This window comes from Muntiacus reevesi, chromosome 2 (genome assembly GCF_963930625.1).
Source record: "Muntiacus reevesi chromosome 2, mMunRee1.1, whole genome shotgun sequence".
NCBI lineage: Eukaryota > Metazoa > Chordata > Mammalia > Artiodactyla > Cervidae > Muntiacus > Muntiacus reevesi.
Window position 1 is genome coordinate 188537428 of NC_089250.1, and position 492983 is coordinate 189030410.

The 492983-nt window shown below is 50.6% G+C and overlaps 6 protein-coding genes and 1 pseudogene across 17 annotated transcripts; 2 read left to right on the forward strand and 5 right to left on the reverse strand.

Moving 5' to 3' along the window:
• Positions 1 to 60021: 60021 nt before the first annotated feature.
• On the forward strand, positions 60022 to 116164 carry CIITA (class II major histocompatibility complex transactivator). Of its 4 annotated transcripts, none has more exons than XM_065920291.1 (20): positions 60022 to 60127; positions 88393 to 88533; positions 88773 to 88868; positions 93700 to 93762; positions 94425 to 94505; positions 97300 to 97344; positions 98438 to 98578; positions 99404 to 99547; positions 100484 to 100648; positions 101159 to 101227; positions 102163 to 103813; positions 104726 to 104884; positions 105699 to 105770; positions 108921 to 109001; positions 109521 to 109613; positions 110830 to 110916; positions 113475 to 113558; positions 113718 to 113801; positions 114823 to 114929; positions 115474 to 116164. In XM_065920291.1, the coding sequence occupies exons 2-19, from the start codon at positions 88407 to 88409 to the stop codon at positions 114896 to 114898; spliced, it is 3318 nt and encodes a 1105-aa protein (XP_065776363.1). In that variant the 5' UTR covers positions 60022 to 60127; positions 88393 to 88406; the 3' UTR covers positions 114899 to 114929; positions 115474 to 116164. The 4 variants fall into 4 exon arrangements, with proteins under 4 accessions (XP_065776363.1, XP_065776364.1, XP_065776365.1 ...); XM_065920293.1 differs by lacking the exon at positions 60022 to 60127 and adding an exon at positions 70476 to 70590; XM_065920294.1 differs by lacking the exon at positions 60022 to 60127 and adding an exon at positions 72230 to 72272.
• A 2650-nt stretch (positions 116165 to 118814) lies between these two features.
• On the reverse strand, positions 118815 to 133688 carry DEXI (Dexi homolog). 2 transcript variants are annotated; one of them, XM_065924326.1, is made up of 3 exons: positions 132692 to 133688; positions 129707 to 129807; positions 118815 to 119450 (listed from the first exon to the last, which is right to left on the reverse strand). In XM_065924326.1, exon 1 carries the CDS (start codon positions 133131 to 133133, stop codon positions 132843 to 132845), a length of 291 nt encoding a protein of 96 aa, XP_065780398.1. In that variant the 5' UTR covers positions 133134 to 133688; the 3' UTR covers positions 118815 to 119450; positions 129707 to 129807; positions 132692 to 132842. The 2 variants fall into 2 exon arrangements, with proteins under 2 accessions (XP_065780398.1, XP_065780397.1); XM_065924325.1 differs by lacking the exon at positions 129707 to 129807.
• A 2047-nt stretch (positions 133689 to 135735) lies between these two features.
• On the forward strand, positions 135736 to 368809 carry CLEC16A (C-type lectin domain containing 16A). 8 transcript variants are annotated; one of them, XM_065924330.1, is made up of 24 exons: positions 135736 to 135986; positions 148299 to 148427; positions 154878 to 155011; positions 165061 to 165209; positions 168563 to 168668; positions 170355 to 170478; positions 175062 to 175236; positions 176882 to 176935; positions 183114 to 183227; positions 199485 to 199716; positions 214310 to 214439; positions 218621 to 218721; positions 231567 to 231689; positions 234051 to 234160; positions 234958 to 235002; positions 239299 to 239349; positions 242864 to 242992; positions 250884 to 251004; positions 305136 to 305287; positions 308006 to 308210; positions 309979 to 310143; positions 355099 to 355260; positions 361841 to 361964; positions 365329 to 365466. In XM_065924330.1, exons 1-23 carry the CDS (start codon positions 135907 to 135909, stop codon positions 361915 to 361917), a joined length of 2868 nt encoding a protein of 955 aa, XP_065780402.1. In that variant the 5' UTR covers positions 135736 to 135906; the 3' UTR covers positions 361918 to 361964; positions 365329 to 365466. The 8 variants fall into 8 exon arrangements, with proteins under 8 accessions (XP_065780402.1, XP_065780399.1, XP_065780400.1 ...); XM_065924327.1 differs by lacking the exon at positions 361841 to 361964 and having other exon boundaries at positions 365329 to 368809; XM_065924328.1 differs by lacking the exon at positions 361841 to 361964 and having other exon boundaries at positions 199485 to 199668; positions 365329 to 368809.
• A 50098-nt stretch (positions 368810 to 418907) lies between these two features.
• Positions 418908 to 420995, reverse strand: SOCS1 (suppressor of cytokine signaling 1). The gene is made up of 2 exons (XM_065920295.1): positions 420888 to 420995; positions 418908 to 420325 (listed from the first exon to the last, which is right to left on the reverse strand). Exon 2 carries the CDS (start codon positions 420273 to 420275, stop codon positions 419625 to 419627), a length of 651 nt encoding a protein of 216 aa, XP_065776367.1. The 5' UTR covers positions 420276 to 420325; positions 420888 to 420995; the 3' UTR covers positions 418908 to 419624.
• Positions 420996 to 424539: 3544 nt separating this feature from the next.
• Positions 424540 to 433049, reverse strand: TNP2 (transition protein 2). The gene is made up of 2 exons (XM_065919282.1): positions 432668 to 433049; positions 424540 to 424568 (listed from the first exon to the last, which is right to left on the reverse strand). Exons 1-2 carry the CDS (start codon positions 433047 to 433049, stop codon positions 424540 to 424542), a joined length of 411 nt encoding a protein of 136 aa, XP_065775354.1.
• Positions 433050 to 437393: 4344 nt separating this feature from the next.
• On the reverse strand, positions 437394 to 437690 carry PRM3 (protamine 3). Its single transcript, XM_065920296.1, has one exon. The coding sequence runs from the start codon at positions 437688 to 437690 to the stop codon at positions 437394 to 437396; it is 297 nt and encodes a 98-aa protein (XP_065776368.1).
• A 555-nt stretch (positions 437691 to 438245) lies between these two features.
• On the reverse strand, positions 438246 to 438791 carry LOC136158478 (ubiquitin-ribosomal protein eL40 fusion protein-like; annotated as a pseudogene).
• Positions 438792 to 492983: the final 54192 nt, after the last annotated feature.

Here is a 492983-nt window from a genome sequence, read left to right on the forward strand (position 1 = left end):
CACAGGACAGTCCCTGCAACAAACAATGTTCAGCCCCAAATGTCAATAGTGTCAACCCTGGAATAAATGAATGACGAGTTGAACACTCCTGGTCCACATTGTCAAGCTTGGAACATCAAGGAACCAACGTCTGACCACCACCTCCTTCTGGTCCCCGATGCCTTCCTCAATTGTGTGAGTTATGATGGTTCAGGAAAAATGTCCCTTGGGTGACTGTATTGTTGACATTGCTTATGAAATCAATTTCATGTTAACAAGAAATATAAAGAAGGGGAACTAAAGAAGATGGAGACATAAGGGGTTAATTTCAAAACATGTAATTCCGTGTCCTAATCAAAGAGAACTGAAATTTGTCTAGTTCCTTGATTCTGTGGGTTATTTTCCTTGGTAATCGTGAACCTTCCTTAAAATTAAACAATCAGCCTTTTGTGAGACCTGCTTATGTGTCATTATTTCTAGATTTTTAGAGTGGGGACGGGCAGCGTGATTTGTCACACAAAGTCACAGGGTGAGGGGTCCTCACTTTTTGAGGCAATATTTCTCACAACAAAGAAATAACAAAATTATCCTTCTCATCTGTGTGTTGTAGCACGATGAGTGTGGAACCATCAGAGATGTCCCTGTGTCGATTTCTGGGAATAATGGACAGCCACTGAGGCGTATCTGTACCATCACCTGCCCCCTTCCCTCCTTGCACTGCCACACCATCGGCTTCTCATGGGCCAATGTCAAACACAGAGGTCTCAAGCATGCTCTGAGTCCCCTTAAATGCAAGTTTAATTTCTCTAAATCCAAACCCCAGAGAGAGCAAGAGAATAATCTAAACTGCGTTCTCAGCCAGGGGCGATTCTGCCCCAAGGCTGCCCCAAGGGCACATCGCTTGGCAGAGTCTGGAGTCCTCTTTGCTTCTCACAACTGGGGGCGGGGGGCAGCGTTACTGGCACCAAGTGGGTAGAGTCCAGGGAGGCTGCTAAAGTCCTGCGGCACACAGGGCAGCCCCCACAAAGAACTAGCCAGTCCCAAGTACCCACTCCAGTGTTCTTGCCTGGAAAATCTCATGCACAGAGAAGCCTGCAGGCTACAGTCCACAGGGTCGCAAGACACGGTTGAGTGACTGAGCACACACATGTATCAGGGCTGAGAAAGCCTGCTCTGCAAACCAGGGGCAATTCCACACTCTCATCTCCACAAGGAAAATATGAAGCACTCCCCGGAGGAAGCAGACAACAGAAGGCCTGAGACTACCGATCCCAGGACAGTGCCTGTCCCCCAAGGACTCCCACCTGCCTAAACACCTGCTCCCCAAAACACAGTCTAACCTAAGATGCCACTCCAGAGCCAGATCTAATGGTTCAAATCCCCACCTTGCAGCTGCACCGCTGTGTGATCTCGGGCCAACCCCTCAACTCTTTCCTGCAATTTCTTTCATCTTGAAATTAATTTTTTTAAAAAATCACAGTATCAACTTCATAGGTTTGTGAAAAAGTGAAAGTTGCTCATTCATATCCAACTCTTTGCGACCCCTATGGACTGTAGCCCACCAGGCTCCTCTGTCCATGGAATTCACCAGGTAGGAATAGTGGAGTGGGTTGCCATTTCCTTCTCCAGGGGATCTTCCCGACCCAAGGATCGAACCTGGGTCTCCTGCATTGCAGACAGATTCTTTCCCACCTGAGCCACCAGGGAAGCCCTCATAGATTTGTAATACAGCTTAAATGCATATTATGAGTAAAACACTGAGAACAGTGCCCACGTATAGTGAGTGTGTGCTATTATTTTTCAATCTAACTTCCCCTAAAAAGCAGCCAAGAATTTCATCTGGAGCTCATTTTGAGGAACAGCTTTGCGTGTCTATCATGGAAAGATGCACAGACAGTGGGACACTTTTTGAAAAGCAAAACATTATCCTACTTGACAGGCTAGGCACGGATTTTGATTCCACGTGATTTCTGCCTTGGGTCCCAGTCCCACCAACAGGTGACTCCTGGTGGTGCCTGAGACCACTGGTGGTATTCCCCTCAATTTAAGGGCCTCTGGGCTGAACAAGGACCAACCATGGAACACTGACCAAACCTCACCAGCAAACCAGCCCTGACAACTGAGACCACCCTCAGACCTAATAACTCTGCCTGGAGCAAGAGGACATCATCCCATTTCAGATGGGAATCCATTGGAAGTCACAACGTTTGGGTCCAAATGAATTTTGTGAAGACAGTGCTTTGAAAGCATAAACCAAACTCTCCATCCGAGGGACAGTCCCCAGCTCCAGGGACAATCCCAGTGTGACATCCTATTGCAACCGAGGACCTGGCTCCACCCCAGCCCCGCCCAGAGTCAGGACACCAAAGTCACACTTATGATCAGAGAATAGGTACCATTTATGAAGGACACACAAGATGTCAGTGGTCCTGCTGGCCTCGTTACATGTTATACTTTCTTCACCCAATTGAGTTCTCCTTACACAACCTGTGATGGAGCTAACCTCATCCCCATTTTACAGATGAGAAAATAGGAGGGAGCTGCAGAGTCCCTCAATGAGATGAAGATACTCTGTCTCTGATTTGTTTCCTTCTAGAGAACCAAGTAAACAAGTATATGTATGTGTGTGTGTGTATGTGCGCGCGCACACTCGGTTGTGTCAGACTCTTTGTGACCCCATGGACTGTAGCCCTCCAGGCTCCTCTGTCCGTGGAATATTCCAGGCAAGAATACTGGAGTGGGTTGCCATTTCCTACTTCAGGGGATCTTCCTGACACAGGGCTCAAACCCATGTCTCTTGTATCTCCTGCATTGGCAGGCAAATTCTTTATCTCTTCGCCACCATATATGAAAGCCCATTTGCATCTTGTGAGGCTGTCTGCCAAGTCAAACCCACAACCACAGTTGGTTGGCTGGGGAATGGTGGAGCCAGGACCCAATCCTGGGTCTGTCTGAACTTGAGTCCAGGCTCCTCCTGCTCCTCAAGGCTGCTGGCAGCCCAGAATACTCACTAAAAGTTGGTCTGCAACACAGCATGGCTAAAACATAGTTATCATTTGGCCAAGCCGTTTGGCTTCTAGGTTGTTGCCCAAGAGAACTGAAAACATATATTCAAACATAAACGTGTACCTGAACGTTCATATGTGTGTGCGTGCGTGCATGTGTGCACACTCAGTCGTGTCCAACTCTTTATGACCCCTTGGACTGCAGCCTTCCGGGCTCCTCTGTCCATGGGATTCTGCAGGCAAGAATACTGGAGTGGGTTGCAATTTCCTCCTCCAGGGGATCTTCCTGACCCAGGGCTCGAATCCGCATCTCCTGTGTTGGCAGGCAGATTCTTTACTGCTGAGGCACCCAGAAGGGGCCCACGTGAATGTTCCCACGTGAATTATTCATAAGAACCAAGAGAGCAGAAACAACTCAAATGCCCAACAACTGACGAAGGATACAGAAAATGTACTGTAGCCAGACAATGAAATATGATTCAGCCATAAAAAGCAGTGAAGGGCATGCCAAAACATGGATGAACCTTGAAAACACGATGCTCAGTGAAAGATGCCAGATAAAAAGCCACATTCTGTATGATCCCATTTACATGAAGTGTCCAAAGTAAGCAAATTCAAAGGGATGGAAAGTAGATTAGTGGTTTCCAGGGGCTGGGGGAGGGGAGAAATGGGAAGTGACTGCTTGAAGGGTCCAGGACTCCCATCCAGGGTGATGAAAAATCCTGGGACGAGACAGTGAGGATGACTGCACAACCTTGTGGATATACCAGAAACCACACTGGATTGTATAAACTGTTAGTTTATGATATGTGAGCATTTCAGTAAAAACATACCACACACACATGATAGCAAAAGCAAAGACAGCAAAAGTAAACATCATAAATGGAGCTACATAAAATTTAACAACTTTTGTTCACTGAAGGACACCATCGATAGGTTGGAAAGGTAACCAGTGAAATGGGAGAAAACATTTGCAAATCATACATTTCATAAGGGCTTAATATCCAGAATATATTAAAAAATTCCAACCACTGGACAACAAAAAAAAAAAATCCAATAACCCATTAAAAAACAGGCAAATGACTTTGGATGGACATTTCTCCTAACATGATATGCAAGTGGCAAATATGCACACAGGAAGAAGCTCAACATCACTAATCATTAGGGAAAGGCAGTCAAATCTATAAGATACCAGCTCACATCCATCAAGATGGTTTCTCTGAAAATAAATAAATAAAAATTTAAAAAATTGCTGGTGAGGATGTAGAGAAATTGGAAACTTGTGCATTGCTGGTGGGATTGTAAAATCCTTTAAGTGTTATGGAAAACAGTATGAAAGTTCCTCAAAAAGTTAAAACTAGAATTACCATATGACCCAACAAGCCCATTTCTGGGTATCTATCAAGAACTGAAAGCAGGGTCTTGAAGAGATATTTGTACATCCATGTTCACTGCAGTAATATTTACAAGAGCTAAAACATGGAAGCAACCAAAGTGTCCACTGACAGATGAACGGATGAACAAAGTGTGGTCTGTACACACAATGAAATATTCTTCAGCCTTTAAAAGGAAGGAAATTGACATATGATAGAACATGGTGAACATTGAGGACATTATGTTAAGTGAAATAAGCCAGCCACAAAAAGACATATTCTCTATGATTCTATTTACATGAAGTATCTAAAGTTGTTAAATTCAGGGACTTTGCTGGTAGTCCAATGGCTAAGATTCTGTGCTACCAATGCAGGGTGCCTGGGATGGATCCCTGCTCAGGGAACTTGATCTTACATGCCACAACTAAGAGTTCACTTGCTGCAACTAAAGATCCTGTATGCCACAACTAAGACCCAGAGGAGCCAAATAAATATATATTAAAAAAAAAAAAAAAAAGACTCCATGCTTCCATGGCAGAGGGTGTGGATTTGATCCCTGATGGGGTAGCTAAGATCTCTAACATTGCAAGTCATAGCCAAAAAGCAAAAAAAAAAAAAAAAAAAAAAAAAATTAAGTTGTCAAATTCAGAAAGACAGAAAGAAGGGGTTGGGGGGAGGAGGGAATAGAGAGTTGGTATTGAAGGGGAAAGAGTCTCAGATCTGTAGATGAAAAAGTCCAGGAGATCCGTTTTACGACAACATAAATATATTTAACAGTACTGAACATTCAAAAATGGTAAATTTTATGTTGTGGGTTTTTTTCCACACTAAAAAAAGTAAAAAAGAAAAGAAAAAAAAGCAGCCCACTGGGGAAAAATACACACAGCATCACTATTAATAACATTTCCTCTACCTGCCCACGTGTGCTACAGAGAGTCACATCCTTCACTGATTCAGCAAGGTGCTCTCCCCACCACACTGCACTTCACTGACCTGGAACCAGGGACAAGAAGGGAAGGGACCAAGTCTCTATCCCCAGGGCTTAGTCAGCACCTGTACACAGATGCTGGATAAATATGTACTGAACAAACCGTAGAGCAATCACATAGGGAAGTCAGGTAGGTACAAGTACCCTCTTTTCACAGATGGGTCAATGGCAGCTTAACAAGGCAATATGAACACTGTCCAGAATCGCAAAGTCAGCAAGCAATAAAGGAAGATGTATCCCTGAAGTCCCAGACTCCTGCTACAGGGCCCCTTCCATAATCTCACCTCCCTTCAAAGTCAACCGGGAATCCATTTTAACATGGAATTTACAAATAACCATTCTCACCTGATACTAGTGAGCCTTAACTTGTTTGGATCATGGGCCCATTTGATAATATAATTAAAGTCTGAGTCCTTTTCTTAAAGCAACAAACATGTGAAACTTGGATAATAGTTTCCAGAGGGTTCCTGGACCGTGTGAAGCCCATCCACAGGTTCCAGTTAAGAACCCCCTTCTACATCCTGCTATCTGGGTGATTTTATTTATGCTCATGATTTAGAGCTATCTCTATATTCTTTTTTTTTTAATTGTAGCTGAGTTTTAGTCAATCCTAAAGGAAATCAGTCCTGAATATTCATTGGAAGGACTGATACTAAAGCTGAAGCTTCAATACTTTGGCCACCTGATGTGAAGAACTGACTCATTGGGAAAGACCCTGATGCTGGAAAAGACTGAAGGCAGGTGAAGAAGGGGGCGACAGAGGATGAGATGGTTGGATGGCATCACCGACTCAATGGACATGACTTTGAGCAAGCCCAGAAGTTGGTGATGGACAGGGAAGCCTGGCATGCTTCAGTCCATGGGGTCACAAAGAGTCGGACACAACTGAGTGACTGAACTGAAGATAGTTGATTTACAATGTTGTGTTAGCTTCAAGTGTTCATTAAAGTGAATCAGTAATACATATATCCACTCTTCTTTAGATTCTTTTACCATATAGGCCATTACAGAGTATTAAGTAGAGTTCACTGTGCTAAAGAGTAGGTCCTTATTAGTTATCTATTTTATACACGAGTGAGTGAAAGTCGCTCAGTCGTGTCTGACTCTTTGTAACTCCATGGACTGTAGCCCACCAGGCTCCTCTGCCCATGGAATCCTCCAGGAAAGAACACTGGAGTGGGTTGCTATTTCCTTCTCCCACGCATCTTCCCAACCCAGGGTTTGAACCCAGGTCTCCCGCATTGCAGGCGGCTTCTTTACCATCTGAGCCACCAGGAAAGCCCTATTTATGATAGTATTTATATTTATATATGTAGTATGTATATGTCAATCCCAATTTTCCAATTTATCCCCACTCCCTCACCCCTGGTAACCATGTTTGTTTTCTACATCCGTTACTCTATTTCTGTTTTGTAGATACATTCGTTTGGTACCCCCCCTTTTTTTAGATTCCACATGTAAGTGATATCATCTGTATATTCTTGAGCATCAGAATCAATTAGAGATGCCCATCCTGTGGGAATCTGGTTGAGCAGGTCCAGGGCTGGACCAGAAATGTGCATTAGGCACACCAGAGGATTATGGGATTGGAAGCGCTCAGGCACACACAGGTCCATGACCTGCCACCTCCCAGATCGCTGAATGCAGCCCACGTGACCTCCCCCCTGCCCAATCAGATCCAGCCTCCCTGCCCTGCAGCCAATCAAACCTGGCCATTAGAGCATTCCACCACAAGCCAACAAAGACAACCCTGGACTCAACGTGTTTCCCACATAAGTGCCCTTCCACCTGGGTCCCAAGATCAGAAGACTGGGCATCACCCTTGACTATACCCATCCACACCCCACACCTTGATTACCACCAAGGCTGGTTGATTCTGCCTGCTCTGTGCCCCTCCACTTCCTTCCACCAGCCCAAGCTGGCCCAAGCTCCCTGCTTCTGTTTGGTGGTTCCTTCTGCCCTTCCCATCCACCTTCTATCCTGTAATTCTGATCATGTCACTGCACTGTGCAAATTCCAACTCTAGAATCACACTGTCCAATACGGTAGCCATGTGTGGCTATTAAAATTAAACATTCAAACTTCTGTCCCTCAGTTACAGTAGCCACATATCAAGTGGTCAACAGCCTTCTGGCTGACAGCTGCCACACCCAGACAGCCTTGACGTAGAGCATTCCCAGACGTTCTAGTGGACAGCGCAGTTCCAGAGCATCCCTTCTGGGTGTGGCCCCAATCTCTGCTCAAACTACTTTCCAGTAAACCAGTCTCAACTCCTTAAACTCTTGCTCTCACCTCTAAGTCTTTGTGTGTGCTCACTCCATGCTCTTAGTTAACTCCTACCCATCCTTTGGGTTCAGCTTAGCTGTCATTTTCTCCCCTGGCCAGGATAAATGCCCAAGCTTTTGCCAATCACAGCATTTCTTGATTTTTTTATATTTACATGTATTTATTTTTATTTGGAGGATAACTGCTTTACAATATTGTGTTGGCTTCTGCCATCCATCAGCATGAATCAGCCACAGGTATACATATGTTCCCTCCCTCTTGAACTTCCCTCCCAACTCGTATTCCATCCTACCCCATGAAGTTGTCACAGAGCCCCGGTCTGAGTTCCCTGCATCACACAGCAGATTTCCACAGGCTATCTAATCTTACATTTGGTATCGTATATGTGTCAAAGCTACTCCCTCAATTCATTCCACCCTCTCCTTCCCCCTCCGAAATCACAGCATTTAAAACACTGAATCATAATAGCCACGGGCATGCCTATACCCTACACCCCAACACCAGTGGTTTCCAACCTGGGGCAAGTTTGCCTCCCAGGGAACACTTGGCACTGTCTGCAGACCTCACTGGTGGCATGCTCCTGGCATCTGGTGAACAGAAGCCAGAAATGCTGCTAAATATCCTAAATGCATAGCACATCCTCACAACCAAGAGGAACCTGGCCCCAAATGTCAGCAGTGGCTGACATGGTCAGAGGCTGACCATCCCTGCTCCAGACCAGACCACGCCATAGAGGTAGGGGGTGTGTCCCGTACACCACGTGTCGCCAGTCACCAGCCCAGATGTGGGCATACAGGAGGAGCTCAACGGAGACTGAGCCAGCTGTATGAGGTGAATGAACCTAGAGTCTATTATGCAGAACAAGGTTAAGTCAGAAAGAGAAAAACAAATGTCATATGCGCACGCATATACATGGAATCTAGGAAATGGTACTGATGAACCTATTTGCAGGGCAGAAATAGAGACGCAGCCGTAGAAAACGCACTTGTGCACACAGCGGGGGAAGGAGAGGGTGGGATGAATTCAGAGAGTACACTGACTTATATACACTGCCATGTGTAAAACCGACCGAAAGAAACCACTATATAACACAGGAAGCTCCGCTCGGGGCTCCATGGTGACCTAGAGGGGTGGGCTGGGGCAAAAGGAGGGTGGTCCGAGCAGGAGGGGGTATATGTATTCCTACAGCTGGGTCATGTGGTTGTTCAACAAAACCTAGCACGACACTGTAAAGCAATTATCCTCCAATTAAATTTTTTAAAAAGTCACTGAACACATAATGAGTTTAGATGATCTAGAAGATACCCCAGGATTCCAGTTCTCTCACAGCATCTTTCCTTAAAGACAATCATTGGTCATGATGGTAGATTGAATAATCCCTCAATCCAGGGCCCTAACCGCTGGAAACTGTGAAAGTCACCAAGTTGTTATGGCAAAAGGGCCTCTGTGGGTGTGATCAAATTAAAGATCTTCAGATGGGAAGATGACTCTGAATTATCCAAGTGGGTCCATAAATGCAACCACAAGTAACCCAGTAAGAGGAAGGCAGAGGAAGAGTGATACCGAGGAAAAGGCGATGTGAAATAAAAGTGAGGCTGGAAGATGCTACAATGCTCGTCTTGAAAGGGAGAGGAAGGAGTCATCAGCCAGAAAACCACCGGAAGCAAGAAAAGGCAAGAAACAGATTTTCCCCTAGAACCTCCAGAGAAAGTGTGTCCTGTAGACACTTCAGTTTCAGCCCAGTGAAACGGATTTTGGACTTCAGAACTGTGAGAGAATAAATCTCTGTTGTTTTAAGCCAACACTACATCTGGCTGGGGGCTTCCCAGGTGGCTCAGACAGTAAAGAATCTGCCTGCCAATGCAGGAGATGTGGGATCGATCTTAAGGTCAGAAAGATCCCCTGGAGAAGGAAAAGGCAACCCACTGCAGTATTTTTGCCTGGGAAACCCCATGGACCAAGGAGCCTGGTGGGCCACGGTCCATGGGATTGCAAAAGAGCCAGATACGACTGAGCGACTAAAACAACACTATCTCACTGGCTAGAGTTGAAAGAGGGACAAGAATAAAAACTCAAGCCCCTATCCACCTCTCCAGCCTTCTGCCAACCCCTGTCTTCCCCCCCACTACCCTCCAGACACAGTGGCTTTCCTTTGACCTTCTAAACACAGCCCCAGGCCCTTAAACCAGCTTTTCCTTCCTCAAGGAAGGTTTTGGTCAGAGCCTCCCATGATGGCTGCCTCTCATAACTCAGTTCAGTTCAGTTCAGTCGTCTCCGACTCTTTGCAACCCCATGGACTGCAGCACGCCAGTCTTCCTTGGTCTTCACTATCTCCCGGAGTTTGCTCAACTCATGTCTATTGAGTCAGTGATGCCATCCAACCATCTCATCCTCTGCTGCCCCCTTCTCCTTTTGCCTTCAACCTTTCCCAGCATTAGGGTCCTTTCCAATGAGTGGGCTCTTCACATCAAGCGGCCAAAGTATTTGAGCTTCAGCATCAGTCCTTCCAATTAATGAATATTCAGGGTTGATTTCCTTTAGGGTTGACTGGTGTGATCTCCTTGCAGTCTAAGGGGCTCTCAAGAGTCTTCTCCAGCATCACAATTAAAAGCACAAGGCAGCTAGCCTCCCCCAGTGACTTTCTCTTTCATCACCCTGTTTTCTTCCCAACTCTTCTGGCACTAATTATCTTGTTAACATCTTTGTTCACCTGTTAGCCCCCCTCCCCCCAAGACCACAGACTCCAGAAGGGCAGGGCCTTGTCTGATCTGTCCTGGGTGTGTTGGGAGCCCTACGCCTGGCACACACCAGGTACTCAATACATACTGAATGAATGAACGTGAATGAATAAATCTGCAGCACTGAGGGGTGCCTGCCGGGCGACCCGGTCAGAACGCACCTGATCTTGGCTTTCCGAAACGCCAACTCCTCCTCGTTGCCAAAGTCCAAGGACACATCCTCAGTATCATCCACCAGGGCCTGGGGACATCAATGGCGGGTGACACCCTTCCCAGCGGTGCACAGGCCCTCTGGTCACGACCCTCTCTGCGGGCGGGGCCCCTCCCCTCCCCTTCTCCACTCTCCCGCCCACTCGGGGTCCAGCGCAGGCCCAAGCCCCGGCTCCCGCATCCCTCCCCCTCCTCTTCCTCTCAGCTTCTCCCAGCCCTCCGGAAGGCTCCCAGCATCCTTGCCATCACCCTCCCATCCCCGGCATCCCCGCGGCCATACCTGCTTCATCCTTCCCAGAGCCCCCACCTGGAGCCCACAACTCAGCCTCCGGCTGCACCTCTCGCTGCGGAAGGGCTGGGATGCCTGGCGGGCAGCGGTGGTGGGCGCGGGGTGGGTCGGAGCCCGAGCCCCCGGGTGCAGCCTCCTCGCAGGTCTCCGGTGGAGGCGGGGCGCGCGGGTCCCAGAGCGCAGTCGCCAGTGGGAGAGGTGGGCTCGGCTGCCGTGGCGGGGGCGGGGCTTGGAGGGGTCCCTCTGCCCCGGGCTCGCTGGGAATACCGCCTAGGAGAGAAAGCTGACGCCCTTTGCGGGGATGGAGAGTGAAGGCCGAGCGGCGGCAGGGAGGTGACGATTCCGGCTCAGAGGCGGACTCGGGAACCCAGATCGGTGATCCTGCGAGGAGTAGAGCTGGTGGATCGGTGAACCTGGTGGATGTTCCGTAGATGTCGACCGCGGGAGGGAGCGAGTGCAAGAATGAATGTCAGTGTTGGGCAGCCTCTCTCAAGGCTGGAGAAGGCCCGTGTTTCCCCAAACACTCCATCCCCCCAAAATTCCATAGGGCCTCGATTAAAAACAATTTCCCAGGCCAACCAGGGAGACTCATAATGCCTGGAGTGGAGTCCCGGATTCAGCCTTTTAACAGGTGAATCTGCTGCAGCCGGGGCGTGGGCCCCACTGCCGCCCACCTTGATGTTGCCTTCATCCTGGTGCCAGACACACACTGTGGACAAAGAATCTATTATTAGCAGTAGTATTGTTTCTGTTTCCCTGGTGGCTGGGTAGTAAAGAATCTGCCTGCCAATGCAGGCAATGCAGGTTCAATCCCTGGTCCAGGAAGCTCGGCTGGAGAAGGAAATGACAACCCACTTGAGCATTCTTGCCTAGAAAAATCCCATGGACAGAGGAGCCTGGCTGGCTACAGTCCATGGGGTCCCATAGAGTCAGACACGATTTAGGGGCTGAACAATAGCAACAGCAACAAATGGATATGAAAGCCTTCCCAGTTATCTCCCACAAAGGAAGGCTTTGTCACCACCAAAGCTTTTCCTGGCCTACAGGGTCACTCCCCTCTACTTTGTGCCCTCTCCTCCTCCTGGCCACCCACCTAGGAGCAGAGGTCAGAGTCTAGATGCCAAGGCCCTTAGTCCTGCCCTTTGTCCTCCCACCAAGGGCAGTAGGGACCTGTCTTCCATCTCTGGTGACTCCTAAAAGAGCTAGTGGTTTCCAAGGTCCCGACACAATTCACTCCCCGCTGGTCCCCGCGGGAGTGGGTGGCTTGCCAGGAGGGAGGGGTAGGGAGCAGAGGGGCAAGGAGATACCTAAGCTCTGAGCCTTGGGCAGGCACACACCCCCCCCTCCATTACCTAAACTGATCCCACGAAGGGTCTGCCAGGTGTGTGGGGAGGGAGGGTACTTCCTCCTGGGATGCCATCTTGGGAGTCAGGGGGTCTGGGTGGGGCCTGAGAGGCTGCTTCGATAACAGCACTCAAGTGATGCTAATGTTGCAGGCCTCTGGACCACCCTTCGAATTGTAAGGATCTCAACCACCAGAGAGTTTCCTTGGTGGCTCAGCAGTAAAAAAAAAAAATCCACCTGCAATGCAGAAGATGCTGGGTTCGATCCCTGGGTCAGGAAGATCCCGGAGAAGGATATGACAACCCATTTCAGTATTCTTGTCTGGGAACTCCCATGGACAGAGGAGCTTGGTGGGCTATAGTCCATGGGGTCCCAAGAGTTGGACACAACTTAGCAACCAAACCACCACCAAAGCCTGGCTTTCTGGAAAAGCCTGTTGGCTCTTCCAGCCCAAAGCCTGCTCCAGGCAAAGAAGAGTGTCACGCTGAGAGACTAGGGTACCCTAAACTGCCCTTCCCAGCTTGGCTGCAACTGCCTGGGAGGGATAATGGGGGCAGGGAAGACAAGGGGCCGCAGCAGAGGGCAGGTGAGGCTGAGAAGCCGTTACAGAACATTTAGGGGCTTTTCCTCTGGTTCTGAGAATCACCAGCTGTTGGTGTCTGTTAAGTTGGGGCTCAGAGAGTCCTCAAGGGGGTGAGGAGGTAGGAAAGCCCCCTTGGAAGCCCCATTTGGGGTCAAACTGTCATTCTCAGTCATCAGGTTGGGGGTACCTGGAGTCTCAGCCCCCACCACGTGGAGGCCACATGCTCCTGAGCTGTCCTCAGGGGGCCACCAGCTGAGAGTGCAGAGGTGGGGGCCAGAACTGGGGGTTCTGAGGAAAGCGCCCTCCCTCTCTTCCTCCCACACCTGGATGATCCTCTGCAGGATCAGCCTGTGGAGTTTCAGAGTGGGCAGAGAACCCGAGGCTTCTGCAGAAAATTCATCATTGGCTTTGAAACCAGCTGCAGTGGTTTAACCAGGGTCTGCGTGCTCAATCGTCTGTGACTCTTTGCGACCCCATGGATTGTAGCCAGCCAGGCTCCTCTGTCCATGGGATTCCCCAGGCAAAAAACTGGAGTGGGTTGCCATTTCCTCTGGGGGATCTTCCCAACGCAGTGATCAAACCCAGGTCTCCTATGTCTCCTGCATTGCAGGCAGATTCTTTACCCATTGAGCCACAGGGGAAGCCCAAAATTATTTGAAAGGCTGATAACTGTAGAAATGGTCACATAATAAATGGATATATAATTGTTGTTTAGTTACTAAGTCATGTCCAACTCTTTTGTGACCCCATCGACTGTAGCCCCCCAGGCTCCTCTGTCTATGGGATTTCCCAAGTAAGAATACTGGAGTGGGTTGTCATTTCCTTCTCCAGGGGATCTTCCTGACCCAAGAATTGAACCCATGTCTCCTGCATTGTAGGTGGAGTAACCTGGGGCTGCAGGTTAGATGCAGTTTCCAGGGCCCCTGAAGCTCCAGGGCCAGTCCCGGGAATCTGCTTTTAATAAGGACAGTAGGGAATCCTTGGGTTCAGAGACTTCTGGGAAACACTGACCATCTCCCCTCACACCGGCATCACTGAATATGACCACTGAATCCTGCCTCGCATCACCTCTGCTGGTCTTGGCCCAAGAAAGGCTTAGGGAACAGAGCTTTGAGAAACAGCCCCCAGCTCTGGTCCCTGCAGTGTGGCTTCCAGCACTGAAGCCAAAACAACTGAAGGGGAGGGGCTCCAGGCTCAGGCAGGCACTGGCCTCTGGATGGTTCTTGGAGGTGGACCTGTAGAGTCAAGCAACCCAGCTGGGAACGTGGCTCCACTACTCCCTGGCTGGGTGGCCTGGGGCAGGAGGCTTCAAGTCTCTGGCTTCAGTCTCCACACTTGTGAAATGGGACCACACCTCCCCTCACCTGACTGGGATGATGCAAGGACTAGAGAAAACACATGTGAAGTGCTTTGCTCAGAGTAGGGATTCAGGAAATAGTGGCCCTGGTAATACTGGCTGTGGTCATCAGGAGAGGAACTTGGGGCCCAAGGAACCCCTGTGGGCTAGATAGCTGTATGTGCAGCTCTTGGTCCCCCCTTTAAGGTGGATATCCCTCAGCAGAAGGAATGACTCTGGCCTGAGACTCAGGTCCTGCATGTGCTGCCCAGCCCAGAGGGCTTCCTTGACCATTCCCCATCTGTGTGTGCCTGGGACAAACTGCAGCCAGAACAGAGTACCTTGCATGGCCCTGAGACAGGACCCCACAGGGCTGGACCAGAAGGCAAAGGCTTGGATTGGATTCATATGGCCAAAGTGGGAGTCCAGAGCCTGGCTGGGAGAGGTGGGAGGAGTCGGCCTGAGTGGACCATGCTGGGCTCCGAGGCACAGACTTTCTGCTGTTTATTCTGCAGGACAAAGGTAGGTGACACAGAGGGTTAAGTAGTGAGTGTGGGGAGGGTGTGTGTGATCAGGCCTGGGGCTGGCAAAGGCACTGAGCTGCCCTCATCCCCTATCAGACAGGGGGAGCAGCAGCCCCCAGGCCTGCCGTTCCTGGGCCAGCAGCCCCTTCTCACCCTCTCAACCTGGCATTCCCACTGGTTCCTGAGAGCTTCCCACCTGGCACCTGGCAGCGGTCCTGCTTTCCCCCACGTCAGGTTACCAGATCTAGCAAGTGAGAGTCAGGGGCCTACAAGAGAACACAGCGAAACTTCTTCTGACATAAATCATATCAGTGTTTCTTAGGTCAGTCTCCCAAAGCAATAGAAATAAAAGCAAAAATAAACGCCTAATCAAACTCATACGCTTTTGCACTGCAAAAGAAACTGAAAACAAATGGAAGAAACAAGCTCCAGAATGGGAGAAAATATTTGCAAACGATGCAACCGACAGGGGTTTAATTTCAAGATAAAGAAGCAGCTCATACAGCTCAAAATAAAAATAAACAGCCCAATCAAAAAATGGGCAGAAGACCTAAATAGACATTTCTCCAAAGAAGACATACAGATGGGCAGCAGGTCCATGAAAAGATGCTCAATATCACTAATTATTAGAGAAATGCAAATCAAAACTACAACGAGGTGTCACCTCACACCAGTCAGAATGGCCACCACCAAAGCAAATAATAAACACCGGAGAGGGTGTGCAGAAAAAGGAACCCTCCTACCCTGTTGATGGTAATATAAATTGGTGCAGCCACTGTGGAGAACAGTTTTGGAAGTTCCTTAACTGAATGTAGAGTTTCCATATGATCCAGCAATTCCACTCCTGGGCATATATATCTGGACAAAATTCCCATTTAAAAAGATACGTGCACCTCAATGTTTATAGCCACACTATTTACAATAGCCAAGACATGGAAGCAAGTTACATGTCCATTGACAAATGAATGGATAAAGAAGATGTGATATATATACTACTCAGTCATAAAAACAAATGAAATAACGCATTCTACACCAATGTGGATGAACCTAAAGATTACCATACTAAGAGAAGTAAGCAAGACAAATATCATATCTTATCACTTATGAGTGGCATCTAAAAAAGAAAAAACAATACCAATGGACTTGTTGACAAGACAGAACCAGACTCACAGACATAGGTTACCAAAGGGGAACTGGAGGAGGGAAAAATTAGGAGTTGGGATTAGCAGATACACCCTACTACATATAATATAGATTAAGAACAAGGTCCTATTGTATACACAGAAAATTACATTCAATATCCTGTCATAAACCATAATGGGAAAAATCGTGTAACTGAATCACTTTCTGTATGCCTGAAACGAACATAATATTGTAAATCAGCTATATTTCAATAAAAATAAATAAGAGTCCTGGTGAAATTGAACTTGAGGTAAACAACTTTTTAGTATAAGTACGTCCCATGCAATTTGGGGGCTGTACTTACACTAAAAAAATTATCACTTTTCTCAATTTCGGATTTATCTGATATCCTCTGTTGCCTCTGGCACCCTGTGGCTCCAGGTCAGAGGGCATCCAGGCCCGTGAAGCCCGGGGCTCCCACCCTGGGGGGCTGCCCAGCTGCCTCTGGGCCTCTGCCCTTTCTGCTCCCCCGAAGAAGCTGCGCCCACTTCACAGGCCTCCTCGCACCTGACCTGGGCCCCGTCCTTCTCCAGCCACGGCCGGTGCCCGGGAAGGCAGGGCAGAGGGCTGAGGGAGGAGATGGGCCCCGCTTGTGGGCTTCCCTCAGGATCTCCGTCCACCTTGCTGGGGTGACGGCGCCTGTGGTGAGCCCTGGATTTCTACTCACAAGGGCCCCAGCTGTGCCCGCGCCTCTGACTCCCCATCTGTGAAATGGGCAGAGATTCATCACCCTGCACACTCCTGGGTCCTTCACTTGCTCAGCCCTCACCTGCTCTGTGCTTGATACGCTGGTCTAGACATAGGGACGTAGCACTTGGCAAGACACGAAAGGTGCTTGCCCTCTTTGGGCCAACATTCCAGTTGTAGATGGATGGTGTGGTATGTAGTCTCTGAGTTGTGTCCGACTCTCTGCGACCCCATGGACTGTAGCCCACCAGGCTTCTCTGTCCTTGGGATTCTCCAGGCAAGAACACTGGAGTGGGTTGCCATGCCCTTCTCCAGGGGATCTTCCTGACCCAGGGACTGAACCCTTGTCTCCTGCATTGCCAGGCGGATTCTTGGCCACTGAACCACCAGGGAAACCTGTAGATGGATAAAAGCAACCAAAAAAAAAAAGTCACAAAAGTTGTCTGAAAAGTCCACTCAATGCCCCCAAACAAATGTCCCTGTCCAACCTGGGAAGGCGCTATGGAGCCGCTGAAATGGGATAAGACCGAATGGAGATGTTCTGTCAGCATCAGATATATACCGGGGTTTGAAGGATTAGTAGGAAAAAAGGGTGTAACATATTTTTTCATAATTTTTAAGCTTCTCCCATACTGAAATGATTGTGTTTTGGCTATATTGGGTTAAAGTGCAATTAAAATCAACTTGCCCTGATTTTACTTTTTTAGATGTAGCTAGGAGTACATTTCCTATGACGCATGTAGCTCGCATTGCATTTCTATTCTAGAGTGTGATCGTCTGGGAATTCAAAAGGAGGACAGGGAAGTCACTCTGAACTGAGCCTCAGCATTGAAAAGAATTTTTATGCCCAGGTTGAAACAAATATAAACAGTGTAATAAACACTTGTGTACTTGTCCTGGTACAAAATTCTCAAAACAGCTCTTCTTTTCCGTATTGATCCATTCCCTATTTCCTTCTTCTGTGTGATTTGTGTGTGTGTGTGTGTGCCAGGTGTGTTTTTCAGCAGGAAGGCAGGCTCAGTTGCCCTTCATCTTGTGGGATCTTAATTCCCTGACCAGGAATTGAACCCATGTCCGCTATATCGGAAGGCAGATTCTTTACCACTAGACCACCAGAGAAAGTCCCCTTCTTCTTATGAGTTTGAAGCAAACCCCAGTGAAATCTTTCAGTGGATCTATCATTTCACTGTAATACTTTGATACATAGCTCTGAAAATGGACTCTTGGAAAAACAAAGTCACAGCAATGCCACTCCTAGGTACAGCCCCAAGAGAACCGAAAACATGTTTATAAAACACCTTGTACAGGAATGTTCAGAGAGGCATCATTCTTAGTAGCCCCACCGTAGAAACAGCCCAAATGTCTGTCAGTTGATGAGGATAAACAAAACTCACACTATCCATATGATGAATAATTTGCAATAAAAAGGAATGAAGTGAAGACTTCCCTGGTGGTCCAGTGGTTAAGAATCCACCTTCCAATGCAGGGGATGTGGGTTTGATCCCTGGTCAGGGAACTAAGATCCCACATGCTGTGGGGCAACTAGACCCCGGCACCGCAACTAGAGAAACCCACGGGCACTGCAATGAAGACCCAGCAAAAAAAAAACAAAACAAAACAGAGTGAAGCGCCCATACCTGCTACAGCCGCAATGAAATTTGCAAACATGATGCTCAGTGAAAGAGGCTGGATGCGCATGTTACCTGATTCTGTTTAGTGAAATGTCCAGAATTGGCACATCCATAAAGACAGAAAGCAGGTTAGTGTTTGCCAAGGGCTGGGGGATGACTTCATACTGTTCATGGAGTTCTTGGAGCAGAAATACTGGAGTGGTTTGCCATTGCTTCCTTCAGTGTACCACATTTTATCAGAACTCTCTACTATAACCTGTTTGTCTTGGGTGGCCCTGCATGGCATGGCTCATAGCTTCATTGAGTTAAGGGAGATTGCCAGGAGAAATACCAACAGCCTCAGATATGCAGATGATACCACTCTAATGGCAGAAAGTGAAGAGGAACTAAAGATGAGGGTGAAAGAGGAGAGTGGAAAAGCTGGCTTAAAACTCAACATTGAAAAACTTAAATCACGGCATCCAGTCCCATCACTTCATGATAGATAGAAGGGGAAAAGTGGAAACAGTGACAGATTTTATTTTCTTGGGCTCCAGAATCACTGCTGACAGTAACTACAGCCATGAAATTAAAAGACACTTGCTCCTTGGAAAGAAAGCTACGATAAACCTAGACAGCATATTACAAAGCAGAGATATCATCATTTCGCAGACTAAAGTCCAAAAGCTATGGTTTTTCCAGTAGTCATGTATGGATGTGAGAGTTAGACTGTAAAGAAGGCTGAGTGCTGAAGAATTGATGCTTTAAGAATATGACGCTGGAGAAGACTCTTGAGAGTCCCTTGGACTTCAAGGAGATCAAATCAGTCAGTCCTAAAGGAAATCAACCCTGAATTTTCATTGGAAGGACTGATGCTGAAGCTGAAGCTCCAATACTTTGGCCACCTGATGAGAAGAGATGACTCATTGGAAAAGACTCTGATGCTGGGAAAGGTTGAAGGCAGGAGGAGAAGGGGACGACAGAGGATGAGATGGTTAGATGGCATCACTGACTCAATGGACATGAATCTGGGCAAACTCCAGGTGATGGTGAAGGACAAGGAAGCCTGGCGTGCTACAGTCCATGGGGCCACAATGAGTCAGACACGACTGAGTAACTGAATAATAAGGGGATGACTGCCTATTAGTACAAAGTTTCTTTTGTGGGTGATGAAAATGTTCCTGAATTAGATAGTAGTGATGATTTCACAGCTTTGGGAATATCCTAAAACTCACTGCATGTTACACTTTAAAAGGATGAATTGTACGTTATTCAAATTTTATGTACATTTTTAAAAGCTTCAATATCATCACACCTACCTCAATGAATAATAATCCTTTGTGTTAGAGATCGTATCCAAAATCCTGTCAAGGTTCATTTCCTGATTGTCTCATAAATATTTTTATTTCCCATAGTTTGTTCCAGTCCCATCCCAAGCGGGGCCACATCATGCAGGTGAGTAATGCACAAACTTGTAAATTAGTCACTAAATCGTGTCCAACTCTTTGTGACCCCATGGACTGTAGCCTGCCAGACTCCTCTATCCATGGGGTTTTCCACGCAAGAATACTGGAGTGGGTTGCCCTTTCCTCCTCTAGGGGATCTTCCCGACCCGGGAATCGAACCTGCTTCCCCTGCTCGGCAGGCGGGTTCTCTACCACGGAGCCAGCAGGGAAGTCCTCCACACAGATAGATCTCTAAACCAGAAGGTTCCTCTCCCCTCTCTTGTCTTACAATGTGTTCGTGAAGGACCCAGACCCTTGGTCTTTTGCATCTTCTCATGGTCTGTGTCCTGTGGCTTCCCTGGGGGTGGGGGACCCCACATTCTCAGACTTCTATGTAGGGCATTGCACCCCACCAGCTCTCCCCCAGGGGCAGCTGACTTGCCAAAAAAACACCACTGCAAGGTACGGACTGGCACAGAGCTGAGTGTTCAGTCAGAACACACGGAGTGTGCGGTTCAGTCATGTTCAGCCGCTTGGCGACCCCATGGGCTGTAGCCCAGCAGACTCCTTTGTTCATGGAATTCTCTAGGCAAGAATAGTAGAGTGGGTTGCCATGCCCTTTTCCAGGGGATCTTCCCCACCCAGGGATTGAACCCCAGTCTCCTGCACTGGCAGGCAGATTCTTTACCATCTGAGGCACCAGGGAAGCCTGGGTGCCGGATAAACAGCAAGGACTAGGTCTTATCTACAAACTGTTACAGGAGTCTCATCAGAGCCCCCAGCAAACAAGACTTTTCCCAAGCCCTCTTATCTTTCCGCTTCGCACAGGTTTCACAGGGCCCTCCACCCCTTCCATTTCTGCCGCCAGAGCTGTACCCTGCCCTGTACAGAGATGGGAGCAGGAAACCTGGGTCTCCATCCTCAGGTAAGTGGTTCTCACCTTCCTCCTCCCATCAGGTGGACCCCAGACTCCCACGCTAGCTCATACAGCTTTGCAGGGCTGGACAAGCTCCCCTCTTTCATCTCAGAGGCTCACTTTGTGTCTGCATGTTGGCCATATTCCACCAGTCATCACAACATACCCGCGTGGGTGTTTCCTTCCTCAGGGCCTTTGCACAGGCTGTTTTTGGGTTTGTTTTTTTTTTTTCTGCATCAGTGTTCCCTCGTGCACACACTGATTTATCATGGTGCTGATAACAAGGAGGCTCCAAGCCTCCCTTCCAGACCCCCAGCCTAATGACCCAACTACTGTCTCTACACCTTTTGCTGTCTCTGTTTTGAGTTCTTGAGGGACTTTTCACGTGCCCCCTAACTCGTCCCTCCTGCTTGCTGTGTTTGGTCATTCATATTCTCTGAGAACTAGAATCTCAGCTCTGGGAGGGAAGGACCCTGTGTCTAGACTCACACTCGGAGGAAGTGGAAGAGCAAGTGAGTGAAGACCTCGGGGGTGTGTAGGACAGCGATTCTCTGTCTACCCATCTCACAGATGGGGAAATAGAGACCCAGCCACAGCTGAGGTCCATCTGAATAGAAATCGAGGACTCCACTCCGTGTTCCACCTGCCATCAGGAAGGTGTGTGGCCGCCCCACGGGCAGCCCATGGGAGGAACCCACGTCCCCCCTCGGCTCTCTGCCCGGCCTTTCTGGGCACCTGCCGTGGTTGGAGAGAGACAGGGCCCGGGTCAGGTGGGAGGAGGTCTGTGAAGTGGGCGCAGCTTCTGTGAGGTAGCAGGAAGGTGAGAGGCACGGGAACAGGTGGGCAGCCTCGGGGGCCTGGAGTCATAGGGTTCCCAGGTGTAATAGAGGACACCGGGTAAACCTGAAGTTGAGATAAACAACTGGTAATTTTTTAGGATAGGTGTGTCTCAAATGGGCTTCCCTTGTGGCTCAGACAGTCAAGTATCTGCCCGAAATGTGGGAGACCCATACTCGATCCCTGGGTCAGGAAGAGCCCTGGAGAAGAGAACAGCTTCTCACTCCAATATTCTTGCCCAGAGAATCCCATGAACAGAGGAGCCTGGCGGGCTACAGTCCATGGGGTCGCAGAGTCAGACATGACTGAGTGACTAACACGGTTGGTGTCATGTCCCAAATATTGCATGGGACATACTTATCCTAAAAAGTTGCTTACCTCCAGTTCAATTCCACCAGACTCTCCTATTCTTACTTGTTAGATCTGGAGCCTCAACTTGGGATGGGGGTGTAGGGGGGCTGCCAGGTGGGCAGATCTTAGGGACCAGCGGGAGCGCCCGGCTGAGTGTGAGAGGGGCTGCTGGCCTGGGAAATACAGGCCTGGGGCTGCTGCTTCCTGCCCCTGCTCCTGCCTGATAGGGAATGGGGGCAGCTCGGGGCCTCTTCCAGCCCCGGGTCTGATCAAACACCCTCTGCTTGCTGCTTAACCCTCTGTGCCAGCCGCCCTTGACCCACAAGATAAAGAGCAGAAAGTCTGCAGTGCTTAGGGCCTGGTGAGGTCTGCGAGTTACTTACCTGCTGTCCTAATGACATGGGCCCCTGCCTGGTGGGGAGGTATGAGAATTAAAGAGCTGGATGCTTTCGCTCCTTCCTGCAGCTGGCTCACTGCCTGTCCTTTCACATGAGCCCTGCTGGCTGCTTAACCATGCGGAGGTCTTCTTCTCTCAAGTCCAGTGATCCTGCCTCTTTGTGCCAGGAGCTTGCTCTTTGCTCTGGTCTCTGCTCTCACCTGGAATGAGGTGGGAGGCCTTCGCTAGGCCAGCAGGCCACTCCCCGGAGAGGGGAGATTCCAAAGCAGGGGACAAAAGTGACAGGCAAGCTTTGATGTGTCCGACCTGGCCTCCCAAGCTATCTGAGATCTCCAGGCTGTGGAGGAGTCTGACAACAGGCCAGAGAAAAAGGCCTCTTATCACTCAAGGGCTGGGCCAAGGGCAGAATTGTCAAGTTCATGGCAGGGCTGTTTCAGGGAGAGCGGGCGGAGGTTGGTACTCATCTTGAGCTCTGGCCTCCTCTTGGAGTGCTGGGAGCTTGGCAGGTCCCTCCCACAAGTGCAGTGCTGGGAAGATCACAATGCTGGTCTCTCTCCCAGCAGCTGGAGGTCCAGTTTGTGTCCTGCCCCCGCTAGAGAAGATGATGCAAGTAGACTCTGCTTGATGGGGCCCTACTGATCTTTTCTGTCTCAACCTCCTCCACCCATCATGCTCTGGAACCCTGGGCCAGAGTCTAAGATTTCCAGAAGCACCATTCTCCTTCCTGCCTCAGGACCTTTGCACCTTCTGTTTCCCCTTCCAGGAGTACCCTATCTCCCCAGATTTTCTTAGGACTGACAATATGATGAGGTCTCTCTTCAAAAAAACTTTGCTGACTCCCAGCCCATGTTCCACCCAATCACTCACGTTCCTCCCAATTACTCAATTCCTCTCTAGGGTCTGGAATCTAGACACGTTTTATCCTCTTTCTAGCACTTTCCATGATGTCTAATTATCTTGGTTTCTTATTAATCAATCTTTCTCCTCCACTGTCCACCACTCAAATATTATCTCCGTAAGAACAGGTGACCCTGGGGTGGTGGTCCAGGGGTTAAGACTTCACCTTCCAATGCAGGAGATGCTGGTTTAGTCCCTGGTTGGGAAGCTAAGATCCCACATGCCTCATGGTGAAAAAATCAAAACATAAAACAGAAGCAATATTGTAAGAAATTCAATGAAAACCTTAAAAATTGTGCACATTAAAAAAAGCTTAAAAAATAAAAACAAATATCCCTTCTGTCCACGTAGTACAGGGTCAGGCACACTCTGGACGTTGGAACAGTGTCTGGTGAGTAAGCAATGAAGAGATGAGAGACGCTGGGGAATGTGCCAGGCAGCAGATATCTACCCACTGTGCAGAAGATATTTTGGGTCAGGGCAAACAGAGGCCTGGATTCCACTCCCCGCTGGGTGGGTGTGATCTGAATCCAAGTTTTTCTCAGAAACGCATGCATCACGGACACAGATTGGAATGGGACGGGTAGTGGGGCCAGGCAGCCCAACTTCCAGTTCGGAAGCACGGGTCTCATGGAGGAGAAGCCCACGTGTTGTCTGGCTGCCAGCCCTGGCAGGTCAGAGAGCCAGCAGGCAGAAAGCCACCACTTACGGGAAATGCTCTGATGAGAAGAAAAGGGCTGAGAGTTGTTTGGACCCAGCACTGGCCCTGGTCCAGACGGGATCAGGAAGCCTGTCCCACCGCATCAACCCAGCTCAGTTCCTCCTGGGAGTGGCTGTCGGCTGAGAGAGTGCCTTAAGAAAAAGCCAAGGGGCCCCACCCCTCCATCCCTGCTTCCCCGCTTGCAAAAGAACACAATTAAAAGCAGTTTGTAAAATATTTTAATGAGTCCTGAGAGGCAGCCAAGTGCGGTGGCTGAGAACACAGACTCACAGCTTGACGGGATTCAAAGCTCAGCTCCTCTGCTTATCAGCCAGGAGATCTTGGGCAAGTTATTAAATCTCCCAGCCTCAGTTTTCTTGCCTGTAAATGAGGATACTTGTGGCGTCTCCTTCTGAGCACTGATGGGAAGAGTGAAAGAGTTAATATTTAACTATGTGCTCAGAACATTGCTGGTTTATCCTGTATGCTGAAAAAATTATGTCAATCTGTCCTATGACCACGCCAGGAGACAAGCTGGACTGTGTCCATTCTATGGATGGGGAGACTGAGACTCAGAGAGAGGGTTTTTAGAGCAAGGGCAGAGCAAACACGTGAAAAAACCCTAAACAGATCTCAAGTCTCCTGCCTCTTGATCAGAGTTCTGCTCATCATGTAATGCTGGGCTCTACAGCCAAGCTCTTGACCCAAGGTTGCATGGCATTGGCCAGAGGGCTGAGTTTTGTCTCCAGGCATGTTTGGGTCAGACCCGAGTCACTTAAAAGAGCCAACAGATGGAGTCTATGGAATTAAATGCCAATATTTAAAAATCAGATGTCACCTTCTTTTTTTTTTTTTTTTTTTTAATCCTTATTTCTGGTTTCTCTTGAGAAACTGGGCACTCAGGCAATGTAGAGCCTGCCATCCCCCATGGCAGAGCTAAGTGGGGACTGTCCCCCTCTAGATGAGGTCCCCTATAGCCAGCAGTTTGCTCATTTCTGTTTGCTGTCTGCTCCCGGTAAGTTTGCTTCTGCTTAAAACCCACTGTCTTGGAACTTCCCTGGTGGTTCAGTGGTTAAGAATCCACCTGCCAGTGACAGGTTTGATCCCTGGTCCAGGAAGATCGCATATGCCATGGGATGCTAAGCCAGCATGCTGCAACTGCTGAAGCCTGCCCTGGAGTCCGTGCCCTGCAACGAAAGAAGTCACTGCAGTGAGACGCCCATGCACAGTAACAATGGTCAAGTGCAGCCAAACAAAACACAAAGCAACAACCAGAACAGAAATTAAAGAAAAAACCCACCGTCTAAGGTGGGACTCCCCAGAAGCAGACCCTACCCACTGACAAGGATTCATATAAGCGTGAGGTTTTAGAGCAGAGGGAGGAAGACCAGGCAGAAGTGAGATGTTAGGTAAAGTCCCACAGAAGGTGTATTATCTTCCTGTTGTTGTTCAGTGACTCAGTTGTGTCTGACTCTTTGCAACCCCATGGACTGCTGCGTGCCAGGCTTCCCTGCCCTTCACCATCTCCTGGAGTTTGCTTAAACTCATGTCCATTGAATTGGTGATGCCATCCAACCATCTCATCCTCTGTCGTCCCCTTCTCCTGTCCTCAACCTTTCCCAGCATCAGGGTCTTTTCCAATGAGTCAGTTCTTCAGATCAGGTGGCCAAGTATTGGAGTTTCAGCTTCAGCATCAGTCCTTCCAATGAATATTCAGGACTGATTTCCTTTAGGATGGACTGGTTGGATCTCCTTGCAGTCCAGGGGATTCTCAAGAGCCTTCTGCAGCACCACAGTTTGAAAGCATGAATTCTTCTGCACTCAGCCTTCTTTATGGTCCAGCTCTCACATCCATACATGACTACTGAAAGAACCATAGCTTTGACTATACAGACCTTTGTTGGCAAAGTGTTGTCTTTGCTTTTTAATATGTTGCCTAGGTTCATCATAGCTTTCCTTCCAAGGAGCAAGTGTCTTTTAGTTTCATTAATTTAGTTAATTTCCTATGGCTGCCACAATGAAGTACCACAAATTGAGCAGCTTAAACAACAGATTTTTTTGTCTCTCAGTCTGGAGGCCAGAAGTCCAAGGTCAAGATTGTCCATAGGGCCAGGCCCCCTATGAAGGCACTAGGGAAGGGTCTGTCTGGGCCCCTCTCCTGGCTGCTAGCTAGGCTTGTGTTGGCCTGACTCCATCCTCCTCATGGTATTCTCCCTGTGTGCGCGCTTCCCCTTTTTAGAGGGATACCAGTAATGCTGGGTTGAAGGCCCACCCTACCCCAGTGTGACCTCATCTTAAATATTTACATCGGCCATGGTGATTTTACTTCCAGATAAGGTCTCATTCTGAGGGACTAGGGACTGGGACTTTAACATATATGAATGTGGGGAGGGAGGGAAATAAGGCAGCCCAGAAGGTAACTGTGGCTCACTCAGAGTCTCCACGTGGGGGAAAGGAGTGGAAATATTTATACCTGCCCCTACCTGCCTCCACGGTCCCCTGCCATGCATCAGTCAACCATTGGATAAGGGCTGCCCCCGGCAGGGTCAGGAATTCCTGGGCACTTGCAGCTCCAGTCACACAAAGGCAAAGCAGGTTCCAGCAGCAGGAAGGTCATCCTCCAGGAAAGAGGAGCTGGTGGTGCTGTTGGGAGTGAAAGTTCACAGGGGGCTGCTGGGCATGAAGGTGGGAAGGGATCTGAAAGCTGTGAGCATCTGCTGTGCCCATCATCCATGGGATACACTGAAAACAGAGCCTTCAGCTCACATCTGCCACCCATGTGTATGGTGTGGATTGGTGTCTCAGGGTATTCCTTTATCCGTATACGGGCCACGTTAGCTGGACTGGAGCTGTCAGGGTGGGCGTGAACCATACACACCCACCCCCAATCCATGGGTCCCCTGACCCTGCTGGTACTCAAGGACAGGTGGCTGTGCAGAGCCCTCATACCTGCCAGCCTCACCTACAGAGGGGCTGAGGAGCCCTGGGACAAATGGGACTCCCAGCTCGGAAACCACAGCTCAAGAAATGTAGCATCTGCAGGCAGGAAGTGCAGTGTGGATGCTCAGTCGTGTCTGACTCTTTGCGACCCTATGGACCATAGCCCACCAGGTTCCTCCATCCTTGGATTTTCCAGGCAAGAATACTGGAGTTGGGTTGTCATTCCCTTCTCCGGGGTATCTTCCCATACAGGGCTCAAACCTGGATCTCCTGCATTAAAGGCATATTCTTTACCTCTGAGTCACCTGGGAAGCAGGAAGGGACACCAGAAATGAGGATAACTTTGGGTTTCCCTGGTGGCTCAGATGGTAAAGAATATGCCTGCGATGCAGGAGACCCAGGTTTGATCCCTGGGTGGGGAAGACACCCCGGAGAAGGGAATGGCAACCCACTCCAGTATTCTTGCCTGGAGAATCCCAAGGACGGAGGAGCCTGGAGGATTACAGTCCCTGGGGTCACACAGAGTCAGACACGACTGAGCTACTTTCACTTTCATGAGGAAATGGGGTCCTCGAGTGGTGAATTTGATTCAGCACTGAAGGGGGAGACAGAAAGGAGTGGTGCTCTGGTTGCATGTGCAAAGGTGATAAAAGTGGTCCCCACCCCAGTTATCTGAACACTTAAGATGCTTGTGTGCGGGTGGCTGGGGGTCCAGGCAGCCTTGCTGTGGATCACCTGCCGGGAGGATGTCTTGAAGAAGAAGGTAGCAGTGTGGTCTGGGAGATGCTCACAGACATCGACCCCAGGGAGGAACAGTGCCGTGGTGGCAGGTGGCAGCCTTGACCTTTGAGAACATCAAGGTTTGAACTAGAAATCCCAGCTTGACCAACAGCACTAACCGGTCTATCTGTGCCCTGTGCAGCTCCATGGGTTCATGGTGGCAGCTGTGAAATGGCCCCAATCCCACCCTCTGCACCACTGACACTAAATCTGCTAGCAGCTGAGGGTGGTTGAGGCCAGCAGACATGGAAGAACGAACTGAAGCTTGGTGCGTGGGGGTGTCGCTGCTTGTAGGGCCAACCTCAAGGCCGCACACCAGAGCACATCACAGCTGATACCCCTGGAGTCTGACAATCTGGTTCCTGTCCCAGCTCCGCCACAGCTCTGGGCATTGGGCCTTAGCCTGGGCTAGGCTGTTTGAACAAACAGACCTTACATTTTCTGAGCCTTAACATGATAGAAATTCTCTCCTGCTCCCTTAGGAGCCCTGAGTTGATGTTCAGCCTGGCAGGGTAGTTCTCCACTTCAAAGAACCCAAGCTATTTCTGGGCTCCTCTGGCGGCTCAGATGGTAAAGAACCTGCCTGCAGTGCAGGAGACCCAGGTTCGATCCCTGGGTGGGGAAGATCTCCTGGAGAAGAAAATGACGACCTACACCAGTATTCTTCACTGGAGAATTTCATGGACAGAGGAGCCTGGCTGCCTACAATCCATGGGGTCACAGAGTCAGATGCAACTGAGCAACCAGCACACACACAGGCTCTTTCTGTCCCATGGCTCCCTTGGACCTTGTTGTCTTTCACACCCAGAAATGGAAAGGGAAAGAGAACATGGGGGAGGGAGACCCACTCTCTTAAAGGACTCAGGAGAGGCAGAGATGCCACTGGAGCGAACTTGGTCACGTGACCACACACAAATGCAAGGGAGGCTGGGAAATGTGGTCCAGCTGTGTGCCTGGCTACAATCTTACTTTTTTTTTTCAATCAAGTTTTTTAAGTTATTTATTTTTAATTGAAGGATAATTGCTTTACAATATTGGTTCATTTCTACCAGACATCAACATGAATTAGCCGCAAGTGTACCTATGTCCTCTCCCTCTTGAGTCCTATGTTTATAGAGAATTGAGAAGACAGCTTTTGATGGATATCTATCAGCGTCTTCCCCAAGGTGAGTTAATACTTCTGGGGTCCCATCTTCTTGACTAAAAAATGAGAATGACAGCCCTCCCTCATGAGAAGTGCTTAGCGCTGTGCCTGGCATATGGTAAACCCCTGAAAAATGAGCATCCAGCATTTCCAGGTACCTGTCGTCACCTCTGGGGTTCTTGGATCTACTGGGGGAGAGGAATGATAGACAAGGCTGGACCTCCTGGTAGGCAGGAGGGGTCAGGCAGATTGAGATTTGGGGCATTAACTGCAACATGACTACAGTTGGACTCCATCTGGGGAAACCCAAATGTCTATAATTACTCAGCTTCCCTCAGAATTCAGTGCAACACTTTGCACGTTCAGGTGTGAATGTTGAGTAAGCGCGATATTGCCAGTTTCAGAGAATAATCAACATTAGCTCCTGTCTTTCAAAGCCCTGAACGAGGTGAGCGGCCAACACCCAGGCTGGCTGGACGTGGCCAAGGGACCTCAAAGACTCAATCTTCACTTTTCAGACTCACTTGGTCTTCATGCCTCTAAGACACAGCCTCAATTCATAGTTGTAACTCAGTTCGCTTTTGGAAAAACCCCAGCCATCCAGCAGAGACCTTGAGAAAGGCCCCACCTTGAAGCTGATTGACCACTTCTGCCCGAGGGGCTGTGTCAAGGCTCCCCTACTGTCCCCAGCACAGCCACGAGGTCCTCCCCCAGCTGTGTTCAGGGCACTTCTGCTCCCGGGACCTCAACAGCATCCCCAGACGTCCTCCTCCAACCAACGGGACTCAGCTTGTGGCCTTCATTTTTCTGATGGAAGCTCACACCTGGGGAAGGGAAGGCATTGGCCTGGGGCCACGCTGCTGGGCAAGAAAGAGCCGCACCCCGATTCACTCAGTCTCTCCGCTTTCTCTCCCTCTCCCCTCCTGCAACACACCTTCTGGCCCTCACTCAAGGTGAGACTGTTGTCAAACTGTAACTGGATCTTGTGGGACTCCTGCTTAAGACTCTCCGAAGGCTTCCCATCCACATAATCCGATCTCAGCTCTGGGCTCTGCGTGATGCCCTCAGGAGATGCCTCCACCCGGCTCCTGCCGCCCCCCACCCCCTCCCCAGGCAGCTTCCATCAGCTGTACTTCCTCCCCAGCTGTACTTCCATCCTTGTTGTTCTCTGGGCTCAGAAAACTTACCTCTGCCTGGGGGAGGGAGGGCGGGGAGGGGGAAGTTGCTCTTTCTTCTGTGTCTGATGTGTCCCCAACATGTCCTGACATGCTCATCACAGACCAACAGTGTCACATCCTTCAGGTGGCTCCTCAAATGTCACCTCCTGGAACAGCCACAGTTGGTGCCCACCCCCCACCCCGCACCTCTGGGCGCTTGTGGTTCCCAGCCTGCAAACACCTGCCGTTCTTTGCTGGGGGCTTTCTCTGTCGTCCAGAAACCATCAGGCCCAGCAGTGGGGCAGTAAACCCGTAGGAGCTCCCCTCACCAATGGCTTTCAGGAGCTGGTGTCTAAATGCCCCAGTGCCCTCCTCCCTGGGTGGATGGGTGTCTCTGACGCTCCAGTTCTGTGCAGGCTTCTGGGGCCCCCAGTGGGATGGATGCCCACTGTTCAAGGTCTCTCTTCCCTGCCTCCCAGCAACACTTCCTGCCACCCCCCCCCCCCCCATTCCTTGGGGTCAGCTTCTGGAACACTTCACACCCAGACACACTCTTAGAGGCCTTCCTTGCTCAACATATCTGTAGGAAGTTGACTTGCAGACCCAGAAAAGATCTGTCCACATCCTAACCCCTAGAATCTGAGAATGTGACTATCTTTGGAATAAGTGTCTTTATAGATATAATTAAGGATCTGGAAATAAGATCATCTTCCTGGATTACCCATGGGGGACTTCTGGGGGAAGGAGGGCTAAATCCAGCAACTGGTGTCCTTTTAAGAAGAGAGGACACACACACACAGAGAAGGAAGCTGTGTCAAGACACAGACACAGAGGAAAAGGCCATGTGCGGATGGAGGCAGAGACTGGAAAGATGCCTTCACAAGCCAAGGAACATCAGTAGCCCCCAGAAGTTAGGAGAGAGGTGTGGGGCAGATTACCCTCTAGAGCAGGGGTTCCCAGGCTCCAGACCATGTACCAGTACCTCCTGTCAGCTCCGCAGCAGCATTAGATTAGAAGTAAAGTGCACAAAAAATGTAAAGGACTTGAATCATCCCCAAACCATCCCCTCAACCCCCCTACCCCCTGTCCATGGAAAAATTGTCTCCCATTAAATCAGTGCCTGATGCCTAAAAGGTTGAGGACTGCTGCCCTAGACCCTCCAGAGGGAACCAATTCTGCCAAGACCTTGATCTCAGACTTCTGGCCTCCGGAACTGTGAAAGAATGCATTCCTGTTGTTTTAAGCCACCCATCTGGTGGTCCCTGATGCTGGGAAAGATTGAGGGCATAAGGAGAAGGGGGTGACAGAAGATGAGATGGTTGGATGGCATCACTGACTCAATGGATATGTGCGGGGAGCAGCTTGAAAGAACTGACTCTGGGAGCTGCCTTGATTGATTCTCAAGGGTCTGTTCGCAGACGTAGCTCTCTGTCCCGCCACCCCTCTGGAATTTATTATCCAAGTTAAATCTTAAAAGAACATTTGTAAGCCTTGAATGCACACATGACGCAGACAGATAGCCCTTTTTACGATTACCCCTAAGATAAATAGGATTCCATTCCTGTGCTCTGGCGCCTTGTGAGAGTTCTGGTGATTGTTATCTCGGAGTGATGTATATGAGAAAATATTTTCTCTTCTGAAAATTCTCTTCTTGGTTTAGTATAAATGTAACCCTGAGAAATAAAGAATCATCGGTGACTGCAGCGACCCTCTCGACCCCATCTGTTCTGTGTCTTTATTTCTTAGCCTAAAGGAACGCGTTGTGTTGCTCGTTGAAATCTTCCGGCTGGCCCGGCAGATATGACTTTGAGCAAACTCCAGGAGATAGTGAAGGACAGGGAAGCCTGGCGTGTTGCAGTCTATGGGGTCGCAAAGAGTAGGACACGACTTAGCAACTGAACAACAGCAACAAGCTAGTGGTCATGTTACAGTAGTCCCAGGAAGCTAAGACAGTATCTGAGTTGCCCTGCACCCCACAGACCCCAGTAATCAACGCATCACTCAATTGAACATTGTCATCAGAAAGTACTCAGGCGACCTCTCTGCTCACTGTCTGTGTCCCCCACTGGAATGAAAGCAGGTCCTAGCTGTCCTCTTTGCCCCACCCTGTATCTCAACCCCGACACGTCACCTGACCCACAATAGGCCCTCAGTTCAGAGCTGGTGAGTGAATGGATGAGCCAGTGACCTCAGCCAGGTCCTTGTCCACTCCTCCTCCACTCCCACCTGATCTAGAAGACCAATATCCACCCCCAGCTAAACTTGGCCTCATTCTCTCAGGGTCTGGAGCTCTCAATCCAGCAGCATGTTTAGAGTCCCCTAGAGATTTTTTTAAAAGACCCTGGCCCACCAGATCCCTGAGACTCTGGACTGGTCTGAAGTAGGACCAGCTGCATTTTTCTTAAAAAAAAATGAACTTGTTGCCTTACCCTTTTTTTTTTTTTTTTTTTTTTTTTGGTTTATTTATTTTTGGTTGCTCTGGGTCTTCATTGCTGTCTGGGCTTTTCTCTAGTTGTGGCATGCGGGCTTCTCACTGCGGTGGCTCCTCTTGTTGCAGTGCACGGGGTCCAGGGCGTGCGGGCTTCAGGAGTTGCCACACATGGGCTCAGTAGTTGTGGCTCCCGGGCTTTGGAGCACAGGCTCAGTTGTTGCACTGCACGACTTTGGTTGCTTCACGCCATGTGGGATCTTCCCAGATCAGGGATCGAACCCATGTCTCCCGCATCGACAGGCAGATTCTTGACCCACTGGGCTACCAGGGAAGCCCAGCGGCCGTTTTTTAAAAAGTCCTCCAGGTGATGCCAGTGGGAAGTCAAGGCTAAGAAGCACTGGTTTAGTTGGGGGTGGGTGGTGGAGAAACAAGCCAGGGGCAGAGCTCTGAGGTGACACCCCCACCCCAGTTTTCCTGGACAGAGGGAGTTCCAGAAATGCAGGACTTGCAGCCCCAATCAGGATGAGTTGGTCTAAGTGTTCCCCAGGAACCATAAATGATATTCCACGTAGCAAGCCACACCCCATCCTGTTGGTTTTAGAGTAAGGAATTGTTACCATCGAGAACAGAAGCTGGTAGGTGTCTGCTCAAGCCATAAGGACGTCAGAAAAGAGGGGCAGGGCCGTGGTGGGACAGTGTCGCGGAAGGGTGGGAGCTGGGGCTCAGGCGGCCCACGCTGATGACAGAAAGGCAGCCCACCACACCCCCCGGCAGGCACGATTCTAATAGAAGCATTTTCTGGTAAGGATTCTAACAGAAAGACTTTCCCATGTGGTTTGTGGGCACTGCAGACTCATTATGAGAGTCTTTTGGGGTCAAGTTGGGTTTGTTTCCTCCTCGGGGTCCCCTACTAGGGCCGGGAGCATAGTAGGTGCTCAGTAAACAGAGGTTGCATGAATAAAGGCATGTGAGAAACAGATTAAAAAGCAGAGACATCACTTTGTCGACAAAGGTTTGTCTAGTCAAAGCTATGGCTATTCCAGTGGTCATGTATGGATGTGAGAGTTGGACTATAAAGAAAGCTGAGCACCAAAGAATTAATGCTTTTGAACTGTGGTGTTGGAGAAGACTCTTGAGAGTCCCTTGGACTGCAAGGAGATCAAATCAGTCAATCCTAAAGGAAATCAACCCTGAATATTCATTGGAAGGACTGATGCTGCAACTGAAGCTCCAATACTTTGGCCACATGATGTGAAGAACTGACTCATTGGAAAAGACCCTGATGGTGGCAAAGATTGAAGGCAGGAGGAGAAGGGGACGACAGAGAATGAGATGGTGGATGGCATCACCGAATTAATGGACATGAGTTTGAGCAAACTCCGGGAGATGGTGAAGGACAGGGAAGCTTGACGTGCTGCAGTCCATGGGATCGCAGAGTCAGACACAACCGAGTGACTGGACAACAACAACAAGAGAGAGATAACCATGTCTACTGGGGACAACCAGGCCTTTCCTGACTTCCTCCTGCCCCAGGAGCAGCCCTGCAGTGGAGGGTAAACACCCAGCTCCCTTGCCATGAGGTGACCTTTCCTCCTTGGAATAGCTTCGCAAATAAACATTCCCACCCATATCCTTTTTTCATGGTTCCTTTCTGGGGAGCATACTAGTTGGGCCCCCTTTGGTTTCCGTTTCCTGCATTTAAGATTGTAAAACCAGTGTGTGATCTGAAGTCTTCCTGGGCCTGAGAAACCAACAGACACTCCTGTTCGCCCAGCAGCTGGGGTCATCTGGTAGGCACCAGTGTAGCCCTATGGGTGTGCCTGTCTGGTTTTCATTCTGATGGCCTGGTACTCTTTCTAATGCTCTGCCCTCCCGAATTATTAGACCAGACTTACTGAGATGTTATTCCTATACTATAGGACATATTTACTTAAAATATGCAATTCAATGGCTCTTAGTATATGAACTGCGATGTCTAACCATCACCATAGTCAACCTTAGAACATTTCCAATGGTCCAAGTTACACTGTATACCCAATTCACTACCCCCCCCCCATATCTTCTTCCTCCCCAGCCCAAGGCACCTGCTAATCTATTTTGTCTCTATGAATTTGCCTATTTGAACATTTCACATAAATGGAATCATACAATATGTGGTGTCTGGCTTTGTCCTTCCGCTCTGGCTACTTTCACTCAGCATGGTATTTTCAAGGTTCGTTCATGTTGTAGCATATATCAATGCTTCACTCCTTTTGAAGGGCAAATAATATTCCATTATATGGGAGTTGTTGTTGTTGCATGGATAGATCACACTTGATTTAGCCATTTGGGTTTTTTCCAGTTTTTGGCTCTTCTGAATAAACTGTTATGAACATTCCTGTATACATTTTAGTGTGGAAAGATTTTTTATTCATTTATATTGGGTATATACCTAGGAGTGGGATTGTTAGGTTTATATATCTTTCGAGAAACTGCCAGACTCTTCTCCAAAGCCATATTGAATAAAAAAAAATTTTAAGGGGCTTCCCTGGTGGTCCACACTTGTAATGCAGGGGGTGTGGGTTCAATCCTTGGTTAGGGAATTAAGAACCCACATGCCTCACGGCATGGCCAGGAAAAACTAATTAAAAATTTTTTTTGATGGAAGTTGAACATAACAATACATACAGAAAAGTGCAGAATCATAAGTGTACAACTTCATGTGTTTTCACAAGCAGAGCAGCTCCATGTCACCAGCTCCCAGAATCAAGATGCATGCTGTTTCCAGCCCCCAATGCCCTCCCGCAAGGGGAACCACTGTTTTGCCTTCTCATAGCACAAGTTCATGCTCCTTTCTGGATGTAAAATATCCTCCACCCTGGTGACCCATCTTCATAACCAGGACTCCCTACCTCCCTCCAGCACAGAGGAGTCCTCCTCTCTCCCTGCTCCCCTCCCACCAGGTCAGAGCACTGCCTTCTCTGTACATCAGAGAAGGGCCAGACAAGCTTCGAGAAGGAAGCAGATTGCCTCATCTCTCAGGAATCCTTTATTCTGCTTCCATGTCTCACAAGAGGAGGCAAGAAGGCCCAAGAAGGAGGCTGGTGACCTCAGGCTGCTAACACACCCCCCAAATCTGGAGCAAGGGAGGCTAGCAGTGGGGCTTCACGCAGCTACCAAGTCTCTCCTCTCACCCCACCTCCACCCCCAAGCCAACCGCCCTCTGGGACTTTTAGGGGGTTTCCTGAAAGTTGCAGAACCAGGAGACGTTTCCTTGATCTCAGCTTGGCCTCGACCTCCCACACTCAGCCTGAAACCAAAAGCTGGGGTTGGTCTGAGCTGTGACTTCTCCTCCGGGATTTGGACGCAGGCCAGAGACAGGAACTCAAAGCCAGAACTTGTGTGGCCTGAGGGCATGGATGGAGCCTCTTCCTGTTTGACACCCTGGAGAGCTGGGATGGCTCAGCCTGACTGAGACACACAGTGGATGGGAGCAGGGTCTGTTACCTGGATCACAATCTCCAGAGGCCGGGGCAGGTTAATGGGGTGGAGGGGGGTCATTTCAAGATGGTACTGCTGAAGCAAAGCCATGACATGACTGCTAGGCTGCAGTGAGAGGACCCCAGAGAAGGCAGAGTGTGCCCGCTGTTGCCCTCTGCACGGACCCTTCTGCCTTCATCACCTCCCACACTTGCTTTGCACAGGGCTCTGACCCTTAAGGACCACGTCAGCAGACAGGTTCTGAGCCCCCCAGCTTCCATTGGCCAATCTGGGACCCCAGCGGTAGATCAGAAGATGGAGAGGCCAAGCTCCCCCCATCAAAAATCAACAAAGCGGCACACGAGTTAAAGCGGCGAGGATGGGTTGTATTCAGCAATGCTCTCGTAATAACGAAGAAGGATACTGTAGGATGGGAAGGGCTTTGTTCGCGGGATTAGGTCCCCTGAATTTGTTAACGGATGTCTGTCTGGAGGAGAAACCTGAGCAGGTAAATAAGACAGGTGGACCTCTTACCTGTTCTCTTTCTAGAGAGGTCTCTATGAACAGATTTCATTAGTATAATTTATACAGGAATGGATTAAAAAAAAAAAAGAGAAAATAGTGGAAGGAAGATATGGAAGAGGAGATAAAAGTGGATGTGGGAAATCCATGTATTTTTGGAGGGTTAAAGACGGTGAGTCTCACCTCTGCAAAACGGAAATGGAGTGCTAGCCAGATCCATTAGGCAAGAAAACAAATTGGAAAGGAAGAAGTAAAATTACCTCTGTTCACAAATGATATGATCTGATATGTGAAAGTGAAAGTGAAGTCGCTCAGTTGTGTCTGACTCTTTGAGACAACACCATGGACTGCAGCATACAAGGCTCCTCCATCCATGGAATTTTCCAGGGAGGAGTACCGGAGTGGGTTGCCGTTTCCTTAGAAAACTCTAAATAGTCCACGCCAAAAAATGGTTAGAATTAATAAATGAATTCAGCAAAGTAGCAGGACACAAAACCAACACAGAAGTCAGTGGCATTTCCATATACTAACAATGAATGATCCAGAAAGGAAATTAAGAATACAATAGCATCAAAAGGAATAAAATACTTAGAAATTAATTTGACCAAGGAGGTGAAAGACTCGTACAAGCAAAACTTCAAAACATTGCTGAAAGAAATCGGAGAAGACATAAATAAATGGAAATACAATGTGTCCTATATTCACTAACTGGAAGACAATATTGTTAAGCTGTCAGTATTTCCCAAGTCAATCCACAAAGTCAATGTAATCCCTATCAAAATCCCCATGACCTTTTTGCAGAAATAGAAAAATCCGTACATATGGAATCTCAGGGATCCCAAATAGCCAAGATAATCCTCAAGAAGAACAAAGCTGGAGGACTCACACTTCCTGATTCCAAAACTTCCTACGAAGCCACAGTAAGCAAAAGTGTGGTGCTGACATAAACACAGATATGCACACCCATAGGATAGAATAAAGCACGTAGACTCGAACCCTCATGTATGGTCTTCCCTGTTAGCTCCAACAGTAAAGAATCCATCTGCAAGTCAGGAGACCTAGCTTCTATCCCTGGGTCAGAAAGATCCCCTGGAGAAGGGAATGGGAGCCCACTTCTATATTCTTGCCTGGGAAATGCCATGGACAGAGGAGCCTGGCGGGCTACAGTCCATGGGCTCACAAGGAGTCAGACACGACTGAGCAATTAAGCGTGCACACACGTATTTGGTCAAAGGTTTTCAACAGGGGAGCCAGGACCATTCAATGGGGGAAAGTCAGTGTTTTCAACAAAGGGTGCTAAAAAAACCCTGAATGTTCACCTGCCAAAGAATGAAGTTGGACCTCTACCTAACACTATATATAAAATTAACTCAAAATGTATCAAAGACCTGGAACTAGTTTTAACTCCTGTAAGAAAACATAGGGCAAAGGTTTGCAACACTGGATTTGGCAATCATTTCTTGGATATGATACCAAAGGCACGGCAACGACCACCAAACTATAGACAAACTGATGTGAATGAGAAAAGTGTAAATTGTGCCTCCAAAGGCCACTATCAACAGAGTAAAAAAGTAATCCACAGAATGAAAGACAATTTGCAAATCATGTATCTGATAAGGGATTAATAACCAGATTATTTGCAAATCATGTAACTGATAAAGGATTAATATCCCGATTATATAGAAAATCCCTAAAACGCAACAACCAAAAACCCAAACAACCCGATGCAAAATGGGCAAAGAACTCAGTCATTTCTCTGAAGAGTACAGGCCAATAAATGCATGAAAGGGAGCTCAGCATTAGTGATCATTGCTGCTGCTGCTGCTAAGTCACTTCAGTCGTGTCCCACTCTGTACGACCCCATAGACAGCAGCCCACCAGGCTCCCCTGTCCCTGGGATTCTCCAGGCAAGAACACTAGAGTGGGTTTAGTGATCATTAAGGAAATGCAAATCAAGACTGTGAGAGGGGGAGGTGGGAGGGGGGATCGGGATGGGGAATACATGTAACTCCATGGCTGATTCATGTCAATGTATGACAAAATCCACTGAAATGTTGTGAAGTAATTAGCCTCCAACTAAAAAAAAAAAAAAAAAAAGACTGTGAGAGGGACTTCCCTGGTGGCCCAGTGGTTAAGATCTCGCCTTCCGATGCAAGGGGTGTGTGTTCGATCCATGTTCCAGAAACTAAGATCCCAGATGTCTCACAGTCAAAAAAAAAAAAAAAAAAAAAAAACACAAAACGGAAATAATATTTTAACAAATTCAAAGATTTTTAAATGGTCCACATCAGAAAAATCCTTTAAGAAGAAAAGCCTGCAATAAGGTGTCACTTTATACTCACTGCAAGGCTACTATTTTAAAAGGAAAAAAAATGGTTGCTAAGGATGTGGAGAAATTAGAACCCTTGTGAATTGTTGGTAGGAATGCAAAGTGGTACAGTCACTGTGGAAAATGGTAAGGCAGTTCCTCTAAGAATTAAAAATAGAGCTACCAGATGATCCAGCAATCCCACTTCTGGTTATACACCCAAAAGAACAGAAAGCAAAGTCTCAAAGTGACATTTGTACACCCAGATTCACAGCAGCATTATTCACAATAGCTAAAGCATGGAGGCAACCTGTGTCCTGTGAATGAGTAAATCAGCAAAATGTGATACCTACCTACAACAGAATATTATTCAGTCTTAAAGAGGAAGGAAATTCTAACCCATGCTAGAACATGGGTGAAACTTAACAGCATGATGCTAAGTGAAATAAGCCAGTCACAAAAAGACAAATCCTGGATGATTCAACATGCTTGTTGATTCAAGAATGGTGGACATTTCTTCCTAGATGGGAGCAACCAGATGTTGCTGAAATTGGGGTGATCTTTGTCCACTGCACTGTCAGATTTGAAGAAGCAGAATCATGCATTTACTTGGAAAGGAGAACTCACCCCTGTGGTTTCTCCATCTTGGGAGGAAGTTCCATGAAAACAAACCAAAACTTGTTTTTGAAACACTTTCTCCAAAAACATGTTGGATACTTAGAATTACCACTCGCTTCCCTGAGGATGCCTGGAGGGTCACCGCCGAGCCTGGCTTGGGGATGAGGAATTTCCAGGGTTGTATGAGTTTAACCAGCAGTTCACCCACCTGCCCTTCTGAGTCTCCGTAGCTGGCCATCAACGCACATTTATTAACACCCATTCCGAAGGTGGCAGCTTCAGATAAACACTAACTGGGCGCCTGTGAATGCCGAATATTTTGGTGGTGAGGAGAGGGGAGACAAAGTATGTGAAAGGCAAATTCTGGGCTAGTTCCAATGAAGACGTTTTCTCTTTTTGTCATGAGATCACGAGCAAGTGGCTTTGCCTCTCTGAGCCTCAGTTTTCCTGCCCTCAGCTTTGTACCTTACCCGCCTTGTGGGGTTGCTGGGTGACTCAAATGAGAAAGCCTAGGTGAGTGTGCCTTCAAAAGTCAGGAAGGCCCAGGAAGCATGGGGCGTTGTCATTTCTGTTGGGGGAAACTCAAAGTCTCAATGAGACACACGCCAATGAGCGTCAAGTGAAGTATCAGAAACGGATCCCCAAAAAGACATGGTGGAGTGGAGCGGAGAGGCTGGAAGCTGGAAGCTGGGTTTCAGTTCATTATTTTGAGTTTCACAGATTTTCCACCCCTGTGCTCCTTGGTTTCCTTTTCTGTAAAATGGAGATCAAAGTTTGGGGCCATTTTGAGATCATAATAATCAATACGAACCTGGGCTGGACCCTTACTCTGTGCTGGGCTCAAGTGTTTCATTCACCATGCCTCATGGCAGCTCCAAGGGGTAGGGACTTACTTTGACTTCCATGACACAGATGAAGCTCAGAGAAGTCAATCAGCTTGCCCAGAGTCACACAGCTTGGGAGAGGTTTACCAGGCTCCCCAACGTGTGCTAGTCAATGTGTGAAAATGCTTGTAAAATGTCAAGCTTCTAACAAAGCTGCAATGTTGTCAGTGATTGCAAGGGGACAGGGAGTGGAGGTGAAGGGAACATAGAAGTGGTGAGTGGTGAGTGGGTTAATCTGAGGGGCCTTCCTGGAGGAAGATGTGGTCTAGAAGTAGATAATGGCTATTGACAAGTAGAGAGAAGGGTGAGGGAATTCCAGGTGGGTGGATTGACAGGGGCAAAGGCAGGGAGGGGGAATTACTAAGCTCTGTTCGTGGGGTGAGAAAGAAGCTTGTCTCTGACTGGAGATTACTGACAAGAGGGCTGAGATGAATTGAGTGTGGTTAAAACAGTACGTGGGAGGACATTAAAACTGTGTTATAACCACAATTGTGTTAGTATTACTCGAAGGCTTGCTTGGTACTGGGTATTCTGACCAGCACTTAGCTCAAACTTCAGTTTTCTCATCTGAAAACAGGTTAAATAGTCGTCTATCTCTCAGGGTTATTATGAGCATTATATGAAAGTGTGAAGTGAAGTAAAAGTTGCTCAGTGTTTCTGACTCTTTGTGGCCCCATGGACTGCAGTCCCCCAGACTCCTCTGTCTGTGGGGATTCTCCAGGCAAGAACACTGGAGTGGGTTGCCATGCCCTCTTCCAGGGGATCTTCTCAACCCACAGACTGAACCCAGGTCTCTCGCATTGCAGGCGGATTCTTTACTGTCTGAGCTACCAGGGAAGCCCAAGAATACTGGAGTAGGTAGCCTGTCCCTTCTCGAGGGGATCTTCCTGGCCCAGGACTCGAACCAGGGTCTCCTGCATTGCAGGTGGATTCTTAACCAGGAATAGGTGTCCAACTCTTATAAGCCTAGAAACATATTCCGTACCTGCAGCTTCCTGGCCCCCCAGCCTCTTGGGGCACACCCTGGGTACGCTTCACTCATTCATGCATTCTACAGCATTTCCTGAGTGCCCAGGGCTTCCCAGATAGCTCGGCCGGAGGGTATGCGCAGGACAGGGCGGCCACTCAGACCACCCACCTCTTCTCCCGGCCAGTGTGGTCTCCCCACCCCACCCTCGCCTCGGCATCCCACCCGGGCTTGGCTCTAACTAAACCTTTGCACAATCAATAACAATTATAGTAGCTATGCCAGATGTCATTCCCATTGTCCCCAGAAGGTTGTTAGGAGACCGAAAGTAGGACAAAAATAGCTACGTGGTCTCCTGATGAAGTCAGGTTCTTTCTTCCCTGGATGGGACGCGTCATCATCACGGAAAACAGGATTTCCTTTTTCTCTTAAAAGACTTCGGCTTTATGGTCTTCACTGTAGCTGAGAGTGTGAACAAAGACTCAACCTTTGGGGGCTAGACTGACACTTACCAGCAGTGTCTAGGCACTTAGAGGTGTTATGAGTGTTGCAGAGTTGTAGGTAAAGAAAACCAAAGTTACATCACTGTCCATTCTTAAGAGGAGCTGGTTAGGTCAACAATTAAACATTGTACTCGTTTTGTACCACATGATAGCTCTATCAAAAACAAGGAAAGAGGGCTTCCCTGCTGGCTCAGTGGTAAGGAATCCGCCTGCCAGTATGGGGGACATGGTTAGATCCCCGATCCAAGAGGATCCCACATGGTGAGGACCAACTAAGCCCGTGCCCACAGCTATTGAGCCAGGGCTCTAAAGCCTGTCAGTCACCAACTTCTGAAACCTACGTGCCTAGAGCCCGTGGTCTGCAACAAGAGAAGCCACTGCAGTGAGAAGCCCGTGCACCTCAAGTAGAGAGTAGCTCCCACTCGCCGCAACTAGAGAAAAGTTCACAAAAATCAGCAACGAAGACCCAGCACAGCCATAAATAAATAAAGATAAATCCTTTTTTTTTTTTTTTAAGAAAGGAGATTTGCAGGCAGGGAAATTGAAAAATATCCAAAATACATTAAATGAAAACTTTGAAAATCTAGCTGCTTAACAGTATGTGTAGTGTGATATTAGAAAACCTCCTTTGATTGTCTCTTGGGAGAAGGACAAGCGTGGCTAGCAGGATTTATTTTTTATCATTTTGGAGAAAAGAAAGGGGCTTCCCAGGTGGCGCAGTGGTAAAGAATCCACCTGTCAGCGCAGGAGACGCAGGAGATTCAGGTTTGATTCTTTGGAAGGGAAGATCCCCTGGAGGAGGAAATTGTAACCCACTCCAATATTCTTGTCTGGAAAGTTCCATGAACAAAGGAGCCTGGTGGGCTATAGTCCACAGTGTCACAAAGAGTCGGACATGACTGAGCACACACACACAGGAAAAAGAAAGGAGTAAAGACAGTGTAGGAATTGATCCTTGACTTTGAGGATGGAGTGTTGAGTACCCAGGATTTGAACCCAGGTCTCCCACATTGCAGGAGTACACAAATCCTAGTACACAAATTCCTAACCACCCCTCCTTACCAAACCTGAGGCTGAGCTGTGTGGGAAAGAGATGATTCTTAGCTACAGGGCACTTTCCAGGGGGCAATGAAGATGGCTTTACCCAAACTAGGCTTTCCCAAACATACCACTTCTGAAATTCCCCCAGCCCTCCTTACTGATTACAGGGCAGCAGGAGAGCTGTGTGAGCAAATACCATCTGCTTGCATCACTAAGAGCAAGCAGAGTAAATCCTACAAGCAGGCTTCCCATCACCTGTGGCAACTATAGTTACATCTGAAACACCAACCAGGCCACCTCTCAGTTCAGTTCAGTCACTCAGTCATGTCCGACTCTTTGCGACCACATAGACTGCAGTACACCAGGCTTCCCTGTCTATCACCAACTCCCGGAGTTTACTCAAACTCTCGTCTGTTGAGTCGGTGATGCCATCCAACCATCTCATCCTCTGTCGTCCCATTCTCCTCCTGCCCTCAATCTTTCCTAGCATCAGGGTCTTTTCCAGAGTCAGTTCTTCTCATTAGGTGGCCAAAGTATTAGAGCTTCAGCTTCAGCATCAGTCCTTCCAATGAATATTCAGGACTGATTTCCTTTAGGATGGACTGATTTGATCTCCTTGCAGTCCAAGGGACTCTCAAGAGTCTTCTCCAACACCACAGTTCAAAAGCATCAATTCTTTGGTGCTCAGCTTTCTTTATGGTCCAACTCTCACATGACTCTCTCCAAACATGACTACTGGAAAAACCATAGCTTTGACTAGATGGACATTTGTTGGCAAAGTAATGTCTCTGCTTTTTAATATGCTGTCTAGGTTGGTCATAACTTTTCTTCCAAGTAGCAAGCATCTTTTAATTTCACGGCTGCAGTCACCATCTACAGTGATTTTGGAGCCCCCCAAAATAAAGTCTCTCACTGTTTTCATTGTTTCCCCATCTATTTGCCATGAAGTGATGGGACAAGGTGCCATGATCTTAGTTTTCTGAATGTTGAGTTTTAAGTCAACTTTTAAACTCTCCTCTTTCACTTTTATCTAGAGGCTCTTTAGTTCTTCTTTGCTTTCTGCCATAAGGGTGGTGGCATCTGCATATCCAAGGTTATTGATATTTCTCCCAGCAAACTTGATTCCAGTTTGTGCTTCATCCAGCCCGGCATTTCACATAATGTACTCTGCGTATGAGTTAAATAAGCACCACCTCTAGAAGAAACCAACATGGCACTGCCCTTCTCAGGGCTTAGCTATGCCAAGACCAAATTAGAAACCTAGTCTTCTAATCCCCTTGTTCACATCTTCAGTCATTTATTCACTCACTAGGTTTTTATCAAAGGCTTAATTTATGCTAGCTCTTATGATGGACCTTGGAAATAAAAAGATGAATGAGATCCATTCTCAGCCTTGAAGGAGCTCACAGACCAATGGGAGAAGGTAGGCAGTTAAGTAAATAATTATAATTTTATGAAAGAAGTTAGTGAAAACCCAAGTATTTAGTGAAAATCCCTACTCCCCAACTGGTGATGCTCAGGAAAACAGTAGGCATCATCACAAGAAAATTTTAAGGAAATATCTGGCCCTTTATAAGCTTAATTGATAAGTTTAGTTCTCATGCATTTAGTCTGTGTTTCCTTAGGCTTCTTCTTGGCTGTGAATTATTTTTCCATTAGTAGCTTTTTATTCTGAAATAATTATAGATTCATAAACTGTTGCAAAAATGATATTAAGCAGTGTGCTGTATCCTGCATCCAGCTTCCCCCGTGGGCAACTTCTCACATAACTAAAGTGCATTAGTAGACCCAGGAAACTGACCCTGGCTTGATAGAACTAACTAGACTACAGACCCCCCCGCCCCCAACATGATGCAGCATCTGGCCTGCCCATAACCCTCTTTCTTGGGTGCTGGTCAGTCTGTCTGAGTGTCTGTCACTGTTGGCAAAATCAAATTGCCATTCTTGCAAAGTTACAAAATTCTTGAAGTCGATCTAAATGATACTAGAGAACCATTCAAAGCATCGCCAAAGATATTGACAAATGAGCATCTGGCCAATGAGATTCTTAGACCAAGACACCACTAAAGAAGGGGAAATGATGAGAAGAAAACAGAACAGGTGCTTGAAAAGAGAACAACTTCATTATGAAAAGACTAAGAAAGGCCTTCTGGGAAACTCAGAGCATCTAATAATATTTTTGCCAATATAACTCTCTGTATGATCTGGTCTGAAACTTGTAGTAAAGGATGTCATATCACACTTTCAATCAAAATTTTTCAGGAAATTATGCCTAAAAGAAAAAGAAATATCAGCCCTGACTTCATCTATTTAGTCTAAGAATTAGTACAGAATTACAACTGTAATTTTGTTGACTAAAGATAGAATAATGCCTGTAAATTTTAGTTTCATTTAGTTTTCATTTCTAAAGGTGGAATTTCAATCAAATTCTTTTTTTCCTCTTGACATTTACCATGACATTTTAGTTTCATTCTAACTAGATTTGCTTTTACTTTACTTTTTATGGTACAAATGATCCTCAAAAGTGAAAAGTTTCCTGAGAAGTTACTCAAGGGCAAAGGACACAGTGACTATTTCTTCCTGGGAGTGGTCAGGAAGTTCTTCCACTAGGTAACTTTTGAGATGGGCATTGAAGGATGTGTAGGGGTTCACCAAGTGAAGAAGAGGAGAAAGTGCATATAGTTAGAGAATAGTGAGTAGAAGTCAGTGAAGGATGGAAGGGCATGGCTTCCCTTCAGATGCTCTGCGTGGGCCGCTATGACTACTGCAGAGTGGGATGGGATCAGGACTGTTCTTTGTCATAGGGGGTGAAGCCGTGGAGGCGGCACACATGAGCCTTATTGAAGAGCTGATGCTTAATGCCAAGGCAGTGGGGAGCCGCTGGAGGGTTCTGAGCTGAGGCAGAATGTGATCAGTGTTGCAATTTAGAAGGACCCCCTTGCCACTGTGAATTAGTGGTGGTGAGGCTGAAGGCAGGAAACAATTTTTGTTCTTTTTTTGGCCACACCATGGGGCTCGTAGGATCTTAGTTCCCTGACCAGGGATTAAACCCAGGCCCTCAGCAGTGAAAGTTCAGAGTCCTAAGCACTGGGCCGGGAAAACAAAGTTAGAGAGTGGTGGCTAAGACATAGGTCTAGATTAGGCCACTGCGTAGAGTCAGGCTCCACCCCTGACTAGCCCTGGGACCTTCCTTAACCATTACCAACCTCAGCTTCTTCATCTGTATAATGGAAATTTAACAGTCCCCATCTCATAGGATTATCAGGAAGATTAATTGCCAAATAATCTGCTATCATATAAGGACCACACTGGAGGCTAGATGATGAGAGATGATGGTTATATTAAGTGTTATAATTTAGGCTGGATAGAGATGAAGGACATGAAGTTGAGCAAACTCCACGAGATAGTGGAGGACAGTGAAGTCTGGTGTGCTGTAGTCTACGGGTCGCAAAGAATCAGACTCGACTTAGCAACTGAACAATAGCAACAAGAGATGAAGGATGAAAGTGGATGAGAAACTCCAGAAATACATTGGTCATGTCAAAGGATGAAAGTGGATGAGAAACTCCAGAAATACATTGGTCATGTCATCCAATGACCCGAGACGGTTTGCAGGTAGGGGAAGGACGTGGTTCAGGAGGAACGTGGACTTCGGGTCTTGGACCTGGCTGCCCGGGATTGGCGAGCATCATTCATTGACTCAGGGAACAAGAGAGGAGGAGCGGCTTTTGAGTTCAGAGTCAGTGGGTTTGGTGTTGAGCATGGGTAGAAAGATGAGATGCCCTCTCCTAGTTAGGGAGTTTTATCTCTGTGTCAGGAATGCTTTAATTTAATGCGAGTTTGTTATAAATAGTTCCATAAAGAACTAGAGCAGCCATGGAGGCTCTATCAACCACTAGAAGTTATGCCAAATGTTTATAGTTGGAAGAACAACAGACTTTGTTCAAAGAGGGAGAGGACGAAGAACAAAATTCTACGGAACTTCACACATCTTGAAGTCATTTGTGTCAGAAGTAACAGAGGGAATTCCCTGATGGTCCAGTGGTTAGGACTCTGTACTCTCACTGCGGAGGGTCCAGGTTCATTCCGGGGTCAGGGAACTAAAAAAATCCCACAAGCCACACAGGTTGGCCAAAAACAACAGCAACAAAAATATTTTGATGTGTTAGGGGTCAGGAACACCATTCAGTCTGTAGTAAAAGGTCATTATTTAAAAAAGAAAAAAACAAAAACAAACTAATAGAGAGATGCCTAATTCTAACTCTATGGAGGAATAGATTCCTTAATATTCCACCCACTGAAACAGCTAAAGTGCTGTGTAAAATGCTTGAATGCATCTTTTAAACATTTTGCTGATTTAGCATCAAGGTAAGAAATCCACGAAGTCCCTAGAGACATGAAGTTAGGCATACTGGGTAGTGAGCATCCATTAAAGACCAGCTTTTTCCTGAGGGTTTGTTTCAAACCCTGGAGAACCTGAGCTTCAACTCTAAAAGTTGCAGTAGGTGAAAGGGCAAGAGATAGTCTAGGGGACCCCTCAATTGAGAATTTTACAGTAGATTCATAAGAGAGCTGAACCCCAAAGGATTAAACACTCTCTCAGAGGATGAGTTATCAGTCCTGGGTGTTCACTGGAAGGACTGATGCTGAAGCTGAAACTCCAGTACTTTGGCCACCTCATGTGAAGAGTTGACTCATTGGGAAAGACCCTAAAGCTGGGAGGGATTGGGGGCAGGAGGAGAAGGGGACAACAGAGGATGAGATGGCTGGGTGGCATCACTGAATCGATGGACATGAGTTTGAGTAAACTCTGGGAGTTGGTGATGGACAGGGAGGCCTGGTGTGCTGCAGTCCATGGGGTCACAAAGAGTCGGACACGACTGAGCGACTGAACTGAACTGAAGAGGATGAGTGAGAAATATACCCTGCCAGACAGAAGAGAGAGCTACTAATACAAAACTTGTCTGTCTCGATCATGGGGGGAGTATGAGAGAAAAAAATGTCACCTGAGAATTTGTCATTACAAGGGGGTCCTCACTCAGGCTTGTAACCCAAAGTATGAAAGTAGTTAAAAAAAAAAAACACTCAAGCAAATAATGTAATTTAAAGACAGTCACAGGTTGAAAGGAGTGTGTGTCCCCAGGGATTAGCAGAAGTGACGTTGACTACTCACTAATGGAACTTAACTTTACAACAGAACTCAAACGTCACCTACAACAAAGTTCTAAAAAAATATGAATAGCTCACAGTCCAAAAAAAAGTCATACACGGGGGAAGGAAGCACAGCACCATTAGTAGAAATGTAAATGGATCAAACTCTCCTGTCAAAAGGCAAAGATTTTTTAGACCAGATGTATTACGTATAAGAGGTATGTTTAAAGCTTAAGAATTCTGTCGAGATTAAAAGTCAAATCAGAATTTCCCTGGCAGTCCAGTGGTTAGGATTTGATGCTTATGCTGCCGTGTTCAGGTCCAATCTCTGGTTGGGGAACTAAAATCCTAAAGCCATGAAATATAGTCAAAAAATAAATAAAATAAAAAAGTCAAATGTTATGGGGAAAATAAAGTAAAACAAAGTAAAGTAGAAAGTCAAGTGAAAGTGTTAATTGCTCAGCCGTGTCTGACTTTTTGCAACCCCATGGCCTGTAGACTTCCAGGCTCCTCAGTCCATGGAATTCTCCAGGCCAGAATGCTAGAGTGGGTAGCCATTCTTTTCTCCAAGGGATCTTCCCAACCCAGGGATCGAACCCAAGTTTCCTGCATTGCAGGCAGATTCTTTATCATCTAAGCCATATACAAAAATTGAAATGCTTATATTCATGCCAGATAAATATAATCAAAATAAAGTTAGTGTCACTCTATTAGTAAAAGTCAAATAGACTTTAAGATAAAAAGATTACCAGAGGTCAAGAGAGTCACTGCCTAATGATAATAAATTCAACAAGAAGATGTAACAATTCTAGTTCTGTTCTTATATTTTTCCCTTTTTGAAGGAGAGGCTTATCTTACTTGGTTTTAATAGTTTTTCAGATATTTCAGATTTCAGTTCAGTTCAGTTGCTCAGTCGTGTCCGACTCTTTGTGACCCCATGGACTGCAGCACGCCAGGCCTCCCTGCCCATCACCAACTACCAGAGTTTACTCAAACTCATGTCCATCGATTCAGTGATGCCATCCAGCCATCTCATCCTCTCTCGTCCCTTTCTCCTCCTGCCCCCAATCCCTCCTAGCATCAGGGCTTTCCCAATGAGTCAGCTCTTCTCATCAGGTGGCCAAAGTATTGGAGTTTCAGCTTCAGCATCAGTCCTTCCAATGAATATTCAGGACTGATTTCCTTTAGGATAGACTGGTTGGATCTCCTTGCAGTCCAAGGGACTTTCAAGAGTCTTCTCCAACACCACAATTCAAAAGCATCAATTCTTTGGTGCTGAGCTTTCTTTATGGTCCAACTCTCACATCCATACATGACTACTGGAAAACCCGTAGCTTTGACTAGATGGTCCTTTGTTGAAAAAATAATGTCTCTGTTTTTAATATGCTGTCTAAGTTGGTCATAAAAATTTTCAGATTTAGCTTAAACTAATAAGACTAAGTTCCACGAGAGTAGGAATTTTTGTCTTTTTTTGTTCATTTTTATTTTCCCAATGCCTTGTAAACTTAGGGCCACACGAGGGTCAGGCACTCTGTAAATGAAACACTGTGTTGGAGGCTTACTGTGTGTCAAGTCAGGTATATTGTGACATCCGGTCCCATCACTTCATGGGAAATAGCCAGTTCCAGCACCCCACTGGACCCAGGTCTCCTGACTCCAGCTTCTGACCCTCAGGAGTCTGGGCAAGTCATGACATCACCCTGTAAGCTACGTGTTGGTTCTCACCCCACTCTGCAGTCAGTCACAAGCCAGGGGAAAACCCAAGAAGCAAAAGCAGCCATCTACAGGTTCCCCAGTGGTGGTCAAGGTGACTCAGGCCAAGATGCAGCATTGCCCGGGTCTGTGGGCAGACATGTGGCAGCCACAGGGCCCGGTCCTGCCATGGGTGCGGGGCCCCATGCACCCAGGAAGCTGCTCTCCTGGCCTCTCAGGAGGAAGCAGCCAGGACCTCTTCTCCTTTCATAAGCTAGATTCCATCTCAGGATCCTGCTCAGTTTCTGTGATTTCACATCTCTGAGCCGTGTCTGTAAAATGAGATGGCAATGCCCACCTTGCACTGCCTTTGGTGATGACGAGATCGTACACAGAAAGTGCCTAGCTCCCCACTACTCTTCCTCAGGATATGACATCTGAATACTTTAATATGTCATCATTACCAGCGGTGATCTCCAAGTCAAGGAGGAGGAAATAGTAAGAAGTTCACTGCCTCTTGCTTAGCAGGTAGACGTCCCCGGTGGCTCAGATGGTAGAGAATCTGCCTGCAAAGCAGGAGATCAGTGTTCCATCCCTGGTTTGGGAAGATTCCCTGGAGAAGGGAATAGCCACCCACTCTAGTATCCTTGCCTGGAGAATTCCACAGGCAGAGGAACCTGGCAGGCTACAGTTCATGGGGTCGCAAAGAGTCGGACAAGGCTGAACAGCTATCACTTTCACTTTTAGCAGGTAGATGACCTCAAGGACTGTCTGAGCCCTGAGCCTTGGGCATAAACACCTTGCATGTGACTCCTCTCTGCACTGCCTCCTCTCTGCAGACCCCAGGGTACCCTCTCACTCTCCCCCCTTCTAGTCTCCCACCACAAGTTTCTCATCCCCAAGGCTGGACCACAGGTCTAGTTTATAACAAAACTGTGACAACATTCGATAAATCAGTGCTTCCCATATGTGGTTCCTGCACCACCCTGATGGTAACCAGATAACAGGAGTGGAGGGATTCATCTGTAGGCTTTCAGTGACAGTGAATCACGTGGCAAGAGAGTTCCCTTTCAGCTCTTTCATAATCGCCGTCATCAAGAAACTGATCATACCAGAGGATGTGGCTCTAGCTTTGAACAGACAAATACCAGCAAGGTCACATGTCTCAGCCTAGCTGGATATTTTAGACATACAAGAAGTTATAACGAATAAGAATAGGAAGAGCTATGCAATCGCAACTCTGCTAATGAAATAAAAACTTTAAAAGTGTTATCTAAGTCCCCTGCGTCCCCCTCATCCCTCTTGCAAACACATCACTTTGCTCAAGAAATAACCAGTCTCTCTGAACTGACAGCTGATAATTTTCGTGCACATCCTCCCCTCCTAGGTACCTCATCCCTAGATGGTGAGTTGCAGGCTGTAAGTTGGTTTTATACTTGTTATGTTGTTAAACTTGAAATGTTAACATATGTAGCCTTAGTTCATGTATTTTAACTACTATGTGAGATTCCATTGTAGCATTATGCGGCCACTTATCTATCCAGTCTACTTTGGAAGAATATTTATATTGTTTCTAGGTTCTTAAGGTGATTTTTTTAATGGGTCAATGAAATGACTACCTTCTTTCATTGATTTTTGTTTATGCAAGTTAAGTTTCAAATTTGAATAATAAAATTCAATAGCTTTGATTCTATAATTGTAAAACCTTGCTTTATATATCATTTTCACATCTCTAAAGTCTATAGGTGCGTGCTAAGTCACCTCAGTCATGTCCGACTCTGTGTGACCCTATGGACTATAATCCACCAAGCTCCTCTGTCCATATGATTCTCCAGGCAAGAATACTGGAGTGGGTTGTCATGACCTCCTCCAAGGATCTTCCCAACCCAGGGGTGGAACCCGTGTCTCTTATGTCACCTCTTTACAGCCATTCGAAACATCATAAGGACTAATTGACTCTACATTTGCTTCCATCACACAGGACAGAGCTAATCAAGTAAATCACAAACACTCAAAGATGAAATTACAGATATGCACAGCATATTTGTCACCATTCATAAATATTGTAATGCCTTCCTCTCTGAGATAGACATTCTTCAGCCTTAGACATAATACGTAGAAATTTGCAATTAAATTAGCATCATTTAGCATTATTAGCATTAAACAACCCAAATTTGTAACAATAATCGAATAATCTTAAGAAACCCAGAATACAATCCTATTTGGAGATGGAATTTAGACTCTCTAAATAGCTGCCTTCCACTGGGCAAGTTTCATGTGGTCAGTTTTCCAGTGTGGAATTGTCAAACAGAACCCACTTAAAGACATTATCCTTCAAAATACACATAAGGATGAACAACACTTTTGTTAAAAAAATTATCCATTTTTCATGGGAGTGCTGTCAGATAGACTTCCTGACACATAATCTGTGATGATTCTAAAAGGAATTATGGCTGGGCAATCATGAATGACCAATACCACAAAAGGTGTAGTGATTATACCATTAGCTGATCTCATGAGAAGATTCTGGAATGCCTGTATCAGAATTCAGAGCCCTTAATAACCTGTTTTAAAGTTCTTTTCTTAGAAATATAACACCCTCATGGATTTATCAGCTTATGGACTCACTTTTATGCGTAACATCATACTATCCTGTAACAGAAGGAGACAAAATTGTAAAGACTCAACCATTAAGCCTCTAAAACTTACACAATATTCCAAAGTGTAACTGATTTGACTGACTCCATTTTTTAAAAAATTACATTTATTTGACTGCGCTGGGACTTAGTTGCAGCAAGCGGGGTCTTCTATCTTCATCGCTACATGCGGGATCTTTAGTTGTGGTATATGGAATCTGGTTCCCTGACCAGGGTTGGAACCCAGACCCCCTGCATTGAGAGAGCGGAGTCTTAGCCAGTGGACCACCAGGGAAACCCCATCATTGAGTCCATTTTTAACAAACACTAAATTCCTTCACTCTGATTGGATCCATTGTGTTCAATCCTTTAAAGTCACATGTGTTCCAAGATCCTTAGAAAAAACATTCATGCCTATTCTGTGTTGATTGCTATCTCTTAGGTTTATTTGGCCATCACAAATAATGTTGCTTTGTGTATCATAATGCACATGTTTAAGACTTTTCCTGGGTTATATAGTTAGGAGTGGAAATACTGGGCTTGTGCCGCTCCCATTTCAATAGTTATTGCTCAAGTGTTAACCTTAGGTGATGAAAGTATTCTAAGTGGTCTCTGGCCAGGTAGGAGAGTTCTTGTTTTTCTACATCCTTTGTTGTTATTGTTCAGTTGCTCAGTCACGTCCTGTTTGAGATCCCAAGGAGTCTCAAAGACTGCAGAGACTGCAGCACGCCAGGCTTCCCTGCCCTCCACTGTCTCCCAGAGCTTGCTCAAACTCATGTCCATTGAGTCAGTGATGCCATCCAGCCATCTCGTCCTCTGTCATCCCCTTCTCCTCCTACCTTCAGTCTTTCCCAGCATCAGGGTTTACATCCTTACTAGTAACTTTCAAAATTTTTACTACTTTTCTGATGCAGATAGCTTCAGCTAGGTACTGGTCTATCTTTAACTCCTCTGTAACACTTACTAAGCATGCTTTGTCACCAAGAGACATTGGATCTCAGGATTCTTCCATCAGCAGAAGGATATAAACAACATTTTACTTTCCACCTGCTCGCCACTATTCTTAGGCAAGTGACACGAATTTCCGACTGAGATAAGAATATGGAATTTCCTTTTATGATGAATAATACAGAGAAAGTAAAAGAGGGGAATAATAAGACATGTTGCATGTGATAATTGTAAGGCAAAAATTTTACAGGGGGAGATGGATGACTGTAGACAGAGGTAATGCTATGCTCATGACTAATCACGAGGGAACACTCTGAGACCAGCGGCTCCTGCAGCAAGGTAACACCTACCTGAAAACAGCAGCATTACAGAAATGAAAGAAATTCCAGGGATGGTATAATCTGACCTATGTTTCACATGTGATGAAACAGTGGGCCAAAGAGAGGAAATAAACTGCCTGTGGTGGCACAGTGAGTCAGGGAGCAGGTGGAAGCTGGCATTCAGGTTTTCCTGGCTAAGCGTGTGACGCGGTACTAGACTGGGTTGGCAGGAAAGAGGAAGGTAGCCTTGGAAAGGGCTAGGAAAAGCTGCTCTAGTTCCTGGTTCTGTGCACCCAGTGGTTGCAGTTTAATCAGCCATTACTCCCACCTTGGGGTGTTAGATGGAGTCTCATGGCCTGCTTTTGATCCCCATTTCGGGGTGCTTGATGGAGACTCATGGCCTGCTTCTCCTCTCCATCTTGAACTCTTGGGGATGGATTCTCAGGCCTGGTGCTCTCTCTCAGGTGTCTCAGAGGTGAGGTACTTAAGAACATGGTTTCCTTATTCCCATAGCAACTGACCCACCTGCTGTCTTCTCCACAACCATGGCTGATGATTACACACCAACTCTTCCGTCTGTTAAAATTCTCTTTTGCCCCCCACCCCCGGCCTTCTTTCCTAACTAATAAGTTTTAAGTTCTCAGACCTCCTCTTTTTCTCTCAGGGATAACTGATGGGCATTACCATCCTGTCCAAAGAATTGATGCTTTCGAACTGTGGTATTAGAGAAGACTCTTGAGAACCCCTTGGACTGTGAGGAAATCAAACTAGTCAGTCCTAATGGAAATCAACTCTGAATATTCATTGGAAAAATTGATGCTGAAGCTGAAGCTCTGATACTTTGGTCACCTGATGCAAAGAGCTGACCCATTGGAAAAGACCATGATGCTGGGGAAGATTGAGGGCAGAAGGAGAAGAGGGCAGCAGAGGATAAGATGGTTACATAGCATCACCAACTCAATGGACACGAATTTGAGCAAACTCAAATCAATTTGAGCAAAAAATAGTGAAGGACAGGGGAGCCTGGCATGCTGTAATCTATGGGGTCATGACTAGCGACTGAATAGCAATAACCTCCACATTGTCCAAGAAACACTGTGGTCTTCCAACTGCTGGGAAGAGAAATCTCAGAAAGAAAGCGGAAGTGGGGGTCAAAGTTTCCTCTTTCTCTCTAACTACAGTAAAGCAGACACTGTTCTGCATCACAAAGTTAGTTCTGATGAAGTTGAGAACTTTTGTACAGGTATCTCGTCATTCTCTTGTCATGCGGAAGACCTGTGTGAAGCTGTAAAACTTTGTTTTGTGATTGTAGAATTATTCTTATAAGTATAGGGTTGGTCAAAAAGTTCATTCGAGTTTTTCTGTTATACTTTATGGAAAGACTTGAACCAACTTTTTGGCCAACTCAATATTAAATTTTTGGGCTTCCTTGGTGGCTCAGACAGTAAAGAATCTGCAATGCAGGAGATCCAGGTTCCATCCCTGGGTCAGGAAGATCTCCTGGAGAAGGAAATGGCAACCCACTCCAGTATCCTTGCCTGGAGAACTCCATGGACAGGGGAGCCTGGTGGGCTATAGTCCTTGAGGTTGAAAAGAATCGGACACAACTGAGCACTAACACTTCACTTCAATATTCAATTTGTACGAAGAAGTACAAAATACCCAGCCTGCAAAAATTGTTGATTTGCCCTGTGAATTATGCTTGAAGGCCTAAAAAGTATGCAATTTTGATTATCTTAATTGATAATTAGTTGCCCAGAGGGTATTTACCTTTACATCTCTGTTTGCTGCAAAGTATACTTGGTTAGGTGAGAAGAGCTTTAGAGTTTCTATCTTCTACCTCTCGGCCTTTATACATAAAATTTATAATGTCTTGTTGGACTGCTTATTCAAGCCCAGGGTTGAGTCCATCTCATTTAAAACTCTGTAGTAATTTCAAATTGCTGTTTAGCTTATGTCTTTTTGCATTATGTTTTAGTGGTTCTTCGAGGGCTATTTTTTAAGAGACACTTTGGATTTTTCTTTAAATTTTATTTATTTAATTTTGGCTGAGCTGAGTTTTCATTGCTGCACAGGCTTTTCTCCAGTTGTGGTGCTCAGGTTTCTCACTGCGGTGGCCTCTCCTGTTGCAGAGCATGGACCCTAGGGCCTGAGGGCTCAGTAGTTGTGGCTCCCAGGCTCTAGGGCACAAGCTAATGGCTGTGGCACATGGGCTTAGAGGCTCTTCAGCGTGTGGGGTCCTCCCGGGTCAGGGATCGAACCTGTGACTCCTGCATTGGCAGGTGGACTCTTTACCACTGAGTCACCAGGGAAGCCCCTCAAAGGCTTTTAATATATATTTTCCACTCTCCTAACCAACACAAAGGAAACATTATACCGCTTAATATAAAGTAGATTGCCACCATATGGGTCCAATGATCACGCTTTATGCTATACCATCCTTTATGCTGTATCCATCGAATGTATTATATCTACATGTATTTAAAAATCAGAAGATAGTACCATACCTTTTGCTTTAAGCAGTTATGTTTCTAAATAAATTAAGAGAAACAAACAAACAAGCAATCTTTTAGGACTTCCCTGGTGGTCCAGTGGCTGAGAATCTGCACTCCCAATGCAGGGGACCCAGGATTCAACTCCTGGTCAGGGAACCATGTGTTGCAACTAAAAGATCCTGTGTGCCACAAATAGGATCTGGCACAGCCAAATAAATAAATTAAAAAAAAATAAATTTAAAAACGTTTATACTTACCTAAAGATTATTATTTCTGACACTCTTTAGTTCTTCCCACCTGGTATGTAACTGAGTTTCTAACTGGTATCATTTCTTCCACCTAAAGAACTTATTTTAGCATTTCTTAAAATGCAGGACTATTGCAACACCCTCTTTTAGTTTTTTAAGTCTAAAAATATCTATTTTTCCCACATACTTGAGGGATAGTTTCACTGTGTTTAGAAATCTGGGTTGACCATTTTTTTCTTTTCAGTTCTTCCAATATACTGTTCCACTGTCTTCTGGTGTCCATAATGTCTATTGAGAAGTTAGTGATGATTCATGTGCCTCCTGTAATGTGTTCTTATTTTGCTTTTTTATCTCTTGGCTGTGCTGTGTGGCATGCGGGATCTTAGATCCCTGATCAGAGATTAAACCTGCACCCCCTGCATTGGCAGTATACAGTGTTAACCACTGGGCCACCAGGGAAGTCCCTGTAATGTGTTCTTTTGATCTGGCTCTTTTCATAGATTTCTCCTTATCTTTAGTTTCCAGTTGTTTGACTATGATGTGCCTACGTGTGGATTTCCTTGTATTTGTCTTGCTGAGCTTCATGGTTTTCATGCTGTTTATTTTTCACCAAGGTGAGAAATGTGGGGCTTTATTTCTTCAAACTTTTTTCTACCCCATTCTCTCACTTCTTCTGTCATTCTAAGTACGTATAGGTTGGACATTTTGACACTGTCCCACAGATCCTTGAAGCTCTTTTCTTTTTCAATCTTTTTCTCTCTGTTCTTCAGATCAAATAATCTCTATTGTGACAACTTAAGGTTTCTTCTGTTATCCCCTTTTTGCCATTAATCCAAACCAAAGACTTTTAAATTTTCATACATTGTAATTTTCACTTGGATCATTTCCATTTGGTAATTTTCAGTAGTTTCTGTTTCTCTGCTGAAAGTTTCTATTTTTTTATTTTCATGAGCATGTTTTCCTTGGCACCCTTTATGTCTATTTCATTCATAGCTAGAGTCATTGCTTTAACAAATCCTTGTCTTAGGACTTCCCTGGCAGCCCAGTGGTTTAAGATACCGCCTTTCAATGCATGGGATACAAATTCAATCCCTGGTCAGGGAGCAATGAATCAGGGCCCAAAAAACCACCTGCCTTGGGGCCCAAAAAAACAAAACATAAAACAGATGCAATATTGTACCAAAGTCAGTAAAGACTTGAAAAATAGAAAGATTTTAAAAAGTAAAAATAAAAAGATTTTAAAAAATTTCTTGTCTGCTAATTTCAACATCTGGGTCATCTGGGGGTCAATTTCCATTGATTGTCCTTTTCTCCTGAGAATGGGTCCCTTTTTCCTATCCCTTTATAGTCAAGTAATTTTGGATATGTACTGCCCATCACAATATGTGGTAAATGAAGGAAAGTTACACGGCTCAAAATAGCCTGGAGTTAAAACTCTCCTCTGGGTCCTCCCCACCATTCTATGCAAAACAAAGAACTCTCTCACCTGAAGAAAAAAATGGACATTAAGGTTGATTACACCCAGTCCCAGCCAGTCCCACCCTTTGACTGATCTCCAGAATTCCTTACCCCAGCCGTTTAAGACACAACTACTCCTAACAACCTTAGAGAAGAACAGGCCCCCTTAAGACAGTAGATTTCCACATATATGCCTGTATATACTTGCTCTTTTCCTGGGTTAATGCAGCAGCTCACTAATCTGAGTGCTGCCCCTTCTTGCCTCATTAAAGGTGATCTGTTCCTGTAAAGTGCTGGTCTCGTTCTTTTCCTGAACCTCGCCTTCTCTAACTGCATACCCTACAGTAAACACTCTGGATTGCGTTATAATCTGAACAGGGTTAATTTTGTTGTTGCTGCTGTTTCAGCAGGCTCCTATCTCTCCCACCCTCAACACAACTCCCTTGTTAGGTTACAATTGAAGTTTCAGCTCAGTTCCTTTAGCCTTAGTTGAGCTGTTTGGAGTCGCCCATGAATGCATGAATGAACAAGAACTTGAATGAGCTGTGAATGCAGGGTTCAGAGGTCAACCACACATTTGGACAGTTTATACCCAGAATTTGGAGCAGCTTCTCTCTATCTCTCTCCTCTTTGGAATTTCTACTCCCACTTTCTAGCAATTATTGTTATCTCAAATTTTGTCCTCTGGTTATTCGGGACAGTAAAACTTTTTTTTTCCAAACAGAATTTTACTTGCCCGCAGAGCACAAACTGAGACCTCCTTGAGCTAAACTAATGAGCTGGGAATTCACCAGTGATATTCTTGTCTTCCACATATTGACTCCTGTCCAGGGTCTGCCTGCTCTGAATGCTCCCTGGGGCCTTCAGGTAGTTGTTTTTTATACTTTCCTCTGCCTCCCACCATCAGAGTTTACAGTTGTCATTGTGCTAGTGTTGGTCAGATAGGAACTCTCACCCATACTGGAAGTGGAAATCCCTATTTGTCTCATTGAAATGAACAATGCAAATGGTCCCATCTGAGAGATGGTAAAATGAGGCCAGGAAAGGAAACAAGGTCACAGTGTGTTTCTAGAAGAGCAATCAGCTATGATATAAAAAAGCGGGGGTTGAGGTTTTTCAGGGTAGAATCCTACAATAGACTGGCTTGTATGCAAAGCTTGTTTTCCTTGTTATTAATTGGGGATAATATTAGTAAATAGTCAATTTTCATGAAGTGCTCATTAGGATCAGCACTAAGCCCCTTATACATACTATTTCTTTTAATCCTTAAGAAAACTTGATGAGATTGAATTACTTTTACTGGGAGATTTTTCAGAGGAAGGGACTGAGGTTTAACGAGGCTGAGCCCAAGGTGACACAATTGTTTACATGATTAATCAATAATCATAATGGCTCATATTTATTGAATTCAAATTTATTGTATTATCAAGTTGTGGATGATGTGCTAGGTACTCTCTAGGCGTTATCTCACTTATTCCTCCCTACAACTCTAAGATGTAAATACTATTATTATCACTCCATGTTTTTGTAACAGGGAAGAGTAGATTTTGACTCTTCCATGCAAGATCTCTTTAGCTGGTTTTGTTATCATAATGACACATAATGGCCTGCTTCAGAGAATCCTGCCCCTCTGCCTGTTAAACTAAAATGCCTTTGTTCAGAATCCTGTCCACCTGTAGATGGTAGGAAGGAAAAAATTAACACATCTTCCTGCCTGAGGCTTGCCCTTCTGGGAGATTCTTATAAGATTAAATGGCCTCTTTACTTTGTTTCCTCACCTCCCTGCCATCTCTGAAACATAAAACTCCTTGGCATCCAGACCCGGACAAGATGGTTATTTTGAGTCGTTAGTCTGCCATCTTCTCCGTCAGGCTTTTGGAATATTTAAAGCCTTATTTATTCCTTGCCTCAATACCTCGCCTCTTGGATTCACTGGCCTGTCCTGCCATGAGCAGAGTGAGCTTGGACTTGGTATCATTTTCAGATGGAGAAATGGCGGCAAGGAGAGGCTAAGTAACTTGCAAATACCAAGTAATTGGGGATTTGAACCCAGCAGACTGGCTCCAAACCCAACTGCTTAATTGCTATGCCCCAGTGCCTTCTTGTTATGATGCAACATCCGAGAAAGCCTATCACCTTATAGGTCCTCAAAGAGGCAAGACTTGTTCCTCTTAGTAAATACTGGATTGGGTCTAAAGGAATCCACAAAGCCGTGAGCTTTTTTGGCATACACACACACATGGTATGCACATAGCTGTGGGTCTAAATCAAGACCAGAACCCACTTTCATCAATTCATCAGGCAACCCCAGCCTAACGTGCAAATGAGGAAATCCTCCTTAGCAGGAATAAGCTGCAGAGGTTCCCCCATCCTGATTTTCACTTCACGTTTTGGATGCTACAGGCTGGGTGAGCAGAGATACCAGGCGCTGGCCCAGGGGAGCTGCCCTGCATCTGAGCGCTACCATGAATCACTTCCAGACCATCCTGACTCAGGTCCGGATGTTGCTCTCTAGCCATCGGCCGAGCCAAGTGCAGGCGCTTCTGGACAACCTGCTGGCAGAAGAGCTCCTCTCCAGGGAGTACCACTATGCCCTGCTCCATGAGTCTGATGGTGAGGCTCTGGCCAGGAAGATCTCCTTGACCCTGCTGGAGAAAGGAGACCCAGACTTGGCCCTCTTGGGGTGGCTCTGGAGCGGGCTGCAGGCCCCCACAGTCGAGAGGGACCCCAGCTACAAGGACCCTGGGGGTAAGTTGCCATCCATCCCTTTTTTCTCATGAAGCCATGCCTGGCTGTCAGCAGCTCCGGGCTTTTCCTTCTAATCTCTGAAAGGGAGGTCCTCATGTTCGTCTCTGCCCCAAGCTGAGAAGGCAGAGTGGACAGGAATCAGGGTCTCTGGTTGAGCTGACAGGAGCAGCAAGTGCTTAGAGAGCTCAGGCTGGGATGCCGAGAGCATGGGCAGAACAGTGTGCTTCCCACTCTGCTTAAAAGTAAACCGTCCCGGAGGCACGCAGTCAAACGCCCACTGGGTGCGCTCTCGGAGCTGCCTGGGTACCTTAGGCACGTGCAAGGCACTGGTGAAGGGCACAGATGGACAAAGCAGCCACTGCCTGCAAGTGGGCAAGACGGATGCCGGCACAATCAAGGTGTCTCAAAGCTGAAGACATAGGTTGCCACAGAGAGGAAGGGCTGAAGAGCTGGAGAGCAGAGATCACTGTGTGTGCACATGTGTGTGTGAGCATGTGTGTGAGCACGGGTGCAGGTTTGTGTGGGCGTGTGTGTGTGATGTGCATGCACGTGACTGTGTGTGCATCTGGGTCATGGAGAGAGAGGGAAGCTGAAAGACAGGGAGGGAGAGAAAGGGAAGGAGGGACAGGAGAGAAAGAGAGGGAAGTAGACAGAAGGATGGAAGAAGGGAGGAAGGATGGGAGGAAAGAAGAGAGAGATGGAGGAAGAAAGAGAAAGAGAGAGGGAGAGAGAGAGGAGAGGAACCAGGTTGGAGGGAGAGAGTGTCTTGTTTTTAAAGGGTACTGCTGACTCCTGATGCATCTTAAAGCGGGAAAAAAAGCCTACGCCATACCATTTCCACTCGCATCCTTAGCTCCTCAAACATTTCTGGTCTTCCTTCCCACTTGCAAGAAGTTTCTCACTTTGTTGCCAAACAACAGTCTTCTTAATTTTTAGTTTTGGACTTGCCACGCAACTCGCGGGATCTTAGTTCCCCCAATCTGGTGTGTTAAAACCAGGCCGCCCCCGCCCCCCGACCAGGCCGTGGAAGCGTGGAGTCCTAACCACTGGACCACCAGGGAATTCCCACTAAACATTCTTCCTAGAGACACTTACTTTTCAGCCTCCTTTACATAAACCTGTGCTTTCCCAGTTTTATGAGTTGGTATCATACATTCTCGTCCTTGGTCCTTTTAAGGCTTTGGAGTAACTTGAAACTTGATATAATCATAATTCACATTCACTGAGTATTTAGTTGCTTGCCAGGCACACCTAAGCCAGCGGGTTTTCTCACATCCACCCTAACCCTTTAATGATCTACAACCTTATATTACACAGGGAGAAAAGACAGAGATTGCCCAGAGGTGACCAACTCCGGTCCCCAAACAGGAAGTGTTGAGGATGGATTTGAAAGCAGACACACTTTTGGCTCAGTCTGGTCTTAAGGGCTAAACAGCCTCTTGAGGATTTTGCCATGGGCTCCAGGGCAGTGTAGGCATTTCTCTAACTCTTCTGTCAAGATACATGTTTACAAGGGGTGGGCTGTCTTCCTGGGTGAATTTTCACCCCGATCATCTCTGTCTGTTCCTCGGACACATAATTTACTCTCCCCCTCCTAAAAGACCCCAGGGGAGCTGGGACATCTCTGTCACCTGAATAACCTCCCTGATTTCTTAATGGGAGTGCAAGCCACCTATGGGGTCATTTTTAAAACTTTTTTATTTTATATTAGAGTATAGTTGCTTTACAATATTGTGTTAGCTTCAGGCATACAGCAAAGTGACTTGGGGATACATACACATGTAAGGGGATGACAGAGGATGAGATGGCTGGATGGCATCACCAACTTGATGGACATAGGTCTGGGTAGACTCTGGGAGTTTGTGATGGACAGGGAGGCCTGGCTTGCTGCAATTCACGGGGTTGCAAAGAGTCGGACACAACTGAGCGACTGAACTGAACTGAACTGAATTCTTTCTTCAGATTTCTTTCCCACTTAAGTTGTTACATAATATTGGGCAGAGTTCCCTGTGGCATACAGTAGGTCCTTGTAGGTTGTTCTTCTTGTTGTTGCTAAATCATGTCTGACTCTTTGCATCCCCTTGAACTGCAGCACACCAAGCTCCTCTGTCCTCCACTATCTCCTGGAATCTGTGCAAATCCTTGTCCATTGAGTCAGTGATGCTGTCTAACGGTTATCTCATCCTCTGCCGCCCTCTTCTTTTGCTTCAATCTTTCCCAGCATCAGGGTCTTTTCCAAAGAGTCGGCTCTTTGCATCAGGGTGCCAAAGTATTGGAGCTTCAGCTTCAGCAGCGTCCTTCCAAGGAATATTCAGGGTTGATTTCCTTGTCCATTATCTATTTTAAATACAGCAGCATGTACATTTCACTCCTAAAGATGCTACCAGAAAACTACTAGAGCTCATCAATGAATTTGGCAAAGTTGCAGGTTACAGAATTAACACACAGAAACCTGTTGCATTTGTCTACAATGAAAGATCAGAAAGAGAAATGAAAGGAACAGTCCTATTTGCCATCACATGAAAATGAATAAAATACCCGGGAATAAACCTGTGGAAGGAGGCAAAAGACCTGTACTTTGAAAACTGTAAGATGCAGATGAAAGAAACTGAACAGAACACACATAGGCTATGCAGTCTTGATGTAGGTGCAGATGCCAACTTCTGTGGACATCAAGGCCTTCCTCTCTCCTTGACACACCCCCTGCAAATGGCAGCTTCCTCCACTCCGCTGGCTGCCCACACCTCTGCCCCTCCCTCTCGCTTCGAGGGCTGGTTCCTGTTATTAAACTCCGTTTCCTCCCAGGGGGTGTAATATATTTATTTCTGATGCCGTGTGACTCTAGAAAGGGAACTGAGCTCCGTGCGGTCTTCAGGAGGCTGGGAGACAAGGAAGGATAAATTGCTTCCTTACAGTTTTTGCTCCCCCGCCATCCTCTTCCAGGCCAGCTCCTCCCAGGCCTGTGAGACTCCAGCTCTAAGGACTATGGGCAGGGATGCAGCTAGGGGGCACAGGGAGGGAGCAGTCTTCGGACGGGGACAAGGAGAACAGGGGGAGGAGAAGTGTATGGTTTGTATAAATAAAGGGCACTGACTTTGAGTTTCAACGGGGCTTCAGAAAAGGAAATCAGAGTGTGAAGTTTTTGTAACTCTCTCTACAACCCTATCGTGATCTTCAGCCTCTGCTGCTCTGTACTGGCTTCCCGTGTCACTCAGAGGAAAGCTAAATCCGGTCGATTCCCATGAGGCCCTTCAAGATCTGGCTTCATCCCTGCTTTGATCCCACCCTATACTCCTGCCGTCTTATCTTCTCCAGCCATGCTGGTATCCTTGGGGTCCCTGAAACAGGACAGGCACACTCCCTGCCACAGGACCTCTGCACATGCTGTTGCTTCCATCTGAACACTCTTTTCTCCAGATATCCTCTGGACCAGCCTCCTTGAATCCTTTAGCTCTTTGCTCAAATGTCACCTTCTCAGGGAGGCCTACCCTGATCATCCTATTTAAATTTGCAACTCCCCCTCCACACTCTGAGTACCACTCCCCACACTGACATGTTTACCTTCGATACACTTTACTTTTGCTTTATGTTTGTTGTTTGATTATTTATTTAGTCAAGCTGCACAGCTCGTGGGATTTTAGTTCTCCCACCAGGGACTGAACCCGGGCCCTTGGCAATGTGAGCACAGAGTCCTAACCATTGGACCCCCAGGGAGGTTTCTTTGTTTGCTGCCTATTGTCTGACTCTCTCACTGGAAAATAAGCACCCTGTGGGGAGGGATCTATGCTTTTATCACAGATGTATCCCAAATACTTAATATAATGCCTGGATAGGTGTGCAATATGTGTCTGTTGAATATTAGACTACTGGATGGTAGGTAGATGGATGGGTGGGTGGGTGGGTAGATGAAAGGTTGAAGGGTAGGTGCGTAGGTGGATGGGTGATGAGTGGTGGGTGGGTAGGTGGTTGGGTGATGGGTGGGTGGGGGCATAGGTGAATGGTTGATAGGTAGGTAGGTGGATGGGATGGATGGATGGATGGATGGATGGGGGGCTGGGTAGGGAAGTGGATAGGTGGATAGGTGATGGGAGGGTAGGTGGGTAGGTGGCTGGGTGATGAGTGGATGGGGGCATAGGTGAATTGTTGATGGGTAGGTGGTTAGGTGGATGGATGGATGGTGGGTGGGTGTGTAGGTGGGAAGGATAGGTAAATGGTTGATGGGTAGGTGCATAGGTGGATGGGTGATGAGTGGTGGGTGGGTAGGTGGTTGGGTGATGAGTGGATGGGGGCATAGGTGAATTGTTGATGGGTAGGTGGTTAGGTGGATGGATGGATGGTGGGTGGGTGTGTAGGTGGGAAGGATAGGTAAATGGTTGATGGGTAGGTGCATAGGTGGATGGGTGATGAGTGGGTGGGTAAGTAGGTGGCTGGGTGACGGGTGGATGGGGAGATGGATGAGTGTGTGGATGGCTCGTGTTTACCATTACTCTCATTCTACAGATGAGTATGCTGAGGCACAGGGAGGTGAGTGGTTGCCTCGATCATGGCCTGGGGAGAGGTGGCTATTAGATCTCACGGGCCCAGATCACTCGTTGCATTTTCTGGTTGGCTGCCTCTTTTGAATAACCCAAAGGGATACGGTAAGTCTACCCGAAGCAGGCTGACCATCTTCAAACTGAAACCAGCCTGATGATTCAGAAGTCACCTTTGGATATGATTGATAATGCTTCAGCTGCAATTGCACAGGAAGCCCATCTTTGGGGGTTGACTCTGCTGCACAGAACAGCATATGTCATCCAGCCCCTGGCAAGCTCGGAGGAGTCCCAAGAGTCTGGACAGAACTCAGCTGCCTGACTGGGGACAGTGAGTGACAAGCCCTGGAGGACAGTCAGAGGCCAGAGAAGAGAGAGGCAGCGAGGCAGTGATGGAAGGAGAACTAGGCTGGAAGCCGAACAGCTCTAGGTCTGCGGCCATGCCCTGCTGCTTACAAATTGTGTAACCTCGGCCACATGTCTGAACCACTCTGACCATCAGTTTTTTCATCACTAAAATGGGAGTGATGATATAAACCTCCCAGGGTCATAGCAAGGGTTCAATGAGATGGTAGCTGAGAAACCATCTCAGGAAGTGCTTGGCATCAGACAGATAACCCTAGGAATGTCAGACACACACATATTGTGCTGCTTAGTCACTCACGAATGCATGCTTAGTCGCTTCAGTTGTGTCGGACTCTTTGAGACCCCATGGACCCACACGAGCCCGCCAGGCTCCTCTATACTAGAGGAACTGTCCCAGGCAAGAATACTGGAGTGGGTTGCCATTTCCTTCTGCAGGGGATCTTCCTGACCCAGGGATTGAACCTGCGTCTCTTACATCTCCTGCATTGGACGGGGGGAGGATAAACCAGGGAGTTGAGTCTGCAGTCTCACTGGGGACTCCATATCGCATCTAGACACCTACTCCAGTGCTGAGCATGTGGCCGCTATGTGCATCTGAGAGTTAATGTGACTCCCATCCTCAAGCTGGCACTTCGGTTAAGCACATAGGCTGTGGCCTCAGACAGCCTCAGTGCCAGCTGTAACTCCCTGATTCCAAGGGCTAGGATGCCGATCCCTTCCTGGGATCCTTCGGTTTCCCCATCTGTAAAATGGAGGTGATACTAGCATCCAGAGTTGCTATTCCGAGAATTCAATGACATCATCCAAAACACACGCATTCCTGCCAGGAGGAAAACTCCTTCTGACTCGTCAGCCTCCAGGGTGGCATTCAGGGCAACCACAGACTCAAAGTGAATGGAAGGATGACCGGTGGCAAGGTCAGACCCAGCCGGCCTCAGGTTTGTGGAGGGAGGCGCAGCGGTGCTCCTGGGGCAAGCCTTCTCAGAGGCTGTGGGACACCCCTGCCGTGGCTTTACATATTACTGTTTCCTTTGGCTTTCCTTCACTGTTTTGTCACTCTGTGTTTTCACAATGTGGTAGTTTTGCCCGTGAGAACCCTGATCTAGGAAACACAGAAAAAAGACTCCTTCTTGGATGTTGCCTGATTTATTAGAAAGGGAAGGACATACCCCAGACTGCTAAGTTCTTCCTGCCACTTCCTTCCCCATCTGGTCCTTAGGATGAGAGTCGCCCAAGCCAAGACCCAGAGAGGGGGAAGGCTGCACGCTCCCTTCTTTCTCCCCCTCTTCCCTCCCCAACCTCGTTCCTCCTCTGATCCCTGAGAAGCGAGTCTTCTCTGACACCTGGAAGGAGATGTGTTGGCAAGGACCACTTGCTTTTCACCTTGAGTGGTTTCCCAGCCAGCCAGACTTACTTCACCTTCACCCACATGAGCCGCAGAAGTAGAAACACCTGCAACCGGAAGTTGGCAAGTCCCCATGGGTTTTCCCGGGGTTGACCAGGGGCCTGTTCTATACTCGGCTCGGCTCCCAGTCTGGCGCCTGACTCAGCCAGCGACGGTTTCTGTTCTTTGTTGTTACCTTGAGCAGCTCACCTGTGTCCTTACTTTACCATTATTGGTCTCTCCAGCCGCCTTTTCTCAAACTTACCTGGTCTACCCAACCGCCTACTGTGCGGGCTCAGTCGCTTCAGTCGTGTCTGACTCTTTGTGACCCCATGGACTGTAGCCCACCAAACTCCTCTGTCCATGGGATTCTCCAGGCAAGAATACTGGAGTGGGTTGCCATGCCCTCCTCCCAGGAGTCTTCCTGATCCAGGGACCAAACCTTTATGTCCTACATCTCCTGCACATTGGCAGGTGGGTTCCTTACCACTAGCGCTACCCGGGAAGCTCCAACGATACTAATATTTACTAATCATTTCATCAACTTACAACTACTATCTAATTCTATCGACTTATCAATATTTCATTTCTCTGACTGCCCATATATTTATGTATCAGCTTATTCACCCACCTTCATACCAACTAATGCACTTATTTACCCACGAACAGGTCTATGTTCTCAGGTACCTTCTGACCTGCCTAATTTGCCTTGATGTTGTTCAGTCGCTAAGTTGTGTCCAACTCTTTGTGACCCATGAACTGCAGCACACCAGGCTTCTCTGTGCTTCACTACCTCCCCGAGTTTGCTCAAACTCATGTCCATCGAGTCGGTGATGCCATCCAACCATCTCATCTTCTGTCATCCCCTTCTCCTGCCTTCAGTCTTTCCCAGCATCAGGGTCTTTTCTAATGAGTTGGTTCTTTGTATCAGGTGGCCAAAGGATTGGAGCTTCAGCTTCAACATCAGTCCTTCCAATGAATATTGAGTTGATTTCCTTTAGGATTGACTGGTTTGATCTCCTAATTTGCCTACATATTAGCTTTTTTCCCCTCTCTACTCCCCCACGTCTTGTCTGATCTCTCTTCCTTGCTTTCTCACATCCTTACTTTGCTCTCCCTTAAGCATTTATTTAGCATCTGCTAGAAATGAGGCAGGTCACCAACAAGGGTAAGAAAAGATACAACCTAGTACAGAAGGACTCTCCATCCATTTAGAGGTTGTCTGCCTTAATCAAATTCAAACGCCAACCATTCACTCAACCAGTCTTGGCACCCTGTGTCATTTCAATAAGAAAGTCAGACACATTAAGACAGATATTAAGGACTTTATGACCTCGTCAGAGGCAGCAGGGGGCCATACTCATGGAATAGGAAGTTCATGATGTATTGCCAAATCCATGACTGCAAGTTTGCTAAAAAGAGGAAAGCAGAAGGTTGTTGTTAGCTGGAAGGGTGATGACGGTGGGCCTTGAAGGATGACTTAAATGCAGTCCAACAGGAGGAGGCAGGAGAGTGGTCCTAAGAGGGGTGGGGTGGGGGACGCTGCTTGAGCAGAGATAAGCAGGTAGGGCTGAGCAAGGTCTGTTTGGAGAGGTTGCCGCAGGGGATGGCAAGCTCGCTGGGGTGCTAATCCTACCTGCAAGGTAAGTCCCCTCATCTCTCCTCTGTGCTTGGCTGGGGACCCCAGACTGGTGGTACCTTAAATGATGCTTCTGCCTGTAGCTTTGTCATGCGGATTCTGACTTGAGACAAAGAAATTCAGGTGCCCAGGGCAGGTACTGAGAGGGCTCCCCCAGTCAGGAGGGAATTGGTTTCATCCTGGGCTCAAGAGAATGAATGGTCACTGCCTCTGGGGGAGTTTTGAAGAGGAACTTCAGCAGGCATGCTGGATGCTCTAATAGGGAGAGACCCTGGCGCCGGCTTAACCCTTTGGCCCCCTCCTAGGCCTGTCCACTCAGGCCTGGAGGCTTGTCACTTCACCTCAGCGCCCCATCTCCTCGTCTCCACTGCCTCTGCTAGAATTTGGATGCCCCTGGACACCTGGTGAGGCTCCACGGTGCTCCTCCATACTCGAGGCCCTCCTGGTACCAGTTGATGGCATCTGCCATCAGTCAAAATGCAGGCTGGCACGTGTCATCCACCACAGGCTCAGAAACCTGTGTGGACACAGGCGTGATCAGAGTCGGGTCTTACAGAGGATGGGTCTGGGGTGGGGGCGGGCGAAGGAGGATACAGAGAGACCAGGTAGCAGGTAGTCCAGGTGGGAAATGACAGCATCCATACAGGCGCACCCCAGGCCTGGGGCACTCTCATTCCAAGCTTGGCTCAGCCACGAAGCTGGTTCCGAGCTGTCGTGGCCGCGGCCGTCAGAGCTGGCTCCCTCTGAGGACAGAGGTGTCCTTGTGGAATGGCCAGGTGTGCCAAGTCATAGGAAGTTGAGACTTCTTGGGATTTCTAATACTCATCGTGTCTGTTTTATTAGCCTAACAGAACAAGACTGTTTCACATTGAGTCTCAGCAGTCTCACGTGTCTGCCTACTTCCCCTCCTGGGACTTCTGAAAGCAGAAACTGCCTTGAAAATAATAACCATACAAATATAGGCATCATTGCCCTCGCTTCACACACGGAGAAACCGAGGCCCACACGACGGAAGTGAGGGGTCCGAGGTGACCCATCTGCTAGTAACCGTGGGGGCTGGACCACAGGGTTGCAAATTCCCAATTCAGAGTTCTTTCCACAAAAATGCTTGAGGCACTGAAGTCACTGTTTCCAAAACGTCATTCATTTCGGTACCAACCTCATGATTGTTCTGTGCCCTCCACGCTACTGCTGGGCTTCCCAGGTGGTGCTACTGGTGAAGAACCCACCTGCCAATATGCAGGAGACATAAGCGATGCAGGTTTGACCCCTGGGTCGGGAAGATCCCCTGGAGGAGGGCATGGCAACACACTCCAGTATTCTTGCCTGGAGAATCCCATAGACAGAGGAACCTGGTGGGCTACAGTCCATGGGGTCACACAGAGTCGGACATGACTGAAGTGACTTAGCACACACGCACACTACTATTAGCTCGACAGGTTTGGGTTTTTTGGTTTTTTCCAAACTACTCACATTTTTCATTCAATTTTATTTCCCAAGGAAAGTTTATATCCAACATAAATAAAAATGAATGCCACACACAGAAGGTAACTATGAAACAGGAGGGCAGAGTATTGTCATTGCATTCTGGCCAGACCCTACTGTCTACTGACAGCTTGCAGCTGGGGGCTGCTCTCTGTAAGATGGGTTGATGACGCATTAGAAGAGGCATTAAAAGTTCATTAGCCCCCAAACTGAGACTTTCTTCTGGAGGCTTCCAGAAGCCTGGGCAGAACCTTGAAAAGACACTAACTTTCTCCTGTGATAGTCGCTCTGCTGCATATATCTGGTACCCCAAACTATGTGCATCTAAATATATCATATTTGGGGTAACACTTTCTAATAAGTAATTTATATTTTGATCCAATGTCTTGGAATAAGAATGATGAGTGGATGATTCTTTTTCTGGGGAAATTCAGGGCAGTTTGGTGTGTGGGTGGGGTGGGGAATGGCAATGGAATCCAGGGAGCCTGCAGAACTCAGCAGAGGCTTTCAGCTTGTCTTGAGGCATCTGTGAGGCTCTGGCCCTAGTCCCACCCTACAGAAGATGGCATATATTGGCAACTGGCACCAGCGTGGTTCCACTGTGATCAACACCGTTTCAGAATGACAGTGTGTTGAAGACCCTCCAACAGTCAACTCACTATCTTTCCCGGTCATCACCCCATTTGGTCCACAACAGGGAACCGAAATTAACATCAGGCAAAGGGAGTGTTTAAGGGAGCGTGGGTAAATTAGAGCATGCCTAGTGAGAGAAATCTGGCAGCTCAGATCACCTGGTAAGGCGAGAATTTTCTGCTGGTCCCTTACTTGCTTCTTTTGCATGTTTGCTTAGTCTTGGCGGGCTCCTAACCTGGTGTAGGGAGACTGGCCAGAGATGAGGCTGCCTGCTCCTGAGTTGGGCACCTGAAGACATCGCTGGGCAGGCTGTGGGCACCAGGAGGGGCTGCCATAGTCCGGAAGTTGCTGCCTCCCTGCGTTTCCCACACCATGCGTTGCCTGGCTCCACGCCCTGCCGGGTCCTACCTGCCAGAGCCCCAAGGTAAAAAGGCGGGTGGGGGATGTTGGGGCTGAGAATGCTTCTTAATTTAGAGTGATGTCCCGCCATCCCAAATAAACGGAGACACGGCTCTGAACTGGGGGGTGAGGATGGCGGGAGGGGGGTCTTTGGCCTGCTGGCGCTTTTGGAAGAAGTGAGGTGGTTTGCCACTTCCTTCCACTGAGGGACGTGCAGTTTCACTCAGGTGTCTGGAATGTAAGAGGACTTGATCAGCCTGAAGGGTACTAGAGGGCTGACTTCCAGGGGGCGTGTCGTCAGCTCTCAGTGCTGGTGGCTGGGCTCTGCCAACCGCAAGGTCCTCTCTCTGCCAGGTAAACACTGAGGCGTGCCCTTGAACGGTGGAACCCCTGCCAGACCCACCCCATCCCCAGGACGCAGGGACACCAAAGCCAGCGTCAGCCCATTAGTCTAGACGTTGAGCCTGGTGGGCAGTATCCAGGTACCTGGACCAATGCTACCCACTCTCTCATTTCCAGCTGGCGCTTTGTGGAATAGTGGGGGACAGGGGACAGATGCTGTGAGATAACAGAGCACAGACATCTGGTATCAGCTCTGAAAGTAGCCCTCAGGTTTGAACCCCAGCTGCACTGCCTGGCTGGCTGTCAAGTGACACAGGGTCCCCAGACTATACTGAGTCTGAGCTGTTTCCTGAGCTGTTAAATGGGATTGGGGGAAACTTTTATTCCAAGACCAAGGTGAGCGATCCAAGGTTCTAGCAAGCGCCCGGTGCATTTTAAGATCTGAAGATCCACACAGGAACCCAATAGTATTGGTGTTGCCTTTGTTGTGTGGTTGAGAGTGTGAGACACCTTTGGTCACATGCTGAAATAAACGCTCGGCTTCCTCCAAACTTGCAGGCTGATGACGTTTGCCGGCTCTGAAGGTAGCAGCGGGAGCTTGGGCAGGGGAAGTTTTCTAAGGAGAGAGAGAGGTCAGAAGTCACCTTGAAGGCTCCCTCCTCAATTCCAGATGAGGAAATCCAAGCCTGGGAACTGAAGTGACCTCTCCAAGGCCTCAGGGTGGATGGAGCAGGGGTGCAGGATCTGTGGAAGAAGAAGGGAGGGAAGAAAACTGTCAGGAGGTGTGTGGCAGTGGGGGTCAGGGAGGGGGGAGAATCAAGGTTGCCCGGGGTGAATTTCCCTGATGAATTTCCTCTGTCTTCCAGGGCAGCCGGCTTCACTCTCGGGAGTGAGTGGCTGGGCTAGCAAGTCCTGGGTGCCGTGCAGGGATGGCTTGTCAGTTTCAAGGTGGAACTGAAGTAGAGAGAAATGGAGGGCCAGCTTCCTCCTAACCAGGGCTTGTGTTTCAAATGACTAAGGGCAGGCTACCTCGCCAAAGCAAGCACTGGCTATTTTTAGGGGCTGATTGGAGCTCTGGTGGGTGGCTGGACTAGGTGCTTCTGAGAAAGCACGTGGTTGGTGCAGCAAGGGGCGACTTGGGTGTCTGCTTACTCCCCAGCTTCGGTGGCTCAAGCCCCGTGGTGCAGAGGGAAAGTGAAAGAGAAAAAAGGCAGCCACAGGGGGCGGGGGGCGGGGGGGGGTGGCACGAAGGGGTGGAGGGGAGGTGGCCCAGCACTGCCCATCCCCGCCCTTGCTCAACTCCAGAGCTGGCAGGAGGGAGAAGCAGAAGGCAGCGCGTGCAGAAGTTCTGGGGAACAGCGGCAGGTAACCCAAGGCCCCTCTGCGGCCCCCGAGGTGGGGCTGGGAATAGAGTTCAGAGACTGGTAGCTATTTGCCCGAGGTCACACAGCAAGGCTGGAAGCCGGGGGACGGTAAATGTGCAGAGTGCACACCCAGAAAACCCCTCCTCTCCGGCATCCCTGGAAGGATTCTACGCAGGAAATGGGAGTGGAGACCCTGGAGCTGGGCTGGTTTGCCCAGCGCACCGGGGCCGAGGAACCGCGGCAGGAAGAGCCGGCGGGAAGGGGAGCGTCTGCAGAGACGCGGGGACGTAGAAGAGGCGCTCAGAGCAGGCTAGCGCGCGGCCAGACGCTGGGTAGCCACACTGGCTGAGCGTCCTGGAATCCGAAGATGCGCGCGGGGGCACGGGAGGGAATCACAGGCTTCCCCTACACCCGGAGACCTAGGACCCGGGTTGCACTTGTTTGAGCCTCAGTTTCCCTCTTGGGTCACGTTCCTGCTCTGACTCTGGAATCTGGGTCCCCAGCCCTCTTAGTGGGGTCCCCAGTGCTAGAGGGGCGGGGGTCTATGAGGAGACCTTTAACCAGCGGATTGGAGGGATCCTCACTTCTCTTTTAGCATCTTCGGGGGCAGGGGCATTCCCGGACTGTGCTTGACTGTTGGCATCTCTATGGCAAGTTGGAGTCCTAAGCCACGTCCTTTAAGGAGAGAAACTAAGGGTCCCCAGGAGACGGGTTGGGGTGGGGCTCCCCAGGGTCCAGAACATCAGAATTGGAGCCACCACGCCTAGCTCTGTCTGGGACCCTTAATGCCCGCGGTTTTCCCTTGAGTCCCGCAGCCTCTCTCTCCACCCTAGGTGACACATGGGAGGCGACAGAAGTGCCCCACCTCCCGCTGCAGCCGGGTGTTCCTAAATCTGGCAAGACGTCTTACACTGATAGGCCTCCCCGCTCTCCCCTCCCCGCTCCCCCCAAAGAAATGCCATTCCCAGCCAGTCAGAAGGCTAAAGAAATTAGTGCTTCTTGCTTGAGGGCCGGTGGAGATGAAGGAGGAGATGATACCCCAGCAAACCACTTTCTAAATCCCAGTCTGCCTTAGGCAAGGACCTGGTCTCCAAGGTGCCAGAATATGGAGGGAAGGGTCCTAAAGACAACTGAGCCAGAGGCTCAGAGGCTTCCCACACGTGGGAATCACCCGCGGGAGGAGGGCGGAGGGGGTGGGGGCGGCTGTTTAGAGGGCGGGGTCCCAGGCCACGCCCCCAGAGCCCATTGGCTGGGTCTGCCCTGGGGCTCCCAATAGCAGGTTGACCGGCTATGGGTGGGGGTGGGGATGTGTGTGCGCGCGCGCGTGTGTGTGTGTGTGTGTGTGTGTGTGTGTGTGTGTAATGTGTGGTGTGTGTTTTTCCTATCTCAGGGGGGGTGGGGATGTGTGCGTGTGTGTGTGTGTGTGTGTGTGTGTGTGTGTGTGTGTGTGTGTGTAATGTGTGGTGTGTGTTTTTCCTATCTCAGGGGCCCAGTGGTCATACATACGTTGAAAGGCACTGATGTGGTCCAACGGCTGTACCTTCTCCATGTTACAAACCTCTAGGGACTTCCCTAGGAGTTTTGTCAAAGACCCCGTGGCCAGGTTGTTAGCAGACTCAGAATTTGAATCCAGGTCCCCTGAGAGCCCATCCAGTACCTGGGCAAAGGCATGAGCCTCCACAAATGCAGGGCGGGGCCTGGATAGTCAGAGGGAGGCTTGTTGATACAGCAAAGTCTGATGGCAGGGACCTGACATCTAGTACCTTGTGAAGAGTAGAATCAGAAAGTTAGCACAGGTGCCCTGCTCCAAGGCCAGGGGTCAGTCTTGGGCGATCGGGGGAGGGGGGGTGGCCTGAGGAAGAGGGTGAAGCTCACAGACTTGGGTTTCAGACTTGGCATCAGTCTCCCTGGGTAAGTGACTTCCCCTTCCAAGAAGCATCTACAAGATGGATAAGATATGAGTGCTTTCCTGATGATTTCCTGCCTTGCACAAGACCACTTTGAATACACACGTGCCAGGTGTAACCCTCACAGATTCTAGCTGGATTGTATAGAGAGATCTGAGAGGTCATCATGGGCTCGTGCCCCCCCGTGTCCCCACAGGCTTTGACACATATGTGGTCCGTTGTTGTTTAGTCACTGAGTCGTGTCTGACTCTGTGTGACCCCATGGACTGTAGCCCACCAGGCTCCTCTGTCCATGGGATTTCGCAGTCAAGAATACTGGAGTGGGTTGTCATTTCCTTCTCCAGGGGATCTTCCCAGCTTAGGGATCAAACCTGCGTCTCCTGTATTGGCAGGCAGATTCTTTACCGCTGAACCACCAGGGAATCAGCAGGTGATCCGTGGGCCAAAGACAGTTCTCAAGAGAGATCTTGACTGACACTGGTTCTCATAGGAAAGACATCGGTGCTTTTCCGTTTCTCTTTTAATCCTCCTGTTTTGTGAGTAGGCACGTTGCTGTGCTGGGCTTAGTTGTTCAGTCATGTCTGACTCTTTGTGACCCCATGGACTGTAGCCCGCCAGGCTCCTCTGTCCATGGGGATTCTCCAGGCAAGAATATTGGAGTGGGTTGCCATGTTACCCTCCAGGGGATCTTCCCAACCCAGGGATCGAACCCAGGTCTCCCGCATTGCAGGTTGATTCTTTACTGTCTGAGTCACCAGGAAAGCCTGAGTAAGTATGTTAGCAGAGTCTAACACTAATGTTTCTTTTTAACAAAGTGGAAGGGCAGCTGACATTAATTTGATAGTGTTTTGTTTTCAGTGGCAAAGTGAGATAGTGGTTTTGCTTTTTCTTTTTGTTTTTCATGCAAGGTAGCGATAGAAAGTTTTCTTCTTTTTTAAACATAAAATTTACCAAGAAAATAATTTTGAAGTGTACAATTCAATGGCATAAAGTACGTTCATAATGTTGTACCACCATCACCACCACCCATTTCCCAAACTTTTTCACGGTCCAAATTGAAACTCTGTCCCGTTAAGCACTAACTCCCCATTCTCCCCTTTCCCCCAGCCCCTGGTAACCACCCTTCTGTTTTTTTTTTTTTTTTTAATATTTATTTATTTGTCTGTGTCGAGCCTTAGTTGTGGCATGCAGGGGATGCAGAATATGGAGTCTCCAGCTGTGGCATACAGGCTCCAAAGCACTTGGACTCCATAGTTGCTGCCCACAGGTTTACTTTCTTTGTAGCATGTCAGATCTTAGTTCCTCAACCAGGGATTAAACCTGTATCCCCTGCCTTGCAATGTGGATTCTTAACCACTGGACCACTAGGCAAGTCCCCACTGTTCTAATTTTTGTTTCTATGAATTCAACTACTCCAGGTGCCTCATATAAGTGGAATTATATTAATACAATATTTGTTCTTTTATATCTGGCTTTTTTCACTTAGCATAACATCTTGAAGTTTCAACCCTGTTGTAGAATGTGTCAGAACTTCATTCCTTGTTCTGGCTGCATACTATTCCAGTGTATGGCCATTTTCCTTATCCATTCATCTGTCAATGGACTCCTGAGTTGTTCCCATCTTTTGTCTTTTGTGAATAGTGCGGTTGTAAACTTTTGCATGCGCCTAGCCGTTTGCATTGCTACTTTCAATTCCAGAAAATTTTCCTTTAAAATAAATGTTTGGGATTTTTTAATGTTGATTTAAGGAAAATGCTTAGGTAAATTATACAACAGGTGGTATGCAGATATGACCAAAAATTGTAAAGGAGGCAGGTGAATGCTTGACGTTTGGGAGACTTTGGGTTAGTAGAAAGACCTAGTAACTCTTGTAACAACCTCGGCTGGGAGAGGGGTGGGGTACTAGGTTAAGGGGCTGTGCTGAGGGAATTTGGAAGGAAATATGTAGGAATTGGGGACCAATCTGACTCCATGGTTTCCAGCTGAGAAGAAGTAGAAAGGTTATAGAAATGCAGAGTCTGGAAGTTTCTCATGGAGGAAGGAAAAGCCATAGAGCCATGCAAACTGAAAGTCAAGTGTAAACTTACCAGTGTAAACTTCTCAGCAAGTGTAAACTCAGGCTGCCTTGGAAATAAAGCCTATCTTAGTTTTCAGTCACCACAAGGCAACAGTGTGTGTCTTGGGAGAAGGGGTGCCCAAGGGCGGTGCTCTTTAAAAATATAGATTTCTGGACCCCATCCCAGATTCCGTGGATGAGATATGGGCTGCTGTGTGTTTAGCACCCGCTTCAGGCGATTTCGATTCACAGCCCAGCTTGCTAGCTGTCGCCAGAGACTGGCAGCCAGGGTTGGTGAGTAATGTATTTCTCTTGGAGTCTCCAACACCCAGCAAAGCGTCTGCTGCTGGCTTAGGTGCCATGTTGGGCTTCCCAGGTGCAACTAGTGGTAAAGAACCCACCTGCCAGTGCAGGAGATGTAAGAGGCGCGGGTTTGATCTCTGGGTCAGGAAGATCCCCTGGAGGAGTGCATAGCAACCCACTCTAGTAATCTGGCCTGGAGAGAGGAGACTGGTGGGGCTACAGTCCACAGGGTCTCAAATTGTCAGATGCAACTGAAGCAACTTAGCACACACACGTAGGTCAAGTTGGGGGTTAGGACTGGAGTTGGGAGCCTGGCTTTGTTCACTGCAACCACGGGCTATTTGTTCCCCTCCCCGCCCCAGCACCCGGCTCAGATTTTCTTCCAGGAAAAGCTTGTTGGACTCCTTTCCGGGTCACTGACTGTAGCTGGGAAGGTTGGGGCTTGCAGAGGAAAGGCCACGCGGAGGTGGGGGAGACTGGTGTTCTGGACAAGCATGGAGTCCCCCTCCTCCCCTGGCTGTAGCTCTCAAGCTTTCTCCTCCTTCCCCCTTTCCCTCCCCCTGCCCCCGGCCTCTCGACCTCAATAACTGTGCCATTTACAGCCGTGCACATCAGCTGAGCTTGTCTTGTTCAGAGTTCCAAGATTTTCCAAGTTGTGATGAAGTGGATGTCCTCCAGGGTGTCTAAAAAAGATAGGTGGCTTGCTCAAGGGTTCAGAGGTAGTCTCTGTGGAGTCTTCTGGGAGATTTCCAAGCCCTACGTGGGGAAAAGCAGAACCAAGTTGTCTCAGGGGGGTGAGACATGAGTTCGATCCCAGGGTGGGGAAGATCCGCTGGAGGAGGGCATGGCAACCTACTCCAGCATTCTTGCCTGGAGAATCCCATGGACAGAGGAGCCTGGCAGGCTACAGTCCATGGGGTTGCCAAGAGTCAGACACGCCTGAAGCGACTGAGCACACATACACATTTTAGCATGATGTTCTTATTTAATAGGCGAGGCCACTGGGGACCAGAGAGGGAAACGGGCTTGCCTAGGGTCACAGAATCTGTCAGATGCAGAGCAGGGCCCAGATCTCAGTCTCATGACTCCCTGTGTGGATCCTGTCTCTCTAGTCTGTGGTCAGCGTGGCAGTCTCCATGGCTGTGCCAGCCCACTTCCTCTGCACTCCCTACAACTGCTGAGAAGTGCTGTGGCCAGGAGCGGGGCCAATCTTACTTCCACTTCCTGCATTCCTGCTCCAAGACCCCTGTATCCTGGCACAGGCTGGTCTCGGCGCAGAGAGGCTGGGGGGACTGTGGTGGAGCCACCAAGACCCTTGAGGGTGAGGTGGGTTCAGTGGAGAATAGTCTTGATGCCCTGTGTCCCCCAGACAGCTTATTTCCTAATCCCTTTTCAGTTGGACCTGGCACGAGAGCTGGGGGAACACACCCGACACCCAGACAGCACAACCCCCATGCTTCCTGCTCCTTCCTTTATGGACTTGGCCAGCTTGGGCACTCAGGGCCAGTCCCCTCCAAGCCTATCTGTTGGAAGACACCCTTCTGTGCATCCCGGTCCCACTATGGGGCAGGACAGAATCCAGTCCTGCCTCTCCCAGTCACCTATCCATCCCAAGCCATCATCTTTCCAGCAGATCAGAGAGAGAAGTGAACTTAGAAGGCCTCCAAGCCAACTCAAATGCCTGAGGGGTCATCAGTGTGCCAAATAGGACCCAGCAGAATGCAATGGGAAGTAATGGGGACTTTGGCAACAATTAATTGTGTACTCTCTATGGAGACATTGCGATGGTGATTAAGACACACACATACATACACACATTCCTGGTGGCTCAGTGGTAAAGAATTTGCCTGCCAAGCTGGAGACATGGGTTCCACCCCTGGTCCGGAAAGATCCCTGGAGCAAGAAATGGTTACCTACTCCAGTATTCTTGCCTGGAGAATCCCATGGACAGAGGTGATTGGTGGGCTACAGTCGATGGGGTCACAAAGAGGTGGACATGGCTTAGTGACTGAACAGTAACAACAACAATACACACACACACACAAATTGTCTTAGGAAACAAAACACCTAGGTCTATAGGCCTAGCTCACCCTTCATTAAGGAAAAAAAAATTATTTATTTGGCTGTTCCAGGTCTTGGTTACAGCATGTGGGATCTTCAACCTTTGTTACAGCATGCAGGCTCTTTCAGATGCAGCTTGTGGGATCTAGTTCCCTGACCAGGGATCGAACCCAGGCCCCCTGCATTGGCAGCATGGAGTCTTAGCCACTGGACCACCAGGAAAATCCCTCACCCTTCATTTTGATTCCATACTCCAAGCCAAACCCCCTTTGGCACAGAGAAGCCTGCAGTTTCAGTCAGGCACAAAATCCAACCAGTTGCAGTATTTCCAGACCTGTCCTTGTCTGGCCTGCTGGCTCCTATGACATGCTCACACAACGTGCACACCACAGACACTCACCCCTTCCAATCTCCCTGCCTGCAGGAGAAATGACAAGAACCCTCAGCCGCCTTCCAGCCCCATTATCGCGAAGAACTACCATGTACCTGAGTTTCTGCTCTGTCTCTTGTGACCTCATCAAGCCCCTCTGGGAAGTGAAAGTCTTGACACCAGCAGTTTCTAGAAGTTCTTTCTGTCTCATTTTCCTGGGTCGCCCATGCTGGACCAGCATCGAGGGCCAGAGGGCTGGGGCTTCCTCCTCTACCGACAGTGCCCACTTTTCCCTGTCCATATCCAAGTCCTTCACTTTCTCATCTCCTCTTCCAGGACTGGGGGCTCCTGGGCCCCCATCCACCCATCCCTGGCAGTCTACAGGGTGGCAAGAGGGCGGTTTTCTTCCTTTATTTGAGCATCTGGGTGTCAGGCCCTGTTTGGTGAGCCACAGACATCCCCTCCCCCCCCCCCCCCAGGTAGCTTCCGTCATCTTTGGTTTTGTTTTGTTTCTCTTAAGCTTCAGGAGCCTTTTCCAATCTTGAGTTAACTACACACCTCACTTTGCAGTACAGTCTGATCTTTGGTCTACGTGAGGCATCTCTCTTATTTAATTTCCCCTTTCCCCGTTACTCTTTCCTCTTTCTGGGCACCCACTCTAATGCACTCTAGGTGTATCCTTTTGTTGGCATGTGTTCTAAAATACGTGTTGCTTTCTTTTTCTTTCTGCACCTGTATGTCACTCTGTACATCTAGAACAGGGTTATCTGAGCTACTCTGCTTCATACGTTTCCACTCTGTACTGTGTTATTAAGATCCGCCTCCATGTGCATTTGGACTGTGGCTTCTAATCACAGCATCATCCCCTGCAGATTGCAGCAGCTGCTTGGTACCATCCTTCCCCTAGCAGCGGACATTCAGGTGGCCTCCAACTCCTGGTCACCGCAAACAGTACCGGCAGTGGGCAACTTCCGATGGGTGTCCTCATGGAGCTGTGCGGGCTTTTCTTTGCTATATATCCAAGAATTGAATCACTGAATTGTAGGATCTCTGCATCCTTAGGTATTCTAAAGAGTTCCAGGTTGTTCTGCAGGTGCCCCTGCAAACATCCACTCCCACCAACCCCTTGGCATCGTCCAGTTTTCTAGTTTTGCCACTTGTACGGTGGCAAGTGACACCTTGCAGCTTCATATTGGAGCTTACATCTTAGTAGTACTTCTTGGATATGTCATTTTAGGCAAGTTATAGCAGCCTAATGAGGGCTTCCCTGGTGGCTCAGCGGTAAAGAATTTGCCTGTAATGCAGGAGCCACAGGAGACTTGGGTTCGATCCCTGGGTCGGGAAGATCACGTGGAGGAGGGCATGGCATCCCACTCCAGTGTTCTTGCCGGGAGACTGCCATGGACAGAGGAGCCTGGCGGGGCTACATCCACAGGGTTGCAGAGTCAGACACAACTGAAGCGACGGAGCACACATGCACGCACGCGTTGCAGTCTCACGAGGTCAACGCCGTGCGACCTAACGACAGTAGATTCCACAACTCAGAGAGACCGAGCAACTTATCTGAGGTCACCCAGTTAGTGTGGAACTGGAGTTTGAGCCCAGAGCTTGCACTCTTAACCACTGTACCATTAACCTCACATTTTGTCTCTTTTCTAAAATATCATCGAGGCCTATACTGCAAGCTTCTTGGCAGGGGTTGTGTTTTAAACCCCTCAGAGAACTGAGCCCAGTGACTTTCTTGTAGGAGATGCTCAGTAAATCATTGTTTTACAGATTAGGAGAGGAAAAAAGTGCAAGGTGTCTTGTTGAGTTTATCTGGGGGCCTGTAGGGTGCAAGAGGAAAAGAGGAACTTGTTTGATCCACTAAGATGCTGACTGGGAGCTGCTTGTGGTAGATAAGTAACCCTGGGCTCCTGGCTTCCTGCTGCCATGTGGCATCCGGAAGCAGTTTATCATGAAGTTGGGGGGCAGAGTGGTGTTAGGGGGCTTTGGGGGAAAGGCAGGGAGGAAAGCTGGTATGCAATGAGCAATCTATCACCCCTAAATGCCTCGTCTGAGTGGGCTTCTACACCCAGCTAGCGAAACTAAGGCTCAGATGGGTAGAGAAAGGAATTCAAGATCAAAGGCAGAATTGGAAGTCAAACCTGTGTCTCTAGACACACAGTTCAGAGATTTTCCACTTCTTCCTTGAGAGGATCTCACAGTCAACAAGTAGGGAAGTGTTTCTTCTCATGCTCTTTCATCACAGCGCAGAGCAGTGCTAAAAACTTCTGCCTCTCAGTGTCTCCTCAGATCCTCAAGGATATACCCCCCTCTCTGGGAAGAAAGCAACTGATAACTGAGCCTCACCTCATTGTCACCATCTGTGTAATGGGTACAGTGACACCAATCTCCCAGAGCTGCTGTGACCCTTGATACAAGATAATAAACAGAGCACATCTAGCACCACCCCTAGACAAAAAAGGACTCTCCCCAGCCAAGACAGAGCACAGAAGAACTGTAAAAACTGAATATCAACATCTGAGCTAGAACATTCTGGTAATGTTTAATTTCACTCCAGGGGAGAGGGAAATGAAGCTTTATTTCAGGAACCACTTGAGTGTGTATGTCCTTTCAAAACCTATGGTGTCATGTGAAGTGGAGATGGAAACAAACCCCCAAAGGGACTTTTGGTGGCAAAAGGATTAGGCACTTTTTCTCAAGTTGGATGTAGATGTTGGTGGCCCAAGGGGAAGGGCGGGTCCAAAGAGGACCTTCTAAAAATACTGCCCTTTAACCAAAAAGACACAGCTCACTCCTCGGCTGCGCCCCCAACAGCTTCTCAAAAGGAGAAATCGCCTTGCCACTCATGCTTCCATGCATCGCCAGGCGAAGGCACCTCCCCAGTGTGGCCAGGGGTAGGTTGCCGAGAGCCTGGAAGAAGCTGAGACTTGGGGCCAGGCAGCTGCTTCAGACCCCAGTTATTTTCTCTTCTCTTTGAGCCTGTTTCTTCATCTGAGGAGTGGGAAGACAAATGACTACTCTGTGAGTTCAGCTAAATAGGATAGTACCTATAAACGTGTGTTTTGATGCCCAGCACTCAGCGGCACAAATGGATTCTAGCTCTGCACCTTCTTTCCTGCTGATGGAGAGGGGTTGCTGTGTGTTGGGGCATGGGGGATAGGTGACCAAGAAGGGAGGTTCCTGCACTCACAGGGCCCCTCGCCTGGAGGTTCTGGCCTGAGGTGGGGGATCTGCAGGGGACTCTCTCCCTTGCAGTGGGGTGGTCAGGGCCCTCTGCCCCCAGCCCCCTCTGGAATTGCACAAGGAGGAAGGAGCCCAGTAAGGAGCCTCTGAAGCGCTTCCTAAGCATATAGAGACACAGGAAACATGGCTATGGGAACACCAGCAGGTCCCAGGCCAAGTCGATTTTGGCATGAATGGGAGGCAGTATGGTACTGTGGGGAGCTCTAAAGTGAAAGCCTGGATTCTCAGGCTCCCAGTAGATTGGGCTTCCTCTTACCATGGCCTCTGGTGGGCCTGGCATACCACGCAGAGCCCTTCCTGGCCTTTTGATGGTCCCACAAAGTAAGTATCATTATCCCAATCTAGTGATGGGAAAGCTGATACTCCTAAAGGTTAAGTCATTTGCCTAAGATCTCCTAGCCAGGATTCAAAGTCAAATTTTCCAACAAGATGACCTTGGACAGGCCATCTCAGCAAGGTGTTTGAGGATCCTTCTTCGTCAAGTGGGCATAATACTCCAGCTGCCTCCTCCCTAGGGCTCTTGGTGAACTCAGATTGGGGGCTGGAGGCAGACGTCTGTGTCAAGTTGCAAATCCTTGTCTATTCAAGAGGAAGTGTGTACAGTGTGGGCTTTGTCTTGGAGATGCAGGCAGGTGCTGACATGTATGTTTGGGATGTCTGACAGCAAACATTCCAGGTAGCACTGATGATTCTAGGGCTTACTTGCTCCTGTGGAGGCTGTGGGATCCCCTTATGCAAAAGAACAGGAATCTTGGCTTCACAATGTTGAAAAGTAGGAATGGAAGAGAAAAGATCTCCTTATCAATTTTGCAGAGGTTCAGTTCCGTTCAGTGCTCAGTCGTGTCCGACTCTTTGTGACCCCATGGACTGCAGCACGCCAGGCCTCCCTGTCCATCACCAACTCCAGGAGTTTACTCAAACTCATGTCCATTGAGTTGGTGGTGCCATCCAACCATCTCATCCTCTCTTGTCCCCTTCTCCTCCTGCCTTCAGTCTTTCCCAGCATCAGTGTGTTTTCCAAGGAGCCTGTTCTTCGCATCAGGTGGCCAAAGGATTGGAGTTTCAGCTTCAGCATCTGTCCTTCCAATGAATATTCAAGACCGATTTCCTTTAGGATGGACTGGTTGGATCTCCTTGCCGTTCAAGGGACTCTCAAGAGTCTTCTCCAACACCACAGTTCAAAAGCATCAATTCTTTGGTGCTCAACTTTCTTTCTTTATAGTCCAACTCTCACATCCATATATGACTACTGGAAATACCACAGCTTTGACTAGACGGACCTTTGTAGGCAAAGTAATGTCTCTGCTTTTTAGTGTGCTGTCTAGGTTGGTCATAACTTTTCTTCCAAGGAGCAAGCATCCTTTAATTTCATGGCAGCAGTTACCATCTGCAGTGATTCTTGCAGAGGTAAGAGGTGAATTAACAATAATCATCACCCATATTGTGCTGTGTGGCTATGCTTCCATTCCTTAAGCACTTACAAAGTGACAGTCATCTTCCTAAGGACCCTACATGAATTAATTCACCTAGTCCTTATGGACTACCACTTTACAGATGAGGAAACTGATGCAATTCCTTGGTGGTTGGATGGTTAGGACTCCATACTCACACTGCAGGGGGCCTGGATTTTATCCCTGGTCAGGGAACTGAGGGGCTTCCCAGGAGGCTCAGTGATAAAGAATACTCCTGCCAACGCAGGAGACTCTAGTTCAATCCCTGGGTCAGGAAGATACCTTGGAGGAGGAAATGGCACCCCATTCCAGTGTTCTTGCTTGAAAAAGGCCATGGACAGAGGAGCCTGGTGGGCTATAATCCACGGATCGTAGAGTTGGACACAACTGAGCGACTGAGCAGGCACATGCAGGAAACTAAGATACCACAAGCTGTGAACGTGGCCTAAAAATAAAGATGAGGAAACTGAGGCTCCAAGAGATCTAAAAAATGAACTTTCCAGGTTATGGTGAGTTTGTAGTTAAGAGTGATTTCAGAATCGGGCAGTTTGATTCCAAAGCTCAAAGGATTTGCCTTCTTTCTTGGCTGTCAGTGTATTTCCCTGGTATTGGACCACATTTGGTGTCCAGTGTTTGCAGCTGAGCTTGTCAATAAGCTAGGCTTCTTCAGACTCCTCCCCTCTGCATTTCCCTCCTTTGCCCTTCTGTGATAGGACCTGTTACCTATTCCTGAGCCTAGATAAATGGGGGTGCTTAGTTGACCCAATACATTTTGATTGGCAGGGAAGAGCATGGACTGGGAGTCTTATGCTGGGTGCAGGCCCCACCACCAGCAGACTCTAGGGCCTTGTGCAAGGCACAGCCCCTCTCAGGATTCCATCTTCTCCTCTCTGGGATGAAGGAGACTGAACCTGAAGGTCCCTGGCAGTCCTTGTGGGAGAATTCAGAATATGAGTGACTTGACTAGAGTCACACATTTTGTTCGTGGAATTGCTGGGGTTAGTCTGGATCTGTTGTTACCAGATCTCACTGTCTGGAGAAAGAGGCAGATGGCTAGCTACAATGTAGGCTGTCAATAAAGACTACAGATTGGAAAAGGGGAGCAGGGCAGCAGGCAAGAATTGGGGCAGAGAGCTCTCTCTTCTCTCATCACCCTGGAGAGCACAGTAGATTGCTTGGTTGGCTCCCAGGACTTGTCGGGAGAAGTGAAGTCCTTCCCCCCACCTCCCAGCCTTGGCCCTGCTCCGAGAAAAGAGAGTTGGTGGCCCCATCTTTCAGTTCCACTTCCTCTAGTCATGGTTGGCTGGGTCATTAATGCAAGCCTGCTATGTTTGGGTTCCTGCCACCCCCACCCAACCCATTATAAACAGTCAAGCCTGGCCAGGGTGTCTCGCTGGACTGGAAAGTTCACCCTCTGTGATATCCGGGTCTGTGTTGAGACCCTTGAGAGCTAATGAGAGCTGTTGATGACTGAAAGGGAAAAAGAGCACCTGGGTGGTGGTGGTGAGCTGCATGTGTGTGTTTTCTCAAGACCCTCCCGTTTCAATTCCATTTTCTTCTGGCCCAGGCTGGGCACTTGGAAGTGTATCTTGGATCTTCTGGCCATTGCTCTTCTCACCTCCTCCAGGAAGCTTCTTTTGATTCTTTCCAGCATGTATCTGCCTCCCAAGTATAGTGGGTTGAATAGTGGACCTCCCCCTCCACCTCAAAGATATGTCAACATAAAACCCCCAGAGCATTGAGTGCTACCTTATTTGGAATAAAAATGTGAATGTAATTAAGTTAAAGATCTTGAACTGATATCCTGGTGTATCTGAATTGAGTGAGTGAAAGTTGCTCAGTCATGTCCGACTCTTTGCGATTCCATAGACTGTAGCCCACTAGGCTCTCCTAAGTCCATGGGGTTCTGCAGGCAAGAATACTAGAGTGGGTTGCCAATCCCTTCTCCAAAATGTACTCTTTAATATATTCATGGAATTCTCCAGGCCAGAATTCTGGAGTGGGTAGCCTGTCTTCTCCAGGGGATCTTCCCAACCCAGGGATTAAACCCAAGTCTCCCGCATTGTAGGCAGATTCTTTACCAACTGAGCTATCAGGGAAGCCTGGTTTATTTGGGTAGATTCTAAATCAATGTCCATTTAAGACAAATGCAGATTAGGAGATGATGTGAGCACTTAGGCATAGAATGGAGTGATGTGGCCTCAAAGTCACAAGTCAAGGAATGCCATCAATTCCCAAAGCTAGAAGAAGCAAGGAAGGGTGTCCCCCTAGAGCCTCCAGAAGAACCAAGGCTGCCAACACCTTGGCTTAGACTTCTGGCCTCCAGAACTGTGAGGGAATAAGACTTGTTGCTTTAAGCTACACTAGCCCTGTGACACATTGTTGCAGCAGCAATAGGAAATGAATAGATCATGGCATCATAGACTACCAAAACTGGGGGGAAGGCAGGGCCACTGGAGCCACACTGATGGAGCTTCACACTGGCTCCAGCCAGCAAGAGCTGTACATCACGGGTCTGCTGGGACCCTCTGAGCCTCAGGTCACTCATCTGCAAAGGTAAGACCATAAAGCCTACCTCCCAGAGCCAGTGTTTTGTTTCATTTTAACAGCTTTGTGCTGTGTTCAGTCACTCAGTCCTGTCCAACTCCTTGTGACCCTGTAGACTATAGCTCACCAGGCTCCTCTGTCCATAGAGTTTTTCAGGCAAGAATACTGGAGTGGGTTGCCATTTCCTTCTCCAGATGATCTTCCCAACCCAGGGATCAAACCTGTGTCTCCTGCATCTCCTACATTGGCAGTTGGATTCTTTACCACTGTGCCACCTGGGAAGCCCCCACACTACTCTTGCTCTTAACAACTTTCTTGAAATATAATTAAAATTTCAGACAATTCACCCATTTAAAGTACATGATTCAATGGCCATTTTAGTGTACTCACAAAGTTGTGCAACCATCCCCCATCAACTTTAGAATGTTTCATCACTCCCCACAAAAACCTCATACCTACTAGCATTTGTTCCCCATTTCCCTCCCCTCAAGTTTCCCCCAAATGTAGCCAACTATGAATTTGCCTTCTATCTGCAAAGATTTGTCTGTTCTGTACATTTTGTATAAATGGAATCATACAAACTGTGCCTTCATGTCTGACTTCTTTCACTTATCATGATGTTTTCAAATTTCTTCCATGTTGAAGTAGTATCCATACTTTATTCCTTTTTATGTCTGAATACTATACCATTGGAAAAGAGCCTGATTCTGGGAAAGATTGAGGGCAAGAGGAGAAGGGGGCAACAGAGGATTAGATGGTTGGACAGCATCACTGACTTGATGGACATGAGTTTGAGCAAATGCTGGGAGATGGTGAAGGACAGGGAAGCCTGGCATGCTGCAGTCCATGGGGTTGCAAGGACTCAGACACAACTATGTGTCTGAATAACAACAAGTATTCCATTGTATGGATATACTGCATTTTGTTTATCCATTTATTCATTGATAGTCATTTGAATTTTTCCATGTTTTGGCTATTATGAAACATGCTTCTATGTGCATTTGTGTACAAGTTTTTGTGTGGACTGAGCCAGGGCTGTTTTGAAGATTAAATGAAGTAGAACCTAAGGTATTTGATATGGCCTCCAACAATTAGTATACTTCCTTGGTGGCTCAGATGGTAAAGCATCTGCCTACAAAGTGGAAGACCCAGGCTCAATCCCTGGGTTGGGAGGATCCCCTGGAGAACAAAATGGCAACCCACTCCAGTACTCTTGCCTGGAAAATCCCATGGATGGAGGATCCTGGTAGGCTACAGTCCATAGGGTCGCAAAGAGTCAGACACGACTGAGCGACTTCACTTTCACTTTCCAACAATTAATAATGAAAGATATTAGAGAAAATGTGCCTCAACACCTTCAGTTTAGATATTAGGAAACTGAAGCATAGAGAGGAGCACAGACTTCCTTGAGGTCACCCAAGGCAGGAAAGCCTAACACCTAAATACAGGTCCAGGAGTCAGACTGCCCAGAACTAAATCCTGGTTGGGCTTGAGTTACCTTACATAGGTCATTTCACCTCTCTGAGCCTCAGTTTATGCATGTATAAAATGAGGTTAGTAATAGTACCTACCTCATATGATTGTTGATGTGAGAATTAAATGTGCTACACTGTGTGTCTGGCACAGAGTAGGTATTCTGTGCATCTTAGCTCTTATCATTCATGGTAGTTGCTAACAGCAGAACTTAGGTTCCCTGGCTCTCAGATATGAGATGTCCTGAATCTACACTTCTTTGGTTCCCTTTTCTGTATCATGGGCATCTTCCCACTGTGACAAAGATTCTTAGAGGAAGGATGTAGGGCTTCTCCTCCTCAATGTCCTGAACACATGTGAAAGTCTTAGTCACTCAGTTGTCTGATTCTTTGCAACCCCATGGACTGTAGCTTGCCAGGCTCCTCTGTCCATGAGATTCTCCTGGCAAGAATACTGGAGCGGGTAACCATTCCCTTCTCTAGGGGATCTTCCCTACCCAGGGATCAAACCCATATCTCCCACATTGCAGGCATATTCTTTGCCCTGAGCATATAAGTAGTGCTGAATGAGAAGCCTCTGTTCACTTCCTTTGGCTCCCGCCGACTCTCGCCCTCACCAAGAGAGCCAGCTGGGAACTGTGGTTGGTGTTAATTCTCTGCATCTTTCCAACACCCCATGAGCTGACTGCTGTGTCTCCCTTCCAGGTAGTGGACCAACTATGGAGCTGGGGCCTCTAGAAGGCAGTTACTTAGAACTTCTCAACAGCAGTGCTGACCCTTTGCAGCTCTACCACCTCTACGACCGGATGGATCTGACAGGAGAAGAAGAGATAGAGCTCTGCTCAGGTGGGCTGCCCTCCCTCGGGCCCCTTTCAAGGCCCTCCCCAGCCCTCTGCCAGCAGTGGAGATACCGCCCAGGGGAAGAGCTGGCCGCGGAGCTCCGCTCAGCACCACGGACAGCTCCAACTGCAGGCCAGGCTTGCTCCTGGTGGGGACCTCTCCCAGCCCGCCCTGCCTCTCCCTCCTTCCCCAGCAGCCTCCTTCCCAGATCTTTCCAGCTTCATCCAAGTGTCTTTTCCTCCCAGAGCCTGACACAGACACCATCAACTGCGAACAGTTCAGCAGGCTGTTGTGTGACATGGAAGGTGACGAAGAGACCAGGGAGGCTTATGCTAATATCGGTGAGAAAGCATTCTTAGTCCAGAAAAAGGACAATTGAGAAGAAAGATTCTTTTTTTCCCTTTTGTTAATGTCAATCATTCACCAGGAGTGAACAGGCCCTCCGTCAGAAATTAGAGCAAGGAGGATGGGGAGCGAGGGTTAGAAGGACAGAGAATTGGGAAAAGGGGAGATGAACACCAGGCAAATAAATTTAACTTTCCCCATCTTCTGCCACCATTTCTATACCTTTTTCTATCTGCTGCTTTTCTTTCTTTCCTTCCCACAAAGCCCATATCATACGCCCCTCCCTCCCTTTCTCCTCAGCTCCTAAGCTGAATTACTATAGTATTTGTAATAGCTTCCTGGGTAGTGGAGACAGAGTGAGAAAGGGTGGTTAGGAAGCTCTTGAGATAGGCGTCTGCAGTGAACGTTTTGACTCCAGGAAAGTTAGGACTTGATTTACTGGCAATAGGGAGCCATAAAAGGCTTCTGAGTGAGTGATAATAGTGGTGATGATGGTGATGATGGTGTTGATGATAGTGGTCTGGTGGTACCTAACACTTATGCTTACTTTTTGCTAGTTCCTGTTCTAAACACTCTACACACAGAAACTTATTCAGTTCTCATAGTCATCCCACAAGGCAGGTGTGATTATTATTTCCATTTTGTACACATGGAAGCCAATGTAACTACCATTGTGGGGGGGGGGGGGCGGGCATTTGTAGCCTACTAATCATGGTGTGTGTTATCACACTGAATCTTTACAAAAACAGAGGAAGTAGCTACTATCAGTATCTTCATTTAACAGATGAGGATATCGAGATTTAGAGAGACTAAAGCATCTACTCAAGGCTGCATTAGTGACAGTAACAGGCAGGTCTGAAATTCTAGCTTAGATCTTTCTTATTTCAAAGTCCTGACTTTTAACCACAAGAATGATCATATCTGGAGTGGGGGGGGGGTTTGCTAAGGCTTAAGCTGAGAGACTGTTTTGCAGCTTTAAATAGACCTACAGCTTTCAGACAAGGGCAGAACTCTTTGGGGAGGGGTGTTTCTGGTTTTTTTTTTTTCCTGGTGGAGTGAGGTAAAGGATCCCTCCTTCCCAGGTTCACCACTATCTCATACACAGGCTTTGCTGGATTAGGAAAACAATGACTCCTCTTCTTTTCAGGATGCAGCCCCTATTAAGAAGTAACAACTTCTTTGTGACAACCTAGGTGGGTGGGATGGGGTATGAAGTGGGAGAGAGAGGCCTTTTGTATACCTATGGTTGATTCATGTTGATGTATGGCAGAAAAGCAATTATCCTTCAATGAAAAATGAATAAATTTCAAAAACAAAGAAAAAGTCAAAATAAGAAAAAAAAAAAGGTGTAACAACTTGGATATCAAAGTTCAGACTGAATACCTGCGCCCATTTACCCTCTTGGCTGGGCACCCTTGCACAGTGAACAACCTGCACGGATGTTCTTAGCGGCCCTTTTCCTGGTATCCCAAGAATCACATCACTTAAGAGGTCTGGCATGAACATGGCTAGTCTCTCCCCAGCACATAGTTATTAACTCAGCATCATGCCTGCATGCGTGTGTGCATGCTCACCTGCTAAGTCATGTCCAACTCTTTGTGACCCCATGCACTGTATGTAGCTCGCCAGGGTCCTCTGTCCATGGGATTTCTCAGGCAGAAAATGGAGAGGAGCAGAAACTGCATGTGATTCAAAAATTATAGAACTGAGAGCCTCCCTTCTTCCTTTCCTACCTTGGAATTTCCTTGGAAGAAGCAGAAATGCTTAGGCCTGAGACTATTCACATTCCCTCAGAGCTGGAGGCAGTAATGAATGATTTGGGCTTTTTTCAAATCACTTAGGATTCATTTCCCCCTTAGGGGCATCTACACAGGAAGTGAGAGCAAGTGGAGGAGGCAGCTTCCTCCTCAAATCTGTGCTCGTGGCCTGCAGTCGTCTGAGACATCCCGAAGTATTACAGTGGCTTCCATGTGTGTAAAATGGGAATAATAATCATGCCTGCCTTGCGGGATGACTGTGAGGATTGAATAAGTTTCTGTGTGTATGTATTTAGAGCAGGATTGCAATAAGCATTCAGTAAATGTTAGGTACCACCTGACCACTACCATCAACACCATCATCATTATCATTTTCATTATCATCATCACCACTGTCATGCCCTCACTCAGAAGCCTTTTTTTCCCTTTTTTTTCCATTTATTTTTATTAGTTGGAGGCTAATTACTTTACAATATTGTAGTGGTTTTTGCCATACATTGACATGAATCAGCCATGGATTTACCTGTATTCCCCATCCCAATCCCCCCTCCCACCTCCCTCCCCATCCGATCCCTCTGGGTCTTCCAAGTGCACCAGCCCTGAGCACTTGTCCCATGCATCCAACCTGGGCTGGTGATCTGTTTCACCCTTGATAGTATACTTGTTTCAATGCTATTCTCTCAGAACATCCCACCCTCACCTTCTCCCACAGAGTCCAAAAGTCTGTTCTGTACATCTGTGTCTCTTTTTCTGTTTTGCATATAGGGTTATCGTTACCATTTTTTAAAATTCCATATATATGCATTAGTATACTGTATTGGTCTTTATCTTTCTGGCTTACTTCACTCTGTATAATGGGCTCCAGTTTCATCCATCTCATTAGAACTGATTCAAATGAATTCTTTTTAATGGCTGAGTAATATTCCATGGTGTATATGTACCACAGCTTTCTTATCCATTCATCTCTTGATGGGCATCTAGGTTGCTTCCATGTCCTGGCTATTATAAACAGTGCTGCGATGAACACTGGGGTGCACCTGTCTCTTTCAGATCTGGTTTCCTCGGTGTGTATGCCCAGGAGTGGGATTGCTGGGTCATATGGCAGTTCTATTTCCAGTTTTTTAAGGAATCTCCACACTGTTCTCCATAGCGGCTGTACTAGTTTGCATTCCCACCAACAGTGTAAGAGGGTTTCCTTTTCTCCACACCCCTCCAGCATTTATTGCTTGTAGACTTTTGGATAGCAGCCATCCTGACTGGCGTGTAAGGGTACCTCATTGTGGTTTTGATTTGCATTTCTCTGATAAAGAGTGATGTTGAGCATCTTTTCAAGTGTTTGTTAGCCATCTATATGTCTTCTTTGGAGAAATGTCTGTTTAGTTCTTTGGCCCATTTTTTGATTGGGTCATTTATTTTTCTGGAATTGAACTGCAGGAGTTGCTTGTATATTTTTGAGATTAATCCTTTGTCTGTTGCTTCGTTTGCTATTATTTTCTCCCATTCTGAGGGCTGTCTTTTCACCTTGCTTATAGTTTCCTTTGTTGTGCAAAAGCTTTTAAGTTTCATTAGGTCCCATTTGTTTATTGTTGCTTTTATTTCCAATATTCTGGGAGGTGGGTCAGAGGATCCTGCTGTGATTTATGTCGGAGAGTATTTTGCCTATGTTCTCCTCTAGGAGTTTTATAGTTTCTGGTCTTACATTTAGATCTTTAATCCATTTACTCAGAAGCCTTTTATGGCTCCCTACTGCCTGTAAAGTGAAAGTATTAGTTGCCTGGTTGTATCCAACTCTTTGTGACCCCGTGGACTGTAGCCCGCCAGGCTCCTCTGTTCATGGGATTCTCCAGGCAAGAATACTAGAGTGGGTTGCCATTTCCTTCTCCAGGGATCTTCCTGACCCAGAGATCGAACGTAGGTCTCCCACATTGTAGACAGATTCTTTACTCTCTGAGCCACCAGGGAAGCCCAGTTGCCTGTAAAATGAAGCCCAAACTTTCCCCAACATGAAACTTTTACTGAAGACATCTATCTCAAGAGTTTCCTAGCCACCTTTCCTCACTCTGTCCCCACTACCCAGGAAGCCCTCCACTTTCATCTTTCAGACTCTGCCCTCCATCTTTCAAGGTCTAGCTCCAGGATCCCTGCCTCTGGGAAGCCCTCCCTGATTACCCCAGCCCAAAATACACCCTCCTCTTACCTCTTACTATGAGAGCTATCTTTCCATTGGCTCCAAGGCATGCTCCACTTCATGTAATTAACCAGAAAGGGATAGCTACTCACTCCAGTATTCTTGCCTGGAGAATTCCATGAACAGAGGAGCCCAGCAGGCCATAGCGCGTGGGGTTGCAAAGAGCCACACATGACTGAACCACTAACACTTTCACTTTATTGAGTGTTTACCGTGTCCTGGCTACTGTGTTGATTGCTTTAAATGCAGAGTTTCCAATCCTCACCATCCACCCCTGGGTTGTAGGTACTATTTATGCTCATTACACAGATGAGGAAATAGGGGCCCAGAGAGGTTAAGTAGACCCAAGATTGTATAGCTAGTGGGGCGAGTAGGGAGTAGAGCTGGAATTTCAACTCAAACCCCAGACAATCTGGGCTTCCCTGGTGGCTCAACGGGTAAAGAATCCACCTGCAATGCAGGAGACCTGGGTTTGATTCCTGGGTTGGGAAGATCCCCTGGAGAAGGGAAAGGCTACCCACTCCAGTATTCTGTCCTGGAGAATTCTGCAGACTGTACAGTTCATGGGGTCCCAAAGAGTCAGACGTGACTGAGTGACTTTCACTTCACTTTCAAGACAACTCTGCTATGCTGCGATGTACTACTTTATAGCAATAGAGAAGTTTGCATGGATATATATCATCCCTTTAATTAGATTAAGAGCCCATGAAGGTTCAGTGTTCCTTCACTTATTTGATAATTCATTCAGCACACATTTATTGAACCCCAGTGTGTGCCAAGTCTGAAGGGTCACAGTTCCCTGATACCCAGTCCAAGGCCAGGCGTACAATAAGCATTTGGTGAGAAATAGTTGATTGACGATGCTTTTTCTTGTCTGGGCAGCGGAATTGGACCAGTACGTCTTCCAGGACACCCAGCTGGAGGGCCTGAGCAAAGACATTTTCAGTAAGTTGACCAGTTCTTGTTTTCTTTTTAACTTTTTATTTTATATTAGTTTCCCTGCTGGCTCGGCCAGTAAAGAATCTGCCGGCAATGCAGGAGACCTAGGTTTAATCCCTGGGTTAGGAAGATCCCCTGGAGAAGGGAATGGCAACCCACTCCAGTATTCTTGCCTGGAGAATTCCTTGGACAGAGGAGCCTGGTGGGCTACAGTCTATGGGGTTGCAAAAAGTCAGATGCGACTGAGCGACTTTCACTTTCACTTTTTATATTAGAGTACAGCTGATTAAAAATGTTGTGATAGTTTTGGGTGGATAGTGAAAGGACTCAGCCATACATCCATTCTCCCCCAAAGCCCGCTCCCATCCAGGCTGCCATATAACATTGAGCAAAGTTCTGTGTGCTATACAGTAGTTTCTTGTTGGTTATCCATTTTAAATATAGCAGTGTGTACGTGTGATCTCAAACTCCCTAACTGTCCCTTGGTTGGGGGGCGGGGGGCAGTTCTTGGCTCAGCCTGAATTTCCTTCCTTGTTCCTGGGGAGCACTGAAATACCCGAGGACCCCCCCTCAATGAGTGATCACATTCCCTCCCAACGGAGTGTCAGTGGGGACGTCACCTTGGACGTCCACTGACTATGTGTTGGTGTCTTTGGTTTTTCCCAAAGTCGAGCACATAGGATTGGAAGAAATGATCAGCGAGAGTGTGGAGGTGCTGGAGGAAGCAGGGCAGAAAAGTCAGAAAAGACGTGAGTGAGCCCCCCTCCACCCCTCCCCACCACCCTCCCTGCCACCCCCACTCCCTGATCTGACCCAGCCTTGCTTGACTGCTGGCCCTGCCTCGGTTCTAAAACCTGGGACGACTCCCAGTTGCTTCCCTCCTTGAGTCCTGTCTGCTCTGCCTGAGCTTGGGAGTCCTCCCACCTCTCCCCTCACTCCTGCTCCCTAGTGATGCAGGGAGGAAGCTGATTGCCCAGGATCACATGGCCTCTTTCCTGCTGGGTTTCTGCCCCTGGCTGTTTTGGCATCCAAACAGACCTCTGGGCTCTGGCTTCTCTTTCATCCTTAGTTGTCACCCCCTGTTTAAGGGAGAGCTCTTCAAGCACAGTTTTTCCCTAGCAAGATCTGGGTTTGAGTCCTGGATCTGTTATTATAGTCCGTGTGAATTTGGGCAAGTACCTGCATCTCTCTGAGCCTCCTAGTCAGTCTCCCTGCCTCCTTAATCTGCCCTCATCTGGCAGCCAAGCTGGGCTTTTAAATGCAAATCAGATCATATTGCTGCCCTGCTGACCTTCTGGGTTTCCACAGTGGCTCAGCGGTAAAGAATCCGCCTACCATACCAGAGACTCCTTTGGTTGAATCCCTGGGTTGGGAAGATCCCCTGGAGGAGGAAATGGCAACCCACTCCAGTAATACTTGCTTGGAGAATCCCGTGGACTGACTGAGAAGCCTGGCACGCTACAGTCCGTGGGTTCGCAAAGATTTGAACACGACTAAAGCGACTGACTCATATGCACACTGACCCTCCAGTGGCTACAAAATACATACCACAGGCCTGTATGACCTGGCGCTTCCCACCTCTCCAAACTCACTGTGAGTCCCTATGTGCCTGTCACTCTGCCTTCTTTCCATTCCTGTAATCCGTGTATCCTTTCCAGCCCCAGGGCCTTTGCACTTGCTGTTCTCTCTCTCTGAGATGCACCCCCTCCCCCATCTTCTTCCCATTATGGGCCTGGGAATCTCTCAGGTCTTGGCCAACATGTCACCTCCTCCTGAAAGCCTTCCTTGACTACGCTTTCCATATAACTTACCTCACCTATTTTCACCTTGTTTGTGTCTCTCTGTCTCTGTAGCACTTGTCACAATCTGGATTTACTTTATTTATTGCCTTTGCTGAGTTCCCTCACCATGAGGACCTTGTCCTTACTTATCCCTACATCCCCACCACCTGGCATGTGGCTGGCATGCAGGAGCACCTCCATAACTATCCACTGAGTGAAAATTTCCATAAAATGGGCATAACAGTTGATCAAGTGCTTACTATGTGCCAGACCATGTATAAGCCCTGAACCTATATATTGAATTTGAACAGGTAAGTGGGTGCGTGACATGCAAATTCAAAATGTGCAAAGAATATTCAGTGGGAAAAAATTCTCCCTCCCACCCTTTCCCCCCAGTCCCTTATTCTCCCTCTCTGAAGACAACCTATGTTGCCAGTTCCCTTTTGGTCTTGTTAGAAATATTCTATTCAGGCACTTTCCTGGTGGTTCAGTGGTTAAGACTCCACACTGCCAACGCAAGGGTGTGGGTTAGATCCCTAGTCAGGCAACTCAGATCCAACATGCTGTGCAGTGTGGGCCAAAGATTTTTTTTAAAAAAAGAACTATTCTATTTGTCTAAAAGTCACCTCTTAAAAAATATTTTTTCATGCAAATGACCACCTACACTCTTCTGTACCTGGCTTTCTCCATTTAATGTGTCTGGGAGGATATTTCTGTAGCAGTGATGGAAAGCACATGGTCCTGCCTTCAGGGAATTTCCCTCCCTTCCTTTCTTCTTTATTTTCCTTTCTTGCTCCCTCCCATCCTTTTTCTCCTCCTTTCTCTTTTTCTCTTCTTCCCTCCTTCCTTCCTTATTTCTTTCTTTTCATTTCATAAGCATTTCCCCTAATATTTTATTATGGAAAACTTCAACATACAGTAAAAGTGAAAGAGCTACAAGCAACTGTATACTCACCACTTATATTCTACCATCGGTGTTTGGCTATATCGGGTTTGACACGTCTCTAGCCATCCCTCTATTCATCCACCCATCCACCCATGTTACTTTTGGAGCATTTCAAGGTAAATTGTGGACACCAGTACCACCCCATACGTCCTCCAGTGTCCTCATTATTTTTAGGGTATTTCACTGGGGGATGAACTGTAATTTGCTTCATCAGCCCCTTGCTAAGGGACATCTAGGGGTTTTCTCTCATGTGTTACATGCTTAATACTCACTCATTGATTTCCAATGCACTCCTGAAAAGTAGGAATCACTTCCCCCGTTTTAGAGATGAGAGAGCAAAGACTCAGAGATGCTGTGTTGCAGACATACACAGCTAGGAAGCTCCAAAAGCAGGTTGATTATTATTATTGTTGTTATTTTTAAACTCAAACTCCTCTTAGGAATTCCCTGGCACTCAAGTGGTTAAGACCCCGCGTTTCCATTGCAGGAGGTGAGGGTTGATCCCTGCTCAGGGAAGTAAGATCCTGCAAGCCTTGCAGTGCTGCCAAAAAAGCTTAAAAACTAAACCAAACAAACCTCTTCTGTGTGCCCTCTGTGGTTCTGCCTCTCCCTGCGCTTCATTGCTCCAGGTTCTTCAAGATGGGGTTCCGGCTTAAGTGGATGAGTAGGGGCAGAAATGGTTGGGGTCAGGGGAGGAAAAGGGACCCCAAGACCACTTCCCAGCCACTTAAGGCAAGGCCTGCTGCGGCCCACGAGCCCCTCCGGGCTTGGAACACCCCTACCCTGAGGCTGATGACTGTGGTGTTCTCTCTGCAGCCTTCCCAGAGGAGCTGCCTGCGGATCTGAAGCACCAGAAGCTAGGTGAGCAGGGCAGGTGGGCAGGAAAGCGGGGGCCCCTTCAGGTTCGCACGGAAACTAGCATTTGAAAGTCGGGGTTCAGAGAGGCGAAACCACTTGTCCGAGATCACACAGAAGTGAGAGGCGAGGCTTGGATTCAAACTGAGATCATGATTCCATAGCCCATTGCTCTGAAGTTCAAGGACTGCTGGGAGATTTCACTCCTCCTAGGAAGCCCCTCCAATGATGCCTCCCTCCTCTTAAGTCCGAGTGAGAGCTGAGACCCCCACCCCCCACCCCTACCACCTAGTTCCACTGCGCCTGCAGGTCACATGTGTCCTTGCAGAGCACAGTCACCTCGGACCGGCTAGTTACCCAGTGTCCTCCCGCCCTCCTTACAGGCCCCATGCCTCAGTGAGCCTCTCCTCCACGCTCACCATCCCCACCCCACCACCCACCAGATACTTCCTCCCCTCCCCTCCCTTCCTCTCCCCTCCCTTCTCCTCCCCTCTCACTTGGTTGTTTTTGCAAAGCTGGGGAGACCAGCCTGTCTGTGGGGAACCGATTGAGGAATGAAAGCCTCCTAGTCTGACGGAGGAAGCCTGGTCCCTGCCCTCAGCAAACTCTAATGTGATGGAGAAGTCAGGGATCCAGCCCACAAAGATGATGGAGAAATAGTCTCTGTCTTCAGGGGAGCTCCCAGTCTGAAGTGGGAAGGCAAGTGTCCGCCCTCCAAGGACTCGCAATTAAACAGAGGAGATAAATTTCTGCCTCAGGCTGATGGGCAGTGTTGGGGTCTCTTAGGGTCCCTGGGGACTCAGTGACTGGCTGCAGAGGGTGACAGGGACCTGGGCTAACAGGACTGCCCACCCCTAGGTTTCCATGGTAGGAAGCGCTCAGGACCCAGCCATAAAGAGGAGGCTGGGGCTGGTGACTGAAATGAACAGAGCAGTTGCTGAAATGAAACCAGCTTCACCCAGGCCTGAGGACAGGTGTTTCCTTCCACTACCAGCAGAGAGATCCACCCTGCCCTCCTCCACCCCCAAGAAGGCCCCTCTAGACACCACCCCCCCCACCCAGATCTCACCCAGCCTCTAACATGCCCCCTTCCTCACAGCCGAGCCCCTCACCATGCCCGTGGTGACTGGCACTTTCCTGGTGGGGCCAGTGAGCGACTCCTTGGCTCAGCCCTGCCCGCCGCCTCCTGCTCTGTTCAACACGGAGCCAGCATCCAGCCAGACCAGGCTGAAGGACCCGGGTATGTTAGGGGCTCCAAGAGGGTGGGCTTCTCCGCTCCCTGGAGGTGCCCCAGGAGTGGCTGTGGCAGCAGGGACGGAATTGCTCCCCGTGCCAGTGTCTCCTCCACTTCTGTCCCAGCCAGTCTGGTCCTTGGGTCCCCATCCACTCATTCTGTGCTGGAGAGTACGTCTGGGAGGAAACGCATCCCCGGGAGATACAGCAGGGAATCCCCGCCAGTTAGGGAATTCACCCACCAGCCCTGTGCTTTCATCAGGTGTCAGCTAAGCACCCTCTCTGTGACAGCTACTCTGCTGGGTGCCAGCAGCACCACCAAGGGCAGGCCAACACAGCTGCGGCTCTCTGGTAGACCCGAGCCCTTTATAAGGGTGTCAGATATTCACTGGAGTTTCCTTGGTCACTCAGACAGTAAAGAATCTGCCTGCAATGCAGGAGACCTGGGTTTGCCAGGGAGGGAATGGCAACCCACTCCAGGATTCTTGCCTGAAGAATTCCATGGACAGAGGAGCCTGACGGGCTACAGTCCATGGGGTCACAAAGAGTCATGACTGAGTGACTAACACTTTCACTTTTTTTTCCACTAGATATTAACTCAGATGTTAATGAAGGGACTTCCCTGATGGTCCAGTGGTTAAGACTCTGCGCTTCCAATGCAGGGGGGTGGGGCTGATCCGTGAACCAGGGATCTGGGAACTAAGATCCCACATGCTGTGTGTGGTGCTGCCAATAATAATAATAATAATAATTTTTCTAGATAATTGAAATGTATATATATATTTAAAGATTTTAATGGAGAATCCCAAATCACCTTCTCTGTCTCTTGCAGCGCCACCTTCCAGTTCTTTGTTGAGCTGCCTGAGTCTTCCCGCGGGATCCATTCAGATTATCCCCACTCTCCCCACTCTGACCCAGGGGCTCTGGCCGATCTCAGGGACTGGGACAGGGGTCTCCAGTATACTCATCTACCAAGGTGAGTGTGTGAACCCTGGGGTCCTCTGCCTGTGACCTGACTGCTCCTGTATCCCATGTCCCCCCCCCCCCCACTCCCACCCAGGTATTTGACAGGTGTAGCCTAGCACCTTTTCATGATCTTCCTTCCCCAGAACACCCTTCTCTGTCCCCATGTCCCAAAAATCAAAGCAGAGGAGCAGAGCTCCCCAACATGGTCTGAGTGGACCCACCACCCACCAAATGGCTAAGTGGCCTTTTTTGGGTCACTTTCCCCCACTAAGCCTTCTTCTTTTTAAACAAACAAACAAAAAAACCCACTTTATTATATTTTAAAATCACGACATCATTACATGCTAATTAACAAGGCACACAACAATAACACACACTTACAAGAGTTCCCGAGTCTCTCCCCCACTCTTTTGGTATACCGTTGTGAACAGTTTGGTATGCACGCTTGTATAGCTTTCTCTGAACTGCCTTGTTACCAGGTCAGCAAAGTGGTCCCTGCTGACCTGCCCCATTGAAGGGTTGGGATGCGTCCAAGGGAAGGGATGCGTTGGGCTCTCAGGGAGAGAGAATATACCTAGGAGAAGCTTCCATTTGATTCAAGAACTTCCTCTGAAAGTTGCTTGCCAGTTTTTGTATAATGAACTGGTGCTCCAGGAGCAAGAGATATCTAGGAAAACGAGCTCTGACCACATAGTGGGGAAAGTGCCTAGTAGTATTTGCCCTTAAGTTCCCTGAGATGACTGTTCCCATTTCACAGATGGGAAAACCAAGGCTCCAGAAGCTAGCTGTAATTCCAGAGCTCTTTCCTCAACTCCATCCTGAAATGACTTCCTTGGGAAGTTTCCATCCCCTTTCCCCAGCCCCTCAGCCCCACAGCCTTATTTGGAGAAGGGGTGACCCAAGTGGGCTCCTAGCTGATTCTATAGTCCTTTCCCATCTTCTGTAGGTGAGATGCCCCCGGCCAGCCAAACACCCCCATCCAGTGACCCTGCTGTCCAGAGCCTTCCCAAGTCCCCAGACCGGCCCGGCTCCGCCAGCCCCTTTGCCCCGTCTGCTGCTGACCTCCCCAGCATGCCCGAACCAGCCCTGACCTCCCGCGCAAACCTGACAGGTAGGAATCAGCCTGACCTCTGAGAGTTACCAGAAATAGAACTAAAGGTTCTGGGGGAAGGAACTGCCTCAGACAACGAGATCCACCCACAGAGCTGCCTGCAGGGACTGGCAAGTTGTATTTGTGCAAAACAGGACAGGGTGTCCTGGGAGGTGGATGCATGGGAGGGTGGGCGAGGGGAACAATGGGAGAATCCATGTCAAATCTCAGCAGTTTCTTACATGCAAGAAAATAGGCTCAATGCACCCTGATCTGAATTGCCAGCAGAACCTGGAGATTTTGATTTTAGCATTCATATTATGATTTCTAAAACACTGGTGAAATTTTTAAAAGTACAGCCGGCCAAATAAAGACATCTTTGAATAGGATACAGCCTCAGGTCACCACCTGGGGACACTCAGCCCATGTCAGCTCTGCCCTTGGCATACTCAAGGGACTGATGACCCAGAGAGAGGGAGGTCTCCAGGATGCCCCTCACTGTAACTCTAACACGAGCTTCTTCCCCTCCAGAGGATGAGATGTCCCCCACCAAATGCCCAGCAGCTGACGGGGCCTCCAGCAAACTTCCCAAGTGGCCTGGTGAGTGGTGGCAGGGTCCCTTGTTGGCTCATTCATTCACGTGCTCATTTGGTCCCACCATCATCCCATCATTCATTCCACCAGTTACACCCACACTTAGAGAAATGTTTACTGAGGACCTGTCCCCCATAAGCCCATACTATGTGTCAACATTTTCTTGTTTGCAAAGCTGGGAGAATGAAGGAGGGAAGGGTGGGTGACTGAGAGAATGGATGAAGGCAAGAGTGGGTGATGAGCATGAGAGAGTAGAAATGAAAGGGTGACTTAGAGAACGGCCAGACAGCTGAGTCGGACCCCGTCCCAGATACACTTACAGACACATGAGATGTAGTCAAGTCGCCAACAACCCCAGTAAGATCCGCATTTTACAGGTGAGGAAACTGAAGCATAGTGGGGTACTTCACGTGCTCAAGAGAACAGTAAAAAGTTGAACCAGACACATGGATTCTACTATCTTAGCTCTTAACACCCCTTCTCCCATGGCCTCCCTATGGTGAGCAAATAAAAGAATGTTAGCAACAAGGTCCTGCTGTCTAGCATAGGGTCCTGCTCAATGTTATGTGACAACCTCAATAGGAGGGGAGAATGGATCCATGTACATGTCTGGCTGAGTTACTTTGCTGGGCATCTGAAACTATTGCAATATTGTTGATCAGCTATACCCCAATATAAAATAAAAAGTTAAAAAAAAATGAAGGCTAGTGAGTGAATGGAGTGGATAGATAATCAAGTGAGATGAGGGTATGACTGGGTGTAAGAAGGAATGAATGAGTGTCTGGGTAACTGAGTGAGGCCGCTAATCAAGAAAGCGCTCAGGGAAGGCTGAGATGAATGGATGAAGAAGCTAGTGATGGGGGCCGGGCTGGCCTCACAGTGGCCAGTCCTGCCGCGAGCATCCTCCTCTTTCCCCCTCCCACACCCTTTGACCTGCGCAGAGAGTGTGGAGCAGTTCTACCAGTCACTACGGGACAAGTACCAGGCCCAGCCCGCTGGTCCGGAAGGCCCCCTGGTGGAGATGGAGCTGGTGAGGGTGAGGCTGGAGAAGAGCAGCGGGAAGAGCCAGGAGAGAGAGCTGGCCACCCTGGACTGGGCAGAGCGGCAGCCGGCCCAAGGGGGTCTGGCCGAGGTGCTGCTGGCTGCGCGCGACCGCCGGCAGCCGCGTGAGACGCGGGTGATCGCTGTGCTGGGCAAAGCGGGGCACGGGAAGAGTCACTGGGCCCAGGCCGTGAGCCGGGCCTGGGCCTGCGGCCAGCTGCCACAGTACGACTTTGTCTTCTGCATCCCTTGCCACTGTTTGGACCGTCCGGGGACTTCCTACCGCCTGCAGGATCTGCTGTCCTCCCTGGGCCCGCAGCCGCTGCCGGTGGACGATGAGGTCCTTAGTTACATCGTGAGGAGGCCGAACCGCGTCCTGCTCATCCTGGATGCCTTTGAGGAGCTGGAAGCCCACGACGGCTCCCTGCACAGCGCAGGGGGCCCTGGGTCGGCAGAGCCCCGCTCCCTCCGGGGGCTGCTGGCGGGCCTCCTGCAGCACAAGCTGCTGCGGGGCTGCACCCTGCTGCTCACGGCCCGGCCGCGGGGCCGCCTGGCCCAGAGCCTGAGCAAGGCCGACGCCCTGTTCGAGGTGGCCGGCTTCTCGGCCCAGCAGGCTGAGACCTATGTGAGGCGTTACTTTGAGTCAGAGGGGACCGCCGAGCACCAAGAGAGGGCTCTGGCGCTCCTGCGGGCCCGGCCATTCCTCCTGAGTCACAGCCACAGCCCCACCGTCTGCCGGGCCGTGTGCCAGCTCGCGGAGGCCCTCCTGCAGCAGAGTGGTGAAGCCCAGCTGCCCTCCACCCTCACGGGCCTCTACGTGGGCCTGCTAGGCCCAGCAGCCCGCGACAGCCCCCCGGGGGCCCTGGCAGGACTGGCCAGGCTGGCCTGGGAGCTGGGCCGTGCGCACCAGAGTGGCCTGAAGGAGGACCGCTTCCCGTCGGCGGAGGCGAGGGCCTGGGCCGTGGCCCAAGGCTGGTTGCGGCCCACCCCGGGGGCCCCGGAGGCCGAGCTGGCCTTCTCCAGCTTCCTCCTGCAGTGCTTCCTGGGGGCCGTGTGGCTGGCTCTGAGCGGCGAAATCAAGGACAAGGAGCTGCCGCAGTATCTGGCCTTGACCCCGAGGAAGAAGCGGCCCTATGACAACTGGCTGGAGGGCGTGCCACGCTTCTTGGTCGGACTGGTCTTCCAGCCTCGCGCCGGCTGCCTGGGGGCCCTGGCGGGGCCGGCGGCCTGCGCGCCGGCGGACAGGAAGCGGAAGGTGCTCACGAGGTACCTGAAGCGGCTGCAGCCCGGGACGCTGCAGGCCGGGCGGCTGCTGGAGCTGCTGCACTTCGCCCACGAGGCGCTGGACCCCGGGCTCTGGCAGCACGTGCTGCAGGGGCTCCCGGCCCGCCTCTCCTTCCTGGGCGCGCGGCTCACGCCTCCCGACGTCCACGTGCTGGGCCGCGCCCTGGAGGCGGCGGGCCGAGACTTCTCCCTGGACCTCCGCAGCACTGGCGTCGACCCCTCCGGGCTGGGGAGCCTCGTGGGACTCCGCTGTGTCGCCCGTTTCAGGTGGGGGCTGGCGACAGGAGACGGGGCTCCTTGGCCTTGGACACCTACAGTGTGTCTTGGTGCTATGCCCAGTGCTGACTCCGTGGGGTGGTCTCATTTAGAATGAATGGCAGCCAGATGAGGGCAGACGTGATTCCATCCTTTTTTTTAAGATGAGGAAGCTGAAGCTCAGAGGGGGACAGTAGCTTGTCCGAGGTCACACAGCCAGGGAAGGACAGCATCATTCTTTCAACCAGAATGTGAAGACTGGCTTTAAGCCAGGCCCTGGGTCACGTCTGGAATCTAAGACTGATCTGGGTTTGAATTCATTTTCTTCTCTCCATCCCTTAGAGATGGAAACCCCATCAAGCCACCATTTTGTCATGGTGGGTTTAGGGCCATAGCCTCCCTCAACCTCCCTGCCTCCATTCTCCTGTTCCACTCCACATTATATTCCACCATCAGCACAGTCTCCCTAGAAATTGCATCTGATCATATTCCATCCTGGCTTCCAATCTTTCAGAGGCACCCCACCTCCCTCAGGATGAAGAAAAAATTCCTTAAATTAAGGAATCTAAATCCTTCGGTGATCTGTTTGATCATTTAATCACCAGAAGATCTCTTCCACCTTCCCCATCAGCATAATTTAACCATGCTGTAAGGTCTACAACATTGTCATTCAACTGAGAATTTTCCACTGAGCTTCCTGGTAGCCAAAGCAAAAAGGGAAATAAAACCATTGGGAGAGTTGAGTAAACGGAAGAAGTGGTAAGGGCTTGAGTGGTCATGCAAGACTCTCTAGAGGAAGTAGGGGTTGTGTTGAGGAAGGACAGTATCTAAACAGGTAGGAGGTTCCTTCATGGAGCTGCTCCCCCACCCCCATCATGGTCTAGCCTGGTCACCGTGCCCGGGTCTGAGGCCCTCCCTTCACAGGGCTGCGTTGAGTGACACTGTGGAGCTGTGGGAATCCCTGCAGGAGCGTGGGGAGGCCAAGCTACTCCGGGCGGTGGAGGAGAAGTTCACCATTGAGCCTTTCAAGGCCAAGTCCATGAAGGATGTGGAAGACCTCGGCAATCTCGTGCAGATCCAGAGGTGAGGGGGAGGGGGCATGGGAGCTGGTCCAGGCCGCACAGGACTTAGTATTAAGTTCGTCATGAGCACTTCCAGTGCCTCCTCTTTTGGGGAAACCTCCCAAGCCCCTCTCCCATCCCTGGGCAATGACCATCTAGAACCTCTAACTGTGGTTGCTGCCCAGGCATCTATCACTGTGTCTACTTCCAGAACTTGCCATCATAGACCCACTTCTTTCCCAGCTAAATCTAAGGACACACTTTGAGGGACGTCCTCGGCGGTCCAGTGGTTAAGACTCTGCCTTCCAATGCAGGGGGCATGGGTTTGATCCCTGGCCAGGGAACTAAGGCCCCACATGCTGCGAGGTGCAACCAAAATTTTTTTAAAAAATAAATAAATACAGCCAAGGGGATATTCTCTCCTGCTAAGTGTTCATCCAGTCACACAAGTGACACCAGGGCCAACTTTCAAGGCAGCCAGGACCAGCATCCCCATTTTATAGATGGCAGAGGTCTGAGGTTGAGAAGGTGGAGGAGACATGACCGCAGCTGTCGTTCCCTCATCTCTTCATCATGCATTGTTTGAGCACCTACTGTGCTCTGTCTGGGGTGGGTGTGGGTAATGCCTCCTCTAAGGCTCTTTTCTGTGAAACACACAGTGATGCCTTAACAATGTCCTTTTCGGAGGTTCTTTTCTTTTTTAACAAGGGGGCAATAGGAGCCCAAGGAAGGCTGTTCTTCCAGGAAATTCTGGGCACTGGGGCAGTAGGGCACGGAGGAAGGGCTCAGTGGCAGTACGGTGCCAACTCTCCACTAACATCGCCTGCTCTCTCCAGGACAAGAAGCTCCTCTGAAGAAGCAGCTGGGGAGCTCCCTGCTGTCCGAGCCTTAAAGAAGCTGGAGTTTGCGTAAGCCAAGGGCTAGATCGTCTTGGGTTCCCAGAGGTTTCTCCTCCAGCATTAACTAGGCTGGTGCCACCAGAATTCAGATCAGCTCTCAGAGTCATTCTTAGCCTCTCGTCCCACCCCCCCCCCGCCACTCTGGAAACCAGCTTCCAGCAGCTGGGGCATGGCCGGACCAGGCTAGTCCTGGAGGGTCTCACGGGTGAAGCTAACCAGTCCATTTGCTGGTGAAGATGCTCATTTGCATCCACTCATTCAACAGATCTATTCCTATGGCTGAGGCCACTGTTCTCAATCAACTTGCTGTCCAGTGTAAAATTACCACCTGCTACTGTGATTAGTGGCTGGAAACTCAAGGGTTATGAGAATGCAGGCTTAGGGGGCTTCCTGAAGGAGGTAATGGAAGTATTGAAGCTAGACAAAGGAATAGGAATGAACCATGCTGGGTGGAGAAATTGTTATTATCTCCCCATTGTACAGAAGCAAACACTGAGGCCTAGAGGGTGTAAATTGTTTGTCCAAAGTCACAAATGTCAGATCAGCCTGGCTGGCTTTTGCTCCAATGCAGGAAAAAGCTCAATTCATAGTTGGATCTTCTTAGGGATCTTAAATCATCTGATGATTAGGAAGGAATTATTAAGCACCTACAGTGTACTTGGTGCCGTTTGTATGTAATCTCTTTAATTTTAAAAGCTGGGAGATAGTTATTATTGCCCCCATTTTACAGATGAGGAAACTGAGGCCTAGTGAGATTAAGTAACTTGCCCAGGGTCCTCGATGGGGCACCCACAAGCTGCCTGCTCCTCCTGATCATGGCTTCCCTGGCCCTCCAGAAAAAGCCAAGCATTTCTTCTTTTGAACAGAGAAAGACAAAGTGCCAAATTTGTGCAGAGGTAAAAAAAAAAAAAAGTGTTGCTGAAAAGAGGAAACATATGAAAACAACTACCAAGGGCCCATTCTGGCTTTGAATTATTTTCAGCTTCAAAAGCCCCTAGCTTGAGGTCGGAACTGTGCTCTGGGGAGCAGCAGCCGTGGGGTAGAACACAGTCCAAAACCCGGAGGCTAGCCACCTGCAGGCCAGAAGCCCCGAGAAGTTCTGAGGAAAGAAGGAAGGAAGGAAGGGACTATTTTGGGTGTCTGACTGGCAGCTACCATGTCCAGTGCCCTGTTGGTCTCACTTGCCTATAGATGAGGCCACTCAGCCACTCGGAACCCTGCAGTGGACGCTGTGCTGGTGGACGCTTCTCCCGATTCAGGCCCCCTTTACCTCTTCAGCCTTGCCTCCTGCAGTCTGCAGCCACGTGCATCCTCTTGATGGTCCAACCCCTGGGCCTTTGCACTGGCTCTGCCTACTGCCCAGGACTCTTTTCCCCAGGTGTCTGCATGGCCAATGCCTACACTTTTCTTCTGGTTTTCAGCAAGAGAGATCTTTTCTTTCTAAAAAAAACTTTAAAAGATATTCATTTATTCATTTTATTTGGCTTCCTCAGATCTCAGTTGCAGCCTGAAAGATCTTTGTTGCATCACGCGGGATTTTTCCTTGCGGTGTATGAGCTCTCTGGTGGTGGCACACAGGCTTCATTTCTCCATGGTGTGTGGGATCTTAGATCCCCCACCAGGGACTGAGCCTGTATCCCCTGCACTGCAAGGGGCAGTCTCAACCACTGACCCACCACGGAAACCCCTGAGAGAGGCCTTTTCTGGCTCCCGTATTTGAAAGTACAATTCTGCCCCGCTCGCACTGGACTTTTCTCTTATAATCACTTATAATCTCCCATACCAGACAGTTTGCCAGTTTCTCTGATTATCCATCTTGCCCCTGGGTATGTTAGCTCCACAGGGGTTTTGACTTTTGTCTGTTCTGTTCATGGAGATCTGCGTTGACAGGTTTGATGGGCCTGGCACCCGGTAGGCAAGCAATATTTGGTAAATGAATTCCTTAATCTTTTCAAAAACCTTCTAAGACTAGGACTAAATTTGAGAAGATGGAGACTCAGAGGTGAAGGAATTTGTCCAAAAGGTCCCAGAGAAGCTAAATGAAAAGTGTAGCCACTCAGTCATCTCTGATTCTTTGCAACCCCATGGACTGTAGCCCACCAGGCTCCTCTGTCCATGGGATTCTCCAGGCAAGAATACTGGAGTGGGTTGCCATTTCCTTCTCCAGGGGATCTTCCTAACCCAGGGATGGAACCCAGGTCTCCTGCATTGAGGGCAGATTCTTTACCATCTGAGCCACCAGGGAAGCCAGCCCAGATTCAAATCAGATTTCAAATCACCCCATCTCATGACCTTTCATTAAGGCTGGTGATTCCCAGATTTTGGGGTTTCAAAGATTGAGAATATTTTGAAGTGAATTTCGGTGACTCTGTGCAGTTACCATCTTTTAATTTATATCCGGTATGCTCATTCAAGCAAGTGAAATAACCACTGATGGCACCATAATTTTATCAAAATTGAAACATTATAATGTCAAAAAAGTTCAAAGGATATAATTTCAGAATAAAAGATGGTTCTTTACCTTGAGTAATTTAACCATATTTTAAAAAAGAGAGAGAGAGCCCTTTGTTGTCTTTATTTTTCTCATTCCCTTGAAGTCTGTTCTAAATGCCCATCCAGGCTGTGTGGCCTTACGTGAGTTAGCTAACCTGTCTGTGCCTTGGTTTCCCCATCTGTAAAATGGGGCTAAGGAGGGCTCCTAGTTCAGAGTCATTGTGAGGATTAAATGAGATCTGAGTGATGAACCCGCCATATTCTTGGCATATAAAAAGTGCTCAGGAAATGGTTCTGTTTGTTATGAAATAGCATGGAAAATATGTAAGTCATCTTTCTCAGGGCTGGAGGTGGTTCCTCAGGCCAACATTTGGGAACCATTTCCCCGGGTCAGGGTGGGAGAAGGCACACATGGATGATGACAGGAGTGAGACCTGCCTCCCCAGGCAGAGATGAAGGCTGGGAGCCCCCAGCTGGGAGCCCCCAGCTGGAAGCCCAGCGGGCCTCTTGAGTGGGTTTTGTGAGATCTGCCTGAAGTAGAAAGGAGTGGGGTCCCACCAGGTGGGGTAAGGATGAGGTAAGGTCTCAGGGGGGCCTGCCTTCTGTGGGGTCAAATAGCAGGCCCATGGCTGTTTCAGGGTCTTGACTCTGCCCTTTGCCTCCTAGGCTGGGCCCCGTCTTGGGCCCACAGGTTTTTCCTAAACTGGTGAAGATCCTCGAGGCCTTTACTTCCCTTCAGCACCTTGAGTGAGTATAAACCCTGGAATTTCTCCAAACCCTGACCCTGTTTGTCCCTTTCTCCCTGCTCCCTTAGTGTGGCTGGTGTGAGTGACTGGATGCCTCCACTGCAGGGAAGGGATGAGAGATGGAAACAATAAAAAGAAGTTGAATCCTTTTGTGACCTTTGAGACTCCCCCTCTCGTGCTGCTCCCAGCAACCTCACGGGGAATGTAGGGGTGAGGAATGTGATCCATTTGTACAGTTCAGGTCTTGAGAGGTTGGGGTACTTGCCCCAGCTCATGGGGCTCCCAGAAAGGAAAACAGAGATTCAGGTCCGTGGGGAGTCAGAACCTTGTCCCCTGATTGGCCACCTGGTGCCCCCAGGTGATGAAGATGCTCTCATATTCTCGGAACTCAGCAGCATCTGGCCATGGTGTGTCCAGGGGTGAGGGGATCAGAGGAGGCTGCTGCTGGGTTGGAGGGTGGGGGAGGGTCACGTGGCCTCTGGGGTGCTGTCTGATGCCCCTCATCTGATTCTACCTGCAGCCTGGACTCGCTGAGCGAGAATAAGATCGGGGACGAGGGTGTTGCCCAGCTCGCCACCACCTTCCCTCAGCTGAAGGCTCTGGAGACACTCAAGTGAGTGGGCTGGACTTGCCCTTCCTGCTGCATTTGTCCCTAGAGTCCCACCTTTTAATTCTTTCATTCCCTCATCCATTCAATCATGCATCTGTTTAGTCATCCACCCATTCATTCAGTTAGTTAGTCCTTTCTTTAATCAGCCATTCTACTAATTAATCAACAAATATATAAGAAGCACCTATTTTGTGCAGACGCAGTTCAAGGCCCTGGAGACCCAGCTTTAAGCAAAGCAAAGTCCCTGACCTCAGGGTTCTTCTAGGGTGGGGACACAATAAACCAACAAACAAATATCCATAATTTTGACGTGTGCAGTAATGAATGTAAGCAATGTCTCATGAGAGAAAGTTAGACCGAGGGCGAGACAGGAGAGCTAGGTTAGGATTTATCTGTAAAACATCATTAGCAAGATAGTGAATTTTGATTAAAAAAAACTGTTCTGGGTTTGAGGGAGTGGGAAATGGATATGAGGCAGGAGGGTCAGCATGATTTCTTTTTACTGAACCTAGAGGGATCGTTAAAATTCATGCACACTCTATTCCACAACTGTGATCAGGGAAGCCACAGAATTCACCAGAACCAGTTAGGGATTTCCTTGATGGAGGGACACTGAGACTTCTTAAGTAATTTAGAGTGTTTAAGGAAATAATGTAAGTGAGATTTCACTCCCATCTTCCTTCTTTCCTTCACTGATTCCTCCCTCCGTCTCATCTCTGTCTCCTACCTTTCCTTCCTTCCTTTGTTCCCCACTTAAGTATTTTTTGAGCACCTCCTTGGCTCTAGGCACATGTTTACAGTAATGAACAAAACAGATCCGACCCCTTACCTCAAGGAGAGGAGCTCAAACAAATAATGTGAGCCCTCACGTAATGACAGTCCTGAAAAGTGGTCCAGAGGGAAAAGAAGAGATGCTATAAACTCATAAAACAGGTGTGGGAGGAGTGCAGTCTCTCTCTCACCTGCATCCTCACCCCGTCATCACGCTCAGCCTCAGCATGTGACTGCATCCTCTCATTGGTCCAGTTTACCCATAGTACCCTCACAGCGTTCAGCACCCACGGCTCTCATCCAGGTGGACTGTCTTGCGTTTGCTGCCCTGGGCCGCCCTGTGAGAAAGAGGAGGTCCCCAGCTCTGCGCGAGCCTGGGGCACGAGCGCTGGTGGGTAGGGGCATTCAGGTTTGACCGTGAGCCCTCCCCCTTGTGGTACCCCTGCAGCTTGTCCCAGAACAACATCACCGACGTGGGTGCCTGCAAGCTGGCCGAGGCTCTGCCCGAGCTGGCCGCGTCCCTCCTCAGGCTGAGGTGAGTGGGATCCCCATCTGTCAGGGGCTGAGCTGGTGGGCTGGGAGGTGGGCAGAGAGCCCCCTTGGTTACCGGCTGCGAGGTCCCTGGAAGCAGTCGCTACAGGCTGTTCTGTTGGGTTGGTGTTGCACAGTTTGGTGGGGGTGGGGAGTGGGGGGCCTAAAACCCACCATGAACACACCCCGCTGGAGTGGGGTGATGCCACCACCCTGGACAAGAGGGTTAGCAGCCCCCGGAGGAAGGGCAAATTCTGGGCAAGTTGTTTTCTTGCCGAGTCTCTGTTTCCTCATCTGGAAAATGGGTACCATCTCTATGGCCTACAGAAAACGCTTGGAGCAGTGCCTGGCTCTGGTGCTTAATAAATATTGGTCCTCCTTCCCCAGGGGATGGCAGGACTGAGCCGTTTCTGGAGTCCAGGGTTAGTGATTTCTAGAAGGCTGACTGCGCACAGGCAGCCTTGGCTGGCTCTTGTCACTGACACTGGTCTGTGCCTACACTGCCACCTTCTGGTGAGGCTTGGAATAGCACATCTTGCTTTTGATTGCTTCCAGCCTGGCCCCTGGCCTTCCCCTTGTGGCTCAGCAGGGAATCTGCCTGCAATGCGGGAGACCTGGGTTTGATCCCTGGGTTGGGAAGATCCCCTGGAGAAGGGAAAGGCTACCCACTCCAGTATTCTAGCCCAGAGAATTCCATGGACTGCACAGTCCATGGGGTTGCAAAGAGTCAGACACGACTGAACGACTTTCACTCACAGCCTGGCCCCTGGTGGTACCCGGGACTGATGGTCCTTCCAGTCCATTAGCCTTCCAGCCAGGGTCCCTGCGTGCCATTGCATAGGTTGTGTGCCGTGCAGCTTGTATAGTCTTTGCTGGCACTGCCTAGAGTTGTGAGGGCATCTAAGATTCTGGGCCAGAACCTGTGCTAGGAACTAGAGATACAGCTACGCACAAAACCAGCACAGGTCTTACTTTTGAGCTCCTTGCATAATAAATAAGCAAATGAGTAAACAAAGTAAAACGCTGATTCATGCTGGGAAGGAGGAAACTAACAAAGGCCAGGGAGAGGACAATAGGGAGGATTGAATTCACCAGGGAGTTGAACAGAGCTCTGAGGAGGTGACCCTCCCCCTCCTGTGGGATGCTGTCAGGGAAAAGCATTCCAGGAAGAGGGAACAGCAGATGCAAAGGGCCTGAGGTGGGAAAGAGGTTGGGTCCTTCGCCAGAAGTGGGGTGGCTGGATATAAGGAACTAGGGCCAAAGGGTGGGAGATGAGACGAGAGAGGTCAGGGGAGGCCAGACCATACAGGGAGGCCTTCGTAGAGTCAGGAGGGAGACTGGGGGTTTTCTGGTATGAATGGAAAAGCAGGTGGGGCCCGTGGGGGTGATATGTGACCTGACTGACACTTTAAAAAACCTCATATTGGGAGTTCCCTGGTGATCGAGTGGTTAAGATTCTGGGCTTTCACTGCTGCGACCCAGGTTCTATCCCTGATTGGGGAACTGAGATCCTGCAAGCTGCGCAGCATGGCCAAAAAAATGAAAAAAAGAAACCTCATATCTTAAGTACTTTAAGATGCCTTCCATTGGTAAGACATCATTAAGAGGACAAAATGCTGTTAACTAAAGGATGACATCCTTTGATTATCAGACACATCCTGATCTCAGTGATTTTCAAATGTGAACATGTACATCTTGGCATCAGTGGAATATGGGAAGAATCCTCTCCCTGTGAGGGGAGGAAGGGCCCCCTGAGTTCTAAGGTCCATCCCAGGAAGAGATTGCAAAACCTCCCCCTGCTTCCTGCCCTGGTTCCAGCCGACTCATGACATCAGGGCTCCCCGGAGTTTAGCTTGAATCCTCTTTGCTGCAGTGTAGACCTGCTGCTTTTACAGGCAGGCCTGCAGTGTTGCCCTGAGGCCGGGTCAAGGCAAAGTCACGGCCTTGAAATTAGAACCGAGGCCGCACCTGGCTTGTTAAAAGGACTCTTGTTAACGAGGCATCGGCGACACCCGTGGTTCTATTTTTGACACTGCTGATGGTGACTGAGTACCCTATAGAAGCCCGAGCCTGCCCAGTGACTCCAGGTTTCACTCTCCCCTGCCATATCCCCAATGCAGGGTACACTACAGTAGCTGATATAACCTCACAACGCGCCCCCCCCCACCCCGGGAGATATAATAACCATAGTTAACAAGTAGTTCATTCCATGTGTCAGGCCCTGTTCTGGGTGTTTTACCAACACTAACTTATTTACTCCTCCCCACTATTACTCTAACATGCCCATTTTATGGAGGCGCAAACTGAGTCACAGGGATGCTGAGTAACTTGCCGAAAGTCAGGCAGCAAGCTGCAGAACTGGGATTTGAACTTGAGATGTCTCTGGCAGGAAGCTACCTCCGCTCAGTCCTGCTGCCTCCCCAGACTCACTGAGTGACCACGGAGAAGTTACTCAGTTTTCCCCTCTGTCAAATGGGGCAGCAGTCCCAGCCGGTGGGTCTCCCGCTAGGCCCCGACCCCCCCAGCACCCCCGGCCCCTGCTCTGACCTCTGTCTCCCACAGCTTGTACAACAACTGCATCTGCGACGCGGGAGCCGAGAGCCTGGCGCACGTGCTTCCGGACATGGTGTCCCTCCGGGTGCTGGAGTGAGTGTGGGAGCCTGGGCAGTGGGGCAGGGCTTGGGAGGACCGGGGGTCTCTGGCTGGCATCGTGGGAAGGGCCGGTTGCCGAGAGCGTGGTGCTGGCCTTGGTCTGGGGCTGGATGGCCCCCGGGGCCAGGATCCACAATGGCGCTCTCTCCCCAGTGTCCAGTACAACAAGTTCACAGCCGCTGGGGCCCAACAGCTTGCCGCTGGCCTGAGAAAGTGCCCTCAGGTGAAGACACTGGCGTAAGTCTTGGCCGAGGTGGAGGGAGAGTCAGCGTGGGGGTCACCTGAGCTCAAATCCCACTCTGCCCCTCTCTAGCGTGTGACCTGGGGCAGCAGACATGTCACCCCACTGGCCTCAGTCTCTCTTCTTTTTTTTGGCTTTAGTTTGGGGGATCTTAGTTCTCTGACCAGGAACTGAACCCAGGCTTTCAACAGTGAGAGCGCTGAGTCCCATCCACTGGACTGCCAGGGAATTCCTGGCCTCAGTTTATTCATCTGTAAAAGGGGAGTGATAATAATATTTAGTCTGAAGCAGTTTTGTGGGGTTTAAATTAGTCAAGATACTTAGGACAGTGTCTGGTCCATGGAAAGACTCAGTATAGTAAGCCGAACAATACGAAATCGCTTTTATCTGTTGGTCTATGTGCTGTGCTGTTCTTAATCGCTCAGTTGTGTCCAGTTCTTTGAGACTCTTTGTAACCCACCAGGCTCCGCTGTCCATGGGGATTCTCCAGGCAAGAATACTGGAGTGGGTTGCTATGCCCTCCTCCACTGTTGATCTATGCAACTGTCAATTTCATATGATTCAGACTTATTATTACTTCACTATGATGTCCAGTGTCCAATACTGTACTTGATAATCTTTCAAAGCACTGTTGTCTACATAATCACTCACATCTTCTAAGAGGAGTAGGGCAACTCTTGGAAGACTCATTATGCAGATGTGGAGAATAAGGCACAGAGAGGTTAATGAACCTTTCTGAGATCACACAGCAAGTTCTCAACAGTTGTGGTTCCACCACTCAGTCGTGTCGGACTCTTCGTGACCTCAGGGAGCGCAGCACATCAGGCTTCCCTGTCCTTCACTATCTCCTTGAAGTAGAATCAAGTTTAAAAAGGAGGGGGGGTCACTAGACTTCTGGTGTCCCTGTGACCCCACACCAAGCTGGGTGGGAGGAGGAATTTGGAGGCAGTCTGCCTTGGGGACTCCGGACCACCCCCGACCTCAGACCTGGATTCCGTGTGCCACGCCCCCTCACAGGATGTGGACGCCCACCATCCCCTTTGGCGTCCAGGAGCACCTGCAGCAGCTGGACCCCAGAATCATCCTGAGATGATCCAGGCTGTGGCTGGGACAAGGGAACTGAGGTGAGCTTGAGAGGGGAGGGCCCCGGGGGGCTCCAGGGACAGGGCCCCGTGAAGTCAGTATCCGGAAACGGTGGGCGGGGCAGCGGCTAGGAGCTGGGTGACCCCTCCTGGACCCGTGTTCTGTCGGCCGCCCCCGTACCCCGCCTCCTTCTCTGCTGGAGTGTCCTCTAAATGCACTGAGGGCTTGGGCCTTGGGGATCCTCCCTGTGGTCAAGTCTGGGGCCCCGGGGAAGGACAGGCAGGTCAGCGTGTGCACCCCGTGGCCCTCAGCATTGAAGGGTCTTCCTTCACGGATGCCCCGGCTAGCCTGGCTGCTATTTCAGTCCTCGGGCTGCCCCATTGCTCGGCCTTGTCCTCAGAGGAATTCGTTCTACCGATTTCTGTGCACGTGACTGTCCTTTCGCTTCCATGCGCCCCCTCCCCCGCTCCGACCTGGGATGTCCACTCCTCCATCCCTGCACCCCTCCCATCCCCGGGCTCAACCACGCTCTCGCCGTGTGCTGACCTGCCCTGTCCTAAAGCTTCCTCATCTCCCCCCTCCCAGCCTCCCACAGCACGCTCTCTGAGGACACTGACTGTGCTGGACCCTCGCCTGGTGCTTTGGGGACACGGCTTTTCTCGGCCTGTGTCCCGTGGGACGTGGCATTGTGATGCCCAACCCCGGTGACTCAGGGTCGGCTCCCACCCAGCTGGAGAGAGGACCCACTGCCTGCTCTGCGGACCGACCCCTCGGATCCCCGGGTGGATGTCAGCCCCGCTCAGCCACCGCGGCTCTGGCAGGTGGGGGGGCGCCCGGGGGCCGCTGCTGAATGCCCGGGAGCCCTGAGGCATTCCCAAAGGACACTGCAGACAGCCGTGGCCAAGGCCGGGGCGATGGGTGAGGCGGCCGCATATCCGCCTGCCCAGGTCCCTTGTGGCCTGGGGGGAAAGCACGTCTCCACGTCCTGCTGCTAGCAGGACCGGCTCCAAGGATGCCTGTGAGCATCATCCAGCCTGTTCATTTCCCAAAGCGCGACCACTGGAAATTCTCGGCAGCTGCCTTCTGTCTCTAGGACTCACTGGTTTGCACTGACTGTTTTGGCCGAGGCCAGAGCTAGGCCTGGCCAGATGCACTCTTTTGCGGGGAAAGAGATGACAATATACACTAACGGAGGAGGGGCGGGGCCATGGCCTGGACCACATTTGCCTTTTTGCCTCCATTTCCTGTTTGTTTGTTTTTTTTCACTACATATAAATCTGTCACTTAATCCTACGGGCAGGTCCTGTGTTTATGTTGTGATTACTAAATTTGGGGTGCACACTCTTCTGGCTAGCTAACGCATCACAAGCCACCCTCAAAACGTAGTGGCTTAAAACAGCACCGATGTTTATTCTGCCCTTAAACATCTGTCTTTTGGGCAGGGCTTGGCGGGGACTGCTCATCTCTCTGCCTGGCTCCGGGTCAGCCTGGCACCTGATGCTGACTGGGGGCCTCGGTGCCTCTAAGGATGTGGGGCGGGGGGCTCTCCATGTGGGGGCTTCCTCACAGCCTGGAGGCTGGGTTGAAGGGTGATCATGCCCTCAGGAAGAGAGGTTGGGAGGGGGAGATGGAGGCCACGGTAAGAAATCGTGTCCTTTTTGTAAGCCAGCCTTGGTTGTCACGCAGCATCACTTCAGCCATATTCTACGGCCAGTTGACCAGGACCCTTGCTCTCCTCCCCTCCCCAGACCCCTCCAGCCTCCCACCCCCGCTCACCCACCCAGCCCAACACACACAGCAGAGTCCACTTTGGCTCCAGTCCTGTCTTTGGGGAAAGGATTTTCTCCATGGCTTCCTACCCTGCATTGGAAAATTCATGACTCGGCGGTCAACAAGGCTGAAGCACTGTGAGCTTTACCCTGTATTTTCCTGTCTCTGCCCCGCCTCTCTATCCTGGGAGTCGCTGCTTAGCTGAGCTGGCATCGGGCCCTGGCGAGGCGAGCCTGGAAGGGACCCGGCAGTTTTGCTGTCTACAGAGAGAACTGCCAGGCTGGTTGGTGTTTTTCACCGGAGCGTGTCTTGCTCGGTCAGAAGCCCTGACAGCTTGGCTCTCTCCTGGCAGCTGTGGGAGCTGCCTGTGCCCTAGTCTGGTTGCCTGGCTCCCAGATTCTCCCTCTCTTCCCAGCAAGTAGGGGTTGAGGGTCAAGAGCATCAGAGGGATTCTGATCGTGCTGTCTGGCTGGACGTCCTGGCAGAAAGGTGGTGCCTTCCGCCTTAGGGGAAGCCCCCTAAGGAAGGAAGGCCCCACACGCCCTGGGGGCTAAGGGCCTCTGGCCTTGTACCGGGGCATCACCCCTCACGGGGTCCCTGCACGTGTGGGCTTTGTGGACTCCACGGAACTCCCACATGTGCAACCACAGGAAAAGTCTCCTTCTGATCCAGGCACCTACAGCACCCTTCAATCAGGCAAGGTGGGCATGATCATCCCCACTGCTTTTGATCTGTTCACAGGTGACAAAATGAGATCAGAGGCTATAATTATTCATAGTGACGACTTTAAATGAGAGATGTGTGCGTGGATAGGTCTTCAGTCGTGTCTGACTCCTTGTGACCCCACGGATTGTAGCCCACCATGCTCCTCTGAACATGGGATTTCCCAGGCAAGAATACTGGAGTGGGTTGCCATTTCCTCCTCCAGGGGATCTTCCTGACCCAGGGATGAAACTCATGTATCGTGCGTCTTCTACATTAGCAGGCAGATTCTTTATCACTGTGCCACCTGGGAAGTCCTATTTATTTTTTAAGGCATTTAAATTGTGTATATGTGTGTGTGTGTGTGTGTGTGTGTATGTTGTTGTTCAGTCGCTTAGTCATGTCTTTTTTTTTTTAATGTCTGACTGTTTGTGATCCCGTGGACTGTAACCCACCAAGGCTCCTCTGTCCATGGGATTTCCCAAGGAAGCATACTGGAGCGGGTTGCCATTTCCTTCTCCAGGGAATCTTCCAACCCAGAGATCCAACCCACATCTCCTGCATTGGAAGCAGAGTCTTAACCACTGGGCTGCCAGGGAAGTCTTGTCCATGCATTTTTAAACACATGCTTTTCCCTTTAGGCTTCTCCCCCAAAGAAATGTCTCCCTCCTTCCGCTCCCCCTTTTCTCAGATGTCTTCTGTTCGCACCTCTCAGCATCCTTTCTTAGAATCACCCAAAGGCCTTTCCTCTCCCACACCTCTGTCTCCTCACCTGTATAATGGAGCTGACCACCCACTCCTTGTTAAACGCGGTGTGTACGTGAAGGTACTTTGAAAAGCATCAGGTGTTCTGCAAACTGGAGAGAACTGCTGCAAGCAGACCTGGCTTCAGTCATCCGTTTGCTCTTTTCCCTCACCCGCTCACTCCTCTCATCTCTAGGGGGGTCTACCAGGCGCCAAGTGGTTGGTCAGCGGTAAGGAATTATGCAGGTTTGATTCCTGGGTTGCGAAGATCCCTTGGAGAAGGAAATGGGATTTCCTGGAGTGTATTCTTGCCTGGGAAATACCGTGGACAGAGGAGCCTGGTGGGCTACAGTTCACGGTGGTGCAAAGAGTCGGACACAACTTAGCCACTAGCAACCACCACCACACAACACACCCAACACGGGGGATCCCCACCTCCAGCTTCTCTGGGATTCGGGCCTGACTTTCAGCTTGGCCATCAGGCCTTTCCCACCACACCTGAGGTGGGTCCTGGCTTGTCAGAGGCTTGTGGACACCAGGAGGGTGCCCAGGTGGGACTCCCACACCAGCCCAGCTTGAATAGACCCTCCAAGCCCCACTGGATCTCCAACTGAGGAAGTCCTGACTCTTCTGCCCTTTTATCAGAGGTCCTGTGTAAGGACTCCCTTCCCAAATCTCAAAGGAGAAAAAAAAAGCAGGGCCCCCAGGGGTTGGAGTTGCATACATTTTTTAATTGAAAGAAGTTAGCCTCCTAAGTATTGCTTTTACAGGTTTATCGAAGTCAAGTATTCATACCACTCACATTTTCAAAAAATATTTCTGGCCGGAGGGGTGGCTGACCCACCCCTGGCACAATGTATCAGTTCTGGCAACTTGTTGGCGAGCAAACAACTTGAAATGAATGAGTCCAAACCCCACCCTGAGCCTCCCAGGTGTTCTTTTCCTTCTGAGTCACTCTCTCGGAAGTAGTCGCTGCATCTAAGCCCGGCCTCGGGACAGACCCCATAGGGCTTAGAGCTCCACTGGCATCAAACAGAGCTGGGAGTCGCTTCTCTCTCTGAAGGTTAAGTGGGGTAAGCAGACGCAGCCGGGGGTGGAAAGCAGGGAGGCTGACTCTGGCTGGGTTCGTGTAAACATCCACTGAGAAGGTGGAAGGTCGGAAGCCAGGACGAGGCTGTGTGCACGACGCTGCAGGCAGGCGAGGTCTCCGGGCACCCCTGCCTCACCCTTCGGGTAGGGGCACGTGCCTTCCGGACCTTAGCGTTCCTTCTCAATCTCTCTGTCCCACCGTCCTGGACCCGGACGGGAACCTCTCTGTTGGCACGGAGCTTTAGAGGGGAAGAGGCCTGGCAAAGAGGGACAAAGGGGTGTTACTAGTATGGAAGCACTGACCTGCCCCCATCCATCAAGAGATTTGAATTTGGGGAACCACCAGAAACCTCGACCTTAGGTTGGCAATGCTGTCCTGTAATTTTTTTTTTTCTTTTCTGGACATAGACCATTTTTAAAGTCCTACTGAATTTGTTACAATATTGCTTGTTTGGTGCTTTGGTTTTTTGGGCCAGGAGGTATGTGGAGTCTTAGGGCTTCCCTAGTGGCTTAGAGGTAAAGAATCCACCTGCAGTGCAAGAGATGCAGGAGAGGCAGGTTCGACCCCTGGAGGAAGAAATGGCAATCCATTCCAGTATTCATGGCTGGAAAATCCCATGGACAGAGGAGCCTGGCGGGCTACAGACCATAGGGTCGCAAAGAGTTAGGACAGGACTGAGCACAAAAGATGGGGAATGTGGGATCTTGGCTCCCTGACCAGGGATTGAGCCTGTACCCCCTACACTGGAAGAAGTCTTAACCACTGGACTGTCACAGAAGTCCCCTATGATTTTTTATTAAAAAATTTTAATGAATGTGTCTGGTTTCTAAGCATCAGGCTGGAGAAGCAGTGGTTTCACCTGGGAGAGGAAGGACTGTCTCACTCCTGGCAGAAAATCCCCAGGAGGGGCATCTCAGGACCTGAGGAAGGAGGAGAGTAGCTTGCTCAGAGTCGCCTGGGGTCAGCTGGCTGACATTAGCTCCAGCGAATGGGCAGGGCTTGGCAGCAGCTCCCACCCTGCCGGGAAGATGCCTGGTTGCCTACAGGAAGGCTGTGGCCACAGCCAAGCTACCCAGCAGCCCCGCCTGGCCCATCTTCCCAGGCCATCCTCCACACCTGGCTCCCTGCGGGTCCTCCTTTCCTGCCCCCCTCTCTCTCTGGGTCCACATTCCCATGCCCACCCCCCTTAGAGCCCCAAGTCCTGCCCCAGTTCTGAGTCTCACCACCTTTGATGTCAGCTCCGACTACTTCTGCAAACGTCATCAAGCATCACATAAAACTCATACATTAGGAGCTTCCCTGGTGGGGTTAAGAATTGACCTTCCAACGCGGGGGACATGGATTCGATCCCTGCTTGGGGAACTAAGATTCCACATGCCGTGGGACAAGTAAACCCATGTGCTTTGGGCAAAGAAGATCCTACATGCCCCAGCTAAGACCTGACACAGCCAAATAAATAAGTATTAGGAAAATAATAATTTTTAAAACTTGTACGTTACTAACATGCACTATTATACATGTAATACACATGTAAAATAGTACCAGACGTACTCTTGTTCATCAGGAGTTACTGATATTTGGGGCAGGACAATTCTCTGACATGGCAGGTGGGTTGTTCTGGGGTATACAGAAGCATCCTTGGTCCCAAAGGTGACAATAAAAATGCTTCCTCACCCCATTCCCTAGGGCCACCCAAGGGGGCAGAATTGCTTCCGCTGAGAACCACGATCTCCCCACTTTATAGGTTAAGAAACAGAGGTTCAGACCTGTTTGAAGTTGGGACCTGCCTGAAGTTACTCAACTGTGGGAGGCAAGGCTGGCACAGGAATAGTGATAAAGATGGAGACAGTCACGATCAGGGCAGGTGCCCCCTCCTGAGCTTTTACTCTGCACCATGAGCCCTAGGCAGAGTGTGGGTGCCGCACCCAACCTAGTCCACTCACCCTCCCGAGGCACCCTAACCTCGCAGCTTCCAGCTGTAGGAACCCACCTCTTTGCCTGAGGCCTCTCTGCCTCCAGAACCTGCTTGGGCTCCAGGCTGCAAGTGCAGGCAGAGCCAATATCTTTCCACAGCTGCCTTCCAACTGGTGAAGGCCAGAAAGCTGGGGATCAATACCCCATTCCCTGCGGGCTCAAGTGGTAAAGAATCCGGCTGCAATGCAGGAGACTGAGGTTCTATCCCTGGGTTGGGAAGATCTCCTGGAGAACGGAATGACAATCTACTCCAGTATTCTTGCCTGGGAAATTCCATGGACAGAGGAGCCTGGCGGGCTCCAGTCCATGGGGTCACAGAGTCAGACATGACTGAGAGCCTGACACTTTCACCCTTTCAGTACCCCAGCTCTCGTGTGGCGGCTGGAGCAACTCAGAGCTATATTCTCCATTACACTGCTCCCAGAGCTCCTGAGCAGGACTGAGCCCAGGGCCGTGGAGGTGACCTGCTAGATGATACATTCCTTCCCCGTCTCACTGCCCCACTCCACATCAGTTAATTCCTGGGCACAGCATGCTAACTTGCTTCTGTCGTGTCCAACTCTTTGAGGCCCTATGGACTGTAGCCCGCCAGGCTCCTCTGTCCATGGGATTCTCCAGGCAAGAATATTAGAGTGGGTTGCCATGCCCACCTTCAGGGGAATCTTCCCGATCCAGGGGAAGATCTTATGTCTCCTGCATTGGCAGGTGGGTTATTTACCACTAGTACCACCTGGGAAGCCCCTGGATCACCTTCCAAATAAACAATGTGCACTAGAATTGTTTGCTCCGGGGTCAGCTCCTGGGGATTGCACACCTGAGATGGAGCATCACACGGGTCATTTCATTCAACCCTCCTAACACCCCAGGAGTTAGGTACTATTATGATTCCATTTTACAGATGAAGACACTAAGGTTCAGACGGAGTAAGAAACTTTTTAAGGATGCTCAGCTCTCCAGGACTTTTTCCACTGGAGATTTTAAACACTACATAATCTCATGCCCTATGTATGCCCGGGCCTGACCTGGGCACTGGGGACCCTGAGATGAGTGTAGTCTCTGCCTCTGAAACACATCTAGGGAGCAACTGCAGCCAAAGGTAACTGACCCAGGAGGAAGCACAGGGAACAGACGGAGCCCAGCGTCTGGGAAAGGTGTGTATGAAGGACATGCCAGATAGTGGGAGGACTGGTGACCAGGTCTCAGAACCTCCTGCAGTTTGGTTTGGGGTGGAAAGGGGTTGAAGGCTGGTCACGAGTACGCGCGTGCTAAGTTAAGTCAGTCGTGTCTGACTCTCTGCGACCCTATGGACCACAGCCCGCCAGGCTCCTCTGTCCATGGGATTCTCCAGGCAACAATACTGGAGTGGGCTGCCATGCCCTCCTCCAGGGGCTCTTCCCAACCCAGAGATCGAACCTGAATCTGCTGCGTCTCCTGCAGTGGCAGGCGGGTTCTTTACTGCAGTGCCACCTGGGACGCCCAGCCCTGGGGGAGACACAGCGAGGTTGGCAGGGGCCACATCCGGTCAGGTTCTCGTGTCCTCGGCAGAGTCACCTCCTACAGCTCAGCTAGGAACACAGCCTTCCACCGCTCAGAGAACGTCCCCGGCTCCCACTGATGACCCAGGACCTGGCAGGCCCGAGGGGAAGCTGGGGCTGCAACCAGAGCACTGGAGAGCTCCATCCTCCAGGAGTGTTCACGAGTTCCCCTCCCGTCCCACCAGGAGCCCACCTTCTGCAGACCTCCCTCCCCCATGGGGACTCTAGGGTTCCCTGTAGCGGTCAGCGTGGAGCTCCCCAGACCTCTGGCATCCAGGAAAGCAGAGCAGAATTGTTATTCCAATTCACCATTACCAGGGCTCACTGCACACTCTTCAAGGCAGGGGACTGAACTTGAGCCCATTTCAGATTTGGGGGGAAGGGCTGTTAGAGAACATGGGACCCCCACTTGGAACACGGCCTCACTCCCCTCCCAATGCTCACGACTGCAAACAACCCGAGTCCCAGGCAAGCGTCAGTCTGGCTAGCGAGACTCTGTCACACGTGCTGACTTCCGGAAGGAACAGGCTCAGGCGCCAGCTCCCGCTGGAATTCACTAACACCCTCTGTTCTCATTGTTCATCTGCGGGGTCACCTTCTATTTATGGAGGTTGACGCCAGTCTTCCCTTTCTGATAGTAATACCATAAAGATCCTCTCTTTCCATCACATTAATTTCACTTTAAAAAGAAAGCCCCTGGTTTGAAGACAGTAACTGCATAACCCCCGTGACTCAGATGGTAAAGAATCTGCCTGGAGTGCAGAAGATCTGGGTTCGATCCCTGGATTGGGAAGACCCCCCTGGAGAAGGGCATGGCTACCCACTCCAGCATTCTTGCCTGGAGAATCCTGTGGACAGAGGAGCCTGGCAGGCTACAGTCCATGGGGTCACAAAGAGTCGGACATGACTGAACAACTAACACTTGTAAGTGTATGTTTAACTTGTGTTAACTGCATAAACAACAGTTCAGGTAACAGTTCAGGCAAGCAAATGTGGCAAAAATTGTTGATGGTATCATATGAGGTTTGGGAGACCCTGGTCTGAGTTGGTCACTCCAGAGCATGAAGGGGCCCAGAGAGGGCAGTGACCTGTCCTAAGTCACACAGCACACTGAGGACAGAGGCGTGGCCCCAGGCCTCTGCTGGTGGCGGGAGGATGTCCTGGCTCCTCGCATCTGTGCCACACATTGTTGCCGTTAGAGACCAACCTCCTCGTTTCTTTGACTTGCAAGTCTGGTCTCACAGCAAACCAGCTGACAAATTATCAAGCACCTGTGCTCACTTTGTACTATCTGCTGCAACTCATGACTTAGCTCATTTATTCCTCAAACAACCCCAGAGGGTGGAGCCAAGTAGGACCATCATCCCTGAGTTTAGATGGGGCTCAGAGAGGTTAAATTAACCAAGCAAGGTCACACAGCTCTTAAATGGCAGAGCCAGGATCTGAACCTCTGTGGTCTGACCCCAGTGTCTTTCTCAGTTCCTCTCGGCACCTAGTTCATTTCTTTCCTCCGGCATCAGAAACCCCGGGCTGAGAACATCCTGAGGCTGTAGCTTAGGGAATCTAGGCAATAGGTTCTCCCACCTCCTGATATCCTTAGAGCATGACTGACAATTCATCAGCTATTGGCTTTGGATATTTTCTCTTTCTGAAACTGTAACCTTTCCTTCCAGGCCATTCCCCAGAGCTGGACAGAAGGAATGGCTGGCTGACTGGTTTGTCATCAGAATGATAGTTGGGTGCTTGATTCATCTTAACAAGCAATGTCTCAGTCTGGTATCTCTGCGGAGATGCTTTGAGATCTGTGCCTTAAAAGTGCTGGTGGGGCGATGCTCTGGATATACTGGAAGAGGATTCTCTGTGCAGCTGGGCCGTCCCACTCTCCTGCTCCTCGGGGATAGCCCAGGTGAGGTCCAGAATTGGCCAGTCTCGAGTCCTTCAGGCTCTGCCCCTTCCTAGCTGTGTGACCTCAGGCAAGTCACCTAACCTCTCTGGGCTTGTGTCCCCATCTGAAGCAAACTGCTGGCTGTTTGTTACAAGGATTACATGAAATTGTGTTGGTGAAATGCCTGCAATACTCAGCACACACAGCCCCTCTCCTCCATATCCCCACCTGTTCTCAGCTAGAAAACACACAGGGTGGGAATGGGGGTCTCCTTGTTTCAGGGGGCCTTCTACAGGGGTTACCCTTCCCTCCTCCAAAAAGCTCTGCCTGCTGGGCACCCACTGCCCACTCCTCCTTCTCCACATACCCACCAGCCAACTGAAGCCATAAAGACAGACGCCAGCGGATATGACTTGCCCAGGGTCTCCGCTGCCATCTCAGCACCAGGCCGTGCACAGCAAGGCCTCTGCCGTGGCTGGTGGACGAGTGCGTGGCCGGAAGCGGGAGGGCGAAGGAGACCTCGCCTGTCTGCCTGGGTCCAGGCTCCAGGGGGAAGCCAGGGTCCTGGCCCCTTTCTCCAGAGTGTCTGAATGCTGGTTTCTGTGTTGGCGGCTGACGCCTCTCAACCACAGGTTCTGTGATAACTCCTCGTCCAGGAGTGACTCCAGCTGGCCTGCGCCCCAGGCTCCACGAGGCCTTCTGAGTCCCTCCACACCCAAGAACCACCTGAACTACTGCACTGTTTTCTCCCCCCGCAAATTCCACAATTTTAAAAGCAATCTTTATGTCACTATCGTGAATGAAAAAAACAAGATTGTCTGTCATAAAAAGAAAGCAACAGATAAATGCTGAGACCATTAATTCTAGCTAGAAACTCCTGGCCTGCAAAAAGGGAGCCTGGGCCAGGTTCCTCTGCTCCAAAGTGCAAAGCAGCAAGTGCCTGAGAGGGGGCAGGGCATCCACAGCCAGCTCACGCTAGGCTTCGCGCTAGGCTTCGGAGGCGTGCGCACTGCCTCCCGGGCCGCCTGTGAGGGGGAGCACCGGGAGTGTGGCCAGGAGGCGCCATGCGGCCCCCTCGCGGCAGGGTGTCTGAGGCAAGTCCCTGAGCCTCCCCAAGCCTCAGTTTTCTGTCCTGTCAAATGGAGCTAATGAGCCCTGCCCCACCTGTTTCATGGGGTGACACTCAGGGGAAACTGGAGATGCAGTTATTTACAACCACCGAGCCAAGGCCCCTGGCAGGAAGGATTCCCAGGAATGGAACTTGCCTTCAGGGGGCGACTGACACTTGGAAGCAGGTCCCAGCCACCCCCAAGCTTGGGGCAGGGGCTGCCAGCTACGAGGGTACCAGCATCACCTGGCTCACTGGGCACCAGTTATCACCACGCTCGGACGACTTCAAAGGCTGCCCAACAGACACACCCTCCTTGGCAACTGGCCCCCACAGAGGAAGGGGGTTCGAGAAGGGGGAAGGCTTCTTGGGCCGACCTGCTCTGGGTCTGACACACCACCACCACCGATGGCATCGCTGATCAAGAATCAACTGCGGGACCATCACCATCTCACCTGGCGTGCAAGAGCCCTTCAACTGCTTTCACAGCTCGGTCGTGTCTGACTCTCTGCTCCCCACTGGACTGTAGCCCGCCAGGCTCCTCTGTCCATGGGATTTTCCTGGCCAGGATACTGGAGTGGGTTGCCATCTCCTCCTTCAGGGGATCTTCCCGACCCAGGGATTGAACCCTCATTGCTTGCATCTCCTGCATTGGCAGGCAGACTTGAGCCCTTCAACAGGGACCACTATCCTCCCCATTTTACAGAGAAGGAAACTGAGGCTTGGGGAGGTGAAGGCCCTAGTCCAGCTGGGACTTAAACCCAAATCTGACTGCAAAGCCTCTAAGCACCAGTCTTAGGGGGTCCACGGAGATGGCCTGGGATAAACCTGAGAGACACCCAGGGAGCCAGGGCCTGGCTTTTTGGTTCCTGGCCAATCCTTATGGTTACCTGGAGAAGAAAGTTCCACTTTGACGCTAGAGTTTATCATGTGACAGTTGCTAACTTGACTTTTTAACCAAGAACTGAGGGCCCTGTGCCTTTAGCTGGCTTTAGTATTTGTCCAAAAGTTAATGACTTTGGCACTCGGTATTTTTATCCATGCCAAATGATGCTGGTTTTCTCTTTTCAGTGACATGAACTGTCTTTTACAAATAAATTCACATGAAAAAGGCATATTTTTAAGAAATTAAGCTCTGGAACAAACATACTTCATCATAAACTATAAAGGGAGGAACAGGAACTCTGCAGTGGAGACAGGTGGCAGGCAAGACCTTAACCAAGTGGTCAGTTAATATCACCGGTAATGAGGCTGACAGACATCACGTGTCTCCTCATACGATGTACTCAGGACACATGCTCACTTTCCTGTGGTATTCCTGCCAAAAAGTACACCAGCTGAATCTAAACTCAGGAGTAAACATCAGACAAACCCAACCGAGAGACAGTCTACAAAATACCAGACTCGCATGCTTCAAAAATGTCAATGTCATGAAAGAAACAGGCTGAGGGATTGTAAGACGGCACAAGAGACATGACAAGGGATGACAAGGGTGACCTGGGATCGGATCCTGGACCCCAGCTCCCTCCCCAGCCTCCCTGCTTTACTGTGAAAGGACACTCTCGGCACAACTGACGAAATCTGAGCAGTCACGGCTCAGACTGGTCCTAAGAGTGTCATCAACATTAAATTTGTTGATTTTGACAGTGGTACTGTGATGATTTATGTAAATGCCTTCATTCAAAGGAAATACGCACTGAAATATTTAGGAGTAAACAGACATAGTCTCTGCAAACTGTTTTCAAAATGGTTCAGAAAAATATTCATACATGTACACCTGTATATACACATACATGGAAGCATGTATACATATACACATACATGGAAGCATGTATACATATACACATACATGTGCACATTGAATAAGCATTTTGTATACATGAACAAAAGTGGCAAATATGAATGGATGCACTTGGTGAATTTGAGTGAAGTGTAAATGGGAATTCTTTGCAACTTGTGTAATTGTGAAATTATTTCAAAATAAAGTTTAAAAAAAGTAATTCAGACCAAGGACCGAGAGAACATATGAGGCAGGCCTCGCAAGTCAAGGAGGGGAGCTGGGAGCCCCTCTGCACCCTCCCTCAGCACTGGGTTGGGGGCTTGGCTGTCTTGCCAGCTTTGTACCCCTGGCCCCTCACTCCCCCTTTCCAGGCCTCAGTTTCCTTCTCTGAGACAAGGGGGATGCGGCTGCCTGTCCTTTTTATTGTGGTCTTGGTTTCCCAGGAGGGGAGGCTGGCACATAAACCAGGAATACAGTGGTCAAGTTGACAGGAGCCCTTCATTTCTTAGTTCAAGAAACAGAGGCAAGGGTTGTGAGGGTTTCCCTCGGATGAAATCTCCAGTCTGCACACCTCGGGCGTGAGGGAATGGGGCCCCCGGGACCTCAGCTGTCTTGGGACACATGGGGGGTCTTCTGTCAAATGGGGCGGCCAGCACACTTCCCAGGGGGCCTCAGAGAGCTGGAGAGGCAGCAGGGCCTGGGGGCGCACCCATCAACCCGAGTCACCACTTGTCTCCCTCCTACCTGGCTTCCCCGTCCGCCCTGACCCCTCCCCAGAGCTCCACCTGGGGAAGAGAGAGCGGCCCCTCCCACCATCTGAACCTATCATGTGCGGCCCCAAGGGAGGTTTGGGTTTCTGAGCTGGGAAGCCAGATGCCCAGCCTGAGTGTTCTGCTGATGGCACAGGCCAGCCTGCCAGCAAGAGACCAGGGCAGGCGGGTCAGTAAGGGGCAGCTGTGGCCCCACTCAGGACACTGCCATCCAAGAAACCCTGTGATACGCAGACCTGGTCTGCCTACCCTTAGCTCCCAACCTGGCCTCCCCCAGGCCATGCTGACTCAGGCAGCAACGCTCTCCAGTCCCTCTATTTCCAGCGCAGAGGACCTCCTCTCCCTCCACGCCAACAGAGCGCTGGCAGGCAGAGGCTGCTTTCATCAGGAACCAGGACAAATCAATCCAGCTAAGCTGCCTCTGCAGTGGAACCGCTGGGACGTGAGGCCTCTCCCCAGTGCCCAGGCCAGCTGCCAGCAGCCCTCTCTCCCGGGAAGGAGCGCCTAGTCCCCAGTCCCCGCTCCTGGGCAACGAAGAATATTCGAGGAAAACCACAGCCATGGGTCTCCAGGTTGGGTGGCCATTAGAAACCACGGGGTGACAGGAAAGGCCTCTCGAGGGTCCTGGGCCAGCCAGGCAGAGTGGGAAGTCTGTCATGGTGGTCCAGACCCGGACCTGCCCAGCACTCAGGCAGCCAGTCCTCTCTTGCTCATGAAAGAAGAGAAAGTGAAAGTTGCTCAGTCCTGTCCCACTCTTTGCAACCCCATGGACTCCACAGTCCATGAAATTCTCCAGGCCAGAATACTGGAGTGGGTTGCCGTTCCCTTCTCCAGGGGATCCTCCCGACCCAGGGATGGAATCCAGGTCTCTGGCATTGCAGGCAGATTCTTTACCAGCTGAGCCACAAGGGAAGCCTGTCTTGCTCATCATGGGATATAAATATGCATAACTGAGGGTACCTGCAGGTTTTTACATTCACAAGGGCCTGAGTGTACAATAATAGTGGTTAACTTTGTGTCACACACATAGGGGAAGGTCTAAGAGCTTTACATCTTATCTCATTCAATCCTCAAAATGAAGCAGATTATGATCCCTGCTTTACAGAAGAGGAATTTGACACCTGGGGAGGTACTGTAGCATGCCCAAGGTCACAACTAGGATTGGTATTTGAACCTAGGTTATCTTGAGTCTAGGTACTTTACGACCCCACGGACTGTAGCCCGCCAGGCTCCTCCGTCCATGGGATTTCCCAGACAAAAATACTGGAGTGGGTTGCAATTTTCTCCTCCAGGGAATCTTCCCAAACCAGGGATCAAACCTGAGTGTCCTGCATTGGCAGGTGGATTCTTTACCACTGAGCCACCAGGGAAGCCTAATACTGCCTCCTTAAATAGGTGCTCAACAAACATTTGAGAAACTGAGATGTGTAAAAAAAGAGAGGGAGCAAAAATGAGTGTACCTTTTATCCTGAGATCACCCTAGTCCCCCATGCCTGGCGAGCCCACATCCTTAGTCAGTGTTTCCTGGATTGGCCTGTATGTAACAGGAGACTGTGTCTACCTGAGAAAGAGCGAGAAGGAGCAAGATTTGACTACTGGTGTTCTGCTTACAAAAGGGGCCAGGAGAGTAGGTGCAGTCAGATCACTTTTCATCTTTCCCACAGGCTTTTCTTGCTACTAGCCACCCCTTCCCAAAGGACTTCCGGTCTTTGGGAGCTAGGCCAGCGAGGCTTGGATCTGGCACTGAGCAAGAAGGCACGCAGTGCCTGGTTCCCACCATTTCTCCAGGCACCAGTGTTTCCCACAGCCCCGGGCCTCCCCACCCGCCCGAGTCGGGCCCTGTCGCTTGGAAAGCTTTGCAGGGGTGTCCTTGAGATACACTTCGTGGTGTTTCTGCTCAAACAGTGTTGGCTGCAAAGTATGCTGAAGCATTTGGGCTTCCCGTCTTGGTCCAGAGGGTGCCAATGTTTTCATTTTGAATGGCAAGTGTTGCAGTTGATGTGGTGAAGAGATAAAATAAGTCGTTCATCGCCAAGCTGCACCGCTGCAAGTCCAAAGCTCGGCTGGGGGCAGGGATTCACCGCGGGACCGCGAGGGTGCGGCAGGAGAGCCTGTGCGCATGCGTGCCCAGTCGCGTCCGACTCTGCAACCCTGTGGACTGTAGTCCACTGGGCTTCTCTGTCTGTGGCATTTTCCAGGCAAAGATACTGGAGTGGGGTGCCATTTCCTCCACCAGGGGATCTTCCCCACCCAGGGATCGAACGTGTGAGAGCAGGCAGGGCTAACATTTGTTGAATGACCCAAAGAGTGAATACACAAAGGGCCTAGAACCAGGCGTGGTATATATTGACACTCAGTACAGGTTCTGAGTGGATCCCATAGGTTCTACCTCCAAAAGGCATTCTTGCTCTGTTTGTGTTTCTCCATCTTCACCAACTTTGCCTCATCCAAGCCTCCAACACCTCTGGCCTGAGCAACTAACCAGTTCCTAATTGGCTTCCCAATCTCCACACTTTCCCTTATGGCTCATCCTGCCCACAACCATCAGTTATCTCTGCAAAATGTGGACCGGAATTGTGTCCCACCCTGCCTAAAACCTTCCGATGGCCTCACATTGCTTGTGGCCGAGGCATCCCAGGTCCCAAATGATTTGGCCCCACTAACAACGTCTCCTGGGGCTATTCTGTCACATTGGCCTCCTTGCAGTTGTTGGAAGAACCAGCTCTCTCCCACCTCACGACCTTGGCACTAGTGGGTCCCTAGGCCTGGACTGCTTTTCTCCAGATCATCACATGTGATTCCTTCCATCAATTTAGGGCTCAGCTTAAAGGTGTCACATCTTCAGACAGGCCTTCTCGGAACCCCCTGCCTGAAGCAGCCCATCTCCCAGTCCTCTGTTTCACTTATCCAAGCATTTACTGAGCAATTACTAGATGCCACGAGCTGTTCTAAGCAAGGAAATAGTAGTGAATGCAATAGGGGATGTCACGCCTTTCTACTGTAGCTCTCAAAAATCTCACAGCCTTGTTTGAGAACCTGCTTGTCTTTCTCACCAAGTGCCAAGAGGCGTGGGTCTGAATCTGTCTTGTTCACTGTGTTCACCAAGGTGCACTAGGTACTGGGTAAACATCTGTTCAAGAAAAGAACAAATCGATGGATGGATGGCAGGCAGGCTGGCCAACTGGATAGGTATGCAGAGCAGCCGACACACGCGCCACCAGGCACTTGGCTCTTGCTAAGGTCTCCCTGAGCACAAATAAAGCTTTCTTCAAAGAAATCGCACTGTCAGCCCCCCAGGTTGACACTGCTAGTATGTCCTGCCCACCTTGCATCAGCCTCTGACTATGGTCATCTAGGCTAACGTAGGCAACAGGAAGGAGTAAACGCAGCATGCTGGTGACTGGCATTAATGCCCATTATCCAAAAGGAGCCCCTGCCCACCACCTCAGTGTCCCCTGCCACTCGGGACACTGCCTGGCACACCCAGCTGAGGGGCTCAGCTGAGAAATGCCTGCACGCCCCCTGAACCCTCACCAGAGCCTCTCTCATCTACGTCTGCTGCCTCTCTTCCCGGCCGTGACTCTGGCCATGTCTTCCTCCTTGCTGGATCTTCATTTCCCTCCCACCAACACACAAGGTGGGGCCGGACACAGCTTTTTGGGCAGGGCTTTAACACCTCAGTGCAAGGATTCTGTAGTTCCTTCTCCTGCTGGTCCCCAAGCCCCTTGAGTTTGCCTAGCAAACACAGCAGGCAGGCAAAGCCACCGCAGCACCAAGCCCCAGCTGGCCTCGTCTGTGAAAGCAGCCTGCGAAACTGGCAGTCCCTGCAGATTCGAGCTGCGGAACTGATGAGCTGGGGCGCCCTGAAACTTGACTCCAAAGCGGCAGCCAAGCCAATGCCACAGGAAGTACAGGGTTCTTTGCTGAAGGAGGTTTCTCCTCTCACAGCGTCAGCCGGGAACCCTTGCTCTAAGTCCCCACCCAGTCCTCCAAGGGGCCGTAGGACAAAGGTGATCCGTGCCTGGCTTCCTCCCTCTTTTAACACTGCAAGTCTTCATCCTTCCAGGACTAGTGGGAGTATCCCAAAAGGCAAGGTCACTATCGATGCAGGCTAAGGATGGAGGGGGGAGGAGTTGACAGGCCTGCCTCAAATGGATTTGGGTGCAAAAGCTTTCTCCCCAAGCTGTGAAGTTGCTACTATGGCTAACCAGGAAGCCACTTGGGTCCTGCATCCCTTCCCTTCTTCACAGCTGGCATCTTCACTAGGGGAAGCCTTCCAACCCTAACTAAGGGCCTAAGAAAAATCCAGCCTTTCCCGTCATCCAAACAGATGTGGACTGGGAAATCAGAGGCTTGGGGGAGGGGTGTGTGTCCGGCTTGGGCTGCCTCCCTCTTCCTCGCCAGCGCCCCAGCCCGCCCTTATCCTGCGCAGAGAGGGCACTTACAGGCCTTGGCGGCCGAAGCGGGCCTCGTCCTGGGGGTCCCATCCCTGGCCAGGCGGTGCCCTCAATCAACAGCAGCGGCATGACCTGGGCCCCGGTCCGGGTTGAGGGTTGCAGGTCGTGGGGAGAACGGCGGGGGGGACGGCAGCCGAGCCTACTCCAAGTAACCATCGAAGACATCAAGCTCCGAGTCGGCGTCGTAGAGGCCCGAGCCGGGGTCGGAGAGCACGCCGAGGTCCACCAGCGCCTGGTCCATGTCCTCGGGCAGGAAGACGAGGCCCACGTTGAGAACGATGTACTCCATGAGGAAGGCGTAGTACAGGATCAGCACATTGACGAAGAACAGGCCCACGTAGAACATAGAGGGCAAGAGCAGCGGCGGCGGCACGGAGGGGACCAGGGGGCCCAGAGCGTCCAGGTGGGCCGCGACCCGGGCGCCGGGCATGCAGCGGGCGGCGAGGGCGGCGGGCGGCGGCGGCGGCCCGGCGATCCCGGCGAGCTCAGCCACTGCGGCGCCCGGGCGGCCGGCGCGGGGGCAGTTCAGCCATCCAGGGGCTCCCCGGGGCTGGCCCAGGCAGCCCTGGGCCCCGGCAGCCCTGGGCCCCGGCGGCGTCCCCTCAAGAGATGTGCGTCGGCCCCTGCGGACGCGCCCCGGCCCCTGAGAGGTGTCAGGCGGGTCACCCCACCCGCAGAGGCGGCCACACCGCACTGTCGACCCTTTCCAGCGGTCAGGCTAGGCACCCCCCCCAACCCCCTTCCCGAAGTGACCGGCGGCTGCACCGGGCTCCTCCGATGCTCCCCGCTCCCGCTCACTGGCCCTCGCGGCGCCTGCGGGCACCCTCCCCACCGCGGCTCAGCGTCAAAGACCAGTCCCGGCGACGGTCTCCTCAGCCGCTCCCGGCCGTTCCTTGAGCCCGCCCGGCGCCCGTGAAGGCGCTGCGCCCATGGCTGCGGCTGCCGCGTAGCCCTCCAGGTCGCGTTCCGAGCACCGCCTCCGGAGCAGCCCCGCGCTCATTGGCTCGCCGCCCCCCATCCCCGCGCTCACTGGCTCGCCGCCCTCTTCCCCGCGCTCATTGGCTCGCCGCCCCCTCCCCGCGCTCATTGGCTCGTCGCCTCCCCATCCCCTGGGCTCATTGGCTCGCTTGACGCCTGCGCTCATTGGCCCGAGACTTCCGGGGGCGGATACTGCCTCGCTCCGCCCCTCCAGGCGCCGGCTCCTGAGTCGGTTTAGCGATTCCGGGGCAGATCTCGAATCCGATTCGCTCTGCGGTTCCGCGACAGAGTAGGGGGAGGGGAAAGACTCAGAACACGGTTACAACCGAGAAGTATTGTAAGGCTACAAAAGCTAAAGGAAATCGTGAGCTTCATCAAGCACCCTGCTGGACTTGAGTATAGGCGCCACGCCTTTTTGGGACTCAGTTTACCTGTTGAAAAAGGAGGCAGAGTGGGGGTCGGGGGCGCTGGACCTCACCAGTGAAAATTTTGGCCTTTCCGAAAGTGGCAGTTTTCCACGGTGGGGAAGATCTATCGGCGCCCGGTTCGTCTCTGCAGATTCTGGCTGCTGGAAGATCCACCGCTCGTCGGGGCGGGGCGGGGGGAATCTGCATAATAAAATTCAGGGACATCTGAGTAAAGAAACTTCCCGGCAGGTCAGACCTGCAGTAGTAGGGTTGCTTCTTGTTTTTCCTTTGTAAAACGTGTTTTACAGCAATAATAACGAACGTGGTTAAACATTCAACCAACCAAGAAGTCACAGAACAGTGAGTCTCTTCCACTCGCTGATTCCCCTCCTCAGGGGCACCCCTTGTACATCCTTCAGGAGACTGATCTTGCCCAAAGTGCCTCCCAAAGCGGTTTCAACCAGACTTTTAAATCTCAGGCCTCCCTGAGCTGGGTGCTTTACATGCATTGCTTAATTGGAGCCAGCTGGGGGGAGTGCAGTATGTTACCCATTTTTACAGACTAGGAAACTAGGCCCAGAGAAGGACCCTGGAAGCTGCTGGGCCTGTGTATGTTTTGAGGCCAGAATCTGTCCTTTTTTCTCCATGGCTGTCTCATGCCCCTTTAAATGAATTATAGAGCAAACCATTAATCCTCCAACTGCTGAAGGTGAAACAAACATTCATTCATTCTGATATTTGTTGAACACCTATTATGTGGCAAACCTTGTGCTAGGTATTGGGGAGAACATTTCTGTCCTGAGCACAGTTAATGGGACACAGTAGACCTTAAATAACTGTGAGGTGTAGGAAAGGGTGAATGGTGAACAGGGCAGTATCGCCTCCATGGAATTTCCCACTTCCAATCCAGGAGAGAAATTTAGATACATCTTCTGGCCTGGTGTAAAAAGTTGGGTGTTTCCTTATTTTTCAAAAGGTGGATGTTTTGGAACTGGCATGGATTTGGGGTGAAGACCAGAGACATCCACTGAAAGTACAGGACGTTCGGTTTTGGTACACTGTTGCTCAAAGGCCTTTCAATATTTATTTTTTAACTCAAGTAGAAAAAGAAAAAGACTGTGAAGGACAAACCGGTTTGGTGCAGTTTCGTTTCTTGGGGCATAATAGTAGGGGCGCCTGGGTTTGAACCCTGGGTCTGCCACGTACTATATATGATCTTGGGTAAGTTAACCCCACTGTGATTCAATTTCCTCGGGTAAAAGGGGGATAATAAAGGTACTCATCTCATAGAGTAGTTGTGAGAATTAAATAATATGTGTAAAGTGCTTACGGGAGTGGCACACAGCATACGCCAAGGAACAGCTATTCTTATTCTTATCATAAAGGTAATAATTGCTAATACCGTGGTAACTTTCATTCACCCATCCTCACAGGTACATTTCTCAGGGCTCCGCCCACCCCTAAGACGCTGCAGACTCCCCTCCTCTCGCCCCGCCTCTTTTCCGAGGCCACGGCCCGCGGCCTCATGATGCACGTCGGGCTTTGTAGTTCCTTCGCAGAGTCCTGTCCGCGGGGGCCTCGCGAGCGAACTGCATTTCCCAGCATCCCTCGCGGCGGGCGGCCGTAAAGCGCGGCGGTCGAACGGCCGGTTCCGGCTGAATGTCAGTGCGGGACTGTGGGCCGGGGAGGAAGGTGGTTGGCGGTGTCTCCACCACCCGCGCCACTGCCTCCTCCGCTTGTGCCGCCGCCACGGGCGCCCGGCCGGTCGGCCGCTCGGGCATGAGACCGTGAGGCGAGCGATTGGCCGGGATCGCCGAGATGTTTGGCCGCTCGCGGAGCTGGGTGGGCGGGGGCCACGGCAAGTCTTCGCGCAACATCCACTCCCTGGACCACCTCAAGTGAGTGTATAGGGGCAGAAGGGGGAGGCCGCGGGGCGGGAGCTGGGGTTGCGGGCGCGTAGATCCCGGCCGGGGCGCTGGGAAGTGTGAAAGCGGAGGCGGAAGGCCGAGGGAGGCGCTCGGGGAAGGCTGTGTGCTGGTTAAGAGCTATGGCTCTGGACATAGGGCGCCCGGCTTCGAACCCCGACCTCGTAGCTCCTCTTTTGTGTGACCTTGGGCAAGTCGCTCCGCTTCTCAAGAGTCTCGGTGTTATTGATGCAGATTTCAGTTTACGGATGCAGACCTCGTTCTCGCCGGGGCTGGACCATGGGCACCAAGCTTCCCCGGGGCGGTATTTCTTAGGCCGAACCGCTTAGGGGTTCAAGAGGTCTGGATCCTGGAGCCAGACAGATGTGGGTTTGAGTGCGTGAATTTAGGCCTCAGTTTCTTCAGTTGTAAAATGACTGTAGTGACAGCACCTGCTTTCTACGATTGTTTTGAGGGTAGAGTTAGAGAATGTACATAAAGGTGGAAGCTTCTACCAGTGCTCAGTAAAGGACAAAAATTAAAAAAAAAAAAAATCCCGACTAGTTTCTTAGGGGAGTATAAAGAGTCAGAAGTAGAGTTCAGCGGGAGGTAGGTGGCAAGGTGGTTCTGGGAAGCAAGGGTGCACAGAGTGGCTGCATTCAGATCCTGATTTCATCATTGAATGGCTGTGTGACCTTGGCCAAATTGCTTCACCTCCCTGAGCCTCTGATTCCTCATCTGCAAATAGGGGTGGTGAACATTGTGCAAAGATTCCATAATGTTGTGTGTGTAAAGAGATTGAGCCAGCGTCTCTTCTACAGTAGGCAGCTAATAATAGTAGCTGTGTTGATCAGTGGGGCAAGCCCTTCCCAGACATCCCTACCTAAAGTGCTTCCCCTGCCCCAATTCCTTTCTGTTAGATCTTTCTCTTGATTTCATTCATTTGATTCATCTCCACTACCTGCAATTATCCTTTGTGTCTTTACTACTTTTGTGTCTGTTACTAAGCTGGTACTTCCAGGAGGGCAGAGGTGGCTTGTTTTGCTCACAAGCTGTATTCCCAGCATCTAGCTCTGTGCCTGACACCCAATAGAATCTTGACGGATGCTTAAAGAAAGAGAAAAATGAATGAATGGGGAGAGGTGCAGAGCATACAGGTAGAGATTAGTATTTTTTTGAGGTCGAGGGGAGGATTAATGGAAAATAGGGGTTTCCCTGGAGGCTCAGATGGTAAAGAATCTGCTTGCAATGCAAGAGACCCAGGTTTGACCCCTGGGTGGGGAAGATACCCTGGAGAAGGAAATGGCAACCCATTTCAGTATTCTCGCCTGGGGAATCCCTGTGGACAGAGGAGCCTGGTGGGCTACAGTCCATAGCGTCACAGAGAGTCGGACACGACTCAGCACACACACACACGCAATGCCATAATTCTCAGCTGTGCCTTTCTAGCAGGGAGCGGGCACTTAATAAATGTTTGTAGGTCTCAAAGAGTGGGAGTCAGGAGGAGTCATTACGTAGCGAGGAATGGTTTTGCGGGGTTGGGATGAAAGAGGCCGTGGGGAGGAGAGAGGCTTAGGACAAATATGGGGCTGTGTAGAGAGGCAGGAATCTTAGATGGGAGGGCAGCTGGATGGGAAAGGGAGAGGCTTAAGGATTTCAGGAATTTAGGGGGTGGGTGGATGAGGCTGAGAAGGGGAGGAGGGTTATCTAAAGGAGGTTGGGCATGCTCGGGCACCCAGGTGCCTGCGGGCTCTCACCTAACTCTGCCTGACTCGAGCCCTGTTAAATTACTTTAGTGATTATCCAATGCATGTTCAGTGCCAGGTCCTTGTTAAGGACTCCCTGTGTGTTATTTCCTTTAGTCCTCACAAGTCTTATGAGTTGTTGGAAGTATTATTGTTTCCGTTTTCTAGAGTGGAAACTAAGGTCCAAAGATGTTAAGTCACTTACCCAAGGTGACAACAGCTGAAAAGCGTCAAAACCAGGATTTGACTTCAGGGTTTGCACTCATTATGCTGTCTTCTTGAGTAAAAATCCTAAAAGTCAGTGTGGGAAGACTTTCAACCTGGCTGAGTCTCACTGCCCAATGGGGCATCCTGGCCGTCTGGCCAACCAGGGAATGGTAAAGGGATTCAGGTTCCTTTGAAATATCCCGGGAACTGCCCAGGTTCATTGTTTAGGTCACAGCGCCTGTGGGGTGCTTTTGGAAACCTGAGTTGCCAGCCCTGGATCGGGCAGATCAGCTTAATCCATGTTATAGCCTGAAGAACCTGGTGATCTGTATATTGAAGGGGGGCTTAGGAGATCCCAGAGTGACCTGGGAAAGAATGCTGTAAACAGTGCCATGAACAGTGCTTGGGCACAGAACAGCCCATTCCCCAAGGGAGTGCTCAGGCTGGTGGGGAAGACAGAGCCAGTGACTGTGGTGTGACAAGTGTGGGGGTCGCTGTGGGTTCAGGGCTCTGGGGGAACCCTTCTTGGGTGCTCTCTGGGGGAGGCAGCCGGAGCAGAGTGGTCAGGGACAAGCAGGAGCTCCACGTGGAGCCGCGGGATGTGGGAGTGGGGCCCAGGGGTGTGTGGAGCGTGGAGGTGGGGCTGCAGGGACACAAGGCTGGAGGCAGAACAGGGCTTCATGTGATACACAGGGTGACGAACCATCCCGGGTGCCTGGGACTGAGGGGTTTCCCAGGACGTGGCGCTTTCAGTGCTAAAGCCGGGAAAGTCCTCGGCAACCAGTATGAATCCGTCACTCTACCAGTGACAGGTGACAGTTCCTGATACACTCTTGCCCTGACCTGGGGCAGTGCGGGTAGAGAGATTAAGATACTGAAATGAATTCAGAATGGACAGTTTGGGGAGGGGATGCACAAAGCATCTGGGAACGCTCTTCCTTTTTTTTTTTTTAACTGTTTATTTTTGCCATGCTGGGTCTTCGTTGCTGCATGGGCTTTTCTCTAGCTGCGGCGACTGGGGGCTACTCTCTCGCTGTGGTGTTCGGGCTTCTCATTGCGGCGGCCTCTCTCCTTGTGGAGCACGGGCTCTGGGCTGCGGGCTCAGTTTCAGGCTCTAGAGCATGCAGGCTTCAGTAGGTGTGGTGCAGGACCTTAGTTGCCCCGTGGCATGTGGGTTCTGCCCAGGCAGATTCTTACCCACTGTGCCACCAGGGAAGCCCTCCCCCACCCCCTTTTTAAAATAGTCTTTACTTTTAAGAGAGGTTTGAGATTTACAGAACAATTTAGAAGACAGTACAGAGACCTGGAAACCTTTTCTGAACCACATTATTCATAACATTCCTAGCTTTCAAACTGGAGAAGAATTTTTCTTGCAAGACGGGGTTTTACTTTTGCTAAATAGTGGAAAGCTGTGTACTGTGGTCTTTGTCTACTGAATGGAGTTAGTGGTTTAGTTGAGGCAGATAGAAACAGTAAGAGGTGGTTTGCTGCATATCATGGTTGGTTTATTGGACAAATCAGTGGCAAGGCTGTCACATGGACGAGCAGAATCTTGGCTGATGGAGTTGCCTGATCGATACTGAAGCATCACCTTCAGGGACTGCGAGTCCACAAATGACTGGAACTTTCTTGTTGTTGGGATGGGTCGTTGCCTTAATTCTGATCTCCTCTGGGTGTGGGTTAAGATTCTTGGTTGCAAGTGACGGAAGCCCCCCTGGAATCACCTTCAGCCTCAAATGGATCTAATTGACTCTTGCCGCTGAACACACTGTTCTAGCTAAGCTGTGGCTGAGTCTGAGTGTTCAGACGAAGTTGTCAGTATATGCTTCTTCCCATGTGTCGTCTCTGCTTTCTTCTTGGTTGGTGTCATTCTCAGAATGCTCCATTACATCCAATCAGCTTAGCAACCCCTGGAAAAAAGCAATCTTCTTTTCTTAATATTGCCAGCAGAAGTCTGGAAGTGAGTATTGTTGCACTGACCTAGGGTCTCGTGCCTGTCCCTGAGTCAGTCACTGTGGCGGGGGCATGGGGTGCTCTACTAGCCCCTTCCCTGGAGTCAGGGTGGCATCAGCTCCTTCCAGACTAGTGGGCAGAGAATGAGAGAAAGGGATGGTTCGGCACCAGGAAATGGAGAAGAGGAATGGACACCCAGCAGGCAGACGTTCACCTGCTCTTGGTGTATTCAACTTTTGCCTAAGGTCGCACTGATAATTTTCAGAGCTCGGGGCACTGTATGGCCAGATTCATTTTCTCAGAACATCATACTCATCGTATCACTCATTGAGGCACCCTTTGTGTCACGTCCAAAGTTCCTCCAGGCCTTCCGAGTGCTCCAGGCTCTGTGCCCACCTGTCCAGCTTGGGAGCATAGATGGAGACCCTCTAACCCCAGCTGGGGAGCCAGGAGCATCCTCAGTAGGCAGACAGCGGTTTACATGGAGATGTGAAGGATGAGCGGTTGTTCCAGGCAGTCGGGGGCTGGAAAGGGGGATGCCGCAGGCAGAGGACGCAGCATCTGGGAAGCCTGCAGCGGGGAGGCAGGCTGTTAGGTGAGGGGAGCACTCAGGGCAAGAGAGGGTAGAGGACCCGAGTGCAGAGCCGTGGGACTGGAGAGGCCCCAGAGCCCAGGTCCTTCGGAGGAATCCGGACACCAGGCTGAGAGCAGGCAGGGAGCCGCGTGCTCTGGCCTGGCCCAGTCTGGAGGACGAGCTGGAGGGGCGCCCCCTCAGGACGGCTGCTGTCTCCTACTGACAGTCAGTGAGGGTAGTGCCGCCGTAACCCAGGGGTGTTTCTCGGGCCTTTTGGCACTGACGGCCCTTCTCTCACTCCCTCTCACACACCCCTCACCTGTCTGCCCCGTGCTCTGTCCGATGCCTATCTGCTGGTAGGACTCGCCGGAGTATACTGCCATGCCCTGGGCTCAGCCCCTGCTCAGGGAACTCACAGCGAGCCACGTGGCGCAACCGTGAGAAAGGAACCCCACGGATCACACTCATTCTCCCGTAGAAATCGCCTGGCGACTTCGGCCGACAGGGAGCTTCCCCGTGCTCTCTGACTTCTGTTCTCACCTCCGCCGTCCCCCTCAGCACGTGCTCATGGGATCTTCTCATCGCCACAGAGTTGGACCAGCTGCAAGTGCTCTGGGCGCTTCAGGCCGGATCTCAGATCTCAGCCGTGAGTGAGAGCCCCAGCGCGGCTGGCCGGGGTTCCTCAGGCTGTCCTTTCGCTGTCGGAAATGATCTTGAATATGTGTTTATTTGTTTCTCCCAAATTTGACCGTAAGCCTCATGAGGAGAGAGACCCGGGCGGCTTGTTTCCCAGGGAATTGCCAGACGCCAGCACCGGGCCTGGCGCGCAGTAAAAGATCAGCAGTTTGTCGTAGGACACAAAAGAGGCAAGGGCTGGCCTGTCTCTTCTCGTTTTTAAAGTAATCATTTTAGTTGGAGGCTAATTACTTTACAGTATTGTTGTGGTTTTTGCTATACATTGACATGAATCAGCCATGGATATACATGTGACACCCCCCGCCAACGTCATGAACCCCCTCCCCCACCTCCCTCCCATCCCTCTGGGTTGTCCCAGTGCACCAGCTTTGAGTGCTGTTTCGTGCGTGAACTTGGACTGGTCATCTGTTTCACATGTGGTAATATACGTGTTTCAATGTTATTCTCTAAAATCAGCCCACCCTCACCTTCTCCCACAGAGTCCAAAAATCTTTACATCTGTGTCTCTTTTGCTGTCTCGCATATAGGGTCATCATTACCATCTTTCTAAATTCCATATATAGACATTAATATACTGTATTGGTGTTTTTCTTTCTGACTTACTTCACTCTGTATAGTAGGCTCCAGTTTCATCCACCTCATTAGAACTGATTCAAATGCATTCTTTTTAACGGCTGAGTAATATTCCATGGTGTATATGTACCACAGCTTCCTTATCCATTCTTCTGCTGATGGGCATCTAGGTTGCTTCCATGTCCTGGCTATTATAAACAGTGCTGCGATGAACATTGGGGTACACGTGTCTCTTTCAATTCTGGTTTCCTCGGTGTGTATGCCCAGCAGTGGGATTGCTGGGTCAATGGCAGTTCTATTTCCAGTTTTTTAAGGAATCTCCACACTGTTCTCCATAGCGGCTGTACTAGTTTGCATTCCCACCAACAGTGTAAGAGGGTTCCTTTTTCTCCGCACCCTCTCCAGCATTTATTGTTTATAGACTTTTTGATAGCAGCTATTCTGACCAGCATGAGATTGTACCTCACTGGGGTTTTGATTTGCATTTCTCTAATAATGAGTGATGTTGAGCATCTTTTCATGTGTTAGCCATCTGAATATCTTCTTTGGAGAAATGTCTGTTTAGTTCTTTGGCCCATTTTTTGATTGAGTCGTTTATTTTTCTGGTATTGAGTTGCATGAGCTGCTTGTATATTTTTGAGATTAACTCTTTGTCAGTTGCTTCATTTGCTATTATTTTCTCCCATTCTGAAGGCTGTCTTTTCACCTTGCTTATAGTTTCCTTTGTTGTGCAAAAGTTTTTAAGTTTAATTAGGTCCCGTTTGTTTATTTTTGCTTTTATTTCCATTACTTTGTGGCCTGCCTTTTCTTAACAACAGTTTGCTCTTGCCTGTTTGGGCGCAAGGCCTGGGCTGGAGCTGTGACTTTTTCTAGGGCTGAAATGCTCCCTGGCATCTCAGACTCGGCCTCACTCGCTGGCCCAGTTTGACATCTTTCAGAGGTGATTCATTGGGAGAGGCACCGCCTGTAACACCTTCTCCTAATCTTCTAGCCTGAGTCCACCCTGCCTGGAGCTTCTCCTTGTCCTGCTGGCCAGAGGGCTGGATGCTGACCAATTGGGGGTTTTTAGGACACAGAGTGGGACCCTCTGGGAAGTGTCTGCCCTGGTGCTGAGGAGGCCAGACAGACCCAGGCTGCATGTCCCCCCACCCCAGACATTGTTACCTGCGGGGTGGGGTGTGCTTTGGGGGAGTGGATTGCCAGCCCCGCCCAGGCCCTGTCCTTCCTCTCTCCGTAACTGACACATAAGTGCATGGTGCTTGTTCAGTTGCTAAGTCATGTCTGACTCTTTGTGACCCATGGACTGCAGCACGCCGAGATCCTCTGTCCTCCTCTTTCTCCTGGAGTTTGCTCAAATGCATGTCCATTGAGTTGAGGATGCATCTCATCCTCTGTCGTCCCCTTCTCCTTCTGCCTTCAGTCTTTCCCAGCATCCGGGTCTTTTCTAATGAGTTGGCTCTTCAAACCAGGTGGCTAAAATATTGGAGCTTCAACTTCAGCATCAGTCCTTCCAATGAATATTCAAGGTTGATTTCCTTTAGGATCGACTGGTTTGATTTCCTTGCGGTGTATGATACAAGTCATAAAACTTGTATGAACTTCGACTTAGTACGTCTCTCTCTGACCTAGATATAATTATTATTTACTGTGATGGTTTAACTTGGAAAATAAGTGGGTCTCCTGAGGAAGCAGGGTCCGTGGAGGAGGGATTTGTTTACATTCGGAGTCCTTGGTGATGAGTCTATCTTGTGTGGCATGCACGCTGGTAACAGACTGCAGTGTTTCTGTCTCCAGGCATGTCAAACTTCAGCTTGTCTCTCAGAGTAGAGTTGGCTCTTGTGCAAAAGTTTGAAATTGAGATTCTGCATTTCTGCAGAATTTTCGCTGGAGGCATAATAATGCTGGCTCTTTTCCAAAGAAGTGGCATAAGGGTCCATGATAAGGACTTACCTTAAGATCTGATACATGTTGCCATGCCTTTTTGGTTTGTTGTTTATGTCTTGGGTGCTAGGCATTCATCACTTCATGAAAATGCCTGACTAATAAAAGCGCTTAAGTCATTGTTTGCATCTTCTGCATTAAGATGGTTATAAGCGTGGGGTCACTGCCTGGTGCCCTGTCCTTATGTTGGGACTCTGGGAGGATCCTGGGCTCCCCAGGGCATCAGTCCGCCAGGATTGTTGTGCGGGATTATGAGTGAGCTCATCTGAGGCCCTCAGAATGGAGACCTGGCAATAGGAGGCTGCGACTGTCTCTACGATGATGGTGGTTAAAATGGGGACACACACACAGAGTTTGAGAGAAACTTGTTGTCCTAAAGGTTATTATCATTGTCAGAGAACAATCTGTCACTCTCCTTAGAAACTGATCTACACAGGAAACAGCAGCCTTGTAGGTGGAGATGTGGGAATATCATAACATTGTTGCTCATTTCTGAGGCTCAGTATGAGAGTGACCTATGTGTGCTTTTCAGTGGGGTACTGTGTAGCCACTACTGATGCTTGTGAACAGTTACCAACCACAGAAATGTTTTCATTTTAGCCTGGGCTGGAAGAAAGATGGACATGGTAACAGACATACTGCCTGAGCTGAAGTATCTCATGGACAGAGGAGCCCGGCAGGGGCTGTAGTACATAGGGTCGCAAAGAGTCGGACACGAGCGAAGTGACTTAGCACACGTGAGCTCAAGTGTGTAGATTCCATAGCAAAGAAGACCCAAGGAAACTCACTGCAGCCCAGCAGTGGTCCTCTCTTTTTTTGTTGTTGAAGTTTCCAGTCTTTCTAAAATAGTGTTATATTTAAAACCAGAAAGTTACTATATTAATATTGTACTGGTGTCTCTGAGGTAGTTGAATTATTTGATCTTCCAAAGCTGTGGGATTAGATGCAACATTAAAAGATTAATCTTTAATCCATTCAGCTTTCTTTTTTCCCCTCACCACACTTAAGCAAACATATATCAAGCGGCTCTCCCTAAAACATGACCTGAAACAGTGTGCTTGGGCATTGTGGTGGCAAAAGAATGAACCAGTGGCAGTGGAAATTTAGAGCTTGAGATCTAGTGGGTGTTTGCATCCACCAACAACAGACATTTAGAAAATGAATATTGTAAAACACTCCCATTTACAGTGGCATCAAAAAACCCATCAAATCCCTAGGAATAAATCTAACAAAAGATGCGCAAACCCCCATCCAGCAAACCTTGAAGGAAATGTAAATGTCATCATGTTACACTTTCAAAAAGATGTCAGTTCTCTCCATATTTAGCTAGAGATTTAGGGCAATCTTAAAGGAAATCTTAGCAGATATTTTTTTGTGGAAATTGAGAAGGTGATTTTAAAATGTATGTGGAAATTCAAGGGAGCAAGAATAGCCAATATAATAATGGGGGGGGGGAAGGGAAAAAGTTGGAAGACATCACACTGCAAGATTTATTATAAAGCTGCCGTGATCAGATAGCATGGTGTTGGCACAAAGGTAAACAAACAGATCAGTAGAACTAGAGCATCCAGAAGGAGTCCCACGTGTGGTCACCTGATTAACAACAAAGTCGACATTGGTGTCCTTTGGAGAAATGAGGACGTTTCCAGTATATGATGCTGAACCAACTAGATCTCCATATGGGAAAAAATGAATTTTGGCTAATATCTTATGCCATACACAAAAGTGAGTTTCGGGTGTGCTCTAAGTCAGAATGTGAAAGGTAAAATGATAACTTTTTAAAAGAAAAAAAAAGAAACAGTATTTCTTTGTGACCTTGGGGTAGGTAAGGATTTCTTCAGGTTGATACAAAAAGCACTATCCAAGGGAAAGATTGATAAATTGAACCACAATAAAATTTGGAACTTTTGCTCATCAAAAGACCACTGTAAAGAGAGGGAAAAGGCAAGCTGCGTTCAGAGAAAACTTTTGCCATAGGTAGATATCCTGTAGGGCCTTCACTGGTCGCTGAGATGGTAAAGCGTCTGCCTGCAGTGCAGGAGACCCAGGTCCGATCCCTGGGTCTGGAAGATCCCCTGGAGAAGGACATGGCGACCCACTCCAGTACTCTTGCCTGGAAAATCCCATGGACGGAGGAGCCTGGCAGGCTATAGTCCCATGGGGTCACAAAGAGTCAGACACGACTGAGCGACTTCACTTGACTTCACTTTCGTGTATCCAGTAAGGGTTTTGTATTCAGAGTGCATAAACTCCGTCAAATTAATAAGAAAAAAGGTTCTCTACCTAGTAAAAAGTGGGCAAAAAACTTGCACAGGCACCTCCCAAAGGAGGATATTTAGATGGCTCTGAACATGTGAAAAGGCACCCACCTTCACTTGTGATCATGTGATGAGACCCTGGTGCGGCATCACCACTTGCCAGCAGACGGCGCCACTGAGAAAGGCAGAGAGCCGCAAGCTCTGCGGTGGTGGGGAGTGGGCTGGAGCCCTCCTCAGACGACTTCTGCCCCGAGGCTGTGGATGAGCTGCTGAGAGCCTCTCAGGTCCCTTCCTGGCCTGTGCATTGCTAGCAAGGTGTGCGTCCCGGGTTACTGCGAATGTGAGGGTCACAGGAAGGCCAGCCTGCACGCATGCACCACTCGTGGGAGTGCCGAGAATCCTCTTTTCAGAACTTAACACCCCACCCTCACCCTGGGTTTGTCTGTGAGGGCCTCCTCATAGTTCCTAGAATTTCTTTCAGGGATTATTTGGTGAAGGCGATGATACCAGTATTAGCTAGCACTTGGGTCATGCGTGGGACCTGCCAGGTTAGTTGTCTACCTTTTAACTTGGTTGTTCCTAAGACACCATAATAGGTGCTAAAGGAGTCATGTGCTGGTGCTGCTCCCATTTTACAGGTGAGATAACTGAGGTACACAGAATAAGTAGCTTGCTTGATGTCGCCCAGCTCACACCAGACTCCCCACTTCCTGCTCTGGTTTCTCTGGACCTTCTTCTAACTCCTGCTGTGAAGTCCTCTGTTCATGACTGTGTGGATCCAGCCTGTCTGTCCTTCCTGTGTTGGAGGAATACTCCTTGCAGAGTTTAAATGGTGGTTTTAACAGCGGCCCTCCTCAGAACTGCCGCCGGGTGGTAATGGCAGTAGCCGCTGGCCCTGCCTCCTGTGAGCGGTCACCACGTGCCGGGTGCAGCGCTTGGCTCTTTCAGCGCATCATCACAGAGTCTCTGCAACAGTCCAGCAAGGAGGCCTTGACTGCTGTAGACCCCGGGCCCCAGAGAGGTGAAACGCCTCATCCAAGGCCACGCGCAGCGGGCGACAGGGCCAGGAATCAAGCCCAGGTCTGTCTGTTGGGGACAGAGGTTTGAACTCTTGATTACTGCTCTTTGCCACTACTTGCTGTGTTTAACTCCTTGACTATATTTTGCCTTGTAGGCTCTGATCTACCTTATATCCGTGAAAATGGGCCCCCCACTCCCATTCACCATATATTGATCACCTACAGTGTATCAGACATTCTGTAGTCTTATGGGGTCACTAGGATCAGTAAGATGATGTTCCTGACCTCAAGGAACTCAGGTCTCGTGAAGGAGGCAGATCACTGCAAATCAGAGTGGTCTGTGCAGCAGCAAATGCATTTGGGTACTGAGGTGCCAGAGAGGAGGGAGCAATCAAATCCACTCGGGCAGGAGAGCGGGAGGTAGGTCCTTGAAGAAGGCTTCACAGAGAGGTGACTGAGCTGGGTTTTGACATACTCATAAGAGTTTGCTGGTTGGTTAGGACCTTGGCAAGCTGAACTGGCCTCAGTCTGCGGGCCAGGGAGACGCTCTCTTAAAAGCTGAGCCAGGCAGCACTCCCAGGGCGTCAGCCAGGCTGCTGATCCCCGAGCTGCTCAGGAGTGACCTCTGCAATTCTCACGCCCGCTAGGACGAGGCCGGGCCTCTGGTCTCTGCACGTGCAGGTGGGTGAGGTACCTCGCCATTGCCCCTCAAATCCACTCCACTTCCATCTGCACACAGCGGGTAAGATCACTGCCATTGAACTGCAAACCACCCACTTCTTCTGAGCCACCAGTCCCGGGCAGGGGGATTAGGGCATTCCAAGGGCGATCGTGGTGGCTCTGGGCCCCATCCTCCCTGACCTGTGACTGCAGGCCTCATCTCTGCACAGCCGGGCAGCGGCTCCTAGGCATCTGGTGCTGCGCTGTGCGTCTCCATTGGCTCCACCGGCCTCAGAATGACCTGGGAGTGTGGAAAAGGCCGGCGCCTAGCCTTCCCTCAGTGCCCCTGCGCTTGAGTCTCCGGCGGGCTCTGTCCCGCTTTGTCCCACTCTCCAGGCCATTCTCTTGCCCACACTGGAGTGTGAGCCTGCCTGCCTTCAGGAGCTTGACAGTCTTGCCTCGGTTCGGGTTGGTGAGTCGCTGTTCAAGTAACAGTTTGAAGCATCATCTGCCTGTTTTCTCGGGTGGTGAGTCACGTCTTGTCTGAATGGGAATTGTGCTCACCACTGAGTCTGAAGAGCGCCCAGCCAAATTGTCCCTAAGACGTCACTCGTGGCCCCTGGGCCTGGCTTCCATTTCAGCTGGTCACCTGTAGTTCTCTTTTCTTTCCTTCCTCTCAGGTATCTGTACCACGTGTTGACCAAAAACACCACCGTCACAGAACAGAACAGGAACCTACTGGTGGAGACCATCCGATCCATCACCGAGATCCTGATCTGGGGGGATCAGAATGACAGCTCTGTATTTGAGTAAGGGTGTCTGTTTTTTTGTTTTTGATCCTTCTTCCTTTGCATGTTTCTCTAAATGTGAGCCGTGAGTCATTCCCGATGACGTCAGGGTTTGACGCCAGTTTGGTCCTGCACCGTTTTCTCTCTCTCTCTCTCAAATGTCCTTGAAACACTGTAGAAATGCCTGCTGAAAACAGGAAAGTTATGGAAATGAGTGTCCCTGGAGAAATCTGAAAATGTCATGGATAATTTTCCAAGTAATGTCTGATTATCTCCCCCAGAGGAAAGAGAAAATGTCTTGGGTGTTAGATTCCAAGTGAACTGAAAAGACCCTTCCCTGGTCTGAGGGTGGGGGTGGAGGACCCTAAGGATTAGCAGCGATTGTGCTTCCTGGCGGCTGGCCACAGTGCTGAGCTCTTGATGAGACGATCCTTCTCTGAGGAAGTCTCCCGACTCCCCCAGGGTGGAGGACCTGCTGCTGTCCGCATCTTCATCCCCACCCCCACGGATGTTTATGTTCAAGGTCGCGCACTGCTGAGTGAAGAAGCAGCGGCAACACCCAGAGCCCGTGGAGGGGTTTCTCCTCATTCACACTTCCTGGTGAACACTCTTAGGCCCGCCTCAGTTTCCTCATGGTCAAGTGAGAGAGAGCAGGTTCCTTGCCCAGTGCCTGGTACAGAGTAGGCACTCGAGAAATATTAGCAAATGATCATTTTAGAAGGTGCCCCTACTGGATCATTAAGAAGCAAAGGCCATAACCCATGAACTGCTTTTCCCGACAGACCTGTCCCAACGTCTGAATGCAGGATTGGGGTTGTGACAATCACCAAACACAGATTGTATTTTTATATAAACTAATCTCAATTGTAACTATTGAAGCCACTTAGTAAAACCACTTAAAACAAATACAGGTATTCCCTTTCCAACCCGGCTTCCTTATTAGATATTCTGATTTTCTGGCTGGTTCTGTGTTTTCATCAGTGAGGTTTTCATTAGATTTAGCTACTTGTGGAAAACGCAAACTGTGTGAAATACAGACCTGTGACACTGGTTGGGTTCCCTAAGGAAAACCTGAGTAATAAACAGGTGCTGCTTGTAAGCAGGACGAGTTGCCTTTCAGGATCTGTGGGGACTTTACTGTTTGTTGGTTGCTTGGTATCTGTTTATGGAAATAAGAGACTCTTAGGCTAAAGATTGGAAACTGTGTCATCTTCACTCAGTTCAGTTCAGTTGCTTAGTCGTGTCTGACTCTGCGACCTCATGGACTGCAGCACATCAGGCTCCTCTGTCCATCACCAACTCCTGGAGCTTGCTCAAACTCATATCCATTGAGTCAGTGATGCCATCCAATCATCTCATCCTCTGTCATCCCCTTCTCCTCCTGCCTTCAGTCTTTCCCAGCATCAGGGTCTTTCCCAAGGAGTCAGTTCTTCACATCAGGTGGCCAAAGTATTGGAGTTTCAGCCTCAGCATCAGTCCTTCCAATGAATATTCAGGACTGATTTCCTTTAGGATGGACTGGTTGGATCTCCTTGCAGTCCAAGGGACTCTCAAGAGTCTTCTCTAACACCACAGTTCAAAAGCATCAGTTCTTCGGCACTTAGCCTTCTTTATGGTCCAACTTTCACATCCATACATGACTACTGGAAAAACCATAGTTTTGACCAGACGGACCTTTGTCAGCAAAGTAATGTCTCTGCTTTTTTAATATGCTGTCTAGATTAGACATAGCTTTTCTTCCAAGGAGCAAGCGTCTTTTAATTTCATGGCTGCCAGTTACCATCTGCAGTGATTTTGGAGCCCAAGAAAATAAGATTTCTTACTGTTTTAATGGTTTCCCCATTTATTTGCCATGAAGTGATAGGACTGAATGCCATGATCTTCGTTTTCTGAATGTTGAGTTTTAAGCCAGCTTTTTCACTCTCCTCTTTTACTTTCATCAAGAAGCTCTTTAGTATCTCTTCGCTTTCTGCCATAAGCGTGGTGTCATCTGCATATCTGAGGTTATTGATGTGCTCAGTGTACTTTGCATATAAGTTAAGTAAGCAGAGTGACAGTATGCAGCCTTGATGTACGCCTTCCCCAATTTTGAACCAGTCCATTATTCCATGTCCAGTTCTAACTGTTGCTTCTTAACGTGCATACACATTTCTCAGGAAGCAGGTGAGGTGGTCTGTATTCCCGTCTGTTTGAGAATTTTCCAGGTTGTCGTGATCCACTCAGTTAAAGGCTTTAGTGTAATCAGTAAAACAGAAGTAGGTGTTTTTCTGGAATTCGCTTGCTTTTTCTCTGATCCATTGGATGTTGGCAATTTGATTTCTGGTTCCTTTGCCTTTTCTAAATCCAGTTTGAGCATCTGTAACTTCTTGGTTCACGTACTGTTGAATCCTGGCTTGGAGAATTTTGAGCATTGCTTTACTAGCATGTGAGATGAGTGCAATTGTGCAGTAGTTTGAACATTCTTTGGCATTGCCTTTCTTTGGAATTGGAATGAAAACTGACCTTTTCCAGTCCTGTGGTCACTGCTGAGTTTTCCAAATTTGCTGGCATATTGAGTGCAGCACTTGCACAGCATCATCTTTTAGGATTTGAAATAACTCAGCTGGAATTCCATCACTTCCACTAGCTTTGTTTGTAGTGATGCTTCCTGATGCCCATTTGACTTTGCACTCTAGGATGTCTGGCTCTAGGTTAGTGATCATACCATCGTCGTTATCTGGGTCATTAAGATCTTTTTTGTATAGTTCTTCTGTGTATTCTTGCCACCTCTTCTTAATATCTTCTACTTCTGTTAGGTCCATATTCTGTCCTTTATTGTGCGCATCTTTGCATGAAATGTTGCCTTGGTATCTCTAATTTTCTTGAAGAGATCTCTAATCTTTCCCATCCTATTGTTTTCCTCTATTTCTTTGCATTGATCACTGAGGAAGGCTTTGTTATCTCTCCTTGCTATTCTTTGGAACTCTGCATTCAGATGGGCATCTTCCCTTTTCTCCTTTGGTTTTCGCTTCTCTTCTTTTCACAGCTATTTGTAAGGCCTCCTTAGACAACCATTTTGCCTTTTGGCATTTCTTTTTCTTGGGGATGGTTTTGATCACCACCTGTACAATGTTACGAATCTCTGTCCATAGTTCTTCAGGCGCTCTCTCAGACTAATCCTTTGAATCTATTTGTCGCTTCTACTGTATAATCATAAGGGATTTAATTTAGGTCATACCTGAATGATCTAGTGGTTTTCCCTACTTTCTTCAATAAGGAGTTCATGACCTGTACCACAGTCAGCTCCAGGTCTTGTTTTTGCTGACAGTATAGAGCTTCTCCATCTTCCACTACAGAGAATATAATTAATCTGATTTCAACATTGACTATCTGGTGATGTCCATGTGTAGAGTCATCTCTTGTGTTGTTGGAAGAGGGTGTTTTCTGTGACCAGTGCGTTCTGTAGGCAAAACTCTGTTAGCCTTTGCCCTGCTTCATTTTGTACTCCAAGGCCAAACTTGTAAGGTGTTTCTTGACTTCTTACTTTTGCGTTCCAGCCGCCTATGATGAAAAGGACATCTTTTTCTGGTGTTAGTTCTAGAAGGTCTTGTAGGTCCTCATAGAACTGTTCAACTTCAGCTTCTTTGGCAGTTGTGGTTGGGACATAGATTTGGATTACTGTGATATTGAATGGTTTGCCTTGGAAACAAACAGAGTCACCTTTACTAGAATGGAATTTTTTAGTCCACTTGTCATCTTAGAGAAACTGCTGAGCTCTCAAAGGCCGAGTTATTCTTAAATCACTGCCCCGCAGAGGCCCCAAGAGAATTTGTTTTTAATCCATTTTAAAGTTTCTGGATAATTTTAGATTTTAGATTACACAGAAGGTTTCCATTTACCCCTCACCCTGTTCCCCTGTTAATATCATTTGTCAAAACACCACTATTACGTCAACTCCAGACTTCATTTGGAATCTACCAGTTTTTCCATTAACATCCTCTTTCTGCTGCGGGATCCCAATCCAGACTCCGTAGTGCATTTAGTTGTTAGGTCTCCCCGGTGTCCTGTGGTCTGTGACAGTTGTTTAACTTTCTCTTGTGTTTTATGGCCTTGATGGTCTTGAGAAGGACAGGCCAGCTGTCTTGTGGAATGTCCCACAGTCTGGGTTTCTTTGCTGTTTCTCTCCTGATTAGCCGGGAAGTTTTGGGGACGAGTGCTTCCTGGGGAACTGCCCTTCCCCTCCCGGGGTGTCATGTTCCTGACAGCCACGTGACCCCTGGTGGGTTAGCCTGGTGACTTGGCGCAGCTGGTATCTGCTGGGGTTTTCTACCCTAAGGTTACTCTCTCCTCCTCACCTATCTCCACAAGTGAGTCCAGCTTCATGGGGGTGTGGGAATTAAGCTCCACCTTCTTGAAGGAGGGCGAATCTACAGACAATATTTGAAATTCTTCTGCATAGAACATTTGTCTCTTCTCCTCATTTATTAGTCTATCCAGTCATTTATTTATATACATCTCTTGAAGATTTTGCAGGTTTGGTTCCAGGGCACCTCAATAAGATCAATATTGCAGTAAAGTGAGTCACGTGAATTTTTTGCTAGTCTCAGTGCATATAAGTTATGGTCACACTATTCTGTAGTCTGTCAAGGGTGCCGTAGCCTTGTGTCTGCAAAATCAGCATGCATACCTCAATTAAAAAATAATGCTGTTGGGAAAATGGCGCCAACACACTTGCTTAACACAAGGTTTCAATTGTAAAAAGACAGCATCTGCAAGGTGCAGGTATATCAGCATGGACTGGTGGGTGTTCATTTTGTACTCTGGATGATAATCCAGGGCTCTGGGATTTATTTTGTACTGGTGTTGTTCCAGCTTTGAGCATTGGGAGCTCTTTTGGGTCGCGTCCTGTGTCCCTGTGACACAGCCCCGTCCTTTTGGGTTTGGAGCACTTCCTTACTTTCTGGTCCCCTGTGGCGCTGCAGGCTCGTCTGGCATGTTCCCTGCCCCAGCCCTAGAATTAGCCACTTTCCCAAGGATCCCCTCACTCCCCTAGTGGGTTGTAAAAATCCAAGCACCCAAATTTCACACTAGACATACTCAATCTACCCCTGGACAAGATCTAGGTACAGACATGTTGACAAGTTCCCAAGCTGGTCCTTGGGCCACAGTGACCTTACTGGGTGACACTTGGCAGTCACTGCTTTATACAACCTGAAGCAGAGGAAGACACGATTGGTCAAGTGGTAGAAACATTCTGGGGGTCATTGTGGATGGCATTTTTTGGCACACAGACTCCCAGAGTCAGAGCTGGAAAAGAATTTAGGGGTCCCTTTAAGGTCGGATTTATTTATTCATTTACCCTTTCAGACAGAAGGTCTGCAGGACCGAGCAAGTACCAGGCCCACAGTCCTGCCAGCAGGGAGCTGACAGGAGAGGGGAGAGAGACCCCCCAACTGAGTCAGCAACAGACCCACGAGACGGCTAGGACTTGTCCTGAGCATCCTAGATGACAGGTGACCTGGTCTCAGCTTAAATTGTTGTTTAGTCGCTAAGTCAGGCCTGACTCTTTGTAACCCCGTGGACTGTAGCCCACCAGGCCCATCTGTCCATGGGATTTTCCAGGCAGGCATATTGGAGTGGGTAGCCATTCCCTTCTCCAGGGGATCTTCCTGACCCAGGGATCGAACCTGCGTCTCCTGCATTGACAAGAAGATTCTTTACCAGTGAGGCACCCGGAAGCTCCTTAGCTTAAATATGAAGGTCATAACTAGAAACATTTTCTTCCTTTAAAGAAAGGCATTTGGGGGTCTCCATTTCAAGGCTAAAAGAGCCATTGTGTGCCCCCCAAAGTCAGTGCCCCCAGCCTGCATGCAGACAGACATTCTGTCCAGGACAAGAAAGGCCTGGGGACGGGCTGGTGTCCCGTGACCGCATCAACACTTTCTCTTTTCTTGCCGTTCTCATTCCCTAGACGTGGAAATGACCAGCTTGCCAATCGAGAAACCAGCCTAACTCTCTAACTATTTAGCATCCTCGTGCCCCTTTGCGGGGAATTACTCTGGTTCCTAGGTTGCTGGTGAGCAATCAGAGCTATGAAACCTAAGGAAGGAGACAGTGGGGAAATCTAAGCTTATAAAATATGGATGGAAAACAGCTGCTTGTTGGTTTTAGAAATGTAGATAGATCACTGTGTCATCATTTAGTTGGGAAAGACCTTTCCCCCTCTGTCCGAGATCTGGAAGTTCACCACTTCCCAGAATCAGCACTGTTCTCATTCTGGGAAGAGAGTTTGAAAGGTTGCATTTCTCTGAATGGAAGATGGCGGCATGGAAACTGGGTGTCTTGGAAGCCAAGCCCACACGAGTGATGTGACCAGGCTGCTCCACAGATGCCTTTGTGGCGTTGCACACACGTGTGCTGGGTGTGCGACCAGAGGATGATTTGCATTTCCACGTGTGGAAGGCCACTGACACTGTCCCCTTCTCTCCCCAGCTTCTTCCTGGAGAAGAACATGTTCGTTTTCTTCTTGAACATCCTGCGGCAGAAGTCAGGCCGCTACGTGTGCGTTCAGCTGCTGCAGACCCTGAACATCCTCTTTGAGAACATCAGTCACGAGACCTCACTTTGTAAGGACGGCCCTGACCCTGGCCTCCACACCGCTGGGTGTCGCCGCACGTCGTGCGCCGTGGTTTTCGTGTTGCTTTGTGAATGTCTCTGCCCACCATGTGTCTTGGTATGCTTGTGCTGCCAGAGCGCATGCCCCAGGCTGGGCGGCTTAGAGGACAGAAATGCATTTTCTCACAGTGCCCACGGCTGGCAGTCCAAGATCATGGTGGCGCCGGGGCTGGTTTCTGGTGAGGCCTGTCTTCCTGGTTTGCCAAGGGCCTCTTTCTCTTTATGTCCTCACATGTTCGTTCCTCTGTGCACGTGGAGAGAGAATTCTGATGTCTCTCCCTTTACTTGTAAAGATACCAGTCTTCTTGGATCAGGGCCCCACCCTCTGACCTCATGTGACCTTTAATTACCTCCTGAAAGCCTCCGTCTCCAGATACAGTCCCTTTGGGGGTTACGGTTTCAGCACATGAGTTTTGGGGGCACACAGTTCAGTCCCTAGTGCCATTTTTAATCCCTGCATGGTAGGGCTAAGAGAGGACTCCCCTCTGCTGGGTGGTTCTGGGGGTATTTCATGTCTTCTTTATAACCCGTTATTAAAGAGCTTGGGTCGCTAACAGCCAACAGAATAAGCACTGGAAGCAGCAGGATGAGGAAGAACGTGGCCAAGGGCGTGGCTTTGGCCCCTGACCTGCGTGCTTCAGCTCCAGTGGCGCACCGGTGAGGTGTAACTCGGAGCCTCTCCCCGGCCCTTGCTGAGCCCCAGACTCCTCGTCTGAAACAGCCACCCTGCGAGGCGGGTGCTGTCAGTGCCCTGATTTAATACTCAGAGAGTCTGAGTCACTGGCCCCAGGTCACAGCTCTAGCAAGGCCGGAATCCAGAAGGGGTTTCAGCCCAGGCGAATTAACTCAGTGGTCATTAGCTGGGGTGACTGTGCTCCCAATGAACATTTGTCAGTGTCTGGAGACATTCTTGCCGGGGAAGGCTGTGCTACTGGCCTCTGGGCAGAGGTCAGTGATGCTGTTAAAATCCCACAACATGCAGGACAGCCTCCCACAATAAAGGAATAGTTAGCCCAAAATGTCAACAGTGCCCAGGGTGCGAAACCCTGGTTTAGCTCCTAATCTTCTGTGCTTGATCAAAAGCTTTTTTATTCCAAGATGACCGCACCAAGCCTCAGGGCCTGCCTGCTGGAAGCAGGGAAGAGAAGACAAGTGATGGGATGCCTGTGTCACAGGCAGGCTCTTGGCCCCCAAAACGGGTGAGAAAAGCGTTTCCCCTGAGGAGGGAGTAGGCAGGGGAGGAAAGAGCTGCTGGCTGACGGCCACTAGATGGCGCTGCTGTCCTGGACGCGGCCACTGGATGGTGCTGCTGTCCCCGGAAATGGCCACTAGATGGCATTGCTGTCCCAGGAGACGCCTGAGGCTTCCCCCTGTATGTGAACTGGCAAATGTGATTTGACTCACTCTCCCTGAGTGGTTTCCCTGTTAACAGCTTTGGTTACGCTGGATGTGAATTGCGGGCAGTTTCTGAAAACTCCGAGAGGGGAAGGCCCAGCTCCGTATTGCAAGTCATGGACTGAGAGCCAAGCAAGTCCCAGGCCCGGTACTGCCAACATACGCCCCACGCATATTCCAGGGCGCTGACTCGCCAAGCGGCAGTTTCTGCCTCTCTGAAGTGGAGAGAATCTGAGTACCTGGAGACTGGAGTGGCTTGAGGACAAGTGTGAGAGCGGGTGTGCACAGCGTAGAGTGGGTCTGGCAGGTGGAAGTTTCCAGTTAAAGCTGGCTTTATCCTTAAACCCAGTGTTCCCCCATGTGGTGGTTCTCTGGTAACCCAGCTGACCTCAGGGCTACGGGATTGAGGGGGGGGGTTGGGGGCAATAGAAAATGCTGGGCTTTCTGGATCACAGGGCCTCTCTTGCCTCAGGGCTAAAGAGGATATTGTGCTGTAAGAAAACCCAGGCAGATGTTGCTGGCCCTGCAGGGAATTCACCAGAGCACTTTCATAAGCCCTGCCAAGGCAGTAAAAAGTACTCTGTTTTTATAGAACTTGGATGTATGGGGTGAGAAGGATGGGTGACTTTTGCTTTTAATTTTCTGATTATAGGAAGAAAATGTCTCCACTGTAAAACAACAACAAAAAGTCAAATGAAAAAGCTATAGAAAGCAGAAGTTCTGGAGAATCTCACCCTAACAGTTCAGTGTTAACACCTACTGTTTTGCCATCTGCTTTCTACTGTATCTTAGATTTTCGTGTTGTCCATTCATGTATCCCAGCGTCGTTTGGTTCAAGAGCCGCCTCTTTCTGGGCCATAGCTTACTTAACATGATTGCGGGTGTCTGGGTGGTTCCCGGGCTTTCATTATTACAGGCGGGCACTTCACGAGTGCACCTGTTGCCTGTGGGGTTTGGTGACCTAAGTGACGTCAGGCCCGAGAGACTGAGATTACTTAGAGACTCCTGGGTTTATTATAAAAGGATACCACAGAAAGCTGGCCACGCGGCGAGGGCGTAGTAGAAAAATCCCAGTCGAATAATAGAGGCGCCTGCACCGCCCCCACCGTGGCCCTGCCACCCACAGAGTCCGGTCTGGAGGCCCGGAAAAGTCCCGCGGGGGATGCATGGGAGCGCAGGGCTCTTCCAGCTTGGGGTGCAGCCGGCAGGCCGCAGGCCGCTCACCCCCAGCAGTCAGCACAGGCGTCTATGTCTCTGGTGACCCAGGAACCTGCAGTCCCAGCAGGGCCGACATTCCTTCTCCTGCCGGTCCATTCCTCCCCCTCCGCCAACCACAGCAGGCCAGACACAGTAGAGCGAAGCAGCCTCACCTGGCTCCTTGTTGCAAGTGTGGATTCTGGGTGGGAAGGTCGTGGCCTGTTCCGAGAACAGGATTCTGTGTAGCCACAAGGAGACAAAGGAAGCGACATGGATAACTGGGCCGTGGTGATGAGTGAGAGGCCACACGCCAGGTGGGGGCTTCCCGTGTGAGTCACCACACAGAGTTTAGGAGCAGGCAGAACGAGTCTGCGGTGTGGGGAGTTAGGCTGAGGTTCTGTCCCGGGGAGAGGGGACGGATGGAGCAGGGCTGTGAGTGTCTTTCAGGAGCTGGAAGCGCACTGTCTGACAAGGGTGGTGCTTACCTGGTGCATTTATTTGCAAAAATTCATCGCACTGGACACCTAAGAGGTGTGAGGTGTATGTGTATGTGCACCTTTATATACACATATATATATATACACACACAAGTAAATATATACACACATAAGTACGAGTACTTAAAACTCCTATACATTGCCACATATATCAAGCTATACACTTAGATTTGTGATATATGTAACCTCATTTTTTAATAAGATATTGAAGATAGTTCCATGTGCTATACAGTAGGTCTTTGTTATTTGTTTTATATGTAGTAATATTAGTATATTATAGGCAACCCTGGTGGCAGACAGTAAAGAATCTGCCTGCAGTGCGGGAGACCTGGGTCCGATCCCTGGGTTGGGAAGATTCCTTGGAGGAGGGCATGGCAACCCACTCCAGTATTCTTGCCTGGAGAATCCCACAGACAGAGGAGCCTGAAGGACTACAGTCCATAGAATCACAAAGTGTCAGACACGACTGAAGCAACTTAGCACAATATATATAGTGTAAAATATATCTCTGTCTATGGTATAAAATATTATACATAGTATAAAATATTATGTATAGTATAAAATAAATATATATAGTAGTGCATATCTAGTAATCTCAAATTCCAAATTTATCCCTGCCCTGCTTTTACACTTTGGCAACCAAAAGTTTGTTATCTGTGAGTTTGTTTCTATTTTGTAAATAAGTTCCTTTGTATCATTTTTTTTTTAAGAGTCCACATAAAAGTGACATCACAGGTTGTCTTTGTCTGACTTACTTCACTTGGTATGAAAATCTCTAGGTCCATTCTTGTTGCTGTGAATGGTAGTATTTCATTCTTTTTGTGGCTAATATCCCTCTGTGTGTGTGTGTGTGACATCATCTTTATCCATTCATCTATTGATGTACACCTGGATTGCTTCCATGTCTTGGCTATTGTAAATAGTACTGCTGTGAACACTGGGGTACGTGTGTCTTTTCAAGCCAGAGTTTTCATCTTTTCTGGATATATGACCAGGAGTGGAATTGATGGATAATATTCTAGTTCTATTTTTAGTTTGTTAAGGCACTTCCATCGTGTTCTCCCTCGTGGCTGCACCAGTTTGCATTCCCACCAACAGTACAGGATGGTTCCCTTTTCTCCACACCCTCTCCAGCATTTATTATTTGTAGACTTTTTGGTGATTGCCATTCTGACCAGAATGAGGTGATATGATATCACCTCTGAGCAGAATGATGTGATCAACTCATTGTAGTTTTGATTTTCATTTCTCTAATAATTAGTGATGTTGAGCATCTTTTTTTTTTGTGACTGTCAGCCATCTGTATGTCTTCTTTGGAAAGATGTCTGTTTAGGTCTTCTCTCCCCGTTTTTTGATTGGGTTGTTTATTTTTGTGATATTGAGCTGTGTGAACTGTTTGTATATTTTGGAAATTAAGCCCTTGTCGGTCACATCATTTGCAAATATTTTCTCCCATTCTGTAGTTTGTCTTTTCATTTTGTTTATGGATTCCTTTGCTGTGTAAAAGCTTATAGATTTGATTGGGTCCCATTTGTTTATTTTTTTTTTATTTCTATTGCTTTGGGAGACTGACCAAGAAAACATTGGTACAATTTATGTCAGAGAATGTTTTGCTTATGTTCTCTACTAGGAGTGTTATGGTGTCATGAATTTAAGTCTTTAAGTCATTTTTGAATTTATTTTTGTGTTTGGTAAGAGAGTATGTTCTCCCTTCATTTAGTTACATATGGCGCTCTCGCTTTGGAACACTGCTTGCTGAAGAGACTGCCTTTTTGTCGTTGTATATTCTTGCTGCCTTGCTTGGTTAGTCAATTGTAGGTGTGAAAGTTTACTTCTGGGATCTCTATTCTGGCCCATAAATCTGTCTGTTTTTGTGCCAATACCACACTGTTTTGATGACTGTGACTTTGTAGTATTGTCAGAAATCTGGGAGGGTTATGCCTCTAGCTTTGTTCTTTTTCCTCAAGATTGCTGTGGCAGTTCTGGTTCTTTTATGGTTCCATATAAATTTTTAGGATTATTTTTTCTACTTCTGTGAAAGACATCATGGGTAATTTGATAGGGATCACATTAAATCTATAGATTGCTTTGGGTAGTATGGCCATTTTAACTATGTTAAGTCTTCCAATCCAGGCACTTGGGGTGTCTTTCCATCTCCTCAGAGCATCTTCAGTTTCCTTTCTCAAAATTTTTTACTTTTCAGTGTGTATCTTTCACCTCCTTGATCAGGTTTATTCCTAGGGTGTTTTTTTTGACATGATTTTAAAAAGGATTGTCTTTTTTTCTCTCTCTAACTTTCTGATATTTCATTGTTAGTGTAAAGAAATGTGACAGATTTCTGTATGTTAATCTTACATCCTGCTCCTTTCCTAAGTTCATTTATCAGTTCTAATAGTTTTTTTGTGGAATCTTTGTGTGCATATGTGCTTTGCCACCCCATGGACTATAAGCCTTCAGGTTCCTCAGTCCATGGAATTTTCTAGGCAGGAATACTGGAGTGGGTTGCCATTTCCTTCTCCAAGGGATCTTCCCAACTCAGGGATTGAACCCACATCTCTTGTGTCTCCTGCATTGGTAGGTGAATTCTTTCCCACTGGCACCACCTTTAGGGTTTTCTTTACAGAGTATCTTATCATCTGCATGTAATGACAATTTTACCTATGCCCTTCCACCTTCCAGTTTGGATGCCTTTTATTTCTTTTCCTTGTCTCATTTTTATGTCTAAGACTTCCAATACTATGTGAATAAAAGTGGTAAGAGTGGGCATCATTGTCTTGTTACATAATTTAGTGGGAAGGCTTTCAGCTTTTCATCATTGAGTATCAAGTTGGCTGTGGGTTTGTCATAAATGACTTTTATTATATTGAGATATGTTCCCTCTAGACCCACTTCCGTGAAAATTTTTATCATGAATGAATGTTGAATTTTATCAAATGCTTTTTCCGTATCTGTTGAGCTGATCATGTGACTTTTGTCTTTCGTTTTGTTGATTTGGTATATCACACTAATTGATTTGCGTTGTTGAACGATCCTTGTGACCCTAGGGTGAATCCAACTTGATCACAGTGTAAGATCTTTTTTATCTGTTGTTGGATGTGGTTTGCTAATATTTTGATCAAAATTTTTGCATCTATATTCATCAAAGATACTGGCCTGTAATTTTCCTTTCTAGTAGTATCTTTGTCTAGTTTTAGTATCAGGGTCTTGGTGGCTCATAGAAGGAATTTGGGAGTGTTCCCTCCCCTACAGTCTTTTGGAAGTGTTGACTTTTTAAAAATTAATTAATTTATTTACTTTTGGCTGCGCTGGGTCTTGGTTGCTGTGCTAGGGCTTTCACTAATTGTGGTGCACAGGCTTCTCATTGCGTTGGTGTCTCTTGCTGCAGAGGCTCTAGGGCACGCAGGCTTCAGTAGCTGTGACGCATGGGCTCAGTTGCCCTGTGGCATGTGGAATCTTCCCAAAGCAGGGATCAAACTGGTGTTGCCTGCATTGGCAGGCAGGTTCTTACCCACTGGACCACCAGGGAAGTCCTGAAAGAGTTTCAGAAGGATCACTGCAAGTTCTTTTATGCTTGGTAGAATTCCCCAGTGAAGCCATCTGGTTCTGGTCCTAGACTTTTGTTTGAAGGGAGTTTTTTCTTTTTTTGAATTACAGATTCTGTTTCCCTTCTAGTGATTAGTCTATTTCTTTTTGATTCAGTTGTGGAGGGCTGTATGTTTTTAGAAACTTGTCCATGTCTTCTAGGTTGTCCACTTTGTTGGCATATATGACCCTTTAGAGTATACTCTTGTGATTTTTTTTCTTTTTGTGTTTCTGCAGTATCAGTTGTTATTTCTCTTTTTTCATTTCTTATTTTGTTTATTTGGGTTCTCTGGTTTTTCTTGGGGAGCCTGGCCACAGGTTTGTTGATTTTGTTTATCCTTTCAAAACACTAGCTCTTGGTTTTATTGATTTTTTAAATTATTTTCTTTATTTTATTTATTTCCTCTCTGATTTTTACTATTTCCTTCCTCCTGCTGACTTGAGGTTTTGTTTGTTCTTTTTCTATTTCTTTTAGGGGGTAGGTTAGGTTGTTTTTCTTGAGATTTTCTTTTTTTGAGGAAGGCCCATATGGGCTTCCCTTGTGGCTCAGCTGGTAAAGAATCCACCTGCAGTGCAGGAGACCTGGGTTGGGAAGATCCCCTGGAGAAGGGAACGGCTACCCACCCCAGTATTCTGGCCTAGAGACAGTCCATGGAGTCACAAAGAGTTGGACAGGACTGAGTGACTTTGACTTTCACTTGTGTCACTTTGAACTTCCTTCTTAGGACTGCTTTTGTTGCGTCCTGTAGATTTTGGGCTTCCCAGGTGGCACTAGCGGTAAAGAATCCGCTTGTCAATGCAGGAGGTGCAGGAGATACGGGTTCGATCCCTGGGTCGGGAAGATCCCCTGGAGGAGGGCACGGCAACCCACTTTCATACCCTTGCCTGGAGAATCCTGTGGACAGAAGAACTTGGCAGGTTACAGTCCATGGGGTCACAAAGAGTTAGACACGACTGAAGCGACTTAGTATGCATAGATTTTGTATGATTGTGTACAGCCTCATTTTTGTGCTTAAGTTGCTTCAGTCATGTCTGACTCTGTGACGCTATGGACTGTAGCACAGCCAGACTTATCTGTCCATGGGATTTTCCTCATTTTGAAATGTGGTAAAATTCTTAGGACCCCACTGCCTCTTCTGTTAGAGTGAGCTGTAAGATTTACCTCAAGAATTGTCATAATTGAGATTTTGAAAGCGACAGACTTGATGTCCTACCTGCAGCGCCTCGGAGACCGTCCTGAGGCCACCCTGGCAGCGTGCCCTCCCTGCGGCCACTCGTCCCGTGCTCCTGGATGGCTCTTGGTATTTGGTAGTTCCAACCTTTTCAGTAATTCTCTGAGTGGCCTAAGCTAGGTACCTCTTTGGCATCAAACAACTTGCTGTTTTTTTTCTGTTTCCCCAAGAACAGCAGTCATGGCGACGGGTGGACTGGGGGTGGAGGTTCGGGGTCTCCAAGTCCGAGCACGGAGGTGAAGTGTGGTAGCTCACGCCATAGAGGGCTCCTCAGTGTCCGCAGAGCTTTTCCTGCTTTACCTGCTTCCTCACGTGAGGAAGGTCCCGTTAATTCCTGTTTGCAGATGGGAAAGCTGGGGAGTGAGGAGCGTAAGCATCCTGCCCAAGGTCACCCAGCTGGGAAGCCGCTGAGGCAGTGTGGGTCCAAGTTTACCTTTGAAGCCAGTGCTTCTGAGATGTGAGCATGATGGGGAAGCCCAGCGGGCCTTCTTAACACACAGATCGCTGCGCCCACCCAGAGATCTGAGTAGGTGGTCAAGGCTGGGGCCCAAGACCCCGCAAGTCTTGATAAGCTCCGGGGAGGCCATGTTGCTGGTCCCACAGCCAGAAGTAGAGAGGCGCCGGCCCACTCTCCCGCCTCGCTGAGTCTGCCCGTATGCTGGTGTGGGTCGTGCCCGGCCTTTACCCATCTGTGGGGAGGCAGCCAGAATGGAAGGGCAGACGGTGGGCATGGCAGCGCTAGCTTCGCAGGGTGGCCGGTGAGGACTCAGAGGACACTTGTCTGGCCAGGGCCCAAGGCCGAGACTGCAGACTGCAGGCCCATGAGTGGCAGGAGTTCTGTAGGCTGTTTTTGCTGGCAAGCACAGCTTCCAAAACGAGTAGATCTAGTGGCTGATATTTCAACTTCAGAAGTGACAACACTAAGATCTGTATTTTCTAGCTTCCTTTGGACAGCTGGAAGCTCTCACCACGGGAAGCTCTCTCCCAGCAGGGCCTGGGAGCTTAGCAGGATGGCCACCCCCTTGTGGATCCAGTGCCCCACGGCCTCGTTATCCAGTTTTCCTCCTTGGCCCCACGTGAAATGCAGGTCACTCAGTTGTGTCCGACTCTTTGCAACCCCGTGGACTATACAGTCCTTGGAATTCTCCAGGCCTGAAAACTGGAGTGGATAACCTTTTGCTTCTCCAGGGGATCTTCCCAACCCAGGCATCGAACCCAGATTTCCCACCTTGCAGGCAGATTCGTTACCAACTGAACCATCAGGGAAGCCCAAGAATATGGGAGTGGGTAGCCTATCCCTTTTCTAGCGGATCTTCCAGACCCAGGAATCGAACTGGGGTCTCCTGCATTGCAGGCGGATACTTTACCAGCTGAGCTACCAGGGAAGTCCGTGGCCCCCATGAGGGCATGGTATTAACACAGGACAGTGAACTGAAGTTTGAATTCCATTCCTGACTTGCTGTCTGTCCGTCCTCAGGCAGATTAATTAACCTTAGTGTTTTTACTCACCTGCAAAACAGGGCAAACAAGGCCTACTCTGCAGGTTCACTGAATGACGATGCAAAGCAGTCCGCCTGGTGCTGGCCGGGTTGTGGAGGTTCAGCCTCCAGGGGCCTCTATGAAATCGTGTTACCTCTATAGGAAGGGAAAAGCCATGCGGAGCCCGCTGTGGCACTCAAGGGTGACAGTGTGACTTCTGATGGCAAAATGGGGCCATCTTTCATAAGACACGGTGCAGCTGACCCTCATCTGTGGGTGGTTTGTGAAACTGCCCACATAGCACCTGATCTGCCCCACCACCGGCCCTCTCACTGAACTTTGCTAGCAACAGAGGAAAATGCTCGAGGGTTCTTCTGTCTGGTGTGGGAGGCAGCCGTGTCCTGGGCTTTCTGGGGCCTCGCTCTTGAACTTTGTAGTGACTACGCATGTTGGCTGATTTCTGTGCTGGTTAAAGGGTAAGCTGCTCCCTGTCAGCCTGACTGGTTCAAGTCCCTTCACATGGTCATCTGCTCGTTCCTGGACTTTCTCTGCTTGTCTTTCCTCCGGCATGAATTAATTAACCTGTTGTTTTTTTCTTTTCTTTTTTTCTCCCTCTAGATTATTTGCTCTCTAATAACTATGTAAATTCTATCATTGTCCACAAGTTCGACTTTTCTGATGAGGAGATTATGGCATATTACATATCATTCCTGAAAACACTTTCGTTAAAACTCAACAACCACACGGTCCATTTCTTTTACAATGAGGTAAGTAGCTGCACAGAGGCATGTTTGGTTGGAAGCTAGCCAGTTCAAGCAGCGCCTTTGGTTCGGGTGACCTTGTGTCTGTTTACAAAGCACGTATGCATTCACCGTTTCCTGATTCACTATTTCATAGCAACTGTTTGACCTTGGCAGGGTTTTGTTTTTTTGCTTTTTTAATGGATCAAGTTACCTTTTCTGTTTTTAATGTAAAATTCAATTTGTGCTACCTGAGAGCATGATACTCTTGGTAGGGAGAAGTGCCCAGAAATTAACATGGGGTTGTGTTCCTCTGTTGGCAAAACAGTGACGACTCCAGTCAAACCCAACTTTGCCACCTCCCTGTTATGTGACCTTAAAGGAGTCTTAGTTCTCTGAGCCTCAATTTCTTCATCTGAGAAATGGTGATGATAGTTTCTACCTTGAAGGGTTTTCCAGGGGTTGAATTAAATGAGGTGATGTCTTCAAAGCAGCTAGTACGTACCTGACTCCCTAAAACTGTAGCCCTTGTTGTGCTTTATACGCTAAAATCCCTGATATTCTTTGGGAGAATTACTAACAATTTAAATAAATGAGTTGCCATTGTTCTTACAGTTAAGAAGAGCTTGAGCGATCAGGTCAATAAATCTCACATTCCAAAAAGTACAGATTCTGGCCCTCCTGGGACTGGCTTATCCTGTGGCTCGATCACTTTGTGAGCGACCCAGACTTTTCCATCGTCCTGCCCTGCTGAGCTGGCATCTGTCTCTAGGCTCAAACCCCTCATGGTCTCAGGATGGCTGCAGAAGTCCAGACACCACATACTCACTGCCACTGCTGAAAAGCCTGATGAGATCACGTCCTTTCTTGTGCCCCCTTCTAACTTTCCCCAAAACTTCTTTCCCAGAAGCCTCCAGCAGACTTCCTTTCCCGTCTTGCTGGTCAGAATTCTGTCACATTTCTCTCACAGCGTGTCTGGTGTTGGGGAATGGCAGGGCAGTTCTGGCTCAGTCTCTCGCAAGGCTGCAATCATCCGGAGACTGGATTAGGGTTGGGGGATCTGCTTCCAGGGTGGCTCATCCCCATGGCTGACCATTCAGCGCTGGCTGTTGCTGGGAGGCCTCAGTTACACAGTCCCTTCTAGGGGGTTGCTCGGGCGTCCTCCTGGCGTGGCAGTTGGCGTCCCATAGAATAAATGATCCCAAGACTCCAAGGTAAGCTGTAACGCCTTTCCTGACAGGGCCTCAGAAGCCACACACTGTCTTCCATTGTCTTCTTTAGGCTGCCCAGGCCAGCCCTGACTCAGCGTGGAAGGAGGCACAGGGTGTAACTCTCGGAGGTGAGGGTCGCTGGGCCATGTTGGAGGCCAGCTGCCACACAGCCATGGCAGGTGGCTGTTTGTCCGGCAGGTGTCCTCTGATCAGTGGTCACATACGCTGCACAACCTGTACTTGAAGTCAGACCACGGTCCCAGACATTTCCTCTGAGTTTGGGCAAAATCCACCCAGCTGTTTTCGTAGGATGTGGCAACAGCCTCCTGCGCTTTGATTTGTTTTGTCTAGATTTGTAGTGAGCAAAAACTGGCCTCTTGCTTACATATCATTCCTGAAAACGCTTTCGTTAAAACTCAACCACCACACGGTCCATTTCTTTTACAAGGGAAGGAATACTAGCTGCCACCCACAAGGTGTGGGGTGGTTTAGAAGATTGACGTGTGGCCCGGTGCCTGGTACACAGTAGGTGCTCACTGACTGTGTCCAGAGACCGAGGGGTGCTGTTTGCATTCTCCCAGAGGCTCTCCCGGGCAGAAGGAAACCCACCTGCGAAGTTCAGACCGGAGTGGGGGCCAGGTTCTTCCCCAGCTCAGGTGCAGCTGGGCTTCTGTGCAGCTGCTGGGGGGGCGGGGCGGGGAGGGCAGGACGCAGGGATTCTGGGGCCGTGGTGATGCTTCTGGAAGCATATCCAGCTGATCCCGGAGGAGTCACAGGAGCCTGATCTTTGAGGTGGACTTGGTTTCCGTTTCTGTGGGCTGGTGCCGTAGCTGCCACCTGTTAGGTGCACACCTGTGTCTAGTGCTCAGAGTCGCGCTGCCCTCATTAGACAGGCGTCACCTCACTGAAGGTCGCTGGTTCCGGCTTCCCTACCTGGGGGTGCCTTCCAGTCTCATCGGGCGCCATGCGAAACACTGGCCAGAAGAGGGCAGCAGAGCACGTCATTTCATGCTCCTGCCCAGGTCCTGTGTGCCTTTTCCTTAAGGCTCCACCTCTCTGGTTCTGAACGGTTTTGATCTCTTCTCTGGTTTTGATCTGTTCTGATAACCCCTTTCTAATGGCAGAAGATTCCCAAGACCCTCCTCTTCCATGGTAATGTTTCCACTTGTAGTGTTTCCAATGGAGATATATGTTAGCAAAAGGAAAGGAAAGCACAGTCATGTCTTACTCTGCGATTCCATAGCCTATAGCTTGCCAGGTCCTCTGTCCATGGCATTCTCCAGGCATGAGTACTGGAGTGAGTTGCCAGTCCCTTCTCCAGGGGATTTTCCCGACCCAGGGATTGAACCTGGGTCTCCTGCATTGCAGGCAGATTCTTTACCAACTGAGCTACTAGGGAAGCCTATCTATTAGCTAAAAGATGTTCTAAATGTAGTCAGACTTTGCACTTTGCCTTTTGAAATGCTGCTTGTTGAAGCAGAATCTAATAACCACATCTGGAATTATCGTCGAGTGCTCCTTCGGTATCGGGCACTGCACCTGAAATAATCTCATTTAATATTAGCAACCACGAAGTGGGAATTTTACAGATGTCAAAATGGAGACTTAGAAATACTACATCACACAGCTAAGAGTGGTGGAACAGATCCTGAACCTAGGCCTGCTGTTGGCTGGACCCATTTCTGTTTCTTCCATGGTCTCACTGTCTCACCCCTCTCCATGTTCCTCATAGGGAGTGAACCACTGGCTTAAGGTTCACGTGGGTGCTGTGTGTGTGTTTTACTGACGTCTCTGATAGGATTCCCTGGTGGCTCAGCTGGTCAAGTATCCACCTGCAATGCAGGAGACCCTGGTTTGATTCCTGGGTTGGGAAGATCCCCTGGAGAAGGGATAAGCTACCCACTCCCGTATTCTTGGGCTTCCATGGTGACTCAGCTGGTAAAAAATTCACCTGCAATGTGGGAGACCTGGGTTTGATCCCTGGGTTTTGAAGATCCCTTGGAGAAGCAAAAAGCTACCCACTTCAGTATTCTGGCCTGGAAAATTCCATGGGATCACAAAGAGTCGGACACGACTGAGCAACTTTCACTGATAGGGTTCAGAAATCCGGGGTGGGGGCAGGCCTGTCAATGGGGGTGTGACTCATTTTGGGTACTTCTTGTGTTTTAGCACACTAATGACTTCGCCCTGTACACAGAAGCCATCAAATTTTTCAACCACCCTGAAAGCATGGTCAGAATTGCTGTAAGAACCATAACCTTAAACGTCTACAAAGGTAAGTTACCCTGTGAGCTTGCGCCTTGTTGGGTTTCTAACGTGACAGCTAGTGCTTGCTCTCCTGAGTGCCTACAGACAGTTCTGTGGTGGTGACAGGGAGTTCATTTATGGCTGGGGTTACCTGTCTCATGAAAGGTTGTCATCATGGACCATGTAGCCACCCCCTTACATAAATTCCTGTGCCTCCGCCTTGTCCACGCACCCTTAGTTCTGCATGGGAAAGTCTCCCACAGTGCCGACACAGGGAAGGCGTGATGGCCTAAGAGAGGCACGTGTGTTAATTAGATAAGGCACAGCTGTCTTTGAAACTCAAACGAGTCTTTGAATTTGCCCCTTGGCCTGTAAAATATACTTCAGTACCGCCAGGAGGCGTGTTATCTGTAAATAATGCACAAGCGCATTTCTTGTTGCAAACAGCAGGGGGCAATGTTGTATTCTCAACCTGCTGCAAAGCCCAACAACAAATTCCTCCTCTCTCAAAAAGTACTGAACGCCCAAATCACTGCCCCCAGGAGAAAGCCCTTCTGTGGCTTCTCGCCCCCAGGGGCACAAAGGCTGGCTGGACATGAGTCTCCTGGCCTGGAGTGTGCTGGGCTCTCTGCCCAACAACGCCTAGGTCACTTCCCGTGTAGTCCCCACCCTGGAGCCGGGACCCTGTTTTCTCAGGGACCAGATGCTTTGACCTTCTCAAGTTAAGACGTTATTACTAGGGTTGACCCCTAATTGGGAGGGGGGTTTAGGTGCTGCTCGGGGACTCACTCCAGCCTGGTTCTGGGATGGCCTTAGCCTGGAGAGCCTTCTAAGAGCTCAGAGTGGGTACCATTTGGGGGTCATAACCTGGGGGCCAAATCCAGCTCTCAGACAAGTTTTCATTGGTTTAGATATTTTTTGAAAAAATACATAGTCATCGACATTTAAAACAAGAGAGCTGGAGTCACAGCCTGGATTTCTGACTTGAGAAGGTAGATGTGGCTGTTGCGGGCGCACAGTCCTGCAAGGCAGGGGTGAACCGGCGCCAAGAATTGCTGCTATGGGGTCAGGCCGTGCGCCTCCGTTCACCCACTGGGCCTGCTGGCTTCGCTCACCGGTTACCGGCCAGCCCATAGGCCTCTGGACTCATGACCCAGTCTGAGCCCCAGCCCTGCCGCCTCCTGCTCTCTGCTCTCTTCTAACCTGTGTCTTTCTGTTTAGATGCCTCCTGCCCTAGCTCTCTGCCCCTCTGAGCAGCTGTCTCACCCTCCCAGCTCCTAACCCTGTTAACTGTTGTCTGTTTTTTGCCTTTCCTTCAATGACGATTCCTGTGTTCCTTATTCCAGTGTCATGTAAGTTAATAACTTCTGGTTTTCTGCTTTCTTGACTTACCCTTACATGCAAATACGAGAAACTTGCTTGAGAATGGTGTAGTTTTCATCGTAGTCTAGCTAAATGCACTGCTGATAAGGTTTCCTCATGCACTAGCAATGTTTAACCCTGATTCATTGATTTTGTTAATTATAAAAATAACATAACTACCTTCATAGTTTTCTGAATAAGGCAACCATTTTAAAGTATTTCCAGGAAAGACAGAAAAGAGTCAGATTATAGTAGAGGGCTTTTTCATTGCATTTTTTTTAAAAAATCTCCCCTCAAGTTCCTTTTGGTAGCTTGACTTTTTTTTTTTCTCTTCTTTTGTGAATCTTCTCAGTGGATAACCAGGCCATGCTGCACTATATCAGAGATAAAACCGCTGTCCCTTACTTCTCCAATTTGGTCTGGTTCATTGGGAGCCACGTGATCGAGCTTGATAACTGTGTACAAACAGATGAAGAGTAAGTGATTACCCCAGGATGCCTATTAGGTGGACAGAATGCTTTGGGGAGAATTCTGTTCTCATTGAGAAAAAAGCCAAACACTAGAATAAAACTTAACACCACCCCCCACCCCGCCCCTGTGCGTAGGCAGACTATAGACTTCCATACTCTGAAAGGTTCCACCCAGATTTCCACTATTGTTAGCAATAGAAAGTTGGAAACCACTCACATACCTCCCAGAGAGGAATAGGGTAAATGAATTGAGTGCACCCATAGAGGGGGTGCTGGGTGGCTGGTATAAAGATGAAGATGACCTTCCACCAGTGATTGGATAAACACCACACAATATCCATCTCAGGATGGATGAGACACAGCTTGCAGTGGAATGATATTCGGCAATAAATAGGACCAAAGTATCAACACATACAACACCCTGGGTGAACCTTGAAAGCATTATGCTCAGTGAAAGGATGCAAGGGACCACATATTATATGATTCTACTTATATGAAATGGCCAGAATAGGCAAATCCATATAGAAGCAATAGATTAGTGGTTTCCTAGGGTTGGAGGAGGGGTGTGTGGGGTGGGGTGCGGAAATGGAAAATGACTGCCTGGGCTTTTTTGAGGCAAGGGGATAAAAATATCCTAAGGTTGATTGTGATAATGGTTGGAAAACTCTGTGAATATGTATTAGTCACTCAGTCATGTCTGATTCTTTAAGACCCCATGGACTGTAGCTCACCAAACTTCTCTGTCCATGGAACTCTCCAGGCAAGAATACTGGAGTGGGTTGCCATTTCCTGCTCCAGGGGGTCTTCCCAACACAGGGATCAAGCCCAGGTCTTCTGCATTGCAGGCAGATTCTTTGCCATCTGAGCCATTAAATTGTATACTTTGGGTAAAGATTTTGGTGTGTGAATTTTATATCAGTAAATCTGTTTAAGAAAAAATTAAGATGGTGATAAACAGACGTCTCAAACAGGATTTCTCAAACTCTGCCTGTTCATCTCTCGAACGAGGTAATTCTTTGTGGTGGGGCATCCTGTGCTTCATAGGGTGTTTAGCAGCACCCCTGGCCTCCACCCTCTAGACGCCAGTAGCGCCCCTTTCCAATTGTGAAAACCAAATTGTCTCCAGACAGAGGTCTCCTTTAAGGGAAAATTGTATCAGTTGAGAACCACTGCCCCAGAGTGACGGCTTTGCCCAGATCTGGTGAGAAGTACACCTAGGTGGGGTCAGGACGATAAAGAGACTCAGGAAGGAGGTCTCTTGGGGCTGCAGAGGGCTAGAGAGAGAAAATATTAGCTTCCACATTGGCAAAGAAATAAGGTTCTGTGGATCACAGAGCAGTTGGGAGAATGAGGACCCATATAGATATGGATGAGGCTTCACAGGTGGCTAAGTCATAAAGAATTCACCTGCCAATGCAGGAGATGCAAGAGACTCAGGTTCAATCCCTGGGTTGGGAAGATCCCCTGGAGTAGGCAACCCACTATGATATTCTTGCCTAGGAAATCCCATGGACAGAGAAGTGTGGTGGGTTACAGTCCGTGGAGTCACAGAGAGTTGGACATGACTGAGCGATTAAAAAAAAAAAAGGAATTATAGATATGAATAGTCATGAATATGAGACTTGATGAAACACAGCTCCAGAAAGAACCGAAAGTTATTCAAGGAAGAAAGTGAACTCCTGGTCCTCCACGTGACTGCAGTGACTGGTTATTATATCAACACCAGTTGCTGATGACTGCTGGGTAGGGAGGGGCGGAGGGAACACAGATTTCTGTCATCAAGGCAGCTCCTTGTGTACTATCTAAAATGGCTCAGTCACAAAATAGAGGTCCTTGCAGATTGCAAAATAGAGGGAGGAATTATCCACGGAAACCCCTAAAAGAGTTGAAAACTGCTTCCTCTGGAGAGTGGGCAGGGATGGGGGAGGCAGGGCCAGGAGCTTCTGTGTTTTTCTATCTGCTCATCAGTTCTATTGGATTTCTAAACCCATGTGTTCAGTTGCTCAGTCAGGTATGACTCTTTGTGACCCCATGGATTGCAGCATGCCAGGCTTCCTTGTCCTTTACTATCTCCCAGAGTTTGTTCAAATTCATGTTCGTTGAGTCGGTAGTGTCATCCAACCGTCTCATCCTCTGTCGTCCCCTTCTCCTCCTGCCCTCAATCTTTCCCAGCATCAGGGTCTTTCCCAAGGAGTCAATTCTTCACATCAGGTGGCCAAAGTATTGGAGTTTCAGCCTAATCATCAGTCCTTCCAATGAATATTCAGGACTGATTTCCTTTAGGATGGACTGGTTGGATCTCCTTGCTGTCCAAGGGACTCTCAAGAGTCTTCTCCACACCACAGTTCAAAAGTATCAATTCTTCCTTGCTCAGCTTTCTTTATAGTCCTAACTCTCACATCCATATATGACTACTGGAAAAACCATAGCTTTGACTAGACGGATCTTTGTTGGCAAAGTAATGTCTCTGCTTTTTTGTGTGCTGTCTAGGTTGGTCATAGCTTTTCTTCCAAGGAGCAAGCATCCTTTAATTTCATGGCTGCAGTCACCATCTGCAGTGATTTTGGAGCCCCCCAAAATAAAGTCTGCCACTGTTCCCACTGTTTCACCATCTATTTGCCATGAAGTGATGGGACCGGATGCCATGATCTTGGTTTTCTGAATGTTGAGCTTTAAGCCAACTTTCCCACTCTCCTCTTTCACTTTCATTAAGAGGCTGTTTAGTTCTTTTTCACTTTCTGCCATAAGGGTGGTGTCATCTGCATATCTGAGGTTATTGATATTTCTCCCAGCAATCTTGATTCCAGCTTCTGCTTTGTCCAGCCCAGCATTTCTCATGATGTACTCTGCATATAAGTTAAATAAGCAGGGTGACAGTATACAGCCTTGACATACTCCTTTTCCTATTTGGAACCAGTCTGTTGTTCCATGTTCAGTTCTAACTGTTCCTTCTTGACCTCCATACAGATTTCTCAAGAGGCAGGTCAGGTGGTCTGGTATTCCCATCTCTTACAGAATTTTCCACAGTTTGTTATGATCCACACAAAGGCTTTGGCGTAGTCAATAAAGCAGAAGTAGATGTTTTTCTGGAACTCTCTTGCTTTTTCGATGATCCAGCAGATGTTGGCAATTTGATCTTTGGTTCTTCTGCCTTTTCTAAATCCAGTTTGAACATCTGGGATTTCACAGTTCACATACTGTTGAAGCCTGGCTTGGAGAATTTTGAGCATTACTTTATTAGCGTGTGAGATGAGTGCAATTGTGCGATAGTTTGAGCATTCTTTGGCATTGCCTTTCTTTGGGATCGGAATGAAAACTGACCTTTTCCAGAGCTATGGCTGCTGCTGAGTTTTCCAAATTTGCTGGAATATTAAGTACAACACTTTTACAGCATCATCTTTTAGGATTTGAAATAGCTCAACTGAATTTCTGTCACCTCCATATGGAAATAACATACTGTTTATCTGTTAGTGGTGGGACTATGGGAGACTTTGATTTCTTTTTGCTCTTATTTTCTTCTTTAGTCGTCTGTCCCCTCCAGTGGTCATCTATTACTTGAGTAATAATCATAGTAGAAACAAAAGGTCTTGGATCTAGATTGCTTTTTGCAGCAGATAACCACTCTGCGGGAGGGGAACGGGCCCCATCGACTGTTTCAGGTCTTTGTCCTTGTTGAGCGTGAGGCTGATCCACTCGTAGGGCCTGAGCAGCCCCAGTGCCTGTGTCTTCCCTGGTAGCAGGCAGGGCCTCCTGGGACCTGGGGTGTCACGTCTTCATGTGGCGCCCCTCTTATGGTCAGGACTGAGGTTGGCTGAGGCTGTTGAGGCCTGCCTGTTTCCTCAGAACTTCTCAGGAGCATTTAATTAGTGAGGATTTATTGTTCCATTAATGCTGCTTATCTCAAGAGCCAGGGATCTTGCCACTTGGACCAGTGGCTGCTCGTGTTTGAAGTGCCTGGCTAAAAGCTTCCCTGGGTTTTCCTGTGTTTACCCATTTTGTTTGGGACTGTGGTGATGATGATGGGGTCCATTGTTCCAAGGGCCCCAGAAAGTGGGGGGGATCCCATTATTGTTGTTGTTATTGTTTGGTCACTCAGTTGTGTCCGACTCTTTGCAGCCCCGTGGACTGCAGCACACCAGGCTCCCCTGTCCTTCACCATCTCCCTGAGCTTGCTCAAACTCATGTCCATTGAATCAGTGATGCCATCCAACCACCTCATCCCCTGTCGTCCCCTTTTCTTTCTGCCCTCAATCTTTCCCAGCATCAGGGTCTTTTCTAATGAGTTGGCTGTATGCAAAAGGTGGCCAAAGTATTGGAGCTTAAGCTTTAGCATGGTGGTGATGGTGGAGTCCATTGAACTGAGGCCCCCAGAAAGTGGGGGGATCCCTCTAGTCCCCTAAAATCAAATGCAGTGGACCTGTCCATGTTTCCTTCCTGTAATCTACTGGTAGGGCCAGGATAGGTGTCTCTTGAGACTGGCTCAGATATTTGTTTGTGAAGGAAGCGCCCCCAGCAACCTAAGTCTCAGGCCATTGGTGTTCAGCTCTGAGCCTGGGTGTGGGGGCTGAGATGGGCCTCTCTCCGGGCAGGCACCGGAATCGGGGGAAGCTCAGTGACCTGGTGGCTGAGCACCTGGACCACCTGCACTATCTCAACGACATCCTCATCATCAACTGCGAGTTCCTCAACGACGTGCTCACGGACCACCTGCTCAACAGGCTCTTCCTGCCGCTCTACGTGTACTCACTGGAGAATCAGGACAAGGTGCGCCCGGGCGGGGGCGTCTGCAGGCGGGAGGAGCAGTCACCCCAAGGGGATGGGGCTCTGCAAGGGACCACGGCTTGGAGCCTGAGGGACACTCCTTTCCTTCCCTTTTCTTTCCTGAGAGGGGGGTGAAGGAGAGTGTGGGAGGGAGGGAAGGAGAGAGAGAGAGAGAGACGGACAGAGCATATGAGCATGTGTGTGTGTGGACAGTAAATGAATGAGAAAAGATTACTGACATCAAGGAGACAGGAAACCTCTACAAATTCAGGGTTTTGGTTTCTGTGCGTCCTCCTGAGGTGCTCTCATCCCTGCTCACTTTTTCGGCTAGTTGCCAGAGCTAATTGACTTGGAGAAGATCCAGCCGGCTGCAAAACTTGAATGGCTGGCAGGGGATGGAGCGCACCCAGGAAAAGATCCCGGGGCAGAGACTGTCCAAAGTGACAGGCGGCGGAGGCCTCGGAGGGTTGGAGCCCGTTCATGGGCACTTTCTCAGATATACCCTCTCCCTCTTCTTAGAGTTTCTGGCTCAGGGGTCTGGAGGGCACTGGGACCCTGCCCCCGAAGTGATTCTGAGCTGGTGGTTCTGCGTGCCCGCCCCCGAGAAAAATGCCACCTCGAGGAGAGGGGACCTTTGGCCAGTACCTCCGAGAATGCAGGGGCAGAGGCCTTGGCAGGAGGTGGGACAGAGCCAGCTGGTTACTCTGCAGGGATTTCAGGCTCTGTGTGTCCCAGCAAGATGGGGGTGTAGCTTTCTTTTTGGAGACAGAACACGGGGCTTCTCGCTACAAACAAGTGACTCAAAGAAAACCGCAGCCCTAATGAGAGCGACCTGATGCTGCTCTGGAAATGGAGAGAAAGCTGGGGAATTGGCGTTTTCAGACCTGAGTTCAAATTCTGCCTCTTTCCTCGTGACCATGAAGCAGGCAGTTGACCTCCCTGAGCACAACAAGGGTCCTGAAGATCCTTACAGGCTTGGTAGGAGATGGAGCTCGTTGGAGCCCAGTACAGATGAGGGGCTTCTCTGGGATCAGGGTGCCCTCACCTCGCCCTGCCCCACTTCCTGAGCGCAGGCCTCCGGGGCCTCTCTTGCTAGGCTCTCGGTGCCCTAGCTGGGAGGTTAACATTCTTGGTAATTTAAGGAGCTGGTTCTTCTCTTGGGCCCAGCATCTAATCAGTGACTCATGCTGAAAGGTTTCTCAGGTGGAAGGTTAGCAGCCTTGCAAATAGTATCAGATGGGATTTTCGTTGAGTCGCTCAGTCATGTCTGACTCTTTGGGACCCCGTTGGACTATAGCCCGCGAGGCTTCTCTCTCTGGGATTTCCCAGGCAAGAACACTGGAGCGGGTTGCCATTTCCTCCTCCAGGGGATCTTCCCGACTCAGGGATTGATCCCACGTCTCCCGCATTGGCAGGCAGGTCCTTACCACTGCCCCACCTGGGAAGCCCGTCAGATGGGATGCGGTGTGAGTGTGTTTTGCAGTGTGGACTTGGCCACCAGGAGAGAAGAGCCTTAGGGTCTTGGAGGAAGGGGGGTCTTGGAAGGCGCTGGGCGCCGCTCATTCAGACAGACGGCCTCTGGCTTTTCGTATTTCGTACCACTCACATGTGTAACCCAGACTTCTCTCATTCCCCCAACCTTCACCAGGGAGGAGAGCGACCGAAGATCAGCCTGCCGGTTTCTCTCTACCTTCTCTCCCAGGTATGTCTGATCCTTCACCCATGTCCCCACCACACTGGGGCTCCCGGAGCACTGCCGCCTTTCAGAAGTTTCCCAGGCCACCTCACTCCATCTCTGTGTGCGTCCCTCATCTTGAAATAAAACAACCCTGAGTCAAGGGGCTGTGTATTTTCTTCATGGTAGTACTTGGAAATTTAAAAAGAAGTGAGAAATAAGTCAAGCCTGGCAGATATGTTGTTGGTTTTTGCTGTGGGGCCCGAGCTTTCCAAAACAACCAGGGAGTGTTCTAAATACCCTGAAAACGTGGCCTGTGCGGCCCCTGCTTACGGCCATCTTGAAAGGCCCAAGGCTACAGGACCCAGTGTGTGTTCACAGAGCCTCTGTGGTTTAACCAGTTCCCACTAACGAGGCTGTTGTTGTGGTCCCAGGGCCCACGTTACCTTCTGGAAGGTATCTCATAGCAGCCTCAGTACCCAAATTTGTGTCTTGAGCCAACTTGTCTGCCTCCCCGTCTTCAACAAGCGTGTCTCCTTCTCGTAATTATGTAATATTTACAAGAAGGGAAAAACTCCATGGCGACCCAGTTACATAACTTTAAAAATATTTTTATTACAAGCAGTGCAGACTCTCAGGCCATCTCATTAGACTGTCAAGCAGTCAGACGTTTGACCAGAGCTCTGTTCCCACTTCTGCAGTGGCCCAGGTATTCATTTGCTCTGCCGAGAGAATGTCTTTCTCACCGGGTCCTGGGCCATTTTGTGTTTGAGGTGGGGCCGTCTCCTGTTGGCCCGGGAAGAGAGATGCCGACCCGGCTTCTTCCCAGTGGCCGGGCCGGCCGGACTCGCACGTGACTGGCTCATGTTACTCCGGGACTCTCGTTCTGGGGGCTCCGTGTGCTGGGAGCTGCACGCTGACACCTGAATGCCCCTCTGTGTGATGGAGCTCCCTGCAATCCCCTGCCCCTCCTGGCAGCTGTTTCCACCACCTTGTTACCAATCGTCTCGCTTCCCCCTTCCTTCTCCCGAGGATTCTGGGAGCCTGGCAGGAGTGAGCCGGCCAGATGCAAAACCGCAGGAATCCTGTGGCAAGTGCCCCCAGCACCCTTCAGCTGCTGGCACACCCCAAGGATCACCGGGGTCAGGCCACACTTTTTTCTCCGAGAACCCCCTTTCTCCTGCTTTCCTAGTAAAGACCCAGCAGCCCAGGCAGCTCATTATGTGTTTCAGTGTCTCACAAAAAGTCTTGTCACTGGCGTTTCTCAGTCTGAGGAAAGGGCTCTCGCACCCCTGCATTTCCATGAAACTTGATCATCATGTGGCCTGAGTGTGTGAAAACCTCAAGTGGGGCATGAATTTTGGTCCTTAAACTCTGCATCAGAGCATCCTTCTGAATTATTTTTCAAGGGTTTCTGCTAAACCAAGAAAATTTGTGTTGATGACATTAATTTGGTGTGATGGAGGTGTGTAGCTGAAACTAAACCACCACTGGGGACAAGAGCGTGACTTGGACAGGCTAGCCCAGCCTTTGAATCCGGTGGGCACACGCTTCCACCCATCTCCCAGTTATTCGCTGCCCCCTCCCCGCTTTCCTCTGTCCAGGGCGCAGCTGAGAGTGAGCACCATGTGTGTGCACACTGGCCGTCACCAGGTGGGCCCAAGTAGGTGTTCCCTGAATGTTTGTGGACCGAGTTCCTTCGTCATCATCGTGCTCACTCACATGTGAGTGCCCGCCACAGCCCCTGACGTGGGCTAACCAGCTTTCTCATGCTGTATAGTCTGTGGTAGCTGGTATCTCCTCAGTGTTTTAAAAACAGGTGTGCTTTTTTTTTCCCCTTAGGTGGGTACAACATTTGTTTATTCTACCGTGCCTTTCATCTGAATTGTATTTATTTTTTTGAACAATATATTCACCCTCCTCAAATAGTACAAAGTGACATGTAGGGAGAAGTTCCCTCTTACCGCTGCCCCCCACATACCCAGTCCCACTCCCCAGAGGCAGCTGCTATTTTAGTCTGTGCCTCTCCTTTTTTTTTTTTTTTTTTTAACATTTTTAGATAATTTTTTTAAGTGATAAAGTTCAAACAAGTGAAAACCAGGTTGTCTTTCTACTTTTTTTTTGTTCAGTCTCCTGATTTCTTTCTCCAGAAACAACTATAGTTACAGGGTTTCCCCGGATCCTTCCAGAGACATTCTCAACTGGCGGCAATTTCACCCCCAGCCTGGGGACGGCTGGCAGTGTCTGAAGACGTTACTGGTTGTCATGCCTGGGGCGGGGGGCTGGCATCTAGTGGTTTGAGGCCAGAGATGCTGCCAAATATCCTATAATGCACAGCTGCCCACCCACAGCAAGGATTTTTTTTTTTTTTTCCATGATTTTTTTTTTCTTTAATTTTTCAGTGGGTTTTGTCATACATTGATGTGAATCAGCCATAGAGTTACACGAACTCCCCATCCCGGTCTCCCATCCCACCTCCCTCTCCACCCGATTCCCCTGGATCTTCCCAGCCCAACAGGCCCGAGCACTTGACTCATGCCTCCCACCTGGGCTGGTGGTCTGTTTCACCACAGATAATATACATGCTGTTCTTTCGAAACATCCCACCCTCCCCTTCTCCCACAGAGTTCAAAAGTCTGTTCTGTTCTTCTGCGTCTCTTCTTCTACCCTGCATATAGGGCCATCGTTACCATCTTTCTAAATTCCGTATATATGTGTTAGTATACTGTAATGTTCTTTATCTTTCTGGCTCACCTCACTCTGTATAATGGGCTCCAGTTTCATCCATCTCATTAGAACTGATTCAAATGAATTCTTTTTAACGGCTGAGTAATATTCCATGGTGTATATGTACCACAGCTTCCTTATCCATTCATCTGCTGATGGGCATCTAGGTTGCTTCCATGTCCTGGCAATTATAAACAGTGCTGAAGAGCTAACACCTATCTTACTCAAACTCTTCCAGAAAATTACAGATGAAGGTAAACTTCCAAACTCATTCTATGAGGCCACCATCACCCTAATTCCAAAACCAGACAAAGATGCCACAAAAAAAGAAAACTACAGGCCAATATCACTGATGAACATAGATACAAAACTCCTTAACAAAATTCTAGCAAACAGAATCCAACAACATATTAAAAAAATCATACACCATGACCAAGTGGGCTTTATCCCAGGAATGCAAGGATTCTTTAATATCCGCAAATCGATCAACGTAATACACCACATTAACAAATTGGAAGATAAAAACCATATGATTATCTCAATAGATGCAGAGAAAGCCTTTGACAAAATTCAACACTCATTTATGATTAAAACTCTCCAGAAAGCAGGAATAGAGGGAAAATACCTCAACATAATAAAAGCTATATATGACAAACCCACAGCAAGCATCACCCTCAATGGTGAAAAATTGAAAGCATTTCCTCTGAAATCAGGAACAAGACAAGGATGCCCACTCTCACCATTACTATTCAACATAGTGTTGGAAGTTTTGGCCACAGCAATCAGAGCAGAAAAAGACGTAAAAGGAATCCAGATAGGAAAAGAAGAAGTGAAACTCTCGCTGTTTGCAGATGACATGATCCTCTACATAGAAAACCCTAAAGACTCTTCCAGAAAATTACTAGAGCTAATCAATGAATATAGTAAAGTTGCAGGATATAAAATTAACACACAGAAATCCCTTGCATTCCTATATACTAACAATGAAAAAACAGAAAGAGAAATTAAGGAAACAATACCATTCACCATTGCAACAAAAAGAATAAAATACTTAGGAGTATATCTACCTAAAGAAACAAAAGACCTATACACAGAAAACTATAAAACATTGATGAAAGAAATCAAAGAGGACACAAACAGATGGAGAAACATACCGTGTTCATGGATTGGAAGAATCAATATTGTCAAAATGGCTATTCTACCCAAAGCAATCTATAGATTCAATGCAATCCCTATCAAGCTACCAACGGTATTTTTCACAGAACTAGAACAAATAATTTCACAATTTGTATGGAAAAACAAAAAACCTCGAATAGCCAAAGTAATCTTGAGAAAGAAGAATGGAACTGGAGGAATCAACCTGCCTGACTTCAGACTCTACTACAAAGCCACAGTCATCAAGACAGTATGGTACTAGCACAAAGACAGAAATATAGATCAATGGAACAGAATAGAAAGCCCAGAGATAAATCCACGAACCTATGGACACCTTATCTTTGACAAAGGAGGCAAGGATATACAATGGAAAAAAGACAGTCTCTTTAACAAGTGGTGCTGGGAAAACTGGTCAACCACTTGTAAAAGAATGAAACTAGAACACTTTCTAACACCGTACACAAGGATTTTTTTTTTAACGGTGTTTTCTCTCCAGTTTTTTATTTATTTATTTTATTTATTTATTTATTTATTTACTTTTATTAGTTGGAGGCTAATTACTTCACAACATTTCAGTGGGTTTTGTCATACATTGACATGAATCAGCCATGGAGTTACATGTATTCCCCATCCCGATCCCCCGTCCCTCCTCCCTCTCCACCCGACTCCTCTGGGTCTTCCCAGTGCACCAGGCCCGAGCACTTGTCTCATGCATCCAGCCTGGGCTGGTGATCTGTTTCACCATAGATAATATACATGCTGTTCTTTTGAAACATCCTACCCTCACCTTCTCCCACAGAGTTCAAAAGTCTGTTCTGTACTTCTGTGTCTCTTTTTCTGTTTTGCATATAGGGTTATCGTTACCATCTTTCTAAATTCCATATATATGTGTTAGTATGCTGTAATGTTCTTTATCTTTCTGGCTTACTTCACTCTGTATAATGGGCTCCAGTTTCATCCATCTCATTAGAACTGATTCAAATGAATTCTTTTTAACAGCTGAGTAATATTCCATGATGTATATGTACCACAGCTTCCTTATCCATTCGTCTGCTGATGGACATCTAGGTTGCTTCCATGTCCTGGCTATTGTAAACAGTCACAGCAAGGATTTATCACCAGACAAGAGTGCCAAGGAGGGACTTCCCTGGCAGTCCAGTGGTTAAGACTTCGCCTTCCAATGCAGATGGTGCAGGTTTAATCCCTAGTTGTGGAACTAAGATTCCAGATGCCTCAAGGCCAAAAAGCCAAAACATAGAACAGAAACCATTATTGTAACAAATTCAATAAGGACTTTTAGGATGGTTCACATCAAAAAAATCTTAAGGGGGCTGGCCGTAGTTCCTTCGACTACAGAGTGATCAAAATTCCTCTCTCTGAGGCTAGTTCGAGAACCGTGGGCGCTCTCTAGTCCTTCAAAAAAAAAAAAAGTGCCAAGATTTGGAACCCCTGTTGCATGTATATATGAAGAAATACAGACGTACGCACACACCCTCTGATGTACAGACAGTGGGTCCATCCCACGCTGCCCTGGGGTGCTGGTGTTACCGCTACATCTTAAAACACACTGGTAGGTGTGTCTGAGCTGGCTCTCCAAGGCAGTGTGGGTACCCTGACTTCCCAGGCCGTTCCTTTGGATGTCAGGCAACAGGGCGTGGTGGCCGGGCCACCCCTTGACAGCCCAGTGCCTTCTGATGCTTGCCGCCTGGCACGACTCCATCTGTCTCTGGCCCGAGCGGCTTTTCCTCCCCACAGTTTCCACACCTCTCAGTGCCGCCCTGGAATTCTTGGGCGCTCAAACCCACCGCAAGGGGAAGAGCTCATTCCATGGGTGGGATCTCTGAGTGGCCAGCCCTCTGCCAAATCCTCAACTGGAACGAGGCCTGCTGGCCCCTTCCTCTCTGTAACTGAAGGGCTAGGCTGGGGCCTCCTAGTCTTATCCTAATCGGATTTGACACTGAAATGCTTGCAGAGAGAAAAGAGGGTGCAGGTTTGGCACTCCCTTCCCACATGGCTTCACTTCAGCCTGATTTGGCTTCAGGAGGCCAGGAGGGACAGTCGTGCTTTAACGCACTTCCGTCTGCTAGTGAGCAGCCAGCCAAATAGGCAACAGTCTGAAAGAAGGAGGGCCCGACCCTAGGAGGAGAGAAGTACAACTCGTTTCTCCCAGATGTGCCCCATTCTCTGGGTTTCGCGTCACTGGGATTGCCGCTAAGAGGCTTGTGCAGTAGCCCAGCCTCGTCATTTCAGGTCAAGGAAGGAAGAAGTTGAAATTCGTCTACATGCTTTAATGCAAATCCTTTTTTTTTTTCTCCTTCACCAGGTCTTCCTAATTATACATCATGCACCCCTGGTGAACTCGTTAGCGGAAGTCATTCTGAACGGCGATCTGTCCGAGACATATGCTAAGCCCGAACAGGATGTTCAGAGAAGCTGTGTGAGTCATTAGTGGGGGGACTGTCTCAAGACCCTGATAAGACACCGTGGCTCATTTTGTTCACCTGTGTTTCTCTCAAACCAAAGACCGACATCCTGCTCAATACAGCTCTGATGAGGCATAAGCTGGTCTGGGATTCAGGGGACCTCATCGGTCTTGACATGCCCAGAAGAAGCTGGGGTTGGGTACCGAGAGTGGATTTGACTGTGCGTGTGTTATTGAACTTGGGATCGCCCCGTTCTGGGCTTCTGGCTGTGTATCTGTGGGGCGCTGTTATTGCGGCAGGATGAGAGAATACTTTGTCTCAGGCCCCGCTATCTACAGAAGCCAGGCAGGGAATATCTGAATGACACGGGCCCCGGGAGAGGACAGTAAGGAGCAGTGGCGACTGTGACAAATTGGAGAGTGTACGTGTCTTTCGTGGGCAGTTACAGCTCACCCAGCCTGCAGTCCTTCTGCAGTTATGTGGATAAAGTACACTGTGCCCAGGTCCTCTCGTGTCTCTGGAGATGCGGCTGCTGCTGCTGCTAAGTCGCGTCAGTCATGTCTGACTCTGTGCGACCCCATAGACAGTAGCCCACCAGGCTCCGCCGTCCCTGGGATTCTCCAGGCAAGAGAATAGGAGTGGGTTGCCACTGAAGCTGCATTTTGAGGCCAGTACTCCCAAGTTTTAAATGATCACCAGCGTGGCCTGAACTGCGTGTTTATGGTTTGTCACGTTTGTGCATTTGGTGCTCTGCTGAAGGGAAGCCCCAGTCACTGGGGCGTTGGCTTCTCCCGAGGCTTTCCCTGCTTGGCGGGCCTGCCTCCCCGCCTCCCATGCTGCTCACTCCGTCCCGGCGCCTCTTGCTTGGTCCCCAGAGGGCCCTGTGCTTTCCCTCCACATTTGTGCTTGGAAGGCCTTTGCTCCCGGTTCTCTCTCGTCCAAGGCCTTACCTGTTCGGAGCAGGCATCTTATCTGCTATTGACTCTTGTGCGTGTCTGAGATGAGCAGTGCTCACACAAAGGCCCTGTCTCTGCAGCCCTGTTCTCAGACAGTCGGTGCGCAGGTGAAGCGGCCAGGCTTACCCTTGAGCAGTCGACTCTGTTGTCATATCTGAGCTAGTGGGTGGAGTGTGGTCCTGGAGCATGAAGAGCCAGAACTCCGTGGGGTGCAGTTACACGAGGCCCCTGCCCTTCTGCTTCTCCTGGTTTGCAGTGTCTTGGCAAGGCTGCTGTGCTCTTTAAGGGAAATCAGAACCTCTGAAAAGGTTTCCAGAAACCTCTGTCCTCATTGGTGGTGGCATTAGTTCAGCTGAATTGAATGAGGTCTTTTCATGGCCCCTGTCTGGCTTGTCCTTCTTCAATTCGTTCAAGAAGTATTTATTGCACCCTTTCTTTGGATCAGGCATTGTACTAGTTCTGGTAATATACAAAACCTAAATAGCCCCTGTCAGGCCGGGTCTTTACGGTTCCACAGGAGGGGCAGAACATTGTTAAAACTTACAAACAAGGCTACTATTTCAAGTCTTAGAAATGCTCCAAAGAGCAGGAGTAGTGTTTGATGAGAGCATTTAGCTTGAAAGTGATGAGGGTGAAGAATGTTGAACAGAAAGGATTCCCCTAGTGGTCCATGATGTGACAACACATGGGCTGGAGAACATGGAGCTGACAGTGTTAATACTGTTGATACCACTGGAGATGTTTCTTTGCAGCTTTCTTAAACTCTCTTTTGCTGAATGAAAGTAAGTTACAGAGCACTGAGTGAAGAATCAGTAGGGTCTCCAGGCAGGGCTGTTGAGGACCCCTCCAGCCTTGGGGTTGCCCTGGGCAAGTCATTTTACCCCACTTAGGGAACAGCGGATGTCAGTCCCACTCGGGAAAGCTGTGGTGAGATGGCAAGAAGGTAGATTTAACGTGTCTGTCAAGTGCCTGACAGGGTGCAGTCTGGCCCTCAGAACTGTTTGGTTTGGTCTTCGCAGTGTTAGACAGAAAAGTTTATAAATCGCCCACCAACTTTAAAATTTGGGAAGTTTCACATGAAAGTCCAGATTTCAGGATGGTCTTAACAGTCTGAAGATCTGGTCCCGGTTGTGCCTGTGTTGCTGTAAGAAGCTTCTCAGAGGCTGCCCCCTGCCCCCATCAGACGAGTCATGTGTCGGCCATCAGATTTGCCCAGTCCCCACGCGGCCAGCTGGTAACTCACACTACAGTTATGTTAATAACAGATGAAAATGTAGTGGGTTCCTTCAGACTTCGTTCTGTCGCATGATTTCCAGACCCCAGGATCGCTGCTAACTGCAGTTAGACTTAGCGTTCCAAGAGGTGAACCCAGAGACTGTTGGGGTGCTTGGGTTTGCAGGGCTTTTCATTGAAATTGATTGACATGCAGTTGCAGGAAATAAAACAGAGCGATCTGGTACCCTTTCCCTAGTTTCCCCAGGGGTGACGTCTTGCAAAACTCTAGGACAGTGTCACAAAGCAGGCTATTGACATCGGTATGTGGCATTTGGAATTAGAGCAAAAGCAAATGGCAGGAAGTTGCTGACAACCTCTCAGCTCTGGATTCCCACTTTAGTTGAACCTCTAATCGGCAGGATTATCTCCGAGGTTGTTCATTTTCCCAACAGCCTTCTCTTCTCCCGCCTCCATTGTGATAGACACAGTGCTACTGGCGGAGACACCTGAACTAAAAATGAAACACTTTTGTGTGTTTAAAAACTCACCAGCCCAAGTGAAAGTGTCAGCCTTTTACTTCCGGTTATTACCTTTCCCTGAATATGAAATCGAAGTCTGTTGTGTCTTGACGACTGCTGTTGAAATTCGGGAAGGGCTTCTCTCATCAACAACTTGTTTGACAATAGTCCTTGTGAGATTTATCTCCCTTCCCTCCAAGCAAGAACAGACTCCTATTGTTTCCTGCCTGACTCGGATGTGGTTTGATCATACTTGTTTTAAGTTTCTTGGTCTTTTTTAACCTACTTTCTCCTTCCCGTAATTTGTTAGATAAGTTACTGGTATTGCTTCATTTTACCAGCAGACCTTTCACAAAACCAAACCAAAATTGAAGAGAGAGAAGCAGTGGGGAGAGCAGAGTTACTTGAAAAGTCTGTAATTTAGGGTTAAATTGAAAACACATCAGCATGCTTAGATAGACGTCTAATTGGAATTCATCTGTGCATTAAAACCATATGGTCCCCACGAAGGGGTAACTCTGGCTGTAACTCTAATGCAGAGCAGAGTTTTCTTGTCGGGGGAAACGGAGTAAGAGAACACTCATTCTGAAACCACCAGCATCTCATTATTTTTGCAAAATGAACATACAGATTAGATTATGGGATGTGCATCATTACCTGTAGGTACTTTTCTGTTTTTGAAGGGACTTTTTTCATCCTGGTTTCTGTGGAATGGCTTCCTTGGTTTTTGCATTCATTCATCCATTCCCTGAGCAGAGATGCGCTGGTGCCCAGGACAGACACGCCCCCTGCCCTCCTCAGCCCCCGCAAGGACAGGGGATCCTGTCTTGGAGACGCCTGTGTCGCCTGTGCTGTCCCGGGGCTGGCCGGAGATGCCTGGGGGTTTGCCGCAGCCCCGATCGGCTCAGTGGGTGAACTGGTGGCAGGGTCACAAGGGCTCCTGTGATGTTCTTCTTGACTCTCAGAACTTGACCCTCACAGGGCACCTTCTCTTTGCTCAGGGGGCGGTTCCCCATTCTGTCTGGTGCAGTGGACTCTGAGCTAGGCTGCCTGGGCCCCTCAAATCCTGGCTCCTTGTCTTACTAGGTGGGTCTGGGGCAAGTTCGTCTACCTCTCTGGGTTTCCATGTCCTCACCTCTCCAATCAGAATAACAACCGTGCATTTGCGGGGAGGATTAAACGCAGCACATGCTGAGTCGCTAAGTCGTGTCCATCTCTTTGCGATCCCATGGACTGGAACCTGCTAGGCTCTGTAAAGTGCTCCCTGGAAGGACTGATGCTAAAACTGAAGCTCCAGTCCTTTGGCCACCTGATGCAAAGAGCCGACTCATTGGAAAAGACCCTGATGCTGGGAAAGAGTGAAGACAGGATGAGAAGGGGGTGACAGAGGATGAGATGGTTGGATGGCATCATTGACTCAATGGACATGAGTTTGAGCAAACTCCAGGAGATAGTGAAGGACAGGGAAGCCTGGCGTACTGCAGTCCATGGGGTCGCTAAAGAGTCAGCTGAGCAACTGAACAACAAAGTGTTTATTCCAAAGCCTAGCATGCATCAGGGCCTACCTAACAGATGCTAGCTTGATAGTGGTCCTAGTTTCTGAGGCTTCAGAACAGCCCCACGTCCCCTACCTCCCTTGTTGGGGTGATTAACACAGAGGCATACTCAGTGCTCCCCAAAGGGAGGTGCCCTGTGAGCGGACACAGGGCAGAGAGGGTCAAGTGTTGGCGGCCACAATGACGATGATGACAGCAACGATGGTGGCCTGGTTTTGCACATCGCCGAGTAGTGTTAGCGTCTGAGCCTCTGTGTGCAGCTGGGCCTGCAGCTCAATTGGCCCCGGGGCCCACTCTGGAAAGTGCGGATGCTCAGCCAGTCAGTGCACATTCACGCGCTTGGCTGGCACTGAATTCAGAGTGGGAACAGAGAATTCTAGGGCACAAGAGGCTGTTTTGTCCGCAAAGGAGGATGTCCGCCATCCCACAGTAGGCACCAGTTCAGCCAGTTGGGACGGTCTCCAGATGATTCTCGGGGGATCCAGAAAGATGAGCACACACCTGAAATGCTGGCCGCCGGTTCTCCACATGATACCCGTCCACCCTGGGAGCTGGACCCCCTGCGGGCAGAAGGCTCCGCCGGGATGCGGCATGTGGAGCCCGAAGCTGAGGGAGCGGCAGCAGGGCTTCTCTGGCATGTGTGTTTGCAGGAGCAGAGCGTCCCTCATCACTGGCTTGGCTTGCGGCTGCACAACCGGCCTTCCAACCCAGGCTCGGATCAGATGGCAATGAAGCCCCCACCGGGCACTGAATGCATCTGGTGGAAGAGCCCCCTGCAGCTGGGATTGCAGTTCCCCCACATCTTCTGTGCCCCTGACCTTCCCTGTAACCCCCACGGCAACCAATGCTGGTGCCAGAGCACACACATTCTTGCTGAAAGAGATCGGCTTCTGGAGGGTGGATCGGGAGCTCCAAAGGGAAGAAATAGACTGGTATCTATAAATCAAGGGCCTTAGCTGGCACAGTTGCAAGCACTCACATGAAGGACTGGACTCTCGTGCATTCTCCCTTTTGGTGGGTCTGCTGTGGTCCAGCCCGTCAGCTCTCAGTAGAATTACAGCTCTCAGGCGCATCCGCTGCCTGCAGGGTCCTGCGTGTGGCAGCGTGGCTCACCGGCGAGGGGATGTGATAGAAGCAGAGAGAATCCAGGGTGCAGCATGTCCCACGTAGGACCCGTCGCCTCTCCCTTCTTTCCTGTGGAAGCAGAGGCTGCACAACTGTCCGAAGCTCCATGGCATGGAGGCTCTTGGAGACGTGCAGCCACATGGGTGACTGACCTGAGGGGCTAAGCCCTGCTCTAGGGAGCAGAGAAGGGATGGCCACGACCTGGAGAAGCTGACAAACAAGGCAAAACACAGTGGGCGAAGCAGGGGTGGAGGGGGGCGTGGAGAAGGTTCTCTGACTCAGGCCTCAGCTAGCTCTTCTGTCTGCCTGGCAGCATGACCTGGAACGGGCCGGGGTGGCCACCGGGTTGGAAATGGCTCAGAGGGGTGAGGCAGTGCCCACACCCAGCTGAATGGAGACCTCCCCTAGTCTGCATTTTTTCCAGATTTCAGCTGAAATCAGGAAAATCGAGGGTGGGGACAGGAAGAGGAGGGCACCTACCACTTCTGTGCCCTGGGGCTTCATGTTTATCAGCAGGCAAGTTCCTTTGGGCTTTTGAGTTTTTAAATTAGATTCTGAGCTCCTTGAAGCTGGATTCAAGTTGTTTATTCATCTATTCAAAGCATAATTACTGGGTGTGTGCCAGCCACTGTTCTAGGCACTGAAGAGACACCAGGAACAAAACAAAGACCCCCTAACCTCCGGGAGCTTCTCTTGTAGTGGGAGGAGAGAGAGGAACCATGAAACTATAGTGAACAGCAGAGCAGAGAAGACTCTGGCAAGTCCCTTGGAGAGCAAGATCAAACCAGTCAATCCTAAAGGAAATCAACCCTGAGTATTCACTGGGAGGACTGAAGCTGAAGCTCCAGTGCTTTGGCCACCTGATGTAAAGAGCCGACTCATTTGAAAAGACCCTGATTCTGGGAAAGATTGAAGGCAGGAGGAGAAGAGGGTGGCAGAAGATGAGATGGTTGGATGGCATCACCGACTCAATGGACATGAGTTTGAGTAAGCTCTGGGAGACAGTGAAGGACAGGGAGGCCTGGCGTGCTGCAGTCCATGGTGTCTCAGTTGGACACGACTAAGTGACAACACCAACAAAGAGCGTCTTCAGATGTGAGACAAACTCAGGAAAAGCAGCTGCAGTGAAGCAGAGAAGGGAGGGGGTGTGCTCTGGGGCTGGGGGACGCACCTCTCCTTAGGGTAGCCTCAAGGGGAAGGTGACAGGGGAGCACAGATTTTAAGGAAATGAGGGAGTGAGTCATGTAGAAGTCTGGGGGAAGAACATTTGGGCCAGAAAGCACAGCCAGTGCAAAGGCCCTGAGGCAGGAGTGTGCCTGGTGTGCCAGGAACAGCAGAGAGCAGCGTGGTGAGGCAGAGTGTGATGGGGGTGAGGTGTGGGGTGGGGAATGAGGGTCCGAAGCAGATGCACCTTTCAAGCCATTGGAGCACTCGGAAGTTTACACTGAGGGAAGTGGGAACGTCCTAACCTGGGAGTCCGTGGTGTTTAGCATGGTTCCTGCAGGAAACTTCAGTTATCTTGAAATAACCCGTCTCAACAGGGACGGAAGCACCACATCTCTAATGAGCAAGGAAATCCCATCCTAGGGTCAGCGCCAGAGTCCTCCACCCAGGAAGCTGGGTTTTGCTGGGGTAGGGATGTGTGTGCTTCATTCGCGTGGTGGCTAGGGGGCTGCACGTCGATGAGAACAAGGTCCCCCGGTCACTTCCCTCTCTACGCGCTCAGCGATTTGTCGACAGGTGGTTGCAGGCGTCCAGCCTCAAGTCCCCAGGCTTCTTCTGCTTCTGGCTCTTCTGCCACCATCTGCAGTGATGCTCTCCAGTTTAGCATGAGATTAGGGTTCTGGGCCGAATGTTTCAGGTCACTGAGAGTCACCACTATTTCACAATTCATTATGTTTTTTTCTACAGAACAAGATGTAGTCATATATTCCTCCTAAAGCAACACCAGCCAAGTGCTTGGTTTATCACTGTTTCACCAGATGATAAGATATTTTATTTTGCCTGAGTGTTGAACATGCCTTTTCAATCATAAATATTTTGAGATTAATATCTTGGGATTAATTCACGCTGCAAGCATTTATTAGCTTTTCATGGAGTGCTAGATGCAGCATCAGAGGGCCAGACTAGGCAGTGCTTGGTTGAGAGCGACAGAGAAGTTGGTCAGGGTTGGGGAAGGCCGGGGGGTGGGCTGCTTTCTAAGTAGTCCCAGCACCATCTCAGCATGGTTCCCACGTGCTTCCCAGCACCATCTCTGGTTCCCACAGAGGCCAGCGCTGGGGGGGTGTGTGTGTGTGTGTGTGTGTGTGTGTGCAGCGTGAGGCCTCTGAGCTCCGATTCCAGACAAATAGGCCCTGCTTTGGATGATGCCTCAGCCACTACGACACTCGCTGATAGTTGGCCGATTGTGGGGAAGAAAGCCAGGCTCCTCTTGTTAATGGAAGTGGCATGTCACCTCTTCATGTTTTGCCCGCCTCGGGTTTTATTTTCCCCGTTAAGCTTGGCCGTGCTGCCCGGTCGCCCCACCGACATTGCTGTAGTTGTACATCCTGGACACGTGTGGGCTTTGGCTCAGCAGCCACGTCACTCAGAGTTTGGCATGTACCACACACACCCATACATCACCCCGGAGTTGATTCCATCTGACGTTTGCTTGCTGATCTCCTTGTTCTGGAGTGAGTGTAGGGTTGCTTGGTGGCGATTAGCGACCCTGCTTCCCTGTGCAGCTGGTTGCAAAGCCACGTGCTGTTGGTTATGGTGGCCATAAACCCAAGTCACCATGAACTCACCCCCCCACCCACCATGACGTTTGGAGCTCTGTGCCTCTGAGGCAAAAATGGGAAAAATTGCACATTGTGTGGCTTCCCTGGTAGCTTAGAGGTAAAGAATCCGCCTGCCAGTGCAGGAGACCCAGGAGATGCATGTTTGATCCCTGGGTCAGGAAGATCCCCTGGAGAAGGAAATGGCAACCCATTCCAGTATTCTTGCCTGGTGGGCTAGAGTTCATTGGGTCACGAAGAATCGGGCATGACTGAGCGACTAAGCATGTGCATCCCTAATGCCCGTTGGGTCAGAGGGCCACCTGAAAAGTGATGTGATGTGTGGACTGTCCCTGGGCAGGGCTGTCCGCTCCTCTGGGCAGTGTGACTCGGGCATGGCAGGATCTTTACATCTCCTTTTGAGAGGCTGGCCCCACACAGTGAGGCTTTGCTGGTGCTTGTGGGTGGGGGTGAACGCTTGAGCTTGGCAGCAGAATGGTTGAGCACGTGGGGGGCGGGGGGCGCTGAAGCTTCTCTTCCCGGGTTCAAACCCTAGCTCTGCCTCTCAAGAGCAGTGACCTGGGCAAGTCCCTCCCCTCAGCAGCCCCCTCCCCGCCTCTGTCATTAGGAGGATAAAGTGAGTCCATCAATATATGTCAAGTGCCCAGAGCATCTCTGGGCATGCTTCCTATGCTCACTGGGTGTTGGTAACAGCTATTATTACCTGGAAAAACAAAACAAAACAGGGAAGTGGGCTACTACCCCTCGGCACCTCACAGGAGTCCTGTGGGGAAAGTGTCAACATGAGGCTCATTTGATGCACGTGGAAACCGAGGCCCAAAGGGGAGAAGGCCGCGGGCAGGGTGTGTGGGCCAGCAAGCGGGGCTCCGACCACTCCAGTGCCCCTTAGGCCCCACTCCAGGCCCACTCACTTTGCCTTTGTGCTGATCATCCCGCAGGCCCAGCCCCCCAAGGCTGGAGGCTAGGGAGGAGGCGAGGAGCACTTTGGGGAGCTGAGTCTAAGCCACTCACAAACTAGGAAGCCAGCAAACAGAAAGTTGCTAGTTTGATTGGTTTTAAAAAGGTAGACCTCCCTCCCCTACCAGCTCTCCCATCTAAGTGTGGTATTTGCCAGGGAGTAGAAGGTGAATAAGTATCTCTAGCGTGCCTCTTTGTGGCAGACGTCGTGCTGGTGTTTTTGTGCCTCTTTGTGGCAGAGGTCAGGCTGGCATTTTTGTGTTCAGCGTCTCGCTTCAGCCTGATGGTGGCATGTGATGGAGTTGCTGCTGTCCCTGTTTTTCAGACACAGGAACTGAGGCTCGTTGGGTGAGGCTCACTCGGCCAACAAACGGGTCTGAGATCTGGGCTCAGGTCTGCCGTCACGTTTCGTGGTTTTTTTGGTTAGTCCTCATGACCTGCCTCCTTTTTTTTAGGGGAAAATCTGTCTCCTGGTTCCCAAGTCCCTTAGCAGAGCTGTTTGAACCAGAAGGATGCTAATTGCTTCCTCAGAAAGTGAGCGGGCTAGGCCCGGGAGAGCCTGGAGGTGCCTCTCAGCTTGACCATGATAACAGCTCCCACAGATCCAGACAGAATTCCAGGCCACGCCACCCACCCTTTTCCTTACCTGCCCCTTCCAGCCTCCAGCCTCTTTCCCTCGCCTTTCTTCTCAGTCAGATTTCTTCCCTGGCCCACCTCTTGTCCCCGTGCTGCCTCCCCACTCCCTCCTCCAGCACTGAGGAGCCCCAGAACACCCACTCAGCAGGTCGTCTGTGCCGCGGCAGGGGCCCCGGACGGCTCTTCCCAGGACGTGAGCATCGTGAACGCCTTCCTGTGAACCTGGCCGGCCCAGCGGCCGCCGCCTAGGGGCTGGCCCGGCACACTGTCCCCGGGCACCCCCACTGGCACCGGCACACCAGCTCCAGGTGGCCCTGCCGTGACAGAGTTAAAGGTGACTGCCCGGAGCTCTGAGCCGCCCTGCCCGACATTCTCCTCTCCTCCCGAGTGTTCCAGTAAACTGCTCACACGCAAGCCTCGGGCTAGTCATTTCCTTCTCCACACAGGCCTCCCCAGTGCGCCGCGCCACCCCCGCCCACCTGCCGCTGCCCTGGCACGGTTCCCCACGCCTCCCTCCGCGCCCCCAGGGTGTCCGTGCTAGTGGCACGCACGGCAGTGCCTCCCAACTCCCGGCTGGGCTGTGAGCTCCAGCCCAGCGCCGGGGTCTAGCCGGGGCTCAACCCAGCTGGCGACTGCCGCGAAGCCAGCTCCCCACATCATCTAATTTGCTCCTCACTTGTATTTAGGGCATTGCGACAATCTGAATTCACTGGAAATCCTCTCGGTAAACAGTTTTTAAATTGAGAAATAACATGAGTAAAGTGCATAAAAGTGCAGTGATCTTCGCTGTACTGCTTGATGGCTTTGGAGCAGTGGTTACATTTGTGTATACAGGTGTACACGCGCCTCCTGAGCAGCCCCACCACTGTCAGCACCTCAGGGTCGAGGCCTGGAGCTTTGAGCTGCGTCTGTGAGCATCTGTGCTTCATCCCCGTTTAGCCTGTGTGCCTGTCAGCAAGGTGTGTCCTAAGGTAATAGCTTCTTCACTTCGTCCTGGCTCACGGAAGGTCTCGTAGGACTGCTCTACTTTCAGATCGTGGGGGAAGCTTGTGATTCGGGTCAAGAGAAAAACACCTCTGACGTCCCCTGCAGCTCCTTCTCAGTCTATAACCAGCACCCCACCCCCACCCTGCCCCTTCCACCAGCAAATCACCATTCTGACTTCCAGAGGTGTCTTTTAAAAAGCTGTTTTTTGTTGTTGTTGTTCAATTGTGAAATACCTACAGCAAGTACCATTTTTAAGTATACAATTTGGTGGCATTAGGTACATTCTTTAAAGGCATTCTTGACAGTTTAATGGCACTGCTAAACAACTGAATGATACAGAAGCGACTACAGTAGAAAGTGAAAGTTCCCCCGACCTCAAGATCTTCCTGAAAAGGAACCACCGTTTTCAGTTTGTGTATCCTTGCAGACCTTGCTCTGTGTACTGTCATTGGTCAATATCTGTCCACTCAGGACAACCTGGTGTACATGTACATGTTTTGAGTCGACAGTTTTTTAACTGTAAATGGAACCCTTGATTGGTTGATCACAATGGGGTCTTTCTGGTGCAGTGTGTTTTAGGGTCTTTCTGGTGCGGGGTGAACACACCCCTTTCCAAGGGGCACACCCAGACCTAGTGGAGGACGTTCTGTTTGCCCTCTGTGGCATCAGTGATTCTGCCTCTCCTTCTCCACTCAGATGCCTGGGCCTTGCAGGTTTCAGTCCTTCCTCCTGACCCTCTCGCTCTCCTTGCAGACCCTGTTCTCAGATCTCACAGCCCCTGAGAGGCCTTAGTTATCACTGACCCCTGGGGGAGTCACTTTTTTGCAGTATTTAATTTTGAAGCAAGGACCAAAGGTTGGAGGCAGGCCGGTTGGTGGAAGGTGTCATTAACCAGCTGGTGGGGGCAGACGCTCTCAGGAGAACTTAGACCTCTAGGTCACCCTTGAAATCACATTTCTGGCCTTCAGCTGCCTCTGACCCCAGAAGCCAGCCTAAACGTGCAGCCACGGAGCCCACGGCCCCCCTCCTGCATCCCCCACAGGGGATGGTACAGGCAGCATCTTGGAGTCAGCAAGGAGGATCCCATGACTCCACTCCTTCTGTTGCTCAGGTTCCAGGGCCCTATGAGGTGAGCCCTTGGTGGGTGAAACATGAGCCTCTGGCCTTTGGGAAATGTAGACCTTGTGTGCAGGAGGCTTGTCTCCGAGACGTGCGTGCTGTTCTTTCTTTATGGGAAGATAAACCCAAAGGCCTTCTGGTTTTTGGCTCTGAAGGGGGCTTTCCCATTTCTTCTGGTTGGTCCCACGGTGCAGGCTCTTGCACTAGGTTCAGCTACTGAGGTCTTAGGCTCCTTTCTTCATCCACCACCCACTGCCCCCAAACTTTCTTGTTTTCTTCTTCTTGATCTCTCCATCACGTTGGATGTAATTTGGTACAGACCACCATTCAGCAGCCCATCAAGGCCTGCTCTGGTCCAGACACCTGGTTTAGGGGGAGAGCTCACTGGGGCATGAGATGGCTCTTCTCTCAGGGGCTTTCTGGGAGAAAGGTCATCTGGAGTTATCCAGTGGAACATGAAGATTCCTGGGAGACCTGGCAGCCAGAGGCCCTTGTGAGAAACAGCAGGAATGATACCAATCCCAACCTGCACTTCCCAACCACTGTCAGCCTCTCCATGGTAACAATTGGATCTTTTATTAAAAATAATTTTACTTATTTTTCACTGCTGGGTCTTTGTTGCTGCATGGATTTTTCCTTACGGTGTGCAGGCTTCTCAATCAGGTGGCTTCTGTTATTGTGGAGTACAGGCTCAGTAGTTATGACACACAGGCTGTGTTGCTCTGCAGGGATCGAACCTGTCTCTCCTGCATTAGCAGGTGAATTCTTTACCACTGAGCCACCAGGGAAGCCCTTATGGGAACTTGATGTTATTAAATTATTAAGCAAAAAAAAAAAAAATCAGGCTTTTTAAATATAGAAGAAAATAAAATCTCCAACCCCAGTGTCCAAATGATTCGTGTTGAATATTTGGAAAAGTGAACTTGCATACATGGTTAGAAATTTCAAACCAGACAGAAAGATACAGAAATGAAAAACTTTTGAGTGCGTGTTCCACCTTGTTTCTTTCCTCAAACAGGAAATTCTTATACATTCCTATGCAGCTTTCCAGGAAAATTGTGTTTACACCATCATAAAGCTTTACCTTAAAAGGGACCCTGCTTTGTTTCCAGTTCTTGCATTTTTTTTTATCCGGAGGTTGTTTCTTCATCAGTAGATCTAGGTATAAAAAGACTTAAGTCTTTTTATATCCACGTGGATTCCCACTCTATAGACAGACCATAATTACCCAACCAGTCCCCTTTTGATGGGTATTTAGGTTATTTCCAGCTACTTACTGGGTAGGTTGTGTTTTAAAGGTTTGAAATTTCCCTGGTAAGCATCCTTCCCCCTCTTTCCTCCTCAACACCTGATCACCAAGAAAAATAGATCCCTTGGAAAGTTTCTAAATTCATTTTCACAGTTGATTTTTTTTTTTTCATGAAGTCAGGGACAGGAAGGTAACTGTCTGCTGTTTGCTTGTTGCATGTCCAGGCTCTGAAGGAACTTTCTCTGTCTTTTTTTTTTTTAATAATTAATATCTTTGGTTCCAGTGACTTTAAAAATTTTTTTAACTTTATTTATTTTTGGCTGTGGTAGATCTTCATCGCTGCATGGGCCTTTTCTCTAGTTACGAAGAGCAAGGTCTACTCTCTGGTTGCGGTTTGCAGTATCCTCGTTGCGGGGTCTTCTCTTCTCGGGGAGCACAGGCTCTAGCCTTGTGGGCTGCGGTAGCTGCAGCACATGGCCTCAGCAGTTGGGGTCCCCGGGCTCTAGAGCACAGGCTCACTGGTAGTGGTGCACGGGCTTATTTGCTCTGTGACATGAGGGGTCTTCCTGGATTGGGGATCGAACCCATGTCTTCTGCATTGGCAGGCAGGTTCTTTACCACAGAGCCGCCCAGGAAGCCTGAAGGAGCTTTCCATCCACGATTTCCTTTAGTTCCAGGAGGCCAGAATTACTGCCCTATGGTTTAGACAAGGAGCCAGGAGCTGAGAGAGACTTCACTGCTCACAAAGGTCCCAGCTGTATTCCCCGCACCCTGACCAGCCCTGGACCTTATGCACCGCTCCTCCTGTCCTAGGGCGGCTAGTTGTCCTGGACATCTGAGTTCACCCAGAGCTCAGCGAGTGCTGTCTGCATCCATCCGTGTGATTTTCTGCTCTCAGCTTCTAACTGAGTGGTGTTCTGCTCTGCGTGGGGTCTCACTTTTCTGTTTCTGAAAGCTTCGGTAGCATGCGGCGTGCTGTGTAATTCCCTAGGAGTGAGTGGTAATCAGAGGAAGCAGTCGCTTCATCTTGGGGCCCTAACCTACCAGAGGAAGGTCTGGGTCCTTCCAGAGAGGGTGAGGAGCATCCAGGGCCGCGTTCCGTCGCACAGCATCCTAAGTGGGCTCTGATGGATGCCGTCTGTCAAGAGGTGCGCGCCCGGAACGCTCTCGTCTTTGGTCTCTCAGTTCTTGGCATCTGTAACGCGCTGTCTGGGTTTCCTGGACAGTTAAATCATGTCTCAATTTTATCTGTCGTTTTTGTGGATGAATAATCCAAACTAGGTAAATAAAAATTAATGTCTGGATTTGGATGCTAATTTAACTTTCAATTAGGTTTTGTTTTGAGCATTATTGAAATTAATCTGCGTTCTTGGAGCACATTCCACTTATTGGCAGGGTACGGTGGACCCCAGAAGACAGTAGGTGGCTGTTTGGGGTAAATTCAGATGGATAGACCAAATTGAGATAATGGAAAAATTTGCTTTAAAACATTTCTGTTTTTCAATGACAAAGTGATGTCTGGATATCACCTGGACCCTGCAGAGAGAAAAACTCTTCAATCAGAATCCTGGCCTGAACAGATGAGGGACGAGTTTTGATCCTTGCTCCTTTCTGGACCTGGTTCATTTGCTTATAAATACTATTTAAAGAGTGCTAAGCAGGGACCTGAGTTTGAGCTCCTGGTGAAGCACTATTACTTTATTTATTTATTTTTAAAAATTTATTTATTTATTTATTTTACTTTACAACATCGTATTGGTTTTGCCATACATTGACTTGACTCCACCGTGGGTATACATGTGTCCCCCATCCTGAACCCCCCTCCCACCTCCCTCCCCATCCCATCCCTCTGGGTCATCCCAGCGCACCAGCCCCGAGCACCCTGTATCATGCATTGAACCTGGGCTGGCGATTCGTTTCACATATGATAATTCACATGTTTTAGAAGAGCCTGGGGCTTTGGGATTGGGCTCTCGCAGGATCGAGAGCCCAGATTCTGACTCTGCAGCCAGTAACTGTATGATGTTGGGCAAGTCACCTAGCCCTTCTGGGCCTCATTTTCTTGTCTGTAAAATGGTATTGATAATCCCTATATCTCATGGTTGCTGTAAGGACTGAGACACAGCTATGTTTTCCACAATGCAGGGTCTGAACTGTGGTGACACACAGTCCTTTTTCTTTTCTCTTAGAAACCTTCGGGCTTTTTAGGGAAAAACCTCTTCCTTGGGGGCAGGTTTCCTTTGGGGATGAGCTTTAACTCATCGCTCATACTTGTTAGGCTCCCCTTCTAAAGAGAGCCAGCAATCTGGTTATATCCAACTCAGCTTGCTTTTTCTTTTCTATTTTTATATTAGGAAGACACACTGGTGTTTCATTTCTGTTGTGATATATAGTTCCTCTTAAAATAAATATATTTAAATTGAAAGTTAACAATGACATCAGTGCGCTGTGGTTAAGACATAAATTGTGCAGATTGTAAGTGGTTTTGAATCCCACTCTGTCACCTCCTGGCTGTGTGGCCTTGGGTGGGTCGTGTAACATCTCTGAACTTCTATTTCCTCATCTGAGCATAACTTGAGCATAACAACAGTACTATTCTCTGGGGGTTTTGTAAACTGTTAAGTAAGATAATATAGTCAGAGCCCTCAGAACAGCTTCGGGCACATAGAAAGTACCACCAAAGTATTAAGTGTGTTTCTGACCTTTGGGAAGCATGGAGCTGATGTGGGTCAAGGGCACAGTGACTTGGCACTGTGGGCAATAAATAAACGGTAACTGGTGCTGTTGTTTAGATTATTTAATAGTAATGATGATGCAACGAGCTGACTCATTTGAAAAGACCCTGATGCTGGGAAAGATTGAGGGCAGGAGGAGAAGGTGATGACAGGATGAGATGGTTGGATGGCATCACCAACTCAATGGACATGGATTTGGGTGAACTCCGGGAGTTGGTGATGGACTGGGACGCCTGGCGTGCTGCAGTTCATGGGGTTACAAAGAGTCGGACACGACAGAGCAACTGAACTGAACTGAATAGCCGTAATGATCAACGAAGACATAGAATTTGCTATACTGAAGGGAATTTCTTGGGGCGGAAACCTTCAGACAGCTCCATAGGAGCCAGCGAGACCCCGCTGTTCAAATCTGTCCATTGTCTTGATTCGACTTTCCAGGCCAAGCCGAGCATTCGGTGTTTCATTAAACCCACCGAGACGCTAGAGCGGTCCCTTGAGATGAACAAGCACAAGGGCAAGAGGCGGGTGCAAAAGAGACCCAACTACAAAAACGTTGGGGAGGAGGAAGACGAGGAGAAAGGGCCTGCCGAGGATGCCCAGGAAGACGCCGAGAAGGCTAAAGGTACAGAGGGTGGTTCAAAAGGCATCAAGACGAGTGGGGAGAATGAAGGTGAGTGCACGCGCCACCGCCAGCCTGCCCACCGGGCCATCCTGTGTCTGGTCCCCCGTGTGTGTCCCTCGGCGCGCCGGTCACTCAGACACCTGTGTACCTCACTCTACACAGCCCGCCTTTTGGGGACAGCTGTGGCCAGATCCGTACAAGGCCTGCTTTCATCTGTGGGCAGCCTGGAGCGAGGCCCTGCCCTCTTAACCCCTGCTTCTGTTTCCCATCTGTCAAAAGAGAGTATTTACTTTGTTATTAAGAGAATGAAATGGGCTAATGCACGTAACATGCTCAGAACGGTGCCTGGTCCATGTCAGAAGTATCTCCCACTACAGTTATTTCACAACTACTGTCATTATTATTAATAGTATGGTCATCTTTATCATTATTGGTGTTCTTCCTAATAATTCCGATAACCCAGGATGATGATTTTTGACTAAAGTCATTATTGCCAGTGCATTGCAGGAAGAAAAATGGCCCAGGGCTGATGAAATTAGATGCTTTTCATGATTATGGTATTGGGGGAATCAAATGATCAAATGCAACCCCCCAGATTCTTACATTAAGATTTTTTTCAAGCCCTCATCTGTTTAGAGTGAGGTACACTGGTGTTCGGTGCATTGGGGTCAGGGAACAGAATCGTTTGGTCATCTTCTCTGCCCTTGTCAAGAACGATTCTGGTTTACTTTTCACCTCCTTCTTGTTTAGACGCTATTGCCTCCATCTGGAGAGCATTGTCAGCCCCGGGAATGAAGCAAGTTTGAACTGTTGCTTGTGTCATGGGCCGGGCTCGCAGCCACACAGATGGGGTCTCTGGCCACGGCCCCGGGCGCTCAGGGTGGAGGAAGTGATGGGGTCAAGTGAGGTGGGAGCTCTGCCTGCCAGAGGGGAGCTTCCAGCACACCTCCTGGGACAGATCTGGGCTCTCCCCAGCTCCCGCCTGCGTTCTGCTCTGGCGTCGGGGGAGCATCTCCTGTGAGCCCTCCTCTGGGTCCTGGGCTCACGGCGGCTCCTCTGCAGCCAGCTCGCCAGCTCATCAGCCCGGACTGTGCGAGTCCAGGCATCCAAAGCTGGAAAATGGAGCCTCTCAGTAAATCAGTTGACTGGGAACTCATTTGTTTGGGGGAGTTTGCTGCGATTATGCAGCCAAAACCCGCCCCTACCCCCACCCCGCTGGCCCCATTCTGATGATCTTGGCAGCTCTCTGTGAATGCCACGATCGTATTTCAATGAATATAACCCAAGTGTCTCCCTGTTGCCATCAGCCCTCTTTTTAGGCTGAGATCTCCAGCATGCTTTTTTTTCTGTCCAAAGTGTGCAGTAAGCATCCTGGTTTAGGAATTCCTTTCTGGTTCAGAAAACCTTTGCCAACAAATATCACTGTGGCGGGGAGGTGAGGGGCGGACACAAGGTAAGCCATACTTGTTTGCTCATTTGCATCATTTTGACTTTTTGTTCTAACTTGGAAGAAAATTATCTGCTGAAGCTTTGGGTTTAGCTGTCCTGCAGCCACCCTGGGGGAAAATGGACGACTTCACCCCATTTTGTACACTGTGTTCTCGTCAGTTTTGTTTTGGAAAGATGCTACCTCTTTTTGTTCCAGTCCTTTTAAGGGCTGCTGTCTAACCAGGCCGGGGCTGTGACTAACCATGGTGTGGACAAGGGCAGGCTTGGCCTCAAACACACAATCCAGTGACTCAACCGGGCAGCCTAGTCCTGGCGCACAGGGGCTGCAGCGGCTCTGCAAGGCTGCCGTCCCCGCTCTCTGTTGGGTTCCAGGGGGTGGGGGTTCCCTCCCTGGGGGTGGGCTCCCTGCAGGTTCAGCCTGCCTGCCCTGTGCAGGGGACACAGGGGGACATGTTCACCAGCCTCCAGAACCCTGTTTTCCAGGTGGTTACTTGACCAGGTTGTGTCAGAAAGGGCTCAGAGGAATTTCCCGAGAGGCTTTGCTTGGCTGGTGGATGCGACTTCAGGGTTCAGTGGGGTGTGGTTCTCCATGCCCCCCTCAGCTGTGTAGTCCCCTTCTGTTTTCCTGGCCCCACTCATCGTAAATAAATACAACTTTTGCAGGCGCATCCAGCAAAGAGACACCTAACTGGGCAGCAGCAGGTGTATTCTGGGGCTCTTTGAATTGTTTATTTGACCTCTCAGTTATCCTCGTGTTTGAAGGTGTGGCCACTGGGTGCTCTCTCCTTAGACTGTCTCGGTGTTTGGGTGAAACCACACAGCTGTTAATTCCTGTGACTTGGAAGGGTGTCAGGCGCATTTTCTCACTTGGTTTCAAGCCAGAGGACAGTGTCGATGGGGGAGATGGGAGATGTGACTTATGGTCCTGTCTCACCAGCCAGACCTACATGTGCCTTGGAGGGTGTCCCCAAGCTCTGGACTTCATTGTCCCCATCTGGAAATTGTGACTCTAGGAAGTATAAATATAAAGACTTTTTTTTTTTTTTTAACATGAGGATATGTTAGGATTCTTGTGGTTGTAAGATTTAGATATTCAACTCAGACTAACTCACGCAGAAAAGGCAATTATTGTTTGTCTAACTGGGAGGCCCAGGAGGGGCTGGACTCGGGTGCATAGATGACCATTGGCAGCTCAGGGCCCACATCCTGCCAAGCCGCCAAGTGGGGAGAGCGCTGCAACTGAAGCCTGGGAGCTGAGGCTCGCTGTTGCTGGCGGGTCTGGCTTGCCCACCCTGCAGAGGGCCGGCCAGCGCTGATTGGTCAGGCCAGATGTGCATTTGCCCCATGTGACGCCCTCAGAAAGAAACACATTCATCAGAAGAAGGAGGTGTGGGTGCCCAGCTCGCAGAAACAGCAGGTGCTCTCTTAGAAAACCACACTGTTTCTGCGTACTCCTCCGTTTCCCTCAGGCCAGCTGCTCCCTTCCTCTGTCTTATCTTGTTTTCTTTTCCATTCCCTTCCTGTTTTGAGATGGGACCTGTGGCTGTTTTTTTCTCCCAGATATTTCTCTGTAACATGGTGCTTCTCACATCATCCCTGGACCTGGTGAGCTTGTTGATAGCCTTGGACTTCTTGAGTAAAGAGATGGTGGCCCCAGTTCCCCCTGCATACCCCGTCATCCCCTCTTCAGCAGTGCACTCTTTACTTTAAAAGGCGGCTGAAAGCATAGGAATAAAAAGGCATGTGGTCACAAGTCACAAGTCTGCCATGACCTGATTTGAATGTGGCATCGACTTGTTTTTTTTCGACAGAGGCAGCACCCAGAATTCACACCTCCTCCACTTTTAAGCCCAGACAAGGAAGTTGTGTGAAATGAATGTGCCGCCCTGGACCCTTCACTCCCATCCCCAGTTTGCAGAGAAATATGCTCTGCCTCAGGTCCCCAGTGATGGGCAACTCATTCTGAAACCAAAAAAAAAAAAAAAAATCACAGGACCTTTTAATTTTCAGCAATTGAGTGCTGAAAGGAAGACCAGGGTGCCTTGGTCCTCTGGCCAGAGAAGTGTGCAGCCAGATGCTCGTTCATGTCCTATTCTACCCTTCAGTCTGAAATGACAGTCATTTCTTTTTGGATTCAGTTAAAGCAGTAACTTAATAAGTGGACCTGAGACAAGAGAATGAATTGTTTGAATTTCTTGGTTGAAAAATATGGGAAAATAGGCTTTTCGCCTATAAGGAAAAGTAGCTATCAATTTCATGACCTGACCTTCAAAGATTACTCCTCTCTTGAATCCCTGCAAGGGCATGGCGGGAATAGAACAATAGTGACTTTGAACCTTCCAAGTTAGCTGGGAGTTAAGGAGTCCCAAGTTTGACTTTTTTTTTCCCCCCCTTCTGAAGTCTCTGCTGAAATGAAATTGAACCTTCTGGCCTCATTTTTGCAAAGCCAGAGCCAACCCCAGGCCTAGCAGGTTTCTGATGAGGGCGAGCCAGGGACCAGGTATCAGGAGGTCGAGGTCTCTGCCCGAGCTGCTGTGTGACGCTGGGCAAGTCATTGCGCTTTCTGTGCTTTTTGACCCAGAGGGGGCCTGCGCGATGTCAGCCCTCAGGTTGTCAGAAATGAGAACCTTTAGTGCTTCAGCATTTAGCAGGTGACACATGAACGCTGAATAGGAGCCCTGGCAAGACAGTGGAGCGAGGAGCCCAGAGTGGGACTTGAGCTTGGTTGGGGGGACGTATGCTTGGTCACCCTGGCAAGTTTCTTTGGGTCCTATTTCTCTGTTAATTTCTATAATGAACAGTGAGGTGGTTGAGTATGTGTGTGCATGTGTGTGTTTGTGTGTTTCTGGAGCAGGGAGTGGGAGAGGGATGGGAAGGCTGAGCCACTGGGGTACAGAGGTGTGGGGACACCACCTTTTCCAGTGGGCTTAAGGAGAAAGATTGGAAGACAGTTTAGACAAATCCTCTGGAAAGCAACTTCCCAGAAAGAAAAAAAAAATTCTGAATTCAATCTTGTGCTAGCCAGTGAATAGTAATAAAAAAAGCAAAGGAAGGTGTACCACAAATACTCAGCACATATGTACTGTGTCATTGCCAGGCACTGCTGGCCTCTTGGAATTCAGCTCCAAAGCCAGCCAACAGCATGCAGTCCTTCCCATATCTCCTAGGTGACCAGCAAGGGCATCCTTTTCCTCCTCTCCTTAACCTTCTTTCTAAGGCCTTCTTATCATCCCCTGCCCCTCTTTTTATCGTCTGGCCTCGCCGTGATGGCTGGAACATTGACCGCAGAGGGCAACTGAGAAAATCCTTGCATTTGTCAAGTCAAAGACTGTTGGGAGGTCAGGCCTGCCATTTCCCTGAAAAGCACTTCATTTACCAAATATTAATCAGATTAGAATGCCCATCACCCTGGGAAGTTGATGAATTATGGCTGTTATTTAAAAAAAAAAAATCCACAGTGACAGAGTACTGGGAAAGCTTAGGGATTTGGCCAGAGTTGTCACATCAGGGGACAGAGGTTGACATCCTTGGATCCTGAGAGTCCGCAGGCCTCTCCTGCTCGTTTAGCGATTTGCACAACCATTACTGCCTTCGAGCCCCAGAACGCTTCATCCTCCCAAAGCGAAACCCTACCCACTAAACATCTCCCTGTTCTCCCTCCCTCCTGCCCCTGACAGCCTCTACCCTGCTTCCTGGCTTGATGCGTTTGACCACTCTAGGTGCCTCATATAAGTGGAATCAATACAGTGTTTGTCTTTTTGAGACTGGCTTCTTTCACTGAGCATCAGGTACTCAAAATTCATCCGTATTATAACATGTGGCAGGATTTTCTTCCTTTTTAAGGCTGAACGATATTTCATTTTTTGAATAGACTTCATTTGGCTCATCCTTTCTTTTTTAAATTTCATGTATTTTAATTGGAGGATAATTACTTTACAGCATTGTGATGGTTTTTGCCATGCATCAGTATGAATCGGCTACAGGCACACTTGTGTCCCGTCCCTCCTGAAACCCTCCTCCCCACCCCATCCCCCCAGGTTGTCACAGAGCCCCGACCTGCATCATCCATCAAACTCCTGGGGCTCTCCATTTTACATATGGTCATGTATATACCCCAGTGCTCGTCTCTCAGATCATCCCTCCCTCTTCTCTTACTGAGTCCAAAAGTCTGTTCTTTGTGTCTCCTCGCTGTCCTGCACATCAGTACCCTCTTTCTAGATTCCATATATATGTGTTAATATATGATATTGGTCTTCCTCTTTCTGCCTTACTTCACTCGATGGACATCTGGCCTGGGTTGGTTCCACCTTTTGGCTGCTGTGCATACGGGTATGCAGATACTGTTTTGCTGTGGAGATTTTTGTGGAAATGATAGAGGCCAAGCAGGGTCCAGCTGGGGCCTGCCAAAGCTAGAGGAGCTGGACACTTGAGTTCTTGCTCCCAGCCCGGCAGCTTCACATCCTTCCACTCCCAGAGGCCCGAAACTCAGTTGTGTGAGGGGTCCCGCCACTGCCAGGCTGGATACTGGAGCCTTCAGGCTTGTGGGCCACGGTGCCGGGCTCAGAAACCAAGAGCACACAGATGCTGGTTTACACCACATGGTAGTTTGGGAAGAGGAGCCCCCCTCCTGACCCCTCTGGCCTTGGTTCCCTTTCCATAAGCTGCAGAGAGTCCACTAGACCAGTGCTGGCCTGACGGTGGGGTGTGGGGATGGCTTTGGGTAGGACAGAGAGAGAGCCTTGAAGACCGTGATGAGAGGATTCTTGCTGGGAACTCAGCTCCAGTGGAGGAGGAGGGAGCCTCATGGTTGGTGTGTGCCTTTGACCTCCTCATGTTCTCCAGTCTCCCCTTTCCGTGTGTACTATAGGCCGTGGCATTTTTTGTTTATTCATCATGTGTGTGTTTTTCACAGTTGCTCTCTATCGATACTGGTTTTATGCTGATAATAGTAATTCCTAAAAATGTTTTATTTGAAAATAATTTCAAATTTATAAAAAGTGAAAAAAAAATTGTGTAAAGAACACTTGTTTAGCCACTTTCATATTTTAACATCTTATACCCCGTTTGCTTTCCTTTCTGCATTTTCTCTCCCTCTCCACACACTCTATCTGTCTGTCTGTCTGTCTCATTGTCTCTCACACACATACACACTCCTTTTTTTCTGGATAGATTGCATCCAGCACACCCCTTCCATCCTAAACTCATCAGCCTGCATTTGCTAAGCGCAGGGCATTGTCTGTTGGGACCACAACACAGTTACCACCTTTGTAATGGTTTCCTCCTATCCACATTCCAGGTTATCCGTTGGCCTAATGATATCCTTTGTATCATATTTCCTCCCTCCAGGACAGAATCCAGTCCAGGGTCAGATCGTACCTTGAATTACCATGTCCCTTTACCCTCCTTTACTCTAGATATTTTCACAGTCTATATTTTTCTTTTCCAACTTTGACATTTTTGAAGAATACAGACTCTCCTCCACCTTTGTTTTAATAGAATATTCCTCATTCTGTCTTTGATGTTTCTTTGTGATTAGTTTGAGGTTAAGCATTCTTGGCTGGAGTCTGGCACAGGTGACATGTCCTTCCCAGGGTTTCACTTCTGGAGGCACATGATGCCCTTCTTTCCTTCATGGGTGATGTTAATTTTGGCCAGCAGATTAAGGTGTGGCCCAGCTTCTCCATTGTATCACTTTTTCTTTTAGCAGCTAATTTGCAATGCATGGGAAACACTTGGAGATGATGCAGATACCCTGTGCCTCATTGAAATGTGCACTTCCTGCACACATCCCCTTCCTGTTGGTGGGGATGTAAATTGGTGCAACCACTATGGAAAATAGTATGGAGGTGCCTCTAAAATGTTACAATAGTGTCATCATAAGAACCAGCAATCCCACTCCTGGGCTTGTATTCAGAAAAGAGGAAAACTCTAATTGGGAAAAGATACAGGCATCCCAGTGTTCATAGCAGCACTGTTTACAAAATTCAAGTCATGGAAGCAACCTAACTGTCCATTGACAGATGAGTGGATAAAGAAGGTGTGATGTATATGCACAATGGAATACTACTCAGCCATAAAAATGAATGAAGTAATGCCATTTGCAGCAACATGGATGGACCCAGAGATTATCAGACTAAGAGAAAGACAAATATCGTACAACGTCACTTGTATGTAGAATCTAAAAAAATGTGTACAATGAACTTACAAAACAGACTCACAAGTAGGGGGAGGGATAAATTAGGAGTTTGGGATTAGTAGACACACAGTATTATATAAAATAGGTAAGGAACAAGGACCTACTGTATAGCACAGGGAACTATATTACTGTCTTGTAGTAACCTATAATGGAAAAGAATCTGAAAAAGAATATATGTATGCTCAAGAATATATTATATATATAAATGAATCATCTTGCTGTACACCTGAAACTCACACAATATTGTCAGTTAAATAGCATTAAATAAAATTCCTCTTAGATGTTGTGTTCATTGGTGATCCTTGCTGACCCAGCCTTTATCAAGATGGTGGTAGAAAGTTGGTTTTCCAGTGTCAGCGCTTGGTATTCCACTTTAGGCAAGATTCCTGCCTTCTTCCATTCATTCATTTATTTATCTATCCATTCTTGGCTGGTGCCAAGAATGGGATAACTCAGGGATTCCAGTTTTTTAGTGGTTTGTATTTCAGTACTGTATTTAATTAATTGGATGCTCAAATTGTCCCAGACTTGACCCTTGAGAACCCTTTCAGGCTGGCTGCTGTATCTTTGTGATCTGCCCGCTTCATTTTTTTTAAAGCCTTTTTTTAATGACACTTTCTGCCATAACAAGGTATTCCAGGCTCACTTCCCACCAGCTCTGCTCTCCCTCGCGGTTAATCTCTCTGAGAAGCCTTGGCCCCTTTCGGCAGTCAGTGGTTGAATGGTTTCAGCAGGCCAAGGTCTGGGCAGCAGACGTGCTTGTGACTGCGTGGGGTGTCTGGCTATTTGAACCCTTCAGTGAACAGAGCTAGGAAATGCATGCAGGTGTTTATATAAAATGCACGTTACCAACATCTCCAATGCCAGTCCATCCCAGGAGGGTTCTTTCCTGACTTGCCCCACTCGATTTGATGTCTCTTCCTTTACCAGTGAGAGGCTCTTTACCAGTCTCTTCCTTCCAGCCAGTGAGAGGCTGGCTCCTAATGACTTCAGAACATTTACTATTTGCTCAACCCTATAATGCGTCTTTATGAAGTTTCAGAATTATTTGATAAATAAAGAGTTGTTTGCAGTTCCCTGCCCCCTTCCCCAAATACTTCACCTGTCCCTAAGCTGCAGGTATAGAGTCAAGTTTTGTGTCATAAGCTACTTGGGTTTATCTCTCTTTCCTTTCTTTTCCTACTTCAGAATAGATATGGTATTCATTTGAAATATATTTTGTATTTAGTCTCGCTCCTTTTTTTTTTATAGTTAAAGCTTCACCCTTCCCATTTTTATTGATTTAATTTCTCTCTCTCTTCAAAAAAAATACTTTGGAACATTAATCAACTCAAAACTATGCAAAAGTGTTTGTTCAAGGATATATCCTTCTTCCCACATACCTTCCATCCTGTTCCCCTCCCTCTAGTAGATAACAAAGGTATTGCTTTCTGGAATATCCTTCCTGTGTTTCTTTGTGTGAAAAGAACCAGAGGTAAGCATGCTTTGTTGTTTTCCCTTCTGTCTTACACTCAGAGTGTAGGCCACCACGTATGCTCCTTGGCCCTTGGCGCTCTCCGCGTGGCCCTGTCTCCAGAAGTCACTCCATGTCAGCTCACAGCGACCTTCCTCCTTCCTTTCCCAGCTGTACCATGAGCGCCATAGTCGATTCAACCGATCTTCATGCTCGGACATTTAGGTAGTTTCCAGTGTTTTGCAATCACCAGTAATACCATGGTGAATGCCCTTGTGCCTGTGCATTTTCATATCCTTGGAGATGTATCTTCCAAATAAATTCCTGCAAGTGGGATTGCTCAACTGAAGGATATAGGAGTGATTTAAAGTTTTCTTTGAAAATATATTTAAGTAAAAAAAAAAAAAAAAAACTGAGAGTTCAAATCAAATGATTAATAACAAGTAGTTCAGGCAACACAGAGACATGGCAGAAATGGTAAAGGGAGGCCCATGACTGAAGTTTGAACAGAGCTGGACTAGGGCTTCCCTGGTGGCTCAAGTGGTAAAGAATCCACCTGCCAATGCAGGAGATGTGGGAGACTTGGGTTGATCCCTGGGTCGGGAAGATCCCCTGGAGGAAGAAATGGCAACCCACTCTAGTATTTTTGCCTGGGAAATCCCATGGACAGAGGAGCCTGGTGGACTGGAGTCTGTGGGGTCACAAAGAGTCAGACATGGTCGAGCATGCACGCACAGAGCACAGAGGACTAGGGTTAGAGCATCAGTCCCTTAACCTCTAAAACAGAAACCCGGCGGGGGAAGTGGGGGCTCCTGGTGTAATAACTGAGGTTCAGATGGAGCGCCCTGGGAATTCATTGTCAGCGCGTGGGTCCTGGCCTCAGTGTAATCAGAGAAGATCTGTCCATGTGAGCCCACTGGTCTGCTTGCCCTGGTGGCGGCAGCGTGGTGCACGTACCCTAGGAGGGGAGTGAGGCCGCACCGAGGCAGGCATGGTGTCAGCAGGGAGATGGGGCAGCGGGGGCCCAGAAGGCTGTGTGGAACCATGCCAGGCGTCCTGATGCAGCATAAAGAGGGGTGCCCTTTGACCCTCCATCACCAAGGCCCGATCCTCGTCAGCATCCACTTTTGAAGATGGCTGTAGAATCCGTTTTGGAACAGTGAGAATCTGGCGAGACCCTCTCCTCAAAAACCTGTTAGCCACTCCTCTCAGGCCCACCTGGCACTTTGCATACAGTTTCTGGGAGCTGGCAGACCTGTGTAAGAATCACTGGTTTCAAGAGTTTAAAGGAAGGGGGAAGACCTGCTTGGTATTGGAAGATCTGTTGTATATTTTACCTAGAAAACTACAGGAAACAGCTCATCCTACACGTATGCTTGCTGGAGGAGTTGTGTGTGGGGGGGCGTGGGAGGTATGAGGGTGCAGCTGTGAGAACCCGGGTGACACAGCCAAGGTTCGGGAGCCTCGTTGTATGTGGAGAGGCCGTGATGGGCCTGATTCTGCACCAGGAGTGACCTGGGACGCAGGAGGAAGGGGGCAGGCTTGGCTTCCAGTGCGGATTTTGCAGCTGTGTGAAGAGTTACTATAGGACTTCCCCTGATGATCCAGTGGTTAAGACTCTGCACTTCCACTGCAGGGAGCATGAGTTTGATCCCTAGTCAGGGAAATACCACATACTGTATGGTGCAGCCAAAAAAAAAAAAAAAGAGTCATTTCTACTTCTGGGTTTCTGTTTCCTCATATTCAGTCTCTAGGACCATATAGTGGTTTTCAGGCCATTTTCTGGGAAGCTGCAGAATTCCCGAAAAGAGTTTCATGGGCCTCCGTGGAGGGCATGCGGGGACTGTGGTCAGAGACGTTTGGGCACCCGCCCGCCCTGTCCCTGGAGCAGCCGTGTGCTCGTCTCTTACCGTGGGGCTGCCCTGGGAATCGGTGTGCACCTGCTAGCACAGCTTGGTGAGCACTAGACTGACGGACCTCAGCCTCACCTCTGCTCCAGAACTCTCAGTGTCCAGCCAGATTAAAAAGCCAAAAGGAACAGCTACATCACAGCAGGTGGAGGCACGAAGGCTTGGTCCTGTAACCTTGGGGAGTCTTCGGAGCTGAGTTCCTGCCTTGTCAGCCTATCAGGCCAGAAGGAAGGGGGCCTCGCAGCAGGGTGGGAAGCAGGTCAAAGGTCACAGGGCAGAAGCCAGAGGCTGGCACCATTGTCTCACTTGGTAGTCTTCAGATGACATGTCCCAGCAGTAAACACAAATATGTAATTCAACATGCATCTTCCCAGTATATATATACATTTATTATGAACTGTACGTATTTGTATTAATGTACAAATGTTATGTACATCATAACATGAACAAAATAGATATTTATAAAGGTGATAATTAAAAATAAAGAAGTTTTGCCTAGTGAATCATCTTGCATACCCACTGGGATGTCTGCACCCCACTTTGGAGAAGATAAGAGTTGTTGGGAGGCTCCTGAAGGAGGCTAGTGGAGGGAGTATGGGAGACAGAAGCAAATGGTGCTTCTCAGATGGCAGCACCTCCTGCCCTCTGCTGTGGCCACAGGCTACATGCACTGTGGTTTACTCAATAGCTCTTGGTGAATTGACTCAGTGGTTTTGTCTTAAATTTAGCTTCATCCTCAGCAGTAGCATCCACAAAACAGACTTTTTGTGCAGTTAGAATTTTCTTCTAATGCATGTTAAAATGAACACAAAACTGTGCAAACACATGGCACTTAAAAATTGCGTGTCAGCCCCCACCTGTGTGATGGGGCTGACCCCCGTGGGGGACTCTGATCTGTGTTGTCTGACTTCAGACCATGCTGGGAGGGAGGGGCCTGGTGAGAGCAACCCCCTCCCCTAAGTCCAGGCCAATTGTTGGCATTGGGGAATGCAGTCCTCCCAGCCAGAGGACAGTCGCAAGCACAGTCACACTTAACAGTCCCAGAAGGGAGGCCAGGATGCACCCCACTCCCATGAGGACACTGCACACAGGTGGATCGCAGGTTAGAGGTGCTCTGCACATCACAGCTGCTGAGCGTCATTGCCAGCCCTGCCTGGCCCTAGGCAGACTCATCAGACATGGTCCCCTCCAGGTATTTGTATTGAGCATTTGCCTTATGCCAGGCCCTGGACTAGACACTGCAATTCTGGTGGAGAACAAGACAGATACGGCAGCTCCTCTCATGAAGCCCACGTCCTAGAGTGGGGAAGGCAGACAGGAAACAAGCAAACCAATAAATATAGAATGTAAAATCCAGGTGCCGGTTTCTCCCGAAATCTGAAAGTAGAGACCTTTTGTAAGAGCAGGTGGTATAAAGCCAGGATGCAGGTCCTTTGGGACACACCTTGCTAACAGATGCTCAGAGTAAATGGACATAAGGCACCAGCACAGCTCAAAGCTACAGCAGCTCGACGCTAGGGTGCTGACTAACTCTGCTTCCCAGGAAGGAGTTTGGTGGGGCCGCTTCCATTCTTGGGGTGCACGCTGCCTCTGTAATGACTGTTGCAACACCAACGCTAAATGCTATTTCTGCTTTTCTCCTATTTTTGTAAAAGGGAAAGTCCTTTTCAGGTTTCTTTCGATTAGCAAAAACAGGTAGTAATACAGGTCTTTCCATAAAAGCCAAGTGACCTAAAAGCAAAACTTCAAAAAGTGGGGATACCTGTAGTTATAAATACCATAAAGTAAAATCAAGAGGAGGGGGGAGGGGACATCTCTATGGAAGAATTTCAAGTAATTTATGTAGCTGTCCTCCCTCAAGGAGACAGAACATAGCTCTGTAATCCTTAAGTGTGAGCTGTGCTTAATGACTTGCTTCCGAAGGGTGTGGGATGCAAGGAGGAGGAAAAGTCACTCTCCGGTGGAGGACCCTGACCAGCTTTCCCTTGGCTGTGTGATGTAGATGACCATCCCCCGGCATAAGTCATGTCGATAGCCTGTGCCCTTGATAGGATGTGATGAGACAGCACTTCCTCTCTGTGGTCTTCCTCCCAGAAACCCATAAGCCCAGTCTAATATTCAGAAGAATGTCGCTCAAACCCGGATTGAGAGGCATCCTAAAAATACCCGACCAGACTTCTCAATCCATAAGGTCATCCGGAGGAAGGGAGGTCTGAGAAACTGTCACAGCCAAGAGGAGCCTAAGATGTGACAGCTGGATATAACGTGGTTATTCAGGCTGGGGCCCTGGAACTGAAGAAGGATACTGGGGAGAAACAAGGGAAATCTGAATGAAGTATGGAGTTGAGTTCATAATAACTTGGAGAGGTAGAGGGAAAACCTATGGGGAGGGTGTCTGAGAAGACGTCCCTGAGATGGTGGCATTAGAGTTGAGCCTCGAGTGACGTGATTGAGTGGTGCCTGGGGAGGGAAGACTTGGGTGAGAACGTTCCAGGCAGAGTAAACAGCCGTGTAAAGGCCCTGGGGCAGGAACAAACCCGTGCGGGTCAAAGGCGAGTGAGAAGATGCTCAGGACAGCTGGTGGGGCAGAGAGGGCCCGGAGGTGTGGTCAGCGGGGGTCAAGGGCTGGGCCATGTGTGGCCTTGATACAGTGGATGGCATTTGGATTTTGTTCTGAGCGTGATGGGAAGACTGAAGGGGCCCTGGGCTAATTTCTGCTTAAAATCACCTGGTTCTGGGTTGACAACAAATTGGAGTTGTGGGTGGGGGTGGTGGGCACAAAAAAAGCCATGGGAGGCTCTTGCTTGGGTCAGGGGGAGACAACGGCAGAGCCCAGGTGTGCACCTGTCCTTCCTGAGAGGACACACAGGTTCACATTTCGTCATCCTTTACCATCACCATGTCTCCTGAAGATGGGGGGCAGCCCTTGAACTCTGGGTTCCAAGAACTAAGTGTTCGCTGGTACACACCCGCTTGTCAAGGAACTCTGTTATAACGGGGACACCTCATGGCACAGCCACCATCCACCTTGAACTCAGGACGTTTTCCTTCGTTGGTTCAGACCTTTTTCTGAAAATGAAAATGTACATGGAGGTCAAGTCAGGTGCTATGAAAATTGTCCCTATTTAATTGGAAAAAATAAAGCGAGGTCCCTCCCCTCTCTGCCCGCTGGAAGCTGTAAGTGGGAAGAGAAAACAAAGGCTTTGGGCATGGCAGAGCCCGTGCTACAGTATAAACAGGTTTGGCATATTTTTAGTGGATTCGGTTATGTTTTATTAACTGCATGTCATTTCTTCCACTCTCCTCAATTCCTCTGGGAAGGAAGTGTGGTATCAATAAAGGAGAATAAATAACTGTTGAAGGAAAATTCTTGAAGTAAATCATTGCTATCTGGGCTTTCCTTTCAAGATCAGATGCCGTTTCTCGACATTGCCAAGCTGAAAGGAGAGAGGGGTGCGGGCCCCGTCTTATTTCTCCCTGGCGTGGGTGTTGCGGGGGCTCCTGTCACCACCGTCAAGTGTTTGCTGGATGTTTGCAGAGCGGGCTGCCAGTCTTCGTCTGGAGCACGAGCGTGTCTGTGAAACTCGATCCGGAGCCGCCTGGGCTCATCCCAGTGTCTGTGTTTGCTTCCAGAGATAGAGATGGTGATCATGGAGCGCAGCAAGCTTCCGGAGCTGGCCGCCAGCACCTCCGTGCAGGAGCAGAACACCACGGACGAGGAGAAGAGTGCTGCCACCGGCCTGGACAGTGTCCAGTGGAGCAGGTAGCCGCCAGGCCGGGCAGAGAGCTGCCCCGAGCCAGCCATCAGCTGCTGCTCGGTGTCTGGGATGAGGTGGTGGGGGGAAGTGCCCTGGCCGGGTGCCCACAGAGGATAAGCTGGGCCTCATCCCACCACCCTGGTAGCCCCTTCTGCTTCCCAGCCAAACCATCCTGCTGCTCCTCCCACTGGCCTCTAGAGGCGCCGCTCCTCTTGAGAGACCATGGGGATGGAGCTGGCCCTCAAAGCCGTGGTACTCACCCTTCGGAATGAATGACTGAGGCATGACACCACTTACTCTAGGCACTTCAGTGCTGGTCCTGACGGGGTGTGGCCTTGTTCGTCGGGCCACTCCTGGCTGTGCCCTGCTGCCCCCAGGAAGGATGCCCTTGGGGGCAGCATTTGGATTTTATGATCTCATTCACTCACTGCCGCCATGCTCACCACTATCTGTAGGGCCTGCCATGGTGACTCAGCGGAACTGTCTAATGCTGCTGTCCACCTTCGACTTCTTGCTTGATGGTTCATTTCAGTGATGGCTGCCCAAACTATTAACACTATGCAATCTTCCAGACGCCAGCTTTCCTGCAGCCTGGCTGGAGCGCCACCCCTTCCAGAAGGAATCGGGTGGAGGGCTGCTGCCAAAGTTGCAGCGAACTGTTAGAGGGCTTCTCCATCTCAGTGTTATTTCCTTAACAGATGCCTGCAGTAATCTCCGAATCCCGTGTCAGTGGTAGTGAATGCGCAGCAACGTGGTTTCTCTGTCAGCCTGCAAGGCATTCACTTCCTGAACTCTCATGGTGGATGAAATACAAACACACACACTCACTCTATTTATTAATCCAACTTAAAATGAAGTCTTGAAGCACACCAGTCTTTTCCTGCAGGTCTTGTTTATCTCTTTGCTTGACATGTGTTTCAGCTATCTAACAGAAAAGATTAATTTTTTTTATCAAATGCACAGGGGAGCCATTTTTAGTTTTGATTAAATAAAAATCTTTGCCGCACAGTGTGGGTTATCAGTTGTACTGCCAAGGACCTTTCTAATTTTATTTTGTGGCCAAAAAAAAAAAAAAAGTAACACTGGGAGCTCTGAAAATGAAGGGAATCATTCTAAACACAGAAAGGGAGGGGGAGACAACCTTTAGGTGCTTGGCTCAGCTTTAACTAGAATACAGGTCATTAAAAACCTGAAAATAACTTGTCATGAGGGAGGTGCACCTGCTGAATACATCACTGCATGCTCAGTTGCTCAGTGTGTGTGACTCTTGTGCGAGCTGGTAGACTGTATCTGACTCTTTGCGAGCCGGTAGACTGTAGCCCGCCAAGCTCTTCTGTTCATGGGGTTTCCCAGGCAAGAATAATGGAGTGGGTTGCCATTCCCTTCTCCAGGGGATCTCTCCGACTGAGGGATTGAAGCAGGCAGATTCTTCACCACTGAGCCGCCAGGGAAGCCCGTTCAGTTTCTTAGGATCTAATAAATGGAAACAGCACATATTTTGCATAGTGTGATAATACTGTAGCTTTCCTAAAGGAGGAAAAACACTCATGTACTGTCAAAAACAAAAAGTCAACAGACCAAATTGTTATGTTTGAGTATTGGAGTTGAGGCTTCTTTTTTTTCCCCCCTGAATCTTAGTGAAGAGTGGGGTTTTCTTCAAGGTGATTGAGATTGCTTCTTAACTGATGGTGACTTTGGCCTCCTCTGCCACGTGGTTCTAGTGGAAGCTGATCCTGTGTCCTGAGCTGAGCCACATGCAGACTTGTGGCCCTGAGGAACTGAGCAAGAGCTGTGCTCAGCTCTGAGAGACTGGCCTCGGTGGAGAGCTGCCATGGCCTTTGCAAAGGTGCTGTGTTGTTGGTTGTCAGAGACACCCCCTCAGTCTTCTACCCTCTCTCCTCCTGGCACTGAGCCCGGAGGAGGGCACTGAGGATGAGGGAGGGGACAGGCCTCCTTGACATGAGCTGGATCTTGACATTGGTCCACTTGTCCAGAGAAACAACACAGGACAAAGTGGAACTGTCCTTACATTCCCCGTACACTGTGGGCGATCCCTGCCTTCATGGTGAAATATAGAAGTAAGAAACCAGAAACCACTCAGAACCTTCTTTCTTTAAAAAAAAAAAAAAAAAAAAGAAAGAAACTTAAAATTTAAAAAGTTAATAGACATTTAGAAAATGTAAAAAACCTTACAAAGTATAAAGAAGGGAAAGAAGGGAAAAAAGGTCTTCATAATTCAAAAGCAGCTAGTACTAGCATTTTGGTGATTTCTTGCCTGTTTTCAATGCCTGTATAGTGGAGATTCTGCCCCCTTTCCCCCCAGGAGCTTATACCATACCATGTCTGTTATTTTGTTTTTGGTTTTCTCTAATGTCAAACTCCAAGTATCTTTTTCACTTTATTGTTCTCTTAGTAAACACAATTCTAATGGCTTCATAATACTTCGTCTCAAAAAAGATGGTCAATTCACCCAGCCTTCCCCCTGCTACTGGGTGTTTGGTTATTTGTATTATTCCCAAATGAAAATACAGTCCAAATTCCAAACGGTTTGCAAAAAAAAGTGTGTTTTAATACTTTATCCTACTCTTAAAGTTTGGAAGTGTTATTGCTGGGGGCTGACAGAAAAACAGATCCACACATGGCAAAACTATTCACACTTTAGAATGGTGATGGCTGCTCTGGGGCGGGGGAAGGTCTGGGGCTCCAGAGAAATAGAACTTGAAAGTAAATGTTCCTTAAAAGTTTCTTCCTTTAATTTCTATGTATTACGTGTTTATTTGAAATATTATGACAAGTGCGTTTCACTGCTTTTCTGCATTTTTCAATATATTTTGAATCAGTGACCCCTTTGTGGAGTTCAGAAGTCAGAAAAGTATAAAAAGTTACCCAGCGAATAGGTCTCCGTGTTTCTCTGCTGCACCTCCTCCCTCCCCACAGTCAGCAGCGTTGACCATGGCTTGTGTCCTTCGAGGAGTTAAGCATGCCCTTTGTCACTCATTGAGGCTCTCTGCTCTCTTGGCCTCAAGCTGGCTTCCTGGGGCAGCCGCAGACAGTCACGGGGTCAGAGCCTCCTGCCAACGGGCCAAATCTGTGCACATTCTATTATCCTCTTGTTGAAGTCTTTCCAGGCCAGGCCCTTCACCCAGAAGGGCAGCATTCAGGCTGTACTGTTTATGTATTTGTAGCCGCTCGATAGATCTCACCCACAGAGCATCAGAGGCGATGCTTCCTATTGATCCCTTCTAGCCAGGGAAGGTCGGCCCAAGAAACTGCCAGATCAGGACCTGCCAAAGCGAGATCATGGAGAAGTGCCTGTGGAATCCTCAAAATAGAAGTGCAACAGCAGCTCGCGTGTCTGAGTACTTTTCACCTGAGCCTGGGCCTGTGTTAGTGCCACTGTTTCATTTCACTTCAACCCTCACTGTAAACCCTGGAAGGGTTCAATCCCCATCTCACAGATACGGGACTGTAATTTACCCAAGGGTTTGCAGCTAAGAGGCAGAGTCAGCATTTGAACCTCAGCAGTCTGGCTCCAGGGTCCACAGTCTAAAATGATCCAGATTTATTGGTACCTTGTCTGCTGTTGTGAGTCTATCACGCTGCCCCGTCTCCTTCATTCTCTTGTCGCTCTTTGAAGTACTGCTGTGGGGTGTTCAAACTCTGCCTGCCCACTGGCTTGGGGGTGCCACAAGTCCGCGCTTATCCCCAGTGTGTGGGACAGCGGGTGGACTGTTGCTGAGTGATTAGTCGGTTAGCCGTTCCTTAGTCAGTTTCCCCGGGCATGGCAGCTTCCCAGGGCAGAGCCTGCCTGTCGACACCGCTGTGTCCTCCGTGCCTGGGGCTGAACTGGGCATGTGGTGGCCATGCTCTATGCTGCTGGCGCGTGCCTGCTCAGCTGTGTCCAACTCTTTACAACCCCATGGACTGTAGCCAGCAGGATCTCCTGTCCATGGGATTCTCCAGGCAAGAATTCTGGAGTGGGTTGCCATACCCTCCTCCAAGGGTTCGCCCCAACCCAGGGATCGAACTTGTGGGTCTCCTGTGTTGGCAGGCGGGTTCTTTACCACTGAGCCACCTGGGAAGTCAGTTCTGCTGGTTGGACTGGGCAAGGGGGTGGGCGCTGTGAAGGGCAAAGGCAGCTGGCATCCCGTGTGCAGGTGAGGCTCACGCGGCCCCTCTCTTCCAGACCCTTCCTGGATATGGTGTACCATGCCCTGGACAGCCCAGACGATGACTACCATGCGCTGTTCGTGCTGTGCCTGCTGTATGCAATGTCTCACAACAAAGGTAAGCCACTCAGCTCGTCTGCCTTCAGGGAAAAGGACAGCTGCTTTCCTTGAAGAATTTCCTTTCTGGTTTTGGCAGACTCCCACAGAACCTGTCTACAGCCTTATTAGAGTTTCTCAGGTGCTTTTCTGCACACTGAAGCCACAGGAATCGGTTACTCAGGCAACACGGGGGCGGGTGGGGGGGTGGTGGAGAGGGAGGTTCAAGTGTTGACCGTCCAGCGCAGCATGACGGTGTTCACACTGTGGTTTGCTCTCGACCCCTCGGTCTACAACTGACTTAAGCTTCTGACCTCTTTCCTAACATCAGAACAGAAATCAGTCAAATTGCAATCTTGGTTTTGCTATTTATAATAGTCAGTGTGCCATTCTGGGTTCAGAGCTAAAATAGACTGTGAGTGAATTGTGTGGAAGTGCAGGTTTCCTTTCTGAAGAAAGGTGTGGTTCTCTGGCTTCCCCTGTTGAGGCCGAGCGGTCAGGATCAGCCTCTCGCGGAGCTGACGGTTTTGATGAGGATCCATTCATTCACTTCCTGTCTGAGAACAGCCGCTGGTTGTGTACTACCTGGCTTGACACGAGTGAGTTCTGAACCCTCCACATCAGAAGCTCTTTGAAGGAAATACCAAGAATATTCCTTCTGGCCCCTGCCAAGCGCTGGGCTCAGCATAGCTGAGACCTTGCATCAAGGTCTGATGTTTTAGTAGGTTTTTCAAAAGCTTGTTGGGCGGTAGTTAGAGGTGGGTTTTACTGCAACGGCCTATGACTAGAGTCATTTAGAAAGCACTCAACAAAACAGAGTGTGTATTTATTCTGAAATAATTAATGATGATAAGTTGTATGCGTGCTTACTCCGTGGCTTCAGTCCTGTCTGACTCTCTGCAACCCCATAGACTGTAGCCCGCCACGCTCCTCTGTCCATGGGATTATCCCAGCAAGAGTACTGGAGTGGGTTGCCATTTCCTCCTCCAGGAGATCTTCCCGACCCAGGGATGGAACCTGTGTCTCCTGTGGCTCCTGCATTAGCAGGCAGATCCTTTACCACTGAGCCACCTGGGAAGCCCTTGATAAGTAAGTTAATTAGTGGCAAAAGAAGATACGGTGAAAAAGGCCCCCTTTCCCACATTTGTCCTCCACCTCTTTTTCAAAGACCATTTGTGTTAACAGTTTCTTGTGTCTTTTTAAAGATACTTGTGCAAGCCCAAGTACCAAGTATATATGATTTTATTTCGATGGATTCCCCACCCCCAACATGAATGGAGGTTCATTCCTTATTATGGTCCGTTCTGTGCCTTGCTTTTGTCACATCCTCATGTATCAGCATGTCACCTCCCATCCCTGTAGAATCGCCTCGTGCTTTTTAATCCTGTGTCTGTGCCGTCGTTTGTTCTGCCATCCCCTTACTAAATGATGCTGAGACCATCTCCAGGCGTTTCCTGCTCACGATGGAACCAGCCATGGCAGCTCTTCTGTGTAAGTCACTGTGCTCATGTGCAAGTGCTTAGATCTAGTCTGAAGTGTTAGTCGCTCAGTCGTGTCTGACTCTTTGTGACCCCATGAACTATAATCCACCAGTCTCCTCTGTCCATGGAATTCTCCAGGCAAGAATACTGAAATAGGTAGCCACTCCCTTCTCCAGGGGGTTTTCCCGACCCAGGGATCGAACCTGGGCCTCCTGCACTGCAGGCAGACTCTACCGTCTGAGCCACCAGGAAAGCCCCGGAGAAGCATGGCAGGCTCCCTCTGATGTCTCCCCACACAGTCCCGTTGACTCCTGTGGCTTCTTCAATCCCCTCCAGCTCTGGCTCAGTGCCTGGCACACGGGAGCCCTCAGTTCCTGGGAATAAACAGAGCTCCAAGCCTGACCCATGGAGTCCGTCCCACCCGTGGATCGCCTGCCATCTGTGCCCACTTCACCCCATCTCTGCACTCTGACTCCCTGCCCCTCACATGCTGGAGGCTTTGACCTGGGTGATTGAGCACCACCTTGAAAAGTCTGTTTATGCCACACTCGTCACCCATAAATATACCCTGACCTCATCACACTTCCTGCCATTTCTGGTTCAGTTGAATTTGCCAGCCAAGGTTGAAACTGCCATGACCTTTAGCTCTTTCCCTCCTTTGATCCCAGCATTTAGTCATCAAGTGTTGTCATCTCTCCCTCTTTGGCCTGTCTGATCAGCAGAATGTGACAGCACAGTTCAGTGCCTGGGTCTAAGCTTGGTGCTGGTGGCGAGGGCCAAAGGCAGGAGAGCAGGCGAGATCCTGAGTGTGTCACTCCAGTAGCTTTACCGCAGCCTCCTGGAGGGGTCAGCACATGGCCACCTCGCAGTCCACCCTCCACAGCACTGCTGGGCAGTTCCCTGTAAGGCTGTTTTGTCCATGTCCTTCCCCTGCTCACAAGCCTTTGGGGCCTTCTTCTCTCCCTTCAACTCCAGCCTCCCGGAACCTGCTATTCTGAGTACCTGGATTGCACCCACCATCCTAACTTGATCTGATTCCCCTGATTCCCCATGCAGACGCTTGGCCCTGGCCCAGGGATTCAGACACTAAGTAGTGATTAACTCTTTCACAGAGATAAACTTGTAGTGACTGTCATGGTACTCTTCAATATTCTTTTGGTTACAAGCCCCAGAAACCACCTCACATTAAGAAAAAGAATCTTATGGGAAGGTCCCTGGGACAGCTCATGAGATCCAAGAAGTGGCTGAAAAGCCAAGGAAAGGGCAAGAACCAACCAACTCTGGGGACTTAAGATGGATGGTGATTTGGGTCCAGCAGATCTCAGGCAGGGAGTCTGTCTCCATTCTGGTTTCAGATCGGTGGGCAAGAGATCTGATTGTTCCAGGCTAGTGATGGGTCTAACTCTGGAGCAGTCAGTTGTACTGAGGGTGGGGTGGGTGGGGTCAGGGTCACATAGCTCAGAGCTGGCCCCAGGGTGTTTCAGCTCTGCGTCTGGAACTGTTCCCAGAGAAGGGAACTTCTCTGGAAGCCTGGCAGCCACCCCATCAGTGTCAACACACCTACCTGTTCTTGGCTAGGCTTCTACCTTCTTGTATCCATCTGTGTCTTTTCTTGCTGTTTTCTCTGCCCTAATATCACCATCTGTTGAAATTATGTTTGCCTGTCAAGGGCCTGCTCACCTTATCCTAGAAGTTTTCTCTGAACCCTTCAGGTGATACTCACTGTGGGTTCGTATCCTCTAGTATGGCAGGCACGTTTTATACTTTGCTGGATGTGATTTGCTAAAACTTTGTGAAGAACTTTTGCATCTGTGTTTCTAAGTGTTATTGGCCTGTGGTCTCCCTGTAATTCTCTTGTTTTGTTTGCTTATGTTCACCTTATGGAATGAATGGGGAAATAGACCCTCCTCCTGAATTTCCTGGAGGAGTTTTTGTAGAGCTGGTCTATTTCTTCCTTTACTATTTGGTGAAATTCACCAGTGAAACCATCTGGGCCTGGAGTTTTCTTTGAGTAAAGGTTTTAAAGTACTCAATTTCCTTAGTAGATATAAAGCTATTAAAGCTTTTTTATTTCTTCTACACAAGTTTTGTTGCTTATATCTTTCTAGGAATTTGTCATTTCATCTAAATTATTGAATTTATTGGCATAGACTTTTTTTTTTTTTACTATGTTCCTTTATTATTCTCTTAATGTCTGTTGAATCTGTAGTGATGCCCCTTTTCAATTCATGGTATTAATAGTTTAGGTCTTCATTTTTTTTTTCCTAATCAGTTTGGTTAGAAACTTATCAATTTAAAATTAATTTTATTGGTACTCTCAAAGAACTTTTGGTTTCACTGACTTTTCTTTGTGGTTTTTCTGTTCTATATTTTGTTAATTTCTGTTTTTTATTTTTGACCTTCAGCTGCTTATTTCAAATTTACTCTTTTTCTAGTTTCTTATGATGTAAGTTTAGATCATTGATTATAAGATACAAATCATTACAGGATGAGCAACCAAAAAGTTTGCTCATGTTATTCCTCTTTAGTCATATCCTCTCCATACCAGTCATTGATTTTTAAACCTTACTTTTTTGATAGAATACAAGTTTAATGTTGTATATGTCTCTCTAAGCACTGCTTTAGCTTCTTGCAATAAATTTTGATATATGCAGTTTAGTTTTTATTCAGTTTAAAATATTTTACAATTTCTCTTCTGATTTCTTTTTGTCTATTCTACCATCTGTGTAATTTCTCATCATGTTTCTGTTACTGATTTTTGTTTGGTTTGATTTTTAGGTTATATTTTCTTTTCTTCCCTTTTCATGCTTGGTATTTTTTGATTGGTTGACAGTTGGTATGAATTTTACGTTGGAAACTGAATTTTTTCTCCCTTTCAGTATTTTTGGGCTTTGTCCTGCGACATGGTGAAGTTACTTGAGATCCATGAGTACTTTCTAGAGGCTTGCTTTTAAGCCTTGGTAGTGCTAGTCCAGAACAGCCTTTAGTCTCAGGCTCGTCTGGCCCCAGCATGGAGGCTGTCTGCTTTGGAGGACTCTACTTGATAAGCCATGATTAGGTGGCCCATCCTTGTAGGCTGGTGGAAATGTGAGTTCTTCTCAGCCCTGGGTAAGCTCCAGGGGTTGTTCCACGCTCCTCCTCCCAGTAGGCCTTTGCGTTTCTTCACCTGCATGCCCTGGGGCGGAACTGAGCCAAAGCCTTGGAAGGAAGGCCCTGCAGGTCCGTGTGCCTCTCCCTTCTCTTCTCTTTCCCATCAGTTCTAGTCACTTGCCTCTCTGAACTGCAGACTCTGCTTTCTCACCCCAGAGAGACCACGGGCTTCGTTCGGCTTCTGTCGGTCTGTTCTGAGGCCTGGAAACTTTCCAGCCAGTGACCTGGAGCAATCCCAGGCCCACTGCCTTTGTTTCTTCTCTCTCAGGTTCCCCTCCTATGATGCAAGCTGTCTTGTCCCGTGTGTCTTATATAATTTGCCGACTCTTCTAGTTGCTTGAGTGAGGTGGGTAAATCCAACCTCTCTTGGCTGGAAGCTGTAACATTTAAAGAAGGAAGTTTTATTAAGGTATAATTGATCAACAGTGAACTGCACATTTTTAAAGTGTGCAATTTGATGAGCTTTGACACACATGTTCACCCATGAAACCATCACCACAGTCAAGTCAGTGTATGTATGCATCACTCCAAATGTTCTCCCTTGCCCCTTGTCGCCCCTCTGCCCTTCTCTTCCCACAGCCCTCTCCCTCAGCAACTCTGAGCTGCTCTCTGTCATTATAGCTTACTCTGCACTTTCTAGAATTTTATATAAATAAGATCATGCAATATGTACTCTTTTTTTGGTCTGACTTCTTTCAGTTTGCATAATTATTTTGAGATTCTTTTATGTAGTTGTGTGTCTCAGTGGTTCCTTTCTTCTTACCTTTGAGTAATATTCCCCTATGTGAATGTACCAGTTTGTTTACCTGTCTGTCTGTTTAGGGAAATTTGGGTCGTTTCCAGTTTTTGACCATTACAAACAAATCTGCCATGAACATTGGTGTATAAATCTCTGGACACGTATTTGCATTTTTTTTTCTTGGATAAATACTGAGGAGTGAAATGACTGAATCATATGACAGGTGTGTATGTGTTTAAGAGACTGCTATGCTGTCTTCCCACTCCAGTACTCTTGCCTGGAAAATCCCTTGGATGGGAGGAGCCTGGTGGGCTGTGGTCCATGGGGTCGCTAAGAGTCAGACACGACTGAGCGACTTCACTTTCACTTTTCACTTTCATGCATTGGAGAAGGAAATGGCAACCCACTCCGGTGTTCTTGCCTAGAGAATCCCAGGGACCGGGGAACCTTGTAGGCTGCCGTTTATGGGGTCGCACAGAGTCGGACGCGACTGAAGCAACTTAGCAGCCGCAGCAGCATGCTGTCTTCCAAAGCAGCTGTGTGATCTTACATCCCACCATCAGTGCACGAGTGTTCCGTTGGTCTCACACCCTCACCAGTGGTTGGCACGGCCACCTTTTTATTTCAGTAATTTTAATGGGTACATGTAATGGTGTCTTTTTGTGATTTTAATTTCCACTTCCCTAACAACTAATGGGGCTTCACAGGTGGCGCTAGTGGTAAAGAACCCATCTGCCAGTAGGAGACGTAAGAGATGCAGGTTCAATCCCTGGGTTGGGAAAATCCCCTGGAGGAAGGCATGGCAACCCACTCCAGTATTCTTGCTTGGAGAGAGAATCCCATGGACAGAGGAGCCTAGTGGGCTACAGTCCATGGGGACACCGAGAGACACAACTGAAGCGACTTAACACACAAACACACAACGCTTCATGAGGTCAAATAGCGTTTTAAGTGCTTAGTCTACATCTTCTTTGGTAAAGTATCTTCATACCCTTTGCGCATGTTTTAATGAATTGGTCACATTCTTACTGTTGAGTTTCGAGAACTCTTTTTACCCAGATACAAGCCCTTTATCAGGCGTGTGTTGCAGAGATGTCCTCCCAGTCTATGGCTGGTCTTCTCTCTTTCTTCACAGTACTTTAGAAGAGCAGAACTTAATCTCCATGAAGTCCCCACAGCACTGCTTTGTACTGCTTTTGCTCTGTATGCGTTCTCTCCCACTCGGGATGACTGGGCCTCTGAACACAGAGGCCGTGTCTCGACAGCCTCCTGCACTACACAGTACTGAGGACTCAGCACAGTGCCTGGCACCGGGCCGGCGCTCTGCCAGAAGCTTCTGAGCTGTGGGGCAGCTCCCCCGTGCCGCTCCCTTGCTGGTGGCCCATGCTCAGGACCTCCGCAGGGAACCTGCTCTTGGGGTGGGGGTGGGGATGCCCAGCTCCAGGGGGCCAGGGGGCACAAGGAAAGACTTTTACAGGGGGGCTGGCTTTGCTGACGGGCTTCCTTCCAGGAGCCCCAACGTGTGCTGTGAAATGGGAAAGCAGTGGCGTACACACCACCCTCCTTCTTCCTTGATGTGGTCGGAGAGATGACCCTGGTGAGGAGCCCACCTACCTCCCTTGCATCTCCCTAAAAGAGTGGGACTCTATATTCGAGGGAATTTAATTCCTCTTTCCATTTCCTGCTAATGCTTTCCTTTTATTTATTCATTTACGCTTCTGACAAGTATTTCTGAAGCCATTCTTGGATGCCAGGCACTGTGGTTCATATTGAGAACCCAGTGGTGAACCAAACAGAGGTTTTCTGGGAGGCAAGTATGTCTGCTGTGGAGGGAGCAAGGCGAGGATGGTGGAGGTGAAGGCAGCATGACAGGTGTGATTTGTGAGTGTGGAGAAAGCCAAGGGTGCAGGGTCACCTGCTTGGGTGGTCTGGGGAGGCTTCTCTGAGGAACTGACGTCAGAGCTGAGGCCTGAGAATGGGAAAGAGTCAGTCCTGCCAAGCTCTAGGGCAGGAATGCTCTGGGCAAAGGGAATGGCAGGCGCAAAGGCCCTGGGTGGAAAAGAGCTTATGTTTTGAGGAGCAGAAAGCAGTTCAAGGTGAGGCTGGCCAGGTGGGCAGGGACCAGATCATGGAGGATCTTAAAGGCCGGGAGAAGGAATTTAGAATTTATTCCAGTTGCAGTGAGAAACACCTAGAGGATTTTTTAAGTAGAAGAGTGACATAAGCAGATGGAAATTTTGGGGAGATTACCCTGGCTGCTGGATGGAGAGTGGGTCAGTGGAGGGTGGGGGTGAGCTCTGTGGGGGAAAGCTGGGAGGCTGATTAGGAAGCTGTTGCAGTAGTCCAGGCGGGAATAATGTGAATTGAATTATGGCACATTGGCCGTGGAGATGGAGGCAATTGGAAGGTTTTACGATCTATTTTGTAGTTAGAGCCAGGACAAGCTCATGGTCTGGATGTGGGCGTTGAGTGAGAGGGACATGGGGCAGCTGTGTGTGGCCATTCACTAAGATGGGGAGCTTTGTTTTGGGTAGGAGGGGGCACCACAGGAGGAGTCTGGGTGATGCCCAGGGCCCCGCCTCCTTCCTCTGTGTGACCAGTGGTACCAAATCCAGAACCAGTGAGTGTGGGCTCTCGAGCAGGTTTGGAGAGGAATCTGGGGCATTAGTTCAGCACCAGAGGCCCAGGTGCCTGGGGCACCCCCAGGGGAAACTGCCTCAATGGGGCCAGGGAACTGTACCTGGTTTCTGCTCCAGTCTGGCCTGGAGGCACACGGCTGCATTTGGTGGGGGCTGTTTGGTGGCGGTGGTAGGGGGTGGGTGTGTGGGTGGTTGATGTTTTGGTTAGGCAGCAGGTTAGCTGCACTTAACCTTCAGCCTCTCTTTTGCAGATCCATGCCCTCTCAGCAGGGCCCCTAATGAAATGGCCTCTTTCTGATAGATTTTTCATCATAGGGCAATTTTAACATAAAAGCAATGTTAATAAAAGCCAAATGTTAGCTCAGGCCTTCCAGTAAATCATAATAGATTAGATGCTGCACCAAAATGAATATCGTGCGGTGGAAAGGGTTGACCAGTTAGAGGGAGGCGCTCGTTGTGAGTCAGTAGGGCCGGTAATGAATGCTGGTTCCTGTCTATAATAGCAGATTCAGTCCTTTGTCCTTTGTCAAGTCTGCAGGGCCCTGGCCCCGGGGGTCGGGGATCCAGGAAGGGGAGTTTTGCAGCTTTGTCTTTTTAAAGGTTCCGCCACTCTGCCCACCACCCTTCGACTCCTGCCCCCTCCATTTATCATTGTTTAGGAGAAGGATCTTGGGCTTTTGTTTTGCTGAGAAGTTGCTTGGAACAAGGATGAGAAGTATGAGAAAGGTTGAAAGATAATAGGATAAAGGGAGGCTTTTGCCCTGCAGAAAACTGGCAAAATATCATTCTGGATCTCGACTGACACATAATCAAAACTGGAAGTACATTGGAAATCAGCCCAACATCTGGTTAGCTTTCGAAATAGTTGGTCTATAGTTTTCCAAAGCTGGCAATGCTTGCGTGACTCTAGCCAAAGGGAGAGAAAGAAAAAAACTTTTTGACCATGATTTTTACCTGGCATTGTTGTGCAGGTTTGTCTGTCCACTTCTTTTTATGTTACTTCGGTCTGGGTCTGTTCCACCCCCGTCCTGAATGGGGGCTTCCAGTGAGGAGAAAGAATCCAGAAGCCAGAACTCGGGGAAAACTTAGGAGCTGGTCAATGACATCCCTAAACCTCGCCCTTTGCTTCTCTTTGGGATTCTTTGAGTGAGTTAGCTGGGAGTTGGGCCCCGCCTGCTCCCAGCCCCGTGCTTGTTGGGTGGGAGTGATGGCAGGGGAGACTGTTCTGACTCACTGGCGAGCAGGCTTTGACCCGACAGGGAGGGAGCGAGGAAGCGCATGGTCTGCTGGAATCTGGTCGTGTGAGCGCGGCTCCCCAGGCCACGTGAAGTGCATCTGGGTTTCTCTGGAATCTGTCACTCGGCACTTAAGGCCGGAAGCAAATAGGACAACATATTATCTACAGTGTTTATTTCAGTCAGAGGAAAATGACTAGCAAAGGAACTAGAGCCGGTTTGCAACAAAACCTGCTTCTCAATGATTAGAAACCTGTGAGTGCGTGTGTGTATGTGTGTCTGCCTGTCTTTCCGTTCATCTGCACACACGCTGGTTCCCTTTCTTTGTCATATTGTCAAGTTGACCTTGTTCACTCGCAGCTGTCAGCCACTGTTTTGTTAGGACCCAGAAGAATGTCTTAGAGACCGAGGTGGGAGACAGAGAGAGATGGGGAGGGAATAAGGCACCTGGCCAGCAGGAACTTTGGGGAAAGATCAGAGATGCCCAGAGGAGCTATTTACAAAGTTTTGTCACATGTTGTGTGACGTGAGCCTACTCTCTGCCTCATCTTGCGTGATGGTAAAATCTACCACACAGAGAATGACTTACCACATGGAGTCTGTTTGGGGGAAAGGGCCAGAAGCGGGGAGATCACCTTGAGTGGCCAGGGGGACGGAGACCACTCCAGAGTTGGCTGGAGCACAAACACGTCGTGTCACCTGCTAGCTGCCGCCCCAGGGGTCCTGGCAGCTGAGCCTCGCCGCCGGTCCCTCCTGCCAGGGTCTGCCCCATCACTTCCGCCCACAGCCCCTGGCCCTCCTCTGCCCAAGCTCTGTGCACTCCCTGCCCTGCCCCTGGGCCTGGCACGACCTGATCGTCCCTGGGCTGCTCACCCTTCAGAATCCAGTCCAAGCTGCTCGTCCCCTGCGCTGCCCCCAGACAGCCCAGCATGCCTTCTTTGGGCCTTCTGAAATAGCTCGACGTTAGCTTGGTTAGGTTGTTTTCCAATCTTTTCTTTCCTCTTACTACACAGCTGATAGGGAACTCCATTTAACCACGTTCAAAGTAAAAATTCCCATCAGCACGTGGTGATGCCAAGTCACTGTTGAGCATGGGTCCTGACAGCAGGCCTGGGGCAGGCAGTTTCTGTGATCATTCCCGTTGAACAGGGAGACTGAGGGTCAAAGAAGTTAAGTATCAAAAGAAAGTTCCTCCAGCAGCCTTCCATCCCGGCCCCCTGGTGTGGCAGGAACCTAGGGGGGAGAGGGAGCCGGGCGGTGGGGAGCCTGGAGGCGGGGGGCATGGAGGAGCGCTGCCTTGCAAGTGGGCAGGGGCTGTCGTCGGCCCAGAGCAGGCCCCTCGCACGCTGGTGCCGGCAGGGGCTCGCCAGGTAGGGGGTGCTGCCCTGACCCCATCTGGATCCTGTCCACCTGGGGAATTATCCTGGTTCTGACTGTACCTCTAACGTGCTCTGTGACCTTGGGGACGCAACTTACCCCTGGGCCTTAATTTCCTCCCTAAACGAAGAGGGTGCATTGGCATCTGGTCCTCTGAAGCCTAGGCGTGTTTCAGTCGCCAGGGTTCCCCACCTCCCAGAGAGTGGGGCTGAGGAAGCTCAGGATAACCTTGGCAGGTTTCTCTTCCTGTTGAGAGAAGATTTTGCCACAGATTTCCTCAATTTTGACAAATCCTAAGGGAGTTGGGACAATAATGGGAAAGACAAAAATGGAATGCATCCTGGAAATGCAAGAGCTGGTCCAAATCTGGGTGTCTCTGGCCCTGCTGGCTGCCCCCATGTTCTCCCGGGAACCAGCAGCCGGTTCCGTCTGCCATCTTTGAAGTGGGATGGCGGATGGCGGGGTCACGGAGCTGGGTGATGCCCTGGATGGGCCAAGGAGCCATTTTTTTCCCCCAGAACCACTGACAGTTTCCAGAGGGCCAGGGAGGAAAGAGTAGAGAGAGATTCACATGGTGTTGACATCACTGGGGGAAAATAAAAAAGCAACAAATGACAGAAAGATTTAGTCTACGTCCCTTCTGCCGTTTAATAAACCAGAACGCTCCAGAGTTAAGACATTTAGCATTAAGATGGGATACAGAACCAACAAATTCAATTTTCATCGCAATCAAATCTTTTTGACGAAGCCATGTCTGTGTGGTCGTGAGAGAGGGCACTGCCCACCTCCAGCCCTCGGGCCTCCCCCACTCATGTTATCTCCTTGGCATGACTTAGCCGCCAGTTCCAATCTGGAAGGAATTCAATAAAGCAAGATATATTGTTATGGTTTATTACGTCAACGTGTGAGCGTGGGAGTCACTTAGAATCCAGACGATCAGCTCTTCACTGCTATCCTCCACTATTTTGTCAAGGTTCTAAATGAAGCGTCATCTGGGACTCAAGGGGCCGTATTTCAAGAGTTCCCAGAAGTGCCACCTTCCCCCCTTTTGTAGAATAACAGGAAAAGACGTGCTTCAGGCACAAACAATCCTTCCCAGCTCCCCGGACATGGAGCAAGTGAAATGTTTGTTTCTGGGAGCTTTTCTGCGGGTGTAGTTTTCTTGCAGAGCCGTGCTAGACAAGAGGAGGCTTTGCATCACCTCTTGTCCCACACTCAGCCTGCCGATGTGGCCCTAGCGGGTCATCCTGTCACCCCGGCCCCCAGGTCCTGCTTTAGGAAAAGTGGTGCTGAGTTCAGTTAGATTGAGCATGCCGTCTCTGCTTCCCACCTCCTCTCCCCTGTCTTGTCTTTCACCTTTGAAATACAGATATTAATAGATTTCACTGGAAGAAAAGTGATCCCTCTGTGCCTTAAACACAGATCCGCTCTGTTCGTTTTGTCCTATCTGCACCTTTGTGTGGGCCTGGCGGGGGCTGCCGCCTGTGTGCTCGCCTCTCTGGGGCTCAGCTCACCCGTTTGGTGTTAAGAACTGGAGGTGCAATCGGTGGGCATGACTGCAGGTTCCTTTGTGTCTGGTCTGTCCCCCCACCCGTGCTGTGGGACATGTCTCACACAGTGGTGGCCTCAGGGGTTCACAGACCAGCCCCGAAATGACAGCGAAGCCCAAGTTGCTCCTCTCCTCCCCACTTCCCGCTCCCCCGATTGTGCCCAGAAGCACGTCACCAGTCAGGTTAGTGTGACCTCAACACCTTTCACTTACCTGCCCATCACCCTTTATAACACAGAGAGGGCCTTAGTCTACAGTGAGCAGCCAGTCCACATTGTTTGACTGAAATGTGAAAGCCTTGTTGCTGTCAGTATTGCAGCCATCCTGGTTTCCCATTTACAAGTGGTGATGGAAAATGTATGCTTTAGGGGCTTCCCTGGTGGTCCAGTGCTTAGGACTCTGCACTTTCACTGCCAGGGGCCCGGGTTCAATCCCTGGTTGGAGAACTAAGACCCCACAAGCTGCACACTGGGGCTGAAACAGAAAGAAAGAAAATGTATGCTTTAATAATGTATTTCCTTAAGTTCCAGGTACAGAAAACTCTGAGGTGAATCATACCAGGGGCAGTACCTGGTCGCGGCAGCAATCTGAAAGGTGGACAGTGGACAGCCAAGGTTGAGGAAGCTAAGCTCGAAGGGGCCTTTCGGGACAAGGTGAGGCAGCTGCGCTGACAGCCGGCCCCTTCTCTCTGTTCCAGGCATGGATCCTGAGAAGCTCGAGCGAATCCAGCTTCCAGTGCCCACTGCGGCTGAGAAGACCACCTACAACCACCTCCTGGCCGAGAGGCTCATCAGAATCATGAACAACGCGGCCCAGCCAGGTGCCCGAGCGTGCGGGCGGTGCCCGGGGGTGGGGGAGTTGCAGGGACTAGGCCCCACACCAGCCCCAGGAGCCTCGGTGTCCGGACCTAGCCATGCCGGGAATCCAGGCGGAGCTCAGCCACTCCCCGGCCGCACACACACCCTGGGCCACCCGGATCCTCCCGTCCAGCCTTGTCTTCATCCCGGGGTCTCCTCCTCCCCCCGTCTCCCGTGGTGTTTGTGCCAGACTCACTGTCTTCTCCTCCCACACTCACTTCTGCTTTGGTCAGTTGTGCCAGTGTCTGCAGCCCTCCTCTCAGGGTGGCCGAGGCCACATTTGAGCAGGAACTAGGCTGGGAGGGTGAGCGAAGGGGAAGGCTGGAAGGTGTGGGTTGGGTGCTTTTGATGATACATGCCTGGTGTCAGCCTAGTTCTGAGGCCTTGGCCAGCGCCAACCTGCAGCCACAGCACGGGCTGGGAAGAGCAGGTGGAATGAAGTAGCGGAGCAGTCCTCACCTGGGGGCAGCGTTGTCCCCAGGGGGCAGCGTCCAGAGACGTTCTTGGTTGTCACAGCTTGGAGACGGGTGCTACTGACATTCTGTAGTCAGAGGCCAGGTGCTGCTCCACACCCTACGGTGCACAGAACAGTCCCCAGGACAAAGGATTGTCCAGCCCCAGATGTCGATGGTGCCAAGGTTAAGAAACCCTGACTGCAAGGCAGGAAAATAGATCATCAGGGTGTGAGTGAGAGCCCAGGAAAGGGCCCGACCGAGATGCTGCCTTGGGGGGGAGAGAACCGCTGAGCTGAGCTAGCAGGAGCAGTCCAGGTGGTGGGCTCAGGAGGGCAGGGGGCCAGGGATATGGTTGCAGCTGAGGGCTTCAGAAATCAGGGGAGTGATGGCCAGAGCACAGCGTGACTGCCAGGGAGTGACCACAAGGGTCTAGAGAACCAGGTCCACAGCCTAAAGGGTGATTCAGGGTATCGGTAAACTCAACGGCTGTTTATTGAGCACCTCCTGTATTCCAGCCTCTGTGTGCAAGTGATGAGGGTGCAGGAAGTAGGGGACACATGGACCCTGTCCTCTGTGAAGTTCCGACAGTCTGGGGCTCCATGTGTAGATGGGATCTAAGCCTAAGAGCAGGGTCAAGGCCAGAACTAACTCTGCAGGGCTCATAGATCTTTTTAAAGTCACAGGAGAGGAGAGAGGCTTGTCTAGGACTGAGCCCAGGGCCACTGCTGATCTCTGGAGGTGACATACAGGGGAGCCGGCTCTGGAGCCTGGCCCAGGCCCCATGTGGGGAGAAGAGGGCCCAGAGGAGGGTGTTTTGGGGGACAAGAAAGATGTGGTTTCTTGGGACCACGGGGCGCTCGGTGGGGTCAGTTTCTGCTGAAGGTCCAGTCGGGGAGGCAGAGCATGGTCTGAGGATGGTGGCCCAGGGCCTGTTGGCAGGAGCCGGATGTGTCTTGGTGACGGGGAAGGCAGAGTGTGGCCTGGGTGCTGGGGAGGACCCTCCAGGGACAGGAGAATCAGCAGACCCCCTGAGGACAGTGTGTAGTACTGCCTGGATTTCTGAAGAGAAGACACTGGGGCAACTCAGAGGGACAATCTGGAAGCTTCGCTGGAGAGACAGACCTTTGGGAGGAATAGCCAGCAATTCACCAGGAAGGAAGAAGGGTCCTAGTGGAGCATCACGGTCTGCTTCCCCAGAGGTAGCAGGAGGGGTGTTTCTGACCTGGCCCACAGGATGGGTGGGGGCCGGGCTGTGGTCCAGAGAACGCCTGTGCTCAGCGGAGGCCAGGCTGGCGGGCACTGCTGGGCCAAGGTGGGCCGAGTGTCCCAGCCAAGACTGATCAGCCTCTGCCTGGGCTGGGTTTGTATTGGGCTTCAGAAGGCCTAGTTTTGCTTGTATGTTACCTGCTCACTTTTGGGCCAGTGGATTCCCTCTTCTCACCTATCTTCCTCCTCCCCACCAACCCCTGACCATTGAGGCATAAAGCCAGGTAGGGAGGTGTACCGCCATGTGTCTGCCTTGAGTGTTTCCCCAGTGGCCCATCCTGGGCCCCATTGTTCCCGGAGAGTCCCCCTTTCCTGGCCCCTCCTATGTGAAGGCCCCTCCCCAGAAATGAGATTGAAGACCTGGGGGGAGTTTGCTGAGAGTGGGATGCCCCTCAGTCAGGCAGTCACAGGTGCTTCCAGGGACAATGCCGGGTGTGGGTTTCAGCGGTAGTTGATTGGGCAGGGGATTAGCATGTGGGGGTTCCCTCTGTGCCCCCACGGGATGTCGGGGGGCCTGTCGGCTGACCTGCTGATCTCCAAGTCGGGAAGGCAGGAGACTGGACGTGAGGGTGTGGGCATGGCTGACCCAAGTGTGCCCTGCAGACGGCAAGATCCGCTTGGCGACGCTGGAGCTGAGCTGTCTGCTCCTCAAGCAGCAAGTCGTGGCCAGCACAGGCTGCATCATAAAGGACGTGCACCTGGCCTGCTTGGAGGTGAGGCCTGTTCCTGCCGCGCCTGCCCCACAGTGGGGGGAGGTCGCAGGGAAGCCCCTGCATCCAGGTCGTAGCTGGTCCCAGCAGAAGGAAGACAGGCCACAGACCCCCTGCCGACCCCCTGCCCACTTGTCCCCATGGACATGCCCTTCCACCGAGATGGCCCTGAGCAGCCCACTAATTAGCGAATCTTAGTAGTTTCTCTTGTAAGTGTTTGGCTCTGTATTTGTCTCCAGGATTTCTTTTTCTTTTTATATTTTGAAAGTTGTATTCATGTACAGACACATGTTTATTCATTTATGGCTTATCGTGCTACTGCGTACATTCATATTTTAAATAGCTTTAAATTGTTTTTAAACAATTTAAATTGTTTTCCCTCTTATTTTTCATGTTTGTTTTAGAAAGTTTAGAAAAGTACAGAGGGGTAAAAAGTAACAATAGTTGACGCTTAGTGTGTGTCTTTCCAGCTACACTTATACCCTGACACACACGTTCACAAGTGACTTTTTCTGTTTATAAGAGTGGAGTCATCATGGCCATCTTTTATTAATAGAACCCATTTCCCCCACGTAACTGCGTGTCAACAGCTCTCCAAGTCATCAGGTTGAATCATTTGTCCTTCACCCAGTTTTGTTTTGAGCTCCTTCTCCACCACCCCCATGAAGAACCACTTTATGGATTAAGATTATCAGCCCAGCGTCTGTCTTCTGTAGCCTCAGATTTTAGAATCCATGGCTTGCCCCAGCTCACTCACCTCCGTGAGACCTGCCCCTCACGTCTTCCCTCTCTTGTAACAGGGAGCCCGAGAGGAGAGCGTCCACTTGGCACGGCACTTCTATAAGGTGAGCCGGGGCTCGGGGGCAGCAGCGTGTGTGTCGGGAAGCAGGACAGTCGTGGCTTCAGTCCTCTCTTACACCCTCTGGGTCCTGAGGGAACACGTGCCATTCTGTCCGCTCCGCAGCAGTGGTCTCTGCGCTTTTCTGCCCATGCTGTCTTATCAGCGCAACTTTGGAGGACTCACCCCTAGTGTGGGATTGTTTATTTATCAATTATATGTGAGTTTGTTCATTGATGAATTTACGTGTAAACCATCAATTATATACAGATGCTTATACGACTAAATTATACATAGCAACTTTTGTGTTCGTGAATTATATGTGCTTACCGTGGCAACTCACTCCAGTATTCTTGCCTGGAGAATCCCACGGACAGAGGAGCCTGGCAGGCTACAGTCCATGGGGTCACAAAGAGCTGGACACAGCTGAAGTGACTTAGCGTGCACGCATGCATAGGTACAAAATTACTGAATTACATATGAATCTATGAACTGTATGCATGTGTATTGTTTATATATATGTACAGGCAGACCTCAGAGATACTTTGGGTTTGACTCCAAACCACCACAAAACAGCAAATACCACAATAGAGTCAAGCAAATGCTTTGGTTTCCCAGTGCTAATCAAAGTTATGCTTACACTGTACTGTGATCCTCTGAGTGAGCGATAGCATGGTGTCTAAAAAAATGTATTTCTGTTGTTCAGTCCCTAAGTCGTGTCTGACTGTGATCCCATGAACTGCAGCACGCTGGGCTTCCCTGTCCCTCACTGTCTGCTGGAGTTCGCTCAGAGTCATGTCCATTGAGTTGGTAATGCTGTCTAACCATCTCACCCTCTGTCGTCCCTTTCTCCTCCTGCTCTCACTGTTTCCCAGCGTCAGGGTCTTTTCTAATGAGTCGGCTCTTCGCATCAGGTGACCGAAGTATTGGAGCTTCAGCATCAGTCCTTCCACTGAATATTCAGGGTTGATTTCCTTTGGGATTGTACATACCTTAATTAAAAATATTTTATTGTTAGGATTTCCTCAATGGCCCATTGGGGTTTTTTTTTTTTTCCTTGTTTTTTTGGTCCATTGTTTAAGAATCCACTTTCCAATGCAGAGGACAAGTATTTGATTCCTGGTTGGGGAACTAAGATCCCACATACCTTGGGACAACTCAGCCTGCATGCCTCAACTAAGGAAAGCTCAAGCTGTAACAAAGACCTAGTGCTACCTTAAAAAAGAAAACTTTTTTGCTAAAACATGCTAATTATCATTTGACAACTAGCATTTGCCACAGAGCTTCAATTTGTTTATAAAAAATGTAGTATCTTTGAAACAGTAACTTCAGTTCAGTTCAGTCACTCAATCATATCTGACTCTTTGCGACCCCATGGACTGCAGCACGCCAGGCTTCCCTGTCCATCACCAACTCCCAGAGCTTGCTCAAATTCATGTCCATCGTGTTGGTGGTGCCATCCAACCATCTCATTCTCTGTTGTCCCCTTCTCCTCCTGCCTTCAAACTTTCCCAGCGTCAGAGTCTTTTCCAGTGAGTCAGTTCTTCACATCAGGTGGCCAAAGTATTAGAGTTTCAGCTTCAGTAAAGCAAAGCTCAATAAAATGAAGTGTGCCTATGTGTTGAGAAACCTCACACAGGCTCTAAACATTTCTCATGAATTTAGTGAGAATTGATAAAGGGCCCCCATGACCTTCAGTATCTGGAAAATGTGTAGGTTCAGTTTCCAGGGGATTCACTTTAAGATACTGCCTTGTGATGACTTTGTTTCCCTCTTTTCTTAAGGTTAAGATAGACTCAGGCAGGGCTCGTCATTTGTCAGCAGTGGGTTCATCCATATGTCAGACAGCCCTAGTAGTTTTCTGATATTTTGGCCTCCACATCAGCTCTCTCTGGATCCAGTGAGTGATGGTTTTCCCTCGTAATCTGACTGATGAAGATATCCTCCCAGGAGGAGGAAAGGTGTCAACATTGCTGTTTTCTTGTTCACTTGCACTTTTGTTCATTGCACTCTATTTTATTTTTTTTCCATTTATTTTTATTAGTTGGAGGCTAATTACTTTACAATATTGTAGTGGTTTTTGCCATACATTGACATGAATCAGCCCTGAATTTACATGTATTCCCCATCCTGATCCCCCCTCCCACCTCCCTCTCCACCCGATCCCTCTGGGTCTTCCCAGTGCACCAGCCCCGAGCACTTGTCTCATGCATCCAACCTGGGCTCGTGATCTGTTTCACCCTTGATAATATACATGTTTCGATGCTGTTCTCTCGAAACATCCCACCCTCGCCTTCTCCCACGGAGTCCAAAAGTCTGTTCTATACATCTGTGTCTCTTTTTCTGTTTTGCATATAGGATTATTGTTACCATCTTTCTAAATTCCATATATATGCGTTAGTATACTGTATTGGTCTTTGTCTTTCTGGCTTACTTCACTCTGCATAATGGGCTCCAGTTTCATCCATCTCATTAAAACTGATTCAAATGAATTCTTTTTAACAGCTGAGTAATATTCCATGGTGTATATGTACCACAGCTTCCTTATCCATTCATCTGCTGATGGACATCTAGGTTGCTTCCATGTCCTGGCTATTATAAACAGCATTGCACTCTCTTTAAATGGCTGTGAACTATGTACATAAATACCCGGGAATCTGGTTCCTCGCAAGAAACTTTTTCAGCCACTGTCCATTACTGTCAGTGTTCATTGAGATAAAACCAGGTCACATAATCTGGAAATGCCCCTTGTGGGGCTCAGATGACCCCCCGAAGCTGCAGCACTCTGGATGTGCTCAGAAGAGGGTGGTACCACGGTGGGTCCCGTGTTCCGGGGCGGAATCCCAGTCCCCCCAGATTAGCCCCAACCCATCTTGGGCTTGAAGTGAGGATATGAGTCCTCAGCACAGTCATCTTTGACACTCCTTCCAGTGTAACTGCACTTAGTCTGTCCTCCCCACCCTCCCCACAAGCTTCTGGATTGCAAAAAGCAGGAAGATATATAGGTAGGCATCTTCCCAGAGGATTTTTCTTTTTCAGTGACAAAAGGAGATCTGTATTTGAATCGCACCTCCCTTCTCCCAACCCAGGTTTTTCTCTCTTTTATCCTCTAAGGTTTGTACCCTTAGTATATCAGGAGCTTATCAATATTTTCAAGGGTTATTTCTGTGGTTATTTTGTGGGTCTCACACCAAAGGGACTTCCCTGGTGGCTCAGATCACCTGCCATGTAGGAGACTTGAATTCGATCCCTGGGTTGAGAAGATCCCTGGAGAAGGGAATGGCTACCTACTCTTTTATTGTTGCCTGGAGTATTGTTGCCTGGAGAATTCCATGGACAGAAGAGCCTAGCGGGCTACAGTCCATGGGGTCACAAAGAGTTGGACATGACTGAGCTAGCTAACATTTTCACCTTCACACCAAAGAAGAACTTTCAAGTTTGCCGATAGTTTTGATAACTGGAAAAACACATAAAGGACCTATTGCTTTTCCCATGCCATCTGTGTGTGTATGTGTGAGAGAGAGACAGTACGGGGGGAGAGAGGGAGACTTAGGGCGCAGGCCAGACCAGTGCTACCAGCGCCTGTCCTCCCGGGCTGCGGACCTGGGCAGGGTGGTCATGATGACACTCTGACCTGCACAGACGGGGCCAGTCACCCCATCTTGCAGTGAAACAGAGAGGCTCTGAGAGAAACAACTGAGATTGGCCCCTGGTCTATGAGTCTCAGAGCCGTTCCTCCCCACCACCCTGTTCTTGGGGGTCCTCAGGGCCACGGGTACTCTAAAACCCCCAAAGGCACGCCTCAGAAACAAATGGAACAAGCCACGTAATGTTAGCCTTAAGCATATCTAATCATACGCTTCCTTCCAGACGTGCGGAGCCCCTGTCAGCTTTAACATGACAGCTTAGCCCACACTCTTATTTTCTCCAACCATTCTCAGCAAACAGATCATTTTAAATACCTGAAACGTTAACCATTTTTATATTTTAATTGTACATGAAGTGATTTTTTGTTGTTGTGGTTAATTAACTGCCTCGACACTAGAAATCCGTAATGACACATGCTTGGAGAAAACCGTTGAGGTGCAATTTGATATTTGGGCTTTCATTCGAGTGTGTGTGTGTGTGTGTGTGTGTGTGTGCACGCATGCATGTTCACGTGTGTATTTTACTTCCTGGTGGTTTACGAGAACTCACTAATAAGAAACAGATGACCCAAAAGCCACGAACTGGAGTTTATAACCCTTTGTTGTTTATGGAAAAAAATATACATAATCTTCTCTTTCCTTCCTTTCTTTTTTAGGGAGAAGAAATCTTTTTGGACATGTTTGAAGATGAGTACAGGAGCATGACGGTAAGTGAGGGGCCAGAAGGACTCGTGGCCAAGCTTGTCCTGCCAAACTGAGAGAGAACTCATCTAATTTGGGGCTTTCTGTTCGAATGGCAGAGATGGGTGGGGAAGGACATTGAAAACGGTGCCTTTTAATCCTCAGCAGTGAAATTACAGATGACATTCACTCCCCCTAAGTTGGTCTGAGTCATAAGATGGGTTAGAAAGATTCACTTTGATATGAATAGTTTTTTTTTTAACTTTTAATTTTATATTGGATTATCTCCAGTTAAAAATGCTATGATGGTTTTAGGTGGACAACAAAAGGACTCAGCCAGACATATACATGTATCCACTCTCTTCCAAACTCCCCTCCCATCCAGGCTGCACATAATGTTGAGCAGAGTTCCCTGTGCTATACAGCAGGACCGTGTTGGTTATCCATTTCAAGTATAGCTGTGTTTACATGTCCATCCCAAGCTCCCTGACTATCCCTTCCCCCCAGCCTTCCCCACTGGCAGCCATGTTTCCTAAGTCTGTGAGTCTGTTTCTGTTTGTAGATAAGCTGATATGTGTAGTTTTTGATTGAAGACTTAGTCATACGTATGAAATCTCTTAATCCCCCTGTCAACCTGATGTGAATCACTGCTGCTATTATCCTGCTTTTGCCAATAAGGAAACGAGAGGCAGAGGGGTTGGGGGAGGTGCCCACAGTTGCCCGGCCGTCACTTCCCAGTGCCCTGCCTTGCCTGGCACAGTACGATGCCACCTCCTCCTTCACTGTGCCATCAGAGTGCTCCTGAGTGTGGCTCTCTTGCACCTCTTGCACCTGCCGTGCCAGCCCGCGGTCTCCCCGTCTCCGTCCAGCAGGCACGATCATGAGAAAAGACAGTTGCAGAAGATTGAAGGTTGCGCTGTTCTGATCATCTGCCTCTGCATCCCTGACACCTGCCCCTCAGTTAAGACTCAGTAACTCGGTGTAAATGACTCTTTTCATGGACGTTTCTCACCCCAGAGTGAAGTTATTCGGGACGTTTACCATAAACCCAAGTGTTTAAAATGTCAACAAGATAAAGACAGCTGTGCTGCATGGCTCCCTGGCCCATCAGTGAGCATCTGGACAGCTGTGCCCTCATCACATTCTTGCTCGCAGCGTGTCTGAGTCCTCCCGGAGGGTTTTCAAGGAAAGAGTGTAAATTGGGATAACTCACCTTCAGAGAAGCCCCAGCAGCGCCCAGGCCTCCTCTTGGTGCTCTGCGAGGCACTCACAGGCATCTCACACCTCCGATGGCCACACCCTGTTATCCCCTCCACCCCGGAAAGAGCGTCTCTGGCTCCTGTTCTTGGGACCATGAAGTGGAGCGGAGTGGAGTCAGTGCTCAGCTGCCATCTTTGTTACGCCCGTGACATTCCCTTCCACAACATGACTCTCCAGAAGTTTGGCTTCTTGTAGAAACAAGTCTTGTGTGTCACTTGGTGATAGAGAAAGGCTTGGACTCTGAAACCCCTGCTCCATTTCTGCTTTTGCTACTTATTGCAACCTCGGGCAGGTTGCTTACATTCTGAGCCTTGGCTTTTCCATCTGTAAAATGGGACCCAAGCCACATGACCTTCCAGGTTGTGAAATACCTAGGGATTGCCTACTGTAGAGGTTCAGAACCATGAATATTCAAATATTTGGTTCTTCTCCCTCCCACCATAGGGCACTTCCTGCTTTTTGTTTGTTTGTCTCAATGACATCTATTATATGTCTTGCACAATGCCTGACACTCTAGGGAATTAAAGGCTGACACGTGCCCAAAGTCAGCCATTAACCCAGACTTTAGGAAAACAGCCGCTAAGCCCAAAGAAGTGGGGCCGGCCCTTGGGTGCTGCCAAGCTGGGCCTTCACTTCTGACCCTTCACTGTTTCCCCGTCACCGTGGGCGGGAGTCCTAGAGGGGGTTTGCTGGGAGGCGGTAGAGGGCAGAGGGAGCCGTGAGGGAGCCGCAGGAAGGCCGCGTAGGAAGGCCGTGCCACGGGCGCCCTGGGTGGGAGAGACAGGGCCCTGCCACCCCGCTCTGGGATAAAGGGATAAAGGAGCTGGGACGGTGGACCTCAGGCCTTTGGAGGAAGGCTTCATGGGTCCCAAAGAAGAAGGTGGTGAGCTGAGGGCCTCCCTATTCTCCAGGTCCCTGGACCACTGAGCCATCTCCACAGTCCTGCCCTGTGTAGTCAGCTTTATGTTACAGGAGGGGAGGAAGTGTGATATGACTGAAGCCCACTTTCTAAAAAAGGGAGACACAAAGAAGTTTATGACGCTTAAAGGAGTAAAATTAATTCTATAGGATATTGTGACACGTCGTTCCTTTATGATGCCCCGTGTCTGTCCAGCAACACGTGTACATTAAGCAGTCGGTTCTGATGCGCTGGGGCTTCCCTGGTGGGTCAGGCAGACAGAGTCCACCTGCAGAGCAGGAGACCCCGGTTAGATCCCTGGGTCGAGAAGGTCCCCTGGAGAAGGGAATGGCTGCGCACTCCAATATTCTTGCCTGGGAAATCCCATGGACAGAGGAGTCTGGTGGGTTACACTCCATGGGGTTTCAAAGAATCAGACACGATTGAGTGATTAACACTTTCACTTAGGCAGCAAAGTTCCAGGCAGGGAGGTGATGTTAACGTGTCTTGGTGATCAGAGAAGGCTTCCTGAAAGCACCGTGGAAGGAGGCAGACACCTCTGCCCCTGGCCGGCCTGGTGGCTGCGGGCATGCGCCCTCCGTCTGAGCTGAGGGGTTCCCTCTGTAGTGTAGAATAGCCGCACAGTAGGAGGCGGGCCCTGCAGGGGCCTGGCGTGTAGTAGTGCTTCATGAGTGACTTGGTTCTGTTCCCCCAGGCAGGAAGTTCAGGGAAGAGGAGGGAAGTGGGAATGCTGGTTCTGTGTGGGTCATAACCACATTGCAGGTCATGATGGCTCTGGAGCCAGGCCTGGGTCCATGTCTTGGTTCTGCCACCAGCCAGCCCTGTGGGCCTGTATCTGCTCCTCAGCGTCCCTGAGCCAAGTTCAGAAGCATCCCTGCTAGACAGGAGATGACACGCAGAGCCTTTAGCTCCCCACCTGCCCGCACTCAGAACTCCCTAAATGGAAACCGTGCCACTCCACCTTCACAGCTAAAAGCGCCAGGGCGGGAGGCGGGTGGCAGTCAGGCCCCGCACCGCGGGCAGACTACCCTAAAGGGACCGCCACGAAGGGGCAGGCCTCCTTCCTGAGGCCTGTCTCCCTGCTCAGGGGAGGGGAACTCGGGGGTGAGAAAGCAGATCTGTTCACAGCAGGGCGGCAGCTTCTCCAAGGTGTCTGAGCTGTCACTGCACCTGCGTGAAAATCTGCAGCTTAGAAAACAAAATGGCACATCTCTCCCATCTGGCTGTCTCGAGGCTTCACCTCAATCTGCGTCGGGACTGATGTGCCCTTGAATACGAACAGATGGAGGTGAGAGGCCCATGTCACCTGCTCTGGCCCCTTCCTCCCTTCAGCGAGCCTCCCTCCACCGTCTGTCTTCCAGATGAAGCCCATGAACGTGGAATATCTCATGATGGACGCCTCCATCCTGCTGCCTCCGACAGGCACGCCGCTGACCGGCATCGACTTCGTGAAGCGACTGCCGTGTGGTGACGTGGAAAAGACCCGGCGGGTGAGTGGCATTGGCCTTGGCCTCTATCCTGGGCAGCCGTTCACCAGGAAGCACCCCCAGGATAGGAGAGGGAGGGTCTCCAACCACATCCAGACCCACCTTCCAGCTCACCCTCAGAAAGCCAGACAGCAGCCCCCAGCCCTCGCCCCCACCCCTCCACCGCAAGGGCCCAGCTTTCCACGAGCACTGCCCTCTTTCTGAGTGTTTGTTTTTTAATTTTGGCCGTTCCGGGTCTCTGCTGCAGCCTGTGGGCTTCCCTCTGGTTGTGGCTAGAAGGTTCAGTTGTTGCGGTGCATGGGCTGAGTTGCTCCGCAGTGTGTGGGGTCTTAGTTCCCTGACCAGGGATCAAACCCACGTCCCCTGCAGTGGAAGGCAGATTCTTAACCACTGGACCACCGGGGAAGTCCCTGCCGTTTGTTAAACAGACACTGAAAGATGTTGGTGGCAGGCAGGCTGCCTTCACTGAGCGAAGCTGGCCCGGCCCCAGACTTCTGAGAGAGGAAGCAGGGCCGGGCTCCTTTGAAGGAGCGTGGTGATGCAGAGCAGGTGAGGCTGCTGCAGAACCAGCCCCGAGAGGCCGGGACCCCTGGCGATGGCGTGGCATTAAGGTATCTGAGGGATCTTGGGGCATGACACACGAAAATGCCGTTGTGATTATTTTTGGGCCTGCGGGAGAGGTGTGTGAAGAGGTTAGTTCTCAGAACCCAGCTGCCGTGTGCACTTCCGTTATCAGCACTTTTTTTCTTCAGCCATCTCGCGGGACTGTTCAGGGTACTTTATCTCCCTGGTCAGATCACAGTTTCTTTCTTAGAAAGCACCATAACCCTTTCCTAGAAAATCATTCCCTGGAGACGTGGAGGTGTGGATAAATTAGAGGAATCCCTTGCCCTCATTGCTCCCGTTATCAGGCCAAGCCTTCCCCTGAGATAATCCAAGTGTACCCAGAGTGGAGGAAGTATTGTGACCTTTTTGAGAGATGGGAATTGACTCACTGGACCCGCCTCAGGCAAGAAGATTTCGTGGCCTTCTTGCTGCGAGTTTGCCTTGAAAGCCTGGCAGGGCGGGGCTGGGGCACAGAGGAAGTTGGACCCATGTCTGAAGTCAGTCTGCATTCTCTGCCATCCTCCCAGACCCACCACGCTCACCGCAGGACCCACCCTCTCTCTGAGCCAGTGACGCCTGCCTCCCTCATGCTCCCAGACAGGTGTGCGGGCCCCGTGGCCGGGCACATGATTGATTGTGGGTGGCAGCGTTTGCACTGGGCATCCTTGGTGTCGGCTTTTACGGGGGGATTGGTTCTGACAAGTGGGTGTCAACATCTGTACTCCTTATGGAGTGGGTTCACTCACCCTTGACCTTTGGTTGCTCTTGGAGATGCTCCCCAGCAGGATAACAGCAAAGCCACATGCCCAGTCCAGCTCTTGTGTCCCTGGGCCAGAGAGGACCCCGTCCCGGTTCTCCTTGGCCCCTGAACTAGAAGGTCCAGAAGGTTGTGAATGCAGAGATCTGCTGCTCCGGGTCGCATCCTGCCTTCCTTTTGGTCCACAGTCCATGAGGTTTTCTTAACAGTTATATGAGCACATGGCCTTTGTGACAAAGTGGATCATTCATATCAGTTCTTCTTAAGAATTTCCTCACGTATTTCTACAACCACCCTGGGAGGTTGGCACTAGTATTATCCCCATCTTACAGAGGAGTAAACTGAGGTACGAAGAGGTTGAGTGATTTGCTCAGGGTCCCCCAGCTGACAAGTTGCAGAGCCAGGATTCAACCCAGGTGGTGTGGCCATTTTGACCCCCTGCCTCCCACTGCTGCCTTCATTGTATTTATTAGTCCTACTTGGTGCTGGATACCAGGAACCACAGCCCCAGTCCTCAAGGAAAAGACTAAAGAGGGTGAGGATGGGAAAGGCAGCACCAATCCATGCATGCTAAGTCCCTTCAGTCATGTCCGACTCTTTGTGACCGCATGGACTGTAGTCCTCCAGGCTCCCCTGTCGGTGGGGTTCTCCAGGCAAGAACACTGGAGTGGGTTGCCATGCCCTCCTCCAGGGGATCTTCCTGACTCAGGGATTGAACCCACATCTTTTGTGTCTCTTGATCTGGCAGGCAGGTTCCTTACCACTGGTGCCACGTGGGAAGTGCACACACAACTCTGGGCCAGGGCTGTTTCTCCAGGAGCACAAGGCCCCTAATCCTCCCTGGGGAGGGGGGCAAGAAGCACAGAGAGCTGCTCCTTGAGCCGGGCCTGTGGGGGAAGGGCTGGGCGCTGCGGCGGGAGGGGTGGGGGTGCACAGAGGCCCAGAGAGCTGGGGGCCGTGCCTGGAGCCCCCGTGGGGCCAGCTGTGTGGGAAGTGGTGGCACCGGAAGGGTTGCAGGGGACAGGTCTCAGAGCCCTGGGAGCACAGCGAGAGCCTCGGCCTGGTTGGCCGGTCCCTGGCATCTTGTCCTGAGGGCCTGGGGCGGACACGGCTGGTCCACAGGAGAAATTCTGGGCTGAGGCCTACGGCAGAGGGCAGGGCTGCTTGGGCTTCACGGTTCCTGCTCCTTCTGAGCTTCTGTCTCCTCACCCAGCCAGCAGCCAGTGCCGCCCGCCCTGCCAGGGCCCTTGGGAGGACTTCGCGAAAGGCAGAAGCACAGAGACCTGTGGTGGTGCCTGAGGGTGGGGGTCTTCCTCTCTCATCCTCAAGATCCCAGGACCGCTGCCCACCTCCCTTGCCCCAGATGGGCTGCAGGGCTCACACTGCCAACGGAAGCACCAGCGCCCCCGGGGTCTCTCTTATGACCTTTGTCACAAGACGGGTTTGTAAAGGCAGCTCTCAAGTCTGGTGTCCCTGGAGCCAGGATGAGATAAGAGGGCTGGCCACCTCAACGCAGAGCCTTGGGCCCCAGAGGTTTCCCTCTGATGTCCAGGATCCACTGTTGAAGGGGAATTTTGACCTCTCACCTCAGCCCAGCCCCTGATGCCAAGCAGCTGTCTGGAGTCCTCCCGCAGCTTAGCTCCTCGGCCCGTTTCAGACATCAGAACACGGCAGTGTGCTCTGAATGTGAGCTAGAGGAAGTGTATGGTTTAGCAAGCAATTGAAGGCTTATGTGGTTTGTTTCAAGTTCTTTGCTCATATCCAGAGAACATTCCATTTCGTCCTGTTGGATTCAAAGGTTTTCCTTCTTTTTTTTTTTTTCTCCCTGCCAAGTGTAGGCTTTTCTAACTTTTAGGAGGCTGACGCTTTTCAGAAATACCACCCTTTATTTTCCTTAAGGACTTGTCAAAGAAGTTCAAACCACCCTTTATGGTGAATCATTCCTTTGTACGTTCATCAAAGAGCCACTGGACTCCTGCTGTGTGCCAACTGCTCTCCCAAGGGTGCAGGAGTGAGCAGAAAGTCGGCCCGCCCTTGGGTGTTCCCGGGCCTGGAGAGAGGCAAAGCTTGTGGTCAGGGGTGATACCAGGCTGCAGCGAGGGCTCTGAAGGACAGAGGCGGTGCTGTGTTAGACTGAGTGACCAGGAGAAGCTGCCTGGCAGAGGTGACGTCTGAGCAGAGACCTGGGGAGTGAGGAGCCAGCCAGGCAAAGACGTGAAGGAGACCTTTTCCAGACCGAGGGAGCAGTGAGTGCAAAGGCCCCGAGATGAGGAAGAGTGAAGAGTGTCCGAGGTGTGGGGTGACTGGAGCGAAGTGAGTGCAGCGGACAGGAGAGGAGGGTACGGGCTGTGCAGGCTGCAGGGAAGCATCTGGCAATGAAGTCACGTTTTTCCCCCTTGCCTTTTGCAAATTACACTGTTTATTCTTTCATTCGATGTGTCTGTCGAGCCTTCTCTAGGCACTGGGCAAGAAGCAAGAATAGAAAGAATAAATAAATAATGCACAAGAAGACCAAAATAGCAAGAGTGCCACTGAGCGATTGTGGCTGAGATGGGAAATTCATGTTGACATGTGGTCACAGGAACTCCTGGGGTCTGACAGGAACATGCAGGCAGGACCTGGACTTGAGTTGAACCCACCCCTCGTGGCAGGGCAGTCGAGAGAAGCAGTTAAGAAAGAGCACAGGCACACGAGTCACACCAACTGAGGTAGAATCCCACCTTTAGCTGTGTGACCCTGACCAAGTTACTTAGCCTCTCTGAGTCCCAGGTTCCTCCTGTGTGCTGCTTCTCAGCTCTTACCGAGAGCAGCAGTGAGGTGCTGAAGAGTGATGGAGCTTTCTAGCCTCTTAAGTGGGGAAGAAATCAAGTCTTTTAACAGTCAAAACCTACTGATGCTTAACACTAGAGAAAAGAGAGTTGGGTAGAGGACTCTTTGATATATACCAGAATCTGAATTTAAGCCACTAGCCGTCTTTATGGAATAACTATGGAAGCCATTATGAAATCAAGATATTTGCATGAAGTTTTATTTGTCCCTCCAGTTCTGTGTCCCTGTTGCCTCATAAAACCGCAAACAGTTTTCGTGTTTATCGCTATTGACCTTGAGGAAATAGGATATTTTGCTTTTACTCTCTGGATGTGTATTGTGCATTAAAGAAAATACAATAACATCTCACAGAGTTTCAAAAGTAGGGTGAAAGAATTTCCGGCGATTTCATCACCCTAAACAAACAACACAGACTTTGTGTGTCTCCTCCCAGCTTTGTCTGCAGACACGTCTTTTCATGGTTGCAGGGGTGCATGGGCGATGGACTTGCTTTCATCCTCGCTGCCTTTCTCTTTGCATTGTGAGCAAGAAGTTTTTCATTGATACAGTTTTAATAAGTCTAATTTCTTACTCCTGCGTAAAAGTTTAACTGGTGACTTTTGCCATAATTTCCTTAGGCGTTTTCCTGCTGGTGGACATTTTGGTTGCTCCCAGTATTACATTATTTCAGATAAATTGTAATAAGCAGCTTGACGAATACAGTGTTTCCTTTCTTTTGGCTTATTTCTTTAGGATAAGTTCCCAGAAGTGGAATTTCTGGTTCAAAGGGTATGAACATTTTTTTTTTAATTGGTGACTCTGTCGGTATTGCCAAGTTGCTTTCCCAAAGGGCTGTGCCTCCTTTAAAGCGCTTCAGCCCTCTTTTAAGAATGACTGGCTTCCACGGCCTCAGTGGGCTCCTGGCCTGAGTGACTGTCGCTTGAACTCAATAGCTTGCACGTGGAAGTTGGCAGGGGAGAGGGCTCAGGCTGAGTGTTTGTTCCAGGCCCAGCCCTGGGGCTCAGGGTGGTCTTTGTACTGTCTCCTTGCATCTTCAAGGTGGCCCCATGATCTGGGGTGGTGGGGACCCCCTTTCCACAGCTCCAGCCCAGGCCTGGGGAATCACATGACTCAGGTTGGACTAAGGTCTGTCTGACTTGGAAGCCGTCTGCTGCCCCACTCGTGGGGCTCTCCTTGCTCCCCACTGCATGGAAGCAAACTGGAAAGGTCTGTTCTTTATAGTTAAGCTTGTCTACGGCCGTACCACCCTGAACATGCCCACTTCTCTTGATAGTTAAACTTGGTCAGCTGACTCCCCTTTCCAAATCTAATCCATTCTTCCTGAGTCAATCTTCCTATGGAAGCATCTGAAAGAATAAGAATACTCTTTTCCTTTCAGTAATGCATTTCAGTTTGCACATTAATTGAGCAAAGTCAAGAAAAACACTCAATGAAAGCCTGGGTCCTAATCCTTCAGTATGTTGAAGGCAAAGGTGTGTGATTGGAAGGACAGTCTTTGGAGTCAGTTATTAGGTGAATCACCTTGGGCAGTCTCCCTGACGTCTCTAGGCTTTGGTTTCCTGTCTGTAAAATGGGAACCCCTCAGGGTGCTTAAAATGGCTCGAATGGTGGGGGTGCAACCCCCACCTGTACCTGGCAGGCCGGGGGTATGCAGAGAGAGTAGTGGTTGTTTAGGGAGACAGTGAGATGATCAGATGACCTCTAATCCCGGTGTCTCACCTTTCTCTTGTGGATTCTCGGGGTTGTGGGGCTGGTGAACATGGCCCACCAAACCCTGTAGATGCCCATGAGAGCCCCACTTTCACCCAGGTGGAGTGCTTGGCCCTGTGGGAATCTGCCCTCACATTCACGAGCCCAGGCTTCTCACACTGCGTTTGTAGAAAGACATCTGCTGACTATCACAGATGTTTTTGTGAAGACTGCTCTTCAAAACTTTCAGAACAGGAACTTCCCTGGTAGTCCAGTGGTTAAGGCCCCAACGCAGCTGGCAGGGGTTCGATCCCTGGTCAGGAGACTAAGATCCCACATGCCACACGGCACGGCCAGAAAGTAAAACAACAGAAACACGCAAGCAAACAAAAGTGTTTAGAACAATCGAATAATACACCAGTGCCCCCACAGCCACTATCTTTATCATATGAAAGTTTGTTTCTCTGGTGCTTCTGGTCGACTGAGGAAGACCTGACGCCAGAATAGGTCCAGGAAACAGGACTGTTCATCCAGTTTTTCGCATCGGGACATTAGGGAATTGGCCCAAGATCTCCCAGCAGTTCTAGACCAAGGCAAGATTAGGGTTCAGAGGTGCCCACAGCATCCTCGTTGCCTGGGTCAACAAAAGTCAGTGCAAACCTGGCTCTTTGCGGGCAGTCATCTGTTCTCTCCGCCCCTTGTTTTGAGGCACTTTGTCATACAATGGACAACCTCCCATCTCAGTGGGCAGGCCTACAGCCTCAGAACTGGCAACAAGGGGACCCAAAAGCGGGCTGTGGGGCTTGCCAGTGGCGACAGTGGTTTGTCTCCACGGCCTCCTCGTGCGGAGCTGTGGAGTGGCAGGAGTGAGGCCCTGCCGCCCCTTTACGGACCCCACGCTGGCTGCTGTCCCCACTATCATCTCAGGGGCTCCCCCTAGCCCCGCACAGTAGAGACTCGCATCCTCATCTCACACAGGAGGAAACTGAGGCTCGTGGGGCCGGGGGCCTTGCCCAGCGCAGTGGAGCTAGGAGTCCAGCACAGACCTTCCATCCCTGACTCGGGGGCTGTTTCCCTCCATCGGAGCAAGTGGCCCGGAGGCCGTGGGCCCCGTGGCTGCCGCTCCACTTCCTGACCTCTGGTTGGTGGGCAGGTCAGCCCCAACCTGGGACTCGCGGGGAGTTACCTCCAGGGCAGACTGACTGCTGGGCGGAGGCTGCACAAGCTTCTCTGGCTTCCAGCCTGGGGTTCGGCTTTGTTCCCGCTCCCTGGAAACTCCCGCTCACCCTGGGGTCCACCAAGATGCTTCCCTGATGGGCCGGGAACCCTGTGCTGATGGGGCCCCACTCCGTCCCCACCTCTGTCCCCAGCTGGGGAGACCTGAGGGTTCCCGGGGCACTGACGTCACCACACACCTGCCAGGTGCCAGGTCCTCTGCCCTGAGAGGGGCACAGCCCCTGTTGGAAGGCCAAGGGGCCAGAGCTCCAGGTGATGGGTTGTGGGGTCTGGCGGGCTCTGAACCCCACCCGCATCTTACATTCTGTCTCTCCCACCCCCACATTCAGTAGGTGGACCTTGAAACACTCATGGTTTGGATTTTCAAACTCTGGGCTGGTTTAGTTAGAAGAGACCTGGTTCTGGCCCTCGCTAGGTGTGAGCTTGGGCCTGATCACGTGGCTCCGTGGGTCTCAGAGCCTCGACTGCCGAGCAGGGCTGCCAGCCACGCGGGGCTGCCACGAGGGTCACATGACCCTAGGGGTCGGGTCCCGGCAAATGGCAGGTGCTCATCGAGGTCCAGTGGCCCAGCCCGAGCCTACGGGTGATGGCACACAGGCTGCCTCCTTGACTGTTTTCATTTTAAATCTTGGCTCTGAGAGCACCAGAACCACGATGCTGAAAGAGGTGGGCTTTGTCTTGTTCATTTTAAATCTGGGGTCATTGTGTGATTTCTCCATACGGAGCTTCTCACCAAACTGACTTCACTCTTTTCTGCTCTTCAAACTGTTGGTCCAGGCCATCCGGGTGTTCTTCATGCTCCGTTCCCTGTCCCTGCAACTGCGAGGGGAGCCCGAGACCCAACTGCCCCTGACGCGGGAGGAAGACCTGATCAAAACGGATGACGTCCTCGACCTGAGTGAGTTGGTCATCTTGCGTCACGGCAGCAGGGGTGGGGGCACACCGCCAGGCTGGCTCACGCATCACTGGGAAGCTCGTGGGCGACCTGCATGTCGTACTGGGGTTAATCTGTCACCGTGAACTTAGACAGTGCGCGTGTCACACAAAACTTTCAGAAAAGGGGCCCTAGATTCTGGACACTTGGAGTCAGTCTGTGGGCCCTGCTTTCTGGAGCCCAAGGGGCGCTGTGCAGGTGTTTTGCTGAAATATCTGTGCATGGTGATTGGTCTCAAGCAGGGGTGGGCACAGCTCTAGGATCCCTGCCCTCCATATAGTCATGGCAGCACCAGTCTGGTTGGTTGTGTGTGTCAAAGGTGGTCTGTATGATTTTAATGACTAAAGGATCCTGATTGGTTAAAAAAAGGAAACTTTTCAAAAATGCAAGCCGCCAGCATTTAGGTAACGATGAAGGCTCTGGAGGCCCAAGATCCTCGTGCTTAGCTTGCAAGCCTGAGCATCCAACCGGCGCCTCAGTGCTCTCCTCTTCAGTGTGAGACTGAGATTTAAAGGAGACAGAATATAAAGCCTGGTTGTGTTCCTATAACCCTTCTCCCATTCATATAACTCTTTTTCCTCTTATTTGCTGTAACATTGTGATATATTAGGACTCTTTGGTTATGAGAGATAGAAAGACCAACTTAAACTAACTTAAGGAAAAAGAGAGGCAGATTGACTGATATCGGTGTAAAAAGCTAGATCTCCTTTCAGGCATGGCTTGATCTAGGTACTTAAGCAATGTCATCAGGAAACTGCCACCTTCCTTCTCTCAGCTTTTCTTTCCCCTGTTCTGGCTTCATCCTCCAGAGAGCTCTCACCAAATAGTGACAAGATGGCCATCAGGACCTCTAAGATCTGCTGAACTGGCTAAGCAGCCCTGACAAAAACAGAGCTTCTCTTTCCCTATAACTTTTATAGAAGTCCAGAGCAATGCTCTCATTGGCCCAGCTTGAGTCACAAGACTGTTCCTGACCCAGTGAGTGATCAGCAGAATGTGATTCACTGATTGGTTAGGTCAAGGTCACGTACTCAGCTGTGATGCTGGGAGGGTGGGACCTGCTCCTTTTGAACCCCATCACCTAGGGGTGAGGAAGGAGGCGGCCCCCAAAGGAAACTCGAAAAGAAGAGCTGCGAGCTGGAGAGGCATAAACGGCAGGTGGCCACTTTGTAGTGGACAATGAGAAAGAGAGTCCTTGTTTTAAATCAGCTTTATTGAAATACAGCTTGCATCCAGTAAAGTTCACCGAGTTTTAGTGTATAGTGGAATGAGCCTTGACAAAAACTGTTCAGTTGTGTGACCTGCAGTTACGATGCAAACCAATGAGGGTTTGTATCTTTTGAGCCAGAGGCCACTGCCCAGCTCTGTATTCTCTCAAGCAAGTGACTGAAACCACCACGACTTTTGTTTCCTTGCCTGGAAAATGGGGATGATCTTCATTATGGTACGGGGCTGTTTTGAGACTTGAGTGAACTATAATATGAAATATAAGATGACCGAGTCTAGTGCCTCACGTGTAACTGTGCTCAGGAAAATGGAGTCAGCATTGCCTGATAATCACATCCAGTGATGAACACAAAGAGCACCCTGCCTGACACGTGGAAGGGTCTCCATAAATGATTATTATGGTTTTGCCTGGTTGTCTGACTCCTTTTTCTTGCTTCCTTTTTGTTTATGCTCCTTTATTTCTTCTCTCTCGGAGGAGCAAGGAAACTACGTCCTGTCTGTGCTCTGTGCCCATCTTCTGTGGCCCTTTCCTCCTTGAAATATGGCCACAGGGTTTTCTGTAAAGGTTTAAATTGATGGCATAGGCTGGAGAGACCCATAAACCCATCTTTCTCTGATTGGATTCAAGGAAAGAGAGAAAAACAGTTTCCTTTAACGGGGCCTCTCCTCAGGGCAGCAAGAATGTTTGCATCCATGAAATGGAATTAAATTTTATGCTGGGAATTCATGTACCATGCCTCCTCCCACTAGGAATGGCCTGCTGAAACAAAGGTTAAAAGTATTTCACTTATCAATTTGAATTGATTAGATTGCTAGTTGAGATCACTTAACTGAGCCTTTTTGGGTAGTTGGCCATTAAGAAAGTAATGGCTGTCTGTCTTTGCCCAGTGTGATTGCAAATTATGTCTTTGCTAAAGAGGGTGCCGGCCAGAAAATACTATGAATTATGGATTTTATGAGCATATGGTATGAGGGTAAGATATGCATGTGTTGACTTTTTTTGTGTGATTATTCTTAAATGCTTGAGCTTCTCACTTTCCATGGGGAAAAATTAGCAATGCTCTGCACTTCACCAAATGCCTTCTGTGTATACTAACGGTAGGAAGCATCCTAGTATAGGTGAGGGCATTCAGATGTGCTAAATTTTGGAGGCTGGGCTTGCTTCTTAGGAGGTCATGTTTTGTCTCCCTGAAGCTTGAGGAAGCTGACTCAGGCAGAAGTGTTTGGGGTTGGTCAACTGCTTAAATGGGTTTAAAGGAATGCAGCAGGAAGAGTTGACTTTAAGTGTATTTACTAAACCTGTCACACCTCGATAAGAAACCACAGCATCAGAACATTCAGAAGCCATCCCATACATCCACTGACCAACAGCACCAGGTGTGGCAGGTGAGCTCTGCCAAGGTAGCTTCTGACGAAGCGCATCAAAGAGGCCGTCACCCCTTTGGAAAAAAGGGAACTGTACCGAAAGCCTGTTTTGTTTTCACTGGAGAGCAGAGTGGCATGGGGCAGAGGTCACGGATTGGCAGCCGTGAGGGAAGGAGGGGAGGGGAGGGAAGGAGAAACAAAAGGGCAGTGGGAAGGGAAGACTAGAGTAGACCTGACTAGATAAAAGAGGTTAGGTTTTAGAGGGAATAAAATTGTGAGTCTCTGTGCACCCAGCCTTCAGCTTCAATAGTTCTTATCCTTTTGTGGAGCCTCATTTCCTTGGCCCCGCCATTTCTCTTTTTAACCACCACCTCCCACCCTCTGTGTGTTAAAGCAAATGGGACTGCATCTATAAATACTCCTCTTTAACAGATAAGGACTTCAGGCTTCTCTTTTTGATTGAACTGGTTCCCACCATTGCAAAAGGGGAGCTTCCCGGCCCCCCGCTGCTCTGGGTGGAGCTGGAGATGCGGCCTGGGCTCCCCTGTGTACTGCCAGCCTAGCCCCATGGACGCTTGAGTTTGCAGCCCCTGCTATAGCTGGAAGTAAGCAGCTCTGTGACCTTGCTCAGGGTCTTCCTGCTTGCCAGGCCCAATGGCATTGCCATAAAGATGGTCCTAAATGACTTGGCCAGGAGGGCTGTTGAAAATCAAATGAGATAACGTTCATGAAGCATGCGGCGCCCGGCTCGGCACATAGTAGGTTCTCAGTGAATGAGAGCCGGAGAGTGACCGGCACAGAACTCATACTGCGGGGCACCCTGGCTTGGCATTTTCTGCTTCGACAACATTTTGGGGAGTACCTCCCAAAATATTTAAACCAGTTCATCACTTATGGGATGGCATCATTTGGAGGTGAGGGGTAAGAAAGATGGCTCTGGGTAAGAAAGACCACCACTTCCTGGTGGTCCAGTGGTTAAGACTTTGACCTTCCAGTGCAAAGGGTACAGGTTCAATCCTTGGTTGAGTAGTTAAGATCCCACATGCCTTGTGGCCAAAAAACCAGAAATCAGAAAACAGAAGTAGTACTGTAATAAATTCAATAAAGACTTAAAAAAAAAAAGACTGTGTGGGAACAGTTGAAGGGTCCTGTATCGTGTCTAGGCCCCAGGCGAGCACTCCTGCACAGTCACCCCTGGGCTGACTGACCGACAGCCCAGCGGTGCTCTGAAGACGAGCAGAGGAGAACCGGGTGCCTGCCTGTCTGCCTGTGACCAGATAACATGGGCAGTGACAGCAGGAAAAACTCTTCCGTCATGACACCCTCGGGAGATGCCAGCCACCTTCAGGAAACATCCACAGGGGCCCTTGACATTGACATAGTTGTAGCCGTGCCATGTACGGCACCCACCTAATCTTGTATCCTGATTTTTAAAATGCATTCAGTGAAACCCGTCCGTTAATTCAGCTCCTTATTGAGCAGCTGCTGTATGCCAGGCACAGTGCTGAGATCTGGGATGTGATAGTGAACTAATAAAGCCAGCCTTGGCCTCTGCTTTTTGGTGCTTCTAGCTGGGGGCAGGGAAGGGACCACAAACAGGTAAGGGAGGAAAAGCTAACTGCACAGTCGTGGGTCAATGGAGGTGGCTCTGTGGAGATGATGAACGGGGTCCAGGGCTAGAGAACTATCAGAGAAAAGGCCTCAGAGGCTGGTGAGAGAAGCCTCTCTGGAGAGGCATGTGCCGGGGGAGCCAGAATATTGCAGAAGAAAATGCAGAGATGAGGCCCGCCAGTTTGGGAAGGGGGAGGTGGAAGGTGAGAATGGGCATGGTGTGTCGCAGGCCGGTGTGGCTGGCAGGTGAGGAGCAGGGCAGAGAGGAGCTGAGATGAACAAGATCTCAACTCCAGTGCAGGGGGAAGTCAGCAAAGGGCATCCATGTGGACAACTACCCTGATTGTGCGCTTCTGGGACAGGAGCTGCCAGGTCACACAGTGTCCGCACAGGCCCATGAGCCGTGTCCAGGGGCTGGAGAGGCCATGTAGCCTCATGGCTCTGAGCCTAGGCTTGGGAGCCAGTCTGTGCTGGCTCGGCCCCTTGCCACCTGCCAGCGTGTGTCCTTCAGTGAGTAACGTGATCTCTTGGTGCTTTGGTTTCCTCGTGTGTAAATGGGAGTTGCTGGGAGGAGACAGTGAGTTAATACATGTGACGTGCCTGGAACAATGCCTAGCACAACTTCAGGCAGGCTAGTTAGGAGGCTGCAGCATTGGCCCTGGAGCCAGTGACAGAGGGGAACAGGGCGTGGGGACGCAGCCCACACAGCTCCCAGTTGGCAGCCGGCTGCTCCATCTTGGGGGCAAAAAACTGAGTCTCTTTCTTGACTCCCCTCTTCCTCGCAAACTCAGTGTCCTGCTGGTCACCACACCTAGGCAGTTCCTTCCAGATCTATCTGGCCATCTCTCTCAGCTCCACTCCTTAGCACCCAGCTTGCCCTGCCATCATCTTTCACCTGCACCGTTGCAGAAACCTCAACTAGTCCCCAGCTTCTGCCTCGTTCCCTACGGTTTGTTCTCGACACGGTGTCCAGTGTCATCCTCTTCAAGCAGCAGTCAGACCCTGTCCTCCTCACAGTCCTCCTCAGAGTGACCTCCATCCCACTCTGACCGGGAGGAGAGATGTTTACAGGGGCCCATGAGGCTGGGCGTCACCCAGTACCCCCCAGCTCTCTCTGCATCTGTGCTGTTCTTTAGACACACCAGGCATGTTCCTGCCACGGGCCTCTACTCTGGCTGTGCACGCACCCCCCCTGCAACCTACAGACCACTCACACCCCCAGAACAAGCACATCTGTGGGCGCTTACAAGGCCCACGACTCCCACATGTGGCATCCATACTCCCAATTCTCCATCTGCCTTTGAGCCCTGGACCAAGCCCTTCCCCTTTGTTATCCTTTGTTTGTTAATGAATAGGAATGTAATATATTCCCGTTTCCCCAGTTTTAACACTTTTGTGCTTCATTCCAGCACCCTTGCAGGCAAGAACTTTTAGATAAAGTGGACATCTCCAGCAGTGCTCATCTAGCCTAAAGAGTCATTTCCAGCAAGAGTACCGTGAAGTTCCCTAAGCAAGTTATGTGGTTGGATTGTAAGTCCATGAAAATGTGAGCTCATTGATGTGCTTCTCTTGCAAGGCCAGAGCTAGTTTTGAGATCCTGTTTCTTCTGGAAAACCCTCTATGTTGCCATATTATGCTGATGGCCCGGTCTTTGTCATGTGCCCCATCTTGGCGAGAATGAGAAAAGAGCATAAATAATAGAGACTATGAAAAACAAGCCCAGAATGCAGGATACTACAGGATACTCGATTTGAACTTTTCATAAATGCAAGAAGTGTCGCCAAAACCAAACGGGACGGTGAGAGCCAGGGAGCAGTTCCAGATTCCAGATTATCAGAACGGAAGGGGCCCGACAGCTGACCCCTGAGCTTGGACCCTGGATTGAGGAATAAAAACAGTAGCTTTAGGGGGCTTTTGGGGGTTGAATTGAAAAAAAGTTGCATGTTGCCTGTGATTGGATAATGTCATCGAGGTCAGTATTACCTTTCTCGGGCGTGATGATGGCATTGTGGTTCTGTGGGAGAGCGTTCTTGTTCTTAGGAAGTACAGACCTAGGAGCCCAGGGGTAGAGCACTGTGCTGCTTGTCACTTTGGGATGATTCAGAAAATAGAAATATGTTAGTGTGTGGGCATAGTGAGAGAGGAGGCAAATGCCACTAAATGTTAGCCATTGTTGAATCTAGGTCAAGGACCCGTGTGGGCTTATTTTGACAGAACTTTTTCAAAATAAACACTTAATGAAGTGGAAAGAAACAGATCAAATCCTTAAAAATCAACATTTAATTAATGAGGACTGTTGTTGTTAAATCACTAAGTCGTGTCCTACTCTTTGCGACCCCATAGACTGCAGCACACCAGGCTTCCCTGTCCTCCACTATCTCCCAGAGTTTGCTCAAATTCACCCATTGAGTCAGTGATGCCATCCAAGCATCTCATCCCCTGTCGACCCCCTTGTCCTCCTGCTTTCAGTCTTTCTCAGCATCAGGGTTTTTTCCAATGAATTGGCTCTTCGCATCAGGTGGTCAAAGTATTGGAGCTTCAGCTTCAGCATCAGTCCTTCCAGTGAATATTCAGGGTTGATTTCCGTTAGGGTTGACTGGTTGGATCTCCTTGCAGTTCAAGGGACTCTCATGAGTCTTCTCTAGCACCATAGTTTGAAAGCATCAATTCTTAGGCACTCAGCCTTCTTTATGCTCCAACTGTCACACCCATACATGACTGTTGGAAAACCATAGCTCTGACTATACGGACCTTTGTTGGCAAAGTGATGTTTTTGCTTTTGTTTAGGATCTGGGGCTCTGGGTTTGAATCCTGGCTGTGTGACCTTGAGCAAACTAGTTAACCTCTCTGAACCTTTTTCCCAATCTGTGAAGATGGGGAGATGATGCTGCCTGCTTCAGAACTGTTCTGTTGATAAAGAGTGAGTCCATCAGAAGTGCTCCGTGTCCTCCTCCACGTGTGAAAGCTGTCCCGGTAGAAATAGTCATTAGCATTCTTCATCTGAACTGCACGTTGGGCACAAAATAATTTTTCTGAACTACTAGGTGCTCTGGAGGAGCTCTGACAAAGCAAAACCTTGACTGTTTCTGTCCAGGGGATACATTGAGAAGTGGAGGAGGTCACATGGGCCTGTTAATAGATAGAAAGAAAGAAAGTGAAATCACTCAGTCGTGTACGACTCTTTGCGACCTCATGAACTGTAGCCTGCCAGGCTCCTCCGTCCATGAGATTTTCTAGACAAGAATACTGGGGTGGGTTGCCATCTCCTTTTCCAGGGTATCTTCCCAACCCAGGGATCAAACTTGGGTATCTCACATTGCAGGCAGATTTTTTACCATCTGAGCCACTAGGAAAGCCTTGTTAATTAGATAAGTTTCTTGGAAAAAATGACTTTTCAGGAAAGTGGGTGCCAGCTGATTGGAGAAGAACTGAAACCTGTAAGAGAGGCTTGATTCAGACCCAGATGGCTCCTCCGGGGCAATTTAGTTCATGCGTTTTCAGGCTCGGAGCCTCAGAGGAGTGGTTTGTTCAGTACCGACACCGGAGAGCACTAATGTTGTTATCGTGAAACCCGAGTGGCGAGTATGCATGTGGCTTTGGAAGTCCTGTCTCAGGCGAGTGTGATTTTGTGGTTCTTCGGCCTGTACTCTGCCTCCATGTTTTATCTTTAAAGGGAATACGGTCCATGCTGGGTCTCTTCTCATCCCCACCTGTTAACTTGGAACCACTCCTGACCCTACTCCAACCCCAGGGTCAGGGGATCAGCAGCCATCCCCCCCTGCAACTCTGCCCCCTCCCCAGCATAGACACTCTGCACCCAGTCTTCCATGTAGGGTCTTCCAAGGTTCCAGTGTCTTCCAAGGTTCCAGTGTCTTCCAAGGTTCCAGCACAGAACCTTGCTCCGCTCTGGTCCATCTGCCGTGTGGCTAGCCGCCGAAAGGCAAGTCTAGCCCACCCTTGTCCATTTCATACATCCCTTCCCCGCTTGTAGATGTCAGAGCTCCTGACCCTCCTCTTCTGCCTTATGTCGCCCTGCTTCTGAGCCCACCTGGCTGTGGTGCTGCTCATTGGTTCCTAGACACAGCCCTCCGGCGTTCCCCACCGCTGGGCCTTTGCCAGACTTGTCCTCCCAGCCTCCTTCCTCCTCGCCCCTCCCCAGGAACACCTCAAATATGCACTTAGTGCTTTGTTCTTCTGCCCCTAGTAACAGGACCTGGCACATGGGAGGCATTCCAAGAAGGCTTGTTGGGTTGAACTGATTAAAACTTTAGCCTGCATAGTCACTCAGTCATGTCTAACTCTTTGCAACTCCATGGACTGTAGCCCACCAGACTCCTCTGTCCATGTGATTTTCCAGGCAAGAATACTAGAGTGGGTTTCCTTCTGCATAAATGTTTAAGGCACTTTCATTAATACAAAAGTGGCATTTCTAGAGGTTGTCTTGAGTAATTTGAGACAGTTGGATTGTGAATTAAAAGAATATTTGTTTATTGTTACTATGATATTTGAGTAGCCAGGTTTTCAGTGCAGGCTTTTTCATAACCGTGTTGAAATATACCAAGAATCTTAAATCCACCCTGGTGTTTTCTAAAAATGTAGATGGTCTTAATTTCAACAATCTCAAGTCATTTTACCTAAGGACTAAAATCCTGCTTTTCTTCCCCCTTACTCTTGTTTGAAACTAGAACCCTGAACTAGACTGATCAGAAAAGAATCATGTTTGAATTAAACCACCAATTCTCTCAGGAAATGGAAAACATGGAATTAACAGCATTTTCCCCTTGCCCCATGAATTAGGCTGCCTCTCCATGTGCTTGATGAATAACGTTGCTGGCCCCTTTTCAGAAATGAAGTAGAAATATGGAGAAATGAAATTTGTGTCTTATAAAGTGACTGGAAATGTGATTATAATGCAGCTGTCAGTTTTGTTCAAGTGGGAAATTTTAAAGCAAATCCAATTGCAACATTATTTGGTTCTCTTAAAGCAGGGTGATGTAGCTGTTTCCTACATATTGATTATTTGATTGGTACCTGTCTACTGGACTTTTTTTTTTTCTCAGTAGCGCTCATTGACGTGGTTTAATGTATATTCCTGTAATCTTTCCCTGTTTTTATAAACTTACAATCATAATCGAGCTACATTAGAGAGACATGTTCTGCTGAAATCACAAGGTCACCTAATGGTTGTGCCCTCTGTTGTGGGTTATGTATTAAAAGTAGTCCTAGACAGTTCTGAAAAAGACAAAAATGATTATTTTTTCCCTCTGCAAGACAAAATTTCTAGATTCCATCCTGTGCCTTGGGGGAGATAAGGCATTTGACTATAGAGACTGGCTTTTGAGCTTTCTCCTTCCTTGCCTAGTAAAATGATCATTTCCACTGAAGGCATGTTCCACTTTTAAGTATTTCCGCACCCCCTCCCCAAATCCCAGTCCTTGCCAGGCATTTGAAAATGGGGTCACGGTTTTGATTTCTCTGATCTCAGGGGACCTGTGGGTTAGATTTGCTCCAGGAACATCTGCGGCATGTCAACACCCTTGGGAAGTGGATGCAGCTGCATCCCAGGGCAGCCAGGACCATGGATGGCACCCAGGTGGCAGCGGGGGTCCCAGCTCCAGCACGGTCAGACTCTGACACGGCCGTGCCCCCCAATCTCAGATCTCTGTACTTCCAGGGAAGACACCCCCCACTGTGCTGACACAGTGCCTTGAGACTTTAGGGGGCCCAACAGAGCAGCCCCTCTCACTTGACCGGCGCTCCCTGTCATGAAACAGAAGTTTGATCCTTGTGTTCACTTGGGCCTAAAGCCTTGGAGAATCCCGCCTCCTCCCAGCCCTGTAACCAAGCTCTGCAGGTTCAGCCAGTTCAGGCATCAGATGGATCCTGCGTCTATCTCCCGCTCAGCACCTTCAGCGCCTACCCCCGACCTGGACTCTGGAAGCCACCCTGTGACTGGCGGGCAGCTTCTTCACTGCTTGTCTCCGCTCTCCTCCATCAGGTGGCTGTCAGAGCCCTCCGGAGGCCTGCCCGGGCCCCCGCCCACCGCCCCCACTCTCTCTGCTGTGCTCCTGGAGGTCACAAGGTTCGGGCGCGAGTCCCGCCCCGGGCGCTGAAGCCAGCCTCCTTGATCGCATCTTCACTTCTGGCTGCTGGAGGGGGCGGCAGCAGTGAGCTGCCACAGGAAACAGAAATTCGTGGGGTAGCTGGGTTGAGGGTTAACGTTGAGTTTCAAGACATCCCTTGTGGCAGCCCACTCGCTGAGGCTGTCTGGGGCTCTGCCTACACGGGGTTCCTCACCCCGAAGCCAGCAGTTTCCCCGCCCACCTCCGCCACCCCGCCCGGCTGGCAGCCTGGGGACGAGGCAGGATCCAGTGACTGCTCAGGCCTCCGGAGCAGAGGGTTGGCTTCTGGGCCGGCTCTCTGATTAACCACAGAACACCCAAAACAAATCTCTGGGGAGCCTGAAGCAGTGATAGACCGCGCGTGACCTTTACCAAAGGTCCACGACTGGAGCAGGCACCTGCCCTGAGCTGTCATCTCCCCCAGACCCCGCCCAGCCCAGGACCCCAGTGCCCCGTCCCCAGAACTTGTCCTGCTGCTCACCCGCTCTGCTTTCAACCCGCCCTTAGCCCCCAGCCCACCCCAGTCCCCAGGGAGAAGACTGTCTTCTGCCCCTTCCTGATGCTCCGTTTGGATGCGGCAGAAGCACTGGGTAGCTGGTCACCTGGAGTCCTAAGAAAGGATTGAAGCCGAGCACAGGGGGCACCTGGAATAACATAGACTAGGCCACTGACTCTGACTCCCAAGAAAGTCCTGATTGGAGACGGCAGGAATCCCGTGAGAAAGGCGCCATGTTCCCGGCATAGCAGGCCATCCATGCTGATTTTTCCAGTGGATGTCATATGTAGTTTGCTCTGCTGAGCTTTCAAGAAATGTACAGGGTACTGATCTTGGGACCTTTAAATGCTTAAATTTGTCATTTCCACTTTGACCTGCCTAGAAGTGGAAGTGAAAATTGGTTTGCCATGCTGCCCTGCGTGCGGCTACACACCCTTGGACCTGCTCACGCCGCAGGACGGGGTGGGGGCGGGACTGATGGTCTCTGGCCCAAAACTCCCTGTGTCTGAACCCGCCCTGTGCCTTAGAATCACCATTTTGTTGTCGTTCAGTTGCTGAGTCACGTCTGTCTCTTTGCAACCCCATGGACTGCAGCATGTCAGACCTCCCTGTCCCTTACTATTTCCCAGAATTTGCCCAAGTTCATGTCCATTGAATCAGTGATGCCATCCAACCATCTTATCCTCTGCCACCGCCTTATCACTTTAGGGGTTTCAAAAACGCTCTGTGCCCAGGCGCCACTCCAGAAGGTTCTGATTCACCTGTTCAGGGGATGGCCCCAGCCTCTCTGGTTGTCAGCACTCCCTGGATTCCACTGTGCAGCCAGTGTTGCAAACCCATGGGTCGGACAGAATGAGGAAGTTTCTGGAACTGCATGCTTAGTCTCTGCTCTGCTGCTCTCCATGAATTCTGGTTCCCTCTCGGAGCTCTTCCTGCCCACCTCCTCGTCAACCGGGCGTCACCAGGGAGGCTGGCTTTGTGGCCTGACGCAGCGGCTGTGTCTCTCTCTAGGCTCTGCAGTCCACTTCTCAGGTGGAGACTTTGCGCCATGCAAGTCACCCTCACAAACCCCTTGGGAAGGCGCCACGTAGGAGAGTCACTCTCTCAGTGAGCCAACTCAGCAGGTCTTCACTCCAGGGCTGAAACTGACTTGAAATTGAGCACCGGAGGAGAAAGAGGAGAAATGTCTTTACCTGGAAGCAACTACAGGGTAGGGCTCTCCGGGCAGAGGCAGGAGAACGTGAAAGCCCTCGAGGGAGGCACCGATTCCCACCTGCCACCTCCCTCCGTCGGGTGGCAGTCGTGGCATCTAAACATTTTTCTCCCTACTCCCTTCCTGAATGCAGTTGAGTTTTTTGCAAGTTAACTGTGCAGGCGGTGTGCTTCTGCCTTAGATAAAGACAGACAGATCACTTCTCCTCTCCAGCCTGGGGCACCTTGTTGGAGAGAGGAAGCACCTGGTGACCAGCTGGGCCTCCCCAACCACCACACCAGCCCAGCCCTGCCACTCTACCCGGTGCCTGCAGGCTGGGCAGGCTGGGCGAAGCTGTACCCTCGCCGCCCCGGCCGTCTCTGCAGCACCGAAACCCCAGCCCATTCCAAACTCTCCAGTTGTCCTGAACCAGCACCAGGCCTGGAACCAGCCTGCTCGGCTTCAGGCACAGTGGTAAAAATGCCTCAGGAGCAGACAGCCAGACCGGGAGGCTCAGGAGCCCATGGGCTGAGTTGCTTTTCTAGGTCTCCCCACATTTAAACCATCTTGCTTATAACTGAGAGCTAGACGTTCTCATCCCATCTTCCCTTCCTTCCTCCCTTGGTCTGCTCAGGACCATCAGTTTTATTTTTGTTTTGGGGTTTTTTTCCTAATACCAAGGTCAAGGTGAAGTAGACCTTTCCTCTCCCTGCCAAATCCTCATACAGAAAAGCCCCCACGCAGCTTCCTGGTTTTCAACTTGGCACATCCAGATTATCTTTTGCATTCATCTGTTTCATCACCTATACCCAAGCCTTTGAATTTTATAGCATGCTCTCCGTTTTTTTTCTGAGTGCAGTTGGGGTTTTCCAGAGCTGTGCAAAGCCAGGAAATAGGCATGTCATTTAAATAACTCCAGTTAACCTTTAGCCTGTAACTGGTGCCTCATAAAAATGCACCTCCCTCCTGGTGGTGGGTTACATTCTCCAGAGCAGTGAAACTGACAGTAGTCTGCAGCTTTCTCCGTTCCACGCCAGGCCCCCTTCCCTCCGCCGCCTTCAGCCCCGTGAGCCCCGGCAGCAGACTCACATGGAGGAGGCTGGATGTGGAGGCGTGAGTGCCAGGCAGTGTCTCGGGAAGGTTCTAGACTAGATTTCGTCAGCCTTGATGCCACTCCCTGGCCCCTGGCTTCTGCCTTTCCCTTCCTGGATCCCACAGGAATGATAGTAAGCACCACCTGTTGGTCCTTTTCCTGGAGCCAGGCGATGTATTTGATTCTTTACCATCTGAGCCACCAGGGAAGCCCCCCAGGCGATGTATTTGAAACGGGTTAACTAAAGTAACCCTCGCAGCCTGGCCACGTAGGTCTTGTTATTATCTCCATCTTATGGACGAAGAAGCCCACACACAGAAGGTAGAATAACCTGCCCAGGGTCTCACTCTGCCAGGAAGTGGGGGAGCCAGGACACACACAGGATTCAGACCCCAGCATGTGTGCCCTTGCCTTCAGACAACGAGCCCTCCTCCATTCACTTACCAACAATCGCGTCCATCATTTATAGAGTGGTGGACCCTGCCTGGGTGTAGAAACGTGAGGAAGAATCCGACACAGCTATCCCTCCAAGCAGCCGGTGACATCCTGGGAGGAGTTACAGCAGCAGATGGACATGGGTGCTGCGATGCAAACTGCAGGGGGCAGTGGGGAGAACAGTCGTTAGGCCTTGGCTCTTTGTAGGGGTGAACAGGGACAGGCCTTGCTTCTGAGAGCCCCAGCCGTTGAGCTGAGTGGAGTTCTGAGTGGGCGTCCAGCAGCAGCCAAGCTGGGTGAGAATGTTCCAGGCGGGGGTATCCTAAGTGAAGACGTGTGGGTGGTGTGGCGACCTGGTCATACCCTGTGTCTAGAACGTGGGGTGATATGTGTGTTTCCTGTGGCTGCTATAGCCCAATGACTACAAACTTAGTGACTTGAAATGACACAGACATTTATTATCTCACCGATCTATAGGTCAGATGTCTCCCTGGGCTAAAATCACTGGCCTGCTTTCCTTTCTGGATGCTCCAGGGCAGAGTCCTTCCCTTGTCTTTTTCCAGCCTGCACTCTTGGCTCCTGGCCCTCGTCCTCCATCCTCAGCCCAGCTGTGGTGGGTTGAAGCCTTCTAGTATCACATTCCTCTCACCTCCCCATCTGCCTCCCTCCAGCACTTTAAAGGGCCTCTTCTGATTAGACAGGGCTCACCCAGATCATCTCCCCATCTCAGATTCTGTAATTTAATTACATCTGGGTCATCCCTTTGGTAAGAAGCCTTCACAGATTCCAGGGACTCAAAGCGTGCATGTCTCTGGAGGCCTTTATTCTCCTTACCACGGCTGGGATGTGGAGATTGGCAGCAGACGGGGCCCCACGTGACACCCTGCCCCTGAGGTGCTCCTGGGTCACGTGACTGGACTCCGCCTCCCACCACGTCTTCCTGACCCTTCAGCCCCATGCAGGCCTGAGGCATGCCAGCAGGGCCCCGGTCTGGTGGGACAGGTGAAGACCCCTCTCTCTACACCTCCCTGCTTCCTGCCACCGTCCCCAGGGTCTCTGTCCACGGATGTCCCCCAGGTCGCCTCCCCGGGGTTCCGGTACCCGCCCACTTCCTGCCTTTCCTGCCAGTCTCCTCCATGCTTCCTTGAGATTCTTGCTGCTGAGGCTGTTCCAATGGTGGGTGTTCTCCCAGGCAGCTCAGACTCCCTTGTCCCCCAGACTCTCCTTTTTGACCTAAAAGGTTCCAGTGTCACCCTCTGTGGCCATCTGACCCCCTCAGTCCTGGACCACCTCACGCACGCACGCGCACACACACTCGGCACCACTCCCTCGGATCCTCAAGCCACAGGGTCCTCGTGGCTTCTCACACATCGTTTCGTTAGGACAGCCCCACTGAAAGTGCGGGTTTTCTCCAGCCCATTTTGGCCAGGAGGAATTTTAATCAAAAGCCCCCATTTGGTTTTGAGAAGGACTTTTCTCCAGAAAAGGATTAGAGGGTTCCGGTCATTAAATGGTCTGTGGTAGAGTGTTAGTTCTTGACTAAAGTGGCTGAATATAAAAATGAAATAAATGTGTTCTTGGTTTTTTTTTTTCCCTCAAGAAATGAGAACATTGTTGACCATGATGGAAAAACATTCTGATTTAGGCCTTAAGTGTATGTATGAGAATTGAGGTTCTGCAAAATTTCTGCAGATACCTCCCTTGGTTTTGATACCTCTCTTTTTTTTTTTTTTTTTTTCAGTTTTATTTATTTCTTTTACTTTATAACATTGTATTGGTTTTGCCATACATTGACATGAATCTGCCGTGGGTGTACATGTGTTCCCCATCCTGAACCCCCCTCCCACCTCCCTCCCCATCCCATCCCTCTGGGTCATCCCAGCGCACCAGCCCCGAGCACCCTGTATCATGCATCGAACCTGGACTGGCGATTCGTTTCACATTTGATAATTCACATGTTCCAATGCCATTCTCCAAATCATCCCACCCTCGCCCTCTCCCACAGAATCCAAAAGACTGTTCTATACATCTGTGTCTGTCTTGCTATAAATTCCATATATATGTTTAGTATACTGTATTTGTGTTTTTCTTTCTGTCTTACTTCACTTTGTATAATAGGCTCCAGTTTCATCTATCTCATTAGAACTGATTCAAATATATTCTTTTTAATGGCTGAGTAATATTCCATTGTCTATATGTACCACAGCTTTCTTCTCCATTTGTCTGCTGATGGACATCTAGGTTGCTTTGATGTCTTTAACTCATGTTTTAACTCATGTTTTTAACTCTTGTTTAAAAAAAAAGACCCACCATAGCCTCAGAGGCCAGGCTTCCCAGGTGGCATTAGTAAGAATCAACCAATGCAGGAGACATAAGAAACACGGGTTCCATTCCTGAGTTGGGAAGATCCCCTGGAGGAGGGCATGGCAACCCACTCCAGTGTTCTTTCCTGAAGAATCCCATGGAGCGTGGAGCCTGGTGGGCAGGCTCCAGTCCATAGGGTCACAGACTCAGACACAACTGAAGTGACTTAGCACATGTGCACGCAACCTCAGATACTGTGTTTGTGTTGCACATGGATGTGTGTTTGTGCACATGTGTGCATTCGAGCATCTCTGTGTACGTACATACCGGAAAGCATGGTGACTTCTTTTATAGACTCCAAATCCACTAAGTCACTCTTCCCTCAGGAACCTGGGCTCACAGGTGGTCCATATCCCCCCCTGCACCCCCGGGCTGCCCTCCTGCTAGGCCTATGTCCAGCTTTCACTTCTTCCTGCCGGGAGGACAGTGTTTCTCTTGAAAACAAGTGACAGCCCCCACTCCGCTCCCTAGATGATACCGGGTGATGCCAAGACAGGAACTCATTTGGGTGAAAGGCGGGAATTAAACGTGAGACTTAACAAGGCTTCAGTCCTTACGGGCTTACAGGTGTGTTGGGAATGAGTCGTGTCCAGGTGGCCAACGGGACTCTGCCTCAGTTCAGCGGCCATTTACTGAGGCCCTACTATGTGCCAGCTAGGCCCAGCCCAGAATACAGACAGGCAGGCCCTACTTCTGCAGTGCCCTTCTACAACCTTCTGTCTTCTTTTGAAAAGTAAGATACATTTTCTTCCTACGGCCAGACTCACTTGCAGCTGGTATCCCTCCCACCCAGGATATAAAGTTTTAAAATTTCCAAATCTGCTGGATCTGTATTCTGGTTTTGCTGTTTGGTTATGTGGGGATGTGAGATTATATTTTGCTCCAAAAATTGTGGGAGGAGGACAGCCAGCTGCAGACAGATGCTTTCCCTGCCCCCCACTTTCCGAGGGGGATGGTGAGAGTGGGGGAGCTCCCTGTCGGGGTCTCATTGCACCTCCTCCTCCAGCAAGTCCTCCAGCTTACTCTCCCAGCCCCGCCCCCTGCACCAGCAGCAACCCCCGGAGAGCCTGGTCAAGGGCTCTGAGACCAGCCGCTGAGCGAGTCTGAGTAGGAGTTACCCCTTGTCAGCAGCTCATCGGATGCCAGGCACTGAGGACTTATGGAAGATGCCTGCCCGCCCCCCACCCCCCGCACCACCCCCATCCGCCAGAGGGACTCAGCTGGCTCCTGACTCCAGGCCCATTCTCCTCCAGTGCCCAGGCTCCCACCAACCAAGCCTACCACCTCTACTCCCATCCTGTGTCGCCCAGCTCTTCTGCCCTGAAGCCTTATTCTTCCTCAGCACAGGTGATCACATCTCCACTTTCCCCAGTGCTGGTTTTGGTCGAAGGTGGAGTTCAGAGACCAGAGTAAACCCCAGGCCCTAGCCCTGAGCCCCAGCCCTCTCTCCTGACCTGGGGGATCCACCAACCTTCTCGCTGCCCATCGGCTGGGAGCGCTGGCTGAGGGGAACCTGTCTTGGAGTTTGCCCGGGGAGGGGGACTGGGTGGCCCTGAGCTGCCTTTGCTTGTGTTGACTTCCCAGGATGGAGACCGGCTGCGGGCTTTTGGTGTGGTGATGGAAGGGGTACAGGGAACACGGCCCCTGGCCTCTTGTCAACAGATGTCTAAGCTCAACTCTGTCTTACTGCTCTTGCTGTTCACCAGGAGAGTCAAAGCCTGGGCCCGCCAGGGCCGCCAGGTCTGCAGTTGGGCCTCAGCTGCTGTTCCCACCTGGGTCCCAGCCACGCAGCCCTCCTTGACTTCTCTGACCTTGCTTCTGGTCATCACACAGGCCAGGCCCTCTGCCTGGGGCGCTGTCTCCTGCCACCAGTGTCCCCTTCACTTGGCTCACTCGCTAACATCCTTCAGATCTCTGCGGACAGCGCCCTTCCCAGCAAAACCTTTTCTGGCCACCAAATCTCTCTTGAGCATTGGCCACTGTATGTAGTTTTCTATTTTTGAGCTATTATTCCAGTTCATGTGGGCACCAAGCTGCTTGAGGGAGAAACCCCAGCTCTTTGTTCACAGTTGAATCCTGGGGCTGCCAGCCTAGTGGGTACTTGTGAAGCTTTGCCACAAGTGAATGAAGGGAAACGAGAGAGTGACTTAAGATCCAACCCACAAATGAGGACACTGACTTTAAAAAACAGATGGTGATTTCAGGGCCCAGGGGCGTATGGGGGGACCTTTTGGTTCTGACTTTGGGCTTCCCTGGTGGCTCAGTGGTAAATAATCCGCGTGCCAATTCAGGAGACTCGGGTTTGATTCCTGGTTTGGGAAGATCCCCTGGAGTAGGAAATGGCAACCCGCTCTAGTATTGTTGCCTGGAAAGTTCCATGGCCAGAGGACCTTGGCGGGCTACAGTCAAGGGGACCGCAAAGAGTCAGACACAACTGAGCGACTGAGCAACTCGGTTCTGACAGCATCTGACATTCTGTCTCGCTTTGGGCCAATCTCTTCTCTCACTGGGAAGCTGGGATGAAATCAGGATTCGATTCGACAGCCTGATGTTCGTCTTCTGAACGTGCCCAGCTTGAGTCACCTCGTCATCTCCCTGTGGAGGGAAGCAAACTGAAACTCACAGGTCAATTGATGCATCCAAGCGGGGAGTAAATCACACTGCACTCTACCTGGCGCTCCTTCCAGTCCCTGGAAACGCCCCCGCTTCATGCAGTTCCCCTGGAAGACGCTGCTCAGAGAGAAGCGGCCTAGGCTCGGGCAGCCATCACCTCAAGGAGAATTAACACCGTGCCATCAATTCCAGAGGCAGAGAGGGCCTGTGGCCAGATGGCTGCGCGTCGACTGGAATAACTCACAGCCGTTGCGGGCCCTGCTTTGGGGAGGCCCCTCTTGGCCCCAGGTATAAATCAGGAGTTCTGCCGAGAGCCAGCAAATGGGTGCCTTTGTGGGGGCGGGGGGGGAAGGGAGCCTTCTTCTTGGGAGTCTCATCATTGTCGTCAGAGGGGTCGAAAAGCACCTCTGCTACACATGTCCTCGACTGGGACCGAGCCCTAGACTAGTTCACGATGGGCGGAGAAGCCCACGTCCTTGTCCCTGGTGCGATCTTGAGAAGCAGCTTTCAGCCTGGCCGTTGGAGGAACATGACACCAATTTCATGCCGCAAGCCTTAATTGGATGGTCAGAGGGCACATCTGTGGCTTATGAAAAACAAACGGCGTGGCGACTCACTGAAGAACAGAGATCACTCGCCTCAGATTGAGTCCCCCGAGAAGGGAGTTGCCAGGAGGCGGAGACGGACCATCACAGCCTCACCCATGGGCAAGTCCCAGCCCTTCGCTCACCACGAGGCCTGGGTTGCCCTCTTCATCTTTACAAGTGTCTGTTTTTCCGTCTGCAAAATGAGGATAAGTAGGACCAACCACATAATACACGGCTGCGGAGAAAATTTGGTGAGAAAATGCATTTAAAACCACTTCGCGGACTTCCCTGGTGTCCCATTGGCTAGGAATCATCCTCCCATCCAATACAGGGGATGTGGGCTCGGTCCCTGGGGCAGGAAGGTCCCACATGCCGCAGAGCGACTTTGCCCATGTGCCCTGGAGCCAGTCGTCTGCCACGAGCAAAGCCACTGCATTGAGAATCCAGCGCACCACGAGGAGACAGTAGCCTTGCCCCGCTTGCTGCCACAGCTAGGGCAAGACCGTACGCAGCAATGAAGACCCAGCGCAGCCAAAAGTTAGTTAGTTAATTAAAAGCAGCAACAGCAACCACTTAGCACAGCACCCGTGTGTTATAAGCCCTTGGCGGTCCCTGCCCCGTTGCGGTCCTGGACTGCTGGACCCAAGAATAGCCATTAACTCATAAAGGGCTTCATCTCACGGTCTCTGGGGCTCTGGTCCCAGGTCCTGTGCGCTGCTCCCTCTGAACCGGGCTGGGCTGTGCTGCGGGAATGGTGCTTCTCCACGCCTGGACACAGTGAAGGTTTATTTCCTGCTTGCGCTCCCTGTCCACACGGGTCAGCGAGGAGCCCTGCTTCTCACATCCCTCGGAGACTGGGATGACAGAGGCTTCACGGTTCTGTGGCTGTACCACCCGGCACCCACCCCCTCCTCACAGGGAAAGGGCGAGGATAAGAGAGCGAGCTGCTTCAGCCAGAAGGGTGAGCTTTCCGCTCACTGTCCCTGTGGCCTCACACAGCTGTGGAGGGTGGGGAGACGGGGCAGGGGCAACTGGTGCAGCGAGTGTCTGCACCATGCTGGTGGATGCACACCCTCTGCCTAACCCCTGGGAACCTCGGTTCCACAACTGGCTTCTGGGGTGTGGGAGACCAGGAGCACCCAGACCCCACACCCCCCCCCCCCCCCCACTCAGCCAGGAAGAACTCTGAGGGACTGACACCGAGGGAGAAGCAAAGACCGAAGCCAACAGGGAAAGGGAAAACCTCAATCAAGGCCATGAGTGATTTCAAGATGTTAGTTGGCAGACTCTGGGCCGGGCTGAGAGGAGGCAGGCCCACTGGGAAAGTGTGGTTCATTTGCTAATGATCATGTCCCTAGACCATCACCGTTGCTGACTGATCATCTGGCATCAAAGGAAGCTCCAGAACTGCCCCAGGGCTCCCCCAGCACCACCACCAAAGAAGAGGGAGGCCGGCAGGGCACAGACACTGCCTGACCGCCTCGGTCGGCGCCCCTGCAGGGGCCTCAGCATGTGTGGACGGAGCGAGATAATAACAGGGGTGGCAAGGCTGATGCCTGGGAGGGAAACGGGGCTGGAAGTGGGTGTGGACGTGAGCTCTGGTGCCTGGCTAGCCCCTGGGTCCCACTCCCAGCTCTGCCACTCGGTGGCCGCGTGCTGTGGGTAGTGACGCCACCTCTCGGGCCCTCTGTGATGTAGGGAGAGTGATGAGTCCTGGCTGCTCAACCAGGATGTCATGAGGATGAACCGAGGTAACGTGCGTCGAGCACAGAGCCACCGCTTGTTGAAAGTGCACTGTTATTGCCATTGTTGTTGTTAGGTGCTTGTGTTTTTTTGTTGTTGTTGTGTCCCACTCTTTGCGACCCTGTGGGCTGTAGCCCGTCAGTCTCCTCTGTCCATGGGATTTCTCAGGCAAGAATACTGCAATGGGTTGCCATTTTCTTCTCCAAGGGATCTTCCCGACCGTGTGCTTGTTTTGGTCTAGGAGGCTTCTTTGGTTTCTGGCGTGTATACACAAGCACCGAAGCCAAGAATAAGGCTCGGGTGGGGGTCCCTGGGCTCACACCCTGGCCTGACAGGTAGGGGCCGTGCATGCAGTGGTCAGGAGCCCGGGCTGGGTCAGTCCCCTTAGCTCAGGTCCCCACTTGCTGTCTCTATGCCCTGGGCAAGTGACTTCATCTCCCCCGTAATATGGGAACAATAACCGTTTCCCCTTCTGAGGGGTTCTTTGAGGATTCGGCAAAAGAATCCATGTCGTTTTCACGTGCTTCGCTGTGTGAATACCGGGGATGGGGACTCAGCAGTAACTAATTTCCCTGCTAAGACTTAGCCAAGACGTGTAGCCCTCAGACAGTGGCCGTTACCGCGTCACTTTACACCAGGGCCCCAAAGACGGCCTGAGTGCCGGCACACGGCCCGGTTCTTACCTTTACAGAGCCTCCTGTCGTCTTCTACGTCAGTGCTGTGCTGTCTCATCCGTTCAGTTCCTATCCACCTCTCAGCCGAGGCATCCAGGTACCGGTCCTCCCCACACGAGAAATATTCGGGTACCACCTTGGAGGGGTCTGCCACGTCAGAGAACCCACTGTATTATTGTCCATTTAACATTTTCCTTTGAATCTGTTCACAGTAACTCCATCTCAGGGCCAGGTGGAATAGGTTAAACAAACCCTAGCTTTTACCAGAAATCTTGGGATCCACAACTCAGTGTATATTTTTTCACTACACATGAAGATAAATATATTGGATTGGCCAAAAAGTTCATTCATATTTCTCCATAAGATGCTATATAAAATGACTGAAGTAGAATAAGAAAGTGACTAAAATAAAAGGAACCATTCGCACATGTGCCTTCTAAAACCATCTCGCGTCCCCCGAGGCCTGCAGATGAGGTGAGCCTTAGTCACCTGCAGGACCCCACCTTCCCGTGTCAGGCTCTCACGGTGTCCAGGAAGTAGTGCTCCCTCCTTCGGGCTCGGCTGTGATTTTACCCACAGCGGTGGGGTGGTGAGGCAGCTGTAAGCCACATTTAATATTCAATACTGGCGTTTTTAAGAATCCGCCTGGCAATGCAGGAGACACAAGAGATGTGGATTCAATCCCTGGGTCAGGAACATCCCCTGGAGAAGGAAATGGCCACCCACGCCAGCATTCTTGTCTGGAAAATTCCATGGACGGAGGAGCCTGGCAGGCTACGGTCCATGGGGCCACAAAGAGTTGGACGTGACTGAGCGAATGAGCACAGCGTCATTTTTAATGCACGGAATGAACTTGAGCTACTTTTTTTTTTTTTATAGCCACCAATAGATGTTCATTTTGGACAGATTCTGTTTGGTGGAGCATTGGTTTTTGGAAGGCTGGATTTGAGTAATACAGTGGGATTCAATCCCAGATTTCTTTCAGCCCCAGGGAAGAAAGTTCTATTCCTGTCTCAACACTTCTTCCAGGGAGGCAGGGAATGTATACAAACAAATTAGGTGTCACAGTCACCAGGGATATATATTTAAAATGCTGATAAACTAGTGAGGAATTTGCATTTGTTACCAAGTTCCCCAGGGTATTGGAGGTTCCCTTGCACGGGCTTATGGGGGGGTGGGGTGGAGGGGGGGTAGATTCTTGTGGAATCTTACCTCTTCCAAAGTTGCTCAGTCGTGTCCGACTCTTTGTGACCCCATGATCTACAGCACACTAGGCTTCCCTGTCCATCACCAACTCCCAGAGCTTATTCAACTTGTCCATTGAATTGGTGATGCCATCCAACTATCTCACCCTCTGTGGTCCCCTTCTCCTCCTGCCCTCAATCTTTCCCAGCATCAGGGTCTTTTCTAATGAGTCATTTCTTTGCATTAGGTTGCCAGAGTGTTGGAGTTTCAGCTTCAGCATCAGTTCTTTCAATGAATATTCAGGACTGATTTCCTTTAGGATAGACTGGTTGGATCTCCTTGCTGTCCAAGAGACTCTCAAGAGTCTTATCCAACACTACAGTTCAAAAGCATCAATTCTTCAGTGCTCAGCTTTCTTTATAGTCCAACTCTCATATCCATACATGACTACTGGAAAAACCATAATAACTTTGACTAGACAGACCTTGGGGGGTGAGGGTAGGGGAGATTCTTGTGGAATCTTTGCTCTTTCAAAGAGGTAGCATCTTCATTTTACATCTTTGAGGCCTGCAGCTCCCAGAAGTCCTGTGACTGGCCCAAGGTTGCACTGCTAAGATGAATCAGGCCCAGCCTGGGGGCCCCGGCTGCCTGACGCCCAAGACCTCTTGCTTTCTCCTTCACAGCTGAAGCAGAGTCAGGCAGACCTTAGCCAGAAGGTCCTGTTCAGGGACTTCTGCTAGTGCTCACGGGCCCTTCTCCATGTACCAGTCTCAGCTAGAAGTGGGTGGGGCCCTCGATGGGGTCCTAGAGAAATCTCAGGGGTGTTTTCTTACATGCAGTGAGAGCTGCTGAGAGAAGGCCCGCAGTGACCCTAGCTGGGCAGGCTGAAGAGGCCCAACGCTCCTGGGGGCGTATTCTCTGATGCACAGCCTCAGGCTTGAGGGTGTGCCCATGACCCTGGCCACAGTCAGGACCTTCTCCAAGGGAGACAGAGGGACTGCTAGAGTCAGTGCTCTGTGCACCTGTTCTTTCCAGAGGGCCTGGAAATGATGCAAAATCACAGCCTTGGTCCTGGTTGGAAAATGAGCTCATATTTAACACCACCTCTGTCTTTCACCTGCCTGTCCTGCAAACAGTCCGGCTGGGGTCCTATTGTTGAGTCTGTAATTCCATGTCTTTTTGGTTGGTTTTTTGTTTTTGTTTTTTTTTTTTTTGGTGCTGTTTAAGGGTCATGACCAAATAGGAACTTCCCTGGTGCTTCAGACGGTAAAGAATCTGTCTGCCAATGCAGGAAACATGGGTTCAATATCTGGATCGGGAAGATCCCCTGGAGAAGGAAATGGCAACCCACTCTAGTATTGTTACCTGGGAAATCCCATGGACAGAGGAGCCTGGTGGGCTACAGTCCATGAGTGACTAAACTGAGCGACTAAACCACCTGGTGGTCCAGTGGCTAAGACTCTGAACTCCCAATGCAGGGGCCTGAGTTCAATCCCTGGTCAGGGAACTAGATCCCACATGCTGTGAATAGAGATCCCATGTGCTGCAACTAAGACCCAGTACAGCCAAATTAAGAAAACGAAAATAAGTCAGCAAATAATACAGAAATGCATTCATTTTGTTAAAAAAAAAAAAAAAAAAAAAAGCTCAGACAATACAGTGTATAGAGTGAAAAGTGAAAGCATCCTTTTATACCCAACCTCCCCCCCACCCCCTGTCCTGTGGCCCCTCCCTGAGCCGTCAGCCTCTCCAGCAATAACTCGCAACTTGGTCGGGGCATGTCTCCTCCCAAACCCCTTCCTCTGCACTGACACACATGTAAGTTCATACTCGTAGGCACCAACTTTGTCTTGTTCATCATCGACGCCCCAGCCCTGGCATAGGGCTTGGCACTTAGTAGGCATGTGATAACTATTTGTTGAATGCATGACCGTCCCTGTAGCTTCTACACAAATAGAATCATGCACATCTCGGCCCACAGCTTGGTTTTTGCAATTAAAACTGGGGCTTTCCTGCTCTGTGCTGGGAGGAAGTCCTTACTGTGAAATCCCTGCGGGAGAGTTAGTACCTCGCTCTGTACAGTGGCATCTGTCAAGTTGCCCTCCTCGGAAGCAGCTGTACCCATCGGGCCTCTTGCTGACAGTGTAGGGGGCGCACAGTTCCTCGCCCCTCGCCCTCAAGGACCACCATCAGCCTTCTGTGCTTGTGCCAGTGTGGTGGGCAAGGGCACAGCCATTGGCTGAGCACCATCAGCCTGGTTAGAGAGGCAGAGGGCCTGCCAAAACTCAGCCACCTCGGCGGTGAGCACAGCAGGGCGGCTCTCCAAGGAGCCAGGGCTTGGCTCCCAGCTTGGATTCAGCCCACCCTGACCCCCACAGCGCCCCCACCACCCCCAGAGCAGCCGACCCCGTGCTCTGCCCCGTTTTCCCCATCCCCATCTTCGCTCATCGAAGAGACTTCCGGCGCTTGGAAGGCAGGCTTCTCCCTGTGCGCTCAGGGGATGCGCAGCTGTGTCCACTCAAACCTCCAGCATCCTTCACACTCAGAGTATCTGTTTAGACATTCCCAACCCTCTGCTTGACAGTTGTTTGTTTTAAAATAGTCCCAGAAATATGCTTGCTTGGTTATCTGATTCGCTGCCAAACCTCCATCTCATAAAAGCGTGCGTCCCCTGCGTGAATTCTGGTTCCTGAGAAAAACCGCGAAAGAGGACCTGCCTCATTGAACTAGAGCCTCGTCAGTCCCACGGGCGCCCCATCGACATTCACATGGCTTGAAGGAGAGCCTTCAAAGTGTTTCACCTTTTCCCTATGTTTGAGGATTTGCTAAATGACCCTTAGGGGCTGGTCAGGAAAGGGACCATGGGGGACTCGAACTGAAGTTCTCACATGACAGATGTTCTCAGGGAGCAGAGGGTGATGTCTGCATGCCCGTGTGCTAAGTCACTTCAGTCGTGTTCAACTCTGCGACCCCATGGACTGTAGCATGCCAGGCTCCTCTGTGCATGGGATTTTCCAGCAAGAATACTGGAGGGGTTTGCCATGCCCTCCTCCGGGGGATCTTCCCGACCCAGGGATCGAACCCACGTCTCTTCTGCCTCCTGCTTTGGCAGGCAGGTTCTTTAGCACTGGCGCCACCTAGGAAGGCTGGGTGATGTCGGAGAGCATTTCAAACAGTGCTGCAGAGCCTCTGTGTCCCCTCAGTGGGCTGTTTTATTTCACCATCTCTTCTGTGACTCCCCAGCCTCCTGCAAACCCTGGCCCACTCCGGTAGCCCCTCATCATCAGAGGCACCCATGGACTTTGTTTTTAAAAACCACCAACCTCCTTTCTCAGTAAAGTCCTGAGCAAAACAGGTTCCCCTCCTATGTTTATATTATATCTGCCCCAACTCACACGACAAACTGCTTCTATTAAAAGACCGAGGTGATTGGTAACTGGTGTAGAGAAAGATATCACTTATTCCGAAGGGTGAAAGGGAAGTTGTGTGTGGCTTTCAGTAAAAAACTCACTATCTGTTCAGTGTCAGCCTCTCCATGAAGAAGGCCGGCTTTGTAGGCGTGAGAGAGCGGGGCTGAGAGGTGAGAGCCCGCCTTTGGAGGCTGGAATTCCAGCCCAGGCACTTGAGGCAACAGAACTGTGTGCCCTGGGAACGCCCTCCACCACCACCCCCACACACAGCTTCTCACCCCAGCCCCAATCCTAGGGCTAAAAATCATCGTCCCCCCGCCACCTCTGCAGGGCAGTCAGGAGATACAGGCACCAAGGAGGGAGGGCTCCAGGCCCAGCAGCAGGGAGATGTAGAAGGGGGGGCAGTGTGCCCAAAATGCCAACCCCCCATCCCTCCAGCCTGCCCCACTGGTCAGCTGGGTGACTGCAAAGACACTGAACAGGAACGTTGAGTTCCCTCTGTCTGGAAAAGGAGGAGAATCATCGGGAAGGCCCTGAGCACCGTTCCTGAAACACAGCAGGTTTCTAAGGAACACGAACCAGCATTTTACGATTAAGGCCACAGGATGACCTGCTAGGCTTCTGGTAACTACGCTGCGGCCCAGGCATGCCCAGAGCTTTTCCTTCTAAACCACCCACTGCTTTCTGCAGGGAAGGCATGTCCTGAGCAGGGGTGCCTCAAACCCCTGCAGGAAGTTCTGAGGAGTGTCACCCCCGGCTGCCAAAGTTAGCTTGAAGGGGACACTTCCCCAGGAGCCAGCCGGCACCCACCGCAGGGTCTGCTGGGGCCAGGTGTGCGGGAGCCCTATCTGTGTGGTTAAAGGGAAGCTCAGTAAAAACAAGTTGAATCCATTCACTGCTCGCAGGCACTGCACTCTCAGCATTTTCTTGAAAGTGGATTTGCAAATACAGATTTGAACGTAATTGATTCCAGTTCTCATCCCCCAGAACTTCTTTCTTTCTTTTTCTTCCCTTCTAAAGAGAAGAAACTCCGGTTTCAGAATCTATTAGGGTTTGAGCCCGGAGTCTGTTTCCTATTAGCAATAAGACCTTGGACAGTTTCCTTAAACTCTCAGGAACTCAGCTTCCTCATCTGGAAAACAGGGTTGTTGTGAGAATTAAATTACTTAATTATCCAGCAAGTGCCTGGCCTGTAATATGGTGCTTAGTGCATGTAACTGTCATGACTGCCCTATTGTTAGGACCACCGCCCTCACTCCAGCTAGAGACATGCCAGCAGGCAGGCAGGCAGCCTCCGCAGAGTGCAGAGGTTCGCGAGGAGCCAGGACAATGGATGTCCTTGCCTGGAGCATCCCTCAGGACCTATCTGGGGATTCTCAGTCTCCAGAGTCCCCACGCCCCCAACCCTGTGGCGCTATGGGGGCCACGCCGAGAGCGACTTTTCCGTGAGCTCAGCTAGACCTGCTTGTTGAGGGGAGAGAGGGGGCAGCCTGACCCGGGAGTCGTGGTTATCTTGTCATCCCTCACCCAGAGCCTAGGCCCTGAAGCCAGGACCTCTGGGGAAAGAAGCTGCTATTCCTTAGCCAATGTGCGTCCATGTCTCCAAAACGTATATTTGAGTAATTCGAGTTCATTGCGTGCTAAGTCACTTCAGTCGTGTCCGACCTTCTGTGACCCCATGGACTGTAGCCCGCCAGGCTCCTCTGTCCATTGCCACCTCCTAAAGAGCAGCCGACACAGCCCATGGTGCTCAGCCAAATAAACAGCAGGCTCCCAACCCCTTGACGGACGCCTGGGTGATTCTGCCCAGACTGGCTTGCCTCCCTCTGCTCTGCTTCCCTTAGTCGAAGGAGGCAGTGAGGAATCCGCTTCCTACGTCCGCGCTTCCTGGCTATAAGGAGCCCCCACATATGTGTGTCCCGGAACAAACTCATTTCCTCATTTTCGAAGCTGTGAGCATCAGTCAGGCCTTCAAGGTAGCGTGGAAGTCCACCCGGCAGACGGCACAGATCGGTGGAGAAGGACAGGGCGTGCACGGGACTGAGCAGAGGGCACGGTGGGGAGGTCTGGCAGGGTTGAGGGGGAGCCCGTCAGAAGAAGAGCCGTGCTTTGAGCGCAGGTGTGACACCCTTAGATGTGTGCTCCAGAAAGGTGCCCCACGGCCTCGGTCACCGGCGATGCTGGGGAAGCAAGGACGCAGGCGGGCAACTGGTGGAATGTCCCTCTCACCGGACCTGGAACGAGAGGACAGTGTGAACCAGGGCAGCCATGGGATGCGGCTGAGGGCCCAGTGGGTAGAGAGGGTCCCTTGGCCTCACGACCTGTTGGTGAGGGTGAGGGGGGGTGTACGTGCCCTTGGATAGTCAGGCAGGTCTCCTCATTCCCTCATTCCTGCGGGACCACGGTGGTTTCACTCTGTCGTCCTCTGTAACAGTGGCGTTAGGAAGCAGGACTGACCCCAGTCTTCTAAGTCAGTGGTTCCCCAACCTTTTTTGGCTCCAGGAACCGGTTTTGTGGAACACAGTTTTCCCATGAACCAGGGGGCAGGGGATGGTCTAGGGAAGATTCAAGCGCATTATGTTTATTGTGCCCTTTATCTCTATGATGATTGCATCAGCTCCACCTCAGGTCATCAGACATTAGATCGCAGAGGTCGGGGACCCCTGTTGTGAGTGACGCCCAGGTCCCCACCTCTTCTCTGGGGTACTTCCTACCCCAGCAGGCCCCTTCTCAGCCTGTGTCCTAAGAAAGCAGCCTGTAACAGGCCCTGCTGCTGCGTCACCTTTTGGTGACAGAAGATGCAAACCCTGGGGGCTCAAAGGGAAACTGAAAGGTGTTGTGAGTCAGGGGTTCCACAGGCTTGACCCAGAAGCTGCGCGTGTGCCAGTCCCAGCCAGGCCCTGGCCAGAGAAGTTTCCAGCTCCCACGCGTGATTACAGTAAACATTCCGGAGGCCCCTACCACCCCTCGGGCCAGGCTTTACCTCCAGGTGCGAGCTTGTTGGGAGGAGGCAGAAGGTGTGCGCTTGTGGCTTAACGGGCCTCTAGGCACCAGCTGTTCAGGCAGGTTGGGAGGAAGGGCCCGAGAGGGCAGGGAGACCTGCCCTCTGAAGTCTGAGGTCTTTTGCAGGCTCCACCTCCCCCCACCCGACCCCGCCCATCCACGTCCTGGTTACCACAGCTGGCCGCTTACACCCGGCATTTCCCTTCTTGAGAACTGACCTCGTGTGTCTTGTTTGCATCTCAGTTCTTTAGAAAGAATCTTTCCCCTTTTTTTTTTTTGTTAACCTCGGGGGCCCTGTGTGCATGCCTGGCTCCCCTTGCCCAAATATGTTTATTTCCCTATTGCCCCTACCGTGGAGATTATAATAGAACTCAAATGTTAGAGATTAGCTTTGCATGAATTTTATGTGAACCAAATCAATGAAGTATGGAGAATGAAAGCAGGGCTTCTCATTGTGAAGAAGCGGGGGGCCCACTTAAAGGGGCTGTGGGCCTTTAAAAACACCCCCTCCCTGTCAGGAGTGGAAAAAGTTGTCTTCCCCCACCCCAGTGGATCAGCCACGAAAAAGCAAATAACCTTTCACAGCTCTGGGCTTCCTCGGTACCCTGGATGCCTTTGAAGTTTCTACTTTCTTCTTGTGATCAAGCAGAAGCAGAGTGAAAGTCAGACTTTCCATGACTTGTTTCTTCTTTGAACAGTTGCTAATCTTTTTTTTTTTCAAGTCGGTAATCTTTCAAATGACATTCAGTTTCAAATGTGTGAGCTTGGGATCTTTGATGTAAATAGCAGGAAAAAGTGGGCGGTAATGTTATGGACCGTGGAAAGCCTGCCTTTTCTCAGCTGTGCTTTGTGAGCAAAAACCAGAGAGAAGGGAGACGGGAAGGAGAACAAGTAGCCGAAAGGAGAGAGGAGAATGAACAAGAAAGGACGAGGGGGAAAAAAAAACACAACAAAAAAACCCATGAGGGACGAGGCTGTGTGAGCCCTGGGCCCAGCCCGGCCACAGCGTGTTCTGGCTCTGGTTCGGGGCTCTCCCCACCCCCCAGCTTCCCCTTGATGGCACCTGGCTTCTCTCTGCAGCCGGGTCTGTCTCAGGGGGAACCAGTGAGCGTCGTGGCCAGGCTGTTTGCCACACGCCTCAGATGGTCAAACAGGATAGAAGCCTGAAGCACGGCAGTGGTGTAAGATTGGCATCAAATGGGTTTTTGCTTTGGAAGTTAATATTTTTTCATTAACTTGTAGTTACACGAATACTGTACAAATACACTGTCCTTTTAAGACAATAAAACCAAGCCATTCCCGTGCCTCTCCCTCCCGCCCACTTCCCCAAGGTAACAGATGACAGTTGAGCCTGGGTTCTTCCACGTCTGCCTCTCAAGAAGCACCTGGGTCCCTGCAGGAAAAATATAGGACCGCCAAAATTTTTATAAATATCTTTTATTGTAAAAGTGTTAATCAGTTCATGGTGGAAATTTTAGAAAATAGAGAGAAGCATTTTTTTTTTTTAATTTGGCTGTGCCTTGAGGCATGCAGGATCTCCCCCTTCCAGGGATCAAACCCGTGACCCCTGTATCAGGAGTGTGGAGTTTTCACCACTAGACTGTCAGGAAAGTCTCAAGAGAAGCAGTTTAAAAATCACTTATGCCTGTGGCCGACTCATGTTGATGTATGGCAAAAATGATCACAATATTGTAAAGTAATAATCTTTCAATTAAAATAAATTAATTAAAAAAATTTTAAAAAGTAAGTACATGTTTGTATTTCCTTATAATAACAATAAAAAAATCACTTATAACCATACCATAACTCAAAGATAACCATGAGTTTGTTTTACAAAAAACAGAGGTCTTTCTGTGCCTGCTGTTTGGTGACCTCCAGACCCTGTGGGGACACGTTTCCATGTCATCAGCGCTCTTCTCAGTATGCTTTTTGAGAGGGGGTGCCTGAGACTGTTTCTACTGGTGCATGTATGACTACTTTGTGCATTTAAATATTGTGTCCTCTGTAGACAGATGATGCTAATTTTGTACTTATGCAAACGATCCGTTGTTGTCGTTTAGTCGTTCAGTTCAGTCGTATCTGACTCTTTGCAACCCCATGGACTGCAGCTCGCCAGGCTTTCCTGTCCTTCACCATCTCCCAGAGTTTGCTCAAACTCATGTCCAATGAGTCGGTGATGCCATCCAACCATCTCGTCCTCTGTCGTCCCCTTCTCCTCCCGCCTTCAATCTTTCCCAGTATCAGCGTCATTTCTAATGAGCCGGCTCTTCGTATCAGGTGGCCGAAGTAATGGAGCTTCAGCTACAGCATCAGTCCTTCCAATGAACATTGGAATAAAGGCAACAATGCAAAGTTATCTTTTAAAATAAAGTTAAAAAGGAGAGACAAAACTTCCCTGTTGGTCCAGTGGCTGAGATTCCCCACAACCAATGCAAGGGGCCCAGGCTCCATCCCTGGTCAGGGACCTATATCCCACATGCTGCAACTAAGACCCAGGGCAGCCACATAAATACATTTTTTTTTTTTAATGGAGGGACAAAATTTACCAAATACATATCAGATAAATGGTACAGTTGATGGTACAACCATGGAAAAATCACCAGGGCAGTAAAGAAATGACTACAGTTTAAGAAACACTATTTTAAGAGCATTTTTTAAAAACTGCCTATGTAACACCCCATCATGAGAGGCTGCCAAGATTTTGTTTCCTTTTATCCATGAGTTTTTCATTTCTTAAGCCCTCTCCTCCCATACACACACATACACACATCCTCCTAGGTTTGAACTTCCCTGTAGTTGAATCTCTGTGGGGCCCTAGCAGACTGTTCCAGAAATGGCCTTGCAAGCTCAAGCTCAGTTGGAAGATTTCCTTTCCTGTTGCCAAATTTTCCTCCAGGAAGGCTATAGCAGTGGAGGCAGCTGGGTCAGTAACCAAGAGCTGTTTTCCTGATTTAAAATCACAGCTGTAAGTAAATGCCTCTCATCCACTTACCAGTCCCCCCTCATCCAAACGATTTAATCAGTGTCCTCACCTTGACAGATTACATTCTTTCTCCCTCTCTTCTGGGGGCCTCTGTAAGTGCCTCTTAATATTTCCATTGTGCATGTTAATCTTTAATTAGAATTTGATGTATCAGAAATATTTTTAAAAGGCTTAGCTCAATTAACTTCATTCCCTGCCCTGTTATTTTATGTCATTCTTTACCTGAATCATTAATGGCAGAGAGTGCTGACATACAGGACTGAGTTCAGGGCCCTTCTAATGAACTCCAAGGAGGCCATGAGTGATCCATCAGACCTGGGAAGGCATGACAGCCTAACCTGTTTAGTGGTGTTTTTTCGACGCCCCTTCCATGTGCCTAAGGCACCCCCCACCCCAGCTTTCCAGTCCTGTTTTGTGAATGGCCTGAAAACCTCTGGCCCCAGGGTCTCAGATTAAGATGAAGGAAAGGATTTTGTGATTCATTTTGGATTAAGAATGGGCTTCAAGTTTCTTTTGTTTTAATAGCAGGACTATAAGCCTCTTCATCAAGACTGGGTTTACCATTGGTCAGGGTGTGGTCTTGGCCAAGTGTGGTCCTCAGCTGGCTGGACAGGGGGATGAGGAGGGAACATCTGCCTCGTCAGGTGATGCTGGGAGGCAGGGGTCTGCTGACTGCTGCAGAACGGTGCTCCCAGTGCCCAGGTCACTCCTGTACCAGTGAAATCAGGTGTGCAAGGGTGGGAGCCGAGTCAGTGATTTTAAAGATTCCCGGGTGATTCCACATGAAATCACTCCAGTCCAGTTTGGACATCACTGCTGAAAGGTTTAATTAAACCTCTGCGGCAGGCTTTACCAGGTAACTAACAGAAGGGTGCTCAGTACCCACCCCCCCCCCCAAAAAAAGGATGTGTGGACCCTTCCTTCCCAGTGTTAGATATGGAGGAGTTCATTTCAGTTTCCAGTTCATTGGTTCCGTGAGTGCGCAGCCTCATGTGGAGGCCAGGACATTGAGAACACCAGGCAGTGGACCCCAGACCCTGCTTGTCCTTGGAGGCCTGGCTGCAGAGAAGCAGATGACCCACGAGGACTCCCCGCCAAGGGCGAGATGGAGATGCAGAGCCTGTCGGCCTTGGGGTGCCTCCACCGCACAGCGCTGTGTGACGTGTCCTCTGTGGATCTGCAGGGGCCGTGGCGGGCAAGATGACTCATGGGCATTAGCTCCCACATTGAATGAGCCAGGAGTCAAGAGTGCAGGTGGCCAGAGCATCCCAATCCTTCCAGGTCAGGGAGCTCCCAGGCCCTGGGTCATGCTGCCTGGGGTCACCAAGCTTTCCTGAGAAGTCTTTCTTACTCAGAGCGGCTGCCAGAAGTGAAGAGGGGCCATTTCCCACAGTCCATACATGGTCAGCTCTCTGCTCTCCCTTTGGGTCCCTCTAGCCGAGAGCCACTCATAGCTATCTAAATTTCAATTAATAAAAATAACCTTAAGTAGGAACTTCCCTGGCAGTTCAGTGGTTAAGAGTCCATGCTTCCTATGCAGGAGGGTGTGGGTTTAATCCCTGGTTGGGGAACTAAGATCCCACATGCCACACAGAACGGCCAGGAAAGCATTAAGTAGGACTTCTCTGGTGGTTAGTGGTTAAGCATCTGCCTGCCAGTGCAGGGGACACAGGTTCGATCCCTGGTCCAGGAAGATTCCACGTGCCAAGGAGCAGCTAAGCCCATGTGCCATAACTACAGAGCCCCCGTGCACGACAGGAGAAGCCGCTGCAGTGAGAAGCCTGCACACTGCAACTAGAGAGTAGCCCCTGCCCGCCTCAACTAGAGAAAACCCGCGTGCAGCATCAGAGACCCAGAACAACCAAAATTAAATAAACTAATTACAAAAAATATTAAGTAAAGCTAAAGATTCTGTCCCTCTGTCACACAAGCCACATTTCAGATGCTCCGTAACCAATGTGGCTGGCACGACAGGGAGCGAAACTCTTCCTCTTACTTTGATTTAAAGAGCAACACGGCATGTGACAGCACAGTTGAAGGACATGTCCATCAACCCTGGGCGTCCTATGAGGCCAGTGTAGGCGATGAAGTCAGGAAACGGAAAACACAGGTCTCGGAGTCTTTCAGAATCCTGGCTGTGTTCACCCTGCTGAGTCTCATGAGCCCTCCTCTGTGGCCTGGAGGCAGGAGAGGCGGTGTTGATCACAAGGATGTGGTGTTTACTGACCCTCTGCTTGTGTAGTCTCCAGTGCCTGGGAGCTCCGTGATGTTATGACCCCTCTTTACAGATGGCTAAGTGGAGACCCAGAGCCTGCTTTCCACCCGACCCACGGCAGGAGGCAGAAATGGTGAGGCTTGTGATTCTCATCCAGCCGGAGCTGCAGCTGGGGGTTAGAGGCACAGACGTGGAGCTGCCCGGTGTCCGGCAGACCTCCACCGCCTGGCCATCTCCTTCTCTCCTCAGCCTGTGCCTTACTCTTATTTCTGGTGGACAGCCTGACTAGCTCCCACATGAGAAAAGCACTGCCTGCCTTTACTTTGCCTTCTTTTTTCCTAACAAGTTTGAATCTGTAGCATCTTGGCTCCACAGATAGGCTCCATGCATCAGGTTCAGAAAGGCATGGGGATGAGGGAGGGCTTCCCTGGTGGCCCAGTGGTTATGAATCCGCCTTCCAATGCAAGGGACATGGGTTCAACGTCCTGGTGGTGGAACTAAGATCCCACATGCCACAGAACAACTAGCCTGTTGGCTGCAATTACTGAGCCCTTTCGCTCAAATTGTGGTGCTGGAGAAGACTCTTGAGAGTCCCTTGGACTGCAAGGAGATCAAACCAGTCAATCCTAAAGGAAGTCAACCCTGAATACTTATTGGAAGGACTGATGCTGAAGCTGAAGCTCCAATACTTTGGCCACCTGTTGTGAACAGTCGACTCTTTGGAAAAGACCCTGATGCTGGGAAGTACTGAGGGCAAAAGGAGAAGAGGGCAGCAGAGGATGAGATGGGTGGATGGCATCACCAACTCAATGGACGTGAACTAGGGCAAACTCCAAGAGATAGTAAAGGACAGGGGGGCCTGGTGTGCTGCAGTCCATGGGGTCATAAAGAGTCAGACAGGAGTTAGTGACTGAACAACAACTCACTCTGGAGCCCGCAAGCCACAGGAGAGATCCCATGCACCGCAACGAAGACCGATGCAGCCAAATAAATTTTTTTTTTTTTTAAAGTCAGTCATGGAGTTCTCAGCTCTGGCCATGCTGTATTTAGGAGGTTGGTGTGTGGGGCGCTCAGCTCCTCAAGTTCTCTGCTTCCCGGCCACCTGTTACCCGCTCCTACCATCCTGCCAAAACCTCTGTCTCTCTTAACCCTTCCCTTTCTCTCCCTGCTGGTGGATTTACTCTGCCAAGAAACCAGCAAAGCAGTCGAAGGCAGTGACGGTCATGCAACCTAGCCCAAACGGTTGCTCAGCTTCAGCTCCAAGAACAGCTGAGTCTGAGCACAGGCAGTCAAACCCGGCCAGTCCGGATTCATCCAGCTTAGTTTAGAGTCTTTTCACAGGATTGGGGTTTGGTTTTAAATGGGTTTAAGTATGCGGAGGAACTTGGGCCTGGCTCATGGCGGGTATTTCCTGCCTGGGGTCCTGGGAACTGACAGTGCTGAAAATCACAGTGGCACAGCCTCTGGCGAGTGAATAAATGCGAGGTCTCGGTTTTCTCATCTGTAACCTACAGATAATAGTACCTTCTTCGTTGGGCTGTTTTGAGTGCTTAGCACAAAGCCGGGTGCTTATTAAAATACTCAATATACTGCATTTGTTATGACTTGAAATTAACATAGGTACGTATTTGCAAGTGGCACTTTTTAAAAAATTGATGTGTAGTTGATTTATACTGTGTTAATTTCTGATGTATGGCAAAGTAATTCAGTTATACATAAATATATTTTTTACAGACTCTTTTCTGTTATAGGTTATTATAAGATATTGCGTATAGTTCCCTGTGCTATACAGGAGGACCTTGTCGTTTATTTTATATATAGTAGTGTGTATCTGTTAATCCCAGACTCCTAATTTATCCCTCCCTACCCCTTCCCCCTTGGTAACTGTAAGTTTGATTTCTATGGCTGTGAGCCTGTTTTGCAAATAATTTCATTTTTGTCTTTTTAGATTCCATGTATGTGATATCATATGTTTGTCTTTGACTTACTTCACTTGGTATGATAATCTCTAGGACCATTCATGTTGCTGCAAATGGCATTGTTTCGTTCTTTTATGGCTGAGTAATATTCTATATATGGGCTTCACTGGTGGCTCAGTGGTGAAGAATCCTCCTGCCAATGCAGGAGACGTGTGTTCAATCCTTGGGTTGGGAAGATCCCCTGGGGAAGGAAATGGTGACCCACTCCATTGTTCTTGCCTTGAAATCCAGACAGACGAGCCTGGCGGGCTGCAGTCCATAGGGTTGCAAAGAGTCAGACACGACGAAGCGACTATAACAACAACAATCCCATCTTCTTTATCCGTTCATCTGTCAGTGGATACCTAGGTTGCTTTCGTGTCTTGGCTTTTGTCAGTAGTGCTGCTATGAAAATTGGGGTGCATGTGTCTTTTCGAATTAGAGTTTTCTGCAGAAACATGCCCAGGAGTGGGATTACTAGATCATATGGCAACTCTACTTTTAGTTTTTTTGAGCAACCTCCATACCGTTTTCCATAGTGGCTTGTACCAGCTTACATCCCCACCAAGAGTGTAGGAGGGTTCCCTTTTCTGCAAGTGGAACTTCTGAATAGTCTATTTGCAGGATTTACAAATGAACTTTTGAAAAAGAGTTTCTTTATAAGCAAGTCAAGTGTTGCTTTCCCATTGTGTAAGCACACTCTCTACTAATAGATTTATTCAAGTTATTTGTTTATAGTCTGTCTGCATCCACCAGACTGTGAGCTGCAGGAAGGCGAGGACCTTCTTTTTCACCCTGCATCCTTAGTACCTGGGACTGTAGCAGATACACAGTAAATATTTGTCAAATTAATAAATAAAGGAACGATTGGGAAATCTTGTTAATTTTTTTTTTTTTCATATTCTTGGTAAGCCCTGTTTTTCATGTATAAGTTCCAGACTGGGTTTTAATTATAAACTTCCAATTAAATTCCTGAATTAAGCTTCAGTAAATAACCGCAAGCAAAACCTTAAGTTACCATGACAATCTTCCCTGAATCTGCAGTTCTGGGTATCTGATTACACTCCTTGGTATGGCTTTAATAAACAGCCCTTACTGACAGGTTCTCCCAGCTCCTTCAGCCCTGCCGTCTACCGCCCTCCTGCCTCGTTCCATCCACTTCAGCCACCGTCCCCCCCCCCCCACCCCCCGAAGGACCGACTAGACACGTTCCTGCTTGCCTCTGACCACACAGCTCACACACTTCCCCCTGCTATGTAGCATATCCTTCAAGTCTGTGAGGACCCACCCACCTTGAAAAACTAAAGTGAAAGGAATGAGTGAATGAATGATGGAATGAATGAGTTTCCCTTCCTTATTTTGTTCTTCATGAATTTAACGGAGTAGTTCATATTCTAGTTCACTTTCAACAGAAGAGAAAACTCACAGGGGAAAAATAGCTGAGATTCTTGATTCTTATCTCATCAGAAACATGGTTTAGTAGTTTAAAAGAAGGCCATGCGATTGGGTGCCTAGGATTATACAGAGTTAGCCGATAAGATTTAGTTTCATATTAATTGCATCACTTTAAATCATATGCTTTGGAAGTGTTGTTCTAGTGCCAAAGGTTTATCGATACTCCCTATGAGCACTCGTGATGAAAAACGGATAGCAGGCACTTTGGTGTGTGAAGGATACAGCTTTTGTTTAAGCCCAAAGGTATGGCTCGTCTCCACCAGAGGTCTCCCATATTTTACTGTTAATGTTTGAAGTATACTGAATTCCCACCAGCTAATTAAAAATCAGACTGCTATGCCGGTAAGCATTCACTCTGTGAACTAATTTCTGCCAAACGGCCATAAATGTGTCCCCTGATATGAAATTTAGACGTTCTTTCCCATCAGAAAAGAGGCGTGTGGTTTAGTCCCAACCTCTTTGTTGGAGGGAGAAAGAAACCGAGGCCTGCTTGGAAAGGTCACTTGCCCTGACTGAGGCCACGCAAGCTTCCTAAGTGCCCAGCTGGGGTGCAGACCCAAGGGTCTTCTCGCTCTCAGCTCTCTGTTCTCACCAAACCCTGCAGAATGCTAATTCTGTTACTCCTACATGCCAGGCACTATTCTAGCACTTGACAAATATCATCCAGTCTCCATAGCTGCAATACTAGAGTACTGTCATCACTCTCATTTGATGAATGAGGTGTCTGAGGTCCAGAGGATGGGCAGCAGCGTGCCAAGTTCCCACGCCAGGCCAGAGAATGCATGTGGATGCCCCTCCAGCCTTTCTGACCAAAATCAGGCAAAGCGCTTGATACCCTGAAGGACTGTGACAAGCGGGAGGCTAGTGCTGGGCCATGAAGGGTCAGATGTGAGAGCGTATCAGAGAAGAGCCCAGGATCCCTCCACGGAGGGATCGTGGCTTGATTCGGCCCGAAGCACCGCTCACCTCCTCTGCTTGGTCAATTTCTGGGCTTCTTTGAGGATTCAGTTAAAACTCCATCTCCTGTAGGAAGCCTTCTGTGCCCCTGAGCCGTGTTGGTGGGCTTCTTCTGGCCTTCTGCAACCCCTGGTCTTTCCCTGCTGTGGCCCTCGTCATTGTAATGCGATGATCACTTGTCCAGTCTCCCCCACGGAACCCAGGAGCCCCCGAGGGCCAAGGCTTGCCTATCTCTGTGGCCGCCTTTGCCAAGGACAGGGTCCAGCGTGGAGGAAAGTGCTTTAGAAATGTTGGAATGAAAAGTCTGGGACAGTGAAGGGGAAAGAAGATAGAAATGATTCCATCTGCAAGGCCATTTCTTTGTACCAGTGACCCCTCTTGAGAGGAGGATCCTGGTTAGATATTAGCAAGATAGAATATTCCCTACCCAAGAAGGGCCTTGAAGGTCAAGCTCAGAACCGTTGACCGGAAGTCCAGCTGGCATCTGTGGGTGCCCAAATCCCCCACAGATGCCCGTGTGACACCCACCTATGCCTTCTCCAGGGGTGCTAATAGGATAAACCTCAGCACTTTTAACACCTGGGGGAATACTCCAGCTGAAGTCCTCTGCCAGCAGCACTCCCCTCCCCTCACCCAAGGAGGGAGGATTCCCCAGGCCAGGATCTGCTCTCTACAATACCCGTGTTCCTTTTCTGAGGAAGTATCATAAAGAGGAAATCTGAAGGAAAGAGAAGATTTGGCCCTATCTTCAAGAACCTTCTATCCAGAGGGAGAAAGGAGATGTGCCTGCATGACTCATGTGCAGAAAAATCACAGGTCTTTTTCTGTGCTTCATCTCCTCGGCTCCTCCCAGCATCCCTATGAAGTAAGCGGTGTGTTCATTTTCCAGATACGGAAACCGAGGCTCAGAAAGGTCACCCAGAGCAGGGACTTCCTGCATGCCTGTTGCCAAGTGCCTGACACCCAGTAGTCACAGGGCAAATACTGGGTAGAGAGACTGGTGGAAGGATAAAAGGACGAAGGGAAAGGCAGAGCCTTGATTCCAGCCCAGGGCAGCCTGACCATATCCTGGGGAGGGGCCCGGGGCAGAGAAATCTCCGGGGGCGGGGAGCACCAGGGCTTCTGAAGCCCCGGGTACCCTCCTTCATTGGCTGCAGGTCTTCCGAGTTGGCGGGAAGGAGAAAGCCCTGCCAGCAATCGATTTTGTTTGTCAGGCCGATCTTGCGGTGCATGGGGAAGAGCTTAGGTATTCAAATCTTTTCTTGGAAATCTCAAGTATTCCATTCAGCCGCCTCAGAGTTAGGTAACTTTATTTACTCATGCTAAACAGGGCCATTTTCTGAGAGGAAATTATGCAATGTCCTATGCAAATGTGGCATTCTGGAGAGTGAGTGTCGAGATAAGCATGGTCGCCGGTGATGCGTTGTAAAGATCAGATTGCCCGGCCTCTGGTGGCAGGCTGCGTGTCACTTGATAAGGGGATATGCCATACTCTACTTGGAATCGCGGCTCACTTGGATTCTGTTTCTGGTAATTACATTTCCACCAAGTCATCTATCTGTGAACTTTGTTGAATTGCAAAGAAGGAACAAGGAATAAAGCATTTGCAAGTTGCACATCCTCACATAGGCTAGAGTAGTCAGAAAAGGAGATGCCCCACGCATGTCTGGACATGGGGGAACAGAAGTCAAGTCCTTGCCTTGCCCTTTGTTCTCCCAAGGAGGGAGTCTCTTGAAATTTCCCAAGGGGGAAAGGTGAAGACAGGGGATGGGTTTTCTTGACCACTTTGTGAAAATCAGTCACATTAGTTTGCTCAACAGGACATGTGTATACCAAGCCAGAGAGAGGAAGTAGCCACGGAGAACCCGTCCTCTAGAAGCAGGTAGAACTGAGCCCGAGCCCAGCGCCATCCCCAGCCTGTGGCCCTGGCCTCTCCAGGCCTTCAGCTTCTTGTCTGAAAATAGCCGTGGGCCCTTGCTCCTAGGTCACTTAACAGTCACCAAGGCACCAGTCCATCACTGCTTGAATAGTTGCTGGATTAACAAATGACAGACTTACCCACCCATATCAACAAAGTGTGATGTACTGTCCTCAGTGGACCTAGAATCTGCTGAGTGATGTTAGGAATCTGCAAGTTTAAGAAATGCTACATGGGGCTTTCTCTCCTGGGGGCTCAGTGGTAAAGAATCTGCCTGCCAACGCAGGAGACCTGGGTTCAATCCCTGATCTGGGAAAATCCCACATACCACGGAGCAACTGAGCCCATGCACCACAACTGTTTGGCCCGTGCTCTAGAGCCGGGAGCCTCAACCGGAGACGCCCGTGCCCTGTGACCGCAGAGCCGCCTCCACTCGCCGCCTCTACTGAAAGCCTGTGCGCAGCAGCAAAGATCCGGCACAGCCAAAACACAGCTTTAGAAAGAAATGCTGCCAAGAGCGCTGCGGGTATCCCTCACACCCAAACTCTTCCTATTATATTCTTGCTCTTCAGGGACTGCCCTGGTGATCCAGCGGTTAAGACTTCACGGTGCCAGCGCTGGGGGCCCAGGTTCAGTCCCTGGTCAGGGAACAAGATCCTGAATGCCTCGCCTGAGACCTGATACAGCCAAATAAAATAAACAAACAGACTACTAAAAACGTTCCTGCTATTCAAACTCAGGAACCAAATAGATTTTCACAGCTTAGGCTTAGGCTGTGTCACTCAGTCCTATCTGACTCTTTGTGACCCCATGGACTGTAGCCCACCAGGCTGCTCTGTCCATGGGATTTTCCTTGTAAGAATACTGGAGTGGGTTGCATTTTCATCCTCCAGGGGATATTCCCAACCCAGGGATTGAACCCCAGTCTCCTGAGTCTCCTACATTGCAGGTGGATTCTTTCCTGTTGAGCCACCGAGGAAGCCCTTCAGAGCAAGAATTAATAATAATAATAACCTTTGCCCAGCCTGAGTGTGTTATCCTCAACTGCCGTGTGCTTGTATACCTTTTACCACGACCCTAGAAGGTCAGTTTTTCCTTCAGCATTTCCTTTCAAAAAATTTCAAGCATGCAACCAAGGTGACAGAATTGTGTAAGGAACACCCTTCTCTCTATCCACCATCCACATTCTACCTCTAAGAATGTGCCCATAAACTGCCATGTGTCCATTTATACATGGATTTTGCTCAATATATATAGTACGTATGTTTTCATTTTACAGATCTTTACATCTTTACCCGGCCAAACTTGTGGGGACAAGTTTGTGTTGGGTTAGAGATCACAGAACGTGAAATCAAAAGAACTAGGATTTAAGTCCTGATCCTATCCAGAACATTCAGCTTCCCGCCCTTGGATGTCATTTATCACTTTGTTTTAGAGGCAGAAAGAGCAGTAAGTGGATTTTCAACTGCCCAAGAGGTCAGCACACCTGACCCCCTTGTTGTTCGAGGATCAACTTTACTTCTTTTATCACATCTATTCTATCCAGCCACCAGCCCAAATTTTCTTTCTTTTTCTTTCTTCAAAGTCAACTGCTGACAGCAGTGCTCTTCTTCCTAGAAGCATCCGCATACATATCATAAAGTAGAGCAGTTGTTGTTCAATCACCAAGTTGTTTCTGACTCTTTGAGACCCCGTGGACTGCAGCCTGCCAGGCTTTCCTGTCTTTCACCATCTCCCGGAGTTTGCCCAAGTTCATGTCCATTGACTTGGTGATGCCATCCAACCATCTCATCTTCTGTCACCCTCTTCTCCTTGGCAAACCACTCTGGTATTTTTGCCATGAGAACTCCATGAACTGTATAAAAAGGCAAAAAAAAAAGGCAGAGCGATACAGCTCTCTTATTACCCTGGCCTACACACGAGGCGACCACAGCGAAGTCACCAGCAGGGTCAACACAACCAGAGTGGCGGGGCCGCGTCTCAACCCCAGATGGCTTGTCTGGCAACTGTTCTCTGCAGTTGCCCGTGCCTTTTGAGCTGTGGTTATGGGTGGGGAGCAAAGCTTGGGGCCTTGGGAGTTTTCTCCACAGTGTTTCAGACACCTGCCTCTTGGAACTCTAGGGGAGGAAGCCGAAGGCCGGGTCATTGGTGTGGGTTTGGGGGTAGCCCGGGTGATCATGGATGAAACGTTGGAGCCGAGTACTAGGTCACAATTTCCCTGGGTGTTTGGGTTTCAACATGTGTCCTAAGACCTGCATCCCTAATTGCTACGCCCCCTTGCAAATTCAAACTTCCCTTGTGGTTCAGATGGTAAAGAATTGGCCCTCAATGCAGGAGACCTGGGTTCGATGCCTCTGTTGGGAAGATCCCCTGGAGGAGGAAATGGCAACCCGCTCCAGTATTCTTGCCTGGAAAATTCCATGGACAGAGGAGCCTGGTGTGCTACATTCCATGAGGTCCCAAAGAGTCAGGCACGACTGAGCAACTAACACCTTGCCTAAATTACTCCTAATTCCTTGCAAATTCGAGGAATCCCAGTATCCCTTCCCCTTCATTTTGGAGGGACCAGAGTCGCATGCCTAGCAGTAGAAATTGCCAAGACATGCTCTCCATCCAGGAAATATCACGCTTTATAGCTGCCCCATGCTGTGCTGGGAAGGAGGGCTTTAGGGAGCTTCAAAGGCGATGAAGTAATTGATTGCTACTTGCAGCAAATAACCCATAAGCTGTTGCTGGGTTGATGGAGAAATGGTTACTTAATTTTCTTCAAAGGATTGATTTGACTGTCAGGAGAAGCAGCCAACCTAATTGAGTGTGCCAGTCCACACCCTCGGTGGCAACCACCGCATCTCTTTCTCATTTTGACTTTGGAATGCCGTGGGCGGTGCATGGAGTCTCCCCTCAGTGTTCACCAGGCTCGAGAAGGCGCAGGGGTCACCCGGACAGAACCGTTTTCCTTTGATGGCTCTGTCGGGTCACCAGTCAGTCCCTGTGGCCCCAGCTCTGCTGGGTTCCGTTTGAATCAGCACAGGACTTCCTTTCCTTGGCACTCAGGGTAGCTCTCACGGAAACGTGTGTGTGTCTCTGATGCCCCAGGATGGCAATCGTTTTCAGTTTTGTAGTGGACGTTGATGGAGTGGTGACAATGGGAGATGGATTGCGCTTTCCCAGCGGGCTTCTTCTGATTGATATTCTTGTACCGCCTGCACGGCCTCTCCCCCCACAATACCCCCCCCCAGAGAGCCAACTGGAGCCCGATGATTCATCACTTGCTTCCCAGCCCTGCATTACTGGTCAGTTAAGGCCTCTGTCCTCAGCTGCATCCCATTATCAGAGAGCCACACCAGACTGGTTTTCCCTGGGGTCGCTGTCAAAGCTGTCTTCAGTGCCGCCGGGTAGCTTCTTGGTCTCACAAGGCTGCCATCTGCCCACTCTTCTGAAGGCTTCATGAGGGCAGGGGCTCGGCCCGCCCCATTCCTACAGTATCCCTCTGCCCCGGACGGGAGCCCTGGGGTGGCAGATACCCAGTGGGCCTGAAAGAGGTCCCAGGTCGCTGCTGGAAGGGGACCACCAAGTGCCAGTGAAGGGGGACCTTGCCCAGGAGCACACGGCAGGTTTTTCAACTTGACCACGGGATCAAACCCCTGGGATCTGCCTGCTGAGAGCTCAGGTCCTCTGACTGTCCCCTTGCAGGACCTAGCCAGCATCTTCCGCCCTTGAGAGCTAGCCCAGATCGGGGGTGCCCCTTCTCCTGAAGGAAACAAGGGCCACTCCTCTCTGCAACCTCATCATAAAGACTAGAACCCCGGGTCCCAGTCAGCTTGTTCAGGATGCTGTGGAGGCCACACGTGTCACTCTGGCTTCATAGCTCATCAGTAGGGCATGTGTCCTCAAGGGTGTTACTTGACACCCTGCAGTTGTGTGTCCTTGGGAATCAGTGAACTACTCTTCCCCCGTAGGATCCCAGGAACTTGTCAAGTAGGGAGCTCAGCGCCTGGCCCAGCGAAGCACCGGTCAGCAGCTGGGAAGGGGGACCTCTGTCCAAAGACACAGCCCTGACAGTCTTTCAGCTCGTGGTTCTAGAGGCCACGGCCCCAAATGGCTGTGCATCCCCACCGGACACCACCACCAACCCTCCCAGGGAAGCCAGCCATCCCGTCCTCTTAGTTCACTCTGCAAGGACCCGAGGGCCCTGCAGCTGCCTCCTTGCTCATCCCTGGAATGCCTACAGTTCTGGAAGAGAAACCCAGTGGGCTCTGGGATTCATTGAGAGGCCAGGACCACACATTCCTTGCAAAAGGACTCAGATGCTTTTTGGCTCAGAGAGGAAATCCTGGTCTCCTATCAGCGGCTAGTGCTCCCCCTGTGGACATGTTATCTTGGAATCCCAGGGTGAGCCTGCCTTCCTTAAGGAATCTGTACCTTGTTCTCAATCCTTCCTAACCTCTGACTCACAGCAGGTGCCTGGAAGACTTGATAGTGTTTACAGAGTTGGTAATCTAAACTCCAGCTGTGGTGGTACTCCCAGAATTGGCCCTAAAGTCCAGGGTATTGGATTTCAAAGCGCTGGAATTCAAGCTGGCCTGGAAATCCCGCCGTAAGGATAAAGACCTCGATTCTAAATGTATTTGGAGCTACCAAGCCAAGAATTAAATTACGGTATTGGCATCCGTACGTTTTTATGAAGGGATCATTTAAATACAGCAAGAGTCAATCAGCCCCGTTTATTGCTCTGTAATGAGCTATAGCCTGTCAGAGGGAGCCCTGGAGGAAGGCTTCAGTCCAGGGGCTGAAAGGACAGCCTTCAGTATGGAAGGACCAGAAGACACTAGCATCCTTCTGTAGGGGACAAGTACTTCTTCAGTGCCTGCCACTGCCCAGCCCCTGTCCTGGGGTTTCAGCATGGAGTGGGACAGGTCAGGCCCTGCCTTCTTGGAGCTTCTGTCCAGACTAGGGAGCAGGCCTCAGGACACCTGGGGGCTGGCAGGCCTTGGGGTGCAGCAGTGAGCTAAGACGGGTAGATGTTCTAGAGAGTAACTGGGTGTGTGGGCCCACCACCCCACAAGAGTTCTGAGAAGCAACCAAAATCCATGATTCATTTTCTCCCTCTGAAGAGCATGGCTTCCTTAGTCTAGAGCCTGCCTCCAGCAAGCAAGAGGCAAGAGGGTTCTGACCAGTGAGTCAGGGCTCCAAAAAGTCAGAGCGCTTCCTGGCAACAGCCACTGCTGACGGAGACCACCTGGGCCTGGCCCCAGGCCTCTCTCAGATCCCCTGGTGGTCCTGCTGGGCTTATAAGTAACCTGAGATGCAGAGAGGGAGGTGACTTGTCCAGGATCACACAGCTTTTAGTGGCAGAGCTGGGATTTAAATCCAGGTCGCTATGGCTCCACAACCCAAGTTGTTTTCACCCAGATGAGTTGCCCTCATTCTGCACTTCCTGGCAAGGTGGCTCTTTCGTGACTTGTCCTCTCCTCTTCTTTCTCAGCATCTTAAAATTCTGTTGGAAAATGGCTGTATTCCTTTCCTCTTTAATCTGCTAAACACTGCAGGACCTTCTATTCATCCCAGATCATCAGCCCCAGGCTGTTTTTCCAGGCTGGTCTTCCATGATGTGGTATGCAGCCCCTTAGTGGTGCTGGAAGAATGTTACAATTTTAAATGTGCCTGGATACAGCACTAAATTACAGTAAATCGCAGGTGCAATTCTCTAGTGCTGAGTAGCAAACCACCCTAAAATATAGTGGCTTTTTAAACAGGTACAACTGTTTGTTTTTTTTTTTAAATCATTCCTTTTGCTCAAAGATCTATAATTTGCCCAGAGCTCAGTGGGAAGAGCTTGTCTCTGCTCCACATGGCACCCTCTGGAGACTAGAGGGCGAGCTGGGGGCTGGGGGCCCAGGGCCTTGGCTTTTCTCAGTCGTGTCTCCATGACAGCTTAGGCTTTCTCACAGCATGGTGGACACGTTCCAAGCGTTTTTGTGACCTGGCCTGGGAAATCATACGGGATCACCTCCACTGTACTCTGTTGGTCTAGATCATCACAGAGCACTGCCCCCCACCACCACCCCCGACCCCCGCCGCCCAGGTTCAAGGAGAAAGGACATAGACACTACCACCTGATGGGAGGAAGGTCAAGGTCACACTGGAAGAAGAGCATGTGGGAGGGGGAGGGTTTTTTGTTTGGGTTTGGTTTTTTGTCTTCAGTTGGGATGTGCAAGTTTTCTCTGGTTGCCCCATGGCACACGGGATCTTAGTTCCCCGACCACGGATTGAACCCCCGTCTCCTGCATTGGACCACTGGGCTGCCAGGGAAGTCCCTGGGGCAAGTATTGCTGTGACCATCTCTGGAAAGTGTAGTCCACACGAAAATACATTTCGGTACCCCTCAGGTCCTTTCTGTCACATCAAGGAGCAGGTCCGAGATTGGTACTAGCTTGTCTTAGAACTTCTCTAACTGCTGATAACCCTTTTTATCAAAAGAGCAGGCTTTTGGCTCTGGTTTAACAAAAAAAAAGCTCTTTTGAATCTATTTTCACAGTCACCTTATATGTTGTAATTCTGGTTTTCCATTCATGGTCATGACACAAAGTTTCCTTTTAAAATATGTTTATTTTAGTAAAGCATGAGTGCTTTCAAGAGAAAAATTCAGCACAAGTTCTACTTTGCCGCTGTAGGTTTACTCTCACATATGTACATGAGTAAGGCTGTTTCTTTGTCTGTTGTAGCAGAAACTAATAAACAACCTGAATGGCCATCAACTGGGAACTGTTAAATAATTTAGAGTCACATCTGCTGTGGGAGGGGGCTTCCCTGGTGGCTCCGTGGTAAAGAATCCACTTGCCAAGGCAAGAGACGTGGGTTTGATCCCTGGGTCAGGAAAATCCCCTGGAGAAGGAAATGGCAACCCACTCCCGTATTCTTGCCTGGGAAATCCAATGGACAGAGGAGCCTGGTGGGCTCCAGTCCATGGGGTCACAAAGAGTAGGACACGACGGAGCGTGCACTACGGTGAGAGAGGATGCAGCTGTGAAAATCAGTGAGGAGCACCCCTGGGTGGGTGCTGCTGTATCCCCGAGATCCGGGCTTCAGTGGCAGAAGCACAAGGGGTTGTGTAGCGTCTGTGAAGGAGGGTCTGTAGCTGCGTGTGCTCTTGGAAATTCATGGTGGTGGCTTAGTCGCTAGCTTGTATCCAACTCTTTGTACAGTCCATGCACTGTAGCCTGCCAGGCTCCTCTGTCCATGAGATTCTCCAGGCAAGAATACTGGAATGGGTGGCCTTTCCTTCTCCAGAGGATCTTCCCCACCCAGGGCTCAAACCTAGGTCTCCTGCATTGCAGGCAGATTCTTTACCACTGAGCTACCAGGGAAGCCCTGGAAATTCATAGTGGATGGGTAGCAAGAAATCAAGTGGTTGTCTCTGGGGAAGAGGACTGGGGAGATTTACCATTGACTCTAAAAAATTCCACACCTTTTAAAATGGGAACATGTGAATGTGTTATCTATTCAAAGAGATTGATATGGTTAAATTTTTTTTAACGGTAGCAGTTTTATATGTTTATTATTTTCAACTTTTTATTTTCTTTATATTTTGGCCACACTGTGAGGCCTTTGAGCTCTTAGTTCCCCAACCAGGGATCAAACCCGTGCCCCCTGCAGCGGGAGCACGGAATCTTAACCATTGGACTGCCAGGGAAGTCCCGCTAAATGTTTTCAAATAAAATGGCAAATCTTCCCCTCCCCACCCCCTTAGAAATCAATGAACCAAAAGGCGGGGTCTAAGGGTGGGAGGAATTTGTCAGTTCTCCCTGGAGGGAGGTTCCTTCTCGGTCCTGGGGTGCGATGGAGACAACTGTCATCCCACCTGGTCTGCCCTCAGGGCTCTGTCCCTCCCCAGGTGGAGACTTGGTCTGCATGATGGTTTGTAGTCGAGAGCCCTAGCCTCCCTGCCGGCCCCCCAAGCCCTTGAGGCAGCGCCAAGCCTCATTCTTCACGGTCTGGTTCCCTAATGCAGGATCTAACACCCACATGTTTGTTGAACTGGACACCAGAGCTTCTTCAGCTCACATGTCTGGCCAGTTTGAAAACGTGCACACCTGTGCACCAAGAGGCCCTGTTGGTCTCTTGGCGTCGCCCAGAGCTCAGTGACTGTCGCCACACTTTGGGATCGGGAGGTGTGAGTGGATGGTGGGGAGGCGGCCAGCTGGGTCTGTGGCTGCTTGCCAACCCTGCTGGGCCCCAGGAGAACCTGAGGCCCTCTTTGTAGCAGTGTGGAAAGAGAGTCACTTATCCCCTCACTTAAGCACACAAACAACCTGATGTTGTTGTTATTTAGTCACGCTAAATCATGTGTCGTGTCTGACTCTTTTGTGACCCCATGGACTGCAGCCCTCCAGGCTCCTCTGTCCGTGGGATTTCCCAGGCAGAAATACTGAGTGGGTCGCTATTTCCTTCTCCAGGGAATCTTCCTGACCTGGGCATTGAACCCACATCTCCTGCCTTGGCAGGCAGATTTTTTTTTTTTTTTTTTTAAACCACTGAGCCACCAGGGAAGCCTGCACAAACAACTTACCTCTTTGAAAAAATCAGAACACTCCGTATGGACTGAAACAGCCTTGACTCTTACCCTCCGTCCCACCACCTCCCCTCCAAAGAGGTAATCACTCTGCACCCTGCCAGGCATTTTATTACGTTTTTCTTTTACATTTATATGCTTGAGTTCGTAGAAAGTACACAGGATCGTCCTGTGTGGTTTGACTCTATAGAAATTGTGTCACAGCCTGTCATGCTTCAACTTTTTCCACTCAGTTTTTGAGACTGAACTTTCTTGAAACATCCAGAGATCTCATTCACTCCTTGTCCTTGCCATATGTTTTTGTTGTTGTTGTTGTTGTTTTTTAATAAGCTTTCCTTTCTCACTGGACATCTAGGTCATTACAGACCCAAATCTCACCGTCAACATCCTTATTCCTGTCTCTCAGCCCAGGTGGGCGTTTTCTTGGGAATGTACCCATTGCCGGGTCATAGAGTATGAAACTTTCAGCTTTAATAAATAATGCTGATTTGCCCTTCCAAACGGCTATGTTAATTTATTCTACCAGCAGTATTTGAGAATATCGGGTTTTCTACGGCCTCACCAATACCCGATGTTATCTTAACACTTATTTTTGCCAGTAGATGGGATCCTGTTTTCATTTGTTTCCTGGTTTAGCAGGAAGGCTAGCACTTGTGTGTGTGTGTGTATTTATTCTCTTGTCCGTGAATGGCCTGTGGAGTTCTTCATATTTTCGACTTTGTTCATCTTTTGCCTCTTAAAGAGATATGTTGAAAATATTTCCCCCAGTCTGGTTATAAAGTTGTTCATTATCCGTGAGCTAAATTTTAATTCTGAGGTAGTCAGTTTGTCAGTCTTAATCTTATTTATTTGTATGTAGTGATTCTTCATTTTTAGAGAAATCCTTTCCTGCTCCTAAGGTCACATGAACAGTCTGTGTTTTCTGATAAATGTCTGTAGATTTAAAGAAATAGAGTCCTTGGCGCCACCCCTTTGGAATGAAGTTGGTGGGAGGACGCTGGAGACCAGGTGGGCTGAGAGATGTAAAGAACCTGCCTGCCAATGCAGAAGACACGGGTTCGACCCCTGGGTCGGGAAGATCCCCTGGAGAAGGAAATGGCACCCCATTCCAGTATTCATGCCTGGGAAATCCGATGGACAGAGGAGCCTGGCGGGCTACAGTCCATGCGGTCGCAGAGAGTCAAACCCGCCTGAGCACACGTGCATGCATGCACCGTAGGGACGGCCCGTCACCCGCACTGGCCCCCTGACGGCAAGCCAGCCCTCAGAGGCAGGCAGGGCGGTTCAGAAGGTCGCACGCCCCCCAACAGAGCTGCCTGCTGCCGGTGTCCTCCCCACAAGGTGCCCCTCCCTCCCGGCACCTCGGTACCTGGCGCCGCTCCCCCCGGCTCAGAGTGAAATCCGCATCTCTCTTCGGAGTTCTTCTCCGACGGGCATGCCCACAGCCAGTGAGTGGAGCAGCCCGGGGAGAGGCAAGGTGCTCCAAGCGTCCCCTGAGACGCCGCCCCAGAGGCCCACAGAGGTCACCCCGACCAGACTCCCTCGATCTCCCCCAAAGGATGCCCGGGTGCCCTTCTGCTCAGTCCACGGAAGCCACTTCATTTCTCCTTAACTGCCCCCACAGTTTCTGAAAAGCCAGGGGCTCCCTCCCTCTCAGGGCCGTCCTGTCTCACTGGTGACAGTTGCCTTTTAGTTTTCTTACGAAATCTCTCACGGGGCTTTGATGTCTCAACTGCATTTCTGAAAGTTGTTCCGCTTTGGGGTTTTGTCCTTCCTTTTGAGTTCTTTGTGGCAGAGGTGGTAGGTCTTTCCTTCCCCCCTGAAGCCCCTAAAGGCCCCTGGGCTTTATGAGGGGGTTGCCTGCCGACACACCCCGCTGTCACCCAGACCTTGGCTGTGCCTGCTTTCCGGGCTCACCCGCAGATGAACCTCTTTTGTGAATGTAGGGAAGGAAGAGCAGGTTGTCCTGTTTAGGGGGAAGGGGAGAGGAAAGAAAGAGAAAGGAAAAGAGGAAGGAGAAAGCATCCTTATGAGCTTAGTTTTCTCTTTTTAAAAAGTAAAAGATGTGTGTGTGTGTGTGTGTGTGTGTGTGTGTGCGTGTGTGTGCGCGCGCGCGCGCATGCTCAGTCATGTCTAGTTCTTTGCCACCCCATGGACTGTAGCCCTCTGGGCTACATGGATTTTTTTTCAGGCAAGAGTGCTGAAATGGGCTGACATTTCCTCCTCCAAGGGATCTTCCCGACTAAGGAATCGACCTGGGTCTCTTGTGCCTCCTGCATTGTCAGGGGTGTTCTTTACCACTGCGCCACCTGGGAAGCCAAACTCCACGCACTGCAAAGAAAATGTTTGCAAGAAAGAGTGTGAGGACTTCCATTTCTAAGGATACAGAAGACTAGATGTCTTCTGCATGGAACTAGAAATTCTGGATTAAGTCATTTTTAGAGCTCTTGTTAAATACTTGGCTAGATTCCTGGGAAAGGGAGGAAGCTCCTTGCTCTGGAGAATGAGAACGTGCAATCCAGAGAGTTGAGCCTGTCTGGTGCTGGTGTTGACCGGGGGTTTCTGGCCATGTTAGGTGGTCACATGCTGGGGAGAAAAGGCAGAATCACAAGGCCTGTCACAGCTGCTGGACCGGAAGACATCCCAGGAAGCCAGGATCTCAGACTGTGTGCTCAGAGCGTTAAGCGGAGGTAGTGTGGGAGGTGCAGGCAGGGAGGCAGAGGAGCGAGGGGAGGAGAAGAGGGCAGAGGAGAAATGTGCCTGTCATTCCTCTGGTCTAAATGAAGAGCAAAAATGAGGAGAGGCGAAAACTTGGCAAATTCCTGTGTTTGGGGCCAGGACTGTTACTATCTGTGTTACTTTTCCCCCACCGCCCACACCAGTAAAGTGAAGCCAAATGTTAGGTTACAGGATGTACTGGGGTGCTGACACTGTTCTGCCGCTGGAGGGTCACAGGGCACAGCTCTAAGTTTACCAGCATTTGAACTGTACACTTAAAATGGGCGAGTTTTATGGTATATAAATTATCTCTCCATAAAACTGTTTAAGGAAAAAAAAAATTCACCCAGCATTCTTCTAATCAGAGATGTCTTTTAATGTTTTGGTATATTTCTCCAAGCTTGTATTTCTTTGTAGGGATACTATCTTTTAACACACCAAAATCACAATTACAAAGTTTTTACCATCTTGTTCATTTAAACGTGTAATGTCTTTCCCAGTGCTGTTGCAATTATTGGTAAATAGGATTTTTTACTTGGGTCTTTAATGTGTATTTCAAAAGTGTATGTTGACTACCTCCTCATTTTAAAATAATTTCAAGCAAATCAGTGATACAGAGGGCAAAAATTAAAGTTCTCCTGTTGATAACACACACACACACACACAGTCACACACACACACACACACACAGTCACACACACACACACACACACACACACACACACAGTCCCACCCACCCCCAATTCTCACTTCCCTCCTCCTAAGTAACCACAGTTCACACTTTGGTTAGACATAACTTTTAAATGGGTATGTAATTTTCCATATGATGGGAAAAAAATCATACTCACGTGGTTCCCCTCTTTGGGGGTATTTCGGTTGTTTCCTAGTTCAGCTATTTCTTTTAAAATATATTACAGAGGATTTCACTGGAAGGAACTCAGAGTAGGCCGTAGATTTAATGGCCCTGTGTTACCATGGTGAGTTCAAAACCATCAAGGACAGGCACTAAATTAGACATCAAATCTGGGAATAACTTCCAGCCAAGAGAAGGGACCAAGCATAAGCTGAGGAAACCCTGCTAAATGCTTTCCCTACCTGTTCTCATTTTAAGCTATCAAACATCTCCAGATTGGGGGCATTATTCCCATTTTACAGATGGGAAACTGTGGTTTAGAGGGGCCAAGTTCTTTGCCCCAAATCACACACTGTCTCATGTAGAGCTAGGCTGTAAGTTGTCAGACTCCAAGCCGAAGTCTTGGTGATTCTGTAACCAAGCGGGGGGCTCTTCCTTTCCTGTCTTCACTTAATCTGGGCAAACACAATCACAGGTGTAAACCGCCAACGCCTGCAGGGAAGCACTGAAATGTTACTGGGATTCTGGGTTTGTTGGTTGTTTTTTTAGCTACAGTTGCAGTACCTAATTCACAGCCAGTATTGTATAGTAAGTCCCCTACACCCGAACCTTCAAGTTGCCAACTTTGAGAGATGCAAACGTGCGTTCACGTGTCCCAGCGTGTAAGTTCGTTCACGTCTCTGGCATACACTGACACTCGCGTGCATCCTCAGTGCGTGGCTGTGATTCTGTGTACGTCACTGCACAGGACTGTATAGAGCGCAGTCGTGGAGTGTCTCTATGTTGAGCCCAGCACGTCCAGAAGCCAGTGTAAAAGCAGCAGGGATGCATCTGATACGACCGTAGTTTTTAAAGTGCTGTACTGTAAGATTAAAAATGTCTTCTTCATCTTTGGTGTTTGTTTGGTGTGTATTATTTGTGTGAAAAGTATTATAAGCCTAGTAGAGTACAGTACTATGTAGCTAACCCTGTTAGTCGGGTACCTAGGCAGACTTCGTTGGACTTACAAACACATTAGACTTAGAATGCGCTCTCAGAATGGAACTCATTCATTGTGACCGTACTGGTGCTTTATGTATTTTATGTGAGCCGATCCTCACAAACAGTGCTTTGAGTGGGTTGGGCATGATCCCCATTTTCCAGATGAGAAATCTGAAGCCCAGAGAGATAGAGAAGGTTGCCCAGCATGACTCAGAGGAGGGACTCCGAGCCCAGTGTGTGTGACTGCCAGGCTGGGCTCTGGCGCCGAGCTGCGCCGCCCGGCGGAACACACACCAGCCCAAATGTGTCGCTCAGACTGTGTAGCGGACTGCGCCTCACCTGGCTCTCTGTCCCCCTCCTCCCAGACAACAGCGACCTGATCGCGTGCACGGTGGTCACCAAGGATGGCGGCATGCTCCAGCGGTTCCTGGCTGTCGATATTTACCAGATGAGTTTGGTGGAGCCCGACGTGTCCAGGCTGGGCTGGGGAGTGGTCAAGTTCGCAGGCCTTCTGCAGGTACGATGGCTGAGAAGCCTGGAAGCTTTTGTCCACTGGCTGTACAAACACCCACCAAAGTGTCATCTTTGCAGTCAGGTGCTAACGACATAAGGGCTGTGTGAACAGATTACCCCTGACAGCAGTCAGAACACCTCACAGATAAGGGCCAAGTTCTCTTTAACCAAAACCCACTTCTGACTCCCCTCCTCTGCTATCAGACATGGTGCTTTGCCAACTGCATGTATGAGTAGAACTGTGTGTACTATCCTTCCCAGGTGGCCCAGTAGTAAGGAATCTGCCTGCCAACGCAGGAGACACAGGTTCAATCCCTGGGTCAGGAAGATCCCCTGGAGTAGGAAATGGCAACCCACTCCAGTATTTCTGCCTGGAGAATCCCATGGACAGAGGAGCCTGGAGGGCTGCAGTCCATAGGGTCACAAGAGTCAGACATGACTGACGCAGCGTAGCATGCATGTACTGTTTTTAAAAATTGTACACAGATACTCGAAAGAGGGTGTGTCTATATGTATTTTTTATTCTCTCATGTTGCATGTATTCTAAACTTTGATTTTTTTCACTCAATGAATGTTTTGGAGACCCGACTGTGTCAGTCTGTGGAGACTTTCTGGTATTCTTGTAACTGCTGCCTGACCACATCCCAAGGCGGAGGTAGTCAGTGCCCTGTGGTTGTTCCCAGCTTTCTTCCTTCACATACGGTGCTGCCGTGAACAAAATTGTCCCAACTTCCTTGTGCACTTGGGCCAGGGTTTCCCTAAGGCAGATACCAAGAAGTTGGGCTGGGCCCATTTCCTCTCTAGAATGATTGTTGCTGCTGGTGATTTATGGAAGTTCCCGTGTCCTCCATCTCTCCATCAAGCCTGGGCTCTTAAATTGCCAAACGCCAAGCTGGAGCTTAGGTTTTCTTAGTGTTTGTCTAATGATGGGTGACTAATGCCAGCTGGTTGGTTGAAGGAAGCATAGCGCCAGGCAAGTTGAAGACAGCCTTCCGACCCCATGCCCCCACAAGACCCCCTGGGCCTTACTTGCCCTGCGCTGGGCCTGTTTCCTTGTTGGGCAGCCCTGGTTGCTGGCAAGGCCTTGCCGGGGCCAAAACACATCCATCTCCAGTGTGACCCCCCTCCCCAAGAGGACCACCCATGGGTTTGAAGACACTGTTGCAACTATTTCCCAGCCTCCTCTTTTTCAAGACCTTTCCATTTAAAAAATGTCTTTTACAGAAGGTTGATGTGCACAGCAACTATCTGAAGAAGCTCGCATTTAAAAAAAGACTTGCACGTCGGAGACTGTCCATTAAGTAACTTAGTGCTTCTTCTTATTTATCTAGGCTTATAATCAATTTCCTTTAGAATTTAGTGTCAGGAAAGTGTTTTTCTCCCTCAAAGGATTAATACGTGTCGTCCATCAGACAATGAAAGCCACATAAACCTTTTCTTTTGGTCATCTTCCAGGAGCGCCTATTTGTCAGGCTGTTACCATGCGCCAGCCTCTCTCTCCATTTTAAAAGCGTAATATCTCATCTAATCCCCACTGCAACATTCCGTGCCAGATGGAATGCCATTGAACAGTCTCTGTCTTGTTTCATGAGCCTTTTCAACATTTCTGCCTCCTCCTCTAGCCTTTGACTTTCATGCCTGTCTCCTGTCCTCTGCCTTTTATCTCAAACTTCAGTGGGAAGCAAATTCTTTGCACAGAATCCATTCTGAGGCTTTGGATCACATTTGTCTTGATACTTGGCCTACGTGAGTCCTTCTCTACCTTTCAAGGGCAACTTCCTTCAAATGTCTCTTTCTCAGAGTTAGCTTTTTCCTTTAGGGACCAGAAATTCCTCAGAGACATACAAATAGGAGCTAATGATGCCTTCTTCTTAAGAGAGAGGGCCTCCCTGGCAGCTCAGTTGGTCAAGAATCTGCCTTCAATGCAGGAGGAGACCCTGGTTCAATTCCTGGGTTGGGAAGATCTGCTGGGGAAGGGATAGACTACCCACTCCGGTGTTCTTGGGCTTTACTTGTGTCTCAGATGGTAAAGAATCCGCCTGCAATGTGGGAGACCTGAGTTCGATCCCTGGGTTGGGAAGATCCCCTGGAGAAGGGAAAGGCTACCCACTCCAGTATTCTGGCCTGGAGAATTCCATGGACTGTATAATCCATGGGGTCCCAAAGAGTTGGATGCAACTGAACAACTTTCACTTTCTTAAGAGAAGCAGGAAAGGAATTGTTAGTAGGTGGATCATGCCAGAAAGAACTAGGACCTTGGGTTTGTTATCTCTGGTTTCTCAGAAGCAAAAATTGTTAGGGTTTGGGACTTCCCAGGTGGTCCAGTGGTTAAGAGTCCGCCTTCCAATGAGAGGGGGTGTGGGTTCAATCCCTGGCCAAGCACTATGATCCCACAGGCCGCTGGTGTTCTTCAGGTTCACCAGCTGACTCAAGTCTTTCTGGGGACAAGACCAGCCACCACAACCAGCATCAGCGACTTGCACTGGCTGTGCTTCCCACCCTGTTGTTTCCCGCCAGGCCCGGTCTGATTTGTGCCCGTCCTCAACACTTGCACTTGGGGAACCGATGGTTTCCTTCAGAGCAAAAGCAAACTTCAGTCTGAGGGCCCTTGTTCTAGAGGAGACGTGGGTCCACAGCCTCCAAGCAGTGACCTTCCTGACAGAACAACCTTCCTAACTGAACCTAACGGACATCCTTTCTTTGGCCACTCTCCCTGCCCCAGGACATGCAGGTGACCGGCGTGGAGGATGACAGCCGCGCCCTGAATATCACCATCCACAAGCCTGCGTCCAGCCCCCACTCCAAGCCCTTCCCCATCCTGCAAGCCACCTTCATCTTCTCGGACCACATCCGCTGCATCATCGCCAAGCAGCGCCTGGCCAAGGGCCGCATCCAGGCGAGACGCATGAAGATGCAGAGGATAGCGGGTGAGTGCGGCACCCCTCGCTGGGTGTCTTCTGAGCCGTCAGAGTGGGTCTCATATTGACCTCGAGCACCCTCATGACTTCTCTAGGAGAGGACACTCAAGGTGCAGGAATCAGTTGTGTTTTGGTGAGAGGATGGAGGATCCTAAGCATTTGGTTTCTAGAATGTCTGGGGCTCCTCAAGGAGGTGTGGCCATCCGTGTGGACAGTGGTGTTCCCCTCCAGCACACGGCGTCCTCTAACTTATACTTGCAAAGTGCCTTGATGCTCGTCTACCACCTCTGACCCTTAAAACCACCCCGGAGATGAGTAGGGCCTGTTCACCCATTTTATAGATGAGTAAACTGAGGCTTGGTGACTTGCCCAAAGCCACACAGGCAGCTGGTTGGCAGAACCCAAAGGCAGGACTTCCTGCGCTAAAGCCCGTCCCTTCCTCCTCTCCGTTCCCAGCTCTCACGAGAGGCAGCCCTGCCTGATGAGGGGGCCGGGACCCAGCACTGGATTCGCACACGTCGTTTCACATGGCTCAGGGATGTGGTGAATCAGTGAGGAGGCCCTGCGCCATCCAGTGTCAGGAAGGCCCCAGCTTTCTTAGAAGTGAAGGTGCTGATGTGAGAGCCTTCCCTTCATCAGGGCAGAAAGCACAGCATCCTCCGCGGGGAAATGGCATTCTATCAACTCCTGAAATCACCACCAGCCTTTCTCAAGAAACCAGGGCCTTTCAGCTCAAGCACCGAGCAGTCCACTGGGGAGAATGGGCGTGTTCTGAGGGGTCCCCTGAAAATAAACACTGAGAGGGTGGGGTTTCTGGGCATGGTGGGTTCAGTTATTTCCTGCACGTGCTCCGTTGATTGGTGCAGGCCTGCGTCACACACAGTCCGCATCTTATTTCTCACTTAGCTGAAACTTGGCCTCCAAAATCATTACAGAAGCATTTTGTAATGTGCAAAGTGACTTAAATCATTCAGTCCTTTCTCTAAAGATTTATTTCCAGGGTTTTTTTTTTTTTTTTTTAATGTAAAGCAATCTCTCACAGTTGGCATAAGGCTAAATATTTCATTTGAAAATGGAGAATTACGCTGTGAAGTGACTGTTAGAACTAACGCCTTAGGTATTTCTTTCTTCTTTTTTTTTTTTTTTTGGCCGTGCCATGCGGCATCTGGGATCTTAGTTCCCCGATCAGGAATCAATCCTGTGGTCCCCTGCGTTGGAAGTGTGGAGTCTTAATCGCTGTACCGCCTGCAAAGTCCCACGCGTTGGGTATTTCTTAAATAAATTCTAAAAGGCCCCTCCAAATTTTGCTGTATCGTGAGATTTGTGTGTGGAAGGGAAGACAGCGACAGATACACACATAGTCATAAATACACAAGCACAGGCGCGTGTGTGTTCTCTCTCACACACTCTTCCCTGCACGCAGATTGGTGAATTTCGTGGCAGAACTGGCCTCATTTGGTTCAGGGTCTGAAACCGTACACAGTGCTAAGCCTTGGTATGGTTTTTGTGTATGGAAACCAAGACTCTGAGGTGAAGATGGGCCTGGCCTTCCTCTCTGAACACCACACAAGGCGCCCCTTGTGTTTTGAGCCTCAGTCGAGACCCTCGGGTGACATGCTGGTCTCCCCAGCTCGAGGCTATCGGCTGCCTGCCTAGAATCGCCCACTGGATGTGCCTGGCTGGCCCACAGCCACACCAACTACAGCCACCCAAAGTCTCATCACCTACATTCCCATCGTACGTGCTGAGCTTGAACCACGGGTTTGTTTGAACATAGCCCTCCTGGACCTTCCGATCCAGCCGACGACCGAGGTCTTGGGGTTTGGACTCGGCTCATCTTCTGCCCAGCACCTGCCCTTCCGCTTCTATGACCAGTGCCGCCGGGGCAGCAGCGACCCCACTGTGCAGCGCTCTGTGTTCGCCTCTGTGGACAGGGTACCAGGTAAGCCAGCCCCCCCACACCCCACGCCGCCTCCTGTCCCCTCCAGGGAGTGGGAGAGGGTTGTTTCCAGGACCTTCTGTATCTCGAGCATTCGTAAGCATCCCTTCCCCTCTCAGAAACCCAGCTTCTTAGAACTTATCAAAGGCCAGTGCAAGATCAAACACAAGCCCCAGAAAGAAATCTTGGCTTCCCCTTTGATGTTCCATCACTGGGGTTTGGTTTTCCAGAGATTTGTTTGAGGATGTTTGAGGATGTAGAAGAGCTTCTCAGAATTAAGACTAAAACTTTCTTGGAAGTTTCTTGGAAATACTTAGAGTATTAGTAACAAAGTTGTGGAAGAGTCATTTCCTTTTCCATGTAGGATGAGTAGAAAGATTTGGTGTGTGTGGTTCCTGTTTAAGCCCCTAAAGAAGTGAGAATTCAGAAGAAGGTCCCACTGCCCACGGGGTGACTGCCACTGTCTTATTTCTGGGAGCTTCTCTTCCCACTTTCTCCAAAGTACAGCTCTAACTTTCCTCCCCGCCTATCTGAAAGAGAAGCATGAATAGAAAATTCAAAGTCTCCCAGTGGAGCTGCAAGTACCGCTTCTCCACAAGGGCCAGTGGGCTCCCCCTTCCTGTTCTGATATGTCTGCACTCTGACCTCTCGTAAGAGAACCTTGCCCTTGTTTACAGAACTTCAGAAAACTGGCCAAGCTGTTCCCTGCAACTTCACCCCTCCATGCTTAGGGCTTCAAACCTCAACTGCAAATGTTGCAAAATGTTTTCAAAAGCAGTTACCCAATTAAGAATCAAATGCGGTGGATAGAACCTGACCCAAACCAGGGTCCCTGTTTCCCTTCCACCTCACATTTCATTCTTCAATTTGATTCATTCATTTTAGAAATATAGTATATGCTATACGTGCTAAGTCGTTTCAGTCATGTCCAATTCTTTGTGACTCTATGGATTGTGGCCTGCCAGGCTCCTCTCTCCATGGGATTCATATAGTATATGCTATAAGCATATGACTTCTTAAAACCCAAACAGGACATGATAAAATGAAAAATAAGACTGCTTGGCCCCAGAAGTGACCATGGTTAAAAGTTTCTTGCATGTCCTTCCAGACATGTTTTGCTTGTCTGTTTTTACACCCCGGGCTTATACTGTATGTGTGATTCTGCATCTCGCTGTGTTCAATTACTGACGAGTCAGCATTACATGAAGGCGTGTGTAAGCCGACCTCATGCTCATTCACTATGGTATAGTATTCTTTCATATGGATGGACCCAAAGAATCTTCTGTAACAGTTCGTGCTGATGGGCATTGGACGCTGGTCACTGACTGGACAGCGATGCTGGTCATTTCCAGCTTCTTACTTGTCCATCGTCACAGTGAATCTCCTTGGGGTATCCTTGTTGTAAGTGTGCAAATGTCATGTGTCGGTGGGATAAATACCCAATGGTAGATCTGCCAAGTCAAAGGGGAGGTTTTTTCATCTTAATGTATGTAGTCCCAGAAAAAGTGTGCCAGTTCACGCTGCCACCCACAGCCTGCGATTGCTTCCATTCTTAAATCCGGTCTTAGGTTTCGAGACTGACTGTAGTCCTGCCTCTGTTTTCAGCCATGAAACATGAGACAGTTCTGCCTACTGAGGGGTCTGGAGGGTTCTTTGTTAAAAATTCTCCAGATTGGGACTTCCCTGGTAGTCCATTGCTTGAGAGTCTGCTTTCTAATGCAGGGGACTCGGGTTCGATCCCTGGTCGGAAAAGTGGGATCCCACATGCCACAGAGCAGCTAAGCCTGTGAATCCTAACTACTGGGGCTGTGCCCCACAACTAGAGAGTCCAGGAGCCGCATCAGAGAAAGGTCCCGCATAATGCAGTGAAGATCCCGCATGCTGCAACCAAATAAACAAACATTAAAAAAAATTCCCCAGATTGCTTCATGCTCTGTAGAGATGGTTGCTAAGTCAACATAAGTGATGACCATAAGTCTAGGTTAACTAAATACAGACTGGCCTGGTAAGAAATCGTTTCTTTCTTCCTTTCCTTTTTTTTTTCCACACAGTTATAATTCTTTTTTTTCTTTTTTCTTTTTTTGGCTGCACAGGATGTGGGATCTTAGTTCCCCAACCAGGGATCAAACCTGCGCCCCTTGCATTGGAAGGGCAGAGTCTAACCCCTGGACTGCCAGGGAAATCCCACACACAGTTGTAATTTTATTATAACATGTCTATAAGCACCTCTTTGTAATTTTTTTTTAATTGAAATGTAATTGATGTACAAGATTCTGTGAGTTAAGAAACCATTTCTTTGGGTCACCAGGGCTTCTTTGAGCTCAGGAAGTAATGGGTTAAGGAGGAAAGCTGGGTCCTCCTTTCCACTCCCTCGTCTTTGGAACAAGGCGAGCGTAGAGTAATAAACAGAGGCAAATGTCAAGTTCTTGGGCGTCCACACGATCCCCCCCCCATTTGCAGACAGCCATGCGGTCACTTCTCCCATCCCACCTGACCTCCAGAGAGGGGCCGGGCTGTCCGGTGCCGGGGACGGCAGCCTGCCTCTGCTGTCCCGGACCTGCCTTGCAGAGGGCTTGGCACAGCTGGTATGCACGGTGTCCTCCTGCTGGTCCCAGGGTCAGGGCACCAGCTGGGACTAGGTCAGGTCACAGGAAGCTCCTGAAAGCGACCACCCACCCCGCAGTGTCTCCTCCCAGCAGCCCCTGGCAGGACAGGTGGTGGGGAATGTTCTCAGAGATGCGGTCACAGGACGGCTGCTCCAGGGCCTTGGGTAGAGAGGCCTGGCTGCCCTCCTGTCCTCACCTGGGCCAGAGATGTGACCTAAAGAGCCAGTGGAAAGTGCTGAGGCTTTGCATGACTCAGAGAGAGTCAGCGTTCCCTCAGAGAGGGGACCCCACCCCCGGTGCCTCACCACCTGCTGCCTCAGAATCTGGCCCCACAGCCGCCCAGCATCTTGGCATCATCCCTCATCTTTTCTCTTCATTCTCCCACACCCACATCTGCTGTGACTCCGGAACACACCGGGTCCTTCTCCTTCTCTCGGCCCCCAGTGTTTCTTCCCCCCTCACGGCAGCAGCATCCACATGCTCCCCCGCTTCCAGGCTCATCCTCTCCCTTCCACACAGCCAGAGGGATCTTTCTAGGACATAAATCACATCACATCATGCCTCTCCCTGCCACCCTCCTGTAGCTTCCTCTTTGCATTTAGAACAAAGTCCAGGTCTCTCGTTCTGACCTTGCATGCTCGTTGTGCGATGAGCCCCGGCCAGCCTCTCAGACGCAGCTCTCTCGAAGCATTCACCCCGTCCCCTGCCCGAGCCCCCACCCTTGCTGCTCCTCCAAGTCAGAGTGTCTCCAGGTTTGAGCCTCAAGATCCCTTCTTTGTTTTTGTTTTTGTTTTTTTTTGGCTGTGTGGCATGTGGGATCTTAGTTCCCCGACAGAGGATCGAACCCGTGCTCCATGCAGTGGAAGCGTGGAGTCCTAGCCACTGGATCACAAGGGAAGGTCCAGCGCCACTTTATACTCTTTGAAAAGTATTAAGGAACCCAAAGATCTTTAGTTTGTGTGGATTATACTTACCCATATTTCAGCTATTGGAAATTAAAACGGAGAAATACTTTAAAAATATATTTGTTTAAAAAATAACAATAACCTATCCTATGTAAAGCAGTAAATAACATAGTTCTTTATGAACCATAAGTCTGTTTTGCAAAACAAAACAAAAGTGAATATTATATTTTTGCAAGTCTCCTTAATATCTGGCTTAATAGACAACAGCTGGGTTTTCTCATAGCTGCTGCTGCTTTCAATCTGTCATGCTGGCATGGACTCCAGAAAGCTCCTCTGCGTCCTCCTGGGAGAAGGAGTGTAAAAGGAAAAGGCCGTCGTCATCTTTATGAGAGTTCTGACCCTGGGAGGCGCCCCCAGGGTTCCCCAGCTCATGCTTTGAGAACCACCGCCGGAGCTCACTGCTCTCTCCTGCCCCAGGGCCTTGGCCCTGCATGCGTGTGGCCACTTCCTAATGATCACTCGGGCTTCAGTCTGCGTGCCGCCTCCTCAGAGAGGCCTTCCCTGATCCCCACTGCCCCGCTCCGCCCCGTCACGTTAGCCTCCGTGGCCTGGCGGCTCTGTACCCAGCCGATATATTTGGGTATCTTCCTCCCCGCAGGAAGAGTGTCACTCCCGCGGGGACCTGGAGTGTCCCCTTCACATGGCGCCTTCATTCAGCCTTCACCCAGTGAGGGGTGAGCCTCTGTCCTCAGTCTCTGCACAGCCTCAGGGCAGCGCCCCCCCCCCCCCATGCCCTTCTCCCTGCGAGAATGCCAGGGAGACGAGGAGTTCCCGCAGGGGCCCCAGACATTGGGTGGTTTAGGCAGCGGCACTTCGGCAGGGGACACCAGGGAGCTGAGACCCAGCCCCAGGTCTTCAGTGGCAGCCCCCTGCCTCAACTTCGGTGCTGTCACCGAAGCGAGTGAGACGCAAGTCCCGTCGGTTTCATGTAAGTCACCGCGCTCACCTTCCTCAAAGGTCTTGCCGGAGGGCTCCTCGCAAGCCCGGCCCAGGTTGGCCTGCGATGCTGTGGCGTCCGTACCTGCCGTCCGGGTGTTGCTCTGTGTCTGACCCTTGCATGAACCACACTGTGGCAGCGTACCTCCCGCCTGGAGAGTAGCTGACAAGGGAAAAACCACGGCTGGCCACCTGTCCCCGGGGCGACTGCCGGAGGAGCTAGCTGGCTTGATCGTGACACGTCTCCTGCTGTTCTCTGCAGGCCTGGGGAGTTGTCACAGAGCCGTTTCTCTTTCCCTTTCAAAGCTCTACATGATTATATTTGATGAGCACATACCTTTCATTTCCTTGGACGAGATGTTAAAGTAGAATATAAATCAGGGCTAATAGGCAACTGGCCACTTTGGTGTATTTTTCTTCTCCCATTTGGCTTTGGAAAAAATCACAAATTCTGTTCATTGGCCAGTTTTATGTTTATGGCTCTCGTCCCCACAGAATGTTCAGCTCCGGGAGGGCAGAGGCTGGTGAGCGTGGCTGGCCAGGGAGGGCAGAGGCCGTGAGCGTGGCTGGCCAGGGACAGAGGGTCAGCAGTGGCCGGTGTGTTGGGTGGGCGGGTGCAGCCGGGGCTGGAGTCCAGCTCTGCGGTCAGTGCTCCATGGCTGTTGCCTTCCGGGACCCAGTCCACTGACCCGTGGTGATAGCCGATTGCCAGAACCTGCCAAGAGGGGGCGGGGTGTCCAAAACTAGCCCACAGGGCAGTCTTTCCATGGACAACCATGGGCCAGCAGACCCCAGAGCAGAGGCTGTTTCCGGAAGTGACCCCGGGCATCAGAGGGCAGTGGCCTCCAATCTGAGGGCCAGGGCTCTGGCCTCCCCAAGCCAACCAGACCCCCTCTCCTGGACTCCTTCTGGCCCAGGGGCTGCTCTCAGGCATTCACCTGGGGGAGGCGGGGGCGGGTGGGGGGGAGCTGGTGACAGACCACCATAGACCCTCTTGGCCGGGTCCTGCCCAGGCCCTGCCTAATTCTTACCCAAACAGAAGGGCTCTAGAGCCCAGCTTGTTGGGGGATTGCAGTGGGACACACCCAGGCAGGTTGACACCCACTGGCGCTCAATGACCAGGGCTCAATGACATGTTTTAACAAAAGTGACCCTTCCTCAGCTGAGGGCCGTCATCTGCCCCGGACCAGTCGTTTACCTCCAGGGGACGGTCTGTCTGCCTCTTTCACTGCCCTCCACCCTGTTTAGGCTAGTAGTCCTATGCCATCTGGCCCCTGCCCCCTTTCCACAATCGGCTTCTCTCTCTTCTCTGTCCTGGGCTCTCTTAGAAGATAATACAGCCCAGCATCTCAGCCGCTCTGGCTTTCTGTCTGCACCTCCTGAGCACCAGGCATGTCCCCTTAAGGACCACTGTGTTCACATTGCCCTCTGGCTAGAACCAGGAACCCTCCGCAAGCCTGGTGCCTTCTCAGCGTTCAAGGGTCCTGCGCGCATTTCTCCTCAGAGGCCTCCCCAGGGGCCCGAACACCCGCTGCCCCAGTCCCACCCCATATAGCAGCTGGGTTTTATTTATTCAATTGTGGTGGAATTCATACAGCATAAAACCAACTGTTTGGAAGAACACCGTTCAGCAGCATCAGTACCTTCACATTGTGGGCTACGAACCCCTCTGCATGCGTGTGTGCTCAGTCACTTCTGTTGTGTCTGACTCTTTGTGACCCCATGGACTGTAGCCCGCCAGGCTCCTCTGTCCATGGGATTCTCCAGGCAAGAATACTGGAGTGGGTTGCCGTGCCCTCCTCCAGGGGATCTTCCTGACCAGGGATCGAACCTGTGTCTCTTTTGTCTTTTGCTTTGGCAAGCGGGTTCTTTACCACTAGTGCCACCTGGGAAGACCCACCTTTACTCATTCCAAAACATTTTCCTTGGCCCCAATCAACCCTGTTCCCAGTAAGCAGTCATTCCTCATTTCTTCTCCCCCTACATGCCCCCCACCCCCCAGCCTCAGGCAGCCACTCCTCTGTTCTGTCTATAGCTTGATCTGTTCTGGGTATTTCATAGAAACCCTGCACTGTGTGACCTTTGTTTCTGGCTTAGTCACTCAGTTGTGTCCAACTCTTTGTGATCCCATGACCTGTGACCTGCCAGGCTCCTCCATCCATGGGATTTCCCAGGCAAGAATACTGGAGTGGGTTGCCATGCCCTTACTCCAAGGGATCTTCTCAATCCAGGGAGCAAACCCGAGTCTCCCACGTTACAGTCGGATTCTTTACCATCTGGACCTCCACGGAGGCCCTTCTTTAACTGAGAATTGTGTTTTGGCGGTGCATCCACCTTGTGGCGTGTGTCAGAGCTTCGTTCCTTCTCACAGCTGAGTTATACCCCATTGTGTGGCTGGACCACCTTTGGTGCATTCATTCTTCCACCTGTTGGCAGCCCTGACAGTGGTCTCCACCTTTGAGCCAATGCAAATAGGGCTACTATGAGTGTGTGTCTGTGCCAAGTTTTTGTCTGAACACCCATGTTCAGTCTTTAGGGACGTCTACCTAGGAGTGGAATTGCTGGGTTGAATGGGAATTTAACTTTTTGAGGTGCAGTTTTCAGAGCCCTTCCCTTTAACTAAAGTTGCCCACTTGTTTTTTCGTCTCCATCACTGTGCCATGCTAGCGTAGGAGGTTCTGGGGCCCTGTTTATATTGCCCTCTCTGGTCAACACTCCATGAGGCAGCTGGTGCCCAGTGAGCAGGCAGCGGGCGAGGCTTGGTAGCTGGAGTTTGGGCTGGGTCACTGCTGCCTCTCTCACCCCCAGGCCGGGCTCCTGTCCCAGTCAGCGGGGGGCTCAGGATGCCGGCGGGATGGTCAGCCTTTCTCCCCTCCTGTCCCGCTGGGCTGGGGGCGTCGTCTGTCTCTGGGTAAACATTGAAATCCCTGAGCACAAGGGCAATTGCCGTACCTTCCGCAGGTGTGATCGTTGTCAAAGGCAAATAAACCAGCCTTATCAGTCCCTGACCCAGAACACTTAATAGTTCTGTGGAAAGGCAGCGTCGTCCCAGGACCAGCCTTTGGCAGCTGAGTAACTGAGGAAGAATGTAGGATTGCAGTGCACCCGGTGCCAGCGCAGCTGATCACAAAGCCTGGAACTGTCATCCAAAAAAAAAAAAAAAGGTGTGGGGTGGGGCAGGAGAAAAAAAATCGATGTTTAATTCATAGACCTCGGTTCTGACTTCTCCCCTGGGGAGAACGTACTAGGTGCTAATGTCATCTCGTGGCAGTGTTTCCCAGAAACTCATTTTTTCAAACCTGTTATTTTTCTTGTTTCCGATTATAAAACTGAAGCCAACTCTCTCCTTCCAGCTCCTCCAAGGGGGGAAAAAATACCCTTCCTGGAGTCACATGGGAAGGAGAGCAGCCCCCCACCTCCCTCCAGTCTCCCCAGCCCCTTGTTCACCCCTCCCTGCATCAGAGACCCCAGCCACTGGCTCAGTGAGTTACAGAGAGTTACAGAAACTTGAATATGACCTTGAGGCCCGTTTTTTTTTTTTCTTTTTTTTTTCAAAAAGCAAAACATATTTAAGCTGTTAAACACTTTATGCAGGACTCTCAGCTGATCTTCCTCAGAAGGGAGGTTTTACCACTTTTCTCCATGTAGAAGCCACCCACACACTCAAGGTCACACCGGTACATCTTCCTCAACAAGGCTTTGAACTCACGTCTGCCCTGGTCAGACCCTGAGCCCCCCCACCACCAGAGGCTTTCATTCCTGACTCAGTTTTGATGCTCCCAAAGTGAATTCTCCCCACCCCAGGCCTCAGCAGTATCAGACAAAAACTGTATCGTCGGCTCCAGCCCTCAACATGTTTTGGACAGAAAAGTCATCCATTTCTGGAAGCATGGGGTGCAGTTTGACCGGAAGCATTAACCGTGCCAGTCACTTTGTATGCATTAATTCTGTCCTCCGCACAGCTCTGAAAGCGAGTGTCCCTTCCCCTGCTGCACAGAGAGGAAACTGAGGCCCAGACCAAGCTCATGGAGCTACCGAGGGTGGCCGAGACTGGTACCTCCACTTCTGCCTCTGAATACCATTTGCTTGAAGGCTCAGGCAGTCAAGAATCTGCCTGTGATGCAGGAGACCCAGGTTTGAGCCCTGGGTTGTGAAGATCCGCTAGAGAAGGGAATGGCAACCCACTCAACTATTCTTGCCTGGAGAATTCCATGGACAGAGGAGCCTGGCGGGCTGCAGTCCAAGGGGCCACGAAGAGTTGGACACGACCAAGCGACTAACACTGGGCCTTGGTGACGGCCAAGCTGCTTCACTGACAGCTCTGCCACTTGTCTCTAAGTGAGAGGTCGGGAGGGCAGAGGTCAGGAGAGAGGGGGCTCTTGGGGGCCCTGGCCCAGCCAGCGCGCTCCCATCCCTGTCTTCTCTGTGGCACACCTGTTCCTGAGTCCGCCCGCTCCAAGCCCACCTCCGTTGGATAGGGGACAAACCTGCAAAACTGTGATGCAGAAAGCCACCCTTCTCCCAGAGTCACTGCTTCCAAACTGGGCTTGGGGTCTGGGTTGCTCAAGGCCATCCTTATACAAATTTGCTCCTGGTCTACCATGAATAAAAAAGCAGAAGCAAGATTTCAGAATCCTGCCTGAGCAAAAGCAGCAGGATCTGCGCTTCTTTCAAAGCTGCCTGGCAGATGTTTCTAAGAGATCAGACTTCAAGTAGCTAGGTCGAGGCATGGGGCCCCTGAGCTGAGTCCATGGGGTCCCTGCTTGCCAGGCTGTTTCTCAGAGCCCGCGGGGCAGCCGTGAAGAGGGAGCCTGAGGATACTGTCAGGCTGGGAGCACCCACGAAGGAACCACATCCCCGAATCTGGACACCCAAGGTTCCCTTCCCTGGAGTGTGCCCTGCTCCCGCTGCCACCCCGCCAAAGACTGTTTCCCTAAAGACACACCAGCACTTGTCTGGGGAGCCTTCTTGTGAAATGCACTCCCCGCAGGCAGTGCCAGCCCCTGGGCCCCAGACAAGCTTTTCCTGAGAGGTGGCAGCTGGGATGAGAAAAGAGTTCCGAAGAACTGAGTGTTGCCTCACTGCTCGGGGTCATCACCCACCTCAGACGCTGAAGCAGATGAGTGCCCTGGGGATGCCAGGCCACAACGGTGCATCAAGGAGCGGGCTGCCGGCAGAGAAGAGCTTGGAGTCCCGGGCCTCGGGCTGTGGGGAAAGGCCAGAACCCCAGCTTCACGCTGCCTTTGACCTTGGCGATGCCTTGGAATGCTCTGTGGGTGCAGGCGGCCCACACAGGGCAGCCTCACTGGCAGCACGGGACAGGGGGCAAGTGCCAGGGCGAGGCCCAGCTGCTCACGGGCACGCCCGTCCCTGCCCCCAGAACCCGGCTCCTGTCGCTTCTCAGCTCCGGATTTCTTAGTTGAAGTGAAACACGTTTATGGCAGCACAATCAGAAAGCTGGAAAAGTACCTAGGAAAGATAGAATGCCCAGTGTCCTGCCCCAGTGTTCTTTCTGTTCATCCTTCGCGCTGTTTCTTTTCTCAGCAGCAGGGCTTGCCCAGGTGAGTCATCAGAGGAGGTGGCTTAGCACAGCCCCGGAGCAGACAGCCAGGTTCAAGTCCTGCCTCCACCTCGTCCTCATTATATGGCCTTGGATCAATTAGTCACCCCTCTAGGCCTGTTTATTCATATAAAAAATGGGGATGATGCATAATAGTGTGAATATACTTAACACGACTGAACTGTACACTAAATAATAGTTAAGGTGGTACATTTTATGTTATGTTTATTTTTTTGTTGTTTAGGCGCTAAGTCATGTCTGACTCTTTTCAACCCCATGGATTATAACCCTCTAGGCTCCTCTGTCAGTGGGATTTCCCAGGCAAGAATATTGGAGTGGGTTGCCATTTCCTTCTCCAGGGGATCCTCCCAACCCAGTGATCAAACCTGCATCTCCTGCTTTGGCAGGCAGGTTCTTTACCCCTGAGCCACCAGAGAAGCCCTATGTTTATTTTACCACAGTTAGAGAGATAAAAGTAGGGATGGAAATGTCACCTACCTCATTAGGCTCCTGTGAGCGTAAAAAGAGTTAATTCACGTAAGCACCTGGAACAAGGCCTCCACACAGGTGCAGTAAAAGTTACCCCCGTATTTTTTTATGCTCATTGTTACTGGCCAGGGCTGACCCTTGGGCCCCCAAATGATAAGTTCCCTTTCCACACTTTAAATCAGTTTGCACCAAGTTAATAATCCAGGAGCCCCTTCTGCTGTAAATAACAAGCCATGCAGTCATGCAGAGTTGCTCATTTCAGAAAGGCTGATAAAGCACCAGGGCAGAATGTGCTTCCTCCTGCAGACGGGCTATAAGGATTATGGTCACATGATCTTCCTAAGGTCCCACAGCTATTGGAAGGACTGATGCTGCAGCTAAAGCTCCAATACCTTGGCCACCTGATGTGAAGAGCCGACTCATTGGAAAAGACCCTGATGCTGAGAAAGATAGAGGGCAGGAGAAGAAGGGGACAGCAGAGGATGAGATGATTGGATAGCATCACCAACTCAATGGACATGAGTTTGAGCAAACTTTGGAGACAGTGAAGAACAGAGAAGCCTGGCCTGCTGCAGTCCACGGGGTAGCAGAGTCGGACATGACTGAGCAACTGAACATCAACATCAACCACAGCTCTTAGAGGCAGAGCCAGGACCAGAGATGAACAGAGACCTGTCCCCTGCAGCCCGGGTCCCAGCACACTCCCGCACACCTGTGACACTGGCGGGTCATCAGCTCCACGCCTGCCCGCGCGGAGCAGTTCCCCCTGAGCCGCACAACAGCCCTGGGGGGCTGGCACCTGACCTCCGTGTGCAGACCAGGAAACCCAAAATCAGAGACGGGGTGCACCTGGCCCGTCTGCTTCCCGCTCTGCGAACCCCCGTGTCTTCAGTCCTGAAGTTTCTCTGCTGGCAGAACACCGCCGGATCGGTGTGCTTGGGGAGCCCTGGGAACTGTCACTGTTACCATCTCCCGTTTCGGGAGCACAGAAACCAGCAGAGAACGTGGATGCAAATCTCTGCGTCTAAAGGAAAAGCCCGTTACTTTATTTGAAGAAACTTTCTAAGCCTTTTTCTATCAGCATTTCTTTTTTGCTGCCTCGTCATTTGTTTTATCAGCTGTAAATTCTTATTAGTGGACAAGTGATAACAAATGCAGAGGATCGAAGGCTCATCTATGGGATAAAAACCTAGAAACTGAGAAGATTCTAGCTCTTCATTTCATCTGCAAATTGGAAAAAGACTACTTTGATTTGAATTCTGGTTTTTGTTTTTTTTTTTTTGCCTTAAAATGTCTCTGGCTAGCTCATGGAACCCCACGGCTCCCCTGGGACAGGGTTTGAGAACCACTTTACCACTTCCCAAGAACCAGTCACAATGCCCACCTCAGGATCCAAGAGGGTGAGGTGCCAAGTCAGCAGCGTTGCTGAGTGTGCGGACGCTTGGGAGAAGAGTTGTTAATTCACAAGGACCTGCGAGGCTGGAGAAGAACCAAAACAGAAGGTGGGGACCAGACGCAGTCACAGCACTGAAGGTTCAGAGGGGCTTAAGCAATTGGGTTTTCCACGTGTCCTCCCCTCCCCTCCATGCCCTAAAGTCTTTGCAACCTGTGGACTGTAGCCACGAGCCTCCTCTGTCCTTGGGATTTCCCAGGCAAGAATACTGGAGTGGGTTGCCATTTCCTTCTCCAGGGGATCTTCCTGACCAGGGATCAAACCTGGGTCTCCTGCATTGCAGGCCGATTCTTTACGGTCACAGCTACCAGGGAGGCCCCTGTTCCCTAAATGGCCCCCTCAAAGCGTGGCAGCTCCTAGGGACCAAGGTAGGGGATCACCAGGAGAAGGAACTGGGGAGGGGGCAGGTGAGGGAAGAACTTTTTTAAAAAAAGGATTTAAAAAATTCCAAGGAAGTTACATGACAAATACACTAACTAGGTTCAGGCAAAAAGTGGGGGTGCTTTTGTGAATCAAACGCTGAGCGTAGAGAGAGGACCAGATGGTGGAGACGGACTTATAAACCTGTTATGCAGGACTCGCCTGGTGCTCCATCGGTTACAATCCCCCTGCCAATGCAGGAGACACGGGGTCCATCCCTGGTCCGGGAAGATCCCACGTGATGTGGGGCAACTAAGCCCGTGCACTGCAGCTACTGAACCTGCATTCAGGAGCCCGTAGAAAGAGAAGCCACTGCGATGAGAAACCCGCGCCCACAGCTGGAGAAAGCCCGCGCACAGCAGCAAAGTCCCGGCGTGGCCACGAATGAGTAAGCAGGTCGTGCAGAGCAGGGAGGCGGGTCTGGTGGGGACTGCACGTGAAGGGGCAGGTGACACTGAGGGGCACGGCCGTGGGAAGTGACGAGACAGCCTGGAAGGCTGGGCGGGGTCAGGTAGTGAAGGCTGCTGGCAAAAGAGGGTTGGACCTTTGCCCTGGAAGCAGCAGGGAACGTTCTCAACCAGGGGACGGTGAGTCAGGAGGCTTGGGTTTTGATCGACTGGAGTCTGACGGGCAGGGGTGAAGGGGTGCACAGAAGGGACAGGCACACTCAGCCCCTCCCCTGGCCCTCAGCGCCCGAGCAGTGTGGGCTGTGCCCGTTCTGTGACTGAGAACAGGTCTCTGCAGAGGTACCGTCTTGCTCAGCTCGGTGTACGTCCTTTGAGTCTTTTTTTTTCTGGGTATTTATACACTATGCTGAGCTTCCCAGGTGGCACTACTGGTAAAGAGCCTGCCTACCACTTCAGGAGACGTAAGACACACGGGTCTGATCCCTGGGTCAGAAAGATCGCCTGGGGGAGGGCATGGCACCCCATTCCCAAGATTCTTGCCTGGAGAGTTCCACAGACAGATGAGCCTGTCGGGCTACAGTCCGTGGGGTCTCAAAGAGTCGGACACAACTGAAGCGACTCGGCATGCACACACATGCTTACTTATAGCATAGTATTGCCTTTTTTTTTTTTTTTGTAACCTAAATGAGTGCTATTTTCACTCAGTAAAATGTCTTGCGTTTGTTTTATGTGGGTTCGTAAGAGCGCCCTCATTCATTTTTGACTGCTGAGGAGCAGTCAGTCTCGTGGGCAAACCACTGTTTATTTAACCAATCTCCCATTGATGGATGTTTAAGTTGTGGCCAATTTTTTTTTTTTTTTTGTCCTTAACAAATAAGAGCGCCTCCACGGCCCCTTGCACAAGGATTTCCCTGGGGTAAGAAACATGAAGCGTGTCCAGAAATGTCTAGGCTGTGGAACGAATAGGATCTGGTGACCAATAAAAGTGTGTGGGTGGAGGACCACGGGGGCTAGCTTCAGGCAGAATATCCAGGAGCCTTGGTTTCTCTCGGAATGTTCTCTGTGCTTTTTTTTTTTTTTTTGGCTGCACTGCGCTCATTGCGGCACACGAGGGCTTCTCTTGTTGCGGAGCACGGGCTCTAGAGCATGTGGGCTCGGTACTTAGGGCGCCCAGGCTTCGTTGCTCTGGTTATGCACGCGCATTTAACAGGGGCGTCTCCATGATCCCTGCTTCTGACCCAGCACCGCCGTTGCTCACGGATGTCGTTCTGTGCAGGAGGCCTGCAGCAGCTGTGATGATTGGAAAAGTTCCCAGGGCCTGGCAGGGGCCTCCAAGGGCTGGCCCACCCGTGGCTTGGCTTGTCGTCGCAGACTGAGTGTGACGGCATGACGGAGCCCCCAAAGGCTTCTGCCCAGGCACCCCTGCTGAGCGTCCGCCTCTCTGCCATACTTTTCTCTCTGTAGCCAGCATCCCATGACCGAAATACAGCTTCCTTTATTTGTGGCTCTCCAGCCATGGCATTTTGTATAAATGTGCTTTTCTCCGAAAACACACACAGAGTATTATTGAATGTTGTTGTTTTTTTTTTAAGCATTTCAGATCCCTGAAGGGCCAGAAGTCAATATTATCCCAGGGTAACGGGAATGGCTGTTTTGTGACATCTTTCATACTAAAGCAGCCTACCTCCTTAAAGCCCCAAAGTCATCAGGAAAGCAGTCCAAGCCCAGCAAATCGGGGCTGATGATTTGTTTTCCTCCATCCCCATCTTTGTCCACTGTGAGCTCAGGTCCTTGAAAGCCGCAGCCTCACAACATGGTTCAAGAGTAGACAGCTTCACCGTGTGACATATCTAAGTTCAGATGGTGCTTTACAGTGACTCCCCCCAAAATATTTGCAAGTTTATAAAAAAATCCAGATACGTGGTGTATGGCGGTGTATGCTTCTAGCATCACAGGCTTTTTTAAGTCCCCAGGATAAAAGTCCCTTTTATTGAATGCCAACTATGTGCGAGGCACCAGGCCAGTTGTTTTACAGAAAACCAGGAGGTAAATATGCGAAAACCTCGTGTGACTAATTCCACTTTTGCAGCTGAGCGAGCAAAAGTCAGAGGCAGCATCACCCGCGCCTTGTCCCAGAAAGACTGAGCCTGGTTTCAGGCTCCTGCTCTTTCTAACGCGTCTGCCTGCTTCCTGAGAAGGAGGTTATTGCCCGCTCGGCGTTCTTTCCTTTCCTGCTAAGTTGACTTGAAGCCTCCGTGGCACTTCTGGGGTAAAACTGTCCTTTGTTGTGGCTTTCTGAGCGTGTTAACTTCCTCGGCTACATTTGGGCCCAGATGCTGAGTCCCACGCACCTTGCAGCCTCATGAATTGAGCGGGTCTGCATCAGTCTGATGGAGTGATTCTCCCCCAAACACCTCCCCCACCACACACAGTCACACTCTTTTAGTAAAGTGGAGAATGTCCTGAAATAGCTGACATTTATAAAGTCTTGGGTGTTCTGGAAAAATGCTTTTTGTGTGTGTGCCAGGTTTCCTGCCTGATGCCCAGGGGAGGTGGCCACTGGCTCAGAGCAACATCCAAAGCACCCTATCAGAGTGCCCGGGCCTGGGGGAGGCCATGACCTGCTCATTGTCCCCTCTCTGAGCAGAGAGCAAATGCAGAAAGCGCCCTGTACCCACTCCTGGCCCCGCTGGATCAGCAGAGGGGCGCCCCGGGCTGGCCAGGCACCTCAGGAAGCTTCTGGCCTCAAGTCACTTAAAGGCCACCAGCATTGGAGCACCAGCGTATGCCACCATGCTGTTCACACCGGCCACATTCCCTGCCAGGGAGCCACCGCCACAGGGAAGTTAGGGGCACACGTCCGGGAGCCGGCCTCCTTGGGTTTAAGTCAGCGTCCGCTGTGTGATGTCAGGAAGTTCCATGAGGTCCCTGAGCCTCAGTCTTCTCTTCTGTCAAATGGGGCTGATGACAGCACCCACCTCACTAGGGCTGGAGCCCAGCTCTATGGGTACCTCCCGTTGTCTGGGTATCTCAGCAACTGGGGGAACCAGAGGGCTCAAGCAGCCTTCCCTGAGCTCCCCTTGCAGGGCAACTGGCCCAGTTCCTCCAGGCCCCTCCATGGGGCATGTGCAAGTATTCTAGGGGGTGTTCAGGGCAGAGGGGACCTGCCCTGATAGAGCCACCAAAGACGGAGCCCCTGCAGGAGTATGCGCTCTTCTAGCACCTCCTGCAGCAGACGGCCACATCGAGGGGGCACACACAGAAAGGGGTGATGACTGTGGGCAGTCACTTCAGGACCTGTAGACGAGGGTAGGGGAGAAGGTCGCCCAGGCGGTGGGGCCAGGCCTGCGGAAGGCATGTGGATTTCATTCTGCGGCTCTGGGGGGCACTGCACTTGATTACAAGTCTCTCTGGGCTGCTCGGTAGAGAGTAGATCCGAGAGAGTGGTGCGGGGGCCATTGGGGTCCACCCAGGAGCCAGGCCCCAGGCCGGTGGGGGTGCACCGTTGGTGACACCTGGGGGTGCAGCTTGCTGGGTCATGGCTGGCTGCTCCTGAGGATGGCGCTGTCCTCACACGTCGTTTGGCAGCTCGGGACAGGCAGAGTGTTCCCCATGGCTGCTCTCAGTCATACCACGAGGGGAGGGAGATGGAGAGGAGACTGAGGCTGGAGCGGCAAGGTGACCAGCCAGCTGGCATCTCCGAGAAGCAGTCACACGCTTTGACCTCCGCCTCCTGAGCCATCCTGAGGCTGAAATGTCTCAGTGGCTCAGGCACCACTGAAGGGGGATTTTTGAGGCTCCGCACGTTGCCAGCCTCAGGCCAAGTGTCTCCACAAACAGGGGACACAGCAACCTGTGGAGGAAGGCCCCGTTACCACCCCCACTTAACAGATGGGGCTCAGAGAGGTTGGGCAGTTGGCCCCAGGTCACACAGTGGCACCTGGTGTGGTCGATCACTCCGAGGCCACCTCACCCCCACGGTCTGCTCGGTCCAGGGTCCAGGGATCCTGCTCAGGGCTTGGGGGTCTGAAGAGATTCTCGGCCTCATGCTAGGGGAGTCACAGCTGGAAGCCGAGACACCATGATCTCAACCCACACGTGGTCTCCCCTCACACGTGGTTCCCGAGCTCCTGTTCTCACTTCTGGGCCAAGAAGGGTTTTCTGAACACGCCTGTCAGAGCCCGCTGATAAATCAGGCCCGAGATGCCTGTGCTTCGCTGGCAGCACTAAGTGGCTAAGTTTCCTCAAGCCAGTTGACATTTGCCCAATAGGTGTGAGGTATCAACAGCTTTTTCTCCTGCTTTCTGTAGTCCAGACTGGCTTTCAGCCAGAACTCTTTAAAAAATATATAATAAGGTGCTGACCTGCAGTGGAAAATGTTGGTGTACCAGCCAAACGCAGGAGCCTCAGCAGTACAGATTTAAGGGTCTGCTGGTCAAGGGTAAATTTAGAAACCTTCTGGAAAGTCCTGGGGCTGGCAGGATATAGTGAAGCCCTGGAGCGATGAGAGTCTGGGGACTTCTTCAACTCTTTGCCTTCGCGGAGCCAGAAAGATGGAGTTTGGTGAAAGCAGTGGAGTCCATCTTTTCATTCATTCCTTTGTTCTACAAACAGGTATTGAGCTTCCTCTGTGCCAAGCGCTGTGCTTGAGGTGACAGCCACGAGCAAACCAGACATCCATGGCCCTGCCACATGGAGCTTGCAATCTATAAGAATAGTAGGCGTTATACAGGGAATCATACCAGTAAATAACTGGATGGTAACAGGGAACCTGGCCTTCTCTAGTGGGAATCAGGGAAGCCCTCCCTGAGTAGGCGGTGTGTGTCGACAGTGGAAGGTTTCACTGGACAAACTGGATGGGGAGGCGAGAAGGTGTTCCAGGCAGGAACAGCATATGCGGGGTGGGGGGGCCAAGTCAGGAAGCAACTGAGCTTCACAGTGAGGGGCAGGCTCCCCCGGCTCCCCGTCAGTGGCACCTGCTGTGCTTCGCACTCGGCTCCTCCTCGCATGTTCATGGATTCGTGATCTCACCTTCAGAACCCCCTGCGGAGAGGCAGGCATATGCCCATTTTGTGTTCGAGGTTTTCGGAGACTCAGGGTGGCTGAGAAACTCAGCGGGACTTGCATCGCAAGTCAGCAACACCAGTGTCCGTCCTCCCTCTGCTGACTCTGACCCTGGCCCACAGCCTCACTCTCTGTGTTCTCAGTTCTACCCTTTAAAAAAAAATTATTTTGTATTGAAAGTGAAAGTGTTAGTCACTCAGTCACATCCAACTCTTTGCAACCCCATGCACTGTAGGCCACTGGGCTCCTCTGTCCATGGAATTCTTCAGGCAAGAGTATTGGAGTGGGTTGCCGTGCCCTTCTCCAGGGGATCGTCCTAACCCAGGGACTGAACCCACGTTGCAGGCAGATGCTTTACTGTCTGAAGCACCAGGGAAGCCCCGATTTTGTATTGAGGTGTAGTCAATTAACAGTGTTGTGACAGTTTCAGGTGAAGAGCCAAGGGACTCAGCCATACATATACATGTATCCATTCTGCCCCAAACTCCCCTCCCATCCGGGCTACCACATGACATTGAGCAGAGTTCCATGTTCATTTTTACACTTACTCTGTTATTTGTTATTACTGATACAGGTCAGGGGCCTGCCAGAAGGCTCAGAATCCCATAACTAACAAGCCCATCAGAGAATTCCCTTCAAGTTGCTGACCTGAAATCTGCAAACAGCTAGAAGCCCAAAACTGTGCCTTAAGAAGTGTCTCCTGTCCCCAGCACGTGGCACTTTCTCAGCGTACCACTTGGTTGAGTGACTCTCAACCTCACTTCCCCCACCTTAGAGTCCCTAAATCTCAGTTTCTTGTCCAAATGAGGCACAATGGTGCCGTCCCCGAGAGCCAAGCTCAGTGTCCAGCTTTGGGGGGCATCCCTCCAGCCTCAGGCTAGAGTGGTCTCATTCTCCCGCTGCGGCCGGGGTGGCAGGGGCTCCTCCACTCAGCACGGCCTTCAGGTCAGCTCCTTTGCTCCTCCAGGCAGGTGGGCTTGACCTTCCACGGTCCCCTACCTCCACAACGTTGGTGGGACAGCCAAGCAGGTGATCAGGAACTGAGTCCACCAGAACCCCTGCTCTCAGCTGGAGAGACACGCAGGCCCTGCCCCCATGGGGCCCAGAGCAGAGGCACAGCTCTTTTGGAAGCACAGCATCCCAACCCAGCAAGCTCTTCTCCACCTGAGGTCCTGGGTCGAGCCAGCCTACCCCTGAGCCCTCCACCCTGGCTGCGTGTTTCTGGAATCGCCTTGAGAGCATCTGAGAAGCCCCACGTTCATGCCCAGAGCAGCCCAGTTAACAGAGTGAGGAGGGACTTCCCTGGCTGTATGGTGATTAAAACTCCATGCTTCCAATGCAAGAGACACGGGTTCGATCCCTGGTCGGGGAACTAAGATCCCACACGCCATGAGGCACAGCCAACAGTAAATAAAAGCAGAGAGAGGAGAGGGTCGCTGGTGCTTGTTGAAGCCCCCTGGCTTACTCGAGCACCCACCCTGTCTTGAGGACACTGTCAGAAGTGAAAAGATCTCTTTGAATTTCTCTTAGTAGACCTTACAGGAGGGTTCTGAGTAACCACTGGGGTCAGATGCTGTGGCCTGATTGTCATTCATTTATTAATCCTCAAACGTTCACCAAGCATCTACCATGGGGCTCGCACAGCCCGGGGCCCAGCATGACCCACGTCCCTTCGCCATGGACCAGCTGCCTCGATCCTCCGGAGATGGATTGACAGCTGGGCAATCTGCTCAGCCAGGGGTTCTCCTCCATCGGAGCAGCTGCTGCTTGGCGAGTTTGAGAGAACAGGGGATTCTGATATGGGAGCAGGATATATTTGGCTCCCTGGACCCAGTTTCAGGAAAGGCCAAGTCTTCGAGCTTGTCCCACTTTCAGGAAACCATTTGAGCCGTGCCCTATGCCATGGTCTGCCTAGGCTGGGGAGTGGAAGGTTCTAGATGGGCCCTGCCCTCGAGGAGTCATGGGATCCTGGGGAAGACAGTGCCTCACCTGCTATTACTACGTAGTCTGATCGTGCGTGACCACGTGGGAGCCCAGGACAGGGGCGCTGGCCTGCCCAGAAGGGGCGGACTCCTGAGGGAGGTCTGGATGGGTGGGCCAGGCTAAATGCAGGCCATCCCGGGCGGGTGGCAGGACCTGAGCTGTGAAAACCTTGGTGCACATGTACGTCTCGCAAGCAGCCTGTGTCATGCGGGCAACAGGAGGCAGGAGATGAGGCCACGCGTGCCTGACCCCTTGTGCTGTCGACCATCCTGGGCTTCATTGGAGGCCCAGGGGAGCACTGACGGGCTTCAAGCAGGGGGGCTAAAGGCCGCCCGCTAGATGACCACACCCAACCCTCAGAAGAGGACAGCTGTTTGCAGGGGGTGGCGCCGGGCTGGGCTGCCCATGAGATCCCATGAGCCGCACTTGGCTGGAGGAAGACGTGGCCAAAAACACGTCCTCATGCAGAGCAGCTGCAGACCAAACCACTTGTCCACTCCAGGGCCAGAGCGCCCAGCCCCCAGTGCTTCTTGGGAAGTGCGGCCCCAGTCCAGTCCCCTCTCACCCCGTTTCCTAGGCCAGGGTTTCGCTGACTTTTATTAAAGGAGTGTGTGGTCTCTGTCAGAACCTGACCCCACCTGCAGCTTAGCAGGACAGTCTACAAATGTGCAGATGCCCGCAATAAGCCACACTTCACTTACAAAATCAGGCCTGTGGGCCAGCCTTGGGGATTTGACCTTTGGGATGTTGTTTGTTGCCTCCTGACCTTGGCCTTCAAACTTGATCCCCCCGCTTCTCTCCTTGGCCAGTTCGGTGTTCTCAGCATCTCTCCAGAGAGATCCTTTCCAGGTGTTAAGTCAGATCACGTGTGTCCACTGCTTAAGTCCGTCCCTGGCTCCCATTTCACTCAGAATGAAGGCCAGATTCCACCATGGGGTCTCACTGAGACCCCACACAGCCTGCTTCTCCCAAGACTGACCTGCCTCTTCACACTGCCCCAGCCACTTCACGGCAACCACGTGGGCCCGGCTGAGCCTCCACTCTGCCAGGTGCCCCTTGCACTCCCTGCGCTGGGTTGGCCTCTGCTCGGGACACTCTCATCCTAGGTACCTGCCTGGCTCTGTCCTCTGTCTTGCTCCTCAGACCTCACTGTCTCAGGGGGTTTTCCTGACCGTCCGGTGCCCCCTCCCCGCCCTCCAGAAGCCTCCTGCCCTGCTTAACACTTCCTCAAACTCATTCCCTCCCATTAGTTTGTCTCTTCATTGCCTGCCCACTCCACCCTCCCCAATCCCATCCCACCCCATCCCATCGTTGAACTGGAAGCGCCAAGATAGCAGACACTATGTTTTGTTGACTGATAAATGCCCAGCTCCTGGAGCTGCTCAGAAAGCATTGGATGGATGGATGGATGGATGTAGCCAATAAGTCTTCAGTATCCCTTTACACACTAGACACTGTTTGCTGTGGACTCAGATGACCGGAAACACCCCTCCCTTCAGAGCTGCCAGGCCCTGTGGATGCTCTAGGTAGTCCAGCATTGCTGACCATGATCGGGGCCCTGCAGGGCCCAGCTGAGAGCTGGGACAGTGAGCAACGAGGGGATCTAATCTGGGCAGGAATCCTCCAATTCAGGCACCCACCCAGATGGGCAAGTCAGTGGTGCCAGGCCCACAGGCTACCCAGATCGTCAAGGAATAAAAACGTTACTGTCTTCGTGACTCCTGCTGCCAGTTTGGCTGCACACACAGTTCCCCCTTTGTCATCAGTTCCGCTGTGGCCAGATAAGTGGGGTGCAAGGTCTCAGTTCTGCTTTCCAGCAAAGGTGTGTAGCCCAGGCTCCCAGCAACAGTGCGGGTACCCTCCCCTCTTCCACAAAGAGCCGGAGGAATTGGACCCAGGACATTTTCCGGATGAACTCTGTTGGAAGAGATAGTTCTTGAGTTCAGACCTGATGTGAAGAATAAGTGTTTTACACTACTCTCAGAACGAAAGGGAGAACCCAGGATCAGACATTCTTGAAAAGACTGGGTGATGGGCTCATTTCAGCATAGCTGGGGATACATGTGTTTGTAACCCCCAAGTTAATTTACAACTAGTTACACAGGGGATGAAAATGTTCTAAAATTGATTCTAGTGATGGTTGCATAATTCTGAATAGACTGAAAAATCACTGGATTATACCTTTAATGGGCTTCCCTGGTGGTTCAAATGGTAAAGAAACTGCCTGCAGTGAGAGAGGCCCAGGTTGGATCTCTGGGTTGGGAAGATCCCCTGGAGAGGGGAATGGCTACCCACTCCAGTATTCTTGCCTGGAGAGTCCCATGGACAGAGGAGCCTGGCAGGCTACAGTCCATGGGACTGCGAATAGTCAGACACGACTAAGCAACTCACACACACACAGACACACACACACACACACACACACACACACACACACCCCTTTAAATGAGTCGATTATACAGTATGTGGTTATACCTCAATAAAGATGTACTTTTTTGACAAAGTTTTATTGATTTTTTTGAACTCTTTCTTCCTTTTGGTTTCTGACCTCTAAAGTTGGTCCAGTAGTTTGTGTAAGCTTCTTATAGGGTGAGATTTGTACTGAGTTTTTGATGGTTTGTTTCTTTTTCCTCTGATGGATGAGGTTGAGTGAGGTGGTAATCCTGTCTGCTGATGATTTGGTTTGTATTTTTGTTTTGTTTGTTGTTTAGTTGAGGCGTCCTGCAAAGGGTGTTTCTGGTGGTTGGGGGTGATGCTGGGTATTGTATTCCAGTGGTTTCTTTAGTGTGAGTTCTCACTATTTGATACTCCCTAGGGGTAGTTCTCTGGTTGTCTAGGATCTTGGAGTCAGTGCTCCCACTCCAAGGGCTCAGGACTTGATCTCTTCCTATTGAAGAGGAAAGGGAACTGAAGTTGTGAAAGGCAGAAACAGCATTGGTGGCCGGCAGTCCTTGACACTGGTCCTTTGGCTATGAACCTTTTCTCACATGGTTTTTGTAAAGATCTAGCGACATGATTGTAAAAGCGTAATATAATCTCTGAAATGTTACACAAACGTGAGAAACATCACCCTGCTTTGAAATCAGTAATTTGAGTGCGGACTACAAATCCAAAAGGCCTGATTTTTTTTTTTTTTTTTTTAATTTGGCTGCATCAGGTCATAGTTTCAGCACACGAGATCTTCACTGCGTCATGTAGGATCTCTCCTCGTGCCTCACAGACTCTAGCTGTGGCTCGCAGGCTTAGTTGCACCCGTGGCATGTGGGATCTTCGTTCCCTGACCAGGAGTTGAATCTGCGTCCTCTGCATTGCAAGGCAGATTCTTAGCCCCTGGACCACCAGGGAAATGTATTTTCAAAACCAGTTCTAAACTAGTAGGACTGTCACGAAGCTGTCATCTTTGCCTAACGAACAGATTATCTCATTTGTGTCCCATTTAATTATAAAATAGTCCTATTTATGCAACATTTTCCTTAAAGCAATCCAAAAGTGAAAAAAAGAAATTGGAACCTGCAGCACATTCTGGGATAATTTGGAAACCTTGATGCAATCCAGACTCACATGGCGGCCTCCCCCTTCCCTAAAATGTGCCTTTTTCCATTTTTTTTTGACTTTGAAGAAACGACTCTGTTCTTGCTGGTAAAACAGCCTCCTGTTCCCTTTTCTTTCCTGTAAATCATGAGATAAGTTTGCATTTCATACCTTTCCAGAAATCTCTGTTGATTGTGGTCTGACCTCAGAATCATGACTTCTGGGAAAGAAAGTAGGTATTAGAATCACTGCTGCAAGCCTTTGTTGAAAACCTCTGAAGTTGTGTCCGTGTCGTGACCCCAAGACAGAAAACAGGTGAACGCTACCTGCAGGTCGCCTCCTGGTACCGGGTGATGACATGTCAGCCGCTCCGTCCAGCTCGCTACAGGGACTTTTAAAAATTTGATCCCAAATGCCCCGTGTTATTTCTTGGAGATGATTAGGGCTAGAGTGCTCCTCTTTTTGTGTTGTGAAAACTGGCGAGGTGGGGGGTCTGGAGATAAATGCTTGGAGTCATTCCTGGTGCTATAACTTAATAAGGCCAACTCCCGTGAATTGAGCAATTACTTTGTATCAGCCCCATGCTAAGCACTGGGCTTCCCAGGTGGCGCTAGTGGTAAAGAACCCACCTGCCAGTGCAGGAGACATAAGAGACACATGTTTGATCCCTAGGTCAGGAAGATCCTCTGGAGGAGGGCATGACAACCCACTCCAGTATTCTTGCCTGGAGAATCCCATGGACAGAGGAGCCTGGTGGGCTACAGTCCGTGGGATCACAAAGAGTCAGACACGACTGCAGCAACTTAGCACACACGCACACTAAGCATGGCTGTGTGTATTCTTATTTATTTTTTAATAAAGTTATTTACGGCTCTGCTGGGTCTTTGTTGCTGCAAGAGCTTTCTCTAGTTGTGGCGAGCAGGGGCTCCTCTTCGTTGCCGTGTGCGGGCTCCTCATTGTGGTGGCTTCTCTTGCTGCAGACATGGCCTGTGGGCTCAGTAGCCACAACTCCCCAGCTCTGGAGTTCAGCCTCCATACTTGTGGTGCACAGGTTTAGTTTCTCCACGGCATGTGGGATCTTCCCAAGTCAGGGATCGAACCCATGTCTCCTGCACTGGCAGGCGGATTCTTTACCACGGAGCCACCACGGAAGCCCTCTCTATGAACACATAACTCAGATGCTTCAGTGATATTTCCTTTTTATCTCTTTCAAAAGTAATAACCTTGTGAGAAATATTCCAATGATTGACTACCTAATTTTCCACTTAATTGTTGCATTTTCATCTCAATTCATTCTAAAGGAAATTTAAATGGTGAACAAAAAGGTACATGTCCATCATGCACACACAACACAGAATCATAAAATATAATTAATAAAATAAAAAAGGAAAGGAAGAAGGTAATTGGCATCTGCTTCACTTTACTGTATTTGTGTAAATTTTCTTATGCCAGCACTTTAATAATAGGAAAATACAGCTCAGTACCTTTAAATATTTTATTGACAATATTAATATACTAATGTATCAAGATATTTTCAGGCAAATAGATATATATGACCTTAACTCATGATTGCTAATGTACTGTAGATATTATCATGATGTAATGTTGTACATTCTTTTTGTTTAAAAATCTGTTATTATCCTGAATAACTTCTACATTTGCTCCACATACACACAACTTTATGTTACGTGGTACAACATTAAGATAAAAGAAAAATTTTAGTTAGCAGGCACCTTTGAAATATGCTTGAAGTAGAAATGTGATATTTTCATCTGTGACACCAACAGGACCTACACTGAGTCCATGAGATGCTATTCAGATTTATCTACAAAACTGCTGTTTCAGTACTTTCAGCCCCACCTTAAAGATACCATATCAGGGACTGCCAATTCCATTAGGGGGTTCTTTTAACAAAATCATAAACCAAAATATTTCCTCACTTAAATAATATTTATTTATGGTGGAGTTTCCAAAATCTCTTATATCTTGAAATCATCCACTAAGTACTATTTTATGCTTAGATTAAAAATGTATTTCTTATAAGAAAATGTTAAAATATATACCACTAGGCAGTATTGTTATATTTTATTTAACACAGTATAATCAAAGGATTAAAGAGAAAAGCAAAACAGTTAAATATACATAAAACTCCCTATAACTTATTTACATCTATTCTAATGTTTTAAATAAAAAAACCAAAAGCACTAAGCAGAGATGTTATTTTGATAAGCAATATTTATAAAAAATATAAGTTAAGCATTGCAACAAGCTACCTTTGATGAACTGCCCCTATAAGAAATAATATCATTGGAACTATATATCTAAAGCAAAGATGAAGGAAAAGAAGAAAAAAAGAAAGAATAAATTGCAGTAGTGACTTTTTAAATACACTTTCTTATAAAGTGAAGCCCTATATTCTTATTTAGTTCTCACTGCAATGCGTGAGGAACAGATTCTTTTCCTCCATATTTCACCCTGGGAATCCCAGGCTCTGGGCGACACAGGCAGGCAGCATCCCCGGGCTGAGGCTTTAACCTGTCTGTTTCCAGAGCCCTTGCTCACACTCAGATACGGTGCCTCTATTTCCCTGTCAGTACCCTGGCACTCAGACCCGCCCCGCACCCCCATCCTCCCATCCCTTCTCCGAAGAGAGCCGTGAAATTGCAGCAGTCTCGTAAGATGGAGGGCAGCTCAGATACCTAGAACCCCATTGGCACCCTCTCCCTAAGCATGGCAGTGGACCACAGCACTCTCCTCCTAGTGACAGGCGATGTGCCCTCCACGGGCCTGGACGGGGTCCCCAAGAGATGCTCCCGGCAGTTCCGTTTAGGAGGCAGGATGTGCTTCTGTCCAAAGCAGTGCTATCTCGATTATTTATTAATTGTGAAAGGGAGGGGGGGGAAAAAAAGAATAGGGTTTCCTGGAAAGGGATAAAAGTTCAATATGATAAACTCCCGAAAAGCAATCAAAGGCCAAAGAGGGCAGAAAAATAAAGGACGGAGAGAGTAAGAGATGATGAATCAAAGCGGCAGGCGTGCGAGCAGCGCCCCGGGAAGGGGCCATATTTCACGGCGGTGGAGCTGCAGCGGAGTAGGAGCCGATGGGGGCGGCGGTGGAAGTGAGTCAGAGAGAGCGGGACTCGGTCCCCCAAGGTTGCCAGGGCGCTGGGGATGAGCTGGCGACGACAGGGATGGATGGAGCCGTTCGTGTGTCCCTGTGGCCGCAAGCCTCTTGTGTGCCTTTGTGGCTTACATGCATGAATGTAGAAAATTGTCAATGGGAACTGTTAAACTACAAGAAGATTCCTTCCCCCTGACCCCTCCTCTGCCCATGCTATGCTGCTTGGGGTATCTTAGTTCCCTGACCAAGGACTGAACCCGTGCCCTCGGCAGTGAAAGCAGAGTCCTAACTGCTGGACCGCCAGGGAATTAAGCTACAGAAGAAGATATCACCCCAGTCTCTCCACCCCTCCACTCCACCACTAGTATTTCCATTTACTTCTCATCTGTTACTTTTCTCTGTTTTTCTTCTCTTTCTCGTTCTCCCCAATTTTTAGTTACCTAGGAAATACATTCCCCTGGAGGAGGGTACAGCAACCAACTCCAGCGTTCTTGTCTAAAGAATCTCATGGACAGAGGAGCCTGGCGGGCTACAGTCCATAGGGTCACACAGAGTCGGACACACTGAAGCGACTTAGCACACACAACACAGGAAATACATGAGTTGGCTCTTCATTTTTAAAAGAAATTAAAATGTTACAAACAGAACCTAAGTCCCCCCCGCCATGCTCCCCACTCCCCAGACGTCCACAGTTTGGCTCATCTCTTTCCAGATCGGTCCCCGTGCAGTTACATGTCCGCCCATGGCCAGTGGGCAGCACGGGGCCTCGGCCCTCTCTGCGATTCTGAAGTCCACACAGCACTGAGCACCACGAGGCTTCTCATAAGTCACTTGATGGCAGAACCTGCCCTGAACTATCGATAGGCTATTTGTAAGACTTACAGCCACCATCTATTGTGACTAGACTTGGTTTTATTCCCTGCAGAAATTTAATCAATTTGGTTTTCAGCTACCTGAGACCCAGGTGAGGGTGTGACCTAGTATATATGTGTGTGCCCCATGGCCTTTTAACCCTTAAAGAGTCTATAAAGCCCAGAACACCTCCAACCTCAAGGGTTAATTGTTTCTTGTTATGGCCAATTGGGCTTTCCAGGTGACGCTAGTGGTAAAGAGGTTGGAGGGTTTAGGATAAGGAAGGGGTTATGGATCTGTAGCTGTCTTATGATTTGAGCTGCCCTTTTTTTTTTTTAACCCAAACAGAATCATTGTTCTGCATACCCTTCTGCAGCTTGATTTTCAGGCACCGCAGTGAATCAAAAATCTTTCTGTGTTAATGCGTATAGATTTCACTCGTCCTTTTTCAGGGTTGTGTAATATTCCATAGTGTGGATCCATTTGTTCCTTTCTCTGGGCATTTTGGTTGTTTCCTGGCTTGCCATCACAGATGCTGCTGCAGTGGGCACCCTTGGATGCATGTGAACCCGAGGATCAGAATTGCTGTGTTGTCTGGGTTTTTTGCTTTTTTTCGTTTGTTGGTTTTTCCCTTCTCCCTACCCCCATACGCCTGCTATTCCCTATACAACAGAGGATTCCTTTTTTTTTTTTTTTTTTGTAATTTAACTATAGTTGATTTACAATATTATGTTAGATTCAGGCATGCAGCTTCAGATTCTTTTTCACTGTAGATAATTATGAGATATTAAATGTAGTGCCTTGTGTGTATAGAGACTCCTTGTTGTGTAAGGGTTTTGTTGGGCTTTGTTTTTGGGGGTTTTTTGGTACTTTTTATTTTGCGTTGGAGTATGGGCTTCCCTCATAGCTCAGTTGGTAAAGAGTCCACCTGCAGTGCAGGAGACCCTGGTTCAATTCCTGGGTCGGGAAGATCCTCTGGAGAAGGGATAGTCTACCCACTCCAGTATTCTTGGGCTTCCCTGGTGGCTCAGCTGGTAAAGAATCCGCCTGCAATGTGGGAGACCTGGGTTCAATCCCAGGATTGGGAAGATCCCCTGGAGAAGGGAACAGCTACCTGGAGAAGGGAACAGCTACCCACTCCAGTATTCTGGCCTAGAGAATTCCATGGATTGTGTAGTCTGTGGGTTTGCAAAGAGTCGGACATGACTGAGCAACTTTCACTTAATTGTTTCTTGCTATGGCCAATTGGGCTTTCCAGGTGACGCTAGTGGTAAAGAATCTGCTCGTAGTGCAGGAGACACAGGGATGCAGGTTTGATTCCTGGATCAGAAAGATCCCCTGGAGGAGGGCATGACAACCCACTCCAGTATTCTTTCCTGGAGAATCCCATGGACAGAGGAGCCTGGATGGCTACAGTCCGTAGGGTCACACAGTGTCAGACACAACCGAAGTGACTTAGCACATACGTGTGCATGGTCGATTAGCAATGTTGTGATAGTTTCGGGTGCAGCGAAGGCAATCAGCCATACATAAACGTGGATCCATTCTCCCCTCACCGCCCCTCCCCTCCAGGCTGCCACATAACGCTGAGCAGAGTTCCCTGTGCTCTAAGTAAGTCCTTGTTGGTTATCCATTTTAAATACCACAGTGTGTACATGTCCATTCCAAACTCCCTAACTATCCCTTCCACCCCAGCAACCATAATCTCACTCTCTAAGTCTGTGAGTCTCTTTCTAAGGGTTTTGTTTTTAATGGCATTGCTGTCATGCCAGAAGCATTTCCCCAGGCTGCCAAACCCCTCTTCCTAGTACTTCATTTTCAAGGGCTACATAATAGTCTGCGTCTGAGTATTCATTTCTTACAGCTGCTATGACAAAGTACCACAAACTGGGTGGCTTCAAACATCAGAAATATGTTGTCTCACAGTTCTGAGAATGAGGGGCTTCCCTGGTGGCTCAGCTGGTAGAGAATCCACGAGCAATGGAGGTGACCCTGCTTTGATTCTTGAGTCGGATAGATCTCCTGGGGAAGAGAAAGGCTACCCACTCGGGTAATTTTGGGCTTTCCTGGTGACTCAGATGGCAAAGAATCTGCCTGCTATACAGGAGAACTGGGTTCAATCTCTGGGTTGGGAAGATCCTGGAGAAGGGAACGGTTACCCACTCCAGTATTCTGGCCTGGAGAATCCCATGAACAGAGGAAGCTGGCAGGCTATAGTCCATGGGATCACAGAACGTCAGACACAACTTAAAAATTGAGCATTCACACACACAGGTTGTTTCTACTGCGTTGTGAACCACCCTGAGATGAACATCCTTACACAGAAATCTTTGTCCAGGTCTCCAGTGATTCCTTTAGAAACCATTCTTTAGTACTAATCGGAATGCCTGTACTTAAGGCTTTTTTGTTTGTTTTTTCTGGCCGTGTCATTCGGCTTGTGGGATCTTGGTTCCCTGACCAGGAATCGAACCCATGTCCCTTGTATTGGAAGCACAGAATCCTAACCACTGGACCATCAGGGAGATCCTTTAAAGTTCTTGAGAGCCCCTTGCCAGGTTGCTTTCCAGAAAGCAAAGTGGGGGATACCCCTCAGGTCCCACCTAGACCCCATATGTTCATCCCCCAGGGCTCTCCAGAGATGCCAGCCTGCTCAACCCCCCAGGGTAAATCCTTTCCATGGCAGGTGCGTATGTGCTACCAGCGTGGGCATGCACATCCTTTCTAGTAAGACTCATTTTTATTTTATTTCTTATTCCTGCCAAAGGGAGAGAGAGAGAGTCCACAGGTTAACATTAAATAGAAGCCATAGCTCCAAGTGCCTGTTCTCTTGCAACCGCGTCTATGAATAAAGGTTTCAGAGATACCGGGCTCTTGGTGCATCAGGCATGAAATCAATCAGTGAAATCTCACTCACAGGGCAGCCTGCCAAGCGAGACCAGAAGAGAAAGTAAGTCCTCTGGTCGGTTCAACCCGTAAACCCCTGAGCAGTCTACATCATCTCACGCCCCGCAATGGCAATCACGTGACACCGCTTTGGGGGGCAGACTGCGGGGAGCAGGTGGTCAGGACCATTCGAAACCAGCCAACCTGAAGGCTTCTAGGGGTTAATTTTGAGAGCTGGAGCCAAGTGAAGACCTCGGGAGATTGGAGCTCAATTCATGGGGGCTCCAGGGGGTGAGGAGAACGGTGGCGGGAACCCAGGGGGCTTTGTGTGAAGTGATGACCACAGGACAGGGCTGAGTGCTCGAGGACCGCCAGCGAGGGAGGGGCGTCCGAAGACAAGACGCTTCCCTCGGCATGACAAGGGCCAACTGAGTGCAGAAACCAGAGCGCAGGATGCAGGGAAGGATAAATTTAGCCGGCGTTTCAGGGGAAAACATCGATCTCAAATGTAGCCCTGTCTTTAAAAAGAAAGTGGAAGCTGCAGGCCGGTCATTTGGGACAATTTCCCCTGAACAGATAAAAACCCATCCAAAAGGACCGCTTGTAGCCGGTTTATTCCTCCTGGCAGGTCCAGGGGATCTTCTTTGGACAGGAGGGCGGCTGGTTTCCCCCAGGGCATGATGGATGGTCCACCCCCCACCCCCCACTCCTTCCCCAGAAAAGGTGCCGCCGCGTTGCCTTCTGGGAAGATTGGAGGTTTCTATTTCCAATCCAAAGCGTTGGTCGCCACAAGGAGTGGGGCCAGGCTGCGGACATCTGATGAGCCTGTGTGTCAGCGGGGCCATGGCCAGCCCCCGAGCCTGTTGTCCCATCACCGACCAGAGGACCTCTGGTGGCTGTAGACAGGGTTTGTTTCTTTTTAAACTGGGCGCTTCTGACACTCACGTAGCACCACAGACATCTCATTTCCACCTGGTCAAAGCAGAGGGAACTGCAGTTCCAACCCAACAAAAGAGCGCCCTGTCTGAGTGACGCTTCCCCAACCCCACCCGCCCGGTGGCAATGGGCATCTTTATGCAGCCTCGCTCCGACACTGCTCGCTTGTTTGGAAGGGGAAGAGAGGCCGGTCTGTCAATATTTGGGGCACTAATCATCCGCGTTCGGGCGCCAGGGGTCATTGAAAGGCTGAGACGTTTCCAGGAATTCATGGCTCTAAAAACGTAGGGCTGACCGTAAAGGATTTCCAGCAAGGGTCTGAGAGAAAGAAACCCAAATCTCAGCCCCGCCCCCACTCAATGTCCATTGTGTCTCGGATTCTTTGGAAGAAGTGAAGTCAATGCACACGGCGATGCGGGTCCAAGTTAATAATAAATGTGGAGGAAGGAGAAAGGATGCTCAATATTTAAACATTGCAGAGCGCCTGGTTTGGTTTGCCAGCCACTGCCCTCCGCCCGCTTCCTGGACGGGTCTGTAAAACCCAGCGTCTTTTTCCCTAACTCTGCAGCCGGTGCTGTAGAGACAGAGGAAAACGGAGCCTTCTCTAGGCAACCCCAGAGTGGCAGTATTTCTGCTTGTTTTCTGCTGACTTTCTGAAGGGCAGGAAGAGTGATGACAGTGTGGACACAAGTTTTTCCGACTCATTCTGCATTCAAAGGGAGTTTTTATGCTTTGGGGTCATATCTAGAGTTGTCTTCATTTTCCTGTGTTACCTTCTCTTGGAGCTGGTTTGTATTTTAATATAAATTTTCTGCTTTTTTCCTACTTCTGGCTTAACCATGAGACACTACCATCACATTGAGGAAACATCTATTCAAGTAGCCCCGTGCTAGATGCGTTCCTTAAAAGTTGCCTATGAGGCAGAATTCTGTGAATCAATTCCTTTTTCTTCTTGACACACTTTATATAAAAGGAAACGCATTCCTTTGGGGGGAGGCAAAAAACATTTGGCCCCAAGACATAATAAAATCATGCTTAAGGATGCAGCAAACTTTAAAGTCTCTTAGTTAAAGGAAATCAATACTTTTATGATGAAATATTAATAATACAAAAAAATAAGTCAAAACTACAAATGCAGAACAGCCAGGGTGATTGTAACATCGAACACATTAGCTTAGCATTGGCAAGGAAGCAGAGAGGAGAAACCAGAGCCCACCTGAGAAGCCCCTTCAAGCCCCTGTAAGCCTCCTTTTCAGGCATTTTCCATCGAGAAGACACACACCTCTCCTTAGGTGACAGCGTCATTCCTGAACAGTTTGTTGAAGCTGCTGCCTTTTGGAAACAAAAAGGTGAATCTGAGCCAGAGAGGGGCACACACATGTGAGCACGAGCACACACACACACACGTGAGCACACACACACACACACACAGTGGCACGTGGGGTCTTAGTTCCCTGACCAGGGATCCAGCCTGTGTCAATCCTGCATCGCAATGTGGACTCTTGACCACTGGACCGCCAGGGAAATCCCCAGTCAGGTGTGTCTTGAGCCCAAACTTAACAGATGAGATTTCAAGAATCTAGGTGGAAGTAACAAGAAGCTCGTTTTCTCATATACTGTTTTAATACACATCCCTTAAGCTTAGCTACTGACAGCTGCTTTTTAAAAGCCCTGCTTTTGGGACCTTTAGTTCTGACAGTGAACAGAAGGAAGGATTCTGCTGTGTGTTGTGCCGTTTTCTCTATTGAGCTGAGCCGTTGCTTCTGACACATCCCCCAGGTGTGAAGACCCTCCTAAAAACGAACATCCCCAGTTCTTGCCTCACTGGGCCCAAATTCCAGTTGTATCATAAATGCCAGCTAAGTGGTCAAAACAGCTCATGCTAACTGAACCCTTAGACCGTCGCGACTTGTTCACTCCTCTTGGGCCCTCTGAGGGGAGCTGTGGTCACCTGCTTTACACGTGAGATCCATAGGCTTTGTGGGCTAAGTGGTTTCCTTGAGGTTACATGGCCACGCGGGGTGCCCAGACCCCCGAACTCCCTTCACACCTGTATGCTGTGTGTCCAGAGTGGGAACTACAGCCGCGGAGTCAGGTATCTGCTCTGAGGTGTCCTCTCCCATAGCTGTGTCCCCCGTCTGCCTGGCGGCTTCAGACAGCACTGCCAGGTCCGAAGGTGACAGCCCCGTCCACTCAGCAACCTCGGTCATGGCTTTTGAAGCTTGCTCTGGGCTATGTGTGGCTCCTCACACACTACCTGATCCTACCTGCCCCACGTAGTTCCAGATAGCATCTCCAGGCCTTACTGCCAGTGATGTGTCGGCCAACGTCATCACCTGTCCGTCTGGCCTAACCCCAGTCTGTTAAGGCACGTGGCCAGAGACCCTGACGTGGCCCCGCTGCAGGAGGGAGCCACCCCATGGTCCTGCACACATGCACAGGGAACCAGGACCACAGGTGGGTGGGTGCTCTGGGAGTGTGTTAAGTACATGTGGACTTCACATGAGGAAGGTCAAAACTGGTCCCCTGGCCCCCTTGCACATGGCCCCCTCGTAGAACGCATGAGGCTGGGAGCACGTGTCAGCACACGTCACCCACTTCCGGCCTGAGCGTACAGAGCAGGGCCGATGGGGTGGAGACTTGCTGGAAAGAATCAGTGGGCCTTGGGCCCGCTGAAAACCTCAGGAGGTTGTTTGTCCTTTTCACGCAGGGCTGCAGCTGACCCAGTTCAGCCCTGGCCAGTGGTTCTGGCCTTCTGCTGGGACCAGGAGTCTGGGGTCTGTGACCCACTCCCTGCATCTGGAAGCACCCCCGATCGCTGTCTAATGGGCCTCCCTCTCGCTGCTCTTTCAGCCCTGTTTCCTGCCTCAGTTAAGAGGCAGCCGAGATGGCCACTGGTGGGCTTTCTAATACCTCTGCTGAGAGACTGTTGTGGAGCTCTCTTCTCACTATTGTATAGACGGTAATGTCATTGGAAGAGGGCAGGGGCTGGGCAAGGCAGGGCCCTGGCCCTTGGGAACAAAGCCCAAGTCCTGGCCACCTTCAGGGGACGCTCCTCTAAGAGATTCTCGGAGATCTAGTCCAGCATGGTCCCCACCTGCCAGCGGCCCCCCCGCCCCCGTGGCCTGGAGAGAGGCTCGTGTCCAAGGCAGTATAGGGCAGCACACGAGGGGCTGACGTTCACAAGACACCCCCAGGCAGTCAGAGGGCCACTTAGACCCCAGGTCTCTTCCATGGGTGGCAGCCCCCCCAGGGAGGCGTCACTGGAGAACAAGCGCAGTTTGAGGGGCAGAGCTGGGACCGAGAGAGCACAAGGAGAACAGATACTGAAAGACCGTTTTTTCTTTTCTGCAGGTTTTCAAGTATAGTCTTTAAAATCCAAGAGGATTTATCTGAGGATAAACAGCTATAGGTTAAAAGATTCTGCAAGTTTCCAGCTATTTTTATATGTTGGACATTTATCCCCCCCCCCAAAAAAAAAAACAGAAATAAAAGTCTTTAAGCATTTTGAGGTCCTGCCCATCAGTGATGGAGGGCGTCGCCTGTGGTGAGGTTGTTCAGGCTCGGCCGAGGGAGGCGGTAGAAATGCCCCCTGGGCCAAGCAGGAAGTGCACACACAGATCAGAAATCGCTCAGGGTCACCATTGCAGGGTGGCCGAGTGTTGGCCCTAGAGCCCAGAGTTTTGGGCCCACAATCCCGAAACAGTAAATCGTGTGACTCACTACGGGGAGACAGAGGGGATCTGTTGGTGGATCCTTTTATTTTTGTGCAAATTCCTTAGAGGAGGCCTAGGTGAACGCCTGGCCACTCATGGCCCAGTGGGTACGCGGCTGTTGAACTTGACTCTGAAGCGGAGTCCTCGCCCTGTGCCCCCCATGTTCTTTGAACAGTTTCAGGCACTTTGGCTTTGCTAGTTGGAGGTTTAATTGCTAAATCGTGCCCGACTCCTTGCGACCCTATAGACTGTAGCCCACCAGGCTTCTCTGTCCATGGGATTTCCCAGGCAAGAATACTGCAGTGGGTTGCCATTTCCTCTTCCAGCGGATCTTCCCCACCCAGGGATGAAACCTTGGTCTCCTGCATTGCAGGTGGATTCTTTACCATCTGAGCCACCAAGGTGCAGCCCCACTGCTGACCATTGGTCTCATCTGGCGGGGGAAAGCGGAGGGTGAGGCGGGGAGGTAGAGGCTTCAAAGCCAGCCTCTGATATCTCCGGATACAGTCCATCCAGAGCCACCCGAAGGCGGAGTCCCACACTCCGTCTCAGCCCTGCGCCTCCTCTCTGGCCCCAGGGCCCAGGCAGGCTGCGCTGGGGGGAGGTGAAGGGGCCCAGCAAGGAAGGAGCCAGCGAGGGTGGGGGAAATCGGGCCACGGCTGCACTTGCCGTCTTCAGCTTTGTGCGCAAGGTCACGGGGCCAATTGATTATTTTTACTGTTTCCCAGCATCGAGGAGCGGTGAGAAAAATACGGACACTGCATCCTCACAACCTGAGCCAGGGCCCCGGGGCGAATTTGCTAAAGAAAGACTGATGGGGGTGGAGCACCCCCACCCCACAGTCCTCATTCCAGCTGAGACTGTCGAGAAGCAAGGCTTGGTTTTTGCCAGGGTGGACGGCTCTTCCCTCTCAAGTCTGGAATCTATATCCTGAAAGAGGTCTCTTGGAAACTGGGCTTCTTTGAAACACATCCATGTGAGCCTTCATTGACTCAGGGTCGTGTCATTCAGACTCAGAAGGTGTACATGTCAGGAGCTCGGCCTTGATGCCCCCTGTCTCAGCTGGCAGAGACCACAGGCGTATGGGAGACATGCTCGGTTTGGTTTGCCTGGGGCTTGCCTGCTTCTTTTTCTTTTTTTAAAGAAATGTGAAGTGAATTGTCAGCAATTTTAAAAATCAGGAAGTTTTACACCAAAATCTAGATACCAGCTTCTCCTGAGGAATGGAGAGCTGTGGCTGCCTTCTCAGGCAGCAGCAGTCAGAGGGGGCTGCAGAGCTGTAGTTTCCAGTTTTCCCCAGTCTCCCCCACTCCCTCTTGTCTCCCCGACACAGGCTGAATGCCCCATGAATCAGGTTCGTTTTCCTGATAGAAGAAAGTGATTTCTCAGTGCCCATGTTGCAATCAAACAAGGGAAAACAGATGGCAAGTGGAGGAGACTGTCTGCCTTTTACCCCTCAGTTCTCTTTCACCACTGTTACCTGTCCAACCCTTGCTGCTTGAGTTTGCAGCCTGTAGACTCGAGGCATTGAGCCACCCACGTGACTTGTCTGTGAGTTTCACAGGCAGGCTCTACAGAGGTTCGTTCTAGAAAAAACAAGAGAAGGGAAGCCTACCCTTGATCAGGCACCCTGCAGCCAGGGAAGTTCTGTTTTCATCTCGCGTATAAACTAGAATTTCACTGTCGAGATTAAAAAAAAATTTGCAAAATGCTGTGATGTGACATTATCTTTCCAGAACGAGGCTCCATCTCCAGCCAGGCAGCTGATTCTTCCAGGAACCTGCCTTCGGGGACCTTGCCCAGGAGGGTGTAATGGGACAGGAATCTCGAATATGAGCTGGGATGTCATGAGAGCTCGGTCCCCTAGGACAGTGTTCCTTGAGGTCTTGGCCCCCAGGAAATGAGAGCCAAGTGGTGACGTCAATCTCCCCTCGCTGGAAGTTGTTCTGATGTAGCTTCTCACTTTCCACTCACCTTTATTGTTGGAGTCTCACTGTTTAGTTTGTGTTTTCGTGGCTTTCAGTATTTAGTAGTTTTAGTATTTAGTAGCCGTGGCATTTATTTGGGTTTGGTTTTTAAGATGTCAGCCACCTTGCATTCTCCCTGGAAGCAGGTGATCTGTAGAAGTGCCTGTAACGGGTGAGGCTCTGGGGTAAAGTTGCTGCCGTTCAGTGGTCACAATCCCTGAGATGAAGTCTAAGCCAGTGGGGTTCCCTCCCCTTCAGCTCTCTGAAAGGTCTCTGCTGAATCTCCCACGTGCTCAGGTAGTTTTCAGATTTTCCAGTCTTCAACCTGATAGAGTGGCATGTCAGTCACATAACCAGTATCTCTTATATAGAATCATAGTACGCAGAACAGCACAAGTTCTGGGCAGACCGCAGAGGTCAGCTGGGGCCTCCTTGCTTCTCCAGGGTTTAGGAAACTTTGGCTCAGACCCCTAGGTCCTCTTGCCCGCACACGTGCAGTCCTCCCCACCCTTGACTCTCTCATGGTCCTGGCTGCTTCCAGGTCTTGGCCCTTGTGCGTCATCTTTGTGTGGCCTGGTGTGAACCCAGATGGGAACTCGGTTCCTTTCCTATGTACTCCCCTAAAAAGGCCACTTGCAACGCAGAAGAAAAGAGCTGAAGGAATATTGCCTAAAGATTTGTGGGGTCGTGAGGAAGGTCCCCTCTCAACTGCTCCTTCCCCTCTTTTTCCTTACTCTTCTACCCCAGATTTCCCCCAGGAAGTGCAAGGGCCAGCCAGTGCCTTGTCCCTACAGAGCTCAGCTCACACCCTTGCATTACCGAAGTTTTTTAACAACTGGCAGTTAAGATTAGGTCCAACTGCACAGAAGACAAAAATCCCAAAGGGTTTATATACCTTTAAGGGAGTGGAATCCTGGATGAAGGGAGTCAGGGGCTCCACAAAAGCATCAGGGACCCAAGATCCTTCCTGCCCAGTGCTCTGCTGTCCCTAGTATGTGATTCATCCTTATGGGCCATGATAGCTGCTGGAGTTCCAACCACTACATCCATGTTTAAGGAAGCAGAATGGAGGAAAGCATATCTCTTTCCTTTGAAGAACCCTTCCTAGAAACCAAACATGTCACTTTCACTTCTATCTCATTGGCCACTGCTTAGTCACAGGCTGTGCCTAGTTGCCAGATTCTATAATTGCAGATGAAGGGGAGAATCGGTACTGGGGGAAAGCTCACAGTATCAGAAACACTGTTCAAAGCGCTCTGAACCCCCGAGGATTCCAGGTGCTAGCTGTTAAAATAATGATAGTTGTTGCACATAATAGCAAAGCAACTTTGCAGTCAAGTTGCTTTTGCCCTGCTTGGACATATGCCTTATGTGGGCCGATGGGGCCCCAAGGCTGGGCAGGCTGGGCTTTGGGAGCACAGGGGAAAGAGCAGTTAGCCCCATTGACGGCAGAAACCCTTGCCCAAGCTGGCCCGGAGCTGTCTGAGCCTTAAAAGATAGGGTAGGGATTTGTGAAGGCAGAAAAGAGGCCAAAGGGAATTCCAGACTGAGGGAACAGCCTAGCTGAGGCCAAGAGCAAGTCGTTCTCTCTTTTTTTTTTTTTTTTTTTTTTTTGGCTGCACTGGGTCTTCGTTGCTGAAACTGGGCTTTCTCTAGTTGCAGACAGCAAGGCTACTCTCTAGTTGCGGTGCTCTGGCTTCTCACTGCAGTGGCTTCCCTTGTTGCAGAGCACAGGCTCTGGGGCGCACAGGCTTCAGTGGTTGTAGCACATGGGGTCAGTTGCCCTGTGGCATGCGGGATCTTCCCAGACCACATTGAATCCATGTTCCCTGCGTTGGCAGGCAGATTCTTGACCATTGGACCACCAGGGAGGTCCAAGCAATGGATTCGTGTCACTCAGTTTGAGACCTCCCTAGGCTGCAAGAGGCAGGGGCCCCATCTCCATAGGCCCTCCCCGGCCCCCACTGATTGGAAAGGTGAGGGGTAGGGCTGGAGGAGGGAGCTGACGAAAGGTCACTGGGGGTTGGAACTTCCTTCTCCAGGTCCCATGGATTTGACCAAGAATCCAAAGAAAAAGAGCAGAGATTCTTAACTGAAATGCCTACGAGCACCAGGCAAGTTAGGGAGGGGAAGGGAACCGCTCACTTCTTCCAGTTGCTGCCACGTGGGAATAGGGCCCAGTGATGCCAGGTCATTGTTTTTTAAGAAGCCAGAAACCCAGACTTGTATGTAGAATCTCCCAATGTATGAATGGTAGTGCCTAAATCAAGCAAAGCACAAACGAGATGTGAGCAAAGTCAAACATACCTGCAAGCTTCTGGGCTGCAGTTGGCTAGTGCTGGACACTGCCTTCTATGGCAACCTTGCTCTCATGGGGAAAGCTTAGTGGGTGTTCCACCCAAAGGCAACAGTGTTGTTGTTGTTATTCAGTCGTGTCCGACTCTTTGCGACCCCACGGACTGCAGCACACCAGCCTTCCCTGTCCTTCACCATCTCCCAGAGTTTGCTCAAATTCACGTTCATTGAGTCAGTGATGCCATCCAAGCATCTCATCCCAATTCGAAAGCATCAACTCTTGGATGCTCAGCCTTCTTTATGATCCAGCTGTTGCATCCGTGCATGACTGCTGGACATAGCTTTGACTATCTGGACCTTTGTCAGCAAAGTGATTTCTCTGCTTTTTAATATGCTGTCTAGGTTTGTCGACAATGGTGGTGCACAATGTATATTCCGGGTGCACTTTTCAGTGTCTTCTGCTTTCCCCACGTCCCCAAAAGGCTGTGGGATTCAAATCAAATTTATAGGGAAAAAGAAAACTGACCATTTAAGCGCAGAGAGCCTCACTCACTGTACTGTGTTTCTCATAAAAACATACAGACTCACAGAGAATGGGGGGCCCATCCAAGATCATGAGGGGTCCTGACCTGCAGACCAGCCCTCCCTCTATCAGCGGACTTAAAATAGCAGGCTGACCTTTTCGTGGTATTTTGTGTGTGTGCTTGACAAATGCCAGAGAGTTACTCATGAGTTCATCTTCCCAGAATAACTGTCAGAACAGGGCCAGAGGGCAGCAGGAAGACCCCGGCCTGACCCTGTAAAGCCCGGGGCTCCTGGAAAGCGGGGAATGCATTTCACCATTGTCCTGCCTGCTCCGGAGTATCGTGTCTGGCCCCAGCTTTGGGCCAGTTCTTAGTGATTCCAGGGGAGAGAGCTCCAGAGGCCAGGACAAATCGAAGGTCTATGTTAGGGACCTGGCAGCTTCCGCCTGCCCCCGAGTGCCTTTCTTCATCCTTCCCCTCTTTTTCTGGTTAAAAGTGCTGTACGTGGTAGAAGTCCTGGAAAATTCAGACAAGCGCCAAAAAAATTAAAACTCACCCTAGTAAACCGCCTGTGCCCCCACGACTTCCACTCCAGTCTGTTTGCTCCGCTCCCGGTACAAGGAGAGCGCTTCCCTAGTGACTCAGTTGGTAAAGAGTGTGCCTGCAGCGTAGGAGACCCAGGTTCCAGCCCTGGGTTGGAAGATCCCCTGGAGAAGGAGATGGCAACCCACTCCAGTGTGCTTGCCCGGAAAATCCCATGGATGGAGAAGCCTGGATGGAGAATCCCATGAATGGATGGCTGCAGGCCATGGGGTTGCAAAGAGTCGGACGCGACTGAGCAACTAACACTGTTCTTTCCGTACAAGGAAAGATACAGAGCCTGAAATTTTTTTTTTTTTTTTTTTTTGTGAAAAGTTCGAGATGAATTGGCAGCAACTTTTTTTTTTTTTAATGAGGAAAGTCTTTTTTTTTTTTTTTTTTGGCTGCACTACCTTTCATTGCTTTTTGAGGGCTTTCTCTAGTTGCAGCTCATGGGCTTAGTTGCTCCATGGCTACATGGCTGTTGTTGTTCAGTCGCTAAGTTGTGTCCAACTCTTTGCGACCCCATGGACCGCAGCACGCCAGGCTTCCCTGTCCTTCACTATCTCCTGGCATTTGCTCAAACTCATGTCCATTGAGTTGATGATGCCATCCAGCCAGCCATGGATGAGATCAGGTGAGATCCAACCATCTCATCCTCTGTCGTCCCCTTTTCCCTCTGCCCTCAGTCTTTCCCAGCATCAGGGTCTTTTCCAATGAGTCGGCTCTTCACATCAGGTGGCCAAAGTATTGGAGCTTCAGCTTCAGCATCAGTCCTTCCGATGAATATTCAGGGTTGATTTCCTTTAGGAATGACTGGTTTGATCTTCTTTCAATCAAAGGAATTCTCAAGAGCCTTCTCCAGCACTATAATTCCAAAGCATCAGTTCTTCAGCGTTCAGCCTTCTTTATGGTCCAACTTTCACATTCGTGCATGACTACTGGAAAAACCACAGCTTTGACTATCTGGGCCTTTGTCCGTAAAGTGATGTCTCTGCTTTTTAATATGTTGTCTAGGTTTATCATAGTTTTTCTTCCAGGGAGCAAGCGTCTTTTAATTTCATGGCTACAGTCACCATCTGCAGTGATTTTTGGAGCCGAAGAAAGTAAAATCTGTCACTGTTTCCACTTTTTCCCCGCTTCTATTTGCCATGAAGTGATGGGACTAGATGCCATGATCTTATTTTTTTTCCCTTCCCAGACCAGCGATCAAACCCATGTCCCCTACATCAGAAGACAGATCTTTTTTTTTTTTTTAATCTTTTACTTATTTATTTATTTTCAACAGTGGGAGCAGATGGGACATTCTTTTTCAAATCTTCTTTTATTTACTATGTCTTGAGCGTTTCCTTCCACACTTCATCTTCTTTTATACCAGCATGTTTGACAGCCGCCAAGGATTTCATCATCCAGGCGTAGGAGGGTTTATTTGGCTTTTGTTTAATTGGTGTGTGCTTCGGCTGTCACCAGCTCCCTGTCACATGCACGAGTGCTTTGAATATCTATGCACCCACTTACAGTGCCTTCACAGCATCACTTTCGAAAGGTGGGATCAGCCAGATGCTATGAAGATCCATCTGGCCTTTCCATTCACATCTCACAGGCTATTCTTGAGACCTTCTTGGAAGGGCCAAGAATTTTATCTGCTGGAGGAGCTCTCATAGAGGCCTGTTTGCCTTTGCCCTGGTCCCATTATCTCTGGTGCATCTGTGAGTTGGCAAGTACTTGGCAGCCCATGTGTGTTTAACTCGCTCCCAGAGAGCCCGTTGGCACTCCCGGCAAAGCTAGTTCATCGAGAACAGGATGAAGCAAGAGCGGGAGGCCCAGAGCCCTGACCGCAGGCACTTTCCCTGAGTTCTCTGCTGCGCCCTTGGTCGAACCAGCTCTCAAAGTGTTGCCAGCTCGATCTGGGGAGGAGCTGGAGGAAACTGCACAGGGGGCTACTGGGCTAAAAAGCAAACAAACAAACAGAAAACATCGCTGAGGCTTTTTGGGTCCCCACGCCATGGACGGAGAGGAGCTGGATTTCTACAGCAGCAGGCCAGGGAGAGATGCCTTCAGCCGCCTCCACCCAGCTAGACCCGCGAACAGGTGTTATCGGCAGTTGGTGGGGTTCCTTTTTTCTCTAACTCTTAGCACCTGCCAGAGGTGCACCATATTTTTTGTCCATCTATGGCTTGACCCCGAATCCGTTCCCTTCATGAAAGAACTTTGCTGTCCTACCCGCAGTCTCAGCGTCTCTTTGGCTCCCCCACGCACTCCACCCCACATGTCTTACCATAATAAATCAGGGCTTTAAAGAGCTTGAGAGAGAAGACAGAGAAGACGCGTGTCTTAAGAGAAGGGGTTGGTGACCGCCAAACCATCGAGGCTGGGGCATTGTCCAGAGTGTAACAGGGTCGGCTTACCCTCAACTCAGTTCCCATACTCTCTGGCCCCCTCCGTTCACAGTTCTGATACACAAGCCGCTCAGGGAAAGCCATCCTGACATTTTGGTTTGTTAGGGAGTGATTCATTTTTGAGGCAAGTAAACAGCTTGTATACTTGGGGGTTTACTGCTTGAAGTGATTAAGAAGTCAGCCACTATTAAGCTGGTTCTGTGGAGCTGTGGCTGCCCACACCCCTTCCCACCCCCGGGAATCTTCCTGACTCCCGTCTGGATTTGCCTTGATGTTCGCGGTAGTTAAGCTGAGGCCCCGACCCCACCTCCCCAGTCACCAGCACCAGCATCTCCCCACGCCTCTTCCTGCGAAGTCCTGCCGTGCTCCGCGGGGGGCGGGGGCGGGGAGCTTACCGCCACGCCCCCTCCAGGCTTCACATCCGCATGCCAACACATCGCTGGGGGTATAAATAGACCCAGCTTTTGATCCTCAGACAAAAATAAATTTATACAAGCATCAGGACAAAAGAGCTGCTCCACGGGGGCAGCTGGGTGTGGGTTCCCCCAAGTCCTGAGGTGGGAACAGAGCATCGGGTCCCCTTGCAAACTCCCTCACCCCACCCCACCCCCACCCCTGCTCCACCCAGACCTGCCCACCAAGGGGTGGAGGCAAGGAGGCTTGGAGAAGTGGGGAGACTGGCCAGAGCCCTACGGCTGGCAAGCGAGTGGACCGGGATGGAGCCCAGGCTTCCCTGGTGCCCCCACCCTCTCCCAGGCCGTGCCCGCTGTTCCCATTCAGGGTCGGGAGCGAAGCATTTCAGGCTTTGGATCCCTGCTGGCGGCCCCTCTTGGAGCGTCTCGGGGTTGCCAGTGTAGCTTGCGAGCAGCCGCGGGCAGAACGTACGCAAAGGGCCCGGCCGTGTTCCAGTCGAACTTGCCTTACCAAACAGACAGAGGGCCCTAGTTCTCGGACCCCTGCTGGACACGTGCCTGAGTTCTAAGCAAGGCCGGGTCAGGTCTGGAGAACCTGCCCGGAGAAGTGTCAGTGGGTGCTGGTGGCGGGCACGCGTGGGGCTCGGGGCCTGGAGGAGTGCGCTAGGGCTGGGGAGGCTTGATGTGACTGGCCAGGAGGTCGGGGACCCTGCTGTCAGCGGGGAGAAGGCCCTGCCCGCATACCCACCCCAACTTGCTGCAGAACCAGGGGCACAGAGCTCCCGGGGGGCTGAGGCAGGAAACAGCACAGCCTGCCTGGGCTCCCAGGAGCATCCACAAGAAGTCTGTTCCGTGGGAGGTTCCCAGGCGGTTCGTGGATAAGATCAGGAGCCTCGTCCCTTTAGAAAAGCCCTGTACAGGAGGCAGGAGTCCCCGTCCGGGAACTCCGGGGTGGCTCGTTCAGAATAGCCCGCTCCCACTGCATGCCCAGCACCCAGGGCCAAGCAGGCTGGGTAGGCGTTCTCCCCACAGCAGCCGGGTGGGGAGAAGTCGGTGACCCACGCCCCTCGCGCTCGCAGCTGGGACAGACACTGGGCGCGTGTCCTGGTGCTGAGCCAGGTAGGGCTTGCCAGGGTCTGTGAGTCTCCAAAATGCAGGGCCCCTCCGCTCCCTTGGGCTGGGCAGGCCGCATCCCCATCCTCAACCCCAGAGTTGCTCAGAGGAACAAGTCAAACTGTAATTGCCTGCTTTTCACCAGAACTTGCATCCCTCCCGCACCAAACTTTACTCCAGACCCGCCAGGGCAGAGCCGAGTTCCTGGCAGGGGGCATCTTCAGGGTCTCCCCTTCCACCCAGGGCAGCTTCAGAGCTCAGGTCGGGCACCGTGCTTCTGGCAGGACTCGGCCACATGAGCAGAGGCCCCGCGGTTTGGTGGTGAGGGTGTCCCAAGTCCCTCCGTGAGCGTCACCAGGATGCCTCTGAGCCCCAAGGCTGAGTCCTCTTCAACGGTGCAGCTGGCGTGATGCTAAGCCAGCATCAGGCACTGATTTATGGGTCAGCGACGCACCCACCCTCCCCCTCGTGCACACACACGCGCCCTTGGCTCTATGGCTGTCTGTACCCTTACCCACGAAACGGCATTGAAGTATGTCCAGGCCCATCCCGTGCCTGGCGAGTTCAACTAACTCGGGAGCAGACCCAGACAGTGAAGGAGCTGGCTTTGGGTCAGTTAGCCCTCCTCTTCGAGTCAGGGGCTTGCCCCCTGCCCGGGACCTCACACACAGTCCCCGGGGAGGCGGCACCCGCTGCCAGGCCAGCTGGCGGCCCCGCTGGGTCACAGCTTCCCGCCTTGCCTTGCAGGCTTCGCCGTGGCCCAGTGCATAAACCAGCACAGCTCGTCCTCCCTGTCCTCGCCCTCACCGTCGGCCAGCGGGAGCCCCAGCGGCAGCGGGAGCACCAGCCACTGCGACTCCGGAGGCGCCAGCTCGTCATCCACCCCCTCAGCCGCCCAGAGTCCCGCAGGTATTGGCCGCGGGACACGGTGCAGTGGGGGGGGGGGGGGGGGGGGACTTGAGGAAATGCTGCGACCCCACCCCCTGAGGTCCCTGGCTGCCCCTCGCCGCCGTGTCTGGGGACTCTGCCACTCGGGGTTCTGCGTCCACTCCACTGTGCCGTCAGCAGTGGGTGGCTGGCTCGGCCCCCAGCAGGCAAGGAATGATTCCCTTCACGGGCTAGTGCCCGGGGTCGGAGAGCTGGAGGGGTGGGCAGCGGGCAACCCAGCCTCAGTTCATCCCACTGTCACCTCCAGAGTCTTAGGTGTCGCACGGAGGGGTCTCCCAGACGTGATGCTTTGAACTCTGGCAAAAGAATCGTGTCTCTAATTTTTTTTTGTTCCCTCCATAACATACCAATTTCCTCTTTAAATTGGTTTGGGGCCGTCCAGTCGTCTGTGGCCAGGGGGTGCCTCTTGGGGGGCCTGTCAGGATGGGCAGGACTCACAGCTTGCCCTCCTATGGCTGGCTCAGCACAGGTGTGGCGCAGAGACCTTGTGTGCAGGAGCCTGGCGTGAGACGCGCACGTGGTCTGCCAGCTCTCTGAGCCCCTCACACGTGAGCCCCTGGCTGCAGCGCCTGAGATCCCAGAAATGAAGATGCCAGATTTGTTTCCTGAGCACCACGGCCCCCAAACACAGCCGGAGGAGCAGGGCCTTGCGCCTGCCCGCTGCTTTACACCCCGGCGGGTGACCCCTGGGTCTGGAGGGCCCGGACGTCTCTGATCTGAGGGACCTCCATAACTTTTGTCAGCACCCCCACCTGGGGACCCTCAGTGTCGATCCCTGTTCCTGAGGGGTCCCCTCCAGAGCCCCCACCCACTGTTATTTCAGGGACGCCTGCACACACCCTTGTTGACTGATGGATTGACGGGTCTTGACAAAAGCAGTGTGTCGGGGAGGGAGCCACCACGGTGCCGGGAAATTGAGGGCCCCTGGCCACCGGCCACTCAGCACCAGAGGCAGCGATCCCCTTGGGCGCCCAGCCCTCTGTCCGGAGTTTTCAGTTTCCACTGTTCTCAGCAAAGGGTTAACCGCGCCTGCTCTCCACGCCTGTGGCTCAGGGCACCCCCGCCCCTCCTCCCGCCAGCATCCCTTACCTCCATCTCTGATGGACATTCACGAGGGCCCCAGCAGCAAGGTCACCCTCAAGCCACCTCACTTAGAGCCCCCTTCCACTCGGCACCTGCTCCCCTCCCTGCCCCAACCCCCGGGAGAGACGGCTGCCCTTTCTGAGCTATTTCTGAGCCCGACTGAAGGTTGGCTGCGTGTCCAGGCAGTTGCTGCTGCCGTTCCCAGGCTCGTAGCTGGGAAATCCAGACAGAGCTTTCTCAGAAGCCAAGGACAGCCCTCAGCCTCCCCCTGAAGCCTGGGCTCATGCTGGCTTTGAGGGCCCGAGAGCAGGGTCATGTGTTGACGTGACACGTGTGTGCGCGCGTGCTCCGGCGTGTGCACCGTTCTGTGTCTGTGTCAAATGCACCCACACAAACACAGACTTCCAATTGCATTTTGGGTGAAAGGTCTCTTCCTGGCGCCGCTGTGCACGCCTTCCTTTTGTGTTTAAGGAGGCGCAGCCGACAGCTAAACGAACCAAAGAGCCATACACTTCTTTGCCTCCACTTGAAGCCAGAACCACGCTATCAAAGTCGGGCCTGGGTGTGCAGAGGTCCACCCAAGTGTGGCCTCTGGGGCTCAGCATCTTGCCCACCTTGCACTTTGCGCTAGTTTCTTTGTTCTTGGCCTCCAACCCTACCCCCCACAACCCCCTGCTCGGTGCCAATGACGTGTCTCCTCTTCGCTGAAACACGGGGGCTGTTAGCCGCTGTCAGGTAGATGAGTGATGGTCCGGCCCCAGCTGTCTGCTCCCGATCCATGTGTCCCCGGCAGGCCTGCAGAGGCGGGCATTGGAGGCCCTATTTTTTATGCTGCCCGACAGTAAAAGCCTGGGGCCCAGCCTACCCATCCAGATCTCTGCAGACACTGAAATAACTCACCTCCCGATGCGGGGCTGGCTTGTGGGGTGGCTGGCGCTTCCCTCTCAACTGAGGAGCCAGCTGTTGATCCCCGCAAGGAGAGGGTGCGCCGGGGCTGGGGCGGCAGGCCCTAGGAGGGTCTCTGCTCACTTACTCATGATGCCCAACCTCCAGCCGCCAGGTCCATCCAGAAAACAGCCCACAGGGTTTCCATGTTCCCTAGGGGGACAGGTCTGCCCCGATGATGCCAGCCTCTGCCTGGTGTCCTACCCAGCCTTGCTGACGAAACAAGGCAGAGGCTTCTATTGGAACAGGTACCCTTCTTCCCGTGTCCCGGTTAGATGTCCGCCCAGGTGGCGGCCCAGTGTGCAGGCTTCCGATTTGGAAGTCATCAGGGTCAGCTGGGCAGGCGCTCCGGCCAGGGCCTCACCCCGCAGCCCGTCCAGCCTGGACAGCAAACAGCTGCAGCCCAGCCGCGGGGGCGCTTGTCCTCAAAGTGGGTTTTGAGGGCACAGTGCTGGTTCAGAAGCATCCCTGGCCCTGTGTTTCCAGAGCCTTCTGAGTCCAGGAAGTTCCCAGGGTGGAGAGTAGCTGCCAGGCCCTCTGCAGCCGGAATTAGCAAAGTCCAGGGCTTCTGTGCTCTTGAAGCCACACTGTGCGTGTCAGGATTTGCTCACAAAGCACTCAGGAAATGCTGTCCACTAGGACATGAGCCCAGTGTTCTTTTTCTCTGACCCATGGGGTTGAAACCTGGAATTGTGTGGCTCAGTAAAGAATCCGACTGCCAATGCAGGAGACCCAGGTTCGATCCGTGGGTCAGGAAGATTCCCTGGAGAAGGAAATGGGAGATCCCCTGAGAAGGGAAGGGCCTGGCTGCCCACTCCAGTGTTCTTGCCTGGAGAATCCCATGGACAGAAGAGCCTGGCAGGCTGGGCTGCAGTCCATGGGGTCACAAGGAGTAAGAGACTGAGCGATAACTCCTTGACTTTCGTCCATGAAAAGCAGAGATGACCTTCACACTATCAGTCATCAGTGTGGCCTGGGCCCCCACCGCCCAGCCCTCTGGGTGTGCCCCCGCCACAGGGAGCCCCAGTAGGCGCTGCTCCCCAAATCCACGTCAGGCGTACGGCTCACACGCACTTTACCATCACCTGCCCATTGAATTCTGCCACCCTGTGCCTCACACTGAGAAGCTGAAAACCGCGGGGGCTCAGAGGGGTCTCACAGCTTGGCCACGACGCTGCAGCTGTTGGCAGGCGGCCCAGATAGGAGCCCAGCCTCGGAGGTCTGGAGCCCTGCCCCACACGCAGAGACGACCCAGCACGCCTCGCCGTCTCCCTGCGTCTGTCCCCGGTGCCTCCAGGGGGCGCCCCTGAGACCTGGGCATTGTCCCACTCCCGGCTGGAGACTGCCAGTGCGGTGCAGCATCTCCCCTCTCCAAGCTCACCGTTGCTCTCGAGCCAGCCGAGGAGCTTCGGCCCGCTCACAGAGGCCCGGTAACTGTGCAGCTTCTGCAGCGGGGAGCCCAGCGGCCCCCCCCTCAGCGGGGGACCCAGACGGCCACGGGTCCTCAGCCATGGGTTCACCCCCAGAGGAGGGTGTGAAACTCTTGGCACTCCATTGTGCTTTCTGCCTCTGCCCTCAGTCCAGCCCAGGGGACCGTGCGTTTCCTGCCTGTGTTTGAAAGAGGCCCGTGTTTATCCCAAACACGAATTTCCTCAGCTTCCCATGGGGCCCTCAGTCACGTGGACGTCAGACCCGAACTCAGTAGGGTCTCTCCACCAACCCAGCCCCCACACCCTGCCCAAGAGGCTCTTTCCTCTGCCTCTGACTGCCTTGGCCTTGGTACCCCACCCCCGACAGAGTCACTTTTTCCAAAGGAACAGATTTTTGTTGAGTTCCTACTGTGCGCAGGTCCTAAAGCCTGGAATGTACAAGCTGGTGGGGAGTCTGAGTCTGTCAGAGGACCACGCAGATAAGCGGCCCATTATGAACTATGAGCTGGGGGCTGCAGGCAGGGCCAAAGGCTCCCAGAGGAGTCATCACTGGGGGTGAAAGCCCAAGAATGAGGGGCTGACTAGAGGGCTCCCTGGAGAAGGTGGCCTTTGGGTCAGTTCCCCAAGGCCCAGTCCAGGGTCTGGCTGGTGACAAGTCCATTCCTTTCCCCCATCTCTCTGGGATCTACCTATCAATTCCATTCTTGCAAATACAGGCCCAAGGGCTGGTCTGTCTCCAAGAAACAGCCCATCAGGGCCAAGGCCCCAGCTGAGACTCCAGGCCCGCACAGGCAGAGTGACCGTCACCAGAAGGGGAAGGGACCTGCCTAGACAGGTCACCAGGTGGCCAGTGGCCCACAGATATCCTTCCATGCAGGGAACACCTGCTTCTGAGTCTCCTTCACATACCAAAGAGAGATCGTGGACACTCGTGAGTGACTTCTTAGCAGGCGAAGGCCCTCAAAGCGTGGCCAAAGGACACCCTAGGCTGAAGGGAAAGTGAAAGTGTATTCCCTCAATCATGTCTGACTCTTTGCAAGCCCATAGACTGTAGCCCACCAGGCTCCTCTGTCCATGAATTCTCCAGGGTCATCTTCCCGACCCAGGGATCAAACCTGGATCTCTTGCATTGCAGGTGGTTTCTTTACTGTCTGAGCCAGCAGGGAGGCCCCCAGACTGAAGGAGAGGTCAAAACTGAATTCTGTGGTAACCATGGGACCAACCAGAAAGAGCTGGGGGCAAGGGGGTTTTATTTTCATTGTGAATTATTTATCTATCAAAGCTGGGCCCCAGATGGCTTTTATTGTTTGGCTTCAACACCTGATGCATGAGTCCACCTCTTCCCACCGTCCTTTAAAGACAGTTTGCTGGAATCCTCAAGTCTCTGCAGGGAGCAGCAGGCACCCTGTGCTGTAGAGGCGTCCAGGCACCCGGCCTCTTGTCGCCGGCTCTTCCGGCTTAGCCAGCCTCGTGGGCCTCAGCTTGTTCTCCAGGGAGAAAATCACAGGTTTGGAATGAGCAGGGTTTTTTTTTCCTTAAACATTTTATGGTTTTGAGAAACTGAAATTGAAGAAAACATATGGCGGGAAAGAGAGAATAGACCCAATTTTCGAACCACATGGAGGATCAGTAGGAACACTTTAGAAGTATCTTCTGGGTTGTGCCCATGCATGTGCTCATGTGCACACACACACCCATATACGCACACATGCACACACTGTGGGATTCTAGTAGAAAGCCTCCGCTAAGAGCTCTGTGACCCACGCCAAGTTCCGCAGACAGCCACTCTGCCTCCGACCTTCAGTCCGCTGGGTTTCATCTGTGTTCTGGGGGAGTGACTTTGAGGAGGATGATGGAAATTTTTTTGTTAAGAAATGAAGTCAGACTGAAGGCCAAGGCCGCTCTTTCCGGTGTCCATCTTCAGGCCCAGGGCATTCTGAGCTGGGGTCCCTCTGACTCTTCCCCGAGGGTTTATAGGAAGAAGGAAGAGCTTGACTCCTGGTGGCCCTGTGCTAGACGCCTGTCCCAGTGGCCCCCTCCCCGTCCTCACCTGCTCCCTGAGACAATTGTCTGAACCTGCGACCTTCAGCCCCAAGCACCCAGCTGGTCCCACTTGGGCCGACTGAGCGCCAGGCAGCTCAGGGCCGACCTGCGTGTCACCAGTCTCCAGCCCCGCAGGCAGGCAGGCCTCTTAAGGACAAAACCCCAAGTCAAACATCTTCTCTTCTCCCTGGTGTTCTCCGTGACATTGATTTTAAGTGTGGTAAAATACACCTAACATCATTTTAACCCCTTTAAGCCAACAGTTCCATCCGTTCGCCTTGTTGTGCTCCGTGGCGTTCATCGTAAGCTTGGCCCCGATGCGAGTTTGTCTCAGAGGGGGCGGTTGCTTCCTCCCCGGGGAGATGCTCCTAACACTTTTGTTGCAGCCAATTAGAACCCACCCCCTGCCGCTTGGCGCCTGCCCTCAGATCTTGCTGCTGTGGTTCAGTCTTGGTTTCAAAGATGCAGATTGCAGAGCGCGTGGCTGGTGGAGGGTCGCCTCGCAGCTGGGGAGGGGGTAACCAGGGAGGGGTCGCGGGAGGCTCTGCTGGTGGCTTCAGGGGCTGCCTTGTCAGTGGGGGTCAGAAATCCACTTGTTCCTGTAACTGCATCAGCTCCGATCCCCCAGCCACACACCCTTCCCTGCTCAGACGGGCCCAGGGATGCAGGGTTTTCATCTTAATGCGCAGGCAGTTCTGTTCCTCCATCGCCGAGACCAGGTGTCGCTGACCACCCCAAGGCTTTCCTTCCCAACAGGACAGACGTCCGCCGTCTTTACCTGCTTGAGTCCCACGAGCCGACGATGTGGTTCTTAGCTCGTCTTAGCCCCCATCTTCTCCTGGGGTCGGTGGGGGTGGGACGGGGTGTCCCCCCGTGCATGGGGGCCGCTCAGCAGCCCCCCGGGAGCACAGCCCCCACGCCCCGCCCCGCGCTGTCGTCGATGCTTCGCGTCCGTCACTTCTCTGTGTCCCCCTCCGTGTCCCCCTTCCCTGTGCGGTTGTTAAAAGCTTTCTATGATCTGTCGCTGTGTTTCCCTCTAGTCAGGAGTGGCAGGAAAGGACGCCGGCGAGTGTTCAGCCTGTCGGAGGCCGACAGTCACGGCGGCCACTGGGTTTAGTGCTTCGATCGGCAGCTGTCACGGCACCTCTGGCTCGGTCACTGCAGGCAGGTCTCCTCCGTTAGCCTCCTGGGCCCTCAACGCCCCCCACCACTGCCCCGCACGTTGCATTTCCAACTCTTGCAGACCCCCAAAACGCCAGGCGAGGGCACAGGGAGCCCCAGCTGCCCGCCCCAGCCATTTCCTCAGCTCCAGTCCCCTCCTGGCCTCATCCCACCCAAGGACCGAACCCCTTGGCCCTTGACCCAGGGGGTTCAGCTGGGTCCACTCCTCCACGAGGCAGAGCCGGGCAGTCTGGAAACACTGCCCTCCATGAGACCCTGCACCAGGCTAGGCACAAGCCCTGAGCTAAGGGGGTTTCCAGCCTCTTCCCTCCAGGGCCCCCCAGTTTAGGCCACAAGGGCTAAGCAGAATTTGCAAAAAGCCACAAAGAAGTCACCTAGTTGCTTTTTTTTCTTTTCCTTTTCCTCCCCGCCCCACCCCCACCCCGCTCCCCCTCTCCTCAGCCTTGCTCGTATCTAAGTGGTGGATTCCATCACATTCCACCCGGAGGCCAAGCCATTTCACTCGTGAGCACGCTGGTGGACATGACTCCACCATTTGCCCTTCTTGCGATCAGAGCTCCAGATAGCGGCAGTGTGTAGGCTGTGGTCACTGCCACCATCCCGCAGTGCTCCCCCTAGGGTCCCCCCCTGCCCCGTGCCCTCCGTCTGGGCAGCGGCACTCGTCAGACAGGAGCCTTTGCCTTCTCTTGCATTTAAAAGCTGCCTGCCCTGAGCTTTGCGCTCCTACCTGCTGTCTTTTCTTCCCCACGTCGCTCAGTACCACCTCCCCAAGCCTGAGCATGTCAAATCCTCATCTTGATAGGAAACTGTCACCCACTCAACAAGTGTCAGCCCTGGAGCTGCAGATCAGCCTCCAAGGGTGCCAACCAGGGACTCAGGGCACCCACTGCCTTGGTTTCAACTCGAGGCAGCACCACGGGGAGGCTGAGCACCCCTCACGGGAACTGGACGTCAGGCTCTCCAGCTCCGGCCTCCACTCGTCTCCTGGGTCAGGCCTGAACCTGTGCCCTCGGAGCTCAGAAACACCAGCAGGCAAGCGAGGCAGAGGGTCCACAGTGACCACTGCAGATCTGTGCTTGACCAGGAATGGTGTCCTCCCTGGGTAATTTTCCCTTGAATGTATAAATTTGGAGCTAACATTCAGGAAGCAGCTCTTAGTTTAAAAATCGGTAGGTAGATATAGATAGATAGATGGGAAATAGATGATAGATAGAAGATGATCAGTAGGTAGATAGCTAGATGATAGATAGGAAATAGATGATAGGTAGATAGAAACAAAGAACAGTGTTGTAGACGATGGGTAAGAAAAGGTTATTTTTCTTGTTTAAAAAAATAAATAGGAAGAGGCTCTTTTTCAGGGGACAAATGGATCCTTTTATAAAGTTGTTCTTTTCCTAAAGAAGAAACCACTTTTGTGTATACTGCATCGTTTGTTGGTTTGTTTCCTAATATATTTAACGGCAGCCTTCCCACACGCTTGATCGTTCTCACCACCAGAAACCCGGGCAGGACTCAGGGAATGAGGTTTGCCAGCCTCTTGAAAATCTGCGTGCAAGTGCAGACCCGAGCAAAGAGGGAATTCTCCTGGAGAATTCTGCAGAAAACGTGAAGGAAACGCTCCGAAGCTCTGTCTCCAGATGGCACAGAAGTGCCGTTTGGATGGTTAGTCATCTCTAAACTGCCTCGCCAGCAGCTAAGCCCACACGTGAGTCCTTCTGTAATAAGTTCCTGGACACGCTCGTGTGAAGCGAGGCGAGGCCGCCGGAGCAGGTGAGCCCCACGCTCAGAGCCTCACGTTCAGGGCACGCCACGTCCCCACATGAGCCCAAGGCCTGAAATCAGCCCGTCACCACCAGGCGTCCTTACTGAGTGGAGCAAATTCACTGAAATTCAGAGAAACCAGAAAGCGTGTGGGGTTGTTTACTCAGCATTTCTGGGCTCAGATCGCACCTTGAATCATTTTTTCCACTAGTGCTCACCCGTGTCCACCGACACCACCCCACCCCAGAGCCCCATGTGGTGGTTTTCTGTGGGCCTACTCTTTAAAAAAAAAAAAAGGAAAGAAAGAAAAGAAAAAGGACCTTGTGCAGAAGTGACCTGCGGCCTTTCTGAGCTCGCCGTTCCTGGGGTAGGGGTCCCCTGGGAAGGGGCGGTGTGTCCTTTGGGAAACCCCATCTGTTGCTTGTGCTTTCTCCACGCTGGGGACCCTCTTTCCTCTCTTTCATCCCATTCTGTACGCCCTTCGGTTTTATTTTGCGCTTGGTTTTTCCATTCTTTTGCTCTGTGTTCAGTTTGCGGTTCTGTTTTGTTTTGGCTTAACTTAAAAAAAAAATACAACTCACTTAAGTGGAATCACATTGAACCAAAAAACAACGTCTGCCGTCATCCCAGGGCCCAGAGTGCTTTTGGATTCCCACTCCACACAGTGTGCTCAGAGCCCTGTTGACCCCAGGATCTGTACCGAGGGAGATTTGCTCTCCGAGCGAGATGCCCACGGCCTCCTCATCTGTGTTTTCCGATCGCTGGCACGTGAAGTCTTGGCAGATGTTTCCCACAAGGGAACCCCAGTCCAGCTGGTGTCTCTGCCAGCCCCGCTCCTCCTTGAAAAGCAAATAAGCCATTCGCCTGTAATCTAATCAACGGATTTCAAAAAGCACCAAAGAAAGAAACTGCTGCTCCAAAAATAACTGCTTCGGGCCACACCTCCCTCCTGACGTGGTTTCTCTCGGTGGCCCCGGCATGGGGGTGGAGAGGGGAGAGACCCTCAGCATAGATATGGCCTGGTGATCGCAGCCCCTTGCTGGGTGCTAACTCCGCACTCAGAGCTGGAGCAGGCGAGAGAACCACAGTCCAAAGTCTTGTTCTAGTTTTGCAAAGCCGAAAAGTTGTATAGAATTCCCTTTTTTTTTTTTTTTTTAATATTGCAGTGAGTTCCCTCTTGGGCACTGTTACCAAGTATAGACTCTGAGAAATGGCCCGCGGTGATGAGCACACCCAAGCCCGTCTCTCCCTAAACATGTATTTCTCCTCGGGCAGGTGGTTCATACTTGGAGCAGGTTTAGCTGCTTCCTGGCACGGGGAACTAGGCTTCCGGAATCCACTCTGCACAGGCCCCTAAATGTGTCCCTTGCTTCACAAGTCAGGGTAACCCTGGGCCCTGGCTGACTTGCCCCAGACCTAGGTGGGTCCCCAGAAGGAGGAAAGGGGGCAAGCTGGTTCCCCCACACGCTTCATCTCCCACCCACATGTCCCCGGGCCTTTGTTCAGGACGGGAGCAGAGGGTACCAGCGTGACAGAGCCTCTCGGAGCTGAGCGTGCCTCTCTTTCTTCTCCCTCCCTTGCCCAGATGACCCCATGATCACGGAGCAGCCTCAGCCTAACCTCCCCGACCAGTTGGTGATCGTCGACGAAACAGAAGCCGAGGCCAGGCCTGGCAAGAGCCTGGCAAGGAGTGCGGACGTGGAGACGGTCACCCTGTCACCCAGCCTCATCCCCGCCCAGCAGCCCACCATCTCCCTGCTCTGCGAGGACGCTGCGGACACGCTGAGCGTGGAGTCGCTGACCCTCGTCCCGCCCGTCGACCACCACAGCCTCCACGCCCTCACCGGCATCCCGCCGCCGCCCCCAGCCGTGGTGGGCACAGAGGCCCCGGGCTCGGGGGCCGGGCGGCCGGAGCCAGCAGACCCCGCTGAGCCCTGAGCCGGCCTCCCTCGGGGTGGACGTGTGTGTGTGTGTGTGCGCGCGTGTGTGTGGCCCCGCTGGCAGGGACCTGATACAGCTGAACCCCCAGGAACATCCACAGTTCTTCTCGGCCCCAGGGAGCACCTCAGACCATCCTCACGCTCCTCTGCTCCAGTTCGAATCCCCCTTTGACTTCACGCCTGTTTGAGAGCAGGCTGGGACCAGTGGCAACACCCCAGTGAACCCGAATCATCCGAAAGCCGCCTCAGGGAGGGGACTGGGCTCCGGGTCTCAGAGCCCTCGGCCCCCGGGTGTGGGGGTGCAAGCAGCCGCAGGACCCATCAGCAGCACTCGCTTCATCAGCCAGCCCCCCCCTGTCTCGGAGGTCCTCTGCCACCATCCCCAGTGTGCAGAGAAGCAGCGGACGTGGTCCGTTGTGTAGAAATTTCTAGAAAAGCAAACTTCGATAAACACCTCCTTTGGATATTTATTCCTACTTTTGGCAGCAGATGAAAAACAGCTATTTTAAAAGTTCAAAAAAAAAAAAAAGAAAGAAATGTCCTCCGCCCTAAGGTTTGATGTCATGTTGTAAGTATAATATTCCTGTAGAGATTTCGTTTTCATTTTCCCCTGAAGTTCCGGGATTTGCGGTTTAGAGTTCTGTGTCCAGCTTTCTCCATTGTCTTTAGGGACTCTGACTTCTTTGTCTCTCACTAACCCGCGAGCCTGTGGAATGATAGAAGTCCCTTCTGGAAAGTTTAAAGTATTTTTTAAGCATAAATAAGGGAGAGACGCACATCCTCAGGTACACACAGAGCTGAGAGAGCCAAAAGTCTCTCTGCCGTGGCAGCCCAGGGGCGTCACCCAGGTCTTTCCATGAAAAGGGGGACTGTGGTCAGGCCCCTGCTCAGGCCCACCCCCATCCTCTGGACTGAAACCAAACAGGATGGTTTTCCAGCATGGCCTTCGGTTGTCACCATCTCTCCATTTGCCTAAGAAAGAACTCTGTGGGACTGCAGGGACTCTGGCCTCCCTCTGATGGCTCTGATGGAAAGAAAAGGCCATGGAAACCATGCTCCAAGGCCATTGCCTGCTGCTCAGCTGTGTGGGTGCCCACAGACAGGGACACCCCGGGTCAACCCCTGCCCAGCAGCAAGGACATGATGTCCTAGGAGCCTGGGTTTTGGCCCTCTTCCTCTCAGCTGCTGCTGTAAAGATGCAAGCTTGTTTGTGTTTATTTTTGTTTTGTAATGAAAACCCCTGGTTCCATCTCCATTTGGGCTGGGCGTGTGCAGACCAGGTCTCCTCTGTATCTGATAAAGCTCCCAAGATGTTCTTTCTGCTCAAACCACGCACAGCCAAGCGACCCTCACCTCCCTGATCTATGTTGAGATCTTGCAGAACTGGCCTCCACGTGTTCCCACAAGAGTGTGAGCACCCACCGTGTCAGCACTGGCCAGACTGGGTTGTCAAGCGGCCTCAGAAGATGCTACGCAAGCTCACTTGTTAGAGACCCCTTCCCCCTCGCCGCCTCCTCCATCTGCAGTCAGGCAGGGCCTGCCTGGGCCAGATTCAGCCTCCTAAAGGAAACACCCAGTTCCCCCGAGTAAGGGCCGTGGCATCTGCAGGGCAAGTCTCTCCAGCCATCAGAAGCCCCAGGGCAGTTGAGACCAGCCAGCACCATCAGGGGAAAAGACCCAGCTCAGATAGGAGGCCATTTCGACAGAAATTCCAGGGGCCCCAGCAAGGAGGGACAAGCCATGACTTTGAGCAGAGCCCTCCGGAAAGGACAGGTGGCGGGGACAGGAGGGAGAAAGTGCGTGTTGTCAGGGAGGGGACCCCACTGGTGCCTCTGCTGGGATGAGGCGCAGGGTTGCTCCGGAGGCCGCCCACTGCTGCTTTTGAAACGATTCTGGAGCAGCAGAAAGGAAGAAAGGCCAATGGCATTATTGTGAGGAAGGAGCCCAGGCAGGTGGACCCCGCTCTTCAAGCTCCACAGGAGCAAGGTCTCGGCCAGCGGGGACCACACGCCTGGAAGGACCCGGGGCAGCATCACCAGGCAGGAGAGCTGAACGCAGACCGGCCTCCGTGGGCTGTTGAGCAGAAGGTGCGATCAGGCCAAGCTTCCACCCCATGCCTGGCCCAGGGGCAGACCTCCCCCAAAGTGGGCTCACAGGGTTGGTCCTGGGCCGCCCACAGCCTGCTGGCAACCAGATCCCCACCGTCTTGGCAGCACTGGGTACAGCTGCATCTTCAGGAGCACCCCAAAAAGTGAACAGTGGGGGCACCTCCAGAGAGGCCCTTCCAGACAGCAGGCACTGGGTCTCCGGGGCAGAGAGGGGTAGAACCAGGAATTCTTGGCGAGCCCAGGGCAGGCGGGGGCCATGGCCCCACGACACGTGGGTACCAGACTTGGATCATCCATCCCTCCATCTCCGTGTCCTGCCCCTCCAGAGACCCTCCCTAAGTCCACATCAAGCCCGTTGGGTTTGCCAGGTCAGGGGCAGAGCTGGTCACGTCTTCCCCCAAACAACAGCTTTGAAAGTGGCTGGGCGAAAGCACATGTGTTTCTGGTTTGCCAGCAGGGGCGCCTCAAAGTCAGACAGGCACGTGCCCCCCACCCAGGAGCGGGTATTGATTGTCCTGCCGGCACCAGCAGACCCTCTGTGCTCCCCTTACCCCTCCAGGCCTGGCCTGCTTGCTGCTCTCCAGAAAGCAGCTCCCCCCACCCCCCAACACCTGCCCTGCAACCCGGGCGTGAGTGACGGAATGCACCTCTACAGACATACACTAGATTTCCCTAAGGTCTCAAGATGCACTGGTCCAAAAGGCGCGAGGCGGGGTGAGGACCAACACTCACCTTTTCTAGATGCAATAAATAAGAAATATTTAATATAGTCATGATGACAGGGGGGCAGAAACTGTAAGGGTTCCTTATGTTCCTCCAAGTTGAAAATATGTAAATAATTCTTGTCCCGGGGTGGAGCGGGATTGAGAAACCTCATGCTTTCCGGGCCCCGGGACCGTTCCAGGGAAGTACCTGCTCTCGGCAGTGTGATTCATGCTTCGTGGGTACTCAACACAAGGGTGGAAATGAAAACTGGAACTTCCTTGTAAATTTGAATTTGGCAATAAAAAAAAAAAAAGAGTTACCAAGAATGTGGCCGCTGCTCCATGGCTGTATGGCGGGAAGGCCACAGCCCGGCAGAGGGGAAGGTTCTCGGCCATCTGACCCCCAGCCCTGTCAGAGCTGCCAGGCGGGGTGCAGTCGCTGGGCCCTCCCCGCCCCCACCCTGGCCAGGTACCCCCAGTTCCTGAAAGGAGGGGCAGGGAGAACACCTCAGCTGCTCCCTCCATAAAGGAGCTCCCAACCCCAGGCAGATCAGGTGCCGTGAGCCTGGAGCACCCCTCAGCTGCTGGGCTCCGTCTGAGCCTCAGCTTCCAAACCTAGAGAATGGGCTCGTTACAGCCCTGCCTCGTAGGCTGAGCACAGGGCCCAGTGCGATGTCGCTGCTCAGCCTTGGGCTCCCCACCGAGGACAGTCGGGTGAAGTTGTGCCAGGAGGCGCCTTTCCCGGGCAGCGTGGGCTCTGGAAAACCCTAGAAGCGGCATCCCAGGTTGTCCTAAGAACTTCTGATGCTCCAGCTCAAAGCTGGTCCAGAAAGAGCTGGAGCTTCTGGGCCTCGAGGTAAAACCCAAGTTGAGTGCAAGGCATGAAGGGGGCACCCCACTTGTGCCAAGGGTTGAGGCGATGCCGACGGAAGGTGGGGGGCCCTGCTCTGTGGCCAGCCTTACACTGGCCGCCAGCAGGCTTCCCTTCCCCAGCACGCCTGGACACCTCCCCTGAAGCCTGCCCACGAGGCCCAGGGCTGCGACGGTGCTGGGGTCCCCAGGGCTGAGGTTGGACCCCGCTCTGCAGCAGGGCCTACAGGGTGCCCAGCACGGGTCCAGGGATTTCAGTCGTGACGTGAAATCTAGACTTCAGTCTAGAAAAAGGCACTTGCTGGAAAGATCCCCCCAGAGAGAAGGTGGAAGACCGGCCTTGGGTTGGATGGAACCTGGGACAGCAGCTGTCAGCTCCCTGCCTGCAGAGGGTCTCAGAGCCTCACTGGGCCGGGCGCTGGGGTGGGGAGACGGGCCCCAGGAGCCTGGGAGAGGCCCACAAGCACCCACCCGCAGCACAGCCTTCCTGCAAATGAGGAAATTGAGGTCCGGCGGGGCTCCTCCGGGTGCAGCCCACCCTTCACCTTGTGCTGCCCCCGGGCGGCTGGGCCGAGCGTCCCAGGCTCTTTACAGGAAGGAGGGAATGGCTGTTGAAATCATCTGGAATGCCGGTTCACAGTCTGGCACCACGGGCTGCCCCAGGCCTGGCCAGGGAGAGCCCTGGTGCAGCTCGGCTCAGAGGGTGCCCTGCCGACCGCAGCCTTTTGCTCCTCAGCCTCCCGGTTCTTTGGCAGTACTGGCCTCTCTTCAGGAGGCAGAGTCTGGAGCCAGGTCACCCTTGCAGGCTTAGGGTGCAAAGCAAGGGCGGGAACAGGCTGCCTCATGGGTTGTTTGGATCATGGAGAGAATCAGGGATCCACATGGGCAAAGTCCTGCGCCCAGGGCAGGCAGCCTGGGAGCCTGGGGCTCTTGGAATGAGACCCTCTGGGGCAGCTTCTGCCGCCCCCGTTGCTGGGCCTGTTTGGTGGCCATGGGCCAGTCGCTACAATCTCCTGGTCTCCTGTTCTGTGTAAGGCAGGCTCAGGAGGCCCCAGCTGCGTGTACCCTCTGACTGCAAGGGGCCCAGGGTTTCCTCGGGAGTCAGCCTCGGGGAAGGTGACTGGCAGGCCTGGCCCAGCCTCCTCTGACAGTACCTGGAAGGTGGAAGGGCATTTGGGAGGGAGGGGGCAGCATCTTGTCCCTGAGTGTGGAGGACCGTTTCCCAGCTGGCCGCCTGCTGGAACCCTTCCCTCTGTGGTCCTGCCTCCTCGCCGCCACCCTTCAGGGCGATGGGGAACAAAAGCCCTCAACATCTGAAGTGCTTTTCTCCAAACGAAGATAGGTTTGAATCACCACACCAGGAACAGGTGGGGCTTCCTGGGAACTGACTCGTGTGCAGATGAGGCCTTGGGGGCCGCCCCCTGCCCCGAACCTCAGCTCCCCTCCCCGCAGCTCAGCCCTGCTGTGGCCCCTCCAGACCTCCTCCTGGGCCACAGCCATCAAGCCCAGCCCGACTTCCCTCCAGAAGGGTAGCAAGTACCCACCTTGAACACACCCCTGCTCAACATATGAATGTCACTGCCACCTGAAACCACCTCCCTAAATTCAGACCTCATATCCATGCCAAGGCCCCCACTCTACAGCGGCCCAATGCTGGGCCGGGCTCCGCCTAGAGACGATGGTGAATAAGACGAACAGAAAGGCAGGGGGACATCCTGACATGACCCTGTGCCCAAGGCTCCTGCCTGAGCGACCACTCGAGGCCCTCAGTCTGCTCCGGGAGCTTTATCCTCAGAGCTGAGAGCAGTGGATGTTTTAAAGCCAAAAAGCGGGGCTTCCCTGGTGGCTCAGTGGTAAAGAATCCACCTGCCCGATCCTGGAAGATTCCGCGTGCCTTGGAGCAACTAAACCCCTGCGCCACTATTGAGCCTGAGCTCTAGAGCCCAGAAGCCACAACCACTGAAGTCTGGGCGCCCCAGAGCCCATGCTTCACAAGAGAAGCCACTGCAATGAGAAGCCCGTGCACCTCAACTAGAGAATAGCCCCCCACTCGGCACTAGAGAAAGCAGCAACGAAGATCCAGCACAGCTAAAAATAAACAAATGATTTTTTAGAAAGCCAAAACGTGGAGGGTTTACAGCTAAAAAGTGATGTGATTGGACACATGTTGCAAGAGATCACGGGGGCTGCAGGTGAAGGACGGCTAGGACGGGCCCATCGCGTGGGGAGGGGTCACTAGGGAAGTGGCCTGGGACAGGTTTAGGAGGTAAGACGGACAAGCTTGTTGGACTGGCCACGAGGGAGAGAGCTCAGTGTCCCCCTGAACGGCTTCCAGCTGCCACCTCCTCTCTCCACTGCTTTCTTCCTTCACCTGTTTCCTCTTTTACTCTGTCGCTTCCACTGATCACCAAAGGACTGTGGAGGCCTGGTGACAGTTTGGCAAAGCCTAGAAAAATATTACCATATTCCGCAATCCCACCATGAAGGGACAACCCATGTGGGCACACTGTGAGATGTCCTTCCAGTCTTTTTTCTATGCATTTTAGCAATTGACCTAACACGGGGTGTGATTTCACGACCTGCTTCTGACACTTAGCCCCCTGGTCTCAACATTGCCCGTGTTACCGGAAGCTCCATTTCCAAAGAATGTAGAAAGTACTGCGGCAGGGTTGTGTTCCTCGGGTTAGCTGTTGTCCCGGGGTGGAACTTAACATTGCTTCCAATTTTATTATTTTAAATCACCCTGGCATGAACCGCTTTACACATAAACCTTTGTCCACATTTTACGTTATCAATCCCTAGAAGAGGTTCCGAGCATAGGTCGTAGAAACATAAATCACCTTCCGGCTCTGGCTGTGAATTGCCCAGTGGCTTTCAGGAAAGGTTGGCTCGTCGACTCTCCCACCAGCCAGGTGCCATTTCTCCGAAGCAGCCTCAGCCTGAGTGCTGCCAGTTTTTAAATTCTCCCCCATGGACTTCCCTGGTGGTCCAGTCGTTAAGACTCTGCCTACCAGTGAAGGGGACACGGGTTCAATCCCTGGTCCGGGAAGATCCCACATGCCACACAGCAGCTAAGCCGGTGCAACACAACAGTTTGAGCCCATGCTCTAGAGCCCAGGAGCCACATTGAAGACCCAACACAGCCAAGAGTAAGGTTTTAAAAATTCACCCCAGTTTTACAGCCCAGCTCAAAGCTCATCTCCTCGATGAAGTCTCCAGGATTTCCCCCCTCCATCCTCCACTTTCCCAGGCCGGTGTCTCCCCTCTCCCCACTTGCCCCGAGCCCTTTCCAGGTGTCACTAACTTGGATCTGATGTTCCCGGGCATCAGGCAGATGAGTCCCCATCCACCCAGCTTCCCAGCCCCAATCAGTCAACACATTTTGAGCCTTTATAAGGTGCTGAGAAGCTTTCCCAATAGCCTTTGAGGTTGGCATTATGTCCCCTTTGGGCTTCCCAGGAGGCTCAGTGGTAAAGAATCCACCTGCCAATGCAGGAGGTGCAAGAGACTTGGGTTTGATCCCTGGGTTGGGAAGATCCCCTGGAGAAGGGAATGGCTACCCACTCCAGTACTCTTGCCTGGAGAATCCCATGGACAGGGGGGAATGGCAGGCTACAGTCCATGGGGTCGCAAAGAGTCAAACACAACACACACGCATGCTTATGCCCTTTTACAGAGGAGCAACTGAGACCCAGCCCAGAGAGGCCATGTGACTTACCCAAGGTTGCACAGCTGCTAAGCGGTGTTGCAGGGGCTAGAAGAGCCACAACTCCCACTTAACGGACACTTCCTACAGGCCAAGCCCAGCTAAGCAATGCACATGCCTGGTCTCATGCACATCAGCCACCCTACAGGGCTGACATGACTATTATCCCAATTTTACAGATGAGGAAACTGAGACCTAAGGTCATCCAGCTCAGAAGTGGTGGAGCCTCAAGCCAGAGTCTATGAGGCTCCGGGTCATGTCCTCCACCTCTCAGAGAGCAGGGCGAGGAGCCCCCACCTTCACCCGCTCCAGCAAATTCACAGGAACTGCTTGGAAATTGCCCTATAACCCTCTGTGTCTTCTCTTGAACCTGCTTATCTCCTGCGCTTTATTGATTTGGCTTTCCTGCCAACCCCCCTGGGCGGGCACAGCCCTTTGGGGGCAGCTCCTGCCAAATACCTGGGAAACGACGCCCTCTGCCCAGCCTGGTGGCACCTGAGAAGTGACGCAGAGCCCCACGGCTCTCCGGCCCCTCCCTGGGAGGCCCCAGTGGACTGGAAGGAAAGGTTTCACTTCCCCCTTCATTTGAACATTTTTTCAACAAACACTGATTGAGCACCTACTATGTACCAGGCATGGCGGAGGCAGCAGCGAGCAAGTCAAACAGAGCTCCGTGCCCCCTGGGGCAGACCACCCAGGAAGGGGAGGCAGGCAGGAAAGAAAATAAGTACAGAGATTTCAGAGTGAGTTAAAAAATGCTGAGTGCAGGAGAAAATATGAATAGAGCTGAGGAAGGGGGCCCAGCTGGCCAATTCAGCTGCAAGTTAATCAAGGAGATCAAGAAAGGTTGTGCTGAGAAGGGACATATGAACAAAGAAGGAAGGAAGCAAGGGAGAAATAGACTCTGGATTAGAGTATTTCAGGAAGAAGGAACAGCTGGTGCAAAGGCCCGGGGGCTCATTACAGGAACTGCAAGTGCTGGAGTGGCTGGGGAGGACCCAGGAAGGGTGAGAGCCGAGAGGAGTAGTGTAACGGGACCGGCAGGGTCCTGGGAGGCCGCTGGGGGTGCTTGGACTTTTCTCAGGGGAGAGTGGGTAGCCCTGGGAGGACTGCGAGCAGAGAAGGACCATGTCATGACCTAGGTTTTTATTTTTATTTTATTTTTTTAGTTTTATTTTCAGCTGCCCTGAGTCTCTGTTGCTGCACTCGGGCTTTCTCTAGTTGTGGCGAGCTGGGACTACTCTCTAGCTGTGATGCAGGGGTTTCTCATTGCAGTGGCTTCTCTTATTGCAGAGCACAGGCTCTAGGCACACGAGCTTCAGTCACTGTAGCTCAGTTGTTGCAGCTTGGGGAGCGGGGGAGGGTCCTAGAACTTGCAGACTTCAGTATTTGGGGCACACGGGCTCAGTTGCTCCATGACATGTGGGATCTTCTTGGACCAGGGATCGAACCTGTGTCCCCTGCATTGGCAAGCAGATTCTTATCCACTGGGCCACCAGGGAAGCCCATGACCTAGGTTTTAATAGGGTCGCCCCTGGACTGCTGCTTGGAGAATATTCTGGATCAGTCTAAGAGCGGCCAAAAACCCAGCTCACCAATCTGACGAAGCCCCGCAGCTTTGCCCCAAGGATTACATATACACACACACGTGCTTGTGTAAATATGCACATGTGCACACACGTGCACCTGCTTATACACACACACAGATTCTGGGGCCAAAGCCAGCTCCACCCCTGACTGCATAACCAACTTTCCCTGTGACCAAGAGCAAGTGACCTCCCATCTTTGAGCCTCAGTTTCCCCTGCTGGTAAATGGGAGTTCAGAACCTTCTTCCCGAAGCACCCATGGGCAAACTGTGTGGTTTGCCGAGAGGAGGGGTGTCATGTGACTGGCCCCCAGAAGCAACTGTACAATGACCCTTTCTCCTTGAGGTGCCATGGGATCAGGAATGAACTGATTACCCTGTTCTCTGACCTCGAGGAGCTGGAGGTGCCTTCTGGTCCCTGGAGTCTCTGGGCAAGGTTGTCCCAGGCTGGGCAGGGAGCTGTAGGGACCACCTGAGGGAGCGCCGAGCCTCTGGGGAGGAAGCCCTATAAACAGCCCACCACAGGGTCCAGCCAAGGGTTGAGAACCTCCAGGTTCACACATCCACCTTGGATGCTTCTAAGTCGTGACAAGATAATCGTGAGAAACACCTGGAAGACATGTTCTGAAGGTTGAGTCTATGCTTTCCTGCCCTGCATTATTATTTCACAAACACGTATCATCATCATCTTTATCTTCACCTTCATCACCTTCATCCCCATCTCAACATTGTCTTCTTCATTCTCATCCTCTTTATGATCTTCTCCTTTATCCTCATCCTCACCTTCATCATCACCACCATTATCACCTTCAGCCTCATCTTCATCAACTTCTTCACCCTCAGTATCATTCTCATCTTCTTCATCCTCATCCTCATTATCTTCATCACTAGTCTTCACAAAGCATCACCTCTGCATCAGACACTGTGCTAAGCATGTTGTCATGATCCATCTCATTTCATCCTCTCAGTAATTTTGTAAGGCGGGTACTATGATCTCCATGCTTTCCAGATGGGGAAACTGAGGCCTGGATAGATTACAAGACTTGCCCACAGTTGCAGATTGGGGGTGGGGGGGTGAACTGGGGTTGATTCCCACTGTTATAGGCCTCCTCAAGTGCCCTGACCTTGACCCCAGCCCAGTGGGGAAAGTCAAGGCCTGGGCCCCACTGGCAGGCTTTGCACGCAGTCCCTGCCCTTGCTAGAGTTACTAGGCCTCGTCTGGGTCTGCACTAATGCCCCACCTCTCCCGCAGAACTTTCCCTTTCCCCGGGTCAGGGAGGGTCAGCCCTGCTCCCCAGAGGGGGCAACTGAGTCAGGGAGAAGCTGACTCACTCTCGTAGTAAGCACAACACTCAAACTCAGGTCCTCTCCCCACATGGTGCCCATGGGGGGCTGATGAGAGTGGGGGCATCTGTGAGGCTGGGCATGTGTCGCCATCCAAGGAGCCTGTCCCCCTCCATCACAGCCTCCAGGGACCCTCTAAAACCACTCCCACCCCCTCGAGTTCCCCTAATGGCCCTCAACATTCCCACTGGGTCCCCCCAAGAGAGAGAGATGCCCTGGTGGTCTCAAATAACCTCAGATCACAGGAAAGAAAGCTCGATTCTCATTTTTTTATATTCCCTTCTGGTCCTTCAGGTGGAGGCAAAGAGAAAACCTCCATCGGATGCTCATCTCCCTTTAACAACCTTGGAGAACATCTGCCGACTTCCCCTTTTGGCAAAAGAAAGAACCCCCGTCCCCCCGCACGCCACCACCCGCTCCATCCCCAATCTTCGACAGGCAACCTCTGGAGCCAGACCTGTTTTGTTTTCAGAGTACGTATTTACAGTTACCCGCTACTTACGGCCACCCAGACTGGTGTGCTGCTTGTGGTGATAGTGTGGAAGGTCCATTTTGATTAAAATGAGCTTTTCAAAGTGTTGGGTTTAAAATAAATTTGTTGAGCATAATGAGATATCACCTCGCACCTGTTAGAACGGCCGTCAGCAAAAAGATAAGAGATGACAAATGTTGAGAAGCATGTGAAGGAAAGGGAACCTTTGTGTACTCTTGGTGGGAAGGTAATTTGGTGCAGCCACTGTGGAGAACAGTATGGAAGTTCCTCGAAACAATTAAAAAATAGAACTACCATATGATCCGGCAATTCCACTCCTGGGCATACACCTGAAGGAAATGAAATCACTGTGTCAGAGAGAGTTCTTCACCCCTATGGTCTCTGCATCATTAGTCACAACAGTCAAGATGCGGAAACAATCTAAGCATCTTGTCAATGGATGACTAAAGAAGATATGTATATATACACAATAGAATGTTATTCAGCCACCAAAAGGAAGGAAATCCTGCCACATGAGATGGGATAGATGGACCTTGAGGGCAAAAACCAAATAAGTCAGAGAAAGACAAATACCAGACAATCTCATTTATTTTATTTTAATTAACTGATTAATTTTCAGCTGTGCCGGGTCTTTCTTGCCACCTGCAGGCTCAGTAGTTTCAGGGCACAGGCTTAGTTGCCCCCGAGGCATGTGGGATCTTAGTTCCCTGACCAAGGAGCGAACCCATGTCCCCTGCATTGGAAGGTAGATTCTTAACCACTGGACCACCAGGAAAATCCCCCGGACTATCTCATTTATATGTGGAATCGAAACAAATGAACTCATAGAAACAGACATTAGATTTGTGGCTACCAGACGGAAAAAGGGAGACCTAGGCTCTGGCTCAGCCTAGGAGGATGGGCGTGGGGCTGTGTCAAGCCCAGGAGGACGGAGGGGAGGGTGGGGGGGAGGCAGGTGAGCACAGAGGAGGAGCCCCGCCTCCCGGTGGAACAGCAGGTTGTGTGGGTGGACTGGCAACGAGGCCACCCCTGGTGCCCGCAGCCTATGAAGGGCCCTGCAGAAACCCCCAAAGTTCTCACAAGCCCAGGTCCTAAGAAGGTTGGAATCCAGGTAGAGGATTGAAGGTCTTTGAGTCCACTTAGGCCACAGCGGCTGGGATCTGCTGAGATATAAGCAGCCAGGGTGAGATCTCACTCGGCCACCATGCCACTCCCTGACTCAGGGAAAGGGTCACCGGCAAACCCAGGATGGTCTGTACTCCACCCACACGGCCTTGGCACAGGCTGGCCCAGGCTGGGGGGCAGCAGTGATGGGCCGACTTTGCCCACTTCTCTGAAGGAAACCTCTGGGCAGCCTGTTCCTAGAAGGAAGGGCCTCACCCAATGTTTACCTGCTGGCATTGGTGCCAACGGCCAGGCGTGTCCTGCCACGTGACCCCTTCCTGGGAGGAAGGGAGTGGTCAGGGGGCCTCGGGCAGGGCTCCTATGAGTCTGCCCACCCGCTGGCACCCAGCAGGTGGACAAAGCAGGAGATGTGGCCTCCACAGTCTCCTTCCCCTGCCACCCCCGCCCCAGGCAGGCCTCCTCTCCCCTCCTTGTGCCTCGGTTTCCTCATCTGATTCATGGACACAGTAATACTTCCTTCCTGGGATTGTGAAAATTAAAGGAAACCACGTTTAGGCTAGTGGGGTTGCTTCAAGGAGCCTGGACTTCATCATGAGTGCACTGTGGGAAGCCCCGGTGGAGTCTTCAGTGGAATAAAATCTAATAAATACAATGAATTTGAAAATATGTATTGATGGTGGCTCAGCAGTGAAGCATCCACCTGCCAGTGCAGGAGGTGTGGGTTCAATCCCTGGGTTAGGAAGATCTCCTGGAGAAGGAAATGGCAACCCACTCCAGTATTCTTGCCTGGGAGATCCCATGGACAGAGGAACCTGGTGGGCTACAGTCCAGGGGGGTGGGGGTCACAAAAAGTCGGACACGACTTAACTGAACAGCAACAACGACTGATAAGCTCAGAAAAAAAGCAAGTCCTAGTGGTCAGCAATAAAGAGGGGATCCCAGGTGACCAAAGGTGGACGCTGGGACCTCCTGCCCACCTGGGGTCGGAGGATGTGACCTTGCAACAGAACCGGGGTGGGGCAGGGATGGAGAACCCGCATGACTCAGGACCCTGGAAGGCAACCCCCTCCAAAAGAGGGGGCGGCAGTCTGCCCACCCACCCAGGGATGCAGCAGAAGATGAGAGAAGGGGCTGAAGCATCCAGTGAGAACTTGAAAGCCCGAGACTGGGAGGGTGGGGGTGGGGCAGGTGGGTCTGGGATCTGAAGCGATGCTTTCCCCCGGGTGGCTGCAGTCTCAAACCAAACCATCCTGTGAAAATCTGTATGCAGCATCAGCCAGCGCTGCCTCAACAGGCCTCTGGGGAAGGTGGGACGCCTGCCCACAGAGGTGCAAGCAGGCTCGTAGTACTGAAGATGAGCTCATGGTGAACCTTAGAAACCAGCAGAGGGATCCCACCTGGTGGGAGGAACCTCACCTGAGTGGTCCTTACCCACAGAGCCGTGGGCAGCTCTACCATCCCCCATCTGATGTCAGGACCGCCGCCAAAGCCCCTGCGGCTTCACACTCCCAAACCCGTGAGATTGCGCTTCTCATGAGTGCCTCGTGGGAGCCTGGGGTTCAAGTGGAGGAATTCCAGGGGGTGGGGTAGGGCTGAGTGTCTCCCCTGGGTCCACGAGGTGAGGACAGAGAGGGCCCTATGGAGTGGGGAGACCACGGGACACTGAAGTCCTCAGAAGTCCTCCGAGAACTGGAGGCAGGCACGGGCCTTGCGCAGGGACCCAAGGCAAGCATGGGGAGCTTGCAGAGTCTCCAGGGACCACAGCCTCTGGGAGGCAAGTCTCCAAGATGCAGGGATGTGATGGATGACGTGATGGATGCAGGGACCCAGGGGACCAGCCAGGCCCCTGCCATCACACACCACAGTCCCAGAGTGAGGCCGACAATTCGAGGTGTGTGGGGTGCCCTGGGGCTGGGATAGGAGCACAGAGGAGGGGTCCCCAACCCAGCAGCAGAGGCAGGCTTGAGAGGGACAGTGACTTCTTTTTTCTGGAGACGGTGGCAGGCCTGGATTTGAATCCTGACTCCACACAGCGGTACTGAGTTTTCCTGTGCCTCAGTTTTCCCCTCTGTGTAATAGGGGTAATAGTAGTCCTCCTCCCAGGGCCCTGGAAGAATTGTAAGCCATAACGCACTTGGCTGGGCAGCTGCTGGGAGGCCAGGCCCACAGAAGAATGGCTGGGCTTATTACTAATGAATGAAGATGAGTCACCCAAATGGGCCACCGTCATCGATCTGATGCAATGAATGGGCAGATGAGAGAAATGAATCAATGAATGAAAAGTTCGGTACTGGCTAACAGGGAGGGGATCTTAACCCTGAGGAGGGGAGAAGAGGCCCACCCTGAGTCAGAACTGAGCCAGAGGTCAGGTGATAGCTGCCTATGGCACTGGGTGCACACTCGTGACACCCCACTTAATCACGCCCCAACAATAACCAGGACCTTAGCAGGGTTCCCCTGAGTCACTTTTCCTGCAGGCCAGCAACTCAGTGTCTTCCTTCCCCACAACCCCTCCCCCGGGGCTTGGGAGACACTGAATCAGGGCTTTTGGGTCAGTGCGGAAGGACGAAAATCTAGATTCAGCAAGGAGTGTCCAAGGAAGTCAGAGGCTGGCCCCTCCCTGGACCAGGGGACCCCGCCCAAGACTGCAGAGCTTGGAGATCCCTGTGGTGGGACCCAGTGGTCTTCCTGCCCCACCTCTGCTCTGGGCTGAGCCTTTGGGTGCTGAGGGCACACCCCGCTCCCAAGCAGCCCCATCCGCCAGAAGAAATAATAGTAATGGCCATGAAAGATTTACGGAGCCAGGCACGGTGCCAAGGGCTGCCATTCACTTCCTCCTCCAGTTCTACCTACAGGAGTAGAAATGATGGAACCCCGATCGGCCACTGATTTTTCAACGGCAGAAACAGCAGTCCTGGGTGTCCTTCAGCTAGTGGTCTCAATAGCTCCATTTTGCAGAAAACTAGGCTCAGGGTGGCCGAGCAGCCTGGACAGGTGGACAGGAGGAGGGAGACTCTCGGGAGCGCTTGGGGAGGAGGGGCAGGAATAAAGAGGTCTGGGTTGGCTCAGGGGACGGTGGGCTGCCCCTGGCCATCCCCGCCGGGGAATTTGGTGCTGGGGATTTGAGCAATTGGAGTCAGACTGGGGCTTTCTGGCCCTCCCACTGGGCTCCCTCGGGAGTGGGGTGCTTGTGCCTCCATCCAGCTGTCCGCCACCCTAGGGGCAACCCTCCCTGAAGCAGTCTGTAGAGCCTCCTGGGGCCTTGATTTGCCTGAGAACAGGGGATGAAGGTAGAGGAGAGTGGGGTCCCCCAGGGAAGAATGGGGCCCAGCCCACCAGGCACGGCACCACCTCATCTGTGAGGAGAGTGCCCATATCTTAGGAAAGCGGGCATCTCCACTGATGGGCATCTGAAGACCCCATATCAAGGGCAAGTGTCAGTGACTTATGGGGAGTCTCAGGGGCCCTCAGGGTGGGGTGGGATGGGTGGGGGGCGGGGGGGGCACACAGGTGTCCAGGCTGCCTCCTCTCCCACCCTCATTATCAAACCTGTCAGTCTTTGAGACCAGCTCAGATATCCCCTCCTCCAGGAAGCCTCCCTGGATATCCCCACCAGGCAGGTAGCCTTTCTAAGCCCTTCTCTGGATTCCTCACAGGAGAATTAGTGCTTCCAGCCTCTTTCCCTCAATCCTGACCTTTCTAAGAGCCATGGACACAGCCATGTGCGGTTCATTTCTATAATCTCAGCCCCTCCCATGGGGATCTGATGCAGAGTGAAGCTTGGTGAACTCATGGCCACCTGGAATTGCACTTCTTCTCCCACCCGGCCCTTCTCATATCTTGTCTCATGTAGCCCTCATCACCACCCTAAGGGGCAGCTACCACGGCTTATCCCCATTTTACAGATGCAGAGACTGAGCCTGGAGGAAACTAAGGAGCTCTCCCTGGGTCACAAAGCCACCAAGAGACAGAGCCAGGATCCAGAACTGGGTTGGGCTGTGACTTTAGGGTGTCTTAGAGGGGGCTGACCTTCCTCCCTGCTGCGTCTTCAGAAAATGTTAGAATCTAACTTCCTGTTCAATAGCTGCCATGAAGAAGCCCAAAGCATAGCAACCAAGGGCAGACATGAGCTCTAGACTTGGAGTAACTTACTATGGTGCCCTCCCTAAGTTTCTCCTCTATGCCAACCACGAGAGGAAGACACGTGCATCCCCATTGTACAGAAAGGGAGACTGAGGCCAGGGGAGGTGGTGGCCCAGGGCTCCAAGGCTACCTGGTTCCAATAAGGATGAGACCCAGAATGGTCTCTGAACTCTGGATTCTGAGTCCAGCATAGCACATGGAGTCACTGAACCCCACCCAGCACCTGCTGAGGGGCATCTGAGAAACTGATTTCCAGCTCAAAGATCAGTTGGGCTTTCGGGAAAGGAGCTGGGGGAATTGGGAAGTGATGGGGAGGCGGGGGGTGGGGGGTAGGTAGAAGACAGGCACACTTCCTGCTGGAAGAAAGTCTACCCATCACTTCTGGGAACCACAGTGGCTCAACGACAGCTTGGTGCACTTTGACCCCCGTAGAGCACCCAGCTGTCACCCTTGACAGCCCAGCTGGCCTGCTTGGAGTCTGCATGTCTGACATCCAGGTGTGCCTCTCCGGCCACCTGTCCTGCCACTTGTCTGACTGCTGGACAGGGTGCCCCGCTGGGGCTTCTGCCAGCTGTCTGGGGGACAAGGGAGCTGGAGTGGCCAGTCATCCTGGCCGAACCCTGAGCTGGCGTTGCAGGGGCCCAGCCCCTGCCAATGAGGCAATGTGAGTCCTGTTTCCTGTTACTGTGGCTATGCAAATGGGGGGAAATCAGGGCCTCTCCTGGAGCAGGCTTCCCGGAATGATGGCATCGATTGTCCCGAGAAACCTGGCCCCACTGGGGCCCCCACGGGAGGGGGAGGGTGTACGTGGCTAAGATCCCTTTCCGTCCTCCTGCAACTGTTGACACGGGAGCCAGAGCCAGCAAGCTGCAATCACCCCACTGGGAGAGCATCTTGAGCCCAGACCTGGGCGGGTGGGTCACGTGACCCGCCCACCTGGCCCAGCCTACCCTGAGAAGCCAGGCGGCAGCTTCCACTTCTCATCACTGCATCCTCAGCTTGTGGGAAGTGGGGAGCAGGAAGCAGAGGTGACCTTGCTCGTTCTCAGTCCCTGTCCCAGAGACGGCCACACCCATGAGAAAACGAGCCTGTGCCGGGGACTGGCCCAGGCCTCTGCCCCTCCCATTCACCCTCAAACCTCCTCTGCTTGCACCAGAAGCCACTGGACCTCCAAATCCGTCTTCTGGTTTCTGCTGCCTCATTAGCCTCAGGTCCCAGTCCAAACCTGGCTGCTCATCCCCCTGCTCCGTTCAGACTTTCCAAGGGGTCTTTCTCAAGCTCACATCTGACCATTTCACTCCTCCGCCCTGGCATCAAGTCCTTGTTCAAAGCCGGGCCCCAGGACTTCCCTTCTGGTCCAGTGGTTAAGAATCTGCTGCCAATGCAGGGGACACGGGTTCAATCCCTGGCCCCGGGACAATCTCACTTGCCAAGGGGCAACTAAACCCACATGCCACAACTACGGAAGCCCACACACCCTAGAGCCTGGTCTCTTCGACAAGAGAAGCCACTGCAATGAGAAGCCCACGTACAGCAACTAGAGAGTAGCCCCCACCCATCAAAACCAGAGAAAGCCCGTGCACAACAGCAAAGACCCAGCACAGCCAAAAATAAAAAGAAGAAAAAGCCAGCCCCAGAGATGGCCCATCATCAGGCCCCTCCACTCAGAGTGGCCTCATCCTGTGGCACCCCTTTCTCACACACACACACACACACATCCGGGGCTGCCAGAACTCCTCCGAGGTCCCTCTTGGGCCTCCCCGGCTTTGCTCAAGCTGTCATGTCTTCCTGGGATGACATTTCCTCCACCATTGCTTCTCTAGCTTCTATTCATCCTTTAAGACAGCATTGCCACCTCCAGGTAGCCTTCTCAGATACCCCCAGCAGGAGCATGTGTCTCCTCTGGGCTCCCGGAACCCTCCACATTCTTGCATCACGACATGTGTCACACTGGGCTGTCATGTCCCTTTAGCTCCTGTCTTCCCCCCTGACTTGTCGGGGTGGGGGTGTGGGTGGTCCTTAAGGAGTGGGCAGAGAAGGCAGGGAGACAGAACATCCAGTCTACAGGATCGGTGAAGTATTGGACGTGGGGGGCGGTGGAGGGAGGTATTAAGGAAGAAGTGACAGGATATTGCACTTGTGCCTCTCCCAGAATGCTGAGGGTCACAGACACCCAAGTTTTGGTCACCTTTGAGTCCCTCACCTTCCGAACTCCCTTCCGACATTATGAATCTCAATTCCCAGACCACCATAGGCCTTCCGGCAGGACACAACCCAGCCTCCCAAGGGAGGAGCCCAAATAGGCCACACCCACTTTCCCATCCTCCCTTGCAGCTAGGGCATGGTCATGGGATGTGGGCTCAGCCAATCAAAGGTACCCAGTCTAGAGTTTGAACAAGGAGCTCGCCGGAGAAGGGAAGGGTTGGGAAAGTATTTCTGAAGGAGGTATCGGCAACATGGAGTTCCCTGGGCCCCTGCAAAGGAGCGTGAGCACCGCCATACTGCCTCTGTGGCAGATATGGAGTTGGGGTCTTGCCTCTTACCGCCTGCCTTCTTCATGTGGACTTCCTGCCCTCCTAGGCGTTTGGTGAGCACCCCAGTATTTGTTCAGTATGTTCGTCTATTTAAATGAGCCACAATTGGATTCTATTGTTTGTCATTAAGAAACCTCGAGGCCCTTGAGGGAGGCGGGGCACACCTGAAATCAACTCGAAGGAGTAATTTTTTCTGGAAAGACAGGAAGTGCCTTCAGGTGCAGGAACAGCTGACCAGGGTCAAGGTCAGGCTTCCGGGACATATAAGCGATGTTGGGGATGACCCCTAACCTGGGTTTGGAGTGTGGGGTTCAAGCTGGAGGATGAGGTAGGCAGTGTTGTCAAGCATCAGATCCAAGACAGCCCGGAGTGCCACGAACAACAAGCAGCGTGGACTCTTAATCATGCAGGCAATGGGAACCAAGTGATTGCTTTAGCTGGATGTGTGCTGATCAGATCAGTGTTTTAGAAAACTCACCCTGCTGCTCAGGGGAAGCTGGCCCAGGGGTAGTCTTGGGCATGCCCCGGGTTTCTGAGCCTTTTCCGGGTGAGTGAGCGAACCCAGGATGTGCACACTGGACCTGTTAAGGACTCCATCTCTTCCTGGATATTGAAGGGCCTCCTGGACCTTTTGCCTCTTCCTCCTTTCCCCTGCTGCACCACAGAACCTGAGGGGAACTTGCCTGACCTCCTCCCACCCTCCCCAAGGAGCTTTGAGATGTTGGAGCGCCCCTCAGATCCACCAGGCCATCCTCCTTGCCTGAGTGTCCTGGGGGCGCCTGGAATATTCTCGAATGGACCATCCTGACTCTTAGCCTCCAGCCTCAGATTTAGCAGTAGTTGTTATCTGGCACTTCAGCAACCCTCCTGGCCATGTGTGTCCACCCCTCTCCATCCCTGTAGCCACCACCCTGGTCCAGGCGCCCCTTCTCTCACCTGGACTGCCAGTGGCTGTAACCTGGTCTTCTGGACCCTACTTGTTCCCCAGGCGACCCCGATTTCCCTCCCAGCAGCTAGCACATCCTTTTCCCAAACCTGGTCATACTGTTCCACTTGCCGTTCTACCTTGTCTGCTGTCAGGACATGGTCCAGGGCCAGGTCTGCAAGGCCAGGTGGAGGACCTCTTGAGGGGTCTCCCCGCCCAGCCCTCCCCATGCCCCTACCCCACCTGCCTTCCCTGTGTGCATCTCTCCAGCCGTGTGCCCACCCCCTGCCTTTCATACATGCTGGTCCATTGGCCCTGTGGACTGGTTAATTGAAGTCAAGCAAGGGCTTCCCCCTTGGGCAGCCTGGCCCCTCTGTTCCCCATGGCTCCGCCCACCCCCATCTCTCATGGCACTTATCCTATGTTCTTAGACATGGCAGGCATTTCTCATCCCTGGGTGCCTTTAAGCGGGGTATTTGGGCGGGGGGCGGGGGGCGGTGGGCTGGTTCAGGCTGCTTTTGGTTTGTTCATTTATATCACTTCCCTGCACCTGGAGTCAGCTGAGTTTGCAATCTCCAAGGGCTGGGGGCCACCTCAGAGGAGGGGTTACCACCCGGCTCTTCATTTACAAAGTGCCTCTGACACTGTGTGGACAGCGGGGTCGCAGAAAGGCAGGGAGCCAGTCAGGAGGCCCTTGGATGTCCCCCTGAGAGATGAAGGTAGCTGTGGTTTAGAGAGAAGCAAATTTTCCAGAAAGTGAAAGTGTTAGTTGCTCAGTCATATCTGACCCTTTGCGACCCCATGGACTGTAGCCTGCCAAGTTCCTCTGTCCATGGGATTCTCCTGGCAAGAATACTGGATTGGGTCACCATTTCCTTCTCCAGGGATCTTCCTGACCCAGGGATCGAACCCTGGGTCTCCCTCTTTACCATCTGAGCCACCAGGGAAGCCATTTCCCCCCCCCAAGAAACAGAGGTCAAATCAGGAGCATTCAGCAGGTGTGGCAGTGGGTGCCCCACCCACGTCCCCCATCCTTCTCCACCTCCTGCTCCTCTCAAGGAACTTTCTCTGCCGCAGCCAGCTCCTTCCCCTAGTGTCAGAGAACCATCTGCTGCTGGCCACAGCTTGTCTGGTAAGAGTCAAAGAGCTCGGCATCCACTTCAGCAAGGGAATTGCCCCTACCAGTCACGGGGACGTTGGCGTGGAAAACCTCCAACTTGCTGGCCTGAGCAAATCTCCCATGGGGCAGCCCTCTCGACTCCAGCGTGAGGCCCCTGTGGGATCTGTGCTCTGTCCCCCTGCTGAGCTTCCCCCCATCCACATCTTTCCTGGCACACAGCTGGATTTTCATCAGGGGTCCGCTTCCAGGGGAGCCCACACTGAGGACCGTCACTGATCAGATTTGGGGACTAAGGGGAGGGGAGAAGCCAAGTCTAGGCTACGAGGGCAGACGTCCCAAGATGGGGTGCACTGGCCGGGGAGCCCCAGATGGAGGTAGGGCAGGGGTGCAGGTTTCCTTGTGGACAAATGACTATACTTGTCATGTTGCCAAAAGCGTCCCCAGCAGTTCACCAGCCAGGAAAAAGGTGCCCCAACCCAGTGAGGCGCCCCTTCCCAGCAGGGACTGATGGCCTTTTCTTTGACCCTGGGCTGGCAGTCGGGGGCAGCTGAGTGCTGGACAGCTGCACGGGGCAGAGCGGCCAGAGGGAGCCTTCTTGGAAAGTGCCTCCCAGGGGACCAAGCTGGTCCCAGAAAGCATGAGTCATGAATGAAGCAACCTAATTGAGCCCCCAACTTCCCCCTCCCTGGGCCAGGGCAGGCAGTGCCTCCCCGGCGCTAGACCCAATAGGACGCAGCCTCCCGTGTCTTCCTGGGAGTCAGGATGGATGTGGTGACCCCTCTTCCCATCTCTACCTTGATCCCAGGCAGCCCACAGACCCCACTGGGCCCCAAGGACACACCCATCAGCGGAGGGTAGTTGTGCCTCGGGACTCGCCAGGCTCTTGAGTTGACACAACCTCAGACAGCTTCCTGACACCTTTCTGCTCCACCAGGCTGGTGCCCCAGCTTCCCATGTGAGAATTCCCCAGGGACCCTCCCACCCCACCCCTATGCCAGCACCCTGTAGAGTCATGTAGCACGCAGGTGCCAGTCAACCAAATGCCCTTCCCAGTGCTGGACAGGGAGCGAGCCCAGATCCGGGTGAACTGAAGCCCAGGGCCCCCCCAGCCTCAGGACCCCTCCCCGCCTCCCACCCCTCCAAGTGATGCCCTATGGCTGGTGGGCCTCTCCCCTGCCCCTCCCCCAGTTGAGTCCTGGGCAAGACCAGAACACTCATAGAAAGGATGGGGTGCTGAGTAGGCAGGTGATCCTGCAGTGGGGTCTCTTTCTCTCTCTGGTATCCCCCAGCCTTTATAAACCTCTCACCCAGCTTCTACCCTGGAAGGCTGGCTTGGCTGTCCCTGACGGGCCAGCCTGTCTCCAGAGCTGGGGGTAAGGGACTCAGTGGGTTTATCCATTCTCCTGGCCTAGAGTGGATCCTTAAAACTTATTAACAATCAAATCTGTTAGGGCTTCCCTGGTGGCTCAGTGGAAAAGAATCCACCTGCCAATGCAGGAGACCCGGGTTTGATCCCTGGGTCAGGAAGATCCCCTGGAGGAGGAAATGGCAATCTATTTCAGTATTCTTGCCTGGGAAAGCCCATGGACAGAGGAGCCTGGCGAGCTACAGAGTCGGACACAACTGGGCAACTAAACAGCAACAGATCTATCGTTTACCCCATGCCTGGCCTTTGGCTGAACATTAGGCCTCTGTCATTGAGCTGATGATCCCTGTTTTTCAGATAAGGCAGTTGAAGCTTGGAGAGGTTAAGCAACCTTCCTCAAGCCACACAGCTAGTACAAAGTGGGGCTCCTATGTGACTCTGAATCCCCAGCCTTTGTATTCTTTATGAACCTATGTTGTAGATTCAGACTCAAGGGGGGGCTTCTGGTAGCTTGAGAAACATCATGGAATGAAAATCACAGTTACTACTCTCAGGCCTGCCTGTTTTTATTTATTCATTTGACGTCTGGGTGATCTTTTGGAAAAGATGATTCAAAATGCCAAAGGAACAAGAGTTCCCCTCTGTCCCTGAGCCACCCTGTTCCCTCCCCAATACAAGTTTCTTAAGAAGTTTTCTTGGTGAGAGAGTTCATGCATTCACCCCAATCTTAGTATACTATACATACTGTGAAAGTGAAAAAAAGTGAAGTTGCTCAAGTCGTCTCTGACTCTTTGCGACCCCGTGGACTGTAGCCCACCAGGCTTCTCCGTCCATGGGATTCTCCAGGCAAGAATACTGGAGTGGGTTGCCATTTCCTTCTCCAGGGGATCTTCCCAACCCAAGGATCGAACCCGGATCTGCCGCACTGCAGGCAGATGCTTTAACCTCTGAGCCACCAGGGAAGCCCTACATACTGTACTAGTCACCTGTTGCAGCATGACCAATTACTCCCATGTTTAGTGGCTTAAAATATCAATAAACCTTTATTACCTCACAGTTTCTGAGGGTCAGGAATTTGGGAGCAACTCAGTTGGGTAGTTTTGGCTCAGGGTCTTCAAATTGTTGGCCGAGACTGTAGTTATCTGAGAGTTGGAGCGCGACTGAAGAACCCAGTTCCAAGATGGATCACTCATGGCCATTGGCAAGAGGCCTCAGTTCCCACCACATGGATGCTTGAGTATCCTTACAACATGGCAGCTGGCTTCTCCCAGAGCAAGTGGTCCCAAAGGGAACAAGGTGGAATCTTCATTATCTTCTATGGTCTAGGCTCAAAAGACACATGTTTCTGCTTTATCCTGTTAATTAAACAGGTCAGCCCTGGTTTACATGGGAGAGGACCACACAGGGGCATGAATCGTCAGAGTTCAGAATTATGGGGGTCACCTGGAGGCTGCCAACCACACATATTGTCCTGCCCCTTGTTTTTTTCCCACATAATTCTTGATCAATACACACAAAGTGGCTTTTTCTCTTTAGGTGCATAGTATTCCATGTGGGCGCACCATGATTTATTTATGTAGTCCTCTGTTGAGATCTCTTATCAGGGTTCTTGATTTTTTGCTGTTACAGTCAGGGCTGCAATGACTGTTTTTGTACAGGAATTATTTCCAGTATCTCTGGAGGAGTAATACCCGGGGATAAAATGGCTAAGTCAAAGGGTGTGGTGCTTTGAAAATGTAGTCATAAAAATTTTTGATATCTCTGTAAGTGAGAAATGGAGTCCCTATCTTCTCCAATAAATCCAAGTGGCCTTTTTTTTTTTTTAATGAATTACCACAAATTTAGCAGCTTTTCACACACTGATTTATTTATTTATTGTTTTATTTATTTATTCTTAGTTGAAGGATAATTTGCTTTACAATATTGTGTTGGTTTCTGCCATACCATTTCTTGGTTTTTAGATTTTACTTATTTTATTTACTTATTTAACTCTGTCAGGTCTTAGTCTCAGCATGTGGGATCTTCATTGGCAGCAGACGATGGGCTCTTCATTTGGGCTCTTTGGTTGTCCCGTGGCATGTGGAATCTTAGTTCCCCGACCAGGGATGCTGAGTCCCTGCAATGCAAGGCAGATTCTTAACCACTGGACCACTGGGGAAGTCTTCCAGAGTGGCCCTTTGATGAATTTGATCAAGAGAGTTTTGCAGAAGTAATGCTATGTGATGCCTGAGGCTGGGTGATAAAAGGCCATGCCAGTCCCACCTTGTCTGCTGAAATACTTGGTCTTGGGGCATTGAACCACCATGTGAGGCTGCCAAGCTGTGAGGAAGCCCAAGATACATGAAGAGGCCACATGTTGGCACATGAGTAAACAGTTCCAGTGACACCCAGCCTTTGAGTCATGCCAGCCAGGAGGCCAGTCATGTGAGTCAAGAAGCCTCAGATGGTCTGAGTCACCCCAGCTGAAGCCTTAGACTTCATGAAGTAGAAACAGACCATAGAGAAGTGGAATAAAGGACATGAGCAGATTTGATTTGTGCCAAGCACTTAACACACACCTTATCTCATTTCATCCTCCTAACAAATCTCAAAGAAAGGCAATGCCAAAGAATGCTCAAAGAATGTGTGTACCGCACACACAGAAAGGCAATGCCAAAGAATGCCAAAGAATGTGTGTACCGCACAATTGCACTCATCTCACATGCTAGTAAAGTAATGCTAAAAATTCTCCAAGCCAGACTTCAATAGTACATAAGCCATGAACTTCCAGATGTTCAAGCTGGATTTAGAAAAGGCAGAGGAACCAAAGATCAAATTGCCAACATCCATTGGATCAGCGAAAAGGCAAGAGAGTTCCAGAAAAACATCTGCTTTATTGACTACACCAAAGCCTTTGACTGTGTGGATCACAATAAACTGTGGAAAATTCTGAAATAGATGGGAATACCAGACTACCTGACCTGCCTCTTGACAAATCTATATGCAGGTCAAGAAGCAACAGTTAGAACTGGACATGGAACAACAGACTGGTTCCAAATAGGGAAAGGAGTATGTCAAGGCTGTATACTGTCACCCTGCTTATTTAACTTATATGCAGAGTATATCATGAAAAATGCTGGGCTGGATGAAACAGAACCTGGAATCAAGATTGCTGGGAAAAATGTCAATAACTTCTGATATGCAGGTGACACCACCCTTATGGCAGAAAGCAAAGAAGAACTAAAGAGCCTCTTAATGAAAGTGAAAGAGGAGAATGAAAAAGGTGACTTAAAACTCAGCATTCAGAAAACTAAAATCATGGCATCTGGCCCCATCACTTAATAGCAAATAGATGGGGAAACAATGGAAACAGATTTTATTTTGGGGGGCTCCAAAATCACTGCAGATGGTGACTGCAGTCATGAAATTAAAAGACGCTTACTCTTTGGAAGAAAAGTTATGACCAACCTAGACAGCATATTAAAAAGCAGAAACATTACTTTGTCCACAAAGGTCCATCTAGTCAAGACTATGGTTTTTCAGTGGTCATGTATGGATGTGAGAGTTGGACTATAAAGACAGCTGAGTGCTGAAGAATTGATGCTTTTGAACTATGGTGTTGGAGAAGACTCTTGAGAGTCTCTTGGACTGCAAGGAGATCCAACCAGTCCATCCTAAAGGAGATCAGTCCTGAATGTTCATTGGAAGGACTGATGCTGAAGCTTAAACTCCAGTCCTTTGGCCACCTGATGCGAAGAACTGATGCGTTTGAAAAGACCCTGATGCTGGAAAACATTGAAGGCGGGAGGAGAAAGGGACTACAGGGGAAGAGATGGTTGCATGGCATCACCGACTCAATGGACATGAGTTTGAGTAAACTCCGGGAGTTGGTGATGGACAGGGAGGCCTGGAGTGCTGCAGTCCATGGGGTTGCAAAGAGTCGGACACAACGGAGTGACTGAACTGAACTGAACAGTCCTTCAAGGCAGGTATTGTCATCTTCATTTTAAAGTTTGGGAGACTAAAGCTCAGAGAGGTTCAGCAACTTGCCTAAGACCTCACAGCACATGACTCAAAGAGCTGAAATGTGAACTTGGGTTGGGTCTTTCTGACTCCAGACCCAAACTCTTACGTGGACACAAGGCTGTCTGTTGTAGGAGAGAAGAAAGTCACTGTACCAAACTTACAGGCTTAACCATATGGAATTTCGAGACGTGAAGAACACACTGGGTTAGACGAGAAGTTCCATGCCTGGGGCCTCTAGGAGCTATTTTTGGCTATTTTCGGCAGCAACCCCTTGGAAATTGTGTGTTTACTCACTCTCCCAATGTGGTTTAGTCAGGGAAGACTGTGTGAGCGCTCTGTGATTCCCAGAAATTATGTGCATTGGGAATCTTGACAGACCAGAGGTTCTTAGGAGCAGTAAGCGACCCCTTTGATTAACAAACAAACGAAGATATGACTTCCTTTCGTGGGAGAAAAGCCTCTAAAGGTGGGATTCTGTGTAAGCACTTGCCTGGGGAGTAGGTGGGAGTTCCCCACCCCGGGCGATTTCTCCTTCCTAGCAGTAGGTGGTACTGCAACTGAATTCAGGCCGCAGGAGCGGCGAGATAGGCTTACACAGGGAACCCTCTTCCAAGGACCTCTCCACTGAGAGGCCATGAGTGCTGCCTGATGGTGAACCCCGCGGTCTCAGGAGTCAGGTGCTGGTCTTACTGTTGTTTAGTCGCTCAGTTGTATCCGACTCTTTGCAACCCCAAGGAGTGTAGCCCACCAGGCTCCTCCATACTGGAGGAACTGTCCGAGGCAAGCATACTGGAGTGGGTTGCCATTTCCTTCTCCAGGGGATCTTACCAGCCCAGGGACTGAACCCATGTCTCCTGCATTGGCAGGCGGGTTCCTTACCACTGAGCCACCAGGGAAGCATCAGACGTCAGATGATCTGGGTTTAAACCTCCGCCCTGACATGTGTCGGCCAGGAAAACAGAAACCACACCAGGTGTGACAAGCAAAGGCAAATGGTTACATGAGTGATGAGGCTAACCGGGCTGATAAGCACCAGCCGGACGGCCTCCTGAGCACTCGTGGGGTATATGGTCCTCCCGAGCTCGGGAGACAGGCCAGCTCTGGGCAGAGGAATGACTGTGAAACTGCCCAGGGGAAGGCCCTCCCCCTGGAGCTGGTGCCGGCTGCCTGCTGGTGAAGATGCCCCCTGACACGGAGGGAGAACCCTACCCCCCTGTACTCCCCTCCGCCATCCTCCAGCCTCCCGTGTGGCGTCAGCTATGTATGTAGGTGCTATTTGAGTGGGTGTGAATGTATGTGCAAGGGTGTGTTTATGTGTGCTGTGTGGGGCTATGGGGAGGGTGTGAGTGGGGATGTAGGGGTGAGGGTTGGGCTCCCCATCCTTCTGAAATCAAGTTCCAGAGGAGCCTTTTGAGACACCCGAAAACCACACATGCCAGGCCTCTTAGGGCCAAGTCAGAGGGTTGGGGGACTTACGTGCTTCAACTTGAGACTCAGTTGCCTGTTACTGGCTGTATAACCTGGGTGACCCACATAAACTCCTCCTGGCCTTAGTTTGCACATCAGTGAAATGGGCATAATAACTGGGCCTCAGAGGATGGTTGTGGGGATTCTAGGGGTCGGTGCTTAGAAAATACTGGGCCCGGGGCCTGGGGCATGGTAACCATGGGCGGCATTAACTGCTATTATTACCAGCGCCTTAGTTTCAAATCTCACTGTGGAAACAGTGGTCTATGTGCTTCAGTCTATATGCAGAATTTTACCCTGCCACTTTCTCCTCATCATTGTATTTGATCTGAAGAAATGATAACAACCCCTGATTGAAGGTCTAAATCATCAGGGCCGACCACACCAAGTGCCGCTGGAGATGCAGATCCCTGGGCAGTCTCAGGCCCACTGTGGGGATGGAAGTCATAAACCAGTCCCTGGGAAACTGGCAGCATCAGCGGCCCCCAGGCTCCAGCAGTCCCACTCCTGGGAGCTGACCCGAGACCCCAGGGCCTCTGCCCCCACAGGCAGGTGCACGGATGTTCACAGCGGCAGCGACACTCAGGGAACATCCCTGGAGACAACCCACATATCCACCAGCAGGATAACAGATAAACAGTGTGGTGAAGCCATAGGATGGAATACTATTTGGCAAGGAAAAAACAAAATCCTACCTTATGTAACAAGGTGGAGGAAGGTCACAGACATTGTATTGAGCAAAAGAAGTCAGATATAAAACCTCACACGTTGTGTGATTGATGCCACTTATCTGAAGGCAAAATTCAACAGTGACAGAAATCAGAACCAGTGATCACCTCTGTGGGGAGGAGGGGCAGGGTGATCTGAGGGAACCTTCCTGGGTATCAGAAATGTATCTTAAGCCAGGTTCCATGGGCATCAGCCTGTGTCACAATATATCACTGGACACTTTGTATGAATGCACACTATGATCATGCTTTACAATAAACACTTTCAAAAATCATTTTTATAAATTGATGGGTTCTAGGGACTTCCCTGGTGATCCAGTGGTTAAGATTGTGAGCTGCCAATGCAGGGGGCATGGATTTGGTCCTTGGTTGGGGAACTAGGATCCCACATGCCATGCAGTGTGGCCAAAAAAAATTTTTTCTTTTCTTTAAAAAAAGGTGGTGGTTGCAGCACTGTTTATAATAGCCAGGACATGGAGGCAACCTAGATGCCCATCAGCAGATGAATGGATAAGGAAGCTGTGGTACATATACACCATGGAATATTACTCAGCTGTTAAAAAGAATTCATTTGAATCAGTTCTAATGAGATGGATGAAACTGGAGCCCATTATACAGAGTGAAGTAAGCCAGAAAGATAAAGAACATTACAGCATACTAACACATATATATGGAATTTAGAGAGATGGTAACCCTATATGCAAAAAAGAAAAAGAGACACAGAAGTACAGAACAGACTTTGGAACTCTGTGGGAGAAGGTGAGGGTGGGATGTTTTGAAAGAACAGCATGTATATTATCTATGGTGAAACAGATCACCAGCCCAGGTGGGATGCATGAGACAAGTGCTCGGGCCTGGTGCACTGGGAGGACCCAGAGGAGTCGGGTGGAAAGGGAGGTGGGAGGGGGGATCGGAATGGGGAATATGTGTAACTCTATGGCTGATTCATGTCAATGTACGACAAAACCCACTGAAATGTTGTGAAGTAATTAGCCTCCAACTAATAAAAAAAAATTAAATAAATAAATAAAATTTTAAAAGGTGATGGATTCAAGGCATTGTTAGAATTGTAGGAAAGAAGTACGGACACATGCTACCACATGGATGATCCCGGAACTCATCATACTAAGTGAAAGACGCCAGACACAAAAGGCCAAATGTTGTATGATTCCATTCATATGAAACGTCCAGAAATCCACAGAAAATGAAAGAGGGTTAGGGTTGTCAGGGGCCGGGGGCAGGGGGGTAGTGCTGAATGAATACTAATGGATACAAGGTTTTATTTGGGGTTGATGAAAATATTCTGGAACTAGATGGAAGTGATGGTTGTACAGCTTTGGGAAGGTCTTAAATGCCACTAACCTGCACACTTTAATGGTGACTTTTATGTGTATTTATTACAACTTTTTATAGAGTAATTGATGGTAAAAACAAAACAGTTGAGCTTCACTCCTGATCCTCACTATGCTCCTGAAAGGGGCGCCCTGTTTTCTCTATTCGGCAGGTGAGGCAGTGGAGACCCAGAGAGGTGTGCGACTCATCCGGGGTCACACAGCCTCCCAGACCTTGGCGGTGAGCCAACACCCACCAGTGCAGGAAGGGTTCCTGGAAAGCAATCTGCCCCGAGTTCCTCGTAGAGATCAGAGGAGCCACAAGAGCCCCAGGCCAGGGCAGAGGTCCCCACCCTGGACGCTGGTGACACTTCCCCTAGGCGGGAGGGGAGCGGGGGGCGGGAGGGGATGTGCAGATCTCGGGCCTGAACAGCGTGTCCTCTCGCTGCGGTTCTCGGTAGGCTGGGAACAGCCTGTCCTGACGAGTTTCCTGTCACCTCTCGCTGCCTGCTGGCCCCACAGCTGCCACCCCCGCCTGGCCCTGGAGAGGTTGGTCTCTGGGGCTCCGAGCAGGGAGGGGGTCATCCTGAACTGACAGCAGTCACGGCCTACAGGCCACCTCCCCCTCGGCTCTCCCTGGAAACAGTTTTGGGGTTTTTTTTTTTCCAATTCAAGTTGTGCCTGATAACATGATAAAAGATAAAGTACAGAGAAGCAGAAGGGATGCCCCACACCTGGAAATACCAGCCTCCTGCCTTCTCTCCGTGCATTTATTGAGCACTCGCTGTATGCCAGGCTCTTTTCCAGTTGCTGGAGACACAACAGTGAACAAAACCAAATCCCTGCTCTTGCACCATGTCCATTCTGGAGGGACTTTCCACGCATGTGTGGTGTGTGTGGTTAACTACAGATGTCGATGGTGGAGAGTACAAGCTGAGTTGTTTGTTGAGCACTTTCTCTGACCTGCTCCCTGTGCTTTACACATACCCACTCAGCTAAGCCTCAGGACACTCCCACGAAGTAGGTGATGTCAGCCAGCCGAGGCCCAGAGAGGTGAAGTGACTTGCCGAAGGTCACACAGCCAGCCAGTGTCAGAGTCGGGACTGAACCCAGGAGCTTCACCACTACCCTGAACCGCTGCTGGAGACAGTGACAGCCGATGTGGGAAATTCTGATAAACTGGTTTCTCTTTACGGCAAAGGCTGGTGGTTTAAAGGATGTTTTCTCTTGATGGGTTCTATTGGTCCCAGATTCTCCAAGCTCTTTGTAATAGGTACAAATGATGGGAAGATCTGTGTAAAGCCGGCTGTGGAGCCTTCTCCCCTCACCCCAAGGCAGTTCCTCCACCCTCAATTCCATTCTCACCTTGTGGGGGCATCCACCCAGACTTGCCAGCTAGGAGGGGGCTGGGGAGTGGATACCACCGCCTCCCTGAGGCCCAGCCCGGTTTCTCTTTCTGGCAGCATCCGTAGTCCCCTGCTTCTGTCACCCACAACTATTCTTGGCCTCTGGCCCCTTTCACTTTCTGCTCAGCCTCTTCCTGCCTCCGTGGTTCCCCCCCTGCCCGCCCCAGCCTTCTCTCCATACTCCCTCCCACCACCAGTGGCCTCGGCTCAGCTAAAAAGCCCTAGAAGAGGCCAGAGTACAGTGACGTCTTGGTCTGTTTTCGAGTCCCCACTCTGTCCCTTCTTGTCTGGGTGACCTTGGCAAGCCTCTTCCCTCTGAACCTCTTGTCCCCATCTGGAGAGGGGAATGTTGCTTGTGTTCTGCCTACCTTGACCCTGGGGAGGATACAGACTGTGACCAAAACCATGGGGAGGATGCAGGCTGTGTACCAGGACCGTGGGGAGGATGTAGACTCTGTCCCAGGACCGTGGGGAGGATGTAGACTCTGTCCCAGGACCGTGGGGAGGATGTAGACTCTGTCCCAGGACCGTGGGGAGGATGCAGGCTGTGTACCAGGACTGTGGGGAGGATGCAGGCTGTGTCCCGGGACCGTGGGGAGGATGCAGGCTGTGTACCAGGACTGTGGGGAGGATGTGTCCCCCCCACACACCATAGGCTGGGTGCTGAGGAAAGGAAAGCAACAAGACTGACTACAGGTGGGCAGCCAGGACAGTCCTGGGTGGGGCTCAGCTCGCCTTGGACAAGTCACTTCTCCTTTCTGGACCTCAATTTCATACCTGTGAATTGAGGCAGTTGGACTCAAGGATAAAGGGTCACAACCCAGAGTGATGAAGGTAGGGCTAGAGGCAGCCCTGGGGACTGTGGGCGCTCCACAGGGACTTTTGACTTGGGTGGCAAGTGTTTCTGGGAAGACTCCCGGGAGATGGGACAACTGATTATGGTGGTTTAGTCACTAAGTCGTGTCCAACTCTTATGGCCCCATGGACTGTAGCCTGTCAGGCTCCTCTGTCCATGGGATTCTCCAAGCAAGAATACTAGAGTGGGTTGCCCTTTCCTTCTCCAGGGGATCTTCCCAATCCATGAATCAAACCCAGGTCTTCTGCATAGCAGGTCAGTTCTTTACCAACTGAGCTACAAGGGAAGCCCCAACAGCTGAGCTGAGTCTCAAAGGAGCATAGTGATCGTAGATCATGGGTGTGTCCAGAAGGAGAAACCAGCACGTGCAAAGGTCCGGGGCAGAGGTGTGGGGCCTGGGGATGGGTAGAGGGGTGGAGAGGCGGGCACAATGAAGCTGGCCTGCAGGAACAGGTCACACAGCCTGTCAGCCCCTGCTCAGGCAGTGGGGAGCCATGGGAAGGCTCTAGGCTTCCATTGGCAAGTCCATGTCCCACCCAGACAGGGACTTCCTGAGATGGGAACAGGCCTTCCTGGTCTTTGAGTTGCCCGTGTCTGAGTGGACAGGAAGATGCAGTCAATGAATAAATGACATTTCCTGCTTCTCTAAAAGGCCTGGCTTTCTGCGAGTAGTTAACCACATGACCACATAACTGACCACTACAGGTGGTCAGTTCCCTGGATCCATTAGCTATTGCTGCATGACCGACCTCCCCCGAAAGAGTGGTTTAACACGATCAGCGTTTACTGCTGCTCATGGTCTGTGAGATGGTTCTTCTGGGCTGGGCAGAACTTAGCTGATCTTGTTTGGTACACTCTCGCATCCACAGGCAACTAGCTGGTAGGTCAGCAGGGGCTGGCTGGTATTGGGTGGCCTCGGCTAGGATGGTGCTTCTCAGTTTTGCGTGGCCTCTCATCATCCAGAAGGCCAGTTTGGGCTTGTTCTCAGGCGGATGTGGAATCCCAAGAGAACACGTCGAGCCAGAAAGCATCTTGAGGTCCAGGCTAGGAAGCAGGCTGTCCCTTCATCACCATCATCACTTCCCATTGGCCGGGTTCTAGGATGGAGACACAGATTGCTTAATGAGAGGAGCAGCAAAGTCATATTGTCAAGGGCATGGATACAGGGAGGGAGGGAAAATTGGTACTTTATTTTACAAAATCAATTTGACCCGCTCTCCAACACTTGGAGAAGGAAATGGCAACCCACTGCAGTATTCTTGCCTGGAAAATCCCCTGGACAGAGAAGCCTGGCGGGCTACAGTCCATGGGGGCGCAGAGTCGGACATGCCTGAGTGACTAACACACTCCAGCACTCATTCCGTATCAGTTAAGGAAGTTCCAGTCTGGTCAGTGGTCGCCTCAGCAGTGGGCACGTAACCCAATTCTGGCCAACGAGACAGGAGGAGAGCCTTCTGAGGGTTTCTGGGAAAGGTTTCCTTGCTCCTAAGGGGCAAGGAGCCCTGGAGAGAAATGGTTTCCATTTTTCTGCTGGATGTGACCCCTGGATTTGGATCTGCCATCCAAGCAGCCTCAGGTGAAACCAACAGAGAAATGAAGAAACCTGGGTCTGTGGAGTTCTGGTGGGACTGCCGAATCCTCCAGGCCAGAAACCCACTCTGCCTCTGGACTTCCTGTTGAACCAGATGTTACATTTCCAGCTTCTTTAAGTCACTTTACATCAGGCTTTCTGTTACTTGGACCAGAGGCGTCCTCAGTGCTGCCCTGGGGCTTCTCTTCGTCTCTGTGAACCTGCTCTGCCTGATGAGCCAGATCAGAGTTGGAGGCTCTAGGCTTTTCTCTTCAGTGATGCTGAAGGCCCAAAGTGCAACCCCCACACTTCTGCCTCACATTTTGCACAGAGACCACCGCCTGCCCACTCCACCTAGGCTTGTCAGCTCCAATAACTGAACCAGCAGGCATCAGCTGGATTCAGAAGACCTGAGTTCTGGTGAGTTTGACTTTTCCCTTTTTTTGCTCTGCAGTACCCAACCTCTCTGAGCCTGAGGTTGCTCTTTCAGAAAATGAAGAAATGAAACCTGCCTTTTGCATAGTTAATGCTTGATAACAGCCTTTGAAAACATCTTAGAAGCTCTGTCAGGCAATGAAAATTTGCATCCCTATAACTTTTTATAGTTTCCAATTTGCTTCCTAGTACTTAAAGCAATAATAACAGTAATAATAGAAGCCAGCAATTATGGAGCACCTACTGTGTGCCGAGCACACTACTGAGTACTTTATATGCATGTATTATGGAAGCCTCCAAGCAGCTCTAGGCTCAGAACCGTCCCATGCTCGCATCTCATTCTAAGTAAAAGCCAAAACCCTTTTAAGGATCCACAAGTAAAAAAAAAAAAAAAGGATCCACAAGTCCCTAAATGATCCAATCCCACACTCCCTACCTCTCTGATCTCATCTACTGTTCACCCCCCGATTCACACTGTACCAGCCACACTTAACCCTTTCCTTGAACATTCTGTCTCAGGGCCTTTGCACCTGCTCCTGCTTCTGCCTAAAATGCTCTTTCCACATACAAATGGGTAGTTGACTCACCTTCTTTAGTTTTCTGCTTCTCAAAGAGGCTTCCGTGACCATCCAAATAAAATAGCAACCTATCCCTGGCACCTTCTAGCCCCCCTGTGTAAAACACCTGCTGTGTTTTACTCTGTAGCACTTAGCTGCATCTGACATAATCATGTCTCTCCACCTGTGAGACTGTAAAGTCCCAGAGGGCAAGGAACTCAGTCTGTTTTTGTCACTGCTGAGAAGCCAGAGCCAAGAAGAATGTCTGGCACAGAGTAGGTGCTCAATACATATTTGTTGAGTGAGTGAACAGATACATGACCCTACGAGCTAAATGCCAGCTGAGGTGCATGAGCTCAGAGAAGGAAGTGTGCTCCTGTCATGCAACAGAAGGGGCCACGACAGGACTCTTAACTCAAAACTGGCAGAACCCAGGGCTTGAACTTCAGGGCCAGGACTCAGTCTCAGCACCTGCCTCAGGTCCCTCTCGTCTTCTTTCCTGTCTCTGCTCCTGAATCTGTCAGATGGAGCCTGATCCAGGGCTGGACTCCATCAGTGCACTTCCTGTAGGCATCTCTGCAAAATTTTGTGTGTCTTCTAATGGTTGGATGTGACAGGCAGAGACAAGGAGGCTCGGAGCAGAACCAGGGGCCACCCAGGGGGACGAAAGGGGTTTCTGAGCAACAAGATAACAGGAGGGAGCCTTGAGGGGCTAGATCAACCCCAGAGAGGTCAGTGTCCCTCACAGCTCAGGGGTCAGAGTGGGGACTGTTCCATGATCAGTTCAGGCCCCAAACCTTCCCTGAACTCTGGCCTGGACCCCTCCTGCTTGGACCTAAGAGCCCAGGAATGATCTGGACTTGGATAGTAGAGTGGGAGGCAGAGACAAAATAAGATTCCTCAGACCCAGCAGATGTGTGCTGGGTTCTTCAAGGGGTATTATTTTTATTTATTCTCAGCTCTATTCTAATCCTTCCAGTGGAGTAGTATCTCCCCACTGCACAGAGAAAGTGAGGCTCAAAGTGGTTGAGGAAGCTTCCCTGGGTCACTTAGCTAGAAAGGAATAAATCTGGATTGATGACAATGATAATAATAATAATGTGACTTTGGGGACTTCCCTTGTGGTCCAGTGGTTAAGAATCCGCCTGCCAATATAGGGGACACAGGTTCAACCCCTGCTTCAGGTAGATTCCACATGCCACGGAGCAACTCAGCCCGTGTGTCACAGCTAGAGAGTGGATTGCGCTCACTGCAGCTAGAGAAAGCTTTACATAGCAATAAAGACCCAGAGCACAGCCAAAACTTAATTAATTACTTTTAAAATAATAACGTGACTTCCAAGGCCAGGTCACAAAAGGCACATGGCTGCCGTGTTGCCCTTTCTTGGCTCACTTGCTGCTGGGGAGGCCAGCCGCCATGTTGTGAGGGCACTCAAGCAGCCCCACGGCAAGGCCCCTGCAGTGCGGAGCCGAGGCCGCCTGCCTCCAGCCTTGTGAATGAGCCCCCGTAGCAGGTCCTCCCAGCCCCAGCTCACTCCTTGACTGCGGCCTCCTGAGAGACCCTGAGACAGAGCCAGCCAGCTGAGTCACTCCCTGATTCCTGACCCACAGAAACGGTGCAAGATAAATATCTGTCCTTTTAAGCAGATCTACGAGCTTTCTTTTTTCTGCTGTGTAGCCAATTACCACAGACCTAGTGGCTTAATAAATTTATTATCTCAAAGTTTTCCTAGGTCAGAAGTTTGCCGTACGTTTTCTGCTCAAGGGTCTCACTGGGCCAAAATCAAGAGGTCAGCCGGGGTCCCAGTTTCCATCTGGCGACTCTGGGGGAAAATATCTGCTTCCAGGCTTCTTCTTGATTCTGGCAAAATTCAGTTCCTGTGGTTGTAGGTCTGAGGTCCCTGTTTCCTCGCCAAGTATCAGCCGAGGGCTGCTCTCAACTCTAGAGGTGACCCACATTTCATCCACACACGGCCCCTCCTCCTCCACTCCAGCAGCACATCTTTCCTGTGCTTCAAATCTCTGACTTCCTCTTCTGGCACCAGCCAGAGAAAACGCTCTGCTTTTGAAGGGTTCAGGGGATTAAGTTAGATCCACTGGATAACCTCCCTTTTGTAAAACCAGCCTTGTATCGTAACCTAATCACAGGAGCAGAATCCATTATAAACATGTCCTGGGGATGAGATGGGGTGGCGGGAAAGGATGGGAGCTCTCTCAGAATTCTCCCTTCCGTAGCACCAAGAGCTGGGGTGATTTGTACACGGAAATAGAAAACTAACGCAGCTGTTAAGAAGCTTTTTCCACATGGAAGCTCACGTCCTTCAGATTTAGAACCGTTTTTTCCCTCCATTTTTTCTGTCCCCTAACACTGTTGAGCCAGATGTTCCATCTTCAGGGACAATCCTCTCCTTTCTTGATATTCTTATGTCGGATTTTTTAACTCTGTCTTTCTGGGAGGCTTTCCAGTCGCTTGCAAGGCTAATAGTGAAAGTTATTCTTTCTGCCCTCACCTCTCTAGTTCTTTCTTGGTCACTGAATGTTCCTTTATGCAGCTCTCGTTCTCGTTTTAGAGATACAACGTCTCTTATTGCTCTTAGGGTTTTTGTTGTCTTGTGTTTTCCTCCTCCCTGCATTGGCCCTGTTTTCCAGGAGCTCTTTTCCTCTGCTGGTGTTGATCTCTGATTTTCCTTGTACAAGCCTGCCTCCAGTGTCCAGTGATCTTAGTCTTGTGAGTTCACACTGAAGATCAAGAAACTGAAAACAGACCATCAGAAGCTTGCTGACTATGGACAGGGCATGTGGATAGGTGAGTCTCATCCAGGCAGCTGGGCAGGCTCTGGCTGTCACGGTAGAATCCCAGAGTCAGCATCTGAAGTGTCCTCTCCTAGGTGGATCAGTTTCTCCACAGAGGATCCCCCAGCCTCCAGCCTGGGGCGGGTGGGGGTGGGATGGGGAAGTAGGGCTGCCAGATTCCAGGGATCACACTGGGTGGTGGGACTCATGGCCTTTCTTTTTACCCTTTGTGTCAAGGTGACCACACCTTCAATTCAGCCTCCTGTCCTCAAGTTCAAGGCCTCCAGCACAGGTTTTATTTAGATGGTGTGTTTATTAGTCTTATGGAGTGAGACGCTAAGAGAGCTGTTGCTGTTTAGTCGCTGCTGCTGCTAAGTCGCTTCAGTCGTGTCCGACTCTGTGCGACCCCATAGACGGCAGCCCACCAGGCTCCCCCGTCCCTGGAATTCTCCAGGCGAGAACACTGGAGTGGGTTGCCGTTTCCTCGTCCAGGGGATCTTCTCCACCCAGGGATCTAACCCCTGTCTCCTGCATTGGCAGGCAGATTCTTTACTACTGAGCCAGCTGGGAAGCCTAGTGTTGTGGAGTGAGAAGCTAAGAGAGATTGGAGGACTAAGAGTCTCCCAAACTATCCCTTTTTCCAAAATACTTATTTTCATTTATTTACTTGACTGAGCCAGGTCTTCATTGCAGCATATGAGATATACTTCCCTGACCAGGGATCGAACCCAGGTCGCCTGCATCAGGAGCACAGAGTCTTAGCCACTGAGCCACCAGAAAAATCCCCAGAATTGTCCCTTTGCAGATCCATGATGCCAGGTGATGGGGTATAAAAATGAACCAGACAGGTTCTGCAGTCAGGGCTGAAGACCTACTGATTTCTATGCACCTACTATGTACTGGGCACTGAATCTGAATCAGGGTTTTGTCCTTCAGGGACCATTTGGCCACGTCTGGAGACATTTTTGGTGTCACAGCTGGGGGTGGGTGTGGGTACTACTGGTGTCTAGTGGGTAGAGGCCAGGCACACTCCTCACATCCTACAGGGCACAGGACTGCCCCCAGAGCAGAGAAGTCAGCAGTGCTGAGGTGGAGAGTCCTGCCCTAGGATGATGGGACACGTTCCCTGGCTTCATGGGAAGGGAGCAAAGGTTTTCTGTCTCCTTAGCACCTGCTGTGTGTTTTCACAGCAACCCCTCCACCCAGGGGTCCTCCACTCTCAGCCTGGGTGAGGGGTGTTGGGGTGGGTACCACACATGCCCTCTCCTGCCTGGTTCCCCATCCCCCGCTTCAGCCTCCGGGGAGGAGCATAGGGTGGCAGCAACTATCAGGGTGCAAGCTGGCCCAGACCTGTGGCCCTGCTTGACGTTGGTCCCCACCAAGCCATGTGACGAGACCAGGCCACAAGAAAGAGGTTTCAACAAGCGTTATCGCTTCCTGGAACTCCGACTCGGCGACTTCCCCGAAGACCGGCTGTGCCTGGCGGGCGGGCTGTGCGCGGCGGGGACCGAACTGTGCACCGCGGGGACCAGGCTGTTCCCTTCCTCCTCCGCTGTCCCCGCAAGCTGCCACCCTCTCTCTCAGTCTGACTACCTGGAAAGACTCCACCCCCCCGGGCCCAGCGCCCCCATGGCTTGGCTGTCGCTTCAGCACCAGCCCCAGGAGTGGTGGGGCATGGCTGATTCCGGGGGTCCTTCCAGTGACCTCTAGGATGCTTGGACCGAGCTGAGCCGGGCTGAGACCCAGATGTCCAGAAACCCACCCGCTCTCCTCTCTGCCCCTGATGGGGCGACTGGCAACCAGGTTGGGCACAGATTTGCTTCAGTCTGCAAAATGGACACAAATCTCCCATTCCATTTCATCTGCCCATCAGACAGATGGTAGGCAGACACACAATTCCTGTTTTTGTCTTGCTGGTTTGAGCCTTGGAAACCCAGAGAGGGAAAAGTCCCATATTGGCAGAGGCAGAGGGGACAGAAACTGAAGGTTTCTTGGATGTCATTATCTCTGGGTGACTGTGATGACTCTGGAATAAGTCACTTCCTCGAGTCCCCACTTCACAGAAATCTAGACTGTAAATATAGACCTGGCCGCAATGGGGTGGGGTGCTGGGGGCCTGGGTAGCCAGAATGAGAGGGTGGGTGAAGAGGAGGAAGCAAGGAGAAAACTCCATCCTCTGAGCAGGCAGGCGCCCCAGGGTCCTGCCAGTGGGGTTTACTTATTCTGTCGAAATGAAAATGCTCTGATGTTGAACTGTATTGCCAATACTCCTGTGTTTTTGACCTACAAAATCAGCAATTTCATGTGATTCAGCCTAAGATGATCCACCTGCCAGACTGTTTCAAGAATTAAAGATAGCATGACGTGCTTAGCCACATGCCTGTATATAATTAGTGCTAAGTCAAGAATAGCCCTTATGTCGTATAACACATATATCATATCTCTTATCTAATAATTATATCACCAATGATATTAGTGATACTAAATGTTATCCATTTTCTCCTCCATCCTCCATTTGTCAAGTCCATGTTGATTGATCATGCAGCATGTACCCAGGATGGGTGTAAGCATTCTTCATTGTCACCAACACTCAATGTCACCCCTGATTCCCAAGCATGCGCCCTGTGCAGGCAAGTGGTGAAAGCTCCCCATTTGTGTCCACAGGTGCCTAAGCCAGCACGTCACTACATGTCACTTGTCTTTCTGAACACCCCTGCTGGGACCTCCCAATAATAGGACCTCTTATTACGAACTTGTGCAAGCCGCAGCTGGCTCACGGGTCATCTTGAGTTTACATTCAACCATGGTGTTTGGGCCAGACGTCAACCTGAATTGGGAATATTGCTGTTCCTAACCACAGTATAGGACTTTACATCAGTGCCTTTAATGTCACCTTGGTGTCTGCTCTGTGTCTTAATCCAGGGCGTATTTGGGATCCCAGTGACTGGTTCACCATCCTTGCAACAAGCAGATCATCTTAGAGTCTCATAAAGGAATCTGAGAAGATGGGGGAAAAGGATGGAGCTGAGGCCAGAGCTCTGTGGCGCAGTTCTAAAGACCTGTTGGCCACTTGGTTTGTGTGTGGTTAACAGTTTACCAAGTCAGAGACCCAGTCGGGAGGTTGATGCTTCTGTCTGAATTCAGACCTCACTTAGGTCCAATTTTGGTTTTGCCACATGTTAGCTCTGTGGCCCTTGGCAAGTCATTTCACTTCTCTAGGCCTCAGTTTCCTCATCTGAAAAATGGACACTAATAGTCCTACCCTACAGAGGGGTAAGAAGGATGAACCGAGGCCATGGGTGTGTATGTGGTGCCCCAGTGGTGTCTGGCATATGGTGGGTGCTCAGTGTGAGCCTGAGTTTGAGAATTAGCCGGTGGCACAAGTCGTTTCTGCACCACATACCTCCTGGGAAGGTCAGTAGCAGCATGACCAAGGCAGCGGTGAGGCAAGGCTGTCCCTCAGGGACACACCAGATGGCTCCTCGGAGGGCCAGCCTCCCTCTCCTCAGCACAGAGTCCCCACAGCCTCTGCTAATGTAGCCCTGCCGACCAGCAGCTGCTCCTTTCCACCCTGCCCAGGGATGTGGGCATCCCCTAAACAAGAGCGACTTCCCCTCTCTGCACAGCAGTTTTCCTGTCTGTAAAGAAGGAGCAAAACCTCAGTGGACCCTTGAGGGCATCCAGTGAGATGTGCCTCAGAACGACAACATGGGTCACCTCCTGGGCTCCAGCTGGACCTCAGCTTCCTTACTGATAAAACAGGTATCATTGTTCGACCTTGTCAACCAGTGACTTAGAAGGCTGTTCATGAAATGCTCAGTGGATAAAGTAGGTTATGATATGGGTTATGAAGAGTGGTATCTTCCTTGCTTTACGTCCCTGGATATGTTCCAATGTCTCCTACTTTATAGTCTATGGGAACTTGAATAGAATTTGTATCCTACTGTTGGGTGAAAATTGTATAAATCTTAATTATGTTGAACTGGTTCACAGTGCTTTTCAGGCCTACTTTATACTATTTGTCTGTATATTCATTCTATTAACTTCTGAGAGTTTGATATTGAAATTCCAATTAAAAACCTTAATTTATCTACTTTAAAAAATAATTGTAATATATGTAGCTTTGTTCTGTATTTTCCAGCTTTCCTGTAAATGTGTTATCATACTATCATAATTTAAAAAGAAAAAAGAATGGTGTCTTTTTAAAGGAAAAAGTGTGTATCTGGAAATCAGGAAAATATATAAAATGTATTTTGTGCTATCATTATTGGTAGATTCTTTTACAAATTTAACAACAAATGTGAAGATTAAAAAATAATGTGGACTGATCCAGGATGTGATCGTGGGGGCGGGGAAGCAGTGGGGATATGGAAACTCTGTGCTTTCCACTCAATTTTGATGTGAACTAAAACTGCTCTAAAAATAAAGTCTGTTTTAAAAAAGAAAAAAGGGAAGGAAAATTTTTTAATGTGGAATTTTTTTTTTCCCCAGCACAAAAAAGTTAAGAACCATCATGAACAAGGAGGTGTGAAAGTGTCTGCATTCCAGCTTTCCTTGAGGGCAGATGTCAGCCGGAGAGGGGAGCACCCTGGGCCCCAGATCCTGGCAAAACTAGTCTTGCTTCTTTCAGTCGGAGAGTTGTTCGGCCTCTTCTTAGGATGAGTGGTTCCATTTCACCCGCTCACCCTTTGTTCCAGGCAAACCTGACCCCTGACCCTTGCTGCTCTTCAAACTCTGATTACCAAGACTCTCTGGGGTTGCCAGTGACAGAAGCATAACTCAGACAAGCACAAGCAGAAAGGGAGACTTGTGGCGTGTGTCACAGGTGAGCCCGGGGTAGGTTTCAGGTCTGGCTGGATGTAGGGGCTCCCACGATGCATCGGGGCTCCGTCTTGTGCATCTTCTCTTCCACTCTTTCGACCCAGCAGGCACGATGGCTACCAGCGGGCCTCCGTTTAGAAGAGAGAGTTCCTGCAGAAAAAGCCCCAGGAGGGTCTCTGACTGGTCCAGCTTAGGTCACGTGCCTACCCCGAACTGGGGCATGGGGACCTCAGGCCAGGCCTCGCCCACATCCCCCTGTGGTCACAGGCGCTGTGGCAACGCCCCCCTCAGGACCTTACAGAAGCGGGTGGGCAGTTCCCTGAGAGCAGTGCCCCCTGTGTGGACCCTCCTTTCCAGCCACTGCGACTCTGCACCTGCTGGCCCCTCTCCCTCTTTGGAATGTGGGCAAAGAGACTGTCAGGTCACGACTGTTCTGTGAGGGCCCAGATGCCTCATGCAGGGGAACGAGGGGGCGTTTTGGGCTCCCACAAACCTGGCTGTGAATCCCTGCTGTGCCCCAACAGGCTGTGTGACGTAGGCAAGTCACTTGAGTTCTCTGAGCCTCACTTTTTTCTCCTAACTTTCTCTCTCCATGGAGAGGGGCTTGTGTGTGGGAGCCCAGGGCCTGGGGTGGAGGGCAAGCTCCAGTGAGACAGCCACGGCCAGGATCTGGATGCTGACTGGAGCTCGCTTAGGGGAGAGGCTAGGCCACCTTCGGATCTCCCTCTAGCTGTGACGTCTTGGGCAAATACATCCACCACACTTCTCTGAGCCTTAGTTTCTCTGCCCGCAAAAAAGCAGAAACTTGCCTCTACAGGGACAGTTATACAGATTCACTGGAAGGACTGAAGCTCCAATACTTTGGCCACCTGACATGAAGAGCTGAGTCATTGGAAAAGACCCTGATGCTGGGAAAGATTGAGGGCAGGAGGAGAAGGGGGTGACAGAGGATGAGATGGTTGGATGGCATCACCGACTCAATGGATATGAGTTTGAGCAAGCTCTGGGACGCAGGGGAGCCTGGTGTGCTGCCGTCTGTGGGTCACTTAGTCAGACACTACTGAGCAACTGAACAATGACATACAGATACGGGAGATTACAGAGGTCACTTTGCACATGCTGTTCCCTCTGCCCGAGATGCCCTTCCCCACCCTGACTGCCCAGGTGGATTCTTTCTCAACTCATGCTTTAGGACTCTGACAGTGGCATCCCCAGGGTGCCTCCCCTAACTCTACATCCTCCACTGTCCTCTTATTCTTAAACTAGTTAGCTCTTTTCCTGGTTCCCCCTCACCCTCCACCAACCCTGAAGTCACCTGGATCAGGGGATACCAAAATCCCATCGATGCCCTTTTTCTCCTAACTCTCTCAACAGCTCAGATTGGTCTCCTCCCTTGCACCTGGGCCTATTGGAAGCATGAATAAACATTTGTGGAATGAATGCTTGACTCCCAAATTTTCTTTCTGGAGGGGTCCCCCCACCTCTGATATGGGCCTGGAGTGCCATCTCTGCTGGGAGCATGGCACCCACCAGGGGAGGGGGACCTTGGGTGAGGGAGGAAGTCCAGGTTGCTGCTGGTAGCCCAGGCAGCTGATTTCTAAGAAACCAGCTGAGGGACAGGAAGGCTGGGGCAAAGCTCAGGATGGCTTTTACTTTCAGTTTTCTGCGTCTGGAGCAGTATAGGTACCCAAGGTTCTTGGCTGGGAGGGGACGGTGTTACAGGCACAGCATTGCCAAATGTCAAGGACACAGCCAGCACTTCAGGACCCAGACCAGGCCCGGAGCCCAGAGAGGTCTTGCCCGGCCCCATCCACAGCCGTCAGGGTAGGAGCAGGGGCCACTGGGGGTAACGGCCGCCCGGCCCGGCCCAGCCTTCAGGGCTTCCTCTTTATTCACTTGACCTTTATTTTGTACATGGTTTGGATTATTTATTCCTTCACCCATTCATTCATTCATTCCCTCATTCATTCACTCACCCATCCATCCCCAAGTCCTTTCTCTCACTCCTAAGACCTCTCTGTCTTCTCTTTCCTTCCTATTTTCCCATGTTGTCTTTCCTCTCCTCTTCCCACTGCCTGTCTCTCCAGCTCTGCCTCCTGCTCCCTCGTCTCGCTCTGCCTATCTGCACCCCTTGCTTCCCCCCACTCTTTCTGACTGACTCACCCTTTTTTTTCCCTGGGGGAGGTGATGGCTGAGCTGGGCTTCGAAGACTGAGTAGGAGTTTGCCAAGTGAAGAGAAGGCATCAAAGACTTCCCCTGGGTTGCTCACGAGGCCAGAGGATGATGGAAGCAGATGGGGAATGTGAAGGGGACAGTGAGGGGCTAGGCAGTGAAGGACCTCAGAGCCCATGGGAAAGGGATCAGATTTTAGTGTCTAGCAGCGGGAGCCACTAGAGTGCTCTGGGGTCATCTGACTTGGTCCAAGTACTGCTTCTATGACTTTTATCAGACGTGAGATCTAGACAAGGAGCTCAACCTCTCCTGGCCTAGTCTGTGAAATGAGACAATAAGGATACCCATCTAGAAAGAGCTAGATAAAGGGGAACCAGTAGCAGCACTCACTTGCAGGGGGAGACAAGGGTATGTGTGTGTGATTTGGTGTGTCAGGTGACCGAATCAGTAGTTTAGATGGTCACACCCAATTCCCTCCATTGCCTGCAAAGGGGCTGAGCACACATCTCTGGTCCTCAGTTTCCCCATCTGCAATCCAATGAGGGGGAGGTCCACTTTAAGCTCAAGCCTGCACTCCTCGCCCCACCCCCACGCCCTGCCCACCTGGCTGGGGGAGCCCACCAGGCCCCCCTCTCTCCAGGAGCCAAGGTAGTTTCACTTTGACCCACCTTCCAGAAACTGTGGCCCTTCCTGTCACCAGGTTAGCACAGAGGGAACTTGGCAAAAGATAAGATTAGAAGCACGGAGGAACCCCAGGCTGGCCATGCTAGGCTTTCATTTTTAGTGTCCCAAGCTGGGCCCCCTACATAGGGTCCACCCTGCCCTGCCAGCGTCACACCTCATATTGAGCACGTACTCTGTGCTTATAATCACTTCCTTTTAATACTCTGTACCTGTGAGATCTGAGGGCTTACCCATTTCACAGGTGAGGAAACTAAGGCTCTGCCCACGACACACAGCTGGAAGCCAAGCTGGGCAGTTTCCCAGGCACGGGATGGGTGTCCTGGAGGGTTCCTGGATGATGGTTTTAGGTGAGACCCAGGGACATTTTGATAAAACATTGAGCTCCTGTGAAAGATTTCCTATTTTCCACTCAAGTAAAGGAGACAGTCTCATATGGGTGTTACTGTGTCTTAAACACCTCTCTGACACTTGACACGTCTCTCTCTTCCCCTCCCTCCCTCACTGTCAACCACACACAAAACAGGCTTTTTTGTTTGTGTATGTGCTCAATCATGTACGACTCTTTGCAACTTCATGGACTGTAGTCCGACAGGCTCCTCTGTCCATGGGATTTTCCAGGCAAGAATACTGGAGTGGGTTGCCATTTCCTCTTCCAGGGGATTTTCCCAACCCAGGGATCGGACCCGCATCTCCTTCGGCTCTTTCATTGGCAGGCGGATTCTTTACCACTGCACCATCTGGGAAGCCCACACACAGCAGACCTTCTCTGAAAGCAGAGCAAGACACCAATCTCTAGCTAAAACTTACTAACACTGTTTGAATTTCATTGCATTTTTTTCAAGGGTTACCTTTTGGTGGCAGGTGACTCTGGCTTTCTGTATATAGTAATGATACATTTCCCTTTGAATAAAACTTACCTAACCGAGTAACTTGAAGAATATCATTGAATAACATAACAGCTGCAACCTGGATAGAGTTGGCAAAAATCATAAAAGTGGATCTCCGGTGTCTGACGGTTTGGAAACCTTAGCTTAAAGCAAGGGAATGGCTGTAAAATTGGGCTGCCTGTGTTGGAACCTCCTAGGTTCTGCCACGTAGCCACTGTTGACTCTGGGCACTTTATTTAACCTCTCTGTGCCTGTTTTCTCATCTGCAAAATGAGTATCATAACAATAATAGTGTCTGTTTCATATGGTTCTTGTGAGGGTTAAATGAAATACAATGCATAAATTACATAGAACAATGCCTAGTGTCTAGTGAGCAACTGACATGATGAGCTTGTAGGCTCTACTGTTTGTAGCAAATGACAAGTTGAGAATGCAACCAAGTCTGTCTGACTTCATGGCTGTGCTCACTCAAATACATGGGGCAGCCTGTGTGAAGCAAAATAGTAATAATTATTGTAACCACTATATTTGCGTGGTGATCTAAGTTATCTCCACTTAGAGTAAATCATTTGATCCTCATAGCCCTTCTGAAGCAAGGCAGAGTGGGTCTCATTTAGTCTTGTTGTTGTTATTCAGTCACTCAGTTGTGTCCGACTCTTTGTGACCCCCTGGACTGCAGCACACCAGGGTTCCCTGTCCTTCACCATTTCCCGGAGTTTGCTCAAACTCATGTTCAGTGAGTTGATGATGCCATCCAACCATCTCGTCTTCTGCTGTCCCCTTCTCCTCCTGCCCTCAATCTTTCCCAGCTTCAGGATCTTTTCCAATGAGTCAGCTCTTTGCATCAGGTGGCCAAAGTATTGGAGCGTCAGCATCAGTCCTTTCAATGAATATTCGGGGTTGATTTCCTTTAGAATGGACTGGCTTGATCACCTTGAAGTCCAAGGGGCTCTCAAGAGTCTTTTCCAGCGTTGAATCTAAATCTGGTTTTATAGATGAGGCCACTACAGTCACACTGTTAACAGGACTCGAAACCAGGGCCTGGCTCCCCGGTCTTTCTGCTCCTCAGTGCTGCCTCCCACAGTGAAATGTTGAGGGGAGGGGCCACCAAGGCTGACGTGCCCAGGCCTCATCCCCTCCTCTCCACCCTGCTCCTGGATGCCCCTCCCGGCTGCACCCAAGTGTGGGAGGTATGGGAGGGAGTGTCTCATCCCACAGGCCGCTGCAGGTCCCCAGGTGGGGCCAGCCCCGAATGTCACCCTCCTAACACAGGATCCAGATGTCAGGCTCACATCATTCCTGTCTTTGCCCGTCAGCATTTGCACCCATTCCCCACCCCCACCCCACCCCCACCGCCTGCTGCCAGGACTGCGCCAGAGCCACTCCCCCAGGGTCCCTTCTGATCAAGCAGCCCTCTCCTAGGCTGAATTCTGTTGCAACCTTGCAGATAAGTTACCAGCCCACTGTCTCGTGTGGCTTCCCAGCCTGTGCTAGGGGGAAAAGGATGAATGAGGTGCTCTGAGCCCTGGCTGGTTGTATGGCTCTGAACATCCTCCAGGGTGGCCCTAAGTCTCAGAAACTTGTTAACCCATGAACCGCTGAGCATGGTAGTTGGTAAGATGATGACCTTGGGCATCAAGTACCTGGAGTCAAACTGTGGCTTTGCCATTTACACATTTGCGGTGGGGGGTGGGTAATTCCTTCACTTTCCTGAGCCCACCTCCATGATACAACCTGGGCAAAGTATAAGCATCCTTTAGCTGCTCGGTAATTGGCATTATATTAAAACAGCAGCAAGGCAAGGATCATAAAGCAGAGAGGCCAACCCTAATTATTGGAGACCTATCATGTGTTAAACACTGTACAGGTACCCTTTTACTTAATCTCGTCCATGGGACGGGTCAGTCAGTCAGTCAGCCAGTCAGTTCAGTCACTCAGTCAACCCCATGAATTGCAGCACGCCAGGCCTCCCTGTCCATCACCAACTCCCGGAGTCCACTCAAACTCATGTCCATCAAGTCAGTGATGCCATCCAATCATCTCATCCTCTGTCATCCCCTTCTCCTCCTGCCCCCAATTCCTCCCAGCATCAGGGTCTTTTCCAATGAGTAAACTCTTCGCATGAGGTGGCCAAAGTACTGGAGTTTCAGCTTCAGCATCAGTCCTTCCAGTGAACACCCAGGACTGATCTCCTTTAGGATGGACTGGTTGGATCTCCCTGCAGTCCAAGGGACTCCCAAGAGTCTTCTCCAACACCACAGTTCAAAAGCATCAATTCTTCGGTGCTCAGCCTTCTTCACAGTCCAACTCTCACATCCATACACGACCACTGGAAAAACCATAGCCTTGACCAGACAGATCTTTGTTGGCAAAGTAATGTCTCTGCTTTTTAATATGCTACCGAGGTTGGTCATAACTTTCCTTCCAAGGACATGGGACGGGTACAGAGATTAATCTCATTTGCAGGTGAGAAAGCTAGCGTTCAGGATCTGGGTGCTCTGTGAGTTGGTGCAGCAGTGGCGGGTGCGCACTGGTATGGAGTGGGAGCTCTTTTTGGTCTCTTAAGACCAGAGTGGGCTGGGAGATCCCGCTCTTATGGGCTTGACCTGACCGCCCTCTCTGAGTGGGTGGTGAGGGCAGGAAGGTCTTCCAAGCGGGTAGCAGGCCCAGAGCGGCATTAGGACCACACGGAGGCCAGAGGGGCTGCAGAGCGGGGGTGGGGGGACCTGCCCCGGCTCAGAGGGGCCTTGGGGAGCCCACCCGAGGAGCAGGTGAGGGCGGCCAGTGACGTCATCAGTGCGCGACACCCGGCGGCCCGGGCGCCCTGGGGCCCGGCGAGGCCTTGAGGCGACGGCACTCTTAGGAGGACGAGCCCTTCACCTTGAGACCTAACGAGGCGCGGGAACAGCATGTACAAAGGCCCGGTGGCAGGAGGGAGTGCGGTGAGTACTGAGGCCAGCCGCGTGGGTCCTCAGGGGGCATTTGGGCCTTCTCCTGAGCGCATCTGGGAGCCGTTGGAGGATTGGGGCTTGGAGATGCCCAGCCTCACACAGGGGTGTCTGTTTTGAGGAGAGTGGTGTATTGGAGCCAAACAGGTGATCTCAAGCATGGGACCCTATTCCCCTGTGGGCTGAGGGCGAGGACCAGGTGGGAGGAGCAGTTGAGCGCCCATCTTGGGCACTGTTGTTCCTGTGTGAGTTTGCTTCCTTGAAGACTGCACTCTGCTCTCTGAGGGACCTTGAGACCCCTAGAATCAGCCCAGGGCTATTTTATTCCCTAGAAGCCTTGAGCTCTGGGGAGTCTCTGGATGATGGTAGTGGACACCAGGTGAAGGGGCTGCCCGGGTGAGGGGGATGCAAAGACACTGAACACCCCCACCCTATGTCAGGCCCAGTCCACCTCCTCCTAGGTCCTGTGCTTCCTCTCCCAAAGTTGAGGCCGGCTGCACCAAGAAGCCCCTCACTGGAGTCTGTGGGGCTGTGCACTGGGGGTTTGTTCAGACCTAGGTTGGGATCTGATCATAACTGTGGTTTCTGACTGATGCCTGTCCCAGGCCTGCCTGGCCCATATCTGGTCCCAGCACCAGTCCCAGCAGGTCCTGTAACTGCCCTGCCTCTCTGTGGCCCAAGTGGCTGGAGCTGAGAGGTCTGACCAAGAATGACCCCTCCCCTACACACACACACACACACACACACCACTGAGAGGTCTGACCAAGAATGACCCCTCCCCTACACACACACACACACACACACACACACACCACTGAGAGGTCTGACCAAGAATGACCCCTACACACACACACACACACACACACAGACACACCCCACTGAGAGGTCTGACCAAGAATGACCCCTCCCCTACACACACACACACACACACACACACACACACACACCCCACTGAGAGGTCTGACCAAGAATGACCCCTCCCCTTCACACACACACACACACACACACACACACACCCCACTGAGAGGTCTGACCAAGAATGACCCCTCCCCTACACACACACACACACACACACACACACACACACCACTGAGAGGTCTGACCAAGAATGACCCCTCCCCTACACACACACACACACACACCCCCACCCCACTGAGAGGTCTGACCAAGAATGACCCCTCCCCTACACACACACACACACACACACACACACCCCCACTGAGAGGTCTGACCAAGAATGACCCCTCCCCTTCACACACACACACACACACACCCACACACACACACACACTGAGAGGTCTGACCAAGAATGACCCCTCCCCTACACACACACACACACACACACTGAGAGGTCTGACCAAGAATGACCCCTCCCCTCGACACACACACACACACCCATCCCCAGACAGACAGACACACACACACACACATCCCCAGATACACATATAGTAAGGCAGGGAAGCAGTCAGGGAATCTGATCACAGCACAGATTAGATCAGGTCACACCCTGGCTCCCCATCACAGTTCAAATCCACACTCCTCACCAGTGACTGTGCCCACTGCCCTCCTGTTCCGCCTTACCTCCTGCCACTCGCCTTCACTCAGCCCCTTCCCCTCCAGCTCCACCAGCCACTGGACTGGGCTGAGCTCGTTCCCAGCTGCTGTCCCCTCTACCTGAAACGCCTGCCTCCCTGGCTGGCTCTGACCTGTCATTCCAGGCACAATTGCAGCATCACCTTGGAGGGGCCTTCCTGACCTTTCTTTCTGAAACAGTCCCAATTCGCTGTCCCACCACCTAGCTGAGTTTTCATGTTGAGTACTGTCACTACTTGGAATGCTCTGATGCCTTTAGTTTCATATTTAGTTACTGTCGGAGGCCCTGAACGTGAACTCTGTGAGAGCAGGGGCCAGACTCCCTCGAGTTTGTCCATTCCTGTATCCACTGGGCTTAAGAGTAATGCCTGGAACGTAAGTCAGAGCTCAGTGTGTGTTCATTGAACCTCATTATCATTTATTGAGCACCACATCATTAGGAGACGTATGGCCAGACTCTGGGCTAAATGCCTTATGTGCATCGCTTCAGGAAGAGGCTCAGCTCTGCACTTCCTGGCTGGGGGACAGTTAACAGTTCCACTCAAGTTGGGAAGATCAAGCAGGCTGAAGTGAGACCTAGGGAAAGGCCTCTTCACAGGGTTCCTCGCTCTTCCCCCCTCCACTCTTGAAAAAACCAATTGCCTTGAGAGTGCGGCGGATCTGGTGCAAGTCTTGGCTATCACTTTTGAGTTGTGTGACCCTAGGTAAGTGACAGTACTTCTCTGGGCCTCTGTTTCCTCATCTCTGAAATGGGGGGCAGAGTCCCCCACTGAGGAAAGGCTTTGATGCGGGTCAGAGGCTGTTCTCACCCCGGCCCGCGGTCGCCGTCAGCCTGGAGAGTGGCCCCTTTGCCATCCTGCCTGCCCGCCGCTGCCCCGCTCACCCGCCGTCAGTGGGAAGAATACCTCAGTCGCACCTGGGCCCCCAGCCCAGGCCCACACATATACCAGTCCTCCTCTCACTTTTCATTCTTGTAAATTGACGTCAGCACTGCTGAATCACGAAGCTGAGGTTTAAGAGGACCTGCACCATGGGGAAGCCACACGGCGCGCGCCGCCCCCCTCCCCACCCTCCTGCCCTGCAGCGTCTGCACTGCTGGGCCCATCTGTTACCCGGGGTCTGGAGTGCAGCTCCCAGGGGCTTCTAGGTCATTGCTGGTCACTTCATGTATGGCAGTATAGCTTTAAAAAAAAAAAAAAAAGACTCACAAAGAGAAGGGGCCAGGTCTGGGGAGTGTGAGTAGAGGAGCTTTAGTTTCAGCTGTTTTGCTAAGGGAAATGGGTTTGTGTATGAGTTTGGATAATGAAGATGTGACTTCTAGGCTGTTTTTTGAGAGGGGGAAAACCCCTGGAAATATTATAAACTTGACTGTGATTTGTCCCTGCTTAGATGAGGGCCTGTTTGCTTATCTGTAAAATAGGAATGTTAGTTAATAGCACCTAAATCCTAAGGCTCAGGTGAAGGTTGAATGTTTTAATATAGGTGACTAGGCGCTCAGAATGGTGCCTTCCCAGTGATGCTGATATGTTAGCAGCTGCTACTGTTATTATTTCGACTGTTAGGCCCTCACGGGAGGCTAGTGCTACCCAGCCTCTGAAGCAGTACTGTCTGATTTGCCACCTGGCTCCACCACTTGCTGTATGCCCTACTTTGCCTCTCTGAGCCTCAGTTTTCTCATCTATATAAAGGGGGAAGAGGTTTTTAACTCACAGGCTAGTTGAGAGGCTTAAACAAAGTAGCGCAGGGCCCAGCATACAGTACGCGCTGAGTGTTTGCTGTATGCCCAAGCACTGCCTTTGTGGTTTCTCCTTGCCCTGCCAGAGCTGGCAGGAGACAGGAGAGTCTGAACACAAGACTTGGGCCACAAAGCACAAACAAAGGGAAGGGAGACGGTTCAAAGAAGAAAAAGCAGTGATTCCTTGGAGGCACACAGACGTCATCTCCCTCCCTCCTTCCCTCCCAGCCCGCCTCATTAAAGGATGAAATTGCCAAAGCTCTCTGAGATCCTAAATCTCTCCCGGCCATCCTTAAATTAACCTTGGGGCCTGGAACCTATTTAATCCCCAAGACAAGCCTGGGCCACGCCAGCTTTCCGGCTATCAAGTTAATTTTATGCTGCAGTTTAAAGTCTGAAAGGTATTATTAAATATTAGGACACTCCATTATAAGCATGTCCAGGGCTGCAGAAGGCCATTCGGAGTTCTAAAATTGAAGTGGAATGTGTCTGTGAGGCCGCTTAACCCTACACCGGAAAATGACTCGACTCACCGGGTGCGGCACCACAGCCCTGAGTGGCCAGCAGACTGGCCACAGATCCAGGAGTAGCCATAACACCCGTGTCCTGGGCACTCTCTAGTGATGCTGGCCAGCCCCAGTTTTGGAAAACATAACCTACTCCATCTACTATGCATCAGTACCTGCTGCTGAGGGTTACAGCAAAGCAACCTCTTCCAGCAAGCCATTTCAGAGGCAGTCGCTGAGGCCCCTAGCGGCAAGGGGAATTGCCCAGAGCTGCCAACAGGGCCCTCCTGCCACCACAGACCACAGAGCGTCTTTCTGGTTGCAAGTTGCTTGTTCACCAAAAAGTACACAGAGACAAGACAGGGCGGGAAGAAGGAAGTTCAGACCTGACCCTGTTATCCCCATCCCATCTCAGTATCTCTGTCTCCCTAGATACCGAGTTTCAGAATGTACCACTCCTCCTTCCAAAAACTCATCAACCCCCCCACCCCCACCCTCTTCCTGGAAGAAGCTGTGGTCACAGAATGAAAGAAGTTTCCCCTCTGTCATCCATTTCAAACAGATTTCTGGGAGGACGGCCAAAAAAAGGCCCAAGTGTCTTCTCTAACACCAGAATGACCACAGGCAAATTTACCCTGCCTCGGTTTTCTTTTCCATAAAATGGGGATAAGAGCCTTGCTTCATAGGGTAGTCTTTATAGATTAGGTAAATTTAAGCATATGTAAATAAAGTATGGAATAGGACCTGGCACACATTAAGTACTCAGACACAAAGTGCCCTTTTGCCAAACACACAGTATCAAAACTAGACCAAGGGTTCCTCTCCCTCTGAGAGCTGAGGGTGAAGCCATGTGGGGTTCCCAGCCACATAACCTGGGGGGCCACACACCACCTTCGGCCACACACCACCTTCAGCCACACCCAGGTCAATATTAGGAACCCGGACCCACTCAGAACCTTTGACCAAAGCACACGCTCTAGAAACCTTTTTTTTTTCTTAAAAAAAAAATTTCATAATAAAGTTTATTACCTAACTGGTGGTAAAAAATATAAAATAGGATTCTGCACAGCAGAAAAATAAAGCCAGAGACCCTCCCCCAACCCCTGGTTTGTGCAAAGATACTGGATATATGTAAACATGAAGAGGTAGGAGGTACGAGTTCAGGCCCTGGCCCCACGTACAGTTTTAAATTAAGCTACTACGACAACCAGGGGGACCCAGAGGGAGCACCAGGAGGGGGCACCCTCAAGAGTTGGGGAGGGGTCTGCGGCCTGGTCTCCAGCCCAGGGCAGGAGGCGCCTCGCCCCCTACGCCCGCTCCCTCCAACCCAGGTGGGGAGGGCACCCACATGGTCCAGGGAAATAATAATTAATAATAGAAAATAATAAAAGGGCGACCCAGTTAATGCTGCGGTGCGCGGCCGGTCAGATCTGGAAGGGGAAGGAGCTCAGGTAGTCGCGAAGGACGGGGTTGAGGGGGATGCGCGCCAGGTTCTCGCGGCCCACGGTGGCCACGATGCGCTGGCGGCACAGCTCCTGCAGCGGCCGCACGCGGCGCTGGCGCAGCGGGGCCCCCAGCATGCGGCGCGGCGCCGCCACGTAGTGCTCCAGCAGCTCGAAGAGGCAGTCGAAGCTCTCGCGGCTGCCGTCCAGGTGGAAGCGGCCGGCCTGGAAGTGCACGCGGATGCTCGTGGGGCCCGAGGCCATCTTCACGCTGAGGGCGAAGAAGCAGTTCCTCTGTCGGCTGTCGCGCACCAGGAAGGTGCCCACCGGCTCGGCGCGCAGCCGCTCGTGCGCTCCGTGCACGCTCAGGGGCCCCCAGTAGAAGCCGCAGGCGTCGAGGAGCGCGCTGGCGCGGGTGATGCGCCGGTACTCGGCGTGCGAGCGGAACGTGCGGAAGTGCGTATCGCCCGGGGCCGGGGCCGGGGCGGCCGGGCAGGGCCGCAGGCGCGCTGGGGCCGCGGACGAGGGCGAGGAGGTGGAAGAGGAGGAGGAGGAGGAAGACTCTGGCCGCCGTCTGGGCTCTGCTGCCGTGGAGATTGCATTGTCGGCTGCCACCTGGTTGTGTGCTACCATCCTACACGCAGGGCCGGCCGGAGGGGTGGGCCATAGCGTCCGGGGGTGCGCTGATGGGGGAGACAGGCAGTGAGCGGGGAGTCCGGGTGCGGCTGGGCAGGTGAGGGCCCGCGAGGCAGCTCGGGAGGGGCGGGGCCCTGGGCTGAGCCGCTCCTAAAGGGCCGAAGGCTCAAGCCCGCGTCCGCGCGGTCCTTTGGGCCTCAATGGACTCATCTAGAAAATGGGCTTGCCCGCCCGCGGCGCCCTTGCTGGCGGGTGGGAGTTCGGCAGCGCTCTGTGCCGCCTCCGAGTATGAGTCTGAGGAGGGGGCGTGGACAGAGGCGCCGGGCAGAAGCCTGCCCCGGACTCGGGCCACCGGGTTCTCGGCTCACCGCCCCGTGGTTGCCGCCTGCCGGCCAGGCCGGGAATAGGCGCCTCGTCCGGGCGATTCGGGCAGAAAAGCAGGGAGAAAAGCGGAGCTGCGGGTACCCCAAGCGCGGGGTCCGCCAGGATGGACCCCGCAGGGGCCAGGGGCGTGGCGGCCGCGACCCCACCACGCAGCCCCCGAGGCCGCCGCGGCCCCGTGCGTTCCTCCCCTCTCCCTCCAGTTTCGTCGCCCAGCGTCCGTCTCACCTGGCGGCGGGGCGCGGGGCGCCGCGGGCGGGGCGGCGGGGGTCTCCGGGGCGGCTCTCGCGCATGCTCCGGTGCCGGGAGCCGTGCAGCTGCCACGGCCGCAGCTCTTTCTGGTGCGCGCCCGCCCCTGCACCAGTCTTTTAAACCGGCTTGGAGGCGTGGGGTTTGCGAGGCCCCGCCCCCTCCAGGCCCCGCCCCCTCCAGGCCCGCCCTTCCGCGCCACTTTCGGTTTCTTTTTTTGCTCACCGCGGAGGCCGGGGCAGCTCGACTTTTCCCACAAATCCGGGACCCCTCCCCGGGAGGTCCCCCAGCCTTGACCTAGCCTCGCACCTGTCCTAGGACCCGTCTGTCAAGGTCTCTAGCACTGCCCTTGAACCTCCGGGGCACTTCTCAGCAACCCCCCTTTCGGACCTGGCGGCCCTCCGGTACCCCCACTGCCTTCGGTCGCAGATTTCTGCCGGCTAGCCCATTAGGATACTCCGGACTGGCCCTGACACACCCGTCACCTCCTCCAGGTGTCTCAGCACCCATCTCTGGTAGACCTGTGTCCTCTACTCTGGAGCCGGGCACCTCCACCCTATCCCGGGTCTCACCTGGGACCCCTCGGGACTGCGCCTCCATCGCCCTACCCACCTCGTCCCGGAGCCTCTAGATGGCCGCCTCCGCATCCCTCTCTGCCTGTCGCTGTCCCTGGTCTTAGCTTGGGCTTCCCAGGAAGCGGCGGGTTGACCACAGGCTTCGGAGGAACCCTTTGGCGGCGCGGGAGGGGTACCTCGACTGCGCGCCCAGTTCCTTGGAAACCGGGTGGGGCCTGGCAAGGTCCCCTGCGGCTTTGGCCTGTCTTTCCTTCTATGAGACAGCTGGAGAAACTGAGGCCCAGTGACCGGCAGAGGGGGAGCTCCAAACGAGGCACACCTTGCTCGCTTTTATTTTGGGGAGAGGAGGGAGCGACTGGGCACCTCTAAATGCACTTTGGAGCCCAGTGAAAAGACAGTTCATTTTCAGATGTGATCATTCCAGAAGCCTACTCTGAGCTTTCCTGGCCAGTCCCTCCTCTTCCTTCCTCCTCTCTTTTACAGATCCCACCCCCCCCCCCAACTGCTCCCTCCCCACACTCATACCTTGGGTCTTGGAATGTTGGGGTACCCGCTACAGTTTGTACATTTGTGTATGATGCTGTCTGTCATAGAAGGTCATGGAATAGGTGCCTGGCTGGTACATGTATTTTTGAATGAAAGAAAGAACAAATGAGCTTGGGGGCCGGCTGGTGGGTGGTGAGCTTCGCAGTTTGGAGGGGTCAGGCGGAGTAGCTAGGCTTGGCAGGGTCCTGCCCAACACTGGCACACACTGCCCTCTACAGGCAACTCTACAGGCCGCAGCCCAGCTTGCTGCTTGGCTCCAAGCCAGGGCTAGGTCCTCCTGCCAGCCTCTCTGGCGGCTTTCCTGCCCTGGCCGCAGGCAGAGCCCAGGACCCCCGTGTTTCCTCATGAACACAAGAGGATGGCCCAGAACCCGCCTTGTATAGGATCCCACTGTCTCTTGGAATTTGTGTTGGCAGCAGCTGATGTTGGTCGTTGATGCGGTTGTCCTGGGTTGTGTGTGTGTGCACGCGCGCGCGCAAGGGCATGAGAAGATGCATAGCCATGCCTGTGCCAGTGTTCAGGTGCTGTGGTCATTCTGGAGCCCCTGCGGGGGCCTGCACTGTGGTGGGTGACAGTACAAAGCAGTGGTTAAAAGCTGGACTTTGGACGCAGTCTGCCTAGTTTCCAATTCTAATTTTGCAACTTTCTGTCCCTCTGACCTTGGACGTGTAATTAACTCCCTTGCCTGGTTTCCTCATCTCTGAAGGGGGTAATAACATCTCCCTCATAGTGTGGGGATTAAAAGAGTGATTAGGGGTCACGTGCTTACACCAGTCCCTGGTGCATCATAGGCATTCAGTAGGCGTTTGCTTTTGCTGCTGTTGTTCATCGGCGGCCGTCAGCAGCTGTGGCAGCATATTGGAGCTCATGGCTTCATGTTAGAAGTCCTAGCGTGAGGAAAGCAGGCCATAGACGGCATGGTGGAGTAGAAGAAAGTGTTGCATAGGGGTAAAGCAGGCCCCTGGCTGCTGGCAGTGGGGAGACACAGCACCTCCTTCTCTCTTGAGCTGGTCACGGGTGGTCCAGGCCCAGAGAAGGCAGCCAGGCTGGGCTGGCTCCTGCATGATTTGTCTTCCTGCCAGCATGTCTCCTTGCCCAGAGCAGATCTATAAATATCTGATGGCCCATATGCCCCCTAACCCTCATTGACAGCCTGGATAGCTACTTCAGAGTTCCCTCTTATTCCTGAGCACTAGGACCTTCTCCTCTCAGCCCCCTACTTGTTGCCTCGTGCCCACCCATCCCCACGGAGCCCCCTTCTTCATTTCATTTACTGTTACCCATGATGTGTTAGGTTCTTCCCAGGTGGCACTGGTGGTAAAGAACCCACCCGCCAGTGCAGGAGACATAAGAGACGTGGGTTAGATCCCTGGGTCAGGAAGATCCCCTGGACAAGGAAATGGCAACCCATTCCAGTGTTCTTGCCTGGAGAATCCCATGGACAGAGGAGCCTGGCGGGCTACAGTCCATGGGGTCACAAAGAGTCAGACATGACTGAGGCGACTTAGCATGCACACACATGATGTACTGGCCTAAACTGGCTGGGTAATAAATATTTTACAGTCCTTGGACCATTGGACTGACACCACGATCCAATCTGCCCATTTTACAGATAGAGAAACTGGGGTGGGGGAGGTCACTCACCCAGGAGCACACAATTCAGAAGGGGTATGGCGGAGGTTCATACCCAGGAGGTCAGACCCTAAAGCTTTCATCCGTGTTTGCTGTGCAGTAAACTCCCTTCCCACCTCCTCTCCCTACCCTCCACCCCAACCGGATTCCTGGTGATCTCCAATCCTGGTCTGTCTTCTGGTAAAACAGTAGATACCAAGGAAATCAGAGGGATGCATTTGCATCCTAAGCCTGCCTGGGGAGGAGTGAGGACCATTCTGCCGACTTCCCCCTTGTTTGTAAGCTTGGGGAGGCTCCAGGTCTTGGCAGTCAAGCTTCTGTCTCCCCGTTTTTGGCTCTGGGCCCTTCTGAGTTTCAGTTTTCTTGCCTGTGCAGTTAGGCCTGGCCGCCTCCTCCCTCCGCCCCAAGCAGGTTTTGGTTGTGCAAGAGTGGTGAGGCAGGCACAAGTTGCCAAGCACACGTGGGTTCTCCTCACCACCGACGGTGACAGTTACTACCACTTGTTTCATTTTCTAAAGCCCTGAGTTCAAAATGAAACCAAATCCAGATACCAAAACCAAAGGGAAAAAGAAATACGGTGATTGACAAGCATCCGTCTCCTGAGCTGTTCTCTGTGGAGGGCTCGCCCTAGACTCACAGGAAGCTGGGCCACGTGCCGTGGAGACCACAGGCCAGCAACTTGCCCGTGCTGGGCCTCATTGGCCCCAGCTGCAAAGTGGGTTTTGAAAATTTTATGCCTCACAGAGCAGCATGAAAGCACAGCCCAAAGCAAGGGGCCAGGCACAGAGAAGGTGCTTCTTGGCACAAGTGACTTCTCGTCACGGGCAGTCGGGGCAGCCCTGTGTCCACAGCTTTCTGGGCCACAGCAGACACGGGGGCTAGTTCTCCTCGCCCAGCCTTGGCAGCCCTGACAGGCACAGAAGGGAGGGGCTTAGCCAGCAGCTGGGAGGAGTCAGGATCTTGGTCCCCGGAGCTCAGTTTTTCAGTTTCTTTTCTAGTTTTGGCAAAGTCCTGCTGGGAAAAGCAGCCCCTTCAGGTCGTGTAATCTTGAAACTGCCCTCTGCCCAGTGTTCTTCAGCCTTTCTTTACAACCCAGATTCCCATGGGAGTCTGTGTCTCGGGGGGCCCCGTGAGCAAGTGGGTCTTAGAGCGTGGATTCTGGTTTCAGTCTGTCACTTAATGAATCCGTAGCCTGGGACCAGCTTCTTCACTTCTCTGTAGCTCAGTTTCCTCATCTGCTCGATAGTGGTAATGACATTTATTTCACCCATTCAGTGTTTATTCAACAGGAAGGACGTGACTGATCAATTGAGCATACATACACGTACACACATCTATTGAGTGTCTACTATCGGCCAGGCACTGGGAACTCGGGTCTCCAAGCAGTCAGAAGTAGGAAGTAAATTCATAGGATCAATTTATATCATGGTAAGTGCTATGGGATAACAAATAGAGAAGAAGGAGCAACAGAGTTTTTGTGGGGTGTGGGCAAGTGTGAGATAAAGCAGTCAGGGAAAGCCTCTTGGCTGGAGATTGGAGTTGAGGCCTTTCTAAATAAGGGGTGATGAGGATTCCAGGTAGAACAGCCAGTGCAAAGGGCCTGCAGTGGGAGTGATCGGCAGGGTTGAGGATCAGAAAGGAGACACATGTTATTGGTATAGAGAGCAAGGTGGCGAGGTGTAGAGGTTGACAGGGGTCCAGGTGATGGCGCAGGCTCTGTGGGGACATGGGAAGGGTTTAGATTTCACCCTGACTGCAGGAGACATTCCTTCCAGCCCAGGAGACACTACAGGATTGGGCGTGGAAAGAATTCTCTAGCTCCTGACTTTCTGGACTACTGAGATACTGGCCACAGTGACGTATAGTGTGGGGGCTTGGGGTACATCTCACAACTGTCCCTGACTGCCCCCCCACGGATGTCACCACACTAGCCCCAAAGATGGGTACAAAGACAGCCCTAAGGGGAAGCCAGGACACGTGTGCATTGTAGTAGAGAGCCCTGCTTGAGGAGCCCGAGGCCTGAGTTCTGGGGTCAGCCCTCACTCCCCAGGGATCCAGGAAGAGGAGGCGTCATTTGCTCAGCCAGCTGTGGTCCAGGTGACAGTCCAGGCATATGGTCTTATTTACACCCCCCTCACCCCACCCCTTGGCTTCGCTGGTGGCTCAGCAGTAAAGAATCCGCCTGCAATGCAGGAGATGCGGATAGACACGGGTTCAATCCCTGGGTTAGGAAGATCCCCTGGAGAAGGAAATAGCAACCCACACCAGTATTCTTGCCTGGGAAATCCCACGGACACAGGAGCCTGGCGGGGCTACAGTCCACGGGGTCACAAAGAGTGAGACATGACTGGGCACACACGCACGTGGTTCTGTGAGGTGAGGTGGAAATTATGTCGCCATTTCCCAGATGAGAAAATTGCTCCTAGAAGAGCTGGTGGAACTTGGCAAGAGTGTCTTGGAGAGCCTGGGGCTTGGCCTCCGTCCACAGAGGCTGCCACGGATGTGAGGTAGAACCTAGTCCTGGCTGATCCTGACGGCAGGAGATCACACGGGAACACACTTTCCACGGAGGGGAGGGGATGCTCAAGCCCAAGGAGAGGGCTCTCATGGGGCAGGAGAGGGGTCATAGCCTGAACTGGTGGCTGGACTCCAGGTCCTGGGGAGACCTGGTGGGAACATTCCAGCAGGCCCTTGATCCCCGTGTGATGGGTGAAACAGGAGAGATGAGGTCAGAGGTTATGTGAAGTATCCAGTATTAGCCAGCTTTCAGAATGCTGGTACCGTGTTCATAGCTGGCAAAAAGGAGAGCCTAGGAAGAGGACTTCTGAAAGCCCTGGCTGTGACACAGCAGGCCGCAGTCCCAGCCCCCCACCGCACCCCCTCCCTCACTCCCACCCTTGCTGTGACTTCAGGCAAGTTGCCCTCATCCAGTGGCCCAGAGAACTGTCGGAAAGCTCAAGCCTGACAAGCCCAGTGCCTTTTCATCAGTAAATCTCCCAGGACCTCACTCCGAACCGGTTTATTCTGTTTTCCCCACCATTCTAACAGGCCCATCTGGTTCCCACCCTACCCCATCCTGTAAGTGGCAGAGTAGGTATCACGAGCTGACGACAAGAACATCGGCAGTCACCTCTGGCAGCTGGCATAGAGGGGAAATAAGAAGTTGCAGAAGCTGTGCAACTAGACACAAGGGCTGACTATCACAGGTTGGGGACCTTGGGGTAGGGGCAGGAGTCTCCTCAACTTTAAGCCCAGGCACTGTGAGAAAGCCATGGGGAGTGGCAGGCGCCGTGACAAGGGGCTCGCCACATCCCAGTTCTCTCGCTTAAGGCCTGTTGTGCTTCAGGACACAGGCCAGCAGCAGATTTGTGGTGTGGGAAGCCCAGTATCTGCTGGCTCCAGAAAAGGCCCCTGGCCAAGCCAGCAGGGCTGAGCAGGCTCTGGGAGGAGACGACCCTTGCCCCAAATTTATTTATTTATTTGGGCTTCCCAGGTGGCTTAGCAGTAAAGAATCCACCTGCAGTGCAAGAGACATGGGAGACATGAGTTTGACCACTGGGTCAGGAAGATTCCCTGGAGAAGGGCGTAACGACCCACTCGAGTGTTCTTGCCTGGAGAATCCCATGGACAGAGGAGCCTGGAGGGCTACCGTCCATGGGTCACAAAGAGTCAGATACGACTGAGCAGCTGAGCACATTTGTTTGTTTATGGTGCACGGGCTACTCCCTGGTTGCTGTGAACAGGCTTCTCATTGCAGTCGCTTCTTTTGTTGCGGAGCACGGGCTCTAGGCGAGCAGGCTTCAGTAATTGCAGTGCATGGGCTCAAGAGTTGCAGTTCATGGGCCCTGGAACACAGGCTCAATAGCTGTGGCGCACAGGCTTAACTGCTCCTCAGCATGTGGGATCCTCCCAGACCCGGGATCGAACCCATGTCCCCTGCATTGGCAGGCGGATTCTTAGCAACTGGACCACCAGGGAAGTCCCTTCACCCGAGTTTTAAAGAGCAAGCAAAACTCAGCCCAAGGAGGGGCAGGCAGAGCACTTCTGGCAGAGCATGGCAGTCAGCAGAGGCCTGGAGGCCACAGCTTGAGGACCTGCATGGCAGGTGGTGGGAGACCAGGCTCAGGGAAGCGGAGGGGCGCCGGTGCCACCTGCACGGTTTACAGGCAGAGTCTTGGCTGGGGACAGCAGTGGGTGGCTAGCGTTGGCCTCTCCCTGCCCTGGGGTGGTGAGTCCCTCTGGGAAGGGGCTCCTGGATCCTCTCGCCTGGACCAGCAGGCCCAGAAAGGACAAGCGCTGTCAAGAAAAGATAACAGCACTTTGCAGATGCAGAGTTTACATTCAGCATTCTTGCGTTATCTCTTTCCAGAGTCGACAGAGCTTTGCTGAGGCTTATTGCATGCTCCCCTGACGCTCCTTCTTTTTCTCCCTAATTTACTTTTTCGTGTCTTTGTAGAAAATAAAGCATCTCCCCTCCCCCGACATATCCCCAGGCACCTGCTTAGTCTGTGTCCTTCCATATCTCGTCTAAGCACTTACATACCTGCCTTTTCCCCCATAAAAGTACAGTGTTGCTTTGTCTGGAATTTTGCCCTCCCCGAATGGTGTTTCTTTCTCCATCTTGCGTTTCACCCAGCAGCATGTCGTGGCAGCCTGGAGGGATCGCACAGAGATCAACCCCATTCTTGTACAAACTGCACAATAGTCCTTAGTGAACCTGCGTGTTCACTTAGCCCTCCTGAGGGTCGTATGCTCTTGCATACGAGCTCTTGCATAAGAGCTTTTTGCTCTTGCAAGCCACGAGGCCCTGAACTCTGGCACATGTGTGTGAGAAACGCTTTGCACACTTCTCAAAGACACCACCCAGTCGCCTGCCAACCTACGTATGCACGTCTGCCCTCTAAGCGACTGCATTCGATCATATCTGCTTTGCTGGGCCCTCCCAGTACCTGGTATCATCCAGCCTTTTCTGGTTTTGCCCATTCAGTGGGTATACAAGTGGCCTCTCACTGTCTGCACCTTCTTTCCTTTGTTCATCCAGTATTTGCTGGGCACCTAACGCGTGCCCAGGCAGCAATCAAGAACAGCATGGCACCTTGGCCCTCTTTACAGAGTGAAAGAAAGTGACAATGTTGATCCCTCAGTCTTGTCCGACTCTCTGTGACCCCGTGGACTGTAGCCCATCAGGCTCCTCTGTCCATGGGATTTTCCAGGCAAGAATACTGGGGTGGGCTGCCATTCTCTCCTCCAGGGTATCTTCCTGACTCAGGGACCAAACCCGGGCCTCCCGTATTTCAGGCAGAGTCTTTACTGCTTGGACCAAGGCTCAGAGAGGTAAAGAGGCAGTCCTAGGGTCACCCAGTGAGGGAACAAAGGAGGCAAATCTACAGAGCTTGAGGTAGTCTTTCCTCCTGAATCGTATCTCTAATAGACATCTCAGTACTACAGAGGCTCTGTACCTTCTTCCCTGGCTGTTCCCCCCTCCTCCCTCAGGACTGTTGGGTCCTGTTAGCGGGGGCTCCCCAGGCAGCTGAGCGAGCAACCCCACCGCAGGCAGGGCTGTTTCTGTTCCCCAAACCTCACTGCATCCCAACATCCCAACACGGGGAGAATGTGCCAGGCCCTCAGTGGCTGCAGTTAGCATCGACTTCTCTCTGTTTCCTGAATTTGGGTTTCCAGCAGGCCTGCCCCCAAACTTCTGCCGCCACCACCCCAAACCAAGCAAGCGAAAGAATGAATCTGTGGTTTGATTTCGCTCCTCTTGTCACTGTGTGTCTGACTGCGGGAGGGCCGCTGTGCGCCTGCAAGTGCTTGCTTGTGTTTCACTGTGTGGGAGGGGAGGCGTGTGCGAACCTGCGTGTGTGTGTGTGTGGAGGCGGGGATGTATACTTGGAGTCCGCACATGAACCTCGGGCTCTGCATCTGAGTGGGTTTGAATGGCAGTTTCTTTGCATGTGTGACTGGGTGTCTGTGTTACTGAGGCACTTACTTTCGGAGTGTTGGTTTCAGGGAAATGTGGGGTCGGAATGGGTCCGTAAAGCATACTTGTGACCCAGTCTGTCTGCTTCCCAGTTCACTTCCTCTATTACAGAGTGGATGTTCTCTGCAGTAGAGCTCCTGCCTTCCATGATCATATCAGACAAGGACATTGTCCAGGAAATAGGGAAGTCCTCTGGTGAGTGGGTCTTAAAGTCCCTGACCTTATCCTCTGACCCTCTGTCTCCACCTCCTCCCTTAAAACTTGCCCTCTAGAAGCACTTCCCAACCTCTTCTGCACAGAGGTCTTTGAATGACTATCACGACTTTATGTGGCTGTACTTTTTTTTTCATTTTATTTTTGTTTGTGCTGGGTCTTCATTGATACCCAAGGGCTTTCTCTAGCTGCGGTGAGTGGGGGCTACTCTGTAGTTGTGTGCGGGCTTCTCACTGCATTGGCTTCTCTTGTTGCAGAGCACGGGCTCCAGAGCCCGCAGGCTTCAGTAGTTGTGGCTCACGGGCTTAGCTGCGCCATGACAGGTGGAATCTTCCCAGACCAAGGATCAAACCCATGTCCCTTGCCTTGGCAGACAGGTTCTCAACCACTGGACCACCAGGGAAGTTCCAGACTTAGGTTTTTAAACAAGGAACCAGGAGTTTTGGGGCAAAGCAGGAATCTGATCTCAGAACGTCCCTCCAAGAGGAACGTCTCTGCTGCCACGCTAGGTCCAGGCTCCGCTCCCTCCCTCCTGGCCACACACTGCCCGCTGTGCTTCCTCTTGTCACTCCTGCCCCTGCCAGTCTCCACACAGCAGAGATGCTTGACCCTGCTGCTTGCCTGATTAAGACCTCCCATGACTTATCGCACCAAACGAAGTGTCGAGGCTCCCCACGGCCTGCAAACCCTGCGTGGCCCGGCCCCCGCCTGGTGCCCTACCCCTTGGCGACCCCCCACACACCTGTGCCCGCCATTCCAGCCTTTGGGGTACCTCAGACTCCTTCCTTCCTCCCTCTGGGCTTTGCACATGCTGTTCCCTCGGCCTGCAATGCACTCTCCTCAGGTCTCCATTTCCCTGAACTCCGTCCCCACCCCCAGCCCCATCAGGGTTGCTCTGTGTGACACCTGAACCGGCTGCCTTGATTCTGCTTATGGTGACCGGCAAACGTTTCATGTTTGGCTAGGCCTGGCCTTAGTTGCGGCCTGCGGGATCTTTCCTTGCAGCATGTGAGCTCCTCAGCGTGCGGGCTCTGTAGTTGTGGCACATGGGCTCTCTAGTTGTGGCCTGTGGGGATCAGTTCCTTGATCAGGTATTGAACCCACGTCCCCTGCATTATTAAAAGGTGGATTCTTAATCACCAGACCATCAGGGAAGTCCCGTGACTGGCAAATCTTGTGCTTATACATTTGTGTTCTTTCTGTGGACGTGGTCTTGTGTTTCAGCCCAGTCCCTGAAAGCACTTGGTCCTTTATGTATTGAAACAAATGAGGCTCAGAGAGGTTGATCACCAACCCAAGAGCACACAGCAGGCAAACAAAATGAGCCAGGACTCAAACTCAGGATGCTCTGGACTGCAAAGCACATGTGCCTAACCCCCTTCCTGCCTGTCTCCTGCCATGGTCCTGGCCTGCCTACTCTACGTGTGGAAGACACGAACAGTGTGTGAGCTCCAGGGTATCCCGTATGTGAGTGTGCATGTGGACATGGGAGCATATAAGACAAAGGAGGGCTCTGCCTAAGTAGAGCATTGCCTATCTACGCCAAGAGTTTCTTGGTGTGTTTACCTCCCATTCGTTTCTGTTCCACGTGAGGACTGAGTCCTTACACTTTTATAAGATCCCACCCCGAGGCATGTCCCTTCTCCCTATCCAACCTCCTCCTCCCTGCTTTGTGCTTCCAACCAGGCCCCCAAAACACAACACATTTAATGAAACGACTCAAGGATAAGTCATCCAGTGTACAAGCTTTAATCAATGTTGCATAGAAATCACTGTAGTAACATGTTCCTGCAAAGTTTACTTCTTCCTTCTAGCGTTCCACATGTGATGTCTTTTCTTATCTGGGTGAAACCGACACAGGAACAAGCCATGGGGTGTCATCTCAGTTGTACTTTTGTCCTAAGGGATAGGAATGGGAAAGGGAGCCTTTAATAACTGAGTGCTTCCTAAGGTCACTTAACCCTCTGCTTTGGGTTTTTGGATGCTCATGTGTAATCAGATGTGGGGCATGGCTAGAACTGACACAGTCATCAGGGTCCTTTTGACTTGGGAATCCATCCATTTGTCATACACCCATGAATTCAACCCAGTCCAACATTCATTTCATTCTTTAAACCATGTCCAGGCTACACACCAGTCCACCAATCCCACCATCTTTCTTTCATTCATTGGTCCAGTTAGTCCATTCAGCCAGTTCGCCATCCAGTCAGTTCATCTACCCATTTATCCATCCACTAACCTGATCCTCCACCCACCTAGACCACCATTATTTAACCAATTCATATCCTCTCAATATTCATGCCTCCAGATATCCTATTGTGTTCAAACCCTTATCAACTCAGCCATCTGCCCAGCCAACCAGTTCATTCACCCTGCCAGTGCATCAGCCCAATCTAGAAATCTAATCACATCCCTTCAGATTCTCAGTCACTTAATGGATTCATTCCTTCCCCTCATCCTTCCGCTCACCCATCCATTCAAGCAACCATTTAACCCTTCTACCCACCCCCTATCTAACAGACCTCCTAATTACTCATCTACCCAGCCCTATTCACCTATCCATGCCTCCCACCTATCTAATCTGCCCTTTTTCCATCCTTCCAATCAACCCATCCAATTAAAGAGTTATTCCATCAACACATCAGATATATACATTTGCCACAGTTCCCTCTCCCTCTTCTCCCTTGCCTGTTGGGTCCTCTCTGCTCTGACTTTGCAGAGGCAGCCTTCACCTCACCACCTCTACAGCCCCGCTGGGCTGCGCCCCCCTTCTCTGGGGGAGTCCTGTGAAAGGCCACCAGCTTGAAAGGTACCTGAGCTCTGCCTCTTTCTTTTGTACACCTGCTTGCTCCTCTTGACCTGCTTCCTCTTGATCACCTTTCCCTCCAAGTTCTTCCTGTTCTTGGAGTGGCTGCAGGAGTGGGTGACGGGCCGCGAGGGGCACTGGTGGGAGTGCATGGCGTATCTGAGGCGCCTCAGAGGAGAGCTGGGGCCTGGGCTCTGGCCCTGGCGGCCAGCAGGCCTGCGGTGGCTCCTCGGGCGCTGGCTGGAGCTCTGGCTGCGGCTGCGGCAGCTGCGGCTGCGGCTCTGGCAGTGGTGGCTGCAGCTGCACTGCTTGCAGGCGTGGCTTTGGGACCGAGAGTTGCTATGGGGCTGGGTGTGGGTGTTGGGAAGGCTCTGTGTCTTGGTGTCCATGGAGGGTGGGGGCGGCCTCGCTTAGAGGGGCAGGGGCCGCCTCCGCCTCCTCTTCTGGCAGACCCAGCTTCACAGAGGCCCTGGCAGCCCCTGGTTATATAGTTGGGCCCGATTGTGATGGCACCAGCCACAGCTGGGCGTGTAACAGATGTGACCCGACGGGGAACAAAGCCCTCTGCCCTCATCCTAACCTGCAGGGTGGGGCAGCTTTCAAAGGGCGTGTCTGTGGGTTGAGAGCAGGGCCCCTCAGGTCAGGTGGAGCTGGGCTCACACTCCATATCTGGGGCTGCTTTTCCTTCTGATCTCTTCCCACTGGGCATCCACCTCTCTACGGCCTAGTTTCCGTGCTTTTGTAGTGTCACGCGAGTGTATGTTCCTCGGTTCTTTGTCTCGTCTCGTCACAACAAAAATTTGGAGTGACGGACATTAAAGCCCCTTGGCGGGTCACAGCTCTCGGAGGACAGACCGTGTTATAGCTCTCAGGTCTTGAACAGACCGTGTTATAGCTCTTAAATAAATCAGTGTTACAGCTCAGTGTTACAGCTCTATTTATTTAGATAATAGCAGGAAAATCCATCTTTGAGACGTGAGGGCACGTCAATCCAGAGACGCGAAGAGAAGATCGCTCCATCGCACGGGGGAGAGAGAGGGAGCAAAAAAGGGTTCGAAGAGGGCTTTGGCTCCTCTTTTTATATGTTTCTCTGCCCCTGGGCCTGCCTTATGTAAATTGGGCTTAGGCTGGAGCATTGTTTGTTTTACCTGAGGTTCTCACTCTGGTCCTCGGACCTTCCTTTGTTCTATTTTCGTGAGCTTTCCCTTCCAGGTCTTTTAGCCACCGCCATTTTGGACTCTTTTTCCCTATTCTAACTACCTAACAGTAGAATGGGGCATAGGGACGCCTACCCCATCCTCGGGGCCAGCCCGCAGTGAGAACTCAATAAACGTATCCGAGCATGCCCAGTCTTGTTCTGCCCCACGCAGGCAGTCTGGAATCCAGGCACACAGCCCTGACCCCAGCAGAGTGGGGATGGGTGGGCGGTCAGTAAGGCAGACGACCGCCGCCCGGGTGGGTGCGCACATTGAGCCATGGGATGACTTATCAGGTGGAGGGTGAGAGTGACCAAAGGTGTGGATGCGGGGCAGAAACCAACACACTTCTGTAAAGCAGCTGTCCTTCAGTTAGAAGTAAACTAATTAATGAATGAGTAAAACTAAAAAAAAGACAGTAACCAAGGGACCCACAGTGGTCCTGGGGCCTGCCTGACAAGCCTGCCTCCCCATCAGGATTTAAAGCTGGGAAATCCAGAGCCGGGTTTAAAGCCCACTCTGTTCTGATATCCTGTCTTGGGTCAGTTGTTTTGAGGCCTGGCTTCCCTGTTGGACAAAGGGCTGTCATCCCTTCCTTCCTGGCATTCTTGTGAGCCCAAGAAGCCTGTCAAACCACAGGAGGCCCTTGAAAGCCATTCTCCTACCTCCGGCCTGCCACCTCCGCTCCCCTCCCCTCCCTGCAGGCTCAGCCCCATTGTGCACGCCTGCTCTGACCGCCCAGCCCCTGGGCAAGAAATCCCACCCCATGCGTGCACACATGGCCTGGTCAGAGCTGCTCAGTCCCTTTCTCTCCACAGCCACCCACGCCTGGTCTCAGCTCTGGGCCCTCAACCCTCCCCAGGGCTCAACCTCGGGAGACTCCCTCCATCTCCACCTCCCCTCCCCCTAGCAGAGCCCCCAGCCCACGTCTGTTGCTCACGCACAGCTTTGCTATCATTTGCTTTTATTGTGGTTTATTTCTTCATAAATGTGTCAGCGCACATGGTGGAAATCACCCTCCCTGAGGGAACACTTCTGATACGGCTGGGCTCCGGGCTCCACCCCTTCTGGGCGGCTTTGTCCCTGAGTCTTAGTGACCTTCGGGCTGGGCTGAACAGAGTCCCCCGAAAGATGTGTCCACATCCCAACCCCTGGAAGCTGTCAGTGTCACTGTATTTGGGAAAGCCTCTTTGCAGATGTAATTAAGGATATTCAGAGCATCCTGGATTATCCAAGTGCACCCTAAATCCAAAGGCAAATGTCTTTATAAGAGAGAGAAGAGACAGCTCAGGGAGAAGGGGCCACGGGAAGGCAGAGGCCCAGATGCGAGTCAGGCAGCCGTTAGCCGTGCGGACTGCGTAGGCTGGACAAGGAGAGGAGGCTCCCCTGGGGCCTCCGGGGTCTGTGGCCCAGAGAACTCCTTGATTTCAGACTTCTGGCCTCTGGAAGGCGAAAGGATATATTTTAAGCTGCCAGGTTTTGATCACTTGTTACAGCAGCCCTGAGGAACTACTATTACAGTTTACAAAGGGGGAGCAGGCTCAGAGAGGCTGAATGACCAGCCCAGAGCCCCAGAGCTAGTCAGTGGCAGAGCCAGGATTCGGATTCAGGCTTGGCCGCCTCCAGTCCAGCCTCGTGGTCACTAAGGCCTCCACAGGGGCTCAGGGGGCGCGAGCAGCCCTGTTCTAACGCCGCTGCCTTGTGTGGACTCAGGACTGACGGGATCACGCTGTGAGGACTCTGTCTGGGTGTCCTGTCCCTCTCCTCCCCCTCCCCCCACTCTTCCCTGCTGACTGCCCACTCCCCCACCCTCGAGTGCCTGGTGGGACAGAGTGAAGTGAAAGTCGCCCAGTCGTGTCCGACTCTTTGCGACCCCATGGTCTATACAGTCCGTGGGACTCTCCAGGCCAGAATGCTGGAGTGGGTAGCCTTTCCCTTCTTCAGGGGATCTTCCCAACCCAGGGATCGAACCCAGGTCTCCCGCATTGCTGGTGGATTCTTTACCAGTTGAGCTATCAGGGTGGGACAGAGATGTGGTTTATTAATCTCGGGGCCCACAGTGACTGGCACACAGCAGGGACGTCACAAATGTTTGCTGGGCAGGTGATTGGGCGGGCGGACCTGCGGGCCGTGGACAGAAGGACGGAGCTGCTGAGCGTGTTGCTTGGCTGGGGTGGGGATGAGCAGTCAGACAGCAGGGCCGCCCCCTCGAGCCTCCCGTCTTGCCCTGTCTCCAGGCCTCAGTGAGAGCGGCCTCCACCCTCCGAGGAGCCCAGGACCTCACCTTGCCTCTCACACGTCCCTGGAGATACCACCCCCCCACCCCTCCCAGCAGCCCCAATCACAGTCCTTCTCAGTGGCCCACCAGAGTGGTGCTCGGGGGCTGTGGAGAGCGGAGGGTGATCATGTTTGTTATTTCTACTGGAAAGAAAAGGGTTAAGGGAGCCGTGGCCAGGAGGGGCGCATTCCCATGCTTCTAAGGAAGGCCAGCCTGAGGGACCCAGGTCTGGGTCTCTGTCCTTTCTGGCTTCCTCTGGGCTTCCTTTGCCCGCTGCCCTAGTGAGGGCATCGGCTCTGTCCCACAGCGGGACCCCTCGAGCAAGGCAGAAGCGAGCCTCTCGCAGGGGTTCCGACGGTCCCCTTGAGCATGAGGTTGGCAGCAGAACCAGTGGCTGAGAAGAACTCAAACCCCTCTACCTGCTCTGTCCCCCAAAACCAGGGTTCATGAGTCAGGTGGGACCCCCGTGGCTCCAGCTGCAGTGCCTGTCTTGGGTGAAACACTCGCTGTGTGCCAGGCCCAGTCCCTCCCCAGCATCTCAGTCACCTCTTCCGACCCACTGACCTCCGGGGTCGCTAGTGTCAACGGACAGACGGGGACTTGCTCAGTGTCACGCAGTGAGCGTAGGAAAGCTGGTGGCAGGTCTGCTGAGCTCCCGAGTCCGTGCTCTTGGGACTCTCCAGGGTCTTCCCCGGCAGCCCAACTGTTCAGACTCTGTGCTTCCACTGCAGCGGGCAGGGAGGAGGGGTTCGATCCCTAGTCAGGGAACTAAGATCCCACGTGCCTCATGATGCAACCACCGCTCCCCTCCCCCCAAAAAAAGCACTGTCTGCAGTTAGAAAAGCAGTGGGGGTGTGCTGAGGGAGATGACGCTGTCCCGCCGGGTGCTCAGACTCGGAGAGGAGTCCTCCCTGGAGGTGGGACCTGCTAAGGTGACTTTCTCACCCAGGCTGCCACGCGCTCCACTCCCAGCAGCAGGGGACGGCGGCTGAGCAGTCTCGGGGAGTGGACTGTGCGAGGACTTCTGGCTGGGGTTCAGACACAGGAGTCACTGCTCTTCAACCTCCCTACACACACACATACCCACACATCCAGCCACCCACACCCACACCCACAGACTCAGGGGCCGGGGGTGGTAGCGGGGGCAAGGACAGACAGGAGGAGGAGGATTCCTTGGAGACTCTTTATTGACTCTTTTCTGAAAGCTCTCCTCCTCTCGGGAACAGCGGCAGGCTCCTCTTCCTCCGCCACGTCGCAGGTCAGGAGCGCGTCTGCTTGGGCTCGGGACTCTGCTGGGCCCCCGAGTTGGTGTCTTCGGCCCCTTCCTCCTGCTGCCTGGCCTCCATCAGCAGCAGCTTGCCCTGCACCGGGAGCTCCTCCTCTTCTCCCTCCTCCTCCTCCTCCTCCTCTTCCTCCTCCTCGCCCTCCTCCTCCTCCTCCTCACCCTCCGACGACAAGGAGAAGTTATCCTGGCTCACGCAGGCCACGAGCTTCTTCATGGAGTATTCGTGGCCCCGGCCATGGCCCATGCCAATCTTGGCACAGCGGGAACCCATCACCCGCCTCAGCTGCCTCTCTGGACTGGGAGGAAAGGCCACTGGCGGGGTACGGAGGGGCCGCTGAGGGTGGTAGGCAGGGTGCTGACATCATAAAGGGCCCCCCGCCCTGGAGCCTCCCGCCCGAGTCCGAGCCGACGCCCCACTCAATCCAGGCCACCAGCTGCCCGTCCAAGGCACCGCCGGCCACAGGGCAAGGCCGAGGCGAGACGGCAGGCACACAGCCTCACCCTGCGGTGTTGCCGCCTCCAGGGCCTTGTGTGCCCTGGCAGGGGTCCCCCCCGTTTGAGCTGGGGTGAGAGTTGAGGATAGAATTTCCACAAGCAGGAGAGCACACAGACTCCTCCCCACACTCCAGGAGTGCCCAGTCCGAGAGGGCCAGCGGCAGTATGGGACAAAAGGCAGCCTGGAGGGAGCCCTCCCGGGATCCTGGGAGTGTCTGATGTCTTGACCCGGGTAGTGCCTTCACAGACATACCTAAATCGTATGTTTTTTACCATTAAAACAAAAGAAACTAAAGAAAACCCTACTCTTTCCTGTTCTCCAAAGTCACCCTTTTTTTTTTCTTTTTTTTTTTTTTTACTGCTCCAGTCAACGAAAGGGAAACTTTATTGAGGCCCCAGGACCACGGGGCTTGGGCAGGAGGCCGCCCTGCGGGCCAAGGAGAAGCCGGTGGAGGAGCTTTACTTGACCTTCTTCTTGGAGCGCAGGTTGTTGGTGTGGCCGCACTTCTTCTTGCGGCAGTTGACAGCACGGGGGTGCAGGCGGGCGTAACACTTGCGGCAGATCATCTTGTCACAGTTGTATTTCTGAGCGAGCTGGCGGAGGGAAGGCTCAATGATGCCGCCTCGCAGACGAAGCACCAAGTGCAGGGTGGACTCTTTCTGGATATTGTAGTCTGACAGTCCAGCTGTTTGCCCGCGAAGATCAGACGCTGCTGGTCAGGTGGGATGCCCTCCTTGTCTTGGATTTTGGTTTTGACATTCTCAATGGTGTCACTGGGCTCGACCTCAAGGGTGATGGTCTTGCCCGTCAGGGTCTTCACAAAGATCTGCATCTCTGCGTCTGCTGCTCGTCCGCCTGGTTGAAGAGAAAGAGGGCGGCGGACCAAAGTCACCCTTTAAAGGCAGCGGCTCATAAACCCTTGGGGTCACCAATCTCTCTGGCTACACATGTCCATCCAGCCCAGTGTCAGCCAGGAAGGGGATTAAGTCTCCTTGGTCATTTCTGAGCACTGGGAATCCGTTCTCCGACATGATCCATAATTTAGATCTTGTCCCAAACCCTCAGTGGCTGTGGTCAGCTGAATAAGGACCCTCCCAGGATTATGAGATTATCCTGGGTTATCTGGGTGGGCCCCGAATGCAGCTGTAAGTGTCCCTGTTAGAGGGAGGCAGAGAGATTTCACACAGGGAGCGGAGACTGGAGATGTGGAACTCCAAAGGTTATAAGAAGCCATCAGAAGTTCGGAGGAGGAAGGAACGGACTCTGTCCTGGATGAGGGTCCCATCTCAGAATTCTGGTGGCCCACGCCACCTCACCCAGTTCTGCCCTTTGCCTTTCGTTCCCCCCTCCCAATGCCAGCCTAGTTCTTGCTGGAGCACGCTAGACCTGCTTCCCATTTTGTCTTCGTTCACACTTGCCCCCACTGCCCAGCACTCTTAGGTTCTTCAGGGGCCTGGGGAGTTGCATGGCCTTGGGCGTCCTGATGGCTCCGAGTGACCGGGCGCCCCCAGGCTCACAGGGGAACACGGCAGCTTGCAGCCCCCTGCCCCGGCCGCTCCCTCCTCCCCTGACCCCGCAGGGAATAGAAGCCATGTGTTTGCACCTTCGTGCAAAAGAGACCCTGACAGGCTGGCAAGTTTCTTATCTCAAGCTTTATTTGGCAGATGACTTTTGCTCATGTTAACTCAAGTTCTCGTGGGCTCCAAGGGGGATTTGCTATGGTCTTGTGAGGTGCTTCCTGGCAGGTGACTCTTTCTGGTAGGCCCAGGGAAGCTTAGAGCTGCCTTCCGCATCTCCTCCTCCTTCTCTTCATCCTTCGGCAGCCTTTTGGAAAAAGTTCTAGTTACAGGGCCATCTAGGAAATCCGGGGCCGGGGGGGCTGCTGGGGTGGGGTGGGGGTGCAGGATGAGGGGGCTGTCAGACAGGGTGGGGCCCCAGCACTGCGGGAGCCGCCCGCTGCCCACCTGAGCCCTGGCCTGGAGGCCTGGGGGGTGCCGGGGATGGGAGCACAGGGGGGCCCCACCGCACCTCTGCGGCGCCTCCTGTGCCTGCAGGCCCGTCTCCGGCGCCTCCTGCAGGGGCGCCGCCGCGTGTGGCTCCTGTGTCTGTAGTGGTGGCGGCCTCTGTGAGTCCTCCCGTAGACCGGGATGTCCTCCGGCCTTAGCTCCCGCTCCTGATCTGGGCGCTCTGTCTCGCCCTGCTGCCCAGACCCCTGCTGCCCGGGTGGATTTTCAATCGGACTCTTCACGCGGCATCGGACCATCGTGCTGAAGGGGGTCACGGGTGGGCAACTGGGGCTGAGGCGGCAGCTGGCCTTGGGGGGACAAGGGGAGGAGGTTGAGGCCTGCCCCCTGCTCTTGCTGTTAATAGTGTTGGTCAGGTCTGTCCACAGCCCTTCGGGGGGACTTGTATATAAAGGGGACCCCCCACTGTGACTTGGTGGCCCCACCCCACCATTGTCCCCACCTGGGCCCCTTCTGTGAAAGCAGCACAGGGTGTGTGCAGCCAGCTCCTCACCCTATAAAACGTGTCCCCCGTGCCTCGAAACCAGGGCACAACATCTCCGAAGAGGAGTGCCAGCCTCCTTGTCTGGATCCAGGCCCCCACCCTGCCCCTCCCCCAGCTCATGTGGTTGTTCCTGCTTCCTTGCTGCCTCTTTAGCCAGTGCTGTGGCCTCTTGGGGGCTGGGACGGGGCCTCATCTGTCCACAGGGTTATCTTGTGCTCACTCTGTGCCAGGAATTCCACAAATTCCATACATTCACTCCTTAAATGAGGCAGGAAGAGGTTAAGTGACTTACTTGCTCATGGTGCCTGAAGATAAGGAGCCAAGGCCAGGCTTCAGAGTCCATATGCCCTCAGCCCTCCACCCACTCCCCAGCCTGGGGCACATGCTTCCCTCCCCAAAAAATGTGCCCATCTTCCCTCCACCCCAGGCCTCCTGCTGAGCCTCTCCCAGTGCTTGGATGACCCATGAAAATCCAGAATCAGACCACAGCAGCCGCGGGGAGGACATGTAGGCAGATGAATGCCCTCACGCCCTCGACCCTGAGTGTGAGAAGGGACTTTAAGAGTGACTTAAGGAGATGGAAAGGTCATCCTAGATTATCTGGGTGGGCCCAGTGTGGGTTCCACAAAACCACATGGATCCTTATAAGGTGGAAGAGGGAGGCGGGAGGGTCACAGGAAGAGATCTGACAGTGCTAAGCCACGGGCATTGAAGACGGAGGCAGGGGCCCTGAGTCAAGGAATGCAGTTGCTGGCAAGGAGCTAGGAAAGACAAGGTTATTATGCTTCTGAAAACCTTCAGAACCTGCTCGGACCTTGAGTGTTACCCCCATAAGGCCCATGTAAGACAATAAATTTGTGTTGTAAGTTTTGAAGTTTGTGGTGATTTATAACAGCGATAGGAAACTTCTGAGGCCTCCTATCGTTCTTAGTGCTCTCAGACTCCCCCAGGGCACTTGTTCAAAATATGAATGCCCAGGCCTTATCCCGAGACCCTGCTAAGTCAGCATCTCCACCACTGGCGCTTGATCTACTTGTAAAAGCCAACCCAGAGGGGTCCATGTCCAGCCCTCTCGCCAGCATCTTTCTGACTGGCTATGAAACCAATCGAGTGGTTGGGTCATGGAAGCGAGTTCATCTCCCGGATCAGTGGCCTCACCTGCCAAGACGGGGCCATCAACACTGCCTTGCAGGTTGGGTGTGAGGCTTGGAAGTGGCGAATGCCCAGTACCTATGCTCCATGGTGCTCATAAATGGAAGTCAGGCCACGATGTTTCTGTGGCCCTGTCACTAGGCAACTGGATCGGAGAGTTCTGGTCCCTGATAAAACGCCCTGTGCCAAATTGCTGTGCCATGAGATGGTCGTGGCCCAAGCTCTTGTGTTAATAATCTGACAATTCTGAGCCCAGGAGACAGCAGTGTTTTCGTGAATCACCTTCACGTCTCAGAGAATCATGCGGTTGAGTGGAGCAAGTTACTTTTGTTTCGTCCACCCGGGATGAGGATATTGTTCCTGATTAAATGATAGCTTAGCTTAACCACTGGACAAGTTACTCACTGTACCCAGAGACATCAACTTTTTAAACAATGGGAAACCTCAACATCGGGCACCTTAGGGATTGATGGGATGTATCCATGGCTGGTGAATTGAGCTTGAACTGGGAAATGGTTCTTGGTTCTCGGGGAGGTGGACAGCAAGCCCTAGTGGAAGCATTTGCCAATTTCTGTGGCCCATCTCAAGCTGCCAGTAGAAAGCCTCTGAGCCCAGAACTGGGGGAGGGATGTGTTCATAAGCCCAGCACAGCTCCCGTCCCCACTGGAAAGGGGTCTATAAAGGACTGGGGGCTGGGAGGCAGGTTTGGGTTGTGACTCGGGAGTAGTTGAGTTTGGAACAAGATCCTGCGCGAATCATCCTTTGTGTATGTGTCCCCAACTCCCTCCTTGCCCCCCTTCCCCCCGAGTCCCTCAAAGCAAAGAGTCAAAGAGTGGAATGATGTCTCTCAACATTTATTGACAGGTGGCATTGTTCGTTAGCAGGCTGCTGTTCATGTCATTGGAACGGTGGCATGTTCAAGATGTGGCAAGAGGGTCTTGAAGGCTGGTTATTTTTCAGGCAGGAGTGCGGTGGTCTTGCTACTGTGCGGTTACTTATCTTGTACACCTTACGACGGTGTAGCGGCGGCAGCACACTGCGGAGAACCAGAGGGCAAGAGGACACTTCAGCACAGCCAGGACCCCCAGCCCTGCCCCAGCTCCCTGGCCCCTACCCCCAAGGATGGACCCTCTTCACCTCTCCTCCTGCGCCTCCGACCAAAGTGCCTCCTTCGTCTGTGACATCTTCGTCTTCGGCGGCGGCGGCATCTGCTCCGGCTATGGGTGAGGCAGCATCGGTATCTGGCCATGGTGCTGGGTGGATTCGGCCTGGATGCTCAGAGCAGGGGATACCGCCTTGGTTGAGCCAGCCAACCTGTGAGCAGGTGGAATTTGTGGGCTGTGACAGGGGCCGACTCTGCGGCCTCTTATATAGACCTGGGGAGGGCCCTGGTCATTGTGAGGTCACAGAGACCCAGACCTCACAGACCAGGGTCAGAGCTGCCCGAATCATGCCCATATATGGGCATGTGGGAGGTGCTTGGTGACGGAGGGCGGGGCTGTGATGTGCAGGGGGCGGGGTGGGGGATGCCCTCCAGGTCACTGATGTATATGAATTCGACCACATCACATCATGCAATGGGGAGGGGGGATGGAGGAGTCATGACAGTTCCTGCCAAGCTGGTCCAAGACCCCATGAGCAGCCCAAACCCAGCTATGAAGTCCAGGTCTCCATGCCTCCTCCTCTGTAAAGGAGGAATTCTGTAAAGGGGAATGAGGTGACTTTTTCTTTGTAAGGACACTCACTCGCTCATCCACTCAGTCAGTTTACATAGTATCACTGAGCATGTACTGTATGCCAGGTTCTGGCGAGGCCCTGGCAAATGGTGGTAAACAAGTCAGACATGTTCCTGCCTAATAAACTTTACACTCTTAACATAGAGAACATGAACTGCAACCCCACAGACTGTATGTAGCCCTCCAGGCTCCTCTGTCCACGGAGTACTCCAGCCGAGAATATTGGAGTGGGTTGCCCGTGCCCTCCTCCAGGGGATCTTCCCAGCCCAGTGGTCGAACCCGGGTCTCCTGCACTGCAGGCAGATTCTTTACCATCTGAGCCACTAGGGAAACCCAATGAAATTACCACGCAGGGCAATTATAATTGTGAAAAAAGAAAAAAATGCTCCAGAGAGAAACTTTGGGCTTTTATGAGAAAGTTATGCTGGGGGGACTTGACCTCAGGAGAGGCCCCAAGAAGACCTCCTAAGGAAGAGGATTGGGGTGGGAGGAGGGAAGAGCATCTGGGAAGAGGGATCAGCTGCTGCCAAGTCCTGAGGCAGCACGTGTGTGATTCCATTAGTGAAACAGCCACTGAGGGAAAGCCACCGACGCAGGAATGGGTTGGTGGTTGCCCAGAAGCGGGTGGAATGGGAGCAGCTGCTCCATAAATGGTGCGAGGACTCCTTTTGGTGTGAATAAGTATGTTTTGAACCCAGAAAGTGATGATGGTTACCCAACATGGTGAATGTTCTCAGCGCCACTGAATTTTCACTTTTAGTATGTTGGATTTTACATGATGTGAATTTTACCTCAATTGGTAAAATAAAAAAAAAAAGAAAAGAAAAAAAAAAGTTCTGAGGCTAAAAGTTGCTTGGAAGGTGTAAGAAATCAAAGGGAGGCCTGGGGGGACAGAGCAGAGAGCACGGGGGAAGGGTGGGCACGACAGATAAGGAAGGTCGCAATTAGAATTTGATTCAGTTACTCATAGCAGGAAACTAAAATAAGTGTCTTTGGCATGTGGTGGTGGTTTAGTCACCAAGTCGTGTCCAACTCTTGCGACCCCATGGACTGTAGCCCACCAGGCTCCTCTGTCCATGGGATTCTTCAGGCAAGAATACTGGAGTGGGTTGCTATTTCCTTCTCCAGGGGATCTTCCCGATACGGAAATCAAACCTCGGTCTCCTGCATTGTAGGCAGATTCTTAACCAACTGAGCTACAAGGGAAGACTTTGGCATGGAGGTTTTGTTTCATTTAAGAAGTCAGAGTTAGCATGAATACACTGCTATGTACAAAACAGATAACTAACGGGAACCTATTGTGTAGCACAGGAGACTCTACTCGGTGCTCTGTGGCAGCCTAAATGGGAAAAGAATCTTAAAAAGAGTGGATATATGTATATGTATAATGGATTCACCTTGCTGTATGCCTGAAACTAACACAACATTGTAAAGCAATTATACTCCCATAAAAATTAATAAAAAGGAAGAAATCAGAGGTGATGTGGATGGTGGTTAGAGTCTCTTCTTTGGCTATCTACACGACAAGTATTTGGGGATAATGGGTATCCTGTTTGCCAGCTACTCTCGAATGATTCAGAAAAAGAACAGTAACAAGGGCTGCATGTCTACATAAATGAAGAGGGAGAGGAAGGGAGGGAACCAGGGAGGGAGGGAGGGAGGGAAAAAGAGGGGAGTAAATGAAATAGAATATTAACAATCAACCAGTCTGGGTGAAAGAAAGTTGTTTGTATGGTTCTTGTGACTTTTCTCTAACTTTGAAGTTATTTCAAAATAAATTATTAAGATAATTCTTCCAAAACACAAAAGGAAAAGAAGGCCTTTCAGGGTTGGTATAAGGGCTCCACCCTTGTCAAGGGCCCAGACTTCTTTTATCTTTCACTTCTGCCCCAAGGAAGTGCTTTCCATCCTCAAGGTTGCCTCATAGTCCAAAATCATGGGTGCCAAGGACGGTTGTGCAATTTGTGTACTGGTCAAAGCTCTCAGCCAAAGGGACTGAATGGTGCAGGCCAGGCCCAGCACCCATAGGTAAGCTTCTGCCCATGGGAGCTGTCTTTTTTCTAATTAGACAGCTCACAGTGGAAATCTTTTCCTAACTAGAACAAAGGCACATTAAAGGCTAGCCTCAGCCCTGCTGAAAATTCAGCTGTACCTACTGTCCAAGAAGGAATGAAGAAGAAGGGGGGTGGCCAAAGGAGTCACAATGCACGCTGTAAAGAAATTTCCAGACACCTCCACCAGCGAATTCTGGTCATTTGCCTGATGGCAAGAGCACTCTACCCCTCAGGATAAAGCTGGGGTTCTCAGGAAGGAGAAAGGGGCCACTGGGTAGTTAGTACCCTAGAGGGGATACATCCAGAAACTTCTAGGACCCTACCTCCCAACCCATAACATGGTGGGAAAGCTGTGAATCTGAAGCTCTAATCCAGTAAGTTATAAGAGAGCTGCGCCTGGCAGGTAGGAGGTAAGCACTAAATTCTCAGTAATTGGTTCATGTCTAGACAGACTTAAGATTGTCACACCCTGTCCTGTAACACTGAGTACTTTTTGAAGATAAGCTGTGTGGTCTCAAAGGAGCCCCATGAGATGACAAAGAGGGGTATTTACCCAGTTTTGCAAATGAGGAATTTATTTTTTTAGTTTTTTATTTTTCTTAATTTATTTTTTTTATTGAAGTATAGATGCTTTACAACATTGTTAATTCCTGTTGTACAGCAAAGTGATTCAGTTATACATATATACATTCTTTTTTTAAAATATTCTTTTCCATAATGGTTGATCAAAGGATATTTATTTTTAATTAGAGGATAATTGCTTTACAATGTTGTGTTAATGTCCCCTGTAAAACAACCAGATGAGGCATCTGAGTCATACCAGAACAGGTCCCTCATCACCAGGGTTTTTATTGAGCACTTGCTGTCTGCCATCACTCTTTTAGGCAGTGGGAATACCACACGAGCAAGAGAGGTGAGAGTTCTTACCCCCAAGAAACTCACCTTCTAGTTGGGACAGACAATATTATTCAAGCGAACAGACAAATGAACAGACTTTGAAGTTTATTACAGGTGTGCACAGACTAGGCTGATGTTACTTTAGGGTCGCGGGGACAGGACTTCTTGAGGAGGTGACATCAGAGCTGAGATCCCAGTGAGACAAAGGAGCCAGCTCTCCCAACGTCTGTCCCGTATGGGTGTCCTAGCTGGGAGGGAGGCAGTGGCTCTGCGCCACGTGGTCACTCAGGGCGGCAGGTCTCCTCGGACACGGGACTTCACGCACATCCTGGACGTCCACATTCAGAGGAGGGGCAGGCAGGGCATGCTCCTCTGCCACCTAACTGCCCAGGCCCAGAGCGATACGCTTCGCTTCTGTTCCCACCTCATTGGCGAGTCTGTCACATGACCCATGGGCCAGAAGGAAGGCCTGGAGGCCAAGTCCACGGGCTGCCCCTTCCCGGCAACGTCATAGTGTAAAAGGGACTGTGGGTCATTGCCACAGCCGGGAGGGACCCAGGGTAGCTGATGGGGAACTCGTACCCCAGGGGGTCTGAGACAGCTGCTCCATGGAGCGGCGGGTGGACTGAGGCTTGGCTGAGGCTGAGGCCACCGCACAGGAGTGGCCCATTGGGTCCAGGTCTCTGCAGGGCGACAGGAAAAAGCATGGAGCTAAAAGGAGGCCCCTGTGGCTACAGAGGAGGATGCACAGTTTAGTGGAGGAGACGAGCGTGAGTCAAATCGTCAGAGAGGTAGGGGAGAGGTCCCAATAAGAGTCAGCCCTTGGAGCTCCAGGATGGGGCATTTGGCCAGCTCCAGAGTCAGAGGACTTGCAGGGGCCATCAGAAATGCTGGGATTTGTGGGTTCTCGCAGCTGGCTATTTACCCTAAATAATGCAGCACTTTCCACTAACTCATAGTGATTGCTTTATTGTCTCGAAGGAGAATACAAGTTCTGTGGATTCAGGAGCTTAATTTTGTTCACTGAGGTCGTCCCAGCACTGAGGGTAATCAGTACATAAAAGACATCCAAATATTTGAGGAAGAACTGAATAAAGGGATGCTTTGTATGATCAGGCTCTTTTATTGTCATTTTCTAAATATAAGATCATGACTTTTGAAATGTCAGCACCCTGTCCCTGCCCACTGCCCTAGTTCTGCTGGGCTGGCCCCAGGCTGAGAAACCTCCGAGACTCCTGCCATCTCAAACACACCCAGAAGGACACCCAGTTCTGGTCCCTGAGGTCCTGGTTGGTCAGTCACACGATGTGTCCTGTCCTCCCCCCTCCCCCCCACACACACATCCATGATGTCACAATGACCCCCCGTGGTCGCCTTGATCAAGGGGAGATGTCATCAAAGAGATGGAGAGAGAGGTAGGGGCTTCATGCAGCCTTCTGCCTTTGAGAAGCGTGGAGCCAAGTCGTCAATTCTCGGGGTAATGAGAAAAGTCAACAGTAGGAAGACTGTTGTAAACGTGCCACACACTCAGCACTTTGCAGCCAGGGGTCTGTCCTGCGTGCGGGAATTCCCACATGTGGTCATGAAGGTGTGTGGGGAGAAAATTGACGGTCCCTTACTGTTCATCTTCAGGAAACCGTCCATTGTCCCGCCCATATTGCAGCCATTCAGAAGAACACTGCATTTCTTTCTTTTTAATGGCTGAGTAATAGTCCCTTGTGTTATAAAATATTGCCATTTGCAGCAACATGGATGGACATGGAGATTATCAAACTAAATGAAGTCAGACAGAGAAAGGCAAATATCATGTGATATTGCTTATATGTGGAATATTTAAAAAATGATACAAATAAACTTATTTACAAAATAGAAACAGACTCACAGACCTAGAGAATGAATTTATGGTTACTAGGGGAGATAAAGGGGAGGGATAGATTGGGAGCTTGGGATTGACATATGCACACTCGTCTATTTAAAATAGATAGCCAATAAGGACCTGCTCTATAACACTGGGAACTCGGCTCACGACTCGGTAATAACCTAAATGGGAAAAGAATTTGGAAAAAGATAGATACATGTATGCTTGCATGCTCAACTGTTCAGTCATGTCTGATACTTTGCGACCCCATGGACTGTAGCCCACCAGGCTCCTCTGTCTGTGGAATTTTCCAAGCAAGAATTGTGGAGTGGGGTGCCGTTTCCTACTCCTGGGGATCTTCCAGACGCAGGGATTGACCCCACATCTCCTGTGTCTCCTGCATCGGCACACAGATTCTTTACCTTTGAAACACCTGGGAAGCCCAGATACCTGTGTATGTATAACTTAATCACTTTACTGTGCACCGAAACTAACACAACACTTCTAACAACTGTGCTCCAAAGTAAAAAACAAAGAGCTGTAACTGTAGAGCTGTGTGCCCTGATACGAAAGGAGGTCCACAGCAGATCAGCACTCAGCAAACTCAAATGCAGGGCATCACCCTTTGTCTGCAAAAATTCTTAAATGTTCACATATGCATAGGGAAAAGTCCAGAATATAATTTATTGACTTAGCAGTGGGGAGTGAAATCATGGGAGGTCTCACTTTCTGTTTTATCCATTTCTGTATTGTTTGGAATCTTTTACCAGTCTAAGGGTCATTGACATTGCTGGATACTTAGTTATTTCCATCATGGGAAAAAAAATAAAGGAAAATCATGATACCTGTTACCTTGTTCCCTGGGCAACTGCCATGTACCATGAACCTATTTAATTGTCGGGTTATTATTCTTTTTTAGTACACTTTTCTTTTGCAAAAAGTTGAAAAGTTAGTTGCAAAGAGTTCCCATCTACTTCTCACCCAGTTTCCCCCATTGTTAACATCTTATGTCATCTTATAAAAACCAGTGTTGTAACATTACTGTTAACCAACTCTAGACTCTATTTGGATTTTACCAATTTTTCCACAAATGCCATTTTTGTTCCAGGATCCAGTTCAGGGTATCACATCCAGTTTTCCTTGTTATCAATGTTGTGTTTGGGACTGTGCGTCTGTCACAAGTAATAAACCAATTTTGATGCATTATTATTAATTAAAGTCTAGGCCTTATTCACATTCCCTTAGTTTTTCCTTCACATCCTTTTTCTGTTCCAGGATCCCATTTCGTCATCGTGTCTCCTTGGGCTCCTCTGGGCTGCACTGGTTTCTCAGACTTCACTTGTCTTTGATGACTGTGACAGTTCTGAGGAGCACTGGTCAGGTATTTTGCAGACGGTCCCTCAGTCAGGGTTTGTCTGATGTTCTTCTCATGACCTGACTGGAGATTATGTGTTTCGAGGAGGAAGATCACAGAGGGAAAGTGTGGTCCTTCTCAGCTCCGAACCAGGGCACGTGCTCTCGAGCCGACCTACCGTGGTTGAAGTGTCCCTTGATCACGGGCTGAGGCTCCATGTGCCAGGTTTCTTTACCACTGTGTACAACATGATGTGGAGGGAAGTCACTCTGTGCAGCCCACGTTGCTACATGGAGATTTGTCCATGCTCCTTCATGTCTTTACTTCAGTCCGACCTGTACATCAGTATAGACTTATGGGCATTTCATACTGTGGGTTATAATTCATACTGTGCTTTATCGTGTTGCTCAAGTTGTTCCCATTTTGGCCATTAGCTCTTCAGCTGGCCCCTGTGTCCCTTTGACATGCCCCACCATTGTGAGTCTTTGAGCACCTCCTTACTTTCTGGCTCTGTCAGATACCCCAGGCCCATCTTGTATATTTCCTGTTTTAGACCTCAGTTCAGTTCAGTCACTCAGTGGTGTCCAACTCTTTGCGACCCCATAGACTGCAGCACTCCAGGCTTCCCTGTCCATCACCAACTCCCGGAGCTTGCTCAAACTCATGACCATCGAGTCAGTGATGCCATCCAACCGTCTCATCCTCTCTTGTCCCCTTCTCCTCTTGACTTCAGTCTTTCCCAGCATCAGGGTCTATACCTAGAAATCAACCATTTCTCCAAGGAACCCTAGTTCCTTTTGTTGGAGGATGGCTTTAGAGGTCAAAGACTGGATGCTGGATGTGCCTGTTGCTGTGGGGTGTTGTTTCTTCTAGGCCCTCTGGGAAACATACTTGTGTGTAATCTGTGTATACGTATGTGTGTGCGTGCTCAGTCACTCAGTTGTGTCCCCAGACTGTAGTCCACCAGGCTCCTCTTCTCATGGGATTTCCCAGGCAAGAACACTGGAGTGGGTTGCCATTCCCTTCCCCAGAGGATCTCCCCAACCCAGGATTGAACCTGCACTCCTGTGTCTCCTGCACTGGCAGGCAGACTCCTTGCCACTGCACGGGAAGCCCTCGTGTGTGGATACAGATCTGTACATGTTTCTGTGTGTAGCCTTCTGCGTCACTGTTAGAGGCAAGTTCACCCTGATGTCTCTAACTCTGATCCACCACCACACGGATCATTCTAGGCTCCTCCCCTTGCTTGGCTATAACTTCTCACCCAACAGTGCGAAACCTGGCTTCTAGAAATCTACCATCCATTTTCTCACATTGAACTCCAGCATGCATGTAGAGTGGTTTTAGAATTTTTAACCTGTATCCTGACACCTCTCCTTTTATAACTTTATTCAGTTGATATTTATTGGATGCCCTTTATGCTGAGCACTGTTCTAACCACAGTAAACAAAACAAAGATCCCTGCCCTCATGCAGTTGATATTCTAATACAGGTGATGGACCAAGAAGCATGATAAATAAGTTGTTGAGTATGTTGTAGAGCAGGATGAGGATGGCTGGACCAGCTGGGGCTGGTTGGGACAAGTGGCGGTTCAGGGTTATCAGGGCAGGCCTTGTTGATGAGGTGACATTTGAGCAAATCCTGAAGGCAAGGAGGGAATCAATGATGTGGATATCAGGGAAGCATGTCTCAGGCAGAGGGAACAGCCCGTGCAAAGGCCCCGGGATGAGGCTGTACCCGCTGTGTTCAAAGAAGAGTCAGGAGGCTGGGGTGGCTGCAACAGAGAGAGGTGAGGGGTTAGGGGAGACAAAATCATAGAGGTGGCGGGGTACCACATTATAGATGGCTTTCTTTGTCATGCTAAGGATTTGGCTTTTACTCTGAATGAGATGGAGACCACAGGTCTACTCGGAGACCACATTGCCTACTCGGGGGACCCCTTGTGCTGCTGCTGAGTTGGGAAGGGCAGAGGTGGGGACAGGGTGGAAGCAGAGGGCCCAGTGAGGAGGCTATATCCATCACAAGGAGAAGCAGCAACGGTGGCTCAGACCAGGGTGGTAGCAGTGGGCTTGACGAGGAGGGGTTAGATTCTGGCTCAGTTTTGAAGATAGAGCCAACAGGACTGACTGGCAGCCTGAATGAGGGGAGCAAGAGAGAAAGAAGAGGGACTTCCCTGGTGCTCCAGTGCTTAAGTATCTGGCAGCCAACACAGGGGACCCAGATGCAGTCCCTGGTCCAGGAAGATTCCACGTGCCACAGGGCAGCTGATCCCGTGTGCTGCAGCTCCTGAGCCCCTGCTTTCTAGAGCATGTGATCTGTCCAAGAGAAGCCTCCGCAGTGAGAAGCCCGTGCACCACAGCTAGAGAGCGGCCCCCACTCGCCACGCTAGAAAAAGCCCATGCACACAACGAAGACCAGCACAGCCAAAAATAAATAATAAATCAACCAATTAATTATTTTTTTTTTAAAGAAAGAAGAGTCAAGGATGGTGCTGAGGCTTTTGGCATGAGCACCCGGAAGGGACCAAGGTGCCATCAACTGAGATGGAGCAGATGATGAGTAGAGAAGGCTTGGGGGAAAGGTCCAGAATTCATACATTTCCAAGGAGGTATTGAGCGGGTAGTTCAGTTTCTGAGCCTGACGTCTGAGCTGAAGGTGATATATTTGGGCATCTTGGGCATTTAACTTACAAGACTGGGTCATTTCACTGTCTTAGTTTCCTATTGCTGCTGTGACATTGTATCACAAACTTCACAGTGCAAAACAGCACACATTTATTGTCTCCACAGTTCTGCAAGTCAGCATTCCTGAATTGGTCTTCTGGGGGTAGAATCAAGGTGTCCCCAGGGCCGCGGTCCTCTCTGGAGGCCCACGGGTAGAGTCCGTCCCCTCGCCTCTTGCAGCTTCTGGCCACCACGTTCACGGTGCCTCCTGCCCTCCTTCCTCAATCATCTCCAACCCTGGTCTTCCTGCCCCTTTCCTTTTTCCGGTTGCTTGTGATTGCACTGGACCCACCTGGATACTCGAGGATAATCGCCCCATCTCAAGATCCTTAATTTCAGCATATTTGTAAAATCCTTTTGTTCATGGGTTTGGGGATTCGGACATCTCAGGGCTCCCACTGTGAGCATCATGGGGGTGAGATATGAAGACAGTCCCCTGCACTGGGCCTGGGGCCTCCCAGTTTCGGGGGGCTAAGGAGCAGCTGGGGCCGAGGGAGCCGGGGGAATGTCCTGGAAGCCACGTGAAGGAGGGGCGCCGGGCGGAGGGAGGGGCGACGACTGCTGTCAGTACAGAAACTGTGGCTTTTCCTTCCTCTCTTTGTACCAAGTCTGGGTAGATTGCCCTCTCACGACATACCTCGGTTAAGACAAGACACGTTTTAGGTGCCCACCTGCCACCTGGGGCTTGTGGCTCCTGTGTCTGGAAAGTTCAGCCCACGGTGATTAGGTGACAGTTCATCGCAGCCCCGCTGGGCAACCTTGGAGCCAGTCTCAGCACTCTGGACGGGGAGGTCAAGGAGAGGTGGGGCGCTGACTGCGAGATTACAGTGTTGTTAATTTGGAAGTCTGCCTGCTCCCAGAATACTCACCTGCAGGGTGGGCTTCATGTGTTACTGAGAGCTGTTTTGCCGTATATAAAACATTAAAACATCCGTCAAAACATTTCATTTGAGAGGTTAATTCATTTCTCTAAGTGAATTGCTTTTTTAAAAATTTTTAAGTGATTTTAGGTTTACAGATAATTGTGCAGCAAGTACTGGGAGTTCTCATATACCTCTTCTCCAACCCCTCCCCCCAGTCCCCTCCCCACTTTCCCCCTGTTATTATTAACATCTTGGGACTTCTCTGGTGGTCCAGTGGTTAAGAATCTGCACTTCCACTGTAGGGGACACAGATTCCAAACCTGGTCCAGGACCTAAGGTCCTCTATGGCGAGAGGTGCAACCAAAAAGCCAAAAACATCTTGTATTGCTGTGGTACATTTGTTACAATTGATGAACCAGTATTGACACATTAGCTAAAGTCTTTGGCTTATATTGGGCTTCGTGGGTAACCCAGCTGGTAAAGAATCCACCTGCAATGCAGGAGACCCTGGTTTGATCCTAGGGTCAGAAAGTTCCCCTGCAGAAGGGATAGGCTACCCGCTCCAGTATTCTTGGGGCTTCCCTGGTGGCTCAGAGGGTAAAGTATCCGCTTGCAATGCAGGAGACCCTGGTTTGATTCCTAGGTCTGGAAGATCACCTGGAGAAGGGATAGGCTACCCACTCTTATATTCTTGGGGCTTCCCTGGTGGTTCAGACAGTAAAGAATCCGCCCGCAATGCGGGAGACCTGGGTTCGATCCCTGGGTTGGGAAGATCCCCTGGAGGAGGGCATGGCCACCCACTCCAGTATTCTTGCCCGGCGAATCCCCTGAACAGAGGAGCCTGGCGGGGTCCATGGGGTCGCAAAAAGTTGGGCACGACTGAGCGAATAAGCACATCGCAGCACGTGGCTTACGTTAGGGTTTGACAGATGTAAATGACAGATGTCCCCCATGACATTATCACACAGAATAGTTTCATGGCCCCAAAATGCCTCTGTGCTCCAGCTGTTCATCTCTTCTTCCTTTCCCAGCAACCACTGACCTCTTCACTGTCTCCACAGTTTTGTCTTTTCCAGAATATTACATAAATTATTCTTTAGAGAATTCATAGACCCAATTTTGTAAGTATATTCACTAAATACTCACAGTAAATGTGGAGTTGAAATGAGAGGCCTTCACGTTAAACTTTGTGCGGGTCTTGATGAATCATTTTTAAAGAGCACATGCTCATTAAAGTCATGTTAACAGAGCTTCTCAGGAATGCGGCATATCTTATCCTCAAATCTCTGGCTTAAAACATCAAGTCAACCGTTCTAGGCAGACCTGGACCCGCCCCCTACTCCTCCCTTGTTCCTCTTTCCCTGAGTGTCAGTACTCATCCTTCCCGGGCCTGTCTTTACATTCATATGTGTAGGTTCCCAGTGTGAACATTTTGGGGTGCTGAAACCTTTGGCTGGCGTCACACTGCCTGTATCTTGTGACTCGCTTGGTTTGCAGGGTTTTGTGCATGCGGCTCACCCCTGTGGACACACGAGTGTCCACACTGCTGCACACCGCTTTTCTGCTCCTGTCTTCATTTCCTTGTGATGCATACTTAGGCTAATTCTGCTTCTCTCTGTGACCATGCTCAAGGATTATTCTGGAATGCATCTGTACACTAATAGTTCTCAGATTTCAGCATGCACCAGAGGCACCTGGAGGGCTTGTGAAAACACCTATAGCTGCCATGCAACCCAAGGGTTTGGGTTGTTTTGGGTTTTGTTTTCCTTTTGTTCAGTTTGTCTGGGGTGGAGCCTGTGGACTTGCATGTCTTTTTTTTTTTTTTTTTTAACTTATTTTATTGAAGTCTAGTTGATTTATTTCCAATGTGTTAATTTCTACTGAACAGGAAAGTGATTCAGTTACATCCTTTTTCATATTCTTTTTCCATCATGGCTTGTTGGAGGATATTGAGTATAGTCCCTTGTGCCGTGCAGTAGGACCTTGTTGCTCATCCATACTGTGTATAGTAGTTCGCATCTGCTGATCCCCGCCTCCCAGTCCATCCCTCCCCCGCCCCGCCCCCGGGCAACCACAGTTCTGTTCTCCGTGTGAGTCTGTTTCGTAGATAGTGTCATATTTTAGATTCCACACACAAGTGATATCATCCGGTATTTGTCTTTCTCTGCCTGACTTACTTCACTTACTACAATCATCCCTGTTGCTGCTGTTCAGTCGCTCAGTCGCGTCCGGACCCTTTGCATCTCGGGTGTGCCTCTTTGATCTCTTTGTGTCCGACTCTTTGATCATCCCCAGGGGGCCTGCATTTCTAACAAGTTTCCAGGTAGTGCTGACACTTCGGGTCTGAGGGCCACACTCTGAGAGTCCCTGCAGTAGAAGACTGTGGGGCTGGAGGACAGGCGTGTTTTGAACTTGACCCCAGGTGCTACCTGGCTTTGCAGATGTTCCAGGTCACACACACACACACACACACACCCCTGCCCATTGTCCTTGTCCTCATGAATGTTCATCTTGTCTGGCTTTACCTTTTTTTTTTTTTTTTTTACACCAATCTGATGGGTGGCTTGCTATTCTCTCTCTCTTTTTTTTTTCCTTTATTTTTTGTAACCAAACCTCTTCTATTTGAATAATTTTAGATTTACAGGAAAGCTGCAAGGTTAGTACAGAGTTCCCGTAAACCGCCTCACCCAGTTCCCCCATTGTTCGTATCTTCTGTCGTCTCATATGAAAACCAGAAACACCGCACTGGTACATCACTATTCACCATGCCATACAGACTGTATTCAGATTTCAAAGTGTTTCCACTAATGTCCTTTTTCTGTTCCAGGATATAAACCAGAATTCTGTGTTTCATTTGGTATATACCTTTCAAAACTAACTTAATAATAAGCAGACCTGGGGAAACCAACCCCCCACCCGCAAGTACAGATGTGTTCCGTGAGGAGTAGGGGAAGGGGCAGTGCTGGAGGCCCAGGGGCTTGGCTCCGTCCTCTGTCTCTGGCCGGCCAGATGGGGTGGGGGCTTTGTCTCCCCTGCAGGCCCTGGGGCCACTGTAATTAGAGGCATCAGGGAAATCCTGGGCTTTTACCTCTTGGGGACATGGAAGAGGCTGGGGAGGGGGACCCCAGCCCCCTGTGTGGAGGTGGCGGCAGAGGAGGGAGAGGCTTGAAGGGGGCTGGACTTAGAATCCGGGTCTTCCACTTCTGTAGCAGGTGTGGGCCAGCCCTGTGCTGCTGTGGGGAGACAGCGGAAAGACCCCAAGCCTCCCAGGGCCTGCCAGGTAGGGAGACCCTCAGTGAACAAAGACTCACACAAATACACACATGAAACGAATTGCCACTTGTGTTAAAAGCCACGCAAAGGAAAAAGTCAAGGTTGTAAGAGGGAGATGGAAGGGAAGACCTAGTGTTCATTGGGGACGCAGTCTGGGCAGCTTCTCTGGTAAATGAGCTTTAAGCTGAGACCCTGCAGCGCAGGTAGGAGTTGGCTGGAGCCCAAGGAGGGGTGTCCTAGGCAGTGGACCAACCCTGAGGAGGGAGAGAATTTGGGGAGTTAGAGGACGTGGAGAGTATCACAGGCTGGGGTGCAGTGAGGGGGCCTGGCACAGGTGCCAAGGGACCTCAGACAAGTTGCCAGTCCCTCCTCCAATCTGCCACTCACTGAGTGGTGTGGGCAGCCCCCTTGGCCTCTTGGTTGTACTTGGAGGTGTCAGACTGTCACTACCCAGAACTGAAGGCCTGGAATCCCCTCCCCTCCAAGTCCCATGGGCCCCCAGAGCTGGCCTGAGATAACCCCCCTTCCCTTCCCTGCACACACCCACCCTCACCTCCTCCATTCTGCATGCTGCAGACACCTGGGATCCCAGAGACCCCCTGGCTAGCCTTCCAACACAAGGTGTTCTAGCCTCAGGACCTTTGCACGGGCCATTCCCTCTGCCTGGAACACTCTGGCCCAGAGCTTTGTGGCTGGCTGCTGCTCGTCATGAGACCCTTGGCTCTTCAGAGAAGTCCCCCTGGCCTCTCTGTCTAATGTTTCTCCTCCTCCTCATTATCACAGCTCCCTGTTTTACTTGTCATAGCCCTGATAGGGTCTGAAGTCATCTTTCTGTGTTAACCCTTTACCCCTTGACCTTGTCTCTCTTGTTCCTCTCACATCCCCAGGGCCCAGTGCAGGGAGCGAAGGTACATTCTAAACACTCACTGAATGGACCCCATTCTGTCCCTTCCTTTGTTCTCCATAGTCACAAGTCGCTGAAATCCTCTCCCCAGGAACACTGCTTCCAGAGCCATCAGAGATTCTCCCCTTCAGTCCTTCCAGGGTCATAGAGAGCTTCTCAGAGAACCAGAAGAGAACCGTGGCCTCTGCCTACCTCCCAGCACTCAGTATTTTATGTCATGTTCAAGGTGGTACCAGCTCCTCTGCCACCTGGCCCTGCAGTTCTGGGTAAGGGCACCTGACCTCCAGAAAATTCTGGAAAAATCAGATCAACAAACATGTGCCATGCATCTAGGAAGGTGTGAGGCAGGCCCTGTTCTCCAGACATCAGCTCCTTAGTGCGCTAACTGTGATACTGCCCAGCACTCTCCTCCAAGGGGGTGTGACATCAGAGTCACACAGCAGGCTCTGGACTTGGGGTGAGGTTAGGGAGGTGAGGCTGTTGTTATCTATGACCAGAAGCCTTTATGGAGATGTGGACCTTTGAGTGGGGTTTTGAGAGGTGAATAGGAGTTCACAAATCCAATGAGAAAGGGAAGGACATTCATTGGGTGCTAAATGTATTATTCATAAAAATCTCATTCTAAATGAAAAACAGTTTGGGGGATCAGTTATCTCCCTTGTCAGACTGCCCAACCATGATTGCTGAGAAATTCCAGCAGACCCCACTGAGCAAATGAGTCGTGTGTGTGTGTGTGTGTGTGTGTGTGTGTGTGTGTGTGTGTGTGTGTGTGTTGCGCGTGTGCGCGCATGCGCATGCCCTCAGTCACTCAGTGGTATCTGACTCTTTGTGACCCCATGGACTGTAACCCGCCAGGGTCCTGTGTCCATGGGATTTCCCAGGCAAGAATACTGGAGTGGGTTGCCGTTTCCTTCTTCAGAGGATGTTCCTGACCCAGGGATCAAACCTGGGTTTCTTGCATCTCCTGCCTTGGCAGTTGGATTCTTTACCAGTGTACCACCTGGGAAATCTGCAAATGAGTTACTTGGTGTCAAATAATTTCAAAAAGAAAATTAGAAAAGCCTCTGAAAAAAAAACAAACTATTTTTACTTAAAAATAAAAGATGTTTAATGTGGCTCACGGGTCCTTTTGTAAGTTTGCTGTGACGTAGAGAGGGCCCTCTGAAGTCTGGAAACCGGTCTGGACAGCCAGAGAGGAAAACCATTTACCAGTCTCTTATAAAGTTAAACATACACCTACCTTATGACCTGACAGCCCCACTTATAGGTATTTACCCAAGAGGAAAGAAAGCCTGTGTCCACACAAAGACCTGTTCACAGATGTCCACGCAACTCTAACAGCCCAACTGGAAACATCCCAAATATCCATCAACAGGAGGTTGAGTAAACAAATTGAGGAGCATCTGTGCAGTACCACACGTCTCAGCAATAAAATGGAGCAGAAAACCCATCACATGGCATCACACATGACCCTCACCCCCATCACGCTGGTTGAGAGAAACCAAGAAAGACACGCACCGTGTGACTGCTTGCTTTGTACACAGTTCAAGAACAGGCGTGACTGGCTGATGTTTCTAGAAGGCAGATTGGGGGGTGGGGTGAGGGATGGGGTTGGGAACGGGCATAAAGAAACTTTCTGGGAGACTGGGAATGCCCTTGATCTTAATTTGAGTAGTGACAGTATATATATATATATATATATATATATGTATGTATGTATGTATGTATGTTTTTTTTTTTTTTTTAAGGGGAGGGGGCGCTTCACTGGTGGCTCAGTTGGTAAAGAATCTGCCTGCAATGGGGGAGACCTAGGTTCAATCCCTGGGTCAGGAAGAGCCCCTTTAGAAGGGAATGGCAACCCACTCCAGTATTCTTGCCTGGAGAGTTCCATGGACAGAGGAGCCTGGTGGGCTGCAGTCCGTGGGGTCACAAAGAGTCAGACACACTAAGCAACTTGTGTGGGGCTTGGCTGGGGCACGGGGGTCAGAAAGGGCATAAAGAAACCTTCTGGGTGGCTAGGAATGCCCTTGATCTTGATTTGAGTGGTGCAGGTATTAAAAAAAAAAAAAATTGTCAAGCTGGGCACTGATGATTAATGTAGTTCATACATTTGTTATGTAAATGTTATTCCTTAAGAAAATCAAAAGCAGTCCTTGGCGGTCTACTGCACACGGGGCCGGGGCCGGGATGATAAGGCACTTGTGTGACGGGAAAGAGAAACTCAGCCAGCCGCCAGCCAGGGTTTATTTTCACTTTCCCGCCTGGTCTGCGGTTGGCGGGGCTGTGCGGAGACCTGCACGTGAGTGGCTCCCCAGGGAAGGCTGCCAGGAGCCCAGGTCCCCTCGCCTGGTCCCCAGCTTCCCAGGTCAGCTCCCCGGCTGCAGCACCTCCCCCGGGGACTCCCTCCAGGCAGGGCCTCCGTTTTCCCCAAGCCCCCATCCTCCGAGCTCTATGTGTCAAGACAAGAATGCAGAAAACATGAATGGTTATGAGCCCCTGTGTGGTTTGTTTTTTCCATTAAAAATTTTAAAATATCAGCCATACAGGAATAGAGACACAGACACAGAGAACAGACGTGTGGACACGGCGGGGGAAGAAGAGAGTGGGACGAACTGAGAGTAGCATTAAAATATTCACATTACAATGTGCAAAGTAGATGGCTCGCGGGAAGTTGCTGTATTACACCGGGAGCTCAGCCTGGTGCCCTGTGCTGACCTAGAGGGGTCGGGTGGGGGGTGGGGGGTGGGAGGGAGGCTCAAGGGGGAGGGGATATGTGTTTACCTGACGCCTGGTTCACGTTGTTGTCGGCAGAAACCAGCACATTGTGAAGCAATTATCCTCCAATGAAAAATAAAAAGTTAAAGGAAAAAATTAAGTAATCCTTGGAAGATCATGAAAACTCAGCCCCATAAAAAAGACAAAATTTTGGCATTGGCAGCCACACGGATGGACCTGGAGGGCATTACGCCAAGTAAAATGAGTCAGACAAAGACCAATGCTATATGATTCCATTTGTATGTGAAATCTAAGAAACATAACAAACTAGTGAAGAGGACCAAAAAAAAGCAGGCTCACATATATAGAGAACAAGCTCATGGTTAACAGTGGGGAGAGGAAAAGGTGGTGGGGTGAGTAGGAGTAGGGCAGTAAGAGGCACAAAATATTAGGTATAAAACAAGTTACAAGCAGATATTGTACAACGCAGAGTATATAGCCTGTGATCTGTAATAACTATAAATGGAGCATAGCCTTTAAAAATTATGAATTACTATGTTGTACATTCCCTGGTGGCTCAGAGGTTAAAGCGTCTGCCTGCAATGCGGGAGACCTGGGTTTGATCCCTGGGTTGGGAAGATTCCCGGGAGAAGGAAATGGCTACCCACTCCAGTATTCTTGCCTGGAGAATCCCATGGACGAAGGAGCCTGGTGGGCTACAGTCTATGGGGTTGCAAAGAGTTGGACACGACTGAGCGACTTAACTATGTTGTACATCTGTAATTTATTTAATATTATACATCAACTATACTTCAACTAAAAAAAAAAAAAAAAAAAAAACTAGGGAATTCCCTGGCAGTCCAGCAGTTAGGACTTTGCTTTCACTGTCAAGGGTCCAGGTTTGATCCCTGGTTGGGAAACTAAAATCCCACAAGCATGCCCACCCCCTAAAAAGAAAGCCTAGAAGAAGGGAACCCAAATTATGTCCAAATATGTTTGCCTGGGAAGAGTGGAATTTGTGCTCCACCGAACTATGACCCTTGTTTTTGCCTGAAGGTTGGAGTAAAGAACGAAGAGACAATGGACCCTTCAACAGAGCTGCCTTGTTCTGGGTGACATGGTCCCACACTTGGGGTGGTAGTTTTGTGGTTTAAAAAACAAAAAAAGCCAATAAAGTGAGAGGAGAGCTTTGAGAGTGCTTTGAGAGCTATTTACAGCTGTCCCCAGGCCCTCTGGGTCTGATAAAATGCAGGAGCCTGCAGGCGTCATCCAGTGAGGGTGTCAAGGAAGACTCCAGGAGGAACCCTCTGGGTCGGTGTCCTCAGCCCCTGTTTAAAGACAAGGAAGCCGATGCTGGCCCACACTGGCGCTCTCATCCCCGAAGCCCCTCTTGGAAGCCTCCATTTTACAGATGGATTGACTGAGGCTGAAGGGGATGAATTGACTCACCCAAGGTGAAAGCCAATGGTAGAATTGGGGTCTGAGGTTCTTTTCCTCCCCCTTGAGTGAGCCTGGTACAAGGGAAGCGTGGCTGTCTTCTCTTCCCAGACCCTTCCCTCTCATCCCGCAGCCTGGGGAGGCCTGGCCTGAAATACAGATGGTGGCCGTCAGGATGATAGTGGGACACAGCAGCCAGCCCTGCCCCTGCACCCGGGGCTGGCGGGAGGCCCTCCCTCATCTTCCTGCCGGGATGGGGGCCAAGGGTCCGCCTGCTCTGGGTGGGCAGCATGCCAGGTAAACGCCAGCGCTCTGCTGCCTGGACAGGTCCTGCCACTTTCCACTCCCAGGCTGCAGGTCCAAAGGACACTGCAGTCAGAGAAAGGAAGCCACTTATGGACTCAGGCGGAAATAGGACAGGCGTGTAGAGCCCTCTGAACCTCGGTTTCCTCATCTGGAAACGGCTGGTAAGATCAACCTTACCAGTGGTCCAGTGGTCGAGAGTCTGCCTGCCAGTGTAGGGGACACGGGTTCAAGCCCTGGTCCAGGAACTAGGATCCTATGTGCTGTGGGGAAACTGCTTATCCCGAGAGCCACAACTACTGAAGCCCACGCACCCTAGAGCCCGTCTTCTCAATGAGAGAAGCCACCACAATGAGAAGCCCACACACCACAACTAGAGAGTAGCCCCTGCTCACCGCAACTAGAGAAAGCCCTCATGCAGCAATGAAGACTCCATGCAGCCAAAAAAAAAAAAATCAACCTTATAGGGTTAGCAACCCCACCAGAGCAGGGCCTGGCACATCTGTGGAAGGCTGTAGAAGGTGGTGGTTAGAGCCGGCGGTCTGGAGCAGGACTGATTGTGTGCGTGCTCACTCGTGTCCGATTCTTTCTGACCCTACGGATTGTAGCCCGCCGGGCTTCTTGTCCGTGGGATTTCCCAGGCAAGAATATGGGAGTGGGTTCCATTTCCTCCTCCAGGGGATCTTCCCGACCTAGAGATGGAAGCCAAGTCTCCTGCATTGGCAGATGGATTCTTTACCACTGTGCCAACCTGGGAGCAGGACTACTTGGATTCAAATCCCAGCTCTCCAGATGTACAAGCTGGGTTTAGAAAAGGCAGAGGAACCAGAGATCAAATTGCCAACATCCAGGTAACTTTACAACCCCAGATGGCACCTTCAGCAATGAAGCAGGTTACTTCCACCTTGGGTTTTTTCCCTTGCTCCTTGAAGCCAACGGCTTGTGGATGACATCCATCCAAGCGAGAAACCAGTTAAGTCGCCATGGAAACAACTGTGCAAAGGTAGCCTGAGCCAGCGAGGGATGGAGTGGTTTTCTGGACTCTGTTTCTCTGATAAAGGAACCTTTAGATCAGCTCTTGCAGGTCTAAAACCGTGGCCAGTGGACCAATAACATTCAAGGATGTGGTCATCGAGTTCTTTCCGCACAAGTCGGAATTTCTTGACCCTCTTCAGAAGAAATTGTGCCGTGATGTGATTGATGATGGAGAACTATAGTAACTTGGTCTCACTGGGACATTCCATTTCTAAGCCAGACATAATTGTGTTATTGGAGCAAGGAAAAGATCCCTGAGTGGCTGTGAGGGAAGAAACAGAAAGCTGGAATACACGAGCAGACAGCCAGTTATACCACTGAAGGAGAAACTCCTGGATGTCAGATCAAGGGAGCTCCCGGGCTGGATACTAATGTGAGATTTCACCCCTAAAAGCACTGCTGGAGCATTTCAAAGAGGTTACTGCCAGTATTACAGCAGGTATTTCAATGAAGAAAGGGATCATCCCTGAGCTTTCTGTGGTGCTTGACAGCTCATGTGCTTTTCAGCTGTTGCCATTCTTACAAGGACCTTAAACAAGAGCAGTCAAGCGAGTACCACTGAAGAGGGCACACTGCATTCCTGACCTTTCCCGGCCTCGCTGAATCCTTTCATATCCTAATGGAGAGTTAATACCCAATAAAAGATGACTAGTTTAAAAAAAATTGCCAGCATCCGCTGGATCATAGAGAAAGCAAGAGAGTTTCAAAAAAAAGTCTAATTCTGCTTCACTGACTACACTAAAGCCTTTGATTGTGTGGATCACAACAAACTGTGAAAGATTCTTAAAGAGATGAGAATACCGCACCACCTTACTTGTCTCCTGAGAAATCTGCATGCAGGTCAAGAAGCAACAGTTAGAACTGGACATGGAACAATGGACTGGTTCCACATTGGGAAAGGAGTATGTCAAGGTTGAATATTGTCACCCTGCTTATTTAACTTAGATACAGAGTACATTGTGTGAAATGCTGGACTGGATGGAGCACAAGCTGGAATCAAGATTGCTCAGAGAAATATCAACAACCTCACATATGCAGATGATACAACTCTAATGGCAGAAAGTGGAAAGGAACGAAAGAGCATCTTGATGAAGGTGAAAGAGGAGAGTGAAAAAGCTGGCTTAAGACTTAACATTCAAATCAAAAAACTAAGATCATGGCATCCAGTCCCATCACCTCATGGCAAACAGTTGGGGAAATGACAGAAACAGTGACAGACTTTATTTTCTTGGGCTCCAAAATCACTGCAGATGGTGACTGCAACCATGAAATTAAAAGGCGCTTGCTCCTTGGAACAAAAGCTATGACAAACTTAGATAGCATATTAAAAAGCAGAGACATTACTTTGCCGACAAAAGTCCGTCTAGTCAAAGCTGTGGCTTTTCCGATAGTCATGTATGGATGTGAGAGTTGGACCATCAAGAAGGCTGCTGCTGCTGCTGCTAAGTCGCTTCAGTTGTGTCTGACTGTGTAACCCCACAGACGGCAGCCCACCAGGCTCCCCCATCCCTGGGAGTCTCCAGGCAAGAACACTGGAGTGGGTTGCCATTTCCTTCTCCAATGCATGAAAGTGAAAAGTGAAAGTGAAGTTGCTCATTCGGGTCCAACTCTTAGCGACCCCATGGACTGCAGCCCACCAGGCTCCTCCGTCCATGGGATTTTCCAGGCAAGAGCACTGAAGTGGGTTGCCATGATGCTTTCAAACTGTGGTGCTGGATAAGACTCTTGAGAGTCCCTTGACAGCAAGGAGATCAAACCAGTCAATCCTAAAGGAAATCAATCCTGAATATTCATTGGAAGGACTGATGCTGAAGCTGAAACTCCAATACTTTGTCCAGCTGATGCAAAGACCCTGATGCTGGGAAAGATTGAGGGCTTGAGGAGAAGGGGGCGACAGAGGATGAGATGGTTGGATGGCATCACCGACTCAGTGGACATGAGTTTGAGCAAGCTCCGGAGACGGTGAAGGACAGGGAAGCCTGGGGTGCTGCAGTCCATGGGGTCGCTGAGTTGGACACAACTGAGCGACTGAATAACAGCGCAGTTCTGGAGACCAGAAATCCGAAACCAAGGTCTCCACGGGGTTGCTTTCTTCTGGAGGCTCTGGGAGAGAATCCCTAGGCCCCTCTGCCCACTTCTGGAGGCCACCAAAGAGCCTTGGCGTCCCTTGGGTTGTAGGTGTGTCACTCCAATCTCTGCCTGCATTGTCACATGGGCTTCTTGTCTCTGGGGTTAGCGCCCACCCTCATCCAGGATGAGCTCATCTCGAGAGCCTTATTATTATTATTTAACGTTTATTTGTTTATTTGGCTGTGCTTGGTCTTAGTTACAACACGCAGGATCTTTGATCTTGGTTGCAGTATGAGGGCTCTCTAGTTTCGACATGTGGGATCTAGTCCCCTGACCAGGGGTCAAACCTGGGCTCTTGAAAGGACTCCAAGGAAACTGTCTGAAAATAACAACAAGGATAATAGTGAATCCTCTTGCAATGCAGGAGATACAGGAGACTCGGGCTCGATCCCTGGGTTGGGACGATCCCCTGGAGAAGGAAATGGCAACCCACTCCAATATTCTTCCCTGGGAGATCACATGGGCAGAGGAGCCTGGCAGGTCACAGTCCATGGGGTCGCAAGACTCAGATAACAACTGAGCACACAGACACAGATTCTGCCATTCAACCCACAGTGTCCACCTATAGCCCAGTGCCAGGCACATCGTGGGTGCTCAAAAAACAAAAGCTCTAAAAACAAAAGTTGTTTACATGTATAAAATGTTCTGGCTCAGAGAAAGCATGCGACTGCTCTGGTTTTGCCCGTTTAGAAGTTTTAGCAAACGCCAACAGGTTTGACCAGAGCTAGGACCCTTCTCTTGTGACTGTGTTGAAAGCACTTTTAGTCTCATTTTCTGCTTGGGAAACAGCCACTGTTCCAGCGTCAGGTCTGTGCAAACCCGTCCTGCGACACATTGCCTGCAAATGAGCCTTTGTTCACCCAGCCTCAGGCCTCTGCTCCTGCCTGCCTGCACACAGTGCCCGGGCCCTCAACCTCAACCTCCCGGCTCTTGAGATGTGTTTTGTAAAAGTGTTGGCTTTGTCCACCGCCATATCCTCCTGCCTAGAAAATAGCCAGACACAGACATTGGTCCACTGGGTAGCTGAGACCGCCCCGCCCCCCCTCCCCCGTCACCTCTTTGACCCTGGCCCCCACCCACCTCCTCACCCATTATGTATGGCCCCTCTCAATTCCTGGAATTGCAGTCCTGTTCCTGCCTCAGGGCTTTTGCCGGGCTGTTCCCTTGCCCTGGAATGCCCTTCTTATCATCAGATCTCAGCAAAATGTCCCAGGCCTGCCCTGCCCTCCCAGGCACCGGGAGCCTTTCCCAGCTTGCTCAGGTTCTCTGCCCTCCAGACACCTGGATGGTCCTGCCTCCTTATTTGCTCTCCACCTGCCACCCTGCCACAGATCGCAGTCCCCTTGAGAGCAAGGACGTGGCCCAGCCCACGACTGCAGCCCCAGCGACGACAGGCGAATCAGAGATGCTCAGCGTTGAGTGTGTTCGGTGTATGGTTGCATTGTAACTGTGAACCAGAGGGCTTCAGAGGATGGAGAATGCCCCATCATTGTAGGCGAAATGTGGTCACCATGAAAGCAGACCGCATTGAGTCCATCAGGTTCTCTGTGGCGTGAGCACTCCCCCAAAGACTGAAAAGCATCACTTGGTTTGTAACACCAAAGAACACATTCCCTGCCCTCGTGTTCACTCTGCTCTGCCTTCCGTTGCTCGTTCCATTCTGCTGCTGCTGCTGCTGCTTAGCTGGCGACACTGTGGACAGTAGCCCCCCAGACTCCTCTGTCCTTGGGATGTCCCAACCAAGAATACTGGAGCGGGTTGCTCTTTTCCTTCTCCAGGGGATCTTCCCAACCCAGGGATGGAACTCAAGCCTCATGCATAGGCAAGCATGTGTGCTAAGCCGCTTCAGTTGTGTCTGACTCTCTGCGACCCTGTGGACTGTAGCCGGCCAGGCTACTCTGTCCATGGGATTCTCCAGGCAGGAATACTAGAGTGGGTTGCCATGCTCTCCTCCAGGGATTGAACTTGCATCTCTTGCATTGGCTGGCAGATTCTTTACCACTGCGCCACCTGGGAAGCCCCATTCCATTCTCAGTTCAGTTCAGTTCAGTCGCTCAGTCGTGTCCGACTCTTTGCGACCCCATGGACTGCAGCACGCCAGGCCTCCCTGTCCATCACCAACTTCTGGAGTTTACCCAAACTCATGTCCATTGAGTCAGTGATGCCATCCAACCATCTCATCCTCTGTCGTCCCCTTCTCCTCCCACCTTCAGTCTTTCCCAGCATCAGGGTCTTTTCAAATGAGTCAGCCCTTCACATCAGGTAGCCAAAGTATTAGAGTTTCAGCTTCACTATCAGTCCTTCCAATGAACACTCAGGACTGATCTCCTTTAGGATGGAGTGGTTGGGTTTCCTTGCAGTCCAAGGGACTCTCAAGAGTCTTCTCGAACACCACAGTTCAATAGCACCAGTTCTTTGGCGATCATTCAATTCTACTCATGGTTAAACAGAGACTGGGCTTTCTGTGCAAGTGAAAAACACTAAATAACATGAAGGAATGCCTTGGTCACTGAATCATTTGTTTATGATACCAGGCATACAGTTGGTGCGTCATTGACATTGACCAACAGATCCACTTCAGCAGTTCTGTCTTCAGGACCCTGGGCTGGTGACACATTCCCCTCTCTGAGCCCTGGCTTCCTAGTCTGTGTAATGGGACTCATTCAACCTACCCTGGAATCCTTTTATTTTTTTTTAACTTATTTTTTTTATTGAGGTAACATTGGTTTATAGCATATTTCATGTTTACAACATTATATTTCTACTTCTGTATACACTATAGCATGCTCACCATGAAGAATTTAGTTTCTCTCCCTCACAATTGACTCTTTATCCACCTCGCCCCTTCCCTTCCTCTCTGGTAGACATCAGTCTGTTCTTTGTATCTAATTGTCCTTGTTTAATTTGTTCATTTATTTTGTGTGTTTTTTACTGTTGTTTACTTTAATATTTACTTGTATTTATTCATTTGGCTCTGCTGGGTCTTAGTTACAACATGTGGGATCTAGTTCCCCGACCAGGAATTGAACCCAGGCCCCCCCTTCGGGAGTGTGAAGTCTTAGCCACCAGACCACCAAACAAGTCCCTGTTGTTTGTTTTTTGTATTCTGCATATGAATGAAATCATACAGTAATTTGTCTTTCTCTGTCTGACATTTCACTTAGTATAAGACCCCCCAGGGGTCTTATTTGTGATCCTCCTTGTCACACACAGCAAGATTTTATCTTTTTTACAGTTTGGAATTTTGAGGGAGTGATAGCAAGGACTCTCACCCCAGGCAGCTGGTAGCCTGTCCTGTGAAAGTCAGTCGTGTCCGACTCTTTGTGACCCCACGGACTATACAGTCCATGGAATTCTCCAGACTAGAATACTGGAGTGGGTAGCCTTTCCCTTCTCCAGGGGATCTTCCCGACCCAGGGAGCGAAGCCAGGTCTCCCGCATTTCGGGCAGATTCTTTACCAGCTGAGCCCCAAGGGAACCTCGTTCTATCCCCAACCCTCTAACTGGATCAGTCTGGGGTGGGGCAGCTGCATTGGTATGTTTGAAAAGGTCCTGAGTGTATGACAGAATCTCATTTGGCAGTAAAAGTGAAGTCCTGACCCGTGCGACACCACGGAGCAACCTTGAAAATACGCCGCACGAAGAGAGCCAAACACACAAGACCGCATTCGGTATGATTCCATTTATAGGAAATGTTTAAGTACGAATCCGTAGAGGCAGCAAGTAGATTAGTGGCTGCCTAGGGCTGACGGGAGGGGCAGCGGGGAGGGGTCATGAATGGGTACAGGATGTCTTTTCGGGGCGATGAGAATGTTCTGAAATTGACTGTGGCGATGGCTGAACAACTCTGTGAATACCCTAGAAACCACTTGAAATGGGTGAGGCAGAGGGTTTGTGGGTTGTATCTTAATAGAAGTGTTATTTAAAATTTTTCTAGAAGAGGAAAACATCTTTCTCACCTTGCCAGAGAACCACAGAGCTGGGGCAGGTGAGCACGAGGACCTGGCGCCCATAGGCTGCCAGCCCCAGAGGAGGCCGGGGCCAAGGTGGGCGCTCTGTAGTTCCCTGTGTGGACTGTGGCCTCTCCTGCAGTTTCATTAAAACGCAGCCCCCGCCCCCCGCATCCTATGCTGTAGAGAAATGGGGCTGGAATGTGGATTTTAGCTCGCTTCCATGGGAGAGGACCAAACCCTCAGGTTTAAGATAACTGTGTTCCTGAGAGGCCCAGCTGCCCAAGCGCTAGGACCCTCTGCCCGGAAACTGCTTGCTGCTGAGATCTCAGGGGCTCAAGGACCCCTGGGCCCTGGGGACATAGGACACACCGCGAGCATCTTGTACTCGTGTGCACTTTGGTGTGGTGGCTGCCAGACAGACAGAGAACCAGCCGCTCCCACGAGCCCTACACAGCCAATACCACCCCTCCCCGGACCCCGGGGTCATCAGACTCTGTTGCCAGAGCCCCTCCCCTGGCCCACGTAAATGCAGTTCTGCGGTGTGTCCTCTTCTGTGTCTGAACGCTGAGTCCGGGTTCCTCCCTCTGTGGATGTGTGTGCTTACCTTCGCTTGTTCTTATTGCTGTATGGTATTCTGGTGTATCAACAGACCACAGTCTCTTCATCTGCCCTGTGGTCCATGAGTTCTGCGTTCCCAGTCCGATCTGAGCACCCTTGTCTGTCTGTCTGTGAACACGCCGCTGGGTCTCTGTGATCTTGCAGAGACTCAGAGGTGGGCTTGCGAGGTCGTAGGCCGTGCTCGTGTCCCGCCTGAGTCAACGCTGCCAAATAGCTGTCTGCGGGGTTGGAGCAACTTCATTCCTGCAGCAAGCAGCGGCTCCCCCTCCTCACCCATTCTCTTTCTCACTTTGCACCTTCTGGTGGATCTGTCCTCAGTGGCTCCTTATTTGGGGTCGGGGTCACTAGTGAAGCCCAGGCCACAGGCTGTTGGGGTGGAAATGGGTGCACATGAGACCTTTTGTGAAGGATCCCTGGTCTGATGGCCCTGATGACCAACTCATCCCTACAGAGTCAGGAACTCAGGGTGGGGCCCAGCACAGTGTGTTTTAATACGCCACCCCACCCTGGGGGTGCTGCTGGGGCTCACCCACCTATGAGAGCCACTGCCCACAGCTTAATGGTGAGGACATGGGCTCCCCCTCAATAGCTGTGTCCCTTTGATGTGGTTCTTAGCCTGTTTGGTCTCAGTTTCTTCATCTGTAAAATGGGCATAATAACCAGGCCTACCTACCTCACAGTATGTTTTCAAGGATCAAATGAACTAATATCTACACTGTCACTGGAACTTGAAATGAATGTTGGCACCTAGCTTGCACTCAACAAATAGCTATAAAAGTAAAAGATGGGGTTCTGCCTGGCCCAAGGGAGGTTGGCACCAGCAGGGCCTTGCACATCAGTATCTATGACCATCAATGAAGTGAACACACAGGAAATCTTCCACAGCCTTCCAGGCCTTGGTCCCAGGTGAAGCTCAAGTCTGAGAGTCTTCGAGAGCTGAGCGGGGTGGGCGTGTGACAGGGCTGTCCCCTGAGATGTTCAGGGGAAGAGAGGCTCCAGACCCTTATCGCTGGAGAAGGCAACAGCCGGGTCCCTCTCGCCTAACAAGCTGCTCCCACCTTGCTCTGGTTCCGTTTTCAGTTTCCTGGAAAACACCTTCCCTCCCCTGGGCCCCTCCCCCAGCCCCCACCCAGGATCTGGGCACCAGAGGCGCCAGGCATCTTGAGCCCTGTCCAAGGCTGGCAGATAAGAAATGCCCCTTGTATCTGACAGGGCTGAAATCACACACACCCAGGTCTGGGCGGTTCCGCCTCTGGGTGGCATCGTACAGAAATGCTCACAGACACTCGAAAGAAGTGCAAGCGGCCTTAGCACAGCCATGCTGTGGTCATAAAAGACTGGAGACAACCAAGTGCCCGGCAGTCTGGAGGTGGCGAAGTGGATTACCACACAGCCACACCATAACCCGGGTTTTATGTGCTGATAGGGAGACCAAGTGCAGGGCGATAAAAGTAAGAAGCAGGTCTGGATATATCAGGCGCTCAGTCCTGTCCAACTCTGCCACCCCATGGACTGCAGCATGACAGGCTCCTCTGTCCTCCACTATCTCCCGGAGTTTGCTCAAACTCATGTCCATTCAGTCGGTGATGCCATCCAACCATCTCATCTTCTGTCACCCCCTTCTCCTACCTTCAGTCTTTCCCAGCCTCCGGGTCTTTTCCCATAAATCAGCTGTTTGCATTAGGTGGCCAAAATATTGGAGGTTCAGCTTCAGCATCAGTCCTTCCAATGAATATCAGGATTGATTTCCTTTAGAATTGACTGGTTTGACCTCCTTGCTGTCCAAGAGACTCTCAAGAGTCTTATCTAGCACCACAATTCAAAATATCAGTTCTTCAGCCCTCAGCCTTTTTTATGGTCCAACTCTCAGATCCATACACTAGTCGCTCTGTTTTGTCCGACTCTTTGTGACCCCAGGGACTGCAGCATGCCAGGCCTCCCTGTCCATCACCAACTCCCGGAGCTTGCTCAAACTCATGTCCATTGAGTCGGTGATGCCATCCAACCAGCTCATCCTCTGTCGTTCCCTTCTCCTCTTGCCTTCAATCTTTCCCAGCATCAGGGTCTTTGCCAAGAAGTCAGTTCTTCACATCAAGTGGTCAAAGGATTGGAGTTTCAGCTTCAGCATCAGTCCTTCCAATGAATATTCAGGACTGATTTCCTTTAGGGTTGGCTGGTTGGATCACCTTGCTGTCCCAGGGACTCTCAAGAGTCTTTTCCAACACCACAGTTCAAAAGCATCAATTCTTCAGCACTCAGCTTTCTTTATAGTCCAACTATTTATAATCCATCCATACACGACTATTGGAAAAACCATAACTTTGACTAGATGGACCTTTGTTGGCAAAGTAATGTGATGTCTCTGCTTTTTAATATGCTGTCTAGCTTGGTCATAGCTTTTCTTCCAAGGAGCAAGAGTCTTTTAATTTCATGGCTGCAGTCACCATCTGCAGTGATTTTGAAGTCCCCCCAAAATAAAGTCTGTCACTGTTTCCATTGTTTCTCCATCTATTTGCCATGAAATGATGGGACTGGATGCCATGATCTCAGTTTTCTGAATGTTGAAGTTTTTTTTCTTTGAATGTTGAGTTTTAAGCCAAGTTTTTCACTTTCCACTTTCTCTTTCATCAAGAGGCTCTTTAGTTCTTCTTCACTTTCTGCCATAAGGGTGGTGTCATCTGTGTATCTGAGGTTACTGATGTTTCTCCCATACATATTAATACATGTAGTCATGTACGTGATATACATACATGATTACTGGAAAAATCATAGCTTTGAATGCACACACACACACACACACACACACACATGCAGGAGACATAGGTTTGATCTCTGGGTTGGGAAGATCTCCTGGAGAAGGAAATGGCAACCCACTACAGTATTCTTGCCTGAAAAATCCCTTGGACAGAGGAGCCTGGCAGGCTATAGTCCAAAGGGTCGCAAAGAGTTGGACATGATTGAGTGACCAAGCACACACACACACACATGTATATTTGAGTATTTGCTCCCATTTGTACACATGAGAAATACAGTATGGATTTCCAGGTACTGGTCCACACAGAGCATCCTTGACAAGGGGCACAAGAAATTGATCACAGTGACTGCCTCCGGGAGGACAGGGGGAGGCTGGGGATGGCCTGGGAGGGAAGCTGACTTTCTCCTCAACAGCCTTTGGCTGTTTGGAACTTTTCTTTACATCATGTGCATGTGTTATTATTGTGATTGGCTTTTTCAGCTAGTTTTTGCATTTTCCCTGAAGGAAGACAGGTGCTTGCTTTCTTTAGCTTGCTGGAGGGACATCTGCTGTTGTTCACTGTGTGCAAGACTCGGGTTAAAATCAGGTAGGGCTCTGGGTTCAGACAGAATGGGTTCAGAGCGTGGCTGCACCGCTTGAAAGCTGTCTCAGGAAAGTTGTCTAACCTCTCCAAGCCCTGCTTTTCTCCCCTGTAAAATGGCTCATTATTGATACGATATACTCATATCGATATGATGTGGATATTAAAAATAGTTCCTTTGGGATTTCCCTGGCAGTCCAGTAGTTAAGACTCCCCTCTCCCAGTACAGGTGGCACGGGTTCAATCCCTGGTCAGGGAACTAAGATCTTGAAGATCCCATTGTGTGCCCCCCCCCCCAAAAGTTCTTCTTTTCCCTTCTCACCAATTAATCCTAAAGGAAATCAACCCTGAATATTCATTGGAAGAACCGATGCTGAAGCTGAAGTTCCAATACTTTGGCCACGTGATGTGAAGAGCCGACTCATTGGAAAACACCCTGATGCTGGGAAAGATTGAAGGCAGGTGGAAAAGGGGATAAAAGAGGATGAGATGGCTGGATAGCATCACTGACTCAATGGACATGAGTTTGAGCGAACTCTGGGAGGTAGTGAAGGACAGAGGAGCCTGGCGTGCTGCTGTCCATGGGGTCAAACAGTGACTGAACAACAACGGCAAAGTGAGAACAACGACAAAGCTTGTTCACTTACGTGAGGCTGTGCACAGACGTGCCTGAGAAGGTGCCAGGTGGACAGAACTCCCCAGTGTTGCAAGGGTTCCCACTGCTGGGGGAGACGGTCGGGCAGAGATCTTTGTGTCTGTCTGCAGATGGGTAAGTTGAGGCACAAAGTAGCTGTGTCCAGGCCAAAAGGTCTGACTGGGGCAACTGGCGCCCTGCACCCACCAGTAACCTGTTCTGTTACCCCTTCCCCTCCTTAGTGAATCAGGGTTGGGGCAGTTAGAAAGGCTCCCTGGGCCACTGTGAGATGCTGTGCCTAGGGAGAGCCATGGGTTCAGGCCCTGCTGAGCCTGCTTCCAGGGGCGGGCCATGATCCCCTGGGGTCTTGTGGTGGAAGCAGATTCTGACCCACGAGACACTGCTGGGTGCTGCAGTTCTGCATTCCAAGAGCTCCCTGGAGAGGTGGGTGCTGCTGGCCTAAGGACCACGCTTAGAGGATCCAGGGCTCGAATCTTGATCTGGGTCATGGCTTATGCGTGTGTACATAGGTGTAAAACTTCAAGCCGTACACTTTATGTAGGTTGCAGATTTTTTCGTTTTGTTGTTTAGTTGCTGAGTTGTGTCCAACTCTGTTACAGCCCGCCAGGCTTCTCTGTCCATGGGCTTTCTGAGGCAAGAATGCTGGAGTGGGTTGCCATGTCCTTCTCCAGGGGATGTTCCTGACCCAGGGATTGAACCCGTGTCTCCTGCACCACAGGCAGATTCTTTAACCCTGAGCCACCGTATACCTCCATGAAAAAGATCTCTCTCTTACACATACACTCACTCACACACATACGCATGATTTTGGGTGCTGCCAGGACAGGGAATTAAACGGCATTAAATAACATCCAGAAAAAAAAAATCCAGTCCAAGAACGGTCTCAAGAGGAACTCAGAATACTTAATGAAGCCCCGCCTGGGTCTGGCCACCCACAGTGCCCCTCAGCCCTCCGCCTTCCATACCCCCCAGTTACTTCACTCATCACCCCCTCTCCTATCCACCCCTCCCCCCAGGTGCTAGGGGGAGGGGAGCGCCTCACACCAGCAGCCTTGTCTTTTCTCAGGAAATGCGTGTGGTCCCTGGGCTGGGAGACAAAGCCACCCTCTTAGTAGCTCAGCCCCCAGGAGGAGGAAGGGGAGAATTTCCTTAGGAGAGTTTCCAAGAAGTGGGATTATGTACTGCTGCGAAGGCAATGCAGTTAAGTCCTCTGATAACTGCAGGGCCGGCTTCCGGGAGGGCCCAGACACGCCCTCCTTAGCTTAGAGAGGCCTAGGCAGGGGCGGAGGGTAGGAGCTGGGGGGAGGGGGGCGAGTCTGCAGGGTGGGGGTGGGGTCCCTCTGCCACGGTCCCCCCTCCCTAGGGCCTTCTGCCCACCAGCCCTTGGCTGCCCTAGCTGTGCTCTGCCCCTCTGCCTCACTCTATTCCTTTATTTCTTCGCTGAGTTTCTGGTCTCCCAGGGCCACAGAGTTGAGTGGTACCAAGTGTGGGCCCTGGAACCAAGCAGTATGGGCGGTCAAAACGCCACGCGGTCAAAAAATGCCACACTGACCTTCTGTGTGACTGTGGGAAACTTCCGGACTTCTCTGTGCCTTGGCTTTCTCACCTGTAGAAACTGACCTCATGGGGTCTTTGTGAGAATGAAATGTGCAGATGAAACTGGAGCCCTTAGGGTCTTGGCTGGTGGTCCAGTGGCTCAGACTCCATGCTCCTAATGAAAGGAGCTGGGGTTGGATCCCTGGGCAGAAAGCTGGATCCCACATGCCACAACCAACAGTTCGAGTACTGCAACAAAGATCAGATCCTGCAACAAAGATCAGATCCTGCTGCGGAGCAACTGAGACCCAGCACAGCCAAATAAATAACTAGATTATTTTTTAAAATAATTAAGCTGAACAATTTTTTTAAAAATGTGAGCCCTTAAAATTCTCAACACACAGTAAGTGCTCAACAACCACCCAGCTGGGGTCCCATGGTCAGGTCATCTGCTCCCCTGAGGTTTGGCCACACCCCATCCCTCCTCTGGGCTGGGGAGCCAAAGTCACCCCAGCACCCCCTCCTCCTGGTCCCCGCTCCCTTCCTGTCTGCAGAGGCCAGCAACTGGTCAACAAAGGATTCCTGGAATGTGCCTGGCTGCGTTTGGAGCTTCCCTGCCTGTCCCTGGCTCTCCAGGGACCACAGGCAGAGACCAGATGACAATGGAATGGGTATTGCTTTTTCTGCAGCTTACTAGAATTCCGAGACTCCCAGATGGAGAATGTGAAAATCAGGGTTGGAACATGGGGAGGGCTCTGCCTGGTACTGACCCTGGCTTATCGGGTGTAGGGATTTAAATAGTGGCCCCTCAAAAGATAGTTCTGTGTCCTAAACTCCAGAACCTGTGACTGTGCCCTTATTCAAGGGAAAAAAAAAAGCGGGAGACTTCCCTGGTGGTCCAGTGGTTACGAATCTGCCTTGCAATGCAGGGGACACAGATTTAATCCCTGTTTGGAGAACTGAGATCCCACATGCCGAGTAGCAGCTAAGCCAGTGCCTCGAAACAAAGACTCAGCGCTAAATAAAAAACAGAGAATAAATAAATAAATGTCTTTGCAGATATAATTAATTAAGGATCTGGAAATGAGACCATCCCTGGATGTACGGTGGAGAAGGAAATGGCAACCCACCCCAGTCTTCTTGCCTGGGAAATCTCAGGGACAGAGGAGCCTGGCGAGCTACAGTCCATGGGGTCACAAAGAGCTGGACACAACTGAGCGACTCCAGTTCCAGTTTCTGGATGTAGGGTGCAAAGAGGGAGACTGGGTTTTCACCTAAACCCAGTGAATGGTATCCTTATAAGAGAAAGACAGAGGAAGATTTGAGTCACACAGACATGGGGATGGGGCATAAGGACTGAGTGGTCAGGGGCCATGTGAAGATCGGGGCAGAGACTGGAATCATGCAGCCACCTTGATGTCAGACTTCCCGTCTCCAGAACCGAGGGAGACTCCATTTCTATGATTCTAAGACTTTAAGTCCATTTGTTAAAGCAGCCCTAGGAAACAGATATGCTGGGGGACCCTGGGCAAGTCCCCTCCCCTCTCTGGGCCCCTCTGTCCTCTTTTCGGCCCCCACCATACACCTGCCAGGTCCCCGGCTCACTGGCCTCTGACCCCAGCTTCTGAGGGACCCCTCCAGGACCTGTGGGGAGTGTAGTGGGCTGGGAAGCCTCCCTGGGACTGCACTGGGCGGGCCCAGTCAGTTTGTTCCTGAGACCTGCCTGCCTGCAGACGCACGAGGCTGGGATCAGGAGATGTGGTCTCCGCTGCTGACCTTGGCGACTCAGACAAGACACCATCACCCCCAGGGCCTCAGTGTCCTCTTCTGTGCAATGAGAGCCTCTGGTCTCCTGGGGTTGCTGGGGAACGATCAAAGGGCTCCTTCTATAAACACGGCCGGCGCTCATCCACCACCAGTGTTGTCCTCATTCCTTTAATGAGCTTTTACTGAGCACCCACTGCCTGCTTGGCTGGCCACGCGACCCCTCTCAAGAACGAGGGTTCTTGTTATGATTACAATTATCTCAGCTTTAGTGATGAGGGAGACTGAGGTCCAAAAAAGGTAAACCCTTTATGGAAGGCACCAAGCTAGCAGAGACAGAGCCAGGAGGGCAGCCCAGGTCTCCCCCATGTCTGAGCAGTGATGATGGCTAGAGGAGGGGGGGGTCCATCCTGGTGGGTGGGGCTGGTGAGAACTGACCACTTGGATTGGCAGTGGTTTGTAGGGAGAGGAGCCTGTGACCAACTATGCGTGTGCCCATACGGGAGAGGTGCACGCACACACATATATGTGCACACATATGTATGTCCCTCTGTGTGTGTGTCTGTGTCTGTGTCTGTGAGTTTTGCTTTCACATTCAGTGCTGCTCAGAGGCTCCAATTCCTGTAAACCTTCTGGTCTGGTTTCCAGCAGACGCCGTGCATCAGTGGCGGGGGACATTGAGGCCTCAGCTTGGTCTGATCTGTGGCTTCCTATTCTTGCTCCTCTGGCTGCAGCAGGCGGAGGGGATGTAAATGAGGGCAGGACGTCTGTGCCCACTGCCAGCTGCAGGCCTCGCTGGCTGTGGCATCTGTGGTCGTGAAGCCAACTGTAAGAGCCCAAGGGAACTCACACACACCCCGGGGTGGTGAGGGCATGGTTGCCTCAGAAAATGAGGGTGTATCTTAGGGACCCATCATGGCGGTCACTCAGGCCCAATTGACCAGAGAGAAGGACTAGTGAAGAAATCCACCTATAAGGACTTCCATGGTGATCCAGTGGCTAAGACTCCACGTTCCCAATGCAGGGGGCCAAGTTCAATCCCTGGTTGGGGAACTAGATTCCTCATGCCATAACTAAAGTTCAGTGCATGCCACAACTAAGACCTTATGCATCAAAAGGAAGAAAGAGAGAGGGAGGGAGGTGGAGGGAGGGAGGGAGGAAAAAGGAAGGAAGAAAGACTCAGGCATGGCCCTTGGTCTCTGTTTCCCCTCCTGCAAAAGAGCGGTAGTAAGTCTTCCATGCAGGGGAGCATGCAATCACTCATGCATCCATCGGTGAGACCTTGGAGACTGAGCCATGAGTGGGACAGTTCTCATGGGCGCTTGGCTCTTCTGCACCCGCACATGCTTCCCCAAGTGAGCATAAAGGGGATTAAAGAGCATCTACTTCCCTTCCTTTAGAGTGGCTACTTCCCTAAAACTCAACATTCAGAAAACTAAGATCATGGCATCCAGTCCCATCACTTCATGGCAAATAGATGGGGAAACAATGGAAACTGTGACAGACTTTATCTTGGGGAGCTCCAAAATCACTGCAGATGATGACTGCAGCCATGAAATTAAAAGACTCTTGCTCCTTGGAAGAAAAGCTATGACCAGCCTAGACAGCATATTAAAAAGCGGAGACATTACTTTGCCGACAAAGGTCCATCTAGTCAAGGCTATTGTTTTTCCAGTAGTCATGTATGGATGTGAGAGTTGGACTATAAGAAAGCTGAGTGCCGAAGAATTGATGCTTTTGAAGTGTGGTGTTGGAGAAGACTCTTGAGTATCCCTTGGACTGCAAAGAGATCCAACCAGTCAACCCTAAAGGAAATCAGTCCTGAATATTCATTGGAAGGACTGATGCTGAAGCTGAAGTTCCAATACTTGGGCCACCTGATGCGAAGAACTGACTCATTTGAAAAGACCCTGATGCTGGGAAAGATTGAAGGCAGGAGGAGAAGGGGACGACAGAGGATGAGTTGGTTGGATGGCATCACCAACTCAATGGACATGAGTTTGAGCAAGTTCTGGGAGTTGGTGATGGACAAGGGAGCCTGGCGTGCTGCAGTCCATGGGATCGCAAAGAGTCAGACACTACTGAGCGACTGAACTGACTGACTTCCCTATGACACTTTTGCTCCACCCAGAAATAACACTGGCTACCCCTAGTTATGTTCTGGGGCCAGATGAGTGAGCAGTTCTTTGTTAATCTTGCCCCTACCCCCGTATGGTAGGGTAGTCCCACCGTATGGTGGGTACTTTCATTTTCAACCCATTTTGCAGATGAAGAAATTGGATCCCTTAAGGAACTCGCTCAGGATCGGGTGCTAGGAGATGGTCCCGCAGGAATTCCAGTCAAGTAGGGGCTGGCTTCAGAGCAGCTACTCAGGAGAGCCCTTCAGAGGCCTCTGAGGTGGGGGTGGGGCTTCCACTGGGCCTCAGGAGAAGGGAGGGCCCTCAGGAAAGAGGAAGGGCTGGAGGAAGGGAGAAAGCAAAGATGAGGTGGTGGGACCAAGCATAAGCCTGGGGGTCAAGGGAAGAACGCCTTGGGGAGCAGCGTGAGGTCAGGAGGAAGATGGAGAGGCCAGAGGATGTCGGACGGAGCACAGTGGTCCTCAAATCTGGCCCTGAGCATGCTGGGCTTTTCCGGGGCAGGGGGCGGGGGGGTGGGATGGGGTAGGGGGGCACGGGTGGTGTGGAGTGGGTGAAGGGAGTCATAGGGGAAGGGTGGATAAGTCAGTTCCTGGCAGGGTGACTTGTTCACTTCCCGCTTGTCTCAGTCACCCAGTTGCTCAGTCTCCAAATCAGAGCATCATCCTCGACTCCTCTCTTTGTCACTGCTTATTGGGCCACCAGGGGTGAACCAGCCACTTGCTCTGTCTCCTTGTACCTGCTGCTCAAACCTCAGCATCTCCAGTCACTGCAGCTACAGCCTCCTGGCTGGTCTCCCAGAGCCTCTGCCCGCTCCTTGACCTCATCACCAGCTACCCCTCGTTCAGGCCACCCGCCCATGCTGGCCTCTCTGTTCCTCTCACTTCAGATCATTCCCACCTCAGAGCCCTTGCACCTGCCGTTGCCTCTGCCAGGAGTGCCCTTCCCTCAATCCCTGGTTCTTTTTCATCCTTCTGGTCTCAGACTAAGCATCGCCAACTGCAGCTGTTGTTCAGTTGCTCAGTTGTGTCCGACTCTCTGCGACCCCATGGACTGCAGAACACCAGGCTTCCCTGTCCTTCACTATCTCCCTGAGTTTGCTCAAACTCGTGTCCATTGAGTCAGTGATGCCATCCAACCATCTCATCCTCTGTTGCCCCCTTCTTCTCTTGCCGTCAGTCTTTCCCAGCATGAGGGTCTTTTCTAATGAGTCAGGTCTTCACACCAAAGTACTGGAGCTTCAGCTTCAGCATCAGTCCTTCCAATGAATATTCAGTGTTGGTTTCTTTTAGGGTTGACTGGTTTGATCTCCTTGCAGTTCAAGGGACTCTCAAGAGTCTTCTCTAGCACCACAATTTGGAAGCATCAGTTCTTCTGCACTCAGCCTTTTTTGTAGTCCAACTCTCACATCCCTTCCAAATGAAGGCCCTCCCCCGTAGCCCCTGCATACCTTTCACCCAAAACAGCTTCTGTCTCCTCACCCTTCACGAAGCTCTAAAGTTCATGAAATCAGTTTTCGTTTACTCCTGCATCCCACTGCCCGGCATATTGCAGGGCATTTGGTGAATGCTTGTTGAATGGAGAAATGAGTAAAGAGATCAGATTCAGTCTGTCGCTCTGTAAAATGGGGGCAGTTCAGACCCCCTGGCCGGGAGGTGTGGCTCAGAGGTAATGTTTACACACAGCTGGAGTTCTTCTCCCTCATCCAGGGGCTCCCTGGAAGGAAGGGCCGTCCTACAAGCTCCTGAACTGGCACTGCCCAGCCCCTGTGCAGCCGGCCCTCTGCCCACAGGACCCTGAGGATGGCGGGGGTCTTGGCCCCCAGGGCCCAGCCTCACGCTCATGCAAACTGTCTCCCAGCACAGTGGCTCCAGCACCCTAATACAGCCTTTTTAAAAGAAACTTCGGGGGTTGACTCACACTTCCTTTGTCTCCAGCTGGGTTCACTCAAGAGTGCGACTGTTTTGCAAGGCTGAGGTTTGGGTCTGCCTCAGTGACCCTGTCAAGCGGGTCATGCCCCTCCCCCCAAACCTCAGTCTCAGGACAGTTGAGAAACAACTCTTTCAGGCACTCGGGGCATTCCACTTTGGAGAAACCGCTTTTGAGGCTTAGGAGGACAGTCATCATGACCATCTCTCTGCCTCCCAGCCTGTCCTCCTGAAACCCACCAGAAAGACACCTGCTAGCCTTGTGGGGAGGGCATTTCACCATCTCACATACCCCAGTTTTCCTTTGTGTTCCACGAAATAAGGCATTCCTTTTCCCTGCCTTGCTCAGAAGTTTTGAAGTGTATGTGTGTGTGTTTTTTTTTTCTTTCTGTGCAAATGTGCATGGTGACACTCAGCCTCTATTTTCTAGAATAGTTCCACTTTCACAGAATTGTGATCCTTTTGGGAAAGGAGTTCATTACAGTACATTATATTGGCCCAGATTTCTTGTTTACAACCCTGGAAGACTTTTCATGTAAATCAGGTCACACCATTCAGAGGGGAAGGGATCCTGGCCTGGACACTGTGTCCCTAGTTGCGGTTTGAAAAATATGTTCTCTGAAGTCACGCGTATACTGATCAGAGGTCGTCCTTGGCAAAGGAGACAAGGTCAGTTAGAGCTTCTAGGTAATAGCCAGTCCCTTTCTGGGGTAATATTTAACTCTCTTAATCACATCTGCCCATGGAAAGGACTCAAGCTTTGAAGGCAAACTGACTCAGGGTCAGCCTCCTACTGCCTGTGCGGCTTTGGGCAAGTTACTTAACCTCTCTGAGGCCTGGTTTCTTTGGGATAGATTTAGGGCATGGTTATCCCTGGACACTTTTCCCCCCCACCAGCTTGGAACTTTAAAAAAAAAAAAAAGATGAAATTCACATAGCATAACATTAACCATTTTAAAGTGAACGATTCCATGTATTTAGTACATTCACAGTATTGTACAACCACCACTTTCATCTAGTTCCCAAACATTTTCAGCAGCTCCAAAGGAGACACTCTACCCATTAGCAGCCACCCCACCCCCATCTCCTTAAGCATTCATTTGCATACTTCTGAACTTTCCTGGCGGAGAAGGGAATGGCACCTCACTCCAGTACTCTTGCCTGGAAAATCCCATGGATGGAGGAGCCTGGTGGGTTGCAGTCCATGGGGTCGCGAAGAGTCGGACACGACTAAGCGACTTCACTTTCAGTTTTCACTTTCATGCATTGGAAAAGGAAATGGCAACCCACTCCAGCGTTTTTGCCTGGAGAATCCCAGGGCCGGCAGAGCCGGGTGGGCTGTCGTCTACGGGGTCACACAGAGTCGGACACGACTGAAGCGACTTAGCAGCAGCAGCAGAACTTTCCTAGGTATCCTAGGCTTAGTCCCTTGAAGAAGAAATCGTGTTTCCCACTTGGGCCACAGCCAGTGACAGTAGGCAATCTGTTGTCAGCGTCATGAGGTTACCTACCCTGGGACTGCTCTGAGTGTGTGTGTGTGTACATATACAGTTCTGTGAATTTTTAATTCAATAATTTAATTGATTTCTATTTTGTGTCCAGGTTTCTCATTGTGGCGGCTTCTCTTGTTGCACAGCATGGGCCCTAGAGCGATTAGGCTCCGTAGTCATGGCACACGGGCTTAGTTGCCCCACAGCAGGTGGGATCTTCCCAGACTAGGGATCGAACCCCTGTCCCCTGCATTGGCAGGCAAACTCTCAACCACTGAACCACCAGGGATGTTCAGTGCTGGGAGTTTTAACACAGGTAGAGACTGTGTGGTATAACTATGACCACAACCAGCACACAAAATAATCCCAGCACCCCAAAAATTCTCTCCTGATGCCCCTTTGTCGTCAGCCCCTCCACCTCCCCCAGCCCCTGTCAACCACTCATCATCTGTTTTCTGTCCCTATAGTTTTAGCCATTGGAGAATGTCATATAAATGGAATCTTATATAATATGTCAATGTTTTAAAAGTGAGCTCATGCTTTTTAAAATTAATTAATATTGTTTATTTTTGGCTATGCTGGGTCTTGGTTGCTGCCCACAGGCTTGCTGCCCACAGTTGTGGTGAGTGGAGGCTGCTCTTCATTGCGATGCTTGGGCTTCTCTTGTTGCAGAGCACAGGCTCTAGGCGTGAGGGCTCAGTAGTTGCAGCGCACGGACCTAGTTGCCCCATGGCATGTGGAATCTTTCCGGACCAGGGATCGAACCCCCTGCAGTGGGCGGCAGATTCTTAACCGCTGGCCTACCAGGGAAGCTCCAGTGTGTCAACATTTTTTTTTAAAGTGAGCTCATTTTTAAAATAATTAATTGATTGATTAATTTATTTTTGGCTGCACTGGGTCTTTGTTGCTGTCTTTGGGCTTTCTCTAGTTGCGGCCAGTGGGGGCCACTCTACACTGTGGTGTGAGGGCTTATTGTGGTGGCCTCTCTTGTTTCGGAGCCCGGGCTCTAGGGAGGATGGACTCAGCAGTTGTGGTTCATGGGTCGAGTTGCCCTGTGGCATGTGGAATATTCCCGGATTAGGGATCAAACCCATGTCCCCTGCATTGGAAGGTGGATTCTTTACTGCTGGACGGCCAGGGAAGTCCCAGTATGTCAACTTTTGAATCTGACTTCCTTTGCCCAACGTAATGGATTTCAGATTTGTCTAGGTTGCTGTGGGTCTCAGTTGTCCATTCCTGGTTATGGCTGGGTAGTATTTCGTGGTGTGTGTGTACTGCAGTTTGCTTCCCTATTCACCTGTTGAATGACATCTGGGTTGTCTGTAGCTTTGGGTGATAATGAATAGACTGTTATCAACATCTGTATTTTTGTGTGCACACAAGTTTTCATTTCTCTGGGCTAGACACTCAAGAATGGGAACGCTGGGTTGTAAGGTGAGTGTGCATGACTAGTCTCCATTTGACCTTGAATAAGTTAAACGGCACTGGGCCTCAGTCTCCGATATCTGTAAATTGGGTGTAATAACACTGCTGCCTCGTGAGGATGAAGCGAGATGACATATGTAAGGCATAAAGCAAATGTTCAATAACTGTTCCCTCTAGCTCTTGAGAACTTGTTTGGAGGTTCTAGCAGGGGAGTGCAGCTACTCGTATACCCTTGACCAAAGACCGGTCCTCCTCTATCGGGGATGGTCGTCCTCTTCGACCGAGCGCGCACCTTCAGGAGGGACACACATGGAGCGGTGAGGGAGGAAGGGGACACCCGCCTAGCCAACCAGATCAGCCGAATCAACCCTGGCAATCAATGGGGTGACAGATGTCGCAACCAGATCGCCCTCACATCCCCCTCTAGCTCTTAAGGGGGAAGGGTCGTCTATGTTTTTTGGCCATGTTTTCACTGCAGTGGGGGTTACCAGCCAGGGTTGTCATGAGAGGCAAGGTGTGAGGATCTCCTTGCCTTGGACCAGAGGATTTTCTTTCTGAGGCCAGAGGTTGATGTCCTGGGGAGCTCATTATCAAGTCAGGCTGCTGATAGAGGTCCTGTCTGCAGGGGAGTTGTGAGTTAGGATGATCTAGCTCCTTAATTCCCCAGAAGGGGACGCTGAAGCTCAGAAAGTGTTTAATGGATGTTGACCACCAGGTGTTCAGATTTCATGGAGACCAACTCATCTCCCAGCCCCGCCTTTGGCCAGCCCCACCTCTCACCCCTCAACCAGGAGATCTGATTCTGCTTCAGCAACCTGGACTGATCTATAGAGGTTCTTAGAGGGTGTGGGTTTGTGTCAGAGGAGTAAGGGAGCAGACCCAGGATGGTCAGCTCTTTGGAGTCAGACAGCATGCATGCATGCTCAGTCGCGTCAGTCATATCCAACTCTTTGCCACCCTATGGACTGTAGTCTTCTCTGTCCATGGGTTTCTCCAGACAAGAATACTGACAGTGCTTTTTTTCATTTCCCTAATGACTCATGACATTGAGCATCTATCTATTCATGTGCTTACCAGTCATTTGTATACCTTCTTTGGAGAAAATTATTTTCAAGTCCTTTGGCCATTTTTAAATCGAGTTACCTTTTTGTTACTGAGTTGAAAGTATTCTTTAATATATTCTGAATACTGGACTTTCATCAGATTTATGATTTATAAACATTTTCTCTCATTCTGTAGATTGTCTTTTCTTTCTTTATGATGTCCTTTTTGTGCCAACATTTTTAATTTTGATGAAGTCTGATTTTTTGTTGTTGCTTGTGCTTTTGATGTCATTTCCAAGAATTCACTTCCATATACAAGATCATGTATATGTCTTTGATCCATGTTATATATGGTATGAGGTAGAGGGGAGTCCAGTGGGCTCCCCAGGTGACTGTAGTGTTAAAGAACCTGCCTGCCAATGCAGGAGACATTAAAGACGCAGGTTCAATCCCTGGGTTGGGAAGATTCTCTGAAAAAGGGCATGGCAACCCACTCCAGTATTCTTGCCTGGAGAATCCCCATGGACAGAGGAGCCTGGTGGGCTACAGTCCGTAGAGTTGCAAAGAGTCGGACCCGATTGAAGTGACTTAGTGTGCACACAAAGGTCCAACTTTCATCTTTTGCATGTTGTTCCAGAACCATTCATTGAACAGACTGTTTTTTCCTCACTGAATGATCTTGTCTACCCTTATCAAAAAACAACTAGTCCTAGACATCTGAGTTTATGTCTGGACCCTCAGTTCCATTCCATTGATGTATTTGCCTCTCCTGTGTCAGTACTACATGGGTTTGATTGCTTTCGTTTCTTTTTCAACCTCAGTTTCCTCCTCTGTAAGGTGGAGGTAGAGTTAGGTCCCTGGCAAAGGTTTATGGATGAAGTGAGCTGATATAGATAGAGCAGCTGGCACCATGCCTACCTTCTAGTGGTCATGGCAGAAGCAGCTGCTCTTATTATTAACCTGGAAGTATGGATCGTACTTCTAAAATGTGGGTTATGATGGACTTCCCTAATGATCCAGTGGTTACGATTCCCCTTCCACTGCAGAATAGCTTCCCTGGTAGCTCAGCTGATAAAGAACCTGCCTGCAATGCAGGAGACCCCGGTTCAATTCCTGGGTCGGGAAGATCCTCTGGAGAAGAGATAGGTTACCCACTCCAGTATTCTTGGGCTTCCCTTGTGGTCAGCTGATAAAGAATCTGCCCACAATGTGGAAGACCTGGGTTTGATCTCTGGGTTGGGAAGATCCCCTGGAGAAGGGAAAGGCTACCCACTGCAGTATTCTGGCCTAGAGAATTCCATGCACAGTCCATGGGGTCACAAGGAGTCAGACACGACTAAACGACTTTCACTTTCACTACTGTAGGGGGCACAGGCTCAATCCCTGGTTGGGAAACTAAGACCCACTTGCTGCGCAGTGAGGCCAAAAAATAAAAACAAGAAGCAGAAAAAAACAACACCACCAAAACAAAATGTGGGCTGTGCTTCAGGGTTCCTCCAAGAAGCTGCAAAAAGGCCAGCCATCTTGAGTGTGCAGTGGAGAACAGACATCACCATTGGTGCAAGGGTCCCGGGAGTGCCAGCCATCATGCATGAAGGCATGACACTCCACTTCTTCCTCCTGATCTCTGAACCTACCCCAGCGCTGGCTGCACTGTAGCTTCCATGGCTGGGGCCTGCGGCAAGGAGGACCCCATGCTCTGGCGTGGAGTCATGGAAAAGGGGCTCCAGAGACCAAGAAGCGACAGTCTGTCCAGTGACCTTCTGGTGATATTCTGTGATGAAGGCATAGGAAGCATGCTTGTCACTGGGTGGGGGCTGGATATTGGCTGGGCTTCAGAGTCATTCTAGGGTCCCATTCCCCAAGATTCTGATGTAGAAGGCTGTGGGGGTGGCCCTGGAACCTAGAATTATCCCCCATCTCTGTACTTTTGAAAGAATTGTCCAGTGGGTCCCATGCATCTGCCTCTGAGATTCTACAATGAAACTTATCACAGCTCTGGCTTCCTGTCCTTCCCTCTCTCCACCCATCAATCTACCTTACCTTTTCTTTAATAAGTTTTTAAAAAAATTAATTAGTGTATATTTTGGTTGTGCTGGGTCTTCTTTGCTGCTTTCCTCTGGCTGCAATGAGCAGGGGCTGCTCTTCATTTCAGTGCAGGGGCTTCTCATTGCGGTGGCTTCTCTTGTGGAGCATGGGCTCCAGGAGCGTGGGCTGCAGTAGTTGCGGCACGCGGGCTTAGTTGCTCTATGGCAAGTGGGATCTTCCTGGACCAGGGATCGAATCCTTGTCCCCTGCATTGGCAAGCAGATTCTTAACCACTGGACCACCAGGGAAGCCCTCTACCTAACATTTTTTTTTTTTTTAGTTTAAATATTTACCTGTAGTTTATTTTGGTTTTTCTAAATAGACAATCACAGCTGCAAACAATAGGATTTTTGTTTCAGCTCCAACCCTCAAGTCCTTACAACTTTTTATTCTCACATATTGGCTAGAAATGCCTTTGTTGTCATTTAGTCGCCAAGTTGTGTCTGGCTCTTTGCGACCATAGTCGCATGGACCCATGGACCATAGTCCGCCAGGCTCTTCTGTCCTTGGGATTTCCCAGGCAAGAGTACTGGAGTGGGTAGCCATTCCCTTCTCCATGGGATCTTCCCAGCCCAGGGATCGAACCCGGGTCTCCTACACTGCAGGCAAATTCTTTACTGGCTGAGCCACCAGGGAAGCCCCCTTTTGACAGAACCTGTACTTAAGAAAATTTCCCTGAGGAATTCACCTTGGTGATGACCCAGGACAGTGGGTAAGAGCCCACCTTCTCTGGGGTCCTGATTATGGAGAGATATGGGAGAGGGACCCTTTGTCCAGGTCCCTAGCCCTGGGATCCCTAGCCTTCCTTCTTACCAGCTGTGTGGTTTTGGGCAGGTCACATCACCTCTCCATACCTCAGTTTCCCCATCTATAAAATGGGCTTAAGAAAAGCACTTACAGACTTCTTTGGTGGTACAGTGGATAAGAATCCACCTACCAATGCTGGGGACACGGGTTCAATCCCTGCTCCAGGAAGATCCCACATGCCTCGAGCCACAACTACTGAGCCCGAGCTCTAGAGCCTGTGAGCTGCAGCTACTGAAGCCTGAGCTCCTAGAGCCCATGCTTCACACCAAGAGAAGCCACACAATGAGAAACTGCACACCACAACGAGAGAGTAACCCACGCTTGTCACAACTAGAGAAAGCCCATGCACAGCGACAGAGACCCAGCACAACCAAAAATAAATAAATAATTTTTTTTAAAAGAGCAGTTACATCTTAGGGTTCTTCTGAGGAATTGGACTCTGCACATGAAGCACTTGGCATGGTGTTTAGTATATAGTAAGCGCTCGGCTAATGACAGCTTTTGCCATTTTGTAGATGTTCAGTTCAGTTCAGTGCAGCCGCTCGGTCGTGTCCAACTCTTTGTGATCCCATGGACTGCAGCACGCCAGGCTTCCATGTCCATCAGCAACTCCCAGAGCTTGCTCAAACTCATGTCCATCGAATCGGTGATGCCATCCAACCATCTCATCCTCTGTCATACCCTTCTCGTCCTGCCTTCAATCTTTCCCAGCATCAGGGTCTTTTCAAATGAGTCAGTTCTTCACATCAGGTGGCCAAAACATTGGAGCATCAGCTTCAGCATCAGTCCTTCCAGTGAATATTTAGGGTTGATTTCCTTTCAGGTTGACCAGTTTGATCTCCTTGTTACTGTATGGATGATCTTCCAGAGGAAACTTTTCCTTGGGCATTAGGGTTTGATTTTGTTGCTGGCAGTCAGAAGCATTTTTTATTTGATCTGGTGAATGAGTGGGTTGAGTGTGAGGCCAAGGCACGGAAGTTCCCCTTGCCTTACCTTTGTCCTTGTGGCAGGAAACTCCCTTCCAGGAGTCTGTGATCTCACTGGGAAGCTGGGGCTGGTAAGGCCCTCCTCAAGGGTGGCTCCAGGCCCCAGGTAAGGGTGGCAGGTGGGGAGGGAGATAGCCTTCCACCGAGGGAGGGCTCACCCAGCATGTGTTGGCAGACCCCAGCTGTCTACTCACGACAATAATCTGAGATACCCACTTTGCAACTCCTAGAACTGGTAAAACACTCGGTCCAGCCCTCTGCATATTTTGCAGGAGGTTCCAAGGAGCTTTCCATGAATGAACACGCAGCTGCTCAGTGCCAGGACCAGAGCTCACCTTCTGGGGCCTCACTTGCAGACTGGCTGCCCTTGGGCCAGGATGCTCACAGGCTGCGTTCAGGACCACAGAGTCTTTGTTTGTATGTTTGTCTGTCTGTTTTAGGGGCTTCCCAGGTGGTGCAGTGGTAAAAAAAAAAAAAAGAAAAAAATTTGCCTGCCAATGCAGGAAATGCAAGAGACACAGTTCTGATCCCTGAGTCGGGAAGATCCCCTGGGGGAAGAAATGGCAACCCACTCCAGTATTCTTGCCTGGGAAATCCCATGGACAGAGGAGCCTGGCGGGCTACAGTCTAGTCCATGGGATTGCAAAGAGTTGGACACAACTGCACATGCACGTACACTGTTTTAGAGTTGAATGCATTGCCAACACTTTTTTTAAAGTGGAGATGATACATTAAAATGTTAGTGCTTGGACCCATGTTCTCAGACGCCAACCATTGGCTGAGTGTGATCGGCCCCTCGACTGGGTCCTGTGACACCCGGGGTGTTACTGCTCCACCAGGGTTACCTGCTCGGCCGCTGTTGGCCCCGGAATTTGAACCTTTGTTCTGCTGGTGAGACAGACTTAGACTCAAGTATTTTATGGTTCAAGATAGAACATGGCGAGTCTGCAGATGAGGGTAATGGCAGGGGGTGATTTCGCCCTCCAGGCGACACTGGTGATACCCAAAGCCACTTTTTGTTGCCATCTTGAGGATAGTGCTACCAGCATCTAGAGGTGAAGGCCAAGGATGCTGCTCAATATCCCAGAAAGCACATTGGACAGCTCCCTCAACACTGGGTTACCCAGCCCCAAATGTCACTGGGGCTGAGGCTGCAAAACCCTGGATTGGGGTGTCAGCTGCCTGGTTCGCAAGGTAGGCATTGACTCCAGTTGTGGGCTCGAGAAGGGCTCCCTAAAGAGAAGAGGCCCAGGTGGTGGCAGGCACGTGGTGACTGAGCCAGCTGGGAGAGACGGGGAAGGCATGTCGGGCAGAGAGAAGCGTGAGCAGAAAGGTCTGGAGACATCTTTGATGGCGAGGTGGGATGCAGGTGTGGTCCAAGGAGAATGAAGTTTGGGACCAGATGGACTTGGATTGAATTCTGGCTCCGTCCCTCACCATCTGTGTGGCCTTAGGCTTGTCACTGGCCTGAACCTCAGTTTCCTCATCTGTTAAAATGGGGATAAGGAGTGAGGTTATTATGTAAGTACAAGCTCCTTTATTCCCACTCCTCTGCACTCTGTGTCCCAGCTGTTCTAAAATCCTAGCCGTTTGTTCAGTGCTTCCTTCTCTGTCTCCTTTCTGGACCCTCCTGGTGCATTTCACTCTGCCTGGAATGCTCATATTCCAGGTGTAGCAATGACACCATCAGGAGGTTATAAACTGAGCACTGATATGTTCAGGCTTGTGTGTGTGTGTGTGTTTTGAATATTATTTATTTATTTGGTTGTTCCAAGTCTTAGTGGCAGCACCCAGAATCTGCGATCTTTGTTGCGGTATTCGGGATCTTTCATTGTAGCGTGTGAACTCTGAGTTGCAGCATTTGGGATCTATTTTCCTGACCAGGGATCAAACCTGGAACTTCTGCATTGGGAGCTCGGAGTCTTAGCCACTGGATCACTAGGAAGGTCCCCAGACTTGTGGGGTTGTTTTGTTTTTCAGCTTCAGCACAGGTATTTAATCTCAAAATCATGATCCAGGTCAGTTCTAAGGAAAAAAACACAGACCTCTCAGTCATACTACCTAGTTGCTGGTTGTCAAGATAAGCAGTCACATGGTAAGGGAAACTGAATAATTTAAACTGAAGGAAGAGGAAAAGTCATAAAGCAGAGTAGGTCAACTCTATCCAAGGTTACAGCAGCCTCTATATGGGTGAGGGAACGCTGACGTTAGGTCGTGCTACTACATTTAGCCTACAATGTAGGCTAAAGCCTTTTTATGGCCAAAGCAAAGAAGCCTGCACTCTGTTTTTAAGCCTAGAAGTTGATCTGATCTGAGAAAATCTCAAAGAAAGATGACCTGAAGGACTAGGTTCCCAAGCAGAAGAAACCCTACCGAAGCAGGACCTAGTGGGTGTGGCAAAGGCAAGATAATCAAGATACTGTGATCCCTCCTGAAGTTTAAAAACCAAATGGGCCCCAAATCAAAGTCTCAGGTACCACTCATTTCCAAAGAGTAAGGAAGGGAAAGACTCTCAGGTGTGGTTCAGGCTGCATCTTCGTCCCAATTTCTCCTTCTTTCCTTCCATGTCACTAGCTCGTTCTCAGGCAACCTGTTCCAATTCAGTTCCGGGTCGCCCATTCCCTCTGTCTGAGTTTCCCCCTTTCCTGTCCTCTTCATCCCTCGCACCTAAGATGCTTTCCCCTTCTGGGAGGACTTGCTGCCACTGCACCCAGGACCACCTTCGCACCTACCTCTGAGCAGCCCCCAGGTGGGACCCACGGCATACCCACTCTGCTTGGGCAGGAGCCCCCCAGACTTGTGTTTTGAAGGCCAAGAGAGCAATGAAAAATTTCCATCTTTACTCCCTTCCCCATCACTTTCCTGGTCTTCCTTGGGTAAGTCCAGTAGAGATCCATTAGACTAGAAGGGGTGAGACTCTCTCTTGGTTAAAATCCCCGCTTCCTTCCAAGTTAGGAACCTGGTTACTCTGCAGCTTAGGGTTGAAGTATAGAGCCCAGGACCCTACAGAGGCTACTTCCAGGGAGGCTGTAGGTAAGCCACCTAGCTTCTGTGAACCTCAGTTTCCCCACTGAGGAAAGTTTATAGTACAGTCTCCCTACAAAGCTCTAAGGACAGAGCCTTGTTCAGTATGTCTTGTTGCTGTTCATTTGCTAAGTTGTGTCTGATTCTTTATGACCCCATGGATCCCGAGCAGCACGCCAGGCTTCCCTCTCCTTCACTATCTCCCAGAGTTTGGGCAAATTTATATCCATTGAGTCAGTGATGCTATCCAACCATCTTATCCTCTCTCTCCTCCTTCTCCTCTTGCCCTCAATCTTCCCCAGCATCAGGGTCTTTTCCAATATGTCTTAGCTGCTTTATAAAAATTGAGCTCTTGACGAATACTCTAAGCCTGGTATTGCAGTAGGTCCCAGGAAGACAAAGTCTCCTGACCACTGGTCTTGACTTAAAGGATTGGTTGGTTTAGGATTTGACTGATTGAGGACATGCAAGTGTTAGGTAACATTTGGGCTTCCCTTGTGGCTCAGCCAGTAAAGAATCTGCCTGCAATGCAGGAGACCTGGGTTCAATCCCTGAGTTGGGAAGATCCCCTGGAGAAGGGAAGGTTACCCACTCCAGAATTCTGGTCTGAAGAATTCCATGGACTGTATAGTTCATGGGGTCACAAAAAGTCAGACACAACTGAGCGACTTTCACTCCATTTCTAGAAATTTATCTGAAACATGAACAAAAATTTAGTTCTAAGTAGTTTCACTGTAAGGTTCATTGTAATGATTTATAAACTGAAAAGCTGAAAATAGCCTATGTCCTCCTCTAGGATATTGGTTATGTAGGTGATGAGACAAATAGAATCTTATCCAGTCACTCAAGAGGAAGCAGAGGAATATTTGTTGATATGGAAAGATATTTATTATTAACTGAAAGCAATATACAAAACAATATTTGTGTGTATATATTTTGAAAACTGGATGCTAATATACCAACAGTGGGTGGATATCTCTGAATGATTTCTACATTTCTTTTTTTATTCTAGATTTCCTTTCCTAAATTTTCTATAATGAACGTAAATTCCTTTTGTGAAAAATATAGTAATATATCTTATTAAGTTAAATTATTTTATAATGTTATTAAAGTATAATAAATAAACATAGTAATAAAAGAATGGGCAGTTTTACTAGCTGTACGTGTCCCAGCCTTTTCTCTCTACTCGATTCTTGATAACTGACAATAGCCTCATCATTGCTTCTGTTCATTTCAGTATTTGCTAGTATTTATTAGCCTCAGAGAACCGTACTAAGCAAGACGACGTAAAGATGAACTCTCACATTCTTCAAATGATTTGCGTGCACACCAAATTTTG

Coding starts and splice junctions, on each gene's coding strand:
- CIITA (XM_065920293.1), top strand. CDS start 70,539: ATGCGTTGCCTGGCTCCACGCCCTGCCGGGTCCTACCTGCCAGAGCCC. Junction 101,228..102,162: donor CAAACTTCCCAAGTGGCCTG/GTGAGTGGTGGC, acceptor TGACCTGCGCAG/AGAGTGTGGAGCAGTTCTAC. Junction 105,771..108,920: donor TTAAAGAAGCTGGAGTTTGC/GTAAGCCAAGGG, acceptor TTTGCCTCCTAG/GCTGGGCCCCGTCTTGGGCC.
- PRM3 (XM_065920296.1), bottom strand. CDS start 437,690: ATGGGTTCCCGCTGTGCCAAGATTGGCATGGGCCATGGCCGGGGCCAC.
- CLEC16A (XM_065924327.1), top strand. CDS start 135,907: ATGTTTGGCCGCTCGCGGAGCTGGGTGGGCGGGGGCCACGGCAAGTCT. Junction 168,669..170,354: donor AACCTTAAACGTCTACAAAG/GTAAGTTACCCT, acceptor GAATCTTCTCAG/TGGATAACCAGGCCATGCTG. Junction 218,722..231,566: donor TGCAATGTCTCACAACAAAG/GTAAGCCACTCA, acceptor TCTCTGTTCCAG/GCATGGATCCTGAGAAGCTC.
- DEXI (XM_065924325.1), bottom strand. CDS start 133,133: ATGCCCGGCGCCCGGGTCGCGGCCCACCTGGACGCTCTGGGCCCCCTG.
- SOCS1 (XM_065920295.1), bottom strand. CDS start 420,275: ATGGTAGCACACAACCAGGTGGCAGCCGACAATGCAATCTCCACGGCA.
- TNP2 (XM_065919282.1), bottom strand. CDS start 433,049: ATGGACACCAAGACACAGAGCCTTCCCAACACCCACACCCAGCCCCAT. Junction 424,569..432,667: donor AAGAAAGAGGCAGAGCTCAG/GTACCTTTCAAG, acceptor TGTGCCTGTCAG/GGCTGCCAAGGCTGGGCGAG.